Source organism: Peromyscus maniculatus, chromosome X, assembly GCF_049852395.1.
Source record: "Peromyscus maniculatus bairdii isolate BWxNUB_F1_BW_parent chromosome X, HU_Pman_BW_mat_3.1, whole genome shotgun sequence".
Lineage (NCBI taxonomy): Eukaryota > Metazoa > Chordata > Mammalia > Rodentia > Cricetidae > Peromyscus > Peromyscus maniculatus.
Window position 1 is genome coordinate 74,471,942 of NC_134875.1, and position 576,716 is coordinate 75,048,657.

The 576,716-nt window shown below is 35.6% G+C and overlaps 1 protein-coding gene and 3 pseudogenes across 5 annotated transcripts; 2 read left to right on the forward strand and 2 right to left on the reverse strand.

Moving 5' to 3' along the window:
- Positions 1 to 52,956: 52,956 nt before the first annotated feature.
- LOC102912650 (connector enhancer of kinase suppressor of ras 2-like) lies at positions 52,957 to 463,011 on the reverse strand. 5 transcript variants are annotated; one of them, XM_076562981.1, is made up of 23 exons: positions 462,935 to 463,011; positions 461,133 to 461,242; positions 401,009 to 401,172; positions 388,457 to 388,495; positions 376,142 to 376,341; positions 373,596 to 373,683; positions 344,700 to 344,741; positions 323,419 to 323,538; positions 291,788 to 291,871; positions 248,039 to 248,148; positions 246,228 to 247,606; positions 241,298 to 241,387; positions 214,886 to 217,323; positions 142,368 to 142,879; positions 138,456 to 138,504; positions 115,609 to 115,657; positions 112,523 to 112,746; positions 108,754 to 108,827; positions 100,996 to 101,067; positions 77,203 to 77,267; positions 75,586 to 75,686; positions 60,807 to 61,761; positions 52,957 to 59,044 (listed from the first exon to the last, which is right to left on the reverse strand). In XM_076562981.1, the coding sequence occupies exons 2-23, from the start codon at positions 461,209 to 461,211 to the stop codon at positions 58,680 to 58,682; spliced, it is 7,299 nt and encodes a 2,432-aa protein (XP_076419096.1). In that variant the 5' UTR covers positions 461,212 to 461,242; positions 462,935 to 463,011; the 3' UTR covers positions 52,957 to 58,679. The 5 variants fall into 5 exon arrangements, with proteins under 5 accessions (XP_076419096.1, XP_042125067.2, XP_042125066.2 ...); XM_042269133.2 differs by lacking the exons at positions 214,886 to 217,323; positions 241,298 to 241,387; positions 246,228 to 247,606; positions 248,039 to 248,148; positions 291,788 to 291,871 and having other exon boundaries at positions 60,807 to 61,268; positions 61,605 to 61,761; XM_042269132.2 differs by lacking the exons at positions 214,886 to 217,323; positions 241,298 to 241,387; positions 246,228 to 247,606; positions 248,039 to 248,148; positions 291,788 to 291,871.
- On the reverse strand, positions 84,300 to 84,933 carry LOC102911365 (ubiquitin-conjugating enzyme E2 D4 pseudogene; annotated as a pseudogene).
- On the forward strand, positions 347,968 to 348,722 carry LOC102913267 (choline-phosphate cytidylyltransferase A pseudogene; annotated as a pseudogene).
- LOC102918154 (PEST proteolytic signal-containing nuclear protein pseudogene) lies at positions 414,037 to 416,372 on the forward strand (annotated as a pseudogene).
- Positions 463,012 to 576,716: the final 113,705 nt, after the last annotated feature.

Consider the following 576,716-nt stretch of genomic DNA (forward strand, 5'->3'; position numbering starts at 1 on the left):
TCAATGCACTTAAATTATCTATAAAGTAAGTACATACATTTAGAAACATCAAATTTAGTGACTTTGCTTCAGCAAGCAGACTGGGTGATAGCGTTTCTTCCCAAGTATAGCTGCCCCCTTTTTATTTAAAGTCAAGATATCAATGAAGCTAGGCTAGCTTTTTAAATATATCACTTTCACTTGATAAATAAGCCTTTTTATAATCTCCCTATCAGGTCATTAGTTGTTGATCAATACAAAAATTAAAACTATTAGACCAAAAATTTAGAAATGGCTCCTGAAATTACATATAGCCTCTTGGTGGAGGCTGTATTCCTTCTCCAATAGTCACACAGATTAGTACTGATTCCAACCACCAAACAGTCTATCAAGTTTAAGAGCCTCCTTTGTTGAATAAAGAACCAAAAATATGCCAAGATGTTTCATGAATGCTTTCAGAGCTGGTCTAAAATCTCTAAACTTTATGTGATAGAGCAAATAATGCTGAATACTCATCCACTGGTGGCAACTAGGAGATCTTGCTGGACAAGCACAGGTCTCCCCTGATACAGATCATCCCTTTCCTGGATGAGGGGTATAGGCCAATTGTAGAGTGATGTGTACTTTGGTTAAAAAAAAAAAATCTAGATTAATCATTAACAAATCTCTCTCTCTCTCTCTCTCTCTCTCTCTCTCTCTCTCTCTCTCTCTCTCTCACACACACACACACACACACACACACACACACACACACACACATCCCCTTTGATATTTAGGGATAGGACAGTATAAAATATAACTCATCAATTTATATTATAGATTAGTGGTTAGAAAGATGGATCAGCCGGGCAGTGGTGGCGCACGCCTTTAATCCCAGCACTCGGGAGGCAGAGCCAGGCGGATCTCTGTGAGTTCGAGGCCAGCCTGGGCTACCAAGTGAGTTCCAGGAAAGGCACAAAGCTACACAGAGAAACCCTGTCTCGAAAAACCAAAAAAAAAAAAAAAAGAAAGATGGATCAGTTGGTTCAAGTGCTGCCTATACTATACATTCATATAAAACACAAAAATGTAACATTGAATCATCCCAGATGGGCCCCAAATATATTTACTTTGTTTCTGTCCCCTACTATGAACACTAACCAAACCTTAGCAACCCAATTTCAGTTGTACTTTTCTACCAATCCATCTGTTAGGAAGGTGGCTTTGTGTTTGTGATGAACAAAGCTATGAAAAAATGAGTCCTAACTCTCCTTGAAATGCTACAATATACCCAGTTTTTGCCTGGACATGATTGATATTGAAGGCACGCCAATGGATCAGAGAGAATAAAGACTGTGTTTTGGCAGAAGTAATCGAGACACACATGCTTTCTGTTTCAAGCAGTTGTCAAAATACAAAACTAGAACAAATTTAGTTAGAGATAGAATTGGTTCCAAGTCATAATTTGTTGATATAAGTCACCTCAGTTGTATAAAATAAGATGAGAATTTCCACTGAGCAATAGCAGAACAGTAGATTTTGTAAGGTGGGAACAAGGAAACAGAGCAGGACAAAGCAGATTGGTTAATGTCAGTGTACTTTAAACTTCTTCTGGAAGGGTTAATGAAGAGGATTCTTCTTTATTATACAGGCACACTAGAATTTCCTGTCTTGAGAAAACCTGGTTTGTTTGGGGATCTGTATGGTTCTTTAGCATGAGTTTTGTTGTTTTGGTTTGATCTGCTGGGTTTCAGATGGCCTCCCACGAAGTTTTTAACGTAGTTCATCAACTGCTCCCACTTTTCACTAATTAATTTCAAGTGTTTTGATCAACTTAACACTGTAGATCAATTCTAGGTGTTTGTTGACTTTTTGTGCCCCTACTGGAAGAGCTAAAAGAACATAAAAGCACCATTCGGGTTTCTTGTTTCCACCCTGACACTTTCTTCACAGCCTCATGAGCACAGGAGCAAGGGCAGCAGAGAGTTTTAATCCATAGCCACTGGCACAATTTAAGCAAAATCATTCTCTTCTAAATGCTGTTAGGTCTAATCTTCCATCTCAGTTCACAAATGACTGGAGAGCTCTTACACTTGTCTACTGCAGTATGACATTTCCTCGTCAGCAACACATCCTTGCTGCTAAAACTTTCAAGAGCTGTGAAGAGTCTGAAATTACACCATACTTATCACTTCATAAGTGAGCTTGCTGTAATTTCATAGATGTTGGGAGAAAATATGAAATTCCTGTTTCAGAGGAAAAAAGAATGTATTGCTTGTGGTATAGCAGGCAGTGTGAACTTCGTGTTCACATCAAGTTCCTATTGTCCCCTGGTCTCATGAAGATGATGCAGAGGTAAGCCTAGGTAGATACTGTGCACTTAGTGAATCTGTGTCCCAGTTGAAGAGACCTGTAATCTTAAAAAGATGTCCTAGCTAGACAAGGTGGCATACATTTAATTCCAGCAGGCAGATGGATCTCTAAGTTCAATGCCAGCCTGGGTTACACAGTGAGGCCTTGTCTTAAACAAAACAAAACAACAACAACAACACACACAAAAAAAAAAAAAGAAAGAAAGAAAAAAAAAACAAAAAAACAAAACCAAACAAAAAGATGTCACAAGAAAATTTGTTAAATCTTTCACGGAGGTAGCCATTATCTTTAGTATCCTGGTCAAGACAGAAAAAGGCTACCATTTTTCCACAGGTGATCTATACTTTCTAAGGATATTTGCTATATATATTTATCCTTGTAAATATAATATAGGAAAAGGTTTTCAAGGTTATGCATAGAAGTGCCATGGAGAATTATATCCCAGAAATGGATAAAATGGAAGATTGGTTATTTTACCTCCCTCTTGGAGCACATTTATTGAAACTTGACTTTATTTTTTCATTTTGCTTATTTATTGTTGCTTTATTTTGTGTGTGTGTTTTGGGAGGGGGTTGTTTCTGATTTTTATTTGTAGACAGAGTCTCACTGTGCAGCCCTGGCTGGTCTGGAACTCACTATGTAAACCAGGCTGGCCTTAAACTCACAGAGATCCTCTGCCTCTGTCTCTGGAGTGCTGGTATTAAATGCATGTGCCACTAAAGCCTGCCTCTTGCTTTTTAGCTAATGCAGAACAATTCCTTTCCCATGTCCTTTCTAGTCACAGCATTTATAGTCTTTTTTATTAAAAGACTCTCATTCCACTGTTAATTATAGGGTAGAAATATATAATTGCTTTATATCTAATGACATTAATTTATACTGAATCTTATTTTTGATTTGTCTGAAAGATTTTGAAATTTTTGTGAAATTGTTAGAGTTTTGGTAATAAGCCTGTTACCCATGCTACTACATTTTCCTAACATATCACATCACTAGTTTGAGGGTATCTACTTTTGTAGAAAAAGAATTTTGAGGCTAGCCAAACTTAGTTTTTTGTTGGTTTATTTTTCACAGATGCTCTTTGCAAGGTAGACAATCTACACAAAGATGCTTCCTATAGCATCTTTTGGTGACACCATAGAAAAGAAAAGTCAACATAAATGTTGATGAAATGCTGCTACCTTATTTTGGTTTAGCCTTATTGTGAGACATTATAAAACAGTTAATGAAAATGCCATTTCTCTGTATATACAAATTTAAAAATAATAACTGAGTGAAAATAGTATACTTTAGAACATATATTTGATATTATTTCATATATAAGAGAAAAAGCAAAGAAACACAAAATATCTCCATCACTATTTTTCTTTTGTATCTGAATGGGAAAGAAAAACAACTTAACTGCAATTAAAAAACTGAGCTTTTTTTTTTTTTTTTTTTTTTTAAAAAAAAAAAAACAACTTCACTGAAAATTTACTATTGGTGGAAGGATTTTCTTTTTTAATTTTAATTTTTATTCTTTATATACAATACATCCCAATCACAGTTTTCCCTACCTCTTCTCCTCTCAATACACTCCATCCCCTCTCCCCTAGATCCACTCCTTCTTCATTTTCTGAAAAAAAAAAAAAAAGGAGCAGGCCTCCCAGGGATATTAACAGAAGATGATATAGCAAATCACAACAAGACTAGGCACCAACCCTCGTATCAAGGCAACCTGTTAGGAGGAAAAAGGTCCCAAGCATAGGCAAAAGAGTCAGAGGTAGCTCCGACTCTCACTGTTAGCGGTACCACAGATCATCAACTACACAACCAGAACAAACATACAGAGGCCATATATCAGACCATTACAGGCTCGCTGGTTGTTACTTCAGTCTCTGTGAGCCCCTAATGAGCCCTACTTAGTTGATTCTGTGCATCATGTTCTTGTGGTGTCCTAGACCCCTCTGGCGCCTAGAATCCTTCTTCTCCCTTCTTCTTTGAGGTTCCCATGGCTTGGCCTAGTATTTGGCTGTAGGTCTCTGCATCTGCTCCTCTCACTTGCTGGATGATGCCTCTCGGATGGCAATTGCATAGGCATCAATTTACGAGTATTCTGGAATACTATTAGGAATCATTTCATTGGCTTTTTTTTTTCTTTTTTGCCTATCATATTCAGTTCTATCCTGGATCTCTGGGCTGACCAGCCTCTGGGTCCTGGCCATCAACACAGTGTTAGATATGGGCTCTCTCTTGTGGTGTGGGCCTCAAGTTGAACCAATCATTGGTTGGCCACTCCCCCAAGTTCTGCACTGGCATTACACCAGCACATATTGCAAGCAGGACATATTGTAGGTCAAAGGTTTTGTGGCTGGGTTGATATCCCAGTCCCACTGGTGGAAGCTTCACCTGATTATAGAAGATGGTTGGTTCAGGCTCCATATACCCCATCACTAGGAAACTTCCCTAGTGTCACTCTCATATATTCCAGGGCATTTCCACATCACCCCCCAAGGCCCCTCATTGCCAGTCATCTCTCCCAGGACTCTCTTCCCATACCCCCTGGCTGAACCCTCCTGTTCCCATCCCCACTCATTTCCAATCCACTTGAACAACCTATTCTATTTCTCCTTCGCAGAGAGATTCATGTGTGCCCTCTGGAGCCCTCCTTGTTATGTAGCCTCTCTGGGTTTATGGATTGTAGCATGCTTATCATTTACTTAACAGCTAATGTCCACTTATGAGTGAGTACATACCACGTTTGTCTTTCTGGGTCTGGGTTACCTCACTCAAGATGATCTTTTTTAATTCCATCCATTTTCCTGCAAATTTCATGATGTCATTGTTTTTAATAGTTGAGTAATACTCCATTGTGTGAATGTATAACATTTTCTTTATCCATTCTTCTGTTGAGGAACATCTAGGTTGTTTATAGTTTCTGGCTATTATGAATAAAGCCAGAATGAACATAGCTGAGCAAGTCTGTTTGCAGTAGAATGGAGTGTCCTTTGGGTATATGCCCAAGAGTGGTAGAGCCTGGTCTTGAGGTAGATCAATTCCCAACTTTCTGAGGCATATCCACATTGATTTCCACAGTGGCTGTCTAAGTTTGCACTTCCACCAGGAGGATTGTTTGTGAAAGAATTTTCTATCAAGAGATCTTACCAGACTGAAAATCTGAGAAATGTGAAACATATTAAAGAGAATTCTGTGGAGTTTTCACAATAACATTGAAATTTCTCAGGCCTACAGGGCAATTAAAAAGTGACAAAATATAATTTGATAGACAAGAGAAATAGAAGAGTTTGTCAACAGCAGACAATAAACACTGGGTCAATTAATAAGTGATGATTGGTGAGATTAGTTATCTAATTACATTGAAAGGACAAAAAAAGATGGCTTAAAGAGTGAGTAGGAGGCCAGAGAATGAAAATAGACTATGGATTGCCTCTTCAAGCTGTTGGGCTCTAAAGCAAAAAGAAAATGACATTAAAGTGAATATATAAATTCAAGTAAGTTTTAATTTTTTCCTAAGATCGGAAAGCTTTGGTTGCATTTATATGCCAAATAGAGTGAGTTAGGAGAGAGGAGAAGGTTGAAGAAAAAAAGGAAGTGCTTATAGAACACATAGGGAGAATTGAGTCTGTTTTATATATGTTAAAATAAATTGAATTTAAATGACTTTAAAACTACTAAAACAAGACAATAATGGTGTCCTTCTAGGGAAGCTCCACTACCACATTGTGTAATGTTTCCCATTCAGTTTTCTAGTTCAAGCATTACAAACGAATGCTAAGAACATACCCCAGGGGTGGCTCTGATTATATTTTCTATTTTGGATGTGATTTCATTTCTGAACAAGATTAATATGATGTCTTGAATTTAAAATGCAGCTATTAATCTAGATAATTCATTTTTTCCTGTCTTTACCCACTACATTACCATCGGAAGCAATTCATCTTCACTTAACAGTGCTTATAGTGCATCTTCTCTATTTTGCCCATGGAGTAGGGCAATTATCTTGCTATGAGACACAAATTATTTCTCCAAGACACTGGATTACTATGTTAAAACATTGACAATCTTATTATCCTCCAAGTTATCACCCAATGCACTACAATTTTTATGACATATAAAGGTGATACTGTGTTAATTGTCCTTACACACTGAGTATGGCAAATAGTAGTAGGAGTGGAAAATGAATATTAAAATGGGATTTTTACTTGCTTCATCAGTATATTATTTCACTAGCAGATACTATGATCAGAGGTATATGACATTTCCCTACAGTGTGAAAAATAAGCTTCCATGCTTTGAATTTCCTGTCATAAGATAAAATATGTCAAAAATATTTTGGGGGATCAATATGAAATTTACACACATCTTTTTCTGTTTAGTTATTGGACAATAGAAAAACAATTTTCTTCGTGTGAGAATAAAAGAGGAAGCTCTCAAGCTAATCAAGGATGAAGCACATGATTCACTACCCATTGATCCTTATAATTTTACAAGTCCAGTTGTGCTTGAATGCCTATTGAGGTCTGAGATAAGGCTATTCTGGTTTGAATGTTAGATAACCCTCATCAGCTCATCTCTTCAAACACTTGTTTCCTAGGTGAAGGCTCTGTATAAGAAGGCTGTGGAATATTTAGAGGGATGAGCTCCACTGGGTGAAGTGGATCACTGGAGGAGGGTCTTGATTCTGGAGCTGTAAGTCAAAAAAAGCCCTTTGTCCCAGGGTATTCTATCAATGCAACAGGAAAAGAAACTAAGACATAATTTCATACTGAGAAGTGTGTCTATTACTGGGATGAGCGTGACTTTGTGTCAGGTGGTGGTGGTGGTGGTGGTGGTGGTGGAGGTGCACACCTTTAATCCTGCCACTTTGGAGGCGGAGTCAGGCAGATCTTTGTGAGTTCCAGGCCATCCTGCTTTACAGAGCGAGTTCCAGAACAGCCAGGACTATTACACATAGAAACCCTGTCTTGAAACACCAAAACAACAACAACAAACTTGACTTTTCATTTTAGGCTTTGGGGGCTTGTTTGTGGGATGGATGTGGAAGAGCCTGTAAGTTGGGACCAGAAAAATCCTAGCATGCTAGGAGCAGAATGTAACAGGATGCTCTGGTGGGAGTTTGGAAGACTAAAAAGCAGAGAAAAATGTGTATGATGTCCATCTCATGGAGTTTTAGTAAGAAACTAATAGGAACTGCTTTAAAGACTATTCAGGTAATCTGGCAAAGAATCTGGCTGCATTCTGCCCATGTTCTGAAAACTTTCCTGAAGCTGAATTAAAAGTAAGGAAGTGTTATATTTGTTGAAGGAAATATCCATGTAGGACAATATTCAGTCTGGTAGAATAAACACACACACACACACACACACACACACACACACACACACACACACACACACACACAATTTATTAGCCTAACATACAGGATGCAGGCTGAGTAGTCCATCAATAGCTGTTGTATTAGTTTTTGCTTTGTTTGTCAGCTTAACACAAACCTAGACATATATGGGAAGAGGGAATCTTAATTGATAAACTGTCTCCACAAGACTGGCATGTAGGGAAGTCTGAATCATTTTCTTGATTAATGATTGATGTGGGAGGGCTCAACTCTTTCTAGGCAGTGGGCATGGATGGCATAAGAAAGTAGGATCAGCAAGCCATAGGGAACAAGCCAGTAAGCAGCATTCTTTCACGGTTTCTCGTCAGCCACTGCCTCCAGGTTCCTGACTTGAAATCCTGCCCTGGCTTCTCTCAGTGACAGACTATGACCTGAATTGTAAGCTGAAATAAACCTTTTTCTTTCCAAGTTGCTTTTGGTAATGGTGTTCTGTCACAGCAATACTAAAGTAACTAATATAGTTGCCTCAAACTGGAAAGGCTAAGAATTTGATAGTTGCTTGGTCCATCAGGCTGGATGTCTCTGCACTCCCAATCTGGCACTGAAGGTGTGGAGAATTTCTGGAGAGCTGCTAGTCTTCAGTCTTAGTTGGAACCCAGAAGTTGGTTCCATCAACAAAGGAATGCTGCAGCCACAGGATCATTGAACTTGGCAGAGAGAGTGAGGGCATGGGGCAAAAAACTTTCATTCTTCCATGTATTTTTATCTGGCCTGCCACCAAAGGTGTGGCCCAGATTTCAGATGTGTCTTCCTGCTTCAATAATCTCATCGATAAAATCCCTCACAGAAGTGCCAAGCAGCTTGTGCTTTAGTAGACTGATGCTCTGATGTTCTACAATGCTGCCTGATGGGAGCTCTGTAAGAGCAGCACTAGGGAGGACCTTCTAGAAAGAAAAGTATAAGCATTACAGCTCTGAGGAAAAAGGTTTACACAATAGAAGTGTTGGAGCTCTGAAGAGAAAGGTAACCTGGCAGTCAGGAGCCAAGGAATACCACAAAGTCACACCACATAACAAATATCACACGAAAATTATTGGGAAAGACACATGAGGGTGGTTGCCTATGTTTGGGAGAGAAGCAGCAGATAACTGAGTCGGAGGCAGGATACACAGGGTTTCTTGGAAGCAAAGTGTTCCAGGGTGGAGATTTCTATGGTGGGAATTGGTGGGGTTTCAAGTCCTGAGCTTGGAGCATTGGAGCAAGCACTGGAATTGGTGGGTTTTCAAGCTGAGACTGGTGATGTTACATTTCAAACTGTAACAAAAAGCTGAGGTGGCTAACACATCAAAATGGACACTGACCTCCACACTCTCCCTGCTCCCCTAAGTCCCTACCTGTCACAGGGCCCTCCTAGCTGGCACACTCTGCCCCCTACCCAGAATTCTCCAGCCCAGGGTCTGGGCTTCCCTTCCCACAGCTGCCCTTCCCTATATAATCAGCGATTTTGCTTACCTGGTCCTTTTCATTCTACTCTTTTGGGCCTCCTGGCGGCTACACCTGGTCTCCCTCTTTCTCCTTTCCCTTCTCCTTCCCTTCCACTCACATGTCTCAGTCAGGTCAGGTCCACTCTGGACTCTCCCAGATGTCTCTGCCTCTGGCTATCCTCTCCCTTTTATTTACAATAAGCTTCTTCTCCACCATACCTAGGAGCTGTCATGGTCCTTTCCTTTCCTTTCCTTTTTATTTCTTTTTTTCCCATTCATCTGATGCCAAAACATGGGACCAGTCATGTTTCTTTCCTTTTTATTTCTTATTTTCATACAGGTGGACTTTTCAAAACCTCGAAGTGAGCCTAGACTTTTTACCCTACAAAAAGTACATTATCTCATCCAGGGAATAAACTATTCCCTGTCTCTAGCATATGTTATATGAATAACTTTTCCTAGAGAAATGCAACACACTAGAGAAACACACCACATACAGCCACAGCCACACACACCAAAATGGGAGCCCACAACAGACCATGATTGCTATAAGCTGCAAAAATATACAAAGTAGGATTTCAGCTGATTATGACAAAGCTAATACCTGGAAGAAGCCAAGGGCCTTCCAGAGGTCAAGCTGAGGCTCAAGGAGCCTCGGTGATATTTGGCTTTTGATTATCAGCTGTTTCCTGCTATGAGTTTCTTGTATGCTATCATAGCTTTTCCATCATTGGGCACCATTTCCTCTCTACTAAAGGGCAGCTTGCTGCTCGAAAGCTATGCACAGCCAGAACCCCAGTTCAAGCCTCCCTGTAATTATTGTCATTGGCAGCATCTGGCCAGGACCATCCCCAGAGGAAGGAAAGTATCTTATCAGAGATACCTCTGTACTCTCCAAGAACAGGCTTAAGCATCCAGACTACCTGTTTGAGAAGGCCTGGCAGATGTGCCAATTAAGCTTAACTTCCTCCTTTTCCAAATCTTACCTCTAGTTCCAGATCTCCCTTTAACTATCACCAGAGGCATCTAGCTGTACACAGGTTGCCTAGCAACAGAGCACACTTTCCCCCACCCTGCAGAAAAGTGGCATATGGCTTGGACAGATAAGAGCCACAGGAAAAAAGAAGGCAGTTTTATTTTCTCCCATTGACCTAGCAACTTATAGATTCTTAACATTTTCTACCAATCACGTTTAAAATTACAGTAGCGCACATAAGTTCCCTCTTCTTAGATATTACCAGAATTTAGCCTTTAGTTAATTCATTTCCCCATTAGTCACTTCCCTTTTCGGTTACAAATGATAATTAATAATTACTAACCCTCTATGTGATTCTCATCACACCTCCGTTTGACCCTGGAAGCCTGGCTTTGCACTGCCAAGGGATTACTGCTTGTAAGTGTATATATACCGGGACTCCCAGGGCACAGAAGGAAGAAGAAGATTTGGAAGAATAAATGACTGGACTAAGAGCTCTGTGTGCTGAGATTCTATTTCTTGAAAATAGTCCTCACCGTTCATAGTTTCTCTCCTGGACCCCCGGGATGTATAATATTAAGGCTGGTCCCTCTAATATTATACAAGACATAATGATAGCACCAATGTACTAAAAGGACTAAGCAGATACCGTAACAGGATGCTCACTCTTCTCTCAGAGATCAGGCCTCAATTTCAGTTTCCTGAAACTTGAGCAAGCAGTTTCTGGGAGGACCATGAACAAAAGACATAGTCCTTGCAGTAGCTCCCTTTCTGTATGTACTCTGACTGCTCAAGGTGATCTTGCTTGGGTTGCTTGGGGGTCTTACGATGTAGGCACAACATGCACCATTTGGTGAACCAATGAGTTTTTATTGGGGTTACTAAGAGAAGCATGGGTGAGGAGTTACTTACAAAGAGCAGCTCCATCACTGGAATGCTCACCAAGTGATGATTTCCCCAACCCTGAAGTCTGCAGCTTGCAGTTAGAATACTTGTTTTCTGCAGTGTGGCTGGTTAGAGTCTCCATCCACAGTAAATGTCCACTCTATTTTATACTGTTGGGCAGAAGCCTTCAAGAATCTTCCAAGTTTTTTTCCCCTAGACCTGTGGCCTTTTGTTTACCTCCAGAGGCTCAAGAGCCACCACTTCCTTCCAGAAGCAAGTATTTCAATGTGGAGAGAAATGCCAAACAACAGGTGGCTTGGGGCAACTCAGGTTTCCTGGTGAGAGGTTGGGGTGGGGGCCGGAACTCTTGGCCTGGTAATCAATTTGTCTAGCTTGAGTAACTCTTAAAATGATGAGATATTGGTATGTATTGTTTTGGGTGTCTACCCAGAACCAGAACTGGAACTCAAATTGCATTATTTTAAACTGGAGAAAGTAATGTTGCCTTAATGGGTTCCAGACACCCTCAACTTCTCATATGATAATTTAAATTCTAAAGAGTGATACTGCTGATGTTTACCTTTAAAGGGTTGGTTACCAGGGAACCAGAAGGTGAAGTCCAAAGCCTCAATGGCTTACAAGGTGCAGTTTGCTGAGGTAAAGAGTGTTGCAGCTCTGAAGGGAAAGGCTTCCTCAACAGAAGTGTTACAGCTCTGCTTAAAAGACATTTACATAATGTATGTGTGTGGGAAGACCAAACAAAAAACAAACAGGACTTGGAGGGAGAAAAGAGAAAGCTTGAATGTAGGGAATGTTTTATAGTGTTTGTAAAGTTCCCAAATAATATTAGGATCCAGGGTGCTATTAGCCAACCATTTGGATGGATTATAAGGGCTATTGAGGCCAAATTTGATTGCAAAGTGAATACATTTAGGGCCCCTCAGGTTGGGCACCAGGTATAGAGGCTGGAGGTTTTCTAGGAGGTATCCCAAGGAGGAAAGAGAGGGTATAGAAGACACGGTTCTTGAGAGAAGAGAAGGAAAATGTCACTGCTGCCTGTAGTCATGGGTGTCTCCAGTACTCATGGAGGTCCAAACGAGGACCAAGCTGTTCAGTGGGGGTCAGGGGCTTAGTCTGGCTAAGCCAGAGGAGAGATTCACTGCCTGGTACCAGGACTTTCATAGAGGTGAGAAGGTGAGGGTGAAAACTCAGCTTGAAGTAGGGGTCTCATTCACAGGAAAGGGTCAGGGAGAATGGGACTACAAAAGTCACTAGGGTCTAGAAGAGCTGTGGGATTACAGACAGTTCTGAAGGGATGATGGGAGAAGACAGCAGGAAGGAGCAAAATAGCCCAGTTGGGCATGGGGAAACTGCTGGATCACAGCTCCAAGAATAGTGGCCTGAGATCAGATGAAGAGGGCCAGTCATAATCTTAAAGACCATGGCTGGGCTATCTCCACCTCAAGAGTACCAGAGGTGTATTGGACACTCAATGGTAACTTCATCTGAGTCAGGGAAATGTTTACACTGACCAAAGGGGAAACTTACCTAATTGCTGCTGGTGGTGAGGTGCTGAGTGATCAGTGAACAAGAAGGGGATTCTGTTGCACGTGGACTGGAGATGAGGGATAGGGTCTCAGTGAGGCTCAGACAATAAAGGAGAAGCACAAGCACCAGGAGAGCCTATCTGAGTCATGTCACCAAATGTAAGTGTTGTGCCGCTCCAACAAGTAAGGCTTACCCAACAGAAATACTATGGCTCTGCTCAGATGTAGGATGGATTACCCAGAGCAAGTGTAGCAGCTCAGCTCTGGCAGGGGAAGGTTTTCCCAATGCAAGTGTTAAAGCTTTGAAGGGAAAGGTATCCTGGCAATCAGGAGCCAAGGAATACTACAAAGTCACACTGCACAACAAACTTCACACAAGAGATTTATTGGGAGGGAAAAAAACCAGGAGGGTGGCTGCCTCTACTCAGGTGAAAAGCAGCCAAGAATTGAGCAAAAGACAGAATTAGATAGAGTTTCTTGGGGCCAGAGCTTTCTAGGGTGGCCTGGGATTGGTGGAATTTTTGTGGCGTGATCTTGAGGCAAGCTCAGGGATTGATGAGATGTAGAATTTCTAAATTGTCTTATTAAATAAGAAACACAGAACCAAATACAGGGGTGCAAGCCGTAGAGATCAGAGCAACAGCCCCCAACGAAACCTTAGCTAATCACATCGCCGTAGATTCCCAAGAGAGCCTCTTCCTGTCTAACCTATGCCTTTATTGCCTTCCTGTTCTGCCTTCTCATTGGCTCTAAGCCCAGGCACATCATTTCCTTGTCACTGCCTGTCTATACAGACCCCCAGGTCTCTATGGTTGGTACTGGGATTAAAGGTGTGTGTCACCACGCTTGGCTGTGTCCTTGACCACACAGAGACTCTGCCTGCCATGTGATTGGGATTAAGGGTGTGTGCTACCACTGCCTGACTTCTGTTTATGGCTGACTATGATCTCTCATCTCTAGGAAAACTTTATTTATTAACTTACAAATAAAATATCACATTTCAGCACAAATACAATAGCACTACAATAAGATTCTGTGGTCAGACTCTGGGGCAATCTCAGTGATTGGTGAGATGTGGTGCTCAGGGGTTAGTGGGATTCTGTGGCCTGATCTTGGCCCTGGCCTTGGGCTTGGGATCATGTCAAAGTTAGGGTGTTTGTTTCTTGGCCCTGGTCTTGGGATCAAATAAGGGTCAGGGCTTTTTTTCCTGTGGCCCTGATCTTGGGGTCAAGTTAGGGTGTTCTTTCCTTGGCCCTTTTACCCTACAAGATCCCCAACACATTCAAAGTTGCGCCCAGGTTTCAGCTGAAAAACAGCCTCTAATTGTTAAAGAGAAACTTTGTACTCTACATTGAAACAATAGCAAAGGTAACCCTATGGCAAGATGCCACCTACCAAATGCTGCAACCTGTGAAAGTGCAAATTCTAATAGAAGGAGAGAATCTTGAATCAGAATGCTGAGAAGTTTCCTACTTCTGGAAAATAACTGCCTGAAGAAATGTTTCCCACAGGTAAGTACACAGAAGCTAGTGCAACTGCAAGACAAAGAGAGCAGGCTCCACTCTAAGATGGCCACACCTCCTAATCTTCCCAAACAGTTCCACCAACTGGGGACCAAGAATTAAAACATGAGCCTATGGGAGACATTCTCATTCCAACCACTACCATAGCCTTTATCCACTTCCTGTTTACTCTCTGCTTCCTGTGTTTAGATACAGTGAGACCAGCTAAGCTTTCTGTTACCATGACTTCTCTATATTTTGCCATATCCAAGAAATCCCCATGCAGGAAAGCAGTTTTTGTAGTTGAGAATAGAAAGAGGGGGGTATGGCTATGGTAGCCCTCGAAACTGTTCTGCTGGATAAATTGCTTTTTAAAACGGTGGGGTGAAAGATAAGTTAAAGTGCCTGGTTTTGCCACTTCCTGGTTACCGGGCCTGTGGAGGGGGCTAACTGCTTTCAAGGAATGTCATGAATAGTGAACTTCATGGAATTTTGGGCATGTTCTAGGCCTGGTTCTAGTGGGGCACTTTTCTTTATTCCAGACACTTTACATATAAAGGATATGTGGCACTGTTTTTTGTTTGGCAACTTCCTGCTGTCAGAAGCATCATTTTGGGGTTTGGGGGGTTGGAATAACTTTATGAGAAACAATTGTCTTTACTTTGTCTTATGTAGTAGACTGGGTGATGGTGGCAATGTGGTCCAGGAGGAACCTCTGTAAAAAATTTTAAAAGACAAGGTTAAAATGTAAGTATAAAGATAATAAGGAAGAAAAGGTTGAGTAAGGGGAGGGAAAGGATATGGGAGGGAGTCAAAAGTCATCCATAGGAAGAGGCTTGTTGAATTTTCTGTGTCTAGTCTCTAAGTCTCTGGGCCCTGTCCCAAACCAGTTTTGATCTGTTGGTGTTTGTGGAGGAAAGGCGATTATCCTTCCATTGGCTGCAATCAGAAGGTCTAGCCCTCTTTGATTTTGGAGTACCATGGTGGCCAAAGAATTGAGCTGATCCTAAACAGTGTAGAGTTGACTGAAATTTATTTCAGGCTTTCTGGGAGCTGGCACGATCGAGTGGTTATTGGTAAAGAAAACCCTAGTCCTACTATTTCTCTTTAAAGTCCTGAAAGAATTCTCAGAGTGGCAAGAAAGGGATGAGTTTGGTGGCCCAGTTAGCAGTTCCCACGGTAAGCATAGAGATAGGAATTGGGGTTTAGAAATGGTAGGCGACAAAAAGGCAAGACTGTAGGTACCCCTGCTTAGTGGGTACGCATATATTGCTATTTGTTCTGCAATCCCCCAAGAAGTCTTGTTTCCTTGAAAAGAGAGAATGAGGTCAAAATGGCTTATTTGATGGACCTCTGCTTTTCCTAGACAAAACCTTTGTTCTACTTTGGGCAGCAATGAGACTGCTAGAAATCTGGTTTAGACAGGGTTTTTCTTCCTGTTGAATATGCCAGGGAAAAAAAAACTGTTCCCAGGAACATAGTGGTATGAGGTTTCTGGGTTGTGTACTGGCCTCTCTTTTGCCTCAGTAAACCCAGAGGGATCTTGGAAAGATAAAGGAAAGATAGGAAATTGGAGATAGAAAAAAAAAAGCCTGATAAATAAGGGAATTAGTGGAATTGTCTCATACACACCCTCTACCCTTATCTTTCCTTGGTTTCAGCACCAAAACATACAAAATTAAATGGGCAGAGAGAAAGTAAGGAATAAAAACACAGATTGATCTCAATGGTGAAAACAGACTTTGGTTGGTCTGAAAAGGGCACCTTAAGACTTAGTGGCACTGAACCTGAGAGTACAAGAGAACTCCCTGTCCAGAGCCTGAAAGCAGTTTCTGTAATCGAGATTATGAAGTGTAGGGTAAAAGGGCCAAAGGAAGAACACTCTGACCCTAAATTGATCCCAAGTCAGAGACCAGAGCCAAAGAAAGAACACCCTGATCCCGACTTGACCCCAAGCACCTGGGCCAAAGGGGAAACAAGCTGCCCCAGGCTTGACCCAGAGTTCCATGGCTTGGAAATCCCTGCCCCTGTAACCCAGCAGTTAACAGCCAAACAATGTTTCTATTGTATGATTATCTTCCACTAAAATCTCTTAGCATGCTCCCAAAACCCTATAAAAGCCTTCCTCTCCATCCAGCCTGCTGCTGTCTCTCTTCCTGTTTAGAGGCAGCCACCATTCTGTTCTTCCCAACTATCTATGTGAGGTTTTCTGTGTGGTGTGACTTTGTGGTATTGCTTGGCTTCTGGTTGCCAAGATACCCTTGTGCCAGAAAAAGACCTTTTAGGAAGGACATGGTTTCACTAGACCCAGAAACTGTTTTTCTGGATAAACTGCTTTTTAAAACTGCTGGTGTGAAATAAGTCAAATTGCCTGTTTTTGCAACCCCTGGGCCCCGAGGCTTATGTTGGGGGTTAGCTGCTTTCCAGAAATTCCATGTGTAGTGACTTGCTAAACTTGTTTAGGACCTTGTTTTTTGTTTGTTTGTTTTTGTTTTTGTTTTTTTATTTTTCCCTTCAAAATAAACTCTTACTCTGTTATGTTGCTTTTATCGGGATATTTTATCATAGCAACTAGAAAGTAAAGAAGAGACTATTCATTCTTCCTTCTTTCCTTTACTTTGTAGCAGAAATATGTTCCTCTCAGTGAGCAATCATTCCACATACTCAACAAAATAAAGAGAAAGCTCTTTACTGATAGTACCTGTCCAGCTCAGGCTAATGCTCTGAGAGAAGCCACCTCAAATAGAAGATTTTACTAACTTATGTACTTCTGTACATTGGGTTTATACATTCCACAAACACTATCATCATTAAATATATTTCAGGTCCCTACCCCAGGTTACACTTTGAACAATTTAAAGAGACAAGAGACTACAAGTCTGGCCACCCAGGCAGATGGGAGATTTACACAACACAGATATTGCATGTTATCAGAATTATTTTGAGTACACTAGTGTTGTTCTGTTTTAAATAATTGTTCTGTAGGGTTGTCTTGCCCACCTGGCAGACTTAAGCAAGTTATGGCTTGCTTAAGAAGAGACTTATGGGCTTTATAGCAGGCCAGGACTTAAGCATGGTGGTGACCCTACACAGCACACTTTGAGCACTAACAAGAGACATATTCTCTGATAGAGAAATGGGTCTAATGACTGGTTGTAAGTCGGGGATGTCTCCTTTGTTGTGAAAATGGGCCTAATGACTGGCCAATCCTGGTGAACCAACATTTACATCCTAGCATCCTAAATTTCACCTATCTGTAATAGGTCTGGTTAGCAACTACTTATATTTGGGTTATTTTTGAAGCAGTGCTCCCTTAGCTAAATTCTATCTTGGATGACTTAATGTCTTCAAATAAAATCTATTAGTTAATCCTTAGAGCATCAATTCTATCACTTTGAGTTTCTTCTGCATCAACTTGAGGTCTGATGTCTCAGTCATTCCTAATCCCCTTCTATTTTCCTCTCACAGTTACTCTTGATAAAAATCCTTGTAAATTTAACTACATTCTGGCCTATACTACTCAGAAGTCTCTAACTAATACACCTTATTGTAACAATTCAACTACTGGCAATGAGTGTGCAGAACAAGAAATATATACATACAGAGGGAATAAGATGGAAGATGACACATATTCACCATCTGCTACAACATCCAGGGAATAAATAGAAGAAATTTGGACAGCAGATATCAGGAGAGGTGAATGATGCCTGAATATCTCTAGCTTTAATAGAAAAAATAATGTATGGAATTTTACAAAGCAGGAGAGAAAGTACTTAATCAATCTCAGAGGGATTGGCTTGATTTGGAGAGCTCTCCATTCTTAGTCAGAGAGAAAGTGTATACCAAAACAAACCAGTGGAAGCCATGGATTGAGGCAGACAGGCACAGAAAAATCTCATTGTAGTTTCAGTTGTGGGGATTTTAAATAGCATAAAGAGAGGAAACCAGACAGAAGGCATGCAAGAGCAGTACTAAAGAAGGAAGGAATGGTGCCAGGAAAATTCTTTGTACTTGGTATTCACAAAAGCAGCTGCAGAATACCATTTTTAAAATATCTCTGCTGAGTCAGTTGCTAGATATTTACATCTCTCTGTTAAGAGAACACTTTCCTGAAACTCAGAGAAAATGTCCCAGAATTAGACACTGAAACATGACCATCAGACTACTGTTTGGCCACAAGAAAGAACCTTTGAATCAGAACCATGCATAATCAGCAAGGTTGAATACTGGTTGGAAACAGAATCTGCAGGAAAAATAAATAAATACATTCCAAGTGGGTGCTAGACATATAGGAAGAATTCCACAGGAGTGGGGACCACATTTTTAACCCAACCCATGAAGACGAGACATACCTTGCATAGTACTGCCTTGTGGTGGGCTCAGCACTCCCCATTGGTCTCCTAAAGCATTGCCAAGAATAAGACCAGCACTTGAACTCCAAATGACTTCAAGCTGAAGCTTGCAAACACTCAAGATGACATAAAATACTTTTATCTTTCTCATCCTTAATATTTATTCCTCTTTAATTTCCAAGGTTAATTTAGTAGACTAACTGTCCTACTATGTTCTTGCCTTCTATCTCTTTTTTTCCTTATTGATTCTTTTTTTCCACTTTATATTATGTAGGTCTTCTCAGAGAACATTGGCTAGTCTCATTTGCAGAATCTCTGTATCTCATTCCTGTGACTTGGAATAGTTATGGTTTCCTAATTGCATTCATTCATTTCTGCCTTTTCCTTCCATCTTTAGTCAAAACTACCTTATCTATCTACCCTAAGTTATTGTAGCTATTTTACCATTTATGTCTTTGTTCTCTTCTACTCATGTAGTAACAAATGTATTAATGCATAAACCATTATTTGTACTTCCTGATTTCTAAAATTATTGGTGCTTATGAGGCGATTAGCTTTTATATAACTATTATTGTACTTTCATAGTAGGCCAATGTTTTGATAGTGATTGTTTTTAAGACAGTATTCTAATTTCAGGGGAATAGTATTCATTCCAGAGTCCTGACCACCGGTCTAGCAGAGTAAAACAACATCTAAAGCAGGTCCTTCTTAAGCATTGCAAAATATTCTTCTGAAAATGGATAACTGATAGATAAAAGTAAAAAATTAATTCAGTGTTCTCACCTAATTTTTGCATGCTCCAATACAAAAGTAGAAGAGACGTGCTTTAAACAAATTCAAGTCAACAGGACTCCTCCTCCAAAAATTACTAATCTCACAGTAATGCTCTCCAATGAGACTGAGATTAAATACCAGACAAAGAATTCAAAAGAGTTATTGTAAGTTTAAAAAAAATCCAAAGAGGACACAAATAAATTATTGAATTCAAGAATGAGATAAGGATGTCAATATAGGACATGAAAAGGAAGTCAATAAGAGAAAACTGAAGGAAAAGTAGACTGAGATAGTATAAATGAAAAATACAACTTTACCAATTGAATGGGTCAAGGATTTGGGATGCAGGGCTCTCTGAGAACACCACACCAGCAGAGTAATAATTAATAGGAGGCAAGAAGGTAGTTCAGCTCAACATGATTTGATAGCCAGTGTAAGTACAAACTTCAGGAATCTGACTCCAAGTAGCTTATTTTGGGCATATTTAAGCACAGAGCAATTTGTTGAAAAATTTTCCTGGTGATAACTCAATCCCATGTGTACAATAAAGTTTAAGACATGACTCTAAGCACCTCGAAGCACATGAGTGGAATGGTCAGGACCTCCATCCACCAGGCTCTGTCCACACAACACTCTAATGACCATAACAGTCAGACCCAGTCCCTTAAGACACAGGTGGCTAAGCTCTGCCCTACAGAATAAAAATATCAAGCATAGTACTTGAAAACTAACCAGTCCCTGAGCTTGAAATCTCACCAATCTCTGGGCTTGCCCCAACAACAAATCCCCACTGTGAAAAACTCTACCTCCAGAAACCCTATCTAAGCCTGCTTCCCACTCAGTTCTCTGCTGCTTCTCTCTGGAGGGGCAGAGACAGCCACTCTGTAGTGTCTTTTCAAATAAAACTCATGTATGAGGTTTGTTGTGTGGTGTGACTTTGTTGTATTCCTTGGCCAACATACTTTTCCCTTCACAATTTTATTTTTTTTTTTTTTGGTTTTTCGAGACAGGGTTTCTCTGTGTAGCTTTGCGCCTTTCCTGGAGCTCACTTGGTAGCCCAGGCTGGCCTCGAACTCACAGAGATCCGCCTGGCTCTGCCTCCCGAGTGCTGGGATTAAAGGCGTGCGCCACCGACGCCCGGCTCCCTTCACAATTTTAACACTTACAATGACTACATCAAAACTCTGTGTAAGCCGGGCGGTGGTGGCGCACGCCTTTAATCCCAGCACTCGGGAGGCAGAGCCAGGCGGATCTCTGTGAGTTCGAGGCCAGCCTGGGCTACCAAGTGAGCTCCAGGAAAGGCGCAAAGCTACACAGAGAAACCCTGTCTCGAAAAACCAAAAAAAAAAAAAAAAAAAAAAAAAAAAAACTCTGTGTAAAGTTCATGTGACATCTCCCATAAAAATAGACTTTATAGATTCATAAGATATCAAGGGCCCGGGAGAGAAGAGGATGTGGTCTTGGCCACACAAAGAATGCGAATGTCCACAGGCCAATAACCACATCTGCTTCAAGCGTTCTAACAGGTTATGCATCCCTTCCTTTGCAGGAACAAACCTGCGTGTTTAGCATTCCAGGTTCCCCTAGTGCTTATCTGTGAGAACAAGGACCTCTGTGCCTCCTACATTTGGGATTTGGGTCAGAATAGTGGGGTTTGAATGAGTATGAGGTGTTGTTGGTTGTTTTCCCTCTTTGCTCTTTTAGGGGGCCTACCATCCAGCTCCCATATAAATCACACATGGAGCCTTATTCTTTCTTAAAAATGCCCAGCCTTGGCTTGTCTTGTTTCTTGCCAGCTTTTCTTAAGTTATTCCATCTACCTTTTGCCTCTGGGCTGTTACCCTTCTCTATTTCTGTATACCTTTTTTTTAAAAAAACTTCTTTCTCCATGGCTTGCTGTGTAGTTGGGTGGCTGGCCCCTGGTGTCCTCTCTCCTCCTTCTTGCTCCTTGATCTTTTCAGATTTCTCCTCCCATTTATTCTCTCTGCCTGTCAGCCCAGCTTATTCTTTCCCTTGCCTTGCTCTTGGCTGTTTAGCTCTTTATTAGACCAATCAGCTGTTTTAGACAGGAAAAGTTCAGACAGGTTCACAGAGTTAAATAAATGCAGCATAAAAGAATGCAGTACATCTTTGCATTATTAAACAAATGCTCTACAGCATAAACAAATGTAACACATCTTAAAATAATATTCCACAACAATGAGGTAGAGGTGGTAGAAAATTCTGACCCTGAAAAGGATAACTTATAAAATAAGGTATGGTGCTTTGATGAACAATGTACAGAACACCTTGAAAAGACTAAATCTAAGAATCATGCACACACAAGAAAAAGAATCTGTGGTAGTTTGCCTGAGAATGTCCCCCTAGGCTCAGATCTTTAAATACTTGGCCCCCAGCTAATAGAGCTATTTATAGAAAATTAGAAAATGTGGCTCTGCTGGAGGAAGTATGTCACTGGGGGCAGGCTTTGAGGTTTCTAAAGCCTTGCACTATTTCCAGTGAGCTCTCTGCTTTCTTTTTCTGGTTCTCAGTTGCTGTTCCAGCCACTGTGTCTACCTGTTACCACACTCTCACACCATGATGATAATGGAGTCTTATTCTCTTGGAATCATAAGTCTAAAATAAACCTTTTCTTCTATAAGTTGCCTGGGTCTAGGTATTTTATCACGCAATAGAAAAATAACCAATAAAGAATCTTATTCTAAAGGAATAAAAAAAATTTCCAGTAACAGTATAGCAGAATATTTTCCAAAAACTTTAAAGTAAAAGCATGGCAGAATATTTCTCAAAATTAGGCAAAGAAATTCATTTAGGATGCATGCCCCAGTTGGATTCTTTGATTAACTTGACACAAGCTACAGTTGTTTGCAAAGAGGAACCTTTATTGAGAAAATATCTACTTCAGACTGCCTAAAAGAAAGTCTGAGCACTTGGGAGGCAGAGGCAGGCGGATCTCTGTGAGTTCGAGGCCAGCCTGGGCTACCAAGTGAGCTCCAGGAAAGGCGCAAAGCTACACAGAGAAACCCTGTCTCGAAAAACCAAAAAAAAAAAAAAAAAAAAAAGAAAGTCTGTAGAACATTTTCTGGATGAGTGGTTGATGTGGGAGGGCTCACGGGAGAGGGAACGAGCAGTGAGATGCTCTTGGAAGGTGGTCATAACTTGTGTACGAAAGCAGGCTGCTTCAGCAAATGGGAACAAATGCAGAAATCCACAGCCAGACGTCATGCAGAAAGTGAGAGACCTTGGAACACTCAGCCATAAATGGGATGTCTCCATCAAATCCCTCCTTTCGGGGCTCAGGGAACCCTGTGCAAGTGGAGGCAGAAAGAGGGGAACAGCCAGGAGGGATGGAGGCCACCAAGAAAACAAGGTCCTACAAGTCAAGAGGATCAATGCACATATGAACTCACAGAGACCATGGCTGCATGCACAGGACCTGCACAGGTCTGCACTGGATGGAGCCTTAGAGCTGAAAGGAGAAATGAACACATATCCACCTCCAGAAGCTATCTCCAACTGATAACTATTTGCAAATGAAAATTTAGTTTTCTCCAACGGAATCTCACTGGAGAAACAAACTACTCTTAAGGGTAGGTTCCATGCCCATCAGTAGATGGCCAATAGAAAACAAACTTTGGAGGTTCCTTGTTTCAAAATATGTCAGGCTTCTTTTCTTTTCTTTTTAATTATCTTGACTAGCTGCTCAGCACTTTTCAGACCTGAGCATGTGGACAGAGACAGCCTCCACCCCAGGCCCCTCGGTCTGGAGGATAGGGCACAATCCACCACAGTCCTCTGGTTCTGGGTGGTTGGGTACCATTATGGTGAGTGAGAACAGGGTGTGGAAATGGGAAACAGAGTGAGGCAGAAAGATTCATGTACTGGGAAGAGAGATGGCTCTGGAGACCCAAGGATAGTGAGGAACAGTCTGATGTAGATGGCCTGCTTGCCATCTGGGTCTGTGGTGATGGCCTGGGCTGTATGCTAAAGGCCATGTCTTTGTATGTGGCCTTGATGCAGCTGTGGAGGTCTGTGGGGTCTGTGTTGATGTCCATGGCTCTTGTTACCACCAAGGGGCTCTTTGGACACCCAGAGTCTGGGCCACCATCTGTGACCAGGTCCATGTCTGACAGATGTGCCTCCATAAGGACCATTCTGATTGAAGAGGCCTGCACTGCCACCTGGAAGCAAGGGTCCATGTTGATCCAGTAGGTCTGAGCTGCCATCCAGAACTGCTGCTGGGGACCATACCTGGTTTCATGGCCCTGCTGTATCCAGGCTTTGAATTGGCATCCATAGCTTTTGTTGCCACCAAGGACTAAACAGAGGGCTGAGCTGCCATCCAAGACCATGGTGTCATCTAGATCCAAATTGTGGCCGAGAGTCATGTCTGGGTCCTTGGCCCTACTGCAGGCCAGGGTCTGTGTTGTTGTCCATGTTTCAGGTTATTATAAAATGCTGAGCACATGCCTGGGTTCTGGGCTGCCCCCTGGGTTCATGTTGGCATTTGAGGGCCACATCATCATGGGGCCATGCTGATCTGGGCAATCTGCAGTGACTACTAGGTCCACCATGACATCCTGGCCTGGGCTGCTGCCAAGGACCAGGTCAAGGTCTGTGGTCCTACTGCAGCCTGAGTCTATATGTTGATGTCTGTGGCTTGTTACCATAGGCCACATGGAGGACCAGGATCTGGGCTGCCACCAGTGGCCATGTTGGTGTCAGAGGGCCATACAGACCTGAGCGACATCCTCTGCCACCCAGGGCCAGGGCATCCTTTAGCCCCAGGCTTCAGTCAGAGGCGTGTCTGGGTCCCTGGCCCTACTGTAGCCAGGGTCTGGGTTGATGTCTGAGGTTCCTATTGCCATCCAAGGCCATGTGGATTCCCAGGGTCTGAACCTCCACCTTGGGCCAGGTGAGTGTTCAAGGGCTATGATACCACTGGGTCCATGCTGGTCTGAGTGACCTGCAATGCCAACCTGGGCCATGGTGGCATTCAGGCCCTGGCTGCTGTCATGGAAAATGTCTGAGTCTATGGCCTAACTGCAGCTGGAGGTCTGTGTGGATATTTCTGGCTTGTATTGCCACCAAGGGCCAAGTGGAAGTCAGGACTCTAGGCCACCACCTAGGGCCATCTTAGTGTCCAAGAGCTGAACCTCTACAGGGCCATACAGATCAGAATGGCCTGTGCTGCCATCCAGGGCCATGATATCGAATGGGCCTGGGTTGCTGTTGAAGGCCATGTCTGGGTCAATGGCCTTGCCAGAGCGGCCATCTTTGGCGAGGTCCATGGTTCCTCTTGCCACTGAAAGCAGTGAGAATAGAGCTGCAAAGAGCTGGCCCTGACCTTCACTGGCTCCAACACTAAGGAGAACCATCCCTGCTCCTCACTAACTACAGCATTCGGGAGGGTGGGTCCTGTACCTCACCTGGGCAGCACACTAGAGTTGACTTTGGTGGTGTGGGTGTACATCAGTGAGCCTTGGAGGCCTGAGAGTGTGAGAGCTAGCCCCACTGTCTGTCATGCGGTGGAGTGGTTGAGGGAAAAATACACCCTTTGCCCCTTGCCCCTTGTCCCTTGCCATCTATGGCAGGAGGGAAAAGCTGGTCCTGACGTCACAAGGGTGGGAGAGCTGGTCCTGCCCCTCATTGTTTGCAGAACTCGGGAAATCAGGCCCTGCACCTGACTGGGGCCACACATTAGAATTGACTCTGTTGACAGGGATACACAGGTGATCTGACCCCGCAAAAATGCGTGGGAGATCTGGCTCCACTCCTCATATACCGGTAGAGTGGGTAAGAGAGAGAAAACCTCCTCACTTCCCCACCCCTAGCCACCTGTGGCAGGTGGGAGAGCTGGCCCTGGGGCCATGAGAGATGGAGAATCGGTACTGTTCCTCACCTGGGCATCATAGTAGAACTGAACCTCTTGGGGCACAGGTGAGCTGACCTGGAGGGCATGAGAGCAGGAAAGCTGACCACCCCCCTTGTCAGCCATGTGGTAGCATGGGTGAGGTATAGATGCCGTCATCCCTGGCCCCTTGCCACCTATGGCAGGCAGGAGATCTAGCCTCAGGGGCAAGACAACAGAAGAACTGGTCCTGTCCCTCAACAACTGCAGCATTCAGGAGAGCAAGCCCTGCACCTTGCCTGGGAAAAAGAGCAGAGCTGGCCCTGGTAGTGTGAGTGCGGGAGAGGCAGACCTGAGGGCGTGAGAGCAGGAGAACTGCCCCCCTGTTCCGTGGTGTAGGCTGCACTGGTTGAACTAGCTGAGACAGTGCTAGAGAACTCATCCTGGTGGTGATGATGAGGGAAAGCTTGTGGGCTGGCCAACGAGGTACCACCCAGGCCTAGAACCAGGGCTGTGAGTTAGGGTACCACAACATCCACCTCATCTGTGAACTGCTGGAGTATGTGAAGGGGAGGAACCTATAGATTCCAAACTGCAGGATCCCCATGACACAGGACAACAATAGGATGTACAGGAAGAGTCCCAGCAGGGCTCAGTATTCATAGAGTAGCAGAAGCCAGAGGCCTCAAGCCAGACCAAGGAGGCATTGCAAAGAACACTACAAATAAAGATGTATGGACTAAGGGGTATATTCTGTGACTCACTGAGCCACACTGCAGCTTTTATGACAAGATTTTCCTCATTGCTCTTTTGTTTTTAGGCTATCCTTTTAAATTTTGGGTTTTTTGGGGGGACATCACAAGGGCAGGGGGTGGAAGTAAGGGGATGAGGACATGAGTAGAATTGGAATACATGGTGTAAAATCCACAAAGAATCAATAAAAAGTTTTTTTTTTAATTATCTAAAAGGTGCCATTGATCTACAAGTTTAGTCAAAGGATGTTTTACTGTGGTACCAGAAACAATTAATACATGTGTGGCTCTGTCTTTAGGTGGTTTGTCTTTGTAGAAGACATCTCTACTTCTTTTGGGGTTTCTATGAGAATTATATTACATGACAAAAAATCTTATTATTTTTATTTTATTTATGTATATTTTTTCTTCTCTCCTTTTACACTGCAGGTCCACTTTCATGTTTTTATGGGACTCCTGAGTGTGTAAATGAGTGGATCTCTGTTTCTTGTGCCTTCCCTTGGGCTCTTTTTTTTTCTGTTTGTTTTGCCCTATTTTGATATGTTGATTTCTCTTTACCTTCTTTTTATTTATTCGGTGTGTCTTTCACATCATGCATCATGACTCCATCTATTTCCCCATTCTTTGAATCCACCCTCTGCCCATGGACCCACCCCCCCAAAAAATATAAAACAAAATTTAAGAGAAAAAAATTAAAAATCTGGTTATGGAAGCTGCACTGTGACACATTGAGTCATGCAGTCCACATAGCTTTGTCCATATATCTTTACTTGAAAATAAGTGTTCCTTGCAAAGATCTGGCTGGTTCGAGGCCTCTGGTTTCTACTATACCATTGATGTTAGACCCTCATTGAGACTCTTCTTGGATATCCTGTTGTTGTTCTGTGTTGTGGAGATCCTGTAGCTTTGGGTTTGGGGGTCGGGCCCCTTCATGTGCTCCAGCAGATCATAGACAGGGTGGATGTTGGGGTGGGTCAAGGCATAACCCTGGTTCTGGGCCTGGGCAGCTGCAGGGTTGGTCAGCCTGCCAACTCTCCCTTGTCCTCATCACCAGGGTGACCTCTCCACCATTGCCCTGGCTAGTTCACCTCTTGCAGCAAGGAGTAAGGAGTGGGGCCAGTTCTCCTGCTTTCACACCCTTAGAGTTGATGCTCCCACACCTACACCATCAGGGCAGGGGGCATGATATGTTGATTTTTGTTTTATCTTATTATATTGTATTTTATCATTATCCCTTAGAAGTCTTTTCTTTCTAATGAAAGAGAGAAAAGGAGTGGGTCTGAATTGGAGGTCATGGGAAGGGGAACTGGTGTTAAGGACAGCCCACCACAGATGGCCACTCGGACACAGTTTATCTCCAATTGAAAGTCTTTAATTCTAGCCAGATCATACCCAAGCATTCAAAGACCTAGGTGTGGCACCAAGTATCCAGAGCATGGGGTTTTTAAAGACAGAAACCATGGCTTGGCATCTTGCTAGGTAGGCACAAGGGGTCTCCATCAAGGCGATCCAATTCTAGTTAAACCTGAAATGGCTTCAGGAAGAATATAAGATGGAGGAACATTTACATTTTCTTGCCCTGTCACACTGGGAGGACTAGAGGGAGGGGAACCATAATAAGGATATATTATGTGAGAAAAAAATATTTTTAATAAAAGTACAAAAGAGAGAAAGAAAGAGGAAGAAAGGAAAGAAGGGAGGGAGGGAGGGAGGGAGGGAGGGAGGGAGGGAGGGAGGGAGGGAGGGAGGGAGGAAGGAAGGAAGGAAGGAAGAAACAAGCAAGCAGACTGAACAAGCCAGTAAGCAACTTTCCTCCATGGACTCTGCTTCAGTTCCCACCATCTCTATATTCAGCCCTGACCTCCCTCAGCAATGGAATGGGACCTTAATGTTGTAACAAGAAATAAACACTTTACTCCCCAAGTTCATTTTGGTCATGGTGTTTTAAATCACAGCAATAGAAACCCTAAATAAGACAGAATTTGGTACCACATTTGTGGAGTATTTCTGTAAAAGACCTGATCACGTTTTGGGGAGAATTGTAGTAGGAGTTTGGGATTTTGAGGTAGAAAAGCCATTGAATGTTCGGAGCTTAATGAGATATTATTGTGGGCACTTAGAGGAAATTGCTAAGAGGAGTGTAGATAAATGGAGGCCTGGCTTGAGAAGTTTCAGAGGGAAGTTTTAAGAGTCCTTTAAAGATTCAATCAGGGCCATTTGATATTTTGAATTAAAAATATCAAATGGTGGTTCCCATCAGCCGGGGCTGAAGAATCAGCTGCTGATTAACAAGAGACAGAGACCACTAAAATGAAACCTTTGCTTTACTGGGATAATTGAGACCAGCATTACTGAGGTGAAATCTAGGTGTATTTCCTCAGGGTCAGCATACAAGAACTGTGCTCCAAGGATGTACCTCATGCTGGTGGCTGGACTTGGCAATGTCGAATCTTCACCCAAGTGTTCCTGGTTTTGAAGGCATGAAGGGGTCTTGCCTTGAGTTGAGGCTTGGCACTGTGAGAAGCCAGGAGAGGCCCTTGGTGAAGGTGCAACCTCAGTTTCAGTATAAGCCCCAGAGATTGAAGGGTTCATGGAGGGAAGTTGAGGCTCAACACCATGTAGCAAGATCAGAGTCCTTAAAGGGATCTCAGGAGAAGTTATTTGTGAAGCTGCAGCCCAGTGAAAGCAGGGACCCCAGGATTTTGGAGATGCCATTACTATGTAACAATCACCAAATGATAGAAGCTATAGAATGGAATTGGCCTGAGCCTGAGAGCCAATGTCAGAGCTGGAAAAATGGAGCCCTTTGGAGAAGCCATGAGGATCATGAGTGCATCTCAGATGTCTGACACTTAACTTTTTACACCACTGGAGTTGGGTTTTGCTTTGATCTGATTATAAAAGTGCTTGGCTCTTCCTTTTTGAAATAACATATATATAATTTATGTTGTATTTTTCAGGAGTGCACTGTTAAGAGACTTTGGAATTTTACAGAGACTCTGGATATTTTAGAGAGACTTTTTGAATTTTTTAGAGAGGCTTTTGAACTCTGAAGAGACTGGATGCTGTAAAGAGACTGAACTTTTAAAGTGTTCAGATTTTTAAGGACGGTTGCACTTTAAGATTATTTATGCTGTGAGATTGATATTAATATAAGTTCTTGATGATGCACAAGAAAGGAATGGCTATGGTTTAACAGTAGTTTATGTGTCAAGTAAACAAGAGGCATTGTCCTGGTTAGTTTTCTTTTGTCAACTTGACACAAGCTAGAGTCATTTAAGAAGAGGAAACCTCAATTGAGAACATGCACCCACCTGATTGATGAGAGGACTGGGGAGCCAGAACAGAGCCATGACAGGTTTCTAATAGTCTTGCCAGGGACCAGGCCTTAATTTCAGTTTACTGGACCTGGCTGGAGCTGACCACAACTCAGGGGCAACCAATCAGCAGGAGCCTCCCATTCTTCTGCTGGCTAAAAACTTTTCCTACCCTGTAGCTGGAAGGTCCCTCACCACTGGAGCCTCCTGCCAATCAGCCCCCAGACTAATCTTTCCTGCACCAATCAGACCCAGATTAATCCCTCCTCCCTGAAATTCTCTTAACTCCACTTAAAAGGAGCTTGCGACCTCCCTATTTGCCACCCCCAACCTGTTCTTGTTAAATTGCATACATGCGTGTTGGTCTTTCTTGGGGGTTCTCTCAGACCTGAACAATTAGCTTGTGGGTTTTCTTCATTAATGATATGGGGTTGGGCCCAGGACACTGTGGGTGGTATCATCCCTTGGCAGGTGGTCCTCAATTGTACTAGAAAGCAGGCTGAGCAAGACAGGAGCAAGCCAGGAAGCAGAATTCTTCCATTGTCTCTGCTTCAGTTCTTGCTTTTAGGTTTCTGCCTTGAGTTCCTACCTTCCCTCAATGATAGACTTTCATGTGGAAATGTAAGCTGTTTTGTTGCCTCCCCTAGTTGGTTTTGGTTTTGGCGTTTTATCACAGCAATAGAAAGCCTAACTTAGATAAAAGCCCAAATGGACCAATAGAATTATAACTGGGGTAGTAATTAATGAAATGGAAGCAAAGGTACAAAGAATCACCAAAAAATGTTCATTCTTTGAAAAGACAAGTGTTTAAAGAACAAAACCCTTAAACAAAATATCAAACCCAAACCCTTACCCAGACTAACCAAAAGAAAGAAAAGGATTCTTTGTGATTTGGGGACAAGCTTGATCTACATGGTGAGTTTCAGGTTACATAGTGATACTTTGTTTCAGGAAAAAAAAGGGAAAGGAAAAAAATAGTAGTTTTCTTATATACCAACAACAAATGTGTTATATGAGACAGTTGTGTAGGTTGGTCTACTTGTGGTACTCCTAACAATGGGAGCAGAGGCTGTTCCTAATGTTTTGGTTGGCTCTTGAGAACATGTTCCTCATACTGCAGCCCTGAACTCTTGCTAATTTTCTGTTAATATCAGTCTGTCCTTTTAGACATGTAGGTTTCTGTTTCAGAATTTTGCTTTTTTTTTCTACTGAGACTGTTGATTTTGAACCCTGATTCAAAAGGGATTATCTCACTTGAGGAAGTTTTCTCTCCACCTTTAGCAGATGATTCATCCACAACCCATCTCCTGCCATATTGCCCTCTCTGCCTTTGAATGAGGGAATTAATCCTTTATTGTCTGCCAAACCAGCAGTAATCTTCCTTTGAGAAGGTGCCAGGTAAGACAATACTGATTGAGGCTCAGTGGCTTTTAGATCTATAACCAGACTCAAGTAGGCTCCTAGAGGAGAGATACAAAGTGTAATTCATGAAGAGTTGTACTACAAACACTAAGGAGTTTAATGAGTTTGCGAATTTATTCAAGCAGAAGTATGGAGAATATGTGTAGGAATGAATTTTAAGGGTGTGAGATAATAGTAAAAGGCTATATCAGGTTGCGTTTACTGATATAGGCCCACTGAGTGGAGATTCTAGGTTTAATATTGAAGCTCACACAGTTAAAAAGGGCGACAAAATTTGAATGGTTGGTTGAAGCATTTGTCAAAAGATGGCCTACTGAAAAGGAGATGGGGATGCCTGATATCCCTTGGCTTATTGTTGATGAAGGTTTTGTTTGTTTGTTTGGTTGGTTTGTTTTTTTGTTTTTTGAGACAGGGTTTCTCTGTGTAGCCCTGGCTGTTCTGGAACTCACTCTGTAGACCAGGCTGGCCTCAAACTCACAGAGATCCACCTGACTTTGCCTCCCTAGTGCTGGGATTAAAGGCATGCGTCACCACAGTGTGGAGATGAAGGAATTTTAAGACTCAGAGAAATTGCAATGCTAGAGTAGGTAGACTCTATAAAACCTCATCTTCCACAATGGGAAGGTCTAGAAGATATGTCCTTCACTAATCTTATAAGACACAAAATGATGAGAAGGGTGTTATTTATTTGTCCATGTTATTTACCAGGTATGAGAAAACATGAGGTACAACGGAACCCAGTATAAGAGTTTTTATTAGGGAAGGGAAAAGGTGGATGTGGATAGGCCTATAGAAAAGAAAGGTGTGGAGAGAGAAAGCGGAGAGCAGCTTTATAGGTCATCTCACGAATGCATATATGGGATTACATAGCTACGACACACATGCACATAGATTTTGTGACCACATTGTGCACAGATTACATAGGACTTAAGGCTCTGGAGTGACAAAGCATTTTGCCTGACTGCTGACAACACATGCATGGTCATGTGGCTCCAGGAGTGGCTAGGAACAATAATAAAGGGTACCCACACATTTGAAGAGTTTGTTGTCACCCTTTTCATTGTATCACACTTTAGGATTAGAGATTCTGCTGCTCAGTTGGATGAACTAAATGCAATGTGGCTGATTGGGCTCTGAGGCAGCAGGGGCCACGTGGCAGCACTGAATTGTCAAAGACAAGGCAATCATATTTATCTTAATAGGCAGCATAGACAAAGCAATGTCCATAATGGCCTAACCCATAATGGGCAGCACAGGGAAAGTGATTTTTACAGTGACATGAATTGTATGGACCTTTGGTACTGGCTAATCAGCCATAGTGTTTCCTGGCATGAAATAGATAAGAAGACCCCTCTGTTTTTGTTTGATCTGTATAAACAGAAAAAAATCTCAAACAAATGAGAGAAAGGCTGTACTGAATAGTGACAAGATGAAATCTCAACCTGTGAACCAATATCCAGACTTGAGTTAGTGTGCAGATCCAGAACCCCTTGAATGAAGGGATGGCCAGGTTCACCCAAGGAAAGATCTTGAATAAGTACCTAGGAGTTTTGCCGCTAGCCTTTCTCCAGGCCTTCTCTAGAGATACCTATGTCCTTTTACAAAGGTAACTGTACAATGAGGGAAGGAAACAATCTGACTTTCTTGGGTCTATATGACACTGGTTCTGAATTATCACTGGTTCCCAGAGACCCCCAAGAAGTATTGTGACCCTCCAGTTAAAGTAGGGGCTTACAGAGGTCAGATAAGTAATGGAAGTTTTGCTGAAGTCCAACTTGCAGTAGGTTCAGTGGGTCCCTGAACTCTTGTGGTTATTTCCCCAGTTTCAGAATGTGTAATTGGGATAGATGTACTTAGAATTTGGCAGAATTCCCACATTGGTTCCTTGACCTGTGGAATGAAGTTTGAAAAGAACATATGGGAGTTTTTGGACTTTCCTCTTCCAAGGAAAATAGTAAACCAAAAAACAACATTGCATCCCTGGAGGAATTGCAGAAATTAGTGCCACTATCAAAGACTTGAGATATTCAGGGGTTCTGGTTCCCACTATATCTCCCTTTAACTCTCCTATCTGGCTAGTGCAGAAGATAGATGGATTTTGGAGAATGACAGTTGACTATCGGAAATTCAATCAGCTGGCAACTGTCATAGTCGCTGCTATATCAGGTGTGGTGTCCTTACTTGAGCAGATTAACACATTTCCTGGTACATGGCATCTAACTATTGATCTAGAAAATGCCCTTTTATTGCTACTTATCCATCAGAAGCAATTTGCTTTCCGTTGGCAAGACCAGCAGTATACCTTTACAGCTTTTACCTCAAGAATATATTAACTCTCCAGTCTGTTTGATAACCTTGATAGAAGGGATTTTTTTCCATTTTATTTATTCTTCTCTCATACAATACATCCCAGCCACAGCCTTCTCTTCTCCCACTACTCCCCTCTTCTTTGTCCTCCCGCATTATCTTCTCTTCCCCAGATCCACTGCTTCTCTGTTTCCCTTCAGTAAAGATCAGGTCTTCCAGGGATATCAACCACACACGGCATAACAAGATGCAATAAGACTAGGTACAAACCCTTATAACAAGGCTGGATGAGACAACCAAGTAGGAGGAAAAGGGTCCCAAGATGCTGAGGACAATTTCAAGAGCCATGCCATGTTGCCTGTCTGAGTTAAATTTCTGTTGTCCAGTATTGAGGCACTAACCAGAAATATTTGATATGCATGGAAAAGTCCTGAGTTATTAGAAAATAACTTAACATTTCCTTATCTTTCTGCTACAGTGACCATTAGTAACAATGTTTTGTGGTTAGGTTGCTTGGTTGGGTTGCTTGGCAACTCAACTGTCTCCTGATCTTTTCCCAAAGAAAGTTTCCTGCTTACTATAAAAACCACCTGAGAAAAATAAAATTTTGCAGCTTGATCAGAATACTGTCTTGCTGTCAATTCTTTGTGTCTCTTGTCCCTTCATTCGTCATTTCCCCTTCTAGGGTCTCTGCTGAAGATCCTGCTGGCTGGGACAACTGGCGCCCAGCGTAAGGCTCTGGGACATGGAGGAGTGGTGAATGTCATCACACATCAAGGCAGACCTGCCTAAGAGTTGGACCACCGTGGAAGACGGCTCCATGAGCGAAGGTCTGGTCAGTGATCGCCACAGAAACGCCCAGCTGTGAGTCAGATCTGGAGGAGTTTTAACGTGACGACGCAAGGTAAGTTTACCATGGGACAAGCATTGAATAAACAGGATTTGTTTATTTCGGGACTGAAACAGTCTCTCAAGACACAAGGAACTAGGGTTAAAAAGAAAGACTTAACAAAATTTCTTGACTATATTGGAGATGTCTGTCCTTGGTTTCCCCAAGAAGGAACCATAGATGAAAAACACTGGAGATGGGTTGGTGACTGTTTAAATGATTTTTACCAGACCTTTGGTCCTGAAAAGGTCCCCGTCCAAACCTTTTCCTACTGAAATTTAATTAATGATGTCTTAAAAACTTATAATTTGAACCCTGATGTTCAAAAATTAATTAAGGAGGGAGAAAAAGCCCTAAAAGAGTACTCCCATCCACTCTCTGTCTGTCATTCTGTCAGTATTAATATTCTTGAACCCCCCATGTCTAGTCTTCTGGCAACAAATAGCCATCAGAGAAGAAAAAAAGAGGGAATCCCCTACTCTGGGTCCACCTACCCACCCCTCCCTCAAAGGTGCTGGCCACTTATCCATCTTTAATGGCCAAGCTAATTATTAAGGGCAGAGAAACAATTCACCAATACTTTGGAAGAGATCCTGACTCCATAGTCATCCCCTATACGTGAGAACAATTAGATTGGCTGCTTCAAACAAATGATGAATGGCCCATTGCCTGCTCCTCCTTTCTTGGTACTATCAATAACCATTATCCTAGTGATCCCTTGTTACAGTTTGCCAGAATTCATCCCTTTGTTTTCCCCAAATTAACTGCCTCACAACCTATAAGGGAGGCTCCCCTGATGTTTACAGATGGCTCAGCCAATGGGATTGCTGCCTATGTTGTGGATGGAAAGGCTACCTCCTGCCTCTCCCCATATTCCTCAGCACAGCTTGTTGAACTTTATGCAGTCCTTCAATTTTTTCAATTATTTCGTTCTCAGCCCTTTAATTTGTATACTGATAGTGCTTATGTTGCCCATTCTGTTCCCTTATTGTAAACTGTTCCCTTTATTAAACCCTCTACCAATGCAGCTCCACTTTTTCTTCAGCTTCGCTCCTTGATTATGGCTAGACAGTGCCCCTTTTTTATTGGCCATCTACGGGCCCATTTAAAATTGCCTGGTCCTCTATCTGAAGGAAATGCACTGGCTGATGAGGCCACACAATTAGTTTTTCCTGTTGTTGCAGGATCCCTTTCTCAGGCTGCTCAAGCACACTCTCTTCACCATTTAAATGCTCATTCCCTTCGTTTGTTGTTTAAGCTTACCCAAGAACAGGCCCGAGAAATTGTTAAAAATTGCACTGACTGTGCTGTCTCCTTCCCGGTTCAACATCTGGGAGTTAACCCCCGGGGCTTGGTTCCCAATGAAATTTGGCAAATGGATGTTACTCATTTAATTGAATTTGGCAAACTTAAATACATACATGTTACAGTTGATACCTTTAGTGGTTTTATATTTGCCTCTCTCCAGGCTAGAGAGGCCTCCAAAAATGTTATTTCCCATATTTCACAATGCTTTTCTGTCCTAGGAAAGCCTTAAATTATAAAAACTGATAATGGCCCAGCATATACTGGAAAAAAATTTCAATCTTTTGCCAACAACTTCAGATTAAGCAAGCATGTCACTGGCATTCCTTACAACCCCCAGGGCCAGGGCATCGTTGAAAGTGCTCACCAGACTCTAAAATCCATGCTTCATAAATTAAAGAAGGGAAGCCTGTATGATACGTGAGGCAATCCCCAAAATCTTTTACATCATGCCCCTTTTGTCCTTAATGTCCTTACCTTGGACAAGAATGAAAGGTCTGCAGCGGATCGCTTTTGGCATCCACAAACTCAAAGCCACCAAGCATTGGTTATGTGGCGAGACCCCTTAACTGCCCAGTGGAAAGGGCCCGACCCAGTCCTGATTTGGGGTCGAGGGTCAGCATGCATCTATGACCAAAAAGAGGGAGGCCCTCGTTGGCTCCCCAAGAGATTAGTTAAACAAGTCAACTCTAACCAATAACCCAGGGAAAAGGATAGCCCCTGAGGTCGTTTCCCCTTTCCTTCTCCCTCTTTACAGAAGCTGATGAAGAAAAAACTGGGAGAATTTTCCTGGATATTCTGGATCTTGCTGTTGCCTGTACCTTCTTATCAGGACCAGAGACCGGTTGACACATCCCATTTGCATGGCGTTTTTATTTGACTGAAAATTATACTAATTATACTAAAACACAGACCTTTGGTCACCTATTGGCTACCACTGATTGCCCCTTGCAAGGATGTCAGAGTCCCATTTTACTCAACTTTACTGATTTCCATAATTCCCCTGGCAAGGTGGCTCCTGCTATCTTTTTTTTTTTTTTTGTATGATTAGACTGTTCGCAATTGTAAAACTTATTTGAAGGAGAAAAGTGTAGGATGCTCCCATTCTTGCTGCAAAATTCATGATGCCATTCCTCCTGCTAAGGTACAGGTAATTGGGAGAGAATGGAATGGCCCTAAATTTTATGACATCTACAGGATATTCCCTAGTGGTTTGGGACCCGTGGGACTCAGGATGGACTCGTCCAGTAGAAGGTGCCATGTATACAGCCCGAACTGCCACATGGCCTAGCTCCAGACTCTACATTTGGCGCTCTTATGTACAAGTACAATCTACGGTCCATCATAATATCCTTATATAAGAAAAAAATTTAATGACAAAACTATCATCCCCCTCCTCTCCATTTTTTTGGCTTTCCCTCCTCCAAGAAGGCCTTATGTTTGCCAGTGTTACTGACATTGGGAATCTGTCATCATGTTTCCTATGTGCAGCCTTGGAACGTCCTCCCCTGATAGCAGTACCCCTGCCTCAGATCCTTAATTGCACCACCACTGATAATTCCCATGGCTTCTGCTCTATCCCTGAAGTACCCTTGTTTCTTGACCCAGGCCACTCCAAGGTTGATTTTTGCTTTTCCAGTGTTTCCCTTCTCTTTTGCATCCAGACCGTATTACCCAATCATCCTTTTGCCCCCCCACCCCCGATTTTTCTTTTGGTGCAATGGCACTCTATCAAAAAATTTGACCATCCCTATCCCACAGGACATGCTCTGCCTACCTGTTACTCTGGTCCCACAACTTATGCTCAGGACCCCTGCAGAGGTCTTGGGATGGGATGCCTCCCCCACCTCCCACCCCTGCCCAAGCAAAAAAGAGCTGTCTTCTTGCCCCTTGTGGCCGGAATTTCCCTCACCACCTCTCTCGTCTCTGCAGGCTTGGCGGGAGGAGTTCTGGGTCATTCCCTCATAACAACAGCTCACCTATCCAAGCAACTTCAGGTAGCAATTGAGGCTTCTGCAGCATTCTTATCCTCCCCCCAGATGCAGCTAACCTCTCTTGCACAGGTTGCCCTACAAAACTGATGGGCCTTGGACCTGCTGACAACAGAAAAGGGTGGGACATGCCTTTTTCTGAGGGAAGAACGTTGTTATTACATTAATGAGTCTGGAATTGTAGAAACCCAGATAAATAAGTTACATAAACTTAGCCTAGAGCTACATAAGCAGCAATTCTCTGCTGCAGTCAGCATCTTGTTATTTGTAACTTTGGGTCCCTTTATAATTGGCAGCCTAATCTGACCATCAAAAAACAAATAGACTCCCTGGCATCAAAACCTATTCAGGTTCATTACCATCGGCTCAAAATGTTGGATCAAGGATGTGATCCCTATGATATTTCTCAGTCCTCGTCTCCTTTAGGAGCAGCATAAAGTCCGAACCTATGCTTATTGGCATCAGCTGGTATGGACACCACTGGGTGCAAGGCCAAGCACTGCAGGGGAAGGCTGATTTAATTGCCCTTGGTTCAGATTCCCTGAGAGACAAACCTGACTTGCACAGAGGTTGGTATCTAGAGACACCAAAAATGCCTAAGCCCTCTCCTCCCCAAAAGGTACCCTTTTTCTCAAGCCCACAGCGGCTCTAGGAAGAGTCAGGTCAATGTCTCCCCCAGCCGGTTAAGGTCCAGCACCGTTCAGGTGGGCACACTCCCTCATAAAATAAAATAAAGGGAGGAGATGCAGAGGACAATTTCAAGAGCCATGCCATATTGCCTGTCTGAGTTAAGTTTCTGTTGTCCAGTATTGAGCCACTAACCAGAAACTTTTGACATGCATGGACAAGTCCTGAGTTATTAGAAAATAAAGTAACATTTCCTTATCTTTTTGCTACAGTGACCATTAGTAACAATGTTTTGTGGTTAGGTTGCTTGGTTGGGTTGCTTGGCAACTCAACAGTCCCCTGTCTGCTTACTATAAAACCCACCTGAGAAAAATATAATTTTGCAGCTTGATCAGAATACTGTCTTGCTGTCAATTCTTTGTGTCTCATGTCCCTTCATTCGCCATTCCCCCTTCTAGGGTCTCTGCTGAAGATCCTGCTGGTACCTTGTGGTGGACCTCCATGGTGGTATGTCAAATGTCATGGATTTTTCCCATTACTTCTTCATTCTCAGACTCTGGGCAGCTACTGAAATTTACAGCTTTCCTGCCCTGTGGTTTTTCTTTAAAAGTAATAAAAATGCCAAGCTATAAAAGAAATAACTCCACTAAATGGAAAGTTACATAGGTCTTGATATGAAAATTGAACTTAGATGCATATTAAATTTGAGATTCATTGTCCTAGGAAAAAGTCTGACTTATCAAAAAGTTAAATAGAAACAAAAATGTGACGTTATTTCTTCTCTATAATTTTATACTAGGATTTCATACTGAGAAATTTGCTGTTTTTTTTTTTTTCTGAAAGAAAACATTCTTCTGGATCTCTCTTACTAACAGATCTTTCTGTGTCAATATTTTATTTATAGGTAATTTTGAGTCACATTTTCTAAAAATTAAGGGACCATGATTACCAGTTACTGACAGATTAGCTTTTCATGACTATTTTTCTTCTTTATTCCATTTTCCAACTATACTGCAAACTACGTAAGTTTATGGATAGATTTGTTTTTAGTAGCTCAAATTTTCTTCCGTCTCACCCAGGCCCACAACTGCTCAGAGCCAAATAAACATACAGAGGCTTATATTACTTACAAACTGCATGGTCTATTGCTAGCTAGCTCTATAAGAGCATATATCTTAAATTAATCCATTTCTATTAATCTATGTTTTGCCACATGTTCTGTGGCTTTACTGGTCCGTTGGCATGTTGCTTCTCCTTTGGTGGTGGCTGGCATCTCTTGCAGTGGGTAACCATTCCAGCTTGGATCTGGAAGTTCTAACCCCCATTGAGACTCTGGCAACTGTCACGCCTATGAGGCGGGGCCAGGGGAGGCGCCTGGAGACCCGAGATCTGTATGGGCGAGCTCTCTTTCTGTGCTAGGACCCTAAATGGTAGAGGTGGACCGAGCAGAGCTCCAGAGAATACCGCTGGACTGCGATACACCTTCCCAAGACCCTGCGACCTACCTTTCCCTTTTTGTAAGTTACCCACTAAATAAATCTTCCTTTTAACTAAGTGGAGTGGCCTTAATAATTTCACCAATATCTGGCGCTCATGTGGGGCAAATTCCAAAGACCTGGGTGGCTCCTGCCCTCTCCTCCCTGGTTGGCAGGTACCTAAACCCGCCTGCAAAGTTCCATATAACCAGGGAACGCCTACAGGGTTTCATTCCTGAAAAAGGGAGCAGCTAGTCCAGTCTCAGTTCCCTAGCTTAGCCCTGAGACCAGGGAAAGAAGCACTCCCCTGCTCCCTGGCCTGCTCCCTGCTTGCTGGCTCCGGTTTCTACCATCTGTGACTCCAGCCAAGATTGCCAGCAGGCCCTGTTTTGAAGCTGTACTAACGCCACCTGCTGGCTGAAAAGTGCTACTACATGCCCCCAAACCACGAAAGGTAAGCATATTGTTTCAAGTAAAGGCACTTGATAATTTTACACCTTAAAATTGACTAACAAATTTTGAGTAATTCTTGTAATATGGGTGACAACATTACCTCACAAGAATTTAAAAACCTTTTTGCCTGTATGATAAATGATATATTCCTGGAAATATACGACATTCCAAAGGCATATCTGGCCTGTACCATTTTGGCATTCATCATAATAGTTCACACAGTGTTCAAACACTGGTTTAAGAACAAAGATGAGTCATTATTGGGACTGATACAGGCTTTAAAAGATAGCAATGAAGGCTTACAGAAAAAGATTCTCTTTCTGGAATCTGCTTTAAAAGATAGCAATGAAGGCTTACAGAAAAAGATTCTCTCTCTGGAATCTGCTAACCAGGATTTACAGGCTTTCAAAGATAGCAATGAAGCCTTACAGAAAAAGATTCTTTCTCTAGAATCTGCTAATCAGGATTTACAAAACAGGCTGGTACCCAAAATTGATTTTATTGATAATAAATATGAATATTTAATGGCTAGAACACTAACTCTCCAGAGTGAAGTTGTGGCTACTCAGACAGTAGTATATAAGGAAGAAAGATTATTGTTAATTGATAGGATAAGGTCCATGGAATCATGTGTTTCTGAGGAACATAAAAACTTCTATGATTCCATGAGAAATCTGGAGTCCCTTGCAAGAGAGGAGGTTCACTCCCTAGAATAGACCCTAGGTGTTCATTTGCAAACCCTAGAAGAAACTCTCAGTAAACATAACAAGGGAACTAATAAGCAGAAGGTCAAGACCATAGAGGTTGTAACATCTCCAAATGGCTCTCATACAATGGCTTATCCTGTTATTGTCCATGAGAAGCCAGCAGATGACACACACCCCCAAGCCATATATGACATATACATTACAACCAATTTCAACAAGGGACTTTAAAAATATAAAGGAAGCAGTAGTTATGTATGGGATACACTCCACATATGTAAAACAGATGTTAAATTCGTGGTCTACCTCACATAGAATCATTCCAGATGACTGGCATCAGTTGATTTCAGCTGTTCTAGAATATAGCCAGCAGATACAGTGGAAAAGCTGGTTGAGAGAAGAGGCAAAAAAATTAGAACAACAAGGTAAAATCAGAGGTTTTGTGATCTCCCAAGATCAAATACTTGGTGAGAAATGTTTCACTGACAGGGATGTACAAGCCACTTATGATAAACATACAATATCCCTATGCTGTACAACAGCTCTAAATGCTTGGGAAAAAAATTCCAGAACCTGGGAAACCAACTGAGGTATACACAAAGATATTTCAGGGACCGCAGGAACCCTTCACTGATTTTTTTTACAAAGACTGAACACAGCTATAACAAGAGCTGTGTCAGATAAAGAATTAAGAAAAGTATTAACTGAGTCCTTGGCGTTCAACAATACTAATGCAGAATGTAAAAGAATACACCATTAAAGATCAGATCAGCTCCTTTGGAAGAATGGGTTCAATATACTAATGGTGTTCAGTCTCTTAACTACAGTAATGAGGCTTGGATAGGAAATACAAATCCCAGAGGTGAGAGAAGGCCCCATAGTACCAAATGTTTTAAATGTGGTACACCAGGTCATATAAGTAAAAACTGTACATGGGGTACTCCTAGAAGTAATACTCTTTCTAGGAATAGCCTAAACAGGAGACCCCAACCACCTCCTGGATTATGTAGAAGATGTGGCAAAGGCCGGCATTGGACCAGTGAGTGCAGATCAAAAATAGATATACAAGGCAACCCTTTACTGGCAGGAAACGCCTCAGGGGGCCTCATGCATGCCCCCAAATTAAATGTAGTATGAACATTCCCAGCCACTATGGAAGAAATTCCTCTCCAGGACAAATGAATACACCAATGCCTAATGTAAAAACCGATACTGCAATGGATGATAAAACAGCTTTGATAGGTGGATCACAGTTTACAAAGAACACTATAAAACAAATATTTTGGCAGACTTCCATAAATGAACAAAGACTAAAGCTTAGAATTCAAATTAATGGCCTGGTTCTGGAGGGCCTGGTAGACACAGGTGCAGATGTGACTTTAATTACACCAAACTCATGGCATCCAAATTGGCCTCTTCAAGAGGTAGATGTCCAACTTTAGGGATTGGCACCCTATCTCAGATAAAACAGAGTTCGAGATGGGTTGAATGCATAGGGCCAGAAGGACAGAGAGGAAGGTTGAAGCCATATGCAGCAAATGTAGCAGTAAATATTTGGGGCCGAGATCGGTTACAACAGTGGAATACCCAGATTAAAATTCCTACACTTTCAGAAAAGGAATACAGACCAATGCATGTTTCTAGGAATAATATCATGACATGCTATAAAAATCAGTCACCAACCATTCAGGCTGTTCACAAACAAAGCACGACTGTTGTTGAACTCTCAGAAGTACCAACTGCCTTACCTTTAAAATGGCTAACTAATAAACCTGTCTGGGTTGGACAATGGCCTTTGACAAAAGAGAAGCTACAAGCTTTAGAACAGCTGGTTCAAGAGCAGTTAAATGCTCAACACATTGAAGAATCTACCAGCCCTTGTAATGCTCCTGTATTTGTTATTAAAAAAAAAATCTGGTAATTGGAGAATGCTGACAGATCTGAGAGCTATTAATAAAGTAATTCAGCCAATGGGCTCTCTACAGACTGGGATGCCCTTGCCCTCTCTGCTACCCAAAGAATGGCCTATAATAGTTATTGACTTAAAAGACTGTTTCTTTACCATACCCTTACAAGAAAATGATAGAGAAAAATTTGCCTTCACAGTACCTAATTATAATAATTCTCAGCCAGTCAAGAGATATCAATGGAAGGTCCTCCCACAGGGAATGTTAAACAGCCCTACTTTGTGCCAATACTTTGTGCAGAAACCATTAGAGGTAACTCGTGTAAAGTTTCTACAATCCATAATTTATCACTATATGGATGATATCCTATTAGCTGATCCAAAGTTAGATACATTAGAAAGCATTTTTGAAGAAGTAAAAAAAGGTTTGCCTTGCTGGGGACTGCAAATTGCTCCTGAAAAATACAAAGAGGAGATTCTATTAATTACTTAGGATATAAGATAGAGCTACAAAAAATTAGACCCCAAAAAGTACAACTAAGGATAGATAGATTGAAGACTCTTAATGATTTTCAAAAGTTATTAGGAAGATTTCCAACTTACTGGGTATCATGGGAATACCCAAAGATGGACTATAAAATTTGGCTAATACTCTAGAAGGGGACAAAGAATTAAATAGTCTAAGAGAATTAACAGCCAAAGCTGAGAAGGAATTGGCTCTAGTAGAAAAGACAATTCGAGAAGCACATGCGGATCATGTGGATACAGAACTTAAATGCATTCTTGTCATATTCCCCTCCAGACATTCCCAAACAGGTATTTTGATGCAGAGGGAAGATATTATATTGGAATGGATATTCCTACCACGTAAACCAAATAAGAAATTAAAGACTTATATAGAAAAGATCTCTGATTTGATTCAAAAGGGTAAACTAAGACTTCGCCAGTTGACAGGAATGGGCCCAGCAGAAATTGTAGTACCTTTAACTAATGAGGAAATTTCATCACTATGGAAAGATAATGAATACTGGCAGAGAGCCTGTGGTAACTTTTTGGGAGAGATTAACAACCACTATCCCAAAAGCAAGATAATAGAATTCATAAAGAAGACTGAATGGGTCCTTCCTCACATTGTACGACAAAAGCCAATTTCTGGAGTCCTCACATTCTATACTGATGCAAATAAATCAGAGAAAGAGGGATATAAATCAGGAGACTTAAGTAAAGTGGTATAAAGTCCATACAGCTCTGTACAAAAGGCAGAACTGTATGCCATTCTTATGGTACTGATGGACTTCACAGAACCTCTCAATATAGTCACTGACTCTCAATATGCAGAGAGAGTTGTTTTACATATTGAAACTGCTGAATTTATTCCTGATAATACAGAATTAACTTCATTATTCATACAATTGCAGGAAATCATCAGAAAAAGGCAACATCCTATATATATAACCCATATCAGATCCCATACAGGTCTGCCAGGACCTCTAGCACAAGGTAATGATGAGATTGATCAGTTACTAATAGGTAATGTGCTAGAAGCCTCAGAGTTTCATAAGAAATACCATGTAAATAGCAAAGGTTTAAAGGATTTGTCCATCACTTGGCAACAGGCTAAGGATATTGTGAAAAAATGTCCTACTTGTTCCATCTATAACCAAATTTCATTACCTGCAGGGAGCAATCCAAAAGGTATGCAAAGAAATGAAATTTGGCAGATGGATGTGTTTCATTTTGCAGAATTTGGAAGATTAAAGTATGTACATCATACCATTGACACCTCTTCAGGATTTCAATGGGCAACTCCTATGAGTTCTGAAAAGGCTGATTATGTGATTACACACCTATTAGAAGTTATGGCCATCATGGGAATACCTGTACAAATTAAGACAGACAATGCCCCAGCATATGTCTCCAATAAAATGAGACAATTCTTCGCTTATTACAATATAAAACACGTTACAGGAATACCACACAATCCCACAGGCCAAGCAGCCATAGAAAGATCTAATCGAACTTTAAAAGATATGCTAAATAAACAGCAACAGGTAACAATGACTCCTATTAATAGACTGCATAGTGCTTTATTAACCTTGAATTTTCTCAATGCTGATGAGAAAGGAACAACAGCTGCGGAGAGACATTGGAAGACAGACAAAACTCCCGAGCTAAACCAACCGGTTTATTTCAAGGATGTGCTGACCTCAGAATGGAAACCTGGATATGTTCTGTGTTGGGGAAGGGGTTTTGCCTTTGTTTCTGCAGGAGAAGAAAAGCTATGGATACCAACAAAATTAATAAAAATCCGATTCAAACAGGAAAAACCCCTTGATGAAGAGAAGTAAAAGATCATCCACCTATGTGACATCTCTACAAGTTTTAAGAAAAATTTAACAATCAAAGGGGGTGGGGTGGGGTTCTGTTTTTGTCTTTCTAGGATAATGTAAATACCCATCTTCCAAAAATCATAAGGCCTTGGATATCCGGATGTTTACAGGAGAAAGAAAGAATCTATTGGTACCAATCTACACACAGTAAAATCTCACTGTCTAATATCTCTCTCTTTATCAATCTAGAAATGCTGTGGTTCCAATTCAATTATAAGCCAAGCTGGTTTGGAGATGGAATTGGCTCACTCCTTCTCTAAACCCAAGCATATTGCTAAAAGAAACGTTTGAGAGATTCTTCAGTCCCGTATCAGAAGAGCCCACTGGTGTGAGACAGAAGGAAACCAATAAAAAGGGACCATTGTCTTCTAAATTCTAATTCTCTCCATGCTTACTCTTGATTTCTCAGAATCCTTTCTTACATGCTATGTCCTCTTTAAATCCAAACCTCCCATTTTTGATAGCAAATAAGTTTTTCCAATAGCAATCTCAGAAGTCTCCAGAAGGAAGATGGGGCTCCAACAACAACAACTCTACCCAATCCAGAATGATGCCATGGTAATCATCATTATCATACTACACTTCTTGCCAGAATTTCAGGCAATCTTACCCATTACTCTAAAACTTGCTGCAGAACCTACAGTTAGTCTAACTGATATTTAACTATCTGAGCTTTCTCACAGTATGCAACAGAGATAACATCATCCCCTAAACAGCAGGAAGCAATTCTAAGAAAACAATGACCCTTCTCCCTTAGGTTTCATAATTCTCAAGGTTATGGATTATGGTTATAGGGTTGGGGGTGGAAGAAAATATTAGACTCAGTATTCTTAAAAAAAGGGGGGGGAAGAAGAAATGGAGTGGATAGGTATAAGATATGATGGTAGATCATTGTATGTACTAGTAAACAAATTTAGTAAAATAGCAACCTTAGATAATTTGCACTGTAATTTGTACTGTTATGGATTTTTCTTTTTACTTATAAACTGTATGGCCATGGCAGACTTCTTGCTAACTGTTCTTTTATTTTAAATTAACCCATTTTTATAAATCAATAACTTGCCACGTGGCTGGTGGCTTACCGGCGTCTTTACATGCTGCTTGTCCTGGCAGTGGCTGTGGTGTCTCTCCTCCTTCTTCCTGTTTCCCCAATTCTCCTCTCTCCTTGTCCTGCCTATACTTCCTGTCTGGTCACTGGCCATCAGTGTTTTATTTATATAGAGAGATATCCACAGCACGTCCCCTTTTCTTCTTTTTTTTTAAAAAAGGAAGGTTTTAACTTTAACATGGTAAAATTACATATAACAAAACAATTATTGAGCAAGAATTACAGTTACAATAATAAAGAAGATATCCTATCTATCTTATATTTGTGAGTTTAAAGTTTTATATCTAACTTATCTTTTATCATAACTGAGGAAATTACAACTATCTAGTCCTTAACCACATCAATGACCTGAGAAGGAACATAATGGTACCTGAGAAATGATAGATGGATGTAAGCAACATTTGGGAATCTTGCAAGAGTAGACCAAGACAGCTGACAGCCTGGATAGTCACCTAATGTTTCTCAGCATTGTTGGTGCATTCAAATTTGCTACAGGCCTAGAGTATCTGACAGACCATTTTTACAAGCATGAATTCTGAGAGACCATCTTACCCTATCTTGGCAGAGTACAGTGGTCGCTTTCCTTGTGTCCTGCTTGTCCAGTAAGGACAGCATTGCATTTGTACTGTCAGCCATCAAGGCAAGGGCAGTTCTTTGCCCAGTAGGCCATTTTGTGCCAAGAAGACAAACTTCCAAATGGAAATGTCTTAGAAGCCCAACATTCTCTCCGGATCAAATTGGTGCAGCCAGGAGCAATTGTGTCTCACGTCAACAGAATTTTAAGTTATTTAAATGCCATATTCTCTAGGTCTATGAAGTGTTTGAAGATAAACCTCTCTATCTGAAATATATCTACGTATACCTAGAAGACTTAACTAACATGGCTACAAATATGATTATCATAGATGACTAATTATTAATCTTGTTATGGATTCTTATATGTTGATACAAATGTAAACTATTTTTATATTCCTGTTTAAGATAATTTGTATATTGATACAAATACAGAACTATATTTTTTATAATGTACATATATTTCTACTCTTATTTGAAATATTTTTATATTGATACAAATGTAAATTTATATCTGTCATACTGTATGTATGTTCTACTTCTGTTTAGGATATTCGGTATATTGATATATATTTAAGATTATTGTCATATTACATATCACCCTATATATCCCTACCTCTGTTATAAATATCTTGTGTATTGTCACAATTTTGAAGTCATCGTTCTTCACCATACATTTGCTTATAGACTGTTTACCTTGTTTACGTGAAGCCTTAGTCCTTAGGTTATTTCGGTAGATAAAACTTATAGATTTATAGTCACCTATGCCTGTCATCTCTATAGTTATGTTAGTTAGGTTATCCAGATTTACAGATACATAGGTCAGATGGACAGGTAATCTTCAAACATTTCATAGACCTAGCGAATATGGCATTTAAATAACTTAAAATTCTGTTGACGTGAGACACAATTGCTCCTGGCTGCACCAATTTGATCCGGAGAGAATGTTGGGCTTCTAAGACATTTCCATTTGGAAGTTTGTCTTCTTGGCACAAAATGGCCTACTGGGCAAAAAATTGCCCTTGCCTTGATGGCTGACAGTACAAATGCAATGCTGTCCTTACTGGACAAGCAGGACACAAGGAAAGCGACCACTGTACTCTGCCAAGACAGGGTAAGATGGTCTTTCAGAATTCCTGCTTCTGAAAATGGTCTGTCAGATACTCTAGGCCTGTAGCCAATTTGAATGCACCAACAATGCTGAGAAACATTAGGTGACTGTCCAGGCTGCCAGCTGTCTTGGTCTACTCTTGCAAGATTCCCAAAAGTTGCTTGCATCCATCTACCATTTCTAAGGTACCATTATGTTCCTTCTCAGGTCTTTGATGGGATTGAAGACTAGCAGTTATAGTTACAACTTAGTATATATAATATCTTAGATAGAACATATTAAGTATTAGATTCAGGTTCTTTAGGATAGGACACCTTTTGGAATGATCTTTATAATGTGCCATTTACCTATGCTCTATACTTCTCTGGATATTAGTATGTGTTTCTTGCTTGATATTGTTTGCATTGGTTGTAGTTCCATCTTATCTAGGTCATTATCCCTCATTATTCCTGGACAATATTTGGTAGCCATTTCTTTGTATATAGTCTTATATTAGTTTAGAACCTTCTTATTTAGACAAAAAGGGGGAGATGTAGTGGGTAGCCATTCCAGCTTGGATCTGGAAGTTCCAACCCCCATTGAGACTCTGGCAACTGTCATGCCTATGAGGCAGGGCCAGGAGAGGTGCCTGGAGAACCGAGATCTGAATGGGTGAGCTCTCTCTCTGTGCCGGGACCCTGAACGGTGGAGGTGGACTGCAATACACCTTCCCCAGACCCTGTGACCTACCTTTCCCTTTTTGTAAGTTACCCACTAAATAAATCTTCCTTTTAACTAAGTGGAGTGGCCACAATAATTTCACCAATAGTCTCTCTGTGCCTTCTTCCTGTCTCTCTAGTTAGAATGTCCTGCCTAACCTTATTCTGCCTCACCATTGGCCAAACAGCTTTATTTATCAACCAATCAGAGCAACACATATTCATAGCATACAGAATGAAGATAAAAGCTTTAGAAAAACCTGTTAAAATGAATCATAGAGAAATTCAGACCCAGACAGGAGAATTTAAAGGTGAACTTAACTCGGGATTGACTTCAGAAAAACCCGTTAAAATGAATTATAGAGAAATTCAGACCCAGGCAGAAGAATTTAAAGGTGAAATTATTTCAGGATTGAATTATATGGTTACAAAGAGACAGCCTGTTTTCAAACAACCAAACTTTATCTGGTAACCTTACAGGAACTATCTGTTTTAGGGCATGTACAAGCTAATTGGTCTCCAGTGGAAATATTAGATTTAAGGAGTTTTAAAGAAGCTATAGTATCATATGGCATGCATTCTCCATTTGTAAAGCAGATGTGGTCAACTTGTAATAGAGTTATCCCTAAGGACTGGAAAGAATTAATTACAGTCCTCCTAGAAGCCAGAGTACAATTACATTGCAGAACTTTGTTTAAAGAAAGAAGCAACTGAGGGAATCTAGGCCTGTATGCTGAAGAATGGATGCCTCAATGTTGCAGAACAACTTTGGATAACTGTCCAGGTAGCCAGCTATCTCTGTCATTCTAGATTTTTGGAAGTTGCTTACAATGTTTTTCCTGTTTACTTAGGTAATATTATATCCTTCTGAGGTCTTTGATAGTTAAAGACTAGATAATTATAATTTTTCTTTGTTATGATAAAAGATAAATTAGATATAAAATTTTAGAATCACAAATATAGAATAAATTGAATATTTTCTTTAATTTTACCAAATACAAAGAGACTAGCTATTATAACTCTAATTCTTGGTAGATAACTGTTTTGTTTTATGTAATTTTACTATGCTAAAGTTAAAACCTTCCTTTTTGATGAGACAGAAAAGGGGAAAGGCTGTGGGATAATGCTGTTGTACACTGGTTTAATAAAATACTGATTGGCCAGTAGCCAGGCAGGAAGTATAGGCAGGGCAAGCAGATGAGAATTCTGGGAAGAGGAAGAGCAGAGTCAGGAGTCGCCAGTCAGACACAGAGGAAGCAAAATGTGAAGGCAGAACTGAAAAAATATACCAAGCCACATAGCTAAACATAGATAAGAATTATGGCCTAATTTAAGAGTAAGAGCTAGTCAGTAATAAGCCTGAGCAAGTGGCCAAGCAGTTATAATTAATATTAAGCCTCTGTATAATTATTTTTATAAAAGGCTGCACGACTGTAGGTGAGAAATTTGTACCAACTGCGGGTCAGGTGTGACACAGAAAAATTTCCAACTAGTTTTTATTTATTTTTTTTTGCAATAAAGGATATTTTTTTCTTGAAATGTTTGGTGCATACATTGTTACCATTTCAATATTCCAGAGCTATTAAATTAAGTCGCAGTTGTCAGTAGGTGACTTCACACTGTTCCCAGCTTGTCTTTTCCTCATTTTTCCAGACCACATTTTAGAATCATCTGTGAGCTGGGCAGTGGTGGCACACGCCTTTAATCCCAGCACTTGGGAGGCAGAGGCAGGCAGATCTCTGTGAGTTCGAGGCCAGCCTGGTCTACAGAGCAAGTTCCAGGACAGGCTCCAAAACAACACAAAGAAACCCTGTCTCAAAAACAAAACAAAACAAAACAAAACCCAAAACCAAACCAAAACAACAAAGAATCATCTGTGCAAAGCAATACTTACAGTTGTCTATACAGGATAGCTCTGTTTATTCATCTCTGTGTTTACGTGCATGCACAATTTTGTGAGAGGTCAAAGTCGGGTGTCTTCCTCAAGCATAGTTCTTGAGACAAGGTTTCTCATTAACCCTAGAGCTTCACCTGTTCCTGCCTCCCAGTGCTGGGCTCTAAGCATGCACTGTCAGCCTGTTTATGTGGTCCTGAGGATCTGAACTCAGTCTTACGCCTGTGAAGCAAACACTACCAACGGAGCCATCTCCCTATCAGGATGCTAGCCTCTTACGTAACTAAACCTCTTCTATTGGTGGTCAAGAATATGCACAACACTGAAGCAACACCCGCTCCAAGCTGCATGTGGACTGATACTCTGGTGGCTCCCCCTGTTCCCATACAAATCCACATACCAGGTAAATTAAGCAACTACAATTATAAATGCATTGAAAACTCAAACCATATAGCCAGATAGTGCCAGGCCCAGATGAAGCTGTTCACAGTGGTATTGCTTAGATAGCAGAAACTAACAAACAACTCAAAGGCCCATCAACAGAGCAACAGATCAACTGCATCATATTCATTAAAACTACATAATAGTACCAGACAGATCCTTATGAAAGGGAAAGGAGTAGAAGGAGAGACCGAAGCAGAAGTCCAAAGAAGTCCAAAGACAAAGAAAAATCTAAGTACAGATGAACAGGGCAGAGGAGGAAGCAGATGGCTAGCAGGTCTGCTCCTGCCTGACTTGGAGCACTCACAGACGCTCTCAGAGTTCCTGCTGGCACAGCTAACTCTGCATCTCCATGCTAGCATTTTAGCCTTCAGGTTAACACTGATGGTGTGGGGCACTGGGAGAGTGGGGTGTTTTCTGTGTGTACTTTTCATACAAATTTTATTGTTATGCATACATGGTAGTGTTCATATTTAACATCTTTCATATTTTCAGTCTTTTTAAAAGAAGCATTTCATAACACAGAAGTCCATAAACTTGTATATAAGACATAAAACATACTAAATTGTGCACCTGCCAGAGTATAAGAGATAAAGTGTCACTTGCTATGGAAGTTCCATGTGTCCTTTTTCCCTCCAGGAATTATCATTCTGAGTTGTGTTTGCCCTGCTGTTAATCTTATATGGTTTTGAATTTTATATAAATGACACAATGTATGTTTATTTCTGTGACTTTTTAAAGCGCCAACTAGTTTTTTTTTTTACCAGTATATCACCCAATACTTATTTTGTGTAGTACATGCTACATGATTATTGCTTAATTGTATATTCATTAAAATGAATGTATGTCACAGACCTCCCTACTCAATGCTGAAGTAATTTTTTCCTCAATGAAACATTATTATAGGACACTGATGTTCATTCGTTGGGTGCTTGGAATGATTTTATCCCACATAAATGACAAATTTTATAAATTGCAAAAATATAACTATTACACTGTTAGACTAAAATTAGAAAGTAGTTTGATTTTTGCCTTATTTGTCATCATTGTTTCAACATCATATTTTGTTTGAAATAAACTGAAGTGTTTGACACACACACACACACACACACACACACACACACACACACACATATATATATATATATATATAAATTCGCATATAAATATTTTCTAAACATCTATTAAGTAGAAGTCACCAGTGCAATTTTACAGTTATTGTTAATCACAGTGGCATCTCTGATGTGCTTGAAGTCTCCCAAAACAAGGACCTCAATAGGATTATTTTAAAGTTGGTGAACAGAGAAGAAAGAACTATAAAAAAGTTATAGCTGAAATCCTGGGTATGATAGAAGCTTGTGTTTCATATATATATATATATATATATATATATATATATATATATATATATATGTATATATGAATAGATTGAACAATATGTTACTCAAGGTTTAAAGTACTCCATCAAATTTACTTGTCAATGTTTTAATTTTCTCTGTTTTGTGGGGTATGTAGTAAGTTCTCAAGCTTTCAAATAACTGTATTCATATTTTCTTGTCTTTATTAATTTTTTCTGTTTGCTTCTAACTATTCTTTTAAGATAGGATCTTACTATGTAGTCCTGGCTGGCTTAGAACTCACTGTGTAGACCAGGCTGGCCTCAAATTCAGAGATCCTCCTGATTCTCCCTCCCAAATGCTGGAATTAAAGGAGTGTACCACAATGCCCAGGTTTTTTTTCCTGTTTTTTTTTTTTTTTAAATGAAGACCACATGAGAATAGGAAGAAGCAAAGAGCTAGAGAGGCCCACAGAAATCCACAAAGAAACCCCCACAATAGACTGCTGGCAATGGTCGAGAGACAGCCCGAACTGACATACTCTGGTGATAGGATGGCCAAACACCCTAATTGTCGTGCTAGAAACCCCATCCAATGACTGAGGGAACTGGATGCAGAGATCCATGGTCAGGCCCCAGGTGGAGCTCCGGGAGTCCAATTGGCGAGAAAGAGGAGGGTTTATATGAGTGAGAATTGTTGAGACCAAGGTTGGATAAAGCACAGGGACAAATAGCCAAACGAATGGAAACACATGAACTATGAACCAATGGCTGAGGGGCCCCCAACTGGATCAGGCCCTCTGAATATGTGAGACTGTTGATTGGCTTGATCTGTTTGGGAGGCAACTAGGCAGTGGTACTGGGTCCTGTGTTCAGTGCATGAGTTGGCTGTTTGAAACCTGGGACCTATGCAGGGATGCTTGGCTCAGCCTGGGAGGAGGGGACTGGACCTGCCTGGACTGAGTCTACCAGGTTGATCTCAGTCCTCGGGGGAGGCTTTGCTCTGGAGGAGATGGGAATGGGGGGTGGGCTGGGGGGAAGGGGAGGGGGGAGAACAAGGGAATCCGTGGCTGATATGTAGAATTAAATTATATTGTAAAATAAAATAAAATAATAATAGTAAAAAGGTCTGTTTTAGGCATGTTTCTATAGGAAATGTTTTTAAAAGAAATAAAAATAGACAATATAATATTTGAATGCAGATGACACCATTTATTGAAATATGAACTTACATATGAAGTATTTAAAGCAAAAGACAATTTCAATTCAGGAAGAAATATATTACTTTCACTATTGTGTCAAATATTTATTTTCCAGCAGATTCACGTACTAGAAAAAAGAGCAAATTTAAACATTTTTGCAATGCACCTTACACATCATTGTTATGTATTGGAAAATAGTGAGGACAACACAATGGCATTAACCATCAATAAATTTTGCCAGACACAAAATATTAACAAGGTAATTGGCAGAAATATAGTATAAGAATATGACATCAATCACAATTAGTATCACAATTTACTTGAGAAGAAAGAGAAACAGCTGACACTTATAGATTACATAATTTAGAGTACAAGTCTCAACAAGATACAAATACAAAATTGAAAATACTGAGGCAAAACACCATTATCCAAGAGTTGAAATTTAGTTTTCAAGATGTAAGAAGGGGTGAATTGATATTTTTATTTCTGTAACATCAAACACTTCTGGTGGTCTAGTTAATAAGGTTTGTGCAGCTCACATTACAAAAGAGTTTATATATGCATTAAGATGAAATGAATTTTGAGGAAATTTTGTACATAAATCACACAGGCAAAATATTTAGAACAAATCAAGTTTTTTTTAATGTTTAAAATGGATGAGATCTCTTTTTTCTGTTCACAACTGATTGAGACATTAAAGTCAATGTTTGAAATCTCCATATTCCTGTTTACCAACCTCTCAGGGATAAGGTTAGGTTTATTTGATAGGTACAGATTAGGTAATATTGGAGTTGAAATAAAATATAAAATCACCTTGTCAGTGTAGTTAAGAAAAAAATACATTGTGGTAGAAAAAAATTGTCGATGGTTAAATAAAAGTGCTGCTTCTGCTGCTGTATAGATTTCTTTACAGATATTCTCTGTGTCTCACACACAGAGGAAGATCTAAAAACGAAAGTGTCCAGATCATGTCGCTATATTTGGACAAAAGACTATGTAATAGAAGAAACAGCTACTTCAACAGGTGCAGAATTCATTTTGTTTTTAGTTTTGAACATAGTCCTTATAAGTGTTTGGTAAATTCTGCTACAGAAATAAGATTGATTTAGCAATTTAGTTTTTAAATGGATACAACCCCTTTGTAATATTTTTTTATTTGAATTTTAAATTAGTGAGATATTAAAATACCTGTTGTTAATTTTACAAGATAATATTATAGAATAAGCACCGGGAGTTCTATACTCTAGTGCTGCAGTAATTCAACCCCTGAATAAACAAAAACATCACATCAATCTACACCACAGTTTATTTAAAGATACAATACAGGCCAATTCACACACGTCACATATATATTACGATATCACCTTGAATGGTACTTTGTTTAAACATATCACAATAAATATTTAGTGAACAAGAAAGAAGTCAATAATGGCCAGCAAATAATGCCACTATACATTTCACAAAATCAAATACAGCATCAGTGTAAAATGGACAATGTTTCACCATACTAGTGTACTTAACTGTCCTGCTTTACTTTGAAAATAAAATCCAGTTGTTTCCTTTACTTTCAAAAGGTGGAAATTTATATTCCCAATAAATATTAAAGCTGTGAGCATCATACCAGCTTTTGCTGATTTTAGACAGATTTGTTCTCTAGTCACTGGTGATAGGTGTAGAAAATGAAAAATATGTAGTTACTAACTTGAAACATAATGAATGTACTAAGAACAAACTGAAACACTTGGAATGTCTGATGAGTGTAAAGGCTGGGGGGGTATAATGTGTAGAGGTGGTCTGATTTGTTTTTTACAGAATTTTAATAATAGTGGGTGTTTCCAAATTGATACTACTTCTTTATGAAAGTTTTCTTAGTTTTGAATCCCATACTAAAATGTTCGGGTTTAAGAAAGGAACTCTGGAAATTATTATTTTATAACTTTAAAACCTTCAAATGTATGTGTATTTATTTTGAATAACTAGGTATATTTATTGAGAAATTAGGAAAATTAGCTGATATCATCATGGTGATGTTCAAAAAACATTGAGTATCTGGGTAATATTAACTGTTGATATTTTATCATAATTTAGAATTAATAAATGTCACTGCATTTTATGGTGAATTTTATTTTGAAGATGATCTTTTTATCTTACTCTAATATATGTATAAGAATAAAGAAGTTGGTCTGTAGGTGAATATCAGTTGCTTAAGATAATGAAATCTACTAAAGGTGAGTCATTTTAAAAAATAAACTCTTAAAATATTATTTTAATAGCAAAAATATGCTCTAGGTAAATTCACAAAGTGCGTATCTTATCATTTTTCATCAACATACTTTACAATTTAGATCAAGAAATTGGTATTGTATGTCCATTTATTTTTCTCAAAGAGCCTAAAAAAGGATGATTTTTTAATAAATAATAAATATAATAAAAAGAAAAAATGGTGCTTTCAAAGTCATGCAAAACTTAAAATTTAAAACTAAAAAAATATTTAAATCCTATGCTGTATATGCTTTCATAATCTTTCAAAGGCTAGCATGAGCCAGCTTATTTTAAATATCAAGGAATTCTGGTCCGGGGAGTACATGGTGTTCTAGCCCCTACATTTTCACATCATCATTTCTATCTAGCTGTTTTACTATGGATGTTACAATTTTGGATACTTTAATGTAGTATGGAAAAAATGCAACTTTTGGATTTTATTTTTTTTACAAATCAACAAAGGTATCAATTAAACATCTTTATTCAATACATGGTATTTACCTTAATATTTATTATGTCCTGGTTCCTGAAGGTCAAAATGTGGGGAGAATTTATGATTAGTGCTGGGGGGGGAGTTTAAGGTCAAAGGTGGAGGAGACTTGAGACAGGAGAGAGTAAGGGTATGGTGGGAGTTGGAATGAATCGGGAATAGGCTGCGGGAAAGCATGATGATAAATAGGGTGTAGTGAACATGGGGACAATGTCATTGTGGAATTAGATGGGGAGAGGAGGAAGGCATCGAAGATACTCAAAATAGTATAGGGGTGAGGAAATAGCTCAAGTGTGGATGAGGTATGGAGGATATGGAGAAGTGGACTTGGGCTAAGAAAGGTAGAGGATGTGGTGGAGTTAGGATGCACTGAGGGACACTTACAGGGGATTAGGGTATCTGAGGGCAGTACTAGGGTTATTGGTTCATTTTATTAACTAATGAAATAATGAGTTTCTAAATAGAAAGAAATAAAAAATATTCTTTTCAAATAATAAAGCAGAATTTCATTTACTTTAAAGCTATAGTTTTATTCTCATTTTTGTTTTCTTAGAGTTCCTCTCATTTTCCATAAAATTGTCTTCCATATCAGTGAGGCTCTCTGCTCTTGAAATAATTACTGAAAAAGGCACATGTACTTTGTAACCTATGATATGTTAAAAGCACTTTGCTATATTTTGGATTTTTACTTCTAAAACATGTTGAAAACATAATGATTAGATGGAAATATAATATGTAATTAGTGAAGCTTTTCTGACAGCTACATGAATTTTGTTATGAAGTTTTCTCATGAAAAAACCCTATGTTCTTTACTCTCTCTTTTGTAGAATTATGATGCTATTGAGTGACTTAGAGAATTAATTTGGTATGGAGAACCCTAAGACAATAGGGCATAATCTTTGAAAATAAATAATGATGTGCTACTGAACATTTGCCTTGCTCAGTTCAATAAATACTAACAATACTTAGAAGAATAAATAAAACAAAGGCTATACAGAACTTCTATTACAGGATTGAGAATATCTTCTTAGACCATCTTCATGTTTGATTTTTACTTAGTTCCATTTAATTTCTTAAAAATTTACAGAGAAGCAACTGGCCACTATACATATATTTTTATATCTAAATTTTAAGCCACTAAACACAATATCCAGAATTATATGGATCATGAGGAATAACACTCACATAGCAGGGTTTTGTTGATGATGAAGTTGCTGTTTTCTGCCTTCAATTATATATTAGTGTTATATACAATTGAACCAAATTTTGTTTACTGTCATTCTTTCTACTTGTTTACATTAGTTCTTGGTAAGTTATTTCTCAGTTTCTATTGTACTTATTAGTTTTTTTCACTCACAAGGTGGTTTCCTTTGAAAATTAGAATGCAGTAGATCTGTTTCCTAAAGTCAATGTGATAAGAGAGCATACAGAGTAGGCTGTCCGTTATCAAGGTGATCTGTCAGTTTGGTTTTTTATTTTCAGTCAAGTAGTGGCAGTAACTCAAGTATGGTAGCCTGTATCTTTCTGTTCTTTCTGTGGTTTTGCCACACTATGTAAAAATCAGGTTACTCAAGTCTGAAATGGTATCCCATCTTCTGTGTCGGTAAGAAGTAGGAGAAAACAATCTCACTACCTTTCCTATTTTCTGAGGTCAAAACCCTGGTTCATATAGCACATGCTGAACCATGGGGACTGAAGAGAGGGAGGCTAGCCAGCCTCTTTACCTCCTTCCTCAGAGGCCAAAGAAATCTCAAAAAAAGGCAAGAGTTTGCCTTCATACCAAAGATTACCACCCCTTGCACTATGTGTTAAGGCACATAATAAGGGGTTAGGTGGTATTCTATTGTTTACATTGCCTTTGGCTTTGTAAAAACAACAGCAACCATTATTCAGGAAAGTTGAAAATTTAAATGTACAAATTGAATTGTGGCCCATGTGCCCTAAAACTCAGCACAAATTTTATATTATGTGTGAATACAAAGTAATGAGTTTACTTTCCCAAGTAATTTGTCAGTTAATCTCATAACCTTCTGGTAATATTTTATCTATCTTACAACATTTGTGAAATATATGCTCCAGAAAGCCATACTTTATATATAAGTAGGGTTCAGTAATTTTAATACTGGGCTGATCATCTGGGCCAACGAAATGCTATTTTTATTTTTCTGGGAAGAGCATCATATTCATTCATCTCATAAAGGATTTCAAGAATTTTTACCTTCTATCCTGAATCTTCTTATGCAAATCAATAGAGTGGCTGGGAAAGGTAAAAAATTAACTTCAAACCAAAAATATTGTTTTAACATGCAATATTTTAGGCATCCTGTGGTGCTGTTATTATTGTCTTATATTATTAACATCACAACCACATATGATATTTACAGTTCTACAGTTATTTGTCTCCTTGTATTGTTAAGGCTTCCATAAATATTTACAATTTTGCTGTGTATATGTCAAAAAACCCAAATGACATATTTAAATACTTTTAGTGAACTTTTCCCTAGATGTCTTTTTAAGATATTTCAAAAGAAGTACTATATTCAAGAATCCTCTGTTAAATCTCCTGGATTCTAGCTTTCATTCAATAAATGTCTTGGACATCAAGATAGACTCATCAAAATAAATGACAATACCTCTAAGATCATTTTCATTTGTCTATCAAAGTATCCAAGAGGACTTGAAATTACTAGGAAAAATTGTCATTTGAAAAGTACATGATATTTTGTTCAATGAAGAAGTCCACATCTACAACACACTAGATTATATCATATACAATTGATGACTGCATACAGGATAAACGAGATAGCTATAGTCTGGTTTTATCTAATCTAATAAATAATTATCACACATTTTTTAATTATGTGTATTGTGTATTCATAATTTAGATGTCCTATTTAGTATTTTGAGTTGTCAAGTTTGTACATGTCTGTTTTGATGTTAAGTGTCTTAGTTTGTTTCTTCAATGGACAGCATTGTATATTATCAGTTTTTATAACTGGTGTTCACCTATCTTTGAGAGCTCAGTGAGTGGAGAAGATACCATATGTCCGGGAGTTCTACCACTATTACCCATGTAAACTCTAAACTCACTGCCCCTGGGAACTCCAGCATTGCCTCTAAGAGCTTGAGGATTATCCATGGGCACTCCAACATTAACCATGGGGATAGTATTGACATTATTCATGGGAATTCTAACATTGCCTCTGGGACACGCATAATTATCCTCAGGAATTCCAATGTTTCTTCGAATTGCAGAATTCTCAAATCTTGGCCTGATGGAAGGATATTCTCCAAAATGTGATGGAATTGCTCTTTGCTGAGCTCCCTCCATGTTGTATCTTCTCTTGATGTTTTCTAAAACATAAAGCCAGAAGTGTATAAGTGATTAACAGATTGGCTTCAGTTTTGAGATGAAGCTATAAATAAGAATGAGAGATGTATTTCCAAATTTTACCTCACAATGTCATGGTGATCTTACCACAATATGTAACTTTTATGTAGTAATTACACTTTTGGGTGTAAAAGATGGACAAAGAAAAAAAGTGAGTAAATGATTCTAAACCAGAAGTTTAGGTTTATTGGAAGGTAAGGTGGAGAAAGAGAATGAACAGTGAGGGTATGATAGAGGAGGAGCTACAGGCTGAAGGCCTTTTAGGAACAAAGGTATTTAGAATGAAATTTTATTTCTTTGATAGTATAAGACACTAATGCAACTAAGAATTTAGTGGGAACAGGAATTAGATAAAAGATAACCATTAAAAACAGGAAGCACCCAGGAAGTTTTGTGTGTGTGTGTACGTGTGTAAGCATGCAGGTACTTGTGTGTGCAAGTGCACATGGTGCCCATACAACAACCTAGGATGCTGTTCACCAGGAGTTGCTCACTTTTTTATTTTTTTGAGGCAGAGTCTCTATCCAGCAAACTCTAGTTCTGGGATAACAAACACACACACTACTATGTCTCTGTTTTTCAACCAGAGTTTTCAAAATCAAACTCAGTTCTCTTGCTTGTAAGGCAAGCTTTTTACTGATTCAGCAGTGTGGTGTTGCTAATCCTGTAGCACTCTTCAGAAGGATTTTCAACTTGAGAATAAGGTTGAACCAACTCTACATTTCAAAGGATAATGTGATCTGAGCTGACCTTAGGTTAGACTTTAATTTCTTCCTTTGATAAATAACTTCTTAGAGTTCTAAACATTTTATAGAAAAAGAAATATTACATAATGAGTCAAGTTGTGGTTTCCAGGTAAACTCTGTGTTAGCCTTCGGACTTTTCATCGAAAACATCTTCAGGAGTTTGGTGATACTATTTTTTAAAAAATATTTTTAGTTGGCATACTTTTCATGAAGTTGTAGAATTGGGGTTCTAACAGAAATTAGACAGGAAGATTCCTAATACTATCCAGTATGCACAGGAGCATTTTTGTATATGCTTATATAGGTGTAATGCTGAAAGAAAAATGTTATTCTATAGTTAGTAGCAAATTTCAATCTAGGATTTAAAATGTTATAGATATGTTACGTTAATATTACTTTTAATCAATTATAGGTTAAAATATTAATGGTTTATTTGCAGATTCATGCTCTCTTGTCAGTAACTCCTCACATACAAGAGGCGAAAGAGGAATTCTTTGTTGGGTTAGTTAACAATGCCCATCGTCACATCATTCCTTTTTTCTTACCTACTACTTAGTTATTGGGTAATGAGTGTGTTAGCAGACTATTTTTCTATTTTGTGGGTTAAAACTGAATGAGTGAGGACTAGTAATTTTCCCATGCTTTTCTTCCTAAGTTGAAGTTCTTAAAAAAGAAAGGTGAATTTTTATTCCTAACTTGCAGTCTTAAAAAGTCTGTATATTCTAGAACCCACTCCCAATGATTATTAATTGGTATGTGACTGGATTAACTCAACTCAGCATCAAGCTGCAATCACTGAATATGAATATAAGGCTTGAAGTTGTGAAAGAGAAACTAATTCTACCATAAATGTTTTATGATATAGAAAGGGATAGATAATCTAGGAGGTGGACTCAAAGATAAACTGACTGGTGACAGTCTACCTATATGAAAAATTATATATAACTTACAAGAGTAGTGACAGCAAGAAAAACCTTACCTTCTGTCAGTAAACCACGGTCATGTGGGAAGAAGTGAGTTTCTTCTGCATTTAATTTGAATTCCGGTGCATTTAAGTATTGGCCTCTGGCTTCACTGTATCTTGGTAAGCTCCGACTGCGCTGCCGCTGGAGCTTAGGGCGCTCGGGCAACAGGGGGAAAGGGCCTTGCAAAGCTTGGAAACGTTGGTCTTCAGGATGGATGGTTACTTGATTCTCTTCTTCTGATGTTAGTTTGTTGTAACCCATATTTCTGTTTTCTTCCCTGGGACTAGTTTGGAGAATATGGAGCCCCTCACTGTTTAGTGGTGCCTCTAAGAGCTCTGCCCAGGAACGCCGAAAGATGGATCTTTCTCTAAAAGGATACATGCTTCTTGCTACTTCCATATCATCACTTCCTGGGGACTCTGCATTTTCTGGAGATTCCATCCATAAATTTCTTGGGGTTCCTGGGCGACTGTATTCTGAGGATGGTGAAGATTCATTTATTAAAGACTCCAGGTGTACAAACCCAGTGAATTGCAAAGTTGGAATTTCTGTATCATCTAGATCCTCCTTTCCAGGCACACCGGCAACAAGTATTGCGGTGCCTTTCCCCCTTTCCTCTGGACTGGCAATTCCTGTAACATCTAAGCGTTCAAATTCTGGGAACCCTGGAGACTTAATTGGTACTTTCTCTATGCGAAGAAGCCCTGAAGTTTTTGGTTTTACAAGAGCAATGCTTTCTAACTCCTTAGTTAGTTGGGGTGTGGTAACTGTCACCTCCTCATTCGTAAGCCCCAAGTCCCTCTGATGGATACCTTCACGGGTGGGTTGCTGGGCAGCCAAAGTTGTATTCTCTTCTTTTTGTTTTCTGGCCCTTTCCTGAATTTCCGCATTAATAGGACGGAAATAAATGAATTCATCAGAAATATTTTGAGCACGTCTGTATTGGAAGTTTGGATTCACAGAAACAATCTGAAAGAAAATTCAAGTTCAAAGATACAGTTCATTATGTCAACACTTTGAATAATATTCTTTTTTCTGACACATTGTATTTTTTATTGTAAGGACAGGATAATACTAACTTAGGCACTATAGACATAAGTTAATTACTTCAAATTGAGAAATATGAAGGATTCCCCCAAAGTGATCTATTTATTTCAGGAACAGATTAATTTATTCTAGTATTTCTCAAGTTTATTTCCTAATAACCTAATCAAAGACTCTTTGTTACCCTCTAAGAACATTCATTGTCTATGGCCAATAGTTTGGAAAACAATTTATAATTTTTATAACTTCATAATATGTAGGACTCACTTAAAGGTTCCTAGAAATATATTTAAAATATTTGTTTCTATTTTTTCTATGTACGTCCATGTGCTTGCATGTGTGCCTATGTGTGTGCAGGTACATTGTGTGTGTATGTATGAGTATAAGTACACCTGTGACATAGCAGTTGTATGGACAGAGGACAACTTTCTATAACTCATTTCTCTCCTTCCATCTTGTTTCTAAGGCACAGTCTCTCTTGTTGTTTTGGCTGCTTGGATGTGTGCCACAGGAGAGCTAGGGTTGCAGATAAAAGCTACCACATCTGCTATTTTTAAAATTTGAGTTCTGGGGTTCAAACTCAGATAATTAGGGTTGTGTGGCAAGAGATTGTACTTGACGAATCATTTTTGCTGGCTTAGAAATCTTATCTTGAAGGGACTGCCCCCTCAGGGTTGCTAGTTCTTAGAGACAATAAACAAGTTATCTTTGAGAACACTTTTAAAATGCAAACCAACCAAGCTACAGTACATACTTCCAACCGCCTCAGTCTCCAGGCCTCTATTGCCGGGTCAATCATTTTAAGGACAGGCACTGGATAACTAGGAATAGCTCCTATATTCCAGAATCCATAGGAATTATTCAAGCTAGTTTGTTTGTCTTGCTGCATTATCACTGATTTTGGTGTTTCCCATGTGTCTCCTACCTCATGTCAAAGTATGTCACTTCTCTTGGGATGTGTGAGTATAGCAGACTATATTTTCAATGGCTGTCATTTACTGATATGTTTGCTGACCGCACAATATATGAATATATATGAAAAATAAACATACTGAACATTCATATTTGCAAATGATAATCACTCTGAAACTGTGTACTTTGATCTTACACCCATCACCACTATGCGATTCTTGAAGATTTTCAAGAAAACCTCCAAAAGAAATCCCAGGATATCAGCAAAAGTGAGAATAAAGATTCATAAAATTTCTTCCAAAAAGTACAATGAAAAAGATCTGGTAGAAAATGTCAAAATCAACTTTCAAAACTCTAGAAATTAGCCAAAGGCTTGGAGTAATTTCTGCTCATTTGTTCAATGTGGATGGCTGAACTGCTTGTTGCATTTTCATTTTCCCTGTTCCAACATTACTGTCTCCTTCCAGTTTTATAGATGCTTTATAAGCCAACAATTTAGAATCGTGGTGGAAACCCAGGGCCTACCAACAACTGAATTGAATAGAATAGAATTAAATCACCTCCACATACTCATTCTCATGGAGTTATCATTAACTGACTTGCCTGGCAACTACTTCACATTATATTCTAAAAAACAAAACAAAACAAAACAAAACAAAACAAAACAAAAAAAACAAAAACAAAAACAAAAACAAAAAACAAGGAAAAGAAAAACAAACACACAGACATGTACTTGCACACATCCAAGCAAGCTATGGTAAAATTTATCACACTCACTGACTATTGTTAACATTTGATTTGGAAGACTACTGGTCTTTATATTTTTCTCTGACTTTCCCCATACAATATTTGTATAAATTAAATCAAAGAAAGAATGACATTAAAGTAACAATATTATGTTGAAAACTTTGAGCTAGCATTTATCAGTTACATGCTGTGTTATCAGCTTGAGTATGAGTTTCATTTTTTAAATCTTCTAACTCTGTGGCACTTACTATTCTATTTTTAGTAGAGAAAAGTCCACGTATTTGATAATTTTCTTATTTTATTATTTTGGGAGTGATAATTTGAAGAGATTGTTGTGATTTGATTAGAACAGGCTTTCTCCAAGAATACTTCCATATGATGGTTCCAAAACAATATAAGTGGTTCCATAAAATTGTTATATATTAAACTATATATTGGGAGAAAAACTAAGTTAAACACAATTTTAGAACACTTTCCTTGTTTACACTCTCATCAACAGTAAATAAGGATTTCTTTTTATGCACATATATCCTCACCAGAATTTGTGGTTATTTTTGTTTCTTGATGATAGCCACTCTAATTTGGGGAAGATACAATTTCAAAGTTCTTTTAATGTGGATTTTCATTATAGCCAAGGATGTTGAATATTTTAAAATATGTATTGGCCATTTGTGTTTCTTATTTTGAAAACTGTCTATTCAGCTCACTGGCTGAATTTTTGATTGGCAGTTCATATATTCTATATATTAACTCCTTGTCTGAAATATATCTGGTGAAGACCTTCTCCAATTTCTATACCATGTCTCTCTACTCTGTTGATAATTTGTTTTGCTGTGCAGAAGATTTTTAAATTTATGCAATCCTTTAAATTCTTGGGTTTACTTACTATGCTATTGGGATTCTGGTCATAAAGTTGTTGCCTGTAACTATGCCTCAAGTATTTTCCTTATGTTTTACATGAGCAGTTTCAGTGTTTCTGATTTTAAATTAGAATTTTGATGCACTTTGAATTTGTGTTTTTTTTTCAGTGTGCATCTAATTTAATTCTTCTGTAGCATGTGCCCAGTTTTGCTGGCACATTTATTGAATGAACTACCCTTTTTTTTTCAGTAATGTTTTTGATACCTCTGTCACTAATTAGATGTACATAGCTGTGTGGTTTACTTTGGTGTTCCCTATTCTGTTGCATTGGTCTACATAATCTGTCTTTGTGACATTACCATGCTGTCTTTGTTACTCTAGTTCTGTAGTATATTTTGAGGACAGGAAATGTTATAATTCTGGCTGTGCCTTTTCTCCTTATAATTCCTTTGTCTCTGTATGGTGCTTTGTGTTTCCATACGAATTTTAAGATTACTTATTTTTAGTTTTGTGAAAATATCACCAGAATTTTGATTGGGATTGCATTGAATCTATAGCTTACTTTTGATAGTGTACCCATTTTTATAATATTAATTCTTTCAGATAAGGAATATGGAAAGTGATTCTACCAAATAATGTCTTTCTCAAAAAAGTTTCAGCATCTTAAAATTTCCTTGTAGAGGTCTTTTATCTTATTCTTTAGTTCAATTTTTATTTGTTTTAGTTTTATTTGAAGGTATTGTGAATGGGATGTTTTCCTTAATTTCATTCTCAATGTTTGTTGTTGGCATGTATAAAAATCTACTTATTTTTGCATGTTGATTTTGTATCCTGTAACATTATTGATAGTGTTTATCAAATCTAAAACTTTTTTCTGTAGAGTCCTTGGGTCTTTCAACAGTATTATGTTTTCTGTAAATAGAGATAGTTTAACATCTTCTTTCTCACTATTATCCCCATTTATATCTTTGTCTTATTTTAATTTCTGTAGCTAAGACTTTAAGCTTTATATTGAATCGAAATGGAGAGAGTGAGCACTTTATCTCAATCTGGATTTTGGTTGAAATGCTCTAAAATTTTCATGTTATAGTATGAACATGTTATGTTAGCTATAGGTTTGTTATATGCAGCTTTTATGTTGAAATATGTTTCATAAATTTCTAGTTTATTCAGGATTTTTATCATGAAGACATATTGAACTTTGTCAAATGGCTCTTGTCTGTCAAGGTCATGTGATTTCTAACTTAAATTCAAATGTTGTATTATATTTATTGACTTGTGTATTTTGCATCCTTGGGTGAAATTAACTTGCTAAAGATATATAATATCCTTAATTTGATTCTGAAATAAATTTATCAGTAATTTTTTGAAAATTTCTACATTCATGTTAATCAGATTATGTTGTACCAACTCCCCTTTCATCTCTAATTTTATTAATTTGAGCTTTTCTCTGTATCTTTGTTTTGGTTTGCTAATCTCGTTAATCTTTCCAAAGAACCAACTCTGTTTTTTGCCTGTATTAATTTTTGCCATCATCTTCATTATTTCTTGCCATAGTTTGCATTTGTTTGACTTTTTAATTTTCTGTAGCCTTGAGTTGCATCACTATGTTATTTATTTAGGATCTCTCTTACTCTTTTTAAATGTGAGCACTCACAATTCTAAACTTTCTTCTTTGGACTATCTTGATGTTATGCCTGAGATTGTATTAGGGTGTGCTCTCAGTTTCATTTGATTCAATATTTTTGAACTCCCCCTTTGATTTCCTCTGTAGTACATCATTCAGTTTCCTAGTAGGCTGTATTTTCTGAGGTTAATCTTGCTATTTATTTGAAGTTTGATTCTGCTATATTTGGATGAGAAGCAAGGAATTATTTTATTCTTTTTGCATTTGCTATGGCTTTCTTTGTAGCATATAATATGCATATTATAATTGTATGTGTATATATAGTATGTATACACTCACACACACATATAGTTTTAAAAAGTTTCTATGCACTGCTGATAAGAATGCATAGTCCCATCTTCTGGTGTCTTCTCCAATGATTCAATGTTATACCCATAGATCAGTATATCAATCCTTATCAGAGAAGTTTCTCATGGCATGCAATGGAAATTTACACAGAAACTTCTAAACTGGTCAATGTCCAGAGAATGAGAGAGTGGCATGCTCAGCCATACATAAATGGGTTTTAGCCCTCCCTCTAAGGCTCAGGAATCTTTGAGAAAGAGAGGGCAGAAATATTGTAAAAGCCAGAAGTGGTGGATAACATCAAATTAACTGTGTTTTCCAGATAGTAAAGGACAGTTGCATATATGAATTCACTGAAACTGTGACAGCCTGCAAAGGTCTGCCCAAGCTCCAGTCAGGCATAGAGGGTGGAAGATGAGCATGAAATCCTATCACTTGCTGAGGAACTATTGACATTTTATAGCTGCTTGGAGAGGCAGGGAGGAAAGGAAAACATCAACAACTTAATTTTAATTTTCCTCTTTTGTTACCTTACTGGTTCCATGCATATATATTACGACTTTTGGTCTGTGTTTTTCATGGGATTCCTGAGTGTGTGAAGAAATGGATCTCTGCACCTATATCTGTTTGTTGTGCCTTTTTCTTCTTTTTGTTTGTTTTGTCCTATTCTGATGTATTTGTGTTTTATCTTATTTTAATATTATCCCTTAGATGCCTGTTTGTTTTGTAATGAGAGACAGAAAGGGGGTGGATCTGGGGAGGTGGGGATGAACTAAGAGTAGAGAGAAAGGAAAGCATAACCAAGATATACTGTATAAAAACTATTTTCAATAAAGGAAAAAAATACAGAAAAAATTCCAGAGATATCAGTGAGGATCCCTCCAAACCATTTTTACCATCCAAAATAAGCATATATGTGTGTGTATGTATGTATGTATGTATGTATGTATGTATGTATGTATGTATGTGTGTGTTTGCCAAAAAAAGGGATTGTGATTTTTGGTGAAGATTCAAAAAAAGAGAAATATCAAAGTTGTATAGTAGTAGACAGGAATGTGGAGAGTATAGTCATGGGAGAATTTGTTGGGCTCAAAATGATCAAAATACATTGTATAAAATTCTCTATGTATTTTCACAAAATATTGCTGTGGGATGGCCTATATGTCAATTTGCTCTGATTGGTCAATAAATAAAACACTGATTGGCCAGTGGCCAGGCAGGGAGTATAGGCGTGACAAGCAGAGAAGAGAATTCTGGGAAGTGGAAGGCTGAGGCAGAGAGACACTGCCAGCCGTCGCCATGACAAGCAGCATGTGAAGATGCTGGTAAGCCATGAGCCACGTGGCAAGGTATAGATTTATAGAAATGGATTAATTTAAGATGTAAGAACTAGATAGCTAGAAGCCTGAGCCATTAGGCCAAACAGTTTAAACAATATAAGTCTCTGTGTTTACTTGGTTGGGTCTGAGCGGAGGTGGGACTGGTGGGTTGTAGAGATTTGTCCTGACTGTGGGCCAGGCAGGAAAACTCTAGCTACAAAATATTGTTAAAATACTTAGATATGAGTCTAATACAGTGCTCCTAACAAAAGCTATAAAGTAATTAAAGACTAATTTTTAAAATATAAGAGTTTTAAAAATTAGTATGAATATTCATAAGGAAATATTTATAATTATAGTGAATACTTTATAGGAATTATTACAGAGAAGAGGCAATCCTAAGTTTGTATGTGAGCACAGACTCACCTACATAAAACTTTTAAAAGCACATTAAATCTAAAGAAATAATTGCTATACATATAGAATTACATACAAAACAATAAAATATTTTATGAAAAAAGAATGTATATTCTTTTTTTTTTTTTTTTGGTTTTTCGAGACAGGGTTTCTCTGCGTAGCTTTGCGCCTTTCCTGGAGCTCACTTGGTAGCCCAGGCTGGCCTCGAACTCACAGAGATCCGCCTGGCTCTGCCTCCCGAGTGCTGGGATTAAAGGCGTGCGCCACCACCGCCCGGCGAATGTATATTCTTTATCTATTAAGGGGACTATTCTGTAGATATCCACTAAACCTAGGCCATTTATGTGGTATAATTTATCTCAGATGTTCCTTTGCCAATTTTTGGTTTGGAAGATCAATCTAGATGTGATAGCTGGATTTGGAAGTCTCCCACCAGTATTATTTCAGAACCTATATGGTGTATTATGTCTATTGAAATTTTAATGAAACCAGGGGTTCTGAGACTCACTGCATAAACATTCATGGTAGTTATGTCCTTTGGGGTTGAAGTCTATATTATTAGATATAAGGATAGTTATTCCATTTGTTTGTTAGACTGATTTCCTGTTTCTGTGAGGTTTTTTTTTTTTTTGAGATGACATGTAGTCAAGACTTATTTTGTAATTCATTTAGTTCTTAGTTGTGTTTCTTAGTTGGTGAATTAAAGCCATTTGCATTCAAAATTATTGTTGAGAAGAGTTTGCTCTTATAAGTACTTTTATCAGCTGTTCTTTTGGGTTGGTTTATTGGTAGGTTTTCTCATCCTTTCCTGGTAGCATTGGATTTGCTAATTTGCTGTTCTGTACATGATTAATTTCATCCTGGTTCTCTTCTATTCATCCACTGCTCTCATGAAATGTATGCATTCCTGTATTTGTGGGTCATGAATTATCTTAACTTGTACCAGTTTGAAATGTTCTTATTTATCCATCAGTTTTAATAGATAACTTTGATGGGAAAAATAGTCTTGATTGACAATTATTTATGTTCAGGGTTTGAAATATATAATTCCATATGTTCCTTGCTTTTATGGTTGCTAATGTCTCTGCCTTTATGAATTGCAATTTTCACTTGTAGGCTTTTTTTTGAGACAGGTTTTCTCTGTGTAGTTTTGGTGCCTGTCCTGGATCTCACTATGTAGACCAGGCTGGCCTTGAACTCACAGAGATCTGTCTGGCTCTGCCTCCCAAGTGCTGGGATTAAAGGCATGTGCCACCACCACCCAGCTCACTTGTAGCTTTTAAGTTTTGTATCTTTTCATTGTATTTTTGACATCTTGATTATGATATTTTGTAGAGAGTTTCTTTTCTGATCACATCTATTGGACAATTTAAGATGTTTAACGTACTTAGATATTTGTTTAGCTCTCTAGGTTTGTGAAATTCTCAGATATAGTTCACTGTCTAGGTTGTCTAAAACTCTTGACTTCATATCAGATCCTTCTAGCCTATGGATTCTTTGGATCAGTCTCTGGAACATATGCTAGACTTTTTGGAAGTTTTGGTCATAGTCAATTGTTTATATATATATATATATATGTATATATATATATATATGTGTGTGTGTGTGTGTGTGTGTGTGTGTGTATTTATTATTGTCTTGATCTTGTCCTCTCTTATTAAAATTCATTATTCTCCCCTAATCTTATCTGTTGATCGTGGTTTTGCTGTTGTAATGGCTATTCTTGGTTGTCAATTGGACTACATCTGGAATTAACTAAAATCCAAGTGACTGGGTATACCTGTGAGGGAGTTTTCCTAACCAAATAATTTAAAGTGGATAGCCCATCTTTAATCCAGATTTTTTTAAAGTGGGAAGATCCACCTTTAATCTGAGCCTTATCTTCTGCTGGCAGCCTACATAAAAATCGTGGAAGGAAGCGCTTGCTCTTTGCTTAGTGGCCTTCCCTCTTGCTGGCAAATTCGTTCCTTCACTGACATTAGAGTCTACTTCTTCTGGATTCCCATATATCTTGAAGATCACCCACAACATCCAGCCATGTGGTCTGAACAACTACTTTCTTGGACTTTTCATTGGAAGATAGCCATTGTTGGAAGCCACTCTAATAAATCGCTTTTATACATAAATACACACACAAACACATACATAAATATGTACGTACATACATGCATACATATTCATTCTATGAGTTATGTTCCTCTAGAGAACCCTGGTTAATAGAGTTATTTTTTTAAAATTTTGATTGATTCATTCATTTTTGTGAATTTTTTATTTGGTTCTTTTTTAGCATTTCAGTCTCCTCACTGAATCCTCCCCTCCCATGTCTTATGTTTCTTTTTTCTCCAAGTAACTGATTCTTTTTAATCTATCTACTGTTAACTTTCTTAAATGTCGTGAATTGTTTTTGTAATTTTCATGTCTAGGCATTGAATTAAGTTCATTATATATTTATTTGGTTATTGTAAACTTGATAAGATCTAGAATCACCTGAAAGGTTAGTCTCTGGGCATGCCTATAGGTGACTATCTTCATTGGGTTAACTGAATTGGGAAGACCATCAACTGTCAATGGTCCCATTTCCTGCGACAGAATTTTGGGCTGTATAAAAAGGATAACATGAGCTGAGCATGAAGATTCATCATTTTTTGCTCTTTGATTGTAGAAGCAATGTGATCAGCTGTGTCAAGCTTTTGCTGCTATGACTTCCCCAGCACAGTAGACAGTAACCTTAAACTGTGAGCCCAAATAAACATTTCCTCCAATAAGATGCTTTTGTCAGGGTATTTTTATCACACTAACAGGAAGAGCAACTAAGACAGACGGAAGAGCAATGGCACCAGGAATGGGGCCATTGCTAACATAACTGTGGTCCTTATTCCTTTTTAACTAGTTTGTTGGAACATTGTGGAAGGGTTTGAAAAGCCCTTAGAATTATATTAGAAAAGCTTAATGGGCCAGTGTAATGGAATCTTGGAAGACAAAAATTCTGAGAAAAGTATGACCCTGCTTACAAGGTTTCAGAAGAGAATAAGGACTCCACCAAAAATTAGCATGTGATAATTTGGGCAAGTATCTGGTCATTCTCTGCTCTCATCCTAAGAAGTTCAGTGAAGTTCAATTTGAATATAATGAATGGATTTGTTTGGCAGAAGAAATTTTAAGCCTTGAGACCTTCATGCTGGTGCAAGAAAGCAACTTTTATTTTTAAAGAGATAGGCATCATCAAATAGAAACCTTCTATGATAGACTGAGATGACAGTAAAGGTCCTGAAGACCAAATCACAACCATCAGAGATTCCATATTATGAAGATCTAAATTCTTTTAAAGGAAGAACGCTTAAACTGAAGGGGTTCCTTGCTCCTCAAAGGCAACTGCACAAGGAATGGCTTCCTCAGGGTCAGCACACAGAAGCTGTGACCCAAGGGGGTTTAGCTTATATCTCAAATGGGCAGCAGAACTTGGCAGCAGCATCTACATGGTTTTGATTTTGCAGGAATTGGGGGACAAAAGATTAAAGGGATCATGGAGTCCTGCTCCAATGATTTAGAGTACAAGTGCAACTAAGCAATGTGTGGCAGTGTTGAAATATCTCCAAGCAATCTCTGAGAAACCATTTTGTGATGTTATGAAGGTGAATCCTAAGTTACAATGGAGATCCCAGAATATTGTAGCTCACAGGACTGTGAGATGGATGTCTGTTGAGGAAATCTGGGGGATGGAGTGGAGTTTTTTGCAGGTAGCAGATCTAGATGGGCAGGGTTGCTTAAGCTCTTTGTAGTCCAGCCAATTTCATCATAAACTCCAGATGCTTGGTGTGGTGCTATGGTATTTGATGTTTGTCATGCTAAATTTTCTTGTTTGTTTACTCTGTGCCATTGTATATTGGAGGAATGTGACATTTTTATTTCATAGAAGCTTATAGTTACAAGATTTCTTTGGGTCTCGGATGAGATGAGATGTCAGTTTTGGATTTTAAAATGAAATTGGATTGTTTTTCATATTATGAGATGAACATGGGGTGAACACAAGAAGAACGTGGGGATAAGAGTAGAAGATTATGATTTAAAGCTTGCTCTAGATTTATTTTATTTTATGTGTATGCATGGGTACATTTGCATGCCTGCGGAAGCCAGAAGGGAGTATCGAATCTCTTGGAAATGTATTTACAAATGGTTCTGAACCACTGTGTGCTGGGAACTGAACTGGCTCCTCTGCAAGAGTAACATGTGTTCTTAACCATTGAGCAATTTCTGTAGTACAATGAAGGAAGATTATAATCTGAAGTGGTATGGATAATACTGTAATTAACAAGGCAATTCCATGTAATTTATCTGATAATCAAGAGAGGCTTATTTCTGGGATAACTTGCAACCAATAGGGGTTGGTTGCAGGATCCAGGAGAGATGAGGTACCATCTAGTGGAGAACTCTGGCTTGGTGTCCCATCCAGCTTCCAGGACCACAAGGTATCCAGAAGGGCCAAATGCATATGCACCTTGAGTCTTAAGGGGCTCCCTCTCAGCCATACCCCAGGGGCAGGTCATAGGCAGGTGTGCCAGTTACCTGCTGTCACTCTAGGGGCAGTGTTTAAAGGTCAAACCTGGAATAGCTACCCACTACATTTGGGTGTCAGGTTGACTGGAGATAGAACTCAGATAGTTAATATCAATTGTCAGCTGGATGAAATCTATAATCAGCTGAGAGGCGGATCTCTAGACCCACCTGTGGGTGAGATAATCTTTATTAGGTTAATTGAAGTGGGAAGATCTACCCAATGTGAGTGGCACAATTTCCTGGGCAAGGAGCCTGGACAGTATAAAAGGGAGAGAGGGAGATAGGCATAAACACTTATTCTCTTCTGGATGTGGATGCAATGTGTTCAGATGCCTCCAGCCTCTACTACTTTGATTTTCCTACTATGGTGAGTTTTAACTTCAAACTATGAGCCAGAACAAACCTTTTCTCCCGTATATTGCTTTTGCCTGGCTATTTTTTTTATCACAGCAAGAGGAAAAGCAACCAAGAGAGTTATTGATCCCTTTTTAAAAGTATGACTCAAATATTGTTTGCAGCATTCAGTTATCTCATCATTGTTCACTGCTGCTGAGAAGCCATGGCTTGTGTGGAGTGTTGTCATAGGCTTTTCTTTTCTTTGTTGTATTTTGCATATCTGTTGGTCTGTATAGTCTCTCTGGTCTGTAGTTTTCCTCATTTGCTCACTGTTTTAGTCTTTTTCTTTTATGTGGGCTGTCTTCACTTGGGTTTTTATTCACTGAGAAAGCCAAACACAGTAACAAATACACTGAATATGACAGCAGCCCCAATATTAGCTGCAGGAGAAGAGACTGTTCTCTTAATCTATGTCCCCTTTGAATTTTAGAGATAAGGGAACATGGTAGTAGTTGGGAAAATTTAGTTTATAGTGCTTTTTTTGTTTGTTTTTAGAACTAAGAGTATCACTATTTAACTTGTGAAAAGAGGGAGTAATAAAGAAGGGAATAAGAAGGAGTAGAGTAAGAGTAAAGAAACTATGTGGGCTAGAGGTATGAAAGGCTACAACTTCGGTGGGGATGTTGAGAATGCTCAACTTCAGATTCCTTTCTTATACTTCTGCTGCTACCTCCATGGTCTGTGCAGCTTGGGGTGTGTTCTTTATATCTTTGTGCTGTGCAACATTCCACATTTTGTCATGACCTTCCCAAAATATCATGTATTTCTTGCTCTGCAAGGTTATATTATAGCTGGAAGGAAAGAACACTGCAGATGTCTCAATTTTAGGGTCCATTACTCCTCCTGTGGAGGAGTGTCCATGGTTGCAGAGACACTCTCCTTTCCCAATAGACTCAGCTGGGCTGGGTTTAGCCCCTTCAGAGCTCTTACTGCTTTCACACAGTATCATTGTCAGACTGATCCTAAGGGCAATGGCAGGGAAGTACAATTATGGATGTTAGAAATATTTCAAATTCAGATTCCTCTACCAGTTTTCTGGTAGGTGTCTTACATTTGCTGTTCTTGCGAAGTTGAGCCAATTTGGGATTCTAGCAGCACAATGCTGTTTTGGTTGTGCCATTTTTCATAATTCAATTATTGCTTTCTTTTTTCTTTCTGCTTTATTTCCTCCCCATTTCCTTCTTTCCTTTCTCTCTCCCTTCATTCCTCTATCTCCTTCTCTCTTTGTTAAGGTTTCTATTGCTGTGAAGAGACACCATGACCATGGCAACTCTTATAAGAAAAACATTTAATTGGAGCTGGCTTACAATTTCAGAGGTTTAGTCCATTATCATCATGGCAGGACATGGCAGTATATAAGCAGACATGGTGCTGGAGAAGGAGCTGAGTGTTTTACATCTTGATCTTCAGGCAGCAGAAGGAGACTGTCACACTGGGCGTGGCTTATGCATATATGAGACCTTAAAGCCTGCCTCTTCAGTGACACACTAGCTCCAACAAGGCCACACCTACTCCAACAAGTCTACACCTCCTAATAGTGCCACTCCCTATGGGCCAAGCATTCAAACACATGAATCTATGGGGGAGGGGCATTCCTATTCAAACTGCCATACCTTCCTTCCCTCTTTCATTCTCTTTTCCTTTTTTCTTTTTTCTCTTTTTCTTTTCTTCCTTGTTCCTTCCTTCCCCTCCATCTGTCTATCTCTCCCTTCCTTCTTCTCCCTTCTCCTCCCTCCATCTTGTTTCATGGTCTTACAATGTATCTTGGCTAACATGGAACTCACCATGTAGCCCAGGCTGGACTTGTGGCAATCATCCTGCCTCCACCTCCCAAGTGTTTATATTATAGGCATGAGCTACTATATCTAGTTTACTACAGTTTTTTTTCCCTAAAATCTGTATTATATAGCATCTAAAAATGTGAAGGAAGGGCTCCAGAGAAGGCTCAATGGGTAAAAGTGCATCCTGCCAAGTGTGCCATCTTCATTTCAATTCTGAGACTCACAGGGTAGAAATATTCTCTGATGTTCACACAAGCACTGTGGTGTACACACACACACACACACACACACACACACATACACACACACACACATAAACAAAAAATCCCTTACATGTAAAACAAAGTCATCAAGAAAATAATAAGAAACCTACCTGAAGCTATAGACTACTGAGATTCTTTTGTAAACTAATTAAAATAATATTCTAATAATTTTATTATCTGAAAGTATATTTATTATGCTCAACTTAGCTTGACACCATCCTTTCAATAGTTAAAGATAAAAACTAGTATGTTCAATGTCCACATATCAAACCAGTGTTAATTACAGTAAGTAGGACAGCAAAGTGAAAGGGGAAATTCTCCTCATATTTTTGTTACTTTTCCTCTATGTATTCTTCTACAATTAGACAGGAATTAATATTTCACACAAAGGATTTTTATATAGAATCTTCGAATTATGATGTGAATATACCTTTTTCCACTGCTGACTATACTTTTAAATAATAGAAAGTCTGAGTTTTCTGAATTTAACTGCTTTTAATCAATATTGAGATAGTGATATTACTTACGGTAGTTGCTTCTTGGCAGAAGTTACACCAAACCACAGGGAAGTTTCTCTTCAAGGCCGTAACACATTTTGTATAAAGCTTAGCACTCACATGTCTGTATTCTGTAAGAAAACATAGGGTTTTGAATCTGAAGACTCTATTATCACCAAACTTGGTGATTGGGAAATTTCATGATAACATTACCTATATGTTAGAGTTTGAATAGAGGTAATATAACACATTTTAAAATAAACATTATTATTTTCTTCCCTTCTATCACATAGCCTATTTAGTGTATACACAGACCACTGTCTTCAACTAGTCTTGACATTTTAATTATATAGCTGTTGATTTTGCTGCATTCAGGATTTTTACTATATACTGATATTGCTTGCTGGAGCTCATTTAAGACAATTGGATTGAGCTCAACTATGCAAACAGTAGTGAGTAGTGAGCAAAGAATGGAGAGCTTGTGCTTCCTACTCTTCATTATTGAGTATGTCTGTGCTTCTGTGCGTTGGCAGAATAGTCCCTAAAAAATTAGCTATCTGGAATAACTCTTTAAGTAATTTTATTTTTTATTTATTCATATTAATGAACTCCATTCTAAGCATGCAATGCTCAAATTCTTCAGTAAAATTTTAATGTAACTGATTATCAGCAAATATTACAATTTATTAAGTCAATTTTTATTGCTTGTTGAGGAATAAGCAAAGAAGTAAATATATGTGTTTTTGCTCATAAGCCTTTCCCAACTTTATTCTTTTTCCTTTACTTTTAGATCAGATTATATGAGATATTTTTAAAAATTATTGGAAAAATATACATGACAATATTTTCAAGATGATTCTTGCTTCCTTGGTCTCAAGAAAATTGTAAGTTATTCCTCTATAACCAGAAATGATTAAATCATATTTATTCATTTTGGAGGGAACTGAATATCTATCTCTAGGTAATGTTCTGTATTATCAACTTTTTCAACTAGAAAGAATACAATTATACAATTATATTTAGTATTACATGAGAGCATAGACATGATTATACACTATATTCATGATTCATTAGTGAACAGGTCATTTATTTATTCTTTCAATCATATGTCATTGAAGAAAAAAAGTAGTAAGCATATAAAAGGAAGTTGTACCTATAAAATCCCCATTTCCAGATATAACAAGCCAATTTTCTCTCTAAAGCATGATGTAATATTTCATTTGTTACTATATGTTAGTTTCAGCCAAGTTTCAGAAATAAAAACATTTTGATACTATTCAATGACTCTTTAATAAATATTTGAATAGTAATTGTCTTGTATTTGATAAATACATTATATAGTAAAAATTCTGCTAATCTTTAGGTGATATCATGTATGGAAAGCTGTGATAATGATAAATTTATCATTTAAATTTAAATAATATTTTTTGCTTTTATTTTGCTGTTGTGTATGGTGGTTCAAGACAGGGTTTCTCTGTGTAACATTGCCTGTCCTGGAACTTGCTCTGTAGACTATGCTGGTCTCAAACTCACAGAGATCCACCTGCCTCTGTTTCTCAAGTGCTAGGATTAAAGGTGTGTGCTACCATTACCTGGCCTATTTATGCATTTTAGTGGCATAAGTATTTGGAACTCTGAAATCATTACCTGCATTAGCAGCTGCATCTCCAAAGGAAGAACCAAGTGCTAGCTGTAACATCTGACAAATCCAACTGAAAAAATAAAGAGGGGGGTTGGGGGAGAGAAGGAATCAGTTAATAGGACATCCAATAATTATTGAGTAACTATGATATTTACAAGAGCTAAGAACTGCTGTTATTCTCATTGAAACATATTAAAATTCAAAAGATAAAACTTTCACATCAAATATCAATGGTGTCTATAAATAATAGTTCCCATTAGGAAGAAGTTTTTAATACAGCCACAACTAGAACTAAAACAAATGAAGATAATTATTTGAGACAAACACAATAATTATAGAAGCATTTCTCATTATGACATAAAATAAAGCTGCATCACTGAATATTTCAAATTATCTAAGCTACATCATCAATAAGGGAATAAATTGCTGATATGCCAATAATATTTATGGCCAAAATTTCAAGATGAATTAGAAGTGGCATGATGGTATATGAAAATGTAAAACTAAGTCATAATTTCTTATTCCTAATATACATGAATCATAGTATTAAAGTTATGCTAAGTACTAGTAACCTAAAAGTATGTAATGATTTCATTAGATAGTATCTGAGAAATTTTTACCAGGCAAAAGGCATGTCTCTAGATGCCTACACTAGCAACAAAATAAGACCATCACTCATCTACTAATTTAAATACAAGTTTAACTTTTCCTAATGGATTTCACTGAAATTCAGGAACTGGTATGTGAGTACAAACAGAGAAAGGTAGAAGTAACCAGTTTGAATTGTAAAGACTATTAAATGCTTTTACCAGAAACACTATTGCCTTCCTGGTATGTTAATTATGACTATCTCAAAATTTTCCATTGTTTAGCCCCAAGTATTTACTATCATGTGAATTGATATTAAAAACACAGAATTTTAAGCAAAATAATAAAGACAACATAATTATTAACTATGAATTGGACTATAACAGTGAAAATTGTGATACTGTGAGACTATTGTCTTTTAAAGGTTATTATTGATGAGTTACATATACAATACAGATTTCTGTTTCTTGGTGACAGACTATAATTTTAAAATTTCTGTCTAGAATAATTCCTTAACTAGTTGCATTCAACCCCTTACATATTCTTTACAGAGTTGTCTATTAAATCAATGATCTATAGTAAAGAGGATAGAAATTTTATTCATATTTTACAGTCACATATCCTAATATCAAGATTTTATTAAAAATTTCAAAATGCACAAAAAATGACATAGAACTTTAAATTATTTTCTTGAAACCATGTAAACAGAAAACTAGATAAAACTGAAATTCTTATTTTCCCTCTTATTTTCTAGTATTTGACATTTGTGACTAGTGGCCACTTACGGGTCAAGATTGGCTTGATGAAGTGAGTTTCTGGTGAAGGCCTTAGATTTGTGGTTCAGACATTCTTTGTTCTGACTCCTGACATGCAACATGTCAGATATCACATATTCCTACTGCCATGACTCTCAACCATGATGGACTTCTAAACTCTTCCCAAAATAAAGTGATCCTCCTTTCAGTTGATTCTTTTTTTTTTTTTTTTTGGTTTTTTGAGACAGGGTTTCTCTGTGTAGCTTTGCGCCTTTCCTGGAACTCACTCTGGAAACCAGGCTGGCCTCGAACTCACAGAGATCCGCCTTCTTCTGCCTCCGGAGTGCTAGGATTAAAGGCGTGCGCCACCACCGCCTGTAGCGGTGCGCCCTCAGTTGCTTCTTGTCATATATTTGGTCTTAGCAATGAGAAAACCAACTAATACAGAAATATGATTTTAAGGAATGGGGATGTTGCTGTGCTAAACTTGACCATGTAGTCTGTAGGCCTTTGGAAATGTTCTGTTTGAGGAATATGGAAGAGCTTGGTTGTGTGCTAAAGAAACCCTACAATGCTATAAACAGAACGTCATGGGGCAATCTGGTGGGAGTTCAGAATACAAAGAGAAACATGGATAGCAGAGGCTCACTCAGCTCATGAGGTTTCAGAAGAAAGGAGGACTCTCTCAGGAACTGTAAGTGGCCACTCAGTTAACATTTTAGCCAAGTATCTGGCTCCATTCTGCCTATGCTCTGAAAGGTAATGGATTAATTTGTTTGGCAGAGGAAATTTAAAGATAGGATAACATTCAGGCTATGGCATGACTGCTGTTTATCCAGGTCTAGTGTGAGAAAAGGCCATAAGTAAGGCACAAAAATGTAGCTAGAGTTTTCCAGCTTGCCCACAGTCAGGACAAATCTTTGTCACCCGCCAGTCCCACAGCCGCTCAGACCCAACCAAATAAACACAGACACTTATATTGCTTGCAAACTGTATGGCCGTGGCAGGCCTCTTGCCAACTGTCCTTATCTTGCTAACTGTGCTTTTATTTTAAATTGATCCATTTCCATACATCTATACCTTGCCATGTGGCTGGTGGCTTACTGGCGTCTTCACATGCTGCTGGTCATGGCAGCGGCTGCAGCCTCTCTGGTCATTGCGGCGGCTGCAGCGTCTCCTTCTGCCTTTCTGTCCTTTTATCCTGCCTAGCCACGGCCGATCAGGTTTTATTTATTAACCAATCAGAGCAACTTGACATACAGACCATCCCCCAGCACAGCCAAGTGCAGACCATCTCAAACACCTGCACTCAGGCCCATGGTCCTAATCATCCTCTATACGGACCTGCTGGGTAACGCCACAAAGAACCTGAGAATGGGCTCCCACAGGACCTACAGAACATCCCACAGCACAAAAATGAGAAACATATTTGTGCAGTTTAGTGAGTAAAGGTATATGGACACATTTAAAGTTTCTGACAAGGCAGAAGTGAAAGAAATTTTAATTGTTACACTGATTGGAACAATAAGGATAAACCTATCCAGAGTGTGCTGGTGTAAGCCTTTAATCCCAGCAGCACTCAAGAACCAAAGATAGGTAGATGGACCTCTGTGAGTTCTAGGCCAGGCTGACCTACATAGTGAGTTCCAGTTTAGCCAGAGCTACAAAGTGAAACCCCATTTCACATGCACACAGGAGGGGGCAGGGGGCAGAGACAAAGAGTGTGGTTAGAACTCTGTACTGAAATAGGAGAGAGTGTAAGACCTCACCTCTTGAAGCTTTCAACTTATAGAATTGCAAATTCATTTAAAGGAACAGGCTTGAATTAAGAATACTACTGAAGGAGTACCTTGCTCAAAAATAACTGCTTAGAGATGTATTTTTTTTCCAGGTTCAGACAAGATCACCTACAATAAGGGGCTAGACTATATCTTGAGCTGACAGTAGAGTTTGGCAGCATCATCTATAGGTACCTGTTTTACAGACATAAAAAGTATGAGTGAGTCAAAGCTTTACCAAGGATATGGAAAGTCCTGATGCCAGGAGGTGTGTGATATTGTTGGATTCCCTGCAAGGAGGACACTGGGTGAAGTGGTAAATGTGAAGCCTAAGTTCCAACAGAGACTGAAGATAACAGACTCATGGGATATATGCTGCAGGCATGCTGAAAGAAGCAAGGAGGAGTAGAGCTGGCTTTACCTAGGTGGCAGAGAAGGAAGGGCACAGTTACTGGAACACATTTGAGCCCAGACAAATAGATGATGAGCTCCAGGTGCTGAACATGGCACTCCATCATTGGATAATTTCCCTGCTAGTTTTTTTTTGTCTTTCTTTTCTCTAGTCTTTCTTTGCAATGTCTCCATTCTTCCCTTTTGGAATGGGGATATTTAATCTGTGCCTTTATAAAATGAAATATGTAACTTATTTTATAACTTTATAAGAGATCACAGTTAAGAGACTACCTTAAGTCTCAGAAGAATCTTTGAAATTTTAAACAGTGTTGTGACTGTTAAAGGGTATAGGGACTTCTAAAGTTGGAACAAATGTCAATATGATAGAAATTTGTTTATTACACTGAGGGTTCATCCATAGGTGTACAAATTCTAATGGAATTAGGAATTTTCCATAAACACTAACATTTTCATGAAAACTTTTCTTCTGTGCCCAGGTAGATGCAATCATATAACACTATCAGACTGCAATTCTCTCTGGGATTTATGTATACTTTCTAATAGTATTTTATTGGACTATTGATTTTTTTTCGAGACAGGGTTTCTCTGTGTAGCTTTGCCCCTTTCCTGGAACTCACTTGGTAGCCCAAGCTGGCCTCGAACTCACAGAGATCCGCCTGGTTCTGCCTCCCGAGTGCTGGGATTAAAGGCGTGTGCCACCACCACCCGGCTGGACTAATGATTTTTAAACTTTAAAATATAAATGTTCTTACAGGCATACTAAGTGTTCTTTAATAATGTAATTTTATTGAATAATATTATTAAATGTAAACAAAAACTCAAAATAAATGCAAAACTTGTGTTGGGGTTTATAAAGCGAAATTCTTAAAAGGTATGAGTCATATCGAATATATTCTTTGTTTTTAAAACAGCATTAAAATGTATTTTTGCCTGCTTTTGGGACCCTTTTCCTCCTACTGGGTTGCCCTGTCCTCCCTTGATACAAGGGTTTGTGCCTAGTCATAACTTGATATGCTATGTTTGGTTCATATCCCTAGGAGTCCTGACCTTCTCTGAAGGGAAAGGAGGAGGAGTGGATCTGGGGGAGAGGGGACAGCAGGGACTGGGAAGAGAGGAGGGAGGGGCAACTACAGTTGAGATGCAATATGTGAGAGAAGAATAAATATTAAATAAATTAAATATTTTGGAAGATAGCAGTTCCTCCTGTGTAGAGAAGTTTTTGCCTGAGTATGTTAATAAGAAAGTATACCACTGGATCAAAGTTTGGGCAGGCCTGGCAGCAGCCCCTAAAACCACTGGCTTCTCAACTGCAGCACAAAAACAGTGTGTGCAGTACTCATCTGGTCTTCTCTCCTGAATTTAGAGGTGGTGAGGGGAACTGACCTGAGTGAAACTCATTCTACCTGCAGGGTCATGACTAATAAAGATCTTTATCTCTAATCCAGGCACATCCCTCCCTCTGCCTGTCTCTACTAGAACTGTACAGACTAATTTTTAAGTATCTTCCCACTGGCCTACAGATATCAATCTCCAACTGGAAAGGTAACTCTGTATGTGCTAGCTAGATTCAATACTGCTGGAAGGTGTTAGGCAGTCAGCTACTGGGGGAGAAAAGACATTAATGATTTTACCTTCACTGGGCATGGAAGGCTACAATATTGACCTGTGAGGCAAAATGTGCTCCCTGGTGCAACAGTAGTATGGTGGCCATGGTAGTAACCAACCACTTTTTGATTAGCTTTGTGGCCTGCCTCATGAGAGATTCTCATAAACCTTGTCAAAAACCCATGTCTTGGGAGGTTATAGGTCCTAAGGAGGAATAAACTACTGTTGTTGTACTAAATGGTCAGGTTGTCAAACTGTCTTCTAAATATGTGGTTATACCCATATACTTGCATATACTTGTTCTGTGCTTAACTTTTTTTTTTTTTGGTTTTTCAAGACAGGGTTTCCCTGTGTAGCTTTGTAGTCTATCCTGGAACTCACTTTGTACATCAAGTTGGCCTCGAACTCACAGAGATTCTCCTGGAGTGCTGGGATTAAGGGCATGTGCCACCACCACTACCCTGCTGCTGCTTTCAACTTCTGTCAGAGAAATATCTTCTTCTTTTTTTGGAGTGGGTAGAGGTTTATGCAGAGATTCATAATAAAAATGCTGAGAATATATGACTGTGAGTTTTCAGCCAAAGCAGGGTCAATATCCTCCCAACCAAAGCTCAGAGAATCTCTCAGAATAGGGGGCAGAATATAAAAATTGGAGAATAGGGAGGACAGTTGTGAAATGTATTCTCAATATGACATGACCGTTGTATATATGACCTCACAGCGGCTGTTGTTGCCTGCCAGAGACCTGCACAAGATTAATCCAGTTAAAATTCCAGCATGAACTGAGGAAGAGTTTCCAAGGCCCCAGCCCTAGCTGAGGAGTTAGTGGCATAAATTGAATGTTAAGGTTGTAATTTTTCTTGGGGCTGTGACTGCTGAAAGGTTGCCCATGCCCTACTGGATAGTCCTACACCCATGTGCATATGAGCAGTACTAATTGGACTCAGTGGGCTATTAAAAAGATGAGAGCATGAAGTTGGGAGGAAGACATTTTGGAAGAATCATCACAGACCTGGAAAGAGCTACTGGTGGTGGATATAATCAAACCACATTGTATATATGTTTGAAATTTTCTTTCATAATTTTTTTGGTGACTCTGGTAGATAATATATACATTTTTAAAATAATAAATACTATTTTTAAAAAAAACATTTTTTGACCCTAACTGATCAATTATTTCATATAAATATATTACTTTTATAAAGTATTTATAGAACTAGATCAGAGATGTTTTAAGGATAATATATCTGCATTTTTTTGGTAATCTCTAATCGAGTTTTACTTCTATGATCTATTTGTCATTATTCTTTGTCAATGGAGAGGAACTAAATTATGCAAGGAATTTCAAAAAAGAAACAATGACAACAACAAAATGTGCTATTTAAGTGTTTTTATGAAAAAAATCAAAAAATATCTTCCCAGTGGGTCTCAGCACTGGGGTTCATGCCTGAAATCTCAGAAGTCGGAAGACTGAGGCATGAAGATAGGTTATTTGATGTGAGCATGCATAGCTATCTTATGAGAGCAAGGCCAGTATGAGATCTGTAGTGAGATTATGTCTCACAATGTTTCCCTCACTGGTTGGTTGAACTGATTTTGTCAACTAAATCCATCATTTGTTCTTCTGTGTTTGCCAATCCTGAATCAATAAGGAAATGTTTTAGTCAAATATAACTGAAACTGGTCTTACACATTTCCCCATATAACTCTTTCCCATATCACCTCCCTCCTGCTCCCTATCTTCCACCAACCCCCTTCCCCATCCTTTCCCTCCACCACCCACCACCTCCTCTATATGCCATTGTCTCTCCCCTTTCTACCTTTGCCTGTTTGAAAGATGTGCAATATGTGCTCAAAAGAATGAGGAAAGTTTCACCCCATAGAAAATAAGCAAAAGACAACCAATTAACTGAATCACCAGCATTGCTTTTATTACTGTGGCCACGGGATTACACGTTGAAATCACATAGCAAATTTTTCAGTCCACTCTCTAGCCAGTCTATCATATTTTTCCTTGTCCTTGTGGTATACTTTTGCAATCTCAGGAACCAATGGATCATCCAGGTTCAGATCACACAAGAGGCAGCAGATAGACAGGAGAATTTTAGAAATTGTCAGTACTAGTGACCACTCAGATCACAGGATGTCACGACATATGCTTCCCTTCTCGTTGATATTTGGATGGTAAATTTGTGTGGTGATCTTGGGTGGTTTGAATGGGTAATCTGATGGGAAATGGATGGCCAGGGAAAGGACTGGTATGGGCTGTCTTCAGGCCCCATTATGGTTGCTTGCCAATGAAACAGATTTTCCTCCACAGGGCCTGCCATCACTGAGCTGGAGGATCGCAAACCATGTCCAAGAGCTCCTTTTGGATACGCTTGAGAGCCATGGTCCCCAGTCCTTTGTACTGGGTCTGGCAAGTTGTAGATGGCTTTGGTGATACTAGGGCTTAAACAGCTAAGAGAACCCAGGGTGGCACATGGTTAGGGTGATGGCTGGGTTCCAGTGAGGGTTCGACTGGGTTCCCAAGGAAGGTGGATAGGGTAGAGAGAGGGCTAAGGGCTAGAGACATCAGCTTCTCGACTGTACCTGAAGATTCTTGCATCTTGGTGTCTTGGTTGATGTGCTGTCCAGAGCTAGAAAATCCACTGTTGTGCAGAGGCTGTGATGCCTGCAGGCCACCCAACTGCTGGAAAACACTGCTGCTCAGAGGGGTCAGAGCTCTTGCTAATGACCCTGACTCTAGTTGTCCACCTCCAGTGCCTGAGCAACTGGCAATGGTCCATTGTGAGGCCACAGAAGATGTGAGGACCTGGCACATTGCATGTACCAGAGGGGAATGTTGGGTCAGCATCAGGGTGAACATGGGTGCAGGTGTCCAATATTATTAGAACAGTGGAAAATTGCAGAAGGCACTCTTGCCTATAGGCCTCACTCAGTGCTTATTCTCTGGACACAATGCACCCCTTCACCCAGTTACCAGAATAAATAAGATCAATTCAATGAGTTCTCTCTCCATTATAATGAGTTTATCATAATCTCTCTCTACACTATATGTTTAAGTCACATAGACTCTTACCTCTATGTGTATTCCCAATGATATTCTCTAATTTAAATAATTTAGCAAGTTTAATATATGTATCTTGGTAATGTTCTGGTAGTTATTGTTCTGAAGATTTCAAAATCAATTTGAATTAACCATTTTAATTTTCTAAGAGTTCCCCATTGAACAGGATGGTGAAAGAACAAAGAAAGAAGGAAAATACTAAACCCTATTTCTATCCTGCATTTATGAGCTTTAGTTGTTCTTATAGAAACAGTTTTGTTTGTTTGGAATGATTGTTCCAATAACAAAAATAGTCATACAACACTGTATTTCCTTCAGGGTTTCCAATATAGCTATTGATTATATATGTAAAAATGTAAAGCCAAATAATTACCATAAAATATGTTGGTGTGCTGGGGATGTCTTTCTCTATGCTGTGAATGTGTTGCTCTGATTTATTGATAAATAAAACGCTGATTGGCCAGTAGCCAGGCAGGAAGTATAGAATAGGCAGGATAAGCAGAGAGGAGAATTCTGAGAAGTAGAATGCTGAGTCAGGAGACACTGCCAGCTGCTGCTGCCATGAGAAGATATAAAGTACTGGTAAGCCACAAGCCACGTGGCAACGTATAGATTAATAGAAATGGGTTAATTTAAGATATAAGAACTAGATAGCAAGAAGCTTGCCACGGCCAACAGTTTATAAGTAATATAAGTCTCAGTGTGTTTACTTGGGTCTGAGTGGCTGTGGGCCCCTATGGGACTGGAGAAATCTCCAGCTACATTGGTGTGTTAGGTGTATCAATTCATTTTGGTGAACTGAGTGCAGTAATTTAATAAAATAATTAGTAATTTTTGTTGTTATAGTACACATATCAGGTCAGAGTTCCACTTTTACTGGTTATTCTTTAGTTATGAAAATCTCATTTTTTTCTTGCAGAACTATTCATCTAATATCTATCCAAATGATTTAGGAGAGCACTACTTTGACAACACTTTATAAAGGAAAGGATATGGCTGTCAGAGTGGGTCTTCTATTTTTAAGATAAAAACATCTAACTCACTGAAAAGAACTTCTCCAAATTTCTTATTGTATGATCTGTGAGCATTGTTTCTGCACTTCTGAATGAACTATTCATATTATTGTCATAAATGTTAAATTTTAAAGGAACATATATAACACTGCAAGTTTTTGAAGTTAGCTTCCAGAATTTTCTTTTTCTGATAAGGATGAGATTGAAATTTTTATCAAAAAATTGGAAGACATAAATTCTAATCATTTTTATTGGGTGGGATACTAAGAGCACCAATTTTATTTGAGTTCTCTAAAGGAGAAAATGTGGTCATGTTCTCCAGATCCTTTTCGTGATCATGTCTGTGGAATATACATTTCTATATACAACAGTATTTCATCTTCAGTGTGACTCACTTCAGTTAAAATAGAATCATTTGCCACCTGGCTCCAATTATATATTTTTAAGTCAAAATATTGTTAAATTGTCTATGTCTATGTAGTCCAGGCTGGCCTTACCTCAAACTCATAATTCTTCAGTTTCCCTAGTGGCTAGAACCATAATTGTCAATCTTGTCACTGTTAAATCTATCTTCAATACTATTATGCAGAATGATCCCCTTTAAGCATAAATCAATCACAACCAAAGTTGATGCTTATAAGTTTTCAGTAACTTTCCATCTCCTGTAGGGTAAATTCTAAACTTCTGTGCTGCCTCATTTCAGTCCTCTCCAGGGAGAACTGATCTTCTTTCCACATCTCTATTGCAGCATATATTATACTGCCTCACTAATTAAAAAAAATATTCATCCTCTTAACCTATTTTATCAATTTTTGATGAGAGAGAGGGCCTTCATCATTTTTGTCCTCTTATTATTTACTATATACTAGGCATTCAATATTTCCTGGATGATGCTTGCATTTGTTACAAATCAAATAATATAATTTATACAAAGACTAATTCTAGTCTTTGAGGCTATATTAGGCAGGAATTAGAGAAAGATTTCAATTCTATTTTGTTTACCTCACTTGCAGCTCAGAAACATTTCAGGGGCACTAAAACAGCACACCACAATAAAAATAAAAAGTGGGGGTACACTGTATTATTCATTTGATAAACCTTCAATAATAGTTCAAAGCCTCTTTAACATTCATCTGACATAATTCCTCTCTTAGCATGTCGTTATAAGGGCATATTCTTCCTTTACATAGTCACTATAATACTTTCATTGTGGATAATGAACTGTCAAAATTTTAAGAACAAAAAAATCATACAAGTATTCTTTCAAAGTGGTATCTTATCGAAACACAAATTTAGTGCCACAAAGGGAGCCTTATTTCATTGCCTAAGGCATATTATGTCAAGGTGAAGCTGGTTTTCACAGATCATACTCATCAGACTTTTGTCTTACAAGGCTTTGTGCAGCCATATAATTTTATTTCTTTGGGACAATTGCACAAGCTGGAATGGCTGGATCATGTACAGAGTACATGTTTGACTTCTGCTTTCTAAAATAATTTGCAGCATTTCCATTTCTAGCAGCAATGTGTGGATATTCCAGTTACTCTGTGCTTTCAATAGCAGTCTGAATTTTCAGTGCTTTTTTTTTCTCTTAAATTTGACCATGTTTAGTAAGTGGTACAATGACTGAAAGATGTTGGAAATTATTTTTTGTGATTATTACCTGAATGTCTTTGATAACCACATATTAGGTCAAATCCTTTATTTCTAATTTTTCTATTCATTCATTGAATTTTGAGAATTCTTTGTGTATTTTGGATATAAGCATATTTAAATACATGATTTGCAAATACTTTTTCTTCTGTGGTTTGTGTTTTAATTTTCTTAATTATTATCACTCAAAAATAAGATTTTTTTTTATTTCAATGGTCCAATTGGTCAGTATGTTTGTGGGTTGTGATTATATTATTTTATAAAATATCTGTCTTTCCCACTATTACAAAAATTTATCCTATTTTTCTTCTTTTCTTTGGTGTGTGAGTATGTGTGTACATGCATGCATGCAAGCATAGGGCTGCATGTATTTTAAGCAGGCCTTAAACTTGCTCTGTAGAGGATGACCCCGATTTCTGTTCTTCCTTACTCTGCCTCCAAATTCTGAGATTATAGGCAATGACGACTATAAATGAACCATGCCTGGTTTACATAGTTCTGGGGATCAAATGGGGGTACGTCTTGTATACTAAGCAAGCACTTGACCAAATGACCTACATCCTCCGTTCTCTATCAATACCACATTGTCTTTATTTATTAGTTTTATATAAAGTTTTGAAATCAGGTTGTGGTAGATATCAAACTTTATTATATTGTAAAAATATGTTTGGCTATTATAAATATTTTGCAATTTCATATGATGTTTATATTCAGTTTGCCAATTTCTACTTTAAAGTAAATTTTTTTCTTGAATTACAATGACAACTATAAATGATTTTAAGAAGAATTAGTCTTAATACTAACATAATGGCATGTTTTTTTCCTCTAAATGTACTTTAAAATACTTCAGCAATATTTCTCATTTTCTGATATATACTTTTTATATATATTTTTCATTGTAATCTCCAAAGTGTTAAAATATTTAAAAATCATTACATTTTAATTATTTTTGAGTGTGTGTATGCATGTGATCATGAGTGTGTCAAAGCTTGTGACAACTTTCAGTTCATTCCGTCCCTCTGCCATGTGGAACTTGAGGATCAAATGTGGGTCACCAGGCTTGGCAGTAAACACCCTTATCTAGTAAGTGGTCTTGCTGGCCCATTCAAGCATTTAATATATTTGGATATTATTTTAAATGGCATTTTAGAATTTTAATTTCTGATTGTTTGATGCTGAAATAAGAAAATACAAATGACTTTTATACATTAATTTTATATCTTGCAACCTTGCTCACTTCTCTTATTACACATAACCTTCAAAATCATTTGGATCAATTTTATATAAAGAAAATCAGGACATATGTGAATAAAAATTCCTCTATTCACATTTTTTTTGACAGCATGGAATAAAATATAAAGTATAATACTGAATATATGATAAGAATAGATAACACAGCTTTCTTCTTGACCTTAGAGTGAAATAGTTATTCCAAGAATAATTAGGATGTTAAATGTATTTTATTTATGGCTATTTTTTAATCAAATCAAGAAAATTACCTTCCATTCCTTGTGTTGCGAGTTGTTATCAGTAATTGATATTGTCATATGCTATTTTGGTGTCTATTGAACTATTAATATAGCTTTGAAATTGTTTACATAGCAAATTATATGGGGTAATTTTCATTCAACTGTAGTAAAAAAATCACAATAAAATCTATCATTTAAACCATTTTCATATACAGTTAATTAGTGATAAATACTGTTATATTGCTATTAAATATCTATCAGAAGCTTTAAATAATGCAGAATTGAAATTTATCTCCACCAAACACCTTTATTTGCTGTGTTCCCATGGCTCAATTTATATTTGTGAATTTCATTACTCTAGGAATTTTATAGTATTAGTGTGGGGCATACATGCGCTGCAAAGAGGGTGCCGAGAGAAATTCAGATAAATAGAGCTTAGGCTTTAAGGTTTACACAGAGAGTAGGTACAAATGGTGAGAAAGAAAGTTAGCTCAAGTTATTTATGCTAAGATAAGATACTAAAAAACACGAGATAGTGTCAGGGCATAAACAACTTGTAAATAGGGTGACCTTTAAAATGATTGGTTTGTTCCTTCACCCCCTCCTAGGGTTCTGATGTTTTCTGGTATAAAAGAGGCTTACTGCTTATCAATAAAGGAATTCCTGCTTAACTTGACTCCCTGCTGCGTTTGATTGTCTCCAGGTAAGAGGGAGGCTGGGAAACAGGCGCACTTGCCTTTCCTCTTTCCAGGCCACCTCTTCACAGGTGACCTAAGTTCAGGGTGGGGCAGGTCCCCACATATTAGGACTTTTATGGCTGGGGTTTTGAGATGCCCTATGTGGGTGCTGGGAACAAAACTCATTAGCATCAGTTCTAACAATGATCACGCCCTTTATTCTAGATTTAGGTTTAGCTTGTTTAACTGTACTTAAAAGTGTAAATTTCAGTTGTTAATTTTTGATCTCACTTATTTTTTGTGTATATGATTATGCTGTTTAGTTTTCTTGTTATTAACTTGACACAAATGAGAGACACTGGGGAAGCTGGAATCTTATTTCAGAAAATATCTCTAAAGAATTGGCCTGTAGGCATGTCTATAAGGCATTTTCTTGATAAATGCTCAACTTTGTTCATAGCAACATTATTCGTAATAGCCAGAACCTGGAAACAACCAAGATGCCCCTCAACTGAAGACTGGATAAAGAAACTGTGGTACATATATACAATGGAATACTACTCAGCAGTAAAAAAACAGTGACATCATGAAATTTGCAGGCAAATAGATGGAACTAGAAAATATCATCCTGAGTGAGGTAACCAAGGCTCAGAATGATAAACATAGTATGTACTCACTCATAAGTGGATACTAAATGTAAAGCAAAGGATAACCAGACTACAACCCACAGCTCCAGAGAAGGTAGCTAACAAGGAAGATCCTAAGAGGGATGCATGAATTGCCCTAGGAAGGTGAAACAGAGGAGATTTCCATGAGTAAATTGGGGATAAGGTGAAACAATGGAGGGTGGGGATGGGGAATGAGAACATGAGGGAACAGGATGGTCAAGCTGGAGCAGGGACAGAGTGGGGGATCAGTGAGGGTGATACCATGATTGTGGGAGCCCACAAAAGCTTCCTATAGAAAACTGCTTTGTAGATTGGAACCAAGCTTTAGAAAATCTAGCTGTCTTCCAAACTAGAGTTGCTTCACTTTAAAGTTCCCTATAAGAAAACAATGCTAAATTAGAATGATTGCTTAGTGAATTCACTGATAACTGTAATAATAGGAAAAATAGGTGGAATACTGAATGTTGAAAACTTACAACTACAGTCTAAGCTTAATGACTCATAATCAGAGTATATCACAACTGCTAACAAAAATAACATGAGGGGTTGAGAAGCTAATGAATGAGGTAAGAATACTAGTTCATGAAAATGTTCTTCCTCAGATTAAGATAATGAAGGATGTGTTTCATGAAACAACATCTATGTTCTTGACACCTTTTAACAGTAGCAGTTTTGGTGAACAAATAATCTTTCCAGAAATATTGAGCTAATATAAATCAGAAATATCAGTATTGTTAGAAGAACTTATGGTAAATATAGCTTTAAAAAATTAAGAAGGGGATAGTTGTTTTGAGAGTTTGGTGATGAATATGGAACAGAGAAATATCAGCTCCAATGAAAAGCTGGTAAGAAATGGAACTCTGAGCCACACTACTTTTGTCTGACTAGTGGCAAATCAATGCAGGCTTGAGATAGTGTGTAATAGCTGCACAAGGAGTTTTTGCTAAGAACTTTATGGCAGTTAAATATAGCAATTTCACCCTCATCCTGAGGCAAGACTTTTTGGTAGAGCAAACTGAAAATTCTGCTGTAACAGAAATGTTTGTCTGAATTGTGGTACAGAGGAGCTGCAATGAGTTGGGTAAAGGGACAGCCCTTAGTTAGAAACCATCTGCCACAGAGTGCATCTCTGACAGTTCTGGGACAGCTGAGAGAGCTCAGCAGGACAGGTGACTTTGGGGGAGGGGCATTGTCCCAAGAGTGTTACAGCCCCCTAGAAACAAGTGTTACAACTCCATAGCCATAGCACTCACTAAATCCTAGGGTTGAGGGAGTTATTGATGAATTAGGCTCGTTTCCAACTGTTAGAACTTTCAGAATGATATTAAAAGTGACTATAAACTCTGAACTTTACTATGAACTCTGACTTTAGAAATGATTTGTGTATTTCTTGTCTTGCTAGTAGTTTAGCTAATAAATCTCTTCCAGGTATTAGGAAATCTCTTCAAAATACTAAGCAATCTCTTTTAGATGCTTGCTAGTGTAAGTTAGTTCTAGATGTCTGTATAGTTCTATAGAATTTCCTTTTACATATAAGCTTGATAAATAGTTCTTTTAAGAGATATGTGCTAATATAGGTTTATAAGATAGTTATATAGAGTTTTTTCTTGAATATAAGTTTGTAAGCTAGTTATATAGAGTTTTTTATTGAATATAAGTTTGTAAGAAGTATAAATAAGTAAGCTTGTAAAGAGTTGTAAATATGTAGTGATGGAAGTTTGTAAGACATGTAAATACATATAGTAAGTGGCTATGCTAGTTGTAAATATGTATAGTAAATAATCATGATAGTTGTAAATATGTAATGTTTTTACTAGAATTATATTGATGTTAATGAACCAGAGTTTGGTAGAAGCTAAGGGAATCTTTAAGTTTGATGTAATTTATCTGATGCAGTTTGCATCAAGAGTTTATTAATTTAAAAAGGGCTTGGCACAGGTAAGGCTGTTATAGACATCTTAACACCAATTCCAAAAAAGAAATGCCATTCTTATCATCCTCTACTTCTATGCTGTGAGGTGTGGCAGCTAATGGAGATTGCTGTGGAGGTTGTAAGCTCCATAGGAACCTGGGCCAGAGCTGAGTTAAACTCAGTACTCCCTCCTGCCAAAGGCTGAGTCAGGGATGAGCAAGGTTCTTCCTGCCAGCTTCCCAAACTAAGACAGAGGGCACTTGATGGAACATGTATCTCCAAGATGGGTAAGGTTTATCTGACTGAAAGGGACGACCTAAGACAGACCCAGCTTATCTGAGGGGCCTGAAGGGCTCTTTAAAAAATTAAGAGGAGGGACCTATAGGAGCCCACAAAAGCTTCATAGTGAGATCTGAGCTTGCTTTACACAGCAGGGCTGCATTAGGGGATGGCTTGTCCATGTGCATGGTCACCAGGTGCTTGCAGTGGTCTGCACATGGCTGTGCTGGGTAGGTCTTTTGCTCTACCCCTTGGCATTCCATTAAAAGCCCTTTAGTAGAGACAGAAGGGGCTGGTGGGTTTTGACCCAGGCCCTCCTGAGGCTCCCGTGTTTCTAACTGTCTCTCTCTTCTATATTTCTATCTAAATCAGATCAGTGAATACCCTAACTGTCATCAAAGAGCCTTCATCCAGTAACTGATGGAAGCAGATGCAGAGATCCACAGCCAAGTAACAAGCCAAGCTCTAGGAGTCCAGTCAAAGAGAGAAGAGGGATTCTATGAGCAAGGGCATCAAGATCATGATGGGCAAATGTACAGAGACAACCAAACCGAACTAGTGGAAACTCGTGAACTTTAGACCAACAGCTGTGGAGCCTTTATGGAACTGGACTAGGCCCTTTGCATAAGTGAGACAATTGTGTAGCTTGATCTGCTTAAGGGGCCCCCTGGCAGTAGGATCAGGATCCAACCCTGGTGTATGAGCTGGCTTTTTGGAGCCCACTACCTACGGTTGGACACCTTGCACAGCCTTGGTGCAGGAGGAGGGGCTTGGACATGCCTCTACTGAATGTATCAGGCTCTGCAGACTCCCCATAGGAGACCTTGTCTTATTGTAGGAGGGATTGGGCGTGGGTTGGGGGGGAAGATTGGAGGGGTGGGAGGAGGGTTGATAGGGAGATCTGTGGTTGGTATGTAAAATGAATACGAAATTCCTTAATAAAAAAGGAGGTGCCACCCAGAGAGATGGTTCTGGAGTATATATAAAAGCAGGTGGAGCAAGCTATGGGCAGTAAGTAAGTAATTAGAGTTCTTTATGTTCTCTGATTTTGTTCTTTTCTGTGTTCTGTTGAATGTCTGGCAGTTTCTTCTGCAAAGCAGGAACCTGAAGGAGCATCTCACCTTACATTGTTCAGTCGTCACCATCTTATGGGTCCTGCATGTCCAGATACAACATTTTGTCAAGCAGTTTAGGCAAGAACAGTTTCTTGCCCAAATGGCTATTTTTGTCAAGAAGAAGATAAATTCCATATGGAGTGTCTTCAATGTCCATCTTCCTCTTTGAAGTAAATTTTTGCTGCTAGGAGCAGGCATGTCTCATTGTCCAGAAAGTCTAAGTTATTAAAACATTTTAAATGCCATATTTTGTAGGTCTTTGAAGGGTTTGAAGATTACCTACCTAATTGAATTATATCTATGTATACCTAGAGAACTTAACATGACTATAAGTTAGACTATCATAGAACACTAATATTAATCTGCATTTCTTAATTATCCATTACAATTTAAATGAGTTACATAAACATAATATCTTAAATGAGAGTAGAAATATTTATATATAGTATAAGAAAACCAACTCTAAAATTGTATAAATAAACTAAAATCCATAGCAATGTAAAATAGTTTTAAACAAGTTGCTGCTTTTTAAAAGTAGATTCAATAATTTACCTTTCATCCTATCATATCTATATCCTACAGGCTCTTAGTATATGAAGCCTATAATCTGTGATCAAAAATATTTGTCAGTCTTTTATACATGTATACTCTAGAGAAACTTTCTACATAGAATTCTAGCCTTGTCTTTTTTCTTGTCTAATATGTACCTTAAGTTCCCTAGGTATTATCGTGATACCTATCATAGAAGGAATAAACACTTAACTCATAACAATATTACATACTACAGTTTATTTTTTGCTGCATTAGGGATTTATAAGTTCGATCAGATTTAAAAACAATGAAACCTCAGATTTACTTAGCTGTAATAAGGGTATGTTTATTAGAGTCATCTGTAAGTTTCTGCATGATAAAATGATATATTTCTAAGCCGGGCGGTGGTGGCGCACGCCTTTAATCCCAGCACTTGGGAGGCAGAGGCAGGCGGATCTTTGTGAGTTCGAGGCCAGCCTGGGCTACCAAGTGAGTTCCAGGAAAGGCGCAAAGCTACACAGAGAAACCCTGTCTCGAAAAAACCAAAAAAAAAAAAAAAAAAAAAAAAAAAAAAAAAAAAAAAAAAAAAAAAAAAAAATGATATATTTCTATATACTTCATCAGATAATAGCCATCATTTGGAGCTTCCAGTTTATAATTCCATTCCCATCTTTTGAAATATTGCTTTTTAATGCTGAATACATTTACTGTTTCTCAAAATTTTTGGTCTCTAATTTTATGCTCCTTCTCTATTGAGATGAAAACAGTACATTAATATTCAATTGGTTTATGGATGGCTAAATTTAAAACAAAATTGACTTTAAATTTTAACAAATTTAATAAAATTCTGTTGCTCTTTTGATTTAGAAGATACATTCACATAGATTTCTTTTAATAAAATGTGTTGAGTCTTTTTGATATCAAATGAATTAAGGGTTCTGAATTAATTATTTGTAAAAAAGTTTTTATTTTTCTTCCCTTTATAAGGAAAGATACTTTTAAAACTTTAATTCTTTTAAAATACACTGAATCTTATTTTGTGGCAAACTGAGTGGTCCATCCTAGATAATTTTCCATGATTACTTAATAATGTGTGTTTCTGTTATTTTTATGTATTTGCATTTGCTTGGCTGTGCATGCGTTCATGCTTGTGTGGGCATACACAAACAATGGCACATGTACTATAGTATGAGTGAGGTAGTCAGAGGAAAACCTTCACATTGCGAGTCAGTGTGCTCTTGTTACCAAATAGATCCTGGGGATGTAGTTCAGTCATCAGTCTTGGCAACAAGTGTTTTCACCTTGCCCTTATGCTTTTAAAGCAATTTTTAATTTAAATTCTATTTTTTTCTGATACAAATTTGGATGTCTGTGTTTTCAATTAGTTTCCATTTCCAAGGGAAACTATTTTTGTCCCTCCATTTTCTATCCATGGGTATCCTATGTGCATCGACATAGTATGGTTCAAATCTGTTATTTTTAAAAATGAATTCAGACAATTTGTCCTTTGACTATAGAATTTATTCCAATTAAATGTAACTACTGATGTTGAAGGACTTACTACTGACATTTGTTAGTTTTTTTTCTCCATGTGTTGTGGGTCTTGTTCTTCTCTTCCTGCTTTCCTTTGAATTTTATTCATTTTGCTATAGTGATATTCAATGACATTCCTTTCTTCCTTTTGTATATGTCCTACAGATGCTTTCCTTCTGGTTATCATTGCAATCGTAGAAAATATATTAAAGTTTTAACCTTATATTTTCAATTGATAATGATTTCCATCACATTGAAAAACACTAGCGATGGATCTTCATTTCTGTATTTTTGCTACTACAACAAATATATATTTATTTTATATACTGTCAATATAGATTATTAATTTTTACAATAATTATTTTAACACAAGATATCACTATGTAGTTGAGGCTGCCCTTGAAATCCTACTGCCTCAGCAGGAGTATTGGGATTATAGGTTTGTGCTAACACATCACTCAAAATACTTTTGTAAGTGGTGAGCATGGAAGAGATGTCCCCATTATTCATCTGTCATGTGGTGGCATGGGTGGAGAAGAGTAGCCCTTCCCCATCATGCAGGTGGGAGAGCTGGCCCTGAGGTCATAAGAGCTGGAGAATTGTCACTGCCCCTCATCAGCTGCAGCACTCAGGAGAATGGCCTCTATACCTCGCCCAGGCAACACAGTAGAACTAACCTGAAGGTGTAGGTATGCGAGAACAGACCCTGAAGACTAAAGCAGAACTGGCCCTACCCCTTACCGCTGCAAGGGGTGAACTAACCAGAGCAATGCAGGAGAGCTCACACTGGTAATGAGGACAAAAGAGAGCTGATATGCTGACCAACCCTGCAACTGCTCTGCAGCTGTCCAGGCCCAGAACCAGGGTTATGATTTAATCCACTCCAACATCCCCCTCATCTGTGCTTTGCTGGAGCACCTGAAGGGGCAGGTCCTGCAGATACAAAGCTGTAGGATCTCTATGACACAGGATAACCAAAAAGAGTTCCAGTGAGGGTCCAGCATTGATAGTGTAGCAGAAACCAGAGGCCTAAAAACAGACCAATGACTATTTACAATTAACTTGTACAAGTAAAGATATATAGATAAAGGGGTTAACTTCCATGATGAGATTGATTTTTTCCTTTTTTTTTCTCTTAAATTTTATTTTATTTTATTTTGGGGAGAAGGTTGCGAGGGCAGAGGATAGATATGAAGGGCAGGGAAATGAATGGGATAGAGATGCATGATGTGAAAAACACAAAGAATAAATAAAACAAAAGTTAATTTTTTTATTATTCAAATTATATGTAAAATTAGAAGTTATTTGGCAGACAAAAATTACTTTAATATAGGTTACTTTTTTTGTTTATGTGCCTATTATTACCCAAAATATGATTTCATATTAATGTAAAATCAAATTTACATTAGATTTTTCATATTAGATGTTATATCATAACAGATCAGAGAAACTATATTGATTTAGATAACATTGTAGTTGTGATCTCTTGAACTCAGTGTATTTTTGTTGAGTAGTTATTTTTGTTTTTCAAAGTATATCATCTCTTTCACTAAGAGAAAGGAAAACTTGTGACATATATCACTGTTTTTCAATATTTCCCATCTGAGTACTATCCAGGCCCCACCCTGCTTAGCTTCAAATATCAGATGAAAAAGAATAAGTTAAGGTTCGTACAGTCATACATGACTTTGAATGTTTCAATTTTTCATTTCCATGTGTATGCTCAAAATCAATTATATTTCAGTGTAGACAAATACTTATCTTAATTGAAACAATCTTATGCTCCTTTCTTTCACTTCTTAAATAGTATCACAAACTATGATTTTTTTCAGGGAAAATAATAATAAATAATGATAATTAAAATAATAATAGACTGACTATAACTACTTCTTTCTCACTAAATGACACTTCTTCAATTTTTATATTACACAAAATTCCTGAAAAAAAGGTTATGAAGATTTCTAGGTTCTTGTTGCACATTATGACATAGTAATTTGAATATTTTAAATTTAACCAACAAAGATTTGTCACAGAGTACTTTTAGCATTTCTTTGACTAGAAAAAAGTAATTGTTATGGAAAGAATGCCATGGAATACATTCACTTAAGCTACTCTTCAACATTAAAAGGTAAGGAGAATAAGTCACATGTTAATTGTCAGGGTTAAAACACTTTTGCTTTGAAACAGTTGAATTGTTTTGATGTTGTTTAGTGCAGCCAAATGTCTCAATCTTGTTTCTGTTAGTCATTTTGTATTCAATGACACATTTTAACTCTTTTTTGTGTCATTTAACAAACACCTAATGGATTTAACTCTTTTGGAGCATCACATTTTCTTCATGAAGACAAGAGGGCAACAGGCATGATTATACTTAAACACCACCTTTATTCCCTATTTTCTCTCAAACGCCAATCTTCTTTTTCTTTCTGTCTTGACAGCATAAAGTGCACTTATTGTTTCAGTATATTTTTTGGTGCCTTTTCCAGGAAGCTTCTAGCTATATTAATTAGAATGCCTTTTTCTGGGAAAAATCACATAGCCTCTCTGATAATTGTCAGAATTTTATTTTGTTCTTATAACAAGTTATTAGTTAAGTGCTGTCAAGAAGGAAGTTATTTTTCCCTCCAGACAATACAAATGTTGTGCTTGGGTCTTTTAGGCATAAATTATAGACAGTAGCAATGTACTAGTATTAAATTCAACATAATTAAAATTGAGAGTGGGCTATAATAAACTCACTAAGGGAAGAACAACCCTTCCTTCTGGCATGTTGAATACAAATGTAAGCAATATTCTCTTTGAAATTAAGGGTAATTTAATTTAATTTTAATTAAACATGAATATAAGATCCTACTATAGAGAAAAGTTCATTGTTAATGTTAGTCGTCTCACTTTAAAATTTGTAAGGTGTAGTTTGAAATATCAATAAAAGCTTTCTTAAGTTGGAGTTAATGCATGACAGAGCATATTTATTTACATGGAATATTTTTTGTTACAATGGAAAAACTGCATCTATATACATGGTGTTTTATATGTAAAGAGCTTAAAGGTGATATACTTGAAAGAATAATAAACTTTCAAATAATTTGTGGCACAGTACTATAGTCAGTTTGTGGACAGCAGTATAATGAAGATAAGAAATGATTTATCAATTGTATTGTGCATTCTTTCAAAATTCCAGCAAATTAATGTAAAACTAATTGCATAACACATATTTCTTCATTACACAAAACAATGTCAGCCTGCAAGATACAGCTGAACTTCCACTTCAGTAAAGGCAGTTAGTGTCAATCATTTTCCAAAGATTTTCAACAGTACATAATAATAGTACATAGAATATCTTATTTGCTCTATAGTAGTAAATGCCAGTTAGAACACTGTGATTATTATGAATAATGAACACATTGTATAAGGTATCTAAAACTATTTTGGCTTATTTTTACATTGAGAAAACACAATAAATTAGATATTAGACAGCTCTGATCACAATCATTTAGTCCTTAAATTTAGGCACACTTTTAGATAATTTTAAGATATAGAAAATGAGCATTTATATCTACAAATATTTACATGTAACTTCTGGGGCTAACAACATAAATTCAAATAAATTGTAGTCGGAAAAAGCCCTGAGTTAAAAAGGATAATATGTTTTCTTCCTTAAGGTCATATGTCTCTGCTACAGAATCTCAGGGGTATATAGAATAATTGTGTTTAGAATCATGGCAATTATGCCTGTATTTCTGAAATTTCTATTTTGCAGGTTATATTCAGCAATTAAATGTTTAGTTGTTTAAGGCTCCCTTCTCACTTTTATCCATCTTATGCCCCCTTTTAGATCAGTGTTTCTCAGAGCCCTGGAATCATGAATCCTTAGCGTCACCCAGAGCCTTCTTAAATGAGTGATTGTATGAGCAGATATGGGCCCCAGAAATCTGTATTTTAGTAAGATTCACAATTTATTTTGACCTTGAGAGCCACTGTCCAGATTGTTCTTACCTATGTCCATGACTTCAAATGTCATATCAATGTAGATGACTCACAAATTATATCTCCAGCTGAATCTTTTACTCTGAGCTCCACTCAAAGTAACTATCTACTTTAAACACCACAGGATATAAGAAGATACCCCGAATGCTATGTGCTCCCAGATAAAACACACACTCTTGTCTCATAAACATGATACTCTTCCATTATCCCCCATCTTACTAAAAATTATGATGAAATTCATCTTGGTTTATATGCCATAAACCTAGTAGTCATCCTTGACACTTTCTACACCTTCAGTTCCCATAGAAAACTGAGTTGATTTTTACCTCCTAAAGGTATCTTGAATATATCTACTAGTTTTCAATTTCACTGCCACCATTATAATCCAAGTAAGTCTTTTTACCTATCTCTCTGTAAGCCCTTTACTCCTTTTTTCTCATTTTCTTCTCCATAGGATCCTACCTATTTCTGAAAACCTTTTAATGGCTTTCTTTGCCTCTTTAAATAAAGTTATTTACTTGATGGTCCATAAACACTCAAAGTATAAATGTACCTTCTCTATAAGTCCTATTCTGTCACATATTTCCACATTGTGACACCCTGACCTTCTAATACACTAAATAACATTAGGATGAAAATGAAATAATTTTTATTTTTAAAATGTCATTATTTTCTATGATTGAAGGACATACCTGTAACAAAATTGTTACTCAATATACATTATATGAATAAATGAACATAAAGTACTTACTAATTCATCTCATCCAAGCATGTACCAGCAAAGTAGAAATCCTTGATTCTTGCATGGGTGGCTTGGAAAGCACTATGGGAAAAAGGCAAAAAGCATAGAATTTACTTTTCTTTCTAACAACTGTTAGAACATTTAATCCTATAACACTCTGAAAGGATTGAAGCAGCCATCTAGTAAAATCTCTAATCTGGGTAAAATGAAGCCTTAAATGATTAAATAACTTGCCAAAGGTAATGCGTTGGTAATGGAAAATTAAGAAGGACACTGATTTTTTAATCAGGCACTCAGAAAGTATTCTGATTCTTAAAAGAGGGAGGGGGACTGGGAGGAAGGGAAGGAATGGGGATTGTGGTTAGAATTTATTGTATGAGAAAAGAATAAAGAAAAAGAAAACAAGATTTGGAGCACTACTGTTTTTAAGCAAACCGGTGAACTAGGGTATTTTAAAATAATTGAGTTATTAATCAGATTCTACACTTCTTCAGAATAATGAAGTTTCTCTCAAATAGTTCTTCTAAATCCCATTAAGTATTTTTCTATTGATATGTAGAAAAATAAATATGGCTCTCTTCTTTCTCTTGATCTATGTCTTTTCAAAAGCAAAGGATGTGCCTATGCCTATGAAATAATTTATATCTATACATCCATCTATTGTCTATCTATCATATATCTACCTACCTACCTACCTACCTACAAATACTGTCTGGAATGAAAGACAGTACTTAAAGAGTAGTGTCAGTTTGGCAATAATATAAACTATGCCTTAATAGAAAAAATAGAATTTTTCTGAGGATCTTTCTTTGTTTAATTTACTCATTAATATCATTATCAATCATATATGGATATAATTCCAATTCCTATCCTTTTCCTTCATGCTGTTTTCATATATGTAAATGTTATTAGAATTAGCAGAAATTTTCTATGTGCCTCTTATTCATTAATTCATGTATTTTACAGTTTAAATTCTCATGCGTAAAAGATATACTTTCAAGTAGAAACAATGATGCAAATTAAGACAAAAAATGAAGAATTTTTAAATGTCCTGTTAAAACAAAACTCTGAGAGCATCAATTTGAATGTTATTAATGTAGTATAGGGCACTATGTAATATTATGGAATATTTATAACACTGAGTTTCTTTTGATCAAAACCAAACTCTTGCATATCTCCTATCACAGTATTTTCTAGTAATTTTTTTTTTTGGTTTTTTGAGACAGGGTTTCTCTGTGTAACTTTGCGCCTTTCCTGGAACTCACTTGGTAGTCCAGGCTGGCCTCAAACTCACAGAGATCCACCTGGCTCTGCCTCCCAAGTGCTGGGATTAAAGGCGTGCGCCACCACCGCCAAACTCTAGTAAATTTAATATAATCTGATCATATCCCTAGTAACAGAAGCTCTTGATTATTTTCTTTTAGAGTTTATAAGTCACCTTACAAAATTGAGAATTTTCTGATATCTACCTTCATACAAAAATGTTTTTTTTTCAATAATGACCCTGATTCTGCAAATTCATCTCACACTAGCAATAAAGGATCATCCTGATATTGCTTCATTAATTGGGATATTACTTTCAAATAGTTTGAATTTACAATCAGTTCAATTCTTTTCTATTTAATATATGTGTTAAATGGTTATTTAATTTATTTAAATATTCTCACAAACTGGTAGAAAACATCCAATATTACTCTTTTGTAAAATAGCGGTGTTGGCCTTCATCAAGAAAACCTCTTTTGGAAGTTTTAAAAACAATAAATCTACAAGTACACTTAAATCCTTAAATCCAAATTGCTTCTTTTAAGGGAAGCCTTAAGTTTTAGTAGTTTAAGCTTTCCAGCAGCATGCTAATGAATTAAGAGTTCAACTGGAACTGGGGTTGTAGCTCAGCAGTGGCACACTTGCATCGGATATCCAAAGCCACTGGTTCCAGGCCCTGCTTCACACAAAATGTTAAAGCTTCCTTAAATCCAACAGACTGCCAGTTGCTAGATGAAAAACTTGGCCAAGTACATTTAACCTCTCAGTCATCTCATCTGTAGAAGCAGGACAATGCCCCCCTGGAGATGTATTATATCACATAACATAGGCTAATTGCTTAGCACACAGCACCTGGTAGACAGTGTGTACTGAAAATATAGAAATCAGGAATTTCATAGGATCAGATTTTCCAACTAATTTTCAAGGCTAGCAACAGAAACATTGTACTTTTCAAACACCTTTTCATAGTACCTGAGAGTTGAGACTGGATTAAAATTTGGGCTTCTAAGTTTTATTGTATCAAAAACTCTAGATGAAACATGTTCTCTGATATTGCTTTAAATGCTTGAAAATATGCAATGGAGTTTTAATTTTCTCATACTCGTTCAGTCTGTAATTTACTACTTCAATCTTGTTGGGTCTGTATATACATTTCAGTTTATAATTATTTGAGATATTAATTCCAGTATTTGGCATATATTCAAATTCAGATATGAAATTCCAATTCAAGAGTGGGAATTGACCAAAGAAACACCGATTTTTTTATTGCTATTTACCCATGTATGTTTTTTCACCTTACGGTTTATATCTTTTTGTTTGTTTGTTTGTTTGTTTGTTTGTTTTTATTTTTTGAGACAGAGTTTCTCTCTGTAGTTTTGGTACCTGTCCTGGATCTCTGTAGAATAGGCTGGCCTTGAACTCGCAGAGATCTGCCTGGCTCTGCCTTCAAGTGCTGGGATTAAAGTTGTGTGCCACCACCTCCCAGCTCACCTTATGGTTTATATCTTAAATTTCTTGGTATCACTGCCTTCTTAATTTCTAAAGCTCTCTTAGTAACCTAGCAACAAGGGTATTACATACTTGCACACTTCCTGTTATTTACTCCGTGTGCTAAGTCATATATCTAGATGACTGCTGCTATTTTTCAATCATGTATTTAGTCATAGCTTATGTTCCTATAGTGAATCTGTTAGAATATCATAGCTTGTTTCTTTTATGAAAGGAGGAGAAGCCTTTGTAATAACCTCTCTCACAGCCTTTTAAAAAGAGTTTCATGTAGAGCTTTGTTTAATATAATTTTGTTTTTAACTTCCTAGATGACCAAAAATAGTGTTTTAAGATTCCATAGATCAGTTTATATAAAAATTACTTTAAATTTACTTACTTACAGCTCTCCAATGTTAATGATGATTTATAGAACATATTTTTACAAGTTCTTAGTTTGTCCAAGTCAAAGCAGAGGGGAGGTGGTTAATCATTTCCAGAAAGGGCACTTTTAATAATTTGGTGCCGGGCGGTGTTGGTGCATGCCTTTAATCCCAGCACTCGGGAGGCAGAGGCAGGCGGATCTCTGTGAGTTCGAGGCCAACCTGGTCTACAAAGCGAGTTCCAGGAAAGGCGCAAAGCTACACAAGAGAAACCCTGTCTCAAAAAAAAAAAAAAGATTTTGGCAAAGAATGCATCTGTCAGACTGCTGGTGTTAATATGCACAAGCCATTGATCTAGTCTCTTTCTAATACCTTTGAAGAATAGCACTTCTGTGGACTAATTCCAGAAAGGATAAAAAAAAATACAAAATTTGTACGTAGATAGATAGACAATTATAATTCTAAAAATACTTCTGTAGTTTGTTTGTATACAAACTTATCATGTGTGTAAATTGACTCTTCCCATGGACAAAACTGACATCAAGCATGTTCAGGGCAGGATGGCTGTAGATCATAGTCTGATCATGGTCTGCCGTAATTTACCTAGTTCTATAAATGTTAAAGAATAAAAGGAAAGTGCTTTTGCTGCATCAAGAACAGATGGCCTTTATTACAAAGCAATTTTCTCCCTGTGCATCCTGTGCAATGAGGTCAAATATTTGGTGCACAATTTTCTAGAGTCTTGGTATGAAGCTGTTCCAATTTGCTGCTATTAAAAGTAAAACATCCAGTGACTCATATAAGGATATATCCTTTTTGGTATTCAACCTTTTTTTTAATCAAATTTTGTGAATGTTCTTTGCATATTGATGTTAGAAGATTTATGTTTCAATGTTCTTTCCCCCTATTTTTAAGGTACTGTATTTTTGTGGTTTTGTTCTTCATAAGTATAAATATGATGCAGCTGACAAACATTCATGAAACTACTGAATGCCTCTTTAAATTGAAAAACTTCAACAATTGAGTCCACCAATGGACATTTAACATTTCTCTTATATCATAAGTCATTCAAGACATTTCTGAAAGTCAAAGAAAACTGTGATAGCACAAATTAGATATTTTAGCATATTTTATGTTGAGAGTATGGCTTATCTAAAAAAGAGAATTGGAGAAGAATAAAATAACAATCACAAGTGATAGGAGTCTGATCTAGGTTCCTTGCATATATGTTATGGCTGAGTAGCTTGGTTTACTTGTGGGATTCCTAATAGTGGGTGTGGGGGTGGTCACTGACTCTTTTGCCTAATTATAGGACTCTTTTCCTCTTGCTGGGTTGCCTCATCCAGCCTTGATGTGATGGTATGTGCCTGGTCTTATTTTAGCATATGCAGTGTCTGGTTGATGTCCCTTGGAGGTCTGCTCATTTCTGAGGGGAGACTGAGGGGGCATAGGTCTGGGGGAAAGGAGAGATGGGGGCCCTGGAGGGAAGGAAGGGAGGGAAAACTGCAGCTGAAATGTAATATACAAAATAATAATAAAAGAAAAACAATCATAGTGAAAAATGGGGTATCCCTTACTGTTTATGTAAGTCATCAATTTAAAGTATAACATTCTTCCCACAATAAACAGATTTTCAAAAGTTGAGTGTTACTCCTCTTTATTCTAAGTCATATATTGTCACCAAAAAACAGATTACTTTACAAATTCTTCATTTAAAAATAATTTTACTACTTTTTAAAATGCTCAGGCATTTTCATGAAGTAATGACTATTTCATAATGTGAATTGTGTATTCATAATTAATCTTTTAAAATAAAATTTTCAATTAAGTATCATACATATAAGACATTAAAACCCCGATAAAATGTTCTTTCTCCAGAGTATCATAATATTGATAGCATAGAATCAGTATTGGCATCTTTCTACTAGCAGAATTGTTCACTTTAAGGGAACTGACTTAATAATTACTTTATATATCAGATTAAATAAAAACTTAGATCATATAATTAGACTTATCAGTAGAGAAAACTCACTAGAAAATGTGAAAATTCACTGATTTTTTTTGCAATGCTATAGGTTTAAAATTTTTATTTAGGTTAGTATATGTGACCAAATTTATAGCCTTTAGGATTCCCCCACTTTCCTCAAACCATCAGGTTGGTTTACTCCTTCATAAACATACCCAAGAGTTCATAGGAACTAATCATGTCAGAAGAAAGCCTCTTCAAAAAGGCTCATAATAAAATGAAAGTCTAAGAAAACACCATAAAACAACAAAATGATGGCAATTAATTATCATAAATAATATACTTTGACTTTAGAAGCAAGAACTTCTCACTGTAGTAAAAAAATGCTCTCTTGAAGTTTGATTTATGAATCAGAAGTCTACATTTTCTTCTTCCTTAAGTGGTTCTCAATTTATAAGTTCTCTGATTTGATAGTACCTTAAACTCTAATCAAATCTGATTTTGAATTTTGAGTTTCCTTAAATAATTTTCCAAGGAATTTAGGTCTTTCTGGTTATGGAACATTTCTAAGTTCTGGTACTTGAAGTGTATATATATATATATATATATATATATATATATATATATATATATATCACTTAGTTTACTGTGTTTATAGCCCTATTACCACTTAAGTATGTAAATGACATAAAGAAGAAAAAGAATGAAACAAAGTTAGAGAAGGCAAATGGGTAAGAATTCACTTCCATTTTTTTGTGGGGGGTCACTTGATGGACATGGGGATATTTGAGAACTGAGGTGAAGATCTGGTCTATATTCATATATGAGGAGCATTTATGAAACTACTGAATGCCTTTTTAAATTGAAAAAAAAAACCTCAATAATTGATTCCCTCAATGGTCATTATCATTTCTCTTATATCATAAGGCATATATATATATATATATATATATATATATGGAGTTCATTTTCCTTATATATACTTAAATACAGTCAAGTAAGACAAGATATCCCTTAAGGTTTATACAGAGTCTGACTCTATTTTGATATTTGACTGCTGATAGTTTTCATTTTCTACTCTGCCATTTCTTCCTGTTTGGCTAGACCTTTAAACTCTAAAGCCACAGGTGACCACAAGAAAAAAAATCTAACTAATCTCCCTTTTCAAGCCAGTTTTATATAGCTTGGGATGCCTGCCTGTTATGGTCTCCTCAAAAAGGCTCATTCTGTAAATAAACATTTTATCCATTGTCTCTTGCTGTGTGGAATATTAACATCTGCACCAAATTCAGGAGTAGTATTTGTTCCCCTTCTGCAGTGAATCTTATCAAATGAAGAATCACTGATTAAAAAAATACCAGTACTGTGAATGATTTGTCATTATAATGATTGATTTATGTTTTCCAAATTGAAAAGAGCAGGTAAATACTATAAAGAACATAGTAAAAATGAGAATAAAAAAATAAAAGCCTTAAGGTCAGGGGATATGTGTTAAACATGTACAAGTTTGAAAGTATATTTTAAGAATTGGGTCCATATAGTTTTATATTTATATGTTTATTCTCTTTATAATTTAATCATTTACTTTAATGTTCAAGTGACTCAGGCCTTGAATAGCTTAACTCTCTTCCACTTTTAAATTAAGTCTGGTTCTCTGCCCTCAACTTTCTCATGGGTAGATAAATCACACCTGTACATCATAGGCCAGATTTGGAAAAACAATGTAAATTGCAATACTAACTGCATACATAAATACTGTCTAACAATATTTGCAAGTCTGGTAGCAGAAACATAGTATTTGCAGTTGGAAAGCTACACACTAGAATATTTTTTCTACTTACTTTAATAATGAATATTTAAAGACTCTAGCAGAGAGTTTAAGATATAAAAATATTCGTTAATAGCCTTTTATTTAATCTTATTGGTAAATCAAACACTTCTTCAACTTGATGTTTTCCAATTTCTTTCCAAGTTTTCGTGTTTTTTAATATAATTAAAAAACAGTAAATTAAATAATAACATCATTATCCCTACCACTAATGTATGACAGTTGCATTAACTTTGTACCATGCAACATATTTTTATATCTCTTTTAATATCTCTTTAATTGGATTTATTTCTCTTCCTTGGACTTTCTGAAGTCTGTTCATCTCTTTTGATGTCTGGAAAACCAGATACTCTATAATAAGAATATGACTTACATAATAAAAAGCATACCATTCAGGTATTTCTAGCTATCCAATCAGTGTTTCCTAATTATATACTGACCTCCCTCTAACATGTTAATTTTATAATACTTATATAATACCCAGAGTGAACAGCTTTGACTTGTACAATTATAATTATGGCAAATGTAGAAAGATTGTGAAAAATAAAGTAATATTATGATTATTCTATAATATATTCATATTTTAAAATATTTATAGTTAAATAAAGATAAATAATGAATTAGAGTGGTATCATAATTTAAAAATATATTAACTATTATGTTAATCCTATGGGATCTATTAACTATAAGTTCTACTCACAGTATAATCCTGAAACACTGCTTGTCTGAAAAATCATGAAAGGAACTACAAGAAAAACTTAAAATTATAAACTAGACCCTGTTATAGCTCTATTTTAGGGTATTAATTTGAATTCTGAATTTAAAAGTCACTTATTACTTACTGATCTCTTCTGCAGTGTGGAGCTAAGTCAATTCGGAATTCTGGTAGGTAAATGAAACCATCAGCCTTGGTGTCCTAGGAAAGAATGAAAAAATATAAGTGGAAGATTTAAGAGAGAGTTTACAAGTTGAAACGGAAAACAAGAGCTAGGTCACCAGTGTTGTAACAAACAACATTTTTCTAGACTGCTTATTAAGGAATGCAGTTTGCTTAGCATGCACTTGAAATAGCTTTTGCAAAGCAAATGGACCATGCATTTATTAAACCATCAATGGTAACAACAGATTTTACATTAATGATTATACAGAATTATTTCAAAATATGCAAATAGCTCTCACCAACATTAAGGCATTTGAAGCAGACAAAAATATATCAATGAAGCCCAGCAAAGAGAAGAGCTATAGCAGCATTTAGAACATTAATAAACCTTCAGTTGTCTCACATAGAATGATGATTACAGGTATCAATCATTTTCAACTTCAAAGCTTCTGAAATATCTAATAGTGAAATATCTAAGGATGAAATTGTTTAGCATAAGAACATCACAGAGCAGATTTTGAAATTTAATCTTTTATTTCTGTGTCCTTTATATCATATATATAAGCAACCCATCAAATTTGCATCATATTGTCATGAACTGACACAAGGCTGAATACCTTCCTACATGTTTATAGAACTTATTCAATTCTAGTCATCATAAATCTGCCCATGTTTACCAGGCCACTTTTTTTTCTGAGTCACAATTTCTTCAAGGATAAAAAGGGGATTATGTTATTGCTAAGTTGTAACATTTGTAACTCACAAGGGAAAAGATACTTTAGAATATTAAAGTTATGAGAAATAAAAGTCTAGTAATCTTGAAATTAAAAAACAAATCAGAACCTATATATTTTAGTAACAATCTGATAAAGGATCATGTAGAAAAATACTCAAAAATGTGGAACCATTAAAAAAGGTGCCAGAACATTGATTCATCTTATATTAAGTAAATTAATTGTAAGAAAATTCTTTAGGTGAAAACACTATAGTGAATAGAATTTACTATTGTGATGATATTTTCTTGGTGCACCCCAATAAAACTTATCTGAGGATCAGAGGAAAAAGTCAGCCACTATAACAAACATAGAAGTCTGAAATGGTAGCACATGCCTTTAATCCTAGCATTTGGGAGGCAGAGATCCATCAGGGAGAGTGAGTTCAAGATCAAACTGGGGAACAGAGCCAGGCATGGTAACACATGCCTTTAATTCCAGCACTAACCACAGAAGTCTCGAGGTCTGTACAGATAGAGAGGAAATGATGTAGCTGGGTGGAGAGAGGAAGTGAGTTGGCAGAACAGAAAGGCATATAGGTGTGGGTATACAGGAAACAGGTCTCTTTGGAGACTGAGGTGTTGGTAAGGTAAGGTTGCCTGTGACTTGTCATATTCCATTGATCTCTCAGTTTTAACCCCAATATCGGGCTCCAGACTTTTTATTAATAAGACTGTTTAGCAATTCTTCTTAATCTGGTGCCCAATGTGTTTTTCTGTTTAATTTCAACAGGTGTAACATTCATGATATTCATCATGTCTGGCTGGACTGTGAAACGATTTAGTATTTCACATTTGCTCCTGAAAACTTTCACATTTGAAAAAGAAAAATTCCACATTGTTTGAAAAAAAGGGAATAGGAGAATATGATGGGAAATAATATTCATTAAAATCTTATGTGACAGACATTGTACCATGGTTTTTTAAATATGTTAACTACATTATCACAAATATTCATTGATTAAACTATTATATTGGAATATATATATATATATATATATATATATATATATATGGTGGCACATATGAGAGATATATTACTGAATTAGTTAGGTGACACCAGGGGAGATAAATATAGTACATTTGAAAGCTTATTATCTAGGAGGAAACAGTTTTAATATAAGAATAATAAATTAGAATTACAAGGGGTCAAACACTGTGATTAAAGTTATATGACACTGAGAGATAATGAGCATTTAACTGATAGAGTAGGATCAAGAAAGGCTTCCCTAAAGAAGTGATGTATTGAAGTAATATCTGAAGGGAAATTGAGTTGTTAATGAAATTAACATTCAGAGATCATGGAATATTACAAGAAGAAGGAAGACACATGTAAAGATTCCATAAATGGATGGAGCACAGCACATTTGAGAAAACAGAAGTGGCCAGTGTAGCTGGAATATAAAAATCACAGGGTGGATAGTACAAGATATAACAGAAGAGGTACAGGATTTATATAAGGCTTGATAGTCCATCATAAGGACATTTTTGTGTAAGAGTAATGGAAAGTTAGTAATGGCTTTCAATAGGGAGACAAATAAGAAAATGGGGTGAAATGAGGTAGTAGGGATATGGCAAAATTTATATTTAAAAAGATCCCCTAATTACAGTGGTGAACTAGAGGGAGGCCAAAGTGAATATAACAAGACAGAGAGTGGTGCCTATTGAAATTGTTTGAAAGCTAACAATGGCTTGGACTAGACAGTGGAAATGGGGAGAAAATGATGAATTTGATAGATACTTAGGGGATAATTTTGGAAAGACTAGAGATGGATACACTGTATGAAGCAAAAAAAGTAGGATTTGAGGATAACTCCTTAGCAGAAAACCAGAGGGAAGAGATCATTTTAAGGACAGCAGTATAATGAATTTTGCTTTGCACATGTTGAATAGGGGAAATCTTGAGAGCCCTATGGAGAGATAACTGAACTCATGAGTCCTAAATATATGATGAGAAATTTAGGGTATAGCAATAAATATATGTGACTTCAATATGCATATAGTAATTGAGGTTGTATACATTGGAAAATAATTATTGAAAGATGTGTATAAAAATAACAAAACCTAAAGTTGGTTCCTAAAGAACTGAAACTTAAGCGTCTTAGAAAATATGACAATTTTGAAAAAAAATTGTTTAGGAGTGACATGATAAAAATGAGGAAAGGTCCAGTAAAATGAAGTCTGAAGGTGTCTTTTGGACTTAGCAACATCAAAGTTTCATGGTTATCTTCTGAAAACTGTCCCAACAAAGTAGGGGGAAAGAGAGATTAGAGAATACTTGAAGTGAGTTAATGAAAACAGAAAGCATAAAAATAGTATCAAGAAGTTTAGCTGTGCATGACAGGTGTTAAAGTAAATGCTGAAGCTTTAATCAAAGCTCTAGACTCCTCTCCCCAGTGGGATAACTTTCAGAGCATCTTATAGTTGGTATGTCCAAAATAAAACTCATGACCTTGCCAATTCCTTCCTGTAAAATGATATTTGTTTGGCTTTATAACCAGTAAAAGGCACCTCATTCATTTCACTTTTATCCAAATGAAAGGATTCTAGTACTTTTAAAAAAAGTTTGTGACATGGATCTAGTTGAGAGGGAGAGGATCAAAACAAAAGAGAAAGAGAGATGAAAATTTTGGCAAGTATTATGACTCATTTTGAAGAAAATGGGCTTCAAGGAAGATAAATAACTTTCTTGGTCTCTTGGAGTTAATAAGTGAAAGGGCTTGGAGTAAAACCAGGTATTTTTGGTTTCAAAACTGTTAAACCATTGATTAAAATACCTTTACTAGACATACTAGACAACTTGGACAGCCTTTTTAAAAGCAAGAAGTAGCATCAATAGCTTATTCGTGACATTTGGTATTATGAGCATCTTTTTTATTTGCCAGAAGTATATACACTTACTACTAACACAAAGGACTATTTTCAGCAATAGACTTTCTTTGCTTCCTGGTGTACTTACATTCAGATGTGAGAACCAGTAGAGAGTTGAGTGTTTCAAAATAAACCAGTATTTTTTCCAACTAAAAAAGGAGATTCCTCTAGATTCTCTCTTATGCCAAAGCCATCCCTCGCATTTCCCATGGCCCATTTCAGTACAGGCTATTGCACAAAATCGAGGTTTAGAAGAAGAACGACGGTTTTCCTCAGAGAAAAATGTGGGCAAGAGCCTTTTAAACCAAGACACTGCAAAAACAATCAGGAATAAAATGTTAGTTTGGATATCATAGCAATACAGACTTAATTGTTGTAACATTTTCACAAGTTTACAATAATCTAGCAAATCATCAATATTAGAGAGTTGTTCTCACTACAAATGGTAATATTTTTATTTTTCTTTACTTATAGTCATTTATATTTCTTATTTTGTCAGTAGTTATTTAAGCATTCTTTTTGCTTTTCTTCCTATGTTCCACTAATTTTTAAGTTGATTGATATATTAAGGCTATTAACCTTCTGTCTGTCATATATATTCAAAATCTTTCCCCCAGTTTATTTGCCTTTTACTTTTGTTTATGACACTGTGTATATATACAGTTTCCACTATTTAGCCATAGATATGAAAAGCATATTTTTTGCCTTTTATTGTTAGAAGTTTTACTCATTTTTACATTCAAATCACTAAGACATCCTGCTTTTTGTATATCATATAAAATAGGGATCTTGGGATGTTTCTATTTCCAAATGTTCTGACAGTTGCTCTGAACCATCTATTGAATACTCTTTTCTCTACTGATTTCAAGTATTATTATTATTATACTTTGAATTATTTTGTATATTTAGTCTATTTCGATATTTCTAATTTCTTTCATTAAAATATCAAAACATTTTATCTTTTCTAGATAGTATTATCATAAACTCAAAATAATTTTGGTAATTTATTAAGGAATATTTATTTCCTGTTAATTTTATAATTATTTTTGGATTTTTTCTCATACTATTTTTGCCTAGATGAGCTTTTAGAAATAGGGTTAGCTTCCAAACACACTGTGTTGAAATTCTGATTTAAAAATTTAAGGTGAATTTAAAACACATAATATTTACTACAGTGGATATTATTAGCTTTAAACATAGCCATGTAACACAATTTATCAAGACTTTTCTGAAAAGTTTCTGTTTTTCTCATATATGCTTTATATATTTCATTTTCTTTGGTCTTTTGTATTTTATTGTTTTGTTGCTATATTAGATCAAAATTCCATCTACTTGTTAGTATTTTATTGTTGTTATGCAATATATGATATAAATGGTTTTAACCTCAGAAGTTCAATGTCTCTTATTCTACTTGTTAGTAAATAGCCTAAATCTGTAAAGACAAATCTGAAATGTAAATAAATTAGTTGTAATTAAAGTAAGTTAATGGATAGAAATTCAACACTTATATCAGTGCAAATGAGATTATGAATGTCACTGAGAAAAGAATTTGGCTCATTTGAAAAATACTTTAAAGTATCTCAGCATAATAAACATGGAAGTTTGGCCTGGGAATACTTCAATGTATTGAGCTTATCAGTCTTTGCTTTGTAAAAGGTCAAGACAAACCTACTCCTACTATTAAACTTTAAAAGTGTTCATATTATATTAATTATAACTGTAATATATGTCACTATAAGTTTATAGTTGTACTTCTAAAAACATATCACTCCAGAGTCCAGCCTGTAAAAATTATTCTAATTACCAATTTACTGGTCTCTCGGGATCCTACTAATATAAGCAAATTTTCCAGCAGGTTTAAGTTGAATAGCTGCTCATATTAGGTTACTTTACTTGAAGAGATTATGTAAAAAAAAAAACAAAAAACTACAGATCTCTTCACAAAGCTTTTCAAAGTTGCACGTTTTCTTATGGTCAGCTATTTCTCAGGAGTACATTACCAAAGAGAACAGTTTAACACAGAATTATAAAGTAATGGTATATCTAGCACAGTAGTTCACTTTTGTTGTGTTAGTTCATACAGGTATAAATATGTAAGAAAAATGAAGACTAGGATTGTAATGATTTTTCAATATTGATACTTCAAATTTTGGTCTCTCCTTTCCACTTCTACTGTGGAAGCGTCAGTGATAAAGATAAATTCTTCTTCACGACCTTAGAACCAAATATTTTTAAAGCTACAAATATGTTAGAGATCATGTATTTTAATCTTTTGCTTCACTGAGGAGAATTAAGACCAACAAAATTCAAGTGATATTTGCAATGTTATTGCAAGTTGGTGACAGATCTTGATCAAGAATCTAAGTCTTCAATTATACCTGTTTCCTATATTTGCCCATAACTCTTGCTGAAATTTTAAAAAGATACACTTACTTTAAAGCCTTTTATTGGATCCATATTAAGGAAATGTACTTGATAGCTTGCTAAAATATTGTTAAAGTAAATGTGTGCACTGAAGAGAGGTTGAATAAAATTATGTCAGCAATAATTTTTTTTCCTAAATACTTGGAGTAATCATAGGGCAGGCATCTTCTAACAAGGAACCCACCACAAAATTCAACAAACACATGTCTGAAGAAGACATCCCTCTTTAACAAAGATAAAACAAATAAAACAAAGTAGTTTGTCTATTTTATGAATTTTCTGTGAGACAAAAAGAAACCCCTCAGTGTATAACATACAGGGTTTGCTGTATTTTACACACACACACACACACACACACACGTATAATCTTTTCCATCATTTTTTAATGTTTAACTTAATTTATTGCCAGGAAAATTACCCATTATGAAACTGGGGTAGTTTGAAGAATGAACGACAAAAGGAAAATGTATACAGTCAACAAAAGTTTGAGTCAAATATAATTCTTAAAACCCATGTGTGTCTATTTCTTTGGATTAATCATTGCTATCAGGATATTTTCATATGGCATGCATATGTTACTAAAACTATTTGCTCATGCTACTATTCTTTAAAAGGAACTATAACAGAAATGTTCTATAACATCTCTGAGATTTTAGGGCTATTATGCTTCAGCTCTTCAATACAAGCAGTAGGTGAGAGAAATGCATTTACAAGAACAGAAGGGAACAAAGCCAACAAATAAAAACTTACAATCGATCCAGTTTTGGGCCTTTGCCTTCATGAAGCAATTTATAAAATCCTATAAAGAAAATAATATGCAAATTAATTAGAATGTAGGAAAGTACAAAAATATTTTACTATAATTAGGAGTTGCTAGTCATTTTATTATAGAAAAGAGATAAATTAGAATCTAACAACCATAGGATAAGCAAGACTGCTGTGAAAGGCTGGCCTCTGGACATGACATGGCTATTGTACATGTGAACCCACAGCAACTGCTGTTATTACACAAGACCTACAGAGATCAAGTGAATTTAATATTCCAACATGGAGGAAGGAGGGGCTTTTGATGCCGTACCCTGAACTAAGGAGCTAATGGCAGTTAATGGCTGCTAAAGAAGGGTGTGACATTTTTCATTGTGTGTGAGAAGGTGGGATAGTCATTGGTACATAGCCCAAGAACCAGTGGATGAACCTACACATGTCCACATGTGGGAATCATGAAATGGACTTCGTGGGTTATAAAACAACAACATTACTAAATAAATAAATGAATAAAGTCATTAACTTGGGAGGGAGTTGGGAATATGTTGGGGTATTTGGGAAGGGGTAACTAGAAGGAGAGAATAGGGAGACATGGGGAGGTTACAGGGAGAGCTAGAGGGAGGTAGTAGGGGATGGATATGACCAAGAAACATTGCATACATGCATACAAATTTAAAAAGAATTTAAATGATTAGATTATTATCCTCCATTCTATTAATTTCTCCTTCAATTTCCAGAATATACCTTTGTTTCAACTGTTTGTTGTTTTTCAATGCATGGTTGGGTCAAATTATTATTAGGTATTCTGATAGTTTATTATTTTGTTTTGGCAATAAGGAATGATAGTTCAAAAAACTTACATGGAATTAAAATAATCAACTGAAGTATGAGAAAATAAGTTTTATAACACTTTTTGTGCCAGCCTCCCTTGTAGTAGGCAATTTTGTAATTTTCCAATTTATTCTATTGTTTGTTAATTCCTGAGTTTTCTTGTATCAAATCTTATTTTACATATTTATTGGAAAAAATAATTTCCAGACAGCCAGGCAGTGGTGGTGCATGCCTTTAATCCCAGCACTCAGGAGGCAGAGGCAGGAGGATCTCTGTGAGTTCAAGGCCAGCCTGGTCTATAGAGTGAGTTCCAGGACAGCCACAGCTACACAGAGAAACCCTGTCTCGAAATACCAAAAAAAAAAAAATCCAGATACATATCTGTAGTTTTCCTTTTTTAATTTTTAAAAATTCAATTAAAATATAATTACACTGTTTTCTCACTTCCCTGTCCTCCCAGCACTCCCCGTCTCTCTCTTCATCCCCTCCCTTGTCTGTCTCCTGAGGACCCCCTCTCTAGTTCTCCAATTGATGGCCCCTTTTTGATGATTATTTATGTATTTATGTATATTATATATAAATACATATAATAAATACATAAATACATAAACAAATACACCATTCTAAATATTTTTGACTTTTTGACTTTTGACTTTTAAAGACAACTTCTCACTCTGAAGCCCAGGCTGCTCTTAAACTTAAGATCCTATGCTTTTACTTCCTGAGTGCTGGGATCACATGCATGTATCATCATGCCTGACTGATAATTTTAATGATAATAAGAATGATAAAAATGCCAATTGGTAAAACCTAAAGCTCTGACATATACCTATGGCCAGTTGCCTTCCTACAAATCAGTAAATACTACCAGTTTCTAGTTTAGTTTCTGCAGTTATTTTCAAAGTCTAAAGCTTTGATTCCTGTGATCACTTTGCTTTGATTGAAAGCTGATGATTTTTTTAATTTTATGGGACAAAGAAAATAGTCAATTTATATTAACACATCTCCTTTGATTCCTCCTCCCACTTTTTGTTAGCTACATTAGTACTTTTAGTTCCTCAACAGGTAACTCTTCCCCCGAAATACATTGATTTTTGATAATCACTATTACTTCCTATTGTTTTGGTGCATACATGAACCAAACAATTTTTAGTAGATAAGACAGTATAAAAATAAAAATTAAACCTATGGCTTAAAATCCCTGCACTACTAATTATACTAACATATCAAGATTATCAAGACAGTAGATATAATTTTTGATATTTTACCAAAATATTTATATAAGCTTCAGTAATTCATAAGCTAAATTGAGTCACATTTCAAGCTATGCTTTAAGCTTACTGAATTAAGTTTAAATATTTGTGTATATGAAATTAGATTGGCTTGTATTAAAAAAACCAAGATACTTATCTGTACTGCCCTTTATATTACATAAATAGTTGCTGGCAAGTTTATAATTGAAACTCAGTTTTTATAATTTTTAATGAACTGCAAGAAAGTGTAATTTTAAGTAAATAACACAGCTTCCAAATTTTCTGAAAAATTCTGTATATCTATGCTTGCAGTATAAATTCCTTTTTATTTTTAAAAGGATATTGAATCACATACAATTCTGAAGTACACAACTATAAAGTGTGTATAAATAGTTTGTGTCATCTGGTTTAATCACCTAAAGTCCCATAAAGTGGATTTAACATATGTATTTTTTCCCTATGAAAACAATGAAAAATAATTTCAAAATGAAACAGTGTAAGAACACAGTTAGTGGCCTAAGATGAATAATTATGTTGATGTAGATCAATATTTCTTGATAACTAGACTTGTAATCATTTTGCATTAACATATAATGGAAACCAATATTCAAATACACATATGCCTAGCATAGAACAGATACATAAGACATGATAAAAATTGTAATTACTTGATATCATAGTTATCAAAAAGATAATCAGAAGCTAAAACAGACATATTTTAAGACAGCCTAAACATGTAATCAATTATTTAAAATTATCAATTTAAAAATTATTTTTTGAGATTATAATATAATTACATAATTCATTTCTTTCCTTTCCTTCCTCGAAATCTTCCCAAATAGCTCTTCTTTCTCTCTCTCTCTCAAACTCATTGCCTCTATTTATTAACTGTTACACATATTATATATTATACATTCTATAATACACACACACACACACACACACACACACACACACACACACACACATATGCTGAGCTAACCTGCTCAGTTTGTATAAGTTACTTGTATGTATGTTTTCATGGCTAACTGTTTGGTATTGGATAACCATTTGGTGTGCTGTTCTCTGAGGAAGACTATTTCTCTTTTTCTCAGCATAGTTACCAAAATTTTAAACAACAAACCTGAATGTATTTAATGACAGTTTAAAAAATATTTGGAGAGTTTCAAGAGTCAGTTTAAGCTCATTTAAGCCTCCACAAATGCCTCAAATCACAAGTTTTATGCCATAAAATCCCTAATATTTAGAATAATACTCTGAATGCCTAATATAAAGTATTTAGGATTATTATGAAAATCAGTTTCCTTTAAATGAAATTCTAAAAATACTGAAATGTATTTTGCAATTAAATAACAAAATCTAGCAGAATGCATAATAATTGCCATTATAAGCTATCAGTCCAAATTATATTTTTAAATATTTGGCTTGGCTAGAATTTGATATGAAGATATCAGTAAATTTAACTGGTGAAAAAGTCCCAAGTACTGTTATTACTATCATGATTTCTTACTTCATTAATTTTCACTCTAATGCATTGCTAAATTAAAGGTAGACATTAATGAATATGATGTATTTTTAAATGGCCAAGAATATTTGATAGAACATTTGAGGGTCTCTACCCTACTAGAAAAAGACAACTTTGAAAAAAAGAAATGTAGATGCAGAGAAAGACAAAGGCAAATAAGAAAACTGATTCTAGAGAAGAGAGATAATTTGGAAAAAGAGGAAAAGTTTAAAAGTAAACCTACGTAATTATTCTAGAAAGTACATCTACAACAGAAACAATATTAAAAATGGGACAAAAAGTCTGCCATATTGAAAAAAGAACAACAAGTACCAACAGGCAAATAGAAAATAATTTTGAGGAATATAAATTGATAGCTAAGCTATTGGAGGAGCTTTCTAAGTTAAAGACAGTCATGGGACTACATATTACTAATTAGGCAGATTTAAAGTGAATGCAGTGCTTGCTCATTACTAATATAGCAGTATTTTTTCCATCTTGAGTTTTAGTTTTCTGTTCATAAGATTTCTTTAGCTCAGTGGTTCTCAGTTGGAGGCTTGTTCCCCCACTGGAATAAATATCTGGCAACATCCTGAGACATATTTTGGGTCATAGCTTTCAGATGCAGTATTGTCATCTACAAAGAGTCCAGGATCCTGCTAATATACCATTCTGTAGGCAGGACATATCCTATGACAAATAATATTTTGGCCTGAGAAAGTGCTCAGGTTGAGATACTCTGCTTTAGTCAAGGATTGTTGTTGGAAGGATCAGAGATAGCATTGCAAACTATGCTGAAACACTGAATAATGGCATTTCCCACTTTATAATTAGGTTAAAATACAGACCACTAATTCTCTTAGTTTGTAAGGAGTCATTTATTTATTAATTTATTAAATTATATTTTAGTGTTGCAGATTGTACAAGAAAAAATTACCTGCATATTTCTCTCACAATAATTCAGACCCCGTGCAATAAATGCCACAGCTACAGATTGTTTTGACTATTTGTATGTACTGTCTTGTCTGAGAAAGAGATGAATTGAGACTATGGTGAAATACTTAAAAGCTTAGTTACTACTTTTAAGTGCAGGAATTCCTTTCAAAACATTAAAGGAATTAGAAAAAGGTTTCTCTTGGAGATTTAAATAGTCTATTATGGCAAAACATTACTTTAAAAATCATTTCCACAGAAGGCAGCCAGATACATCTAATTTGGAACTTAACAATTAAAATAGACACTATTGACATTATTTGCCATACTATTAAGATAGCTACAATTCTACTCTCAATTGGAGTGATGTTTGTCTTATATCTTAATCCCTTCTCACCTCTACAGAAAATTTGGCCATTTCCCCCCTCTACTGTCCAATTTCTCACTTGATATTATCCAAAAGACCAAGAAGCATTGCCTTCTTTCACTGTGGTATTGGATTTTTAAGCATAGAACTTTTGAAGAAGGTTCTTTACAATATGCCAATAAGTGGATGGCAGTAACTGGGCTATGGCTCTGTCCTAAATAGGTAGATACTAAGTAGTATTCCTTATACACATAGGTTAACATGCTTTCAAAGTACTTTTTTTTTGCTATTTTCATTTTTTGTCTTCCATTAATGGCTGTACCATGGATAATGTACTAACAAATTATTTTCTTCAACCCTTAGCATTTGTTTATTTTATTTTATTTAATTTTTTTTTTTGTTTTTCAAGACATGGTTTCTCTGTGTAACAGTCCTGGATGTACTGGAACTCACTCTGTAGATCAGGATGGCCTTGAATTTACAGAGATCTACCTGCCTCTGTCTCCTACATGCTAGGATTAAAGAAGTGCACCAACATGACCTGGATAATCATAGCTTTTAACAGATACTCAAAGTTTCTTTTTAATTTTTTTCTTAGCTTTATTTTATTTTGTGTGAATGTTTTGCCTGCATATATGTATGTGCACTATATGTTTGCCTGGTGCCCATGGAGGTCAGAAGAATGCATCAGATTCCCTGGAGAAGGAGTTACAGATGGTTTTGAGCTATTATGCAGGTGCTGTGAACTGAACCCAAGTCCTCTGCAAGAATAGCAAGTGTTGTTAACTGCTGAGCCATCTCTATAGACCAGGTGCTCAAAGTTTATTGCATTTAATTTAATTATTCAGAGATTCATAGAATCATAAAACAAACAATTCCATCCTTCTGAGTTTTAGAAAGTATACAGAGAGTTTGTCAGACTGGGAGAAGGGCTCACTTCAGGTGATGGCAACCAATGTTCATTCAATGCCTGTAGCCCAGTAAGGGAATGGTAATAAAGGTCAAATAAGTTACTGTCCCTATAAAGACCTCATCAATACCAATAGTCACCAATTTGAGATATATAGAAACTGAGAAACTTAAATTCTATCTATCTACCTTTTCTTGTATGTGGAACCTACATACAAGAGGTTGAATTCTTTCACCAATTCTTTCATATCCTTTTAGGAAAAAAACAATTCTAGAATAGGGGCTGGAGCGATGGATCAGTAGTTAATAAATTACAACGCACCTTTTGATGAGTGAGTTTTACTAAATAAGAAGTTTTAGATCATTTAAATGTCATTTGGGCTCAAAATGTTCATTTTAGTACTTTATTTTACATCTAATATCTTATATTCCTAGTTTTTATTACATATAAATAAATTTGTCTTTATTAAACATAATTTTTATTTTATACTCAGGAAAATAATTTGTTTGATTTTGTTTTATAAACACAGTATCTCAGTATTTCATAGTTTGACTTACAACTAATTTCTAGTAGTTGAATTATTATGAAGATCTAATAATTTCCTCTACCCAGTTAATCTACAATGAAAACTCTACCTGCAGGTGAAGATACTAAGAAAAAGACCATGATATTACTAAAATGAAGACCAAGACATAGAAATTTAGGTTTATAGAATATCCAAAAATTAAGCACATAATAAAAGTATTACAAATCATATGTCAGAAGTTACATTGCATACAAAGAATACTAGGTTCATAATTGAACTTATGTGAGACAGTTTTATGTCAACATGATACAAGCTAGAGTTACCTGAAAGAAGGGAACCACAATTGACAAAATGCCTCCATAACATCAGGTTATATGCTGGGAGGCCTTGCTGGTCAAGCTCATTATCATGGAGGACTCCCTCCACCCACCAACCGGAAAGGCACCCTGTTCTCCACCTGACCTTATTTGGAGACTGCCTTTAGGCGCATATGTCTGACTTATCTCCACTATAACCCTTGACACAGTTCACTGCAGGGGCTTTCTGCCTGCTGCCCATATGTTACTTAGATATTGTGCTAGGAGTTTTATAGTAGGACCATGTTTCCACATATGATAACTAGCAGCTTTATGATAGGAGTTTGCTGTATAACGCAAGTTAGGTGATTCCCCAGATACCATCTCCAAGAATATATATCCCCTATTCTCTGGAATAAAGTTGAGCTGTCTTACTGAAAGCAGTCTCCTGGAAGGCTATTTCTGTTGTGTTCACAGGCCACATAAAAAAAAAAACACACCTCTGTTGCTGCTTCTGCCCCTTTGTCCTCATGGACTGATGGCCAATGAACTGTGAGGAAAAGGGGACTCCACAGCATTAGGACATTTTCTTAATTAGTTATTTATGGGGAAAGGCCCAGCCCATTGTTGGTTGTGCTACCCCTTGGCTAGTGGTCCTGGGTTCTATAAGAAAGCAGGCTGAATCATGCCTGTTGTGGAATATTTGTTTCACTATATAAAGGTGTGTTACATTTGTTTATGCTGTGCTCATTTAATTATGTAAAGATGTGTTGCTGTTTCACCTTGCCTGCTTAAGGCATCTGATTGGTCTAATAAAAAGCTGAAAAGCCAATAGATAGGCAATATAAGGATAGGCAGCCTGGTGGGCAGAAAGAATAAGCAGGAGGAGGAATCTAGGCTCAAGAGGAAAGAAGAGAATGAGGGAGAAAGAAAGCGAGATGCCCAGGGCCAGCCAGGCAGCCACCAGACAACCAGACATGGGTAGGACATACAGAATGAAAGTTAAAAAGCCCCGAGGCAAATGTAGGTGAGGAGAAATAGGTTAATTTAAATTGAAAAAAAGCTACCAGAAATGGGCATAAGCTAAGGTTGAGCATTCATAACTAATACGAACTCTCTGTGTTATGATTTGGGAGCTGGTTGGTGGCCCAGAAGAAAGTCTGTTACACCAGCCATGGTTTCTGAATCAACTCCTGCCTTCAGATTCCTGCCCTTTTTTGAGTTCATGTCCTGACTTCCTGTGATTATGAACTGTGATGTGGAAGCTTAAGCAGAATAAACCTTTTTCTCCTCAACTTGTGTTTTGGTTATGGTATTTCATTGCAGCAACAGAAACCCTAATGAAAGCAGAACTTAATTCATTTACTCAATATTTTTTGCTTGTTTATGCCAAACATACTTCTAGGTATTTGAGAGACCATATCTAACAACATAAATCCCTCCATTTATGCTTTAACTTTAAATTTTTAAAGTGGAAGAAATAAAAAAAGGAATGGACAAATGATGTGATCCCAAGTAGTGATAAGTCATAACTTTTTGTGTGCATTGCCCTTTTTCTCTATTAGAAACAATGCTAATTGAAATGGATACTTAAGGGCTAGTTTTGCTAAACCACATGGATTCTTCACCTGTGTCCACAAAGTAACTGGGAACATTATGAAAGCTTGCTTTATACTGTGGTTGTCTCCTTTACTTTGGGTCACTTGCTTACTTAGGAAGGTATGCATATTAATCACTCAAGAAGTGTTTATTTAACCTGTCTCATCCCATTTCAATGTTGAAAACAAAGACAAGCCTTTGTTTAAATCTGCAGTCAACTTGGATTCCAGAATCAGTAGACCCTAACAAGACAGAGCCTGTCAACCGTCCATAACCTTGCCATGAGGACAATTATCAGTGAGTATAAGGGTACATCCTAGAAAGAATCATCACTTAGAACCACATTTATCCCTCAAGTGATGCCAAGGGCTTTTTAAGACCACCTTTCAATACCAGAACTTAGTCAATGATTAACTAGATCACACCTAGACTAGGACTGCTTAATTATGCATAACTCTGGTCCAGTTCAGATTCTTTCTCTACTTAAACCCAAAGCTAATGTCAAACCACATTTAGGATTATGGGAACTCTTATATATTCCCATTTCCAATGAGACCATACTGAATTAATCTCCTTTCTCTATTTTCATCATTTCCTTAAATTTTTATATTATACTTAACTAATTCTTGATTCAATTCTTCCCTGGACCTTTGGACCTAAAATTCTGGGCCTCTTACTTTTGAGATCTGAAAGTGAATTAAATTAACATTAAGTGGTTTATAGACAGTCAAATATACAGCATAATTTACATTAAAGGGACTATATTTGTTTTAATTAATTTTAAAAGTATATTTGTTACAAGGCACTTAGAATCACAAATCTGCCCATTTCCCCAGTAATTTAAAAGAAATTAGGAAACTAAAGTTTGTGAAGAAAAATTGAATTCTTTACAATTTGTCCAGACTAAAATGTGGGAAGAAATTTAGTTTCTCCATGTTTTTTTCTATAATAGTGCTATAGTTTTACAGAAAAGTGAAACAAATTCTAGGAAATAAGCACAGGTTAATTTCTCTGAAATAACTTGTCACAACTCTATGAAATTTCTTCCTAAAGGCAAGCACTTTCTCTTGCTGATACAGGGGCTCTAGCTTTGCCCTCCCATAACATGGGATTCCTTTTGAAGTTTTAATTCTTTTGTTTGTTTGCATGTTTTCTTTCAAGACAGGGTATCTCTGTGTAGTCCTGGCTGTCCTGGAACTCACTCTGTAACCAGACTGGCCTCAAACTCACAGAGATCTACCTGCCTCTGCCTCCTGAGTACTGGAAATAAAGGCATGCACTCCTGCCACCCAGCAAACTTTAATTCTTTGTGTTCTTTTTTTTCCAATAATTTATTACTCTAAGAAATCTGCTCAGGACTCTTACTTTATGGTGCTACCTGACTGGCCTGGCTAGTTTTATATCAACTTGACATAAGCTATAGTTATCAGAGGGGAAGGAGCCTCAAATGAGAAAATGCTGCCACAAGATCCATCTATAAACCTTTTCTTAATTAGTGATCAATGGGCAAAGGCCCAGCCCACTGTGGATGGTACCATCCCTGGACTCGTGGTCTTGGGTTCTATAAGAAAGCAGGTTAAGCAAGCCAGGAGAAGCAAGCCAGTAAGCAGCACTCCTCCATGGTTTCTGCATCAGCTCCTGTCTCCAACTTCCTGCCCACTTTGAGTTCCTGTCCTAACTTCCTTCAGTGATGAACAGCAATGTGGAAGTGTAAGCCAAATAAATCCTTTCCTCACCAACTTTCTTTTTGGTCATGGTATTTCATCACAGCAATAGAAACCCTAACTAAGACAAGTTGCTACGAGTAGTAGTGGGATATTGCTGTGACAGGTCTGACTATTCTGCTCATGGGTGGAATGTGGACTTTGGGACTTTGTATGTGGAAAGTTGTTGAATGATTTGAGTTTTAATGGGATATACTAATCAGAGCATGGAAGACAGTGGTGCTAAGAGCATTGCAGATTATGACAGCCTGGCTCAAAAGGTTTTAGAAAAGAAAACTATCAGTAAGTGGCTTAGAGATTATTCTTGTGATATTTTGCCAAAGAATGTTGCTGCTTTTTGCTCTTGTCCAAAATATCTTCTTAAGACTAAATTGAAGAGTTTTGGATTGGCAGAGGAGATTTCAAGACAGCCTAGAATTGACTCGGTCATGTGGCATTAGTGGTCACTCTTATGCAAATCTATAATGAAAAGAAGCAAGCTGAGGAAGGAAAAAAATACAAAATGTACAGTTTAAGGTGAAAAGGAACACCAGGAAGTGTAATGGAGCTAAAAGGTTAAAGAAAATTCTGATGCTATATGGAATAAAGGGATTGGTGACCTCAGGGCAAGACTCCACCCAGCTAAGCTTCCAACTTGTGAAAAGGAAATAAACAAAAGATCAAGTACCTTTTTGTGACAACATCAATTATTTCCTTATAAAACAATTACTGGACATCCAATAAATATATGAATGTATAAAATTCTCCAACAATTAAAATCTACTCAAGATACAAAAGAGCCAAAAATGAAATGCTATAATTAAAAGCAAAGAGACACATGCAAAGAAATTAACTGTATGAGTCACCTCCACTAAAAGGAAACATTAAATACTATTTAAGGTTCTGTAAAAACAATAATTAATAATTTAAACTACCCACAGATAGTTTGCTTATAGGAGAGAACTAAAACCAAATCATTTCACTAATCAAAAAATATACTACAGAAAGGATTCCCATCAGCCTGGGTGGAAAAACAAAACAAAACAAAACAACAACAAACCTCTCTCTGTATGTCTCATACCTCCTATGATATTCAAGAAATAAACAGCTGGATTCACATTTATCTCTTCACACTTATACAATTCTTTTAGGGAACATCGACATAGACTTTAGGAAAGGTAGTGATACTTCCTTCCAGCTCTGCTGATGACTGAGTATTCCCAATATTTAAACTCAAAACCTCCCTGAGAACATTTTACTAACTCTCATTCTTTTACAACATAATCTAAAAATCTGTTTTTATGTAGATATTGACTTTTCCTTGTTATATTTTCCTAAATGATAAAAAGAATATCGAGCTTGATTTTAGTAAAAGTACAAATGAGGATGATTATACTATGTCTTTGTAGTAACTATTTTTTGGTAATGATTATTTGCTTGCCCTGACCTACTTTCTTTGCACCATCTATGTGTTTAAAAAGACTTAAAAAATTTACTGCCTTCATAAAATAACTTTCTTGTTTTTCGGGAAAATTTGGATAAAATATCCAATTTTTAAATGAAGAAAGACTTATTTTAAATATTCCAAAAGGAATTTTATTTTGAGTGTACCTCTCCTTTAAATGCAAATACTGGAGGGCAAAACAAATAGCATTTTAGACTGAAAAATAGTAAAAAATATTCACTTGGTCTAACTAATTTTATTACTATGTGGATAATAATATTTAAGATTTTAAAATATAACAAACTAAAGGTTCTGAGAAACCCCATGACATATTCAATTTGTGCCTACCTTACAATAACACTGAATTTCTCAACTCTTGTTATGAATACACAAGTATTTTGGGTTGACTCTCTTGATATCTAGATTATACAAAAATAATCAGACTCTAATGCCAACAATGTCCATGGTGTTTTATCAAAAATGCCTAAATAACAGAGCAAAAAAAAAAAAACTTCCTGAAGGTATAGGTACTGGGTTATAAATTTTATGACAGACTTAAAAATATTATTTTTTAAACAAACATTATTTCAAAAATAGAGAAAACTTGTAACCTACATGTAGTTGTTTGAATGACAAATGTCCCACATAGGCTCATGTACTTGAATACTTGGTCTCCACTTGTTTCAACTATGTTTGCAGGTTATGGACTCTTAAGGAGTTGGGTTCTTGATGAAGAAATTACATCACTTGAGACATGCTTTGAGGTTGCATAGACTGTCCCCACCTTTGGTTTGCTCTCTCTCCTTCTTTTACATAAAATGTGATAAGTTGGCCTTAAACTCTTGCTGCCATGTCTTTCCTGCCATGATGTATTGTATTCCTTATGGGGCTGTAAAGCAAATACTAACTTATGGTGATATTTTATTTGTGCTGAAATGTGATTTTATTTGTATGTTAATAAATAAAGTTGCCTGGGGGTCAGAGCTAATAGCAAGCCTTTTAGCAGAAGTCTGGCAGTGGTGGCACATGCCCTAATCCATCACATGGCAGTCAAAGTTTCTGTGTGTTCAAGGACACAGCAGCATGGAGACATATGCCTTTAATCCCAGTACTAACCACAGAGACCTGGAGGTCTGTATAGACAGGCAGTGATGAGGAAGTCATGTGGTTGGTTTTAGAACCAATGAGAAGGCAGAACAGAAAGGCAATAAAAAGACGGGTCACACAGGAGAAGGTCTCTCTCTCAGGGTATGGACAGCAGGGACTGGTAAGCTAAAGGCTATTGGCTAGTGCTCTGACCTCTTGGGCTTTTAACTCTTTATTTGGCTCTGTATTTCTTACTTAATAAGACTGTTTAGAATTATATCTACACTAACTCGTCTTCTGTCAGGGCATTCTATCACAGACACAGAAATATAACTAGTTCAGAATTGGCATGAATAAGTGGCACCATTGCTGTGATAAAAATCACCATGTAGCATTTATGCCTTTAAAATACTTTGTGAAGAATTTGAAACTTTGACTTTGAAAAAATGTTTAGTGCTTTGGGAAGAGCTTAATGGTCCATTCTTTTGGGAGTCTGGAAGTCAGTAATGTGACTGTGAGAAACATAGATGGTGGAGGCCCACCAAGCTCATATGGTTTCAGAGGGAAACAAACATTTTATTCAGATCTGGGCTAGAGGCCATTTGTATAATATTTTATGAAATAATCTGGCTTCATTTTGCCAGTGTCCTGAAAAATTACACCAGGTTTAATTAAAAAGTAATGGACTGATATATTTGATGAAAGAATTTTTACAGAGTTTCTGTGTGTAGCTTTGGAGCCTGTCCTGGATCTTACTCTGTAGACCAGGCTGGCTTCAAATTCACATAGATCTGCCTGCCTCTGCCTGCCTCTGCCTCCCAAGAGTGCTGGGATTAATGGTGTGTGCCACTACCACCCAGCAAGAATTCAGTTCAGCAAAAAATTGAGTCTGTGGTATGGTTATTGCCAATAACTATTATGCATGTCTGTAATGAAAAAGAGCAACAGGTAGGGCAGAAAGACATAAAATGTGTGAAGTATGAACAGGAAAAGTTGCATCAGGAAGTTTCAGACTGCAGCCAAGTCTTGTGCTTAAAAATAAATAAATAAAAATAAAAAAGAGGCTGTAATTGCCTCAGGGCAAGACTCCAGCCAGCTAAGGCTCCAGCAATGGGAAAGGAGAGACAAAAGGGGGTTGCTGTTCATGGAAAGCAACTGCCTCAGGAAGCCTTTCCACCACCATCTGTGTACAGTGACTGTGGTCCAAGTGGAGCAAGTCTCATCCAGATTTAGTAGCAGAACTTTGCAGTATCATGGTACTATTTTTAGATGAATAACAGATAATATAGAGAGAGCATCGTGGGTTATTCCTCTGTAGTTTCAGAGAGCTGTTAAGGCCCAACACATGTGTGGCAGGCATACAGCCTGGGCAAGGAGGCCTTGAAAGTTGATCTTATGAAGATGTAAAATGTGAGGGCTGTGTTGTGGTGGTGAACCCAAGATATTTTCAAGGAAGGCTAAACACAGGGACTGGAAGCAGCCCAAGAATGAGATGTAAGTTGTGAGCAGCATATCCAAGCTCTTTGAAACTAAGGTCCCAGTTACTTGGCATGTATCTCCAGAGTTTGATCTTTCTACTACTGGGATTTTGTTTAGGTTTGGTCCAGTTTTCCTCACTGGGTCACTGCTCCTCTCTTTTGTAATGGGAACATAGACTCTGTGCAACTATATATTGGAAGTTTGTAGCTTTATCAAACAGGGGTCAGTTAAGAGATTTCCTTGATTTTTAGAGAGGACTTTGGTCTTTGGATTTCTGAATAGTGCTGGACTGTTAAAGACTATGGGATCTATGAAATTTAACAAAATGCTTTTTGCATCATGAGATGGCCTATAAGAGCCAGGGCAAAATGTGGTGATTTGAGTGAGAAATGTCCTCCATATGCTCATGTATTTGAGCACTTGGCCCCTGGTTGGTGGGGCTATTTAGGGAAACTTTTAAGAGGTAGATATTTACAGAAGGACATACATTGCTGGGAGTGGACTTTGTGTTTTTATAACTTGGCTCCAGTTCTTATTCTCCCCCTGTTGTTTGAATCTTTAATAAAAAAAAAAAATCCCGGGACTGAATATTGGGGTGAAAGCTGAAAGATCAGAGAATCAGAGCAAGCCACAGTCACCACCTATTACCTCACCAACTCCACAAATCCTCTGACTGAAATCCTCTGAGTCTCACCTGAATGGGTCTCAGCTGAACTGGTTTAGTTTCTGTTTCTTCACACCTTATATACCTTTCTCTGCCCGGTCGTCACTTCCTGGCATTAAAGGCGTGTGTGTTTCCCAGTACTGGGACTAAGTACAATGCCTGGCTCTGTTTTCAGTGTGGCCTTGAACTCATAGAGATCCAAACAGATCTCTGCCTCCCGAGTAATAGTTAATAGGATTAAGGGTGTGTGCCACCACTGTCTGGCCTATGTCTAATCTCATGGCTGGCTCTGTGCTTTGATCCTCATGCAAGTTTATTAGGGTATACAATATATCACCACATCCCCCCCACTCCCTTTCTCTCCCTTTTCTTCCTCTCCCTCTGTCTGTCTGCTTCCTATGTGTGGATAAAATGTGATCCTAGCCTTATGTTTTTGCTGTCATGCCTTTCCCACCATAATATCCTCCCTGAAAATGTAGCCAAAATAAACCCTTTCTTATCTAACTTGCTTTTTCATGGTATTTTATCAAAGCAAAAGAAAATTAAATGCTATACTAAGAGACAATACCATAATTCACTGTCTCCTAATTAAATAAGTCTTTAAGGTATCCCATTGTTAGCTGGGTTTGGAAAATTATTCAACAATATTCATATTTTGCCAATGAAAATTAAATGGGTAATATTACAAAATAACTTGCATTGGTGTCCCCTTTCCCTTTCTGATTATAAAATTGAGATTGCATAATTCCTATAAAAATGTAAAATGTTCCATTGATTTCTCACAAGTCTGGCCTGTTGTTTCTATCTCAGTAATTAATCACATTGATAAATGGCAATAGAGGTTAAGCATGTTATTTGATAGCATCTCAGATCTATAGCAGGATTTTCTAAATTTACTATAACATACATACTTTATTTTCCCAAGTATATTTGGAAATTTTCTTGATTTATGACTGCCTTTTTTTCTGTAACTGTGAAGCATTTATAATTTCATTTATATGATGGAACATATTATTTGAATATGAGCAAATTCTACAAAATTTTACAGCAAAAGGGGGAAATCAGGGCTACAAGTCTCAGATACTATCTTATTTGAGAGCAAACAATTTTTCTCTATTATTAAATATAGCCTAAAATTTAATCTGAAGCCAGTGAAATATATGATAAATATTTGGAATGCTCCACTGTTGAAACTAATCACAATTAAAATATACACTGTAAATGAAGTATAGTTTTTTGTAAAAATATTTTGAGTATAGTGCTTCCTATTTAAGACTTCATTTAAATTTATTTTATTTGCAGAAGCTATAAATGACTTACTATGCACATGAAATTTAAGCATAGGAAATAGGAAGTTAACTAATCTTTAAACGTCATTATGACATGGAATAACTGCCTGAATAGTCTGTTAGTCTGAACATCTGAAATTGTGTTAGACATAAAATAGTGATGGTTCTTGATCTAAGCTATCAGTACACTAACTTCATTATAAAAACTGAGGAATGGAATGTATATATATATATATATATATATATATATATATATATATATATATATAAAACCATAAAATATTCAAGGAAAACAAACACCAAAAATCAGAGGTGACACCCCCCCAAGTACACAGAATTCATCTGGGTAAAGAATTCAAAACCCAATTAATGAATGTTCTCTGAAAATTTTGAGAGCGCATTACATCCATTAAATTGAACCTTACTCTGATCTTAAAATTACATGCTGCTATAAAACACTACTTGAAAATAAAAAAATATATTATCACCAAAATACAAAATATAGTAGTGTGTTAATCAAAGAAATTGGTGAGAAAGAAATTGGATCACTTCATCTTCATTAAACATTTTCTCAAGAAATAAATAATAAGGATAAACTATAAGATGAAATTATGAAAATCTTTCAGAAAATTAGAATGGAAATGCTAAGGTTCTTCTAGAATAATATGAATAAGATTCTCATTATTTTACCTTTGAAGAAAAATACTCAATATCTTTATGCTTTTATGGAAACTAATCTTACACCTAGAATTTCATACCCAGCTAAACTGCCATTCATGTGATAGTAAAATAAAATATTTACATATATACAACAGTGAATGTTCATTATCCACAAGCATTCTTTGAATAAATAACTTTTGCACATTTCACTGAAAAAAAATGAAAAAAGAAGGAAAATAGGAAACGAGAAGTTACGCTGAGTACTCAAAAAATTAACAAAACAATAAAGCATACATGATAATATGGCCTTAAAAGTTTACTGATAAGTAATATTTTCCAAGCAATAGAGTAGCATAAACATTATAGGTATAATTAATTAATATAATTCCATTGGTTCTTCAAATGAGGTATTAGAAATTGAAGAAAAATGTAAAAACATGTTTGATGGTGAAGAATACTGATATAAATAATTATACAAATTAAAAGATTAGCTATGATTGTTTAAAATGTCAAATTAATTACTAGAAATACAATTTGTGAGCATACATCTGTGTAATGAAGCAGAGAAAAAAATAAAACCTGGTCAATTCAAGGAAAGGATAGAAATAAAAATGATGAAATTACTGTGGTAACATCAAAAAACAAACACAAAAAATAAAATAGTATGAACAAGCAAATGTGTTTATTCCTCTGTTAATAGAATGTCAATTCAGTGTAGTGTTTTCATAGTTCAAGTCATTTCTCTAATACAACTCTGTTAAGTTTGTTCACACTGAGTTTCAAAGAAAAGGATGAGAAAGTATGTGATTCTTGAGTATCTGTTTTCTCAAAGGTATAAAAGATACTTTTTAGTATAAAAGAATTATCTCTCAAGTAGTATACACATATGAATACAAATTTTCCCTAAGCTTACCAATTGTTCTTTTGTTTTGTTTTGTTTTGGTTTTTTGAGACAGGGTTTCTCTGTGTAGCTTTGTGCTTTTCCTGGAAATCACTCTGTAGCCCAGGCTGGCCTCAAACTCACAGAGATCCACCTGCCTCTGCCTCCTGAGTGCTGGGATTAAAAGTGTGTGCCACCACCTCCCTGCACCAATTGTTCTTATTAATTCTTATTTCATTTCATATTATTAATGATGGAGCTTCTCCTAAAATTCAATAGTTACAGATAGATTATGCATTTTAACTTTTCTTAAAGGGTAATTTACATTATACTCACATAATTAACAATTAGGAAATAAAAAAATATAGAAATTTTAACTAGTCATTCATTTGCTCTATGTTGACTGGTCATTATCTGAATGTGGATTATTCATTTACATAAATGAGGAATCCATCTTCGGTGCTTTAGGGAATTTTATCACTCATTTACTCTATTGCTTTCTTCTCCCCTTCCCCTCCTTCTACACTCTCTCCTCCCATCATTCTTCCTTTCCCCTTCTGTTCCTGTTCCTGCCTCCCTTTCTTCCACTCCTCCTCCTCTTCTTCTCTCTCTTCCTGCTTTTCCTTTTCATCATTATTCCTGTACCATCTTGATTTTGAATATATCTTCCTAGATGATTTAAAAAACACTATAATATTTCCTATTAAAAATATTTCTGGTTCCTTCCTTAATTCTAGTAACTGCATTGTTCTCTTATTGCATTTTCTGTACAAATGAGAAACCTCAATTAAGTCATTCTTGACAATCTTCCTTTCATTCCAAATCATCAAATCCTGATTTTTTTCACTTTACAATTCAGAGAGTCTATGAATTTCTCTCCATCTTTTGCAACTGTAGTATCAGATCAAAATCAGTGTGTCCATATCAACAATTCTCAACCTGTGGGTCATGAACCCGACAGAGGTCACATAGCAGATATCCTAAATATCATTATTTACTTTATGATTCAAAACAGTAGAAAAACTACATTTGTGAAGTAGTAACAAAAGTATTTTATGGATGTGGGTCATCACAACATGAGGGCCTATATTAAAGGGTCACAGCATTAGGAAGGTTGAAGACCACTGGACCAACATAATCAAGATACATAAGAGAGTTGTCAAAACAAGGTTCTGCTCTAATTGTTCTCCCATAGTCAAATACAGCCAATCTGATTTCTGTCCTGTTCTCTCCATACTCGAGACTAATGTATTTTCCATTTTTGTAATTTGATCTGGGTGAGAATTTTACGTAAGTGTACTGTTAGCTATTTAAACTTTGAACATTTAGCATAATTCTCTTAATATTTATCTGAAATGTTATGAGCATTAAAAGGTCTGGATTATTTCAGGCTTTGTTAATCCTGAATAAAGCACCTATTAATATTTGTAGTTTTAGTGTATATACAGGCCCAAAGGTATAACTGCTGGGTCTTATGGCGATTGGATATTTAACTTGTAAGTTTACCAAAGTCTTTTGCATAGTACTAAATTTCTCATGGGATAGTTTATACTCATCTAATTTTAGTAACGCTTTATATATTCTATATCATTGTCCAATGTCACAGCTGTGGATTGTGATTATTTTCTTCCAGATATGCCTTAATCTATCTTCCTCATCAAACAACAGTCTATAATTTTAACAGATCAAGTTTATCAAATGTGTGGATTGTCCTTTACATGTCAATTTAAGAAATGTTTTCCTAGTTCTACAAACCAATTATTTTTTTCTGAAGAACCATTTTCTAAAATTTTTAAGTTTCACATTTAGAACTTTGGTGCACTTTGAATTATTTCAAAGGGGTGAGGTTTAGATCAAGGTCTCTATTTTGGGCCTATAATTTTACTAAATATTTTCAATTACTCCAGAACCATTTGTTGAAAGACTGCATTTTTATTGAATTTCTTTTTGATGTATTTACATAGATCAGTTTCTGTATTTCTTTTCTATCTTATTACATTTTATTTATTTATTGTGCGTGTGTGTGTGTGTGTGTGTGTGTGTGTGTGTGTGCGCGCGCGCGTGCACGCGCATCTGTGCTGGCACATGCATGCATGCTACTACACATGATTGAAAGAGTTTGGGAGCTGACTATCTTCTACCACATAGGTCCCAGTGATTGAACTCATGTCATCAGATGTGGCAACAGGCACCATCACCTGATGAGCCACCTCACTGTCCCTGAATTTCCTTTTTTTTTTTTTTTTTTTTTACTATTTATGTGTACATCTCTACATTATGGCATGGAATTTTGTTTTGTATAGCTTGGTCATTTGTCTTGAAGAAAGGAAGGCTGATTTCTCCTAATTTCTTTTTTTTTTATTCAAAATTGCTGACAGCACTTAGAAGACCTGTACAAGCTTAAGCCAGAAAAATCCTAGCACTGAGAAGGGTGATGAATTATGGGTGATGTTGTTCTGTATGCTGTGAATATGTGTTGCTCTGATTGGTTGATAAATAAAGCCGTTTGGCCAATGGTGAGGTAGAATAAGGTTAGGTGGGACATTCTAACTAGAGAGAGAAGAAGGAGAAAGCCAGAGCACAGAGATATTGCCAACCACTGCCAGGAGAAACAAGATGTAAAGTACTGGTAAGCCACAAGCCATGTGGCAAAGTATAGATTTGTAGAAATAGGTTAATTTAAGATATAAGAGCTAGCTAGCAAGAAGCTGGCCATGGTCATAGTTTAAAAATAATATAAGCCTCTCTTTGTTTACTTGGGTCTTAACGGCTGCAGGACTGTGGGGCTGCAGGAGCCAGGCGGGACCAGAGAAAACTTTCAGCTAGAGATGAACACCAGTCCTACCACTATTTAAGGAGCTATTGTAAATTGGTAGCTATTGGGAGAGAGAGAGAGAGTCAGTTTTCTTTAAGGGTATGGCCCTTGGTAGGTTGATTAAGCTCTACTGGAAAGCCACATATCAAAGATGGGCATCACCAACTATAATTGATTTTTTTAAAAAAGGTCATAAAGTTAGGTATGAAGGGAAACAGCAGGGTGAGGGGTGAGAGGTGGGATGGTGCTGGATGGAAAAAGAGTTGTTAGGGGTGGTGAAGATGATCAAAACACATTCTATGAAATTCTCAAAAATGAATAAAAATTGTGATAAAAAATTGATTTGGCTATTGTGATTTCTCTGCTTTACTATATATTCTATAATATTCTCTATAGATACCAAAATTTATAGCTGGTATAAGTATTATATGGAATCTGAATATTAATTTTGGAACAATTTATACAATGTGGTGAACTTTATAAATACACTATATTTCTATATTAGCTAGACCTTTTATTTCTTTCACTATTTTCTAACTTTTACCATTCAAATAATATTTTATGATAGACTAACAAGAAGATACTTCTTTTTTATCTTAATGGGAAAACATTCAGTCCTTCACCATTTAATTAATTAATTTATTTATTTTATTTATTTATTTTATTTTTTATTTTTTGGTTTTTCGAGACAGGGTTTCTCTGTGTAGCTTTGCGCCTTTCCTGGAACTCACTTGGTAGCCCAGGCTGGCCTCGAACTCACGGAGATCCGCCTGCCTCTGCCTCCCGAGTGCTGGGATTAAAGGCGTGTGCCACCACCGCCCGGCCATTTAATATAATTTTATTGCTATATTTTTACACACTTGTTTAAATATATGCATGATTTTGGATTACGTGGTCAATTTTCAAATATTGAGTTAGAATTGTATCCCTAGAGTAAATTTCACTAGATCATGTAGCATTTTTATTATATTGCTATTGATTTGCTAATATTGTGTCAAGTATTTTTGCATTTATCTTCACTTACATTTTCTAGGAATATTGGTCTGTAGTTTAATTTTGCTTTTGTACATTCTTTGGCATGAGTTAGTATCAAGGTAAGTCTAGCTTCAAAGAATAAATGGAAGTATTTTTTCCAATTTTATTTTCTGAAAGAGTCTATTCTTAATTGGTGATAATTCTCCTTTAGACATTTGGTTTGAATATTCCAGTTAAACAATGTGACTAAATATTATTTTGTAAAGTTTTAAGTTATAAGTTGGACTTTTGTAATAACTATAAGATAATTAAAATTAATTCAGTGATATATTTTGAGGTTTTAGTCTACTTTATGTGAATTGTCAGATTTATGTGTATAAATTTGTTGAAACTTCCAGCTTTGATATTAATTCTGAGTTTTCAGATTGGTGCAATAAAAGTGTCAATTAACTAGTTAGTGCTACTCAATTCTTTTAAAAACTACCTATATTCTTACTAAAACTTGAGACTCATTTAAAACATACTTGGAAGGAAGAAATTAAATAATATGTGTTTTTTTAAAAGAAATTGTATCCCATACAACTCACCTAATAAAATTCAAATTCCTGCTTTCCCTATGATTAGCATTGTTTTCACTCAGTGAGAACAAGAAATGAGTAGGTAGATTTGTTTAGTTCAAGTGAGGCAAATTAAAAATTCTGTCCTGGCTGAGGGCGATGCTCAGTAGTAGAGGATTTATTAGCATGAACAAAGCACTATGTTTAATCTCCAGCACTGAAAAAAAAAACCCTCCACATCCAAACAAAAGTTAAAATAATCAATGAATGAATGAATAAGCAAATGAAATTATGTCTGTGACAGGTCATTGTAAGAGAAAACAGAAATTACCATCAGATGTAATAATAATTGTGGTTAAAATGAAGTATTTCTGCCAAATGTTGATGAAAAAACTAACAATTCTAGATATTTTTTCTTTCACTTAACAAATTTGCACTGGTCCATTATATGTGAGGTAATAGTTTCATATTTTTGTTTGTTTGAACACATTTCTATTATTTTTTTTTTATTTCAAGAAAGTAACAGGCATTCCGCAGTCAACTTTGTGTTAGTAATTACTCCAAGAGATGGCTCAGGCAAAAAAGTAAACCCCGATCTTTGTCTAGCCATGCTTTGTGACTCTAAGATTTGTCTTTAGTGTTAATTTTCTCCATAGGAAAGTAAGAGAAAATATAATTGGGTAATTGGGTCACTTCATTTCCAAAGCTTATAATATATGTTTTTGAATATTCATTTTCATAGTAAATATTTATTTTTAAATTATAAATGTATTAAAAGGACAAAGTTAAATATCACACAAACTAGTCAAACAAAATAGAAGTATGAACTGTAGATAGTGAAACTGTGTTTATTTTCCTCTTGCCCATTGACAATAATTTTGTGTGTATCCTTCCAAAATTGTTCAATATATGCATGCAATTCTATTTTATACATTTATATAAATAATATCCATCAAACAGAAATGATAAAAATTAATCTATATGACTTGACATAGAAGGATGATTTCAATGTTCGTAAAAATGTTACTTTCAAACAGCACAGATATTTGTGTAATTTTTACCATTATGATTGAGGATCCACTTTCATTTGGATCATCATCAGAAGCAGACCTAAAGACAAGAAAAAGACAAGTTTTAAAATCACACTAAAAGTAATCCAGAAATAAGCAGTAAAATATTAAATAGAAGTTTAAAATTGAATATTCTCATGGTTTCAAAGTTGGAAACAACTAACCGTTTGTTTCCTACAATATGTTCAAATGGCAATATAAAAATGTTATGAAGTATTTATAAGACCAACCCTTGGAAACAATCCTGGAAATACATTCATGGTCAATTTCTAATTACAAAATTAGAAAAAATATAGAAAATCCCAGTGTCTTGCTAAGTTAGTACATATTTTATACATGTATGTATATACATATATGTACACACATATACATATATAAGAACTAAAACATTTTATTGTTCATATAATATTTGAATATCTTATAGTTCTCTAGTCATAAAATTATTCATTAAAATTCATTTTCCACAAAACAAATAAATAACAAAGTAATATATGGTAATCTACAGTGAAATTACTAGGAACATATTCATTTGAACTTGTGTCTAAAATGACTTATAATGAGTAAAATTAATCAAGTAATGAACTTACTAAAAATGGAGCAATGTCAAAGAAATTAGAAATGGCCACTGAACTCCATATTAATTGTTGTAGATATTTGATATTATTTCACAAGAATATTTAATATTCAGCCTGCAATTAGACAACAGTATTTACCAAGAACTTCCTGATATTTGAAAAAGTAAAAATATTGTCATTTGCATCTAAAAGTATATTATGATGTGGATCTAAAGAGTACTTGTTGCAGTGATACTTATATTCAGGCATGATATATGTGGTATTTTGAAAGAAAATGATCCCCAAAGGGAATGGTACTATTAGGGGTGTGGCCTTGTTGGAGTAGGTGTAGTTTTATTGGAGGACATGTGTTAGATCACTTCCTGTTGCCTGCCTATCAAGATGTAGGACTCTCAGCTATAGCACCAGGTTTGCCTTCATGCTACCATGTCCTTCATGCTACCATGTCACACCATGATTATAATGTATTAAATCTCTGAAAATGTTAAGCCATCTCCAATTAACTGTTTTTTCCTTTATAAGATTTGCCATGGTCATGGTGTTTCTTCACATCAATAGAAACCCCAACTAAGACAACACAGAAAAATCTCATAAAGAAATGAGAAAATCAAGTCATATTTATAGCCAATATGTAGATACTATTGCAGTAGGGTTGAACACTGTGGCAGAATTTATGATTTAGCAAGTATTCCTTTCCTCCTCCCATGTAGGCCAAGTCTATCTTTTTCTGGTCTGTTAGGTTTAGTCATGTTATTTTCTTCAGTTAGTGAAAAGTGAGTAGAAGTTTGAGCAGAAGCTATGAACACATTGTATAAGCTGGCTTCTTATGCTCTTGGCATCTGCCATGAGAATGTTATATCCTAAAGAGAGGATAACTTCATCAGTCTAGGTCCTGCAATGTTACTAATAATGTGGGGCAGACCTGACTACATCTTACTTTAGCTGACTTGTTAATAAGAATAACAGTGTAATTAGATATACCTTTTGCTTTAAGACAGAGATTTAGATGTAAGGCCAACTCAACAAGAATGAAATTATGCCTGGTCAAGAAAGCTGGTCAACTGTCTGTGGCTGGTGAAGACATGTGTCTTAGAGGAGAACCTACAACCACCACTTTACTAAAAGAACACCATCTCTTACTACATTCTAAATGTTTGTCTTTATGCTCACAGGTAACTGTGGTCCTCACACCTCATCAAACAAATGTCTCTTTGTAAAAAACAGAAACCATTACAGAAAATCATAACCAATCAGAATGCAGAGTTGTCAAGTCCAGTCTGAACAGACAAATCTACAAAACAGTCTTGCACCTAAGGTACAAGGAACATTGTAGAAGAGGGAGTGGAAAGATTCTAAGATCTAGAGAGGGTCAGTGATTTTTCTGTGAGACTGTGTCTCCTAGAAATGTCAAAAGCTACACCCATACAGCCTCACCATCATCCTGCCTAAACATGAGTTGAATAAGGACAACAACAGACAAAGTTGATGGGGGCTCTAGGCAACTTAGGAATGCTGATTGCATTTCTCTAGGAGAGCATACCAATTGCTTAACCAATAACAAATGGTCAGCCCTAAAAGAGTACCTACTATTTAACCCAAAATGTCAAAGTTTGTGAGGTTTTAATTAATGTCCATTAAGTTCTGAAGGGTAAGTCAATATTTCTAGATTGACTCTATTGGAAAGCTGGTTTTGGCATGTCTTCCAGCTATCAGTTTTCCATTTGAAATTTCACTAACAGTTAAATATTCACATTAACAAGGAAGGGGTAAAATCTCGGAATCACTCCATTAGACAAGAAACTACAAGCAAGTGATGACTGCTGAGAGATGCAGAGGTAACCTCTCTCAGGGATGAGCTTTCTAATTGTCTGTCCAAACCAAAATAATCATCCCTCAAACCATGTACACACAAAGCACAGGTTTGTTTCTATATTTGGCATATATACACATATGTACAAATCACACACATATATTCACATACATGTACACATATACACATGTATACATATATAGCCTCCCCCTCCTGCATGTATGTATCTTTTAAACATATACATATATAATACACATGTGTATATGTATACATACATATGCATTATTCATATATATTTATGCATATACATATACACATATATAAGAGGCTATCAATATGGAACACAGAAAGATTACAAAGAAGGAGACTTGGGAGGAGCTGGATGAAGGAAAGAGAAAGGGAAATTTAATATAACTAGATTTTAATTAAAGATGTGAAAAAATATAAACACAAAGTTTCACTTTGCTAAGGATAATTTTAAAAACTTTTAATAATTTTTAAACTTTGATTCTTTATGGATTTCACATGATGTATTCTGATATCACTTATCTCCCCATCTCCCTCTGCCTTTGCAGCCTTAAATAATTAATAATTAATATTTTAAAGTCAATGTAACATGAACAAAAGTTACTCTTGAAAACTGAAAGGCTCTCCTATTACTATACTAATGAATAACAAATGGCTTTAATTCAGATATATTTTGCAGTTCTTCAGTAGGTAGAACTGATATTTCAAAGAGTATTTTTCTCTCTAAACTGGTAACTGTTCAATAAAGCATATACTAAAAATGACAGAAAGCCTGAGGGGGAAAAACTTGTTTCCAATAGAGTTTTAGAGCTAGATTCTGGTTTAGAAATCTGCCTTGGGGTGTGGTATTTGATGCCAAATATTTTTTCATATAACAAAACTATGAATAAAACATTGATTTTACAGTAATAAAACACACTGATTTATGTTACACAATTTAGTACCTTATATATAGGATATTACAATATGGAGGAAAAAAATAAAACCCTTAGAGACACTTGATGTTTTTGGTGAATTCTGAAGCTTTATAATATTGTTCAAGAGATGATAAACATCACTTTAAATAACTCTATAAGCTTTTTTCAACTATTATCTTACCATTTTATGTATGGCCACTTTTGCCTTTTGAATATAAGGAGATGATGAAATGATTTTATTGCTTATTGTTTATGGAGATATAAAACATAAAATGACTATATTTCTGGAAGATCAATTTATCTGTTTTTAAATGTTTTTCATTTTTCTGGAAATGTCGAATATATTGTTCCTTTTCACTTCATACACTATCCTCAAATGAAAGAAAGGTGGAAGTAAACAATACAGTTTGAAATATTTCCTTTACTGAATTCCTTTAAGTCCTTTAAATAATCCCTATATAATGTACCTTTATACTTACAGTCATAAATGTATTCATGTGAAAAATCCAACCTTACTTTAGAGATATAATATATATTGGGCATGTTATTGTAAAGCTACTTGAAAGAAACTTACTGGGTAGATTGTCTGGTAAGTTTAGAAGTTTCTTCATCATATCTTTCTGCTGGTTTCACAGTAAGTCCCACTGCAGCTCCCAGAAGAAATTCTTCTTCACGTCTCACGGGACATCTTTGTGCTGGTTGCAGAGTAGTTTCCTGTGCAGAACTCACAGCATGCATCCTGAAAGGACTCATGGTTCTTGACCTTGCTTGTCTCTTAGTGTATGCTCTTGTAAGACTCTGAGCACGTTCTCTACCACATCTCTCGGAGTAGCCTCTTGCAGGACTCATGGAACGGCCCCTTGCAGGAATCATTGCATGGCCTTGTGCAGGCATCATCGAAAGATCTCTAGCAGGATTTACAGCATAACCCCTTTCAAATCTGACAAGTCGTCCTCCTTCAGGTCCCCAAGAAGGTCGCTCTGCTGATCTCCAAACTGGTACCTCAGAAGATCTAGTAATTTTTCTCATAGGTACTGCCAAAGATCCCCCTTCACCTCTTGAAGCACTTCTGTAGTTGTCAAGCAACTGAATAAAACAAAGAGAAGAACAAAGGGTTAGCTGTTCAGCTATTAAAATGCAGAGTTAAGATTCCTAAGAGTGTCTAAGTAAAAATAAAGGTTGGATTTCAAAATACTTAGATTATTTGAGTTTATTTATACAACTTGTTTCAATTTCAACCAAGTTTAAAAAAAAAGATGAATATTGCTTTGTGTACTTTTTCTTCCTGTGAAGAAATCATACAAGTTTTTAGACAGAAAACATTTATTAAGAACTTGGTAACTGTTCTGGCATGAATTTAAAAAAAATTAAATATAAAAGCAGTTATTTCAAAACTTTTTGTTCAAGCATTTCAAACAACCACTTTCTTGTATACAACTTTATTTTGAAAAGAGAAACAGAGGAAAGCAAAAATCAGGATACACACTTGAAGCAGAAAAGTAATAATGAAGTACAGGTAATTAAGAGGAAATTGACGCTTTTTGAGTAAACCTTATATAGGTTTTGTTTTTTTAATTATGTATATAGCTTATACTTTAAAAGTAAAATTAAGTAAATGTATTTTAAAAACAAATGGTCTGAAACTGATTTCAAGTAGAAACAAGCAAGGTATTAGTTTATCTAATTCATAACATAACCATTCTGATATAATACATAATTTTGGTGACTATACTCTATGAAGAAAGAGAAGGATTATAATATATATTGACTTTTCTCATCTGGACTATATTGGTATTGGTATAACAACTCTGAGGTAATGTTTATTGATGGCTATAGTTTTGCATATGTTGTATGAGTAGATATGCTGACAGTTTTGTAAACTATAGTTACTATATGATAGCTGGTTAAAGAGAAACAAGTACAGAATAGACATCATAAAAAGGCTCTTTGGTACTTACTAACTTGAATATTGTTCTGCACCAATATCATTCTGTCTTTCTATTGGAACTCCAAGTGGAATGAAGGGAGAAAGGAAAATAATGTAACGAGAAGGGATATGGTGTGAGGGATAGGAACAGAGGGTAGATGAGGAGTGTGGAGAAGGATAACTAACACTAAAGATCTTTGAAAATGCCATATATAAACCTACTACTGTGGAAGTGTATATATATATATGGACTTACCCTATATTACCCTATAACAGGGAGGGGCATAGGTTATCAAAAAATAAAGTCCAGTGCCAGGTAATGGGTTATCTCTTTTCAAATTGTTTGTCAGTGTGGCCCATAGCCCTCCTCTACCAAGTGACATACTACTACATTTCTCTTGGTTACCCTCCAGAACTCATCAATAAGACCTTGTTGCTAAAGACACCACACACCTGAGTCATAGGACTTGGAAAAATCTGTCCCAGATTTTCATATCTACTAGCTATCTTTCATAGTCCTTGAAGTTTCTATGCATGCTACTGGGTGAGAAAAGTCACAATCAGTCTTATCAAGCTATGATCCCTGTTGAGATACACCCACTGGTGCAATAATAGTGCAAAAGTAATAGGAGTAACAGCCACTTTCTGATTGGATTTTAAAGCCCACTCCACATGATAGAGTACATCTCTGATACCATTAACTGGGTCAAAAGTCCATGGCTAGCTAGGTCATAGGCCCTAGGAAAGAACCTTGTCCTCCTATTATTCTGATAAATGGATATAACAATAAGCTCTCTTCTAAGTTCTTATCTTTATACTCATATTAGTACATCTCTCATCTTTCTTGAGAGAAGTTTCTTTAGCAGTAGATGATAATTAGCAGAGATCTACAGGTAGGTAACATACAAAGGATGAGAGACTATGGACTGCTCAGGCCTACATGGGATATCTATATCACACTCTCTCCCTCGAATGCTAAGGAATCATCATAGAAGAGGAGATGAAAAGACTAAAATTTGGAGGGACTGTGTGCCTGTAATCAAAACAGTATTTGAAGGACATGAGAGCACAACTGCACACAGGAACTCAAGAGTAATTGGGACTGTAAGCCCATGACTTGCACAAGATTAAGCCAACCAATATCCCAACATGGAGAAAGATGTAGAATAGAGACTGGTTAATATATAACCAGAATCAAATGGCTGCTATTCAAGTGCTTTTCACCTGGTGACTCATTTAACACTCACAGATTCTCTATGAAGTAGATACTGTTATCTTCATGCTATAGGTAAGTAAAATAAAGACAGAATGATGAACTAACTTGTTCATGGTAGCAAGTGTTAAGTGATCAAAATGGATAGACACTATTCTGATTCTGAAAGTCTGTATTCTCAGTACTATAAAGTGCCTTTAAAAAGGAAGTGAAAATTAGTTATTGTAAGTTGTGGTGCATATCCCATTCTGAGCTGAATTATAAAAGAATAGGCTATGTACAAGATTATTTTAGCACTAATTTCTTTAGAAGTGAGTATATATACATCTCTGCATTAAACACTGTTATGAATTCCAGTGAACTCAATTCCTATAAATCACTGTAAAATAAGTGCTATAAATGTATTTGTATAGCTTTATGAATATTTAACTATCTTACTTATTGTTGTCAGAAATAATTAAATATTTAATTCTTCTCTACCATCGCCAGACAGAAACACTTAAAATGCTCCTGGATGGCAATCATTCAGTGGAGATATCAAAGTTGTAGTCAGAATGTCCAGCGTATACGAGTTACAAACATAATACCATTTTTAAGATGCTTTGTCAAGAAGCATTCATCATTGTATCTCAATTAATACTAGCATTCTTGCAATGTATTACTAGAATTTAAATAATAAAATATAACGCATTTTTTAAACTGAATAAATAAAATATATTTTCAGAATATAAAATAAAAATACAGAAAGTGTAATCAATGATTGATTAAAGAATGAATAATAGGTATTATTAAGGAAGTCTGTACAAATCCTCCTAATGGCCAAACATCTGTTTAAATGGAAATTCTCAGGCATATAGACACATTTAATAATATAGTCTATTAATCCCAGTTGAGCTAGAATTACAGCGTTGAATCTGGGAAATAAATATTAAAATAAAAACAAGTGAAGGCAATGTTATTATAATGCTTCACTAAATTTTCTGTGAACTCACTGTTTCCTGTTATCTCCTATACCAGAGTTAGCTGACAAAGTGACTATAACCCTGTTCTCTATCATTATTCATTTACTGATATTCAGAGTGTTTTATTATGTTGATGCCCTCTATTTGGTTGTTTTGGTTTTCCTACAGCCTAACTGGAAGAGTCAGTCATATAAAACCATGGCAGTTGCATAAGACCCTATGGGTGATCGAATAGAATTATGTTGAAAATTTATAGTTTAATGTTAAGAATCAAGGCTGTCTAGAAAATGTGGAACACAAGGGAAGCATTCTTGATGTGTGATAGAAGTAGAGGCAAGGGCAATATTTGTGCAGAGTAGTTAAATGCTAGTATTGATATTATTGTATTTTGATTACTTCAGAATAATTATAGGAAAAAATTTAAATTAATAGTAAAAATTATTTATTTTGCCTAACAACTTTTTCTTAGATGTTGTAGGCCATAGAAATTGCTACAAAGGGTCTTGAAATTTTATAAATGCTTCATTTTATAGGAGGAGAAAATAAGAAACATTGTAGTAAATAACATGTTCAAGATATCAAAGCTACGTGTGGATAATACCAAAACGAAAAATAATAAAGTCAGCTAAATTCTCCTCCTATTCCTCTCTGCATCTAGCTTTCCCATATATAAACCAATGTCATGTAGAAGACACTTGTGAATTACTTTACTGACAGTAGAAGACAGAATTTAGAGATTTTGAGAAATGGCCTCATATAACTCAAGCTGACTCTGGAGTGGCTATATAGCTAAGGATGATCTCATTTTTTTCTGCTTCCTAAAAGTTAGGATTACCTACACATACTACTACATCAAATTTTATACTGCTGAGGATTGAACTCAAGGCATTGTGCATAGTAGGCAAATATTCTATCAACTGAACTAGATTTCTGAAAGATCTGTTCATCTTTATTTTATGTATATTAGTGTTTTGCCTGCCTATATGTATAAACACCAGTGCATTACTGGTGCCCATGGTGGTCAGAAGAGGTGTTTGGATCTTTGGAATTAGAATTACTGATGGTTGTGAGCCACCATGTGAGTTCTGGGGAGTGAATCTGGGTCCTTTGCAAAAGTAGTAAGTATTCTTAACCACCAAGCCATTTCTCTAGCCATCCTAAAATAGATTTTCAAAAATAATTTTTAAATGTATTTTTGTGGGGTTTGTAGTTGACAGTTTCAAAGTTGGAGAGCTGCTTTGAAACAGGTTTACTACTATGAATTTATCTATAAGAACTAACCTCTTTTAAATAATATCAAGATAAGATTTAGGACAATCAATTCTGAATTATCATAAATTACTAATTATTTGAGTTTGAAATAATGAAGACTAATCATACTGGGGTTTAATTAAATAATCACAGACAAAAATAAATTGGCATCTATTATATTTTGCATATTTTTCAATGATTAAGTATTGTTCTTTGTAATTGAGTTTCCTGCAAAGTAGTTAAATTATATTTGTTTTTAAAAATTTCTAGTCTGAGCTTTATTATTTAAAACAATATATTATTAAAAATTGTCATAAATATGTGACATTTCAAATCAAGTGATAAAAAATTTTCAGTGGTCCCAAATTTCATTTGTTTTAAATGAGAAACCATGTAATGTTTAGAGATGCATGTATCTATCATAATTCATTATAAAATAAAGATACAACATGTATATAAAATACCATACCTAGTAAAGTAGGTTACTTTTTCACTGGGAAACACACACACACACACACACACACACACACACACACACACACAACTTCTTAAAATCTGTCACCAACTTTACTGTCAGTCTATTTGGGTGTCATATGAGCATTTATCACTTAAAAATAGTGGTTTTTACTGGATAAAATAATAATCATTCTTAATTGTTTCTGCTTTTGTGGCAGCAACAGTTTCTAACATAGAAATAACTGGTTTTCTGTCTTCTAAAAAGAAAACATGAGCACAATGCTGTGATAATGTTTTTTAGCAGTGATAACCACAATATCAACACTGAAATAGCCAGCAATGCCAATTTAATTTTTGATCATGCTGACCTTTTCCTGTTTGCCACACCTGTTTTAAAGGAAATTTTTAGAAGTATTTAATTAGTATAAGATAATCTCTAAACCTAATAAAATTGTGGTATTAAAAATGGATTTTTCATAGATTATAAAGTAATTTAGTGTAGATACCAATTCTCTAGTATGTGCGTGTTAATTTAATTTTGTTTTAGCACTTTTGTTAACTTTTAACAAGGGTTTATTCACAGAAAGAGATGTTTAGTGATTTCAAACAGAACTTCCGTATAAACAGAAATAGAATTATAGTGCTGAAATTTATTATCCCCTTTGTTTACTATACACAGAAAAGCAGGCAACAATAAAAAATGAAAAATTGGGAAACATTAACTTGATGAATATGAGATTACTGTATGCATGGCATTCATTCACTCATAATAATAACACAAGCTTTGTCTCCTTTATCTTTTGGTTTAGGCTATTGATTAAATAATACTGATAATATGGTCAATATGTCTTTCATTTCAGATTTATTCACTTTTGAGACATCAAACTGATTCTTGTGGTTACTTATTTCCATGATATTCTCCATTTCTTCCCTCAGCCCTCTGTTCAATTGTCACAGTATCAAACAGAACTTCCCTGGCCATCCTATCTAATATCAGTTTATCCTCCATTATTTTACCTTTGAATGAATATTGGTGGAACCTATAAGAAACTTTAAAATTATCCCTGTTTGGAAGAAACTAAGCCCACAGAATTAAAGTGCCATTTTATCCAAAGTAACTCTCATTATTAGAAACAAGAACAATGACAAATGCAAAAACATAAACCCATGATGAGATTAAAATCAAGACTTCTCATCTCTTTATTTAATGACTTTTACTGCACAGACTACTATTTCTGATCGTAGAGATGACGTTTGTGCTTGTGCATCACCATAAAAACCTCATGAACACTGTCTTTAAACTGTTATCAGTGGACAGTTTCACACTTCTAACTCTAATGAGTAGGGATTTATGTGTTATGAACTGATACATCAGTGAGGACATGATAATTGCTGAAATATGTATATACCAGAAGTCTAAATAATCACTAAGTTAAAGTGACTTTCTTAACTCTATAAAAGTCCTGTTTCTAATGTGAAGTAAAACGAAATTAGAGAGAAGCAATAGAACATCTAGTTTAAACAGATTTTTCAAGGTTCAGTTAGTTCAAAAATATTGATGACAAACACTGAGAAATTTAGCAGCTTACCAAAAAGATAAACTGCCTTATACATGAGAATTTGGTATGTATAAAATATTTATGAGCCATTGTATTTTCCAGGTGTTTTGGAGAACATAACCAACAGAGAAGTTCTCATTTACTTTATTAAATTCTCAACAAATTTATTTTTAAATATAAATTTGAAAAACATATGCAGTGTGCAATGTCTGTGAAACATTTTTGGTTCACTCTGTAGTTGACCAAAAGCAGAATACTACAGATGCACACAATGGTTTTAGGTAGTGAAAATTTCACATATTTAAATTTAGCCTTTGTAATGAACATGAAAAAATGAAAACATTTTGAAAAAAAACATTAAATCAAAAGTTAACATATTTTATTCTAATTTTTCCAAAATTATGCTGTGTTTTCTAGTATGGGAGAATATGAAAAAACAGGAGAATACTTGAACTAGACCAGGGTTCATCGGAAATAGTCTCTGTGAGAGTATTTTTACAGTGGGGCACCTGCGTTAGAGTCACCTGGTTCTTGTTAACAAGCATATATTTTGACCCTAAAAGACTTACTGAATAAGTATATTTGAGGAGTAGAATGGAGCTCCAAATTAGATTCAAAGATCTCCTTAGGGAATGTTGACTACACTAAAGCTTAAAGAAAATATTAGGTACTGTCTGTTAGTTTGTGAGTTTCGTAACATGCAGAAGGCTAGTAATGGGACCAACAGTATGCTTGAATGAAAGTGCTCATACAGAGTAATGTGGTCTTTCTTGTGGTGATACACTGTGTACCCAAATAAAGCTTACCTGGGGACCAGAGGATAGAACCAGCCACTAAATTAGACACAGAGGTCAGACAGTGGTGGCACACACATTTAATCCTATCACACAGGAGGCAGTGATCCCTCTGGATCTCTGTGAATTCAAGGCTGTAATGGGCTATGTGATAAAATCAGAACCAGACAGTAGGGACACATGCCTTTAATCGCAGGAAGTAATGCAGCAGGACACAGAAATGTATATAAAGCATGAGGAAACAGGAACTTGCTCTCGAGGCTAAAGACTTCATTGAGGTAACCTAGTGACAGGCTGTTCTGCTTCTCTAATCTTTCAGCTTTCACTCCAATATGTGGCTCTGGGTTTTTTTTTATTATAAGACCTTTTGAGATTCATGTTACATCTGGCACCCAACGTTTGTGGCACAAATTCATGATAAAGCTGGTTGCCTGTTGCCTTGCAGGCCAAGCTCAGTCCTAAGCTGCATGTGGCTGTAGTCTCCATCCCAAGTGGGCTGGAATCCCTAACCAACCAGATCCAGATGGCTGGATCTTTCACTTCTTCTCTCCTGGTTGGTTGTAGGCTCTCCCTGGATCCCTATCACAAGCTGCTACCACACTAGGTAGATTCCTTGAAACCCAACTGAGCTTCTACTGTATTATGTAGTCAGCAGAGTTGGTGAGTCAATTAAGATTTCTTGAAGGGAGAAATAAGTTAAAAGAGAATTTTATTCCCACATTAAAAAATGGGAAACACTTTTACAACAGAGGGTGTTTTGTCTGTGTTTGATAACACATTAGGCAGTCTGAAAATGGAACAACTAAATAAGAGGATAATTAATGTTGTAAAGAAGTAAAGTTAATTATAAATATAATTTGTTTGATAATTTTTGTTTTAACATTAAAAAAGTTGGTTAATATGAGTGCTAAAAGTTTTAGAAAAACTTGTTAAAACAGATCAAGGAGAAATTCAGACCCAGACAGTGGAATTTAAAGCTGAACCAATCTCAGCATTGCATTTTACAGTTAAAGAGAAACAGTCTAAGGCTTTCAAACAGCCAACCTTAATCTATCCAGTAATCATCAGGAATTTCCAAATGCTCAAGGCTGTGTATGAGCTGATTGGACTCCTGTGCAAATGTTAGATTTGAGGAGATTCAAAGAAGCTATAGTGTCATATGGTATGCATTCTGTTTGTGAAGAAAATGTTAAACTCATGTTCAATTTGTAATAGAATTATCCATTAAGACTAGAAAGATTTGGTTATGTTCCTTGTATTTCTGATCTCTCTAGGACCTTTATCATGAAGGGGTGTTGGATTTTGTCAAGGGCTTTTTCAGCATCTAATGTGATGATCATGTGTTTTTTTTCAGTTTGTTTATATGGTGTATTATATTGACAGTTTTTTGTATGTTGAACCACACTTGCATCTCTGGGATAAAGCCTAATTGATCATGGTGGATAATTTTTTTGATGTGTTCTTGGATTCGGTTTGCCAATATTTTATTGAGTATTTTTGCATCAATGTTCATGAGGGAGATTGGTCTGTAATTCTATTTCTTTGTTGCATCCTTGTGTGGTTTGGGTATCAGGGTAACTGTAGCCTCATAAAAAGAGTTTGGTAATGTTCTTTCTGTTTCTAATGTGTGGAACAATTTGAAGAGTACTGGAATTAGCTCTTCTTTGAAATTCTGGTAGAATTCTGTGCTGAAACCATCTGGTCCTGGACTGTTTTTGCTTGGGAGAACTTTAATGAATGTTTCTATTTCCATAGGGGTTATTGGCCTATTTAAATAGTTCATCTGGTCTTGATTTAAATTTGGTATGTGGTACCTATCCAGAAAATCGCCCATTTCTTTCAGATTTTCCAATTTTGTGGAGTACAGGTTTTTGAAATATGACCTGATGATTCTCTGGATTTCCTCATTGTCTGTTGTTATGTCTCCATTTTCATTTCTGATTTTGTTGATTTGGATGCTCTTTCTGCCCTTTAGTTAATTTGGATAAGGGCTTGTCTATCTTGTTGATTTTTTCAAAGAATCAACTATTTTTTTTTACTGATTCTTTATATTGTTCTCTTTGTTTCTATTTCATTGATTTCAGCCCTCAATTTGATTATTTCCTGGCATTGATTCCTCCTGGTGAATTTGCTTCTTTATGTTCTAGAGTTTGTTCTAGAGCTTTCAGGTGTGCTGTTAAGTCACTACTGTGAGATTTCTCCATCTTCTTTATGTGGGTATTTAGTGCTATGAATTTTCTCTTAGCACTACTTTCATAGTGTTCCATAAGTTTGGGTATACTAGGCCCTCTGGATAAGCGAGACAGTTGTTTAGCTTGAACTTTACAGGAGCCCCCCAGGCAGTGGGATTGGGAACTGTCACTAGTGCATGAGCCGGCTTTTTGGAGCCTAGTGCCTATGGTGAGACACTTTGCACAGCCTTGGTGCAGGGAGGAGGGGCTTAGACCTGCCTTAACTGAATGTACCAGTGCTGTGGGATGTTCTGTATGTCCTGTGGGAGCCCTTCTTGGGTTCTTTGTGGCGTTACCCAGCAGGTCCGCATAGAGGATGATTAGGACCATGGGCCTGAGTGCAGGTGTCTGAGATGGTCTGCACTTGGCTGTGCTGGGGGATGGTCTGTATGTCAAGTTGTTCTGATTGATCAATAAATAAAACCTGATCGGCTGTGGCTAGGCAGGAAGGATAGGTGGGACTAACAGAGAGGAGAAATAAAAGGACAGGAAGGCAGAAGGACTGACTGCTGCAGCCACCGCCATGACCAGCAGCATGTGAAGATGCCAGTAAGCCACCGGCCATGTGGCAAAGTACAGATTTATGGAAATAGACTAATTTAAGCTATAAGCACAGTTAGCAAGAAGCCTGCCACGGCCATACAGTTTGTAAGTCTCTGTGTTTACTTGGTTGGGTCTGAGCGGCTGTGGGACTGGTGGGTGACAAAGATTTGTCCTGACTGTGGGCAAGGCGGAAAACTCTAGCAACATACCAGGCTCTGCTAACTCCCCATGGGAGACTTGCCTTGGAGGAGATGGGAATGGTGGGTGGGTTGGGGGGAGTCTGGGGGGCAGGATGAGGGAAGACAAGAATCTGTGGTTGGTATGTAAAATGAATAGAAAAATCTCTTAATTAAAGAAGAGAAAAAGAAAAAAGAGTTGGTTACAGTGATCTTAGAGGCTGGTCCCCAGTTACAATGAAGGACCAGGTAGAAAGATGAGGTTAAATTATTGAACAAGCCGGGCGGTGGTGGCGCACGCCTTTAATCCCAGCACTCGGGAGGCAGAGCCAGGTGGATCTCTGTGAGTTCGAGGCCAGCCTGGGCTACCAAGTGAGTTCCAGGAAAGGCGCAAAGCTACACAGAGAAACCCTGTCTCGAAAAACCAAAAAAAAAAAAAAATTATTGAACAACAATATAGGGATAAAGGTATGAAAATTTCCAAAGATCAACTTCTTTGAGAAGGCAATTATGCTGATATACAAAGACAATCATTATATGATGACCACACCCTTTCATCATATAAAAGCCTTGAAAGCTTAGGACAGAATTGAAGAAGTAGGAAAGCAAATTGAGTTATTTACAAAAGTTATACAGGGCCCAAAAAAACCCTCACTGATTCTTATGAAGGCTGTCTTCAGCAATACATAGAATGATACCAAATTCAGAAGCTAGACAGATAATAATTGAATGTCTGGCTTTGGAAAATACAAATGCATAATGCAAAAGGATAATTAGGCCATTAAAGGCAAGATCAGCATCCTGAGAGGAATGGATCCAAGATACAATTAATATTGAATCTCATGACCATGATGATGCTTGGACAGGAGAGGTGATTTCAAGATGTTTGAAGAAAAATAGTAATGTCAGATGTTTTAATTGCAGTAAACAAGGTCACCTAAAAAAGGACTGTAAACAGGGCATTCCTAGAAACAATGTTTTCTTTAAGGAATAAAGGCAACAGAATGCCCCTATTTCTGGATTATGCAGAAGGTGTGGTAAAGGCAAACATTGGACTAAAGAATGTAGATCAACAAAGGACAGGCAAGGTTATCCTTTGCCTTTTCTCTTGGGAAACTCCCTGAGGGGCTTCTCGCAGGCCTCCATGACAAATTCGTTTCAGTCTTTTCATGCCATCATAGAAGAAACCCCTTAGAAAGAGCAATTTAAGAACCTAATGCATATTATAAAAAACCATACTGCTTAGGGTGATGCAACAGCTATAATAGAACAAAATATTCAGGAGAAACCGTAAAGTGAATTTTTTGGCAAAATTATATAAATGAACAAAGCCCAAAATTAAAAATATGAATAAATGATGTTCTCATGGAGGGTATTGTAGACACAGGTGCAGACATAACAATAATTGCACCAGAATACTGGCATCTAAATTTGCCTCTTCAGGAGGTAAATGATCAACTTTTAGTTACTGGAACATTGTCTCAAGTGAAACAGATTGCAAGATGGCTCAATTGTATAGGACCAGAAAGACAGAGAGGAAAATTAAAACCATATGTGGCGAATATAGCCATGAATATATGGGGACATGATTTATTACAATAATGGAATACTCAGATTAACATTCCTCATATCTCAGAAACAAGCCATTAATTAACATGTTTCTAGGAAAAATATTAAAAGGTATTATAAAGAACAGTCACCAACTATTCAGGTTGTATAAGAACAGGGCACAACAGCTGCTGATCTTTCAAAGACACCAACAGCCCTAACTTTAAAATGGTTAACAGACAAGCCTGTATGGGTTTAGCAATGGCCTTTAACAACAGAGAAACTCCAGGCTTTAGAAGATCTGGTAGAAGAGCAGTTAAATGCTCAGCATACTGTAGAATCAACCAGCCCTTGGAAATCTCCTGTATTTATTATTAAAAAGAAATCTGGTAAGTGGAGAATGGTAATAGATTTAAGAGCTATTTACAAGGTAAGTAATTCAGCCAATGGGCTCTCTACAATCTAGAATTCCTTTGCCTACTTGGTTACCTAAAAGATGTCCTCTTATAGTTATTGATTTAAAGACTGTTTCTTTTCAATACCCTTACAAGAAAAAGACAGAGAAAAATTTGCCTTCCTGGTGCCAACTTATAATAATTCTCAGCCAGTTAAGAGATATCAATGGAGGCTTCTCCCACAGGGAATGTTGAAAAGCCCCACCATGTGCCAATATTTTTTATGACAGCTGTTGGAAGTAATATGTAAACTATTTCCTAAATCCATAATTTATCATGAAATGGATGACATTTTATTAGCTGATTCAAATGTGGATACTTTAGAAACAATGTTTAAAGAAATAAAGAAAAATTGGCCTTATTCGGGGATTATATATTGCTCTCAAAAAGATACAAACAGGAGATTCTATTAGTTATTTAGGATATAAAATAGGTCTACAAAAAATTAGACCCCAAAAGGTACAAATTAGGAGAGATCGATTACAGACTCTTAATGACTTCAAAGATTACTTGGAGACATTTCCAATCTACAGACCACTATTGGGGTAAAAAAATAATGAACTGAATGATTTGTTCAAAAACTTAGAGGGTGACAAGGACTTAAATAGTCCAAGAGAATTATCAACTGTAGCTGAGAAAGAATTGGCTTTGATGGGCAAGAAAATTCAGAATGAACATGTGGATCCAATGCTTGATCATTTTGGTTATTTTACCCTTGAATCATTCTCCTACAGGAATTGCAATACAGAGGGAGGATATTATAATGGAATGGATATTTCTACCAAATAAACAGAGAAAGAAATTAAAAAGTTATGTGTAAAAGATCTCTGACTTGATTTTAAAAGGAAAATTAGGACTTCATCAATTAGCAGGAATAGATTCAGCAGAAATTGTAGTACTTTTAACTAAAGATGAAATTTACAAATTATGGGCCAAAAGTGAACCCTGGCAAAGAGCTTGCAGTAATTTTTTTGGGAGAGATTAACAACAAATATCCCCAAAGTGATAGAATAAACTTATAAAGAGAGCTAATTGGAACCTGCATTACATTGCACAGGAAACACTAATATCTAGAGCCCCTACGTTTTATACAGATGCAAACAAACAAGGAAAGCATATTACAAATCAGAAAATTTTTAAAAAAGTGTTTTAAAGTCCTTATAATTCTTTACCAAAATCGGGATTATATGCCATTCTGGTGGTATTAATGGATTTTTCTGAACCTCTCAACATAGTTACTGACTCTCACTATACTGAGAGAATACGTATATATTAAAAGAGCAGAATTTATACCTCGTGAGTCAGAATTAACTTTGTTATTTATTCAGTTACAAGAAATAATCATAAATAGGAAGTATTCCTTATATATAACTCACATCCAATCTCATACGGGACTGCCAGTCCCTCTAGCACAAGGAAATGATGAGATGAATCAACTATTGGTAGGAAATGCACTGGAGGCCTCACAGTTTTGTAAAACAACAACAACAACAAAACCCAACCATCATGTCAATAGTAAGGGTTTAAAAAAGGATTTTTCTATAACCTGGCAACAAGCCAAGGAAATTATAAGGAAATGTCCTACTTGATCTTTATACAATCAAACTCTACTACAAGCAGGATATAACCCAAAGGGTACTCAGAGGAATGAAATCTGGCAGATGGATGCATTTCACTTTGCAGAATTTGGAAATGTATACCACACCATTGATACCTATTTAGTATTTCAGTGGGCAACTGCTCTGAGTTCCCAAAAGGCTGATTCTGTAATCACTCATTTGCTAGAAGTTATGGCCGTCATGGGTATCCCTGCACAAATTAAAACTGACAATGCTCCAACATATGTCTCTGGTAAAATGAAAGCTTTTTGCTTATTACAATATTAATATTAATATTACAGGCATACCACATAATCCTACAGGTCAAGCAGTTATAGAAAGATCAAATTAAACTCTAAAGGATATGCTAAATAAACTGAAAGAGGTAAAAAAAACCTCCAGAAACAGATTAAATAATTCTCTATTAACTTTGAATTTTGTCAATGCTAATGAGAAGGGAACAACAGCTGCAGAGAGACATTGGATAATAGAAAAAAAAACTACAGAATTAAATGAGCCTATATACTTTAAAGAAGCACTGAACTCAGAATGGAAACCAGGATATGTGTTAAATTGGGGATGAGGTTTTGCTTTTGCTTCTGCAGAAGAAAAGCTATGGATACCATCAAAATTGATAAAGGTTCGGTATGAACGAGAGACCTCTTAATTAGAAGAGGTGATAGTTCATCAACCAGCATGACCATCCAATTTAAACTAACTTATACAACTAACAAATGCTTTTCACTTAGTCAGGTATAACTTGCCAAAAGGTAACCTCCCCAAAGTTAGTCTTGGGGAAAGATTTTTGTTTTTGTCTTTCAGGAGAATGAAGGCTAAGTAATCTGAAGAACACTGGATAAATAAGACATCTGAAGAAAAAGGACACATCACCCAGAAAATATGCCCCAATAAAAAGAGTAAATTGGCCTATTGGTATATCAAATACCTAACAGGATAAAATTTCATAAGTCTTCCTAAATGTTTGTGTCTGCTCTTCTCTACAGACATATAATGCAAATGGTCTTTATGTAGTCCCAGTTCAATTAAAATTTAAGCTGGTTTTGGAGTTGGAGTGTGGCTCTCTCCTTGTCTAAACCCAGTATGCTTGTTAAGAGAAAATGCAAAATCTCTGTATCATGTCAGAAGAGTCACCTGGTATGGGACAGAAGAAAAACCAAAATTAAGCAACTATTCTATTTGCTATTAATCTTATAATTTTTAGATTTTATTTTGACTCTAAAACTTAAGGTATGAATTTTATATTGAAATTTATAAGATTTATATATATTTAAGCTTTTGTCATAATGTTAACAGTCATGTAGAGTACTAACTAATTCTAGAAAAAAAAGGCTTCATCTAGCTTCCTGTACATGATTTTGGGTTTGAGTCTCTATCAGTTTTCTGCAGGGAACCATGACCACGTCTAACAGTGACTTTGAAGTCTCCAAAACGATGATGGGGCCCCACAATGATGATTCTATCAGGACGATCATAGTACCAAGCTGACAAACACTATGCAAAGGTCAGTTTTGGACTCCAAACTGCTCAAGACAATCTTGAGATGGCTAGCTGAGATGATCCATCCTTGCAGACTACTCGAGCAAGGACTTCAGACAAGTCTTGCCTTTTCCCATTATGCAGAGACTGGACAACAAATGATACAGCTACCTCTTCCAGGACTTGACAATTAACCTCAAAATTTTTCTCCTGCTTTTTCCCATTATGCAGAGACTGGACAACAAATGATACAGCTACCTCTTCCAGGACTTGACAATTAACCTCAAAATTTTTCTTTTCAAGATCCCCTAAAGATGCTGTTGCCCCCAGACAGCAGGAAATGATTTTAAGAACACGAAGCCCACATTCCCAAGGGGTGGTTTTTGGTCATTCAGTGGGTTATAGATAATTGTAATTGTTTAGGATGATTTGTTACAAATTAATTGTTAATGGATAGGAAAAAAGCTAAACAAAGGAAATTAGAATCGGGGTTCTTGAATAAAAACAAAAGAAAAAAGGGGATATAGATAAAAAGCAGATTACTGAATCTACTCTGAAAAAAGATATAGAAATGATAGGATAAATGGTAGATTACTGAATCTATGCTAAAAGGAAAAAATGGAGGATATAGATACAAGTTAAAAAGGTAGATTATTGAATATACTTTTAGAAACCAACTACTAGTTTTAATTATTTTACATTGATTTTTTGTATATTATATCAAATTATGTATATTGATACAAATTTGAGATTGATTTTGTTAGAAAATACTGTATACATTTCTAATCTTGTTCAAGGTATTGTACCTATACAGTTCACTTAACAATGTAATGTACATTGCTAGTCCTTGAAAGTTATTATTACCAACTAATTAGGATATAAGAAATGCAGGTTAATAGTCATTACAATCAAACTTACAATCATATTAGATATGTTTTCAAGGTTAAACAGAAATATATTTTAGGAAGACAGATCATGTTCAAATACTTCAGAGTTGTATAGAATATGTCATTTAAGATGATTTAATAATGTATTTTTTCACTTTTTTTTTATAAATATGAGACATTTCTGCTCCTAGCAGCACCAATCTACTTCAGAGAAAATGCTGGGCATTGAAGAATCTTCATATGGAGTTTACTTTCTTTGTGGCAAATGTTAGCCACTGGGCAAGAAAGTAACCTTACATTGACTGCTGACACTATGCTGTCCAAAATGGACAAGCAGGACACAAAAGAAAGGACTGCTGCATTTTGCCAAGACAAAGTAGGATAGCCCTTCAAAAAAATCCTGCTTCACAGAAAAATCTGTCAATGCTAGGTCTGTAGGCTGAAGATGGATGGACCAACACTGCAGAGGAACCTTGGGTGACTATCCAGGCAGCCAGCAGTTTCTGTCATTATTTATCACATTTTTTGGAAGTTGCATGTTTGCACTTCCTGCTTATTCAGTTAATATTATTTCCTTCTCAGATCTCTGAGGGAGTTGAAGATTAGATAGTTATAGTTATGGTTTTCCTTGTTAACAATTTTTTAAAAGAAACTCATTAATGCAATGTAAAGTGTATAAGTTTGAAAGACACTAAAAGATAATTTTGGGTTGGTAATGCAAATTAGGATAGAAGGTGAATTAGATATAATCCTTCGGATTCGCAAATATAGAATAGATAATGGGGTATTTTTTTCTGAATTTGTAAATGCAAATGGACTAGACATTGTTGATGTATTTATTGCCTGTATATATTGTATATACTTATTGTATATAGTTTTTCTTATATTAGTTATAACCTTTTATTATTTTAGACAAAAAAGGGGAAATGTAGTGATATATTGCACACCCCAATAAAACTTACCTGGGGACCAGAGGACAGAGCCAGCCACTAAATTAGACACAGAGGTCAAACAGTGGTGGCACACACCTTTAATCCTATGACTTGGGAGGCAGAGATCCATCTGGATCTCTGTGAGTTAAAGGCTATACTGGGCCACATGAGAGAAATGGGACCAGACAGTGGTGACACAATCCTTTAGTCCCAGGAAGTAATATGGCAGGGCACAGAAAGGTACATAAGGTGTGAAGAAACAGGAACTTGCTCTCTTGAGGCTAAAGATTTCATAGAGGCAACCTAGTGGCTGGCTGTTCTACTTCTCTGATCTTTCAGCATTCACCCCAATATCCGGCTCTGTGTTTTTTGTTTTATTATTATTATAAGACCTTTTAAGATTTATGTTATACTTTCTCTAGAATCAACAGCTTGAAAATTGTGTAAGTAGTAAAATTTGTCTGAGTTTCTTTCAATTCCCTTAAATGTTAATGTAAAAATATTAGCTAATTTCCAGAATTGTAGAAACAAAATAATTTGTCAATGAAATTCATAATTTGTTCTGAATTGTAAACAATTCTAAAAAATCAATGCATGTTATTAGTGGTAATAACAAACCAATACATACCCACATAAATATAGTATTGGGCTTTCTGGAATCTCGTTATAATATCTTTATATTCTTTCTTTGTAGAAAAGAAAAAAATGTGATCCATTTCAACATACTAGGAACTAAAGTCTTGTAAGGATGCTTCAAAATGTTTAATGTGGGATTCCAGTAATCATGAGTGTAAAATATAAAATTGAATTAAGAATTTTTCCATTTACTTAACTTTAAATTCTCATATAATACAGTCAACACAAAACTATAGCTGGCTTCTATTCTCATCTTTATATTTATCTTGAAGTTATCAAAATCATTCATTAAAAATTGAAGTGTATTCATTCACTCAGGTTCACTCTTACTCTGTAACTGATGAAGCACTCTGATTTGAAGAACAAGTCCTGCCTGTGATAATCATAATTAGCTGAGATCAAGGCTTTAAAAGAATAAAAGTTGGTAGAAGACAAGATACTTGGGGAAAAATGGGACAAGATAGGTCACTCTTATCTAATGATCTCTGTTACACTTTGTGAAGAAACGAGTATTTCATTTGACATGTTAGAATTTATTTCTAAAACACAAAGGGGGCATCCACTAAAAAGGAACTACCCTTATAAACAAAGCTGATGCTAATACACAGAAGAAGTTTTTAGTGAGGATATAGTAGCAAAGTATAAGACAGAGTGATTGCCTGACAAAATACTTGTGTATAGAAAGTGCTTCCATACCTTAATAACTTGCAAAATGCACTTAACATCTCTTCCTATACCAAATAAATTCCCTTAAGCATTCAGGAGGGTGGAACCCAGGAAGGAATCAGCATAGGGAGGACATCAAGGTCAAGGTCAGCAAGCAAGGCAACAGCTACCCAAAACGGGGGCCAGGCATCTACAGGTCCTCTCTTTTACTAAAAAATGAGCTTCTGATTTAGGTTGCATGGGACATCAGCAGGTCACCTTACCTGTCATGGAGACACCTGCCCAGGCCACATAGGCGCTCTGTCTTATGTTGGTGAGCACCCCCTAGGAATTACCCATCTCTAAATACTCATTATCATACAGGCTCAATCATGTGTGAGCTGTAGAGTTAACTGCTGCCAAAGAGCTCAAAGTGGCGCTGGGCTTGCAATCTGTGTGTTTGACACAGAAAAGACCCTCCTGAATGCTTAAGGAAAGTTCCTTTTCTATGTATCCTGCATATTGGGTGTTAACAGCTTAGATGTACGATTGTAAAACATCGGTAGCGAACTTCTGCCCTCTGGGGTTCTCCCATTGTGCTGTAAGCCTGCATGTAAGACCTCCTCCATCCTTCAATAAACGGCATTTGGCATTCAAAAAAAAATTCCCCAATAAGGCAAATAAATGTTCCTATTATTTCATGGAGATGGTATTAAGTAATATCTTTGAGGATAACAGCAACAGAGATTTGTGAATGATGATTTCACAACTGTAGATATATTTTAAGAGATTTTTGGATTAGATGGTTGCTGTGGAATACTATTTTATCTAGGCAAAGATGGGTTACATTTGTTTATGCTGCAGAATATTACTTTAACTATGTAAAAGTGTGCTGCATTTGTTTATGCTGTGTGTTTAATGATGTAAGAATGTGTGTTTAATTATGTAAATATGTATTGCATCCTTTTCACCTCAACTGCCTAAGGCTCCTCATTGGACTAATAAAAATCTGAACGGCCAATAGCTAGTCAGAAGAGAGATAGGTGAGGTGGCAGGCAGAGAGAATAAATTGGAGATATCCAGATTTGAGAGAAGGAAGAAGGAGAAAAGAAGAGGAGAGAATGACGTAGATGCCTGGGCCCAGCCAGGCAGTCGCCAGCCAGCAGACTTGAGAAGTAGTGAAAGTAAGATATACAGAAAAAAGAAAAAAAAGCCCCAGGGCAAAAGTTAGATAAAGAGAAACAGGTTAATTTAAGTTAAAAGAGCTAGCCAGAAATGAGCCTAAGCTAGGCCGAGCATTCAAAATGAATAATGAGTCTCTGCGTCATGATTTTGAAGCTGATTGGTACACTAAAAGATAAAAAACCTGGTACAGATGGCAGCTACCATGGTTTCTATACTGATATTACCTTTATCTGAGATGTCTCTTGTTACATACCCCCCAAATAATGAACATGTATTGTATTGTTATGCTTAATTAGGAATTGATCCAATATTTTCACTTATTTGACTTTTTTTTTCCAAAGGATAGGAAATGTGTGTGCAAAATTGTTGTTAGGTTTCAGATCTTTCCTAAGAATTTCTGATGCTCTCTACACAAAAAGTCTTCTTTGGAATTAGTATATATGATTTCAGGGGTTCCTGTGTGCCCAGCTGTCATTTAAAACTACCCTCTTGAAAGATAATGGTGACACTATATCAATAAATAAAGAATACAAATGACAATAATTGACAATTATTTCGAGACAACACCCATTTTTTCCATGAGAGCCCCAGAATATTATTTCTGTATTTTTTTATTTTCCTGACAACTCTCTCGATAATAAGAAAGAAACACATTGAAAATTTTAATGAAGGAATGGGCAAAATGATTTTATTTTTGTGTGTATATATCCTTGAGTTAAGACATTAGAAATTGACCACACAAAGAATCTAGCTACTTTCTCCATAACTGCTAGAATCTGTATGTGTGTATGTGTGTATGTGTCACAGTTCATCTGGAATTAAATCTAAATGAAAAGGTAAGGTAACATTGGTTTGAGGAAGTTCATGGTTAAACAAAAGTTTTTTTAGAACTCTAATAAGATGTAACCTCTGGCCATTTGAATCAGTAAATTCTTTACAAGGAGTAAAAAAAAATCTTACCTATCTGTCTTTTAAATTATGTAGTGTTTGTTTTATGAAATGGTCAGCAATGAATACAAATAAATTATTGTTTAGCTGTGATAAAACCTTGTATTTAAGAGACCATGTCTCTAAATTAAAGTGGAGACTAATTGAAAAAGACAAATAATATCAACTTCTGGACCCAACATGCATGTTTATACACATTCACACATCCCTGCAAACACATTTACTCTCACACATGAACACACACACACACACACACACACACACACACACACACACACACACACACACACGGCTTTACTTTTAAGTCAGTACAGATTTTGGTACTAAGTCATGCTTAGTTTGAGTTCTTTGAGTGTGATCCATTTTTTTTAATTATGTATTCTTCATTAAAGGAATTTCTCTCAACTATCACTAATTTCATAGTCTCTTCAACAGTTTTCAGTTCTTAATTTGCCTATGAGAGTTTTTTATTTGAAAGATCAGTTATCCCCTTGATATATCTGCCTAAGTTCCCACTCAATTCTATAACATAATAAAATACTGCATAATTGACACTTAAACAAGAAGAAATACATCATATTACTTTTGCATACATTAGAATTCTATGATTGATTCTTATTTTGCTGAGTTATAGAATTTCTAAACCATGAACAATAAGAATTGGACAAGAATTTATAGAACCTTAGTTTTCTAAATATCAAAACTAAGGCTCATAAAAGTTCAATTACTCAAACTCAGAAATTATTTATTTACCTATTTACTAAACAGAGAGAATGGGTGCTTTTTAAATAAATTATTATTAATAAATTTTCTATTCATTTTACATACCAACCACAGATCCCCCTCTCTTCCCTCCTCCTGTCCCTCAGCCTTCCCCCTCAACTCACTCCCTATTCCACTTCCTCCAAGGCAAGGTCTCCCATGGGGAGTCAGCAGAACCTGGTACATTTAGTTGAGGTAGGTCCAAGCCCTCTCCCCACCAAATCAAGGCTTCACAAGGTGTCCCACCATAGGCACTGGGCTCCACAAAGACTGGTGATGCACCAGGGATGGATCCTGATCCCCCTGCCTGGGGGCCCCCCTAACCAGTACAAGCTAAACAACTGTGTCGCCTATATAGAGGGACTAGTCCAGTCCCATGGGGGTTCCACAGCTATTGGTCCACAGTTCATGAGTTTCCACTAGTTTGATTGGCCATCTCTGTATGTTTTCCCATCATGATCTCAATGTCCCTTGCTCATAGAATCTCTCCTCTCTTTCATCAACTGGACTCCTGGAGCTTGGCCTGGTGCCCGGCCATGGACCTCTGCATTTGTTTCTATCAGTTACTGGATGAAGGCTTTATGAAGACAGTTAGTGTATTCACTATTCTGATTACTGGAGTAGGCCAGTTCAGGCATGAGAATGGGTGCCTTTTGATACTATCCAGAAAATGAATTTCAGTTCAAGCACCTTTTGATAATGGCAATGAAATTCCTTGAGCCTGAGATTTCCAAACAAGTTCTCATAATAAATAATATCTTTTTCAATATATTGCTTTAAAGAACTTAATATTTTCCCATATTTGAATTTATATGACATAAAATGTTAGCTTTATACTAGCAAATTTTTAAAACAGATATTATGGTCTTTTTAAAAAAAGTAATAAATATTATTCTGCATTGTTGGTATTTATGGAGAGTTGTTATGAAGAAAATATTATTCACATCATAAAGTTGCCTAAAACTTTTAAAAGGATATACATGATGACTGCAAAGTCCTATGCATTCCTTAGCAATGTAAACAAAGCTCCTTAAAAATTGAACTAAACTTTTCACATGACAAAACATTATTGTACTCTCCAATTTCAATATGATAATATAAAAATAGTTGATTACTACTACATTATCCTTTTAAATGAAAAAAATGGTTTTGAAATTACAATAACCTCTCAACTATTTTTATGACTTTATATGTTCTCTGCACTTCAATTTATCCTTTGCTATTTATTAGACTAAATCCAAATTTCTGAACCTGGTGTTCAAGTACAATTTCAGTTTGTCTTAATGATATTACTTTCTTATGAGTTCCTTTTCTGTTGTTAGATTTTTCCACCTCACTATTCCATTCTCACAGTTGCTCATAATTATTTCTTTGTAACTTTGCTAAGTATGTTGGCCATACTGTGGAAAGGAAAACCTCCCTGCATAGTTACAATTAAACCAATTCCTGTATACATCAAAGCAAAATCTGCTGCAAATACCCTTTTAATTTAATTATTCCAGCCCCCTTATTATAGGAGAAGGCAATCCAGAGAAGTGAATTCACTTGGTCAAAAGTTTTGCATTTAATTCTTGTTATAGTCTGGAGTCTAAGTTGACAGATGCCCAAGCTCAAAATCTTTCACTGCATGCCATTTTATTTCATTAAAACTCATATTAAGCTCTTCCACCCACTCTTGCCAACATCTTAATACCCACAGACCTAACTCTAGAATCATGACTCATGAATTGGTTTTTTCATGAATCATCCTTGCTTGGTAACTTATCCCTCCAATCTTCAATATACCCCTATTACCATCTCCACACCACAGGCCTGAATTCAGACCAATGTTCCTGAACTGGCTTTGCGTAGCATATGTACAATGAAATAGCTCATATACCAAGCTTAGCTGGCCTATCTTTGATCACATATCCACTGCCCATCTACGGCAGGGCATAATCTCTCATTAGACATACAATCAAAGGAAGAAGTCCACATTCCTAGGTCACATGGCAAAACTAAAAAACAATTATAAAAGGACAAGACAGCATGTCTCCAATTAAACATACTAGTCCTGTAGACATGTTCTCTAAGAGTTACCTAAATGATCAGGCCCTCTGAATAGGTGAGACAGTTGATTGGCTTGATCTGTTTGGGAGGCATCTAGGCAGTGGTACCAGGTCCTGGGCTCATTGCATGAGTTAGCTGTTTGAAACCTGGGACTTATCAGGGACGCTTGGCTCAATCTGGGAGGAGGGGACTGGACCTGCCTGGACTGAGTCTATCAGGTCGATCTCAGTCCTCGGGGGAGGCCTTGCTCTGGAGGCAAGGGGAATGGGGGGTGGGCTGGGGGGAAGGGGAGGGGGCAGGAAGGGGGAGAGCAAGGGAATCTGTGGCTGTTATGTAGAACTGAATAGTATTGTAAAATAAAATAATAATAATAAAAGAGTTACCTAAATGAACCCCAGGACACAGAATTAAAAAAAAAAAACACGAAAATTTAAATTTTTTGTGGTGATATTTTAATTGTGCTGAAATTTGATTTTATTTGTTTGTTAATAAATAAAATTTGCCTGGAGATCAGAGGTCACATAGTAAGGCCACATATCCATAAACAGGAGTCAGGCAGTGGTAGCCCATGCCCTTAATCTGATCACATGGCAGGCAGAGTCTCTGTGTGGTCAAGCGTGATGACATGAGCCTTTAATCCTAGTACCAACCATAGAAACCTGGAGGTCTGTATAGACAGGCAGTAATAAGGAAGTCATGTGGCTGGGCTTAGAGCCAATGAGAAGGCAGAACAGGAAGGCAATGAAAACACAAGTTAGACAGAAAGAAACTCTGGGGAAGCGACGACATCAAGGTGGTAAGATAAGGTAGTCATGGCTCTTCACTAGTTCTCTGATCTCTTTTGGCTATTACCTCTGTATTTGGCTCTGTTTCTTATTTAATAAGACTTTATAAATTCGTCTACAGTTTTTTTAATCAAAAATTCAAGAAGTTTAAAGAAGATAAATACCTCATGAACTTTAAGAAGTTAACAATAAATGCATGATTGTGGTTAAAGAAGATAAAAAACTAAGGCTAAACGAAATGATGAAGACAATACATGTTTTTAAATCTAAATTCAGTAAAGAGAATTACTGAAGAAAATTCAAGCTGAAATGATGATATTTAAAATTCTCAATAATCCACTCATAAAACCAGAAAAAGCCTTATAAGTAGAATGGATCAAATAGAAGAAACAATGGTGACTTGAAGATAAAATAGGGGAATTAGGCTGGTGAAACTCCACTGCTCTGGTGTAGTCCCCAGGATCTGGCCAGCAGGTGACAGACTTGACTGCAGGCTGCACCACCACTGCTATCAACCACTGGATTCTGTTCCCTAAGACCCACTCTGTTATCCACCCCACCTAACTGATCATCGTCCCCATGGCCAGCCCTCCCCTACAACTCCAGCAGACTCCATAGACACAGGCACAACCCACACCAGGTGGAAGAACAGACTCAATAGGTACAGTTACAGCCCACACCAGTCAAAAGAACAAGAGGATACACTGAATCTAGGCACCCACATCCCCACAAACTTCAGGTGAGACAATCTTACTGGACCTGAAGATCTGCCAATCATCACAATGCTTGGCCATTCAGGCCAGAAGATACTAAAGGAAACAGACAAGAGAGGAATAAAACACCCATGCAACAAATGCAACACAAGAATCAATACCCAGACCTATAATTATCCCAAACCCAGGTTTGTAATTGCCAGTGTAAGAATACACTCAATGCCAGACAGTGGTGGCACATACCTTTAATCCCAGCACTTGGAGGCAGAGCCAGGAAGAACTCTGTGAGTTCAAGGCCAGCCTAGTCTACAGAGGAAGATCCAGGACAGGCACCAAAACTACACAGAGAAACCTTATCTACAAACAAACAAACAAACAAACAAACAAACACACTCAACAACATAATGGGCAATGTGGTACAACCAGAACTCAGTGATCCTACAACAGTAAGACCTGAACATTTGAATGCAACTGACTCACAAGAAGATGACCTTGAAAACAACTTTATGAAGATAATAGAGGCCCTTAAGAAGAAATGAAAAATTCCCTTAAAGAAACTAAGGAAAAGACAAAAAAAATGGAAGAAATGAATAAATCACTTAAGGAAATCGAAGAAAGCAAATAAAAAAACAATTAAAGAGGTGAAGGAAATGGTGAAACACTTGAAAATTGAAATAGAAGCAATAAATAAAACACAAACCAAGGGAATTCTGGAACTGGAAAATCTGGGTAAGTGAACAGGAACTACAGATGCAAGCATCACCAACAGAATACAAGAAATGGAAGAGAGAATCTCTGCCATTGAAGATACAATAGTGGAAATAGATTCATCAGTCAAAAAATGTTAAATCCAAAACATTACTAACACAAAACATCCAAGAAATCTGGGACACTATGAAAAGGCCAAAACTAAGAATAATAGGGATAGAAGAAGGAAAAGAATCCCAGTTCAAAGGCACAGAAAATATATTCAACAAAATCAAAGAAGAAAACTTTTCCAATCTAAAGAAGGAAATGCCTATAAAGGTACAAGAAGCTTACAGAACACCAAATAGCCTGGACCAACATAAAAGTTCCCTCGCCACATAATAATCAAAACATTTAACAAACAGAATAAAGAATATTAAGAGCTGCAAAGGAAAAAGGTCAAGGAACATATAAAGGCAGACCAATCAGATTACCCCTGACTTTTCAATGTAGACACTAAAAGGCAGAAAGTCCTGGACAGACTATATGCAGACACTAAGAAACCACGTATGCCAGCCCAGACTACTATACCCAGCAAAACTTTCAATCACCATAGATTAAGGTATTTCATGACAAAACCTGATTTAAACAAAGCCTATCCACAAACTCAGCCCTACAGAAAATACTAGAAGGAATACAACAATCCAAAGAAGTTAGCTGCTCCCAAAAAAGCACAAGTAATAGATACCACACCAGCAAAATCCAAAGAATGGAAACACACACACATACACACACACACACACACACACGCACACACACACACACTATCACTACTACCACCAAAAATAAAAAAATAACATGAATTAACAATTACTGGTCAGTAATTTATCTTAAAATCAATGAACCCATGTCACCAATAAAAAGACACAGTTTAACAGAATGGATATGAAAACAAGACCCTTCCTTCTGTTGCATACAAGAAACACACCTTAACTTCAAAGACAGACACTACCTCACAGTAAAAGGCTGGGAAAAGATTTTCCAATCAAGTTACAGAAAACCTATAAATGCATGAAAACTGAACAACTCTCAACTGAATTACTATTGGGTCAAGGAAGAAACAGAAAGAAATAAAAGACTTCCTAGAATTCATTGCAAATGAACACACAACATATCCAAACTTATTGGACACTGTGAAAGCAGTGCTAAGAGGAAAGTTCATGTCACCAAGTGCCTACATAAAGAATTTGAAGTCTCACACTAGAAACTTAATAGTACACATGAAAGCTTTAGGAGAAAAAGAAGCAAACTCACCCAAGAGGAGTAGATGGCATGAAATAATAAAACTCAGGGCTGAAATCAATAAAATAGAAACAAGGAGAACAATGAAAATAATCAATGAAAGAGAGTTAGTTCTTTGAGAAAATCAACAAGATAGACAAACCATTATATAAATTAACAAAAAGGCAGAGAGAAAATATCCAAATTAACAAAACCAGAAGTGAAAAGGGGGACATAACAAGAGCCACTAAGGAAATCCAGAGAAGCATTAGGTCATACTTCAAAAATCTGTATTTCACAAAATTGGAAAATCTAAAAGAAATGAATAATTTTCTTGAGAGTTACCACCTACCAAAAAGAAATCAAGACCCGATAAACAATTTAGATTGACCTATAACCTCTAAGGAAAGAGAACCAGCCATTAAAAGTCTCTCAACCAAAAAAAAAAAAAATCTCAGGACCAGATGGTTTCAGTGCAGAATCCTACCAGAATTTCAAAGAAGTGTTAATACCAATACTCTTCAAATTGTTCCACACAATAGAAACAGAAGGAACATTGCTAAATTCTGTGAGGCTACAGTTACCATGATATACAAACCACACAATTCTAAACAAAGAAAGAGAATTACAGAACAATTTCATGAACACTGATGCAAAAAATACTCTATAAAATACTGGCAAAACCAAATACAAGAACGTATAAAAAATCATCCACCATGATCAAGTAGGCTTCATCCCAGAGATGCAGGGATGTTTCAATATACAAAAATATGTCAAAGTAATCCATCATATAAACAAACTGAATGAAAAATAGCATGATCATCTCATCAGATGCTGAAAAAGCTTTTGACAAAATCCAGCAACCCTTCATGATAAAGGTCTTGGAGAGATCAGGGATACAGGGATCATATCCAAACATAATGAAAGCAATATATTGGAAGCTGAAAGCCAACATCAAATTAAATGGAGATACTCTCAAAGCGATTCCACTAAAATCAGGAACAAGACAAGGCTGTGCTGTGGGATATCTTTCTCTATGCTATGAATATGTGTTGCTCCCACTGGCTACTAAATAAAGTTGCATTGGCCTATGGCAGAGCAGAATGGAGCCAGGCAGGAAAATCCAAGAGAGATAGTGAAAAGAGAAAGGAGAGTTAAGGGGAGATGCAAAATCACTGTCCAAGGAGCAACATGTAATGGGACGCAGGTAAAGCTAAGGAACACATGATACATAGATTATTGGTTATGGGTTGAGTTAAGTTATAAGAGCTAGCTAGTAAGAATCCTGAGGCATAAGCCATATAATTTGCAATTATTATTAAGCCTCTGAGTGATTATTTTATAAACAGCTATGAAACAACGGGGCCAGTTGGGAGCAGATAAACACACGACCGTGGGGTGAGAAGGGACCAGAGAAACTTCTAGCTACACGGCTGTCCATTCTCTCCATATCTATTATATTTAGAACTGGAAGTTCTAGCTAAAGTAATAAGACAACAAAAGGATATACAAATTGGGTAGGAAAAAGTTAAACATTTACTATTTTCACAAATATGACAGTATACATAAGTGACCCCCAAAATCCTACCAGGGAAGTCCTACATCTGATAAACATCTTTAGTGATGTGGCTGTATACAAGATTAATTAAAAAAAAAAAACAGTACCCTTTCTATACAGAAACGATAAATGGACCAAAAAGAAATCAGGGAAATAACACCCTCTACAATTATCACAAATAACATAAAATATGCTCGGGTAACTCTAACGAAAGTGAACGACCTGTATAACAAGAACTTTATGTTTTTGAAGAAAGAAATTGGAGAAGCTACCAGAAAATGGAAAGATCTCCCATGCTCATGGATTGGTAGGATTAACACAGTAAAAATGGCAATCTTACCAAAAGCAATATACAGATTCAACGCAATTCTCATCTAAATTCCAACACAATTCTTCAGAGACCTTTAAAGAAAAATAATCTACTTCATATGGAAAAACAAAAATCGCTGGATAGCTAAAACAATCCTCTACAACAAAGGAACTTTTGGAGGTATCACGATATCTGACTTCAAGATCTACTACAGAGCCATAGTAATAAAAAACAGCATGGTATTGGCATAAAAACAGAGAGGTAGATAATGGAATTGAAACGAAGACCCTGACATAAATCTACAAACCTATGAATACCTGATTTTTGACAAAGAATCCATAATTATAAAATGGAAAAAAGAAAGCATCTTCAACAAATGTTGCTGGCATAACTGGATGTTGGCATATAGAAGAATACAATTAGTTTCATATCTATCAGCCTGCATAAAACTCAAGTCCTAGTCGATCAAGGACCTCCACATAAATCAAGTTACACTGAACTTGATAGAAGACAAAGTAGGAAGTAGCTTTGAACACATTGCACATAAGACAACTTCCTGACATTATAAATATGATTGAGGTCATGAAGGAATAAATCAATAAGTCCCTTAAGGAAATTCCAGAAAATACAAACAAACAATTGGAGGAAATGAACAAATTTCTTAAAGCCAAAAACAAAAACAAAAACAAAAACCAAAAAACAGTTGAAGAAAACAAAACTGTTCAAGACATGAAAATGGAAATACAAGCAAAAAACAAAAACAAAAACAAAAACAACAACAACACAAAATGAGGGAATTCTAGAACTTAAAAAGATAGATATCTGAACAGATCTAGATATCAGAACAGGAACCACATATGCAAGCATCACCAACAGAATGCAAGAAATAGAAGCAAGAATCTCAAGTGTAGAACATATAGTAGAAGAAAATTGATACAATGATCAAAGGAAATGTTAAAAACTTCCTGACACAAATCATCCAGGAAATCTGGGACACTATGAAAAGACCTAACCTAAGAATAATAGGAATAGAAGAAAACTCACAGTTTAAAGGCCCAGAAAATACCTTCAACAAAATCATAGAAGAAAAATTTACTAACCTAAAGGAGATGGCTACAAAGTTATAAGCAGTTTACAAAACACCAAATATATTGGACCAAAAAAGAAAGTCCCCACTCCACATAATAATCAAAACACTAAATATACAGAACAAAGAAATAATATCAAAATATGCAAGGAGAAAAAGGCAAGTAACATATAAATACAGTCCTTTTAAAATTACACCCAACTTCTCAAGGGAGACTCTAAAAGCCAGAGGGTCTGGAAAATGTTTTGCAGATTCTAAGAGAGCACATATGCCAGTCTAGTCTACTATACCCAGCAAAACTTTCAGTCACCTTAGATGGAGAAAATAAGATATTCCATGACAGAGTTGAGTTTAAACATCTATCCACAAACCCAGCCCTAAAGAAGGTACTAGAAGGAAAACTCTGACCTAAGAAGGCTAACTACATTCATGAAAAAAGAAAATAATCTCATATCAGTAAAATCAAGAAAAGGGAAACACACACACACACACACACACACACACACACACACACACACACACAACAACCACCAACGTAAAAACAAAGTAGCAAGAATCAAAAGCCATTAAGCTATTAGTCATTGATATCTCTCAGTATCAATGGACTCAATATTCCAATAAAAAGACACAAGCTAACAAAATGGACATGAAAACAGAATCCTTCCTTCTGCTGTATATAAGAAATGTACTACATGAAGGCAATGGCACAGGAGAACACTTCCTAAATATAACACCAGTAGCACAGACACTGAGAGCAATAATTAATAAATGGGACGTCCTGAAACTGAGAAGCTTCTGTAAGGCAAAGGACACAATCAATAAGACAAAACAACAGCCTATAGAATGGGAAAAGATCTTCACTGACTCCACATCTAACAGAGGGCTGATTGTGGTGGTAATCTAATTGTATTGAAATATTATTTTGATTTGTACTGAAATATTAATTTGATTGTATGTTAATAAATAAAGTTGTCTGGGGGTCAGAGCTATTAGAGCCATAGCAAGAGTGTGGCGGTGGTGGCACATGCCTTTAATCCCATAGATATCTGTGTGTTCAGGGTCAGAGCTATTAGAGCCATAGCAAGAGTGTGGCGGTGGTGGCACACGCCTTTAATCCCATAAGATCTCTGTGTGTTCAGGGATACAGCCAGCATTGGAGACATATGCCTTTAAGACCTAGGGGGCTGTACATTCAGACAGTGACGAGGCAGTCATGTGTTTGGGTTTACAACCAATGAGAAGGCAGAACAACATACTTTAAAAATACGAACCGACAGGAAGTAGGTCTCTTTTCGCGAAGCTGGGACAGCAGGAGGAAGGGTGAGATTTTAGCTCTGAGCTCTGACTTCTCGGCTTTCTCTTTTACATTGTTTCTGTGTTTCTTATTTAATAAGACGGTTGGTTACATCTACATCTGGCGCCCAACGTGACAAGAATCCATTAAAAACTGCTTGGCTTGGCAGCAGGTCCGCTTTCCCGCAAGGGCGGCAGGCGGCCCGAGGCGGCGGCGGCGGCGGCAGCAGCGGCACACGGCGGCCGGCGGCGGCCGGCGGCGATCGGCTTCTTAGTCCGAGCTGCTGGCGTCCTAGTCCGGGTAGCAACTTCTAGCCCGGGCCTAGGTCTGTGAGCAGCTTGCCTAAAGCCGGTGCTACAAACAACTCAGACCTGCCCTGCCGAACAGGGCCCTGCCTGTAAAGCCAACGCACGTGGTCGGAGCTTAAGGAAGCCAGACCCAAGCCTTGACTCGGCACAAGAGGGAACACGTGGCTGCATTTAAGCTTTAGCCGGCTACGCTTTCTTGTGCGTTCTCTCCTCTCTCTCTCTCTCTCTCTCTCTCTCTCTCTCTCTCTCTCTCTCTCTCTCTCTCTCTGGATTTACACCTGGGACACTAGGTGGCTGCTTTGAAAATCCCCTCGGATTTCTACTGTTCTACGCAGATTTGGTAAGTCATAATATATCAGATATTTTAAAGGAAACTATCTAAAAGAGAATTTTTTTCCACATTAAAAAACAAATGGGTTTTATGTGTACATTGGAAGAAAATTGGTTTTTGTTCGAAATTTTAGGCAGTCTGGCAATGGAACAACTATATAATATTAGTATTGGTGGAATTATGCACCTCATCACTATAATAATCCACATTTTAATATTTAAAAAGATAGTCAATTTAAGTGCCAGGATAACAGCGTTAGAAGAACTTGTTAAACCTGTAAAAATTCAGACAGAAGAAATTAACAGTGAAGTTGTTTCAAGTCGGGATCATAAGGTTGCAGAAAGAAAGCCTGTTTTCACACAGTCACCCTTAATTTATCCTGTAACAGTACAGCAGATGCCTGATCAAATGGCTACACAAAATACTTGGGCTCCAATTGAAATGTTGGATTTAAAAAGGTTTAAGGAGGCAATAGTATCTTATGGCATGCATTCCCCATATGTAAAGCAAATGTTAAACACTTGGTCAACATATAATAGGATAGTACCACAGGACTGGCGGGACCTCGCACAAGGTGTTCTGGAACCCAGCCAGAGACTTCAATTTCTGACTTGGTTTAAGGAGGAGGCTAAAAACATAGAAAAACAATGGAGGGATAAAGGAGTACAAGTTTGCCAGGATCAGCTTATGGGCGAAGGCCAATATGCTTCAGCACAAGCACAATGTTTATATGATGTCCAAACCCTAATTTTATGTCGAACGGCAGCCTTGAATGCATGGGACAAAGTTGAGGAACCAGGAAAAAAATCTGAGTCATTTACAAAGGTGAAGCAAGGCCCAAAAGAGTCTTTTACAGATTTTTTACAAAGACTGGCTTCAGCAGTAAAGAGAACGGTCTCGGATTCAGAAGCTGGTAAGGCAATAATTGAATCTTTGGCCTTTGAGAATGCGAATGCAGCATGCAAAAGAATAATCAGGCCATTAAGGGCAAGATCTGCACCTATGGAAGATTGGATTAGAGAAACAATTAATGTTGAAGCTGATGAGCATGATGATACATGGGTAGGAGAAGTAATTTCAAAAGGTTTGAGGAGTGTTAGATGTTTTGGATGTGGAAAGCAAGGACATTTGAAAAGGGACTGTAGACAGGTCATTTCCAGAAACAATGTTTCTTCAAGGAACAATGGCAACAGAATGCCCCTTCCTTCTGGAGTATGCAGAAGGTGTGGTAAGGGAAAACACTGGACCAACGAATGTAGATCAACAAAGGACAGACAGGGTAATCCTTTGCCTCAGTCTTCGGGAAACTCCCAGAGGGGCCTCAGGCAGGCCCCCAGTGCAAATCCAGTTCAAACCTTTCCGGCAGCCATAGAGGAAATGCCTGCTCTGGAGAGCGATTAAATAACCAAATGCCTATTGGAATAAATCATGCTGGTCAGAATGATGAAACAGAGAGAATAGAAAATTCAGGAGAAAACATAAAGAAAATTTTTTGGCAAACTTCTATTAATGAACAAAGACCAAAATTAACAATAAAAATAAATGGTGTTTTGTTGTCTGGTCTGGTAGACACAGGTGCGGACGTTACCATAATTGCACCAGAATTTTGGCATCCAACTTGGCCTCTTCAGGAGGTAAACGTTCAACTGTTAGGAATTGGGACATTATCTCAGGTGAAACAGAGTGCAAGATGGCTCGAATGTATAGGTCCAGAAGGACAGAGAGGAAAATTAAAACCATATGTGGCTAACATAACTATGAACCTGTGGGGTCGAGACTTGTTGCAACAATGGAATACTCAGATTAACATCCCTCCAATCTCAGAAACAAATCATAAACTAGCACATGTTACTGAGAGAAATATTAGAAGATATTGTTCTAATGAGTGGTCACCAGCCATCCATATTATACAAGAACAGGGCACAATAACTGATGATCTTCCAAAGACACCAACAGCTCTACCTTTAAAATGGTTAACAGACAAGCCTGTATGGGTCCAGCAATGGCCTTTAACAACAGAGAAACTCCAGGCTTTAGAAGAGCTGGTAGAAGAACAGTTAAATGCTCAGCATATTGAAGAATCAACCAGCCCTTGGAATTCTCCTGTATTTGTTATTAAAAAGAAATCTGGTAAATGGAGAATGGTAACAGACCTTAGGGCAATTAACAAAGTAATTCAGCCAATGGATTCTCTACAATCTGGGATGCCTTTGCCTACTCTGTTACCAAAAGGATGGCCTCTCATAGTTATTGATTTAAAAGACTGTTTCTTTTCAATACCCTTACAAGAAAAAGACAGAGAAAGATTTGCTTTTACAGTGCCTACTTATAATAATTCTCAACCGGTTAAAAGATTTCAATGGAGGGTCCTCCCACAGGGAATGTTGAATAGCCCAACTCTGTGCCAATATTTTGTACAACAGCCATTGGAAGTGATACGTAAAAAATTTCCTAAATCTATAATTTATCATTATATGGATGATATTTTACTAGCTGACTCAAATGCAGATACTTTAGAAAGAATGTTTGAAGAAGTAAAGAAAATTTTGCCTCACTGGGGATTACAAATTGCTCCTGAAAAGATACAAAGAGGAGATTCTATTAATTATTTAGGATATAAAATAGAGCTACAAAAAATTAGACCCCAAAAGGTGCAAATTCGGAGAGATAGACTACAGACTCTTAAAGACTTTCAAAGATTATTTGGAGATATTTCTCATCTACGAACTATTGTTGGGGTAAAAAATGATGAACTGACTAATTTGTTCAAAACCTTAGAAGGTGACAAGGACTTAAATAGTCCAAGAGAATTATTACCTGAAGCTGAGAAAGAATTAGCCTTGGTAGAAAAGAAAGTGCATGAAGGACACGTGAATCGTATTGATCCAAAGCTGGATTGCATTTTGGTTATCTTACCTTCTAGGCGTTCTCCTACTGGAATATTAATGCAGAGGGAAGATATTATATTGGAATGGATATTTTTACCAAATAAACCAAATAAAAAATTAAAAACTTATGTGGAAAAAATCTCTGACTTGATTTACAAAGGAAAACTGAGACTTCGTCAATTAGCAGGCATAGACCCAGCAGAAATTGTCGTACCATTAACCAAGGAGGACATTGAAAAATTATGGACAGAAAGTGAACCTTGGCAAAGAGCTTGCAGTAATTTTTTGGGAGAAATTAACAGCAAATATCCCAAAAGCAATAGAATTGATCTTATAAAGAGAGCTGATTGGATCTTGCCTCGAATTGTACGGCAAAAACCCATATCTGGAGTTCGTACATTTTATACAGATGCCAACAAAGAAGGAAAGGCAGGTTACAAATCAGAAAATTTAAGTAAAGTGGTTCAAAGTCCGTATAATTCAGTTCAAAAATCAGAATTGTATGCTATTCTGTTGGTATTAATGGATTTTTCAGAACCTCTCAACATAGTAACTGACTCTCAGTATGCTGAAAGAGTGGTGTTACATATTGAGACTGCAGAATTTATCCCTGATGCTTCAGAATTAACTTCACTATTTATTCAATTACAAGATACAATCAGGAAAAGGAATCATCCTTTATATATAACTCATATTCGATCCCATACTGGTCTGCCCGGCCCTCTAGCACAAGGCAATGATGAAATTGATAAATTATTGATAGGAAATGTGCTGGAGGCCTCAGAATTTCATAAAAAACATCACGTCAATAGTAAAGGTTTAAAAAAGGATTTTTCCATAACCTGGCAACAAGCCAAAGAAATAGTAAAGAAATGTCCTACTTGTTCCTTCTACAATCAGACGCCATTACCAGCAGGATGTAACCCAAAGGGTACTCAGAGAAATGAAATCTGGCAGATGGACGTGTTTCACTTTGCAGAATTTGGAAAATTGAAATATGTACACCACACTATCGATACTTATTCAGGATTTCAATGGGCAACTGCTTTGAGTTCTGAAAAAGCTGATTCTGTAATCACTCATTTGCTAGAAGTTATGGCCATCATGGGTATACCTGCACAAATCAAAACTGACAATGCTCCATCATATGTCTCTGTTAAAATGAAACAGTTTTTTGCTTATTACAATATAAAGCATATTACAGGCATACCACATAATCCTACAGGTCAAGCAGTTATAGAAAGATCAAACAGAACTCTAAAGGATATGCTAAATAAACAGAAATGGGTAACAAAAACCCCCAGAAATAGACTGCATAATGCTCTTCTAACTTTGAATTTTCTGAATGCCAATGAGAAAGGAACAACAGCTGCAGAGAGACATTGGATAATAGAAAAAACTACAGAATTAAATCAGCCTATATACTTTAAGGATGTGCTGACCTCAGAATGGAAACCAGGGTATGTATTACATTGGGGACGTGGTTTTGCTTTTGTTTCTACAGGAGAAGATAAGCTGTGGGTACCATCAAAATTGATAAAGGTTCGATTTGAACAAGAGAGACCTCTTAATTAGAGGAGGTGATAGTTCATCAACCAGCATGAACATCCAATTTAAACTAACTTGTATCAATAAAACATGCCTTTTCATTTCATCAGATAATAACTTGCCAAAAAGGAACATCCCCAAAATTAGTCTTGGGGAAAGGTTTTTGTTTTTGTTTTTGAGGAGAATGAAGGTTAAGGAATCTGAAGAACACTGGACAAATGAATGTACTGACAACTGAAGAAAAGGGACAAATCATCTATCCCAAGAAACAGAGTGAAATGGTGTATGGGTATATATTATCTAAAAAAAATTTTATGTCTTCCTAAATGTTTGTTTCTGCTTTTCTCTAAAGATTTAACATTCTTGGTTTTCTAATAGTCCCAGTTCAATTAAAATTTAAAGCTGACTTTGGAGTTGGAGAATGGCTCTCTCCTTCTTTAAAATCAAGCATGTTGTTAAAAGGAAAATGCAAACTCCCTGTATCATGCCAGAATAAGAGCCATCTTCTGCTATGGTACAGGACAAAAGCAAAATTAATTAAGGGACTATTCTATTACTAATCTCAACTCTTTGATTCTATTCTGATTCTTTAAACTTTTCTCAAAGTATAAATTTTATATCAAAATTTACAAGATTAATATATATATATATATATACATTTTAAACTTTGTTAAGATATGAATGGTCACATAGAGTACTAACTAATTCTAGAAAAAAGGCTAGCTGCATATATATGTTTTTGTGTTCGAGTCTCTTATCAGTTTTCTGCAGGAAATCATGGCCAGGCCTAACATCAACTGAAGTCTCCAGAAAGAAGATGGGGCCCCACAACAACAACAATTCCACGTGGACAATAATAATATCATTAAGATGACAAACATCATCCATAGATTAGCTTTGAACTATAAGATGCTCAGAGCAAATTTGAGATGACTAGCTGAGATGATCCAGTCTCAAAGACTACTTGAATAAGGACTTGAGATAAACCCTAAACTTTGGCATTATACACAGACTGGATAATGAAGGATATAGTTACCTCTCCTAGAATTTGACAATTAACCTAAAATTTTTCTTTCAGGATAAAGAAAACTTCGCCCATACCCAGCAGGAAGCAATTTTAAGAATACGACGCCCACATTCCCAAAGAGGTGGTGTGGGGCGGGTGGTTTTTTGGTCTTTTTAATGGGTTTTGGGTCTGGGATAATTTTCAGTATTTAGGGGGGTTGGTTACAAGTTATTGTCAAGGGTTAGGAAAAAGGCTAAGCAAAGGAGATTAGATTTAAGGTTCTTGTTTAAAAAAAAAGAGAAAGAAAGAAAAGAAAAAGACAATTACTAGTTTTAAATACTTTACATTGGATTGAATTGTTTTATATTGTACACAAATTTGAAACTGATATTGTTAGAAAATGCTATATGTATATTTCTAATTGTATTTATTCCATCCATTTAACAATGTAATGCAAATTTCTGATCCTTGAATGTTATTATTATCAACTATTAGGATATAAAGAAATGAAAGCTAGTAGTTAGACATTATCATAGAACTTGTAGTCATATTAGATATGTTTTAAAAATTGAGCAGAGATGTTTTAGACAGGTCATCTTCAAACCCTTCAGAGATCTACAGAATATGGCATTTAAAATATTTTAATAACTTAGAAAATTTTTCTTTTTTGAGACATGTCGGCTCCTGGCAGTACCAATCTACTTTAGAGAAAATATGGGCATTGAAGAAACTGCATATGGAGTCAACTTTCATTCTGGCAAAAGTTAGCCACTGGACAACAAAGTATCCTCGAATCAACAGGACAAAATGGACAGACAGATCACGAAACAAGGGACTACTGATTCTTGCCAAAACAAGTGTGGTTATGGCTTTATCAAAAGGCATCTTCTGAGGCCAGGACAATATGGCCCCATCCCTGAAGTGGCCTTCGCATCTGGAAAAGGTACGGTGCCCTTTTCTTCGAAGGCAGCTTAACAGGCAGAGGGCCGATGGATTCTGTTGTACAATGGAACAGCAGCTGAAAGCTCATGCCTCTCAAAAGTAGACTGGCATTTAATAGAGGGATGTGGAGAAGAAGGGGATGCTGAGATGAAGCCATATATACACAGCCAAGAAGAATGGACAGCTGAATTAAAAAACTGTCAACAATTTCCAGAATTTAAAATCCTGAATCATGACAGGACACTAGTGGAATTCAGGTGTTTCTGGTACGTGGACTGCTCTCACCCAATGTGAGGTTGAACTGTTGACCTTGTGTACATCCTACTTCACAAATGAGTCTGTCAGATACACTAAGCCTATAGGCTGAAGATGATGCCCCAACACTGCGGAGAAACCTCAGGTGACTGCCCAGGCAGCTGGCTGTTTCTGTCAACTCACAAAATTTTTTTGGAAGTTGCTTGCATGCACTTCCTGTTTTTATTTTTGTTAGCTAATATTATTCCCTTCTTGGGTCTCTGAGGGAGTTGAAGATTAGTTAGTTATGGTTGAAGATTAGTTAGTTATAGTTGAAAATTAATTAGGATAGAAAGTACATTAGATACATCTTGGAATTATCAAAATAGGATAGATAATGGAATTATTTTCTCTGATTCGTCAAATACCTGTTTAGGTATTTATTACTTGTATATATTGTATATAGTTATTGTACTTTTGTATATAGTTTTTCTTTTGTTAGTCATAACCTTTTGCTTTTTTTCTTTTTATTAAAATAGAAAAGGGGAAATGTGGTGGTAATCTAATTGTATTGAAATATTATTTTGATTTGTACTGAAATATTAATTTGATTGTATGTTAATAAATAAAGTTGTCTGGGGGTCAGAGCTATTAGAGCCATAGCAAGAGTGTGGCGGTGGTGGCACACGCCTTTAATCCCATAGATATCTGTGTGTTCAGGGTCAGAGCTATTAGAGCCATAGCAAGAGTGTGGCGGTGGTGGCACACGCCTTTAATCCCATAAGATCTCTGTGTGTTCAGGGATACAGCCAGCATTGGAGACATATGCCTTTAAGACCTAGGGGGCTGTACATTCAGACAGTGACGAGGCAGTCATGTGTTTGGGTTTACAACCAATGAGAAGGCAGAACAACATACTTTAAAAATACGAACCGACAGGAAGTAGGTCTCTTTTCGCGAAGCTGGGACAGCAGGAGGAAGGGTGAGATTTTAGCTCTGAGCTCTGACTTCTCGGCTTTCTCTTTTACATTGTTTCTGTGTTTCTTATTTAATAAGACGGTTGGTTACATCTACAGCTGATCTCCAAAATATGTAAAGAATTCAAGAAGCTAGACATCAAAACACTGAACAATTAAAAAATTAAAAAATTGGCTACAGAGAATTCTCAACATAATAATCTCAAATGGTCAAAAGACATCTAAAGAATTGCTCAACATCTTTAGTCATCAGGGAAATGCAAATCAAAATGACTCTGAGATATCATCTTACACCTGTCAGAATGGCTAAGATCAAAAATACTTATAACAGCTTATGTTGGAGAGAATGCAGAGCAAGGAGACCACTCCTCTACTCTTGGTGGGAGTACAAACTTGTACAGCCACTTTGGAAATCAGTATGGAAGTTTCTCAGAAAACTGGGAATCAATCTTCAAGACCCAGCTATAATACTCTTGGGAATATACTCAAGGAATGCTCAATGATACCACAAGGACACATGCTCAACTATGTTCATAGCAGCATTATTCATAATAGCTAGAACCTGTAAACAACCTAGATGCCCCTCAACTGAATAATGGATGAAGAAAATGTGTTACATATACACAGTGGAGTACTACTCAGCAGTAAAAAACAATGATATCATGAAATTTGCAGACAAATGGACGAAACTAGAAAAAAAATCATCCTGACCAAGGTAACTCAGAGTCAGAAGGACAAACATGGTATGTACTCACTCATAAGCTAATACTAGATGTAAAGCAAAGGAAAACCAGACTACAACCCACAGCTCCAGAGAAGCTAGCTAACAAGGAGGATACTAAGAGGGACCCATGGATCATCCTGTGAAGGGGAAATAGATGAGATCTCCATGAGCAAACTGGGGATGAGGGAGGGCATTGGAAGGTAGGTGATGGGGGATGAGAACACAGGGGAATGGAATGGTTGAACTAGAACAGGGATGGGGTGGGAGAGCAATGAAAGAGATACCATCATAGAGGGAGACGTCGTGAGGATAGGGAGAAACTGGGTACTAGGGAAGTTCCCAGGAATCCACAAGGATGACCCCAGCTTAGACTATCAGCCATAGTGAAGAGGGTTCCTGAACTGGCTTACCCCAGTAATCAGATAGGTGACTACTCTAACTGTTATCATAAAGCTATCATTCAGTAACTGATGGAAGCAGATGCAGAGATCCACAGACAAATACCAGGCTGAGCCCCAGGAGTACAGTCGAAGAGAAAGAAGAGGGATTCAATGAGCAAGGGGCATCAAGATCATGATGGGGAAACCTAAAAGCCAACTAAATCAGACTAGTGGGAACTCATGAACTTTAGACCAAAAGCTTTCTGGAGCATCCATGGGACTGGACTAGGCCCTCTGCATAAGTGAGACAGTTAGCTGTGTAGCTTGATCTGACTAAGGGGCCCCCAGGAAGTAAGATTCATCCCTGGTGCAGGTGGGACACATTACACAACCTTGATGCAGAAGGGGAGGTGCTTGGACCTGCCTCTACTGAATGTACCAGGTTCTGCTGACTCCCCATGGGAGGTTATATCTCGTTGGAGGAGGGAATGAGTGGTGGGTTGGGGAGAAGACTGGAGGGGTGGGAAGGGAGGGGGATCTGTGGTGGGTATGTAAAAATGAATAAATTCCATAATTAAAAAAAGAAATACACCTCAGCATCAAAAATAGATGTTACCTCAGGGAACAGGGTTAGAAAAAGATATTACAAGCAAATGGACCCAAGAAGCAAACTGGCAAAATGATTCCAATATTTAACAAAATAGACTTTCAATCAAAATTAAAAGAGATGGGGAAAAACACTTTGTACTCATCAAGGGAAAATTCCACCAAGACAACATTTAAATTCTCAACATCTATGCCCCAAAAGCAAGGGCAATCACATTTGTAAAAGAAACATTACTAAAGCTTAAAACACACACTGAATCACACACATTAATAGCAGAAGACTTCAACACCTGATTCTCATCAGTGGACAGAAACTAAACAGAGAAATAATGGAACTAACAGATATTATGTCTCAAATGGACCTATCAGATATCTACAGAACTTTTCACCCAAACATAAGAATACAGATCTTCTCACCACCCCACAACACCTTCTACAAAATTGACCATATACTTGGTCACAAAGCAAATCTCAACAGATGCAAAAAAGTTGAAATAAACATCTATCTCTTATAAGACCACCACTGATTAAAGTTGGATTTCAACAACAATAGAAACACTAGAAAGTCTATAAACTCTTGGAAACTAAACAACTCTCTAATGAATGACCACTGGGTCAAGGAATAAATAAAGAAATTAAAGTCTCCCTAGAAATCAATGAAAATGAATGCACAACATATCCAAACTTATGGGACACAATGAAAGCAGTGCTAAGAGGAAGGTTCATTGCACTAAGTGTCTTCATAAAGAATTTGAAGAAATCTCATACTAGCAACTTAACAGCACACCTGAATGCTCATGAACAAAAAGAAGCAAACACAACCAAGAGGAATTGACAGCAAAAAATAGTCAAATTCAGGACAGAAATCAATAAAACAGAAACAAATAGAACAATAAAAATAATCAATGAGACAAAGAGTTGGTTGAGAAAATCCACAAGATAGACAGATCCTTATCCAGACTAACTAAAGACCCAAAGAAAATATTCAAATTAACAGTATCAGAAACCAAAGGGGGATGCCTAACAACAAACACCAAGGAAATCAAAAGGATCACTAGGTCATACTTCAAAAACCTGCAGTCCACAAAATTGGAAAGTCTAAAAGAAATGAACAAATTTCTTGATACCACCTACCAAAGTTTAATCAGGTTTAGATAAAAATTTAAATAGACTTATAAGCCCTAAAGAAATAGAAGCAGTCATTAACTGTCCCAACCATAAAAAGCCCAGGGCCAGATGGTTTTAGTGAAAACATAGTGAAATTTAGTGAAACCAGACTTTCAAAGAAGAGCTAATAGCAACATTTCTCAAATTATGCTTCAAAATAGCAACAGAAGGAACATTGCTGAATTCATTTTACAAGACTACAGTCACAATGACACCCAAACCAAACAAAGATTCAACAAAAAATGAGAATTACAGGACAATATCCCTCATGAACTTCGATGCAAAATTATTAAATAACATACTAGCAAACCAAATCCAAGAATGCATCAAAAAGATCATCAATGATGATCTAGTAGGCTTCATTCCAGTAATGCAGGTACAACTACAAAAATCTGTCAATGCAATCCACCACATAAACAACCTGAAATATGAAACGAACCCATGTGATCATCCCATTAGATGCTGAAAAAGCCTTTGACAGAATTCAATACCCCTTTATGAGAAAAGATTTGGAAAGATAAGGGATACAAGGGACATAACTAAATATACTAAAGGTAATAGGCTGCTGTGGAATATTAATTTAAGATGTGTTACATTCATTGATATTGTGGAATATTTGTTTAATGATGCAAAGATATGTTACATTCTTTTATGTTGCATTTGTTTAACTCTGTGAAGATGTACTACTCTGCTTGCCCAACACACCTCCTGATTGGTCTAATAAGGAGCTGAACAGCCAATAGCTAGGCAGGAGAGGGATAGGCAGGGCGATCAGGTAGAAAGAATAAATAGGATAGAAAAGGAGGAGAAAAAAAAGGAGAAAAGGAGAGGTGGATGCTGGGGGCCAGCCACACAATCAGACACAGAATAAGAAAAAAAGAAAAGATATACAGAGAGAAAGGTGAAAACCCAGATGCAAAAGGTAGATGGGATAATTTAAGAAAAGCTGGCTAGAAATGAGTCAAGCTATGGCTGGGCACTTATAAGATGGAATAAGTTTCCATGTGATTATTTGGGAGCTGAATGGCAGACCCCAAAGAGTCAAAGAGTGAAAACAACCAACTGCAATATACAGCAAGACAACAGACAACATAAAATTAAATGGAGAGGAACTCAAAGCAATTACACTACAATCAGGAAGACAAGGCTCTCTCTCCATATTCATATCTTTTCAATATAGGACTTGAAGTTCTAGCTAGAGTTATAAGACAATTAAAAGAGATCAAGGGGATAAAAATTGGAGAGGAAGTAGTCAATGTAATGTTATTTGCAGATAATATGACAGTATACATAAATGACCCCAAAAATTCTACCAGGGAACTCCTATAGCTGATAAACATCTTTAGTAAAGAGGCTGGATACAAAATTAACTAAAAAATCAGTAGCCCTCCTATATACAAATGATAAATGGGCTGAGAAAGAAATCAGAGAAATAACACGCTTCACAATAGCCACAAATAATATAAAATATCTCTGTAACTCAAACCAAGCAAGTGAAAGACCTATACAACAGGAACATCAAGTCTACAAAAGAAATTGAAGAAGATAACAGAAGATGGAAAGATCTTCCATGCTCATGGATAGGCAGAATCAACACAGTGAAAAGGGCCATCTTGTCAAAAGCAATCTACAGATTCAACACAATCTCCATAAAAATTCCAACACATTTCTTTACATATTCTGAAAGAACAATACTCAACGTCATATGGAAAAACAAAAAACCCAGGATAGCTAAAACAATTCTGTACAATTAAAAACTTCTGGATGTAATTAAAGTAGAGTTCTACTACAGAGCTATAATAATACAAACTCCATGGTATTGACATTAAAGCAGACCAGTAGATCAATGGAATCAATCAGACAGAAATCCAGACAGCTGTGGACACCTGATTCTTGAAAATGAAGCCACAAACATACAATGGGAAAAAAAGCATCTTCAACAAATGGTGCTGGTCTAATTGGATGTTGGCATATACAAGAATGCAAATACATTCATATTTATCACCCTGCACAAAACTCAAGTCCTAGTGGATCAGAGACCTCAACATAAATCCAGATACAGTGAACCTGATAGAAGAGAAAGTGGGAAATAGCCTTGAATTCATTGGCATAGGAGCCAACTTCCTAAACAGAACACCAGTAACATAGAAACCAAGACTGACAATTAATAAATGGCACCTCCTGAAACAGAAAATCTTCTGTAAGAAAAGGACACTGTCAATAGGACAAAATGATAGCCTACAGAATGGGAAAATATCTTCAACATCTCCACATATGATAAAGAGCTGATCTCCAAAATATATAAAGAACTCAAGAAACTAGATATCAAAAAAGCAAATAATACAATTAAAAAGTGGGATACAGGTCTCAACAGAGGAATCACAAATGACTGAGAAACACATAAAGAAATGTCCAACATCATTAACCATCAGGAAATTGTAAATCAAAGTGACTCTCAGATTCTATCTTACATCTGTCAGGATGGCTAAGATAAAAACAAGCAATTGCTCATGCTGTTGAGGATGTGTGGAGCAAGGAGAACAATCTTCCATTGCTGGTGGAAGTGTAAACTTGTACAGCCACTTTAGAAATCAATATGGTATTGTAGTGATATATCGTATCCTCCAAAATATTGTGCACCCTTATGAAGTTTACCTGAGGATCAGAGGAAAAAGCCAGTCACTATTATATAACATAAAACTCAGGCAACAGTAGCATATGCCTTTAATTCTAGCATTCAGGAGGCAGAGATTCATCCAGATCTCTGTGAGTTCAAGGCCACACTGGGGAACAGAATCAGGCATGGTGGCACAGAGGTCTGGAGGTCTGTACAGACAGACAGGAAATGATGTAGGTGGGCAAAGTGAGGAAGTGAGTTGGCAAAACAGAAAGGCATATAGGCGTGGGTATACAGGAAGCAGGTCTCTTTTGGATACTGAGGTATTGGTGAGATAAGGATGGCTGTGATTTGTCCTATTCCTCTGATCTTTCAGCATTTACTGCAATATCTGGCTCTGGATATTTTTTATTAATAAGACCATTTAGTAATTTGTCTTGCATCTGGTGGCCCAAAGTTTTGGCAAGAATTCACCAAAAAGCCACTTGTGACATTACAGGACCCATTTCAGGCCCAAGATACACTTGGCCAGTCAGAGTCTCCACCCAATTTGGGCTAGAGTCTCTTTGACTTTTTCTCGCCTCCTGCATGGGGGGCTCTTTCTGGATTCCAATCTCAGATTGCTACCACACTAGGTAGCTCCCTTGAAATTCCCTCAGACTTCTACTGTTCTACACAATCAGCAGACTTGGTGAGTCAATTAAGATATCTTAAAGGGAGAAATTAGCTAAAAGAGAATTTTTTCCCACATTAAAAAATGGGAAACATTTTTATAATGGAGGGAATATGGTCTCTGTTTGATAACATATTAGGCAGTCTGAAAATGGAACAATTAAATGAGAGGATAACTAATGTTTATGGGATTTTCATAATGCTAATTATGAATATTATGTTTGATCATTTTTATCTTAGCATTAAAAAAGTTGGCCAATGTGAGTGCCAAGATAAAAGTATTAGAAAAACTTGTTAAAATGAATTATAGAGAAATTCAGACCTAGACAGAAGAATTTAAAGGTGAACCTATCTCAGCATTGAATTATATGGTTACAGAGAAACAGCCTAAGGTTACCAGACAGCAAATATTAATCTACCTGGTAACCATACAGGAACAGTCAAATGCTCAAGTCTGTGTGCAAGTTAATTGGACTCCAGTGGAAATGTTAGATTTGAGGAGATTTAAAGAAGCTATAGTATCATATGGTATGCATTCTCCTTTTGTAAAGCAGAAATTAAACTTGTATTCAACTTGTAATAGAATTATCCCTCAGGACTGGAAAGATTTGGTTACAGCAGTCCTAGAGGCTGGGCCACAGTTACAATGGATGAATTGGTGGAAAGAGGAAACAAAGACTATAGAACAATGACGTAGTGCTAGAAGTATTGAAATTACCCAAAATCAACTTCTTGGAGAAGCTAATTATGCTTATATACAAAGACAATCTTTATATGATGATCATACCTTAATTCTATGTCACATAGCAGTCATGAATGTGTGGGACAGAATAGAAGAAGCAGGGAAGAAAATTGAGTCATTTACTAAAGTTATATAGGGCCCAAAAGAACCATGGATTTCTCATAAAGGCTTTCTTCAACAGTAAATAGAATGATACAAAATTCAGAAGCAAAACAGATAATAATTGAATCTCTGGATTTTGAGAATGCTAATACAGCATTCAAAAGGGTAATTAGGCTGTTAAAAGCACAGTCAGCACCCTTGGAGGAATGGATCTGGGATATAATTAATATAGAATCTCATGACCATGATGATACATAGATAGGAGAAGTGATTTCAAAAGCTTTGAGAAAAATAATAATGTCAGATGTTTTAGTTGTGGTAAACAAGGCTACATAAAATGGGACTCTAAAGAGGGTGTCCCTAGAAACAATGTTTCTTCAAGGAACAATGGCAACAGAATACCCCTCCCTTCTGTATTATGCAAGAGGCATGGTAAAGGCAAACATTGGACTAACAAATTTAGATCAAGGAACAGATAAGGTAATCCTTTGCCTTTGCCATCGGGAAACTCCCTGAGGGGCCTCTTGCAGGGACCTATGGTAAATTCAGTTCAGACCTTTCCTGCCATTAAAGAAGAAACCTCTTCTCAGAGCAATTAAATAACCAAATGCCTATTGTAAAAAATCATACTACTTGGGGCGATAGAACAGCTATAGCAGAGAGAACAGGAAATTCAGGAGAAACCACAAAGTGAATTTTTTGGCAAACTTCTATAAATGAACAAAGACCAAAACCAAAAATTATGAATAAATGATGTTCTCATGGAGGGTCTTGTAGACACAGGTTTGGATATAACAATAATTGCACTAGAATCTTGACCAAATCTAGACCAAATTGGCCTCTTCAGGAGATAAATATTCTGCTCAAGTGAAACAGAGAAAAAGATGGCTCAAATGTATAGGGCCAGAAAGACAGAGAAGAAAATTAAAGCCATATGTAGCTAATATAGCTATGAATTTATGGGGCCATGATCTATTACAACAATGGAATACTCAGATTAACACACCTCCAATTTCAGAAAAAAACCATAAACTAACACCGAGAGAAATATTAGAAGATATTATAAAGAACAGTCACCAGTCATCCAGATTTTACAAGAACAAGGCACAACAACTGCTGATCTTTCAAAGACAACAACAGCTCTACCTTTAAAACAGTTAACAGACAAGCCTGTATGGGTTCAGCAATGGCTTTTAACAACAGAGAAACTGCAGGTCCTGGAAGAGCTGATATAAAAGCAGTTAAATGTTCAGCATATTGATGAATCAACCAGCCCTTGGAATTCTCCTGTATTTGTTATTAAAAAGAAATCTGGTAAGTGGAGAATGGCAACAGACCTAAGAGCAATTAACAAGGTAATTCAGCCAGTGGGCTCTCTAAAATCTGGAATTCCTTTGCATATTCTGTTACCTAAAGAATAGCCTCTTATAGTTATCAATTTAAAAGACTATTTCTTCTCAATACCCTTACAAGAAAAAGACAGAGAAAGATTTGCCTTCCCAGTGCCTACTTATAATAATTCTTAGCTGGTTAAGAGATATCAATGGAGGGTTCTCCCACAGGGAATGTTGAATAGCCCAATCCTGTGCCAATATATTGTATTACAGCCATTGGAAGTAATACATAAACAATTTCCTGAACCTGTAATTTATCATTACATGGAAAATATTTTACTAGCTGATTCAAATGCAGAAACCTTAGAAAGAATGCTTGAAGTAAATTTTGCCTTGTTTAGGATTACAAATTGCTCCTGAAAAGATACGAAGAGGAGATTCTATCAATTATTTAGGATACAAAATAGGTCTACAAAAAATTAGACTCCAAAAGGTACAAATTAGGAGAGATCGATTACGGACTCTTAATGACTTTCAAAGATTTTTTTGGAGACATTTCCCATCTACAAACTGTTGTTGGGGTAAAAAAAGGATGACAGGTTTGTTCAAAACCTTAGAGGGTGATAAGAACTTAAATAATCCAAGAGAATTATCAGTTGAAGCTGAGAGAGAACTGTCCTTGGTGGAAAAGTAAATACAGGCTGCATATGTGGATCATTTGGATCCAAAGCTTGATTGCATTTTGCCTGTTTTACTCTCTAAGCATTCTCCTACAGGAATTTTAATGCGGAAGGAAGATAGTATATTGGAATGGATATTTCTACCAAATAAACAGAGTAAAAAAAATAAAAACTTACATGGAAAATATCTCTGAGTTGATTTTAAAAGGAAAATTGAGACTTTGTCAATTGGCAGGGATAGACCCAGCAAAATTGTAGAACCTTTAAGTAAGGATGACATTGACAAATTATGGGTAGAAGGTGAACCTTGGCAAAGAGCTTGCAGTAGTTTTTTTGGGAGAGATTACCAACAACTATCCCCAAAGACACAGAATTCGCCTTATAAAGATAGCTGACTAGATCCTGTCTCAAATTGTATGGGAAACACCAGTATCTGGAGCCCCTAAATTTTATGCAGATGAAAACAAACAAGGAAAGACAGGTTACAAATCAGAAAATTTAAGTAAAGTAGTTTAAAGTCTTTACAATTTGGTTCAAAAATCAGAATTATATGCTATTCTGATGGTATTAATGGATTTTTTGGAACCTCTCAACATAGTTACTGACTTTCTTTATGCTGAAAGAGTGGTCTTACATATTGAGACTGCAGAATTTATATATATATATATATATATATATATATATATATATATATATATATATATATATATTAAACTTTTGTTATGACAATAATGGTCATATAGAGTACTAACTAATTCTAGAAAAAAAGTTTCATTTAGCAGCCTGTATATGTTTTCATGTTTGAGTCTCAGTTTTATGCAAAAAACATCATGACCACACCTAACAGCAAATTTGAAGTCTCCAAAATGATGATGGGGCCCCACAACAACAATTCTATAAGGATGATGTTAATACCATTAAGCTGACAAACAACACCCAAAGATTGGCTTTGGACTACAAACTGCTCAGAACAATTTCAAGATGGCTAGCTGAGATGATCCAGCCTCAAGGACTTGAGATAACCCCTGTACTTTTGCATTATGCAGAGATTGGAAACAAATGATACAGCCCCCTCTCCCAGAACTTGACAATTAACTCAATTTTTTTTCTTTTCAGGATCCCCTAAAGATGCCTTTGCCCCCAGACAGCAGGAATTAAATTTAAGAACATGGTGACCACATTCCCAAGAGGTGGGTGGGTGGCTTTTGGTTTTTCAATGGGTTTTGGATAATTGTCATTGTTTAGGATGGTTGGTTACAAGTTGTTATTGTTAATGGTCACAAAAAAGGCTAATAAGAAGGAGATTACATTTAAGTTACTGTTTGAAAGAATAAAAAGAAAAAAGACACATAGATAACAGGTAGATTATTGAATGTACTTTTAGAAGGCAACTACTACTTTTCTGTATTTTACCTTGGATTGGAATTTTGTATCTTGTATACAAATTATGCATATGGCCACAAATTTGAGATTGATTTATATAGATATGATAAAGTGGTACATTACTGAATCTACTTTTAAAAGGCAACTACTAACTTTAAATATTTTACATTGGATAGGATTTTTGTATATTGTATACAAATTATGCATACTGCTACAAAATTAGGACTGATTTTGTTAGAAAACATTGTACATATATTTCTAATCTTGTTCAAGATATTGTACCTATACAGTTCATTTAACAATGTATTGCATATTGATAATCCTTGAAAGTTAATACCAATTAATTAGGATATAAAGAAATGAAACTGGTTAGTTATTACAATTAAATTTGTAGTCATATTAGGTATGTTTTCAACATCAAGCAGAGATATATTTTAGATAAACAGGTTACCTTCAAACCCTTCAGAGATCTACAGATTATGGCATTTAAGATGTTTTAATAATATAGATTTATTTTTTTTATGACTATGAGACATGTCTGCTCCTGGCAGCACCAATCTACTTCAGAGAAAATGATAAGCATTGAAGAAACTCCATATGGAGTTAACTTTCACTTTGTCAAAAGTTAGCCACTGGTAAAGAAACTACCCTTGCATCGAGTACTGAGAGTATGCTGTCCAAAATAGACAAGCAGGACTGCTGATCCTTGTCAAGACAAGGTAGGATGGCTCTTTAGAAAATCCTGCTTCACAGATGAGTCTGTCAGATATGCTAAGCCTGTAGGCCAAAGATGATGCCCCAACATTGCAGAGAAATCTTGGGTGACTGTCCAGTCAGCTGGCCATTTCTGTCATAACTCACATTTTTGGAAGTCGCTTGTTTGCACTTTCTGTTTTACTAGGTAATATTATTTCCTTCTTGGGTCTCTGAGGGAGTTGAAGATTAGATAGTTGTAGATACAGTTTTCCTTATTAACAATTTCAGGAAATAAACTCACTAAAGAAGTGTAAAGTGTATAAATTTGAAAGACATCAAAAGATAAGTTTTGGGTATGAAAATTAGGATAGAAGTAAATTAGATACAATTCTTTGGATTCACAAAAATAGGATAGATAATGGAATATTTTCTCTGAATTTGTTAAATGCAAATGGACTAGACATTGTTGATGTATTTATTGCTTGTATATATTGTATATAGTTATTGTACTTATTGTATATAGTTTTTCTTGTATTTGTTATAATTTATTTTAGACAAAAAGGGGAAATGTGATGATACATTGTGTTCCACAAAATATTGTGCACCCTAAAAAAGTTTATCTGAGGATCAGAGGAAAACACCAGCTTCTATAGATAACACAGATGTCAGGCTATGGTAGCACACGCCTTTAATCTTAGCATTCAGGAGGCATAGATCTATCTGGATCTCTGTGAGTTCAAGGCTACAATGAGGAACACAGCCAGGGATGGTGACACACACCTTTAATCTCAGCACTAACCACAGAGGTCTCGAGATCTGTACAGACAAACAGGAAGTGATGTAGCTGGGCAGAGAGAGGAAGTGAGTTGGCACAACAGAAAGACATATAGGTGAGGGTATACATGAAGTAGGTCTCTTTTGGAGACTGAGGTGTTAGTGAGGTAAGGATGTCTGTGGCTTGTCCTATTCCTCTGATCTCTCAGTATTTACCCCAATATCAGGTTTCTGATTTTTTATTAATAAGACTGTTTAGCAATTCGAGTTACATGGCAGTTTCCAGAAAATTGGGTTTCAATTTACCTCAAGACCCAGCTATACTAATCTTTGGCGTATATAAGGATGCTCTCCCATACCACAAGGATACTTATTCAACGTTTTCACAGCTGCTTTATTCATAATAGCCACTAACTGGAAACAACCTAGATGTCCCTCAAATTGTGTTATATTTACACAATGGTGTGTTACTCAACTGTTAAAAAAATACACAGACACTGTCAGCCCCAATTGTACCAAGAAGTGAGTGACTGTTCTCCCAGCTGGACAACCCAGTCTCTAGGCCCTAGGCCCTGAGGCACAGCAGATGCCCCCCCACCTCCACCCATTGCAGCCCCAATAAACAGCCAGAGGCAAGCCTCCTATGGGCAGGCCTCCCTACCACCACCCCTATCAGACTTTGTATTCCACAAGTTCCACTCTGACCCCTATCCCACCTTTCCCCCATGACCTCAGAGGCTCTCTGAGATACAGACACTGCCTGAACCAATTGTATCAATACTGGCTCTCTGAGACATAGACATCGCCTGAACCAATTGGACAAAGAGTGACCCCCAGAGGCACAAGTACTGCTGATTGGAGGAAGAGATAGGAAGACATCAGTACAAGAATAAATTCAACAACACAAAGAACAATATGGCACCATGAAATCCTAGCAGTTCTACAATAGCAAAACCTGAACGTCCCAATGTAGAAGAGGCAGAAGAAAATGACCTTAAAAGAATTTTTATGAAGATGACAGAGGATTTTAAAGAGTAAATAAAAAATTCCCTTAAAGAAATCAAAGAAAGACAGACTCTGCCAGCTCTGATTGTCCAAGAGGTGAGTCAGTGTTCTCCCAGCCAGTCACCCCAGCAACTAGGCCCTACACCTAGGGGCACAACCCGTACACCCTACCCCCACCCATTGCAGCCACAGTTGCAGGCCAGGAGGCAAGACTCTTGTGAGCAGGCCTTCCCACCACCCCTATTGGACCCTGCAATCTATAAGTTCCACTCTGTCCCCCAAACTCACCCAACCCCCTGAGACTCCAGCAGCTCCCTGAGACACAAACACCACTGGTGCTGACTGGATGAAGAGCAGCTCCCTGAGACAGACACCACTTACACAGTGCAAGAATACACTCAACAGCATAGACAGCAATATGGCACCACCAGAACCTAGTAGTTCTACAACAGCAAGATCTGAACATCCCAACATAGAAACATAAGAAAATGACATTAAAAATGATTTCATGAGTATGATAAGAGGCCTTTAAAGAGGAAATGAAAAATTCCCTTAAAGAAATTGAGGGAAGGGGTTGGGGATTTAGCTTAATGGTAGAGTGCTTGCCTAGCAAACTCAAGGCCCTGGGTTCGGTCCTCAGCTCCAGAAAATAAAATTAAAAAAAAAAAAAAGAAATTGAGGGAAAAAGCAAAAAAATGGAAGAAATCAATAAATCCCTTAAAGAAAATCAAGAAAGGGCAACCAAACAGGTGAAGGAAGCAGTTTGAGACTTGAAAATTAAAATAGAGGCAATAAAGAAAGCACAAATTAGGCCGGGCGTTGGTGGTGCACGCCTTTAATCCCAGCACTCAGGAGGCAGAGCCAGGCGGATCTATGAGTTCGAGGCCAGCCTGGGCTACCAAGTGAGCTCCAGGAAAGGCGTAAAACTGCACAGAGGAAACCCTGTCTCGAGAAAAAAAAAAAAAAGAAAGAAAGAAAGCACAAATTGAGGGAATGATAGAAATGGAAAATCTGAGTAAATAAACAAAAAGTATAGATGCAAGCATAACCAACAGAATATAAGAAATGGAAGAGAGAATCTCAGGCATTCAAAATATGATAGAGGAAATAGATTCATTGGTCAAAGAAAACATTAAAGCCAACAAAGTCATAACACAAATTTTCCAGGAAATCTGGGATACCATGAAAAGACCAAACCTAAAAATAATAGGGACAGAAGGAGAATACTATCTTAAAGGTACAGAAAATATATTTAACAAAATAATAGAAGAAAACTTGACTAACCTAAAGAAGGAAATGCCTATAAAGATACAAGAATCTTACATAATGACAAACAGATTGAAACAAAAAATAAAAAAGGGTCCCCTCAACATATAATAATTAAACCATTAAACATACAGAGTAAAGAAAGAATATTAAGAGCTGCAAAGGAAAGAAGCCAAGTTACATGTAAATACAGACCCACCAGAATAACACCTGACTTCTCAGTGAAGGCCCTGAAAGCCAGAAGGTCCTGGACAGATGTTATGCAGATACTATAAGACCATGGATGCCAGCCCAGATGGCTATACCAAGCAAAAATTTCAATCACCATAGGCAGAGTAAACAAGATATTCCATGACAAAACCAGATTTAAACAATATCTATCTACAAAGTCAACCCTACAGAAAGCACTAGAAGGAAAAATCCAACATAAGGAAATTAGATGCTCCCATGAAAACACAGGCAATAGATAACCCCACACCAACAAATCCCAAAAAAGGGATATGCACACACCCTGTAACCAAAAAAAAATCACAGGAATTAACAATCACTGGACATTAATATCCCTTAATAGCAATGGACTCGATTCACCTATAAAAAAGACTAACAGCCATTGCCAGCAGTCTTTTGTGGGGGTATCTTTGTGGATTTCTGTGGGCCTCTTTAGCATTTTGTTTCTTCCTTTTCACATGTGGTCTTCATTTACCATGGTCTCCTATTCCTTGTTCTCCCTCTCTGTTCTTGATCCAGCTGGGATCTCCCACTCTCTTTCCCTCAACCCTCACCCTTCATTGCTCCCACTCATGTCCAGGTTGTTCATGTAGATCTCAGTCATTTCTCCATCATTGGGCGATCCTCGTGTCTTTCTCCAGGTCCTGTTTTCCAGGTAGCCTCACTGGTGATGTGACAGCCGGGACTGACCTACTCTAGTGATGGGATGGCCAAACACCCTAATAGTTGCCAGAAACCCCATCCAAGGACTGAGGAATCTGGATGCAGACATCCATGGCTAGGCCCCAGGTTGAGTGCCGGGAGTCTAATTAGTGAGAAAGAGGAAGGTTTATATGAGCAAGAATTGTTGAAACCAAGGTTGGATAAAGCACAGGGACAAATAGCCAAATGAATGGAAACACATGAACCAAAGGCTTAGGGGCCCCCAACTGGATCAGGCCCTCTGAATAGGTGAGACAGTTGATTGGCTTGATCTGTTTGGGAGGCATCTAGGCAGTGGTACCAGGTCCTGGGCTCATTGCATGAGTTAGCTGTTTGAAACCTGGGACTTATGCAGGGACGCTTGGCTCAATCTGGGAGGAGGGGACTGGACCTGCCTGGACTGAGTCAATCAGGTCGATCTCAGTCCTCGGGGGAGGCCTTGCTCTGGAGGAGGTGGGAATGGGGGGGGGGCTGGGGGGAAGGAGAGGGGGCAGGGAGGGGGAGAACAAGGGAATCTGTGGCTGTTATGTAGAACTGAATAGTATTGTAAAATAAATAAAATAAAAATGTAAAAAAAAGACTAACAGGCTAACAGAATGGATACAAAAACAGGATTCATCCTTTTGCTGCATACAAGAAACACATCTCAACTTCAAAGACAAACACTACTTCAGAGTAACGGGTTGGGAAAAGATTTTCCAAGCAAATGGACTTAAAAAGCAAGCTAGTCTAATATCTAACAAAATAAACTTCAAACTAAAAGTAATCAAGAGAGATCCAGAAGAATATTACATACTCATCACAGGAAAAATACATCAAGATGAGGTCTCAATTCTGAACAATTATGTCCCAAATACAAGATCACCTACATTTGTAAAAGTAACATTCCTAAAGCTTAAATCACACATCAAACCCCTCACACTAATAGTGGGAGACTTCAACACCCCACTCTCATCAATGGACAGGTCTGCCAGACAGAAACTTAACAGAGCAATAAGGGAACTAACAGATGTTTTGACTCAAATGAGCTTAACAGACATCTGTTGAACATTCCACCCAAACACAAAAGAATATACGTTCTTCTCAGCACCCCAGGGAACATTCTCTAAAACTGACCATATACTTGAACACAAAGCAAATCTCAACATATACAAAAAATTCAGGTTAACCTTCTGTATTTTATCAGACCACCATGAGTTAAAGTTAGAATTCTACAACAACAACACAAATTATAGAAAGCCTAAAAACTCATGGAAACTGAATAAAGCTCAACTGAATCACCACTGGGTCAAGGAAGAAATAAGGAAAGAAATTGAAGACTTCCTAGAATAAATGAAAATGAATGTACAACAGCCAAACTTATGGGACACTATGAAAGCAATACTAAGAGAAAAATCCATAGTGCTAAAGGGCTAACTAAATAAAGATGTTGGAGAAATCTCACACTATCGACTTAACAGCACACCTAAAAGTTCTAGATTAAAAAGAAGCAAACTCACCCAGTAGGAATAGACACTAGGAAATAATGAAATTGAGGGCAGAAATCAATAAAATAGAAATAAAGAGGGCAATACAAAGAATCAATGACACAGAGTTGGTTCTTTGAGAAAACCAACAAGATAAACAAATCCTTAAACAAACTAACCAAATGGCAGAGAGAGACTGTCAAAATTAACAAAATCAGAAATGAAAAGGGAGATGTAACAACAGACAAGGAGGAAATCTAGAGAATCATCAGGTCATACTTCAAAAGCCTGTACTCCACAAAACTAGAAAATCTAAAAGAAATGAAAAAAATTTTAGATATGTACCACACACCTAAATTAAATCAAGACCAGATAAACAATTTAAGTAGACCTATAACCCCTATAGAAATAGAAGAAGTCATTAAAAGCCTCCCAACCAAAAAAGCTCAGGCCAGGTGGTTTCAGTGAAGAATTCTACCAGAATTTCAAAGAAGAGTTAATACCATTACTCCTCAAATTGTTTCACACAATAGAAACAGAAGGAACATTGTCAAATTCTTTTTATGAAGCCACAGTCACCCTAATACCAAACCACACAAAGATGCAACAAAGAAAGAGAATTACAGACCAATTTCTCTCATGAACATTGATGCAAAAAATACTTTATAAAATACTGGTAAACCAAATCCATGAACACATCAAAAAAATCATCCACCAAGATCAAGTAGGCTTCATCCCAGAGATGCAGGGATGGTTCAACATACAAAAATCTGTCTATGTAATCCACCATATAAACTGAAAGAAAAAAAAACCCACATCATCATCTCATTAGATGCTGAAAAAGCTTTTGACAAAATCAAGCACCCCTTTAGAGCAAAGGTCTTGGAGAGATCAGGGATACAAGGAACATACCAAAACGTAATAAAAGCAATATACAGCAAATTGATAGCAAACATCAAATTAAATGAGGAGAATCTCAAAGTGATTCCACTAAAATCAGGAACAAGACAAGGCTGCCCACTCTCTCCATATCTATTCAATATAGTACTGAAAGTTATAGCTAGAGCAAGCAATACGATAACAAAAGGAGATCAAGGAGATATAAATTGGGTAGGAAGATGTCCAACTTTTGCCATTTTTATGTAGGATGATATTATATATAAGTGACCCCAAAAATACTACCAGGGAACTCCTACACCTGATAAACACCTTCAGTGATAAACACCTTCAGTGATGTGGCTCGATACAAAATTAACCAGAAAACAAAAAACCCCCGAAAACCCCAGCAGCTCTCCTATATACAAATAATAAATAGGATGAGAAAGAATTCAGAGAAACACCATCCTTCACAATAGCCAAAAATAATATAAAATACATTGGGGGTAACTCTAATCAAACAAGTAAAAGACCTGTATGCCAAGAAATTTGCATCTCTGAAGAAATAAATTGAAGAAGATATCTGAAAATGGAAAGATCTCCCATTCACATGGATAGGTAGGATCAACATAATAAAATGGTGACCTTACCAAAAGCAATCTACAGATTCAGTGCAATCCCCATCAAAATCCCAACACAATTCTTCACAGACCTCAAAAGAAAAACACTGAACTTCATATGGAAAAACAAAAAACCCAGGATAGCCAAAGCAATCCTGTCTAATAAAGCAACTTCTGGAGGCATCACAATCCCTGACTTCAAGTTCAACTATGGAGCTATAGTAATAAAAACTACTTTGTATAGGCATAAAAATAGACATGTGGAACAATGTAATTGAATTGAAAATCCTGACATTAATCCACACACTTATGAATACCTGATTTTTGACAAAGAAGACAAAATTGTACAATGGAAAAAAGAAAAGCATCTTCAACAAATGGTGCTGGCATAATTGGATGTCAACATGAGGAAGAATGCAAATAGATCCTTATCTATTGCCATGAACAAAATTTAAGTCCAAGTGGATCAAAGACCTCAATGCAAATCCTGTTACACTGACCTGATAGACGAGGAAGTAGGAAGTAGTCTTGAATGCATTGGCACACGAGACCACTTCCTAAATATAACTCCAGTAGCTCAGACACTGAGAGCAACAATCAATAAATGTGACCTCCTGAAACTGAAAAACTTCCATAAGGCAAAGGACACAGTCAGTAAGACAAAATGGCATCCTATAGAATGGGAAAAGATTTTCATCAACCCCACATCTGATAGAGGGCTGATCTGCAAAATACATAAAGAACTCAAGAAACTAGACATCAAAATATCAAATAATCCAATTAAAAATGGGCTACAGGTCTAATCAGAGAATTCTCAACAGAATAATCTCAAAGGGCCAAAAGACATTTGAGAAATTGCTCAACATCCTTAATCATCAGGTAAATGAAAATCAAAATGACTGTGAGATACCATTTTACACCTGTCAGAATGGCTATGATCAAAAACACTGATGACAGTTTATGTTGGAGAGAATGTGGAGCAAGGGGAACACTCCTCCACGAATAGTGGGAGTGAATACTTGTACTGCCACTCTGGAAACCAGTATGGCATTTTCTTAGAAATGTGGGTATCAATCTACCTCAAGACCCAATGATATTATTCTTAGGCATATACCCAAGGAATGCTCAATCATACTACAAGGACACATGCTCAACTACGTTCATAGCAGCATTATTCATGATAGTCAGAACCTAGAAACAACCAAGAAGACCCTCAACCAAAGAATGGATAAAGGAACTGTGGTACAGTTACATAATGGAGTTAAAAATCAATTACATCAAGAAATTTGCAGGCAAATGGATGGAACTAGAAAAAAATCATCCTGAGTGAGGTAACCCAGACTCAGAAAGACAAACATGGTATATATTCATTCATAAGTGGATACTACATGTAAAGCAAAAGATAATCAGACTACAACCTACAGCTTCAGAGAAGCAAGGAAACAAGGAGGGAAACAGATGAGATCTCCATGAGTAAACTGGTGACAAGGGGAGGCAGGGAGGCAATAGAGGGGAGGGAATAGGGGATGAGAACATGAGGGAATGGGATAGTTGTGCTGGGGGAGGGATGGAGCGGGATAGGAATGAAAGATATCTTTTAAAAAAATGAACAGTCTTTATTACAAATTATGCATATGCTACACATCTGTTGTGCAACATGGTAATTAGAATCTTATGCTTTTGAGTTAGACTAGAATTTAAATCCAATATCCTTAGCCTTGTGGTCCTTCTTAGCTATATGACCCTATAGCCTTTATAACCTGTAGAGCAGTCTCATGGAATGGAGCACTAGGTAATTTCCATAGGGTCAAATAGCTAAGAAAGAGGCATCTTGATAGAGAGTACCATTATGAGGTTAGGGTAAAATCTAGTGCTAGAGAAATTCCCAAGAATCCATAAGGATGACCCCAGATTCAACTATTAGCAATCATGGAGAGGTTGCCTAAACTGGCCTTCCTCTGTAATCAGAATGGTGACTACCCTAACTGTTGTCATAGAACCTTCATCCAATAACAGATGGAAACAAAATGCAGAGATCCACAGCTAAGTATCAGGCTGAGCTCTGAAAGTTCATTCAAAGAGGATTCATAATAGCAAGGGGGTTAAGATTATGATGGGGTAAATCTACAGAGACAACTGATTCAAGCTCCTGGGATCTCATGAACTCTAGACCAACAGTGGTGGAACCTGTATGGAACCAAACTAGGTCCTCTGTATATGGGAGACAGTTATATAGCTTGGTCTGCTTGAGAGGCCCCTGGCAATGGGATCAGTATCTATCCTTGGTGCATTAGTTGGCTTTTTGGAGCCTATTACCTATGGTTGTATGCCTTGCTCACCCTTGATCCAGGAGGGAGGGGCTTTGTAGTACCTCAACTGAATGTACCAGGCTTTGTTGACTCCCCATGGAAGGCTGTACCTTTTTGGAGGAATTATGAGGGGTAGGTTGGGGGGAGATGGGAGGAGGAGCAGGAGAGGGATGGAGTGGGAAATGTGGTTGGTATGTAAAATGAAAAAAAACTAAATAAATAAAAACATAACATCATGAAATTTACAGGCCAATGGATGGAATTAGAAAAAAATCATGTATGAGGTAAACCAGACCCAGAAAAGAAGCAGAGTATGCATTCACTTTTACATGGATATTAGTTGTGAATTAAATGATAACTATGCTACAATTAATAGATCCAGAGAGGCTAGGTAACAAGGAGAGCCCAAGGGGGGATGTGCAAATCTCATTGGAAAGGGCAAATAGAATAGATTTCATGGGTGGCCTGGGAAAGGGTAGGAATGGTAAGAGAACGAAACATATGGGTTCCTGTAGGAAGAGAATACTGGGACAGACAACTGGAACTGGGGGACATTTCAGGGGTGAGGTAGAAACTCAGAGCAATAGAAACTCCCAGAAATCTATGATATTGGCTCTCTAGTAAAGATTCCCACTAACAGAGTATATGGAAGGCCACCTACACGAACCAGGCAAGGCTTCCAGTGGAGGGATGAAACACCAACCCAATCACAAAATGACCTACAATTTGTCCTTCCTGCAACAGGTACTTGGGTAAAGATGACACAGAACTTGTGGGAGTGGCCAGTCAATGACTGGTTCAACTTGATACCCATGCCACAAGAGGGAGACCATGCCTGTCACTGCCTAGATTGCCAGGATCCAGAGGGTGGATAGACAAGACACCTAGGATAGTACGAAACACAACTTCAGAAAAAGAAAACTGTCAATGAAATGATTCCTAATGATGCTCTACTATACTTGTAGCCTGGAGCCTAGCATAATCACCACTAGAAAGGTTTTATCCAGCAGCTGATGGGAGCAGATACAGAGACCTACACCAAACATTAGGTGGAGGTGGGATAATCCAGGGGATGAATGGGAAAAAAAATTAAAGGAGTCAGAGGGTTCAAGAATACCACAAGAAAATGGCTCAGAATCAACTAACCAGGGCTAGTAGGGCTCACAGAGACTGAACCGACAATCAGGGATCCTGCATGGTTCTGACCTAGGTACTCTGCATATATGTTAAGGTTGTATAGCTTGGTGTTTCTGTGGGACTCCTAACAGTGGGAGCAGCGGGGGTGGGGGGGTGTCTCTGACTCCTTTGTACTGCTTTGGGATCCTTTCCTTACTACTGGGTAGTTCCCTCATCCAGCCTTACGATGAGGAGATGTGTCTAGTTTTACTGCAATTAATATGCCATGTTTGGTTGATATTCCTGGGAAGCCTGGCCTTTTCTTAAGGGAAAGAAAGGCATGGATCAGGGAGGGAGGAGAGAAGGTGAAGAGGGAGGGCCAGGAAGAGGAGGGAGGGAAAATGCAGTTGGGGTGTAATATATGAGAGAATAAAATAAATACAGAAACAGAAGCAGCATTTCCAAACTCCTATGAATCCGGTATTGCTCTAATACCATAACCCGACAAAAGCTTGATAAAAAACAAGAACTCTAGGCCCAATATTCCTGATGAACATAGATTTTTAAAAATCGTCAATAAAATACTTGTAAAAAATACAGGCACATATCAAAAAATATTCACCATGCCAGGATGATCCAGCAGATATAAATCATTAAATGTAATAATTACAACATGGTTTTAAAGATAGAAAGAATTATCTCATGGTCCTCTCAATAGTTGCAGAAAAAGCTTTTTGCCAAAATCCACTTTTCCATCATGACCAATGTCCTAGATATTGTAGGACTAAAGGTGACATACTTTAACATAATAAAGTTTATATATGAGAAACTCACATCCAACATCATCCCAAATGGAGAAAACTCAGAGCAATGCCATTGAAATCAGGGAGGAAACTAGGATGTCAACTATCTACATTATTTTTTAATAGAGTGGTCAAAGCACTAGCTGGAACAATCAGGAAAGAAAATAAAATTAAAGAAATATATAGAGGCAAGGAGATGTCAAATTATCCCCATTTTCAGGTGACATAATATACATTAAGAGATCCTAAAATGCTTATCAGGAAACACCTACAAATGAGCAACATTTTCAGCAAACTGTCAAAATGAGAGTCAAATTAAAATATCAGTATCTATTTTTGATGCACCAATGACAAATACACTGAGAAAAAGATCATGAACAAACACTCATCCACAATATTCTCAAGAAAATAAATGTTCTAGGAACAAACCTAACAAAGGAATTATAAACATCTATAACGAACACTTTACACCTCTGAAGAAAGGTTGAGAAAGACAATAACTGGAAAGACATCCCATGCTCATAAAATGGTAGAATTAACATTATGAAAATGACCATTATATTAAAAGTTATTCAGACTCAATGCAATCCAATAAATAAAACCCAAATCTAATGCTTCACAGAAATAGAAGAAAAAACTATTCTAATAACCAAAAGACTCCAGATAGCCAAAGCAATCATGAATAAAATGAACAATGCTGGAGGGATTACCATTCCAGATTTTAAGCTATATCAGTGTTATATCGTAATAAAAAACAATATAGTACTGACACAAAAACAGGCATGTAGACCAATGGAAGAAAACTGAGCAATCATCACTACAGCCATCTAATATCTGACAAAGCTAACAAAAAACATACACTGGAGAAAAGATAGCTTCGTCAAAAAGTGATTTTATGAAAACTGGATGTCTCCATGATCACCCTTAACAACAATTAATTCAAAATTGATCAAAGACCTCAATGTTCACTTGCAACTGCAAGAAATAAAGTCAGCAAGTACGATACAAGATACAGGTGAAGAAATAGCTTTCTGAAAAGCACTCCATTTACCCAGGAATTAAGGCCAACAATTGAAAAGTAGGACCTCATAAAACTAAAAGTTTCTGAATTGCTAAGGAAACAAAAGTGAAGATCAGAATCTTTGTCTGCTACACTTCTGATAGAAGATTAATGTCCAAGATTTATAAAGAACTCAAAAAGAGACTCATAAAAACAAATGACCTATTTAATAAACAGGCTATGGATCTAAAGAGAGAGTTCTCAAAGGAAACAAAATGGCTAAGAAACATCTCAATAATGTTCATCATCCTTAGCAATTAGAGAAACGAAAATCCAAACAGCTTTGAGATTGTATCTTATCTTAGTCAGAATAGCTAAAGGCAACAAAATAAATGCTGCATAAGGCATGAGGAAAGGAGAGCCATCATTTACTGTTGGTAGGATTGCAACCTGGTACAGTCACTCTGCAAATCTGTGTAGTAATTACCCCAAAGCTAAGAATGAGTCTACCATATGAACTAGCTATATTGCTTCTTGGAAAATGCACACAGGAATTGACAATCTATTCCAGATATTTATTTAGCAAATGTCCAGTTGCTCTATTCACAACAGTGAATCTAATCAACCTTGATGCTATTCATATGAAAAAATTGATAATGAAAATATGATACAGATACACTATGGAATGGTATTTAACAGCAGAAAACTGAGAAATGATGAAATTTTCAGATTAATGGGTGGATTAGAAAATATATTGAATGAGATAACCCAGATTCAGACAAACACCAAATGTTTTCTCTCTTCTGTGCATCTAGCTCCAAATCTTCAGATGTGAATACATAACTTGGGACAACTTCAGAATCCAGTAAACTATGTAAAAAAGGACTATAGGGGAGCTCTGGAGAGGATGTTAGAGCCTTATGCCATATCCTTCCTATATATCGACAACTTTGTTGGTTTATTTTACAGAATGAATAGCATCTTCAAGGAGGCCAAGTTGAGTAACTATGAAAACTTGTTTTGTACAATTTACTGAATTAAAAAAAAACCTGTATATTTAGAGTGTGCTTTACCAGTAAAATCTAGAGGAAACATTTTCATAGAAATTTGTTATTGAATGAAATGAATTAAAAAGAAAATTTATTCATATATGTTAGGATTATGCAGAAAAGACTCAGAAATCAATGAATGTTTATTTTATATTCAATGTAAACATGTAGTTTGTTACTTTCTTGTTTATTTTAGGTTTTTCTTCACCTAATTGATACAAATAAAGAAGATGTAAGGTTCTGGAAATAAAATACATTAAAAACAAGGCATTCTTGGATGGGCGGTGGTGGCACACACCTTTAATCCCAGCACTCGGGACGCAGAGCCAGGATCTCTGTGAGTTCGAGGCCAGCCTGGTCTCCAAAGCGAGTTCCAGGAAAGGTGCAAAGCTACACAGAGAAACCCTGTCTCCAAAAACCAAAAACCAAAACAAAACAAAACAAGGTATTCTTAACATTGTTATGCTTAGCTTTCTTTCTTCACTGAGGGCACTTAAGATTCTGGTCTCACACTAGATAAATCTGGAACATCATTTTCATTTACATTTTTTACTTTCATTTAAAAAATATATTTATAATTTGTGAGTGTGTATGTGTGTGCATGTGCACTGGTACATGTGTGGAGGTCAGAGAATAAATTATGGGAGTTGGTTTGTTCCTTCCACCATGTAGGTTTTAGGGATCAAATGTAGATCATCAGTAGTGACAGTAGGCACCTTTAACCACTGAGAAATCTTGCAGGGCCAAGGATATCATTTCTAGATGTTACTCAGATTCTAAATCTTAAGTCAAATGTAACTATCTCCTCGGGCATACATAATACTCTTTGTTTTCTATTTTTAGATTAATCATACCACCAATATCATTCACATCAGAAAACTGAGTTCTCTTAAGTATTTCCTTCTTTCCCCCCTCATCCGATTATTCAGCATTTTTGTTTGTTTTTTTGGTTTTTCGAGACAGTGTTTCTCTGTGTAGCTTTGCGCCTTTCCTGGATCTCGCTTTGTAGCCCAGGCTGGCCTTGAACTCACAAAGATCCGCTTGCCTCTGCCTCCCGAGTGCTGGGATTAAAGGCGTTCACCACCACCGCCCGGCACAGCAATTTTAAGTTGTTTTTATTTCAATATCTCAAGTATACTTTCTCATCTCCATTTTTACTACCTACTGCCTTATTTCAAGACCATTTGAGTTAAAAGTCTACAATAATACAGGGAGACAGGCTTTCTAGTGCCCTTAACTCTCAGCTTCCTCTAAAATCAATCCTCCATACAACCAATAAACTGGTTTGTTTGCAGCTCAATCATATCATATTATTACCCTGCTTTAAGTTCTTAAGAATTATCCATTTATTTTAGAGAAGCCTGACTCTTCTATTATGGTAAACAAGGGTCTTACATCTGTTCCCAATATGAGTTACTATCACCACCCCATCTACACAATGAACTCTATGCATGCTAAACTATTGGTAGTTCCCCACATGTGTTAAGATCTACATTAATGACCTATAACTAAAAAACTGGTGGACAGAGCCCATCCATATTGTTTATATGAGGCTTATGAAGGAGGTGATTTTTATGTTGAGGTAAGGTATGAAAGAGAACATGCTGTGTGTGTGTGTGTGTGTGTGTGTGTGTGTGTGTGTGTGTGTGTGTGTGTGTATGTGTGTGTATGTGTATAAACAAAGTAAGGCGTAGAATATTTAGGAGACTTGGCTAGCTGGAGAAGACACTAATGCGTAATAGAGCACACAGAGTTTCTAAACTGTCTGTATCTTACTTAAAGATTTCTCAAATTTGGATGGCTTGATTGTCCTAAGTGTGTAGTGTACCTGGAAATCAAGAGTCAAAAGAAGGTGTTTACTTAAGTATGTCTAGAAACCTAGCTCTGTCTTCTAACTGAAAAGGAAATAAATTTTCTTTTATTTCAATTATTTTTCAGCTATATTGTTAAGTCCTATATGATCTGTTGTTTCTTTCAGGAGGATCCATAGATAGATTCACTTGAATGAGATAAATAGAAAGTTAAACAAACACTACACAATACTGATGAGTCTTAACTATTTTAATTTTGAGCTCCATACTCACAAGACAGTGATAACAATAACAATTAAGATTAACAATAAAATATAGATTAAGAATGGGTTCTTTTAAATCTAAAATGGTCACCACAATACTAAATAAAATTTGTCTTTAATTTTTTAAGGGTAAAGCTATCTTCTTATGAATAAAAATAAAGGGAAGAATTTCTGGTTGGAAAACATGTCTGCATTTTGAATATTTAACAATAAAATTTACTTTTGTATGTCTAGAGAAGATTATAGTGTGTCCTTCTCCTAATTCCAGAGTCTGTCACATATAAGTAATATGGATGGGGCAAATATCACATGGTACTTTGAAATATTTGTGGCCACAACAGACAATAAATGCATGGACATATAATAGGGAGAATATCTAAGAATAAACATAAAATAAACATTGCTCAGGGATCTTTGTAGTTCTTTTTGAAGTTATTTGCTCATATCCTCAGATCCTTCTTGGTTGTGCTTTTGTCTTTTCTATCTCAAGGTGTTCTTTTCATTAATCAAAGGCCAAGGTTTTGTCTGCTACCTGTTTGGAGGCTGAGCTGCAACAACAGGATAAAAAAAAAAAACTAGGGAGTCATCAGTGATAATAAAAGAAAAATATATTTCTTCTTATAGAGTACTTTAAATAGTTTATTTAATAGAAAATGTTAGATATTGTGACCCTTGAAAAGTTCAAGTCCTTACTCAAGATACTGCTATGATTATCTTATAATAACAGGGATAATACTGTTTATTAAAATACTAAGATGGGACCAAAGTGAAGTTAGTTTGTAACCTATATGCATGATATATTAGGTTAATGCTATGCTTACTGTATTTGATTGCTACAATAGAAAGTTATATCTAATATAGAAATTAACTCTATATGTTTAATTATATGCTATTTCATCTTATAGCTATGTAATAATGGAAATGTTACTTAAATATTCTATGCTTCTAATTCCTCATGTGGGAAATAGAGATAATGTAACTACTTAAAAGTGTATTTTGTATTACTAAGCACTTGAATAACCGCAAATTTTATCTATCCTCCAATTTCATCAATTTCTCAATCTTTTATTATGTAACTTTACATACCATTTACAATTTGTATCGAAGAATATTTTGAATGAGTTACATATTTTCTGAACTGCTTAAAATTCTCATAATTAGCAATCTTAGTATTTTTTTTCTGGTTGAGAATCATATATTATTATCTATAAATTGTCATTTCAGGGCCTATCACAAACTTTTCTTTCTTCATTGTTTATCACTATGTATTTTATTTAGATGCTACCAGTTTCTATTGGTAGTATACAATTTACTAGATGAAAAGTGCAGCTTTGATACTATAATAGAAAACTAGATGAGAAACCCTGAAGAATCAGGGAAATTATGATTCTGAAATTGCTTTCAGAAAGGTCATAGGCATTTATTTTTCTATACACCAAAGCAGTAACAAAGGTGTTTTTTACTTGGAACTTGGGACAATTGGTTCACTTTAGATTCCTCACTCATGTCTTTGTAGGTTTGTATTTGGCTCAGAAAACAACACATCACATAAATGTAAAGAAAGGTTTAAAACAAAGTTTAAAGCTATTTTTCTTTTCTAAGACATAGTCTTATTATGTAGTCTTTGTTAGTCTATCTGGAACTTGCTATATAGATGAGGCTATGCCGAACTCACAGAGATCTGCTTGTTTCTGCCTCTGGAGTGCTAGAATTAAAGGCATGTGCCATCTTACCTGGCAACATCTTCATCTTTTATAAGATTAATGATGATTTTTCTCATAAATTATCCAGAGAACAACTGAAAGATTTACATTAGTAGTGGCTCTCTCTTTTTTTAATTGCATTTTTTCCCCCTCTCAGAATTCTTGGAGAGAATACTTTGGTTATATTAAATTTGAGACGTTTAACTATACCAAAAATAAAATACAATTCAATTTATTATATCTCAACTGAACATTTCAAGTCCCCATCTAAGTTATAGGTGTAGTTAAATGCCAGATCATTTGTCTAACACAACAGTGGCCCTGGTTCAATAACTCAACACTACAAAAATATGAAAGATAAAAATCATTATCTGACAAGTAATATAACACTAAGAGACCATCAAGTACTTTAGTAACATGGAAAAATATTAAATTGTTATATCAAATAGCTACTTTATGGTGATGTTTAGTACACTGATGGTGCTCTTAGTAAGGAAGTCGAACGATTAACAGACCTTGAGCAAGTTGCCTTTATCTTTGAACAGGAGATCTTTCGTGGTATTTCAGACTGAAAATTTCTAAGAAACACATCTTCCACTGTAAGAAAATATAGCATACTCATAAAAAGCCAGGAGTGAACAAATTGATTATCTCTATGTAAATATATTGAGGGCCATTTTTTTTAGAAGGACACTGCATTCTCTGGACTATGTGGGCATTTAACATTTGTTTTAAAGTCTGTTAACCTCACTAATTAAACTTATAAATGACCCTCTGTTGTTACATATTAGTTGAAGATGTGTTACATTTGTTTATGCTGTGAAACATTTGTTTTAATGAGGCAAAGATGTGTTGTATTCTTTTATGTTGCCTTTGTTTAACTCTGAAGCTGTGTTACTTTGCCTGTCTAAAACATCTTACTGGTCTAATAAAGAGCTGAATGGCCAATAGCTAGGTAGGAGAAAGGATAGTTGGGGCTGGCACTCAGAGAAAATAAATATAAGGAAAAATCTGGGAAGAGGACTGAGGAGTGAGAAAAGGGGAAGAAGAGGGGTACTCTATGGGCCAGACTCCCAGCTATACAGCAAGCCATAGAAGTAAAGAAAGGTATATAGAACAGAGAAGGATAAAAGCCCAGCGGCAAAAAGTAGATGGGATAATTTTAAAAATGGTGGCTAGAAACAAGCCAAGCTAAGGCCAAGCATTCCTAAGAATAAATCTCCATTTTTTTGGGAACTGGGTGGCGGGACCCAAAAGAGCAAAGAGTATAAAATCCACCATGGTAATAAGATCAGGAAGGACATGTTATACTAGGGATAGCACTTAAAGGTACAAGTCCAACAACTTCTGTCCTCTTAAGACTATTTTACTTTTGACAATGTTATATTGTAACTTTCAGTCTTTCCAAAACAGCGCCTTATCTGTTGCATCTCTCAAATATTCAACATACTTATAAATAAGAACATGTTTACTGATTTATATTTGCAGCACTTTTTAGATGTAAGAGGGAACTTCAGCACAAAAAGCATATTTGTTATGTGCAAACATTTATTAATGGAAATGCCTACTCCATACTAATAACTTTCTAGTTTTATTAGACTATATAAAAGTATTGTATTGTTCATAAAAGTATTTTATTTTTCAGTGTCATTATTTCATCATTTTGTACTTGAAACATTATGCTGTAAATACAAAATGGCTGACTGAATTGTTTTAATGCAGTTCTTGTAAGTTATTCACATCTGTCATCAAATATGGAATTGTATTACTTCTGCTTTTATAATCTTTTAGATAACTTATTCAATGACACTAGTCATTTAGTAATGTAGTTCTAATTCTACTATAGACAACATTAGCCATTACCATAAAAGAGATAACTTTGGGAATTAAGATATCATTAAGTATTTCTAAAACTTGTAGCACAAAATGATAACCTACACATATACTTTGAACTAACTTAATTACACTGGCAATGTGTTGTGATCAAAGTATCTTAAACATTTCAAACCACTCTGGAAACTCAGAGAAGCTATTAAGTTTGTTTTCTTTTACCTGATATCTCAAATGTGTACTTGTTTTATATGAAAGTTAGTAGACTGTGAGTTTTTAGATGCTAGCATCTATGTTTATCACTTAGACTTTATTTTATAGCATAAAGGATGGCTTAATTATTAAATGTCTATTAAACACTTCAATAAAAAAGGTACAAGTAGTTTAACTATGTATGCTGGACCATTGTTGGTTGTTTTAGTTGATTGTGATTGGTAGAAAAGTTCTATTTCTGAAACGTGAGATTCTATCATTTTGTTAATGGTATGAATGAAAAGCATACATGTTCTATTGACAATTTTTGTGTTCAATGAACATGGATATAATAAACCAGGGAAATCTGGAACACCAAATGTCTAAGGGAAGGCAACTACTCTTGCAGAAAATACTGTTTTGGAAGGCACAACAAATATATTATTTCCAAAGCTATTCACAATTTACTGTGAAGCCTGCTATCTCCAATAAAAACATTTTAGTTGGTTGCAAATATTTCAATTGTCTAGTCCTGATATAAACATTAGAAAATATATTGCCAGGTATAATATTTATTTTGATACATAGTACATAAAAAGCTCACTTTGTTATTATATTTTAGAGAAATCAATGCCTTGCACTTGGAAAATTTGTTTTTAATGTAAATGAAATCTATTTTGTAGGTATATTTCATCTTGTCACCCTTAGTTAGAAAACATAGTTCTTAAGTGCCATAATTTTAACCACAAAATGCTAACTATAGTCCTCAAAAATTGTAAACTTTAAAACCATGCTTTCATTTGGCTATAAATAACAAAAGAATAAATAAAACATATTTCAATTTTTGTCATACTAATGCAAACAAACGTTCACTTGAGAGAAATAATTGGAAAAACAAGAAAAACAAACTCTTTAAATTTTAAAGATTTTATCTGAGCAATACTTTTATTACTTATAATTAGCCAGTATTAACTTTAAGTTTATATAATAAAAACATAAAAGCCATACTTGCTGTTTCTAGGAAGAAGCTGTCTCTTGGGAAAAACCATAAAACTGTTCTCTACTAAATTAATAAAAGCATTAAGGAGATAATTTTGTACTTCTCTTTTGGCTATTTGAATCTGTGCTGCACTCTAAATGTATAGTTACACTCATTTACTTATTTTATGAAAAATTATATAAAGTTGAATATTTGCACAAGACACTAAAAATTTATTTACTTTGTCTAAAGTATAAAAGGGATAAAATTTTAATGTATAGCATCTTAATTATGCTTTGTTGATAATGTGTTCATAAAGTTACATAAAAAACAGTACTTATTGTCAAAAACAGTTCTCCATATACTTTAGCAATCTTAATTTGTGCATGTAATTCAGACTACTAAAGGAAATATTTGATAAAAATATAGGTTCCTGAAGTTTGGGAGCACCTGGAATGATCTATATGCACCTCGTTGGCCTGCTTCCCCAGTGCTGTGATTAAATGTATTCACCACTATGCCCAGCAAATATCACATTTTTTGTTATTAACATAAAAATATTTTGATTGTGATTATATTTAACCTGCAAAGTTGGAAAAACTGACACCTTAATGGTACTGACTTTTCTAACTCGAGGGAGTATATCTCTCAATTTATTTAGTTACTTTTGTTTCTCAAAAAAAAATGTTGTTTTCAATGCACAGATCTGGCACATGTTGGAACACTGTCTAAAAATGGAGTTGTGTGAGAATTCTGAGTATTTCTGAGAAAACTCCAAGAAAACAAGACAAGGGTCTTATGACCTCAGTTTCTTCAAAAACACACTGTTCTTGGAATGTGTTTTCATACTGCTCCCTGGTAGCGGATAGGAGTTGTTTCAGATTATTCATTAAACTGGCTATTGCTATTTGTTTACATGCCTCTATGGAACAACATGGTTTTTTTTTTTTGCCATGTGTGGCTTGTCCTTGTGATTGTACACTTTACTATGTGACTCTTCTTAACCCTAGAGTATAAATTTTCTGATTCTCTGAATAAAGTCAGCTAATGCATGAAAAAAAAGGTTTATTCATTATAAAGAAAAATAAGATAAACAGGTTTTAAACTAAAGTTAGAAAAGCAATTGGGGAGCTTTGCTTTCTGATATGTCACCAAAATAACTCAAGTGCTATTAATTTAGAAATAAATGAGAATTTTGAATGCCAAAGCTACATCAAATACCCTTCTTAAAAAGATCAGTATTTTGGTATGTAAAATAAAAAAAAATATTAAATAAAAAAGAGTGTTTTCAAAGTTGATTTTGGTTAAATGGTTTCATTCACAATACTTAAGATTAATTTTGATTTGATTGCTCTTCTCTTTCTTCCTTCTTCCTTCTGTCCCTTCCCCTCCATAGCTCCCTTAACCTTTCTTCTATTACTGAAGAGGAATATAGCCAAAACAAGGGTACACGTGGGCGTTACATGTGTAAAAATTTTACTAGCTCACTTGTGACTAGGTTTCTGTTTATGAACTATTCAAACATTGTTAATAAAGTAGAGAAGTAGAACAGTCTATTAAAGCCTATTCAGCCATCTTCCCATTCACCAAATGTATACAAGATGAATATTTCTTATTGAATATCATACTACAGACTTTAATGTGTCAAAGAAGTAATACCGGATAACTTGTCTCCTCTATTCCAGAGTTTATATATGCAACTAAGTAAAATAATTTTAAACTATGTTCAATAACCTAACACTAAAAATACAGGAAACAGAGATGAATTTGAGATGTGTATTTGTGTAAACTTACCTTAAATAATTGATTCACAGCACCTGATGATATAGCACACTTCACAACATCTTGTAGTTCAGCTTCCACTATAACATCAAAACTAGGGAGTGGAATATTTTGATTGGAAAGAATCTTGAAAGGAGAAGAATCCTTGATGCCAATTGGATTCTGGACCCTAGGAAAATCTTTTAAAAAGCCAGATTCTTTGGCATCAAGGGCATCTGCTGACCCAGTGGCATACTTAGAAGTATCAGAGTCCATGTATGCAGCAGAGTTTTGGAACTGAGCACCAATATTTTGGTTATCAAAAATTATATAAACTCTACCATGTTCAAGTGGATCATAAAATTCAGAGGTTATCAAAAAATCAGGATAAGAAATATGGTTGGTGCCAGCAATAAAATTAGAGATATTTCCATAAATAATTTTAAGAATAGATGATATGGAGCTGATTTTTAATTCAGTATCAGTGAAAATACTAGTATTGATGGTACTAGTAGAATTATGAGCATTCTGAATATTTTTGATGATAATGTTGAAACCATTAAAATGACTAAATCTAGGGAAATGTTTATTATCTGGGGCATAGTTTTTTCCAGCAGTAAACTGAGAGCTAATAGCATTAGTACAGCTGGTGATGTTGCTGGTAGCAATGGCATTGGTAGTGTTAAGTAAAGAGCTGGGTCTACTAATATATTTCTTTATGCAAAAATAGTTTGGGTTAACTAGAAAACTTGACCCTACTTTGTATGTAAACACTGTGATATCATTAAGGTCTGAATAATGTTTTATGGCATCTGTATATTTGTGAACAGCAGTGCTAGTAGACTCTGTGTTATAGTTAGGATCAGAAATATTGTTAGGATTAACAACATTGTGACTAGTAGCATTACAGGGTTTGGTATTATAGTTAGACTCAAGATCTTTTGGTAGTCTATGGCTATTTGGGGGACTGGGATTGTTGTTAGAATCAGTCTCATTTTTGATGAAGTCAAAACTGTTGGCAATTGGTCTAATATTCTCAGAGTAAGTATTATTTCCTTGTCCAATGTCATTTCTAGGAACAGCATCATTGTTGGAACCAGAAATGTAGTCCAGCACAGTTCTATTTTCGTTTCCAGAGGCAGTGGTTGGATTTGTGCTACCCTTGGTAGCATTACTGTGTTGATTGAAATCTTCTGCCAGATCAGAAGAACTGTCTAAATCAGTGATATATTTCAAGTTAATGTCACTGTTGGAGGCATTATCATTGGCAGGATCAGATTGATTGTTGCGATCAGTTACATTTTTAGAGTCACCATCATTGCTGTAATCAGGTCCACTTGTAGGCCCAGAAGCACCACTAGGATCAGACCTACTATTGCTATCAGTATTATTTTCAGAGTTGCCATCTTTAGGATCATTGCCATCAGGGTCAGATTTGTCATTGGGACCTTTCTTATCTTTGTCGTTGTCTTCATCTTCAGTGTCTGTTTCATCTTCAGCATCTGTTTCATCTTCAGTATTTGTCTCATCTTCATGGTCTGTCTCATCTTTGGAAAGAAGTTTATCTTCAACATCAGCCTCATCTTTGATATTTCTAGCACTGATAAATTTAATAATGCTGTCATCAGGATTATCCTTATTTTGAGGTTGGGCAGTAAGGTTGAACTTGCTTTCACTTTCAGATAATCTTACTGGTGTTGACAATATGTGGCCACAGGTATTATGTTTGCCCGTGGTTTTTTTAGATGTTATAGGAATGGTATGGGTAGCAGCAGAGCTCTTAAGATTTTGGAGAGCTGAACAACTTTCACAATGTAAATAAGAGGTAGAATCCACAGAATAGTTAAAATCATCCCCATGCAGAGAGCAGCGGATGCCCACATGATGCTTAGGATCCAGGGATCGAGATGAAGGGCTATTTCGAGAAGTCTTGAAGTGTCTAACAGTTTTAGAGCTCAGAGAATATTTAGAATCTGAGGAAATCTGGCCATATAAAGAAGAATCAGAGTCAGAATCATCAGAATTTATGGGGCATTTATGAAAAGAAGAGTTACTGATTTCCATAAAACATCTGGCACATTTTTGAGTTTCCACATCCAAAGAATATGTAAGACTTCTTCGAGTCTTTTGTCTTGTGACAGATTTAGGACTCTCGGAATTTGGGCTGCCAACAACCGATGACACATTAGAGGTGCAAGTCTCAGAACTTAGAGGAATTTGATACTGAAAACTCTCACAACCATGGGCATATCTATACTCCCTGCAATGGCGCTTATAGACAGATATTTTCCGGCTGGCTTTTCCGTGATACTTTTCATCTGTAAATGTCTGAGAGTCTGGAGAAAAGATATAGTTGTGCTTTTCCTTTATTTTTTCCTGTGAGAGATGCATGTCACTGAGACTTGAAGATGCCTCTTTGAATCTCACAGTTTTGTCTTCGGTCTTGTATCTTGCTAACTGAATTCTGCAAACTAAGAGAGAAGAATAAAATATGAGCAAGACTAGGCAAATATATAGTGAATATAACTTTTATGTTCATATTACAATAGAAATCTGTGCAAAAAATATAATTTCCTTCAAAGTATTATGGTTAGTTTCATTTGACTTTTTTTTCTGATTGTATTTTCTAAATTTATTTTCATATGGACAACTGATAATTTTCCATACACAAAACAAAGAAGTTGGACCAATACCACCTACCACATAAATTGTATTTTCTGCATATTGTATGTCAGAGCAAATATGTTTTTTTTTCATTTTTTAAATTTATTTATTAAATTTAATTTTACATATCAGCCACGAATTCCCTTGTTCTCCCCCCCCGCCTTCCCCCCAGCCCACCCCCCATTCCCATTTCCTCCAGGTTGAACTCATTTGACTTTTTAAGGGGAGGCCATGACCCTAAATTTTCTTCTCAATTAAATGCAATTTTCTGCTTTTTAAGATATAAATGAAACATGGTCATTTACTTCAGATAGTCATTTTCTTCAAGTTGATAGAGCTTACTCTTTAGAAAAGAAATCATTATATAAGAATGCATAAAATGCTGTGACCAATATAAAACTATGGCTTTACAAATTTGTTATGATAAATCTATCTACATTGTTTCATTATGTTTCTAGAAATATTAAGAATGTTATTTGTTTCTAGGCTACAGCATTTATAATGTATAAAATCTGTATATTTAGAGAGAAAAAGATACCCTTGTATTTGATATATATTCTGGTATGAAAGTTAATAGCAATGATATCTTGTATAGCTATCAAGAACTCAATGATATATCACCCTGGAAATGTAGATATTTACCATTATATTAGCTTTAAAATTAAACTAAAATTATTGAATTTCATTATGAATAATCTTGTCATCAAGGTACATAGGCAGGTGCATGATTGAAATTTAAAAACAAATATAAACATCTGTTTTGCCATTCCCTCCAAGTTTTAAGATTTTTTTTTATGCTTAAACACGAAATCATATTTTGGAAAGAGTTTAGGAATACTGAATGGTAATTTCCATTTAGAAATTGGTAATAAATTTTACAGACAAAGACATAGGCTTTCTCATCAAATTTTCCTTATCATCATAAGATCATATAAAAGATCATAAAATCATAAAAGATCATTATAATTTTTACTATTTTTTGGTGTTTATAAAAGTTGCACAATCAAGTAGGTATACTTTGAAAGATATTCACTAGGATAAGGCATATATGATTTACTTATAATGAAACATTTCTTCCTAGAAAGACTTCATGATTTTATTTCTAATAAAATGAGAGTATATTCCAATAAGTATATAAAGTTATTTTGGGGCCCCTGATAACATAATGGTATTAAATGATATTTGCATAATGGTGAGGAAAGGGATCAGTACCCTAAATTCATATGCTTTATAATAAATACAAAAGTAAAATTACTAATTTTCTATACCAAGCTATATGTTAAAAGTACTGAAAATGTAATTATTTTCCTCAATGGCTATGGTCTTTGAGCACAAGTATCAGTATACTTTAATTATAAAGTGCTATTATTATAAATTAGTGACAAAGGGTAACTGCCTGGCAGAAACTCTAAAAAAATACAGTATGACTGTTTGTAATAGCATTCCATATTTAAGGTAACAGTAGAACAGTCTAGAATAGTAATAGTCTGAAGAGCAGATAATAAGTATACAGTTGTTAAAGATGAACTACACTATTAAATGGCATGACAATTTTTATATTTTTGCAAAAGGGCATATTAAGTATATGATCTTATGAGGATAAATGGATTTAAATATTTGTCATGAGATAAAGAGACACCAAACTACAAAGGACATGAAAATGTTATACTGTACTCAGGCCTGTCAATTTTTTAATTTTATTTTTGTGATGTATGGTTTTATGCACATGTGTGCTCAGTTCTGCATACCAATGTGGAGACTAGAGTCATTATCAGACATTTGCCACTATTTTTCCCCTTAAAATTTTAAGACAGTCTCTCACTGAAACTAGTTGTTACTATTCTCTCTCATAACAGTTGTTTCTAATCATACTATCATAAAGATCTACATGTGATTCATGTTTTTACCTAAACATTATTCTAATAGTATATGGTGGTTTGAATAGGAATGGCCCTCATAGACTCATGTGTTTGAATGTTTGGCCCATAAAAAGTGGCAGTAATAGAAAGTGTGGTCTTGTTGGAATACGGGTGGTTTTGTTGCAGGAAGTGTGTCATCATGGAGGATGTCTTTGAGGTCTTATACGCTCAAGCTAGGCCTAGAGTGGCAGTCTTCTGCTGCTGCCTGTGGATCAAGATGCTGAACTCTCAGCTCCTTCTCAAGAACGATGTCTGCCTAAATACTGCCATGCTTCCTGCCATGTCAATAACAGACTAAACCTCTGAAACTGTAAGCCATCCTGAATTAAATGTTTTTTTTTTTTATAAGAGTTGCTGTGGTCATGGTGTCTCTTCACAGCATTAAAATCCTAAATAAAACATAGCATATAAGTGAAATTACCATGTATTATACTATTTTAGACAGGATTCTTAATTATAATATTTTTTACTGCTGTTTAGTTACTTCCCACTAATTGTTTGTATTGATACAATTGTTTGGTATTTTTTTATTATTTACTAATTATTACTAATCAACTACATTTACCACTATTTCAAAAACCATTTGCTAGTTAGCCATCAAGTAGAGTTTAGATACAGAGAAACTGAGGAATATACTGTGGATATAAGCAATGCTATGTTCACACACAAATCTATCACTAACCAAGGAATTTCAGGAAACATTCCATAAAGAATTTCAATATTTTTTAAAATCTTATTTTGTGTGTAAATGAAGTATGCATGTGTATACTTACCCATGTGTGATTATTTGTATGAATGGGGCATTTGTTACACATTATTTCAAACAATGTCTCTCTTATTATTCACTGCTGCACATGCCACTCAAGCTTGTCTTCAAGTCTCCAGTGACTTTACTGTTTCTGTTTCCCATATTCCTTTTGCAGTGATAGGATTAAACTAAACATTCCCCTTTCTAGCTTTTACTTAGGTTTTGGGAACTGAACTCAATTATCAGGCTTTTGTGGCAAGTGCTTTACACACTTCCCCAAGAAAATAAGTCTTAAAGAATGAGAAGTAGACTCTTAGAGAGACCTAGTATATTCCAGGTGTCTGTGGGATACTGAGATTTAGATAGCAGGGTACTTAGTGTAGGTTCTCTCTTGAATATCTGGGAGTAGTGACTGTTTTTATAATGTGCAGATATAAGTATAAAAAATCAAAGAGAAAAATGAAATACAGAAAATTTTCAAAACAAAGTAACCAGATACATTTCCTGAAATTGATATATGTTATATACCTAAATCATAAATCAAAATAATAATCATAAGTATGCTCAGCAGAATATGAGAAAAGCCATCAACAAAGTGAGAATTTCAAGATTACATGCAAATTACTATGTATCAAATAGAAAACAAAGAATTAAACAATACAATAATTAAATGAAAAAAATACTAAAGTAGATCAATAGTAATTAATCATGGAAAAGGAGAATAAAATAACAAGATAGATAATTGGAAATTAGTTAGGGGGAAAAAGAAAAGGAAAAGAGTGATGAAATTATAAGGAAGTTGTAGGATAGTGACAAATGTATCAGTACACACATTTTGGCAAACTCAAGGATAAAGAAAAAACAGGAGAAAATTTTATTTGAAGAAATATGGACAAAAGGCCCCAAATCTAAGAAAAAAAAATCTATGAGGTCATATAAACCCAATATAAGGTAAAGACAAAGAAATCCATACAAAGACACATATCACAAAAGCAAATTAAAAATTAAAAACAGTAAGGAAATTATTTATGATGCATAGGGGAATCATTGTTCGCAGAATTCTCAACAAAAAGATTCAAAGGACAAAAATCCATTGATATATTCAATGTATTGGAAATAATAAAAACCACTAAACAAGGGTATTATGCCATACAAATTTGTTTTAAAAAGTAAATAAAGAGAAATACTTTATCTGGCAAACAAAAGCTTACAGAATCCATCTAATTCTGAATTACTTTATAAGAAATGCTAACGAAAGTTCTTCAAATAGAAATACAAGGATATTAAGTATGAAAACATAAAATTATAAACATTCTAGTAAGAGTAAATGTATGAACTAATACAGCCTGTATTAATACTGTATCTGTGTTAAGTAGATGATCTTTAATCCTACTATAAAAGACAAAACTCAGAGAATTAATATAAGTATTATAAAAATGCTAATGGTTATATATTATTAAAATATGTAAATTATGATATCAATATCAGACTGTGCAACTACAAGGAAATGTATTTGTCATACGCAATTGAAGTTGAGTTCTTAATCACCTTAAGACAGTTATAAGAGCTGTTTTACTTAAGTCTCATGGTAGCCTCAAATAAAGTGTGCCATCTATGTGATACATAGAAGAAAGGTATTAAAGTACATTCACACATTCACACAAATGGGGCGGGGAGACACAAAGGAAGATAGTAACATAGAAAAAGAAGAAATGAATGAACCATAACACTCTCATCCCAAAATAAAATGGCAATATTGACTCCTTCCTTATTATTTATTGGTTTAAACTTAAACTCAATTAAAGACAGTATTACCATTTTTGCATTTACATTTTAGTGTTCACATACAGTGAAATTGAAGGGATGATAAAAGAAAATGCATTCAAATACTAACCAAAATAAATCAGGAGTATTCATAATAGAAAAAATAGATTTAACAAGTTCTTTCATTCCATGTGGTTTTAATATCCCAATAAATATTCTGTCATCTCCCAGCAAATAAGACAACCTAATGAGATTAACACAGAGATCCACCAGTGCTCAAAGTGAAAATAAAAGACTATGAAATGCACAACCCTAAATGTAACATCCGTATCATATCCCTTCAATGAAGGCTCAGAGATCACTGCAAAAGATGAGAAGTACTGGAAAAATCAGGTGCTGAATAAATACAAGGAAACAGTATCCTCTGAACACAACAAGGCAGCTGTATATACAAACCCCGAGAGGTAGTTACAGCATGCACAAGCCCCCTGCAAGCTCAAGCCAGATAAAATTCCAGGATAGAGAGGGGAGTTTGGCACAAATTATTACTCCTATCCAAGGAGAGATTGACAAGTGATAACTGCTGGAAGAGATGAGTTTTCTTAAGAGTGTATCCCACACTACAGTGGAAGGCCACACATCCAGGAATATATGAGCAGCACAAATTGAATTTGCTGCATGTAGAACATAAGCACATATATACGATACACTGAATCTGATAGAAGAGGAAGTGGGGTAGTCTTGAACTCATTGGTACAGGAAGAGACTTTCCAAACAGAACACAATTAGCACAGGTACTAAGAACAATGAGCAATAAATGGACCTCATTAAACTGCTTTTGTATGGTACATGGCACTATCTATCATTGATGGAACTAGAAAAAGTTATCCTGAGTGAGGTAACCCAGATCCAGAAAGACAAATATGGTATGTATTCACTTGGAGTGGGAGCTAGCTGTTACAGAGGTTAGGTATAGCATAAGCAACTGGGGGTAGGGATGCATCTCCCCAGGAAAGTGAAATAGAATAGATATTTATAGATAGACAAGGCAGGATGTGGTGAGGTGGCTGGAACAGGAGGATTAAGCAAGGAGGTGGAGGGGAAAGGGAGCAAGGGAGAGAATACAGGGAGAAACAGCTAAAACTAAGGGCCAATTGAGGGGTCATGTCGAAACCTAGTACAGTAACACTTCTAATATATATATATATATATATATATATATATATATATATATATATATATATATATATTCTAAATGAAATTGCCGAAAATGAGAGAGACAGAGATACAATTTGGTATCTCATCACCAAATTATGTTCCCAGCACCGGAAATGTGTTATATCTAATTGAGTTTTTAGCCAAAGGAGTCCAATGGGAACCCTCAAACAATCCAGACTATTGTAAAGGCTTTATAATTCCTCTCTACAAACTGATGGCAAAGCTCTATTGCTGAAGACAACACCTAAGTGAATCAATTGTGCAAGGAGAAGTTGAACTGGTGCCTACCTAGTGCCTTCACCCCTACAGACTTAATGCTCATGGTACTGGAAGGTACTCTGCTTGCTACCATAGGAGAAAGGTAAACACCAAACCAGCTAGAAATGCTTAGATCTACAATGGTGACCTTCCTGTAAGATACATTGGGTGCAATAATGTCACAAATCTTGTAGGAGCAACCTACCAATATCTGATTTAAGGCTCACTACAAGAGATGGAACCCATACCCAATACTACTTGGGTGGCCAATAACCTGAGACCAGTGATCTAGGGGAAAATCAAATGCTACTGTTCTGCTAAAGGAACACAGTAATAAAATTTCTCCTAATGAAATTCTGATATACTTATAGATCAGTGCTTTCCTCAGATATCATCAAAGAAGCTTCCTCCTGAAGTAGATGGAAATAAATAGAGACCCACAGCCAGAAAATATGCATGGTGGGAGACCTTGGAACACTCAACCCTAAATGGGATGTCTCCATCAAAACCCACAGGGCTCAGGGAACTCTGCAGAAGAGAAGGTGGGAAGAGTTTAAGAACCAGAGGGATGAAGGACATCATTTTTTAAGGGCTAGGGAACTGAGAAGAAACTTCTCAAAAGAATAAATATAAAATTTTAGTTAATAATTCATAATGTGTCCCACATCCTTAGCTGTTAAGGGAAATGCAGATTAAAATTACTTTAAGATTTCATCTCACACAAGAAAGGAAGGCCATGCCAGGCGGTGGTGGCACACGCCTTTAATCCTAGCACTTGGGAGGCAGAGGTAGGCAGATCTCTGTGAGTTCTCAGCCATCCTGGTCTCCAAAGCAAGTTCCAGGAAAGGCACAAAGCTACACCGAGAAGCCCTGTCTCAAAAAAAAATAAAGAAGAAAGGAAGGCCATGATCAGGAACTGTACATATGATAAGAAATGCTGGAAAGGACGTGGGGAAGGAGGACCTTTATACATGGTTGGTAGGAGTTAAAACCAGTGCATCCTCTTTGAAAATCAGTTTGGAGTGTACCACTCTTAGGCATATTTTCAAAAGACTATATACCTTACTACAGAGATACTTGCATATCCACATTCATTTTTGCCTCTATTCACAATTAATAGGAAGGTAAATAAACAAAAACACCCATCAACTGAAGAATGGACTGAAATGTTGGTACATATATACACAACAGAATATTACTCAGATGGAAAAGAAAGGAAAATAATGAAGAGTACAGGTTTAGAAGAAATTAAACTGAGTGGGATTCTCCAAGGCTCAAAAAGACAAATTCTATATTTCTCTTTCATATATATATATATATATATATATATATATATATATATATATTTTAGATTAATTTTTATTTTGTGTATTTAACCTGGAGTACAAGTGAAAGCCATAAAACTGGAAATGGGCCATAGTGTGACATATTTAGAAGAGAGAGGATAATAAAATATAGGTGAAAGGAGAAATGGGCTATTAGGGGCAGAAGGGCTCAAGCAAGAAGTAGACTAAAGGGGATGAGAAAATATGTTCAAAGGAAGAATTAACAAAAATAAAGTGTGTATGAAGAAGCTACATGGGAGCCTATGATCTAGCAACTCAAATAAAAATATAATTAGATGAAAAAATACATGTAATATGAATGAACAATGAGGAATATTGGAAACTAGAGGTTTAAGTGGGGATAGGGACAGGGAGTAGAAGAAAGGAGGGATTGGGTTGGGTTAAACAAAACTAAGGATGCATTAATAAGCCTCAAGAAACTCCACCATTGTAGAATATTATTTTAAGATGTTTTACATTTGTTTATGCTATGGAACATTTGTTTAATGATGCAAAGATGTGTTTCCTTCTTTTATGTTGCATTTGTTTAACTCTGTGAAGCTGTGTTACTTTGCCTGTCAAAACACCTGATTGGTCTAATAAAGAGCTGAATGGCCAATAGTGAGGCAGAAGAAGGGATAGGTGGGGCTGGCAGGCAGAGAGAATAAATAAAAGGAGAAATCTGGGGGAAATAAGAAAAAAAGCAAGAGAACAAGATGAAGACATTAGGGGCCAGCCACCCAGCTACACAGCCAGCCATGGAGTAAGAGTGAATGTAAGATATACAGAAGAAAGAAAAGCCCAGAGGCAAAAGGTAGACAGGTTAATTTAAGAAAAGCTTACTAGAAACACGCCAAACTAAGGCCAGGCATTTATAATTAAGAATAAGCCTCCGTGTGTGATATGGGTGCTGTTTGGTGGCCCCCAAAAGAGCCAAAAGACCAAAGACCAAAAGAATAGAAAAACAACCAACAACATTCCACTAGTTTGTAATTTACATACACACATATCACACACACAAAGACACACACACACACACACACAGACACACACATTAAAAGAATTTTTAATGGAAGTGCCACATGGGTGAACAATGCTGCTTCTCAACTATATGGGCTTAATGAAAATTTCAGTGTCAGGCACTGGTTACTTCTCTGTCAAAGATTCATTGAGAGGCACCCAAAACAATGAAGGATATGTCTATTGCTCTTGGATGCCTATCTTAACTAGATGCCAAGACCCTACTGCTGAAGACACCACACATTCAACTTGTAGGGCACAGAGAAATTATTCTTGAACTGAACATGAAACTACCTTTCTCCTGGCTAGGTTCATAGTGCTACAAAATGATATTCAGACTGTATGGGGAGAAATGAGCTTATACAATATTGTACTCTTTGTGTACTCACTTACGAGGCAAGATATGCCCACTTGTACATTAATGAAAAGGCTGTTTATGAAGTCACCAACCCCTCTCTTGATTGGATTTGAGGCTTGCTCTACAGGAGGGAATTTTTGCTTGGTTCTGTAATCATGGTCAAAATCCATGACTAGAGAAACCACAAGCCCAAGGATAGAACCTGGCAGAAGAAGAATCACTTTTCATTGTAAGTGGTGGCCAGTGGTAGGTTGTCCGTGTGTCAGTGGATGATCCTGTGCACATGTGCAACACTAATTGCACTTAGTGTGTTATAAAACATTTGTAAAGACATGAAGTAGGGAGTTGTGTTAGAGTTGTGTTAATGTAGAATGGGGAGATGGGTATGATAAGATATATTATGTACATGTATGACATTTTAAAAAATAAAGAAGTAGGAAATGTAATTGGAAAGCCTGGAAAAAATGAGGGCATTTTAAAGGAACATTTCTGTCTCTTACTTTGGCTATCTGGACTGGTGAAACAAGGAACCTCACAGAATCATAATTTCCCCAAGAAATCACACACTGAAAGAAGTAGCTTAGGCTTGATGATGGTCAGAGGGAGAACTTGTAAAGGAGAAGGGATTTCACATACCACTAACATGGTAACTTGTCAAACCACTATGCAGGACAGACCAGAGTCAAGGCAATACTAAGTCAATTATGGGCATGACCACACCTTGGCCAGGGCTTAGTTATGCATACCTCTTTCATTCTATTTAAAACTTAACCTAATGTCAGAGCACCAAATATGGTCTTGGTAGAAGTTTCACTGGATTTCTTTGTCTCTCTTCCCAATTTGGTCACATTTACTAAATCTCCTTTGTTCTCCACTACTACTTAGGTTCTTGTAATAAGCTTATCGAGGACAGGTGACTGAATCTGGTTTGTTAGGACTTCCAGGGGCACAGGCTCTCATCCTAACTATAGTAACAATATTAAGAAGATAGAATCTTTGAGAGGATTAGATTAGATAAACACATTCAAGTGAATACTAGTTTGAATGCTACTTGATTCATAAGATAAAAGAAATCAGAGAATACACAACTAATTATGTGTTCCATGTTCCTTGTTATTTGTTTCCCTGAATGACCTTAGGATTCTGCTAAACAAAATGCTATCAGGGGATGTATCCCCTCAAAGTTGCACCATAAGAACAATGTTACAAAACCCTTTTCTTTATACTGTAACTTGCTTCATATATTGCATTATAGTAACACAAATGAACTAATACACTAAGTCATATCTTCATTGCTATCATCAAAGCAGCTTCCTGTTCACTTGTTTTATTTCCCTAATCTCTATGAAGTTGTAATGTTAATTCTTCAAATTCTAAATTAACTGCTACTTCAACTGGAGAAAATAATTTGTATTAAAAATGTAGCTGATTCAGATAAAAATGATATGAATACATTAAATACTTACTACTTCATAAGTACTGAAAGGATAATTCAGATTTAAAAAACGGGTAAAATGTGTAATAGGATACAACTCCATTGGCTTTTGTCACTGAGGAATAATTTGAATGTTAATGCTTTGAATATAGAAACTCGAATGAGTAACTTGAAGCAATCTTATTTGTTTCTGTTAATCTATCAAAGTAGTTCAAAACAGAAATATAAAATGTACAAGAAATTTCTAGATGTAGATACATTGGAAGTGCTTTAATTTTTTTCAGATAAGCACTTGTTACATCAGATGTCTACTCATAATTTCTGATGATTTTACCACCCTTTGTAAATATTTTTGGGGCAGGTCAATTTAAATTCTAAAGAAAAGGAAGGAGAGGTAGAAGGGCCCACCAGCAGTGACAAGTAGAGGTAGGTAGGCCCGCCAGTGGCAGCCGGCAGAGACATACAGGCCCGGTGGTGGCCCGCAGAGGCAGTCAGGCCCGGTGGCGGCCCGCGATGGAAACAAGCAGACGCAGCTTGGAACAGGGACGCCTCTAACCCCAACACCCGGGGAAGAAGCTATCTCCATGGGACGGAACCAGAAAGAATTTGAACACTCCGTCTGAGGACAACCCAGGGCCCAGCTGCCGATCCTGCAAAACCCAACAACTTGGAGGTGTTGGTGAGACTAACCCGCTCAGCTGAAATCCATCTGGGAGAGGATTTAGATGCCTACAGTTTGAAATCTGAAGAAACAAGATCAACTGAGCAGTTGACAAATGAACAAAACGTGACCTGGGAACACAGAAGAAGGCGCTGCCCAGCCACCAAACCAGATTACCAGAATCATAAGTATATACTTCACCGACTGAGATCAGCTGCCCCTGAAGAAACAGCCCAATAGTACCAATTTAACCAAGAACTCCTACTAAACCAAGACTAAAAATTAGAACAAGAGAGACACTCTCAGACACAGACACCACCTGCACCGAGCAGAGGAAGAGATGAGTAGATGCCAGTGCAAAAATACAGGCAACAACATAAAGACCTATATGGCAACATCAAAATATAGTGATTCTACACCTGCAAGACCTGAACATACCAAGACAGAAGAAACAGAAGAATTCAACCCTAAAAATGACTTTAGGAAGATGATAGAGGCCCTTAAAGAAGAAATAAAACATTCCCTCAAAGAGGAAATAAAAACTTCCCTTAAAGAGGAACTGAAAAACTCCCTTAAAGAGGAAATAAAAACTTCCCTTACAGAGGAAATGAAAAACTCCATTAAAGAGGAAATGAAAAACTCCCTTAAAGAAATGGAAGAAAAAACGAACAAAAAATGGGAAGAAATAAAAGAAAGTCAAGAAAAAGCAATTAAACAGATGAAAGAAACATTCCAAGATCTGAAAAATGAATTTGAGACAATAAAGAAAACACATACTGAGGGAACGCAGGAAATAGAAATCCTGACTAAACGAACAGGAACTACAGAAACAAGCATAACCAACTGATTGCAAGAGATGGAACAGAGAATCTCTGACACTGAAGACACAATAGAGAAAATAGATTCGTCAGTCAAAGAAAACACTAAAGGCAAAAAAAGTCATAACACAAAACGTCCAGGAAATTTGGGACACCATGAAAAGACCAAACCTAAGAATAATAGGGATAGAAGAAGGAGAAGAATACCAACTCAAAGGCACAGAAAATATATTCAACAAAATCATAGAAGAAAACTTTCCTAACCTAAAGAAAGAAATACCTATGAAGATACAAGAAGCTTACAGAATACCGAATAGGCTGGATCAAAAAAAAAAAAGTCCCCTTACCACATAATAATCAAAACACTAAACACACAGAACAAAGAAAAAATATTAAGAGCCGCAAAGGAAAAAGACCAAGTAACATATAAAGGGAAACCCATCAGAATAACACCAGACTACTCAATAGAGACTATGAAATCTAGAAGATCATGGACAAATCTTATGCAGATACTAAGAGACCATGGATGCCAACCCAGACTATTATACCCAGCAAAACTCTCAATCACCATAGGCAGAGTAAACAAAATATTTCAGGATAAAACCAGATTTAATCAATAACTGTCCACAAAACCAGCCCTATAGAAAGCACTAAAAGGGAAAATCCAACCCAAAGAAGCTAAACACATCCATGAAAAATCAAGCAATAGATAATCCCACACCAACATACACCAAAGAAGGATAACACATCACAACCACAAAAAAATAACAGGAATTAACAATCACTGGTCATTAATATCCATCAATATCAATGGTCTCAACTCACCTATAAAAAGACACAGGCTAACAGAATGGATAAGAAAACAGGACCCATCCATCTGCTGCATACAAGAAACATACCTTAACTTCAAAGACAGGCAATACCTCTGAGTAAAGGGCTGGGAAAAGGCTTTCCAAGCAAATGGACCTAAGAAACAAGCTGGTGTAGCTATCCAAATATCTAATAAAATAGACTTCAAACTAAAATCAATCAAAACAGATCAGGATGGACATTACATATTTATCACGGGAAAAATCCACCAAGATGAAGTCTCGATACTAAACATTTATGCTCCAAATACAAAAGCACCCACATTCATAAAAGAGACACTACTAAAGTTTAAAACGCACATCAAACCCCACACATTAGTAGTGGGAGATTTTAACACACCATTCTCACCAAAAGACAGATCTACCAGACTGAAACTTAACAAAGAAATAAAGGACCTAACAGATGTTATGTCTCAAATGGACTTAATAGATATCTACAGAACTTTCCATCCTAACACAAAAGAATATACCTTCTTCTCAGCACCCCATGGAACCTTCTCAAAAACTGACCACATGCTTGGACACAAAACAAATCTCAACAGATACAAAAAATTGGAATAACCTCCTGTATTTTATCAGACCACCATGCCTTAAAGTTAGACTTCAACAACAACAAAAATTATAGAAAACCCACAAACTCGTGGAAACTAAATAATGCCCACCTGAAACATCAATGGGTCAAGGAAGAATAAAGAAAGAAATTAAAGATTTCATAGAATTCAATGAAAATGAAAGTACAACATACCCAAACTTATGGGACACTATGAAAGCAGTGCTAAGAGGAAAATTCATAGCTCTAAATGCACACATAAAGAAGATGGAGCATTCCCATACCATTGAATTAACAGCACAACTGAAAGCTTTAGAACAAAAAGAAACAAACTCAGCCGGGCGGTGGTGGCGCACGCCTTTAATCCCAGCACTCGGGAGGCAGAGCCAGGCGGATCTCTGTGAGTTCGAGGCCAGCCTGGGCTACCAAGTGAGTTCCAGGAAAGGCGCAAAGCTACACAGAGAAACCCTGTCTCGAAAAACAAAACAAAAACAAAAACAAAAAGAAACAAACTCACCCAGGAGAAATAGACACCGGGAAATAATCAAATTGAGGGCTGAAATCAAGGAAATAGAAAACAAGAGAACAATACAAAAAATCAATGAAACAAAGAGTTTGTTCTTTGAAAAAATCAATAAGATAGACAAAACCCTAGCCAAATTAACCAAAAGGCAAAGAGAGAGCACCCAAATTCACAAAATCAGAAATGAAAAGGGAGGCATAACAACAGACAACAAGGAAATCCAGAGAATCATCAGATCATACTTCAAAAACCTGTACTCCACAAAAATGGAAAACCAGGAAGAAATGGACAATTTTCTGGATAAATACCACATACCAAATTAAATCAAGACCAGATAAACCATTTAAATAGACCAATAACCCCTAAAGAAATAGAAACAGTCATCAAAAGTCTCCCAACCAAAAAAAGCCCAGGATCAGATGGTTTCAGTGCAGAATTCTACCAGACATTCAAAGAAGAACTAAGACCAATACTCTTCAAAGTGTTCCACATAATAGAAACAGAAGGAACACTACCAAACTCTTTTTATGAGGCTACAATTACCCTGATACCCAAACCACACAAAGATGCAACAAAGAGAACTACAGACCAATCTCCCTCATGAACATTGATGCAAAAATACTCAACAAAATATTGGCAAACCGAATCCAAGAATACATCAAAACAATCATCCATCATGATCAAGTAGGATTCATCCCAGGGATGCAAGGATGGTTCAACATACGAAAATCAGTCAATGTAATACACCATATAAACAAACTGAAAGAAAAAAACCACATGATCATCTCATTAGATGCTGAAAAAGCCTTTGACAAAATCCAACACCCCTTCATGATAAAGGTCTTAGAAAGATCAGGAATACAAGGAAAATTTCTAAACATAATAACTTAGAAAAGGTTTTAATTTGGCCCTTGGTTCCAGAGCAATACATGTACCCCATAAAAGTGGCATGGAAACAAGTGTCAGACATGGCACCTAAAGCAGGCAGCTAAGAATTCACATTCTTGTCCTGCAGCATAAAGCAAAAAGTGTAAATTATGATAGTATACATAAGTGATCCCAAAAACTCTACCAGGGAACTCCTACAGCTGATAAACTCCTTCAGTAAAGCGGCAGGATACAAGATCAACTTAAAAAAATCAGTATCCCTCCTAATCACAAATGATAAAAGGGCTGAGAAAGAAGTCAGAGAAACATCACCCTTTACAATAGCCACAAATAATATAAAATACCTTGGGATAACACTAACTAAACAAGTGAAGGACCTTTTTGATAAGAACTTTAAATCTCTAAAGAAAGAAATTGAAGAAGATATCAGAAAATGGAAGGATCTCCAATGCTCATGGATAGGTAGGATTAACATAGTAAAAATGGCAATCTTACCAAAAGCAATCTACAGATTCAATGCAATCCCCATCAAAATCCCAACACAATTCTTCACAGACTTGGAAAGAAAAATACTCAACTTCATATGGAAAAACAAAAGACCCAGGATAGCTAAAAGAATCCTATATGATAAAGCAACCTTTGGAGGCATCACCATCCCTGACCTCAAACTCTACTATAGAGCTATAGTAATAAAAACAGCTTGGTACTGGTATAAAAACCAACATACGGACCAATGGAATCAAATTGAAGATCCTGACATTAATCCATGCACATATGAACACCTGGTTTTTGACAAAGGAGCCAAAACTATACAATGGAACAAAGAAAGTATCTTCAACAAATGGTGCTGGCATGACTGGATGCCAATATGTAAAAGATTACAAATAGATCCATATCTGTCACCATGCACAAAACTCAAGTCCAAGTGGATCAAAGACCTGAACATAAATCCAGTTACCCTAAAATTAATAGAAAAGAAAGTAGGAAGCACTCTTGAACGCATTGGCACCGGAGACCATTTCCTAAATAAAACACCAACAACACAGACCCTGAGCACAACAATTAATAAATGGAACCTCTCGAAATTGAGAAGCTTTTGCAGGGCAAAAGACACAGTCAATAAGACAAAAAGACAGCCAACAGAATGGGAAAAGATCTCCACCAACCCCACATCTGACAGAGGATTGATCTCCACAGTATATAAAGAACTCAAGAAACTAGACATCAAAATACTGAACAGTCCAATTAAAAAATGGGCTAAAGAGCTAAACAGAGAATTCACAAAACAAGAATCACAAATGGCTAAAAGACATTTAAAGAAATGCTCAACTTCCTTAATCATCAGAGAAATGCAAATCAAAACGACTCTGAGATACCACCTTTCACCTGTCAGAATGGCTAGGATCAAAAACACCAATGACAGTCAATGTTGGAGAGGATGTGGAGCAAAGGGAACACTCCTCCACTGTTGGTGGGAATGTAAACTTGTACAACCACTGTGGAAATCAGTATGGTGGTTTCTCAGAAAATTAAGAATCGAACTACCTCAAGACCCAGCCATCCCACTCTTGGGCATGTACCCAAGGAATGCTGATTCATACCATAAAGATACATGGTCAGCTATGTTCATAGCAGCACTATTTGTAATAGCCAGAACCTGGAAACAACCTAGATGCCCGTCAACGGAAGAATGGATGAAAAAAATGTGGTACATATATACAATGGAGTACTACTCAGCAGAGAAAAACAATGAAAGCATGAAATTTGCAGGCAAATGGATGGAACTAGAAAAAATCATCCTGAGTGAGGTAACCCAAACCCAGAAAGACAGTCATGGTATGTACTCACTCATAAGTGGATTCTTGATATAAAATAAAGAACAATCAGACCACAACCCATAGAACCATGGAGGCTATATATATATATATATCAATCATGGAGGACCCTAGGATGACCGTGGCTTATAATAAATCTCGGTTTTACTCAATTATTGAAAAAAAATAGCCCAATGAATGGAAACACATGAACTATGAACCAAAGGCTGAGGGGCCCCAGCTGGATCAGGCCCTCTGAATAAGTAAGACAGTTGATTGGCATGATCAGTTTGGGAGGCAACTAGGCAGTGGGACCAAGTCTTGTGCTCATTGCATGAGTTGGCTGTTTGAAACCTGGAGCTTATGCAGGGACACTTGGCTCAGTCTGGGAGGAAGGGACTGGACCTGCCTGGACTGAGTCTACCAGGTTGATCGCAGTCCTCGGGGGAGGAATTGCCCTGGAGGAGGTGGGAATGGGGGGTAGGCTGGGTGTAAGGGGAGGGGGTGGGAGGGGAGAGAATAGGGGAACCCGTGGCTGATATGTAGAACTGAATGGTATTGTAAAATTAAAAAAAAAAAAAGAAAAGGAAGATAAAAAAGACTTAGGGCATTCTTGTTTGTCCCTGAGACTTGGAAATAATCTATGCTTTCTTGGCTTTGCTTTTCTAAAAGAGAGTTACTGGTTTATTTTGCTTTGGCTTTTTATTATTGATTTTATATGATCTTATAGCCTAGACCTGAATCTATACTCAAACTCTAATAGACCTGCTATTTCAGACCTAATATTAAGCAGTGTCAAACAGAAATCACTCTACTCAATGAAAAGAATTCAGATTGTGTGTCAGAATTTGGACACTCCTTACTCCCAACTCAGAAAACATGATGAGTGCTTCACTGTTTCTGGATCACGCATAAATGCTTACAGGTAAGGATTTGTCCTTTAATCAATCTGGAAACAAGATGCTAACAACCTTTATATTTGCAACACAGAGACTGATTGCATTCCTAACTTGCAATTCTTCTCTATACTGTAAATTAAGGGAGAGCATACCACAAGGAGTTTAATCACTCCTGATATATTGGACTTTGGATCATCTCTAGGACATAGCTCACTGCTGCTGCCTTGTATTCAATTTCAATATTAGTGTGGTTTTAATAATGTACTAAGAGCCTAATTTACTTTATCTACTGGTATGACATTTTAATATAGAAATTTGATTGCTAAATATAGCTATCCCTAGGACAGAATTGATCTTCTATAGGCTGACCATCATATTGTACTATGAATGGTGAAATATCATATAAAGCTATTTTAAAGGTTTTTTTAATTTGTAACTTGTATTTCTGATTAAGTTGTATATAAATATCCTACAAAAATGTTTTGTTACTTTTGCATACAACCTAATCAAGACAAAAGATCTTGGTAAAATATCAGATAAGTGAAAATAAAACGGATATTGCTGATGGCATACACTAATTTTATAAAAATAGATTCTAAGCCTTACAAATTTGGGCATGGGTTTCTAAACAAGAATGAATGATCATTGTTTTTTACAACTGTTTCTGTTAGTTTCTCCCCTTTCTTAAGGAAAACTTCCTTGACTGATGGTTCAAGGTATTGTAAGTTCTTTGAGCCTAAAATCACACCAGGCAGCACTGAATATGAAATGGTATGGGATAGCTTAAATTCCAACACATACATAGAAAATAAAGCATTTCAAGTTATCAACTGGTATGTTGGTCAAACAAAACTACCTTAAACTGTCAGCCTTTAGGCAATTTTTCTGAAAACAGACAGAATTGACTTAATTGGAGTACACTCAAAGCCCTAAGGAAGTATATCCCTTGGTGGGAAGCCACAGTGGAAATCTGGTTAACCTATATTGTCTGACTAATATATATTTTATTTAGGATGTGTTTCCAAGGCACCAGATGTGCCTTCTGGGACTGTACTCTTATCTATTATGATAAATCTGAGCCTGCAAGGCAGTAAGATCAGCTCAAACTTATTAGCAGCAGTTACACTGTGCCTGAATTGATGGCCTGAAATTTTTTTAAAGATAGACCTTTCTAGTAAGGGGCCTTTTGTTCTAACTAGATGAGGGAAGATTAAGAAGTATAAACTGAGATTATTTATACAGTTGATACCTTGCCACATGGGGATTCTATGAATAAAAATTTTCATGAAAAGCCATTTTGGAGAAGGTCTAATGGAGGAAACTGCCCACAGATTTAGTAAAACTGTTCTTTAAACTTTTATGTTAGAAAGGTTTCCTTTGCCCTTGACTGGTGTCTAGATTGGATTTAGAAAGGACTTAAGAATGTTACAAGAATGAATTACTGATATATTGTGCCTAAATTGTAAAAAGTGATATTTGTTAATATATCCTTCTTATTAAATGAGAATTATATTTAATATTCATACGTGCATATAATTTTGGACGCAATCTACTCCCTAACTCTCTTCGATTCCATTTTCTCCACCCTCCAGCTTTCCCTCCGAATTTCATGTGCTTTACCTCTCTTTTAAATTTAATACCCTCTGAGTCCACTTAGTACTGCCTATATGTGTGTGTCTGTGGGACCATCTACTGAAGCATGGCTAGCCTTTCATAATGGGTAGCCCTAGCTGCTCTGAGTTCATACACAACTGTGCTCTCATGACAGGCATATGCAGTTTTGTTACAGATATCCACTCTCTCTGGCTTTTATATTTTTTTCAATCCCTTTTTCTGTAATGATCCCTGAACCTTGGGAAAAGGCAGTGTGACACAAAGTGCCATTTAGAGCTGAGCACTCTACCACCTCTTATTCTCTGTACAGTAATTGATGGTGGGTCTCTGTACTAATTGCCACTTATTGAAAAAAGAAGTTCCTCTGAGGAGGGTTAAGAGATTCACTAATCAATGGGCATAAAGGTAAGATCATAGGGGACAGTTTAACATATATCAATTTAGCATAATAATAGTATTAGGGCCTATGACCTAGCCAGCCACTGAGTTTTGCCCTAGTTAGTGGGAGAGGCAAATCATAAAAGCAACTTACATAGAAAGTATACAAAAAGAAGATACAAATCCACCAAAAAATTCTAAGAGAACACATGCAAAACAGTTGAATGAAATACGCAGGATAGGAAAATGGCATTCAATAAAGAGTTACTGAAGAATACCAAAGTAAAATGCTGGAAATCAAAATTTTAATAAATCAAACAAAAAGTTTAGTGTAAACCTCACAAAAAGAATGGATCGGGGGGAGGACAAAATATCAGGGCATGAAGACAAGTTAGAGGACTTGGAATACTCAATAAAAGACAAATGTCTGTGAACAGAATTTATGCAATATTGAAAACACTATGAATAGACAAAAGTCTATGAATTTTCAGAAGGGCAATATAAATATAAGCGGGAATGAAATGGAAAAAATAAAGAAGAGACAGTTGGGACAGTTTGAAAAGAAACTGGTGAAGATAGATATATGACCTGACAACATAAAGTGTCTTGTTTCTCAGGAGGTTAAAACCCTACTAACCACTCAAGTCCATGTTTTTTTTTCCTTTGGAGGCAAAAATATAAAAGAGGAAAGAGGGAAACGATACAGTGCAAAGCTACAGGAGACCCAAGTAGGCCTGATAAAGTGGCACTGTGTATTAAGAATGGGAAAACAGCTGTGAAAGGGACAGAACTCAGGATGAGGATATAGGATATGAAAATTTGCTGGTTTCAGATTTAAGATTCTCAATGTTCCTTTTTTTTCTTCAAGAAGCTTATCTCTGTATCTGCTTTCATCAGTCACTGGATGTAGGTTCTATGATGACAATTAGGGTAGACACTAATCTCAGTGCAGGGGAAGGCTAATTCAAGCACCCTCTTAGCTGGGGACAATCTTGTGAGTTCCTGGGGTTTTCCCTAGCTGCAGATGCAGAGATCCACAGCCAAGCACTTGGCCAAGTTCAGTTGAAGAGAGGGAAGAAGGATTACTAGAGCAGGGGTTGGGAGGGGGCCTCAGAATCATGATGGGAAAAACCACAGAGACAGCTGACCCAAGCTAGTGGGAGATCATGGACACCGGACTGACAGTTGGGGAGGCTGCCTGGGACCAAACTAGGCCCGCTGAATATGGGTGAAAATTGAGTGGCTTGATGTGTTTGTGTGTCCCTTGGCAATGGGATCAGGACTTATCCTGAGTACAGGATGGGTTTTTTAGAGCTCATTCCTTATGGTGAGATGCCTGACTTAGCCTTGATGTGCCTAAGGGTCAGGGGGTGCTAGGTCCAGCCCCAATTTGATATGCCAGCCTGTGTTGACTACCCAAGGGAGGCCTTATCCTCTATGAGGAGGGGACAGGGGTGGATGGGGGGAAATGGGGGGAGGAGCGTGAGAAGGGGAGCGAGGGGAACAGGGGTTGGTATGCAAAAGGAATGAAAAAATTTAAATAAAAAAGAAAGAAGCTTATCTAACTCCTATGAATTCCATTGCCACAAGTAGTCCTGTTCTCTTTTTTTCTGTCTTCCTTTAAAAGATCAGTTTACAGCTGCTGGGCCAGTCTGTGGGCTCTGCTCCAATGGCAGAATCTCATAATGTGGTCATACCTTTGTATGTTTCATTAGGAGTTCAGTTGTGAATGCAGTCTCCATCCCTAGACCATTCTTTACAATATCTGACACACTGTTTAGATCCAATATGATAGTTCACGGCAAGTTTTCACCTCACTTAGTACTATGTAGTCCTAATTTACCCCCTACCAATTTATCAGTATTCTGCTGACAAAATTTCGTCATATAGTACCATGACAGTTACTCTCAGTGTGGTTCACAAAGGGTCTTTCTGGGGTGCTTAAGTGCCCACAAAGCATATTTTTTGAAATGATATATGGTACTGTTACAATGATAAGCAGGTAAATTAATGGCAAAATTACAATCTAGACATAAAATTATGGATCAATTTAAACTGATTTCTTTTACAAAGGTATCAAGAACATTCCATGTAGAAAAGAATAATCTTATTAACAAATGATAATGGAATAAGGTGCAGTCACTTGAAAAAGAATGAAAGGTTCTCTTACATCACACTATACAAAAAATTCCCAAAATAGACTAATCAGTGAAATGTAAGACCCAAACCTATGAAGCTCTTAGAAAAAAACAGGTAGAACACTTTACAACCTTGAAACTAAAAAAATGTTTTTATATTAGACCCAAAATATAAGGAAAAAAGATAACTGATATTAATTATAGATAATATGAAAATAGATATTTATAATAATATTTTATCAAATTAAATTTGATTTTGACTCCATGAAAATACAGTCCACACAAAAGAAAATATTATGAAGTCATATACCTAATGTATACGTGTACATTTTAAAAAGCAATTTTTGAGGGTGGGCCAACTCATAACTCTGGTTATGGGTCTGGGTAGGTGCAGGGTTGGCCAGTCCGCCAGCTCTCCCTTGTCCTCACCACCAGGGTGAGCTCTCCAGCATTGCCCTGGATAGTTCATATCTTGTAGCAATGGACAAGGGATGGGGTCAGTTCTCCTGATTTTATGTCCTCAGGGTTGGCTCTCCCACACCTACACCTTCAGGGCCAGCTCTACTGTGTTTCCCAGGTGAGGTACAGGTGCCACTCTCTCAAGTGCTGCAGCTGGTGATGGGCAGGGACAGCTCTCCCATTCTTAAGACCCCAGGGCCAGCTCTTCCACCTGCCACAGGTAGTGAGGTGGGGCATGGGGCATCTCCCCTGCCCACAACACCATATAGCAGATGAAGGGTGGGGCCAGATCTCCCACACACTCATGTTCTCATGGCTGGTTCATGCCCTTCCCCCCCCCCCCCCCCCGGTCAGTAGGGTCAGCTCTACTGTGCTGCTCAGGTAAGATGTAGGGCCCACTTTCCCATGTGATACAGCTGGTAAGGGAGAGGGTCAGCTCCCTTACCTACCACAGGTGGTAGGATCAAGGCAGGAAGGACATCTTTCCCTTGCTCTCACCACCACATTTTGGCAGATGAGTGGTATGTGGCCAACAATTCCACTCTCACATCCTCAGGGTCAGCTCACCTATGCCTCTGCCAACAGAGTCAGCTCTACTATACTGCCCAGACTAGGAGCAGGGCTAGCTTTCTTGAGTGCTGCAACTGGCAAGGGGAAAGGTCAGCTGCCTCATCTATAGCAGGTAGAGAGGGGTGAGGGGTAAGGGGGGGCAACTCTCCCCCACCCACCACCCCATCTATGATCTTCTGGAACATGTGAAGGGGCTGGTCCTGCAGATACAAAGCTACAGGATCTCCTTGGCACAGGGCAAGAGGAGTCCCAGTGAGGCCTAGAACCAGACCAATTACTCTTTGCAATGAACACTTGTAAGAAAAGATATATGGATAGAAGGGTTTACTGCGTGACTCACTGTGTCACAGTACAGTTTCTATGACTAGATTATTTTATTTTATTTTGTAGGGAAGGTTGCAAGAGCAGACGGCAGATATGAAGGGACAATGAATGAATGTGTGATGTGAAAGAGACAAAGAATAAATAAAAAAGAAAGTCAAAACAAAGATATTTTTTTAGATTGTATTCACATAATTTCCTCCAAATCCTCTCATGTATTCCTCCTTGCTCTCTTTCAAATTCGTAGCCTCTTTATTCTTTAACAGTTGTTACATACGTGTGTGTGCATGTGCATGTGCATGTGTATGATAAATACAACCTGCTCAGGCTATATAATATTATTTGTTTATATACATTAACTTCTAAAATGTATATTATATTTGGGACAGTTCATTAAGCAACAAATATAGGTTTTGATGCAATTTCACTTCTAGGTATACTACCGGCAAGAAATGAAACACATGCCCTCATAGAATCTTTTAAAAACATTTAGAGTGGCATTACTTATTGTATCTGAGCTTGAATGAAAGCAAATGCCCATTAATTTATAGATCTATACATAAAATTTGATAATGCCTAATATGGAATATTGTTCAGTCATAAAAGGTATGATACTACAATAGACTAAGCTTGAAGTAATTATACTAATCAAATGAATGTAGTCACAAAGTAGCATTCACCATATACTTCAATTCATAAAATAAGTAAAATAGAGAAATCGACAAAAAATTGATTAGTTGTTTCTGAGGGAAAGGTAGGGTAGGGGAAGGTACATAGGTAATAGTTGCAGAGTTGTCATTATACTGATAAAAATACTCTAGTGGAGTTGATAGTTGCATGTATCTGTGAATATATTAAAAATCACTGAGCTTCATACTTTATTGGTTGAATTATATTCTAAACCATTAAAAAGACATTATGGGCATTACGAATCTAACCAGCATTTCAGGAAAACACTACATATGTTGCAAAAAAATGTTCCTGGGGTGAACATTTATATATATATATATATATATATATATATATATATATATATATATATATATTAGCTGGACTTTACTTCATGTGCCTTTTTGTTTTGCTACTTTTTCTTTGTAGTAAATCACAGAATTAAGTATTATTATGTATTACATTACCTTGTAACCACTATTACACTTCATATTCTGAATTTATTTTCCCAAATATTACCACATAACATGATTAAATTCTTAGACAATTTCTACTACATACTCACCTCTGTTATCTTTTTGCTGTACAGACTTTTGCTCTTCAGTTTTCTTTTCCTGGCCAAGCTTAGGAGGCAGGGTAACAGGCCTCCAAAAACCTATAATCATATTAAACAGACTCAGTTATTCTACAATTACTAATTAAATGATGCTATGTAAAAGAATGTTTACTATGCAATTCCAGACTAAAAATCATTTTTGATGCTGTAACATAATTTTCAAATATACTTATTTGTAATGGTACTCCTCAAATTTCATGAAGCTTACTAAACCCATATTAAAATGAGGTTTAAACAAATGGCCTATACCATACAGTCATAAACTTCTAGCCTCTTCTACCACAGTCCTAAGCAACCACTAAGATACCTTCTGCCTCTATAGATTTATATATACTTCAGGACATTTTGTATAGTGGATTGTACAACATGTGGTTCTTTCTGATTAGTTGTTTTGTATTCAGAATAATGTCTTCCAGGTTTACCTATTACATGCCAAAAAGTCAGCACTCCTTTGTTTTATATTGCTAAATAGCATCCACTGTGTAGATATGCAATATTTAACTTATCCACTCATTATCTGTTGAGTATTTGAGCAGTCTCCACATTTCAGCTCTAATGAATAATGCTGCTATAAAGTTTCCTCTTGAGTAAAGAAGATGTTCTGTGATTGGATGGTACTGATGGTTAAACATGTTTGTAAATAACCTGCAGACCACTGTTTTACAAGTTTTATGGATTTGTCTTATTTCTCCAAAAAAAGTTACATTCTTATCTATGGCTTTTGAATTTGTTGTTTCTCTTTCAGGAATCCTCATCCTCAGATGTTACGAGTTTCCTTCAGGTCTATTTTCATTCACTTTCTCAATATGCTTTTCTCTTGCCACATATATAGTATGTATTTAAATCATATATACACGATATATATATGTATATATATATATTTCTTGTATTTATTGTCTGTTTTTATTAAAGCACATGCTACCTCAAAGAAAAAAATGAAGTTTAAAATGTTATGACATGTAAAACTCTATGTAACAACTAAAAAGAAAATCAGCTTTAAAAACTTTGCAGCAATTTCGTAATAATAGAGTAACTAGTTGGCTTAAAAAAAACATCTATTTAGGGTGTACAGTCACAGAATGAAAGTGACTTCATTTTGGGTGTTGGAGATATAGCTAACTCTTTTCCTTACATCTATTTACCATTATAAAGAGAATAGCCACTTGTGGTAAAGACTGACTTTAAGAATTATTGCTCATTTGTAAATGAAGAGGAGATGTATAGCACAAATAACAGTTTTTTTGTCTTTATTATAAACACATTTTATTTATTAATAAAAATGAAATATCAGATACAATATAACAAAACTGAATAAATTTATCAGCAGACATTTTGTTAAAGAAGACATATAAGTGAGTAAGAACACTTTCCTTACACTTAGAAATTTCAATTTTAATTGTAGGTTTAAAATTGCATTCATAGAATTAATTTATATTTTAATACATAGTATGTACATATGATTGAGGAATCCCAGATGCTCCCCCAAAATCTATCTTTTGGCCATTTTTTTATCTTTTAAGTGCATGGTATCTTAACCAAGTAAACTGAAAAGTCTGCTATTGTAAGAATAAGCTGAGAGATATGAAATTGTGATTAAGCATTAAACTGGCAACAAGAAGTACTAATAGTGCATGGTATTTGTAAAATCAAAGAACACTTTTCTCGAACTCCAAAATTTATATACTTTTCTAGACCATAAAGGTTGACAGTTTTACTTAAGACTTTGTAGATTAAGTTGTTTATGTATGAAGCAAAGCAGGAAACATATTGAGAAATGATGTTTAGAGAGGATTTTAATAATATACTACATTTCTTAAATGTAATCATTTTAAAGAATACTTAAGTAATATTTTAAAAACTGTTGATATATTATTAATATTAATGTGATTATTTACATAATAAGAACATTTAGTAAACTTTACTCCAATGTATGAAAGTGTTTCTATCTTCTGATTGGACATATATCAATGCATACTTTATGTTGATTATTAAGAAATTTGAGGACATGATGGGAAAAGGAAGAGGCAGGGTTCTGGGGAGGCTCTTAGGAACCCATAAGGATGACACCACCTTGGACTGCTGGCAGTGGTCCAGAGGGTGCCTGGACTGGTCTACTCTGGTGACCGGTCTAGCGAATACCCTAACTATCATCATAGAGACTGTCCAGTGACTGATGGAGGCAGATGCAGAGATCCATGGCCAGGCACCAGGCTGAGCTCTGGGTATCCAATTGATGAGAGAGAGGAGGGATTCTGCAGGTGGGGAGTGTCAAGATCATAATGGAAGAAGTGCAGAGATGATTGGCCACACTATTGCAGGCCCATGAACTGTAGACTAGTGGCTGTGAAGCCCCCACTGGAATGGACTAGGCCCTATGGATATGGAAGATGGTTGTTTGGCTTGAACTGTTTGGGGAACACCCAGGCAGGGGAATTGGGATCCATCCCTGGTGCATGGGCAGGCTTTTGGGAATCCGGGGCCTGTGGTGTGGAGCCTTGCCAGCCTTGGTACAGTGGGAAGGGGCTTGGATCTGCCTAGGCTCAGTGTGCCAGGCTCTGCTGACTCCCCATGGGAGACCCTGATTTGGGGGATGTGGGGATGTGGGGTAGCTTGGGAGGGAGGGCTGGGAGATGGGAGGAGGGAGGAGGTGGGATCTATGGGTGGTATGTAGAGTGAGTGGAAATTTTTGTAATAAAGAAAAAAAAGAAATTTGGTAATTCTATCAAAATTCAAATATTAAGAGAAAATTATACTTAATTGATTAGTTTCAGAGCAAATAATATTTTCTCAGTGAGGTAGTTTGAATGAGAATGGCTCCCATAGGCTCATGCGTTTGAAATGCTTGGTCTCCAGGTGGAGGAAATGTTTGAGAAGGATTATAAGGTGTGGCCTTGTTGGAGTAGGTTTGGCCTTTTTGGAAGATGCATGTTACTAGAGGTAGGATTTGAGGTTTCAAAAGCTCATTCTAGGCTAATCTCATGCTCTCTTTCTCTCTACCTGCAAACTTTGGATCAGATGTGAGTTATCAGCTACCGATCCAGCACCATGTCTGCCTGCCTGAAGCGATGCTCCCCTCTATGATAATGGATTACCCTCTGAAACTTTCAGTAAGCCCCCATTAAATGCTTACTTTTATAAGTTGCCTTGGTTATGGTGTTTTGTCATAGCAACAGTAGCCATAATTAAGGCAAATAATTATAAACTTCCTAAATTAACAGATATGTTTGAGAAAACACTAGACTAGGAGCTTTTGTACTCTAGCTTGGTCAATAATCACCTATGTGATCATTTAAGGAAGATGGTTACTTGAGCCTTAGTTCTCAATGTTTGCATCATGTACATATATACTATATTGCCATTACCGTTCATTTTGTGCACACTCATGTGTACTTGCACACAGCTATAGGTACACATATATGTGCAGGTAGACAACATGTGTGTATACATATGGGTGGAGGTCAGAGATCAACAATCAGTGTCTTGTCTCAGAAGTTTTTCATTTTTTTTAAACAGAGTCTCTCAATGGGAACTGGAGCTCTCTGATTAGCATAGGCTGGCTAGCTGGCCATTGAGCCCTAGTGATGTTACTGTCTCTGCTACCTCAGCACTAGGATTAAAAGTATGTGCTACCACATTCAGATTTTTTTTTGCAATTGTTTTTCTAAATTGGAAAATCTTTTGAGGATAAAAATGTTAAAATCCATGTACCACAATTATGCTTGTAAACTAAGGCACTATATTCAGATAACACTAAATTCAATGCACCAGACAAATAACCTGAACTTATTATTTTCATGGTTCTTAATGGGAAATATCTCTTAGAGTTGACTGACAGTGAATCTTCATGATGAGCAAAATAAACACTAGAGCATGAGTTCATACCTTATTATTTATTGTGCTACTTTGGTTACTTATTTGCACCTCAGTTTCTCCATTTGTAAAATAAAGATGATAACAGTAACCTACCTTCTAGTATTAGGTGGACTTAATACATTCATATATGTAAAATCTGTGAGCTTTAATAAACTAGTGCAACTGAATCAATACTAATTAGTACATGTAAAATGTTTAGAGTTATTCAGAGCAGTTGTATATGAAGCATATATATTTGTTCTAAAGAATCAATTAAATTGTCTAGGGCAGTGGTTCTCTACCTTCCTAATGATGACATCATTTAATACAGTTTCTCATGTTGTGGTGACCCCAACCATAAAATTATTTCTGTTACTACTTCTTCTTAACTATAGTTTTGTCATTGTTCTGAATCATAATGTAAATATCTGATATGCAGGATATCTGATATGTTATCCCAGTGAAAGGGTCATTTTCCCCCAAAGGGGTCATGGCCCGCAAGTTGAGAACTAGTGGTCTAGGGACTGGAGGATTATAATGATGCATTTTGATAAGATAAACATGAGTAACAAATAAATGCAAACTATTCATTGCAAATTATGGAACATGAGGAAAATCTTTATGAGCAAAAAAAAGTAACTTAAACACTGATATACTTAGGCTTCTATATTTAAAACCTTTTTATAATAACTAAACAGGAAAAAATCTTTTTCTTATTCTAGAATGATGAAAGCTAAACGTAGCATTGTGTTCTTAGGCCAGAATAGACATTGTTTTTAGAAACATTTTAACTTTCATCCTTTCAAAATAGAAGAGATAAAAAATACCTAAAGCAAGTTGATATTCCTAATTTTGAAAGTGAAATAAACATCTGGTATTAAGATGTTTAGTCTCTGAATTTCTTATAAGTTTTCTTAAGTGGGTTCAGCCCCAAATATATCAAAGTTACTGACACCTTGGGAAATGTTATGATGCTATTAATACAATTTATAAATTATTTGCAAAGGCCACATACATTTTAGCTTACCTGGAGGACGATTATCCTTTCTACGAGCACCAAGCCGGTGTGCTTCATTTTCTGAATCATGACGGGCAGACTCTATGAGATGTTCTTCTCTTTCCTTATCCATTTGAAACCCCTCATTTTCAACTCCCTTCTCTGTCTTTATAGGGTATCTTTTGCTTTCAGGTTCATCTTGATCTCGTTCATTTCCAGTTTTTTTCTGATGTTTTTCAGAACTGGAGTCTCCTTGATCTTTTTCAGTGATACTCTGAAATGTTTGAAGGTCACCCTGACATTTTCCGAAGCTATCTTGAGGTACTATAGACCTAAACTGATATTTTCCAGAGCTATCCCAGTGTCCGCTATGATCAGAATCTAACTGTTTTCTTTTAGCATCTAACCGGTGATGCAGAGACTCAGACTTGTGAGCCAGCTTGAGTCTTTCCAAATTGCAGGTACTTTTGCATGCTTCAGCCTTCTTCATATGCTTCCCAGAATCAGAGGACATCACAGGGCTTTCAGAGTCTGAGTCCACTGTTCTTTCAGACCAAGATTCCTTTGGGAACTTGCTAACAGCAGTGCTCATATGAAATGTTTCTATACCCATGAAACATTTCACAGCTGCTGAGGCTAGCTCATATCTTTCTGAATCTGAGTCCATCTCACTTGATTCAGAGTCAGAGTCCATCATATATCTCTTAGGTCTTTGCTTTTCTGTTTTTTCCACCTGTATCAGATGTACCGTAGATGCTGATGCTCTACTTTTTTCTGTGCCTGAGTGTACTGTATAACTCTCAGGAACAGGGATCATCCAGAAATTTTCATTCTCTATCATTTCTTTTTCAGATTCCATTAGACGTTTTATAGAATCTGAAGCCATTTGGCGTTTTTCTTCTATGTTCATTTCATTATCAGAGTCAGAGTCTCTTTCAGAGTCAGAATCTTCCAGGGACTTTTCTGAGCCTGAGGGTACCCAGTGTTTCAGAGATCCATATTCCACCTGGCACTGTTCAATTCTCACCAGCTGTTGCCCTGTCTTGGTCAAGTCTTCAACAGAGACTGAAGCAATTTGATAATTTTCTGCTTTTAACAGGTGTTTTCTAGAGTCTGAATCCCTAGGAGACTTTTCGGAGTCAGAATCTACTCCCCATATTACTGATCCAGAGTCTCGAGATTGTTCTTCTAACTCAAAATCTGAGTCAACACTTCGGTCAGAGTCAGAATCAATCACACATCTTTCAGAACCAGAGCCCATAAGAGGAGTATCACTTTCAATAATTGTAAGGTCTTGGAGAGTTTTATAGTAAAAAGAACTCCCCAACGTTGCAGATGCATCTATAACAGGAATTTCTGCTTCATATTTGTTTCCTTTATCATGTTCCAGTGTAACTTCTCCTTCATCACTTCAAGAAAAACAAGCATAGATACATGTTTAAATATTTACAAGTTGATACTAAGATATTATCTCTATTGAAATTCTTCTGTAAGAAAATACTATGGAGCACATAGTCCTATCTGTGAACTGCATAAAGCAAAAAGCAACATTAAGCTCTTTGCAAAAAACAAAATTAGTGCATTTATTTTATACTCTTCCATGGCATTAAGTATTTGCATCTTCCCTCACATTAACTATTTTCCAATGGACCTAAAAGTATTTCCTGTTAGGATACTTCCTTGTTAATATATGATTTTCTTGACACTCTCTACTTAATATATCAGCATTTGGGATCAAGTATCACATTTAATGTTTACTGTAAATTAAAAATAGAATATTTTTACATTCACATCTAGGTGAAAATTGTATATAGATGGATCTGATTATTAGTGAGAGTTACCTTGAAGTGTCAACTCTTTGTGAAGATGAATAACTCTCAGACATGCTTTGATTTAGAAGGGATGCATATTGTATGGGAGGTCCATGTGATAAGACTGTTGTAGTTATTGGCTGAAAAACAAATAATACATGAAGTTATAGCTTTTTTAGTTAAATACAATACACAAAAGCATTTACACTGGAGAGGATTTCAACTTGATTAGTTACAAACTTGTGCTTGATAGCTTTGCATGATCTTCCTGAGTAAAACCTCAGAATTAACATCTAAATATAGACATGGTAGACACATTATGGGATGTTTGTTCATTATCTATGTTCCTATAAACTAATAGGAACTACTCCTAAATACCAGAACGGTCTTTGGAACCTAGTATTTGAATTGCATGTAACTAGCATTTGATTAAAATTAGAGTAACACCGTTCTCTTTGTTAGAGATTGAGAGTTAGTATTCAGAAAGTTTTCTCCCTGCTTGTTGTGTGAAACTGAGGGTAGGCAATCTTAGTCTCCATGTAAAAGCTAGTTCTGTCATGTGCATAGAGGAGCATAACAAACAACTTTTAGAGAAGAAGAATAGAACAGCCATACATAGATGAAGTAGATACAAGTGACCATATGCTTCTGAAAAAGAGAGATGGAAATATTTTCTATCAAGTTGTTGATATTTTTCAGTTCCTAATTCAAATTTCTCCTTAGTAGTAACTCTATTTCTGGTCCTTGAATATTTTAAAGGTGAAAATAGATTACTGAATTAAGTCCCTCATCACTTATCCATTGCTTTCATTCCTCAATTATAAGTAAACTTTTGTTCCTTCCAATCACAATGACTTTTGCAAAGAGAGCAGAATTGCAGCCATTATTTTATTGAAAATATTAAAGTAGAAAAATGTGTAACAAATGTCCATTTTAGACACATGGAAAATACAAGCACAGAAAGAAAGTTGAAGGATGATCAAAATTAATTTGATTAATGTGAAGACACTTCTTTCTTTAATATAATTTAACAAGACATAATAATTTACATATACGGTAATCTGTCATTTAGGTATGATATAAAAGAATTTCCATATTATCTCTTATATTTCAGAATTGATAGTAATACATGAAAGGTTTGAAATCTACTTTCTTGGAACATAACTGGAAGGTTTCAACAAGATACTTAGAAGTGTTTTCTGAAACATCATAAAAATATAAAATATACATGATTAAAAAATTAAAAATAACATTTATTTACAAGGTAAATAAACAAGAAAAATACTAAAAATTTCCACATGACAGGAGAAGTGGATAGCAAATGGGATTTATATTACTCTAAACATTATCTACAAGTACAAAAACTCAAGCACATCTCTGACTCCTATTCTCAAGATATATATATATATATATATATATATATATATATATATATATATATATATATATATTGTCATTAAACCCTGATTTTACATGTGCTACTTTTTGTTTTGTTGGTTTTGCTTTATTGGTTCATTTTATGTTTTGAAATATTTTATTAATAGGTAGTAATTGAACAAAGTGTCAAATTTTTAGTGGTGTTTTCCTTTAAGTACTTTGACTATATTCACTGCATGCCTTCTCCTGTCCCATTTTCAATTAATTTTCTTACCAATTAGTCCCCTTTTACTTTCATGTTATATATGTGTGTATATTTTTTTTTCATGGAGAAAACATGACGTTTGTTTGAGTCTGCATTATTTCACTTAATATGATTATCTCCATTTCCATCAATTTTACTACAAATGACATAGTTTCATTCTACTTTGTGGATGATTGGAACTCCATTGTGCATCTATACATTCTCTTTATTCATTTGATGATGAACACCTAGGCTGATCCTAAAATTTGGGTATTAGGAATAGTGCCATAATGAGCATGGCTGTTTAGGTATTTTGTAATATGCTTACTTATTTTCCTCTAAATATACTTGCAGGAATGATGTGTCTTAAACATGTGCCACTTCCATGTTTAGGGTTTTGCTTGAAACTTTGAAACTGCTAGAAGAAAATATAGTAGAAGTACTTTGACTCATAGGTAGGCATAGGTAAGAAATTTCTGAAAATGTCACTAATATTTCAATAAATAGTAGCAACAAGTGACCAATACTAGTTTATGAACTTAAAACACATATTCACAGCAAAGGAAATTATAGAATAAAGAGAAAGCCTTTATATGAGAGAAGGCATGGTAAAAGAAAATCTTTGCCAGCTAACCAGTTTATAAGGGATTAATATCTAGAATATATATTAAGAACTGAAAAAGGTCTCACAAAACCCACACGAATACTCCAACCAACAAATGACCAAATGAAATGAATAGATGCTTTTCAAAAGAAGAAGTACAGTGGGTTGGTGAGATGGCTCTGGGGGTAACGTTCTCTGCCACTAAGACTGATAAGTTAAGTTTGATCATCACTACAAAGAAATAATAAATATTTAGAATGGTAGATAATCTAACTGCCTTTTTTTTTTTTTTTTTTTTTTTTTTTTTTTTTTTTTTTTTTTTTTTTTTTTTGGTTTTTTTCGAGACAGGGTTTCTCTGTGTAGCTTTGCGCCTTTCCTGGAGCTCACTTGGTAGCCCAGGCTGGCCTCGAACTCACAAAGATCCGCCTGGCTCTGCCTCCCGAGTGCTGGGATTAAAGGCGTGCGCCACCACGCCCGGCCTAACTGCCTTTTATCATTACTTAATGTACATATACATTGCATTAACACATTTCACCCTTAAATAAGTTAATTATTGGTCAGTTAAAATAAAATACTAGAGAAATGATAGTGACAATTACTAAATAAATAAAAGTGTAAAAATTTATAAACTCAAGAAAACACCAGCTGTAAATTCTAGCATTGAAAAAAAATGAAATGACAAAAATAAACTACTTGCTGGGCAGTAGTTTAAAGGGTACACGCCTTTAATCCAAGCACTCGGGAGGCAGAGCTAGGCAGATCTCTGTGAGTTTGAGGCCAGCCTGGTCTACAGAGCAAGTTCCAGGACAGGCACCAAAACTACACAGAGAAACCCTGTCTCCAAAAACCAAACCAAACAAACACATAAATAAATAAATAAATAAATAAATAAATAAATAAATAAATAAATAAATAAACAAATAAATAAAAAGTACTCCCTGGTTATATGGAAAATTTGATTTGACGTAGTGGTAATCAAAACTAGTTGAAATGGTAGGGACAAGATAAATGGACTTAGCCTAAATGAATTGAACTCCACAAGTCCAAATAAAAGAAAGAAAAATAAAAGTCATCAGAACATCTAAAGCTTATGAAATAATATCAAACACCAAACCAAGATAGTCTAAGAAGAAGAAGAAAAAAAAAACAACAACAACAAGAAAAAGCAGAGAAAATACTTGTGTCAAATAAGAAAAATACTGAAGATACTTGATGTAAAGGGGTGTGGACACAGGATCCTTCTAGTTCTTTCCTCCTGCACTCTTTTGCATTTCCTTCTATCCCATATCCATTTTTTTTTTTTTTTGTGATCGCCTCTCCCTGCCTCAACCCGTAAAACCATTCTCTACAAGGGAACCACAGTGGACACATTAGGCTAAGATACATGTAGGCTACTTTTATTGTCTTTCCTGTCCCCCTATTCTAGTCTCTCCATATTAATTCCTGGTCCTGCTACTGCCTGTCCACAGGAACTCCTCCTCCCAATTTGTCACAGTCCTCTATGGATTCTCCAACTTGGTGAAGAACCAGAGTCTCACTAGATCTTTCCCACAACCCCATTTACTCCTTTCTTCTAGCCCATCTCCATTTCTTTGTGACACTGTCAACACACAGAAACACTCACTACCAGGAATCTCACAGCCAATAAACAGGTCTAGGACCCAAAGTGAGCAACAGCAACCAAAGAATGGAAAACCCAATCAACAAACTTGAGATTAGATATCTACTCCAAGAAATACTTCAAACATCATAAATCTAGATATCCAGATTCCAGGTCCCAAACACAAACATACAAAAACTAAACAGTATTCCTCATCCAGAAGCCAGCAGTTCTACTTTGAAAGGCCCTGAGAAAAGCAATTTAGCTGAAGCATAAGAAATGTATTTCAAAATACCAATTATGATTATGTTAAATTAAAGAGGATATGAATGAATGTCTTAATGAAGACTGTGAAAATAGAAACTGTTGAATGAAATAATGAAAACAATTCAAGGCAGAAGAGTAGAATTTAAAAGGGAAATAGAATCTCAAACAAATTAAAATAAACTGGAAGTTAAAAACTCAAGGTATTAAGCAAAAACCTTAAAGGTAAGCATTACCAACAGAATACATGACAGAGATACAGAAGAGAGAATCACAAGGTAGAAGAAACAAATACCTCAATCAAAGAAAAATATTAAATCTAATAAAAGTCCTGAACAAAACATTCAGGAAATCTGGGACATTATGAAAAGACCAAACCTATGACTAATGGGTTTAAAAGAAGAAAAAGAAAGTCAAGTCAAAGGCCCAAATATATTTTCAGTAAAACCATAGATTTCCCCATCTTAGAGAAACAGATGCCTATCAAAGTACAATCACATAGAACACCAAATAAACAAGAACAGAAAAGAAACTCCCAATAACACGTAATAATCAAAACACTAAATGTACAGAACAAAGAAAGGATATTGAAAGCTGCAAGGGGCAAAGAACAAGTCATATATAGAGGCGGGCCCATTAGTATAACACTTGACTTTTCAATGGAGTTTCTGGAAGCCAGAAAGATGTGGACTGATCATCTACAATCTCTGAGGGACCACAGATAACAACCTAGATTATTATACTAAGCAAAACTATCAATCATAACTAGTGGAGGAATAATTCTATGATAAAAATAAACTTAAGCAATTTCTGTCCATTAATCCAACTCTACAGAAGGCACCAGAAGAAAACTATTTTGAAGAGAAATTCAGCTACACCCAAGAGGACACAAGAAATAAATAATTTGAGAAAAGTGAGTTAAATAAGGGGGGGAGCCCACATCAAAACAACAAAATAATAGGAACAAATAAACATTACTCAAAAATATCTTTCAACATAATAAACTCAATTCCCTATTAAAAATACACAGACTAACAGATGGTATTAGATAACAGGATCCATCTTTCTGTGACATCCAAGAAATATACCTCATCTTCAAGGATAAGCATCATTTTAGGATGAAAAGGATACAAGAAAGAAGCAGGTGTAACCGTTTTAGTAATTAAAAAAAAAAGACTTCAGACCTAAGCTAATCATATGGGATTATGAATAGTAATCATCTTATACACTACATACTTATCACTACATACTTATAACAGGAAAAATGTACCAAGAGAACATCACAATTATAAATATGTGAAATACAAGGGCATTGAAGTTCATAAAAGAAAACACTACTCCAGCTAAATCCACCTACCGTCCTTAACACAGGAAGAGTGGATGACTTCAATACCCCAGTCCTGCCAATGGAAAGGTCATCCAGACAAAATTAAACAGAGAAACACTGGAGTTCTATAATATTGTAAATCAAATGGACCTATTAGATATCTACAGAACATTTCATTCAAACACAAAAGAATAAACTTTCTTCTCAGCATTTCACGAAACATTCTCAAATTTAACCACATACTAGGACACAAATTAAGTATCAAAATATATTAAAAAATTGAAATGACATCCTTCATCCTATTTGACTATCATGGCTTAGATATGGATACTAACAACAACAGAAACAGCAGAAAATATACAAAATTATGGAACATCCCTTCATAATAAAATTCCTAGAGAGTTTATGAATTCAAGGAACATATCTTAATATAGTAGCATCAAGCCCATAGCCAACATCATCCTCAATGGAGAAAAGCTCAAAGCACTTTCAATAAAATAAAAAATAAGATAAGGATACATTCTCTCCATACAAACTCGATATAGTACTTAAGAAAACTGATGGAGATAAAGTGGATACAAATCAGAAAGGACAGAGAGTAACTGTCTTTATCTGAAGATAATATAATTTATATACATAAAAACCCTAAAAACACCTCCAGGACTCTTCTACAACTGATAAATATTTTCAATATGGTAGCAGGACACAAAATTAACACACAAAATTTAATGGCTTTCCTATATACAAATGACAAACATACCGAAAAAGAAACGGAAACAATAACTTTCACAATAGCCTTAAAAAATACCTTGGGATAAATCTGAGCATGCAAATGAAAGACTTGTATAATAAAAAAAATTATGACATGGAAGAAAGAAATTGAAGAAGATGTTAGAATACTGAAATATCTCCCTCGCTCACAGACAGTAGGATTAATTTTGTGAAAATGGACACCCACCAAAGCAATCTACAGATTCAGTACAATCTGAATCAAAATACCAACACAATTCTTTGCAGAAATTGAAAAAAATTCAACTTCTTACGGAAACAAAACAAAACAAAACAAAAACATCTAGGAGGGCTAAAATAATTCTGAATAATAAAAGAACTGATGGAGGCATCATCATTCCAGATTTCAATCTGTGTTACAGAATTATAATAATAAAAACAGCATGGCATTGGCATTTAAAAAAAACAGACAAATAAATCAATAGAACCGAATTGAAGACCTAAACATAATGTCACAAACCTAGACACACATTTTTTTGCATAGCTAAAATTATACTGGAGAAAAGACAGCACCTTCAAGAAATGGTGCTGTTCAAACTAGATAGCTGCATGTAGAAGAATGAAAGTAGATCTGTAACTACCATTCTGCACAAAACTCAACTCCAAATGGACCAACAACCTCAATGTAAAAACAAATCTCTCCATCTCATGGAGAAGAAAGTAGAGAACAGGCTTGAATTAGCACATGAAAAGACTTTCTGAACATGGCACTGATAGCATAGGCATTAGGGCCAACAATTAATCAATAGGACTTCATAAAGCTGAAAGATTCTGTATAGTAAAGGACCCCATTATTTGAAAAATATGACAGCCTACAGAATTGGAGATTTTTTTAACCAATTATATGTTTTAGAAGATTAACACAAAGGATTAGTATCTACCATATATAAAGAACTAAAATGTCTACCACTTCCTTCTGCACTGCAGCCAACATCTAAGCTACAGGACATACCCTATTACCTGCACTCACACACAGGACGAACATCTACCACCTCACTCCATAAGCATACTTCCCAGTTACTCCTCCAGGATCTACTCAGGTGAGTACCCCTGATCTCTTCTCTGTGTCATTTCCACAATCTACCAGATTTAGCCTGGATCCCACAACTTGTATACCAGTCTAGTCAGGACTTCCCCGCCTTCAATAAAGAAGAGCTGTAGGATTGGATCACCACCTTTTCTCTTTTCTCTACAACACAGGACTGTCCCACATCATATTCCACCTTTATACTCAGATCTATCTACTCCCACACTCCCATTGTAGAACAGGAAGTACATACTGTATACCATCCCAGTTCTATCTGCTCAAATGACTTCATTATACCCAAGTCATTTCCAACCTCAAGACCTAACCTTCCCCCACATCTCTTCTCCAATCTGGTTTATCCAATATAAAATCAAAACTAACAGAAGTCCACATGCCCAGATCTCATCATAAAAATAACAATATAAAAGAGTAAGCCAGTATATTCTCTTCTAAATCTACTTGTCCTATAGAAATGCTTGCCCCTGCAACTACCCAAATTAACTTCAGGACACAGAAATTAAAAGAATCATGAGTCTCCTCAAATAATTCAAGTTTAAAGAAGAAACAAAGAAATAGCAATGCCCAAGAAAATACAAACATAAAGCTGATAGAAATGATGGAGACAATCCAGTACTTGAGAATGGAATTAAATCAGGAGATAGAAACAGTGGAGACTCAAGTTGAAGTGCTGACCTAATTAAGAAACTTAACAGCCAAACCAGAAAGTTCAAAGGAAAGCCTTACAAGTATAATGACTTAATCAGAGGTCAGAATATCAGGTCTTGAAGATAAAACAGAGATCTAGATCAAATGAGCAAGGAGCGTGAAAATTAACAAGAACAAAACAGGAAAGGAACAAACAGGAAATGTGGGGCACCACAAAAAATGAAACCTATGAATTATAGAGACATATGAAAGAAAAGAATCCCTATTTTATTCGGTACACAGAACACCAAATAAACAAGACTAGTAAATGAAAGTCTCCATGGCATAGCATAGCTAAAACATTAAACATACATAAGAAAGTGTGCTGAAAGCTGGAAAAGAAAAAAATGCAAGTCTCATATAAAAGAAACCCCATAAAAATTCTAATTTCTCAGTGTAAACACTGAAACTCAAAAGAGCCTGGAGCAATGCATTCTAAGCCCTAAAAGAGTATATTAGCCAACCTAAAATATAATATATCCAGCAAAACTATCAGCCATGATTGAAGGAGAAAGAAAAATTTTCTATTACATACACAGCCCAAAAAAATTATCCAACAAACCAAACCTAAGGAAAATACAAGAAGCATTATTTCAGGCTGAAGAGAGGAATGAACATAGATAGCAGGGACTGTGAAAGGAAATATGAAGCCATAATTATTAAGACACAAAATACAACTGTGAACACAAATACCACCACCAAAAATCAACAACACAATTATGACAACTAACACACACATTTCAGCAACTTTAAATCTCAATGGCCTGAATTACCTGCTCAAAAGACACTGACTAAATTAATCACAACACAAAATTCATCTATCTGCTCCCTACAAGCAACACACCCTAGTTTCAAAGATAGTTGCCACCTTAAGAGTAAAAGGATGGATGGAAATACTACAATTAAATGGGACGAGGATATAAGCAGGTGCCATTATATTAATGTCTAACAAAACAGACTTCAATCTAAAACTTAGAAGATATAGAGACACTTCATTATAATAAAGAATTAAGAAGACTTTATTATCTTAAACATATATGCAACAAACTCATGGGTGCATAATTTCACAAAAAATTACACTGGCATTAGACAGAGATTAACATCAATCCCTTAAAAGTAGGTGACTTCAACACCACACTTTCTCAAATAGACAGGTCATCCAGAAAAAAATAAAGAGAATGAAGTTAATATTCATAGAATATTCTAAGTATACACATTCCACTGAGAAGCACATGGAAACTTGTTTTAAAATAGACCATATCCTGGGACACAATAAATTGTTTAAAAATCAAAAAGATTGAAATCACTCCTAGTATCCTATCTGACCAAAATGCAATAAAACCAAAAACTGATAGCACACAAATCTCTAGTAAATCCACAAACCCATGGATATTACACAACTCATTATTGATTGATTAATTAATCAAAGAAGAAACCAGGAAATAAAAGAAAATTTCCTGGAGCTAAATGAAAATGTTTTCACACAATGAAACAAAACCCCTGGGACACGATGAAAGCTATTCTACAAGTGAGATTTATAGCTCTAAGATCCTACATTAGAAAAGTCATAAAGCACAAAAATGACTTAATGATACAAGAAAAAATTTGGAAAAACAAAAACAAACCAAATCAAACCCAGTGTATGACAAAAATAATAAAAATCAGAGCAGAGGTCAACTAAACAGAAACAAAGAAACAAAAAATGCAAAAAAATCAACAAATCTAAGTATTAGTTCTTTGAGAAGATAATATTGACAGACTTTTGATCTAATGAATGAAATGAAAGAGTACCCAAATTAACAAAATTCAAAATGAAGAGGGAAACATTATAACAGACATCAAAGAAATTCACAGTATTATAAGGAAATATTTTTAAAATCTATTATCTATGACTCTAATAAATATAAATGTATGGTTTTCTAGATTCATCCAAACCACAAAATTTAAATCAAGAAATCAACAATCTAAACAGACTCATAATAAATAAGGAGATTGAAATACCAATAAAAAGTTGGGAGGAGGGGGATGAAGAAAAAGGGGGGTAGGAGGAGGAGAAGATGATGATACTACCTGGAACAATCAAGGCAAGATAGGGAAATTAAAGGAATATAAATAGTGAAAGAAAAAGTTAAACCATCAGGTGATGTGATATTATACATTAGAGATCCCAAAAAAACTTCAAGAAATGATAAATTCAGCAATGTAGCATGATAGAGTATGAGCTTGCACAAATCAGTTGGTTTCCTTACACCAATAACAATTACACATAGAAGGAGATCAAAGACACACTCCAATTTTAGCCTCAAAGAAAATACAATATGTAGGAATAAATCTAACCAAGGAAGTGAATGACCTCTAAGATGAAAACTTGAAACATCTAAAGAGATAGAAAAAGACACTAGAAAATGGAAAGACAATACCATTCTTATCAATTGATAAAATTAATATTATGAAAATGACCACTCTACCAAAATCTACAATCCCAGTCAAAATCCCCATCTCATTTTTCACAGAAATAGAAGGAAAAAACTATCCTAAAATCCATATGGAACCACAAAAGACCCAGATTAGCCAACACAGTCCTGAGCAAAGGAAAACAAAAGCAAAACAATGCTGGAGGATTTACAATTCCAGATCTTGAGATCTATTACAGAGCCATAGTAATAAAAAACAATATGGTGCTGCCACAAAAAATGGACATGTATACCAACAGAAAAAAAAAATTGAAGATCCAAATGTGAACACATGTAACTTTAACAACTTAATATTAGACAAAGATACCAAAAACATACACAGGAAAAAATAAAGCATCTTCAACAAATTGTCCTGGGAAAACTAGATGTCCATATGCAGATTAAAATTATACCTATACCTATCACTTTGCACAAAACTAACTCGGAATAGATCAAAGACCTAATTCTGAAATCTGAAACACTGAAATTTATAGAAGAAAATATAGGCAGAATACCACATGATACTGGTACAGTTGTCTGAACAGGACCCCATTTGCCCAAGCATTATGGCAAACAATTGGCAAATGGAGTTACATGAAACTAAAAATCTTTTGAACAACAACAAAAACACAAACAAAAACAATCAACATGGCAAAGAAGAAGCCCACAGAATCAGAAGGAATCTCTTCCAGCTATATATAAGTCAGAGGTTTAACATTCAGATTATACACAGAACTTAAACAAAGAAACAAAATCAAAGAGTCAACAAGCCGGGCGGTGGTGGCGCACGCCTTTAATCCCAGCACTCGGGAGGCAGAGCCAGGCGGATCTCTTGTGAGTTCGAGGCCAGCCTGGGCTACCAAGTGAGCTCTAGGAAAGGCGCAAAACTACGCAGAGAAACCCTGTCTCGAAAAACCAAAAAAAAAAAAAATCAAAGAGTCAACAAACCAAATGACCCAGTGGTCTGGGACCTGAATAGAGAGTTCTCAAAAGAAGAAAAAAATGGCTAAGAAACATCTCAAAACATGTTCATCATACAGAACAATTAGGGAAATGTAAATCAAAACAACTTTGAGATTTCATCTTACCCCAGTTAGAATGACAAAGATCAGGAGAACAACTGACTACAAATGCTGGAGGGAATGTGGGGAAAGGTAACACTCATTCACTTTAGGTGGGGTTGCAAACTATTGCAGCACTATGAAAATCAGTGCAGAGAATTCTCAAAAAGCCAAAAATCTACCTTATCTAGAGTATCCACTTTTTGGCATATGTCCAAAGGTCTAGACATCATGTGCCATAGATACTTGCTCATCTATATTCATTACTACTCTATACCCAAGAGTGAGGATAATTTAAGTGGAGTCCCTATATAATGGGGGAGACAATGCCCCAACTAGAGATTTCATTCCAATTAAAACCTCTAGTGCCAGGAATGAGTTTTAGCTTGTTGAGTTGATAGTAAAAGGGGTCCCACAGACTCTGCCCCACTCCTCAAACATCATAGACAATTGCTAAGGCTATTGGTTACTTTTCACAGCCCGATGGTAAGGCTCTATTGCTGATGACACCACTTACATATGTCATTAAATATAGAGAAATTGAGCTAGTACCCAACTAGAAGCTTCACCCCTACTGAGTAGCGTTTATGGTGCCTGAAGGCACAATGCCCATTGCCAGAGGAGAAAAGTAACCATCAATATCACCCAGCTACTATCCTTATGATGTACAACAGAGGCCTGCTTGCAGGATACACTGGTGCAATACTGGCACAAATGTTATGGGAGTAACTGACCACATTTTTTTATTGGACTTAAGGCTTATTGCATGAGATGGATTCCCTACTTGACATTGCTAATGTTCTCAAACACCTGAGCTTGGATATGTCATGTACCCAGGTTATTACCTACTACTATTATTCTGCTAAAGAAACATAGCAGTAAAATGACACCTAATGACATAATACTATTTCCATAGATAAGCCCTCATCAAAGAAGCTTATTCTTGCAGTAGATAGGAATTAACAACTGAACAATTTGAAGATAGTCTTTGAAACACTCAATCAGTTAGGGACATAAATGAAACCATTTTGTGGAACTTAAAAACCATTTTGTGTGACTTAGAATAATATAATACCTGTAAGATAGAAGTCTGCAACTAGACAACTCAGATAGGAAATAGGCAGCTCAGATACAAGCCAAGCCCAAGACAGGACTTCATATGCTATTAAAGCAACCCCAGGGTGGCACTGATACATTATTGAGTCATCCCTAAACTGTGAGGTTGATAATGCAAAGCTGTCACCCAATGAAATGATACAAAAAAATTAAACTTTGGAAGTGGCCTTTAGAATTGCACTTCCCAAGCTTCTGCACTGATACCCATTGGCAAGAGGAATTTAAAACCAGCTTCTGTCTGTAGTTTTAGCTTTGGGTACCACTGAACTTCTAGCACCATTGCTAAGCTCACATATGTCCACCTGTCACTGCTGTTGACTGAAGTTCTCAAGGACCTTCTGGACCTCCACAAGTGCCATATTGGCCTGCCCTGGCTGAAGGACTTTACAGTGGACATGGGTTAAGCCTGCAAGCTTCTGAAGCATCATCATTAGATAAGATTCCCCAATGGAATCCTGTAGTATTTTCTACCTGAACAACCGTTCCCTATTTGGTAAGATGTCTTTTAACTTTTATATTAGCACAGTATTATAAGAAATATTTGTGTGAATAAACATAGCTTATCTGAAAGACAAATTTCATGGACATCCTAATTGGCAAGTGACTCACAGCCCAACACTCAAAATTCTCCACATATTCTTATGGATTTCTTCATCAAACCCTTCCCATCAAGGCTCAAGAAGGATCAATGTATAAGAAGAGGCAGAAAGATTGTGGGCCAGAAGTGGTGGCACCTTACAGATACAAAAGGCTAGGTATATATACAGTCAGATACTGAGACAGCATACAAAGGCCTGCACAGGTTCAAACAAGACAAATTCCAAGCACTGAGAAGAATTAGACACAAAGTTCCTCCCCTAATCAAAAATTTTTTTGCTATTGATATCTGCTGGGAAAGAAAAAAAAAATCAGTTTTATCCAATGGAGTGTGCACTGGATATATCAACCACACTCCAGGGCAGGACCCTTGTCCACAAGTAGTTGGCCAACAGAAAACAGGCTCTATGGGCTTTTATTTGGTGAATATTTTGGTCTTATTTTGTTTCTTTTGATCTTTCTTTTTTTTGGGGGGAAGAAAGAACATGAAGTTGGGAAAGTAAGGAGGTGAGAAGGATCTGAGAGGAGTTGGGGGATTGGAAAAAATATGATAAAATATATTGTATGAAAAAAGTTGAAAAAGAAATAAATGAAACAATAAAATGTCTCAGAAAACATACATAGAAAATATTAGCGAATAATAAATAGAACATTGTATAAAGAACAAGATAGAAACTTTAGAACTCAAAGACCTAATAACCAAAATAAAAGCTCAATTGATAGTTTGAATAGCAATGGAAGAAACAGATGTATTAGTGAACATGGAACAGAAAAATAGATGTGAACTATTAAGAATATTAAGAGAAAACAATTAAAAATATTAGAGAAAAAGAGAAAAATCTATGGACACAAATAGTATATGAAAAAATTTATATACACTTGTCTTCAGAGTGCCAAATAGAGAGAGAGAGAGAGAGAGAGAGAGAGAGAGAGAGAGAGAGAGAAAATCTACAAATAAGACTCAAGGAAATAATGGAATAAAACTGAACTGCATATTTTACAAAATAAATATATATTAAAACTTACAGGCATTAAGTAAAAACAAATGAATGGCATCTAAACCAAGACAAACCAAAGTCAAACTGTGAAAACTAAAAACAAAAGTAAAAATGATCAATAAAACAGATTTTTAAAAAAGCCACTGGAGGAGAAATTACACCTTGCATATTAAGAAAAAAAACACAAAGGAAACATGGTATATTTCTTATCCAAATACATAAAGATCACATGCAAATGGCAGTTTTCAATGCCGCAGAAAAGTACTGTCATTTCAGAATTATATATATGGCAGAAATATCCTTCACATATAATAAGAAAATTGAATATTCTCTAATGAAGGGAAAGGAAAGGATTGTTGGGAAAACTACCCAAAGAAATGCCTAAAGGAAATTTTTTTTTAATTTCTTTTTTTTTATTCATTTTAATATCAACCACAGATCGCCCTCTCATCCCTCCTCCCACTCCCCCCACCTTCCCCCCTTTATCCCCTCCTCCAACAGGGTAAGTTCTCCCATGGGGGAAAAGCTAAGCCTGGTGCATTCAGCTGAGGCAGGACCAAGCCCCTCCCTGCTTTATCAGAGGTGACCAAGGTATCTGACCATAGGTAATGGGATCCAGAATGTTGGGAAATTCTTATACCAAGAAGTAAATGGCAAAAAATAATGATGAAAGAGTAAGGAAGTATAATTATAAATTGTAAAAACATAAATAAATATAATAGATATTCCTTCTTTTGAGTTTTCTAAATTATTTTGAAAACTGAAGCAAAATTTGTAATATTTCAGACTAGGGATGTAGCATAATTATAGAGTTCTTCATTAAGTGAAGCCTAGCCATTGCTGTGACATCCAAAACCAAAGAAAAGTCTATTCTACATGTAGTTCACAAAGGGGTAGCATATTTCATTTAAGCTGGTAAAATAAGATGAAACTAGAAATGAGTAGCAAAAAGATGGAAATCTTCACACTTCTAAAAATGAAATGACACATTTGTAAATTATCACCAAGCTAAGTAAACATCAAGGGAGATAAGTACAAATAACTGAATAAATGAGAATTTAAGACATTAAATGTATGAGACACAGTTAATTAGTTTTAAGAAATAATTTTATATAGTTAAATATATACACTGTAAGAGAAGACAGCCTCTTTGATAAACTCTATACTTACTCCCATAGTGGATGTGCCAGTCTATACTCACATCAGTCAATAGGGTTGCACTTTCCTATATCCTAACCATCATAGAACTATCATTTGATCTAGCTATACAAAGACTCTATATCCTACCACAGATAAATCCTTACATTCATGCTCATTCCTTGTGTATTCTTAATATCCAGGAAATGGAATCAGTCTAGATGCCTATTATCTGATGATAATGAAATTGTAGCACATATACAGAATACAATTATTTTCAGCTGTAAAGAAAATTGAAGTCATTAAATTTTGCAAAAAAAAAAAAAAACCCTGCAAAATACTGTAGTGTTGTTGGTTGTTTTTATTCTTTAGGGGGGCCTGCCACCTAGCTCCCAAACAAATCACACATGGAGGGTTATTCTTACTAATAAATACTTGGCCTCAGCTTGGCTTGTTTCTTGCCAGGTTTCCTTAACTTAAATTATCCCCTCTACTTTTTGTCTCTTGGCATTTCCCCGTCTCTTATTTCTGTAAATCTTATTCTTATTCTGTGGCTTGCTGTGTAGCTGGTTGGCTGGCACCTGGAATCCTTCTCCTTCTCTGATTCCTTCTTTTTTCTCCCAGATTTCTCCTTCCATATATTCTCTCTGCCTAGCAGCCCCACCTATCTATTCTCCTGCCTTGCTATTGGCCGTTCAGTTCTTTATTAGACCATCAGGTGTTTTAGACATGCACAGTACCACAGATTCACAGAGTTAAACAAATGCAACATAAACAAAAGTAATACACCATAAAATAATATTCCCCAACACTATAGTGTATGAGATAACTCAGGCCCAGAAAGATACACTGTATGTTCTCTCTCTTATGTAGATACTAGCTTTGTATTTTTAGATTTCTGTGTTTAACTCAGAGTGAAAATCTTTAGTGTTCAGGAAGTAATCAAGAAACCATGGGAAAAGGGCTTAAAGAAGGAGGGATAGCAAAAATCATGTGATATGAACATAGACTGGCATGGTATTAAAAGTCCTAAGGTTTAAACAGGGATGGAAGTAGAGACAGCAAAAATGCGATGGTGGGGAAAGGTTAATTAAAACTCAGGATATATGAAAATGACAGAGAAACCTACTACTTTATAAGCTAACTAAAAATATAATTAAAAAAAAGAGAGTTTGAATACAAGTAACCTGCATGGGTGGAAAATGCTATAGTCAGTCACTAGTTTTTCTATTTTATTACTTTTTGTTTTTGAGATTATAAAATAATTATATTTTCTACTTTCCTTTCTCTCTCAAACTCTCGCATTTATACCACTCCCTTTCTCTTTCAAATTCATGGCTTATTTTCCATCAGTTGTTACATTATATGTAAATAGTATACCTTACTATATACATTAATACAACATGCTTAGTCTGTATAATTTAAAAGCCCATGACACCTCAACTCTACACACACACACACACACACACACACACACACACAAATCTACAGGCAACCAAGGAATGCTGAGTGGGAGAAACAGTCTTCCACAGGGAAGAACACAATAATTGGTCACAGTTTTTCTCATGATACTTTTGTTAATTCTTAGAGAATTTTATATATCCATACAATGTATTTTGTTTATATTCACCACCTCACTTCCTAACTCCTTTTGGGTCTATCTAATAACCCAACTCCTCCTAAGTATGAATTTTCTTTTTTAAAATCTAGCCATCATGTGTAATGTGTACTGATGATATACTTGTGGGTGTGGGGCCATACCCTGACTAAAAGCTGACTCTCCCTTTCTTAGAAGTCATTAACTGTCAGTAGCTCTTAGGTTTGAGGTGGGGACTCACGAGCTTTTTCTCATTCCATGCTATAATGTTGACTGACTTGATCTTGTGTGGGCAACCTCAGCATTGGTGAGTTCACGAGTGCAGTCATATTGTCCTGTTCAGAAGACACTGCCCTACACTGGAGAAAATGTTCCTCCCAACCACAGGGTGCCATCAAAAGAGCCCAGTGCTAGTTAAGGAATATTTTCCTTTGAGTTGTTGGTCATGGATGCCCAGGAAACCCTCAAAAGAATAAAGGCTATTGCCAATACTCTTGACTGGCCACCAGAACTTGATGTTAAGGCTCTGTTGCTTAAGATATCACACACTAGCAGGGCAGTGGTGGCGCACGCCTTTAATCCCAGCACTCGGGAGGCAGAGCCAGGTGGATCTCTGTGAGTTCGAGGCCAGCCTGGTCTACAGAGCGAGATCCAGGAAAGGCACAAAGCTACACAGAGAAACCCTGTCTCAAAAAAACAAAACAAAAAAAAGATATCAAACACTTTGGTCAAAGGACTCAGAGCAATCAAGTTGGTACTGACTTGGAAGATTCCTCCCTGCTGTCTAGCTTTCATAGTACCAGAAGAACACACATTCTTTTTTATATTGTATGTAAATTCTTTAATTAAAACAATAAATAAATAAAAAGGAAAAGAACAAAGAAAAATGAGTAGAACAAACAACTCCAATTTGAGAATATTTTCATTTTCTCCTTGAAAAAATTTCATATTTATAGGAGGACAATTTTTGTTTAGAAAGTTTGATTTTATATTTCAAGGCAGTAGTGTCCTACATAGCAAATTGCACAGTATATACAATATTTACATCTCTATTATCTCATTTGATTCTCTAAGAACACACATTCTTATTGGCAGAACATGGAACTTTCTCCATAACAGATCACATGTTGAGATAAAAAGAAAGTCTCAACAAATACATAAAAATTGAAATAACATCAAGTATTCTGATCACAATAGAATAAAGCCAGATATCAATAGCAGTTGCTATAAAAATTTTAAAAATACATGGAAATAAAACATCACACTACTGAATGGTGTATGGAACATTGAATAAACTAAGTAGGAAATTAAAAATTTCCTTGAACTGAAAGAAAGTGAAAACACAACATATAAAAATCTATGTAATATTGTGAAGGCAGTAAGGAAATCCTAAAATGAAAGTTTATAGTGTTAAGCAGAGACATAAAAATGTGAATGGTTTCAAATAAATAAATGATATAAATTAAAGCCCTGGAAAACCTAGAACCAAGCAAGCCCTAAAAGAGCAGACAGGGTGACCTAATCAAAATTGATGAAATTAATGAAAGGGGAAAAAAAACAATACAAAGAATTAAAGAACGGCCAGTTCTTTGAAAAAAAAGAGGCAAACCCTTAGCCAAATTAAAATGATAGAGAAGACCAAACTAATAAAGTTAGAGATGAAAAGAGAGTCATTAAAACAGATACCAATGGAATTCGGAGAACCACAAGGACATGTCCTAACATCTAGGTTCAATTTCTACATGATGTGACATACTCTAATGGCTAATCTTTGTTGTCAATGTGACATACCTGGGAAGAGGGAACCTCAATTGAAGATTGCCTCTACCAGCCTGACTTGTGGTCATGTCTGTCAGGCATTGTCTTAATTTCTCAGTTAATACAGAACTCTGGGCAGTACCATTTTTAGATAGGTTGTTTTTGGTCATGGTGTTTCATCACAGCAATAGTGATTCTAACTAAGACAAGCTGGAACTAGAAGTAGGGTATTGATGCCACAGACCTAATCATGTTGCTTTGGGGAGAATTGTGGAAGCACTTTGTAATGTTAGGAAAAAAAAGCCAAGTGTGTTGGTAGGCTTGGTGGATTGTTGTGGGGGCTTGGAAGATAAGAATGTTGAGAGTAGTGCAGACAATAGAGGTCTGTCTTGTGAAGTTTCAAAGGGAACAAAGACTCTACTGCACCTTTGTGTGAAGAATCTGTGGTATCTGGTTACTTGGAACTGAAAAATCAGCAGCAATTAGACAAAAGACCAGAACCACTGAAGTAAAAACCCTTGTGTTACTGGGACAATGGATGCTGGATAAAGAAGAGAGGAGCATCAGCATCACTGAAGTGAAATCTTCTGGGAAGTGTTTCCTCAGGGTCAGCACACAGAAGATGTGTTTCACAGGCAACCAAGGTTGTACCTTGTGCTGGCAGTCAAAATTGATAGTGTAGAAGTCACCCAGGTAGTACTGGTTTTGAAGACATGAAAGAGTCATAGAGAACAGCTGAGCTTTGGCACTGTGTGGCAGGGCTGGAGTTTCTGAAGAGAGTCAGTAAGGCTATTGGTTAAAGTACATCCCAGTGGGAGCAGAAGATACCAGCATTTTTGAGGATGCCAATAGCATGGGATGATCACTAAGAACAACAGCAATGGAATGGAGCAAGCCAAAGCCAAGAAAACAAGCTGTGTGAGCTGCAGAGGGAAGACATAGAGAAGTGACCCCAGCCCTTTGGAGGAGCCTGGAAGATTGTGAGTGAAACCTAGATACTGGAAATTCAGTTATTTATACTGTTGGAGTTTTGTTTTGCTTTTGCTTTATTCAGGTTGTGACTGTGCACTGGATCCTCCCTCTCAAAGTGAGAAGGTATTTATTTTTTTATTTTATAGGAGCCCACAGTTGAGAGACTTTAAACTTTTAAAGGTATCTTGGAATTTTACAGACATTGGATTTTAAGAGACTCAGTATTTTAAAATGTCTGAATTTTCAGTGTTTGAATTTTTAAAGGCTGTAGGTTTTTAGAATTTGACATGTTTATATTATAATGCTGAGATTTGTGACTGGTCTTGGGGATGAACAAGAAAGGAAAGGCTATGGTTTACCAGTGATATGTTTTAGTGTCAAGCTGACAAGAAGTCATTTGTGCTCTCTGTTTTTATGCCAACTCGATACAATCTAGAATCATCTGAAAGGACGGAACCTCAATTGAGAAAATTTCTCCATAAGATCAACTACAGGCATTTTCTTCATTAGTGACTGATTCAGATGTTCCAGCCCACTGTGGATGGGGCCATCCATGGGCTGCTGGTCTTGGGTTTCATAAGAAATCAGGCTGAGAAAGCCATGAGGAGCAAGCTTCTAAGCAGTAACCCTCAATGCCTCTCCATCATCAGCTCCTGCCTCCACATTCCTTCCCTGCTTGAGTTCCTGCCCTCATTGCTTTTGATGATGAACTGTTAATGGAATTGTTAGTGAAATAAACTCTTCCCTTCCCAGGTTGCTTTGCATCATAGTGTTTCATCATATCAATTATTACCCTAAGTAAGACAGATGCAAAAATTATCAATAAAACTTTCCTAAACTAAATTTGGTATCACATCAAAAGGACTATTCATCATGACCACATTTGCTATATTCTAATGATGTAGAGATGGTTCAACTTTTGTAAGACTATGAATTTAATTCCTCCAACATGACTGCCTAAACAAATATGGAAAGAGCCTTACAAAATCCAACAGGCCCTCTTGATAAAAGTCATAGAGAGGGAGGAAATGGAAGGAGAATACAACAATATAATTAATGCTATATCCAACAAACCTACATCTTAAATAATACTAAATAAAGAAAAACCCAAAGCATTCCAAATAAGATCAGTAATAAGACAAGGGTATTCACTTTCTCCACTTCTATTCAATGTAGTACTAAAGTCTTAGAGAAAAAAGTCATAAATAAAGGGATACAAATAAGGAAAGAAATAAAAGTATGCCCTTTAGTACATGATTCGAACTGAAATACAACCCCTGAAAACTACTAGAGCTGACAAATATATTCATCAAAGTTGCAAGATAGAAAATTAACACACAGAAAATCCAGTAGCCTTCTATAAGAAGACAAACATATAGAACAGAAACCAGGGAACAGTTCCACTCATAATCAATGGGAATAAACATGCATAAAGAAGTGAAAGACTTCTACAAAATAAATGTTAAGAAACTGAATAAATTAAATAAAACACTAGAAGAAGAAAAGACGTACCATACAAACTGATTAAAAGGGTCATTCTACAAAAACTAAGACAGGAGCTGGTACTAGGGACTGGGGAATTGGTGTGTTGGGTTCTACCATGCTTTTGAGGAAAGAATTTAGTACTTTGGATAAGGAAAGCAGTGGAATGATTTAAGCATTGATTAATGGTCATACAAGTAGGAAGATGGAAGATAGTGGTGCTAAGAGTTATTTGAACTGTTAAGGGCTGGTTCAAGAGGTTTCAGAGGAGAGGAATTCTCTAGTATGTTGCCTAGATATCATTCTTGTGATATTTTGGTGAAGAATTTTGTGATATTTTGGCTGCTTTTTCCCTTGTCTGAATAGTCTGCCTCATGCTATAGTGAATAGTTTTGGATTAATTCCATTGGCGGAGGAAATCTCAAAAGAGCCTAGTATAGGCGCTGTTGTGTGGTTATTAGTGGTAACTCTAAAGAAGATGTATAATGAAAAGGATCAAGCTGAGCAAATAAAAGTACAAAACGTACAAACTAAGTAAAGGGGTACCACGAAGTAGAATAGAGCTAAATCCTGTGTTCAAGGAGAGAAATGGATTAAGACAGAAGTTGGTACCAGGAGTAGGAATCGACCGCATGAAGACTGTCTTAGTTAGAGTTTCTGTTGTGAAAAGATACTACGACCACAGCAACTTTTGGAAGGAAAACAATTAATTGGAGAGGCTTGCTTACAGCTTCAGAGTCCATTATCTTTATGGCAGAGAGAATGGCAACATGCAGGCAGACATGGTGTCGGCTACATATTGATCAGAAGACAATAGGAAATGGATGTGACACTGGGAGTAGCTTGAGCATAGGAGAACTCAATGCCCAGACCCACAGTGACACACATCTTCCAACAAAGCCATATATACTCCTACAAGGCCACACCTCCTGATAGTGCCATTTTCTTTGGGGCCATTTTCTTTCAAACCACCACAGGAGGGAATATGGTAGATTTGATCAAAGATAATGGTTGAATGTAAGAAAGTTTGCAAGAATAAAAAGTACATGAACGATGAAAAGAAAATTAACATACATTATAAAATATTCTGTGGTGTAATCACCTGTCAAAGAAATTATAAGCAAATTATGTTAACTAATTTCAGTGAATGAATAAAATTTATATGCACCATAAAAAGTTAAGGTTTGGGAGCTCAACGAGTTAGTTTTCATAGAATACTGAATTTCAATGTTATAATGAACTATGGAGATTGATTTATACTTGGTACAAATTTTGGAATTAAAATCTCCATGCAATAGGTCAAAGTGGAAAAGTTTGAAAAGTGCTGAAACATTGTACTAGGATATTTTAATAGTAAAACATTCTAGAAATCATCTATTAGTATAAGAGTGACAAATTAGCCACTAAAAGAATGTTTATTCTACAATATGGTCACACAAATGTGTCTTAATAGGAACATTTTTTTTCTAGTGGTGAGACATCAAAATCTTAGATGAAGGATGCTGAGTTAACTCTTCAATGTGCTTATCAATTAGGTTTTAGTCTCATTCAAATATTCAAATATTTGTGATTACTATTTGCCAGTCTGCTTATGGCACTCAAATATACAGCTCACAAAAATTATAACACTAAATTTATTGAGTAAACAACTATGGTGATATTTTATTTGTATTGAAATGTGATTTTAATTTTATGTTAATAAATAAAATTGCCCTGGGGTCAGAGCTATTAGAGCCATAGCAAGAGTGTGATGGTTAGAAGAGCTAGGTAGATTTCTGTGTGTTCAGGGATATAGCCAGTATTGGAGACATACGCCTTTAAGACCTGGAGGGCGGTACTTACAGGCAGTGATGAGGCAGTCATGTGGTTGTGTTTACAACCAATGAGAAGGCAGAAGAGAAAGACTATTTAAACACAGACAAACAGGAAGTAGCTCTCTCTCGGGGAAGTTAGGAACACTGCAGGAGGTAAGATTTTATATCTGAGCTCTGACCTCTCGGCTTTCTCTTTTACATTGGCTCTGTGTTTCTTATTTTAATAAGATGATTGGTTACATCTACAAACAACTGTTATAAAATTGTAGCAAGTTACAGTATATAGTACATTAGTGTTTTGTAATAATGTGACTAATATGTGGCATGGGTTGATATGCTTTATCTCATTTCTTAAATGTATTTTGTTTATGAAATACTGCAGAAGTAATTTTTGAAAAACAATTTAAGTACATGTAAAGAGTATTTTATAGCATATTACTAACATATAATTTGCATATAATTCATAGAATGAAAGAGAATTTCTAACTGTTTAGTTTTTAACAGAATAATATCATCCAGTCAAATCTTTACTATGTAGTTCATGATTATCAATCCATACATGTGTTGTAAAAATTCTTGGCTAAAATTTCTTAGAAGTTCTTTAAGGAAGATATTCCAAGGCCAAACAGCTAGATGTAACTTTATATTTCTTTTATCTTATTTCATAAACTTCTAACAATAAACCTGGTGTCTATCACATTTTAGATTTTGCATCATAAGCATATTTAGTGGCAATATTTTTAAAGTAATTTCCATGTGAAAAAAAATGTTATACTGAAAATTTCCAATTTTTGCAAATATCTTAAAGTTCATGTTCACATAATTTCAAGCAAACCAAGGAATTTTTAATTTTTTCTGAGAAAATTTTAGAATTTAAACACCTATTGGTTTTTATACATCATTTTGTTAGAAAATAATAAATTAAAAAACTGATAAACCATTTCATATTATATTAATGGAATTTTAAAACTGAAGACTATAATACTCATAAAATCATAGTGCTGAAAAATTATGCAAGGACAAATTTTTAAAATGTTCTGTGCAAGAATTCCCATATTTTATTATGAATTACTATACAAAATTACCATTTGGGAATAAATATAAATCCTCTGTTGACAGAGCTAATATATTAAACTATGCCAGTTATATGTAGCCTCTAGTTTCTGTAGTTCATACTTTTCAAGACTTCTAGCCTAATTGCTGTTTCTCCTAAGAACACATTTTGTAAGTTAGTCTGTATAATGTAAATGTTCTCCTTTGCTGAAATGATAAAAATATTAAGTTCACCTTAAAACAGTTATGATCTGTATACATAATTTACCATCTGCCTACGATAGTAAGCCTCTGGTAAAAAAAAAAAAGTGTTAATAAATTCATTATGATGTACAGAGATGGTATATCTCATTTATTCTCAATAGAAAATAATATAAAATAAGTGAAATAAATTAACCAGGAATGAATCTAAAGTTGTTTCAAAATTAAAGTGTAAAAACTTGAAAGCTATAAATATTAGTATAATTCAAAATGTTTTATTCCTCATGAATATCTATAGGATATCCCTGTCAAAAAATTTGTTGGTCGGTCTGCTATATGAATCTGGGGGAAAAGCATTTGCCACCAAGTGTGATGACCTGAGTTCAATCTCTGGAACCCTCATGGTGAATGAAAAATGCCACCATTACAATTCTTAGTTTTTATTACATCTACTCATGTTTATGTGATAGACAGCCCTTCCCCACTACTGAAAGACTCATAATGGGTTACACTTGGTGTATATTGGTTTAAATTAATTTATTGAAGACAAATAATAAAGAATAGTTTCAATAAAAATCTTTCTTTCTCTTTCAAGCTAAATTACTGAAAGCCACAATTTAAAAAAAAAATGATTAAATTGAGAATCAAACTAAACTTAAACATTCATAAGCATTCTAAAATATTATTCTTTGAAGAAATAAAACAACTTCATAAAAAATAACTTGTTCTATCTTAATTCAATTTTTTACTTGTGTGTGTGTGTGTGTGTGTGTGTGTGTGTGTGTGTGTGTGTGTGTGTGTGTGTTTCATCAGAGGACCACTTTCAAGAACAAGTTCTCTTCTTTCACCATGTGAGTCTTGGAGATCCAACTCAAGTTGTCAGACTTTGTGGTGATATTTTATCTGTGTCCCCCAATAAAGTTTATCAGAGTATCAGAGGAAAAAGCCAGCTACTATATTAAACACAGTACTCAGGCAATGTTAGCATACACCTTTAATCCCATCACTTATGAGGCAGGGATCACTCTGGATCTCTGTGAGTTCAAGGCTACACTGAGAACAGAGCCAGGTGTGGTGGCACATGCCTTAAATTCCAACACTAATTAACCATAAAGGTCTAGAGGTCTGTATGGACAGATAGGTAGTGACAGAGCTGGGCTGGAAGAGGAAGTGATGTAGCTGGGTGGAGAGGAAATGAATTGACAAAACAGAAAGATACATAGGCATGGGTATACAGGAAGTAGATCTCTTTAGAAGCTGTGGAGTTGGTGAGGTGAGGTTAACCGTGGCTTTTCTTATTCCTCTGATCTCTCAGGTTTTAACCCCAATATATGGCTCTGAGTTTTTTGTTTAATAAGACCTTTTAAGATTCATGTAACATTTGGTATCCAACTTGCGGGGTACGAATTCACAAAAAAAGCCACTTGTGGCCTTAAAGGCCCCCTGCTCAGGCCAGAGCTGCATGTGGCTGGATCTCCACCCATGTGAGCCAGAGGAATCTCTTTGGCTTTTTTATTCTCCTGGTGGGTGGTGGGCTCTCTCTGGATTCCCATCGTGGACTGCTACCACACTAGGTAGCTGCTCTGAAATTCCCTCGAACTTCTACTGTTCTACATAGTTGACAGATTTGGTGAATCAATTAAGATATCTTGAGCCACACTGTGTGGTGCATGCCTTTAATTCCAGCACTCAGGAGGCAGAGCCAGGTAGATCTCTGTGAGTTCGAGGCCAGCCTGGTCTATAGAGTGAGATCCAGGACAGGACAGGCACCAAAACTACACAGAGAAACCCTGTCCTTGAAAAACCAAAAAAACAAAAACAAAAACAAAAAAAACCATAAAAAACCTTAAAGGTTGGAATTAATTAAAAGAGTTCCCTACCCCCCAACATTAAAAATGGGAAACATTTTTACAATGGAAGAAATTTGGTCTCTGTTCTCAGTTTGAAAATGGAAAAATTAAATGAGAGAACAATTAATGTTGATGAGATGTACGTAACATCAATTAAGTGTATTATTTGTTTGATCATTTTTATTTTAGCATTAAAAAGGCTAGTCAACTTGAGTGCTAAGACAAAAGCTTTAGAAAAACCTGTTAAAATGAATTATAGAGAAATTCAGACCCCAACAGAAGAATTTAAAGGTAAATCTATCTCAGCATTGAATTATACAGTTATAGGAAAACAGCCTAAAGTTACCAGAGAGCAAACATTAATCTACCTGGTAACCTTACAGGAACCGCCAAATGCTCAAGGCTGTGTATGAGCTAACTGGACACCAGTGGAAATGTTAGATTTGAGGAGATTTAAAGAAGCTATACTATCATACGGTATACATCCTCCATTTGTAAAGCAGATGTTAAACTCACGGTCAACTTGTAATAGAATTATCCCTCGGGACTGGAAAGAACTGGTTATAGCTGTCCTAGAGGCTGGTCCACAGTTACAGTGGAGAATATGATAGAAAAAGAACACTAAAACTATGGAGCAACAATGTAGAACTAGAGGTATAAATATTTCCCAAGATCAAGTTCTTGGAGAAAGCGATTATGCTGATATACAAAGACAATGTTTATATGATAACCAAGCCCTAATTCTATGTTGCATGGCAGCCATAAATGTGTGGGGCAGAATTGAGGAAGCAGGGACAAAAATAGAATCTTTTACAAAAATTGAACAGGGCCCAAAAGAAACCTTTATGGATTTCTTACAAAGGCTGCTTTCAGCAGTAAATAGAATGATACCAAATTTAGAAGCTAGACAGATAATAATTGAATCCTTGGCTTTTGAGAATGCCAATGCAGCATGTAAAAGGGTAATCAGGACATTAAAAGAGAGATCAGCAGCCGTAGAGGATTGGATCAGGGAAACAACTAAGGTTGAATATTATGACCATGATGATACATGGATAGGCAAGATGATTTCAAGAAGTTTGAAGAAAAAATAATAATGTCAGATGCTTTAATCGTGGTAAACAAGGTCATCTTAAAAGGGACTATAAAAAGGGCATTCCTAGAAAAAATAAATGTTTCTTCAAGGAACAATGGCAACAGAACACCCCAACCTTCTGGATTATGCAGAAGCTATGGTAAAGGTAAACACTGGACTATCAAACATAGATCAACAAGGACAGACAAAGTAATCTTTTACCTTTGCTGTCAGGAAAGTCACTGGGGAGCCTCTCACAGGCCCCCATGGCAAATCCAGATCAATCCTTTCCTGCAATTAATGAAGAAACCCCTTCTCAGAGCAATTAAATAGAAAAAAAATGCCTACTGTCAAAAAGCCATACTGCTCTGGGGGACAGAAGAGGAAATTCAGGAGAAACCATAAAGTGAATTTTTTGGCAAACTTCTCTAAATGAACAAAGACCAAAATTAAAAATACGAATAAATGACGTTCTCTTGGAGTGTCTTGTAGACACAAGTATAGACATCACAATAATTGCACCAGAATCTAGGCATTCAAATTCATCTCTTCAGGAGGTAAATGTACAGCTGTTAGTGATTGGAACATTATACCAAGTGAAACAGAGCACAAGACTGGTCGAATCTATAGGGCTAGAAATATAGAGAGAAAAATTAAAACCATATGTAGCTAATATAGCTATGAATTTATGTGGTCATGATTTATTCCAACAATGGAATACCCAGATTAACATTCCTACAACCTCAGAAACAAGCCATAAACTAACACATGTTTCTGAGTGAAATTCGTATTAGAAGGTATTATTATAAAGAACAGTCACCAGCCATCCAGATTGTACAAGAGCAGGGCACAATAGCTGCTGATCTTTCAAAGACACCACCATCTCTACTTTTAAAATGGCTAACAGACAAGCCTGTATGGGTTCAGCAATGGCCTTTGGCAATAGATAAACTGCAGGCTTAAAAGAGCTGGTACAAGAGCAGTTAAATACTCAGCATATTGAAGAATCAATCAGCCCTTTGAAATCTCCTGTATTTGTATTAAAAATAAATCTGGGAGGCCGGGCGGTGGTGGTGCACGCCTTTAATCCCAGCACTCGGGAGGCAGAGCCAGGTGGATCTCTGTGAGTTCGAGGCCAGCCTGGACTACCAAGTGAGTCCCAGGAGAGGCGCGATGCTACACAGAGAAACCCTGTCTTGAAAAACCAAAAAAAAAAAAAAAAAATCTGGTAAACGGAGAATGGTAACAGACCTAAGAGCAATTAACAAGGTAATTCAGCCAGTGGGCTCTCTACAATCCGGAATTCCTTTGCCTACGCTGTTACCTAAAGGATGGCCTCATATAGTTATCAATTTAAAATGCTGTTTCTTCTCAATACTCATACAAGAAAAAGACAGACAAAGATTTGCCTTCACGGTGCCTACTTATAATAATTCTCAGATGGTTAAGAGATGTCAATGGAGGGTTCCCCCACAGGGAATGTTAAATAGCCCAACCCTGTGCCAACATTTTGTATGACAGCCATTAGAAGTAATACAAAAACAATTTCCTAAATCGATAATTTATCATTACGTGGACAATATTTTATTAGCTGATTAAAATGGAGATACCTTAGAAAGAATGTTTGAAGAAGTAAAGAAAATTTTGACTTTTTTTGGGGGGATTACAACTTGCTCCAAAGAAGATACAAAGAGGAGATTCTATCAATTATTTAGGATACAAAATAGGTCTACAAAAAATTGGACTCCAAAAGGTGCAAATTAGGAGAGATCGATGACTCTTAATGACTTTCAAATATTTTTTTTGGAGACATCTCCCATCTATGAACTATTGTTGTGGTAAAAAAAAAATGATGAACTGAGTAATTTTTTCAAAACCTTAGAAAGTGACAAGGATTTAAGTATTCCAAGAGAATTAGCAGCTGAAGCTGAGATAGAATTGGCCTTGGTAGAAAAGAAAGTACAGGAAGGATATGTGGATCATGTGGATCCCAAGCTTGATTGCATTTTGGTTATTTTACCCCCTAAGCATTCTCCTAGAGGAATTTTAAAACAGAGAGAAGATATTATATTGGAATGGATATTTCAACAAAAAACAATAAAAAATTAAAAACATATGTGGAAAATATCTCTGAGTTGATTTTAAAAGGAAAATTGAGACTTCGTCAATTAGCAGGAATAGACCAAACAGAAATTGTAGTATCTTTAAACGAGAATGACTTTGATGAATTATGGGCAGAAAGTGAATCTTCGCAAAGAGCTTGCAGTAGTTTTTTGGGAGAGATTAACAGCAAAAATCCCCAAAAGCAATAGAATTCAACTTATAAAGAGAGCTGATTGGATTCTGCCTTGCAGTGTATGTGAAACACCCATATCTGAATCCCTTACATTTTATATATATGAAAAAAAAAACAAGGCAGGTTATAAATCAGAAAATTTAAGTAAACTGGTTCAAAGTCCTTATCATTTGGTTCAAAAATCAGAATTATGTGCTATTCTGATGGTATTAATAGATTTTTCAGAACTTCTCAATATAGTTACTGACTCTCAATATGCTGAAAGAGTAGTCTTACATACTGAGACTGCAGAGTTTATTCCTGATGAGTCAGAATTAAATTGGTTATTTATTCAGTTACAAGATATAATCAGGAATAGGAAGCATCCCTCATATATAACTCATATCCAATCCCATACAGATCTGCCATGACCTCTAGCACAAGTTAAGAATGAGATGATAAACTACTGATAGGAAATGTGCTGGAGGGCTCAGAATTTCATAAAAAAAATCATGTCAATAGTAATGGTTTAAAAAAGGATTTTTCAATAATCTGGACACAAGCCAAGGTAATTATGAGGAAATGTCCTACTTGTTTTTTTTACAACCAGACTCTACTACCAGCAAGATGTAACCCAAAGAGTATTCAGAGGAATGAAATATTGCAGAGAGATGCAATTCACTTTGCAGAATTTGGAAAATTGAAATATGTACACCACACCATTGATACCTATTCAGGATTTTAATGGGCAACTGCTCTGCGTTCCAAAAAAAACTGATTCTGTAATTACACATTTGTAGAAGTTATAGTCATCATGAGGATACCTGCACAAATTAAAACTTACAATGCTCTAGCATATGTCTCTGGTAAAATGAAACATTTTTTGCTTATTACAATATAAAGCATATTTCAGGTATACCACACAATCCTACAGGCCAAGCAGTTATAGAAAGATCAAATAGAACTCTAAAAGATATGCTAAATAAACATAAAGGGGTAACAAAAACCCCCATAAATAGACTGCATAATGCTCTATTAATTTTGAATTTTCTCAACGCTAATGAGAAAGGAACAACAGCTGTGGAGAGACTTTGGATAGTAGAAAAACATAGAGTTAAATTGGCCTATATACTTTAAAGATGTGCTACCCTTAAATGGAAACCAGGATATGTGTTACATTGAGGACGAGGTTTTGCTTATGTTTCTACAAAAGAAGAAAAGCTATGGATACCATCAAAATTGATAAAGGTTCTATTTGAACAAGAGAGATCTCTTAATTAGAAAAGGTGATAGTTCATCAACCAGTATTACCATTCAATTTAAAGTAACTTATACCACTAACAGATGATTTTCATTTGGTCAGATATAACATATCAAAAGGGAACCTCTCCAAATTTTGGCTTGGGGAAGTTTTTGTTTTTTGTCTTTCAGGAGAATGAAGGCTAAGGAATCTGAAGAACACTGGACAAATTAGATATCTGACAAAAAAAGGACAAATCATCCAGAAAAAATGTGCCAAGAAAAAGAGTAAATTGGCCTACTGGTATATCACATATAAAATTTCATAAGTCTTCCTAAATGTTTGTTTCTGCTGTTCTCTACAGACACTTAACACAAATGATCTTTATGTAGTCCAAGTTCAATTAAAAATGAAAGCTAGCTTTGGAGTTGGAGAATGGCTCTCTCTTTCTCTAAACCCAAGTATGTTTGTTAAAAGAAAAATGCAAAAATCTCTGTATCATGTCAGAAGCACCTTGTGATATGGGGCAGAAGAAAAACTTAAGGGACTATGCTACTGCCACTAATCTCAATTCTTTGGGTCTACTTTTACTATTTAAAACTTTCCTATATCAATATTTATAATATATATATATATAATATAAACATAATTATAAATATATATTTATAAATATATATAACTTTTGTTATATATTAATGGTCATATAGAGTAATAATTAATTATAGAAAAAAAGGCTTTATCTATCTGCCTGTACATGTTTTTGTGTTTCAGTCTCTATCAGTATTATGTAGGGAATCATGACCACACCTAACAGCAAATTTGAAGTCTCCAAAAAGATGATGGGGCCTCACAGTGACGATTCCACATGGATTCTAATAATACCCTAAGCTGACAAACATCACCCAAAGATTGGCTTTGGACTACAAACTTCTCAGGACAATTTTGAGATGGCTAGCTGAGATGAGCAAGGACTTGAGATAAGCCCCACACTTTCGAACTATGCAGAGACCGGACAACAAACAATACAGCTACCTTTTCCAGCATTGACAATTAACCCAAATTTTTTCTTTTGAGGATCCCCTAAAGATGCCTTTGCTCCCAGAAAACAGGAAGTAATTTTAACAACATGATGCCCACATTCCCCAAGAGGTGGGATGGGTGATTTTTGGTCTTTCAATTGGTTTTGGATAATTGTCACTGTTTAGCATGGTTAGTTTCAAGTTGTTAATAGTCAGGGAAAAAGCTAAACAAAGGAGATTAGATTTAAGGTTCTTTTTTGAAAAAAAAAAAGGAAAAGAAAAAAGAGGATATAGATAAGAGGTAGATTATTGAATATACTCTGAAAAATATATAGAAATGATAGAATAAAAGGTAGATTATTGAATCTACACTTTTAAGAAAATAGAGAGGATACAGATATGATATAGATAAAAAGGCAGGTTATTGTATCTACTTTTAAAAGGCAACTACTCGTTTTAAATACTTTACATGTATTGGATTTTTTATATTATATACAAACTATACATACTGTTACAAATTTAAGATGGATTTTGATATTAAATACTTTACATATATTTCTAATCTTGTTCAAGATATTGTACCTATACAGTTCATTTGCAATGTATTGCAAATTGCTAATCCTTGAAAGTTAATACCAACTAATTAGGATATAAAGAAATGAAAGTGGTTAGTTATTACAATTAAATTTGTAGTCATATTAGGTATGTTTTCAATGCCAAGCAGGGATATATTTTAGATAGACAGGTTATCTTCAAACCCTTCAGAGATCTACAGATTATGGCATTTAAGATGTTTTAATAACATAGATTTCTTTTTTCCTTTTTTTTATGACTATGCGACATGTCTGCTCCTGGCAGCACCAATCTACTTCCGAGAAAATGATAAGCATATGGAGTTAACTTTCACTTTGTCAAAAGTTAGCCACTAGGAAAGAAACTATGCTCGCATTGAGTACTGACAGTATGCTGTCCAAAATGGACAAACAGGACTGCTGATCCTTGTCAAGACAAGGTAGGAAGGCTATTTAGAAAATCCTGCTTCACAGAAGTGTCTGTCAGATGTGCCAAGCCTGTAGGCCAAAGATGATGCCCCAACATTACAGAGAAACCTCGGGTGACTGTCCAGTCAGCTGGCTGTTTTTGTCATAACTCACAGTTTTTGGAAGTCGCTTGTTTGCACTTTCTGTTTTACTAGGTAATATTATTTCCTTCTCGGGTCTCTGAGTGAGTTGAAGATTAGCTAGTTGTAGCTACAGGTTTTCCTTGTTAACAATTTCAGGAAATAAACTCACTAAAGAAGTATAAAGTGTGTAAGTTTGAAAGACATCAAAAGATAGTTTTGGGTATGCAAATTGGGATAGAAGGTAAATTAGATATAATCCTTTGGATTCACAAAATAGGATAGATAATGGAATATTTTCTCTGAATTTGTGAAATGCAAATGGACTAGACATTGTTGATGTATTTGTTATTTTTATATATTGTATATAGTTATTGTATTTATTGTACATAGTTTTTTTGTGTTTGTTATAATTTATTTTAGACAAAAAAGGGGAAATGTGATGCTATATTGTGTTCCCCGAAATATTGTGCACCCTAATAAAGTTTATCTGAGGATCAGAGGAATAAGCCAGCTGAAAAAATTATATATTAATATTAAATATTAATTCAATATAAAATTTAATATTAATATCTCATATTATAAAAACACCAATGCCAAAAATATTTAAAAACTAAGTTAAGGGTCAGAAGCTATTAAAATATTTAGAAAATATACACAAAATATTTCAAGATATTGCTAAATGTGATTTGCAGATAAGACCAGATAACACAAATAGGGAAAAAATAAAAATAGATATAGGATTATCACAATAAAAGTTTCTGCATAGTAAAGGAAACAATCAATAGAGTGAAGAGAAAACCTATAAAAAACTTGAGGACTGTTCATGTAATAATGATTAATTTCAAGAATGCTATAACTCAAAAAAATTAAATAAATCAATATGATCTCATTTTAAAATGGTCAAATATTATAGATATGCACATTTCAAAAGAAGAAATTCAGCTGGTCAAAGATGTATGAAAAATATTTAACTATTAACAATGAGAAAATAAAAATCAAAACCAAAATCAAAATGTGTTATCACATTCCAATTAAAATGATCACTATAGAAATGATAACCTCCCCTCCAAAAACACACACATTCTAGGGACATGAGAAATCTTATACATTTTAAATATAAATATAAATTAGCATGACTTTATGAAGAATATTATGAAGACCCCTTAAAATGGTAACAATAGATCTATGACGTGATAGAGTTGTTTCATTTCTGGATATATAATCAGCATATCAAATGAATATCTACATGTCCATGTTCACTGGAGCATTTTCACAATATCCTAGAAATGTCAATCACCTAATAGTTTATTACATATGAAGTTATAAAAATTATAATGTAAGGTTCACATACAAATTTTAGTATAATCAACACATAAATGCAAAATGAAAATATAGTAATATGAATAATGGAATTATTATTCACTCATAAAAAGAATTTGATCATTCTGATTATATACATTTATGAAATTATCCCATTGTAACCACAAAGGTGTACTAATAAAATAATACCATAAAAATAATTTTAAAATACTTTCAATGGAAAATATGGACTGAGAGATATCAATGAGGAATGCTAAAAGGAAATTAATCAATGGTTACATAATACTTACTACATCCTTCAGCACCATGAAGTATAACAGGTAAAGATTCTCTGTGGTATTTTGTACCTTTTTTATATCCTTTCCAATCTTTCTATATTACCAATCTATTTTACTGGCATATCTGTATCTATTCAACCATTATTTTTATTCTCTGGCTTCTCCTTCTGTTATAGCTGATGAATTTTTTTTACAGTGAATGCTTAAAAGCATTTAGATTAAGGTTTTATAGAATGCTAAATTTCACACAGAAGTGGCAGATGTATGCTAATAACCCCAAATCATTATTAATTAGAAATAATAATTTTTTAAATATAAGAAAACAAAATCTCAGATTGAGTTGTGTTCTATTTTTGAGACAGCACCTGTCTACATAGTTCAGGCGAAAACAAACCTGGAAATATGAGCATGTATTTATTGGTCATATTTGTTAAGTGTGCATCAGATTCCTTATGTTCATATAACCTAAAATAAGAAAACAGATAAACCAATCGTGGTAATTCCAGGACTTGGAAGACTAAGGCAAGATGATCACAATTCTGAGGTCAGCATATGTTATAGAGAAAGCTCCTGCCTCAAAAAACTTTATATATGTATATGTAAAGATGTATATGTATACATACATACATACATACATACATACATACATACATACATACAATGTAAAAACCAAGCAAACCCACAACAATGTAGATGGCAGGACTGTCAGCAACAAACTATGAACTATATCATTTATCATAATTGAACTAATTTCAGTGTAATAAAGAATTATAAAAGGTTAGATTGTGACTTATGTTGAAATCTTCAAGCATAAAAGTATTAAATGCAACAAAGAAATAGGGAAATTAAAAAAGCAATCATAGGTCATTCGAACAACAGCATGTTTTTTATAAGGAGTGAAAATATGTTTCCAGGCTTTTCATAGAATATTGCCAAAATAGCAGATAGTCTAATTCATATGCAACCTGTCATGAGATTTACAACTCTATGTACTTTATAATATAGTTTAAAACAATCAAAATCAGGTCCAGTGATATGCCTTAGTGAGTAAATCACTTGCCTTCAATTCTGACCACTTGAGTTTGATCCTCAGGACCTACAGTTTGTAAAGGAAGACCCAATATCTGAAAGTTGTCCTTTGAGTCCATGTGTGCACTGTGGCACTTATGTATGCACACATACACATAAATTAATAAATAAGCAAATAAATTTTTAAGGAAGAATTAAACACTATCATAATATTACATAGCATACCGAATTTTGCCAGTAAAGAAACATTTTCTGCTGTGGATATCACTCTGTATAAATAAAATCCTGATTGGCTAGTAGCGAAGAAGGAAGTATAGGTAAGACAAAGAGAGAAGAGAATTCTGGGAACAGGAAGGCTTAGTCAGGAGAGTCAGCCGCTGCCATGAGTACCAAGATGTAAGATACTGGTAAGCCACGAGCCATGTGGCAAGGTATAGATTTATAGAAATGGGTTAATTTAAGATGTAAGAACTACATAGCTAGAAGCCTGAGCCATTAGGCCAAACAGTTTAAATAATATATGAGTCTGTGTGTTTATTTTATAAGTGGGCTGTGGGACTGCCAGGGCTTCCGGGAGCTGGAGAGAAACTCTCCAGCTACAATTTTCTCTATCACCTTTTCTATATGTGTATAATTATTTTAAAAGTTATAAAATAGGTAGGTTAGTTTACAGAGGGCAGGAAGCAGTGGAAAAAGAGAAGAGAGGGAAGTAGAAGAGAACATAAAGAGAAAGACAGACAGAATGTGAGAGACTATTATTTCGATCTAAGGCAGTCTTGGACTTTCAGATCATAAACTAATATATCTCTTGATTTCAGAGTTCAACCTTAATGTTAAATGTAGCTTTATGTGCCATCTTGGGATATATGTGCCTGATCAGTACAGCAAGCAATATAACAGCATATGTGGATGATAAAATGAAGAAAAATGAGCAACTACATTTGGTATAAATGACATGGAGCAACAATATTTTTCAAAGAGTATCTGGAGGTAAGGGTACTTTGTTTTATCTGACACAGAAAGTTATAATTTCCATCTCTATCATAAAGAAATTTAAGTCAGAACCTTACACTGAATTAGTAGGTAACCTCTAACTTCTACTTTGCTATCAGATTAGGCAGTGCAGTCAATATTTCAATGTACTTCAAGCAAATGATTCAACATATTTTGAAAACTAGAGGTGTTCCCTAAGTCAGCATCTTATCTCTTGGTTAAAAAGTATTTATTCCAACAGTTGCTCAATATGTTTAGATGTATACTCCTGAATCAATTGTGTAAATCTGATCTGATTTCTTGTATGTGCTCTTTTTCTCTGATTTAGAGAACTAAACTCTGGGTTATATGTACATTATTATAATGAATTTAACCATGTTAAGGCAGCAGGAAGACGTAGGCACTCCTTGAGAAAAAGTTACATTAGTGCCATAGATGTAGGAACCATGGAGCTTTCACTATTTCAATTTTAACACAGCATACATTTATGTAAACAAAAATTTAAAAATTCACACAAAGAAATACAAGTATCTTTTGTTTCTGGTGGATGGAAAATTTTCTTTTTGATGCTGATATACAAATTATAAGGATATAATTCCTATTTAAATTTAGTCTCTAAATGGAAAGTGTATTTTAGGTGATATTCTCTTTGTGTTTGGATCTAGATAAACAGTCTACCTGAACCTTCTAAAAAGAAAAAAAATGACACCCACAATGAAGAAATTCCATGCTAGGATTCCTTAACTGAAATAAATAAAATTAATTAAGCATAATTAATAAAAATAATATTTGTATATGAAGAAATTTTAGGTCAAATTATTTGGTTGCCATTAGTTCAAACTTTAGAATCTTTCCTGAAAACTGTTCCTGAAACATAAAATGCTCGTCTTGATATCATTAAATAACATTTAAGAAGTTTTTTCCGTCGGGCGGTGGTGGCGCATGCCTTTAATCCCAGCACTCAGGAGGCAGAGCCAGGCGGATCTCTGTGAGTTCGAGGCCAGCCTGGGCTACCAAGTGAGCTCCAGGAAAGACGCAAAGCTACGCAGAGAAACCCTGTCTCAAAAAACCAAAAAAAAAAAAAAAAAAAAAAAGCAATTTTTTCAATTTTTCTTAGGGACTTAAGAGTTGAGAGATATGAAAATAGGTAGTATTATGCTTTTCAATGTTTGTATTAAAATAAACCTTTAGTATTGTTTATCTTCAGTTTTAAAATAGAATGCATACTCAGGAAGCAGAGATAGAGCACAACAGGTTCAAGACTAGCTTGATGTACACAATTTCTAGGAAAGTCAGTAACACATAGCAAGACCCTGTCTCAAAAAATGTATTGACAAATATAGCTCTACATGATATCACTTATTATAACTGATGAATACTTTCATACATTTAGTTCTATTTATATGGTTTTATGTAATATACACGTATGTCATTAAAGGTATCCAATGATTCTGTTAAGGCAGCAAACTGAAATAATATCTGCCAACCTTCAAATATTCATGATTTTTTCCACAAGAAACCTCTATAAATAATTTAACAAATTCTTAAGGAGGAAATATGCTTCAATGTATTCAACCTTAATTTTTAAAACTGAATGACTAAAAATGGCTAAAGAAAATCTCAATTGAATCTAGATTTATTAATTTGCCATAAGAGAAGCTATATCTCAAAAGGATTAAGACCCTACAGGTCACATCTGCTTTATATGATTTAACTCTTGCCCTATTTTTTTATCTGTTCTGTGCAATCACAACCCAAATGACATTTCTTAAGTGCAACTCCGACATTTCCATGCTTTTTACACTGTAACATTTGAAATTATTTATAGAAAATTATATGGCTAGAGAGTGAACTGGAAAATAATTGTGCTTAGTATGGTCAAGGAACTCTCTTGGGTTGATAAAGGAAAAATAAAGTTCCTTCTTGGAAGGAAGTTGTTTCCTGATAGCAAAGTTATCTTAACCTAAAAGAAAAACAATACAATACCACATATGAAGACAAAATTTTATGGCACTATAAATATATCAAGTGGGTATGGATTGAAAAAACCACATGATGAAGATAGAAATCAGCTTTGAAGAGACAATAGAATTCAAATCACAACAAAAAATTGACATTCTCAGTGATATAAGCAAAGAGTAATGAGTAAAGTGGATTTAAAGAAAGTACCCCATTGTAATTTAGGAAATAAATACATAAATAAATAAATAAACATATAAAACAAAAATATATTAGAGATATTAGGAATATAAAACGTGTTGCAATTTTAGTGAATATTTTTACTTATGAGCATAAATATTTAGAATTAAATTTCAAATAAAGGAAAGACAAAGATTTTGAGTAAGGGAACGACACTGAATAATGAAGAAGTGTTTGTAGAATAAATGGGCTTCTTTTGCAATATATAGAACAGTTGATTAGTTTGGATGTTATTAGCTTTTGGGTTTTAGATGTGTGTGCTTCATTATAATAACAGCAGAGGTTAGGTAGTTAGTAAGAGATCAGGGGAGAAGAGGGGAGCTTCCAAGGAAGAGGAAACAGAATAAATTGTTATAAAGACTTTAAAAGGAAATGAGAATAGGAGGGGTAAATGAGGCAGGGGATGGGAGAGCAGGATAAAGGAGGGAATTTGAGGAGGAATAACTAATACCATGGAAACCTACTACAGTAGCAACTTTCATATATATATAATTCAATAGTCACCATATAATGGGGGAGACAATGCCCCAACTAGACATCTTATTCTACCAAGTAAAACACCCTGTACTAGGAGAAGGTTATATCTTGTTTGGTCATTGGAAAAAGAGATTCCAGAGACCCTCTCAAATATTACAGATTATTGTCAATGTTATTTATTATCCTCTACAACCTGACTGTGGGGTCCCGTTGCTAAGGACATCACTTATATACAGCACCAAGCATGGAGAAATCAAGCTGCTGCCCAATTACAAGCTTCATCCCTATTGACTAACATTCATGATGCTGAAATGTACCATGCATACTACTGGAGGAGAAAAGTCATTATCACTATCACACAACTATAAACTCTGAGACATACAAAAGTACCTGTGTGCAAGATAGTCACAAATATTGTAGGGAGATGGAACCCATCCCTAAAACTGTTAATGTGTCCAAGAACATGAGAGTCTATAGGTCATGGACCCTAAGGGAATATCTACTACTATTATTCTTCCAAATGAACATAGCTATAAATCTATAGCTAATGACATATCCCTCACCAGAAGAAGCTGCTTCTTGCAGTAGTTGGAAACTAACACAGAGACCCACAACTGGACCATGTGCAAACAGTGACAGACTTTGAAGTACTCAGGCCTAAATGTCTTTATCAACCCCTTCTTCTCAAGGTTTAGGTATCTATGCAGAAGTTGAAGTAAAAAGATTTTAAGAGCCAGAGGTGGTGGATGACTCCAAGGAGACAGTAAAACAGGGCTGACTCACACACAAACTCATAGAGACAGTTAGAGCCTACACAAGAAAAACAGATTTCCCCAAGTGACACTGAGTATGGCAGTCCTATGATCAGGAGTAGTTCAAACACAAAATGGACTCATTTTTTTTTTTTGTGTGTGTGTGTTTGTGCATATTTTTGTTTATATGATATTTTTACCTTTTTGTTGGTTTGCTGGTTTTAGTTTTTCTCTTTTGATAAAGACAAAGAAAATGTAGTTCGGTGAATAGGGAAGTGGGGAGAATCTAGGAAACTTGGGGGAGGAGAAAGAATATGATTAACATATATTTTATGGAAAAACTTTTAAGCCCATAAATTAGAATAGGCCTGTTAAACATGATGTTTGTATAAAACCAAATTTTATAACAAGAAAAAAACTTGGATGTTAGATGAAATTTTTGAACTTAATAGATAACAGTAAGAAGAAGAAATTTACACGCAAAATATTTGGCATTAATATTAATATTTATATGATAGTCACATCTGAATCCACCACCACTACAAACAACAAAAATGTTAGTTTTTAGTAAAGAGTAATCCATCTTCAACTAAGAATGTACTTTTTGAAATCCTCAAAATGAAGAGGGGAAGGGATATGATGAATAGGTAAATCTCTCCTGAGAGGAAAAGGATATGGTCATAGTATATAGGTATGCTATCAAAGCACAAATAGGAGAAACATGTGGTTAATTATATAAATTAGAAAACATGTGAGAATATATTGGTTGACTTTGAAAGACATTTTTCTGACAATTTACAAACTATTTCTCATAACTAGTATCATACAGTTAGTTGCCATTTTTCCATGTAATTAAATGGCCATATATCTTAAAAGGCAAAATCATATAGCAGCATTCTTTTCAATTAATACAACAGGAACAAATACCAGTATAATATAAACAAAGTAATGACGTTGTTAGGAGACACAAAATGTAAGAGTAGAATGTTAAAAGGTCAGTATTTTTCATGATGGAGACTATAAAAACTGTTTCTGAGAATTCAGCCTAGTGAGATGGTACAGCAGGTGAAGGAGCTTAATGCTAACCCTGATGACCTAAGTTTAACACCCAGGATCTACACAGTGGAAGGAGAGAAACAATGTCTGCAAGTGGTCCTTTGATTTCCAATCACGCTCTGTGGTATGCCTTTCCCAACAAACAAACAAACAAACAAACAAATAAAATAAAAAGGAGGGATTTAATATTTTTCCACTATACATCATCTTTTCAGAAATCTAGCTATCTAATACCAGAAAATGGTTTTTAATACTTTTTTGAAATAGATATTAATTTAACCCAAACCACTCAACTTTTAAAGATGAATAAACCAAATTAGAACAGTTTCATCTCTGTTTTTCCTTAAGGCTGGCTATTTGGCATGACAAATCCCTAATTATAAAGATAAGCTCAGCATTTACTTATGCCTCTTAAATGCTTTGTAATTTTGAAACTATGGAGTTTCTATGGAACTATAACCAACCATGTTTTGTTATCTTAAATAATGATAAAATCGATACTATGTGCTTTTATGAAATCTTCATTGAAATCTGAGGGGGCTAGGTAGAATGATTTGTTATTTCTTAATGTTACTGTTTAGTATTAGTTAATATGGGAATGCAACTAAGTAACTCTATATTATATCTGAAGTTATTTCTATTAAGATATCTAAACAAATCTAGTTTACTTATATATAGCTTGGTAAATGTTTCCAAACTTATTATACGAAAAGATTTATGTGATAGATAAGCACCTCAGTGTAGGAAATTTACTTTTTACATGTAAGCCTGGAGGTTTGAATAATCTAACTAATAGGTGTACATTCCTGTCAGAGTGGTCTGGAAGCATTTTAAAATGTGTTCTTTGTGTGTTTGAACAGTGAAAGACTAACTGATTCTATTTCTCTTGGGGAAGAATCTGAGGTCACCCTTTGTTGGGTAGAAAAAAATGAAGACGTCTGAATAAAATAATTCACTGTGTTTACCATGGGAAATTTTGTCTCTTGTATTCTGAATCTGGTGGGCTAAATAAACTATTTGATTTACTCAAACATGTTCCTAGGTTTCTGCCCTTCCTTCAGTCCAGTATACCATCCACCCACCTACCAATCTATCTAGACTTCTAAATACCCACCTATGCACTAGAAGTGATAATTTTTAATGAAAATTTCTGTTGGCCCCCCATGGACTGAACATTTGGCATATCATACAGCAAAGCTAATAATAAGCCTTGAGGTAATTTCTAAGACTGCATTAAACCTGCTGTCCTACTGTGTATTTCGCCTGCATACCATTAATCTGCCTTTAAGAACTCCCCATGGGAGGCCATACCTTTTTGGAGGAAGAGGGGGTTTGGGCTATGGTGGAATTCTGGGGGGAAGCAGGAAGAGGGATGTTGGGGAGATCTGTGGTTGGTATGTGGAATGAATAAAAATTTCTTAATAAAAAAAGAAATCAAGCCGGGCGGTGATGGCGCACCCCTTTAATCCCAGCACTCGGGAGGCAGAGCCAGGCGGATCTCTGTGAGTTCGAGGCCAGCCTGGGCTACCAAGTGAGTCCCAGGAAAGGCGCAAATCTACACAGAGAAACCCTGTCTCGAAAAAAAAATCAATGTAACCTTACTTGCCTTGGATTTTCTATACAATCAGCTTTTTTAACTATATTAGTGTACAGTTTTAATCTTCTGATATGTATTTGTCCATGCCCCTAATGTAGAGTAATATATGTGTATTTGCATATGTTGGGTTAATCAGTTGCTGAAGTCAGCAGGTTGGAAGCAACCTTGTATAACAAATATCTGCCACAAATATTGAAAGGAACCTGTGGATATAACTTGATAATGTGTGTTTACAGTTTAGTAATCTATGTCAGTTATGTTAGTAAAATTACTTCTTCCCATGTAAAACACTACTAAAGATCTCTATAAAGAATCCTTAATTCCTTTCCCATGTTATGCTTTCTATTTTTCCCAACAAATACAGATCAAAACTCTTTGTTAGGAACAGACAGAATTCACCAGGGGTGCGGGGGGGGGGGGAGTGTAGAGTTCAAGTTTGGGTTCACTCTTGGTCAAATTAATTCATGTGGAAGTATGTTTTTATTTCTTAGTGTACTATTTATTTTGGTGTCCCAGAGGAGGAACATTTGATGAGTTAATGAAGCATCCATCCATCCATCCATCCATCCATCCATCCATCCATCCATCCATCCATCCATCCATCTTTCCATCCATCCATCCATCCATCCATCCATCCATCCATCCATCCATCCATCCATCCATCCATCTTTTCATTCATTCAACAAGCACTGCTGCCCTACCTTATAATATCATTATTAAATGTTGGAATTAGAGAAACTAATAGGAAAAAATGTCACAGACTGAGTGGAATGCAGCATAATGACCTCATTATCAGTATTATGTACACAATATCATGTGACAATAAGGCAAAACTGATTAATTTTGGGGCAAAATTTCACAAAAGAACCAATACGTGAGCTTCATGAATGTTGCAGAACATTAAATAATTATCAAAGCAGAGAGAGAAGGAGAAGAAATGTAAACATAGTAGAAAGTTATTAAAAGGCCCAAAGAGTTAGAGCATATGGAGTATTGGTGAATATGGGAGTTTTTATAGTATGGCTAGTATGGAGTTGAGGTTGAAAGGTTGCTAAAATTTCCAGAGATGTGTATGGTTTGCTAAGGTGTTAAAGCTACTGAAATCAACTTAGGTACATAGAAGTAGGGCTCATTAAAGTGATTTCTTCCGATAGTTCATGGTAGCATGGTTTTATTTATATACAAATAATATTATGAGAGGACAGACTTTATCTAAGGTCTCTAAATTCTAGTAACAAGTGGAACATTTCTTAGGCCTTTAAGTTTATCTCTCACCAATAGTGAATTTCTCAATATTTTCAATGAATTTAAGTGACTTACCATTGATAGATGTTGAGTGAGTGGAATATAATCAAGTTTACGTTTCACTGACGAACTCACTGTTTCAGGTTCAATGGTAATTGGCTAAAAACAAAAGTGAAATAAGTTTAAATACTGAGACTATTTTGATTTAAAAAAAAGGAAACCATGGCTATTTATAGTAGGTGCAGACAGGTTAATTAGAATTTTTAATATTTCTATGAAAATTGCAACATCATAAACACATGTACACTGGTATACATAAACAGTGCATGAAAAAATAGCTTCCTATATGTTAGACATTATTCTGAGGTTTTGGGGCATGTTAACTCTTTAAATCCTCATAAAAACAACCTTATGAGGTAGACACAATTATTACAGATATGAAGAAACCAAGACATGGAGAAATAAATTAATCTGATTAGTAATTAAGTTATGGAACTGAGAATTGAACTCAAGAAGCCTAAGAATGGAGTCAACACTTTTAATCACTAAAACAGTTTAATAAATTTTAGAAGTTTAAATTTAGCAGCTTCATGTGAAATGGTTTGAGAATTTTTCTATGAAACAATACATGTCAGATTCAATTTTAGTGCCTTATAAATACTAACTTATTTAGTATGGCTTGGTGTTATATTGATACTAACTTTATTTGAACACCTGAATGAATATATTATATAAAATATATTGTCTTAATCTCTCTTCAACTAAAGAAATAGCCTTACTAGTATACCTAAAGAAGTAGATGAATACACTAAAATATTTTATAATCCAGAAAGTAGAAAATATATATTATCAGGATTTTATCATGCAGAAAACAGACAACTAACAAATAAGTAATAAGAGTAAATGATTAAAATATTTCATCAAAGAAAAGCTAGAGATCAGAGATGGCCGCCTGGCTGATGATTTCTACCAAACATATAGTAAAAAATCATACCATCAATTTTTCTTAAAATGTTTCATGAAATTGACCAAAAAGTAATTTTTTCAAACTCATTCTACAAGGCCAGCCTTTCTATGAGACAAAACCAAACGATTGCAGGAAAACAACATAAAACAAAGCCATGAATCAGTACTCTTAACTAATTTAAGAATCTTCAACAAAACATTAGCAAATGAAATCCAAAAGTGTATGAAAGGCTGTTCACTGTGATCATGTAGAATTCACCCTAAGTTTCCAAAGGGGCTCAACATGAATGAATCAATAAGAATGGTAAAAACATGGACAGAATAACTAATGAAACCATATAATTATTTCTGCAAGTACAAAATTCAACATAAGAATGCCAAAAAATTAGGTACAGAAGGAGCATGCTTAGATATAATAAAAACCAATGAAAATAAGGAAACAAATAATAGTATACTGTATGGAGAAAAGCTAAAAGCTTTCTGTACTAAATCTGATACAAGCCAAGTATGTGCATTACAAGTTCATCCATTTAATTCAACATACTACTGCAATCCTAATTTGAATAGTTAACATAAACAAATGAACAAATAAATAAGACATTAAAATAAGACTTTTCCTAAGTCAAATTGTCCCTATTTATAGATAGACATGAATTTATATATTCTTAAGAAAAATCTATTACAACTAATATATGTGTTCTTATTCTCAGTGCTGGAGATTGATACTGGGGCCTCATACATGTTGGACAATCATTCTACCACTGACCTACATTCCTAGTCACTAAGATTAATAAACTAATTCAGTCAAGTTGGGACCTATGTAAACAATATATAAAAATCAGTAGCATCAAAATATGCCATTTACAATAGCTACAAAAAATTAAAATATTTGGCAATAGATATAACCAAAGAATTGAAAGACCAGCAAAATTGAAATTATGGTATGTTGAAAAAAATTGTAAAAAATACAAAAAAGACAAGATGTATTATATTTATAGATTGGGAGTTAAAGTATTATTAAAATGTACATTTTACTCAAAGCAATTTATAGATTCTTTCCCTCTTTTGAAACACCAGTGATGTTTTTGTTTGTTTGAGACAGAGTTTCCCTGTGTAGCCTTGGCTGTCCTGGGACTCACTTTGTAGACCAGGCTGCCTCGAACTCACAGAGATCCATCTGCCTCTGTCTCCCAAGTATTTAGATTAAAGACATGCATCACCAACACTTGGCCAAAATACCAGTGATATTTGCAGCATGATAAAAAAAAATCCTAAAATTTTATTGGAACCACTATAACTCTAAACAGCTAAAGTGATTTTGAGCAAAAAATAGCAAACAGGAGACATAACTATCTGTTGCTTTGGTAACCAAAACAGAATGGCATTGCCATAAAAATAACCACATATATCAGTGGAACAAATAACCTAGAAGTGAGTCTATACATTTACAAACAGTTGAAATTTGACAATCCTAAAAACACACATTGTAGAATGGTTAGTATTTTCAATAAGTGATGGTGGGCAAATTGGATGCCCACATTTGGTTTATTTTAAAACAACTTCTACTGTCTACTAGTTACAAAAAATCAATCTAAAATAGCTCAATGTCTTAAATGTAAGGTCAGAAATACATGAAACTCTGAGAATAAAATGTGAAATATTTCTAGCAAATGACAAGGTATGGCATTTTTGAACATATCTCAAAACACAGGAAATAAAGGTTTAAAAAGACAAATGGTATTCTATAGTAATCACCAGAGTGAAAAAATAACTTACAGAACTGGAAAAATATTTAAAATTGGTCATCCAACAAATGGTGGTGATATGAGAAGACAAAGAAATCAAAGTCCCAGTAGCATGCAAATAAATAGACCAATTAAAAATTAGCATTTGCTTCCAAAAGTCATTTCCTAAAAGACATGAAAATGGTCAATATGTATGAAAAATATTCAATATTATTAATAACCAGAGAAATGAAAGCCAAAACAAAAATGAGGTTATTACTTTACTCCAAACAGGTAACTACTACCATAAGATAAATGATAACACATGAGGATATGGAAAAATGCAACCCTTGAACATAGTTAATGAGAATTTAAATTAGTGCAGCTATTACAGAAAAGAATATGGAGGTTCCTAAAAAATATACAAAACAAAATAGAAAATACAACTTTTGCAAGATCCATTAGTTCTATTCCTCAGTGTATATCCAAAGGAAAAGAAACCAGTAAAAGAAAGAAATACATTCATCCATTCATCCCCATTCATTGTAGCACTATTTTCAAAATCTAGTAAATGAAAATAACTTATATGACTATGAATGGGTGAAGTAAATGTAATATGCACACATACAAAACACACACACACAAATAATGCTATTCAGTAAGAGAAGATGTTATAATTTGTAACAACATGTCATGTGAGATAATTCAGGCAGAGAATGACAAGCATCATTTGATTTCACTCATTTGTGGAATCCAAGAAAATGTACCATAGATAAAGAAATAGAATAGTGGTCACCAGAGGCTGATAGAAATAAGGAGAAGAAGAGTTTGGGAAAGATTGACCATTGTATACTAAGCTAAAGTTAAATGGAATTAGTAAGTTCTGGTGTGCAACTGCATACTAGGGTAACTATAATGAGTACGTTATAGCGATTATATAGATACTTCATGTTGTTTGATATACAATTTGTGATGAAAATATTTAAAATCTAGTTTCTCAGAAAATTTCAAATATATTAAAATATTATTAACTGTAATCATCTAACCATATAATAGGTGACCAAAACATTTTATTAGAAGTATTTGATATAAGGAATAGAGAATTTATTATCCAAATAATTATATTCTTAATAGCAGAGGAGATACTTTGGAGAACTTATTGCACTTACAAATAAAGTGAATTCACTGTTGAATAATATGCATAATGTGACTCAAATTTTCTGAACACCATTTATACATGAAATTTAACACAACACAGAATTGAGGGACAACGATTTTGAATTTTAGTTTTGATAATTACAAAGAATGTATGTTTGTAAAAGTGAAACTCTAAGTCTTGGTTTCTTCATTTATAAGAGATGCTATTAAGACCTTCCTCACATGTTTGTTTTACAGATTGAATAAGATGCTATGAATAAAGTGTTTTTATCTAGGTACCACAAACTAGTGACTATTCTCTTTTTCTTTACAATATCAAACAAAGCACTACATTAATCAATGTATGCTTTAATGGATATCCACTTTGAAGAAATGACCTTCAAAAGTTTAACATAAAGTATTGGTAGGGTCCTTACTCTGAAAAATTCCAACCTGCTTTAGAAGTTTTAAACCCACTGTTTTTGTTGGGTCAGTATAATATTTAATGGTAGTCTTGCAGTTAAGAATCACAAAGCAATGCTGGGGCTGGGATTCCTTGGTAGAGTGCTCACTCAACATGCACAGGACCCTTAAGTTTGAGAGTCAGAATAACTGAAACAAAAAAGCCTTAATATAATGGTAAGGTATAATTCACAAGTTTATTGACTCATTCATACTATGGATTTTAGTTATCATCCTGTCTGTTGGCTCAATTCCTAAAACTGCCCTCAGCCACTTACTATGATATTTAAATTCAATAATGCTAATTGACTAATAGTTCCAATGGTTTCACAGCACCGTTTTATTATTAATAGGAATTCTCAAGATAAAAGAAAGTGTTGAGTGATTAGAGACTACTGAAAGGTAAAATATCCTCTAATCAGCTGAAAGTCCATTTTCAGATTATCATTTTAATCATATGTGATGAGGTAGAAGTCATGTACTAATACAGCTGAAAGATTAAAAACAATGGATGACTTTTATACTGAAAATAGTACTCGGGAAGTTAACCTTTACAATGTATGTGGATATAAGATGGGAATGATACCACCCTTTCAATATTAGAATGAGATATATTTTAGAATACATACTTTCTATAAAAAATAAGTTTCTCTATCTTTCATTACTTTTTACTTTATCCTCATTTTTAAGTTAATAATATGGTCTGAAGTTAAATATTAGGCCTGTGAATATCTTAGAAATGTCAGTTCCGTGGATAAATTAGAAAAGTCAGGAAAGACATGTACTCAATGTTTAAATGTGAATACATTTGAGCAAAAATGTTTATTTTTTCCTTGATATAATTTTAAAACTGAGAAAAAACTGAAGTCAATTCTGTCTTATGACAAAAAAATTCAGACTTAGGCTAGAAACATTTTAAATCCTATTTATTATACCATATATAAATAATATTTTTATAAATTATATTATGCATAATATTTTACATGACAAATTAAACATGTAGATTATGGTTATGGAATGTAGTATATCAGGTACAATATATTTATAATCTATACTATATCACTATAACTACAAATTAGGCAATTTTTTTTCCTCATGACTTTATTTCCTCAAATTTTCTTTACTTCAAGATTAGTATTTAAAATAGTCATAGTTTTCACTTGGCTAGCTAATGAATATTTTCTTTTTAAATATGCACATTTTCAATATTTTTTTGCTTTAAATTTACTATCCTTATAAATATACTATGCCATCAGACATTCAAGGGCAATCAGTAATTTTTTTCTACAAAGAGTTTAGTCTTAACAGACATGTATAACAAGCTACCAAAACAGACTTAAAAGAGACACTTTGTAAATTTATTTGTATTTGGTGGCATACATCATAAATAAATAGACACAGAAAACATTTTAAAAGAACAGGCAATTTTCAGACTAACTACAAATCAAGATTTTACAAATCAATAATTAATTAGATCACTAGCAGCTTCAAACTACATTAATTTCTTCTAGATTTTTTATTCCTAGCACATAGTAAGGACCCTTTAAAAATTTGCTGAACTAAGTTAATAATAAAATTAAAGAGCTGAATAAGTGTTGAAGTAAAAAATGCAACAGAAGTTTAAGAAACACTATAAGAAATATGTTGATAATGAAAATATTTAAAAAATCCTCCAGTGAAACTTGGAGCAAGATAATAATGATGCATACTGTGAGGTATGAATATGAGGATAAGTATGAGAGCCTACCAAAATTTAAGAACTGAAATGCACAGGGTATGGCAACTTTAATCCTTGTCTTTATAAAGAATGTTAAGATACAGAAATAGTAAGAAAAACATTCGAGTTCACACATAAAGGATGTTACAGTGATTAAAAACTTTGGTTACTACACTTCTGAACCAATTGTCAGATATTGCTTGATAAAGAATAAAGAGACACTAAACAAATGACATAATCATTTGGTGATATAAGGGTAAGATGACCATCAATTACAAGATGTACTATATAATTTCCCCAAGTACACAACTGCTTTCAAGTGTTCAGAAGCAAGCCTTTCTGTTTTTAATGAATGAGATTAAATTAATAAATGGAGGTTTCTTGAAAAAGTATGAAAATTCCAACAAAAGTATTCATGTTCAGTGCTAGCAGTTGAGCATTTTTTATAATGTTACTGGATACGGGAATTGGAAAAGATGCTTACTCAGGGCCAACAACAAAAATAATAAAGCAAAAGTTTTTTAAGACAGAAGAAAAGAGTAGTTGTCAAAAACAAGCATCTTAGGGACCAATATAATTAAGGAGGAATGAAGTATATATAGCCTTAAGAGTTAAAGTAGACTGGATGATCCTAGATAGAATACAGCAATACCTATTTCAGTGCCGTACTATTTTCTTTAGTAATTTTATTGTTATTGTTTGAATTATGATTACAAAGATTTGATGTTTTCAATGGTCTGCCCAAACCTCATTTTTGCCTATATTACTTTTGTGAACAATTTTGTAGAGTATGATGATCATGTTTCCTTTCTTTTTTTTTTTTTTTTTAAGAGATTGCGATGTTAGGATACTTTTTAAAAAAGTTTATTTATTTATTATATATACAATGTTCTGCCTTCATGTATGCCTGCATGCTAGAAGAGGGCACCATATCTCATTATAGATGGTTGTGAGCCACCATGCTGTTGCTGGGAATTGAACTCAAGACCTTTGGAAGAGCAGCCAGTCTCATAACCACTGAGCCATCTCTCCAGCCAGCATGATCTTTTTTTTTTTTTTTTTTTTTTTTTGGTTTTTCGAGACAAGAGTTTCTCTGTGTAGTTTTGGTGCCTATCCTGGATCTCACTCTGTAGACCTGGCTAGCCTCAAACTCAGAGATCCACTGGCTCTGCCTCCTGAGTACTGGGATTAATTAAAAGCGTGTACCACCGCTGCTTGGCAGCATGATCATTTTATAAATTAAAATATATAGCAAAATATAATAACTTGATAAATTTTAATTATAATTTTTAAGAAGGCTAATTAATAAAGGCTTTATGAAGCACATTGTCAACTAGCTTTAACCACTGGTAAGAGATTGGGAGAAGCAAAAATCCTAAAAACTGTTTGAGAAAAAGAGAACAGCATTAACAGCAACATAGGATACAAAAGGCAGTATTACACAACTACAAGAAATTGGATTTAATTTGCCTAGTGAGAAACAACATAATCTCTGGATAAGATTAAAACATTTGATTTTTCAAGGTATTTTTCTGCTTTAATATACATACAGGCAAAATGACTGAAGTCATTTTTAACAGTACAGTTTCAATCATATCCAGAACTGGACTTCAAGATTAAAAAAATAAAACTGAATTATTTGCTTTAAAACTTTCTGTAAATTTACAAATGTTATGATTTATAGAATATATACAACTGAAACAGATAACCTATGTATGATCCAGAGGGAAAAACTGTAGAGTATTTAAAAGCAGAAACAAATTAACTCTAATGAGCATAATGAAAAATCAACAAAATCCTATCCCATCAATTATAGATGCATTAAAATAAAACTGTCTTCTGGATTCACTTCTAGCTTTAAGCTCTGGTCTTTATTCTACATTAAATTGGTGATTTTTCTCTTAAAATCTCAATTGGACTTTTAGCACTATTAGTTAATATTTTGCTCCAAGTTATAACTCAATGAAAACCTATTCTAAACCCTTATTTCTTTTTTTAAGTTATGAAACTAAGAACAACCTTATTGTCATTACAAACCATCATACATTTTGACAATTCAAAAGGATATTTTGGTAAATGCTACACATGAACAAACATCTCTGTTCTTAACTATTGTAATTGGCAACAATACAAATGGGCACATCTCTTTTGGTTGGGATTACATTATGAAAGATTAATTCAAAGGATAAAAGAACTTTTGAAAAAATTAAAACCCTTAGGGAATATGTACTTGTTTTATTTTTCCCAGTTCTATAAATACATAAAAATCGGTCTATCTTTTATCAACAGTCTCATTTAATTCCCATGGTAGTGAAGAAAACCAGATTTCTAATATTTACTTACTTATTTATTTATTTATTTATTTATTTTTGTTTTTTGAGACAGGGTTTCTCTGTGTAGCTTTGCGCCTTTCCTGGATCTTGCTCTGTAGACCAGGCTGGCCTGGAACTCACAAAGATCCGCCTGGCTCTTACTCCTGAGTGCTGGAATTAAAGGCGTGTACCACCACCACCACCACCACCACCACCACCACCACCACCACCACCAGGCTCAGATTTCTAATTTTAAAATATAAAGCTTCCAACAAACTGAAAGCATCCCCTAAGATAAAAATACACAACTAGTTGGTAATATTTCTGCTAATGAATTAGAAGTTAGTTTTTAAAATCACTCACATATCAATATCCACTTTTGTTTATAAAGCTATGATTATAGTAATCTTTATTTATAGTAATCTTTATTTGAAACAGGTAGAAGAATGCATGAATTTAATATTATCTCAGCCTCAGAATAGGATAAGATTAAAATTATTACAAACTTCTGCATAGGACTTGCTTGTTTTTGAAGTTCTAATAAGTTAGTTGATAACTACAATTCTGTATGCTGCTATCAATATATATGGATAGGTTTAACAGTGAAATTGGCAGAAAAAGGTCCCACAACAAGTCTTGCCTACACATAATCAGTGAGAAAACCTGAAAAATGATTATAATAAACTTTCAGAATTTAGAAACAAAAGTCTTGCAGAAATTGGTAAGTATTCAAGAAAAATGGGAGACTCTCTGTGAAAACAATGATGTTTGTGACAATTCCATGTCTTACCATTATTTTTCCTGTGTGTGGTAAGTCAATTGAAAGCAAATAGCCTAGCATATGGTAGAAAATGAACACTTTCGATGATCCTTCAAAACTCTACTCTGCAAAAGTATCATTGTTTCATCTAACTGGACATGGAAGATTCTCACACATAGGGCTGTTTGACTTGATGACACATTTACCTAGTGTGAAACCTTTCTTTTGGGGCATTTGTAGAAAATAATTAGAGGAATCTGCTTAAGTAATCAGCAGCTGTCTGAAGTATGGATAGCAAACAATGGGCAAACATTAAGTATGGGCAAACAATAAGCTAAACAAAAAAGGAAAATTGATGAACGTTACGTTCTCTGTAGTTTTTCTAAACACTATCATATTCACACAGAATCTGCAAAGATATAGCTAGGCTGTATGTATCTACTCCCAGGGTTGAGAACATATTCAAGAAACACTCATAAAGCCCCTAAGCTCTTACATATCAATTACATTGATGTTCTTGGAAAGTATGAATGCTAAGAACAGAAATGTCATCTGATTACTGAAGCTGAATGTTTATCAATGCTAATAAATGCATCATTAAAGGAGTAAACACAATTATTTCACCTCTGTTCTCCTGAAAACACAACTTGAACAATTTTAAGTTATGCATCTTTAGCCTCTGTAAAACTGTATTTGTAAATTTCTGTGAAAATAATCATCATTCACTTTCTTTTATCCAAACATTCCTTAACCATTTGTAGAAAACACTATGTACTTTTTGAACATATCAAAATGTATGTCACAAGGAACAGACTAAAGCACAAAAAAAGAGTATGAAATTGTACCTTTGATCATCACATAACAGTCACATACTTTTTTTCCAATTTGACACTGACTGCATTATTTCCACTATTCTTATATCTCCCCATATTCCTACTCTTTGTAGTATCGTAGTAGGTACTGAAGAATATTAAAGGAGCTCTTATTATTGAAATACTTGAAAATTAAATACGTATTTGTGTGTAATTAGCATCAAATATGCATAAGAAATGCACACAACTCAATAGCAAACTGAAAAATAGTCAAGTTAATGGACAAACAACCCAAAATAGCCACTTTTTTCTAAAGGAGATATAGAAATGGCAAAAACTAAATGTAAATATACTCAGCATCACTAATCATCAGGGAACTTCATATACTTCATATAAAAAACTAGCCAATATCACCGCACATCTGTTAGGATGCTAATACTCAAAAGATTAAAGACACATGCATGTTAATGTAGATGTAGGGAAGGCAATCTTTGTGCAATGCTGGTGGAAAAGTAAGCTGTTACTATTATCACCAAAAAAAACCCCACTATTAAGTTTCCTTAAATAACTAAACATAGAAATACTTACTTGTGTGGATTAGTGTTTTGTCAACCTGACACAAGCTAGTTATCTAGAAAGAGGGGTCTTAGTTGAAAAGCTGCATCCATTAGACTACCCTGTAGGAAAGACTGTGGGACTTTGTCTAGATTAATGATTGACATAGGAGAATGTAACCCACAGTGGCAATTCCACCCCTGGCCAGGTGGTCGTGGGTTACATAAGAAGGCATGCAGTACTATGCATGGGAGCAATTCCTACAAAGTTTCTGCTCCAGTTCATGAATCCAGGTTCCTGGTTTGAGTTCCTGCCCTTACTTCCCTCAGTGATGTACTTTTGCCTGGAAGTGTAAGATGAAATAAGTCCTTTCCTTTCCAAGAGGCTTTCATTTGTGGTGTTTTATCACAGCAATAGAAACCTAACATACATGATCTAGCACTTTTAGTTCTGGAAATATAACAAAAGAAATAAAATCAATTCCACAAATGCATATCTGAATTTTTATATTTGTTGAAGTACCATTTACAGTAGCCCAGTAACAACCTATGTCTATCGATGAATGAATAAAATAATGCACACACCAAGGAATGTGATTAAGTCATGTAATGGTGCCTAACGATATTCTGCTATTCTCATAGATTGGTGCCTAGTCCAATTGTCATCAGAGAGGCTTCATCCAGTTACTGAAGAAAACAGATACAGACCCACAGCCAAACATTAGGTAGAACTTGAGGAATCCTGCAGAAGATGGGGAGAAAGGATTGCAGGAGCCAGAGGGGTTAAGGACACTATAAGAAAACTCACAGAGTCAACTAACCTGGGCTCATAGGGGCTCACAGAGACTGAACTCACAACCAGGAAGTCTGCATGGGACTGACCTAGGCACTTTGCATATATGTTACAGTTGTGTAGCTTGGTCCTCTTGTGGGACTCCTAAGAAATGGAGTAGGGGCTGTCTGTGACACTTTTAATGGCTTTTGGGACCCTACTCCTCATATACTAGGTCACCTTGTCCAGCCTTAATACATGGGGAGGTGCTTAGTCTTATGCAACTTGATATGCCATATTTTATTGATATTCTTGGGAGATCTGCCCTTTCCTGAAGAAAAACAGGGAAAGACTGGACTGGGGGTACAAACAGACTGGGTGGGTGGGAAGAAAGGACTGAAAGGAGAAGAGAAAGGGGAAACTGCAGCAGGGACATAAAAAACTTCCACTTGGGGGGTAACCAGTTATTTGCGATAATGTTGTAGATATTGAAAGATTAAATATATATGTACGATATATATAAAATATACATAATACATATATGTATATATAGGAGTGAAAAGCAATACATTAAAAGTACTCCATTATTTCACTCATATTTGAAAAAAAAGTGAATATATAGAAACAGAGAGCAATGTTATCATGTTGAAGGAATGAATTAGTGAAAAGGTACAAAATTACAATTATATAGGATGAGTGAATTCAATATGTATCATGCTATTAATACTGTATTTTATACCAGAAATTTCCATATGTACGCATGTTCAAATACACAAAGCAAGCTACATTAATTTAAAGGTATGTTCATTTGCTTAATTAAATTTGCATTATCACATATAAATGAACATACTTTAAATATTAATTATACAAATTTATATTAAAAATAAACTGTCCTATCATCATTTCCCAATCCCTAAAATACTTATCTTCTTTCCAAATTTTCTGAGATTTTATTCTTAGGCTCCAAAACCTAAAATATAAGATTTCTCAAAAATGTATCTTCTTTTCTTGGTGGATAAATGCATTGAGATTATTTACTGTGTTATGAGTATCTCTGATCATCATTCCATTGAGATTAGTTAATCTCATATGTTATTAGTATTTTTCATCATTATTGCCTCAATATTTTCTATGAAATATATAATATAGTCAGGAGGTCATTAAATTTAAGAGATCCACTTGTTGTAGATATGTTGACTCTATGACATCCACAGTGATAATTTCAAATTTTTCAATAGTTTGAAAAAGAAACTTATGCATCACCTTTTGGATAAAACATACAGTAATTTCAACTACAATCAAAATACAAATTATTTTAAAAAATTTAGTAGAAATTTGTTCTCAAGCCACGTAGGGATTCACTACCTTTAATTTCCTTAACAAAACTGGAGCTGAAATATCCTGATAGAAAGCATGTTTAGGATGTATGCAGCCCCTAGTTAATGATGACAAGCAAATGAACTTTGACTCCAAACTTACTCAAATAAATGTATTCTTGGACACATCCACAAATAAATGAAATGGATCAAGAATACAAACTGTTGTTTAAAATATATTTTAAAATGTAAAGCAACTAAGGAAATCATCTTATTTTCTGAACAAATGGATAGTATAAATAGAAAATCCACTTGAGAATATTTTTGTGAAGACTCAGAAGAACCGGATAAAACATGTAACTGGAAAAAAGCACTAAATGAACATAGGAAGAACCTAAAGTGGCTATAATCTGAAAGACAGATTTTTAATCAATAATGTTCTGACATAATCAGTATGGATTTTAATCAAAGTTGTAATCTGTGGATTTTGCTTTATTTAAAAAAGTCAATATATACATTTGACATACAAAACACATTTTGATATACATATAAGTGGTAAAAATATTACTTTAATAATTTATCCATCACATCTCCAGTTACAGTCTGTTTAAGGAGACTAAAACTTTCTTAAACTTTCAAGATGCAGTATTACTAACATCAGCCTTATTCTATGCATAGCATGCCAAATATATTCTCTATTCTGGCTAGTTATATGTCAACTTGACAAAAACTAGAGTAATATTGGAAAAGGGAACCTCAATTGAGAAAATGCCTTCATGAGATTGGGCTGTGGGCAAACCTGTGGTGCATTTTCTTGGTTGATGTGAGAGGTTCCAGTTCACTGTCGGTGGTGGCACCCCTGAGCTAGTGGTCATGGGTGTTATAAGTAGATAGGCTGAGTAAGCCACAGGGAGCAAGTCCATGAGTGGCACACCTTCACAGCTGTTGCTTCAATACCTGCCTCAGGTTTCTGGCTTGAGTTCCTGCCCTGACTTCCCTGGATGATGATTTATAAACTAAAATACAAACAAACCCTTTCCTCCTCAAGTCACTTTCAGTCATGGTGTTTTATCACAGACACCATAACTAAGACACACTCCATAATTCCATAATTGTATTTTTTAAGTGCTTCTCCCCATCACTGGCCTTTAGTGATCATCAATTTACTTTGCTTTTACTTACGTTTTAAAAAATCTGGTATATATTTTAAATAGTGTTTTCTTTGTAAGTCTTGCTTTCTCTCTCCCATTCCCTCCCTCTCTTCCTCTGGCTATCCCTCCCTTTTCCCCCTCCATACCGTGTGTGTGTGTGTGTGTGTGTGTGTGTGTGTGTGTGCGCGCGCGCGCGCGTGTATTTGATGATTTAACCCTGGTAATCATGTATATTAAGCACATGTTCTGCACCTGAGCCATTTCCTCAGATATTTTAGTTAACTGGATATAATATGCCTATGGTGGAAACTCTTCATTACATCTCACATTGTTAAAATATATGGACTGTATTAAATCAGAGCAGTTTAGAAATTCTAATGATGTTAATGTTTGGTCTCTTCTTCACTAAATTAAAAAAATCCAATAATAACACATTATAAGGGATCATCAGTTCATTCTCATTTTGTGCTGGAGCTAATATTTAATGTAAAGGTCATTTTCATATAGTCATGGCAACCATGAGTGTAATAATCCATGTAATATTGTGTGCAGTAGAACATTAAACTTTTCTGATATTATTTGATATTCAGGTATCTATCAAACTAAGATTCAAAATATAACTGTACATCAGCAGAATACTAGAGAAGCACTCAGGTAATTTTTTTATATTCTTTTTAAAATTACTTCTATTTTTGAGATTATATTCCATCACTTCCTCCTTCCCTTTCCACCCTCCAAACCCTCTCATATACTGCTTTTTACTCTTTCAAACTCATAGCCTCTTTTCATTAATCGTTGTTACATGCATATATGTATATGCATAAACATATATATCCCTAAATATACGCTATGTCTGTATAATGTTACCTGTATGTATGTTTTCATGGACTGATCATTCATTACTGGAATCTCAATTGGTGTGCTCTTCCCTGGGGAAGTCCATTTCTCCCACTCTCAGCATTCCTTAATTGGCTATAGTTTTTTTATGTAGGGTTGTGACGTCCTGGGCTCCCTCCCATCCTCTCCTATCCATGGTAGCTTTTCTGTTGTTGCTGTCCATGTTCATGTTTAGGCAGTCATGTTGCTGACACTTTATGGTTGTAGTATCTGACATCGCTAAAAGACACACCACAACCACAAGCTCCCTGATCCCCTGGCTCTTACCACCCTGGGCACACTGGCTTATTAAACTGACAGTAGACTCATCAGCTGTCTCTTCTAGGGATTTTGTTTCTACACTGGAATAGAAAGTCTAAGCCTCAGTCTGGAAATTCAAGTTTTAAATGGCGAGAAAAACTGAATGATTCAATAAAAGTGTTAACATTATTAGAATTCTTATCAAGTCATGTATTTGCTTTCATCCCTACTTTGTTTCATATAACATATGAAAGAAAATTTTATTCAGGTCAGAATGGAGGAAAACACCACTCACTCACATCTAACAGTTCCAAATTATATTTGCTTACTTCTGGGGTTTAAAATATAAACTCCCTACTTTTCTCTGTTTTTTTGAAGGTAAAAACATCCTAGACTTTTCTTTAACTTGTTGTACACAGTGGCATGCTTACTGTCACTTAAAGCCAGAGGACAAATAAATACCTTCTTCTTGGAAATTCAGTGTTATTCAATCTATATAAGGCTTAATCTATAATATGGTACTGTTTTTTAATATCTTTGAAAATGTCAGCGTCACTGTAAAAAAAAACCACATTCCTGGAAGGTTTTCATTACACTCCAAGCCTGAAATGAAAAGGATATGTTTATTCCCAACTGCCTAAGGTATTATATGGGGAAGCTGGAAGAATCATTAAGTCCTAAAAGAGTCCTCTAGTCTGATCAATTAAATAAAAATTTTGTATTAAAATTATTTTCCAATGTGAAAATACTTTAAAAGTCAAAGTGATATGGCTTTTATCTCAAGGAGAATTCAAAGTAACAATATAAAGCAACATAAAAATGCATTGTAGTATTGATTTGAAAATCTGAGTTATGAGTCAGGAAAATTTTAATATCATGCTTAGCCTTGTCATGTCTATAATTATAGGATTTAAGGAAGGATTTTTTAACCAGTCTAATCCTAGAGTCAGTTGAGTACAGATTTTTTTGAACAGGGGCTCTACAGTCATACTGAGTTTATTTTTTTTAACTATCTCTGTCACCTTTGGCAGGTTCCTTAAACTCAGTTGTGGGCTAAACTGTGCTCACTATCCTAATATCCTAAAGTGCTGATAGCTCTAAAAGTGACCTTATTCACATAGAGAGTATCTTCAGAAGTTAGCAAATTAAGATGATATCATTCTGGATTGGGTTGCTTCTAAATCCAATGACTTCTAGATAACAGAGTGAAACATTTGGAAGCAGAAACACAAAGAAAAAAGTTCAATGACTACGGCAATGATCAATCACCAATTGGTGACAACTGCCCGAATTTGAAAGGGGCAAGGAAAGGTATTTTTCTTATAACTTTTAGAAGAAAATGACCTTATTGACAACTTGATTTCAGACTACTAATCCCCAGAACTGCGAGAGAATAAAATTTTACCTGTTTAAGCCATTTTGTGATAATTTTCTACAGCAGTCTAGGAAACTAAATGCACTTTAATTTTCTATTACCTTGCCTGTATTCTTACATTTCGCTCAGTCATTGAGAGGGGCAAATGACACTTAACATGGAATATATATTATATAAACCATTATTGCTGGTTGGCACATTTGTAAGAGGAATAAAAATTTGGGCTGTAGTTACTTAATCCTCTTGTAGTGAGGGTCAAATAAGAGATTATATTAGAAGATAAGCCACTAGGAGTGGTAATGTACTCTAAGAGATTTGTAATTTTATACAATTATATCTTTATTGGATACTAAGTGTTTCAATGATAGAAAACCTTACAACTAAATTCTACCAAAGTTATAAAGAATTATTGTGTGTGCTTTGTTAGAAAATATTTGGGAAAATTCTCACTCTTTATCTAAAGCATATAGATATTGTTCCACTCTCAGGAAAGGAAGATGAAGCAAATTCAATTTCAGACACTCATAAAATAAATTACCCGCTGAACAAAAGGGATAGGACTTGAGGAAAAATGTTTATCCAAGACTCCTTTAACATAAAGATGAAAATGAGTAAACCTGGCTAAAATTCTAAGTGATAGACTAATTCTACCTAATACCTGCTAATTTCTAAACCTGAGGCAGTTTGTGGCACACACTTTTGGGTCTTCATTTTGTTATTTATTTTGTTAACTTTTAATAAGAATGAAATCGCCGGGCGGGAGGCGCACGCCTTTAATCCCAGCACTCAGGAGGCAGAGCCAGGCGGATCTCTGTGAGTTTGATGCCAGCCTGGGCTACCAAGTGAGTTCCAGGAAAGGCGCAAAGCTACACAGAGAAACCCTGTCTCAAAAAAAAGGAAATAAAAATGAAATCATACAAGTTTTCTTATCACTATGAAAAAGACCCTTTATCCAATGATGCCAAACCGACAAAGTTTGGAACATTAGTAATAAAACACATTTACCTCAACTTCTATTGCTAAATGAGGGCATAGTTCATATTCTTCTCCTTTATCTTCTGATTGCTACAAACAACAAATGAAACATCCAAAATGATACATTTAGGAAGATATAAAAAACAATGCCAGAGTAAAGTAAAGTATGTACAAATAGTCCAAACTCTAAAATGATCTGTTTTGCATTTTTCCAAGAAATTTCCTGATTCAACTAACATGTTTTAAAAGACCAGATTAAATATTTTATAAATAGATTATGCTAATGGCTTGTAACAATTTTTCATCTGATTACTTATTACCAAAGCCTGAAAAGGCTCTTATGTGGTACTTGCTTAAAAGTCCTTTTGACTTGGCTTCTAGAGATTCCTATGAAATAGTCTCAAAGATATGCTTTTTTTTCTTATTTTTCTGCATTGTCATGTTTTCAATTATCTGCTGTGTGAAATACAAAGAGAATGCATATTGGTCTCACATAAGAAAAAATCATTTTCTCTAGCTAAATAACTACTGCCATTAACACTTTAATATGCCATTTATACCCACATTTGGGCTTTCCAATTGAGCATCTTATCATCAAAGGTAATTTCCTGGATGAATTAATGATCCTTCTATTCTTTGACAATGACTATATTTATGTCAAAACTATATATCTAGGTATACAGTTGAAGAGTATTTTGTCTACCTGAAAATTATAAATAATGAACAAACACAAGCTTGTAAGTGATTAGGCATATTTCTAGACATAATAGGTTTTTGTGTTTCCAACCAAACACAATTTCAAGAAGACAGAATAAAATAATCAAAGTGCCACTGAACACTGCAAAGGACATAAGAAGATAGCATCATTATGCTCCCATTAAATTTATTTCCAGTAGCCTAAGGAGTTCTGGTTCAGCTCTTTTGACCATGTGTTTTGCCCAACAGCCTTGAAAACCATGTCCTCTCCAAATGAAATTATTTACTTCAGCTCTGTCAGGCAGTAAATGGTTGGGGAGTTACTTAGCTGCAAGATGGATAAAAAGTAAGAACCATTTTACATTTCCTACTCTAGAGTGGCACAGAAACAAGGCAAATTTTAAAGTAATAAAGTTACTATTCTACAACTTTATTTGAGACTGCCAAGTACAATTTTGACTTCATTTATTCCTAGAAGCAAACTCGAACAGCCTCCATTTTCCACCTTCCTAAACACTAAGCCTAGCCTTCAACTTTGTCACTAAGTCTTACTGAGTTAGCTTTTCTAATTTTAATAATAGTATGATAACAAAAACAAAAGCATATGATCTAGTGAGAATAAACAGAGGAATTTGGCAAGGCCTATTAGTTCAACTTTTTCTTGGCATATAAGCATATGGCAGGGCCCTCTGGGACAATGTAATTACATGCCTTTAGGGTGGATAGATTAAAGAATTATTTTATTCACATATTTTAGGGAAAAAATGTCAGAGAGAGACCACCTTCTAACGTTTTCTGTTTCGTTCAGTTAAAATACTCAGTGTGCCAAGATGGTGTATGTTGGGGTATCTTGTTATATACCTCCATCTGATGTCTATTACATTCATTCTATCTTCTCCTTTTTCCGCTGCTTATATCATATCAAGCACAGTGAATTTTGTTAAAGCACTTAACACTCCTACTTGCATTCTCAATTTTGAAATGGTGTATCTATAGAAATTTGAAGTGATTTGGTAAGATAAAATTTAAAACAGCACAGTGATAGTACAAACTGAACATCTTAAATGTTAGCTTTTCTCTCCCTTCCTCATACCTTGAAACAAGAAAAAAATCCCATTTAATAGATCTGTTTCCTAATTTATTATGGAATACAATGAAACTAATGGAGCAGGTTATAGACTAGACTGCTTGATACTAAGAACTACATTTTGTGAATAAGCTCTGTTTTGATTACATGCACAAGGAGAACAAAATTATCTAACATAAAAAATATTCTATCCAACACATTAGATTTTGTTTTTATAAGGCCCTGTTAGGTTTTCAGATAAGTGCTAATCAGGCCATGCCCACATGCAGAAACTTCTTTCTTACAGAAACAACTACTGTAAGGACAAAAAGCACCCTACCAAGAGCCTGTCTGTGAATTTCTAACCGCATATCAGTATTCCCAGATGCCCGGATTCCAACAGAATGGCATGTGCCATTCTCACTTCCCCAAGCAAGTTTACAGATCTTTGTTTGTCAGACTCAGGGGCATTAGCAGGCTTCCAATGGTAACAAACTGCCAAGGAGTATAATGTGTACACCTTAATTAAATGTGTCCCTCTTACTCCACATTCTTGGTCTAGTACATTTCCTTTTGGGCAATGTAAGACACCTCTCCCTCTTCCTTGTCTCCTGCAGGGGACTATGAGACGACCTCACTACATGAAGTCTCCGTCTTGTTCTGAGACCTTTAAGAAGGGAGCCCATTCAACTCTTCTGAGTCCCCACTATGCTGCTTTCTATAAATCCACAGCGTTAATAACTCTTACAATAAAACCCATTCCCTAAAAGAAAAATCCACTTTAGTGTTCACTTTGAGCACTATGAGTAAAACCTTACAGGTGGGAATAACATGTTTTGCAAAATAGAAACACTGAATTGAAATATTAAAGGTAGTGTCTTAGAAAATATTTCTATAAACATTTGTGATTCTAGAGTAATTTGCTATTTAAAGAGACCTATTTCTTCAGTTGAACTTTCTAACTCGCAGTGAATTTTATCCTTGGGTATTTGGCATGTTTTGAGATGTTTTGGTTGTCACACCTCAGGAGCTACTACTAGTATCTAGTGGTTAGGGTATATGGATCATTAAATATTCCATGTAATAGGTAGTAGTATCTGGCCTCAATGAAAGTGTTAATAACAATTACCAGTGTTACTAACCTGAAAAATTGTGTTCATAGCATTGCAAAATATGATTGTTTCTTTTATAAGAAGATACAAAATGGCAACATTTATAAATTGTATTTTTTACTAGCCTTTTCCCTTACATATGACTGAACCTCAGTTTTTTCATCTACAATATGGGAAACACAGATATTCTTTATATATTTGGCATAGTAACATGTTGCTAAATTTCAGAATGCCGTGTGAACATAAAAGGAATAGAATATATGAAGAATGATGATTGTGATTGTGGAAATTCTTGCTTGTTTTAAAAACCCTAAACACAACTCTAAATCTTTCTGAAGGGAATGATACAAGAAAAGATAGAGATACAATTTAACTTTTTGGCTAAACCAAAGTAGGATAAATTCATTTTAACATTTAAACTACAGGAATACATATAAGTAATTCAGATAAACAGAGATACATATCTAAATTGTATATGCACCCAGAACATAGTTTTGTAAAGCAAATGTTGATAAATATTTTTAAATGTTTATTTTATTCCTTTTAGATTCATTTTAAAATTAGCATATAAAACAATGGATTTCACTGTGACATTTTCCTGTGTACTTTTATTGTTGATCATTTCTGTTACTCCTGTCAGCCTGTTACCATTCTTCCCCTAGTAATTATCCACTCATCCTCATTTCATGTGTATTTATATTACTCTTTTTATGAGTCTCCATTTTCCTTAAGACCTTTTTTCCTTCTTATGATCTCCTCTATAGTTTCATGACTTATATCCACACCAATTTATACAGTCTAAAAATTAAAATCTAGGATCTATAGATGAGGTTGAACATGAAGCGTTTGTCTTTGTGAGTCTGAGTTACCTGTATTAATAATCTACAGTTTCATTTTCTTTCTGCAAATTTATTGATTCTATTCTTTTGGCTGCATATAATTCCATTGCATGTATGCTATATTTCCTCATCCATTCATATGCTAATGAAGATCTAGTCTTCTTTAATTTCCCAATAAAATAAAATAGTATATTTTCTGATATATATGTCTGAGAGACTAAGAGGATGAAATTACTAACTGGCTTTTATATTCTATTCCATTACACAGATTCCAAGACATTCTGATTCAATGAAACAAAGGAATGTATTAGTTATTGTTTGTATGTGATGTGTAAGTATGTTCATGTGTGTGCATGTGCATGGTGTATAAGTTGCCATGTTGTGGAGGACAGGACAACCTCAATTTATGTTCTTTAGGACCTAGCCTTTTTTTTTTTTTTTTTTTGAGATGGGATCGCTCACTGGCCCTCACTGGGTAGGCTAAGCTGGCTGGTCAATTAGGCCCAGGGATCCAGTCATTGCACTCACATTTGTTTTCATAGCAGCTTTAACTCTATGTGAGCTCTGGGGGTTGAACTTGGGTATTTCCATAAAATCACTTTCCCAAATAAGTTATTTTCCAAGTTCCTAGTTATTGGAATTTTTTTTAATAAAAATTTTTGTTATTGAATCTTTCACCAAGGAAAATGTATTCTTTATGAATACATACAAAATCAGAATTCTTGTTCAGAAGTTGAGTTGTGCTGAGAAATAACTGAAATAAATCAAATCAAATCAAACTGATGGTAGGCCAAAACAAGTTCTTAACAATGAAATAGCAATTGTTAGGTAATAGATATAATTTTATTATTATATGTAATAAGGAACATATCCAAAATTCAAAACAGATATCAGACCTTTTAATTATATTCCATTCCCTTTTTTTGAATGTTGAGTACCTAAATGTATTTTCAGTATTAGTAAATTAAGAACCTCACACAACCTCCAAATTCACTTTGTTTTCAGACTATTTCTTCTCAAACTAAATGAATAAATGCAGGTCAGTACTTTTTATGAAGGAGAATAGCCTTTGTGTGATGTAATTGCTGACCTACATAAATAAAAAGGGTATTTTATTTACTCTCATTATTTCATGGTATTGGGATTGTGACAAACGATTATTGCCAGAATTTACAAAGTAATCTTAAAATCATCTCCAATGGGCATTCATTTTTAAAGTACAAAATTCACCTCTAATAGACCTGCCTTTTTGTTGGAAGTCAAGGGAAAATGTCTACTTTAAAAAAAAAAACACTGTCAACACAAATGACAAACTAACTGAATGAGATCATACTTAGAATAATTATGATAAAAGTGGCAAAATATTGTAAAGTTGTTGAACAACATGTGCAAGTTGTTGAACTTGATACTTTAAAATTGAGGTTTTTCTTCCATTTAGGCCATAGTTAAACATAATAATGTCTTAAAAGAATCAGAAGGAAAATACAAATTGGTTGTTTAAAAGGTTAAATAGGTGATATTAGTCACTAAAGAGAGTAGTTAGATTTTTGAATTTTATCTAATTTGATGTTTGCTTTATAAACAGAACTGCAATTTTTATACTATTCTTTTTTGTAATTTGAATAAAATAGAGAAATTGATTTGTGTTTAGTGATTTAAAAGCCTTTTTAGATCCTCAGGTATCTTTCCATTTATCAAATAGAGAAAATAAAAATTCAACACATACACAGTTGCTTTGTTAGGAATACATGTCTCTAAAACTCCTAATAAAATATGACTAGAGACCCAAGCTTTTAGTACTCATTACTGTATTACTGATGATTAACACTCAGGTGAAGAAAAGTTGATATAAAGAGAGAATTTAGGAAAATTGAAAATGTAGCTTTATGCCCAGAAGATCAAAAATAATGAAGTTGTTCTTTTGCTAAATTTTTATTATTTTCCTCAGGAAAAAATTTCAATTCCATAAATTACTTATTGAAACATTCCTGTTGAGTAATTGGTCTTAAGTGATAGTCATACACCAACCAAGACACAAATATACCAAAATAGCTGTTTTGTAACGCATAAAGACATGTTGAATCTTTGTTGCCACTATCCACCTTCATACTTTAACAATTAGTAATGAGCAACATGTATGTGAGTCCTACTGACCCTGGAAACCCATTAAAAGAAAACTAATTCAGTTATTTCTAAGCTATTAAGCAAAACATTCTACAAAACTTTACTTATGAATAATAAATTTCCCATATGTTGTTTAAGTGCTAACTAATAGCTATCCTAGGAAAAATATTTCATTACATCAATAACTTATAGCAATTTGAGTAACAAATTGATAGTTACTACTTTTATTATAATTTTTTATCCTTTGGGAATTTCATATATGTATACAATGAAATATGGAAATGATTACTCCCAATTTGCCCCACTAAGCCACCCAAACATGTCCTTTTACCAACTTGATGTCTTCTCCTTCTTCTTCTTCTTTTTAAATAAACCACTAAGTTCTGAGGAACTACTGGAAGTTGATAACTGCTAGAGAAAGGAGGGTGTGGCAACTGACAGTTACTATTTAGAGCTACAGAGCCTTCAACATCTAACTCCCTTCACTAATAAACTTGAAGAAACTCTATCATGGTATGTGACCTTAGGATAATATTTCTAGGATAACACAACCTTTCTTACAATGTCTGTCTGAAAAATGTTCAAACTTCATGACTGCTTAGTATTTGTTTGAGCCAAAAACCTACTCATAAGTCAATAGGCATTTGAACTCTCTCCAAGAACAATTATTTTAAGAGTTTGATATAAATCTTTTCTTGCTGGCTGAGATATTTCTTACCACATACAACTTTGACTATGGTGTCAGCTCTTAAATAATCTCATTCAATGAAGTAACTCTTTTTTTTCTAGTACATGTAGGAGTATTTGCTTAACTATGATGGTCATTTTGTTCCTACTTGCATGTCTATCCTGGGACAAAGATAGCACTGTTTTCCCCCTGTATAAGCACCAATTATGAAAGTGAAACAATCTACTCACATACACCAACACTCCTTTTTAATGCTATGTTGTATATTCTCTTTAGCATATCCCAAGAATCTGTAAAGGTTTTCTGTCTTTTGTTTTTCTGGAGTTAAACTCATGACTCTTTTGAGGTTTCTTCACTATTCCACAATCACTACTGAATACAATCTGGTAGTTTGCTTGTTTATTTGTTTAGCATCTTTAACAAGTATCTGACTTGGACATTTTCTTGAAAAAAATACAGCTAAACATTTGATTTCAAATTTATTTTTAAGGAAAAATTTAAATTATAATATTTTAAATTCTTTATATTGGAAACACTGGTCAGAACTTGAGTTAAAATTCTTACATAGATTATTTTCTGACAGTCCAGATGTATGTAAAGCATAACTTGAGGTGTGGAATAATTTGAACATAAAAATCTATCAATGATAAATTTTATGACTCTCTGATACTTCCCCATGATATTTTATAAGACATTTCTACTTGTTTAAAGTCATTCACAGCATAAATTCATTAAATTCAAGAGAATATTTAAAATGTTCATAGTTCTTAATGAAAAAGTTTTCAAAAATGTCTTGACTGAGATATTGGGTTGCAGAGTCAGGAGGCTAGGAATATAAAAATTAGGGTTATCAGTGCTAAGGTAATTTTACAATTGACATGCAAAGTTCACTTACTTAAGTACTTAATGATTTAACAGGTCACCAATTTTACTTCATTTCCATGTAACTCATAGCCAAAAAAAATCAATTTGCTAGTAGATGATATTTTATTTTGTCTATTAGAATGATGATGATGGTGGTGATTTGCTAACTATTACTAATGGTGTTGAGCTAGGTACATGCTAAATCATTAAGCCACTGTCTCAGTTCCAACACTTATCAACTACCTTTAATTTTAATGTGTGTAGAAAAAACAATAACATGTCAAAAAGACTTAGCTTTTATATGTACAAGTAGAATACGTTTAAATCTAAGAAAAATCAATGAAATTAATCTGTCTAGATTCATGAAGAATGAAAATTGCATTTATTTATGTGCCCTTTTTTTAAAACTTTAGAGGTGTTAGGGAAGTCAACAACTTAAAATCAATTAAATACCTATTATTAGACAACAATGTGATTTCTATTACTTCTTTGTGCAAAATACATACTAATCTGAATTGCCAAGGGTTTGTTATTAATTGCTAATTTCTGTCCCCATCCTTGTACATTATGATTTAGAAATGGTGAAAAGTTCAGGAATATGCATTTTAACAAATGTTTCTACTGATTCTGGTGTACACAGTCCACAGTCTGTACCTTGAAATATAATAATGTAGCTGGAGCAGGGGTAAAACAAACATCTAAGTTCAAATTGCAAGAAAAATCTAAGATTTATATTTAAAAACAATGGAATCCAATAAATAGAACTAAGAGAAAATGGCCAGATAATTTTTAGAAAATCAGAGAATACAGCCTCACAAAAGTGACCTAACAGAGTTTTAAAGTGTATTGATCAACTGATCTGGAAAAAAAAAAAGAGGACTAAAGGTTTCATAGAGATTTGTTGCAGGCATTTGATTACTGTGAGATGAGCAGTATTTAGGAAGTTAGAGAGTCATAGCAGACTGTCAGTCTAGAAATCTTAACTAAGAAGAGAAGGAGATGGTCAATGAAATAGCTAAAAGAGGCAGAACCAAGGACTATTTTATTTTGGATCAAGGCAGAAAATAAGTATACCTATATATGAGAATGTAAGGAGCAGACAAGTGAAAAGAGAATCCAAGAGGTAGGCAAAAAACAGAAAGAAAACAGGGACTGGCAGACATGAGAGATTTAAACAATTATATTTAGAAATGAAGAAAAGTATCCTCCTCTGAACAGAGAGATGAAGTAATGTTTTTGCTCATGTATAGTTCAGTTTTGAAATATTGAAGCTGAAGAGATTTACATTTTTAAAATTGTGCCTATATTATAATTTATAAAAATTTAAAACTGTTTAACTTTCTCTCAAAAACATCTTCTATAATATTCCTCTTAATCACTATTTATTTTTATCTTAAGTCAATATATTTGGTATGCCAACCTACTGTGCATTAACACAGCTTTATCATTTTCTGTTTAAACACAGCATAATTTTTTGGTGTGTCTCTTTTAAGTAGTGTTTCTCCTACCAAGTAAAAGTTATTTTTTCTTAATCAAACCATTTCCTATTTTTATATTTAAGGTTCAATTTGCTACATTTTGGGCTTCAATTTAACACTTTAACAAGCATTTTCAAGTTTTCTTGTCTTACCCTACTACTAGTTGTAAATCAATTGTTTTTTCTTTTAGTGATTATCACAAGCGTTCCCTGGCTTCAAAAAAAAAGGCTTTTTCATATTTTAGAAAATTCAAAGATAATAGAACACTTAAACTCCATTCAACCTCCTCCCTTCCTTTTTAGCTGCTAATGTAATAAGTTTGATTTCTACATCTTTTAAGCCCCATATCATTATCATTTTACATAGAAAATAGTAATTTAGATTTACATAAATATTTACCATTTTTTGCTGCTCTTCGTTCCTTTCTGCATCCCCGAGATTTCCATCTGGGATCATTTTCTTCATCTGAAGAACAACCTTTAATTTGGGTGCGCTTGTTATAAATCCTCAGCATTATTTTTTGTCCAAAACATTTTTATTCACTTTCAGTCTGTAGGATACTTTTAAAGGACACAGAATTCTATGTTTGGAGTTATTTCCTTTCAGTACTTCCAGTCCATTTTTTGGTTTTATGACCAGCATTCCATCTCTTCTCATATCACTGTCTTCTGGCTTGTATTGCTTTACAGTCTAGGTTTTCTTTCTTTCAAGGTATTGGTCCCATATTTTTTTCAAAGAATGGTAGCTCTCCAATGCCTCTGAAGATTTTCAATTCATCAAGCTTTTCTGGTTGATCTCAGTCAAAAGTTTGACAATCAACACAAAGTCCATCATATTGGAAGCATTCTGAAAACTTCGTAAGTAGCCAAATATTTTGGCTGAAGAGGTAAGAAAGGCCATATGCTGATATTGAATGAATTTCTGGAGTTGGATAGGGGGTCATTTTTAGAGACTGGTTAAATTTTAGATTAGATTCTGAGACAAGACAACTGACCACAGGTGATTAAATGGATAAACAGATGATATGGATGATTCAATGGAACTTGATAGGTATTAGTCATAAGCAAGGGTACAGAAGGGCATAGAGCATATTTATGTTTCAGTTTAAAAAATATTTTAAGTAGGTAGAATAATCTTCCTACTTACCATAGAGTTATTTTGAGGACAAAATGGGATCATGACATGCATTTCAAAGGAAATGATGACTGGAATTTAAATTATGAAGTAATACAACTGTTTAGTTGTTAGACACATACAGCTTTAAAACTGACTAAGATATGAAATGAAAGATCCTCTCTTAGTGAAAAGAAAAAAAACCTCTGTGATTGTCTTTAAGATTATGGACATTCTTTAAAATTTTGCCCATATAATTGACATTCACTGGTAATTCTCATAGCACTAGAAGAAATATTCATGGTAGAGAAGTTGTGGGTAGACAAATCACAGGTTATAGATTACTGGAAGTAAAGACATGAGAGAATGAAGTAAAATGAGACTGAGTAGGAAGGGAAGCCAAAAGCTTAGAAAGCTCCTCTGTGGGTTCTACATGTATAATTTCAAAGGTAAATCTGACTCTTAATCTTTTTTTGCACCCCATTTTGCTATGATCCCTGAGTCATATATATGGGAGTTGTAACTGTTATCATCTGGGATTGGGTATCACATGGTCACTTGCTCTCTGGAGATTTAGGTGTAGCTGTAATTATTTACATTAGAATATTTATGGAAAGTTACATAAGAAAATGGTATAAATGCTTTACCTGATTGGTTAGAAAAATAAAGGACATTTTTTAATGTAAAAAAATAAATCTGGGGCTATCACACAACAATTTCTAATGGAAATAATTTAGGACAGTTAAGCCATCCAGACTAGTTACTGCTATGAATGTATCAGGTTTATTTATCCAAGAGTTACTTCTATCTAGAATTCAGAAAGCCTAATGTCATGGGCTCCTACTTCATCTCCTGACTCTTAATACTTTAATACAAACAAAATGTCAGCTAAGTAATTGTAGGCTTCTCCTTCTGAGCATCAATAGCATATTTAAATTTAAAAAGATTATAACTTATTTCATTATTTGACATTGTAATATGGAAGCAGAATCTGAAATCCAAAAAGAGTAAGCATCTTTTTGAAGCTGGATTCTAGATTTCCATAATGTAGTATAATTACACATGTTGGAGACACAAAACACTCTTATTTTTGATGACGCATTTTTTACATGAAAAATACCTTATAGTAATACAGTATTTTAAACACACATTTTGTCACTTGAAAAAAATCTCCCTGCTGGATTTCACAACAGAGAAGCTCAGGGAGTAGCCTTTTGAATTTTTGAATATTAAAAATTACTGAATATGCTTTACATTTAGTAATTTGGATGTGCCTTAATTTTGTTTTGTTTGTTGTGTAGTAAGCCTACACTTTCCTGATATCTAATCATTTCTTGGCAACTCCTTTTTATGGCAAACCAGATTCTTCAACAAAGCATGTTGGTTTATAGCCACATCTATGATTAGAAGGTTACAAAATAAATTTCAAAGGTATAATTAAATTTTTACCTCTAATATTTTTGGATTACTGATATTGAGAATCAGTACACTTTCTTGGAATATACTTCACAATTAACTACAGGATCACTGATGACTCAAAAAACTGTAATTGTCACCAAAGATCCAAGAAAATTATGAATAAAAATATCATAAAATACAAGCTGTGTAAAAATTTTGGAATATCATAAGAATTTTGCCCTTCATAATCCTTGATTAAATTGGCATAGTTATCTACACATCAAATGTGTAAAAAAGTATATGAAACAAGGCATATTAGGGGAAAGATGATTTTGATGAGATGTTTGAACACATAATGCCAAAGAACCAGTACACTTTCTCAGATGTAAAATAATGTTCCCAGACAAGGTAGAAAGCATATTATTCACTCTAATAGCAGTATAGAAATGCCCATATTTGTGGTTAGGTTTAATTCGCCATCAAACTATAAGAATTCAAACAAGACATGGTAACAAACACCTAAAATCCTAGCACTTAGGAAGTGGAAATAAGATGATGAAATGTTCAAATCCAGCCTATGCTACATGACATTTTCAAAGGACATCTTAGATTACATGAAACCACACCACACCACACAAACAAACAAACCTAAAACAAAAGACATAATACAATTTTCTACCTTTTAAAACCACAGTAAAGAAGTTATTATAACTTAATCGTCAATGCTTTATGAAATATAGCAAAAATAATTCAGGCAGCTGATATAGAGGGAACCATGCTAGCATGGTCCTTGCCAAGACAAACTCCTTATCTATTCAGTATTTACATTTGACTTCCAATGTTGCTTTCTTCTTTCAGGATACTTGTGTTCATGGAAAGAGAAGAACTGTTAAGGAGTGGAGCCAGAGAAAAGTAGGAAGAGTAAAAATCATGCCTAATTTCAGAAATGAAATTACCATGAAGCCAATGAAGGTTAAGTTTTAGAGGCCCTCTCTTGAACAGGACACTTTCAAGGCCCTGAGAGTATTTTGTGTATAATATTTGAGAAGTTTAAAAATTCATGATTTGTTGTGATTTTTCTTATTATGAATATTCAATTTGTATGTAATTTATATCTTTTGTAAAGAGGGACCACCAAACCGTGTAATGTTCAGGCTCTTGAAAACCTATATCCTCCCTTGTTACATATGCTTCATCAATAGTTATTATAATTTGATTTTAATATCCTCCAGAGTCCTATCATCCTCCTCTAAACGCTAATAAAAAACACCCTTATCTATAAAACAAACATTTTCATTAAATCATCAAAATCCATTTCCATGCTGGGAATTAATCACTAAACATAATATATATAATAATCTATTTGAGAGGGTCATTATGGAAAGAAACAAGTTTACAGAAGTGTAAGTGACCTCTGTTGTTATTAGCAACTCCTATATTTTTTATATGTGAATAGCAAGAGTTAGAGAAGTGTTACTTGCTCAGGTTTACATCTGGGTAAGTATTGGAAAAGTATGAATTAAAATGAGTGATTCATACATTGACTGTTATTTATATTGCTTTAAATTCTTTGTTTCTGAGTTTAAAAACTTTATTTACTAACATGTTTTAGATTCATATTTTACACAATAAAATTAAAATTTCATATAACTGATATATAAATTGTCAACCAATTTTGTATATCACCAACAACAGATACTGCCATGTTCCTTTTCATGCAGTTAGTATATTAGCATCACTGACTCAACTGAAAAATAAGACAACTTCTATTTAAGCAATCCATTCATTTTTTAAGTCACTGACTGACTCAGTTTAAATAATTCTAAATCAACAATCTTTACCTTCTTCCTTTCATTAATTCATCAAGATAAAATTAGATTTTTCCCAGAAATGTAACAGTAATTTCATTGTGAAAATTTAGATAGTAACTATTAGGAAAGGAAATATTTCTAAAAATATTTACAAATCATAACTGAAAAGTTTCTACAATAAATCACACATTCTGTGTGAAGAGATCTCAATGTACTGTGAAAATACATAAAATGAAGTTGGCACATATTAATATTGTAATGCCCATAAACTGTCATACAGACTGCAGTGTTTAAATGTATTAGCATCACTAGTTATGAGGAGTATAAAAAGACTAATTATGATTAGAACTATTTTTAACTTAGACAATTATAATTGTTTAGGTAGTTTAAGCATTATGAATTTATATACATAAAAGCTGCTTATAATGAAAGTATATACTGATAAGGGCCAAAAGTAATTTTTCAATACATATTGAGAAAATAAAAACTGTTCATAACCCTTGGGGGGATAGTTATATACTAAGAAAGTAATTCTGAGAAAAGATTTATGTATGAATTTGCAAAATTGCCTCAGAGCAGTATTGATAAGTACAATATAGAAAAAATTTAAAGTAATTTAAACATAAGTTACAAAATGTTCTCATGTATTCTTATATATAAGAAAATATAAACAAAAAACAAGACTAAAAGTAAAAGAAGATAGGCTAGAAATGCATAAATATTGCAAAAAAATTTTCAATGTTTCAGCATATTGTATGCATTTTTCTACAATAAACATTTAATACTTTGAACTTAGAGAAATTTTAATAACAAAATTAAGGAAACAGATAACAGAAGCAATATATCATTTATAAAAACATATAGCAATTAAAACAAATTATTAATGTAGCAGAAACAGGAAGAAGAGAGAAACTCAATTTACACACAAGACACACCCACACACCCACACATCCCAAATACTGGTATAAAAATTTAATTCATTATAAGTCATCTGTAATTTAAAACAGCATTAATTTTACAGAATTGCATGCTGTCACCACAGCCAGATTTTTAAGCTAATTATATTAGCTTTACTTTCAGTACCTGAATTCTTATGGGCATCCAAATCCAATAATAACTGAATGATTAATAAAGTTGGTATTTCTCCATCATATAAAGTATTTATTTAAAATTAATAATGACTATATATAAAAAGTTATTATATTTTGCATATTATATATACTGAAAACATCAGAAAAAAACAAAAAAATATCACAAGTGATTTTTGTTAGAAAGAATATTAGAGCATTTGTAAATCTTTTATTAATACTTTATATTAATGAAAAATCTTTGTTTAAAACTGCTTACCACTTGCACCCTAGATGGTCTCTCTTCACAGAGAACAGATCCTGGAACTTGTATTTCAGGTTTTGGAAGATCAGGTGGCAGAGAAATTATGTAGTGACACATTTTAGCCACACTCTTGCACTAGAAAAAGAAACAAAGAAAAAGATATACAATACATCATCTTTTACTTCAGTGCTAATATGGACTTTACATAATTTTCATTAAAACAAGTATCTATCAAGGAGAAACTTCAAGATTCATAGACTGGAAAAGATTTTCATTTATTCAACAAGTTTTGGTAGAGTGAGTCAAATGTATAGTTTCAAAATAAGAACTAGTTTAAATTTCTTTGCTAATCTCAGTCGTGGTATGGGCTATAAGCAGGTGAGTAGAAAGGCTAAAAATACATTATGACTGTTGAATTGCTTTCAAATAACATTTTCATAGAAGAATGGTCCTCATACGTGCATATATTTGAATGCTTGGTCCTCAGTTAATTGAACTGTTTTAGAAGGATTACGAGGTGTGGATTTGTTGGAAGAAGTGTGTCACTAGGAGTGAGCTTTGGGATTTCAACATCTCACACCATTACCAGTTAACTCTCCTGGGTCTCTGTCTCTGTCTCTGTCTCTGTCTCTGTCTCTGTCTCTCTCTCTGTGTATCATGCTTGTGGAACAGGATGTATGGTTTTAGCTACTGCTCTACCATCATGCTTGCCTACCTGCTGTCATTCTCTGCACCATCATGGCTATGGACTCACTCTTTCAAACTGAAAGGCCCCAATAAACTGTTTTTTCTATAGGTTTCCTTGGTCATAGTGTCTTATCAAATATGCATCTACTTATCCATTCACTACAGCTTGCTTTCAAACCATATTTCATATAAAGATTTTTAGTATACCATAAGAAATATGCATTTTCAGGTACAATAATATCATTGTCTAAATATTCATTAAAGGAAAGTTTAGTGCTATAAATCTTAGTTTCAAGATCATATAGTTCAAAGAAACAGATTATCAAATGTCAGTTATGAAAATGCCATTGTTGTGTTTTGAAAATGTAATGTTCCCCATAATTTCATGTGTTTGACCACTCACTCCTCTAGTTGACGCTGCTTTTTAGAAGGATCTTGAACACACACACACACACACACACACACACACACACACACACACACACACACAAAGACTCAGACAGAAAGATCTCAAGATCTCATATCACCTTCAACCCTATAAACAGATATAATTACTAATTCTTTAGGCAAGAGTCTTGCTATGTAGTGCAAGCTGGCCTTTAACTCACAGTCCTCCTGTTGCAGAATACAGAGTGCTTGGATTACAGATGCTTACAACCAGCCTGATTTGTAACTTTTTGTATATATTCCTTTATAACACTTGAGAATTGTTTTTTATGTAAGTGATACAGGAAAATAGAGTGATTTAATAGATAAAAAATAATTCCATATACTCACTATATTCATGTTCATATCAAATATACATTTTGTCCCTCATAATTACTTCAGTTTAGTACATACATTAATTAAAATGTAATTTATAAATATCACAAATGTTATACCATTACATGGTTGGATTTTTAGTAAAACAGGGAATATTTAATTTGATTATTACTGATGTAAAGATACTGTGTCATAAATTTCAAAGTAAAAGTAAGGACCATAATTTCAGGCTTTTTACATTTTTATTTCTAAACAGTGTTTGGAACATGGTGTATATTCATTAAAGTTTTTTTTATTAATGAAAGCAATTGATTTCTGTCTTTCTAAGAGGGACTCAGGGATCTATTCAGCTCCTAATTTTTACATTTATTGTTTATGTTTGTAAAGAAAATGTGTTAATTCAACTTGCAAATATTTGAAAAAAAATTGGAGAAATCTAAAGATAACTTGTTTTTTTATGTTTTCTTCAGTGGGGATCATTTGTTATGTGTAAATTGCTTTTTTTGCATGCATAACTAGACATCCTAAGCAACAAAATAAAACAAGTATGTTGGCATCCTGCTTTCTTTGGAATTTAAAAATACTAAAATATATTATACAAGTTAGTAATTTTAGAAACTAAATTAAAAAATGAAGTAAAATTTTAGATACTGTCAGAACTAAAGATAAATTCTAAGAAATATAATTATTCACAAACCTTATACAATCATCTATTCTTCTCTAACCTTGTGTCTTCCTTTTTAATATGAGATAAAATTTTTATTAAAGGATAAGATTGTTATGTCCTATTTTAGGATAAATTTAAGAGGGTTGAAAAATGACTTGATACTACATTGAAAGTTCCCATTTTTAAGACAATTTTCTGCAGCTTCTTTTCTGTGTTGAAGCTACAAATTCTGATTTGATGTGAGCTGATATCCCCAAAAAATTATAAGAACTCCCCAGACTGCTCAGAGTGATATCAAGGAGCTGTGCATTTGTCCCTTAAATACTGATATTTGTGAGCTCATTCCAGGAGTTATCTTAAATATTATTAGTTTCGTTGGCTGCTGCTTGGTTGATCTGTCCTGTTAACCACAATTTGCATGCTTTCATTCTTTTTGTTTTGTTTTAGACAGAGAAACATTTAATGTTTTAAGACCCATTTAATGTTAGTGATTCCCACTTGCACTGAAAATAGAATTCCTTGGACTCATCCATACCCAATCCTGTGTTATTAGGGACTTTATTGGCTCAGCCATGATGACACACAGGGAAAGCCCACAATCTAATGTCCTGAGCCACTTCACCTTTTTATAAACTACGGGCCCGGTTGGGACTGGAGATAACACCAGATACAAATGGCGCCAGAATGTGGGGCACAAATTTCCGCCTAAAACCTGACAAAGAAGATTCTAAAACCAAGCTAAAAACAGCATCCTAGTTGTCTCTCTCAAGTTTGTAGCAGCCTATGGGCTTGAGATACTCTGTGGCGGGTTTGTGGCGTGCAGGCTTGGCCCAAGCCACATTACACAGAGGTGTCTCCAAGCTGCGCACTATGCTACATGGTGGATATAGTTCTTGCTAGTTAAAGAAAAAAAAAAAAAGGTTTCTGGGCTACGTGCTGCTTTGATAGAGGCATAGACGCACTGCCTCCCAGAGTCCAGCAGTAAGCATGGTTCTCTCAAAGACAAAGCTGCTGGTAAATGTAGTTCCACCATGTTGAAAAGCTGAGGTGGGCGGAGCCAGCAGCCACAGCCACCTTTTCAGGCTTAGAATGCTGCAGTTTAAAGCAATAGATTCACAATAAGACAGATTCAGATAGGATAAACCTCTAAATGGTTTACAATGTGTGTAAACATGTATGTAGGCTTGGAAGAGAATAAAAAGTAATATATGCAGTTACCTAAAGAAATAGATAGTTTTAAAACAAAATTTTTAAAGGAAAGTAAAAGTAACATAAAAAATATGCCACACAAAAATGGATATCATACAGAGAATCTGGATTGTGTTGTCTTTGGGATTTTTAATTGCAGAAAGACATTTGATTGTAAACACTGCTCAGTTAAACCAGTATGTATAGTTTAAAGGTATCCTGATTTCAAAATTTGGATCTAAGAATATGTTGCTTTGGAAAGGAGGCTCTGCTTTTGTTTCCACAGAAAGAAAAAGGCTATGGATTTGTTCCAGATTAAAATACATCAGGTTTGACCAGCCAAGACCCCCTGAAAGGTCTCGGATGACACCATGGCCCAGATGCTCCAACATCCGGAATGGTTTCAAGGCTCAGACAATGTAGCCTTACAGACTACTCCAGTCAGGACTTAACTACAATCCTAAAATTTTCTTTATGTTCCCATAAGAATACAGTGCCCTCATCCAGCAGGAAGTATGAGAAGCTACATCCAAATTTCCAAATATACCAAGCTGGCTTTGGAGATGGAATTGGTTCACTCCTTCTCTAAACCCAAGCATATTGCTTAAAAAAAAAAAGTTGAGAGATTCTTTTGTCCCATATCTGGTGTGGGACAAAATAAATAAATAAATGTAAAAACAGATTAATAATTAGTGTTCTATGACAGTCAAACTTATAGTCATTTTAAGTTTTCTAGGTATACATAGATAAAATTCAATTAGTCAGATAGTCTTCAAACACTTCAAAGACCGATAGAATATGACATTTAAAATGTTTTAAAACAGACTTTCCTAGATAGTAAGACATGCCTGCTCCTTGCAGCACCAATTTACTCCAAAGAGAAACATGGGCACTGAAGACACTCTATATGGAGTTTATCTTCTTTGTGGCAAAAACAAGCCACTTGGGCAAGAAACTGTTCTTTTCTGGACTGCTTGACAAAATGTCATATAACCTGGATATGCAGGACCCATAGGAAGGTAACCACTGAACTTTGCTTGGCGAAATGGTCCTTCATGTTCCTGCTTCACAGAGGAAACTGCCAGACATTCTACAGGACACAGAGAAGTGACTGAGAGACTCTAGACCTGTGGGCTGAAGACGGATGCCCCAACTTTATAGAAGAACTCTGGATGATTGTCCAAGCTACCAACTTTCTCTGTCTACTCTCACAAGACTCCTGAAAGTTGCTTGCATCCTTCTCCCATTTCTCAGGCAATATTATATCCTTCTGAGGTCTTTGATGTAGTTGAAGACTAGACAGTTATAATTTCCTTAGTTATGATAAATGGTAAGTTAGATATGAAACTTTAGACTCACAAATATAGAATAAATAGGGTATCTTCTTTAATTTTGCCAAATACACATAGACTAGATATTATAAATAGACTAGATATTGTAACTGTAATTCTTGTTTGATAATTGTATTTTTATATGTAATTTTACTTTGTTAACGTTAAAACCCTCCTTTTTGAAAAAAAAAGAAAAGGGGAAGTGCTGTGGATATCTGTACACTGCTTGACAAAATGTCATATAAACTGGATATGCAGGACCCATAGGAAGGTAACCACTGAATTTTGCTTGGCAAAATGGTCCTTCATGTTCCTGCTTCACAGAGGAAAATGCCAGACATTCTACAGGACACAGAGAAGTGACTAAGAGACTCTAGGCCTGTGGGCTGAGGACAGATGCCCCAACTTTACAGAGGAACTTTGGATGACTGTTCAGGCTGCCAGAATGTGTTGCTCTGATTTGTTAATAAAGTGCTGATTGACCAGTAGCCAGGACATATAGGTAGGACAAAGAGAGAGGAGAATTCTGGGAAGAGGAGGGCTGAGTCAGGAGACACTGTCAGTCACCACCTTGAGAAGAAAGATGTGAAGGCAGAACTGGGAAAAGGTGCTAAGCCATATGGCTAAAGATAAATAAGAATTATGGGTTAGTTTAAGATATAAGAACTAGATAGCAAAAAGCCTAAGCCATTAGGCCAAATGGTTTAAATAATATAAGCATCTGTGCATTTACTTGGGTGTGAGTGGCTGCCGCCCAGGTGGGACTGGAACTGGAGATAACACCAGCTACACACAAGTCAGGCCTCAGATACAATCAGAAAAGTACTTCTTAAAATAGCACATTCTAGATCCAAAATAGCTGTTACTACAATTTCAACATAAAATTTTAAAGGCATTTTCTGTTCATATACTTTTTGTATGTTCAAGGGACTTGTAGCAACTTTCATGTTATCTCTGTGAAGCTGACTGCCTTAGGTCAAAAGAAACACTGCTTGCCCTTTTGTTTTAATGTTGTTTTCAGTTTGCCATAAAGCCTCTATTAGGGGAACACTAACAACCTGATCTTCACTCTTCTCAGTAGATGATGTTTTAACAAAGGTCTTTCCCGAACTTCTAAGGCTTAGTTGAATTTAGACTTCATGTATTCTCATCTACAGTTTACCTTCATCATGAATTTAAAAAGCTTTGGCCTAAAGATACATGGAGGAAAGCCCCTTGATGGACACCTCCCATTTGATTTAGTTTCATTTCTAAAACTAGAGAGAGGTATATGACTAGATTAAGTATATACGACTAGATCCATGGTTTGATTTTTTTTTTTTTGCATTTACTGGGCAACTAATTGATCCTTAACCCTACCAATGATAAGGTGAAGGTCTAAATTTATGTCTTTTAGATACAAGTTCATTACCTTATTTCAGAAAAAGCTGTATCTTTAAATGTATAGATTTGAGATGAATTCGCTGCTTAGTGATGTGAAAGATATAATGAGATAAGTAGTCTAACCTAAAACTTATAAGTGATTAAATTTAATTGAAAGCTATGAAATCTTGGGTTTTAAAAATCTATATGTGAGACTATATACAAATATATTCTCTTAAATTTGTTCACTCTTTTATATCATGTGTTTGTTACCAAATGAGTTTTATATTAAATATTCATTTAAGTTAAAAATGTTGAATTATCCCAAATTCCTTTCTGTTAACAGTAAAACTTTAATTTAAAAGAGAAAAAAATCCAACAGTCTCAACAAGATGGCTTAATGGAGACATAGTAACATCAAGAGTCAGAAAAATGATATTCAGTCATGCTGTGTGAGCAAACAGAGGATTCAGATGGCCCCATATCCTTTGGTATGTAAATATGAGCTTTAAATTTAAAACAAAAATAGAGGACCTGAGATATGAATAATTAAGAAGTTCTAACCAGGATGTTATCTCATTGATGGTTCTCGCAATTCTGATTCTAGATGAAGGTCTAAGGAGTCCCTATTGCTTAAGGAGATGTACTGGTTCTTTTTTGCCTGCTCATGGGACCTATTTCCTCCTACTAGGCTGCCTCATCCAACCTTGGTGAGAGTATATGCCTAGTCTTATTGCACCTTGTTATGCCGAGTTCAGTAGGTATCACTCACTGGGAGGCCTGCTCTTTTCTGAAGGGAAATGGAGGAGCAATGGATCTAGGGGAGAGGGGAGGTTGGGCAGGAGAGCCTCTGTTTGGGATGTATTGTATGAGAGAAGAATAAATAAATAAATAATAAAAAAGAGGTAATTGCTTCTATTCCAGGGTACATTCCTACCCTCATGATAACTGCTCTCATCTTGACTCTGCTGTTCTGCAACTCAAAATTGGGACAATGGCTTCTCCTGGTGATTTCAGTTTTCGAAGTTAACTCAACAGAAAAGGAAATACATAGAAAGAGCAGGGATTCCAAAATTTAACTTATATGCTTCATAAGGCCAAATGAAAAATACTTTGTAGCAAAACCAAATTCTATCTGTTGTAATAGGAGTTAAAAGTTTTAATAAAATGGTTATCTTAAATTTGTTGAGTAAAAAATGTCTCTAGGCGTGTTATTTATATTTTTTTGTTTTAGATATAATTTCTTGAGTTTTCATATAAAATAGTTGTTTTGTATGGAATGGTTTTCATAAAATTTTATAAGGAAGACAATGTTTTCTAAATTTTAGAAATAAGTTATGAAAAACATAAAATAAAAGAACAAATGTAAAAATCACATATTCAAAATTTATTCTGGATAAAGAAGTTAAAGAAAATGCTTTAAGTTTAAAAAAGATTTTTTATGGTAAAATAAGGTTTGTCCTAAAATGAGAGATTGTTCCAATTGAAAATAGACAATAGAAGATAAAGCTTAGAAGGTTAAAATTGCTTTGAAAAGACTGGAGTCTAAACTTAAAGAAAGACACATGGCTATAATTAAATTGGTTATAAATAGAGGTTACTAATATCCATAAGGTCAAAATCAGTACCTTGATATAAAACTAATGCCTGATTCTATTTATAGCAATAATATTTTCAAGTATTTAAAGGCTTAATAACACTTACAAAAATGGCTTAAAAAGTATTTTTATCTTATTCTTTTACTAAACAAGGAATTTAAAACTTGTGATTAAATTTCATGCAAAAGCTAGGTTTGTATGTTTCCTCAGTGGACAAAACTTTCATTTGCTGTTTAGCCACTTCCTTAGTGTTAGGAAACAATCTATTAAATATTACCATTTCAAATTTGGGCCTTCCTAAAGAGTTACATAATAATCATAAAACTTATTTGTTTTAGGAACAAACGTTTAAACAAAATTATAAAATTTGGCCTATAATACAAAATTTCATGAAGCCTATAATCCTCAATCTTATATATTTGTGATTAAGTAAACAAATGACACTAATTGTGAAAATTTACTAAAGCTTTTGGTTTTCTTAGCCTAAGACATCTCCATTATATTTTTCTAAATACAAGATCTATCCTTTTTGGAAAATATCTATTATAACTTTATAAAAATATAACCATATCAATGATGTTTAGTGTTAATTATCAACTCTACAAGCTATAGAATCACCTCAGAAATGAGCCTCCAAGCACACCTGTAAGGATTATCTAGATTAATGTTAGCCTCTAGAATGTCTATGAGGGATTATCAGGATTAACTGTAGTGGAAAGACCCATCTTAATTTTGTAAGACCGTTCCTTGTGGGAGAATCTTAGACTGCATAAAATGTTAAATGCAGGATGGACAGTAGCGTTCTTGATCATTATTTTTTCTTATAGGTACAATATGACAAGTTGCTTTCAGCTATCTAGACTTGATCCCTCTCCCATGATGAACTGTACCTTTGAACTGTGAGCCTCAATAAACCCTTTTTAAAACTGCATTTGTCAGGGTACTTTATCACAACAAGAAAAGAAACTAAAACACTTCTATTTAAAAAGATTAAATAAAAAGTATGTGAGCCATCCCTATCAAAGGGAAATATAATATTCTAAGGGACTTTTAAGTAGATTCAGAATTGGTTACAGAATCTATCCACAGTGAGCTCCTGAGAAATGAACTAAATCATCTAATTTCATCAACTGAAAGAAGACAAGACATCCAACACTTTCTTTAATTCCGAAGGGAATGGCTCTATCAAGTAATTGTAACCAGTTTCTATGCTGACATGCTTCAGGATGTTAACTATTAGATTCATAGCTCTCACATCAAACCTATCACAATTTCAGAGAGCATATCTACATAAACATTTAAAATAATTATCTTCAGCTATATAAAAAATTGAGTACCTAAAAATTGCATCATATTTAGTTTTTTATTTTAAAGCCCAAGATGCTTAATTTTTTCTCATATTATTCCTAGGTACTAAAATAGTATTGTTTTAATAAATCTATAAATTAGGATTTTATTATGACCTTTTGTTAATTATGTGTTTGTCATGACTGTTTAACAGTCTCTATCTAACTTGAATCAAGTTTTCATATTGAAAAGCATGTAAGCATGAGGGGACAGAGGATGTGAGTTTGGGAATTGAATAGCAGGATGCAGGTTATATGAAGAAGGACCATAAAAATGGGGGAAAAAGCCTGCTACCTAGGAGAGGGAAAAGGGATGCCAATACAGAAAGAGAAGGAGGGAAGAGAATCAAATAACATCAAAGATAGTTGATAAAACCTCAAGTAATCATATTATTTTATATTTACCTGAAACTATTTATAATACATAGACATGCATGCATGCAGACACACACACACACACACACACACACACACACACACACACACACACACACACACACACACATATTCCTTAAAAGAAGTTATGCCACTTGGGCTGATAATACCCCTCACAAGAACCACAGATTTATAAAAACTCCAATACCAGCCAGGAGAAACTTTTCAAATGGTTGGTCAGGGTAGTCCAAGTGACTTCCAAAACAATATAGACTATTGCTTTTCCCCTTGGTTGTTTCTCAGAAAATGAAGATAGGCCCTTATTGCTGAAGACACTACACAGGACTCAAATGATTCGAGCTGAATCTAACCGAAAGTTTCCTTCCTGTGGTCCAGCTTCCTTGGAACCAGAAAATACTACACAAACTGTCAAGGGTAGGAAGCAATTCTTAGTTCTATCTAGCAGCAACATCTATGAATCACAATGACCAATATGGAAAGTTATCAGTAAAGATGCATTAAGTAGCACTCACATATTAATGGTAACTAATAGCTGTCTAACTGGACTAAGTCCCACTCAGCAGGAGGGAAACCATGCCTGGTACTTGAAATCTAGCCATTTCCCAGGGAAGGTGAGGTAATGGATCTTAAAGAGAATCTAATGCTGCCTCTTTGCTAGACCAGCATGATTCATAAATACATTCTAAATCTTTTCCTTATACACACAGATATGTGTAGCTATCACTCTTTATCAAAAAACTTCTCTTTACAACAAATGCAGACTATCATAGAAAATGAAAACTGGACACAATAGAGAGATCAACAGACTGTGGGAAGCCCAGTTCCAATGGATTCATCTGCATGCATCTATGGCTCAGGGAACATCATGAAATAGGGGGCATAAAAATTATAAGAGCCAGAATACTAGAAGCTCTATTGTCAGCAGATTCTCCTAGAGATGGCTGTATAAATCTCAATGGATATAATAACTAATTTTGAGAGGGGTAAATTTAATGGGGTCCCAGTCCTATACAAAAAAACTATATTCAAATAAAGACTGCCTAGAGGGAGAATTAGCTTCTCCAAGGAATCAGCCCCATACTTTGATATCAAATACAAAGTGGCCAGCTGATACCATATACATAAATCAACAAAAACAGACTTAGCAGATTATATTTATATAATTGTGCATATTTACACATGCATATATCTGTAACAATATAATCAAATAAAAAGGCTATTGATTTGAAAATGAGGGCAAACATGGAAGGAATTGGAGGAAAGAGACTGGGGGGGGACAGGAGGAAGGAAAGGGAAAGAGAAAAATGATGTAATTACATTTTAATTAAAATATATATAAAATGAAAAATGTACATTTCCTTACCTAATTTAAAACAATTTACAATTAGTTATTATATTTAGGATTAAAATTTTGTTTTTAAATTGAGAGTCACTTACTTTACATCTTCCAAAAGTAACTCCATGTTGGGGGTACCTATATTTAATCCAAACTCTTAGAGGCTAAAACAAACTTTCTCTTACTAAGAAAATGGAGGAATATTAACTGTACTCAACTCATTATGCCTATTCTAATTATGCTCCTATTCATATTAAAATGTTGACATACAACAAAATAAAAGCTCCAAAACATCTTAAGATGCACAGACTTCTAGATATTTTAAATGAACTGTAACTCCATTTAATCCAGTGAGAAATACATGAAGGTTTGGGATATCTTTTCTTATCACTCCCAGAAAACATTAAAAAATTAGTTTCCAAAGAGAACAACATTCATGATATTTTTATGACATTTTTGGAATAAATATTCATAGTATCTTATAGTACAATTAGGTGGGATGTTTTTTTAAAAAAGTAATATTCATATTTTACAAATCAAAAGGAAATGGATACTAACTATCACAGTGACTCATACTAGGTCCCATTAGACATTTAGATTTTATTTTCAAGACAGGGTTTCACTGTGCAGCTTTGCGCCTTTCCTGGATCTCGCTCTGTAGACCAGTTTGGCCTTGAACTCACAGAGATCCACCTGTTTCTGCCTCCCGAGTGCTGGGATTAAAGGCGTGCACCATGCAACCCCCCCACTTCCCCACCCACGGTGTAGTGGGTAGGGATTCTAGCTTTGATCTGGAAGTTCCAATCCCCATTGAGGCTTTAGTAACTGTCACATCTACAAGGCAGGGCCAAGAGATGGCCCTGAAGACCCGAGATCCGGATGTGCTGCATTCTCTTGGTTCCTGGACCCTGGACACTAGAAGTAGACCAAGCAGAGTTTTCCAGAGAACACCGCTGGACTCTGCTATGTCTTCTCCAGACCCTGAAACCTACCTATCCCTTCAGTTGTAAGTTATGCCACTAAATAAACCTCCCTTTTAACTACGTGAAGTTGCTTTAATATTTTCACGAATATCTGGCGCCCAACTTGGGGCATGAACAAATGACCCTGAGATTAAGAGTTCCATGCTAATCTCATTTTTAAGGTTTTAGGTGGAAACTCTTGCCAACCCGTTGGGCACCATTTGTAGATAGAGAGTTCTCTCTGGGTCCTGCCAAGCCCCGGCAGTCCCATAGCCCATTTATAAAATAAACACACCGACTCTTATATTATTTAAACTGCTTGGCCATTAGCTCAGGCCTGCTGTGGGATGTTCTGTATGTCCTGTGGGAGCCTGTTCTCGGGTTCCTTGTGGCTTTACCCAGCAGGTCCGCATAGAGGATGATTAGGACCACGGGCCTGAGTGTAGGTGTCTGAGATGGTCTGCATGGTCTGCATTTGGCTGTGCTGTGGGATGGTCTGTATGTCAAGTGATCTGATTGGTCAATAAATAAAACACTGATTGGCCTGTGGCTAGGCAGGAAGTACAGGTGGGACTAAAATAGAGGAGAAATAAAAGAACAGGAAGACAGAAGGTCACACAGCCAGCCGCCGCCAGGACAAACAAAATGTAAAGATGCCGGTAAACCACGAGCTATGTGGCAAGGTATAGATTTGTAAAAAATGGGTTAATTTAAGATATAAGAACAGTTAACAAAAAGCCTGCCATGGCCATACAGTTTGTAAGCAATATAAGTCTCTATGTTTACTTGGTTGGGTCTGAGCAGCTGTGGGACTGGCGGGTGACAAAGATTTGTCCTGACTGTGGACAAGGCAGGAAAACTCTAGCTACACAGGCCTATCATTGTCTAGCTCTTACTCTTATATTCAACACATTTCTATTAATCCATACTTTGTCGCCTGGCTCGTGGCTTACTGGTACCTTACATCTTCCTTGTTCTGGCGGCAGCTGCAGACAGTCTCTCCCACTGCCTTCCTGTTCCCTCAATTCTCCTCTCTGTTAGTCCTGCCTATACTTCCTGTCTGGCTACTGGCCAATCAGTGTTTTATTTATACAGAGCAATATCCACACCAGCCTGGCAACATTTAGATTTTTTTATAAAAAATATATGGTTGTGTCCAAAAAACCTATACTTCATGATTTATCAAATTTACCCTCTCATTTTTAATTCCGACATTAAGACTATTTGAACATGTAACTGAAATTAAACCAAAAACAGAAATTGTGCTGTGATATGGTGTTTTTTTGCAATGTGACTTTTCATTTACTTTCCAAAAATGAAAATAAATTAGAATAATAATTTAGAAAGTAAACAGTGATTTTTCTTTAAAACTTGAGTTAGCCATTTTTCACAAAGTTGTTGCTATAAGATTAAATTTGCCATAAAAATTGGAAAGGAAGGAGTCAAACTTTCGATATTTGCAGATGACATGATAGTATATATAAATGACCCCAAAAATTCTGCCAGGGAACTCTTACAACTGATAAACACCACCAGTAATGTGCTTGGATTCAAGATTAACTCAAAAAAATCAGTAGCCCTCCTATATACAAATGATAAATGGGCTGAGGAAGAAATCAGAGAAGCAACACTCTTTACAAAGACACAAATAGTATAAAATATCTTGGGGTAATTTTAACCAAGCAAGGGAAAGACTTGTATGACAAAAACTTAAAGTCCTTGAAGAAAGAAATTGGAGAAGATACCAGAAAATGTAAAGATCTCCCATGCTCATAGATAGGTAGAACCAACATAATAAAAATGACAATCTTATCAAAAGCACTATACAGTTTCAATGCAATCCCCATCAAAATACCAACGCAATCCTTCAGAGACCTGGAAATATCAATACTCAACTTCATATGGAAAAAAAAGCCCAGGATAGCTAAAACAATCCTTTGCAATAAAACAACTTCTGGAGGCATCATCATACCTGACCTCAAGCTCTACTATAGAGCTATACTAATAAAAAACAGGTTGGTATTGGCATAAAACAGACACACTGATCAATGGAATCAAATCAAAAGCCAAGACAAAGAAGCGCAAAATGTACAATGGAAAAAAGAAAGCATCTTCAACAAATGGTGCTGGCATAATTGGATGTCAACATGTAGAATATTATAAATAGATCCATATCTATCACCATGCAAAAAACTCAAGTCCATGTAGATGAAAGACCTCAACATAATTCCAGTTACACTGACCCTGACAGAAGAGAAAGTAGGAAGTAGCCTACAACACACTGGCACAGGAGATCACTTCCTAAATATAACTCCAATAACACAGACACGGAGAGCAACAATTAATAAATGCGACCTCCTGAAACTGAGAAGCTTCAATAAGGCCAAAGACATGGTCAATAAGACAAAATGCCAGCCTACAGAATGGGAAAAGATCTTCACCAACCCCACATTTGACAGAGGGCTGATTTCCAAAATATATAAAGAACTCAAGAAACTAAACAGCAAAATACTAAACAGTCCAATTTAAAAATGGGCTACAGAGCTAAATAGAGAATTCTCAACAGATGAATCTCAGATGGCAGGAAGACATTCAAGGAATTGCTCAACATCATTAGTCATCAGGGAAAAGCAAATCAAATGATTCTGAGATACAATCTTACACCTGTCAAAATGACTAAGATAAAAAACACTCAGGACAGTTTATGTTGGAGAGGATTTGGAGCAATCCACTATTGGTGGGAGTGCAAACTTGTACAGCCACTCTGGAAATCAGGATGGCAACTTCTTAGAAAATTGAGAGTTGGGTGTCAAGACCCAATGACACCACTCTTGGGCATATACCCAACGGATGATCAATCATACCACAAGGACACTTGCTTATCTATGTTCATAGGATCATTATAAGTAATAACCAGTACCTGAAAACAACCTAGAAGCCCCTTAACTGAAGAATGGATAAAGAAAATGTGGTACATATACATAATAGAGTATTACTCAGCTGTAAAACCAAGGACATCATGAAATTTGCAGGAAAATGGATGGAACTAGAAACAAATCATCCTGAGTGAGGTAACCAAGACTCAGAAAGACAAACATGGTATGTACTCACTCATAAGTGGGTATTAGATGTAAAGCAAAGGATAATCATATTACAACCCACAGCTTCAGAGAAGCTAGAAAACAAGGAGGACCCTAAGAAGGATGCATGGATCACCTTTGGGAAAGGGAAACAGAGGCGATCTCCATGAGTAAACTGGTGACCAAGGGGGCCAACAGAGGGGAGAGGGTACAGGATGGGAACATGAGGGAGCATGATGGCTGAGCTGGGGGAGGGATGGAATGGGAGAGCAATCAAAGAGATATCCTGATAAAGGGAGACATTTTGGGGTTAAGGAGAAAACTGATGCTAGGGAAATTCCCAGGAATCCACAAGGACAACCACAGATTAGACTACTAGCAATAGCACAGAGGGTGCCTGAGTTGGCCTAACCCAGTAATCAGATTAGTGACTACCATAACTGTCATCATAAAACCTTCATCCAGTAGCTGATGGGAGCAGAGGCAGAGACCCACACCCAAACAAACACCAGGCTGAATTATGGAAGTCCAGTTGAAGAGAGGGTAGAAGGATTATATGAGTAAGGGGAGAGGGTCATGATCAAGATGGGGAAATCTAAAGAGACAACTAAACCAAGCTCGTAGGAACTCACAAGCTTTAGACTGACAGCTGTGGTACCTGCATGGGACTAACTAAGCTCTCTGCATAAGGGAGACAGTTGTGTAGCCTGGTCTGTTTGAGGGGCCCCTGGCAGTGGGATCAGGATCTATCCCTGGCGCATGAGCTGTCTTTCTGGAGCCCATTATCTATGATGGGATGTACTGCTCAGTCTTGTTGCATTGGGGAGAGTTTTGGTCCTGCTTCAACTGAATGTACAAGGCTTTTCTGACTCCCTATGGGAGGCCTTACCCTTTGGGAGGAAGGGATGATGATGGGTTGTGGAGGAAGGCTGCAGGAGGGAGAGAGAGGAGGAATGAGAGCGGGATCTGCGGTTGGTGGTATTTAAAATGAATAAAAAATTTCTTAAATTAAAAAAGATTAAATTTTCCAAAGAGAAAAAAAAACTATAACTAAAGGCTAATAATTTTCAAAATTATTTCCTATAGTACAAAGGAATATAGTTACAAGGGAAAACAAATAGTCAATAAAGTAAAAATATGTAATTTTTACTTCGGTAAAATACCTGTTTCCCTTATATGCTACTTTTTTTATTTTTTTATTTTATTTTTTTTTTGTTTTTTTTTGTTTTTTTTTTACTATACAGTGTTCTTGATTATTTTAAATTCAGGTATCATATTCCTATTATATATCATATATAAATGTTATATAAAATACAGAGAATAAAAGAAAAAAATCAAACCTGGATTATAATAATAGATTTTGTATGATAGAAGATTTCCTAACTTGATAGTGTTATCAGCTATCCATTTTTTTCTAAAGATTGATTTCATGGCTACTCAGTCTCATGTATTTTCTTTCCTAAGGATTTGTCTCCCTAGAATCAGATGACAAAAACATCTGAAAGAATATCTGCCTTTATATGTGTAACATGTATTCTCAAGTTCCTGGAATCAAGGTGTACCTACATTTCACATTCTACAAAGGCAGACTCATTGAAACCTTGATGGTTATAATTAGGTAAATTATTTGGAATCTGTGAACAGACATACATCTTCCACTTACCTAAAATCTAACAATGTTATGAAATGGCACTTAAGGTCTATAGGAGAGATTTACTTGAAGGTCTATAGGAGAGATTTACTTGCCTTGTTATGAACTGCCTACCTAATGATTCTACCAATGTATTCAAAAAGTGTCTTTTTTTTTTAATGTGACTGTCTGTGTTCTGCTGCTATTTTAAAAATCTAGAAATTGTTCTCATTTGAAAATGAAATTTGGGGTTCCATGGTCACATGGTAGGTGTTGGGACTTTTTAAAGGCCAACTGGAGAATGATTACTTCCTTCTGTAAAAGAGAAAGAGTTGGTTTGGATTTAACAGCAGAGACAGGACATTCTGATTATCTCCAAAGTGTTACTCCAAATAGGCTTGTTAAAAACCTGAGCAGAAAGTGTTTCCCAACCCTCAGGATAGCAGAATCACCTGAAGACATACTAGCTCTTAATGAAATAATATACTCATTCCCTTAATGAGATATTGTTCTCATTTATCTCCAAAGACTCGTCCAGGACTGTTGGTTGCTGATCCAGCTTTTCTGAGCTCCAAAAGCACAACTTTTCCTTTTCACCTTTGTATCTTCTCTTTCGACACCAACCAATATCCTAAACATGATTTTACCAAAACTCTAGGATTTCTCACTATTTTCACTGAAGATATTCATTCAACCTTTCTACAACTGCCTGCAGAATTCCACTGCAAACACAAAGGGAAAGACTTTTTTCCCTTCTCCTTATCCATCTTTCAACTTCAGGTAGGTGCCATGATTTACAGATTTCTTGTCCTTGTTTTTCCCTAAAACCCTAAATTATTTTCCTTGATCAACATTCCAGGTTCATTTTTTAAATTTATCAATGAGACTAGAAACCCACCAAAGGGAACCCCAATTGACCAATAAGAAGAGTAATGTTTAAAATCATCATGATAATTTTAGTAAAATGTGAAGAAATTCATATAATAAATATTTAAAATTTGTGCACTTTTTTTGTAAATTAAATAAAAAAACCAACCAAAATTAGTTCTGATGTTCCATTAAACATGCTCAAGTGTGGGAGTTAATTAAACTGATTTCTGCAACTTGCTATGATGCTTATCTTAAAAATAGAGTTGCAAATTGCATTGAATCTGTACATTTCTTTTGGCAAGATGGCCAGTTTTACTACATTAATCCTACCCATATATGGGCATGGGAGATTTACCAGTTTCTGATATCTTCTTCAATTGCTTTATTGAAAGACTTGCAGTTATTGGCAAACAGGTCTTTCTTGGTTAGAGCAAGATATTTCATATTATTTGTGACTAGTGTAAAGGGTGTTGTTTCCCAAATTTCTTTTTCAGCCTATTTATTGTCTGTATATAGGAGGGACACTGATTTTTTTTTAGTTTATTTTAGCCACTTCATTGAAGGTATTTATCAGCTGAAGGAGTTCCCTGGTAAAATTTTTGGGGTCGTTTATGCATACTATCATATCATCTGTGAATAGTGGTACTTTGACTTCTTCCTTTCCAATTTGTATCCCTTTGATACAATTCCAATTTGTATCTTTCTTAGGTGTCTTATTGCTCTAGCTAAAACTTCAGATACTATATTGAATAGATATAGAGAGTGGAAAGCATTGTCTTGTTCCTGATTTTAGTGGAATTGCTTTGAGTTTCTTTCCATTTAATTTGATATTGGCTACAGGCTTACTGTAAACTGCCTTTGTTATGTTTTGATATGTCCCTTGTATATCCCTCATATCTCCAAGACTTTTATCCTGAAGGGGTGTTGGTTTTTGTCAAAGGCTTTTTCAGAATCTAATGAGATGATCATGTGATTTTTTTCAGATTGTTTATATGGTGGATTACATTGACAGTTTCTCATATGTTAAACCGTCCCTGCATCTCTGGAATGAAGCCTACTTAATCATGGTGAATGATCTTTGTTATGTCTTCTTGGATGTGATTTGCAAGTATTTTGTTGAATATTTTTAGATCAATGTTCATGAGGGAAATTTGTCTGTAATTCCATTTATTTGTTTGGTCTTTTGTGTGGTTTGGGTATCAGGGTAACTGTAGTCTCATAAAATGAATTTGGCAGTGTTGAAACCACAACACTCAGCTTTATATGGAAAAACAAAAAACTCAGGATAGCAAAAACAATCCTGTACAATAAAAGAAATTCCAGAGGTATCACCATCCCTGATTTCAAGCTCTACTACAGAGAAACAGTAATAAAAACCATATGCTAATGGCATAAAAACAGATTGCTTAATGGAATTGAATCGAAGACTCAGATCTAAATCCACACACCTAGGGACACCTGATTTTTAAAAAGAAGACAGAAATATACAATGCAAAAATGAAAGCATATTCAATAAATGGTGCCAGTTTAATTGGATGTCAGCATGTAAAAGAATGCTAATAGCTCCATATTTTTTACATTGCACAAGACCTCAACATGAAACCAGATACACTGAACCTGATAGAAGAGAAAGTGGGGAATATCCTTGAAAGCATTAGCACAGAAGACAAATTCCTGAACAGAACACCAATAGCAAGGCACTAAGATTAACAATTAATAAATGGGACCTCCAGAAACTGAAAAGCTTCTATCAGGCAAAGGACATGGTCAAAAAGACAAAACAGTAGTCTACAGAATGAGAAAAGATCTTCACTATCTCCACATCTGACAGAGGGACAATTTCCAAAATATAGGAAGAATTCAGTATGCTAGACTAAAAAAATGAAATAATCCAATTAAAAATGGGGGTACAGATAAAGAGAGAGAATACTCAAGACAGGAATCTCAAATGGCCTAAAAGCGTTTAAAAAATGTTCAACATCCTTAGTTATCAGGGAAATGCAAATCAAAATTACTCTGAGATTCTAACTTATACCTATCAAAATGGCTAAGATAAAAAACACAAGTGAAAGCTCATGCTGGAGAGGATATGGTGCAAGACTCCTCTCTTGCTGGTGGGAGTGCACACTTGTTCAGTGACTTTGGAAATCAATTTGGTGGTTTCTCAGAAAAGTAGGAATTGGTCTACCTCAAGACCCAGATATACCACTGCTGGGCATATACCCAAAGAATGTTCGACCATATCATGGGGACACTTGCCCAAACATGTTCATAATAGCTTTATTTGTAATATCCAGAAACTGGAAACAACCTGGATGTCCCTCAAACAAAGAACAGATAAAGAAAATGTGGTACATTTTCACAATGGAGTATTACTCCACTGTTAAAAAATGACATCATGAAATTTTCTGCCCAATGTATGGTACTAGAAAAGATCATCCTCAGTGAGGTAACCCGGACCCAGAAAGACAAACATATGTACCCAGTTAGAGGTGGATGTTAGCTATAAAATAAAGGATAATCATACTACAATCCACAAACCCAGAGAGGTTAGGTAACAAGGAGGGCCCAAAGGGGTACATGTGAATCTCACTGTGAAGGAGAAATAGAATAGACATTACAGCTGAATGGGGGAGTGGTCGAGAAGGGCAAGGGAACAGGAGGGATCAGGTGCGGGGAAGACAGAAGGAGAGAGTACTGCAAAAGACAACTGGAATCAGGGGCCATCTCTGGGATGAGGTAGAAACCTAGTGCAATAGAAATTCCCAGGAATCTATGGGAGTTACACTATCCAAGACTCCTAAAAAGGGAAGACATGGAGCATGAACCAGCTGTCTCCTGTAACCAGGCAAGACTTCCAGAAGAGGGATTGGGACCCCAACTCAACCACATAAACTTTGACCTTCAATTTGCCTTGCCTACATGATAAGTTGGGATAAAGATGGTATGGAAATTATGGGAGTGACAAATCAATGACTGAAGGGTGAGCTATTTTCAGGTATCCTATTATAGGATCCTCATTTCTTACTGAAATTGAATGCATAGTTACCCCTAAGAAAAATGGCAAGTTGTCTCCTTTCTCCTTACCTTTTGTCTTCTACTTTATAATCTCCATTCCTTATGTCTCATTTAATCTTGCACTTTACAAAGTCTATCTTTAAGAAGGACCTAAAACTTTTTTACTCTTGACAGGAAAACATGATATTTAACATTTTAATATCTTACTGGGACATTTTGACTTACACAAGAAATAAGTCTTAAAGCCAAATTACTTTCCAATATCAGCAAATAGCAAAAAAAAAAATTAAAGACTATTTGGCCTATTTCTATACTGGATACTATATTAGGAATGAAACTGCTATTTGGTGATTTCTATTGGCCCAAAACAACTGCTAAGCAATGGGGGAAAATTATAAGTTTTTGAGCCTCTTACACTTCCTTGAAATTAATACTAGCTTGATTTAGAAAAGAGAAAAATCGAATTTTCTATTTGTTTCAAACACACATACATCTCAAGTAGTCTGTAAATTGTAAACTAAAAAAAGTATTTTTCTAAACAAAATGACTGTACTTATTTAAACGAATATGGGATAAAATTTTATTTATTTCCCTAACAGTGAAACTTTTATGAAGATGAATGCCACCATGAAAATATTTGCTATAAATAATTTTCACATAACATATTAATAGTTGCTTACCTAGGTGACAACAAAACTCTATAAAAATGGTTACAGTCTTTGACAAAGACAGCTTCACAAAAGAAAGTTATTAAGGAACAGACAGAAATATCAATAAAGAAATTAGTTTCAGTTTCAGAATGCATTGAGAAGACATTTTAGTATTCCACCTTCACTATAGTTTTAGTTTTGCTCTTAATCCTAGACTATTTTCTAATTAAAATTATTATTATCCAATTACATTTGTATGTCAAAAATTAAACTATAATATACTTTAAATATTCATCATATATAAATAATTATATAGAGCAGTAAATGAAGTAAAGTTATTTACTGCACTAGTATGATGAACAATAGAGTAATGAGAAATATTTTCTTTTAAAAAAGTTGAAAAGGGCACTTACCACGTCTATTATATCAGACTCATTTTCATGGCTAAGATCAGCCTACAAAAAAAGAAAAAGTAAATTATTGTTTATTGTTGATGTAAAACTTATTGATTTAATGGAACAGAATAAATATCAATAGAACCTTATTTCCACTAATTCTTTCATTTCTTAAAGAAATGTATTCTTCTGAATCTAAGGAACAATCTGTAAGTCTCCATCTTTTAACAGAATGCATATTTTCCATTCACATTTATAGTGATTCCCATAGTCTGACTGAATCTGACATCCTATGTGTCATGAAAAATAGATTTCTTAGACCCATTTCTTTGAATTATTTTGATTAACATTTTCCTTATGTCCCCTACACACCAGACATCATATATTCTCTTAATGCTATCTTTAGAATAAAAATTTTAACATTCATAGTAGAGTGAAACATATTTAATCAATACACATTTCATTTTCCAATATGACAATGACCTTAAAATCTTTATACTGAAATAACTTTCTTTTCCAAATTTTCTGTAATTGTGCTCTTCAACTGGCAATATTTACAAAGATAAACATTTTCATTTTTCTTCTAATCATAAATCTTTTAAAATTTTTTACTTAATTTTAAAATAAATAAGTGTACTCCTGATATATATATATATATATATATATATATATATATATATATATCTTAATGATATTTTACACATGTATATGCCTGCACAATTATAACAAAGAATATTTGTAGCATTGCAGAAAGTCCCTCATGCTCCTCCCCAGACTATAGTCTGAGTAATAACCAGTTCTCTGAATTATCTCATAATTGTTTTTCTGTTTGGTATTTCATGTAAATGAAATCATATTATACACACACACACATATATATATATATATATATTCCTTTTTTTCCTCTGGCTTACTCATCATATTTATAGGAAGCATTTAGGTTGCTGAACACATAAATTAAGTTTACACTATACAATCTTTCCCACTTTCTTGGATTTAATATTTCAGCATTCTTATATTTGAATTGTAACTATTGAAGTCATTTAGATTCATTTTCATCCAGCTGTAAAGTCTTTTCTTTTAAATTAAGTATTAAGATATTTAAATTAAATGTAATTTTCTCATTTATATCATTTAGAGAATTTTCTCTTTTTACATATATTATTTGTTTGTTCATTTTCCATGAATGTGCTTACTAAATCCTTAGATTATTCAATTTCTACTAGGTATTTCTCCTAGAACATCTTTATCATTATTTTCATGGTGACCATGGAACAGATATTTAAAGGGTGTGTTGGAAAATCCTAGCTGTCCTCAAGAACTTTTCAAGGATTTGTGAGGTCAAAATTATTTACATAATACTACTAATTATTATAATATCATACATTAGAGGTTATTTCACTTGCATTTTTCATGAGTAGGTTACAAATGTGATACACGAGCAAACATGCATGTTCAGCATCTCCCATTAAATGAGAATTAAAGGTATCTGAAATTTATAAAACTAATAAACTTATTCATTTTGTGTTTTTAGACATTATTTATGCTAGCATGTAATAAATTCATTTTTATAATATCTAAATGAATTAATTCAAATAAACATTTTTAATGAGACATTATGTAGTGACACTTTTGTATAAATATGTTTTGACTCCAGAAAGACTGAACGTTTGGCACACCACACATTAAAGTTAATAATATGTGTTGAAATAATTTAAGATTATACTTAACCTGCTGTCTTACTCCGTATTCAGGCTGTTTAAGATGTCTTGAATTTCCCATACAATCAATTTTTATAACCACGAATATTCTTAAGTTATATATTCTTCCATGCCCATGACTCAAGGAATGTTTGTGTATGTTGTGGTAATCATTTGCTAAAAGTAGTCATCAGGGTGAAAGTAACCTTATACAACACATACCTACCACAAATGGTGAAAATAACATGTGGATATTGCTTGACAACGTCTGTTTTCCGTAGAGTGCTTTTGCATCAGCTGGGGTCAATAAAATGACTTTTTCCTTGTAAAACTGTTAAAAGATTTCTCTAAAGTATAACTCACTACTTCCCGATGCCATGTTTTTTTGTGGTGTTCAATAATATAGAGCAAAGCCCTTTGTTAGGGGCAGGCAGAGATTCAAAGGCATAACAGACACATAGACACAACAAAGACATTGATGTTCATCATTGAAGGAAATCAGAACAGGAATTCAAACAGGGCAGAATGCTGGAGGCAGGAGCTGATGCAGAGCTCTCCATGGAGGGGAGCTGCTTACTGGCTTGCTTCCTCTGGCTTGCTCAGCCTGCTTTTTTATAGAACCCAGGAGCACCAGCACAAGAACCAGCACAACAATGGGCTGAGCCCTCCCCCATTGATCACTAATTCAGACAATGCCTTAACAACTGGAACTCATGGAGGAATTTCCTTAAGGCTCCCTTCTTTCTGATGACTCTAGGTTAAGTCAAGTTGACACAAAACCATCCAGTACATTTATCAATATCCTCCCCTCAAGGCTCAGGGATCTATGTGGAACATGAAGCAGAAAGAGTCAGAGATCATGGGTGACTCCAAGGAAACAGTCCCATCTAACATGACTGATGCACATATGAACTCAGTAACTGTGACAGCATATACAAAAATTTTGATCCTTTACATTTCCTCTCAGTATTCCTAATACTTATCTTCTTTCTTTTTAACTTTACTTTCTTTAACCTTGCTTCTTTCTTTTGAGACTTTATCTGCCAATTTCATTTTGTTCCATCATTTTTATTTTTACCTTAAAAAATTTTAACTCCTTAGTTTTCTGTACATGATTTCTGTAATATTCTGTTCTATGGTCATTGGTTGGATTTAAATGATTTATGTATAATTCTAGGATTGCTTTGTACTGATACTTCAGCTGTTAAGGCACATTTCCCCCTTCTTTCTGAGTAGTCATCATGATTAGTACTATAAGAGAAGGATGCTCATTAAGATACTAAGATAAAACAGAAATATCCCCATCCAAAATATGTACAGGTTATAACAAAGAACCATAAAATGCATGACAAAAATCAAAGCAATATAGCACTTCTTGGAATATAATAACTCCTTATTTGTTTAATATAAATGACTGAAATGTCAGGCAAAAATTCAAGTCTACTACTAAAAATTATCATTAAAATTAAGGAGTATGGGTTGAGCTTTTAGGCTTTTAGCAGCAGTTCAGCTCAGATCCATTTGGATGAGGACTCAGAGGCCTCCAGTCTGAGGAAACAGGATCAGCTGAGGAATTGGTGAGATTGATTTCGTAGCCCATGACGATATCCCCTATTCTTCTGCGGGGAGTGATGACGTGTATAAGCACATTAAGGAAGCAGGCATGTTTGCTCCGACACAGAGGACAGAAGGTATCGCCACATCAGATATCATCACCCGCATTGTCCGTGACTATGATGTATATGCAAGAAGGAACCTCCAGAGGGGCTACACTGCCAAGGAGCTCAATGTCAGCTTCATCAACGAGAAGAAATACCACTTGCAAGAATGGGTTGATAAAGTCAAGAAGAAAGTGAAAGATGTGGAAGAAAAATCCAAAGAATTTGTGCAGAAGGTGGAAGAAAAGAGCATTGACCTCATCCAGAAGTGGGAGGAGAAATCCCGAGAATTTATCGGCAGTTTCCTGGAAATGTTTGGTCCAGAAGGGGCGCTGAAACACATGCTGAAGGAGGGGAAAGGCCAGATGCTGCAGGCCATCAGTCCCAAGCAGAGTCCCAGCAGCAGCCCCACTCACGAACGCTTCCCATTCCCCTCCTTCCCATGGCCCTTCTCTGGCAAGACTTCCCCAACTTCCTCCCCAGCAAGTCTCTCTAGGCACAAGGCTGTGACCTGTGACATCAGCGAGGATGAAGAGGACTAACGTCCCATCCCTGTCCCCTCTCCCTCCCCCTGCCTGTCACCTCCAGAAGCTCTCGATGGAAGAATTCCACTCTGTGATCCCAACACTAAACCCAAGGACATCTACAAAGGAAAGGCGAAGGGGCAGGAGGACCCGGGCATGGGGAAGCAGACCACCCGTGCCCCGCGACCTCTGCCAGCCACACCCAGGGGGTTGAGCACATCTTAGAAGCAAGCTCGCATCCATCCTCCCTCCCAGAGCTTTGCTTTACTATATATGTCATGTAATCTTGACAGGGCAATTGTCATTTTTATTAATTTTTTAAAAATTAGTCTTTCAAATATAGTAAGTAGAACTAAAAAAAAAATTAAGGAGTATACAAACAATCAGATGAATGAAATAGGAAGCTAATTCATGAGAATAATATAGTCAGCAACATAGATGATTCAGCAAGGATTGTGTAAAAAATAATTAAGAAACACTAAGTTCAACAGAATTATAGTGCAAAGAACCATTAAAATATCAAGCAAAAGAAAAACTTATCAAATGGAAGACAAGATTCAGGAGATACAATTATACATCAACAAAGAAAAAAAATAGAAAAAATGATAAAAAAAAATCTCAAAACATTTATGTGTAATCAAGTTACCAACCTAAGAACCAATAGGTTAAAGTGACAGCATAAAAATTAAAGCATAAAAAGTCTACTTATAAAGATTCTAGCAGAAAATTTCATCTTTTATGGAAGAAATTGACATGTAATCACAGAAAACTATTGGAGTCTCTAGGAAAAGGACTATGGAATACCACCACAACGCATTATAAGTAAAATGCCAGGAGTATAGAACAAAGAAACAGTGTTAAGACTTCAAGAGAAAACTGTCAATAAATTTACATATAAAGGTAAATTCATCAGAATACTATCAGCAAAAATTCTAAAATTCAAAAAATTATGGAGTTACATATTCAAGTACTAAAACTAGAAAATCAGCAATCAAAATTTCTACATATATAGGTTTATCTGCTTTTCTTTTCTTTTTGAGATTATAATACAGTTACACCATTTCTCTCTTCTGTTTTGGCCATCCAAACCTTTTCATATATACCTCCTTGTACTCTCTCAAATTAATGGCCTCTTCCTTTATTAATTGATATTATATGCATGCACACATCTAAATATATCATGTTCAGTCTGTATAGTGTCACTTGTATGTATTTTTTCAGGACTGATCATTTGGTATTGGACAACCTGTTAGTAAGCTTTTCCCTGAGGAGGGCCACCTCTCCTGCTCCCCACTATACTCAATTGCCTGTAGTTCTTTGTGTATGGATGAGGTCTCATGGGTTTTTCTCCATCTACTTTGGCATATGTATTGTTGCTCTATATGTTCAGCTCATGTTTAGGCAGATTTTTTTTCTGTGAAACTGTATCTCCTAGTAATGTCAGAAGCTATATGCATAATTTCTCCCAAAATAATCTTTTAAGCTGGAGAAATGAAAGGCCTTCCAAGTCAAGCACAAATAAAGCAATTCATGACTACCAAGCCAGTATTGCAGAAGGTACCATAAGGAATTCCAAACAGGGAAAAGAAATGGGTAATGGTAAAGACAGTATCACATATCCCCATGTCATCTTATCAAATACATAATAATAGTAATAGTAATAACAACAATAATAATAAGGTATAATAATTATAATTATACATATTATAATAGTAATATTATTACAATAATAATAATCACATAATAACAGAGGGGACTATTTCTGAAGAGTAAATTCATTATGATGGGACAGAGATGAAATGAGAGAGTAACAGATAGGAATGTGAGCAAAAGTACTATTATTTACTTTTGTGAAATAACAGTAAAATTTGTCATTTTTTGCTAATTAAAAATCTAATAATAAAAAACAAAAGCAGCAGCAGTTCGTACATAATGTTATTGTCATTTGAAAGTCATCATAAACTCATAAATTTTGCTCATTATGAGAAATATACCCAGCCTTAAGTAGTCATGCCAAAATACTTAGTATAACACATGGCAGAATATCAGAAGCTATAATATGTCACAGTTTACAAAAAAAATAATATATAAGCAATTTTATAGCATTGTGGAATCAAAGATTATGATATAATCATAGGAGTATAGCTCAATAAGTTTATGATGATCAAATAAATAATAAAGCAAGAGAACATATTCTGAGGAATCCTGCAGAAGTTATTTACTTACATGAGTTACAATGGACCCAAAACAAATATTCAACAAAATCCATTGTTACAAAGATAGCCTTGGTTAAATAAAGATGGGTCACAAAACAAAACAAAAAGCTATGAATTGAGAAAGGGATTTGTAAGGATGAGGGGTTTTACAGGACTGGGAGATGATCGTAACTAGAATACAATTCACTTTTGCATGAAAATTTCAAAGAACAGATTTAAATAACAAAAAGTAAACCAAACTTTAAATATAAATGAACATACAGATTAAATGTCCATAAAAAATAAAAACAAGTCATACTAATATCTAGTAAATGAGATAAAAACTGGCTAACTTAATTTCAGATAGTTGACTTCAGAGCTAGAAAAATGAGGCATATTACATAAAAGGCATAGTTTTGTTGAGGATTGTACCAAAAAACAACATATAAAGTGATCTGAGCAAACATATAGAAATCTAGGGAGTTGAAGATACTATTATATTTGGACACTAATACCATGGCATCAGAAACTATGAGATCCATTAAACAGAATATCAGAAAAAAATTATTGAACTCAAGAATATCATCAATCACCTGATTGTAATACACATCTGTAGATTGTTTTATATTGTAGTCCCAAAATATGTATTGTTCACAAGCTTACATAAAATGTCTACCATGATATACCAAATTATGGATCACAGAGTTTACATTAGTACATTTAAAATACTTAAAATCTTTTAGTATTTGTTCTCAGATGATAATGAAATTAAACTAGTAGTTGATAACAGAAGGTGTAACATCCTAAAATAAAAAATAAGAAATATTTTAACTGAATATAAAATATAATATTAAACTTTGTGGGATAACATGATGATATTAGTGTTTTAAAGGAAAGTTATAGCATTACATGCACACATTAGTTAAGAGAAAAATCCAAAAAAGTCTCTGTATTTCTGCCTTAGAAAAAAAGACAAAGGACCAAGGTAAGTTGGTATGCATCTGTAATCTCAACATTTGGAAGACAAATGCAGCAGTGCTGCCACAAGTTTGAGGCCAGCTTGATTTATGTAGTTAAGTTCTCAGCTTGCCAGGGCTATAAAGTTAAGACCCTGCCAATAAATAAATAAATAAATAAATAAATAAATAAATAAATAAATAAATAAGTAAATAAAAAACGAAAAGAAGAAAGTAAATGACAAAATAGAAATGACCGAACTTCAAATAAGAATCCAAGAAAAACACAATGAAAACAGAAAACTCATTCTTCACAAAAATCATGAAAATTAACATACCTCTTGCTATGCTCATTAAGATTAAAAGTAGATAAAAATGGACTCATGAAAAAGAAATTAATGGACATCAGTATAGATGAAAGTAACTTTAAATGGATAATTTTAAAATCCTATATAAAATTATGTATATGAATATGGTAACTCTGATAAAAAAAATAGGCCAAACAATTGAAATAGTTTGCCACAGCACAAACAAGAGAAAAAAATAAAAATAACAAAAAAAATGCTTAACCAAAATGCAAAATACCAAAAGTTTCACACTCAAATAGATCCATTTATGTCTTCTACAAAAAATAAATAGATCAGCTAACAAACAAGCCTCCTTCAAAATTAACAAAGAGGGAATAGCTCTTAACTAATTTTACAGCTACTGCTTGAGGCTATCACTAATACCAAAAGCAGACATGATATTACAAAAGAAAAAAAAAGAATAAACTGAAAATTACAAGATGGATGAGGGGGTAAAAACACTTACACACAAGGCTGGTGACATGGGTTGGATCCCTGGAACATACATGGTGGAGGAGAGAACCAACTTTTGAAATAGAGTTGTTCTCTAACCTACACACACACACACACACACACACACACACACACATTTAAAAAAAAAAGAAAATAACAAGGTGTAAGGAAATCGCTTTAAAAAGTGTTAAAAGATCATTACATTTTGACCAAACAAGATTTTTCTCAAGTAACCAATGCTGATTCATCTGTCAGAAGTCAATTAATGGAATCTATCCTATTAACAACCATGAGTGAAAATTACATGTTTCTATCAAGAAATGCCTGAAAAACATTTGATAAACTCCTAACACCTACTTATAACTCAACTATTAACAACAAGGGTACAGAAGACAACTTCTTCCATTCAATAAATGAAGTCCAAAATACCCCACAGGTAACAGTATGTTTAATGTTAGCACATTTGAAGTTTCAATATGAAGTTCAGAAAAAAAAATCATGTATCATCCTGGGAGTGCTATGCATTATAGTAAGAAAGTAAAGGGGCAAGAGCAATATATGAGTTTGGAAGTGAGAAAATAATGCTTTTGACAAAATGTTTTATATAGCAAACAAAAAACCCTAACAAACCATTAACTAAAAAGCCTTTAAAGTAAGCTTACAAGTTACTAAAATAAGATCAACTATGTATATATCAATGAAAAAGTGGAATTTGAACTTAATCCAACATTATTTAATAGAAAACCCTAAATGGAAAATTTCAAAAATAGGTTTAAAATATCTATAAAAACTGATGAAAGAAATTACAAAACAAAAAGGGAAATGTTTAATAACCTTGAAGAGATTTTTATTTAATTTTAGTAACCTTGAAGAGATTTAGATTCAGTATCATCTAAACATCAGTTTATCCCAAATTAATGTGTACTTTAAACACAATCCAAATCAAACTCCCAGAAAATCATCTTGTAGATATCAAAAAGGTGATTGACTGAACAATATAAGACTAAAAAAAAATCATTCAATATTGAAGAAGAAAAATGAATGTAAGAGTACCGGCTACTTCCTTACTTCAAGACAAACTTAGGGGTCCACCAATGGATGAATGGAAGGGAAAATATGGTGTATATTTACACAATAAAATAGTATTCTCTTTGAAAAGGCAATTCTGTAAACTTCTGTGAATTATATGTCTTATTGCTGGCTTGATTCATACTGTAAAATTCATGTTTTTGAACAGTACTAATATATTCAAAATTCAACATGTTAAAATACTCAGTAAAATACAAGATGGAAAGAATCCCTCAAATGTTAACTTCCCTTAGCTATCAATTGGGAGAGAGGTGACTGGATTCTTCATGTTGATTTGTGGAAAGAACTGTTATCTTCTGACCCAAGAAAAGAATGAAATTTTAAATGTCACCCAAATATGTGTTCTCACTTTGAAATGACTGAGAGATTTCAAGTGATTGCAAGTATGGCAGTCTTTTCTTCCATGGAATTTTAAATGTATCTTCTCCCACCAAAGACAATCAAAAGAGACTCCTTTATAACAGGAGAGATTACTATTAGAATGAAGAGACCAGAATGGATTCTTATGTTCAGAAGGTCTTCTTTGCTGGTAGGTTTTTTTTGTTTTGTTTTGTTTTGTTTACTAAGCTTTCATTAAAAACAAACAACAAAACAAACTTCATAAAAACATTTTTGCAATCTTGGTCTCAACAATTCTCGCTCATACTCGCCTATTGGTTGAACTCAATCCCCAGGGGAGTCTTTGCCCTGGAGGAGATAGGAATGGGGGGTTGGCTAGGGGGAAGGTGGGAAGGCGGGAGGGAGAGAGCAAGGGAATCCATGGCTGATATGTAAAATTAAATTAAATTATAAAATTAAAAAAAAAAAACATTTTAAAACATAGCTTCTTCTTTGCACACATGGGTTACATTCTCTGTGGGCTAGCTGGAAAGAGGGTGACTGTGAGTGGCATTTTGCCTTAGGTCACTGAGTCCTTGTATTCCTAATGGAGGAGTCACTATGCTGTGTGTGCCTTTCAAAAACCTCATCCTATCCCTGAAAAACAGTCACCTGCCATATATCTTATTACAAACTGCAACTTTAGCCTTGTCTTTTTTTCAAAGTTTAAAGACTCTTAGGGGCCCCTGAAAAATCTTTTTTAAAAGACTTATATATTTTTGTCTATGTGTGTGAGTGTGAGTGTGTGTGTGTGTGTGTGTGTGTGTGTGTGTGTGTGTGTGTGTGTGTGTGTGCCTGTACATGCACCAGTTTCATGCAGTTCCTGCAGAGTCAGAAGAGTCACTGTGCATCAGGAACTGGAGTTATAGGTAGTTGTGAGCTGCCTGATATGGATGCTAGGATCGGAACCAGGGTTTTCTGCAAGACCAATGAGTACTCAGCCATTATTCCATCTCTTCACCTCCATTTCTATGTATCTTGATGTGTTCTGCTCCTTCTACAAATAATCAGATTTCCAAGGGGTCAAAACTGAAAGGATGATAGGACTGCAGTGCATTACAAAACAAATAAAACCATGGAAATCAGTATGATGTTTCCTCTGACAAATGGGAATCAATTTACCTCAAGATCCAGTTACACTACTCGTGCATATGTACCTAAAGGATGCATCATTCTAATGTAAGGACACATGTTCGAATATGTCCATTGTTTCTCTATCAATAATAGTCACAAATTGGAAACAACTTACAAGTCCATCAACTGAAGAATGGATAAGGGAAATGTGGAACATTTATACAACAGAGTATTATTTAGCTGTTAAAAACAATGACATCATGAAATTTTCAGGCAAATGGATGGAACTAGAATAAAATCATTTTTTCATGAGGAAACCCAAAAACAAAAAGAGAAATATGGTAAGTATTTTTTTGTATTTGAGTATTAGCAATCAAATAAGTGATATTCAAGCTATAATCCATAGACCTGGAGAGGTTAGGTATAGAGCAATGGACTTTGGGGGGGAGGGGACACATGGTTTTCTCTGGGAGAGGGAAATGTAACAGATTTTATGGGTAGACTGGAGTCAGGGGTGGACTGGCATGGGAAGATCAGGTAAAAAGAGAGGAGCGATGGGGAAATAAAAGTATAGAAAAACATTAAAAGTAAAATATAACAGGAAAATAAACACATAATTCTATAGTATAGATAGTAAATTATCAAAAATATGTATTTCACACCCACAACTATAAGTTAACACGCTAGCAAAACATGGTGGAGTACAAGCTGACCATTTCCTCATGAAACATTTATCAACCATGGCACTGGTCATCTACACTTAAAGTATGAGCATAAACATATGAATGCACTGCAGTAGAAAAAAATCATATTACCTTTAGTATCAATGAAAGAAAAGGAAGCATATTACATGAGTAGTATGAAATAGCCTGAATAGGAAAGTGAATATAAACAGACAATGTACTAGTATTTGTTAAAGGCCAAGAGGAAGAGAGATACTGTAAAATATATATGGAGTTTCCTACTGGGATGATAAAAATATTTTAGAACTTGATAAAATAATCACCTAAAACATTTTAAAATATATACTATCATATCTTATTACAAAATCCTACGTAGTTATTTTAATATTTATTTTATGTTATGAGATTATATTGCAATTATATGATTTCTCCCATTCCTTTCCTTCCTCCCAAACCTGCCATACACCTCTCCATGCTTTCTTTCAAATTTATGGCCTCTATTTTCATTAATGATTCTTAGATGCATATATGTATACATATATATTCCTAAATAAAACTTGCCCAGTATGTAAAATATTACTAGTATGTATGTTTTCAGGGATGACCACCAAATAGTTAATTTTTAAATGAATTTTATTTCAATTAAAAAGTATATGGTAAAAACTGTATCTGTTCTATATATTACTTCCATATATTTTTACTGAGAAGAACTAGTTTGCTAAATGTATTTGAACTGTTTTCCTTACTATTTTAACACTGAATAAAGAGTTTTACTGAAGTTTATCTACAACAAAATGTATAGCCCTTAAAGAATAATGATGAAAGCCGGGCAGTGGTGGCGCACGCCTTTAATCCCAGCACTCAGGAGGCAGAGCCAGGCAGATCTCTGTGAGTTCGAGGCCAGCCTGGGCTACCAAGTGAGTTCCAGGAAAGGCGCAAAGCTACACAGAGAAACCCTGTCTCGAAAAACAAAAACAAAAACAAAAACAAAACAAAACAAAAGAATAATGATGAATAACTTTCATGCTGTGAGTCACATAAAACATTATTTTTGCCTTTCATAGCTTTTTGGTAATGACTTAAAATAGAAAAACCTAGATTCATGATAGAAATTTTATCAGTATTTTTCTACATACAATATATCAGATATAATAAAACAATTTACATTCTTCTGAAAAAGCCATTATAATTATGTTTTGATTGACACTGATCAATGCTATTTTAATAATGTAAAAACTTAGCCTTCCATAATCAGGAAAAGGATACTTTTCCATTCTTAAATTGTGTTATAGCACATTCCCGAAACACCAGACTACACAGTTCTTTTAAGTATTATGAAATATATATACATATATGTGTGTGTGTGTGTGTGTATGTATGTATGTATGTATACATGTGGTGGTATTCTAATTGTACTTAAATGTGATTTTAATTGTATGTCAATAAATAAAGTTGCCCGGGGGTCAGAGCTATTAGAGCCACAGGCAGAGTGTGGTGGTGGTGGTGGTGCACGCCTTTAACCCCATAGACCTCTGTGTGTTCAGGGATACAGCCAGCATTGGAGACATATGCCTTTAAGACCTGGGGGGGCTGTACATACAGACAGTGACGAGGCAGTGACGTGTTTGGGTTTATAACCAATGAGAAGGCAGAATGACTATGAAACGATTTACACACAGGGAAATAGCTCTCTTTCGGGAAGTCAGGACCACCGCAGGAGGAAGGGTGAGATTTTAGCTCTGAGCTCTGACCTCTCGGCTTTCTCTTTTACATTGGTTCTGTGTTTCTTATTTAATAAGATGGTTGGTTACATCTACGTCTACATATATATGTAAAAAGTATGAATGATATATGATAACTGTAATGAAAGAAAAAGTAGTGATGCAGATATTATAACTCTCGCTTTACAAAAAGCTAGAACTGACTTTTAAACATCACTATCAAACACATTCAGATATATACCTTACTAATGTGAGAATAAATAAAAGGAATTTCTGATGCCAATAAATGCAAATATATATTGTTTCTCTAGGCATAAATTAGTTTGCATGAAGAAAAATATTAAGCCAGACAATCAAAATATAAATAGGACAAAATACTCCAACTACACATCTCACAATCAAAAATTCCGTTTGTGTAGACATAGAATAGTATTGGTATGAAAGTAAGTCTCTATTGCCCCAAATAAAAGGGCTATCCTAGTATCAGAGGACAACTTCTAAGAAGTTGTCACATTCTTTGTTCTACATGAATAGAAATTCCAGTATTTGATGAAGATTAAATAATTAAAGTATCTAACTCATTATATTTCTTTTCCATGAAAATGAAATGTAATTTTGAAGAACTTAAATTTTTTCCCTGAGAGGCAAAATCCCTTAAAATGTTATTTATTCAGAAAAGCAAGATGTAATCTGAGATGAAGTGAAATATTTTATTAAAAAGCTAATTATGAGATAAACTATCCTTTCTGGAATATTTGTTTCTATTTGAGTTTACAAAATTAGCTATGAGCAATTCAAAGAGAATTCTTCAAACAAATCTTGATATTTGCTGATTGTTTTCTTTGTTCATGAATGATGAACTATGTCCACCAGTAAAGTTAGCACTTTTCCACTGTCTAGTACCGACAGGGCACAAACAGCTATGCCATTATCTAATAGGAATTCTACCTCTGATATCAAAATACATCATATATATGTGTGTGTGTGTGTGTGTGTGTGTGTATTTAATGCATGTAATATAAATTATATCTGCATTATAACGAGATAGAAAGCATAATTATTAAAGTATTTCTGGATTGATGACTAATTTGATCATGAATATTGTTTCACATTATTTTGACAACTAAGAGTTATGATGAAGTGTATAGCCTTGTTTGGAAGCTATTAACCACAGGACATCTCATAAATGTGCTACTTGGGAGCTAGAGGGCCTGCTGCAAAGTCTGACAATCTGAGTTTGATCACTAGGGCCTGTATGTGGAAGTGGAGAATCAACTCTCAAAGTTGTCCTCTGACCTCCACAGGCAAACCTTGGCACTCTCATGTATACATACTCATGCACACATATATTAAATTAAATAAAACAAAAATTGTGCCGCTTGAACAGCTTATCTGGAATATGCTGGATAGACAATTGCTTAATTACACATCAAAGTATAGATGATGCATCAAATTCACTTGAAGGATGCTTGCTTATTTATTTATTTATTTATTTATTTATTTATTTATGCCCCCTTTTCCACAATGTTCCCTAAGTCTTAAGGACATACTATAATATTTATGAATTACATTAACAAACAGCATGGCACTATATCACTAAGGATACAGCAGTGGCACACATATCTTGGTAGCAACAAACAGCTTTCTGATTAAACTTAGGACACACTAGACAAGAGGGAAACCATGCCTGATAGTAGAAATCAAACTAATTATTCAGTGTTAGTGAAGTCATGGATATTGGAGGATAATCTATAACCACTAATTTACTAAACCAGCATAATCTCTGACAACAATCTAAACATTTTTCCTTATATTCCCAAATGAGTGTAGTCTTGACCCTCATCAAAGAAACTTACCTTTGCAATAGATGACAGCCATTACAGAGAACCACAATCAACCAAAATGTAGAACTGTGGAGCCCAGTACCAATTTACAGAAGGCCTTTTTTCTGTGCATTTGCGGTATATGTGTGTTTCCTTATCCATTATAAAAGCCTTTCCCTACTGGCTAAATAAATTAAAAGTAAATACATATATTTGATTTGAAGGTAGCATAACTGGATTATATTATTATTATTATTATTATTATTATTATTATTATTATTAGGGAAACTTTTGGGAGATGAAAATGACCAAGTTTTATTTCATATTAATTGAATCTAAAATATCTGGGGCTGGGGCTGATTATCGGTATTTTTTTAAATTTCTCAGGTAATTGCTACATACAGTTAGGAAAAGAAATCAGAATTTGGGAATAAGGCTTAGGAAGAAAGTTTTATTAAGTCCTTTATGTGATACTTTCAAACTTAATCATTTTGGGACCATTCCTGAAGAAACTTCTCATTTTTCAATGACAAAAGCTTTATGCTTCACAAATGATTAATTGAACTATTACCCTGTTTTTAAATCATTTTGCTGAGTACAGATGCAGAGGAAGGTTGGAGGCTTTTAGTTTCTGATCAGTAATTCTAGAAATACCATGAGAGTATTTTCAATCAAGCTTTCTTAGTTTTCACTTAAGGTCAAGATGATGACTGATTGTTCCAAAGCTATGATTTTTTGATAAGATTTATTCATTTCTTGCAAGCTTGTTCAAAAGACAGAATTTCTTCTCTACTTTCTCTGACAATTGTGCTTATTTCTATAACCAGACACTTAGTTCTATTGATACTTCTAAATGACGTTTCTCTCTACTCTCTTCAGCACCTAGCAGATTCCAGAATTGTTTAGCATGCACACCACTATGTACTACTTTGTTAAGATTGAGTTTTTACTTTAACTTCTTTATGGATCACAACAACAAACATATTAATAAGTAGGAAAAAGTAATCTCTAGCTATTTTTAAACCACATTCCATGTATTTATACTGGAGTGGCAATGAAAAAATGAATACAGAAAGAGGAATTTAATAATAAAATATGAGGTTATGGTATCAACATTTTCTAATATAGAGTGAAACATCCCTGTTAGGGACTGGTTCCATCATGTTATTTTATAAAATTTGAAGATGTAAAGAAGAGAAAATAATACTAGTAATTTAAAACTCTGTATTAGTTTGAATCCTAAATTAGAGCTCTTTGAAAATATCATACAGATGTAATCCCCTGTGACAAAAAGTTCTGTGATCTTGACATAAATTGTTAAATATAGTAGAGTTTCACTGAAATTATGTTTGTGATGATTCAATCTAAACATCTGGTTAACCTCCATAAATTCTTTCAGAATTATTATCCAAATATTGCTGAATGTTATGAGAAATGAGGGAGGGTGAAAGGAGAAATACGAAGTAAATGGTAGAGTAACACTGACTTTTTCTTCTTTCCTTTAAAAAATAACTTAGCTGTGAGAAAAATTAAGCCTTTGTAATTTAAACTTCCCTAAACTTTAAAAAAAAACTGATTCTGGGAACGTTAAAAAATGCAAATAATATCTGAATTTCAGTTGCTTACTCTGTGTGAGAGCTTTTGAATGAAAGATTTGAATTGGAATAGTCTTATCTAGAGGCAGTAATGACTGAATGTTCATACTCTTTAGTGCAATGATTGTCAATCAAAAGTGAATTTTCTTCACAGGAAAAATTTGAGAATATTTGCAGATATTTTCAGCATGTTACAATTGCCAAAACAATTTCCCAACAACAGAGTGCTTTCAGACCCACAATGCCAATAGTGCTGAAATTGAAAAGCCACGTCATAAGAGTAAAACAGTCTGGTTTCAAAATATTGATTGGTCTTGCTACCTAGTGCACCTGTCATGAGTAACTGTCTTCCGAGTCAAACAACTGCTATCTTGCGGAGTTCAGCTGTGTCCCCACCTCGAACAAAATGGGCTTGTGGATGGTTTATTTTGTCATACAGAGAAGATTAGAGTACTAATTCTTTCCTGAATATGCAGCTGCTCCATACCATCCAGTAACTCTTCTTGCCTACTAGGGGAGGAGCTAGATTATATAGAGGCACGGCAGACTAGAGACCAGGGAAGAGAGCACAAGTTCCATGTATACTGTTGTAGTGAAGCCCTCATCTTTGCTGGGTAAGGATTTTCAGGTATGGCTGGTTAGGGAGAAGTGGCCATACCCCTGTAAGTAACCTATCATTTAGGTTCTGTAAGACAGTATGACAAATTCATTGGGTTCTCCAGAGTAAACTTTGTTAGAATTGGAATTTTACCAATAGCACTTTATGATTAACTAGTCGTTTAGGATTGTTATAAAATAGTTAATTTTCTTCAATCACTCATTAAGACTAAAGTAGCAGGTATTAATGATGATGTTCATTTAATCTGAGACTTTAAGCCCAGGAAAATTAAGTCCTTTTATCTTAGTTTCTTCACTTGTACAATAAAAATAGTAAACATTTCTCATGGAGATATAAGAGAATGACAAAATTAATACTGTCTGGTATGTAGGAAGTGTAATACTGTATTCATGTAGCTATCAGTTAATTGGATAATTACACTATGATCATACTTGCAAAGAAGTTGGACAGAGTAAAGGGTAACTGCAGGAAAATTTCAGGATTTATGTATATCTTCACATTACTAATACCTTGGGAGTGGGATTTTAGGAAACCAGGATATGGGGTGTAAATTTTGGAGCTTATTTTGCAAGTATTAATATTAATAGCTGCAGAATAATAACAGAGTCATGATGAATGTAATGCCTTCAAAATAAATTCATGAGCTACCATTGTCTTATGAAGATTATGATTATGTATGAGCACTGGTATGAGAGTCAGGCACTTTATACATTTGAAAAGACTATCATGTTTTATCAATCTTCAGAATGTAACTTACTTTCTCTATGCTTCTATTCCTCTATATGTTAAGTAAGGCTGATAGACTACATATTCTTTAGGGAAATTTTCAGACATGACTCACTGGACTGAACATATAAAGTTTTACTTCAGTACATCTGAACCCATACACTTTAAAAGCCCATTTTCAAAAAACTGAAGTTCTCATTTTAGAGAAGTTTTCCAACCTTATTGTAGAGTAGAGATTTCCTATTCACTTCTCTAGTATATAACAGTACCTACCATTTAGTAGGGTTTTTTTTAAGTCTTTAAGGTTTATTGTATGAGCTCATGGAAATGATATGTCAGACTGTGGCTACTTGTAAGTAATTATGTACATACCAGTAGGTTTAACTGAGGTTGTGGAGTGGGATCCAATGTAGAGGAAAAAATATAGGGAAGAATAAATTACACTAAAGACAATTTTGAAAAGTTACTTGGAAACCAATGACTAGAAGCATCCATACATACACATACATCAAAAAAGTTAAAATGGCATCAGTCTACAATGGACAAACAACCCTCCCCACTTACAACAGAGACTAACAGATAAAAAGCTCAATGACAGGAATGGGTTACTACTTTGGAAGTTGTTGGCCACTGAGTTTCCATAGACTCCCAAACTTTAGAGGATATTGGTTACTAACCAGAACTGGACAGTAAGAACCTATTGCTGTCGCCATCAAATATTTGGGACATAGAACACATAGAAATTACAGTGATTCAAACTTGGGAGATTTATTCCTGCTGGCTACTTTTCAAAATGTGGGAAGTTGCTACTAAAGCTACTGGAGGATAAAAATAATCACCAGGCATACCTATCTATGAATGCTGTAAACTACAATAATGTGTAGCCTGGTGAGATATGCCCACTGGTGCAAGAGTGACATGAACATTATAGGAATAATTAACCACTTTCTGATTGGATTAAAGCCCCACTTTACAAGATGAAAGCTACTCCTGGCACCAACACTGAGAGAGGAAATCTGTAACTAGACAGGACATGAGCCCTAGGAAAGAACCTACTGCTATTATGCTGCTAAAAGGAAAAGGTATTAAAGTGACTTTTTTCAAATTCATTTTATAATTTAATTTAATTTTACATATCAGCCATGGATTCCCCTGTCCTCCTTCCTCCAGCCCCCACCCCACCGCCCACCCAGCCCACCCCCATTCCCATCTCCTCCAGGGCAAAGTGACTTTTAATAACATTGTTATACCATGCATCCATGCATCTTCCAACCTTCATATGAGAAGCTTCTATTTGCACTAGAGGGTGATAACACAGATACAGACAGTTATCCAAGGTATAGAAAATAAGAGACCTCAGAATGATCAACCCTATACAGAATATACATACGGCAATCCAACCCCTCATGGCCCAAGGATCATTACAAAAAAAGGGACAAAAAGACTATAAAAACCAGAGGCAGTTGATGCCTACAAGGGACACAGAAGGTCAGCTGCACTTATGAACTTACAGCAGTTATGGAAGAATGCAGACTTGTAAAAGCCCAAGCCAGACCAAATCACAGAATGGAAAGAAAAGTTGGGCACAAAATCCACATTTATTGGCAAATGTTAGATGCTGGGAGATGAAGAGAAAGTTTTCTCTAAGAATATAATACCTAGTACAGTGGCCATGCTTCAGTGGAAGACTAAACATTCAAGGATATTTAAGTAGCACCAATTAGTCTTGATTAGAAAAAAAAAGGCACAAATCTCAGTGAGTAGGGAAGGTGGTTGGTTGGATCTTGGAAGACTTGGGGGAGGTGAGGTGAATATGAACAAATTGCCTTGTACAAAACACTAATAAAATTTGTAAAATCCATAAAGCCCTTATTTTACATATACGGATTAATAATAAACAATGGTATACCCACAGCTCATCCAGGCAACTATTTGCATGACAAATGCCACTTATAGGCTATACAAAAAGAATGTTCAATTTTCTAGATAAAGTCTATGAATATAGCTTGGAAATTTTATAGATCCAAGTGCTATAAGACCATAAATGATATAATCAAAAATTTTTAAATTTTGTCATGTTTGACCATTTAAGTGCAATATTAAGAAACTGCTTATTGACAATGCATTATGAAACCTCCAGAATGAAATGAAAATATTTCAATGCTATTTGTGTATGTTTTTAAGTAATGATTTTTTTGTGATTCTGCTTTCTTTTTTTAATTTTATAATTTAATTTAATTTTACACATCAGCCATGGATTTCCCTGTCCTCCCCCCTTGCGCCCCCCTCTGCCTTCCCCCCAGCCCACCCCCCATTCCCATCTCCTCCAGGGCAAAGACTCCCCTGAGGATTCAGCTCAACCTGGTAGATTTAGTCCAGGCAGGTCCAGTCCCCTCCTCCCAGGCTGAGCAAAGTGTAATGAATTTTTAAAAATTAATACCTTAAAGACATTAGCCAAAAATGTCATGGGATTTTGGTGCCCATTAAAACAATGTAACAGACTTTCAAAAGCATAACAAAGGAAAATGAAGATGAAAGATTAATTAAAAATGGTATTTTTATAATAGCCTAAACATGAAAACAAAATAATACACACACACACAAACACACACACACACACACACACATGCACATGCACAAGCACACACACATGTACTAATTAAATAATAAAATTGAAAAAAAAAAGACATGACATTTTGTTCTACATCCACACAAAGAGGGCTGCATTTCCATACTTCCCTAGCCCACTTGAAGTGTAACGTGGCTAAGTGATATACTATGAATAATAAAATGTGAACACAAGTAATGAGTATCACTTCTCCTTGGAAGATTAAAAGCACAAATCTACATATTTCCTTGTTTTACTTCTGTAACTGTGGAAGTCTGTTAAAAAGGGTCTCCCATCAGTCTATATCGCTGAGCAAAATCCCTCTGCAAACATTTTTTTTTCCTACATGTGGTATGAGCAAGAATAAAATCTTTGTCACTTTTAAGCTTAGACTCAGAAAACTAAATCCTATCAGCCAAATCTGGCCCACCACCTGTTTTGTATAGCCCCATGAGCTAAGAACATTGTTTTACATTTGAGAGGCATTGAAGACAGGAAAATAGGAATTTTATGGCAAATAAAATTTGTAAGAGTCAATTTTCAATTTTCAAACAGATGTACAATAAATTTACATATTATTTACAATGGTTTTCATGCTATATTACAACTAAAAAGTTGAGAAAGTAAGAAAGTACAAAAGAGATATATAATAATCTTGTATTTCTACTTGTCACATTACAATTAGTGATGCAGTTACAAATTGAAAGAATTTCAGATATAACATTATTGTGTTATTCTAACATGATAATGTATTTCATTATTTTTACTAAGGCATACCATCACTTCAGAAAGTGGAAGTAAATTTATATTTTGAATGTCATACTTTTAACCAAAGAAATTATGGATTGTTACCAAATTACAGGGTTAAATAATTTTATGTAGCCATGCTCAAATAATAAAAGTTGATATTGCCAAACTTAAACTCTCATAAAAATATGAGGATAGGCAAGACAGTTGCTTATCAATCTTAGTGCCTGAATTTGTCTACTACATAGCATTTTGACAGATCAACAGCAGTAAAGTTTCATTGTGCATTTTTACTATATTATTATTATTATTATTATTATTATTATTATTATTATTATTAAGAGATTTTCTACTCATTTTACATACCAACCACAGATTCCCCTGTCCTTCCTCCTCCTGCCCCCCCAGGCTTCCCTCCCAACCCACCCCACATTCCCACCTCCTTCAAGGCAAAGTCTCCCATGGGGAGTCAGCAGAGCCTGGTACATTCAATTGAGGCAGGTCCAAGCCCCTCCTCCATGTACCAAGGCTGCACAAAGTGTCTCACCATAGGCACTAGGCTCCAAAAAGTCAGCTCAAGCACTAGGGAGAGGTTCTGATCCTACTGCCTGGGGGCCCCCTAATAAACACTTCAAACTAAACAATTGTCTCGCCTATCCAAAGGGCCTAGTCCACATACATGGGGGCTCCTCCGCTATTGGTCCACAGTACATGCATTTCCACTAGTTTGGCTAGTTGTCTTTATACTTTTTCCCATCATGGTCTCCATGTCCCTTGCTCATAGAATCCCTCCTCTCTCTCATCGATTGGACTCCTGATCTCGGCCTGGGACCCGGTTGTGGATTTCTGCATCTGCTTCCATCAGTCACTGGATCAAGGTTTTATGATGATAGTTAGGGTATTCAGCCATCTGATCACCAGAGTAGGCCAGTTCAGGCACCCTCTCAACTATTGCCAGTAGTCTATGGTGGGGTCATCCTTGTGGATTCCTGGGAACTTCCCTAGCACTCTGTTGCTGTGGGATGTTCTGTATGTTCTGTGGGAGCCCTTCTTGGGTTCTTTGTGGCGTTACCCAGCAGATCCGCATAGAGGATGATTAGGACAATGGGCCTGAGTGCAGGTGTCTGAGATGGTCTGCACTTGGCTGTGCTGGGGGATGGTCTGTATGTCAAGTTGCTCTGATTGGTTAATAAATAAAACCTGATCGGCCGTGGCTAGGCAGGAAAGATAGGTGGGACTAACAGAGAGGAGAAATAAAAGGACAGAAGGGCAGAAGGAGACGCTACAGCCGCCACCATGACCAGCAGCATGTGAAGACGCCAGTAAGCCACCAGCCACATGGCAAGGTATAGATGTATGGAAATGGATCAATTTAAGATAAAAGCACAGTTAGCAAGATAAGAACAGTTAGCAGGAAGCCTGCCACGGCCATGCAGTTTGTAAGCAAAATAAGTCTCTGTGTTTACTTGGTTGGGTCTGAGCGGCTGTGGGACTGGCGGGTGACAGAGATTTGTCCTGACTGTGGGCAAGGCGAAAAAATCAAGCTACACTCTGTTTTTCCCTATTCCCATGATGTCTTCATTTATCATGGTATCTCTTTCCTTGCTCTCCCACTCTGTCCCTGTTCCAGCTCGAACCTCCCATTCCCCTACGTTCTCATCCCCCATCCCTTGCACTCCATTACTTCTCCTCACCCACAGTTTGCTCATGTAGATTTCATCTATTTCTCCTTCACTGGGCAATCCATTTGTCCTTCCTAGGGTCCTTCTTAATAGGTAGTCTCCCTGGAGCTGTGGGCTGCAATTTGATCATCCTTTGCTTTACATCTAGTATCCACTTATGATTGAGTATATATCTACAGAATGGGAAAAGATCTTCACCAACCTCACATCTGACAGAGGGCTGATCTTCAGAATATATAAAGAACTCAAGAAACTAGACATCAAAATACCTAACAATCCAATTTAAAAATGGGCTACAGAGCTAAACAGAGAATTCTCAACAGAAGAATCTTAAATGGCTGAAGAAATTTAAGGAATTGCTCAACATACTTAGTCATCAGGGAAATACAAATCAAAACAACTCTGAAATACCATTTTACACCTGTCAGAATAGCTAAGTTCAAAAACACTGAAGAGAGCCTATGTTGGAGATGATGTGGAGCAAGGGAAACACTCCTACACTGTTGGTGGAAATGCAATCTTGTACAACCACTTTGGAAATCAGTATGGTGCTTTCTCAGAAATTTGAGAATCAATCTCACTCAACACCCAGCTATACCACTTTTGGGCATATACCCAAGGAATGCTCAATAATACCACAAGGACACATGCTTATCTATGTTCATAGTAGCATTATTTGTAATAGCCAGAACCTGGAAACAATCTAGATGCCCCTCAACTGAAGAATGGATAAAGAAAATGTGGTACATATATACAATGGAGTACTACTCAGCAGAGAAGACTGTTACTTTTCTGAAAGGAAAGAACTGCCTAGAAAACTGTTATCAAACACTGACTGATTTGGAATTAACTTTTACTGCAGATACTGAAATGTTTATTAATTAATTTAACCCAAATTGCAAAGGAATATTTTTAGAGAAACTTAGTGCTAAAGTAATCTCAATGATTAATACTGTTTGACTCAAGTAATGTGAAGATGGCTCATACACACACATTGTCCAAATTAAGAGGAAGCAGTGAGATATCTATTTCCACACAATCTTACAGGTACATTTTATGGGCCAAATCTACAATCCTAACAACATTATCTGGTTTGCACATATTTGCAAAGAAAATATAATTTTCCACAACCTATTTAACTATGAAAGTAATTTAACTATGCAAGTAAAAAGCTTTCATTTAAAGTGAAAGTGGTTACTGGAAGTGATTATTTTGCTATGCAATTTAATGCTAAATAGCTATCAATTGAAAAATCTAACCAAGTTCAGAAAATTCACTCCCAGTTATTAATATACTCAATTAAACTCTGGCTTTTAGAATAATATCAATACTTGATAGAATCTACCTGTGTGATAATAGTTTTTCAGTGAAGCTATGTGAATTCCCATTGTATGTTAGAAGCAAAGAATATTATCAATTTTGATAATAGATAAGCCTAACTTTGAAATACTTAGATTATTAATTTACTTATATCAAAATAATCAAATCAATCATATTTTTAATTTATCAATAAAATTATGAAAATATGATTTATATTTTTACTTAAATAATTATGTGATATCTTAAATTTTGACTCTTGTCTAATGGATTCTAAAATGTTTATGAACTGGACATTTTCAGAAAATATTCATGGCTGGTTGCTTTATGCCAATAAGATTTCAGTGCTGAGGTATATCTAATCACGCTAGTACTAGAAAGTTTCTTGAAAGATGAATTAAAATTTGATTTATAGTTACGTCTCCCATATTGACTGATCACAGAAGGCACCAAATATTTGTTAAATAGGTGAATTAAAGAACGAAACAATTTTAATTCTCCAAATTTAAACATAATAAACATTTTAAATTTTTGATTATTTTGCTATTTTTGTTATTCATTCTCTCTAGGAATATATTTCCATGGAGGTTATAAACAGGCCAATTGTACAAGAAAAAGAAATAAGTGTAAGATTGAAAAGGAAGAATTAAAACTTCTTTAAATTTTAAAGAATCTTTTAAACAAAGGGAGACCAAGGGGTTACAAACTGGAAAGGAAAAAGTCAAACTTTCACTATTAGCAGCTGACATGACATTAGCCCTCCTATACACAAATGACAAGTGGGCTGAGAAAGAAATCAGAGAATCATCACCTTTTACAACAGCCACAGATAATATAAAATACCTTAGGGTAGCTCTAACCAAACAACTGTACAATGGAAAAAAGAAAGCATCTTCAACAAATGGTGCTGGCATAACTGGATGTCAACATGTAGAAGATTACAAATAGACCCATTTTTATTGCCATGCACAGAACTCAAATCCAAGTAGATCAAAAACCTCAAAATAAACAGATACAAGGGGCAATGGGTGATAGTAGTCTATGCTGGCTAGGTCAGATTAAAACAAATTCAAGGTTTCAAATCTGAGGGAGCATATTCAGAGTGGCAGAACCCTTTCTCTTAGTAAAATCTTCAACTTCCAGATACTTTAATCCTTATACATATTCTTGCATCTTATAATCTACTTCTAACAGATCAATTAATGGGTAAAATGAGCTTCTGAGAAAAGCACACACCTTTCCTGTAAGTGCCTATTCTGGGTGAGGTACAAGGGAAGGGCTTACTGTAAGAAGGGAAATATAAACTCCAAAAAAGTGAAAGACCTGTCTGACAAGAACTTAAATCCTTGAAGAAAAAAACTGAAGAAGATATCAGAAAATGGAAAGACCTCCCATGCTCATGGATAGGTAGAACCAACATAATAAAAATGGTAATATTACCAAAAGCAATATACAGATACCATGCAATGCCCATCAAAATCCCAACATAATTCTTCACAGACCTGGAAAGAACAATGCTCAACTTCATATGGAAAAACATAAAACCTAGGATATCTAAAACAATTCTTTACAATAAAGCAGCTTCTGGAGGCATCACCATCCCTGACTTCAAGTTCTACTTTAGATCTATAGTAATAATAGTATAATAATAATAATAATAATAATAATAATAACAACAACAACAGTTTGGCACTGGCATAAAAACTGACATATGAACCAATGGAATCAAACTGAAGATCCTGATATTTATCCACACACTTTATGATACCTTATTTTTGACAAAGAAGCCAAAACTGTACATTTAAATTAGTGTTACAAGATAAAAATATCAGTATACAAAATTAATTCTGTTTCAACATAGCAATGAACATTTTGAGTGTTCATTTGAGTTACAAAAACTATTCCATTTAATCTATCTTTGAGCATAAAATATTTGGAAATAAATTTAATAAGGAAGTGTTAGGACCTATTTAGCAAACACTACAAAAATTATTGAAATAAATGACATAAGATATACATAAGTGGGAAGATCTGCCTTGTTCAAATGGATTTGAAAATTAATTGTGTTATAACAGAAAAAAAGTCAAAGCTTATCAACTGATTCAATGTATTGTAATTACTCTCTTTTTATTTGAATGGAAGGCCTTAAAATACACATGTAGATACAAGGGATACAGAGTAGTAAAGAAAATCCATAAAAAAGAAACAAAATGTTTGATTAATACTTAAATTTACCATGACAGGGTTGTAAACCACTATAATTCCAACTCTCAAGAGAATGAGGTGGGAGAATCACTTATCATTATGTTAGGTAAGGAGTTAGTTCTGGTAGATACTGACAATTAGGTGCCCAAAGGTAGTACATAAAGAACAATATGTGGGCAAGCTTAGGTGTTGAAATAAGATATAAATATTATGGCAAAGGTCACGGTCAATTGGAGTTCAAAATATAGACAGTGAGAGCTAACTCCAGATAGGCCAGCTGAGGGTCATAAAAACAGATATAAGGGGCAATGGGTGATAATAGTTTATGCTGGCTAGGTCGAATTAAAACAAGTTCAAAATTTCAAATCTGGGGGAGCATATTCAGAGTGCCAGTACCCTTTCACTTTGTAAAATCTTCAACTTTCAGGATACTTAAATCCCTATACATGTTCTTGCATCTTATAATCGACTTGTAATATATCAAATAATGGGTAAAATGAGATTCTGAGAAAAGCACACCCTTTCCTACAAGTGCTTGTCTTGGGTGAGGTACAAGGGAAGGGCTTACAGTTAAGAAGGGAAATACAAATTCCCTTCCTGCCTGACCAAGGCTTTTACTGTTTGGTCCACTCTTTTTCTGTGGAATAGATTCTTCCTTTCTTGCTTGCACTATCTAATCTCTCAGCTGATTATTTTATTATTGTGTCTTCTGTGAATTCTCTCTAGAGAGCATATGAATAAGTCTGCTGCTGGTGTTGAGACTAGAAGAAACTGGAGACATCCTTTATGTCTCTGTCATTCTAGATTTTTGGAAGTTGTTTACAATGCATTTCCTGTTTACTTAGGTAATATTATATTCTTCTGAGGTCTTTGATGTAGTTGAAAAATAGTTATAATTTTCCTTGGTTATGATAAAAGATAAATTAGATATGAAACTTTAGACTCACAAATATAGGATAGATAGAATATTTACTTCAGTTTTGCCAAATACAAATAGACTATATATTGTAATTGTGATTCTTGCTTGATAACTGTTCTATTATATGTAATTTTATTATGTTAAAATTAAAACTTTCCTTTTTGATTAGACAGAAAAGGGTAAGTGCCTTTCTGTATGCTGTGAATATGTGTTGCCCTCATTGATTGATAAATACAATGCTGATTGGCAAGTAGGTAAGCAGGAAGCAGGAAGTATGAGCAGGATAAACAGACAAAGAGAATTCTGGGAAGGGGAAGGCTGATACAGGAGTCGCCAGCCAGACACAGAGGAAGCAAGATGGCAAGGCAGAATTGAGAAAAGGTACTAAGTCACGTGGCTAAACATAAGAATTATGGATTGATTTAAGTGTAAGAGGTAGTCAGTAATAAGCCTGAGGTAATGGCCATACAGTTCATAATTAATGTAAGCCTCTGTAAGTTTACTTGGGTCTGAGGGACTGCAGACTGGGCAGGACACAAAAAAAACTTCAAAATACACCCTTATTCCCTTATCTTCCGGTTTCATGACTTGGGTCAATTTTCTTTAGTAATAAGGAAAATCAAATTGGGCTCCTCCTCTGGCTGAGACCACTATGTCTCCTCTCCTTTCCTCCATGCTCCATTCTTCTTTTTCCTTTTCCTCTTCTCTCTACCTCAGTATTCTGCTTGCTCTGCGTTTTCTCACTATTCTTACAAGTGTATTGCAGTTTGTTTTATCTGATATAATACACCTGTTTCCATATCTTTCTCTGGCATGAACACACTTCTTTGTGATTTCTTTTTTTTTCTGCTAATATTTATAACCCCTAACTTAATGTTTACTGCAAGTATATCTGCTGCATTTCTTACTTTGACCTGAGAAATTAAGGACTGCTTCTTTTGGTTGTTGCTTGAATGACATCCACTGAGAATCTAAAATTAAGCCAAACTTTGCCTTCTTTTACTCTAGATGAAACCCTTTAGTTTCTTCACTCATGTATTGAGGGGATGTTGTGCGTCCCCCAAACAAATCATTTTCCAAGTGGCCTTAATTACATATAGAAGTTCTAGGATTTCTTGGAGTGTGGTTATGATACATTTATTCTCAGGTCTGTAGGATGGCAAATACAAAAACCAAGAGTTCCTTCTTTAATAACTTTTAAATAATTGTCCTCTCTATTTTCACTGTCTATCTACAAAAAACTTTAATTTTAATTAATTGATTTATTTTTATTTTCTATTTTATCTTTATTTAATATTGACCCTTGTGTATGAGAAGTCATGGAGATAATTTGAGGCACATATTGATGTTATCTTCCTTTAGAGAGAATTTACTTTTGATTTTATTCAATACAGAGGCAGATCAGCTTAATACAATCAATGATAACACTGATTAAAAGCTGATCTTTGATATTGTTATCAGTAAGTTCTTTTATGATTTATCAAACATGTTGCCTATTACTGCTCCCATCTAGAAGCTTGGATAGACAACAATATCCATTTTTCACATAGTTATATAAGACTAATGAAATCTCTGGTCAAACCTTAGGTTCTCCTCAAACAGTTTCTTCTCTGACTCAGTTACTTGGCATCTCATTTGGAATGGATAAATACCTTATAAAATCAAAAGAACACCAATTCTGATAAAATGGGATAGGGATTTGAGGTGGAAACTCAACTGAGTCACTGAATATTCTATATAATTATAACAAAATATAGACCTGCATCTCGGTGTTGAAACATGAGGGTAAGAAAAAGAAAGATATTATGGGTGTTAGTGAAGATAAATGTACTGGACTTGATAAATAAATGCATAGGAATATGAATGGAGAACAGCACAACAAAAGTATGTCTTACCTGTTCAGAGAAATGTTTCAGTAATGTGATATGTTTAATGAGATGATTTTTCAGACTGGAAAATTCTGACATGCAATCAAATGGTGGCCTGCCAGGGAAGGGCGACAAAGAGAATCCATCAATCTGAGTGTCTTTGAATACAGTATCTTTATTCCTCAAGAAATTGAAACTTGTAATTTAAAATACAGAGCATTTTAGATAAAAAGTGAAAATAGCTAAATTCTAGAACATTACAGTATATCAAGCATTTTACAAATTTAAGTAGACACTAATAAATGTGATATTTCTATGGTCTAAAAGGGGGGGAATGGTAAAAACACAATTTGTTATAATTACTCCCATGTTCAAATTGTTGTAAAAAGAAAGTTAAATTTTGAGAAGGTTTATCTCCTAATATTTCCTTTCTCTTGACTTACTATACAAATGATTGATTATATAAAATAATGAAAGGAAGAAAGGGTCAAATAAAAATTAACTATCCACAAGTAGATAATCTGAAAATAAAAAAAAGATTTTATTTGGCATTCATTTTTTATGTAAATGAAAAAAGTATTTGAGATAAATAAATATATGCTCGCTAAACAAAAAGTTTGAGTCTTTCTACTTATATCCAACATAGCATTTAACCTTCTCCTATTGGGAGGCCTGTATGAGATAAAAAAAGAAAAACAGAGTTTTGTAGGGAAATTATTTTCTACTTCATTTGAATAATACCTATAAGGTGAGATATAACTCAGTGGTAGAGTGTTTCCTTTGCACATGTAAGGCCTTGTATTCAAAATTTTTGCAATAAATATCTTTTAAAAATGGACAATAATTTTTAGGTTGTCCCTGTAAAACAAATCAGAAAGCAATATAGTGCTGAATGTGTATATATTCCCACCATGGAACTTAAAATTTTCTTTTGACGTTTTTATCCATAGATATTTTGATATACAAATATTATAGTTGAAAATATTTAATCAGTCTTGAGTTTAACAAAATACATAGTTCAACATAAATCCCTCTTATTCAGTAATCATTAGTCATTAAGACTGAGTCTAAGAATCAGAAATACTATAAAAACTTTAATATTTTCAGTTAGAATAAAGACAAAACTAAGATGATTTACTATATTTGAAAAATGTATGTTAGACGAGGTCATTTTCTATATATCATTTGTGTGAAATAGAGGTGGAACCAGACAAGACCCTTCTAATGTTATCTGATTCCACTGATGAGAGTAAATAAGCCCTTAATATGGGAAATTCAGTGAAAAAAACAAGTGTAAGTTTTAATACCAATATTATGATGCGAACTTTGCAATCTGACTACTTCAACGAAATGAGCAAATCAAATAAAATGAATTATCAAATGTTAATTTAACATATTATAAACATTTGATAGGTCTTTTTTATATTACTCCATTTTATGGCTTTCTTTACTTCATGGTCCATATAATTCTCTCTAAATTCAACCTATTGCAGAATATTTACTTTTGAGTATGTCTCCTATGTTTGCTTTCTTTCAGTTGTTTTACAGATAGTTTATAATAAGATCAAATGTAAAGAGAGTAAAGGAACTGCTGAGTTTGTCAAATTTCCTATGATACTATTTAAAATTTCCTTGAAACACTGGGAAAATATTATCTTCATTACTTATGTATGTGAATAAGTTTGATTTTCAATCAAATATTAATTGCAAAAGAGAAATTATTCATCAAGGGGACATGTAATATAAAGGTGTAGTTTGTTAATCAAAACACAAAATCCTTTTTCTATGTCTCTCCCTTCTAATTTACCTGAAAAATATAATACTTAATGGAAGCAAATGGCATATGAATTTGCCAGATGACTCATTTGTACATAGAACAGATAATTGATTATAGTTGTTGGTCAAAACATAAAGCATAGAAATCTACACACTAATATTGTTAACTAAATGTTACTAACAAAACAGAATTATGAATCATTAGTTTATTTCACTAATCTTTTCTTATTAACACAGGCTTTTAGAAACAGGACTAACTCATAATTGAATACACAAAAAAAGAATTTTTTTGCTGTAAAAATGCCAGATATGATCCCATACTAGTTTGGTGTAACTTAATCTATAAAGAGAACAAGGGGGGAATCCTCATTTATTTATTCATTTATTTTGTTTTTTTGAGACAGGATTTCTTTGTGTAATTTTGATGCCTGTCCTGGATCTCGCTCTGTAGACCAGGCTGGCACTGAACTCACAGAGATACAATTGTCTCTGCCTCCCCAGTGCTGGGATTAGAGGCACGTGCCACCACCACCTGGCAGAATCCTCATTTAAAAATACATTTTTTTGTTGAATGAATTATAAAAGTCAGATGGTAAAAAAAAATCTTGATTTAAAGGGAACCATGTAACTATCTCATACATCCTAAGGAGATAATCATGGCATCAATAACATATCTGTAAACATATTTGAAAAAAAGCATGAAAATACAATTCATTCCACACTTAAGATTTCTGAGAGGAAATGAAGGGGAAAATACAACTGTGTCATGGGTTTAAATATCAGATATTAGGAATTACCTTTCCAGAATGTTTAATATCATGTTGACAGTGTTAACCAGTTCAAGGGTAGCTGTAAGAACGCTATGAGTTGGCTGTTCATTAGTGCCATGTAGACTACGTGCCAGTCTTCTTTCCGATATTGTGGCAAGAACACGATCAATAGCATGATCAAGTTGTTCCCTTTCTTTTCCAAATCTGGTAGGCATCTTTTTGATATTCTGAAATTAAAGTGGGAGTTTGGGTGCAAGAAATGAAGAAGTATTTTCTACAACACTATAAAAATGGATTAGGTCCAATATCAACATCATTTTGCCAAAATAATATATGAAAGATGCAAAATTATCATCATGCACTTTTCATTCTTTAGACATTTTTCTATTAATAGTCCCATCACCCATGGCAGTCATCAAAAAAAAAAAAGAGAATGAATGCAATAATGTTTTAGAATGTGACAAAAATTAAACTACAATTAATACTTACTATTTCTTATACTGTTTTAGTATACATAATTCACAACCTGATAATGCATAATCTGTTGAGGGAATAGGCTATACAACACTATTTTATACTTAGATTTGGTACAGATCTAAGATATAGGAAAGGGGATACTTAATTTCCATTTATTTTTAAAGCACTAGTAATTCTGTGTAGAATATTATAAGAATTGATAATTTAAATATCCACAGACTAAAAGATTCTTAATTGGGTTTTGGTACTTACATTTATCAAATAAATGATTTGCATTAACATGTATACATACACTGTAATTCATCATATTTTTATCCAGAGCCTCATCAAATAGCTATCAAAAATAAGCAGAGAGTTAAAATAATGGCTCCACATGGACTCTACTTTAGGAAACATAACTCTAATTTCCATACATAATGTCCAAGGAATAATAAGTGTTTTATTAAGTGCTGAGATGATCTGTTTAAAAAGAATTTCCCTTTCAGTCTTAGAAAGTCTGGGGATGAGGGATTTTTATTATTTAAGAAACAAGTTTATGAGGCATTTGGTTCTTGGTCCAATATCAATTATATGCAGTTCATAATTGCATGATCTCTATGAAGCCAAATAATCATGTACAAATATCTTCAATTATTGAACTGACTAAACATTTCATCTATTATGTGACACATTCAAATTTTCACTTTCAGCAGTCCAATTTAATATCATACTGTCACTTTTAAAATTCATCTTATACATTTCAAATATTTAAGCATTATCTCTCATACAAATAAGTTTCATCTATATAAGCACATTGATAAAATATGATATGATTGGAGCATATTTTTCTATCTCTCAAAGGTATTTGCAATATGAAAAAGAATGTATTAGAAACTTAGGAATCTATTCTTCTCCTCTACAGATGTCATAATGAAATTTTCCATCAATATGAATTTTCCAGATGTCAAGCATTAGCATGTATTTCCTTCCACCTGTACTTCCTTAATTAATTTCTGCTACTCTAAACTTGATCAAAAGCCTATGCCTGGCCAGGCAGTGGTGGCACACATCTTTAATCCCAACACTCGAGGGGCAGAGGCAGGTGGATCTTTCTGAGTTTGAGGTCAGCCTGTCTACAAAGTGAGTTCCAGGACAGCCAGGGCTGTTACACAGAGAAACCCTGTTTTGAAAAACAAAAACAAAAACAAATGGCTATGCCTGAGGAGGCCATAGGTCATAGGCAGAAATCTGATTTATCTAATCTACACATTAACTACATTCTAAATATTTATGTTTATGTCTATAGACTAGTGCTGCTCTCAGCCTTACTCAGAGAAGCCTCTTGTTGGAGTGGTTGGTTGGTTATTAATATAGAGAGCCAGAACTGGTCAATGCACTGAAAAAGTGAGAATAAATGACTGTTGGCTGCTCAGATGCAGACAAGACACTATTCTCCTTTTACATGAAACTATCTTTTTTCCTCCTTTCATATTTATTGTTTGTCTTCTGTTTACTTTTATCTTGTCTTGTTTTTTTTGCCATTGATCTAATACTAACTACTAATCCTATACTTCTTATTTCCTTTTAATTCATACCTTAATAACTATTATTTCAGGAGAGTATTTCTAAAACACAGTTTCTCTGTGTAGTCCTAGCTGTCCTGGAACTCACTTTGTAGACCAGGCTGTCGTGGAACTCACAGAGATCCTCCTGCCTCTGCCAGGATTAAAGGTGTGCACTACCACCACCTGGAATAAGTATTATCTTAATACACCTCATATCATCTGTGTTCTTCCATCCTCCTAAAGTCATTCAAGTTCAAATGGCATTGTTTAAAATCATAACAACCTAGAAGCCCTTCAACCAAAGAATGGATAAAGAAAATATGATACATATTCACAATGGAGTATTACTCAGCTGTATAAAACAATGACATCCTGAAATTTGTAGGCAAATGGATGGAACTAAAAAATGTCATACTGAGTGAGGTAACCCAGACTCAGAAGAACAAACATAGTATGTACTCACTCATAAGTGGATACTAGAAGTAAAGCAAAGGATAACAAGACTACAACCCAGAGCTCTAGAGAAGCTAGGAAACAAGGAGGACCCTAAGAAGGACACAGAAATCACCTTGGGAAGGGAAACAGAGGAGATCTCCATGAGTAAATGGGAGATGGGGGAGAAATAAAGTGGAGGTGATGGGGTTTGAGAACATGAGGGAATGGGATGGTCGTGCTGGGGGAGGTGTTGGACTCCAAAGGTTTAGGGTCTCAAGTGGGTGCCCCAAGAACCCAGACTCCAGTCCAGTTGATGCAACAGCACGAGGTTTTTATTGAAGCGACTGTACAGACGGGCAACTCTGCTCCTAAGAGCAAGAGCTGCATCTTATTGCAGCCCCATTGGGGCTTTTAAAGGAAAAAAAAACACAAAAACCATAAGATTACAATTCCCATACAATTTCGTTTCACAAGATCATGGTCTGATCACAGAGTGGGTACAGTCACATCCGCATGTACATTCTTCCTGAAACCTCAAGGGGGGTATCAGGGCAGGAGTGGAGTTTACACAAAGGTCACAGTGGTCCTTCCTGGAACACTTGCAACTATCCCAGTCACAATTGAGCACATCTCTTAACAGAAATCTTTTTACATTGTTACATTGTAACAGGTTGAATAATGGCTGAGTCAGGTGGCCCTTGGAACTAGTTTTCTCTTTAGTTCCTTATTTCCTGGGGCTTGGGGGTGTAAGCCTGAAGGGTTAGGGTCTTTCAGAGGGATGGAGTGGGAGGGAAATGAAAGAGATATCTTGATAGAGGGAGACATTATGGGGTAAGTGAGAAACCTGATGCTAGGGAAATTCCCAGGAATTCACAAGAAGGACTCCAGATTAGACTACTAGCAATAGTGGAGAGGGTGCCTGAACTGGCCTACCCTGGTAATCAGATTGGTGAATACCCTAACTGTCATTACAGAGCCTTCATCCAGTAACTGATGGAAGCAGATGCAGAGATCCACAGCCAAGCACCAGGCAGAGCTCAGGGAGTCCAGTCATAGGAACTCACAAACTTTAGACCAACAGCTGTGGAGCCTCCATGGGACTGGACTAGGCCCTCTGCATACAGGAGACCACTGTGTAGCTTGGTCTGTTTGAGGGGCCCATTTGCCATTGGATAAAAATCAATCCCTGGTGCATGAGCTGGCTTTCTAGAGCCCCTTACCTATGGTGGGACGCCTTGCTCAACCTTGATGCAGCACCTGCTTGAGGGGCTTGGTCCTGCCTCAACTGAATGTACCAGGCTTTGCTGGCTCCCCATGACTCTTTTGGAGATGGGAGTGTGTTGGGGGGGAGAGGCTGGGGAGGGAGCAGAAGGAGGGGTGAGAGGGGGATCTGTGGTTGGTATTAAAAATAAAAATTTTGAAATATAAAAGATCGGAAAAAATGATTTAGTTATACTAAAGCAATCAAACAACAGGAATTGATACAAAATTGTCAATAATACCTCTTCATGTAATGGTTTCAATTTTCCAATTTAAAAAGTCAGAATACGAGATAGGGTAGGTGGATTAACGGAAGAGATGAAACATGATCAAAATCAATTTTGAATTAATGAAAATATTATTTAAAAAGAAAACAACTGACAACAAATGCTGAGAAGAATTCGGAGAAAGGGGAATCCTCATTCACTGTTGGTGGGATTGCAAACTGGTACAGCCACTATGATATTGGAGTGGAGAACTTTCAAAGGGGCTAAAAGTAGATCTACCACGTAATCCAGCTAATACCCTTCACAAATACCCAAAGGACTTGGTATCCTAAGTAGATACTTGCCTAGTCATATTCATTGCCACTCTTTTCTTAATAACTCTGAAATGGAATCAACTTAAATGTTTTTCAGCTGATGAATAGATAATCAAAATGTGGTACATATACCTAAAAAAACACTATCTAGTTGTACAGAAAAATGAAATCAGGAAATTTTCAGGTGAATACATGGAACTAAGAAAATACTGTACTGAGTTAACCCAGATCTAGAAAACAAAACTCCACATTCTATTTTATTTGTAGAGACTCACTCTCAATCTTTAGATTTGAGTATATAACCTAGAGCAACAACAGAAGCCAGAAAGTAGAAAGGAACAATGGTGCAGTAGGAAAGAAGAAGCTCCATAGATTGGTATAGTTCTATGAAAGGGGAAATGAGATAATCTGGGCAGGGACTTTAACCTGTGGGAAAACTTGTACATTGGGAAAAAAGATAAGTAACAGTAAGGATGTTTTAAAGAGTCATAGGGAGACATTATTTTATATTTACTTAAAATACGTAATATATGTGTGTGCATATATACATGTGGTGATACTTTATTTGTGCTCTAACAAATGAAGCTTGCCTGGGGATAAAAGGAAAAAGTCAGCCACTATATTAAACATAGAGGTCAGGCATTGGTAGCACACATCTTTAATCCTTGTATTAGGAAGGCAGAGATTCATCAGTATCTCTGTGAGTTCAAGGCCACACTGGGAAAAGAGCCAGGTGTGGTGGCACACATCTTTAATCCCAGCACTAGTTAAACATAGAGGTCTGGAAGTGTGTACAGACAGACAGAAAGTGATAGAGCTGGGCAGAGAGAGGAAATAAGATGGCAGGGCACAGAAAGGTATATAAGGCGTGAGAATACAGGAAGTAGTTTTCTTGGGCTGAGGATTTCCTAGTGGTAAGAACTTGTGGCTGGCTTGTTCTGTTCCTCTGATCTTTCATCTTTCACCCCAATATCTGGCTCCAAGTTTTTTTTAATAAGACCGTTTAGCAATTCATGTTAATCTACATATATCTGAAATTATTTCTTTGATTTTTTGAAAAAAATAATACAATTACATCATTTTAAATGAAACTATGCCACATGGGGTGATAATACTCCCCTAAGAGCCATATACCATAGAACAAAAACTCCTTGTTACTGACATGAGAAACCTCCCTTTGAACTGTTGTCCAACACTCTCAAAACAATATAAGCTATTACCATTGCCCTTGGTTGTCTCCTAGAACTTGAATGTGAGACACTATTGCTGAAGGCACCAAAAACTTAGGACACAGCTCTTGAAAGAATCCAGTTGTTAAGCCGGGCGTTGGTGGCGCACGCCTTTAATCCCAGCACTCGGGAGGCAGAGCCAGGCGGATCTCTGTGAGTTCGAGGCCAGCCTGGGCTACCAAGTGAGCTCCAGGAAAGGCGCAAAGCTACACAGAGAAACCCTGTCTCGAAAAACCAAAAAAAAAAAAAAAGAATCCAGTTGTTAAAAGCCTAAAAGTCTCTCATAGGACCAGAAGGTGATATGCAAACTGCCAAAGGAGAAAAGTGTTTAGCAGTCCTATCTATATGTAAAGCCTATGAACCACATTAGCCCAGCAAGATATCCCCAATAGTACAAAGGTGACACTTTCACCAATGGCAGTCTAATTTGACTTATGTTCCACTCAATAAGGATTTGATGCCTGGTACTGTGAATCTAACCAACTATCTTTGGCTAGAGAGGTCATAGACCCTAGACGAGAACCTATTATTGCCATTTTCATAAACCAATAAAATTCCTAATTGTACTCTAAAGACCTATCTTTATACCCACAGATAAAGCCTTGTTCTGACCACTTATCAGTGAAGTGTCTTTTCCCAGTAAACTCAAGGCTTCTGCACAGGTCCACAACAGGTGAAAATGAAGAAAATAAGTGACCATGGAGTGCTGATAGAATTACGGGTATAGATCAGCTGTCCTTAAAATATCAAGATTACACTGTATTACATAGGTGAGCCCAGTACAATTAGCAAAAGCCTTTAAAGGCAGCACTGGAAAGCAGAAAATAGTTCACAAATCTGTCATACCAAAAAAAGACTTAGAGGAAGTTAAAAATTAAGAGAAACTTAAGCTATTGCTGCCTTTTTAAGATGAAGGAAGGAAGTTATGAGGCAAATAATGGGGCACTCTTTAGTATCTGAGAATGGTTTCCACTGACAACCAACAAGGAAAAGTACTCATCTCTGTAATTCCAAGGAACTTGATTAAACAAGTTCCAACAGTCTGAATAAATACAGCAATAATTCTCTCATAGAACTTTGATATTAGCCTACTAAGAGTAATACTGGACATATTCATTACAGAGGTCTAAGTAATAAATTAATATTGTTGCAAGTCATCTGGCTTCTGGTCATTTATTAAATAGAAACAGATAATATACTTGGAGATACTTGTTTCGGGGTTACTACTAGGATGCTTTACCATCATCTGAATATGTCCATCTCCTCTATACTAAACTCTACATTTCTTCTTTGTTTCTTAGCTACCTTGATATTTCTAACTTTCATATATTTGCAGGTTGATTCATTTTATAAGAATAAATTAAAAGTTTCCCAAGGAAACAATGCCACAAATAACCAATACTAAACACACCATCCAACACACAGATCTTTGCCTCCAGGCAGAGATATTGGCAGAATAATTTTAACAATCGCTTCTTTTCTATACTGATTTCTTCTGTATGACTAATGTTGTCTAACACCTTAATATACTTAGTGACACCCAGCACAGATTACAGATTCTTATTTAATCAATGAAACTAATAACTTCCTAGCAAACTACTGAATTTGACTTTTATTGGCTTGCTAGAGGCAAACTGTTAAAGAATGATGATTTCTACAAACAATTTCTTACATGATTAAAAATAAAACTCAGGATCTGGGGAGATGTGTCAGTCAACAAGGGTTTGAATTCTAGCCTCAAAATATTTATTAAAAATAAAAGCTGGGTGTGTGGCATGCTTTTAAAATCTCAGAGCTGGGGAGGCAGAGACAGGTGGACCTCTGGGGCACACAGACCAGGTACTTTAGCTTGCTTGATAAATTGCAGGCCTGTCAGAGACCTTGTTTCAAACAAAAGGGAGATCCCACATGAGGAATGACATGAAGTTGTTCTCTGGAATCCTTATGCATGCACACATATGTGCCATGCATCTGCATATATATGAACCTACATACATATAAATACACATACACACAAAAGAACAAACACAAAAAAATGTAATTCAAAAGATCATACAAAAATAAAGGTAATATAACATCATCAAAACCTACCACTTCTTTATTGTTTTAACACACTTAGCTGTTTGTAGTTTTTAAAGTATTTTCATCTACTGTACTAGAATGATGGTATATTCTTCTATTTCCCTTTCTAAGTCTATCAGTATGTAGCTTAAATTCAGCCATAGAAGTATTTATATGGAATTAATAAGCATGACAAATTAAATATTTATTGTTGTTTAGATTTATGAAAATGATCAATATTAATGATAAATTTAACTTCAAAATGTGACATTTTGGTCTATTATGAATAGCATTAAAAGATGAAGCATTATTCCGAAAAAAATTAATTTGATTAAAAATGTGATTCAAATTATTAGTGATTGAGTGAATTTTCATCACACATATTAATTACTTCATATTTTGCTCATTAATTGGAACAAAAGCTCACTAAAATTTATGATGAAGTTACAGTGATTAATTGTAAGCACAGTTGGCTAAATCAGGTCAAAAACATTCCCACAATATCAGTTGGGTATATATATTTACAGTAAATACTACTGTATATTTCATTATTATTTGTAAATTTTATAGTATACTCTCTTAATGCTAGTAGTACATATATTTGTCCACATACCACACACATTATGCATGCTTTTTCCAGGTGTGCAATTCTTAAACCACAAAAACTGCAACACTACTTTATACATTCACTCTTTTTCTTTTTGTTTTTCCAGACAGGGTTTCTCTATGTAGCTTTGGAGCCTGTCCTAGAATTCACTCTGTAGACCATGCTGGCCTTGAACTCACAGAGATCTGCTTACCTCTGCCTCCTGAGTGCTGGGATTAAAGGCATGTGCCACGATGCCCAGCATTCATTTATTTTCTTATAAATGTACAGGTGTGTGTGTGTGTGTGTGTGTGTGTAGGTCAGAGGCAGCGGTTTCTCTCTCTCTCTCTCTCTCTCTCTCTCTCTCTCTCTCTCTCTCTCTCTCTCTCTCTCTCTCTCTCTCTCTCTCTTAGACAGGGACTCTTAACTCAACTTGAAGCTCAAAGTTTTCACTACACTGGCTAGCTGGCAAGTGAGATCCTGAGCCATCTTCCCAGTCCTTCACTCATGTTTTATAACTCATCAATACAACAAAAATAAATGCAATATTCCTGTCAACTAAAAAAATACTTAATCTTTAACTTGTCACAAAATTTTTCAATTTGTTTTTAATAAAGTGTGGCAATAACTAAACCATGAAAGGAAAACAATCTACAAAATGATTTATACATAAGACCCAACAGTGTTTTTTTTTTTCCTTTTGTCTTAAGAGTTGAAGAGTTTGCCGGGCGGTGGTGGCACATGCCTTTAATCCCAGCACTTGGGAGGCAGAGGCAGGTGGATCTCTGTGAGTTCAAGGTCAGCTTGGTTTACAGAGTGAGTTCCAGGAAAGGCGCAAAGCTACATAGAGAAACCCTGTCTCGGAAAAAAAAAAAAAAAGAGTTGAAGGGTTAGAACACTATATTAAAAGTTAAAAGTAAACTTCCTCACAACTTCTATTCTTGGAGATACAAAGCATTACAGATATCTGTGGTTATATTTTGTTTGTGATCTAACAAATAAAGCTTGCTTGAATATCAGTGTGCAGAGCTAAGCCACTAGTTACCCATAGCAGCCAGGCTTTTGTGGCACACACCTTTAATCCCGGCACTTGGGAGGGGGAAGCAGGAAGATCAGTAGTCAAGGCCATCCTTGGCTACACAAGATTGATTCCAGCACTTGGCCTTTAATCTCAGCACTAGGGAGGTGGAGACAGGAAGTGACATGGCTAGGCAGAGAAAGGAATATAAGGAAGGAGGAGACAGGAACACAGAGCTCTTTCAGACTAAGGATTTCATAGAGGTAAGAACTAGTGGCTGGCTGCTCTGCTTCTTTGAGCTTTCATCTGGATATCTGACTCCTGGTTTTTATTATTACGATCAATTAGGATTCGTGCTACAGATATCCACAAAAATTCACCAACTAATCATCTGTTACATCCATACAGTTAAGTGTATAAGGTTTCACTATGTACCAAACATATATGTTTTTTAACTTCTGGTCCTTTGCCCAGGTTTTATTTCTTTTAACTTGGATGATCCTATCTCACAAACTCATTTTTGAAGGGTCTTATTCTCATATTATTCTACAAACTAGATTGGACTTAATAACATCTTCTCCAATAATGATTTGTAATTTTATTTACCTGTTTTTGACCTGATTTGCTCTCTTGAAAATATATAGATATAGATGATATGTAGGTGTGTGTGTGTGTGTGTGTGTGTGTGTGTGTGTGTGTGTGTGTGTTTTGTATACATATACTGATGAGAAAACATCAGGTCATATAGAATCCCCAAACAAGTTTTAAGCCTGAAATTATATAAATGTTTGCAGGAAAAATATATTAATACATGAATAGATTTATGTATTAGTGTTTCACAGTAATAAAGATAAAACAATTACAAACTGTTAATACTTTGCTTTTACTGTTGCCATTGTGAGTTTTTACTATGGCCTGCTTCCTTTTCTCTTCATTCATACCATCTGATGTTCTTAGCAAGCAACAGATAGAGGACTCAGTTGCATGAAGTGAAGTAAAAAGGATAATAATGCAGAAAAATAAATGGAGAGCTAGTATTAAGGAGAGGCACTAAATCCAGGAGGGGTCTTTAATGATAAATTAAGCAGTCTAAGATTCATCTGCTAGAATTCTGAGAAAGAAACTGTTATAAGGAGGTTAAAGCCAAGAAAAGATTATGCTACATCAGTACTTCTGGGGTTGAATGACCCTTTTACAGGGGTGGCATATCTAATACCCTGCATATCAGATATTTTAATTACAATTCATAACAGTAACAAAATAACAGTTATGAGGTAGCAACGAATATAATTTTATGGGTGGGGTCACCACAACATGAGGAATTGTATTAAAGGGTTGCAGTATTAGGGAGAGTTAGAACCATTGCTCTAGAGTAGTTATGTAGGGTAAATACCTTTATGTAACACTAACAACAATGACAGCAACAATAAGAAGGATAAGGAAGAAGAGGAAATGGAGGTAAAAAATTGTGAAAGGAAGAAAAAGAAGGTGGACAGAGAGAAATAGCAAATCAGCAAACATTTATTTAGTACCATGAAGAAACAATCCTAACATTAATGATTGCATATCAGGTATTACTGTATAAGACAGATTTTTTTAGCACTGTTATTTTCATGTGAGGATAAAGCTACATAAGATCTGAGACACATTTATGCAAAAAGTCACACAACCAGAAATTGTCATCTGGAATTTAAACACAAGCAGTCTGACTCCAGAACATACATTCTAAAACTCTATGCTAAATAATTTATAGTCATGATTTATTTGATGTTTCCATATACTAATCTAATTTCATGTGCCCAGTAGTATCCCTAAATTAAAATTAAATAATGGACAAAAATAGTAAGCTAATTCCAAATAAAATGAACATAAAATACATTTTGGCAAAATTTCACTTAATGGCCCTAATATGGCATTTATTTACATTTTTCCATTAGAAACTGCTGTACACATTTTAAAGTAAGCAATAATAGTAGGTTAAAAGTGACAAAGATTGGAAATGATGTGAATCTCCAAGAATATCTGACTTTGGGACAAAGTGGCTAAGTAGAGAAACTCTTCATAAGGTAGGCTACATTAAAGAAACTGACCTTATTCACTCTGAATTGTGAAACATCACATTTTCTAATTAAACACTAACATATCTAAATTTAATTACAACATGAATGACACTGAAAGGTTTTTTAAAATCCTTAAAATGTGAATTCCTACAGACAAATATTCTATACTAAGTTGATTGTTTTAAAATCTATGTAAAAATAATCTCTGAGACTCCTTTTATACTTGCTTTGTTTATTTATATTTAACAATTCTGTTCTGTTAAGAACAGTGAGAGAAAATGGATTAACAGTAACCTTTTGATGAAATAATCCATGTTTAACAGTCCCTCTGTATTTTCACTTGCTATATATGTATGTGTTTATATATGTATACTAAATATATATGTACATATATATATTTAATACAAGGTCACATTAATGATAAAAATTTACCAAGTAAACATATACAGTGCACACAAAAACAAAAAGTAAAACCAAAATTTCCATCGTTTAAAGTTTTTATGTATTGTATCAAAAAGGCAAAATATTGTGTTTTATCCAGGAATAATTTAAATCTTGCATGCTATAATACCATTACATATTCTCTTCTCTCAATCTCTCCCTCCCTCTCTCTCTCTCTCTCTCTCTCTCTCTCTCTCTCTCTCTCTCTCTCTCTCTCTCTCTCCCTCCCTCCCTCCCTCCCTACACACACACACACACACACACACACACACACACTCCAAAGAGAGAGAGAGAATGCTTAATAATTATAGATAGGAAAGAAGAGAGATAGCAATATACCAAACTGCCATGACATCCAAAATCCCAGAAGCAAAACACATGAGGTGCTAGAGCTTTTTACAGAAACAGTATTAACTAGTATTCATGCACCATGAACCAATTAGCCAGCCAGATGTTTCCCATCTGGATATCTGACATACTGAAAAGATCCTATTTGACTCACATTTTTTCCACATTAAAAAACAGCTGTTAATAGCAAAGACCCTGAAATATCTTATTAACTATATTTTTACCATGTAGCTGCAAAGCAGATTGTATTTATATCATTATAATTAAATCCTTAATATTGTAAAAAATATTTTCTTCACGTCAATAGATTTGCTTTTATTGTTGTTACCATTGCTTTCTTACCTGGTCTTCTCTTGACATAGCTTTCTCTTCAACTTTACCCTAAAGGTGTGAGGAGGGGGAAACAAGACAACTTATCAGAAAAACACACCCAAAAAACGAATAGAATTTTAAAAAGAGGTTACAATAAAGAGAAGATGAAATATGGCAGTCTAAGCATTTAAGTAATATTTCTATAATACAAATATATTAATATTATCAGTCTATGCAATCATCTACAACTCTGAGACTAAATTCATATTCCATCAATATTTTAAAATATTAAAATGTTTACAGTCTGAGAAAAATGTAAAATATACTTTACTGACAGAATTTCCAGCCCCAGCTTTTGACATCTCTTCTGTTTAAGATTACCTTACCGCTCCTGCTCCTGAAATGCTATGTATGTGTGTTTAGTTTCCACCCCCATACCCAGATAAAATTCACCTGAGTCTTGAGACGTGAACCCTTGGTAACCTTATCTCTCAGAAAAGAAAACCATTATGATTGTGTTCCTGATACAAATATAAAAAAAACTATTTAGAAGTAACAGAAAGCTTTGTGAGACTGATCATGTCATCTTATAGTTAGCAAGCAATAGTGAAAGAAGGGAATGGTAGGCATAGTCAGGCACATGTCTTGCTATTAATAGAATGACATTTCTAGCAGCTGTCCAAATAGTTCAAGTCCCCCATCACAACTGTAACTTACCTCAGAGTCTATAAAATTAACCAGCCATCAATTCTGGAATTTAAATAGCTATGAATATTTGAAAAAGTTTCTACTTTATATGCGATATGAGTGATAAATTACCTAGTAACATAATAATATATTTTCTTTGTTCTCAATACAGTCTTATACTTGGAACCAGATATTTATTCAAATACTTGATTAGGCATTAGTTTTTGCTATCACATATCTTTAGTCTTTACATTAGACTTTTATTTCTATTTATAGGTTTAGAAATATTAGATGTAGAAGAAAGGCCAAAATAAAGGTTAATTTAGATTGCAAGGTTGTATAATGATTTCAGAATTTTTCTTGCAGAATGTTAAAGAATAGAAGGATAAGAAAATCAAAATTAATCATTAGGGTAAAATGGCACTTAAGACATAATAATTACATATGGCAATAAATATGATCAAGGTATGTAATGTGCATATGTGAAAATGTTATATTGAAATTCATCATTTTGCATAACTATTATATACTAATTTTAAGAGGGAAAGAATGAACTGAATGAAACTAAGTTGCTTTAGAAGGTTTAAGTATTGAAAAGCAAAGATTTTAAATCTATTTCAATATAATAACATAAAGAATGAAAAGGGGATTAAAAAGCAAAATGAGTAATGTTTTATAACATGAAATTAGTCATGACCATGGTATCAATGAAGGCATAATAATACTATGTATGCTTTACATTCATAAGTAATTTTAACAAATTCATTTTCATATGTAGCTTCTTATTCCCACTACACTTAAAGAAGTGTTTTGTTCATTATACATTTGTTTCCCCAAAAAATTTCCATTCATTAACATATTGCTATGAGATACTCAGTAAATAAATAACATTGGAATTATTTTTTCTATTAAATTTCTTTGAAGCTGTTGAAATCTAACTCCATTGTACTGGGAAAGCAAAAAGATCAAATGACATTTCAATGAAATCTAAGCATATGCTAGGAAAGGTTTACAAGGCTGATATGGAAAATACCTTTAACTGTGTTCTTAGATAACTTTCAAAGCTAAGTTCAATGGTGGTAAATTAACTTGAATGAAGTTGAATCTTGAGACCACGTTAGTACTAATCTTCCTTCCACTTGCTGGGCAGTAAACCATCTGCTTTGTCATCATCTAAATCACATTCCATTCTTCTAACATAGTTAAAATTTATAACCATTTGTCGTTGCAACTTGGGACTTAGGCAATGGAATATGTTCTAAAGAACACTGCAGTAATCTCCACATTTCACAGTGTTGAGTGGGAGAAGAATAGACTCAATATCTTAAAATACTGCTTCTCTGATTTAACTGGAAACATTTAGTGTGCTTTATTAAATAGATTTACCATGAAAGTAAAGGAAGAAAGTTTTTCATCCTTTTATGTCCTAACTCCAGATGAGAAATACAAGAAAATAAATTTTAAAATGTCTAATGTTTTACTGAAAACTTCCAAATTTAAGAAACAGCATAAAAATTGGCTAATAGCAACACAGTAAAAGCAATAAATTATTTTATTTTTATATTTTCAAGAAATTCTCAACAACATAAAAACCGACACAAAAATAATAGCCCATACCTTATGACATTTTCTGTACTGAAAAACTGGATAGAACTATTAGTAAGTGATGTATTCTGCCTCATATCTGAGCATTAACTACATTTGGTAAGATATTTAAAAATAAATACAGAAACACATTAATTGCTGTGGGATGTCGTTCTGTATGCTATGAATATGTGTTTCCCTGATTGGTTGATAAATAAAGCTTCATTTTGGCCTATTGCAAGGCAGCTTACAAACAGGCAGGCAATCTAAGCAGATACACTGAGAGAAGAAAGGAGATTTGGTAGAGCCACCAGCCTGCCACCCAAGGAAGAGCATGCCAGCAGACCAGTAAGCCACAGAACATGTAGCAAAACACAGATTAATAGAAAAGGGTTAATTTAAGATTTAAGAGCTAGCTAGTGAGAAGCCAGAGCCATAGACCACACAGTTTGTAAGTAATATAAGTCTCCATGTGTTTACTTGTCTGAACGGCTGTAGGATGGGCTGGACACAGGAAAACTTTTGACTACATTTGGCTGTCCAATGTGTTGGCTTGAATTTCCACCTAAAACCTGACAAAACTTGAAAAAGATTCTAAAACAGAGCTAAAACCAGCTTCCTAGTTATGTCTTTCATGCAAGCCATGAGCTATATACAGTATGGTGGGTTTGTGGCATGTGGGCTTGACCTGCAGCATGGTGGATTCCTGCTGTGGTACACAGAGGTGATTGCAAGCCATGCAGTATGCTGCATAGTGGATTTAGCTTTTGCTAGTATAGACAAAAAATGTTTCTGGGCTACATGATGCTGGATGAAGGCATGGACCTACTGCCTCCCAGAGTCAGCAGAGAGCATGGCTCCCAGAGATGGTGGTGTATTACCTCTGCCATATTGGGAAACTGAGGTGGGCAGTCAGAAGCCAAAGCTGCCACTTCTGTACTAGCCACTACAGTTTAAAGCAATGGATTTACAATGAGGCAGTTTCAGAGGGAATAAACCCTAAACAGTTCACAATGTGTGTAAAAATGTATGTAGGCTTGAAAGAGAGAGGAAAATAAATATAGACAGTTTCATAAAAAAATTAAAAAAATAGTCTTTAAAGAGACAGTAAAAGTAATATAAAAAATAGGCCCTATAAAGATGGATATTACACAGAGAATCTGGATTATACTGTCTTTAGTATTTTTAATTGGAGAGAGACATTTGATTATAAAGGCTGCTAAATTAAACCAATATATGTATTGTAAAGTTATCTTGACTTCAAAATTTGGATCTAAGGATATGTTGCTTTGGAAAGGAAGCTCTGCTTTTGTTCCCACAAGAAGCAAGTGGCTATGGATTTGTTCCAGTTTAAGATGGATCAGATTTCATCTAGCCAGACCTCCTATCAACAAAGGTTATAGCCTGTCTTCCCAGGACTTGATCATTATCTCGAATTTTCTCAGGATCCCCATAAGACTACCAGCACCCACAATTAGCAGGAAGTAGCCTAGAAAACTATGCCCACATTCCCAAAAACTGGATTATGGATATTTGTCTTCGTTTAGAGATTGGTTACAAATTGTTATTGGTCATAGGCAATATCTTTCTAAAGAAAAAAAGAGGGAATAGGATACAGATATGATAGGATGAAAGGGTAGATTATTGAATCTACTTTTAAAGAGCAACAACTTGTGTAAAATGTTTTAACTTGGTATAGAGCTTAGTTTAATACAAATTTAAAGTTTATTTTGTTATACTGTATTTAAACTTATACACTTCTTTAAGGTATTATGTTTGTATAGCTCATTTAATATTGTGTATAATTAAGAAATACAGATTAATAATTAGTCTCCATGATGATCAAACTTACAGTCATGTTAGTTAAGTTTTCTAGGTATACATAGATATATTTCAGTTAGGTAGGTAATCTTCAAATACTTCAAAGACATACAGAACATGGCATTTAAAATATTTTAAAAACTTTGACTTTCTGGACATTGAGACACATCTGCTCCTGGCAGCACTGATTTACTTCAAAGAGGAAGATGGGTGTTGAATTCACTCCATATGGAGTTTATCTTCTTGGCAAAAATAGCCATTTAGTCAAGAGACTGTTCTTGCCTGGACTGCTTGACAAAATGTTGTATCAACTGGATATATAGGACCCATAGGAAGATGATCATCAAAATTTGCACAATGAGATGGTCTTTTAGATTCCTGCTTTGCAGAGAAGACTGACAGATATTCTACAGGATACATGGAAAAACAACTAAAAATATCTAGGCCTATAGGCCAAAGATGGATGCCCCAATATTACAGAGGAACTTTGGGTGATTTGTCCAGGAAGCCAGCTGTCTCTATCATTCGAGATTTTTGAAAGTTGCTTGTAATGCACTTCCTATTTACTTAGGTAATATTATATCCTTCTGAGGTCATTGATGTAGTTGAAATCTAAATAGTTATAATTTTTCTTAATTATGATAAAAGATAAATTAGATATAAAACATTAGACTCACAAATATAGGATAGATGCTAGAATATTCTTTAATTTTTGCCAAATAAAAATAGACTAGATATTATAACTGTAATTCTTGCTTGATAACTGTTTTATTATAAGTAGTTTTACTATATTAAAGTTAAAACCTTCCTTTTTTATTAGATAGAAAAGGGCAAGTGCTGTGGGATGCATTTCTGTATGCCGTGAATATGTGTTGCTCTGATTGGTTGATAAATAAAATGCTGATTGGCCTATGGCAAGGCAGCTTGCAAACAGGCAGGCAAACTAAGCAGATAGACTGAGAGGAGAGGCGGGAGAGACGACAGCCTGCTATCCAAGGAACAGCAGACCAGCGGACCAGTAAGCCACAGAACATGTGGCAAAACATAGATTAATGGAAATGGGTTAATTTAAGATGTAAGAGCTAGCTAGTGAGAAGCCAGAGCCATAGACCATACAATTTGTAAGTAATATAAGCCTCTGTGTGTTTACTTGTCTGAACAGCTACAAGATGGGCTGGACACAGGAAAACTTCTGACTACAATTAATATTCAATAGAAAACTCAACTACTTGCCATTATAATGTGGGTGTTTTGAAATATGATTCTCATCAAATTTTTTCTATTTTTTCTGGCTTTGAAGAACATTTATTATTGATTACATGCCAAGTATTACTTTTATTAGAATTGATGATCAATTATAATTTTGCAAAAGTTACACAAACTTTCTAAGTTTCAGTGGTAGATATTATGGTGATCTGTGATACAGAGATATTTTATCCTACTGTTCCATTACAGAAAATGAAACTTCACTTCTCCTTTGAGATTAGACCTTGTCATAGAGCCATATTACTTCTTACAATGATATTATTTCATCACTGTTGTCTGTAATTATTTTCACAGAAATTGAAATTTAATTACATAACGTGATTTTCATTAGGTGAATGGTATAAAACCAAAATGAAAACCCACTGATGTGTATCTAAATCAATTTACTATGTTCACACATGTATACCCATCAACATAGATTGATAGTAACAGTAATCTATTGCTTTTTTGTTTGTTTGTTTTGTTTTTCGAGACAGGATTTCTCTGTGTAGTTTTGGTGCCAAACCTGGATCTCACTCTGTAGACCAGGTTGGTCTCAAACTCACAGAGATCCACCTGGCTCTGCTTCCCTACTGCTGGGATTAAAGACATGTGCCACCACCACTTGGCCCTATTGCTTGTTTTGATACTGTTTTTGCTTAAGACTGTCCCTTGCAATTTATGTAAGCAGAAAATTCAGTAATTAAAATGGCAAATTCAATAAAAACAGATTTCCTATTTTATGCTTCAATGTCGAAACCATTGTGTATTTCCTGATGGCTTGGGGTTCAATAGTGAAAATATAATTCTACATCATTGTGTCAGAAATTGTTCCTTTATCTTTTTAGAAATAATTTCTCAATGGTATTTAAAAGCTCTACTAGTTTTTTTGTTTTTTTCAAGACAGGGTTTCTCTGTGTAGCTTTGTGGCTTTCCTAAAACTATCTCTATAGCCCAGGCTGGCCTCAAACTCTACTAATGTTTTTAATAATAAATGTTACTTTTTAAATTTTTTATTTTAAATTTTTTAATTATGTGTAGGTATGTATATGATATGAATATGTATATGTGAGTGAAGTACCCCTGAAGGCCAGAGACATCTGATCTCTCTGGAGCCAGAGTTATAGACAGTTGTGAGCTGCCTGATGTGGGAACTAGGAATCAAACTTAGGTCCTCTGCAAGAACAGTACCTGCTCCTAACTACTTAGAAATCTCTCCAGCCATGCTGTCACTTTTTTAACAAAGGAATGAAGAAAATGAGAATGATAAGTCAACAATCCCTACCTCTTCTTTAGCTAACTTAAAATACATATATGTGCTTGCTGTTGTTTTTTAAATTCAGACGTGATAATAGTGACAGTCTATCAATTAAGTTATCTATTTCATAGGATTCAGCAAAAGAAATACAAGTAAATCATGGCTTTTTATACTTCTTATCCCTGTCACAACACTACACTTTAATGTAGATAAATGAATTACCTCAGAATTCACTCATCATATATTTGTGATACAAAGCCAAAAATGCCCTTCTTCATAAATATGTCTATTTCAATTTCTAATTCCCCACTCCATGTCAGATAGCTTCTAGCCCCTTCTTATGCATTCTTCCTTCACCCTTATTTATCTTTTGTTTCTTAATTTAGTTCATTCAAAAGACTTCTCAACCAAAAAAAAAAATCTAAAACTGTAGTGGGTAGCCATTCCAGCTTTGATCTGGAAGTTCCAACCCCCATTGAGGCTTTGGTAACTGTCATGCCTACAAGGTGGGGCCAAGAAGGACCCTGAAGACCCGAGATCCGGATGCATGGGCTCTCTTGGTTCCTGGACCTTGGATGCAGGAGGTAGACCGAGCAGAGTTCTCCAGAGAACACCGCTGGACTGAGCTATGCCTTTCCCAGACTCTGTAAACTACCCATTCTCTTGTAAGTTATACCACAAAATAAAGCTCCCTTTTAACTACATGGAGTGGCCTTAATAATTTCACCAATATAAACCCCTATTTATTTATTCACCAAGCAAATATAAGAACTATTATCATTATAAAATGTATATGATATTCATTTCTGACATTCCTTTTTCATAACTCATAGTTGTAAAAACTCTGACTATACTATGAGACACAACTTTATATTTCATTCCCTGCTACAAAATCCAAGCAGTATTACTAATAATATTGCCTCAGAATTTGTAATTCATACTTTTTGATTTTCTCCATTAACTTACTTTGTTAGTGAGAAAGCTTATTTACCCTTTTAAGGTTTCATTTTCATCTACTATTATGATAGACAACAAAGTATTATCCCTAAACCTGATCTTCTACCCTTCAAAAACAGAGAAATCATATCTTAGTTCTGTAAAATGTTTATTTTGCATTATGTTTTCCTATCAGTACTATTTCATTTTGTCTTCTGAAAATACATATTAAATATGTGCATATATTTATTGCACCTACCTACCTTCCATTTGACACTGATGAAACTGATGGATTTTTATCTCTTAAACATGTCTAATAGTGCAGTTATATTTCATAATTGCTGTAAATTGTCTCTTTCATAATTTAGATTTCACCCTTCCTTTGTAGTACAAAAACAATTTAAGAGGCCTTGCCTTCTTGCAGGAGGGAATGGGGGGATGGGTTGGGCGAGGCTGGAGGGGTGGGAGGAAGGAAGCAGGGTATCTATGATTGGTATGTAAAATGAATAAAATATTTAATTAAAAAAGCAAATCTCTGAGGTCTAGAGAGATGGTGTTTAGTTTAACTTCTACTGTTATATCAAAATACCATGAGCAAAACCAACTTGAGGAGGAAAAGGGTTTATTTGGCTTCTGAGTCACAGTTCATCATCTGGAGAATCCAAGGCAGGAACCTGATGCTAGGAACTGAAACAGAGAGCGTGGTGAAATGCTGCTTACTGGTTTTTCCATGGCACATTCAGCTTGCTTTCTTAATACAACTCAGTTCCACCTGCACAGGGATGGAACTACCCACGGTGGGATGGGGCCTCACACATCAAACATTAATCAACAAAATGGCCCACAGACTTGTCTACAAGCCAATCTGATGGAGGCGTTTTCTCAATTGAGGTTCCTCTTCTTGGATAACACTATCTGTGTCATGTTGACAAAATCAAACAAAACAAAACAAAAAACCAAAGTAAGCATCATGGGACCTAGTGTTTAAGAACGTTCTGCTGTTCCAATGGACATGAATTTAGTTCCTAGCATCCATACCAGGCATCTCACAACCTCCTGTAACTCCAACTCCCAGGGCTCCAACACATTGTTCTGGCCACAATGGGCTTCTGCATATATGTAGTATATACTCACATAGATAGACGTGTGTACACATCATTTAAAATAATATAAAAAATGAATCCTAAGCACTTATTATTAAAACCTATACTATTATCTCTTTTTCTTTTTCTAGTATATATCCTGTTAGCTATTGCCTTCTAATAGGTTATCACTGTTCCATCCTGAGAACCCTAGATATCTAGTTAAAATATAATATGGTTCTTTGCTGTGGGATGTTCTGTATGTCCCGTGGGAGCACGTTCTTGGGTTCCTTGTGGCTTTACCCAGCAGGTCCGCATAGAGGATGATTATGATCACGGGCCTGAGTGCAGGTGTCTGAGATGTCTGCACTTGGCTGTGCCGGGGGATGGTCTGTGTGGCAATGTGTTGCTCAGATTGGTCAATAAATAAAACCTGATTGGCCGTCGCTAGGCAGGAAGTATAGGCGGGACTAACAGAGAGGAGAAATAAAAGAACAGGAAGGCAGAAGGAGTCACTGCCAGCCACCCGCCAGGATAAGCAGCATGTGAAAATGCCTGGTAAACCACGAGCCACATGGCAGCGTATAGATTTGTGGAAATGGATTAATTTAAGCTATAAGAACAGTTAGCAAGAAGCCTGCCATGGCCATACAGTTTGTAAGCAATATAAGTCTCTGTGTTTACTTGGTTGGGTCTGAGCGGCTGTGGGACTGGCGGGAGACAAAGATTTGTTCTGACTGTGGGCAAGGCAGGAAAACTCGAGCTACAGTTCTTGGTTCATTTTCAAAATTTGAGTCAAAAATAGTCTTACCATAAGTCAATGCTCAATCAGCTACATAAAAATTCATTTTTCTATGACCCCTAGGGAAATGTGTACCTTTATAGTTCAATTGTCCAAAATATTATTAAAGACAGTCCTTCAGGTTACATAAATAGAGACTTCAAGGATTCCATTTTCCACAAATTGGAAAGGCAGGGTGTTTTAGACTTTGTTTTTATTATTTATTAATTTTCTTGGTTTTTTGAGAATAGATATATGCCAGGTTGGCCTAAAACTTGTTATGTAGAAATGACTGGCCTTGAACTCTCCATCCTCTTACCCTATTCTCACAATTGTGAGATTATGAGTGTATGTGACCATACCAAACATATTTTAAAAATCTTTTAAAACAGTATATTATTTCTTCTTTGTGTAGTAATAAAGCACTGAAGCAATGTAAATAATATTTTTCTTTTTAGTGGTAAATTAATAACAATACTAAACAATGGTAAAATTTTATTTCAATGATAGTACTTTAAGTTCAATAAAATTTGGCCTACACTATTGGACAGCCATACAAAGTAAGTTTACTAAGACAAACCTCTGACAAGATAAATACACAAGCATGAAATATTTAGAAATCATGAAATTATTAATGTCCATGATACTGAATAGTTCAATAAAGTTGAAGGAAAAATGTCTTTTGCCCTTTATCAAACATAAACACAATGCTAGGGTGAGTAACTTAGTAACCTAGTCATTAAGTTCAGTTTGAGGCTAAGGAACCACAGAATTTCACTAGTAGGATATATTAGATAATTGTTAGTTACATTAGAAAAACTAATAATATTTGTCATGAGAAAATATTTTAAAATGGTATTTAAACAAGAACTTATACTGTTAATATAATGAATAGTCTCCACTATAAATTTTACATGAAAAAAGTAGTGTTAGTGGAACTCTGTATAAAGTATAATGAAGACCTCTATTATTGACTAAATCATTTCATTGAGGCCTCATGCAAGGATGCACATGATATTTTCTGGTGAGTAGTCACTGTTGAATATCTAATTAAATGAGATACAACATGTAAGTAATTTATACGTAATACTGAATTCATATATTCTAACTAGAATATGGAGAAAATTATTGAGAAAGTAAGTTTATATTTAAGAAGAATAAAATTCACCCAAAAGTGATGGCATATTCAAATCTATTTAGAATTTGACCTATTAAAATCGAAGTATTCTTAAACCTGTTCAATAAAAACTTGGGGAATCATTTAAATTACTCCAATAAAGGTCCTCAATAAATACTTGCTGATGGACAAATATATTTTGCTATGAATAAAGTTCTTTATTAGTAAAATATTCAGTTTTAATCTTTTTAAAAAAGTACTAAGTTTGCCCGTATACACCAGTTTTTGAAGATTCAGGTTGGTTATCATTATAAAATGGTAATTCTAATTCTAGGCAAGGAAACAGATATCTACAGCATCATGTGCAATTCTGCAATTTGAACAGAGGTGTCCCATATGGATGAAAAATGATGCTCCTAGAAGGCATGGTTTATTAAGTGAAAATCTCAGGGCCAAGCAAAATTTCCCTTCCTTTCAGTTATTGGTCTCTGAAACCTCAGAGGGTCTATTGATATTGCTCTTGGTTACCGTCACAACTAGTTGGTAAGACTCTATTACTAAAGACATACCACACTTTGGTTGCAGAACAGAGATAGCAATATTGAACTGAACAGAAATCTATCTCCTTGATGGCTAGTTTTCATAGTACTGGGAAGTGCTATTTGGAGCTTCTGGGGTAGAAAAACATCGATGGTCTTATCCAACACTGGACACTCTAGGCTACATCAACAACCTTCCAATTAAGACATCTCCACTGGTTCTATAGTGGAAACCGTTATTACAGAGGTAACCAGCTGCTCTCTTGATTTTATTTGATGTCTGGTCTGTGGAAAAAAAAATCATGTCTGGTACTATAAAAAAAAAATGTTCTAAAGGTGTGACTAAGCAAACCACAGTTTCTAAGGGAAGCCTATTGATGTTTTAGTAGAGCCATGATGTCAAACACCGTTCTAAATATTTATGTTCATATCCATACATTTATTCTGTTCTCAACCCTGCTCAGAAGTTTTTATTGTGGAGGGTTGTGGTTAATACACAGATTTATAACTATGCAAAATATTGAGAATAATTAACTATGAAATTCTCAGCTGTTGGTGAAACATCTATATTAACCTGCTCTAAAGGCTCTGGGAACACCATCAAAGAGAGGCAGAAAGAATGCAAGAGTCAGGGGAGGCAAGGAAATTTTGTGAAAGTCTAGCCTCTGGATATGACATGACTGACATACACGTGTATTCACAAGAGCAATGGTTACCTGCACAAGATATCCACAATATTAAGAGATCAGCATAGAGGGGCAAAGGGTTCATAATGTCACATTCCCAATTAAGGAGCTAATAGCACTTGATGGATGCTGAGGGATGGACAGACACTTTTCTTTGGGAGAGTGTGGTCATTGCTTGGTTGTTCATGCCACAATGGATAACTCAACATACATGTGCATATGGTCAGAAGTAACTACAATTAATGGGTTATAAATAAAAAGGCATGAAGATGGGAGGAGATGAAAGATTTGGGGGAGAAGGGTGGGAGGAACTAGAGCGAAGGAGCAAGAGATTAATATGATCAAGATGCACTGTGTGTATGTATGGAATTAAAAAAAAAAACTAAGAAAGCAACAATTACTTCAAACAGAGGTATAATTCAAATACAAGAAGGAAACTGTCACCAGAACACTTAAACACAAAAGTCAAAGTCCATGGAAATCATAACTGGAAAGATACAAAATGGAGATTTATTTTAGACCATGCAGCAGACAGCAATGTATATTCTTGCTTCTAACTCATCTCTCTCTCTCTCTCTCTCTCTCTCTCTCTCTCTCTCTCTCTCTCTCTCTCTCTCTCTCTCTCTCTCTCTCTCTCTCTTTGGTTTTTTGAGACAGGGTTTCCCTGTGTAGCTTTGCGCCTTTCCTGGAACTCACTTGGTAGCCCAAGCTGGCCTCAAACTCACAGAGATCCACCTTCTCTGCCTCCCGAGTGCTGGAATTAAAGGCATGCGCCACCACTGCCCGGCTCATCTCTCTTTTTTAAGTAGAACGACTAGCAATGCAGAGAGAAACCCCTCAACTCACCTTTTGATGAATACGAGCAACTGCTTTTAGCAGTATATCCTGATGGTCAGTGCGGACTATGCCAAGTTCATTAAGCTGCTTCCTGGTGATGTTTAGTAACCTCTCTCCATTGATTTCTGCACTTTCAAAAATTTCTCCGTATGAAAGAAAATTATAATCCAAATCTGTGGAAGAAAAGAGGTGTTGAGGAAACTTGCCCTTGTTAAAGCAAAATTGTTTGCATTTTTTCATTATAATTGAAACTTTTGCAATTTCCATTCCAAGAATCATAACTATAGCAATTTTAGTTTGACAAATTTAGGAGGGTCATATTTTAGTAGGTGCTTAGAAAAATACTTAAATACAAAATTTAATTTAAAAAAGAACTGCCAAGGCCGGACAATGATGGTGCACGCCTTTAATCCTAGCACTCAGGAGGCAGAGGCAGACCGATCACTGTGAGTTCGAGGCCAGCCTGGGCTACAGAGTGAGTTCCAGGAAAGGCTGCAAAGCTACACAGAGAAACCCAGTCTGGAAAAATGAAAAAAAAAGAATTGTCAAATATGCATGTAAAATCAAATTATGAATGAAGTCAGATTTATAATCTATTAAATGTGTAAGGCTTAATTGAATTGAGATAAAAATGTACTTTTCTGATTGGGACTCCACTGATACTTGGAATTATAAACTATGAGTTTTTGTAGTTAATTAACAATAATTACCTTAGTTACACACTGTGTTTATACCACAAGTATAAGGTAAATATAATTTTATCTGTTTAAATATAATAGAGAATATACAATCTTGAGTCTTTAAAAAAACAGAAAACTACAGTTAACTAACAAAAATGAACTATTTCAGAAAGTTATATCTTAAACTGCTTCATAATAATATTGAAAAAGTTCTAAAATTTCTTACATATGCTATTACTGAAGTGTTGCTGTCATATCTTTGATCTATATATAAACAAGAAGTAATTTTAAGAACATAACCCCCATATTCCCAAGAGGTGGAGTGGGTGGTTTTTGGTCTTTCAATGGGTTTTGGGTTTGGGATAGTTGTCATTGTTTAGGATGGTTGGTTACAAGTTGTTATTATTAATGGTCATGAAAGAGGCTGAACAAAGGAGATTAGATTTAAGGTTCTTGTTTGAAAAAAAAGAAAAGAAAAAAGAGGATATAGTTAAGATGTAGATTATTGAATCCACTCTGAAAAAAAAAGCTATAGAATAAAGGGTAGATTATTGAATCCATTCTGAAAAGAAAAAAGAGAGGATACATATATGAAATAGATAAAATGGTAGATTACTGAATCTACTTTTAAAAGATAACTACTAGTTTTAAATACTTTACATTGGATTGGATTTTTATATGTTGTATACAAATTATATATATTAAGATTGATATTGTTTAAAATGCTGTATGTATATTTCTAATCTTGTTCAGGATATTGTACTTAGACAGTTCATTTAACAATGTAATGTACTTTGCTAATCCTTGAATGTTATTATTACCAACTATAGGATATAAAAAAATGAAAGTTTGTAGTTAGACATTACAATTGAACTTGTAGTCATATTAGGTATGTTTTCAAGGTCAAGCAGAGATATATTTTAGATAGATCATCTTCAAACCATTCAGAGATCTACAGAATATGGCATTTAAAATATTTTAATAACATAATTTTTTTCCTTTTTATGATTATGAAGCATGTCTGCTCCTGGCAGCACCAATCTACTTCAGAGAAGATATGGACATTAAAGAAACTGCATATGGAGTTAACTTTCATTGTGGCAAAAGTTAGCCACTGGACAACAAAGTGTCCTCAAATTCACTGCTGACAAACAGGACAAAATGGACAGACAGGACACAAAACAAAGGACTACCAATCCTTGCTAAGACAAGTGTGGTTGCAGCTTTGGCAACAGGTGTCCTCTGAGGCCAGAACAATCCAGAAAAGGTTCAGTGCCCCTTTCTTCAAAGGCAGCTGAACAGGCAGTGGACTGATGGCTTCTGGTATGCAGTAGAACAGTAACTGAAACAGTTATTCTTGAAAGAGTAACTAGACTGATGGAGTCTAACCTCTCAATGGCAGACTGACATTTAATAAAGGAGATGAAGCCACCCAAAATCCTAGAAGAATGGGCAGCCGAATTCCAAAAACACCAGCAATTTCCAAATTTTAAATCCTAAATCATAACAGGACACTGGCAGAATTCAAGTTTATCTGGTACATGGAATACTTGCACTGAATGTGAGGTGGAGTTGTGGGCCTTGTGTGCATCCTACTTCAAAAATGAGTCTGTCAGATAAGCTAAGTCTGTAGGCCAAAGATGATATCCCAATGTGCAGAGAAACCTCGGGTGACTGTCCAGGCAGCTGGCTGTTTCTGTCAACTCACATTTTTTTGGAAGTCCGGAAGTTGCTTGTTTGCACTTCCTGTTTTACTAGGTAATATTATTTCCTTCTTGGTTCTCTGAGGGAGTTGAAGATTAGATAGTTGTAGTAACAATGTTAATAAATTCAGAAAAAAACTAAGAGTTATTAAGTGTATAAGTTTGAAAGACATCATAAGATAGTTTTCTAATGGTAATATAAGTTAATATAGATACATTTTGGACTCACCAAAATAGGATAGGTAATGGAATATTTTCTCTGAATTTTTCAAATGCAAATGGACTAGACATTTTTGATGTATTTATTGCTTGCATACATTGTACATAGTTATTGTAATTATTGTATATAGTTTTTCTTATATTAGTTATAACTTTTTTATTTTTTAATTTTTATTAGACAAAAAAGGAGAAATGTGGTGATATTTTATTAGTGCATTAATAAAATAAAGCTTACCTAGAGATCAGAGGAAAGCCAGCCACTATAGTAAACACAAAAGTCAGGCAGCACACGCCCTTAATCCCTTAGCAGGCAGATCTCTGCGTGTTCAAGGCCACACTAGAGAACAGAGCCAAGCATGGTGGCACACGTTTTTAATCCCAGTACCAACCATAGAGACCTGGAAGTCTATACAGACAGACAAAAAGTGACAGAGCTGTGTAGGAAGAGGAAGTGAGGTAGCTGGGTTAAGAGAGCCAATAAGAGGGCAGAAAAGCAAGGCATATAAAGCCTGGGTAGACAGGAAGTCGGAGCATTTGGAAGCTGCAGATTTGGTGAGGTAAGTTTGGCTCGTAGCTTTCCCTATTTCCCTGATCTAAGGCTTTCACCCCAATATTTGGCTCTGTGTTTTTTATTTAATAAGACGTTCTAAGACTCGTATTACATATAAAAAGAGAAGCAACATGATGACACAAAAATTATGTATTATGTAGAATATAATAGAGAAAATAAGCTAAGAAGACAAGACATAAAAAGTTGCTGAACTGAGTGTGAAAACATGGGAAGATACGTAAATTATATAATTATGAATTTTTAATTCATATAATAGAATCAATGTAAAATTTCAGAATTATTTTTTTGAGATTTAATCTTGAACTTTTCTTGAAATTAGTATGGCCAATATTCTGAGAACTAATGATACAACATGATTACTGCAGATTCAATTTATTTGCGTCTTATAAAATTATTAGACTTGGCTAATTTTTACATTCATATTTTTAAGTGATTTACTAACTGGATAATATAAATAAGACTTTATAAAAAATATTTAGACTGCTTTTCAAATCTTGTTAAGTAGCTTCCAAGTATGTATTTCTTTGTACAGATATGCTAATTAAAATCATATTTGCATTCTTAACTGTTGAAGGAAGAGATCACAATACCTCCTATTAGTTTATTCTATTTAATTTTTACTTCAATATGTATTTTAAATATATATATATAGCTATATTTCTTTTATTTTCCAGTTTTATAATCCTACTACTTTATAATCAGGACCTTCTTCCTCTAGACTACTCTCAAATTAGTAATGGTTGTATCTGCACTTCAAATCTAAATAGTGAAGCTACCTATCAAAAGTCAACATCCCTAAATGTGGACATTCAGATGTCTATTTTCTCACCTTTGTACTTGGTATAAAAACTTCTTTCTTCTGTATTAGAAAATAAGCAGCAATACTATTCAGATAGGAAAATGTAACCTATCTAATATAGAAGGTCACTGATCTCAGTATATTTATTAAGTTTATTTCCTTTAATTAATAGGTATGAAAGTTATCCATTGGATTTGGAAGACTACATAGCACATGTATTACTAAAAACAAATTAAAAACATCAGCAACAAGCTATTGTCAAAATTTAAAGCTAAACTCTCATAATCATTTGATAGGTTATAAATGATTTATAAATACTTATTTAATTGTGATCACTAAATATGATAGAGACAAAAATAATATAGGTTATTTTGATGTTGACAATTGAGTAGAAAAACCATTAAGGCAGCCCGGACCCCATTCCTGGGCACCAGCCACTCCGGGGAGGCCTGCACAGCTTGGCGCCGGGTTCTGGCCACCGGGCAGCTCCCCTTCTAGCCCCACCGGGAGGGATCCCCTTTTCCAAGCCCCCAGCAGCCCCTGCAGTCTCCGCGCCCTGCCCCCACGCCCATCTGCCCGAGACCCCAGCCACTTCCTGAGACTTAGAGACCGGCCCCCAACTCCCAGCCTGCCCCCGACTTCCCTTCTGGACCAGAGGTGAGTCCCCGGGTCCACCCGGACCCCATCCCTGGGCACCAGCCACTCCGGGGAGGCCTGCACAGCTTGGCGCCAGGTTCTGGCCACCGGGCAGCTCCCCTTCTAGCCCCACCGGGAGGGATCCCCTTTTCCAAGCCCCCAGCAGCCCCTGCAGTCTCCGCGCCCTGCCCCCACGCCCATCTGCCCGAGACCCCAGCCACTTCCTGAGACTTAGAGACCGGCCCCCAACTCCCAGCCTGCCCCCGACTTCCCTTCTGGACCAGAGGTGAGTCCCCCGGTCCACCCGGACCCCATCCCTGGGCACCAGCCACCCCGGGGAGGCCTGCACAGCTTGGTGCTGGGTTCTGGCCACCGGACAGCTCCCCTTCTAGCCCCACCGGGAGGGATCCCCTTTTCCAAGCCCCCAGCAGCCCCTGCAGTCTCCGCGCCCTGCCCCCACGTCCATCTGCCCGAGACTCCGGGCACTTCCTGAGACTTAGAGACCGGCCCCCAGCTCCCAGCCTGCCCCTGACGACTTCCCTTCTGGACCAGAGGTGAGTACCCGGGTCCAGCCCGGACCCCATCCCTGGGCACCAGCCACTGCGGGGAGGCCTGCACAGCTTGGCGCCGGGTTCTGGCCACTGGGCAGCTCCCCTTCTAGCCGCACCGGGAGGGATCCTCTTTTCCAGCCCCCCCGGAAGCCCCTGCAATCTCTGCGCCCTGCTCCCACGCCCATCTGCCCAAGACCCCAGCCACTTCCTGAGACTTAGAGACCGGCCCCCAGCTCCCAGCCTGTCCCTGACTGCCATTCTGGACCAGAACTTGCCCCTGACTTCCCTTCTGGACCAAAGAGTTGGACAAGAGAACTCCCTTTTGGACAAGAGAGTCTTCCTGAGTCTGTCAGCTCTTTGTGAAACAAGTACACTGATAAGACCAAGAAGGAACCACAAGGAGATGGGCAGACGTCAAGGCAGAAGTACATACAGCAAAATGAAGAGCAATACAGCATCACCAGAACCTAGCCTGCCTCCAACATCTAGACCTGAACACCAAAAATTGGAAGAAGCAGAAGAAAACAGCCTTATGAATAACATCATGAAGAAGGTAGAGGCTTGTGTAGAGGAAAAGACAAGAAAATTGGAAGAACGCTGTAAACAACTAGAGGAAAGGGCAAACAAATTAGAAGAAAACAATAAAGCCCTCCAAGAAAACAATAAAGTCCTGGAAGAAAACATTAAAGTCCTGGAAGAAAACAATAAAGCACTGAAAGAAAATCATGAAAAAGCAATGAAACAAACAAAGGAAACAGTCCAAGAACTGAAAAGGGAAATTGAAAAAATAAAAAAGACACAAACAGAGGGAATGCTGGAAATAGAAAACCTGAGTAAAAGATCAGGAACTTCGGATGCAAGTATAACCAACAGAATGCAAGAGATGGAAGAGAGGATTTCTGGCATTGAAGATACAGTAGAAGAAATAGTTCCATCAGTCGAAGGAAACACTAAAGCCAACAAAGTCATGAACCAAAATGTCCAAGAAATCTGGGACACCATAAAAAGACCAAACTTACGAATTATAGGGATAGAAGAAGGTGAAGAATACCAACTCAAAGGCACAGAAAATATATTCAACAAAATTATAGAAGAAAACTTTCCCAACTTAAAGAAGGAAATGCCTATGAAGATACAAGAAGCCTATAGAACACCAAACAGACTAGACCCCCAAAAAAAGTCACCTTGACACATAATAATTAAACAACTAAATGTACAGAATAAAGAAAGAATATTAAGAGCAGCCAAGGAAAAAGGCCAAGTGACCTATAAAGGTAAACCCATCAGAATAACACCCGATTTCTCAATGGAGACTTTGAAAGCCAGAAGGACCTGGACAGATGTAATGCAGACACTAAGAGACCATGGATGTCAGCCCAGACTAATATACCCAGCAAAACTTTCAATCATCATAGACGGAAGGAACAAGACATTCGAAGACAAAGCCAGATTTAAACAATACCTATCCACAAACCCAGCCCTACAGAAAGCACTAGAAGGAAAATTCCAACCGAGGGAAGTCAGATACACACTTGAAAACACAGGCAATAGATAAAGCCACAACAGTAAACCCCAAAGAAGAGAAGTACACACACTCTACCACCAAAAATAACAGGGATGAAGAATCACTGGTCATTAATATCCCTTAATATCAACGGACTTAATTCACCTATAAAAAGACATAGACTTACAGAATGGATACGAAAGCAGGACCCATCTTTCTGCTGCATACAAGAAACACATCTCAAATTCAAAGATAGACACTACCTAAGAATAAAAGGCTGGGAAAAGACTTTTCAATCAAATGGTCTTAAGAAACAAGCAGGGGTAGCCATCCTGATATCCAACAAAATAGACTTCAAACTAAAATCAATCAAAAGAGATCAAGAAGGACATTACATCCTCGTCACAGGAAAGATCGACCAAGATGAAGTTTCAATTCTGAACATATATGCCCCAAACACAAGGGCACCCACATATGTAAAAGAAACATTACTAAAGCTTAAACCCCATATAAAATCCCACACATTAATAGTGGGAGATCTCAACACCCCACTTTCACCACTGGACAGATCTCCCAAATCGAAACTTAACAGAGAAATAAAGGACTTAACCGATGTCATGACCCAATTGGACCTAATAGATATCTACAGAACATTCCATCCTAACAAGAAAGAATATACTTTCTTCTCAGCACCCCATGGAACTTTCTCTAAAATCGACCACATACTTGGCCACAAAGCAAATCTCAACAGATACAAAACAATCAGAATAACCTCCTGTGTTCTATCAGATCACCATGGTTTAAAGCTAGATTTCAACAACAACAAAAACTACAGAAAACCTACAACCTCATGGAAACTGAATAATGCTCAACTGAATCACCAATGGGTTAAGGAAGAAATAAAGAAAGAAATTAAAGACTTCCTAGAGATCAATGAAAATGAAGACACCACATACCCAAACTTATGGGACACTATGAAAGCAGTGTTAAGAGGGAAATTCATAGCACTAAATGCCCACATAAAGAAGTTGGAGAAATTGCACACTAGTGAATTAACAGCACATCTGAAAGCTCTAGAACAAGAAGAAGCAAAGTCTCCCAGGAAGAATAGACGCCAGGAAATTATCAAAGTGAGAGGTGAAATTAATAAATTAGAAACTAAGAGAATAATACAAAAAATTAATGAAACAAAGAGTTGGTTCTTTGAGAAAATCAACAAGATAGACAAGCCCTTATCCAAACTAACCAAAAGACAGAGAGAGAGAATCCAAATCAACAAAATCAGAAATGAAAAGGGGGATATAACAACAGACATTGAGGAAATCCAGAGAATGATCAGGTCATATTTCAAAAACCTCTACTCCACAAAACTGGAAAACCTAAAAGAAATGGACATTTTTCTGGATAGATACCACATACCTAAGTTCAATCAAGACCAGATAAACTATTTAAATAGTCCAATAACCCCTAAGGAAATAGAAACAGTCATTAAAGGTCTCCCAACCAAAAAAAGCCCAGGACCAGATGGTTTCAGCGCAGAATTCTACCAGATATTCAAAGAAGAGTTAATACCAATACTCTCTAAATTGTTCCACATAATAGAAACAGAAGGAACATTACCAAACTCCTTCTATGAGGCTACAATTACCCTGATTCCTAAACCAAACAAGGATGCAACAAAGAAAGAGAACTACAGACCGATCTCCCTCATGAACATTGATGCAAAAATACTCAATAAAATACTGGCAAACAGACTCCAAGAACACATCAGAACAATTATCCACCATGATCAAGTAGGCTTCATCCCAGGGATGCAAGGGTGGTTCAACATATGAAAGTCCATCAATGTAATACACCATATAAACAAACTCAAAGAAAAAAACCACATGATCATCTCACTAGATGCAGAAAAGGCATTTGACAAAATCCAACACCCCTTCATGATAAAAGTCTTGGAGCGATCAGGAATACAGGGAACATACCTAAACATAATAAAGGCAATATATAGCAAACCAACAGCCAACATCAAATTAAATGGAGAGAAACTCAAAGCAATTCCACTCAAATCAGGAACGAGACAAGGCTGTCCACTCTCCCCATACTTATTCAATATAGTACTTGAAGTTCTAGCCAGAGCAATAAGACAACATAAGGAGATTAAGGGGATACAAATTGGAAAGGAAGAAGTCAAGCTTTCCCTATTTGCAGACGACATGATAGTATACTTGAGTGACCCCAAAGATTCCACCCAGGAATTGATAAAGCTTATAAACACCTTCAGCAACATAGCAGGATACAAGATCAACTCAAAAAAATCAGTAGCCCTCCTATATACAATGGACAAAGAAGCTGAGAAGGCAATTAGAGATACATCACCCTTTACAATAGCCAAAAATGACATAAAATATCTTGGGGTAACACTAACCAAGCAAGTGAAGGACCTATATGACAAGAACTTTAAGTCCCTGAAAAAAGAAATTGAAGAAGATGTCAGAAAATGGAAAGATCTCCCATGCTCATGGATAGGCAGGGTTAACATAGTAAAAATGGCAATCTTACCAAAAGCAATTTACAGATTCAATGCAATCCCCATCAAAATACCAACACAATTCTTCACAGATCTGGAAAGAACAATACTCAACTTCATATGGAAAAACAAAAAACCCAGGATAGCTAAAAGAAACCTGTACAATAAAACAACTTCTGGAGGCATCACAATCCCCGACTTCAAGCTCTACTATAGAGCTACAGTAATAAAAACAGCCTGGTATTGGCATAAAAACCGACATGTGGGCCAATGGAATCGAATTGAAGACCCTGACATTAACCCACACACCTATGGACATATAATTTTTGACAAAGAAGCCAAAAGTATACAATGGAAAAAAGAAAGCATCTTCAACAAATGGTGCTGGCATAATTGGATATCAGCGTGTAGAAGGATGCAAATAGATCCATATCTGTCACCGTGCACAAAACTTAAGTCCAAGTGGATCAAAGACCTCAACATAAATCCAGCGACTCTGAACCTGCTAGAAGAGAAAGTAGGAAATAGTCTTGAACGCCTTGGCATAGGAGATCACTTCCTAAATATAACACCAGTAGCACAGACACTGAGACAAACAATCAATCAATGGGACCTCTTGAAACTGAGAAGCTTTTGTAGAGCAAAGGATACGGTCAACAAGGCAAAGCGACAGCCTACAGAATGGGAAAAGATCTTCACCAACCCCACATCTGACAGAGGACTGATATCCAGAATATATAAGGAACTCAAGAAATTAGACATCAAAAGGACCAATAGTCCAATTGAGAAATGGGCTTTAGAACTAAACAGAGAATTCTCAACAGAGGAATCCCAAATGGCTGAAAGACATTTAAGGAATTGCTCAACTTCCCTAATCATCAGGGAAATGCAAATCAAGACAACTCTGAGATACCACCTTACGCCTGTCAGAGTGGCTAAGATCAAAAACACTGAAGACACTTTATGCTGGAGAGGATGTAGAACTAGGGGAACTCTCCTCCACTGCTGGTGGGAATGCAAGCTTGTACAACCACTCTGGAAATCAATATGGCGCTTTCTTAGAAAATTGGGAATCAATCTCCCCCAAGATCCAGCTATACCACTCCTGGGCATATACCCAAGAAATGCTCAATCATACCACAAGAGCACTTGCTCAGCTATGTTCATATCAGCATTGTTTGTAATAGCCAAAACCTGGAAACAACCTAGATGCCCTTCAACTGAAGAATGGATAAATAAATTGTGGCACATATACACAATGGAATACTACTCAGCAGAGAAAAACAATGACATCACACGGTTTGCAGGCAAATGGATGGATCTAGAAAAAATCATCCTGAGTGAGGTAACCCAGACTCAGAAAGACAAATATGGTATGTACTCACTCATAGGAAGATGCTAGATGTGGAACAAGGATGACTAGACTGCTACTCACATCACCAGTGCGGCTACCTGGAAAACGGGACCCCAAAAAAAGACACGGAGAAATGGACGAGATCTACATGAATAGCCTGGTCATGAGTGGGAACAATGAAGGGCGACAGTCGAGGGAAAGAGTGGGAGATCCTAACTGGATCAAGAAAAGAGAGGGAGAACAAGGAATAGGAGACCATGGTAAATGAAGACCACATGAGAAGGTGAGAAGGGGAGGAAGCAGAGAGCTAGGGAGGCCCACGGAGATCCACAAAGATACCCCCTCAAAAGACTGCTGGCAATGGTCACGAGACGGCAGGAACTGATCTACTCTGGTGATGGGATGGCCAGACACCCAGATAGTGGTGCCATAAACCCCATCCAAGGACTGAGGAATCTGAAGGCAGACATCCACGGCTGGGCCCCTGGTGGAGCACTGGGAGTCTAATTAGTGAGTAAGAAGAGGGTTTATATGAGCGAGAATTGTTGAAACCAAGGTTGGATAAAGCACCGGGACAAATAACCAAATGAATGGAAGCACAGGATCTATGAACCAAAGGCTGAGGGGCCCCCAACTGGATCAGGCCCCCTGAACGGATGAGACAGTCATTTGGCTTGATCTGTTTGGGAGGCAGCTGTGCATTGGTGCCAGGTCCTGGGCTCGTTGCATAAGTTGGCTGTTTGAATCCTGGGACTTATGCAGGGACACTTGGCTCGGTCTGTGAGGGGGGAATGGACCTGCCTGGACTGAGTCTACCAGGTCAACCCCGGTCCTCGGGGGAGACCTTGATCTGGAGGAGGTGGGAATGGGGGGTGGGCTAGGGGGAGGGGTGGGCGAGAGGGGGAGAACAGGGGATTCTGTGGCTATTATGTTGAACTGAATGGTGTTGTAAAATAATAATAATAATAATAATAATAATAATAATAATAATAATAAAAGAAAAACCATTAAGGCATACATATTTTTGTCCAATATAATCATATAAATATTCTTATTACTTTGGTGCTCATATGAAATTGAAATTGAGCTCAGTATCTAGAATGTTACACTTATCTGGATGGATTTTTGTTTTTCTTTATTGTTAATGAAAATTTTTGGAAAAATTGTAAATGTGGAACCATAGCAGATATTTGCATTAGAATGTAATATACTTTCATCAGATTATCAGAATAAATAAAGGAACTATGCCATATATAAATTTAATAAAATATTCTATAGATGAGTAAATATTTGAGCTGCAAATATAGTAAAATTTAATTTTTCCCACATGATAAAATTGTTTACCTTTCCTTTTACATACTATTTCATTGAAATTTCCTAAGAAAGTATATAAATTAGATAAAACATTTGAACTTAGAACAGGATCAAAAGATTTATCAACTCATAACCTGTACATTTGGATCACTTAATTTTGAACAAAGCAAGTATGTTCTGTTTTGGTCTTCCTTTGTGTGTGCAATCCTTTAAGCCATTAACTAACGTATTTCTGATTAACTTATTTCTAGCTATGTCTATTTCTTTAAGGAAGAATAAAGACTGAATAAATGAAGCATAGTCTTGAATAAGAAAATCAATCTCAAATATCCAAGGAGACATTTCACATGAAGAAAAACATGTTTAAATTTCCACAGTCAATCAGTATACCACTTCAAAGCAACAACATCAATTAAAGGCAGAAATTTTGCTCACAGTATCTGGCATGCATGTTTCCAGATTGTAAAACCATCTGTATTTTGATATGCTTTCTCACAGCCATATTTTCAATGTTTAAATTACTACCAAGAGTGAAAATTAAAATCAAATATAATGTTATCATTGTAAACATGTATGTTTTTCCAATATGATCCTCATGGCACACACACTCACACCTACTTAGAATTTCCATTTATATCTTGTATCACTTTGTCCCAAGAGCTTTCCATCAATAAAATTTATTCACAAGTTATATGATCAATATTGCTTTTAAAAATTATTCTTTTATGCATATCTGTGTATATATACACATATGTATGCACACATGCCTATGGGTCCCTGTAGAACCCCAAAGAGGGTGTCAGATTCCCGGGAGCTGGAGTTATAGGAGGTTGTGTGTTACTCAATAGAAGTACTGGGAATAGAACTCCAGTTCTCTATGTCTTCTACAAGAGGAGCAAGAGTTCTTTACTGTCAAGCCTTCTTTCTGGTCTGGTATTATTTTTAAATGTTTTCTTATATATGACTGAGCACATGTGTTTGTGTAAATTTTAATTCTAGTTTCCTAATTCCCAAATAATATATGTACTACTACCTCTTTTCTAAACCAGTAAAATTCCCACCTGCATTCTAAATCGCTTGCCTTATAACCACAAATGATTGCAGTTCTCATCTATCATCAAAGAAGCTTCTCTTCTTGCAACAGGTGGAGCCTAACGCAGGCATCTACAACTGGCCAAAATGCAGAGAACAGGTTACTGTGGGGTATCCATCCCCAATTGAAACATCTACAGTACAATCCCTACATAAAAGGCTTGGGGATACTGCAGAAGAGGGTACAGAAAAACTGTAAGAGCCAAAGGATAAGAACATCTACTATTAAATACTGTCTTTTAGATTATAAGAGCCTGAGGACTGTGAAATTTCCTATGAAATGGCAGGATGTTAAACTCATGAAATCTTAACAATATGGTGGCACAATGACAGTTAATAGCCAACATGGATATGGAAAATCTCACAAGGCCCTATTCCTAGATGAAGAGCTACAGGCAATTAACACCTGCTAAAACTGGAAGCATCAGTTAAATGTCTCTAGAATTTAGATGCAGTAGAAATTCATCCAGTAAATCATAAAGTAGATATCACAAATAAATAAAATCTGTGACACTGTAACAGAACTAAGTCTTTAAATAGAGAAAAATTGTGTCCTCACAATAAAAAATAAATAACTCAGCAATGTAGGCCTTTAAATATACACACTGAACATATTTTCTATGTAATTTCTTTTCTTTAGAAGACAGAACATCATAATGTGACATTCTGTAAAGGTTACTGAAAATAGTTTTACCAATGTATTTGTGGCATCTCTATAATATTGTGTATGATACCAACAGTTGCCCAAAGCATGTTTGTTTCTAAAAGCTGTTTTCTAGACTCCATTTTTTCTAAATGTTTTGTCAGAAGTATGGAAGGCAAATACATGGCAACTGTCCTTTTCTTACTCCTGTTAGATATCATTAATTGATCACACACCCTTTCTTAAGATTCAACCATAGAGCATTTCTGATAGACTAAATTTAAAGAAAGTTCTGTTCTGCTCCTTATATTTTATGCATTTCTCTCACAAGAATTGTACTCCATATCAATGTTCATACACAGTATTCCTCTTAAGAAACTTCAGATTCTTAAACATTTATATAATGCCTTTGTGATAAAATTGTATATTTCATAGGAAACAACTATTAATACTGATAGAAAAGTTAAAGATATGTATCCATGGGCTAAGGAAATAGCTCAGTAAGTTGCTGCACTTGCTGTGAAACAAATGTTCTAGTTGCAAATCTCCAGCACCCACATAAATTTAGGGAATGGCTGTGCCCGTGTCTTTAACCCAAATATTGTGGAGTAGAGACAGATGAATCCTGAGAGCTTGTAGGCCAGCCAACTTAAGTGAAATGACAAGCCTCTGGTGGATAGATAAAAGGCACCTGCTATCCTCTTTAGGCCTGTGCATATGCAAGCAGAAGAACATGCACCTGTACATACAGTGCGCGCGCGCACGCACACACACACACACACACACACACACACACACACACACACACACATATACTCACATACCTTGTAGAATTATTATTTTAAGATGTGTTGCATTTGTTTGTGCTGTGGAACATTTGTTTTAATGATGCAAAGATGTGTTGCATTCTTTTATGTTGCATTTGTTTAACTCTGTGAAGCTGTGCTACTTTTCCTGTCTAAAATATCTAATAGTCTAATAAAGAGCTGAATACCAAGGAAGGAGAAAGGATAGGCAGGGCTGGCAGGCAAAGAGAATAAATAAAAGGAGAAATCTGGGAGAAAAAAAGAAGAAAGTTCGAGGAGTGAGAGAGAAGACAAGAACTTCAGGACCCAGCCACCCATTCACACAGACAGCCATAGAACATGAGTAAAAGTAAGATATACAGAAGTAAAAAAAGGAAAAATCCTGGAGGCAAAAGGTAGATGAGATAAATTAACATTAAGAAAACCTAGCGAGCGGGAGGCCGAGGCAGGGAAGATGGCAGACGGGAAGGCAGGAGAGGAGAAGCCGGAGGACCTGAAGAAGAAGCAGAAAAACCTGTGAAAACTAAGACTGTTTCTTCCAGTAATGGAGGGGAAAGTTCCAATTGCAGCACTGAAAAGCGATCAGCTGACGAAGAAGTTGAAGACCTCCCAACAAAGCCTACAAAGATCTCCAAGTTTGGATTTGCCATAGGTAGTTAGACGACAAAGAAAGCATCAGCCATATCCATCAAACTTGTATCAAATCCTAAGGAAACAGTTCCAACTCTTGCTCCAAAAACCCTTGCAGTAGCAGCAGCTTTCAATGAAGATGAAGATAGTGAACCAGAATAAATGCCTCCAGAAGCAAAGATAAGGATGAAGAATATTGGAAGGGACACACCAACATCGGCTGGACCAAACTCCTTTAATAAAGGAAAGCATGGCTTTTCCGATAATCAGAAGCTGTGGAAGCGAAATATAAAATCTCATCTTGGAAATGTACATGACCAAGACAATTAAATGAAGTGTTTTGAGATTGTGGTGTGGGTGGGTGAGGTTAGAAGGAACAGTCTCCTTTTGTAAAGAATGGTGTAAGACTAGCTTTGGAGCCGGTTTTTCTTTTCTTTTTCTTTTTTTTAAGATTGAGTGGTACAACTAATAAATGAGAGTTTGAAATTTAAAAAAGAAAGAAAGAAAAACTAGCAAGAAACAAGCCAAGCTAAGACCAGGCATTTATAAGTAAGAATAAGCTTCAGTGTGTGATTTGTTTGGGAACTGGGTGGCAGGCTCCCCAAAAGAGCCAAAGAGTTAAACAACCAACAACATTTTAGCTGTACCAACATAGGCTCTAATTTCAAGGCTCCTTTAAGAGTTTCTGCCTTACAGCAAGCCCTTGAGCAGAGAGAACTTAGAAACCTAAGGAAAAAAATTGCTTGCATCAGTTCAAGCATCAGCTTCCTACAGATAGGAAGGTTGAAAGCAGTTCCCAATATGCACCTCCTACCAGGCTTGGAGCTTAATGCTTGGCTTTCATGACCAGAGAACAAGGAGAGGAGGATGCTAGGGACCAGTCACCCAGCCACGCAGACACAAAGTAAGAAGGAAAGAAAATATCTCTTTCATTGCTCTCTCCATCCCTCCCCAACTCGGCCATCTTGATCCCTTATGTTCCCACCCCCCACATCCACTCTTCTATTCCCCCCTCTCAGTTTGTCTAAGAGATCTTAACTGTTTCCCCTTCCTGGGGTGATCCATGCATGTTACCTAGAGATATCATGACAGAGTGAGGCAGTATGGGATGAGGGAGAAACCTGGTGCTAGGGAAATCCCCAGGAACTCACAAGGATGCCCCCAGCTAAGACTCCTAGCAGTGGGGGAGATGGTGCCTGAACTAGCCTTCCCCTGTACTCAGATAGGTGACTACCCTAATTGTCATCATAGAACCTACATCCAGCAACTGATGGAAGCAGATGGAGAGATCCACAGCCAAGTACTTGGCCAGCTCCTGGAGTTCAGTTGAAGAATGAAAGAGGGACTTCAGTAGCAAAGGGAGTAAAGATCATGATGGGAAAAACCACAGAGACAGCTGACTCGAGCTAGTGGGAGCTTATGGACTCTGGACTGACAGCTAGGGAGCCTGCATGGGACCACACTAGGCCCCCTGAATGTGAGTGACAATTGTGTGGTTTGATCTGTTCATGGGGCCCCTGGCAATGGGACCAGGATCTATCCTGGGTACATGAACTGGCTTTTTAGGGCCCATTCCCTATGGTGGGATGCCTTACTCAGCCTTGATGCAGGGGGGAGGGACTTAGTACTGCCCCAACTTGGTATGCCAGCCTGTGTTGACTACCAAGGGAGGCCTTACCCCATGAGGAGTGAATGGGGGATGGGATGGGGAACAGTGGTTGGGATGTAAAATGAAAAAAAAGTAAATAGAAAAGAAGGAAAGAAAAGATATATAGAAATAGAAAAAGGTAAAAAAAAAAAAAGCCCAGAAGCAAAAGATAGATGGCATAATTAAAGTTAAGGGGTGGCTAGAAATAATTCAAGCTAAGGCCAAGCATTTATAATTAAAAATAAGCCTCCATGTATGATTTATTTGGCAGCTGGGTGGCAGGCTCCCAGAAGAGCAAAAGACTAAAAAACAACAACAGCAAACACACACACACACACACACACACACACACACACACACACACACACACGGTATATATGGCATTACTGGTAATATTACAATTAGCCAACTTGCTGGTATTGTTTTAACTATTTCTTTTTTTTCAGTTATAACTAATACAGTTGTTCTCAAACTTCAACATATCAGAAATCCTCAGAGAAACTGAGTGTTCTGGCATGATACTGTAATTCCAGCACTCAGAAACTGAGGCAATTGGACCATGAGTTCATGACAGGCCTGTGCTTCATATAATTTACAGACTATGCTAGGAAATAAAATGTAACACTATCTCAAAAATAACTGGCTAAAAGTCTTGAAGCTATCTGAAGTAGAAGGAATGCTCTACCACTGCCTTAAATGTGTATTCCTTTATTAATAAATCAATCTACAAAAAATTGACTTAGCAACTACTGTACTTTGTTAAGTACTATGAGGCATGCTAGAAAAGCAAAGGATAATCTTTAAGAAACAGAGATCTGTTTCAAGAAAGTAAGCATGCACACTAATAATCTGACAGTAAAAATAAGAAACCAAGAGATAATCACATCTCAGATCAAACTTAAATATTTGTAAACCATAGATCTCTCAAAGTTTGTGCATGATTGAGACATGTTTGCCTAATGAATATCAGGAGATATACTCTTTTATGTACATGTGTCATTTTTTTTGCAATGGGGGAAAATATCTCAATCCATTAAAAGAAACACTAGACACTAACTAGTTAGAATGTAAATACTAACTGCCCACCTTATGAAGGTGAATTACAATGGTTGTCTCTGAATGTCATTTCATGATATGGAAGCAGAACTTTATGTATTAATTCAGGTGAGTTTCATTGGTCTTAAGCTGGCAATATGAAATTACCACTACATATATTATCTCAGTGATGAGCCACTTCAAACAACTATTTCTGACAATTCCACTGTCAGTATAGAATCTAGAGATTCATTAAGAAAATTGCTCAGCATATTTTCCTGAAGTGCAATAGGAAGAATTGAGATGTCTATTAAGATGTTCTCAGTGAATTCTGGCAGGGTCGCAATACAATGGCCAGACTACAAAGTACTACATCTAAAAAGAGATCCATTATCTCATTTTCAATGTCACAAATAATCATTTATCCTCAATTTCTGTTCAGCAGTTTACATAAACTCATAAAAGAGACAAATTTGTATGGTTTTGCACAACTGAAATTAATTGAATTGTTAAAATTTTTCTATGTACTTTTAAATCATAAACCTCTGAACACTTTAAAGGGAAATAAAAAAAATCATTTCTTTTTTAAGTATTGTGAATGTGGTACAGCAAAATTCTTTAATTTCTGACTAATTTAAAGCAAGCTGAATTCATTCCTGATTCTAATAGATTGACATTGGTAATATTCTGATCACACTTTACCCTGAAGCTTCTATCATTAACCAAGTAATTTTTTCATTTTATTTTCTTTAAATTCTTTTTGCTTTTCTCTTAATTTCTTAGTAAAGATAAAAACGGAAAACAAAGTAATCTTGCCACTCTATTCTAAACATTTGGCACTCTAAAAGCTCACCAGACGTGAACATTTAATCATTTATGTTTAGAACTCATGGACTTAGGTGAGAGATGAAACAGGAGCGAAAATCTAGCTGTACTCTGTTTGTAAAGAGATAAGGTTTGATATGGAACTGTATTCTCTCTAAAGGAAGTGTGACCTTTTTCTTCATCTAAGGACATATTTAATTCTCCTGGAAATACTCCCAAAGGACCTAAATATGCTCCTAGGAAGAGCTATATATCTAATTTATTTTTGTTACCTCACATATTAATTTTACTATAAATAGCAGATATTTAAAATATCTGAGAAGATGGTGTGCTTGAATACCAGAGTAGAACAATGCATTATAACAGAGATGCACAATAGCCTGGTAGTAATCTGCAGAGAAGCCTTTTTTCAATACTAAGCTACAATACTACAATAGCCACTTATTATATTTACATCTTTAAGTCATTATAAAGTAGCTTCATTTTCTGCCCTGAATGTTTTATCTGCTGAGATCATATGAATTGTGAGAAATTATTTGTATTTCCATATTTAAAAAACCAGAATTATAGACAATTACTATTTAACAAATGTTTGTTGATTGTTGAGGATCATGAATTCAATGTAAGCAAAGGCTACTACACCTTGGGCTCAGAGGCTGACTAGGAGGGTAAAGTGATGACGTGATGCAAGAATGAATATCTATGTTCAGCTCTCCAGAAACCATGTAAAAACATAATGCCATAGCATGCATATGTGATTCCAGTGTTCCTACTGGGAGGTGGGAGAGGAAGACAGAAGAATCCCAAGAAGTTCCTGTGCCAACTATCCTGGTATACTCACAGAGGTAAACAAGAGACTTTGTCTCAAATGAAATGTAAGGCATGGATTGCAACATGAAATTTTACTCTGATACTTGTGCCATGGTATATGTATGCTCACATTCATACAAACACACATAAACTTTAAAATATTAAATAATAAAATATTAAAAAATAAAATAAACAAATAAGGTAAAATAAAGTTATTACAGTTTTAAAAATCGATCAATGACTTGAGTAGATATTTTTCACATAAGATACTGGTAGTCTTTAATGAAATACATTAAAAGATGCTAAAGTTTTAGTAGTCAGGAAGATGTAATACAAATTACTGAGGAGATGCCCCTCCACACCCAGTAATTTAGGTATGCTTTAAAAGATAATCATTAAATTATTTAAATCAACAACATTTTTATTCAACACTTACAATGAATACTTTCTCTTTAATAAGCAAGAAAGTGTAAATATTTATTATCAAATTCTAGTTATTCGAAATAAGATAAAAAGAACAGCATGTTTCACTCATTGCCAAATCTAGTGTTGGTCACATCATACCCATGACAGAACTGTATCTGAACAAGATCAAAATGTCCCCTTGAGGGAGGCTTTGCCCTGGAGAAGGTGGGAATGGGGGGGTGGGCTGGGGGGAAGGGGAGGGGGGCAGAAAGGGGGAGAACAAGGGAATCTGTGGCTGTTATGTAGAACTGAATGGTATTGTAAAATAAAATAAAATTAAAAAAAATGTCCCCTTGAAGCAAGACTGGTACAGAAGACCAACAAACCTGCAAAAACTAAGAAATCAGTATTTAATCCATGGGGGTGGGAGGAGTGGAAGGAGGGGAAACTGTGGTTGGCATGAAATGTATGAAAGAAGATTAAATATTTAAAAATAAGTCATAGAATAAAAAATATTTGTCAAGTCTTTAAGCAAGACTTTAATCTTAAAAGAAATTTGAATATTCTGAGAAAGGATGTACATTACAGAACACCTACTAAGTAGAATATTTTGATTTTAGAGTGGATCAAACTTTTTTCAAAAATTTCTGTAAAAACATTCTAGAGATCAGTATTTGAAGAAAGTAAATAAAAGCAAGAAGCTCTGTCCATATTTATATTTACTTTTTCTTCTTTTAATTGTTTCTCTTCACGCCCCAATTAGACATAACAAGTTTAGCTTTCACTGGTACATTTTCATTAAATTGATAATTGCCTCAAAAAAATTCTATTTCATCATGTCAAACCACTCAATTCTCTATTTGGATGTCAGATAAAATGTCTTTTTCTTTTTTCCTTCTTTTCTACCTTCCTTCTTTTCTTTCTCTTTTTCTTTTTCTTTTCTTTCTTTCTTTTTTTTTGTGGCAGTTGCCCAAATGTTAATCATCAGAGTGGCCATCAGAGACCTTAAAAAGAAAAAAGTGAAAGCTATATTTGTTTTTATTTTCTGTATTAGTGTGTAAGATTGTATATATCTAAAAATCAATTATATGAATTTTCTCCTTTTTATATGTCAAGTAATGACACATAAGTGCTGTGCTTCTGGGAATAATGATGCCACAAACACTGTAGTCTCTATAGAAAATGCTTATTCTCTACTAAAAAGAATGTTTAGTTGTAAAGGTTACAGAGGACAAAGTTTAAAAATTAAAATTCTAGTTGGTCAAGGTGACATATTAAATGTTCCTGAAATATATGTCTTCCATACCAATATAACTGGCAGACTAGATATGGTTTTATTCATTATAGATTTTCATCTCTCTGTACTTCCTCTTGATATAATTAAGCCAATTCTGTTAGGCTCAGAATAACTGAATATAATTTTAATCATCTGTCTAGAGCACTTGTACATCCCTCATTTTAAAATGGTGTTATGCAAGATAGACTGATGTTTTTAAATATAATATGCATGCACCATTTTCAAACTTGGACATCTATTACTACTATTATGAAAGGGGTTCAAAGATTCAGAATTAACTAATAGGTTGCATCTTTCAGTGTTCTAATGAAAAAAAAATGTATATCTTAATAAAAATATCTATTACTAGAATTTGAATTTTTCTTCCTAAGGTTTTACAAAACTATCTTTTCTCTGAAAAACTGTAACATGCCACATGTATTCTTTTGGATACAGAAAGTATTACTATTTCAATATTAATACTTCTTAAAAGGTATTCTAAAGTTAATATGCAACATTGGTTAAATTTGCCACTGAAGAAAATTACACAAATAATAGTAAGACAATAGAAAAATTATGAAATGTTAAACAATACAAAAGTGTGAAAATTGGAAAAGAATGAAAATGGATTACAGTAGTCAGAACATCTTTTACTCAGAGTAAAAAAAAATGTATAATGATGATAGTATTATTTTCATTAATAAAAGCAAAAGTCATTTTAAAATCAAATATTTAGAATTCTGTTTCTCCATTTTATAAGTATAACTAATTCAATTGCCTGCATTAAGATAACAGAAATTAAAATGTTTTAGCAACATTTTTATTTGAAATCTCAGTATTTTAAGAAATTCATTCTGAAAAAATACAATGAATATGGTATTAAAAAACACTATTCCAAGAGTCAGAAAAATCACACTGTTCACTTCCAGTTTGGGCCAATATATATGCCATCTTTCTTACTTTGACTAAATCACTAGTTCCTCGTCAGTGTTTTTTTTTTTTTTTTTTTTTTTTTTTTGTGTGTGTGTGTGTGTGTGTGTGTGTGTGCGTGCACATATCTTGCATGAACACAGATGTATCACTTTGCTCTCTGATTTCCCTTGATAAATGGATTAGGGAGAACAGCACAAGGAAAAAGGTATCAATTTGAATGCATATTTATATAAATACAAATATCACCAAAACAATCCTGAACAGCAACAACAAAACTACTGGTGACATCAACATTCCAGGTTTCAAGTTATACTCCACAGCTATAATAGTAAAAATATCATGAAACTGGCATAAAATCAGGTAACACCAAAGAGAATGGAATGGAGGATCTCAAAATAATTATGCACACTTATAACTCACCTAATTTTTTAATTAATTAAATTTATTCAATTATTTTGCATCCCAATTGCAGTTTCTCTTCCCTTCCCTCCTCTGATCTCTCCTCCACCCTCCCAATCCACTTCTCTTCTGTTTCTGTTCAGAAAAGGACAATGATATAGATATGATAGGATGAGAGGGTAGATTATTGAATCCACTTTTAAAGAACAATTTGTTTTACACTGCTATGGATTTTAGTTTATTGATACAAATTTAGAGTTAATTTTATTATATGGTATATATATTTCTACTCTTATTTAAGATATTATGTTTGAATTTTAATTTAAATACAGATTAATAATTAGTCTTCTATGATAGTCAAACTTATAGTCATGTTAAGTTTTCTAGGTATACATAGATATAATTCAGTTAGGCAGGTAATCTTCAAACACTTCAAAGGCATTTAAAATGTTTTAAAAACTTAGCCTTTCTGAACAATGAGACATGTCTGCTCCTGTCAGCACTGATTTACATCAAAGAGAAAAATGGGTATCAAAGACACTACATAAGGAGTTTATCTTCTTCTTGGCAAAAATAGCCATCTGGACAAGAGCCTGTTCTTGCCTGGACTACCTGACAAATATTTTATCAACTGAACATGCAAGAACCATAGGAATGTGACCACTGAAATTTGCAAGATGAGATGGTCCTTCAGCTTCACAGAAGAAACTGCCAGACATTCTACAGGACACAGGAAGAAGTGACCGAGAGACTCTAGGCCTGTGGGCTGAAGATGGATGCCCCAACATTGCAGAGGAACTTTGGATGACTTTACCGACAGGCAGATGTCTCTGCCATTCTAGATTTTTGGAAGTTGCTTACAATGCTCTTCTGGTTTACTTACATAATATTGTATCCTTCTGAGGTCTTTGATGTAGTTGAAGGCTAGATCGTTGTAATTATGGTTTTCCTTGGTTTTGATAGGAGATAAGGTAGATATGAAACCTTGGACTCAAAAATACAGGATAGATAGAAAATTTGTCTTTGATTTTACAAAATATAAATAGACGAGATATTGTAACTGTAATTGTTGCTTGATAACTGTTGTTATATGTAATTTTAATAGGTTTAGGTTAAAACCTTCCTTTTGTTTAGACCAGAAAAGGGTAAGTGATGGGGGAATGTCTTTCTATACGCTGTGTATATGTGTTGCTCTGATTGGTTGATAAATAAAGCTGTTTGACCTATGGCAAGGCAGCTTAGAGGCAGGTGGGGAATTAAAAGATAGAGGTAGGAAGAAAGCAGAAGGGGAGAAGGTGCCAGGAGCAGCCCAAGGAGCAACATGTAATGGAATGCAGGTAAAGCCACAGAACATGTGGTGATACATTGATTAATAGTCATGGGTTAATTTAAGATATAAGAACTAGATAACAAGAAGCCTGCCATGGTCAAAGTTTAAAAATAGTATTAGCCTGTGTGTGTTTATTTGGGTCCGAGTGACTGCAGAACTGGTGGGTAAGAGAGATTTGTCCTGACTATGAGCCAGGTGGAACACAGGAAAACTTTCAGCTACAGTCAGGCCTCCCATGGGTGTCAACAAAGCATGGCATTTTAAGTTGAGGTAAGACTAAGCTGTGTTAAGGCTGGGCAAGGCAACCCAGTATGAGGAATAGGTTATTGGATGCCAACTAAAATGTTAGGGACAGGGCCTGCTTCTACCGCTAGAAGTCCCACAAGTAGATTAAAAGACACATAAAATATTGGAGAAAAGACAGCTAACTTTAGCAAATGCTACTTATCAAACTGGATAGCTATGTGTAGAAGAATTAAAATTTATCCTTAGCTCTCATACTGTACAAAATTCAACATCAAATGGATCAAGATCCTCAATGTAACACTTGATACCCCATGATTTATAGAGGAAAAAGCGTGAAATATATTTTAACTCATTAACACAGAAAAAATCTAACCATGACCCTAATAGATTAGACATTAAAACTGTGTAGCTTTCATAGTACTGGAAGATGCTGTGTATGATACAAGAAGAAAAAAAGCAATCATTAATCTTACATAGTCATGAGCCCTATGAACTACGATAAATGACTGGCTTGAGTGTAATAGTGAAACTGACATCATGAGAGTAATTAAACTAAAACCGGAACCATTATGAGCCCAAAAACCTATGGCCAGACAGATCATACAACCTAGGAAAGAACTTAACTACATTATTCTACTAAATATACATAGTATTAAACTAACTCTTAATGACTTATATTATGCCCATAGAATAATACATCTCTCAATCTCATCAGAGAAGCTACTATTAGTTGTAGATGTTGAGTAACATAGAGACTCACAACTTGCTAATAAGAAGAGAATAGAAGACTATAGAATGCTCAACCCCAAATAAAATGTAGATGCCACACCTTCTCCTCCAAAGACTGAGGGATCATTGAGGAGGGGGGAAGAATGAGATCTAGAGATGATGTATGACTATAAGGAAACAGCGTTATCTGGACACAGCAGGGCCCTGTATACATTTGAACTCACAATGGTGGTGACTAACAGTATGTGCAAGTCCAAGCCTGTCCAAATTTCAGCAAGAAAAGGGGAGTTGGTCATATGGTTCCACCTCTAGTGGGAGATCTACTGCCAACTATCTAGTTCTGGGAGAGGCAGGGACAGTTTCCACTACGAGTGTAGTCCCTGAGAAGTGGACAACTCGGGTAAAATGGCATACATCTGAGGATATTTGCACTTCTTAAGTTAGCCTTCATGGCAATAAAAAGGATACATTAGGTGGGTAGGGAAGAGGAGTGGATCTGGAAAGAGTTGAGGAACTGATAATGAATATAACCAAAGCACATAAGAAATTCTCAAAGAATATATACATATACACATACACATATACATACATATACATATACATATATGCAGTGACTTGTGATAGCATTGTAAAACAGTTGGTTAAGCTGCTTTCCTTTTCCTGGATGTTTAACTGAATTACAAGTTAATAATTTTTTCACAGAATCACTCAGAAAGTAACATTTTTTACCACATATGCCAACAAACAGTTAAACTGGATGTGATTAAACTAATACTTTTCAAGAAATCTGTAAAAAAAAAAAACAAGGTTTTCTTGGCAACAAACAATCTCTCCTATTCACTTATTAATTCATTAATCTCAAGTTTCCTAAAAAGGAAGGAAATAGGAAGGAAGAAAGCCAAACAAGAATTATATAAAAGAAAAAGGAAGTATATTTGTGCTTGTCTCTTAAAATACTTCACAAACTACCTATGACTAAACATAATTTGTCAACAGATTATTTTATAAAAATTATGATAAAGGGATCCAATGAGATAGCTCAGTATATAAAGATGTTTGCTCTCAAGCCGAAAGACCTGACTTTTATGACCAATACCTACAGTGTGGAAGGAGAGAACCAGTTTCCACAAGTTGTCCTCTGATGTCCACATGTCCACTATGGTACAAATGTGCACATATGCAGGTACACACACAAAAATAAATTATAATCAATAATTGATTTTTAGATTATCTTAGCCATGTACATATAATAAATACACCCACTTGCAATACATTGCTTTTATCATTATGTAATATGAATTAAGGAAATTTAAACTATAAAAACATGACACGTATAATGCATAATTTAATTTACTAAGACCTTGCCTTTTAAAGTTCATGAATAAAGCAATTTCATAGACTGTCTATGTAATTATAACAGAATTTTACCAGGATCAAAGAAGATTTTCTTACAAGCAACACACAGCTACCACACTGTGTACAAACCAGAGAGGGCAACAGAAACCATGCAATGGAACACATACCCAACAAGGACAAGACCAGTTATTAGCACCTACAATTACTGTCTTCACAACCCCAGATGTCTAGATGGCACCATAAAATAAATACAATCAATAACAGCTACCACAACAGGTCTCCACAAGCACCCAGCTACTCCACTACAGCAGGACCTGCGTATTGCAACATGCCTGGAGCAAAAAACAAAGACCATAAAATAGCCTTTATGGATATGATAGATATCTGTAACAAGAAAATGAATAAGTCACTTAATGAAATTTAAACACACAGTGTCGGGAAAAATAAATAAAACTGATCAAGTCCTGAAAGTGGAAAAAGAACCAATAAAGGATGCAAACTGATGGAAATCTGGAAATGAAAATTTCAGGAACTTGAACTGGAACCTCAGAGGAAAGTCTTACCGACAAAACACAGGAGATGGAAGAGAGAATCATGAGCCTTGAAAACATGACAGAAAAAATTGGGCACTAATGTCAAAGAAAATGTGAAATCTTAAGTAACCCTGGAGAAAAAAAAGCCAGGAAATCTGAGACACCATGAAAAGACAAAAACTAAGAATAGGAATAGAAACACAACCTAACAACATTAGACATACAAAGAAAAGAAATATTAATAAAAACTGCAAGGTAAAAAAAAGACCAAGTAACATATAAAGGCAGAATAACACCTGACTCCTCAATGGAGACTCAAAAAACCAAACAAGCCTGGACAGATATTCTACAGACTCTAAGAGACCACAGATGCCAGCTCAGATTATACCTAGCAAAAAATCTAATCATGATAGAGAAAATAAGACATTACATGATAAAACTGAAATTAAGCAATACATTACAATTCTTAACATCTATGTATGGCTCAAATATAAGGGCACCCACATTTGTAAAAGAAACATTACTGAAGCCTAAATCACATATTGACTTTCACACACTGACAGTGAGAGACAATTCAATACCCCACTCTCACCAATGAACAAGTCAATAAGACAAAAACTAAACAGAGAAATGCTGGATTTAACCAGCATTATAAAACAAAGGGACCTAACAGGTATTTGCAGAACATTTCACCCAAACACAAAAGAATACACTTTTTTTCTGGAACTTTCTTGAAAACTGACCACATATTTAGACACAAAGCAAGTCTCCACAAACACAAGAAAATTGAAATAACACCCTACAACCTATTTGACCACAAGGGAATAAAAATGGATATGAACAAGAAAAACAACAGAAAGCTTACAAATTCATAGAAACCAAACAACTCATTTCTGAATGAAATATCGGTCAAAAGATAAATTAAGAAAGAAATTAAATATTTTCTAAAATTGAATTATAAATGAAAACAGCATACTCAAACATATGGGACACAATAAAGGTGGTTCTAAGAGGCAAGTTCACAGCATCAAGTGCCTACATTAAGAAAATTGAAGATTCCCCTGCTAGCAACTTAACAGCACAACCAAAAAGAGTATACAGCAAGAAATAATCAGAATCAGGCCTGAAATCAATAAAACAGAACCAAAAAAGCAAAATTATGCAATCAATGAGAGTTAGTTCTTTGAGAAAATCAGTATGATTGACAAAACCTGAGACAAATTAACTAAAAGACAGAGAAAGAATTTCCAAATTACCAAAATTAGAAAAGAAAGGGAGAACATAACAGGCACCATGAGAATTCACAGAATCATAAGGACATACTTTAAACTTGTACTATACTAAATTGGAAATCTAAAGGAAATGGATAATTTTTTAGATGCAAACCACTTATCAAAGTTAAATCAAGATCAGTTAAGAAATTTAAACAGACCTATAACCTCTAGTAAAACAGAATCTGTCATATCTTGGTGTAACTCTAACCAAGCAAGTTAAAGAACTATACAATAATACCTTCAAGTCTTTGAAAAAGAAACTGAAGAAGATATCATGATATGGAAAGATCTCCCATGTTTATGGATTGGTATGATTAACATAGCAAAAATGGCCATTTTAGCAAAAGCAATCTACAGAATCAATGCAGTCACCATCACAATCCCAACACAATTCTTTAAAGACCTTGAAAGAACAGTACTTCATATGGAAAAAAAAAACATGATAGCTAAAACCATTCTGTACAAAAAAGAATTACAGAGGCATCACCATCCCTGATTTCAAGTTCTACTACACAGCTATAGTTAAAAAAAGAAAAACAAACATATGGTACTGGCATAGAAGCAAAGAGGTTGAACAATGGAATCAAACTGAAGACCCAGACATAAATCCAAGCACCTATGGATACCTGATTTTTGGTAAATAACTCCACATTATAAAATTAAAAAAAAACAAAGAAAGCATCTTCAATAAATAGCTTTGGTCTAACTGGATGTAAGAATAAGCCTCCATGTGTGATTTATTTGGTAGCTGGGTGGTGGGCCCCCCAAAGATCAAAGAGCCAAAAGAGTAAAAGAGTAAAAACAAACAACAGAGAAATGAAATAAAAATGACTCTGAGATACCAAATGGTTGAGAAATACTTAAAGAAATGTTCAACCTTAGTCATCAGGGAAATGCAAATCAAAATGATTCTGAAATACCATCTTATACCTGTCATAACGGCTAAAGTCAAAAACACTGATGACAGATTATGTTGGAGAGGATGTGGAGTAAGAGGAACACTCCCCCACTCCTGGTGGGAGTGCAAACTTATAGCCACTTTGGAAATAAGTATGGTGGTTTCTCAGAAAATTGGCAATCAATCTACCTCCAGACCCAATGATACCACTCTTGGGCATATACCCAAATGATGCTCAATCATACCACAAGGATACTCACTCAACTATGTTCATAGCAGCATTATTCCTAGTAGCCAGAAACTGGAAAAAAATAAGATGCCCTTCAACCGAAGAATGGGTTTTTAAAAATGTGGTACCTTGCCGGGCGTTGGTGGCGCACACCTTTAATCCCAGCACTCGGGAGGCAGAGCCAGGCGGATCTCTGTGAGTTCGAGGCCAGCCTGGGCTACCAAGTGAGCTCCAGGAAAGGCGCAAAGCTACACAGAGAAACCCTGTCTTGAAAAAACCAAAAAAAAAAAAAAATGTGGTACCTTTACGCAATGGAGTATTGCTCAGTGGTTTAAAAAAATGGCATCATGAAATTTGCAGGCAATGGATGGAACTAGAAAGAAAATCATCCTGAATGAGGTAACCCAGACCCAGAAAGAAAAAAAACACATTAAGTACTCACTCATAAATATCTATTCTTATATCCATAGATAAAATTACATTACAGTGTTATCAGAGAAACTTCTCACAATAAACAGTTGTGAATGCAGGGACTTTTGGCTACCAAAGATGCAGAAAATAAGTCAAGATTTTGACCCACATCTAAATATGTCACTTATGTCACTCCCTCTAAGACTCCAGGAACATTGAGGGAAAAGGGACAGGAAAAGATAGGATGAAATGCCCAGACTCTAAACAATTACTGCAATAATTAAGTGGCATCAACAGTAGTTATCTGCACTGGGTCCACAAGATCAGCTCTATCAACAATTAGTCAAGGAAGAGATAAGACTCAGAGTATCTTCCCATTTATCTTTGAATTACTGGCTATTAGTAGAATCTAGGAGTGAAGAAATCACTCTCTTTTGTTGTATGATCTATGCTAAGCCTACCACTCTCCAATGGATAGCTTGAAATCTATGGTCACATAGATGTCCTTGGTTGATTTTGGTGAATTATACAAAACAATAAATAAGCATGAACAACAGAGAAAGAGAGTGGGAGGGAATGAGAGATTGGTGGGTAGGTGGGAGGGCAGATAAGGATGGTAGGGAAGAGGGAGTTTTAAGTAGTCAGTATGCATCTAATACATGTGTGAAAATGTAAAATAAATAGTAAAAATAAAAAAATAGGAAATAAAGTTACAATGAGATAGATTCTAAAGAAAACAAAGGGGTTCTGTTAAATAAAGTTTCTTTCTGAGAGTTAATAAAAAAAACTAGCAGCCAGGAATATGCCTTGCATAAGTAGCAGGAAAGTAAAAAATTCTGAGAATGGGAGAAATAGTCTTCCCCAAGTAAGAGCACACCAACTGATTATCCAGCACCAAATAGTTATCCCTGAAAACATACATGTCCATAATATTATACAGACTGAACAGGTTATATTTAGAAATATGTATGTATATTCACATAAATACATTCATGTTGTAACTATTATAAAACAGAAAGGCCACGAATTTCAAAGAAAACAAGAAGTATATGGGAGGGCTTAGAAGGAGGAAAGGGAAGGGAAAGTGCTCTAATTATAACCTCAAAATATCTCAAATAGAAATACTCTTTATTGTTTATTTAAATTTGATAAATTATTTAAAATTGTCTGTATTTATGTTTCCATAGACAAAAATATACCTGTGCTTATGTTTCCACAGACAATAATTGTATGGAATAGGTGATACACTCAGAAGAGTATTGAAATCAATGTGGCAGTTCCTCATAAAGAATGGGAATCAACCTTCCTCAAGATTTAGCTATACCACTCTTGGACATATGCCCAAAGGATGCTTTACTCTATCTATCACTGGAACACCTGCTTAGCCATATTCATTGCTGCTCGATTCACAATAGCCAGAAACTGGAAACAACCTAGATGTTCCTCAACCAAAGAATAGATGAAGAAAATGTGGTACATTTACACAATGACACATTACTCAGCTGTTAAAAAAATGACATCATGCCGGGCAGTGGTGGTGCACGCCTTTAATCCCAGCACTCGGGAGGCAGAGCCAGGTGGATCTCGGTGAGTTCGAGGCCAGCCTGGGCTACCAAGTGAGCTCCAGGAAAGGCACAAAGCTACACAGAGAAACCCTGTCTCGAAAAACCAAAAAAAAAAAAAAAAAAAAAAAAAAAAAAAAACCAAAAAAAAAAAATGACATCATGAAAATTGTAGGAAAATGGATGGAACTAGAAAAAAAATCATCCTGAGTGAGGTAACCCAGAACAAGAACAATAAATATGGTTTGTATTAGCTTATATGTGGATATTAGCTGTTGAGCAAATGATAGCAAAGCTATAATCTGTAGACCCAGAGAGGTCAGCTATAGAAGAAGGGACTAGGGGGGACACATGGATCTCCTGAGAGGGGAAGTAGAATATATTGAATGAGTGGACTGGAAGTAAAGGGGGACTAGAAAGGGAAGATCAGGTGGGGAAGGTGAAGGAGTGTGGGGAGATACAGCTAGAATTGAGGGGCATTTGAGGGATGGCATGAAAACCTAGTTCAGTGGAGACCTCCTAAAATATATGAAGACGATCCTAACGAAGTCTCCAAATAATAGAGGAGACAGAGTTGCAGTAGAATCTTCTGTATGCTGTGAATGTGTTAGCCAGGCAGGAAGTACAGCGGGACAAAGAGAGAGAAGAATTTTGGGAACAGGAAGGCTAAATGGGTAGATGCTTCCAGCCGCCACCAGGAGAAGCAACATGTAAATATACTGGTAAGCCATGAACCACGTGGCAAGGTATAGATTTATAGAAATCTATAGTAAGAGCTAGTAAACAGTTAGCCTGAGCTAATGGCCTAGCAGTTTAATTAATATAAACTTCTGTGTGTTTTCTTAGGTCTGAGCAGCTTTGGGCCCCAGTGGGACTGGGGAAAACTTCAGCTACACAGAGTTCCAACTGGTCATCAAGGCTTCCAGTACTGGGACTTGGTTACATCCAGTTGAGTTGTAGACCAAGAGGGTCCCATGGAAATCCCCAAACAACCCAGGTTGTTGCCAAGACTACAGGTTGCTCTCCACAGTCTGACAGCAAGGGCTAAATGCTGAAGATAATATACACACAACTCATTGAACATGGAGGAGTTCAGCTGGAGTCCAGATAAAACCTTCACCACTATGTTCTTGCATCTTTGGCACAAAAAGGTACTCTGCAGGCAACCAAAAGAGACATGTAAACACCAACACAATCACAAACCCTTTATTCACAATGGTATACTACCTACATGATATGCTAGGGTAATGGTGGCACAAAGCTTGTGTGTGTGTGCGGTGGAGGGGGGAGGGGGTTTACCAACCAATGTCTGATTTGACTTAATACACACTCCACAAGATGGAACCCATACTTGACACTACTTGGGTGACCCAAAACCAGAAACTACATGGCCCAGAGACCTAGGGGAAAACAAATACTACTGTCTTTTTTAAAAGTGATAAAATGACTCCTAATGACTTTTTGCTATACTCATAGATCAGTGCCTTACATAACCATCATCAGAGATGCTTCTTCCTACAGCAGAAGGAAACAAATACATAGACCTATGGCCAAACGAGAGAGAGAGAGAGAGAGAGAGAGAGAGAGAGAGAGAGAGAGAGAGAGAGAGAGAGAGAGAGAGAGAGAGAAGCCTTGGAACACTCAGCCCTACATTGTATATCCCTATCAAATCCCTCACCTCAGTACTCAGGGAATCCTCATGGAAGAGAATGTGGAAAGAGTGTAAGAGCCAGAAGGGACAGAGGACACCAGGAGAACAAGTCCCTCTAAATCAACTGAGCAAGGCTTATATGAACTCACAGAGACTGAAGCAGCAAGCACAGGGCCTGCACAGGTCTACTCTGGGTCCTCTGCATATATGTTATGGCTTTGAGCTTAGTATTTTTATGGGAATCCTGAGTATGTGAACAAGTAGGTCTCTGATTCTTGTGTCTTCTTTTGGGCTCTTCTCCTTCTATTGGTTTGCCATGTCAACTTCAGTGTGATAATTTTTTTTTTGTTTGTTTGTTTTCAAGACAGGGTTTCTCTGTGTAGCTTTGGTGCCTGTCCTGGATCTTCCTCTGTAGACCATGCTGGCCTTAAACTCACAGAGATCTGCCTGACACTGTCTCCAGAGTGCTGGGATTGAAGGTGTGTGCCACCACCACTCGGCAGTATTTTTTGTTTTATTACATTTTTTTACTTTGTTATGTTTTGTTGTTATCTCTTAAAAGCCTGCTCTTTTCTAAATGAAAGAAAAGATAGGGGAGGTGAGAAAGAACTTGGAGGTGTAGAGGAAGGGCAAACTAGTCAGGATGTACTGTATGAGAAAAAGGTTCTACTTTCAATACAAGTGGAAAAAATAAGATTATTCAGAATATAGTGAATATGTACTAAAATGGAATCCAATAGAATAACTATGGCTATGGCTCCACAACCTGAATCCATTCCTCCAAAACAAACAAACAAACAAACAAAAATACAAGACTACTATGTTTTCTATGTATGATGCCTCACACTTCTGAGATGCACGCTTTGATACAACAAACACCAAGAAGACAATCTCTCTTCTTAATACATAATTATATTCAACTATTAAACAGTCAAGTTCTAAATACAAAAGAAGTTAGATGAAATTAATATTTATTATTCATACTTCAAGGCACATAAAGCTTAACACTTTATGCTGATAAATAGACATTCAGTACTTTCTTATTGCCAACTGAAGTAGAAGTAGTTTTCTCACTATTTCATTTGTTTGATTCTTTTCTCAAAATTTTACAATTTTCCTTCATCAAGATATATCCTACCATCTTATGTGCATTTAAATCATTATATTGCAATGTCAAAGTTCCCAATTTTAATAGAACCAAACACTTATATACAATTTTATAATTTTGCTAGTCGTCTACATAGAAAATTCAGTGACTAAAAAAAGTATGCTTTCATCATTCCAAAATGCTTCAATTTTCATATTTAAAAAATTGTGACTTTGCATGTTCCTGACTTTATAAAAGTTGTACTTTTAAAGGCTTATGAATGTTGTGCTGGATGTCATTGCACATACTTTTAATTTCAGCACTCAGGGGGCAGAGGCAGTCAAATCTCTAAGAATTCAAGGAAATCCTGGTCTAACTAGTGAGTTTTAGATCAGCTGCAGTTATAAAGTGAGACCCTGTCTCAAAGTAAAGTTTATGAGTGTATAAGAAGCATGATCATATCACCACCTCTGAATGTTTTTTTCCAATCATCATTTACATTATTAAATACCAATCATAAATAGTTTTTAGTGTACATGACCAAAGGAGTAATCTCATAACTAGAAAAAGTATGCTTTCATCATTCCAAAATGCTTAAATTTTCATATTTAAAAAATTGTGACTTTGCATGTTCCTGACTTTATAAAAGTTGTACTTTTAAAGGCTTATGAATGTTGTGCTGGATGTCATTGCACATACTTTTAATTTCAGCACTCAGGGGGGAGAGGCAGTCTCTTTTATAGTCTTTTTACATGTATCTTATGGCTTCAAGTTTTGTGAAATTTTTTTTGAATTCAAGAGTGTGAATGAGTGGGTCTCTGTCTATATCTGCTTCTTGTGCCTTTTCTTGGTTCTTTCTGTTTGTTTTGTCCTATTCTGATGTTAGTTTTTGTTTTATCTATTATATAATATATTATATTATATAATACTATATCATTTATATTATTCCTTAGAATCCTGTTTGTTTTTAAGAGACAGAAAGAGGTGGATCTGGATAGGAGGGGAGCTCAGAAGGAACTGGTAGGAGGAGTAGAGGGAGGAGAAACCATAGTCAGGATAGAGTATATTAGAAAAAAAATCTATCTTCAATAAAAGGAAGAAAATCAAAATAGAGTCCATGAAGATGGCTCAGAAAAAGAGAACACTTGCTACCAAGACTGGACTCCACATGGTAGAAGGGAAGAACTGAGACCCACAAGTTGTCCCCTCAATTACAAACATATACTAGGCAAGCCCACATCCCTCATCTCACACACACACACACACACACACACACACACACACACACACACACACACAGTGCATATTTCAAAGTTAAAAATCAAAGCAAAACAAAAAAAGAATCGCCATGTTTTATTTATACATGTTAAATATTTTTAATGCATATATTTGGGACCAGAATTATTTCAATGTTCAGAGGTTTTGAAGAGTTTGAAATATATGAACAGATTTCACCCACCTGAACAGTCCTGATGTGAAAATCTGAAATCTAAAATCCACTAAAATATAAAACATATTTATTTGTTTATTTATTTTATGTGTATGGGTGTTTTGCCTGCTTGTATGTCTGTTCACCACCTGTGTGCCTATGCACAACTGTGTACTAGTGACTGCAGATGCCAGAAGAGGACACTGGATCCACATGGACTGGAGTTAGATTTATGAGCTAGCCACCATTTGGGTATTCAGAATTGAACCTGTGGCCTCTGGAAAAGCAGCCAGTGGTCTTAATCACTGAGCCATCTCTCCAGCCTCAAATATATAAAATCATAACTCAGATTTTAGAACTTAAATATTTTTTGTAAGTCTTTATCTTACCCATAAATTATTTACAGATTAAATAATGAAATAACTGAAATTTGCTTCAAAAGAAGCAACCAATGAGGTATAAATTGATATCAGTACTGGCAAAGCCATTTTTTGCTATACACTGGTAATTACTGAAGCTGAACGATGAATACATTGGGATTTATTTTATAGTTATCACTACTTTGCATGTTTTTGAGATTTTTACAAGTTATAACATAAAAACAACACATGAATTGTAAGAGAACTAACATTCAAAGATATAAGTATATGTTAATTACGAACAACCTTTATTTGCAAAGTACTGTGAAAATTAGTAAATGCCTTTCAATACTGTTTACTAAGTTTTTATGAAGTGACATGACTATTAAATGCTACAGCATTTGCCTTATTATGGTAAATTCACATGAGTTTAAAATGTCACCAAAAGTACTCAACTGTGTTGCTCTGATACTCATCACCATAAAAGTAATCTACTTCAGTTTCAATGATCATATTGTAATCGGATATATAAGCATCATTCATTTATGAAATGAGCTAAAGATTATATGTAAAACTTTACAAACACACACAGAGACAGACACGTTTTATCTCACACACTCATCTTTTACTCTTACATTTGCACATTAAAGTAAAAATCAAGATGAGTCAGTTCTCTTTGTAGTTCAAATATTATTCATAATTCATTATTTATCAAACTGAATATGAAAAGGCATGCCTAGAACCAAAGACCTTCAATATCACTTTCTTAAATGTTTTAAATAGCCCCTTGACCACATATAAATAAACATTTAAACTATTAATTATACTGTATTACTTTGTCATCTAAATTATCAATTCAAACAATTCTTCATACTTATTCAAAGTCTCCAGTCTTCCTTAGAGCACAATGATTTTTTTCTAAGAACAGAGATTTTTTCCTTCAAGACAGGGTTTCTCTGTGTAGATCTGGCTGCCCTGAAACTCTGTAGAGCAGACTGATCTCAAACTCACAGAGATCCATGGAGCAGAGATTTTTAACATGCCTAGCTTCAAAGAAAATATGTTTTTTCTCCTTGCTTGATGTTTTATTTTTCACGGTTCCTACTCTCCTCTCTCATCAAAATTTCCCCTTACCATGCACCTCCACTGAAATTTTATTTTTGAGGGGGAGTTCATATGCAAATGATCATCATCGATTTTAGTGAGGTGCTGATTGCTGTGTGTACCCAACATGACAAAGATCCTCTTAATTCAAATTCAATGATATATTAGCCAGGTAACAAAATGAACAAAATACTTACTATATGTACAGTGTCGGGACCAACTTCTTTCAACTTTCTCATTGTGTTTTTTGTTTGTTTGTTTGTTTGTTTGTTTTGTTTTTCAAGACAGGGTTTCTCTGTGTAGTTTTGGTGCCTGTTCTGGATCTCACTCTGTAGACCAGACTGGCCTTGAACTCACAGAGATCCACCTGGCTCTGTCTCCTGAGTGCTGGGATTAAAGGCATGCACCACCACCGCCCAGCATCCTTTCAACTTTCTGAACCCATGAAGATTTTATACCTAAACACTCTCCTAAATAATAAATTAATTTCATATCTGAGCATATTTCTAAGTATACTACAAAAGTACCAGCATATTTAATGATTCACATTTTGGTTACTGGCTACTTTCTCCAATTTATATTTAGTATTCAGATAACCTATAATGCTAAATTGCTATACCACTCCTAATTTCATTAATGAGAGCTACCATTTCTCCCTAATGATACTAACATCAGGGGTCATTTTAACTATGTAGTTATTTAAACTGATTATTAGCAAATCATAGAATTAGAAAAAAGTATTTAGAATTTAAAAAATCAAAATATTTTACCAAAAGCTTCTTCAATATGAGCTTTATTTAATATTATTTTCATAACAAGTTTATGTAAGATTATATAGCATTGTGGGATTAGAGTTTCTAGTCACTATGTTTAGAACTTGGCAGAGTTAATATCAGTATCTTTTTTTTTTAATGTGAAGTTGCTGATAATGGACCCCAAGGCCTTACAAATACTAGGCAAACACTCTGTCACTTAGCTATATTGTCTTCCTAGTAAACCCTTTTTGATTAAAATCCATTGGGTAATTTTTCTAAAAATATCTCATTCAACTGTATCACCCCAATGAACATAATCTCACTGAGCATCTAATAAATGAGAAAGTCTAGGGTTCCCATGACATCATTCCAAACATGAAAATATCATGTAAGATAAAAGCTACCCATGACATGAAATTGAGGTAGGTGTTTGCCAATCCACACACAATCTCAAATTTTCTTTTGTCAATATACCTCTTCATTTTCTTGTGATATTTTCTATTTCTGACCAAAAATTAGGTAGTGTAAAATAATGTCACTAGTGCTTGCTTCAGCAGCACATACACTAAAAATTATGTGTCTTTAAGGGGCACTGGTGAGGCTAAACCAGTTCTGTCATGAATTATGTGAGAAACACTTAATTTTAAATTTTCACATCAAAAGAAACAGGAAAATTAATATTAGTAACACATCATTCTAGACTATATGTAACATGCTTTTTATAACATGTTTCCAGTATGAAAATTTTTTGAACTAAAACTCAAAGGATGCAGAAATTAGCATGTTCCATGTGCAATGACAGGCAAGTTTGTGAAGTTAGTTTCAACTGATCACTTTTATTCCAAACTTTTTTATCATTTATCAAGAATTTAGTATTATACATTCCAAGTCCATCCATTTTCCTGAAAATTTTATGATTTTATTTTCTCCTTAGAGCTGAATAATATTCCTATATATTGAGTACCCATACATCTGTTGATAGACAACTAGGTTGATTTCCTTGCTAGAGTGAATAAAGCAGCAATGAATATGGAGATGTAAATATCTCTATGGTAGGCAATGGAGTTCTTTGGGTATACACTCAGGAATGAAATAGCTGGGTCATTTTGTTTTTAGTTTTTTGAGAAATCTCCAGACTGACATCAGTTACTGATGTAATTACTGACATAATTTCTCTATTAATTTGCAACTCCACCAAGAGTGAATAAGGGTTTCTCTCTCTCTCCACATCTTTCCCATATTTGTCAGATTTCTTGATGACAGTCATTATGACTAAGGTGAGGTGGTATTTCAATGTACCTGTTATAGAATTTTCCTAATGGCTAGTAATGTTAAACACCTTTCTTTTTCTTTTTTTTTTCTTTGGTTTTTCGAGACAGGGTTTCTCTGCGTAGCTTTGCGCCTTTCCTGGGACTCACTTGGTAGCCCAGGCTGGCCTCGAACTCACAGAGATCCTCCTGGCTCTGCCTCCCGAGTGTTGGGATTAAAGGCGTGCGCCACCACCACCCGGCTAACCTTTATTTTTCTTATCAGATTTATATTTCAAAAAAGATTCAAATTTTTAAATATATATCAATGTGTTTCTGTGTTCTTCCTTTTATTGAAAATAGATTATTTTCTCACATAATATATCCTTGTAATGGTTTCCCCTTCCTCCTTTGGTTCCTCCCCACCTCCCTTCCCCTCTGTATCCACTATTTTTTGTTTCTCACTAGTAAAGAATAGGCTTCTACAAGGTAACAATAAAGTATACAAAATACAATATAATAAGATAAACCACATACTATCACATTAAAGTTGGACAAGGAAAACCTACAGGAGGAAAAAAAAATCTGGCAGCACAAAATCTGTAGGAGTAATCAACCAAAACTTGATTTGGCTTAAGGCTCACTCCACAAGACAAAACCAGGGACATAGGGTAAAACCAAATACTACTGGTCTTAGAAAAAAAAAAAAAAAAGCAAATGCTGGCCGGTGGTGGCATGTGCCTTTAATCCCAGCACTCATAAGGCAGAGGCAGGTGGATATCTGTGAGTTCCAGGATAGGCTCCAAAGTTACACAGAGAAACCCTGTCTTGAAAAACCAAAACAAACAAATAAACAAACAACAAAGCATAGTTATAAAAGTACTCCTAATAACATTCTGCTATATTCATAGACCAGTGCCTTGCTCAGCCATCATCAGAGAAGCTTCTTCCTACAGCACACAGGAACAAATACAGAAACTCACAGGCAGACATTATGTAGAGAGTAAGAGACCTTGGAACAGTGTGTGCTAAATGGGATATCTTCATCAATCCCTTCCCTCAGAGCTCAGGGAAAACCATGTAAGAGGAAGTGGAAAGAGTGTAAGAACCAGAGATGATGGAAGACACAAAGAAAATAAGACCTTCTAAATATACATGAGCAAAGGTCACATAAACTCACAAAAATTGAAGCGGCATGCACAGGTCTGAATGAGGTCCTCTGTGTATATATTATAGCTTCCATTTTACTGTTTTTATGGGATCCCTGGTTGTGAAAAAGAATGGGTCTCTGCTTCTTATGCTTTCTTTTGGGATTTTTTTCCTTCAGTAATGTTAAACACCTTTAACAGACTACTTGTGTTTATTATTTTTGAACTATCTCTTCAATTCATTACCCTATTTGCTGAATGATAATTTCTTTGGTATCAAATTTCTGTCATTATTTATAAATTCTTGTATTACCCCCCGTCTATTTTGTAGCTGGTAGAAATTTTCTCCCATTTTCCGAGGTGTCTGTTTTGCTGACGCAGAAACATTTTATTTTCCTGTGGAGTCATCTGTTGAATTTGGGGCTAGTTGCTGTGCTATTGGTGTTCTATGCTGAAAGTTCTTGAAAATACTAACACTTTAAGGAGTATTCCCTATGTTTCTTCCTGAAGTTTCAGCATTTCAGAATTGAAATTAAGATCTTTGACCCATTTTGAATTGATTTGTGGATAAGGTGAAATATATGAATCTAACTTCATTCTTCTTCAGGCAGATAACCAATTTTACCAACACCATTAGTTGAAAAGGATATCTTTTGCCAAGTACATTTTCTCCTCCTTTATCAAAAATTAATCACACAATTTAAAAAAAAAAGACCAAGAATTTGAGAGAGAGTGCAGAGAGGGGTGGTTCATGGAAAGGGTTGGACAGAGAAAAAGGATTGGGGAAGCGAGGAAATGACATAATTATATGAAATTTCTATAAAAACTAAAAGATGCTGGGAGGTGATGGCGCACGCCTTTAATCCCAGCACTCAGGAGGCAGAGGCAGGAGGATCTCTCTGAGTTCAAGGCCAGCCTGGACTACAGAGTGAGTTCCAGGAAAGGCCCAAAGCTACACAGAAAAACCAACAAAAAGAGAAAGAAATCTAAAAGATAATATAAAGATATTAGTCACACAATCTCAGAAAGAAAAAACTTGCATATTCTTCCACATGCAAACCCTATCCTGTACTGTGTTTGTGTGTGTGTGTGTGTGTGTGTGTGTGTGTGTGTGTGTGTGTGTAAGGAAATGCATATGTAGGTACAGAATAACATATAGAAAGACAAGAAAGGGTAAATATGATGATAAGGAAAGACTAAATGCAAGTGATAGAAACTTTAACCATGAGAGAGGCGATAAAGCTAATTTTTTCTAGTTTTTACTCTGTCATGTATTTGAAAGTGAGGAGTTAAAATTCAATTTGAAACTTTAGCTTGAAAATGTAATTCTAACTGTATTGAACTTCATTGAAATGTAAAGTGTTTGGGTCTGTTTAACTTCATTATGTGACTTTTTTTAAATGTACAAGTTCTTTATAATAAAGTTTCACCAAATTAAAATATAAACCTAGGTTATTCATCTGCCCAAGAGAAAACAAAAGCTATCATGAAAAGTAATTTTAAAAAATATTTTAATTGTTATATTTCCAATTACAATGCACCTGCTGAGAGAGGCTAAATGACACCCAGAAGCTCTCAAGAAAAACTGATTAGTAAAGGTATACTCAAGAAATGACTAGTGAATAACAGTTGACTTTGCTATCTCTTGGTATCTACGACTGAAAATCTAGATCAGGTAAGAATGCAATGTGAGCACTCATGTTTGAATGGAAATAATTTATTGTAACGATGAAGAGAGTAACTACTAAATAACAATGAGGTTGTTACATGGAAAGCTGCATTGTTTCTTAGGAAACTGTCACGTTCACCCACCAGAAATAAGCCTGGTTATTTGAGACAAAAAAGAAAACACTTGAATCAAAAATAATTCTCAGCATGGAAGACCCACCCAGTACTTTAGTCAGATCCTCTCACAGGAAGAAGAATAAAAGAATAAAATAGATTTTAGCCTAGGAAATCCAATCATCTTACATATATAACAAAAAGTGACTATAAGAGTAATTATCATCTGAAGATTTAGTTCTTTATTTGCTAGTATCAAAAAAACTGAAAAACTATCGAAGTTGGTTTTTGCATATTTAATTAATTTTTAAAGGTAGTGCTGTCCATAGACTGAATAGCTTAAACAATAAAATTTATTTCTTACAATTTTGGAGACTGGGAGTCTAAAACAGAGTGCAAGCATGGTAAAGTTTAGAAATGACTTGGTTTGAAATGGCTGTTTCTTGTTATTTAACAGGTTGACAGTGAACAATATTCATAATTTCCCTCTCTTTGAAAAGAAAAGAGAATGGTGTGCTGCTACTTCTAGATCTAGAAGGTATATATTATCATAATAAAATATTCAGGTCATACAACTCAAATGCCAATATTAATGTAAATCTTCCTGTGTGATTCTCACTCAAGATTGTATATTTAGAAAGTATACCCTGCTAGAAATTTATAGTAGTAATGTAATTTTCATAAATTTATCCACCAAAAGAAATAATTATTTAATGAAAAATGAAATAATTTAATTTTGTTCATTTAATACCTGAAAGAATTTAATTGGGAAAAGTGCACACACATTATGGCCAATATAATAAATTGTCTACAAGCAAATGTTTCAGAAGGTGCTCTTTCACATAATAAAGAAACTGCTTTACCTGCTAAGAAAGCTTAGGCAGTATTTACTCCTATGAATAGAACTAAAATATGTTATCAGGAATATCTCTAATTGTGATATCCTTAAGGACCAATCTATTTCTTCATTCAGAAATGTCACTACCCTCACAAAAGAAATTCATGTTCTATGTTGGAAAAAAAGCCTATATTCCCTAAATGTCAAGGATTAATCAAACAAGATGGGAACTTAAATAGATTTGTATTTTGAATAAAGACCTTAAAACACCTTTATTTAGTTCCTAACAACAACAAAAAAAACTGTACAAAATACCCTTAACTTACCCAGGCATAGTAGAGCATGCCTGTAATCTCAGTTCTTTGGAGAGAGTAGCAAGAGGATCAGTAAAAGTTTGCATACTGCCTAGTCTACTTAGTGCATTTAAGGCCAGCCAAGGCTATACACAGTGAAACCCCATCTCAAAAAGCAAAACAAAATCTTGCCATTTTTCACTCTCTCAAACTCTTATTTCATTGACTGTAAGGTAGTATCTGATAATTATTTTTCTGTTTTCCTCAATATGCCTTTAAATGTTACAGCTGGATGACTCCAAAGGTCTTTATACATGGTGATTATCTCCTGTAGAATTCAATCTACAAGAGAAATTGAGTGAATCTAATTCCAAAATTGCTATTTCCTCTCTTCTTCCATCTGTTATTACAACAAACTTGTGAAAATCATAAACTTCTGCACTGTAACATAACTAAAAATAAGAATGCCATGAATGGTACAAAACAAGTCTGCTTACAATTTCTATTATAGTGAGACCATGAGAAATAAGGTGAATAGGGCCCCAACTTTGAATTAGAAGGACAGTAAAATGCTAGAAACTGCCTTCCAAAATCATTGTTAAAGAGTTGACGTATTACTTTAACTTCTCCTATGAAATTGTAGTTCATGATACGCTACAGTGGACTAGTATTAGACACCTTTATGTGTACATGTGCTTAGCTGTAACAAATATAAAAAAGAGAAAGTAGTGAGTGTGTAACAGAATAAATCTGTTCATTCTGTGGCCAGGAAGTGAAAGTGGAGGAAAAGATCAAGGGACCCACAAAGACATAGCTCTCATAGCCTGAAAGACTACCTTTTATGTACCCCTTCCCAGTATTTACTTCCAGATACCTCTAAAGGCCATAGTTTTAACATGGATCTTTGAAGGAAATTCCAAAGTCAAACAATAACAAATCTAGAACTAATGCATAGGTATATTTACATCACTTAGAGTATTTAGCTGTCTATATGATTTGCCCCATAATTATTTTAAATCTTTCAGTACTCCATGCCACTTACTTTTATCTGTGGCATCTATGAATGTAAAGATGACAGCATAGACTTTTCCAAAAACTTTATTGGGGTTTTAATATTCTCAATACTACTTCTCTAGGAACATTCCTTACCCTTATTATAACCAACTATGAAGCATAACTGATACAAAAATTCTATATGACTTCTTGAGTCCCTTTTAGTACTAAATACCATGTTCTAATATAGTTTTATGCTATGAAATTAATACTGAATGAGATAATGTGTAAAAAGTAGATAAAGGAAATAGATTTGATCATTATTTTGATATATTTTGCAAATAACACTTTCACGGTTAATTTGGTAAATAATTTGTTAGAAAAACTAGTGAAAATTCTATCTCCTCCCTACAGTAAAATCTTTTCACATTTTTTTCCTTTTATTTTATTTTACAATACCATTCAGTTCTACATTATCAGCCATGGATTCCCTTGTTCTTCCCCCTCCTGCCCCCTCCCCTTCCCCCCAGCCTACCCCCCATTCCTAATGTCTCCAGGGCAAAGCCTCCCCCAAGGACTGAGATCGACCTGGTAGATTCAGTCCAGGCAGGTTCAGTCCCCTCCTCCCAGACTGAGCCAAGCATCCCTGTATAAGCCTCAGGTTTCAAACAGCCAACTCATGCAATGAGCACTGGACCCGGTACCACTGCCTAGATGCCTCCCAAACAGATCAAGCCAATCAACTGTCTCACCCATTCAGAGGGCCTGATCCAGTTGGGGGCCCCTCAGCCCTTGGTTCATAGTTCATGTGTTTCCATTTGTTTGGCTATTTGTCCCTGTGCTTTATCCAACCTTGGTTTCAACAATTCTCACTCATATAAACCCTCCTCTTTCTCGCCAATTAGACTCCCAGAGCTCTACCCGGGGCCTAGCCATGGATCTCTGCATCCAGATTCTGAGGAATCTGGCCATCCCATCACCAGAGTAGGTCAATTCCGGCTGTCTCTCGACCACTGCCAGCAGTCTATTGTGGGGGTATCTTTGTGGATTTCTGTGGGCCTCTCTAGCACTTTGTTTCTTCCTTTTCTCATGTGGTCTTCATTTACCATGATCTCCTATTCCTTGTTCTCCCTCTCTTTTCTTGATCCGGCTGGGATCTCCCGCTCCCACAGGCTCTCTTTCCCTCGACCCTTGCCCTTCATTACTCCCACTCATGTTCAGGTTGTTCATGTAGATCTCAGCCATTTCACCGTCATTGGGCAATCCTCATGTCTTTCTTGGGGTCCTGTTTTCCAGGAAGCCTCCCTGGTGATATGAGTAGCAGTCCAGTCATCCTTGTTCCACATCTAGTATCCTCCAATGAGTGAGTACATACCATATTTGTCTTTCTGAGTCTGGGTTACCTCACTCAGGATGAGTTTTTCTAGATCCATCCATTTGCCTGCAAACCTTATGTCATTGTTTTTCTCTGCTGAGTAGTATTCCATTGTGTATATGTGCCACAATTTATTTATCCATTCTTCAGTAGAAGGGCATCTAGGTTGTTTCCAGGTTTTGTCTATTACAAACAATGCTGATATGAACATAGCTGAGCAAGTGCTCTTGTGGTATGATTGAGCATTTCTGGGATATATGCCCAAGAGTGGTATAGCTGGATCTTGGGGGAGATTGATTCCAAATTTTCTAAGAAAGCGCCATATTGATTTCCAAAGTGGTTGTACAAGCTTGCATTCCCATCAGCAGTGGAGGAGAGTTCCCCTAATTCCACATCCTCTTTTCACATTTTAACCACTGGTAGAGTCAAATTATCTTTTGCCAACAAACAAATATAATACGCCTTGAAAATGACACTTGGGTCTTCCAATATTATAAAAGTAAAAGGATATAATTCTGTATGTTCATGCATATAAATTTACATAGAAGCATATAAAAAAGTTGCTTCTGGTAAATGGACTACAAAGCTCATGAATTTTATGTTTATGCACATAAATTTACTTAGAAGCATATAAAAATGTTGTTTCTGGTAAATGAACTACAAAGCTTATGAATTACTCTTATTCGTTTATTCTTCTCGGCTGTTTTTTAATACATAACATATTAATTTAATAATTCTAAATACATCAACATGCTTATTAAATAAAAAAAAGGCATCATATCAGAACTTCATGTCAATGAGTAATACCAAAAGAAGTATTACCTTTATTATAAAACATTGCTTCCAGTTAACTACAGATTTTAGAAATAGTCTAAGTCATTTCAAAACTGAAGTATCAAATATTGAAAAGTCCATGCATATTAACAAGCATAACATTCATTAAATTAAAACTCTTGTGGTCGGGCCGGGCGGTGGTGGCACACGCCTTTAATCCCAGCACTCGGGAGGCAGAGCCAGGCGGATCTCTGTGAGTTCGAGGCCAGCCTGGGCTACCAAGTGAGTTCCAGGAAAGGCGCAAAACTACAGAGAAACCCTGACTCGAAAAACCAAAAAAAAAAAAAAAAAAAAAAAAAACTCTTGTGGTATATAACATCGACATTAGAGTTGGAAATTACAAGGAAGGTCCTTGCTTGGTAATATATGTATACAAATCCTCAAACATCACTGTAAGGTATTTTGTATTTAGGAGGAGGGAGGGAAAAGTGTGGTCAGTATGTAAAATGAATGAAAAAATGTTAATAAAATGAAATTAAATTTAAAAAGAAAGATATGATTTTTCAAATAAAATGTCACCCCAAAAAGTTGAGTTTTGTATTTCTGACTCCTCTAAAATATCTGTATAAAATTAAAATTTTCCGGCCGGGCAGTGGTGGTGCATGCCTTTAATCCCAGCACTCGGGAGGCAGAGGCAGGCGGATCTCTGTGAGTTCGAGGCCAGCCTGGGCTACCAAGTGAGTTCCAGGAAAGGCACAAAGCTACACAAGAGAAACCCTGTCTTGAAAAACCAAAAAAAATAAAAATAAAAATAAAATTTTCCTTATAGAAAATTAACATATAACATACTATATCCCACAGGCATGGAAAATGATCAAACAAGAATTGACAATGTTCTAGTTCCAGGAGCTTAAGAAATTAGGGGAATTCAGTCAATGTCAAATATTCCTAACAAATACATTAATTTAATGAAAAGCAAATTGTTCTAAGGATTTGTCAGAGATTATATGATGAGAATACTGAAAAGCTCAACTCATAGAAACAGCATTTATTCTCATTTTTGATCTTCCTTCCTCCCACCAGCTCTCTAGTCTACATGAAATGAAGGAATTATATATTATATATTATATATTATATAATATATATAATTATATATAATATATATATTACTTATATATAATGGGTGAGACAGTCATTTGGCTTGATCTGTTTGGGAGGCAGCTGTGCGGTGGTGCCGAGTCCTGGGCTCGTTGCATGAGTTGGCTGTTTGAATCCTGGGACTTATGCAGGGACGCCTGGCTCCGTCTGGGAGGGGGGGACTGGACCTGCCTGGACTGAGTCTATCAGGTCGATCCAGGTCCTCGGGGGAGACCTTGATCTGGAGGAGGTGGGAATGGGGGGTGGGCTTGGGGGGAGGGGGAGGGGGGCAAGAGGGGGAGAACAGGGGAATCTGTGGCTATTATGTGGAACTGAATGGTGTTGTAAAATAAAAAACAAAAAAACCTTTAAGTTATGTTTGTATTTCTTCTAATCTGAATCAACAAAAATATTCATTATTAATTTTGGAAATATTTTCACCTCTTACAATGATACACACCTTCTATTATGAAAGACTTTCCTTCATGTACTGAAATAATTCCTTCTCTTTTTCCTTCTTATATATGGTATTCATATTTGTAACACAAATAAATCTTTCTTGAAGTTTCACTAAAAATTATGATTAGTGCTCTTCAAAGTTGATGTTACATAGACACATGAATTTTTACCTAATTTCAATGTTCATGATCTTAATATAGTATATGGTCACTTTGATAAAACAGAGACATATCAGTATAAAACTGTCTCAATTTCATAAAATAATATGGGAATTTTTTCTTGAAATTTATTTCATTTAAAATTAATTGTACACAGGTGTGTCAGAATGCAGGTATGTATACATGAGTACAGGTGCCTACAGAAGTCATAGGCATCAAAATGCCATTTAGCAGCAGATACATGCCTTTATCAGTTCTTTAGTGTGGAGCTGGAAATGAACTCATGTATTATATAAGAGCTTGACTGCTATGGCATCTCTTCAGTCCTCACATGAGAAATTTTAAAATGATTTTGAAATCCTAGGATTTCTGTATTAGATATTATGAATCAGAGAATAGCAGCAAGTGTGATATACTTGAACAGTATCAGGCATCAAGAAACCTTTATCTATGTCCTGTATTTCAGACTTTGAAATAAGCCAAAATATTCTGTTCTTAACAGATTATCAAGATAATCTATTATCCTGGGGATATGATTTGTATATTGTACCTGGGGATTTTACGGCATGTTCTTAGTATACAAGTAGTGATAGGCTTTGTCATAAAAATAAACAAAAGGAAAGAAGTAAGCCTAAGAGAAAGAATGAAGTAGAAGGGGGGATAAAATGCCTAAACTCATATTAAAATATGATTAATGCTGTGTAGTGTGGTTTCACCATCATTACAGAACTGAAGTAGTTAATGTGGGGATGGTTTTCTCACACAAAAATGTTCGGCCATTTTTTTTTTCTTTCCTTTCACATTCTCACTTGCCCTTCTGCTTTCCATCATAGAAGGATAAGATACTGACACTTTGCACTTGAACTTCCCAATCAACAAAATCTTAAACCAAATTAAGTCAGTCCAATTTCTTACAGATTTTCTTAAAATTTTACTAACACAGCAGAAAATTGATGAAGACACACACAGAGAGACAAAAAAAAAATAACAGACATCATGAAAAGAAAGACTCAACTTGAACCTTTTCTAGATTTCAGTATGGTGGAAAAGAAATGTCAAACTCTATCTCCAACTGCCTACACAGTCCCAGCTAAGACGGAGAAAAGTATTCAAGGGAGGCAGATTCACTAAAACACTGTGACTTAATCAAGCCAGATATTGGACATCCTTCTCCAGGGTCTAGCCTACTGAGTCTTCCTAACCCTCCCCCCTCCATATACCATCCTCAAATCTCCAGATACATACAGGGTCCTATATCCAGTTCCCCTGATTAATCTGGCCACTCCTGCCAGCATAACAGTCATCCTCCAGGATTATGTTAAAACCCTGACTATTCCTCAACCCATGGATATTTCCCATACCATATCAAACCCAGCCAGTTCTATCCCTACATTCGGGTCTTGGACCAGGATACACATCAGCTACACCACTTCAGTCCCCTCTGTCCCCCTGACTTCATATCGCCTATGTCATTTTCTACCTCTAGCCTGAACATGCTAGCACATACTCTCTTCTGCCCTATATCAGACACAGAACCAACAAAACTTCTCTGCCTATATCAGACACAGAATTAACAAAAATATTCTACATGCACAGATCTCTCTGCAAAAATACAAAGAATATGGATGATCAAGCCAGTATCTCCCCTCCCAAACCTACCATCCTGTAGAATTGTTTGTCAATGAGAATTACATAGATAATCATTTGGATCTAGAATTTAAGAAAATAATAAATTTTATCAAAGAATTCAAGGAATTTAAAGAAACAGTTCAGTGAAATTAAGGAGAAAGAACTTAAGGGAAATAAATGTCTGTGTGATGCCCAAAATAAACATAAACATAAGGCTAATTGAAATGATGAAGACAATCCAGGACTTGAAAACATAATTCAACAGAGATCAAAACAATGAAGAAGAGTCAAGTTGAAATGAAGATGAGATTAAGAAACTCAGCAACAGCCAGGGGGCAGTGGCACACGCCTTTAATCCCAGCACTCGGGAGGCAGAGCCAGGCGGATCTCTATAAATTTGAGGCCAGCATGGTTTACACAGTGAGATCCAGGACAGGAACCAAAACTACACGGAGAAACCCTATCTGTAAAAACAAGAAACAAAAAAAGAAAGAAAAAAAAAAGAAACTCAGTAACTTAACTAGGAAATTCAAATGAAGTCTTTAAAAGTAGAATGAATCAAGTAGAAAATAGAGTATCAGGCAGGGCTTGATGATAAAACACAGGATCTAGATAAAATAAACAAAAAATAAGAAAAACTTCAAAACACAGAAAAGAAACATACAGTAAATATGAGAAACAATGAAAAGACCAAACTTTCACATCAGAGGCACAAATGAGGGAGAAGAATCTAAGGTCAATGACATAGACCAGATCTTCAACAAGATCTTAGAAGACATCTTCCCCAAACTGAAAAAAAGACATAGCCTAACAGATAGAAGTGCATATAATAACAAATGACTAATCATAAGTTAGGTTATTTCAGTACACCACTTTCTACAATATACAGGTATTCTGAACAACAAAAAAAAAATAATCACCAGAATCAATTGACGATATATATCAAATGGGTTTAACAGATATCTAAAGACTTTTCCAATCAAACACCAAAGAAAACACATTCAACTCAGCAGCACATGGACCTTCTCTAAAATAAATCACAACCTGGGACATAGACTAGAATTTTATGAATTCAAAAAGACTCAATTCCTTGTAGTCTATTCTCAATAAAATGCAATAAACCTAAAATTGATAGCAACAAACCACTATGAAATATACAAACTAGCCGGGCGTTGGTGGCACACGCCTTTAATCCCAGCACTCGGGAGGCAGAGCCAGGTGGATCTCTGTGAGTTCGAGGCCAGCCTGGGCTACCAAGTGAGCTCCAGGAAAGGCGCAAAGCTACACAGAGAAACCCTGTCTCGAAAAACCAAAAAAAAAAAAAAAAAAAAAAAAAAGAAATACACAAACTAATAGATATTAAAAGAATCATCACTGAATGATGTAGATGGGACAAAAGTAAACTAAGAAATCAAAGTTAGCCTGAAATGTTATGAAAATGAAAACACAACAAGGCAGAATCACTGAAATACACTGAAAGCAGTCTTATGAGGGAAATTTATAGCTCTGTGTGTTCATAATAGAAAATCAGAAAGAGCACAAGTAAATGATTTCATGGTGCAACTCCAAACATTGGAAATCTATGAACAAACCAAATTCATACCCAGTACATGTCAAAAAATATTTAAAATTGAAACAGAAATGAATGAAGTAAAAACAAAAAATACAAAGAATCAGAAAATCTAATAGATGATTCTTTGAGAAAATAAGCACTATTGACAGACCCTCTGGCCCAACTAACCAAAAGTAAAGAAAGGACGTCAGTTAGTAGAATCAGAAATGAACTGGTAAACATTACAATAGCTACCAAAGAAATTCAGAGTATTATAAGGAAATATTTTAAAAACCTATTCTCCATTAAGTTGGAAAACATAAAAAAAAGATGAATTTCTAGATTCAGCCAAACCACCAAAATTAAACTAAGAAATCAACAGCCTAAACAGACCCATAACAAATGTGGAGATTGACGGTAATCAAAAGTGCCTTCCAATTAAAAAGTGCCAAAACCTAGCCTCTTCCTGCTGCCTACAAATCTGGATGTAGAACTCTCAGCTACCCTAGCACCATGTAAGCCAGTGTGTCTCTATGTTTCCTGTCATGATGATAATGAACTAAACCTCTGAAAATGTAAGTAAGCCCTGATTAAATGCTTTCCATTATAAGAGTTGCATGGTCACAGTGTTTCTCACACCAATAGAACACTGACTAAGACAGAGAAACAAAATGAGCAACCCCAAACTCCTTCAATGAAGCCAGTGTCACTTCAATACCAAAACCAGGCAAAGGCACAACAACCAAAAAAGAAAAACTATAGACCAGTAACCATAATGAATATAGATTCAAAAATGATCAATAAAATACTTGCAGAGTACACACATACATAATAAATATTATAGGCCATAACCAAGATGGTTTTATTCCTGAAATGCAAGGATGGATCAACATAGGTAAATCAATAAATGTGAAAAACTACAATGACTTAAAGGCAAAAGTCACATGATCATCTCACAAGTTGCAGAAAGGGCCTTTGGCAAAAATCCACCATGCTTTCATGATAAAAGTCTTAGAGAATGTAGGGCTACAAGAAATCTATCTTAACATAATAAAACTGTATTTGAGAAACCCACAGCCAATATCATCCTAAACAGAGAAAAAAATAAAGCCATCCCACTGAAGTAACGAACAATACAGGGCTGTCTACTATCTCCACTCCTATTCAATATTGTTCTTGGAGCACTAGCTGGTACAATAAGGCAAAAAAGGACATTAATAGAAAAAGAAGTCATCAAGCTATTACTATTTGCAAATTACATGATATATATTAGAGATGCCAAAAATTCTACCAGAAAGTTTCTAGAAATGATAAACGAACCATCAATGTGGTGGTATACAGAATCCACTTGCACAAATCAATAATTTTTCTATATACCATTAACAAACATACAGAGAAAGAGATCATGGACACATTCTAAGTCATAATAGTCTCAAAGAAATAAAAATACATAGAAATAAATCTAACCAAGGAAGTGAAGAACATCTACAGTGAAACTTTTAAGCCTCTGAAGAAGAGATAAAGAGACTAAAAAATGGAAAGATAACCCATGTTCAAGAATTTGTGGAGTTAACACTGCAAAAATGACCATTTACCAAAAGCTATTTATAGATTCAATGGAACCCCAATCAAAGTTCCAATTTCATTCTTCTCAGAAACAGAAATTATCTTTATCCTAAAAGTTATATGGAACCATGAAATACCATAGATAGCCATCTGAATTAAAAAGGACAATTATGGAGTGATTATCATTCCAGATCTTGATATATTAATATTTGACAAAGACGCCAAAAACATATACTGGAGAAAAGAAAGCATCTTCAACAAATGATGCTAAGGAAACTGGATGTCCACATGATAAAGAGTGGAAATTAGACCTGTTTCTATCTCTTTGCACAAAACTAACACTAAATGGATCACAGATCTAAACCTGAAACACTGGAACTACCTGAAGAAATAATAGCCAGTATCCTACATGATACAGATATAGGAAAGGACATTCTGAATAAAATTCTATTTGCCCAGGAATTGAAACCAACAATTGACAAGCAGACTTCGTAAAGCTAGAAGGCTTCCACACAGCTAAAAAAAAATGTGAAGAGGAAGCACACAAAATAGAAGATATTCTTTGTTATCTATACATCTGACAGAGGATTAATATCCAGAATATATAAAGAAGTCTAAAAACTAAATGACCCATCCAAATAATGGCCATGAGACCTGAACAGTGGATTCTCAAATGATGGAAAACCAATGACTAAGACATAGCTCAAAAATGTTCATTTTCTCTAGAAATTAGGGAAATGTAAATCAAAACAACACTGGGATTTCATCTAACCCCAGTGAGAATGGCAAAGACAAGAAAACAACAACAAAGGCTGTAGGAGTATGGGTGAAAGGGTACCCTCATACACTGTTAGTGGATGGCGAACTGGTCCAGCCACTTTGCAAATCAGTGTGCAGAGTTCTCAAAGAGCTAAAAATAAATCTAGCTGCTGGGTGGTGATGGTGTATGCCTTTAATCCCAGCTCTTGGGAGGCAGAGCCAGGTGGATCTCTGTGACCTCGAGGCCAGCCTGGTCTATAGAGTGAGATCCAGGACAGCAGGTACCAAAATTACACAGAGAAGCCCTGTCTCAAAAAAAAAAAAAAGAAAAGAAAAGAAAAAAGAAAAGAAAAATCTAGCCTATGACCCAGATATACCACTCTTTGGCATGTGCCCAGAAGACTAGATATCCTATTCCATAGATATTGTTCAGCCATGTTCGTCGATGCTCTATTCACAATAGCTAGAAAATGGAAACAACCTAAATGTCCTTCAACTGGGAAATGGATAATGAAGATGTGGAATGTATACACTACAGAATACTTTTCAGCTGTAAAGAAAAATAAAATCATGAAATTTGCAGGTGAATGTGTGAAACTAGAAAAGATTATATTAACCGAAGTAATTCAGACCCAGAAAGACAAATTTCCCATGATTTCTCTCATCTGAGGCTTCTAGCTCCTCCAAATCTTCTATGTTATATATATACATATATATATATATATATACATATATATATATATATGTATGTATGTATATATATATATCCTGAGCTAACTCCAGAAAACAGGAAAGTAAAAAGGAATCACTGTTAAGTCTGGAGAGGGTAATAGCAGGATACAAGTGATCTGATGAGGGAAACTGGAAAAACAGGGAGGACTATTATTAGGGAGGGGTAGGAAAATATAGAAGAAGAAGGGAGGAGGTAAAATATCTATAATGCATATACATCAGTGTATAAATATCAAAGTAAATGAGATTTTCCTATTTGGGCTGACAATGCTTCCTCCAAGAACGAAAGACAATCTAACAAAAACCCAACAGCAGATATGAGAAGTCCTCTTTTGAGATGTTCAGAGTTGCCCAAGAGACTCCCAAAATGCCACAGGATATTGCTATTGTCATTGTTTGTCCCCAAAAGAATATTTCTTACTACAAAGACACATGCTCATCTATGTTCATGGTTATTCTTCACAGTGGCTAAGACATGGAAAAACCCTAGATGCCCATCAACTGATGAATGTTTAATGGAAAATATGTTACCTAAATACAATGGAATTTTACTCAATTGTAATGAAATTCACACGTGAATGGAGCTGGAAAAGACTGAGTGAATTCTCACTCACATTTTTGTGTTTAATTTGGAGTACCTGTAGAGTGATTAAAATAAAAAAGAAATGACTGGTAGGCAGGAGTAACAAAGACCTTAAGGAAGGAGGACAAAAGAATACAGGGAATAGGAAGGGGAAAGGGGAATAATGAGGAGGAAGGCTTAAGTGAATAAAATATTTGTTAGGATTGGGTAAAGGAGGGTGTTGGAGGGTGGATAAATAACACTAAGATGTTTGAAAAATCCATATGGACATATGGAAGCCTACTATTTTCTAAGCTTTCTAATAGAATAAGATTTTAATTGGGAGTTACCCTATTCAGGTATTATGGTCATCTCAAAAGCCATAAGCTACAAAAAAAGTCCAATGCCAGGTATGAGATACTTTACTTCAAGGATCAGAGAAGGCCCAGAGACTCCCCCAAACAATATAGCCTGTTGCCATTGCTCTTGGTTGTCCACCAGAACTTAATGGAAAGACACTGTATATATCCTCACATCAAGTACAAATTGAACTCGATGGGTTTTTTTTTATTTGTTTGTCTGTTTTTAAGAGCACACTAATTTGAAAGGTGAAGAGGTCAGAGTGGACCTTAGAGTAGTTAGAGGGAGGTATGAAGCTTGGGTATGAGAATACATTGCATGAAATTCTTAAATAATTAATAAAATACTTCAGAGAACATAAACTTGGGTGGCTAGGGAAGGATAAGACAGATCTTGGAGAACCTGGGGGAGTGTGTGTGACCTAAACATATCTTCAGATGCAAGTACACAGCCTGGAGTAACCATAGATGTCAGGAAAGTAAAAAGGAACCTTGGTGGGGTGGATCACTAAAGAGAGGAATACAAGGTTACAAGTAATTTGGAAGTCACAAGTGCATAAAATGGGGAAGCACTTTTACTGGGGTATGAGAAAGTAAATTCAATAGGAGAGGGAAGAAACATGGTAAAATCACACTAAGGAGGTCTGAAAAGGCTGTAAAAATCATATTATTATCTATTTAGCTAAATTAAATATAATACATGTAAGTCTGTGTGTGTGCATATACATATGCAATCCAAATGAAGTTATTAAACTTGAACTGACAATACTTTGCAGAGGACCACAGAGTGTCTAGCAAAAATTCCAATACCATCCATTAGAAACCCCCTTTTGAACTGTTGGTGAGCAAAGTCCAAGAGACCCCTCCTCCAAAAAATACAGACTATTATTTTGCCCTTGGATACCTCCTACAGGGGGAAGGTAACTTCCTACTGCTGAAGACACCATGCACTTTGGACATAAGACCCACAGGATCTGAGTTGGATATCTGACCTGAGAGCTTCCTCTCTGAGGACTAGCTTTCAACTACAATCTTCCAATGAAGAGAAGCAAGCCCCATTCATTTCTACCCAGCTGCAATGCCTATAAACAATAATGATAAATATAAAGGCACAAAAATGCTAAGGGTGCAATAGTGGCACTCATACCTTGGTGGTAGCCAACAGGTCTTTAATTGGACTTAAGGCCCACCCAACAGGACAATCATGTCTGTTACTAGCTATCAAAAGGGAGTAGATGGGATACATGAGAGTAGAGGTAGGAAACGGAAAAGGAAAATGATGCAATCATATTTTAATTTTTAAAAATAAAAAACAATAAAATTTAAAAATAGAGAATGCAAAACAATGGGCTATAGATCTGAACAGAGTTCTAAAACAAAGGAATTAAAATGGTTAATAAATAGCTAAAAATATGTTTAGCATCCCGAGCAATTAGGGAGATGTGAATTAAATCTATTATAAGATTTCATCTTACCTCAGTCAGAAATGCTAAGATCAACAAAACAACTAACCACAAATACTGGAGAGGATATTGGAGGAAGGGAATCCTCATTCACTGTTGCTTGGATCGTAAACTAGTACAGCCAATCTGGAAATCAGTGTGAGAAATTACCAAAAAACTAAAAATCAATCTGCCATATGACCCAGCTTGACATATGGCACAAAAGAATTGACACCCTACTGCACAGATGTTTGCGCAGCCATATTCATTGTGCTCTATTCACTAACGTTAGGAGATGGAAACAGCCTAAATGTCCTTCACCTGGTGAACAGATAATGAAAATGTGGTTCATATACATTATTGGACACATTATTATTTCCTTTATAAAGAAAAATGTAATCATGAAATTTTCAGGTAAAACTGAAACTAGAAAATATTATAGTGGGTGTTGTATTTCAGACCTAGAAAGTCTGTGTCATATGTTTGCCCTCATTTATGGATCCTAGATACAAATCTTCAGATGTGACTATATAACCTGGAGTAACCACAAAAACAAGGAAAGTAGAAAGCAACCATGTGGAGCAGGGGGTTCTAGAGACTGGAATAACAGGATATACGTGCTAAGAAGGAAGAAATGGGGAAAACCATTTCTTGGGGTATAGGGGAGGGAGGAGAGAAAAACAACACTAAATATTTGAAAAATGTATGGAGAATCATATTTTATATTTATCTAAAATTACACATAACGCATACAAGCATATGTGTATACACATACATAGTTTAAATGGAGTTGTGCAACTTGGGATGATAATGTTTCTCCCAGAAACATTATTTGTCTGAGCCACAGACAAAAGTCTCAGTATCAAGTACCAGAGGCTTCTTTTCATCTTGTTTGTCACGAGAGTCCAACATGCTACCAACACAATATAGCCTATTCCTATTGCCCTTGGTTGTCTCCCAGAAACTGAAGATAAGCCCTTGTTCCTGAAGACAACATTGTTCAGACAATGGACAAACTTTGAAGAATTGAGATGACTCTAATTTGAAAGTCTCTTTCCTGAAGACTAGCTCTCATATTACCAGAAGGAATTGTGCAAGATACCGAGAAAAGGAAGTAACCAATAGTCTTATCCATCTGTGATGGCTATGAAACACAAAAGTGACCAACAGAGTAAAATAACCTTAAAGGTCTAATAGTGGCATCCATATCTTCATGGTAAACAACAGCTGTCTCATTGGATATAAGAACTGCACAACAAGAGGGAAATCATGCCTAGTATTGTGAACCTAGCTAACTACCCATGGTTAATGAGTTCATGGACCCTAGAGAATAAAACTAGTCCAGCTACTTTCTTAAATCAGAATAATTCTTAAACATATTCTAAATTCTTATCCTTATATCCACACAGAATGTAGCTCTCAGGTGTCATTAAAGAAGCTTCTTTTTCCAGCAGATGAAGAACATTTTAGAAATCCACAACTAGTCAAAATACAGAGAACGACTGTGATACAGTCATATACATGTATTCCTTACACATACTTCCTTTAAAGGAACATTGTAGAAAAAGGATGGGGAAGATTGTAAGAGCCAGAGGGCCAGGACATCTGTTGCATGTTTGTGTCTTCTAGATATGGCAGGCAAGTCACAATCATGAACTCAACAACATGGATGTCTAAACTAGACCAGAACAGTGACAATACCAGTTGGCATGCCAACATGGATGGGGGAACTCTCACCGGGCCCCTCCCCTAGAAGAAGATCTATAGGTAATTAATGACTGATAAAAGAGGGAGAATTCGTCTTCCCAAGGGATCAAAGCCTTAAATGGTTTTCTAATACCAAGTGCAAGTAGTGTTTATGTATTTATTTGCCCAAATGTATATATAAACATATATGTTACAATAATTAAAGAAAAAGATGCCATAAATTTGAGAGGGTATATGGAAAGGAAAATCTAGAAGGAGAAAAGAGGGGTAAATTATGCAATTATATTTTAATTTTAAAATGCAAGTACCTGAACTTAAATATGCAACACTATATATGAGTAAGAATCTCATATTAACCTGTTTTTTTTTAAAGTTACTGGAACATTCTAAAATAAAGGTTACCTGTAAACTCCCAAGTCTTCTCAGAGCTGAGGGAAAGGTCTCCTGTAAGTCAAATTTATTTTTTCTCTTCATATAATAGAAACCATTTACGTTTACAATAATTTTGTAACATGATGAATCAGACAAACTCAAAGCTAAGATTAAAGTAAGGAAAAGGTCTTTATGTATTTGGTGAGAGAATGAAGACCATTAAAGTCAGTTGCCTATAATTCATTGTCTACTAATTTTAATTACTTTCTTTTACAAGTACTGTTAAAAATATGCCCATATCATCAAACAAAAGTTAACTAAGAGTGCTACCTTGAACATGTCTTGATGTAAGGGTAATATTATAGAAAAATTGAGATGGGAAATAAAGTCATTATATCATCAGTAATATTTAATGAGCATATACTATTTAATAAGGAATTGTCATATATTATTATATACAAAGATAGAAAACATTATTTCAGTATCTTCAAATAATTCAAAATTTTATAAGGAATAGATGAAATATGACTTCATAAATACATAAATATTTAGCCACAATTAGAATGACTGACAGAAAGTGTACTGAGAAAGAAAGGAAAAGTTATGGGAACACAGGGAGCATGGAATTTCTTCTTACATTATTACTGTCTTCATTAGTTTATAAATTCAAAGTATGAAAACTAAACAAAACAAAGATAGAAACAGCAATGAAGAAATTAAAATTTCATCCCAAAAGTAGGAACCAAGTTGCTACTTCTTAAAACACAAAGTCATAATGGCTTTAGAAAATTTCACTTTCAGAGATTAAAAATTATAAACATTAGTATTAAATGTGAAAAAAAATAAATAGAATGCTGTGTTCACTTGAAATGCTTCTGCATTAAAATAATTTGATACAATTGAAATTATTTATTACATACTTTCATTGATAGATATTTGCACCATCTCGACTAAATATGAGGAAATAGTAACATATCAAAGCTATTTTATAGATGAATAATATATTTTTATACATATTTTATTTTCATCTATGTATTCCCTGATCCAACTTACTTTACTTTAGGATATTTAGCAGAATATCCTAAACCATCATTACCAATCACTATGTAAAGAAAACTTTCCAATATCTCAATGATTCATATTATCTTTAGAAGAGTTTCCATAGTTAAAAAAATACTAAGGACTGACTGCAATTTTGCCAGAGTATTCTTTGATTTGATTGTTATACAGAAAATTGAAGAAAGACGTCTTTGGTTCTCTCCTTCTCAGTAAATGTATTATTCACTTAATATCTGTTAACGTGAACATGATGTGATGGGCTTAAACTTATCTCTCAATGGCTAAAAATATAAAGTGTAATAAATTTTAATTACTAATAAAATTAATTACATTTAACTCTTTCATTGTACTTATTCCCCTATATTGCCTATCCTCTTCCTTTCTATAGAATAATGCATATCACATCAACTAGTGTTCTATATTTATATGCTGTCATTATTTCAGAATGCTTTCATTGTTTCTAATAATTACGTTAATTATATTAACACATTAGTTTAATGCTAATTAATACATTAATTCCAGTATCTACACAAGAATGGCATTAATTAAAACAAGGAAAAATTTTTATGCATGTGAATGTGTGATCACATTGTATTATTTGAAATTGAACCCTGGCACTTGCACATGCTAGGCAAGCTTACTGACACTATATCCTCACCCCAAACATGAAACTATTTTCATAATGTATTTACAGAAAATACAATGGTGTGTCCTTAAAGTTACGGAGTTCAGGTGGAAACTTTAAATACCGAAACATCATCACTGAAAGGCTGAAAAGTGCCATTTTTCTGTACAAAAAGTCTGTAAAATATGGTCAACTAAAGGATGAAGTGTGACATGGAGAGACAAGAATAAAATAGGTTTCAAGAGATCATACCTTCTACCCACATACGAACTTCAGTGGGAGAGGATGTCACAACTGGATCTCCCTGGAAATAGCGAAACAAGCGTGCCATCTCTCAGAATGGACAGAGAAAATTTCAATACCTAAGAATGCAATAGTAGAACTTAATCAGGTTAATTATTTATTCATACACTCTAAATTTCGTTATCATCTATTATAAGGTGTGGAAGTTTGGGGAAAATATTTGATCATTAGTTAATAATTTAACCATTATTTACTGAGCAGCTGTTTAGAAAAATACAAAAAATTCAAATAAATATCTCAAACGATTTGTTTTGTACTGAGAAGGAATTAAAAGATTCCACTAAAAAAAGATTAAAAAAATACATGAACTTTAATTAACTTTAAAAGTATAATAAAAAATGTTAAGAACTGTATGCTTATATGCACAGAAAACAGCTTCATGCAGCAGGTGGCATCTGAGTCAAACCAAAGAAAACTAGACAAAAAGGTGCCATGGAGGAGATGATAGAATTTGCCCCACCTACAAAATTAGATGTAAAATGCTTTCTGGAACCAAAATATTCATCCTGAAAATGTGAATCCTTATTAGTCTTGGTAATTTTGAAGCCCCCTGTCCCACTCCCCATTTTTTGCAGCTTTCATGCTGTATCATTCAACTCCTAATCCGTATGTTAAGCAAAATCCAAGGCAGGCATGATGGCAAATCTCAGTACATGGGAGACAGAGGCAGAAGGATCAGGAACTCAAGCTCCCTCTTTTGGCTAAGTAGAGAATTCGAGGTCAACTGGGCTATGTGAGACCATGTCTTAGACAAAAAAAAAAAAAAAATTAAACCAAAGAAAACACAAAATGGCATATTAATAAAAATTTAAGAGATAAGATTTTGATATTGTGATAGTAAAGACACTCTCCAAACCTGTTTTTCCTTTTCCTTTCTATATTTTAACTAAATTTTATTCTTATATAGAAGTACTTTACAAAATGTAAACAATATTCATATTTTAATAGGTGTTCTAAAATAAACAAAGAAATTCTCTAACAAATATTCAATATAGGTCTCACATTGTCATCCTAAATAAGGAAGTTCAAATCAGATTAATTGTACCAACATTCTCTCCCTCCTCACTTAGCCCATTTTACTCAAACCCTTCTTTACATAATTATTTCTTGGATTACTAAGAAATATTTTGTTTACTTGTACCGTGCTCTTCAATAAAACTGAGTTTGAATTTGACTCTCAAATTGAAGAAATGGCATGGGCTAACATGATTTCTAGAACAATGCTGTCCAATAGAAGAACATTCAGAAATGTCAGAATCTTCTACATTAGCACTGTTCAAGATGGTAGTTATTAGTCATAGATGATTATTGAGCAGGGAAAATTGTAGCTAATGAGACTTGTGGGCACAATATATTTTTTGTTTAGTTAGTTCACTGACAATTTCATACATATTTGTAATGCATTCTGATTATTTTCACCAACATTTCTTATCTCTCTCTCTCCCTTCCCCATCAGTCCCTGCCCCTCCCTACCTGTCTCTTTCCCAGAAACCTGACTTCGTTTTTCTTTGTGACCCATTTACATTAACAAGAGCCATCTATCCATTGGGCCTGTTCACTGGAGTATGATGGGAGTCACTGGAATTAGCTTTAATTGTACTTTAATTTATTTAAAAAAAAATTAATGATTACTACATTGTCAACACAATGTTAGAATTTTCAGTCAAGTATTAGGGTCACACACTTATTAAACCATCTCAAATTACTAAGGCTACTAATGAAATAGATCTGAAAAAAATCTTGATGCTTACTGTCAGACCGCCAGCTGTCTTAATACAGATGAGAGCAGCAAGGAGTCCACCAGCACGAAGTGAGGATAGCAGAGACTATACAGAACAGAGAGAGTGGGAGATAACATAAAGGCTTAGGTAAGCACCACTGGTGAACTATAAAATCTTTCCTTAGTTACTATGAAAAGAATAAAATTTATATTAGTATGACACTTATGAAGTGCTAACCTTCTGCAGAAAGTTTGTTCCAATAAAAATGAAAATATGTCATTCCATTCAAGCACATTTGAACATTCAATAAGTAAGTGATGTGTGCTTACTATATGGCAAGCAAGCATGGGAAATTTCACTAGTTTAAAACACGTAGTTCTGCTGTGATTTTGTAGCATCTTCTACAGTCCTCTATTTTTTTTTTAAATGGGTCTTCAGCATGCAATGGGGATAATTTCCTCCATTCTTTTTTCTCTAATCTACCCAGATGATTTGATTCCTGCCTTTCTGGCACCCACTGCTTTTTCTTTTAACTGTTGATAAGAGGACTGTGGCCTGTTTTCCCAGACTGCTGCAAATCCATATGTCTGTTTATACAAACCATTCACCCAGAGTTCTTATCTCAGCTCTTAAGAATGAAAATAAAAGAAAGGAAACAAACACTGGCAAAATAAATTTTACAACTAAACTATCTGCGGTCTAAAATAGTGGAAAATTTTCTTTTAAGACCTCAGAATCTATTCCTATGAATGTTGTCCAGCTTTGAAAAGAGCTAATTAACCTTGCTTTATGCTGAAGGGCTTGGGTCTACAGCCTGTGTAGGGTGCTGAGCTGGAAACTGGAGGGCCCCTAATTATTAGCATTTTAATTAAGCTGTATGTATTTTAAATACACAATAGATGTCCTATTACCACATCCAAAGCATTAAGGCGTTAAAATCTAAAGCAAACCAAATTCTACAAGAGCAGCTGAACTGACCACGGTTATTTCTGTAAGAGAATAATATAAATAATGGTGACAAGGATCATAAAAGGTGAATCATGGGCTCTGGGGATTTAAACATTTAAAGGGCAGTTGGACTGCTATCTAATCAAAAACCATCCCCCGTCAAGGTGTGGGGGGTGAGGTGGGGGGGCAGAAAACGGGAAAAAGCCAACATTCTAAGGTTGGCATGACCAGCACAATATCCCAAAGGCTTGGCAAAGGCAAAATTTTGTGGGAAATTTCCCTCATGCTGAGCTCAAGTGTACCTTCCTAGAACTCACACCCCCTTTTCCCATCTCCTTCCCCGCGGTGCCCAAAGCTGACGCACTACCAGAAAGCTCGGGGTTCCCACCTCAGGAGAGGGCCATTCAAACTCAGGGCCACGGGGGGGCCAAAGTGTGAGCGGCTCGGGCCGGCCCAGCACCGCTGCGCTCCCTTTTCCCGCCCTCGCCTGCCTATCCCCTCAGACTCTTGCCCAGCTCCGTCCTCACCCCGAAGTTCCGCTTCAGGTCCCTCCGGGAAGCTCTTCACACCGGGGGTGGGATGGAAGCGCGAAGCCCCGGGACCGGGACGTCGAGACTGGGGTCCGGAGCAGCGGCCTGTGGCCGTTCGCTGCCCGCTCCCCTCCTCCGCCCCCGGCCTCGCGCCGCACCTCCCGCGCCTCTCTTCCCCTCCCGCAACACGCGTGCTGCTCCGGGCTGGCCCGCGAAGGCGCCCTGCCCTCCCGAGCGCCCCCGAGGCGGCCCCGGGCGCCTCACTTGGTCACTTGCCTCTTTTCCCCCGCCGTCGTCGCCCCGCGGTGGCCGAGGGGCCGGCCTTGTCCCCCCCTGTCAGCGGCCCAGGCCGGCCATGGAGTCGCCGGCCGCCGCCGTCTCTCCGCCTCGCGCCCCCGGCCGGCCGCGCTAGCAGTCAACCGCCGGCAGGCAGGCGCGTGCTGAGGGAGCTCCGCTTGCCGTCGACGTGACGTAGGGACTGCTCAGCGGAGGGGTGCGGGGGCGTGCGCGCCGGCCTCGGCCCCCCCTCCCCCCAACCTCCACCCCCGGCCTTGACCCTTGCCCTCTGTGGACACCCAAAAGGCTCCCTTCAAAGTTTGCCTGCCCTCTCCGAACTGTCGGAAAAGCTGCCCGAGCGCTCTAGGGAGTCTCTGGCGACATCCACCGCACACCCTGGGCACTTGCCGAAGGAGCGTGAATTCAGTCAGCGGAGGAAGAAAAGTCAGGGCAGAGCAACAGGTGGTCCTAGATGCACAAATGAAAGGATCCCCCCTGGAGACCTAAGTCGGAGGGGAGACGTGCCCCTCCGAAAGTCTGTGGGAAACCTACTTTTCCTTTCCTAATCTGCACAGAGCATAAAATTGAGGTCCTGACTTCAGGGTAAGGGCGGAGGAGTCGGGAAAGGCTAGAACCAGGGTCTTTTGTAGTTACCCAATGTTCCGCGGATGCTTCGGATTAGTTCAAGTAGTTCCCCCGTATTAATGTGCCGTGGACGGAGATGCTGTGTGTTTAAAGTAGACCCACGGAAGTACCTTGTTTTCTCACTGCAAGATAGATTATTCTGTTTCATCGGAGCACAGGTGGTGATAAAAAAAAAATACATCCCTTGACCCCCGCTGACGCTGTGAATCTGATTCTGTAGCCTCCATTTCAGACAATGCTGAAATTATACTCTGAGGCTCTCGCAGCCCTCGATGGCGTATCTGAAAATCCCTTTTCCCTGCGCCAACCATTATTGAAGCTGTGGGCGACAGACATTGTACCACGGTGGCTAAATGCATATATTTCAAAATCCTTTATGAAAGAAAACATCTGAAAGTGACAATAAAGTAAATCAAGCTTTCTATTAATACCCATAGTCACTGAAAAACATTTCTCCAAGGATTTCATCACCCCCCACCCCCACCCCAAAGGCTGTCTGGTCCACCAAAGGGAATTACTGAATTCTGAATATACCTGAAATTAATATGGAAAATAATGGTATTTAGTTCTTTCATTTTATAGATGGGAAACTGAGGCTGACATAGAAAAATACTTGTTTCAAGTTACACGTTGGAAAGAGAGCCTAAACTTCTATACCCCATTGACGCACTTTCGCAAATACCTCACACATGTCATATTTAAACATCTCAAAAGAATGGAGAATTTTGTGAGGTCAATATAGGTTTGCCTCCCAGGATCTAGGCACGAGGAAGAGGCAAAGGCAGTAGGTGGAGGGTGGGGGGTGGGGATCCAAACACCACTGATGAGTGAGGGAAAGCAGATGATGATGAGCGGGGGCGGGGGGGGGGAGTAGATGCAACACAGAAAAAAAAAGCATTTTACAGACATGAATATACATGAATCACTTCAGCTCAAATGAAATTATTAGAGCCAGTTAGCAAGCAGGGGAAAATATGCTGGCTCATGTCCATTTTTACAAAGGTAGATGTTTACCACCTTTATCAGATGTCTTAAAGTACATTCTCTCCTCCTTGTTCATTTTATGTATATATGCTGTACATACGTAACTGTTATTATTATTATTATTATTATTATTATTATTATTGACATAACTTTGGGATACCCACAATAAAATTGTCTTAGGTTTCAGTATTTGAGTGCACCATTCAAAAGCCTGTGTGTGTGTGTGTGTGTGTGTGTGTGTGTGTGTGTGTGTGTGTGTGTGTATACAGAAGCTAGATTGCGGTTGGCACATTCAAATTGTTAAACTTACTTTCTGTTATTTAATTAAAAGGGGCATTTTTATTGGAGATTTGTTTAAAGTTAGGGCATAATACTTCATTTGTTGTTATTGCCAAGATTTCAGCATCCTGCAAGTTAATCTGACAAACTAATCTGTGCTAATTTGTTAATAATTATTGCCAACCTCCCTCTTAAAATATGTGTAATTTAACAGTAGCTTTGTGTAATGTCAATCACCAAGACCTGGCAAGGTTTAATTAATTATACCTCCTGCCCCTTTATGTTTAGCCCTTCAGACGTTATATGTACACACACACACACACACACACACACACACACACACACACACACGGATATGTGTATTTATGTGAAAAAGGAAGCCAACTGAGAATGAAACATTTCAGGTATATAACATAACCTAAAATCCTTTTATTTTAAGTAAAGGGATCTGAATGCACAGTGTGGGGATAATAGTATTACTGCTTATGAATATTGCGTCACAGATTTCAAAAGAGTTTCATTTGCACCTTATTTCCTCTAGTAAATGATATACCATTAGCAGAAAAAAATGAATTCTTAGGAGTACATAGCCACCATTATATTTGTTACCTTGACAGTAATTATAAACCAAAGCTTAATGAAAAATCAGTAGCTCATTGGCATAAAAATCAAACTACAGAGTACTGCCAGGGTAATATTTGCACAAAATCTCTGACACAATTTCTGTAATAACATCCATATCATATATTAGTATAAATATTTACATATTCTCAAGCTATTCTGAATATATTGTACTCATATAAACATACGTGCATCAACTCTTTCTCTCTCTGTCACACACACACACACACACACACACACACACACACACACACACACAGAGTTCCCTTGCCTTTTCTATCACGTGGCAGCACAAGATAAAAGTGCTATGGCATATTCGTCTATTTTATATTGTGATATAAATGAAATCATGAATTCAATTTAACGTGTAATCACAATTAATTCATATTTCCTCTTCCCTTCTTGTAAGGTTCAAGTACCTCAGACAAGATAGACATCTCATTTGCATAAACAGAAACAATTCCATAAAAATACTCAGTTAACCTAACATTCATCACAGTGAATATAGTTAATAATGTATTGCTCACTTCATATTTATTAACAATAAAGCATCAGAAGCAGATCTTAAGTATCCTCATCATAAGAGAAAAGACAACTATGTCAGATGTTAATTATCTTCATCATGATAATCATGTCACAATGCACATGTAAACCAAAACACCACATGCTGCATACCTTAGATGCATCTATTTCTTATATTTGTCAATTACTCCACAATAAAGCTATACAAATATCAATTAAAATCCTTTTTCTCAAACAGCCTGGAAATTTAGTCTTCCCAAGCAAAATATAATTTTGCACATTAGAAAATCAGAAATATGCTTCTGAAGATATATACAATGCAGTTTTTAACTAATTCTTTAATTCCTAAAACATATATTCTTTATCTTTACATTATTGGCTAATAAATGCAATAATAACAAAAAATAACCCACTTTTTCTCTCTCCTGTTATCTTCATCGATCATCTATACAGAGCAGGCACAGTTGCTTAACATGATTCAACTATAAATTTATAAGAAAAAGTGACTCACCTATAAATAAACAGCAGGTTGTCACGTTCAGGATGGAATTCAAACAACACTGACTCTTACAAGTCAGAGAGCTTGCCACCAGGTCTGTACTCTGAGAAATGCTTCCCAAAGTATTCTACTCCTTTAAGCAACAGTTTTCATCCATCTACTGGACATTGCTCTCTCTGACGTTATTTGCTGCACTGTAGTAGCATCCAGTCACACGGCAGCTGCATGGGAGGGGATATGTAACAAGTACCTCACAAACCATTCCCTGCATCTGTATGAGAGCTGCCGAGTATCTCTACATATATTATCTTATTTGAGCCTGACAGCAAAGTTTTGAAAATGATTGGGAGGAGAGACTGTTAATATCTATCAGAAGATGAGGAAGCTGATGCTCAGGAAGATTAAGTTATTTGCCCAATGCAGCACTGTGGGCTAAGGGGGAAAAAGACTGGGACTTGAACCCTTTTTTTAAAAAACTCTCACTTAGTGTTTTATCTATCACCTCTCAAATAGGAATATCAGAGAGTTAACGTTTTCATAATTTATTGCAATTATTTCATCTCCTTCAGAGAATCATCTCCTTCAGAAAATCTTCTCTTTCAGAGATTAATGGAAATTATATGCATATTATAAGCATAAGATTTAGCTTTCTGGACAGCAAACTATTCTGGCAAAAATCCTACCTCTCTACAAATTTCTCTTATCCCTTATTCCTATTATTGCTCTTTCTCTGACAAATATAAATGTCTCTATGCACTGACCTGACACCATTTACTTATTGGAATTTAACTATTGCTCAGTGCTGGTGGTACCCAAATCCTTATTTGGTATGCATATCCATTTCATTATCTATTCCTTTCCATTCAAATAACTTTTCAAAACTACCTCCTATAAGCAAATTGTGGTGATTTATACCTGTAATCCCAATACTTAGGAGGTAGAGACAGGAGTTCTAAACCAGTCTGAATTACAAAGTGACATTTTATCTCAAAAACAAAAGGTAAAAAAAAAAAAGCTAGTTCCTTAGGCTAATTTCTTGATAAGTTTTGTACTTACAAACACAGAAAAGAGTGAAGAACACATCCTCATAAATATATATGTAGACACACAAACAACTATGCACAAAAACTTACAAAATAAAAAATCTACTAAATTAAAAAATCCTGGCTACATCAGTTAGTATTTGAGAGGGATGGTCCAGGAACATTGAAAAACTTGGTGGAGGAAAAAGTTTCAAAATGATGCTGGCCATTCTTCAAACAAGAGAAGATATAGGATACACTGATCAGAGATCACTGGTAAATTTGGAGTGATAGAATTAGAGTCCAGTTTGCAAGTACTATTAATGAAAAACCCACAATTATTGAATATGCTGGTATCGTTCAATACCAGAAACTGTGTTAACATTTATTTAGTGTTTCTTTTAAAAAGCATTGTGTGCATTACTGCACTAGAACCAGTAAAAGGCACATTTCATAACTGTAAATCTCAATGAATTTGCTCAAACTGATAATTCCTACATAAAAGGTCAAGAAACGGAGCATTACCTGTGCAATGCACTTTCAAAATCCACTTTGCTGTTCTTACAGCACTTGCATTAGGTAGTTATTTTTATTCCCATTTCCTCAATGAGAAAACTATTTGAGATATGTTGACACATTTATTGTTGCACAGCTTGTAAATATCAGAAATAGGCTTGGAATATTTCTAAATGTAAGATTAATGTCATACAACTACATTTACAGGGTTGAAAAATGAGGATTGGGGAGATGGCCTAGTCATAAAATGCTTGCCAGATAAGCATGAGAACCTGAGTTCAATCCTCAGCACTAATGTATACAAGCAGGTCATAGGATATATTACAAAATCCCAGCACTGGGTAGGGGGAGATACAAGGATCCCTGGGGCTTGCTGGCCAGCCATTCTAGCCAAATTGGTGAGCTCCAGGTTCAGTGAAAGATGCTGTCTAAAATAAAATACACTGGAGATTGATTGAGGAAAACACCCAACATCAGACGCTGGCTTCAAGACATATGCACAAATATATTTGTTAACACACACACACACACACACACACACACACACACACACACACACACACACACACACACTCAGAGGAGAGAGAATATTGAAAAGTGCTATAAAATCCAAAGGTAAGCTAAAAATTTTAATAACTAATAGAGCTGAAAGACATTTAAATGAAATAAATGATCTTTTAAAGTAATTGTAGACTGTAATTAGTGGACAAAGAGATATCAGATACAGTCAAGGAAAGACTTAGACTACCAAATATATAAAAGATAAAGAGTTAATTGTAAAGAAGAGAAGCACAATCATATATAACAGCGAAAGGAGGTTGAAAATACCAGGCATGTTGATGAGCAGTGAAGACTGGTAGAGACAAATATGGAATCTACATTGAGACTGAGAAGTATAAGAGTAGGACCAAACTTAAGTATCAATTCAGGTAATAGCAATACTTTAAATGGCCATTTTAGAAAAATATAATAAGGTAAAATTCACTGAATATTTAAACGATGCAGTGTTCTAAGTAATTTTCATACTTTAGATAATACAAATAGAACAAAACCCTGCAAAATAGGATTAGTTGTTTTCCAAATTTTTTTTTAGATCAAGAAACTGAGGTTAACCTTGGGAGAGGCAAGAAGTGACACCTGACAGAACCAGGAAATGGTAAAAGGAACAACATGTATGCATAATTGACCAGGGCCACATAGTATGAAGACTAGCAACCCTGCAGTATTAGTGACCCTTAAAGGCATCACCTAATTTTATAGATAAGTAAAATAATTAATGTTAATGATGATGAGGATGATGATGATGTTGAACTAGCCAGAAAAGCAAATTCAAATTCATCAAATTCTGATTAAGAAAGGAAAGGTGCATGTGACACATTCCCCTACACACACACTTTTTCGTGAAAAGGTTGCACTACTGTAATCCAGGTTATCCTGGAAGTAAAGCACTTCCAGCCCTGGCTCCATAGGTGCTGGCATTATAGTAATATGCCATCACATTCCATTCAGAAGCTCTTTAAATGATTTTAATCCAACATATTCATTCTAAAAACCATGTTACTAGCTTAAGAAAGTTAATAACATATACACACAATTAAAATTCTTTTAGCTTCCATTATCTAAATTGATTCATTTAACATGTGCTCTACCTAGCTGGAAATTTGAAGTATACACATACACACACAGGGGTGGGGATAGGTTATCAGAACAGAAACTGAGAATAAATATTTAGAACCTCCATAGTAATCCCCAAATTAAATGCGTCAGTTTCCATTTTGAAAAACAGAAAAAGAGCTGGGCAGTGGTGTTGCACGCCTTTAATCCCAGCATTTGGGAGGCAGAGGCAGGCAAATCTTGGCTACAGAGTGAGATCCAGGAAAGGTGCAAAGCTACACAGAGAAACCCTGTCTTGAAAAACTGGAAAAAAAAAAGGAAAAGAAAAGAAAACAGAAAAAGAAGGATCCAAAGTTTAGATAGATGAGTGGTAGATTTATAATCTGAACCAAAGCCAACTAGTTCCAGATTTCTTGCATACAGAAGCAAATGAAAGTATTTACTCATAAGAGAAGAGAAGTTTCAGTGGTGGAAAATGAATAGATGGGATGACCAAAAATGCAGATAGATATGGGAGGTGTGAGAAGAGGCATGGGGATTAAGAAAATTGAGTTCCATAGGCTTAAAAGAATGGAAAAAGTAGGGAGAATTGATTAAATTTTTCATGGAAATTCTCACGTATTACATTTGAGTTGTTTTTCTCTTCCCAGAGAACTATTTTGGAATCTCAGTGTATCACTTACTATATATTTACTAATAAACAATGAGGAAATGTAAATTATCTCTGTGAGAAGCATTATGCTGAGGTCTACATGCCACTAATTCTAGAACTCATTACTACACAGCGAAGTGTAGAATGTCTCATATTTTGAAATCAATAACATTGATTTGAACTACATCTCCCACTTGCTCTCTGTCACATTAAACCTTTTAGTTTTTAAAGTTTCTACTAGAATTTTCAGTATATATGCAGGCAACAGCCGTGTCTACACATAATGTTTTAATACACAGTATTTGTAATACACAATATTTTTTGAGGGTGATGAAACACACGCTAGCCCTCAAATTACATAGTAGCTGAAAGTATGCCATAATAGGTGACATTTTTGACTCCCTCCTTTGGAGTAATGCCTAAATCTGAAAATTCTAGAGGATTAAAGATTGTACCTCTTTTGTGCTTATCAACAATCTACTGGTGGTTTATCAGTTCTCTAGGAAAGAGACTGAGGCAGAGAACATTAAAGTTTCGGGTGATAAGTGGTTAAAGAGAAAAGATATCAAGAAGATATAGTACCTCAGTGCTATATAAGAAACAAGGTGGGAAGTTGAGCTTAAGACAGGCATGTCCTACTTCACAGTTTGGCCAGAGGGCCAACACACTGCCAACAATGTTTTTGCTCTTTTAAATCTCAGCACACTTCCTTCAAAAGAAAGCTTAATGTTTATGCTGGCTTCTTTCCTGAGCAAATCTTTCTACTATCAAACAAGCTAAATAGTCTTTTCATCAAAGGGCATGCTGCAAAAAATTAAACAGATGCTAATGCCAAAATATGAAGTGCTAAAATTATCAACAAGGATATACATACAGCTTTGTGAAATACTGACTCTTATTTCTCCATTTTAAATCCCGTAAAATTCTCTGCCATCTATTTGTAAAGAAAGTCCCGAAGGCTTTTAATGATTGAATGTCATGGGAAGATAGTGTTCTCACCACAGAAAAGTAGTTACACATAAGAGAAAACTGAGTGCATTATCAATATTTCTTGTTCTTGAAAAAATAACTTAATATCTATAATAACGTAAAAAACCCCTGAGTGCGTATCCTGGAGGACAGTGGATTGTTCTTAGAATCTTAATAATAGCATGTTGCCTCTCTTAAAAGCCAATTTCTTCCTGACCAAGAATTTGACTTCAGATCAAAGCTGGAACATCAAGCTACATGATTTAAAATTATACTACAGCCAAGCATAAGAGTTAATGTCTGCAGGAAGCTGAAGCAGGATTATTGCTGTGAGTTCGACGTCAGTGCCAGCTACTTAAGAGTAACTTGCAGACAAGTCTGGACTAGATTCTAAGATTCTATCGTAAAACAAAATAAATAAAATTATATTACAAGATTCTAGTAATTAAAGCAACATGAGACTTGAATAAGACTTTGATAGAAAAAAACAACAGAACACAAAATCTAGAGAAAAAAACAACATAAAATTTTGAGCAGTTGTCACCAGGTGGGAGGCAGAGGCAATCGATTTCCAAGTTCGAGGCCAGCCTGTTCTATAGAGTTTCAGGACAGCCAGAGCTACTCTGAGAACACTGAAAAGCCTGTCTCAAAAAAAAAAAAAAAAAAAAAAAAAAAAAAAAAAAAAAAAAAAAAAAAAAACCAAAAGCGAAAAAAAAAGAAAAAAGAAACAAGCAAACAAACAAAAGACAACAACAAAAATTGAGTAGTTGATCTTCAACAATTTTTCCAAAAATGTACAAAGGGAAAAAGGCAATTTCTTCAATAAATGGTGTTGAGAATGCTAACTGCATAAAAAATTATCTCACACCACATCCAAAATCAACCCAAAGTATATATAATATTTAAACATAAAATGTGAACTATAAATTACTACAAAAATACATAGGGAATATTCTTAAAATTGGTGAGTGACATTTTTAGAATATGAATTCAAAAGGACAAAAAAGTACAAATAATAAAGGAAAAAGTAGACGAATGTGATCATGTACAACTAAAATGCTTCTGTACAGCAACAGCAATATCCAGAAACAAACCAAAAAAAATATAGCATCAGGAATAGAAAAATGTATTTGCAAACCAAATATCTTATGTGGAGTTAATATCCAAAATATATAAAGAAATCAAGCAACCAATTCCAAAACAGAAATAATAATCTGGAAAATGGACCTGAATAGAGAGTTATCAAAGGATAGCATCAAATGGCTAATGGATATAGGAAAAAATGGCTCAGCATCACTAATAATTAGGGAAATATACAATAGAACCACAATTAGGTATCACCTCACAGCTGTTAAAATCATAAAAAGCCAAATGTGTTGGAGGAAGTGTCTAAAAAGGGTCCTCTTTTGTACTATTGGGGGGAATGTGTATTAGTACGGCAGTTACAGGAAACAATACGGAAATTTCTCAAAAAATGAACACCTATAACAGTCAGAAATCTGTCTTAGGGGTATATATTCAAAGGCTAACTACACTCTCGTATGAATAATAGCAGTAATTGTAATTGTAAAGACATGAAATAAACTGAGGTTTCCATCAGCAGATGAATGGATAAAGAAATATAAACAAATATATATATATATAATAAAATATTATACATATATTATTCTACCTTTAAAAAGAAGGTATTTCTCTCAACTGTGATAATGTAGATAAGCCTTGAACCTATAGGACAAAAAGTTAAGTGAATTTAGCCAAATATATAAAAACAAATAGTACTTGAGCTGAATAACACAAAATCTTAAAATATTTAATTCATAAAACCACAGGGCATAATTTTTCTTTAAAGTGGTTGATGAGGTAAATATCAGGGAATATATATTGGTAAAGATACAAACTTTCAGTTAGAAAGGACTAAGTTCAGAGGATTTAGAATACAATTTTGCATTGTAGTTAATAATAGTGTATGAAAGTACAACTTAAAATATTTTATTCATAATCATTTCTAAATATAAACACATGTAAAAAATCATGTACACTATATATACATATATGTATATCCATTTACTTTTTGACTACATCTTAATATAACTTGGAAAAACAAAAATAAAATTTATATTTTAAAAAGTAAATGTTATTTCATCTTTTTCTTGGTTATTATACAAAGCAGTGATTTGTCTTCCTCAAATAAAAACTTTCAAAATGTATTAACATTCATTGATTCTGAATGGATGGATTTAATATACTTAATTTCACCATCATTTTCCCTAGGTGTATTGTAAATGAATATTTAACTGCACTGAATTAGACTACATTCAAAATTCCTACATTAGATTGGGAAAAATAGTAGGAGTCTCATATCCATTTACCTCTGGCATGGGTAAATTAAAACTTCTCAAGCTCAGATGATCTAAATTATTTCTCCCATCTGAGTTTCTTGGGTTTTCTCTTTATTCAAAAATCAGGCTTATTCCTGTGAGTTGCTTAATTACCTTGAACACATTATCTAATATTTCTGAATCTCAATTGTTTCATTTGCAAAACAATGTCAATAACACCTCAAAGTGCTGTTTGTAGATCAATTGAGAGAATTCATGTGCTCTGTAGTGTAAATGTAAGGTAATACATTATTTTTCTTAAAATTAATACTCATGTTTTTATGACATTTAGAGTTATATGCTTATTCTTCCTTAACAACATCAGAAAGTTGTAAAGGAAAATCTGACTTTCATTTCAAAAGGTACACAAAGCATAATACTGCTAATGTTTTCCTCGTTTTGTGCAAAGAAGCAATTGAACAGGGATATTTAGAAAGAAGGCTCAAAACTGAAGCTTCTCTCTCATTCACAAGACCTTAAGGAGCCTCATTAGAGAAAAGAGGTATAAGACAAAATTGCTTATCATGGTCTGCTTTTTATACTGAAGGCCTTTCTGTTTTTCACAATCATTTGCCTTTTTAAAATGGTAGTACTATTTTTTAGAAAATAGAAGATAGAAAATTATTTATTATTATCTACTATTATTTAGAAAATAGGTTTTTTTTTAGAAAATAGAAAAATGCCAGTCTACATAGAGAGCTTGACAATGTCACTGGCTACATTGCTGAAATAGGATTATCTAAAATTATAGAATCATTTCAGTTTTCTATAGCAGATCAGGTGTGAAAAGGAAGAAATGAGTGTAGGAACTAAGAAGTCATACCACTTGTTTAACCATAACTGATTTTGGACCATGTAAAATTCTCTTAAGTATCATACCTAAGTCCATGACAGGAACACAGCTGATATGAAGAGACTCTGGCATTCCAAGACTTTAAAGGTCTTTTGTTGATATTTTATTTGTTTCTATTCTGTGTATATGGGTGTTTTACCTGGATATACGTCTATGCACCACATGCATGCAGTGCCCATAAAGATCAGAGAAGAGTGTCACATTCCCCTGAGACTGGAGTTGTATATAATTTCTAGCCACCATGTGGGTGCTTGGATTCAAACCTGGATTCTCTGGACAGTGCTCTTTAACCACTGACTCATCTTTTTAGCTTCTCAAAACTCTTTGTAAGTGTAATGGTAAATACCTCATTTTGTTTCTCTATTTGACAGTAAGGAATGTGTGATGAAAATGTAAAGTACCTATGCAATGAGAATACATTGTTAATTCTCTCTCCCTCTCTTCATCCCATCAAACACATCAAGTTACTCGTGAGTTTCGTTTTACTACTGTGTCAAATCTATTTTTTTTTGTTTCTGTTATGACAGTCAGATATATTGTCCTATGCAAATTTTAGAATTCTAAAATATTTCCTACAGAGAAAGTTAAAATAGAATTTTGAGAGAAAGCTTAGCCCCAAAGAAGTCTAATTCAACATACATTGAAAAGGTTATTACAATCTTATATTTTTCATTATGTCCACAGTATAAATCACTGTTTAAAAATATAACATGAACTGGCTAGTTCACCATCCTGTAAGAACACAAAGCAAGTAGCTGATTTAATGAAAAGGAAAAAAATTGAAAGGGAGTCACAGGAGGCCTATGTGATCAGAATGCTAATAGGAACCACTAACGTCACTGATATCTCTGCTCGCTCTCGAGCCATTCCTCATTTATGAGTCACTTCGAAATCAAGGCTCTACATGCTAAGGGAAGCCATTTACTTAAACTTAATTTATCTGAACAGGATCAATCCAGCACAGTTTGTCAGTTTATCAGCTGGTTTTATTTTATCTGAATGTCTGTTTTCTGGATCACCTGTTACGAATATAGAGCTAAAGAAAATAACTAGTAAAATATAAGCTACATTTGTGAAAGGAATATTTATATATGGGTAACCATTTTGGAATATGTTTTTCTTCCAGTTGCTCTACAGATAATGTTTGGGGGCCACATCACCACTAACTTGGAATAACTGGCTTTATATGATGGTATTTCTAAATGAGGAACAATTTAAATGCAACCCATTTTATTTTTTAAATTTAATATTGTGAAAAATGTTTGACCTAGTAAATATGTTAGTGATGTGACTTTCAGGTTAAATTGTCCTATTTGCAAACAAAATGACCTAACATCTTTCACCGTTTTGCAAATCTACAAATCTGATCAAACTGCAATGTATGCAACTCTCAAATAATTAGTAAAAATATTTTTAAAAGAGTGTCTCTGCTTCTAGGTTCACTTCTAAGTTATCGAGATGATATTGAATTCCCCTGTCTTCAAGACGCTGTTGTCAGTAGTAGCCCTCACAATTACTACAACAATTTAGAGTCTTTAGAGGCTGTTCATAATTCATCTCATTTAATTCTCACAAAATTAAAGCAAGATAGGTATCGCAGTGTTCCACAGATGGGGAAACTGATACTTCAAGACCTTGTTTTTATTTCCTTTATTTCTTTCTGCTAATGTGAATTGAAGCTTGGACTTCACACATGAAGATACGTTCTTTACCTCTGAGCTATGTTTATAGCCCTTAGAAAAGTTAGTATCAGAAAACAAAATATGGTGGATCCAGCATTATAACTTAGGGATCCAGGTTCAGAGCTGTCAATTTTAGATACTATGTCATATTTAATACTGTCTGTTTTACTTAGCAGTGCTTAACAGGCTCTATGAATATGGTGACAGTCATATATAAAAAATAAACCATCTTGCAGCAGGTGTCCCTGAGCCCTTACAATCTTTAGCTACCCTCTTCCACGATTTTCCATGAGCCTTAGGTGTAGGGATTTTGTTGTAGATGTATCAATTGAGGCTGGAAGCCTCATGAGCAGTGGTTCTCTGCATGTTGACCAGTTGTGGCTGTATATAATGGTCTCAGTCTACTGTAAAAAGTAGTTTCTTTGATGAGGAATGAGAGTTACACTTGTTTGTGGGTACAATGATAAGTACTATGAAGACAGTCAGACATTGTACTGTTACAGGAAACTGATTTTAGTAATTTATTCTCTAAGTTCTATGCCTTAATTTGCCACAGGCATTTGGCTAAGTTTAAAGTACCAGACACTCTCAACAATTTCATAAACAAGACCTGAATACTAAAAACACCAGTTGACATGCCATCATGGGTGGGGAAAAAATCTCACAAGGCTTCACTCCTACACGATGAGCTAAAATGACTGCTGAGAGAGGGAGAAGTAGTCTTTACCAGGAATGAGCTACCTAATTGATTATCCAATAACAAATTGTTATTTTTAAAACCATAAACATATAGGCAACATTAAATGAACTCAATAGGCTGTTTATATATATATATATATATATATATATATATATATATATGTATATATATATATATATATTCAACAATAATAATTTTAAAAGGCCATTAATTTGAGAAGGAGATAGAAGAGGAATACAGAAGGGGCTGGAGAAGGGGAAATGATGCATATATAGTATACATACACAAAATTTAAAAAATAAATTAATGGGGAGTTAAAAGTTTTTGAAAGAAACTATGGGTCCTATGACTAAAAAAGAATATTTTCTAATCAATATTTTCTAAGTACAAGAATTTTGAGAGGATACTGCATTTGAATAACTTTCTAAAGGAGAACACTTAAAACATCTCAACTGTATCAGAATCTGCTGTGGGACGGTCTGTATGTCAAATTGCTCTGATTGGTCAATAAATAAAACACTGATTGGCCAGTGGCCAGGCAGGAAGTAGGTGGGAGAAGGAGAGAGGAGAATTGTGGGAAGCGGAAGGCTGAGGAGGAGAGACACTGCAGCTGCCGCCATGACCAGCAGCATGTGAAGACGCTGGTAAGCCACCAGCCTCGGGGCAAGGTATAGATTTATGGAAATGGATTAATTTAAGATATAAGAACAGTTAGCAAGAAGCCTGCCACGGCCATACAGTTTGTAAGCAATATAAGTCTCTGTGTTTACTTGGTTGGGTCTGAGCAGCTGTGGGACTGGCGGGTGACAAAGATTTGTCCTGACTGTGGGCAAGGCAGGAAAACTCTAGCTACAAGAATCATAGAATGACAAAACAGTATCAAAAGGAAATGTCATTCAGTACATTGCTGCAAAACAATTATCCAATTAAAGATTAACAGTGTTGTATCATCACCCATACTTACTACCAAAATCATTCCAAATATATTAAATAGTTAAATTAAATTTTAAGAAAGAAGTGAAGGTAAATATTTGTTGATTATCAAAATGAGTTCATGATTTCTAAAGAAAGGTCTTTCTGGGTCTAGTTAGACATATCAGCAGTCAAGAGCATTTGTTTCTCTTGCAGAGGACCTAGCTTTGATTTCTAGTGACCACATGGGGCTCACAACTGTCTCTAAGTCCAGTACCAGGGGATATGATGCCCTCTTCTTGGTTCTGTAGTCACTCAGGTTGAACACAGACATACATACATGCAGGCAACACACACATATGCATAAAAATAAAATTTCAAAGATTTTTTTTGGTTTTTCGAGACAGGGTTTCTCTGTGTAGCTTTGCATCTTTCCTGGAACTCACTTGGTAGCCCAGGCAGGCCTCGAACTCACAGAGATCTACCTGGCTCTGCCTCCCGAATGCTGGGATTAAAGGCATGTGCCACCACTGCCCGGCATAGAAAAATATTTTTAAAGAAGTCTATGTGATGAGAACACTTAAAAATACTACATATCTCGGGTTACTCCCTCTTGCTTTACTTGCACTTCTGTCATTTGCTACATCCATTTTAACCAAACCCATATATACTTTTCAAAAATAAAGTGACTATTGTATTGTTTTCCATGCGATAAGGTCCCCTACTGCCATGAAATAAGGTCAATGTATTCCCTATGTTGGTTTAAATGGTAATATCAGATCCCAACTGATGAGTGCTTCTGTTTTTGAGGCATTAATTTTGCATAATATACTAATTGGGTCTTGAATAGAATTTAGAGATTCCCCATGACCATTAGCCTGTGATATGTTGTGGTCAAGATAAGCAGCTCCTTCCTTTTTAGTTTCTTCCTAATCCTTACAGATAGGAAACTTATTTTACTTTACTTCTGAGAGAGGTCATCATACTTTTATTACATATAAAAAAGAGATGTAAAGCTTGATCCCTGATGACCAAGGTGAATGAGAAATTGAGCAAAGCATGCTATACCCAATTGCCATGAAGTTTATGCCACTGACCTAGAAAATTTTAGAACCTGGGTTAGAGACATGGCTCAGCCAGTGATTAAGAGCACTGACTGTTCTTCCAGAGTTCCAGAGTTCAGTTCTCAGCAACCACATGGTGGCTCACAACCACCTGTAATGAGGTCTGGTGCCCTCTTTTGGCCTGCAGGGACACTGTATACATAATAAATAAATAAATCTTTTTAAAAAAAAGAAAGAAAGAAAGAAAGAAAAAAACTTCAGAGTCAGGTAGGGAATCCTACCCCAATTGAAATGGGGACACTCCAATCATTAACTGATGTTTCATTTTCTTCTAGAAGGATAACTTCCCACGTAATTCCTAAAGATTTGCCTCTCAGATGTATCCTTCGTAATTGAGAAAAATTTACTACCATTTTAAAAATAAAGTAGTTAACGTGGACTTAGAGAACAATGTAACCACACAATTTAAATTAGATCTTTAAAAAATAACCACTAACTGGCAGCTATTGCCCAGGGATGTCCTGCAAGATAGTCATTCAAAGTGGATTTCTCTCCACTTTGAAGCCAAAATCCTTCCCTGGAGACAGATTCCTTACTCAATGTGTTCCTTGCATCATAGGAAATGATAAAAATTGTCATTAGGATCCAAGATTACCATTAATGTCCTACTAAGTATAGTTAATTCTGTTTTCTATAACCAGGAACTAAAGGAGAAATAGAGGGGTCAAAAGTAGTCGAAAACTAACTATGAACAGAGAATGAACAAAAGGCATGCAGAACTTCTTCAAGTCTTTTTCCTGGAACTCACTCTCTAGCCCAGGCTGGCCTCGAACTCACAGAGATTTGCCTTCTTCTGCCTCCCGAGTGCTGGGATTAAAGGCATGTGCCACCACTGCCTGGCTCTTCTTCAAGTCTTGCATGTAAATTATGTTAACTTAAGATGTTTCTCTGGCTCCTGTTCTATAGAAAATAGTCTGTTAAATAAATGTTATCTCTGTTCCCAGATAAATCACTATAGGAAAAATAGTCTAAATACCAAGCAAACAGTTCAATGTGGCAAGATTGGACACTGAAGGGCTTACTGCTCCAAGGATTAAAGGGTTTCTGAACCACAGCCCCAAATATTGCTCCTAAAATGAAGAAGTCTTCAGCTCTAGGCGGCCTCTCATAAGACCATCATCAAATGATAAGACAAACAACCTGACAAAAAAGAAAGTTGGGAAGGAAAAGGTTTATTTGGCTTACACTTCAACACTGCTGTTCATTGTAAAGTCAGGGCAGGAACTCAAACAGGGCAGGATCCCAGAAGCAGGAGTTGATGCAGAGGCCATGGATGGGTGCTGCTCTGGCATGCTCAGCCTGCTTTCTTATAGAACCCAGAGACAATGTCTGGGCCATCTCCCATTGATCACTAATTGAGAAAATGCCTTACAAACTTGCCTTACAACCTGATCTTATGGAGGCATTTTCTTAATTGAGGTTTCCTTCTCAAGATGACTTTAGCTTGTGTTACATTGACATATAACTATCCAGCACAGAACCTCTGGTTAAAAAAAAAAATAAGTTGTGCCTAGAAGTGTATGTTTTCTCCTTGATTAGCAATGACTCCTACTATGCTCTTGTCTCCAATTTGGAACACTTGGCTTTCTGCTCTCTTTGGGTTATCTGAATCAAATCTTTGGACTTAGAGGGAGACATGAAATTCTCAATAGCCCAAAAGTTCATAGGGTTACTATCTATCCAAAGTTTTCTGATAAAGAACGAGGAAATACCATTTCTCCTCTCTTAAGAATTAATTTAAGGAAGCCGGGCGGTGGTGGCGCACGCCTTTAATCCCAGCACTCGGGAGGCAGAGGCAGGCGGATCTCTGTGAGTTCGAGGCCAGCCTGGGCTACCAAGTGAGTTCCAGGAAAGGCGCAAAGCTACACAGAGAAACCCTGTCTCGAAAAACCAAAAAAAAAAAAAAAAAAAAAAAAAAGAATTAATTTAAGGATAACTACATGAATAAGAACATAATAAAGAGCCATATCTGTCATCTTGCACTGAAATCAACATCAAATGGGTCAAAGATTTCAAAGTAAAAACCAGTATTACTGAAATTGCTAGAAGAAAAACTGCTAGTCAGTACTCTACAAGATATGGGTGTAGGAGAGGATGTTCTGAATAAGACTCTGCCCAGGTTTTGAGCCTGACAACTGATAAGTTGGATCTCATGAAATTAAAAATCTTCTGTACAGCCAAGGAAACAATCAGGGAGTGAAGAAGACCACACAGCTATGATCTGACAGAGGATTAGCATCCAGAATATATAAAGAAGTCAAAAAACAAAAAATCAAGAATACAAATGATCAAATTAAAATAAAATGTTCTATGGATATGAACAAAAAGTTACCAAAAGAAGGAATAAAATGGCTAAAATATGTTTTAAAATGTTCAACAACCTTAGCAATTAAGGAAATACAATAAGTAAACAAATAAATAGGTCATTTTAAAAAAAATTCAATTGAAACCAGGCATTGTGGCACACACCTTTAATCCCAACATTTGGGAGGCAGAGGCAGGTGGATTTCTGTGAGTTTGAGGCCAACCTGATCTGAAAAGTGAGTTCCAGAATATATACGGCTGTTACACAAAGAAATAATGTTTCAAAAAAACAAACATCAAAAAAACAGAAAAATAAAAGCAAAAACAAAAAATTAATTGAAATATAAATACATCATATACCCTCTTTCTCTCATCCCTCCTTCCCATTCCATCATCTGCCCCTCCCTCATTCCCCCTAAGTCCACCATCTCCTCTTTTTTTTACCATTGTTACTACATATACATCTAAATGAATAAGCATATAAATATAAGCCAGGAAATTAAGAGTATACTCTTGTTTTAAAATTCCGACTTCACAGAAAGATAGAATAAGTATTTAGTTACAAATAACAATGTAAAGACAAGATTTTGCTGGCAAATTTCTGTCCTGAACTTGGTTATCTCTCCTTTCACTGATTCAGATATCCATTCTATCATCAAACACAGATACTGCTTAATCAGGAAAGTGGATTTTCAATACAGTTTTAATTAATAATAATTTGCTTTAAGGTATTTCTCAGTCTATGGGATATCTGAAATACAATAAGAGAGTCTAAGAAACTCAGTTTGCTGCAGGTTCAAAGGAAATATCTTAAATAATCTTATGGATGAATATTAGAAATCGAATTACTCCATATTACCACTTTCTAAAGCTAATTTATTCACAAAGTTAGGAAACAATCTGAAAAATATTTTATTCAAAAGAAAAAGGGATGTATTTCGGTGTTGCTACATATATTATCAAATTAACCAAAGACAATTTTAGCAAAAGTGACAAACTAAAACAACATTCTACTCTATTTCATAAATTATGAATTATATTTTCCTGCTGAATTTTGTCAAATTACAACAGAAGATTATGCAAAACTACCTAATTAGTCCTGATCTCAGAATTTAAAAAAAACAGTAAAATGTTTATTTGACAGAGTTAAAAGGAAAATACTGTTTGTTCAAATAAGAATTACAGACATATTAAAGATTTACACACCTCCCCACAAAATTATGAAGACTCGGGATAATTTTTTGCAATTATGAACCATCTAAGAGCAGGCAGGTCTTTATAATCTAAGAAGAAATGTATTAATATGCAAGATATAAAATCATTTAACTAGAAAGATTTAAAAATCATGTTGACAACATATGGCAATGAAATAATAGCACTATTTAATTTGGGTGTCAATTTAAAAGTAGAATTATTCTGTTACTTCTTCATTTGTGTTTTTAAATACTGAGCAAACTGCCACATCACATCAAAAATAAACATACCTTTGAATTTGTCAATAAAAATGAAACATTCATTTTAAACTGCTAAATTATTAAAATATTTAATAAACATTTCCAGAAGATTCTTTATCTTTCCAACCTCCTGAAATTATGATTTCTCTATTTTTTAAAATCTGTCACAAAAGGGACTTCCTCCAATACATTGAGTAACTGGGCTTTTATGTTACTATGCATGTATTAATTAGACCAACAAAACTTTCCGTTAATTATTGAAATAGGTATGCCTGTCAGGTTTGCAGTGACTATTAGAAGAAGCTAAAGAGCTGGAGGTACAGCTCAGTGGTATAGACTTGCCTAGAACATAAAAAGCTCTGGATTCAATAGCCAGCATCACAGACAAAAAGATAAAAGAAAGAAATAGAATACTTAGAAATGGCCTCATCCAGAATTGACACGTAAGTTCTCATGTAGGGATTTACCAAACAGTCTGTGACTTTTAAAAACCAGACCCTACTCATGGAGTCATGAAAAAAGAGTTCATTTATGGATTCCAAAATGTATTTGGAGTACAAATCACACTGATAAATATCGTCATAAGAGAAGATAAATTATGTTGGTGTGCAACGCTCCTCTTCTTTCTCCATCCCTGTTAAACGCCATTACTGTCTCATTAAAAATTCTAGAATTTCCATGACTGACATAAGATCAGACAAATTAAACTTGATTTTTGTGACTGCAGTTCATAATTGACATATTTATAAACTGTGGAGACTTAAAATATAGTTATTTTATGTTCTTTAATTGTATTAAAATGATAAGATCTATGGAAATCTGTGGAAACTACAAATATCAAACCAAAACATCTTCAGTGGTTATTCAACAGATCACCATTCAGAACACAAAAGTAAAGAAGCCAAATCTTATTTAATTATATATGGATCACCATCACATTTTAAAAACTGAACTGGTTTCCTCTGAACTCTGTTCTTTCTCAGGTCTCCCTATAAATATAATGCAATACACAATTAGGTGATTAAACTTACCATCTCCACTCCAAAAAGAGTTTTATAATATATTATATAAAATTTTAGTCAGATATAGAGGGTCAAATATCCGTATGATTTTGAATTGTCGATTTATATAGACAGTAAAGAACTGCCTATATGTTTAGAGTTAGTCCTAGGCAGTCAGCAGAGTTTGGCTCTCTTAAAAAGACTAACTTCCTATTGTCTGCTGATAACTCATCAACATCAATGATGAGCTAGAATCTTGCTATTTTCTTTGCTTATATGCTATATATTTTTTAAAAATTTATTTTCTCCAAAGTCAAATCCTCAGTAAGAGCACCAGATTTATGTAGGCCGGACTTGGAACTTCTATTATTAAACTTTTGGTGTTTACTGGTAGGTCTAAAAAGAAAAGAAAGATTTCAAACTTACTGCTAGTTGTAGCCCCACATAACCTTACACATATCCAAAAGTAACTTACAGATCAACATGATAAATACCATTGCTGTTATCTAGAAGCATACTTATAATCTCCTCACGATGTATACCAGAATTAATCTCAAATGGTAGTGTATATTTTATTTGTGTTCTACTAACTTTAACTGTCTCCTGCTTAATCTTCAACCACTCTATATGTTTAAAGTCTTTTATTAATTGTAAAACAAAAACTGGGTCCTTATAGGGAACCAAATTATGTTCTCTGCTTTTCTTTTTACTTACATGTTTACAAAAGTTCTAGTTACTTTAAGATTATAGCAAAATTATTTGCTGTCACTAGTATACTGAGGTTATGTTTTGTTTTTTAACCTTCTAATTATCCTTGATAACAGTGTGTAAAGATGGCATAGATAATTGAAATTGGCTTCCAAATCATCTCAGAACTCTATTCAAATAATCCCCATATCCTTTATGATGGAGACTAAGAAGTAGAAACATGAAATGAAGAAGTGTTACTGTTTTCTGTCCAAGTTTTACAGAAGAAACACACACACACACACACACACACACACACACACACACACACACACACACGAGGAAAAGGGAGAAAAACCATAATTTGGATAATCTAGAAACTCTATAATTAATCTTTAGCTGAAGTTGAATGTTGTTAGCAACATTTAAAATTCTGTAAGTACTTATTAAATGTATTTCCTTTTATGATAGATATTTTACGATCAGCAGGTAAAAATTACCTTGACCACATATAGCCAAGGTTTCTCAGAGTAAATGCACCTTTGAAATAGGCTTAACATTTAGCTACAGCCTTTATTTAAACAATTAACTAGCAATTGAAAAGAATATAACACATGCAGTTTTATTCAACCTTTCTTATGTGTACCTGGCACACAGTAAACACTTAATAAATGCCTGTTGATTTGTTCAGTTGTCACTGTGATTAAAAATGGAACATTATGTAGTCTGTTAAAACCTTTTGGATTGGCCATTCTTAATGAAGTGTCCTTTTATAATTTTAATGCCAATATACCAAAGAAAATATGAACATAATTATGTAAGGATATATTTATCTGACATGCTGATAAAATACTACATAATCCTTTAAAGAATGTCTACATAAAATATATAATCCCATGACAGAAAACAAACAATAAAAACCCTGCTATCATTAGTTCCAAAACAAACTGATTAAAAAATCAAATATCTGTCTGATTTTCAGGGTGTGCACCAGCCTTAAATGCAGAATTATATTTCTTGTTATATATCTATGACATTCTGGAAATTTGTAGTTACATTGTAGATCTTAAATAAATACATTAAACTCAAAGGTTCAGCCAGAATATGTCAGAGCATAACAAATGAGAGTTTCTAATTAGTCTTTGGCGTTGCAATATTTTTAAAAGGTAAATCCAAGCTAGTGGTCAGTCCCAGGCAATTCCTTTGAAAATAGTAGATACCATTTGAATGCCAGAACTACTCTAGAGTTTCATCTTGATTAGTAATGAAATAGCCATCTGCCAAATGCAGGCAGTAAAGTGGCACTAATCAAGAAAATGACAGGAAAGTTACTTCTGAACTAATTGCCCTTCTGTTAAATGAAAGAAAAAAAACTAAAGCACTATGATACTGCTTAAGCTTTTACAGGCATTGCTTGGAATGGCAATGCGGTATAAATTTAAAACATAACATATATATTTAAATATATACTTTAAATTAAGAATTTTGACATACATTTGGAGTGAGAAATATGTCCAGGATTACATACAGAGTGTTCCAGTTACAGGTCTCAAAAAGGGAATATAGATTCAGTAACAAAGTATTAACAGTGCATTCATTTTTTCACTGATATTTAAAAAGCTACTGGGTACTACAGTAGGAAGATATCAAGTCATTTTATTTAATAAGTGACTTGCAATGAACATGTTAGAACATTGGAAATCCCAGGAGTCTTAGATTCTCAAAACCTTTTCCATTATTTATATTAAGAAAATGTACAATTGAAGAATAATAAGATGAAAAATTTAATTGGATGTTAATAAAAATATTTATTATGTATAACTATCAAACTAGACACTCACAGAGAAATATATAAATAGCCCAAATGACAGGCAAATGCATTAGCCAAAATTTAATTAAATTTGCCTCAAAGGTGTCAATGCATTTTCTGAAAGTAGCAACAAGTGTTGTTTAATTTGTCAGCTGGATTTTATCACTGTAGGTTTTAACATACTCTTTACTGTCATTATATATTCTGTTTGCTCAGTCCCCTATACAAATTTTAAAAGATAAATATTGAAAACTTCTTGCATTTGACACATCTCATCTTTTGACAGAAGCATGTTTCTGTCTGAATACACACACACACACACACACACACACACACACACACACACACACACACACATATATATATATATATATATAAAATCTAGTTAGTTACATAAAAATCATCTTGGATGAGATTCTTGTGGCAATTAGACTTTTTAGTATTGTGTTGACAGTCACAGTGCTCTGGAAACAAACTACACTATTTTCATTTTTCTAGAAGATGTAACCACTGATGACAGTGTTGCCAAGCATCATGAGTACTGAGAAGCCACAATCCACCTGAGTTAGCTGTACTTCTTTTACTCACAGTGTCTTTTAATGATTATTTTTTGTTCATTATTCCAAAATGCAAACAATTTGAAGTTTTAGCATCAAAATTTAATAGAATCTTAATTATGCCTGGATAGTACAAAGTGATGCAGAATAAAAAATCTTTTCCAATGTCACTTATTACTCTCATTTTCAAATACTGACTTCATTCATATCTAGTAAAATACCAAATATTTTACTATATTAAAAATCTTGCACCTAGAATATGACTGAAGTGCATTGTATAGATGCATGGCAATGCTACAGTGAAACTCATTAAGATTTAATTTACACAAATTTAAAATTGAATTTTATTAAATATAGAGTCGCTAAATATTCAAAAATCAAAAACAATTGAACATCTACATTTGCATACATTATATTTTTAAAGGCTTCCTGTCTTCCTACTTACATTGTGTGAGTTACAGATGCATAGAAATACACTTTCTAAGTTTTCTTAAAGAATTCCCCTAGTGACAGTGTTCTTACAGAAAACGCAGGCTCTGTCATTTTCTACCATAATTTTTACACTGAGAAAATACTGTACTTTCCACTATAATAGAGATTGTGCTAAACACAGGCACTTTCAAAACAAACATACATTAAACAAGCAAGCTGGACAATTAACTAGGGTCACTGACATGAGCAAGAGGTTTTATTTCAGACCTCATCAGCATTCTAGGGATCTTGACTAAAACTCTCTACAAGTGCTGCATACATGCATAATTTCAAACCACAAGATATCATCTAATCTTAAAAAGAGAAAATACATCTAATCTGAAAGATTGACAGCCATGCAAACATAAATCCAATACACCATTCTAAGCATAAAGAAGTATATGGACTTGCCTGTGTTTGTCTACTGAAGCATTCAATTCTAACCGCACTTCTTGCTAAGCAGATTCTGGCAGCATGCTTGCTGTGAGACTCAATCAGCCCCGTTTAATCAGGCTTAAGGGAAACTACTGTATTACATAGCATGTGAATACATTCAAAGTGGACTCACAAGTGGCTGCAACCAACAGGATTCACCATTCCCAATAAGATGCCAAATCAGAAAATTAGATTAGAAACAGGGAGTGCAAGCAAAATATACAGAAAACATCACCTTTTGTCCAAAGTATGCTGAGGTGTCTTGCTTGTTTCACAGTTTCAGTGATAACACTTTCTCCTTTCTACAAAAGAAGAGGCCAGACAAGAAGATCCCAGGGAAGAGAAAAGGAGAAAAGAGAAAAGCAAAGGGGAGGGGAGGAAATGAGAGGAATGTTTTTCTCTCGCAGAGCATGTCAGGAAAGGGAGTGCAGTGCCAGTTTACAAGGTAGCCTCACAATGAAACATGATCTGGTGTGTGTGTGTGTGTGTGTGTGTGTGTGTGTGTGTGTGTGTGTGTGTGTGTGTGTAATTATTTCTGTACCAAACCAATAATGAACACATTTATCCCACTGGCTTCCTATCACACTCCACTACTATATAACACCTTCAGCCAAATTAGAGCTTCAAGATTATAATCAAAAGTGAATTTAATCTTCAGTGTCTTTACAATTAGTTTATATTTTCCACTTATTAAATACCCAGAAATGTAACAATAGGTCCCTTGGAACAATTCAGGCTTTTGCCCTGTAGATTCAAAGTTGTCTGATGTTTTCTCATTTCAGTAAGCCCAGAAATTTTCTTCAATGTAAAATAAAAATAGTAGAACTGTAACTCATTAGCTAACTGTTTTTACTTTACTGAAAACAAGCTGTTTTTCAAATTAAAGGTGTACACAGTACAATTATTTAGGTGGTATCAATCATAATGTTATAAAACAGTCCAGCTATCTTTTAACCATGTTAATAATTCAGAAAATGTATACATTTAGGATATAGGACCCTCAGGTGAATTCCAGAATATTAGGTTCAGAATTTGCAAATAAAAAGAACTAAAACAGATCATATAAAAAATAATATTGTCTTGCCATTGTTGAAAAATACCTTGCTCCCTCTCAAATGCTTTGTGCTTTGGCCCCCCTACACAGAAGTTTTCATTTCTCTCTGAAAGGTAATCACGATATACATTAATATATATATATATATATATATATATATATATATATATATACCACTCAAATTAAGGGCAACAGGTAGATATGACTACCTACCCTGAATAGTAAGAACTTAGTTAATTCATTTTAAGCCATCTTTTTAATGAGATGTAAAAATAAAGGGTTTTGTAATATATTGTGAGCGATTTTTATGGAGAACATATGATATTTTAAATTTCCCTTTTATAATTATAAAATATGTGTATAATTTAGTAAGGAAACGCTGATCTTAGTGATATGCTAGTGTTTCTTTTGCACCTTTGCAGTTGCGATTCTAAATATTCTCTTTTGCTTGAAGGGATTTACAGCCAGCTCAGCGTTTGTTATCTCATTGCCTAAAGTGCTCTGCGAAGTTCCCATGCCCAGAAAGACATTAATCGAGAGCCATTTTAGGAGATATATCAGTGTAGGCAATTTTCTGTCTGTGATGGCCAAGTTAGAGAAAAATCACTCATGCTGACTAATTTGCTGTATAGTGACTTAGGCTATGAAGAACCTTCAGGAATGAGTCATTCCAACCACCATGGTTTTCCAGATAATTGGAGTTTATTTCCTAATCATCATTTCTTCTGGAAAATAACAGTCCTGATTTATTCATTTTGAATAAGCTAATTTCTATAGATGTAAAATAACCTCACAAACAATTGTCTATTTTCATGTTATGTCAAGTTAAAATTTAATACTCCAGAATATTGTTACTTAATAGATAAATACACCATCTTTATAAGCAGGGACCATAATCTACAGAATTACAGTTCCTTTTATTTTCATTTGCATTTATTTTATGTTGAATTTATTACTGTGCCACACACTTTTGTTTTGTCATTTCCTTTTATGGTGGCTTTTTTCTTTCCTGCAGCCTTGTTTTCTGGTTTAAGAACACTGTGTTCTTTTTCAGTGAGGGACATCTCAGTGTGGCTGTGGGAGCTCATACATGTATTAATCTGGCCATGAGCTATTAGAGCAGTGGTGCATATTGGATGCTTTGCTCACTTTTGCTATATTCAATGAACAGAGATTCTGTCTATACTCTTAATTTCAGCATGACTCTGCATTTTAAAAACATGTGCAGCAAAAATTCAACTCTGTTTTTAGATCCACTGACCCTATGCCTTGCAGCCTTATTTACCCGAGGCGTATCTGTCGCTTATCCCTATTGTACCACAGGAATAGCAAATTTTGCTTCTTTGAAGCGACAGCTTTCAAATACCTGGTGGCTTTTCAAATGTGCAAAGCCTTGATGACCTTGACAGTCTCACAGGTGCTCTTAAAGTGAATATGAAGATTTGAACCTCCTAATTTGCATGATTTTGGGGGAGGTTCAGGATCAAAAACAACTATCAACCCCCTTTTTTTCCAGATGACCTCAGGCTGCTTAGAGGAATGGCAGAATCTATACTTTTAAAAAACTATTTTGTGATTAATGTTTTAATAAGTTAAGGATATCTTTCAGAATCTGAATAATGGAAGGTGTTATTATAGAATGATGCTTCTGTGCTAAACTGACTAGATTGCTGTTCTTGGTGAGTTTTGTTTCTGAGCTTTATTGCTTTTCTGTCATTTCTGTCTCTATCAGACTGTCAGCTGTCAGTTCGGTTGTCAGGGTGCTTGCCTTGTGCAGCCTTCTTTTCACTTGTAATTTGCTAAGGATTTGAACACCATATATTCATCCTTCTTGGAAGTGTGAAGAAAGAATCAAAGCACTGGCTTTTAATGATAATTCTTCTTACTTATATCATTTTTAAAACTAATTCCAAATGTTATTCTAAAAGGTATGGCTACCAAATTGCCAAATCCAGTTGAGTAAAGGTAAAAGAAGACAACTCTGAACATGCTTGTCTCAGAGGTACATCGGCTTCTTAGACACCTTGTCTAAAGTAGGTAAGGAAAAGTATCTTCACAGCATAGGTATTATTTAGTAACTTCACTGAAATAGTCACCTGGCTCTTGGGAGTACATTATCCATTATAATGCAGACCAAATGATGCTTACTAGTCTCTGTGGCACATAGCAAGTACTGTACTTGGGGGAAAATCCTTGAGGAAAGTGACAGCTCTATCCTCTTAAAACTAATGAAGATAAGTCACCTTAAAAAGTAATGAAGTTTCAGGTGATAAGATTTTTAAGTGGAGTTTCTTCGAGCACACAGCCATATTACAGTAATTCATCTTTCTGTGTGGTTACACTGGAACAGAAGTCAGGAGGCCTGGGTTCTCATGTTGCTTCTATCATTAATATGTTGTATGGCCATAAAAAAGTTATTTAACCTCTATATGCTGTGTTGAATTTTCTTGACTCTATGTATCTTAGGGAATACTTACAAGGAAAATGCTAGATTATATACATGGAAGCCCTTTTGCTTAAAAAGGTGTGAAATACATTTACAAATGTGAAATGTTATTTTCACTATAGATAACAGAGCAAAGAAACTATAACCTACGTTAATAAATGTTAACATTTTAAATGGCTCAAAGGACTCTCAATTCAAGTCTGAGGAAATTGAGACCCAGAAATTAGAATTGACTTGTCTATATTAATCTATTTCATAGCAAAAATGAATGAAGCTACCAATTCTATGAAAGCATTTATGTCTCCTTCCTATGCAGTCAGTGGATGCCAGAATGTGATCATGGGCAGCTAAATAGTAAGTATGTTGTGAATGCCTAATTGAAGAGCCCCGTGAAAGACTGTTCTGTAGGTTAATTTATATATCAAGTCATAAGGAATAAGTAACTGTTGCTTATAAAGAAACCACACAGAAGCCTGGTTACCTCAGAGGATTTATCTTTCATCACTATGTCAATGCCTATGATTGAGATTAATCTGCAATGAGTAAACATTTTAATTAGCCTCTGGATCAACATGGGTTCTGTACAAAGTCCACTGGATATCTTAAATACTTGGGGAAGATTGTGGACATTGTAGAATAAGCACAAATCTGGAAGTCAACAGGACAGAAGGAGCTATTGGGGTGAGCTACTGCTAAACATCCTTTATTCATCCATGCCAGGTTTGCACTGGAGTGCTTGGGCTGTGAAGGGCATTGGAGAAGAGGGAAAGGAAATCAGGTGCAGCAAAGGAAAGAATGAGGACAAGAGTAGGGAGCAGAATTGTGACACATGACAGACAATATGTATCATTGAGTTTACCCTTTATAACAATTCATGATATACTTTACCTACTTAAAAGATAAAGTAATAGAAACATTTACTATCCTCCACACAATAACTTCATATGTATTTGATTTTTCTAACAGCTCTAGAATTGCATTGTTAATCTTATCATACTTTGATATTATATAATTTTATAATGTTATTTCACATTATATAATTATATCCTTTTTATGGATGAGGAACAAGCTTAGAGAGGTTAAGCCAACTTAAGCAACATATCTAAGGCTACACTTAGAAAATAATGACCTAGATTCAAACCTCAGTCCTCTTCTAAGCTGAACATCAAATCATTTAATTATGCTGTGTCTTTTGATAATATTGTGAACAATTGTATCATTACTTTAGCATGGTATTTCACAGGGTTTCTCTCTAATATCTATATGGAAAATATGAATAAATATAGGTTTGATAGCAGCATAATAAAATACATTAAATATGATTAGACAGTCAATAATGTAGTTCTCTGAAAGCAAGCAATTTCTTAGACATTTTGTAATAGATTTCTTGAAATATGCTTGACACACAACAAACAAAATATTGCTTTTCAAGACAGAGTTGCTCTGTGTAGCTTTGGAGCCTTTCCAGAACTCGCACTATAGACCAGACAGCCTTGAACACAAAGATCCACCTGCCTCTGCCTCCTGAGTGCTGGGATTAAATGTGTGTCCCACCAGCACACCCCCAAAAATATTTAATGTATGTAATTTGATAATTTTTAAATATATATTTACCCATGATAACTATTATCATTGATAGTGTAAAAAACAAATATAAAGTCTCCAAAACTTTTGTTTCCTTTGCTTTTTTCTGATAGGAACAATAAATAGAGACCTGCTATTTTAATAATTTTTAAGTACACAAAACTATATTGTTACCAATGAGTCATATGTGTACAGTATTTCTCTGTAATTTACTCATCTTGTAGACATTTAATTTTATATAATTCGAATGACTTTATACAAAATATAATGCCCTGAACAAGTGAGCTACATACAAATTTGATATACAGATTACATTTAAAAATGAACAAAAAGATAAAATTAAGAGTCTTTTGCTGCTCATTTTCAATCTATTAAATAAAAAGCTTAGTGTGAAAAAAGGATCTCGTTTTGAATTCCAACTTCACTATTTGTTTTTTGAATGAATTTGACTAATTACTCATTATGTCTCTATGAAAATCCTATTTCAAAAATGTCATGGCTGATGTCTTAGGCTCTTACCTTGGCAGCAGAGGCAATAATAATTAAAATAGTAGAAGATAGAATAGAATTATACAGGGGGTCGAATTCTAAAACTTAAATATTGAAATAGTCCTAGACAACTGTAAAAATGACAGTTGGTGATTTGTAAGCATTTACTAGGTACTAAGCCCTGTTTCAACTGCTATATTACCTTACTTAATTCTTACAGTGCTGAAATGTAGGCAATGGTATTATCTTCAGTATGGAAAATGAGGTTCACACAGTAAAAACTGAGTAAATATTAGTTCTTATACTTAGCAGATAAAGACATTGGATAAAAGCAAAATTCAGGATATCTAGATCAAATCACTAACTTCATCATTAACTTCAAAGAGTTCAGCTGGTACTTTAACACTGATCAAATTAAGAAAGTGACATTCTACAATAATCACTAAAAATAATACATTATTTTTATTATTACCATGGTAAGAGCCTCTAGTCTTCAGTTCTGATTTCAAAAGCTCTTGACTAAGAGTCATTTCACTCAAACTTGTGTTCCTACCTGCATGTGGGGTTTTAATCCCCTTTAAGGACAAGTATATTGTGTACTTTGTATAAAGTTATTATTGGATTATTTCCAAGGAAACCACTAGGCAGAGTAATAGATTTTATTCCCATTCCTATTCTGAAGCTGAATTTGGTCTTTCCTTTTCCCTATACCATCCTACCACAAGGCCCTCCCTGGAACATAAATGGCTTCTGCCTAACAGATATCTTCGCTGAAGATCCACTTTGAGCTTCTTGGTGAAATTGCTAATGTGGTCTTGCTGTTCTCAGGAATGAATTTAGGAATAAAAGAACAGATAGTCATAGATTTCATGGCTGTTAATAACATTCTAGTTAAGAATTATGCCAGAACATGTTAATTAAGATCATGCTGACAACGTTTTCCTGTACCACTTTGTTACCTCATAGGCCTTCCTTTCTAAAAGCTCAGCAATGATTTACAAAACTTATCTTATTTTTTTCCCAGGAAAGAGTGTATACCATGATTTTAAAAAATACTTGAATAATAACTAACACCATTTAGTAGCAATGAGGTACTATTATCACTTTTTTTTGTAAAATGGAAAAAAGTGAAGTAGAGGAAGGAAGGAAGGAAGGAAGGAAGGAAGGAAGGAAGGAAGGAAGGAAGGAAGGAAGGAAGGAAGGGAGGAAGGAAGGAAGGAAGGAAGGAAGGAAGGGAGAAAAGAAGGAAGGAAGGGAGAAAAGAAGGAGGGAGGAAAGGAGAGAGAGGAAGAGAGAGGAAGGGAGAGGAAGGGGAAGGGAGGAAAAGAGGGGAGGAAGAAGGAAGAAAGGGGGAGGAAAGGAGGGAAGGAAGAAAGGAAAAAAGGAAAAGAGGAAGGAGGCAGGAAGGAAGGGCAGCAAAATAAGTCCTCTAAGGCTCATTTATAACTTAGGTAAGACTGCATAGCTAACAAAAGGAATATGTTTAGGAATTATAACTTTAACCCACAGTCAGCCTCTGTTCAATACTGTTTCTCAATATTATAAGTTTTTAAGTTTTGAAGGAAACAAAATTGTAATCATGGTTTTCATACTCCATGGCTATATGACTTTAGTCAAGTCATTAAAAATGTTTGTGCTTCAATTTCTTCATCTGTATAATAAGGTTGGATTAAATGTTCTCAACTGTCCTTCTGGGTTTTAATATTCCATGATTATGTGCACACACGTGCACACACAAAGGTTTTCCTGCAGAGTAGTCCTTCATTTGCATAGTAATTATCACAAGCACCAAGATAAGTACTGGCATTGCTTTCTCATAATTAAATCCTATAAGAGTACCTATATATCATCCGACCCCTTTCTGTCTGCATAGCTCATTATAAAGGGACAAGTAAACAAGAGGGGGTTGTAATTCACTGTGTTCAATTTCTATTTGTATTATTCTGAGAACCCTTCTGATAGAAATCATCATAGTTCAATCATAGCTATTATTTTGGTCCATTCACAATTCCACCTCTCTCCTGGCCTATTACATTCAAAGGCACAAATATTTGTTCTATCTTAAGTAGAGAGAGAAAATAATTGTATGAGCTTCTTTCATAGTTATCTTTCTTGATTCTGTTTCAATATTTAGTCTCAGATGATTGAGCAGGAAAAATGAAAATTATAAGTAATATGTCTAAATAAAATACAATATCCATGCCATTTACATTTTTATTTGTATAGTTTCCATTTGAGACTATAATTTTATGTTTCTGGACCTTAATTTCCATATAAGAATGATAGAAGTTGGTTTTACATGAGAGTAAGGATTCATTATAGGATGGTAAAATATATTATGCATGACTAATGCTCAATCTAATAAGTTAAATGGGAAGATATATTGCACGAAAATACACTAAAATATAAGCGGTTAATTTATTATATTTGCATTAATATGAATATATAATGGCTGAATAAACTATTCTTGAATACCAAAGGCAAAATTGGTGAGAAAAGTAAGTAAACTATTGTTTAAATCTAAACAGTACCAAAGTTGATTCGAACTGCTCAAAAAATCAAATATATAACCATTATTGGATTTTTAGGAATGCCTAAAATTGTACATTATTCTTTTAGATTGACTAAGGTCTGAGACTACCTAAACTAGTATTTATATTTCATTTTTCAATTTGTGTGTGTGTGTGTGTGTGTGTATGTGTGTAGTGTCAATGTCCTAAGTCACACAAAGTTCAGAGAACGATTTTCAGGAATTGATTCTCTTCCATACTTTATGTGGGATCTAGAGATTGAACTCAGTTCAGGAAGCTTATATAGCCTGCTGTTTTACACCCTGAGCCATATCACCATCTCCCAGCTAATGAAGCTAATAAAACTAATCTGAATTTTATATTCTTATTAGGCATTTCCTCTTTACTATACTGCTAGTGTTTCTAATTCAACCTGTTAAAATAATATCCCCATTTTCTTCCCTCATCCCAAACCTACTACCCTCCCATTTTTCTTATTTGTTATTTCCTCTGTATGTTACTCACCTAAGCACTAACTGTTAAAAATATGTTGACTTGCCCTCTTTCATCCATTTCCCCCTTTATTCTAAAGTCAATTAGATGTGAATGCATATTGATCATGTTTCTGCAGTTCTCTATTGATAACATTTTCCTCACCATATTTACATTCTTAATTCTTACCAATTCTTTAAGACCAAAAGCAAGTTTTCCTTTATCAGGAAGTCTACCATGATTACCCTGACCTCAAGGTCACAATCAACTAGAGACAGAGTAAGACTGTATCTTCATTAGGCATCATTCCAAAGCTGGCTACAAATACTACCTCCTATAGTAGAATAATCTTAACAGAGAGGTAGAGTAGGTAAAAGAAAAGAGATACCAGAATAGGGAATTATCAAATGAATGATGCAAAAATGAACACCAGAGGGTGTAGAATCGATGGACCAAGGCTAATGACCTATATTTATGCACTGAAGTTTGTACTTTGAATTTTGTTAGCCAGGTGACTTTGGGTAACTTAACATCTAAAAGACAGTTTCCTCAACTGTAAAGGTGTACATAACAACAGTGATGTGTAGCAGGAATCCTAAAAGTTCTTATTAATAAAATCAAACCTGATGTCAGTTATTCGGGTGAACACTGGAAAATCAGAGAGCCAAAACAAGCCACAGCTACCTCACCTCGTCAGATCCTCAGCTGGTCTTGTTTCCTCAGACTGGAGGCTTCTGAGTCCTCATCCAGAATGGGTCTCAGCTGAATTGCTGCTCAAAAGCCTGAATGCTTAACCAGCCAAATGCTTAACCAGCCAAATGCTTCTAGTTTCTGGTCCTCACACCTTATATACCTGTCTGCTTCCTATCACCACTCCCTAGGATTAAAGGCTTGCTTTCTGGGATTAAAGGCGTGATTGAGTCACCATACCTGTCTGTATCCTTGAACACATGGATTTCTGCCTCTGGAATGCTAAGATTAAAGGTGTGTACTACCACTGTCTATCCTTTATGTTTAATATTGTGGCTGCTCTGTCTCTGACCCCAGATAAGTTTATTAGCATGCACAATATTTGGGGGAATACAATACCACATTTCCTCTCTTTTTGTCTAAAATTTAAAAAACCTTATAACTAATACAAGAAAAATTATATCCATTAAATATATATATATATATATATATATATATATATATATAATATACAGGTCAAGATTACATTAACGATGTCTAGTCCATTAACATTTGACAGATTCAGATAAAAAATCCATTATATATATTAACAATGTACAGTCCAGTAACATCTGATAAACTCAGACCAAAAAAATTTCATTACTTATCTTATTTAAAACAAGTAGTTCATTTTTAAAAGTAGATTCCATAATCTCCCTTTTTATCTTATCATATCCATATTCTCTCCTTTTTCTTTTCATAATACATTCAGTAGTCTACCTTTTGTCATTTTTATATCTTCCCCTTTTTCATCAGTGTAGATTCAGTGATCTACCTATTTATCCTATTATTTCTTTATCTTTTGTCTCAGAGTAGATTCAATGATCTATCTCAGTGATGCCATCAATTTGCAAGATGAAGATCAAATCAAATAGTGTTCACGAAAGTGGCTGACACATAAAAGATGATCAAATCTGAGAAAGCAAATGCTTTCTTCCCCAGCTTTTTCAAGACCTAGCTTCCACAAACCTTTAACTAAAAGTTCTAAAAAGTTGAATGTAAGCTGGGAGATGGTGGCACACACCTTTGATCCCAGCACTCAGGAGGCAGAGGGAGGTGCATCTCTGTGAGTTTGAGGCCAGCCTGATCTAGAACAGGGCAATCCAGGACAGGCACCAAACTACACAGAAAAACCCTGTCTCAAAAAACAAACAAACAAACAAAAAAATTTAAAAAATTCAATGTGTTGTTTTCTAACATTCTTCCTTCATACAATTAGTTTTAAAGTTAGGATACTAAGTAATGTGTTTCATTATGTTATGACATTTTCATACATAGTGTGTTCTTATTCCTTACCTTCCCTGTTCCTTCTTTCTGATGTCTGAGCACTTCCTCTCTATCCCCTCAAATAGCTCTGATTTGATTGTCATGACACATGAATTCCACTGACCTCTCTCTTTTTCTTCTCTTAAGATCTCTTCTGTCACTCTTATTGTCTCCTTTCTATATTTTATAATTCACACACACACACACACACACACACACACACACACACACACTTATTTATATATATAAACCCAGGATACACACATGAGAGAAAAGATGCTGTATTTGCCTGACTCCGGTTTAATTTGAATGACATAATTGTTTCTAGTCCTGTCCTTTTTGCCTAAAAGGCAATGATTTAATTTTTTTCTTTACAGGGCTGAATAAAATTCCATCTTGTATATGCACCAAAATTTCTTTATCAATTGATCTTTTGATGAGCATGTTGAGAAGTTCTATTTCTTGACTATTGTGAAAAATTAGGCAATAAACATGGATTTGCATGTGGCTCTATATTATACTGACTTAAAGTCATCTGGATGTAGCTGTGTCATATGGAAGTTCTGTTTTTAGTTTTTTGGGAAACCTCCATTCTGATTTCCATAGCGATTGAAACACTTTACTCCATGACCAGCAGTAAATAATGACTCTTCTTTACCCATATTCTTCCAGCATTTATTGTCATTTATTTTCTTCATGTTAGTTTTTCTGACAGTGTTGAGATGGGTTTCAAAGTATTTTAAATTTGTGTTTTTCTATTGACTAAGAATGTTGAACACTTGTAAAATATATTTCCTGGCCATTTGTGGTTTTTTTCTTTTGAGATGGTTGCATTTGTTAGCACTGTTATTGATTGAAAGTTTGGAGTTGATATTTAATTTTTTATATTCATATATTTATATTAATTTATATTTATATATAAAGCATTTCTTTATATATTCAGCATATTAATTCCTTGTCTGATGATATAGGTAGCAAAGTTATTCTCTCATTCTACTGTAGGGTTGTGTCTTTGCTCTGCTAACTCCTTTTATGTGCAGAATTTAAATTTCATAATTTGGCAATTCAGGGTTATTTCCTGTGCTATTAGAGTTTTTTCCAGAAAATTCTTGCAGGGACCTTTCACTTATGTTTTTCTCTAGCATTTTCCAATTTAGAGGTCTTATATTAAGGTCTCTATTCATTTTAAATTGATTATGGTACATGGTGAGAAATTTACATATAATTTCATTCCTATGTATGTGGATATTCAATTTTCCTAATTTTATTTGATGAAGAGGCTGCCTTACTACACTTTTATTAAAAATTAAGTGGCTGCAATTGTATTTCTGGAAGTTATAGTTTACTACACTAGTTTTATGTCAATATTAGACTATCTTTGTGACCATAGCTGTTGTATAACTTGAGATCATATATTGTTATAATCTAGCATTGCACTTTAATTTAGTATTGCTCTGGTTATTTGTTTTTGTGGGTTTTTTGTTGTTGTTGATGATGTCATTTTCTTTTCTTTTTTTTTTTGTGGAGGGGGGTTTGTTTCCATACATGTATTTTAGGGATTTTTTCCCCTTGTTCTGTGAACAATGTTATTGGACCTTTTATTGGGATTGTGTTGAATCTGTAAAACAGTTTCAGTAATAGAGAAACTTTTAAAATAGTAATTTTTCAGTCGAGGCAGGTCCAGTCAGCCTCCTCCCTCCACCCAGGCTGAGCAAAGTGTCCCTGAATAGGCCCCAGGATCCAAACAGCCAGCTCATGCACTAAGGACAGGTCCCAGTCCCACTGCCTGGATGCCTCCCAAGCAGTTCAAAAATCAACTGTCTCACTTATCCAGAGGGCCTGATCCAGTTGGGGGCTCCTCAGCTATTAGTTCATAGTTCATGTGTTTCCACTAGTTTGGCTATTTGTCCCTGTGCTTTTTCCAATCATGGTTTCAACAATTCTTGTTCATACAATCCCTCCTCTTTCTTGCTGATTGGACTCTCGGAGCTCCACCTGGAGCCTGGCCGTGGATCTCTGCATCTGCTTCCGTCAGTCATTGGATGAGAATTCTACCATGGCAGTTGGGGTGTTTGGCCATCCTATCACCAGAGTAGATCAGTTCGGGCTTTCTCTCGACCATTGCAAGTAGTCTATTGTGGAGGTCTTTGTGGATCTACCAGGCTGAGCTGAATCCCCAGGAGAGTCCTTGCCCTGGAGGAGATGGAAATGGGGGGTGGGCTGGGAGGAGGGAAGGGGGGTGGGAGGAGAGAGGACAGAGGAATCCGTGGCTGATATGTAAAATTAAATTAAATTATAAAATAAAAAAATAGTAATTCTTCCAATCCATAAGCAAGTAAAATTCTCTCATTTTAGTTTATCATTCAGTTTAGTTCTTCAAATATTAAATATTCCATTATTAAATAGTCCATTATTTAAATATATGAAAGATACTTAATTTCTTATGTTGACTGACTCTTTTATCCTTCTACTTTGCTGAATGTGTTTGTCACATTGAAGATATTTCTGGGGGAGTAGTTAGGGTCCTTTAAGTATAATATCATATCTTTTGTAAATAAAGGTAATTTAACTTCCTATTTTCTTTTTCGTTTTGTTTTGTTTGTTTGTTTGTTTGGCTGTTTTTTTTTAGACAGGTTTTCTCTGTGTAAGCTTTGGAGCCTGTCCTGGAACTTGCTCTGTAGACCAGACTGGCCTCGAACTCACAGAGATCTACCTGCCTCTGCCTCCTGAGTGCTGGGATTAAAGGCGTGTACCACCACCCCTGGTTTAACTTCCTATTTTCTTATTTTTATCCTTGTTTTGTTTCCTTCTATTGATTAACTTTTCTATATAAAAATTTGAGCAATATATTAATCAATAATGGTAAGACTAGGTACCTTGTCCCCTTCTAAATTTTAGAGGAAAATTCATCTCCCAACTTAGTGTGTTGACTATAGCTTTTTCATAAATAAATTTAATTATGTTTAGATAAGTTCCTTCTATTCAAGTTTCTTGGAGATTTTTATCATGAAGGTATGTTGAAATTTGTCATATACCATTTCTGCATTAATTGATAGATGATCATGTGACTTTGTTTTTAAGACTATTCACACATTGTGTTACAATTGTTGATTTGTATGTGTTGAACCAATCAGATTCTTGGGATGAAAGCAATTAGGATGTGATATGAGATCACCTTAATGCATTTTTATATTTATTTATTAATTCTTTCACAAATCATATACACATATATATATATGATCAAAGCCCCCCCCATTATCCCTTCTTCCTTTTTCTCTCCCACCAAATAGCTTCTTCTCAAATCCCTTTCCTAGTTTTATGTCTTGTTTGTGACCTACCACATTTAATTGGGATGTCCTTCATGAACATGAGCAGGGGTTTATTTAGTGAGAGAACAATTAACAAGTGACTATCACCAGAGATTAGGATTTCCCATCTCTGCATAGCCTTTAAGTGCCTATAGCCTTCTGGCCTAGGTGTCTCCTATTTAGTCCTCTCCTATTCACGATGAAACATTAATGAGCCCAGTTTTGAATAGGTATCCATTGATGCTGTGTGTTCATAGGCACAACAGCCATGTCATGCCCAGAAGACAATATTTACAGTATTCTACATGTTTTCCAGCTTTTACATTTTTCTGTACAACCTTCTGTGATGTTTTCTGATCCTTGGAGAGAGAAGGGATATAGATGTCTCATTTAATTCTGAGCACTAAAAGGCACTTGTTCTGAGCATATTGAGCAGTTATACATCTCTGTAAGTAGAAGAAATTAGAAGCTTCTTGAAGGCTGAGAGTACTAATGTATGGGAATCTATAGGTATAAACATAAATATTGACTTTATAAAACTTTTCAAAACTTAGAGGGCAGTTTAATATGTTCATTTAGCAAACAATACTAATAGGTTCCCCTCAGTCCTATGAATTCCTCAGGAATAGGTTTCTCTCAGGTTTTTTTTTTTACTAAGTATTATTTCTTACTGTGGAGTTGCTCTAAATACAGTAAACAGTTGCTTATCCCCAACAAAAGTCATGCAACTATTGTTCTTGAATTCAATTTGCATATATTTTGTTGGGAATTTTTATATCTATGTGAACCAGAGAAATGATGTATAGTTTTCTTTTTATGTTGTGTCCCGGTTTTGGTATGAGGATAATACTAACTTTGTAAAATGCATGTGGTAGTGTTCTTATTCTCCTGGTGTAATTGACTGCTTTTAGAAAGGTTGATGTGAACTAATTCTTTTTTTTAAATTTATTTATTTTATTTTACAATACTATTCAGTTCTACATAACAGCCACAGATTTCCTTGTTCTCTCCCTTCCTGCCCCCCTCCCCTTCCCCCCAGCCCACCCCCCATTCCTACCACCTCCAGATCAAGGCCACCCCCGTGGACTGAGATCAACCTGATAGACTCAGTCCAGGCAGGTCCAGTCCCCTCCACCCAGATTGAGCCAAGCGTCCCTGTATAAGTCCCAGGTTTCAAACAGCTATCTCATGCAGCGAGCCCAAAACCTTAAAATATCTGTGGAATTTAGCAGCACATTCCTCCTGTCCTGGGTTTTTCTTTGTGAGAAAACTTTTAATTACTGCTTCCTTCTTAGTGGCTATGTTAAATTTAAGTTGTGTGCATCTTCTTGATTTAATTTTAGCATATTATATGTGTTTAGAAATTTACTAATTTCTTCTAGATTTTCTAGTATTTTGAAATATACATTTTCAGTATATTACCTAATGAATCTATGCAGTTCATTAGAGTCTGTGGTGACATCTAGTTTTCCAACTCTAAATTTATTAATTTAGATCTTATTTTCTATTTCCTTTGATTAGTTTGTGTAGTGGTTTGAGAATCTTGTATATCTCTTCAAAAAGCCAACTCTGATTGATTCTCTGTAATATTATTTTAGTCTCCATTTCATCATTTTTGCCCTATTAAAATATTTTTAAATTTGTTCTTTGAAAATTTCTTTGAAAGACAAATTTTTAATATTTATCTATAAAGTAATTTGATTATATCCACCTCACTGCCTCTCCTCCAGCTCCTCCCAAACATGACCTATATCTCCTTCCCAATGCCTTATATTCTTTTGTTAATATATCGACTGAATCTATTTAGTGTTGCCTGTATGTGAATGGGAAATCTACTGGAGCATAGGTAACCTTTTAGCTCCAGAAGCCATCAATAATCAGTAACTCCTGGACAGGGGTGGGACAACATGAACTCCTCCCCCATCCAAAGTAGAATAATGGCTGACATGAACTTGTGCAGATCTTTTGCATACAATTACACGTGCTGGGAGTTCATGTGTGTAATGGTGCTGTAATATCCAGAAAACACATTATTTCACAGCAGTCCTTCACTGCCTCTGCCTGCCACTTCAATACCTCATATTTATCAATGGACAGGTCATCTACTCTAAAGTTTTATGTTTCTGGTTGTCAACTGAATTTGAGTTTGACATTGTTCTTGTTTTCTAAGACTTGAGGTATACCATTATTTATTTTTCTATCTGTGACATTATATATAAGCATATAGAGCCAAAAACTTTCCTCATGACATGTCATTAGCTGCATCCAGAGGTTCAATGTCTCTGAATATTTGTAGAAAACTGCCTCTATTTTTGAGTAAGTTTCTAATGGCTTATCATTTTAAAATGCAAAAATCTATACAAAGTTTCTATGGTTTAGAAACTCAAAACTAAAAATTTACATATTACCCCCAATCTTATAACTTCAGTTATTCCTAAATCTTTTTAGTTACTTTGTAGAACATTATAATGTTCAGAAAATTTTCCAGAGACACATAGTAAATGGCTCTTAAACAACTCTAGCTTACCCTATCAATATTTTCCTCTGACAAGGTCAATGTAGAACCTATAAGCCTTGGCATATAAGAAAACTAGAAATTAATTCAATTTATTTTAATTTTTCCCCTTGAAGAATAGAAGTAAATTATGTCCTCTACTCCATATAAATCATGAATGAAAACAAGATTCAAGTAAAAGCCTTTGTTTGTGATGTATCTGTCTCTAAACTATTAATGTCTGACTTTTCATCTATTCCCAATTTTTATTGTTTTAATTGGGGAAAGTAGCTCTTATAGTTTTAATGATAAGGGAGAGATCAATCTCTTAAGTTCTTAGAATGCAAAAATCAGTTTTATATTATAAATTAGCATAAAACATGTAGTTTTTTACTTCTTCTATGACTTGTTAACTGGGCTATAATGTCTCCCAATAATAAATTAGCTTAGCTCAAAAATAAATTTTATTGTGCATAATTGAGATTTACTACAAGCTATTATTGGACATATATATATATATATATATATATACATATATGTGGAGAGAGTAAAATGATTATGATAGTAAGGGAGATTAACATATCTATCATTTCACAACTGTATTTTGAAACAATAGCAGCTACAATGAACTTAGGTAACAAAAATTCCTCATACAATAAAATTTTATTAAAATTTTGTTTGTGTTAATGCTGGTTCTACTTTTATTATATTTTATGCATATGTACAGATGCTAATAATGCAGTAATTTCTTGGTACAGGGCCAAGTTCTCTGTAGAATGTTGTATATTATATGACTTTCTAATTAAAAATGCCATTACATTTTAATAAGGACCACAATTTTAATGATTCATGTAACTATCTGCTTGAAAAAGTCATTAATATATGGGTCCCAGTTGTGTCATCTTTATAAGGAATATAGGTGGTATTTTATGTTTTTAAAGGACCAGAAAAAATTTAAAAACTATTTGCTTTTTTTATCAATTTGCATAAAATGGACTACTAAAGACAAATTTACTCAATCTCTTCCTCCAAATTCTACCAATATCAATGGAAGAAATTTTTAATGTGGAAAATAACTTATCATGTCAACAAATCTCAAACCAAGAAATGTACCTGCTAGATAGCACAAAATCGTAATCAGGTGAGGCAAGGTGTCATGTATTTCAGGCTGGCCTCAAACTTGGTACTTAGTGAGGATTCCTGTAAACTTCTTGTCCTTCTGCTTCTACCACCTAAGTGCAGGGATTAAAAGCTAACCTGGCTCAGAGAAGCGGGGTTAGTTACTAGTTGGCAGGAAGTAGCCTGCAGGAGCATAGGTGGGATTATTAGTTGGGGCAGTGTGGAAGGAGAGTGGTTTCAGGACTCCAGCTAAGAGAAAAAGTTAGCCAATTGCTAGTCTTAACTCTCAGAACTCGCAGGTTTTCACCCTAGCCTTTGAATCTAGAGTTTTATTAGATCAACAGAGATTTAGTTAAAGCTACCTTTAGAGACAGCAACAGAGTTATTGTCTGGGGGAACAGAATCCCTCCAGGGTAAGGCCTGAGCAGCCAGGCCACTAGTAGTTTAAAGTGCAGCCACTGTGAGGAAGGTAAAATAGCATGGCTGTAATCAAAACAAATTGTATACTATACCTTTGAAACTCTCAGATGATAAAAATGATGATACTGTTATGCTTAGCGTGGTGGTACACATCTTTAATGCCAGTTCTTGAGCGGCAGACAGAACTCTAGTTTGACATCATCTTGGTCTACATAGGGAGTTCCAAGACAGCCTGGGCTGCATAGTGAATCCCTGTTTCTGAAAACAAAAATGAAGAGCTACTCTTAGATGAATAACAAAACAATTTAAAAAAATGTTTTCTTCTGGCTTAGGGATTGAATGAGCTTGCTGCTCTTGCAGAGGACTTGAATTCAGATCCCAGCTCCCATTTGGGACAGAGTGCTCACAACCTCTTGTAACTCCAGCTTCAGAGCATCAAACATCCTCCTACTCTTCCAGCATCTGACACACACACACACACACACACACACACACACACACACACACACACACACACACCTTAAAGTGTTATCTTCCTAGTGGTTATTTTATTAAAACAAAATTTAAATCCCGTTTCTGATAGCAAATGATCCATTCCTTTTTCACATAATTTAAAATATTTGTCCATATAAATTTTAATATTTGAACTTGACTGAACTCATCCTCAGGTGCCTTTGCTATATTCATTTACCCCTCTTATTTCCTGTTTAGAGATAATTAAATCAATATATTTGATTAATTTTGAATTTCTATTTTGATTTTTTTCCTCTGTGGTTCTGAACTGCCATGGTGGATCATTACAAGGGATTTAAAGTATTTAAAGTATTTGATCCATACCTTACACCTATTTCATACCAGTAATAAAATAGCAAAGTGTAATGGAAGGACTTAAGGGATAATGCTGAGACTATAGTAATGTAGAAAGTATAGAAAGAAAAACATGAAAAGGTAAAAAATAATGAAGAAAAGATAATATAATTTGGTAATTAGTACAGGATGCCCAATATCCAGCTAATAAGGATTTCAAAGACAGAAAATTTGGAAAATAAAAGGGAACTTATCTAGGAATTCTTTCATCACATTGAATAAAAATTAACACACATAGTCATTGATTATGAAATCAGAGTCAAAAAAGACCTCCAAGAAACAAATTTCAGTTAAGTTTATTACTCAATGAAGCACAGAAAACATAGGGAACAGAAAATATAGAGAACAGTGTAGTGGATAGCTGTTCTGATTAAAAGTTGTTATCCCAAAAGCAAGAGAATGGAATTCATAAAAAGAACTGAATGGGTCCTTCCTCACATTGTACAGAAAAAAGCAATCTCTAGAGTCCCCACAATCTATACTAATGCAAATAAATCAAGAAAGGCAGGATATAAATCAGGAGATTTCAGTAAAATGGTTCAAAGCCCCTACAAATCTGTACAAAAGGCAGAACTGTATTCCATTCTTATGGTACTAATGGACTTCACAGAACCTCTTAATATAGTTACTGACTCTCCATATACAGAGAGAGTTGTTTTACATATAGAAACTGCTGAATTTATTCCTGAAATACAGAATTAACTTCACTATTTATACAACTACAGGAAATCATCAAAAATTGAAAACATTATATATATTACACATCAGATCTCATATGGGTCTGCCAGGTCCTCTAGCATAAGGTAATGATGAGATTGAGACTGATCAGTTCTTAAGAGGTAACGTGTAGAAGCCTCAGGATTTCATAAGAAACATCATGCAAATAACAAAGGTTTGTAAAAGGATCTTTCCATCACTTGGCAACAAGTCAAGAAAATTGTAAAAAAAAATGTCCTACTTGTTTCTTCTATAACCAAACTCCATTACCTGTAGGAAGCAATCTGAAATATATACAAAGAAATGAAATGGCAGATGGATATGTTTTATTTTGCAGAATTTTGAAGATTAAAGTATGTACACCATACCATTGTCACCTATGCAGAATTTCAATGGGCAATTCCTACGAATTCTGAAAAGGCTGATCCTATGATTACACATCTATTAGAAGTTATGACCATCATGAGAATACCTATACAAATTAAGACTGACAATGCTACAGCATATTTCTCAAATAAAATGAGACAGCTTTTTTTTGTTTATTACAATATAAAGCATATTACAGGTATAGCACACAATCCACAGGCCAAGTAGTCATAGAAAGATCTAACCAGACTTTAAAGGACATGCTAAATAAACAGAAAAAGATAACAATGACCCCTAAGAACAGATAATATAATGCTTTATTAACCTTAAATTTTCTCAATGCTGATAAGAATGGGGCAACAGCTGCAGAGAAACATTGGACAACAGAAAAAACTCCTCAGCTAAACCAACCAGTTTACTTCAAAGGTATGCTGACCTCAGGATGGAAACCAGGATCCTACATTGGGGAAGGGATTTTGCTTTTGTTTCTGCAGGAGAAAAAAGGTATGGATACCAACAAAATTTATAAAAATTCTATTCAAACAGGAGAAACTCCTTGATGGGGATAGGTAATAGCTCATTCACCAATGTGACAACTCAACAAGTTATAAGAAAAACTCAACAGACTAGGGTCGGGCAGGATTCTGATTTTTGTCTTTACAGGATAATAGAAATACTCATCTTCAAGAAATCATAAGGCCTTGAACACCTAAATGTCTACAGCAGAAAGGAAGGACCTATTGGTGCCAATATACTCTACAGGGTAATATCTCACTGCCTAATATCAATATCTCTTTAACTCTAGAGTAGTTATGGTTCCGATTCAATTATAAATCAAGCTGGCTTTGGAATTAGAATACGGCTCTCTCCTTCTCTAAACCCAAGTATGTTTCTTAAAAAAATTAGGAGATTCTGTCTCATACCAGAAGAGCCAACTGATATGGGACAATAATATAACCAATAATCTAGGGACCATTGCGGTCAAGATTATATTTCCTTGATTTCTGGGATTCCTTCCTTCAATCTATCCTAAATTCAAACTTTCTATTTTGATATTAATAATGTTCAAGTTTTCCACAATGAAAAATGTCTTTAGAATAGCAATCTCTGACATTTAAAGAAGTAAGATGGTGCCCCACAACAACAACTCTATCTGTTTCAGAATGATGCCATTGTAACTAAGAATACTACTCAGTGATCAGCTTTGAACTACAAACTCTTTAGGACAGTTCCAAGATGAGATGATCCATGATATTACACTTCTAGCCAGAGCCTCAGATAACTTTACCCATTACTCTGAGACTGGCTACAAACATTATAGCTAGTCCTATTGAGACTTAACCATTTAGCTTTCTTACAGAATCCCACAGAGATACCATCACCCCCTGAATAGCAGGAAGCAATTTTAAGAAAACAACGCCCCTCTCACAAAAGTTTTTATTTCTCTCAGGGTTATGGATAAATTGTTATTGGGTTGGGGGTACAACAATAAAAATCAGACTCAAGATTCTTTTTTGGAAAAGAAAAAATGGGAATGGATAGGTATAGTATATTAAGGTAGATTACTGTATCTACCATTAAACTAATTTAGCAAACTATCAGTCTTAGATAATTTGCATTGATATGGATTCTTATATATTGATACAAATGTAACCAATTTTTATATTCATATTTAAGATATTTTGTATATTGATACAAATTCAAAACTATAATTGTCATATTGTTCACATGTTATTACTCCTATTTGAAACATTTTGTATAATGATACAAATGTAAAATTATATTTGTCATACTGTATATATATTTTACCTCTGTTTAGGATATTAAGGATATTGTTATCATATTGCACTATACATTTCTACCTCTGTTTAAGATATTTTGTGTATTGTCACAATTTTGAGATCATTGTCCTTATACTGTATATAAGTTTACAGACTGTTTACCTTGTTAATGTGAAGGTTAGTCCTTAGGTTATTTAGGTAGATAAGACTTACAGATTTGTAGTCACCCATGCTTGTCATTTCTATTGTTAGTTAGGCTGTTCAGGTTTACAGATATATAGGTCAGACGGACAGGTAGTTTTCAAACACTTCATAGACCTAGAAAATGCTATCATTTATTTATTTTTTTTTGTTTTTTTTTAATGATGGGAACAAAAATATATCTAAAAGTGAAGCTTCTGGAAAAACCGTTTGTTCTTCCCCTTCTTGTATCTTTCCTCAAACTTGACCTTGGCCTCCCGCCTGGCCTTGCATTTCAGGGCTGGGTCTCTAAAGACATCCTTGTTGACAACTGTTTTGTCCAAGGGGATGTCCACAGAGTACCTTGTGGGCATGAGGTGATTGTAGTTATAAACTTTCACAAAGGACTTGATCTTTGACCTTTTGGCGATTTTCTTCTTGCAAAGAAAGAGAACTACAGACCGATCTCCCTCATGAACATCGATGCAAAAATACCCAATAAAATACTGGCAAACAGACTCCAAGAACACATCAGAACAATTATCCACCATGATCAAGTAGGCTTCGTCCCGGGGATGCAAGGGTGGTTCAACATACAAAAGTCCATCAATGTAATACACCATATAAACCAACTCAAAGAAAAAAAACACATGATCATCTCACTCAATGCAGAAAAGGCATTTGACAAAATCCAACACCCCTTCATGATAAAAGTCTTGGAGAGATCAGGAATACAGGGAACATACCTAAACATAATAAAGGCAATTTACGGCAATCCAACAGCCAACATCAAATTAAATGGAGAGAAACTCAAAGCAATTCCACTAAAATCAGGAACGAGGCAAGGCTGTCCACTCTCCCCATACTTATTCAATATAGTACTTGAAGTTCTAGCCAGAGCAATAAGACAACATAAGGCGATTAAGGGAATAAAATTGGAAAGGAAGAAGTCAAGCTTTCCCTATTTGCAGATGACATGATAGTATACTTGAGTGACCCCAAAGATTCCACCCAGGAACTGATAAAGCTTATAAACACCTTCAGCAACATAGCAGGATACAAGATCAACTCAAAAAAATCAGTAGCCCTCCTATATACAATGGACAAAGAAGCTGAGAAGGAAATCAGAGATACATCACCCTTTACAATAGCCACAAATGACATAAAATACCTTGGGGTAACACTAACCAAGCAAGTGAAGGACCTATATGACAAGAACTTTAAGTCCCTGAAAAAAGAAATTGAAGAAGATGTCAGAAAATGGAAAGATCTCCCATGCTCATGGATAGGCAGGACCAACATAGTAAAAATGGCAATCTTACCAAAAGCAATCTACAGATTCAATGCAATCCCCATCAAAATACCAACACAATTCTTCACAGACATGGAAAGAATAATACTCAACTTATATGGAAAAACAAAAAACCCAGGATAGCCAAAAGAATCCTGTACAATAAAACAACCTCTGGAGGCATCACAATCCCTGACTTCAAGCTCTACTATAGAGCTACAGTAATAAAAACAGCTTGTTATTGGCATAAAAACCGACATGTGGACCAAAGGAATCGAATTGAAGACCCTGACATTAACCCACACACCTATGAACATATAATTTTTGACAAAGAAGTCAAAAGTGTACAATGGAAAAAAGAAAGCATCTTCAACAAATGGTGCTGGCATAACTGAATATCAACATGTAGAAGGCTGCAAATAGATCCATATCTGTCACTGTGCACAAAACTTAAGTCCAAGTGGATCAAGGAGCTGTCCTTTCTTGATGAGCAGGACACAAGGAAATAGGACTACTGAACTCTGCCAAGACAGAGTAGGATGGTCTTTCAAAATACCTGCTTTTAAAAATGATTTGTCAGATACTCTAGGCCTGTAGCCAATTTGAATGCACCAATGATGCAGAGAAACTTTAGGTGACTGTCTAGGCTACCAGCTATCTCTTTTTACTCTCACAATACTTCTGAAAGTTGTTTGCACCCATCTCCCATTACTCAGGTATTATTATATTCCTTCCCATATCTTTGATGGGATTGAAGACCACCAGTTATAATTACAAACTTCTTGTAATTTAGCTAGAACATATTAAATATTAGATTCAGGTGCTTCAGGATACGGTAACTTTTGAAATGTTCTCTGTATTGTGCCATTTACCTATGCTCCAGATTTCTCTGGATTTTAGTATGTTTCTCTTGTTTGATGTTGCTCTTATTGGTTGTAGTTCCATTTGTATATGTAATTACCCTTTATTTCTCCTTGATAATTATTCCTATTGTATATAGTTTCCTGTTAGGATAGAACTTTCTTCCTTAAACAAAAGCGGGAGATATAGAGGTGGCTGTCTGTACTTTACCCCTCAAGCACCACCGCTAGAAGGCAGCAGATAACTGCTAGGTACCACACCCCTGGGAGGTGGCCAAAAGGGGACCCCTTAAGACCAGGAATGTATATGTGCTCGTTCTCTTGGCTATCTCATAGTCTTGGATGCTGGGTGCTGGTACTTCAGAGTGAGGCACAGTTCTCCAGAGAACCATGTTGGACCATGCCTCACCCCTGATGGACCCTACAACCAACTCCCATTTTCTTGTTGTAAGTTAACCCAAAATAAACACCTTTGGTTATGTTAAACATAGTTAGGTTTTCCAGATTTACAGACACATATGTCAGATGGATAGGTAATCTTCAAATAATTCATAGAACTAGAGAATGAGGCACTTAAATGTTTTGGTAACTTAGAATTCTGTTGACATGAGACATGATTGATCCTGGCAGCACCGATCTACTCCCAAGATAATGTTTGGCTTCAAAGACACTCTGGAAGTTTGTCTTCTTGGCACAAAATGGCCTGCTAGGCAAAGAACTGTCCTGCCTCTACTGTTGACAGTATGAACACTGTCCTGTCCTTTCTGGAATAGCAAGAGCAAGACACAAGGAAAAGCAACTACTGAATCTTGCCAAGACAGGTAAGATGGTCTTTCAAAATTCCTGCTTCTGAAAATGGTCTATCAGATATTCTAGGCCTATAGCCAAATTGTATGTCCCAATGGTGCCGAGAAACTTTAGGTGACTTTCCAGGTTGCCAGCTGTCACAAAATTTTGGAAATTACTTGCTTGCATTTTCCGTTTTCTCGAGTATTATTATGTTCCTTCTCAGGTCTTTGATGGAGTTGAAGACTAGACAGTTACAGTTATGATCATCTCATATCTTACCTAAGAACATTTTATATACTAAAGTTAGATATTTTAGGATAGGATAGCTACTGGAGTAATTTCTGTGATATGTCATTTACCTACGTTCTGGATATCTCTGGATTTTAGTATGTGTCTCTTGTTTGGTGCTGTTCTTGCTGGTTGTATTTCTACTCTTGTACAATACTTGATAATTGTTCCTGTTGTATACAGTTTTATATTAGGTTAGAACTTTCTTATTTAGACAAAAGGGGGAGATGTAGTAGATAGCTGCTCTGTCTATGACCTTGAAGCATTGCCCCTAGAGATGCTGCCTATGACCTTGAAGTACATGCCCCTGGGGCATGTCCTCTCGCTACCCTTAAGACCTAGGATGCATGTAGGCAGTCTCTCTTCACTCCCTCCTGGGACTTGGATGCAGGACTGACTCAAACTGGCATAACAGCTTGAGACTTTGCCCCATCATTCTAGAACCTGTGATAATTCTGTTCTGTACAATGAGTTTTTCTCCCCTAAAAATTCCTTTGCTCTTTAAGCAGACCGCATGGATTTCTCACTTTAGAATAGTATCTTTTTTTTTCCTTTTTAAAAAAATTCTCATATATGTTACATCCCAACATCATTTCCCCTACCTCCACTCCTCCCAGTCCCTACCCCCAAAATTCCCATCTCCTCACATCCATTCCTCTGTTTCCATTTAAAAAAGCATTGTTGTTAACAACTGAACATGCATAACAAATAACAATAAGCCTAGGCATAATTCCTCAAAGCAAGGCTGACTGAGGCAAGCCAGTAGGAGGATAGGGTACCAATCAGAGGCAAAAGTATCAGAGATACTCCATTTCAACTGTTAGGAGTCCCAAAAGAACAACAAGCTACATCACCATAATGTATATGCAGAGGACCTAGCTCAGACACACAAAGGGTCCACAATTGTCACTTCACTCTCTGTGAGACCCTATGAACCCTGCTTAGTTTATTCTTGGGGTCATGTTCTTGTGGTGCCCTCAACCCCTCTGGCTCCTACAAGCCTTCCTCCCCCTCTTCTGTGGGGTTCTCCTGGCTTCGCCAGTGATGGTGATAGCTCTGGGCGTTCTTTCATTGTAGAGCAAAGCTTTAGCTATCCTGTTTTTTTATTGTTGTTTTTGATTTTCCATATGAAATTGAGTATTGTCCTCTCAAAGTCTGTAAAAATTGTGCTGGAATTTTAATGGGGATTGTATTGAATTTGAAGATTGCTTTTGGTAGTATGGCCATTTTTACTATGTTAATCCTACTGATCATAAGCATGAGAGATCTTTCCATCTTTTAACATTTTCTTCAATTTCTTTCTTCAAAGACTTGGAGTTATTGTCAAAAAAATTCACATTTCATACAATGTGGTGGTATTGTGTTCCCCGAAATATTGTGTACCCTAATAAACTTATCTGGGGTCAGAGAACAGAAAAGCCACTAGATACTTAGTTAGGCAGTGGTAGCACACGCCTTTAATCCTAGCATTCCAGAGGCAGAAATCCATCTGTTCAAGGATACAGCCAAGCATGGTGACTCACACCTTTAATCCCAGGGAGTGAGGCAGAAAGCAGAAAGATATATAAGGCGTGAAGTCCAGACACTAGAAGCATTTGGCTGGTTAAGTTTTCAGGTTTTGGAGCAGCACAGTTCAGCTGAGACCCATTTGGATGAGGACACAGAAGCTTCCAGTTTCTGTTGTTTCTGTTGTTAAAATCCAGCTTTAATCCATGGTGGTCTAATAAGATTTAGGGGGTTATTTCATTTTTTTTATATCTGTTGAGTTTTGCTTTGTGACCTAGTATGTGGTCAATTTTGTAGAAGTTTCCATGAGGTGCTGGGAAGATGGTATATTCTTCTGCATTTGGATAGATATCTGTTAGGTCCATTTGGTTCATAATTTCTATTAGCTTCAGCATTTCTCTCTTTAACTTTTGTCTGAATGACTTGTCCATTGGTGAGAGTGGTATATTGAAGTCTCCCACTATCAATGTGTGAGGGTCAATGTGTGATTCAAGCTTTAGTAGTGTTTCCTTTAGAAACTTGGGTGCCCTTGTGTTTGGGTCATACATGTTAAGAATTGAAAAATCATCTTGGTTAATTTTTTTCTTTTGATGAGTATGAAGTGGCCTTCCCCATCTCTTTTAATTAACTTTGGTTTGAAGTCTATTTTGTTAGATACTGGAATGTCTACATTGTTTCTTAGATTCATTTGCTTGGAAAATCTTTTTCAAACTCTTTTCTGTGAGATAACGTCTATCTTTGATTTTGAGTGTATTTTGTGTATGCAGCAGAAGATTTGATCCTGTTTTAACACCCATTCTATTAGTCTGTGTCCCTTCTGTAGGGCTGGATTTTATGGATAGATATTGTTTTAATTTGGCTTTACTTGCAGTATATTATTTTCTCCATTTGTGGTGAGTATAGTAGTCTTGGTTGGCATCTTAGATACTACTGGACATCTGTGTAGGTCCTTCTGGGATTTAGAGTCTCCATTGAGAAGTCAGATGTGATTCTTATAGGTCTGCCTTTATGTTCCTTTTATTTTTTTTTACCTTGGAGTGTTTAATATTCTTTCTTTGTTCTGTGTGTTAAGTGTTTTGATTATTATGTGCTGAATATGTTAAATTTTATGAGAGCCTGCCAGTGCTGATTGGACTAAGTGGTGAGTCTTTGTTATCATAGCTGAACACCCCAGCTTCTAGAGTTTGGGTCCAGGGCCTCAACCCTGCACCTCCACACCACCAACTATTGCAGTCCCAGTTTCAGGCCAGTAAGCAAGTCTCCTGCAGACAGGTTGGACCACCATCATTCTCTATCAGATCCTGTAATCCTCAAGCCCCACCTCCCCTGAACCCCATCCTACCTCAGAGACTGCAACTGCTCTCTGAGACAGAGCCTGCCAGCACTGATTGGACTAAGAGCTGCTTTTTGAGATACACAGTCCATCAGCACCAATTGGACCAAGAACCATAATTAGACCAAGAGTTTCAATCAGACCAAGAGAGGCTCCCTCAGACACAGACACTGCTTGCACTGAGTGGAAGAAGAGATGGGTAGAAGCCAGTGCAAAAATACAGTCAACAACATAAAGATGAATATGGCTCTATCAGAACGTAGTGGTTCTACATCAGCAAGACCTGAACATCCCAACACAGAAGAAATAGAAGAAATAGACCTTTAAAAATGACTTTAAGAAGCCTTTAAAGAGGAAAAAACTCCCTTAAAGAAATCAAAGAAAAGACAAACAAAAAAATGGAAGAAATCAATAAAGAAAACGAAGAAAAGACAAACAAAAATTGTAAGAAATCAATAAATCCCTTAAATAAAGCCAAGAAAAATCAATGAAACAGGTGAAGAAAACAGTCTAAGATTTGAAAACAGAAATAGAGGCAGTAAAGAAGACACAAGCTGAGGGAATGCTGGAAATGAAAAATCTGAGTAAACAAAAAGGAACTACAGATAAAAGCATAACCAAATTGAAACATCACATTAATTTTCATTAAATTCTCCTTAAGAAGACTACTTCTTGATAAGTAGATACTAAATATGAGCATGCATTATGCTAAAAATCACTCACTTCCATGCTATCGCCCCAGGTACTTGAGACAGCTCACAGGCTGCATTACAATTTGTTATGCTTTCAATATGAAGTGTGTGCCAGACTCGTGTTGGAAATGATTGGTCTTCAGCTGGTGGTACTGCTTTGTGAGGCTGTGGAAACGTTGTAGGTGAATATAGATGGAAGGAGCAGGTCTTTTTCCTCTCTCTGCTGCCTGTCTGATATGAGATAAGTAACTCTCCTCTGCCACATATACCGTACACGCCACAATGGCCAAACAACCATGGATGAAGCCTACAAAATCATAAGCCAAAATAAATCTTTCTTTATTGAAAAAAAGCATAGCCAAAAGAATATAAGAGATGGAAGAAAGAATCTCTGGTGTTGAAGATGCAATAGAGGAAATAGATTTGTCAGTCAAAGAAAACACTAAAGCCAAAAAAGTCATAACACAAAACGTCTAGGAAATTTGGGGCACCATGAAAATACCAAACTTAAACATAATAGGGACAGAAGAAAGAGAAGAATACCAACTCAAAGGCACAGAAAATATATTCAACAAAATCATAGAAGAAAACTTTCCCAACCTAAAGAAGAAAATATCTATGAAGAAAAAAGAACACCAAATAGACTGGATCCCAAAAAGTCCCCTAGCCACATAATAATCAAACCACTACACATACAGAATAAAGAAAAAATATTAAGAGCTACAAAGGAAAAAGGCCAAGTAACATATAAAGGCAGACTCATCAGAATAACACCTGACTTCTCAATGGAGACTCTCAGAGCCAGAAGGTCCTGGACAGATGATATGCAGACACTAAGAGATCATGGATGCCAACCCAGACTATTATATCCAGCAAAACTCTCAATCGCCATAGACAGAGTAAACAAAATATTCTGTGATAAAACCAGGTTTAAACAATTCCTATCCACAAATCCAGGCCTACATAAAGCACTAGAAGGAAAAATCCAACCTAAGGAAGTTAGATACACCATGAAAACACAGGCAATAGATAAATCCACAAGAAAAAATACCAAAGAAGAGAAACACACAATATTATCACCAAAAAATAACAGAATTTAACAATCACTGGTCATTAATATCCATTAATAACAATGGTCTCAATTTGCCTATAAAAAGTCACAGGCTAATAGAATGGATACGAAAACAGGATCCATCCTTCTGCTGTATGAGAAACATATCTCAACTTCAAAGACAACACTAAGCTGGGCGGTGGTGGCGCACGCCTTTAATCCCAGCACTCGGGAGGCAGAGCCAGGTGGATCTCTGTGAGTTCAAGGCCAGCCTGGTCTACAGAGTGAGTTCCAGGAAAGGCGCAAAGCTATACAGAGAAACCCTGTCTCAAACACACACACACACACACACACACACACACACACACACACACACACACACAAAAGACAACACTACCTGAGAGTAAAAGGCTGGGAAAAGACTTTCCAATCAAATGTACTTAAGAAGCAAGCTGGTGTAGCTATCCCAATATCTAATAAAATAGACTTCAAACTAAATCAATCAAAAGAGATTGGGAAGGACATTACATATTTATCACAGGGAAAATCCACCAAGATGAAGTCTCAATTCTGAACATTTATGCTCCAAATACAAGGGCACCCACATTTGTAAAAGAAACATTACTAAAGCTTAAATCACACATCAAACCCCACACACTAGTAGTGGGAGATTTCAACACCCCATTCTCACCACTGGATAGATCTGCCAGAATAAAACTTAACAGAGAAATAAGGGACCTAACAGAAGTAATGACTCAAATGGACTTAATAGATATCTACAGAACATTCCACCCAAACACAAAAGAATATACCTTCTTCTCAGCACCCCATGGAACCGTCTCTAAAATTGACCACATGCTCAGTCACAAAGCAAATCTCAACAGATACAAACAATTGGAATAACTTCCTGCATTCTATCGGAGCACCATGGTTTAAGTTAGATTTCAACAACAACAAAAATTACAGAAAGCCTGCATCTCATGGAAATTGAACAATACCCAAATGAATCACCAATGGGTCAAGGATGAAATAAAGAAATTAATGATTTCCTAGAATTCAATGAAAATGAAAGTACAACATACCCAAACTTATGGGACATTGTGTAAGCAGTGCCAAAAAGGAAAATTCATAGCACTAAATGCCCACATAAAGAAGATGAAGAAATCTTATAATAGTGATTTTACAGCACACCTGAAAGCTCTAGAACATAAAGAAGCAAACTCACCCATGAGGAATAGACAACAGGAAATACTCAAATTGAGGACTGAAGTCAATGAAATAGAAAACAAGAGAACAATACAAAGAATCAATGAAACAAAGAGTTGGTTCTTTGAGAAAATCAAGATAGATAAGCCCTTATCCAAATTAACCAAAAGGCAGAGAAAGAACATCCAAATTAACAAAATCAGAAATGAAAAGGGAGATGTAACAACAGACAGGAAGAAGTCCAGAGAATCATCAGGTCATACTTCAAAAACCTGTACTCCAAAAATTGGAAAATCTGAAGGAAATAGACAATTTTCTGGATAGGAACCACATACCTAAGTTAATTCAAGACCAGATAAACTGTTTAAATAGTCCAATAACCCCTAAGGACATAGAATCAGTCATTAAAAGTCTCCCAACCAAACAAAGCCCAGGACCAGATGGTTTCAGCGCAGAATTCTACCAGATTTTCAAAGATGAGCTAATTTCAATACTCTTCAAATTCTTCTGAATAATAGAAACAGAAGGAACATTACCAAACACTTTTTATGAGGCTACAGTTACCCTGATACCCAAACCACACAAAGATGCAACAAAGAAAGAGAATTATAGACCAATCTCTGTCATGAACATTGTTATACTCAATAAAATATTGGCAAACCAAATCCAAGAACACATCAAAAAATGATCCACCATGACCAAGTAGGATTCATCCCAGGGATGCAAGGATGGTTCAACATACGAAAATCTCTCAATGTAATATAACATATAAACAAACTGAAAGAAAAAAAAACCACATGATCATCTCATTAGATGCTGAAAAAGCCTTTGACAAGGTCCAACACCACTTCATGATAAAGGACTTGGAGAGATCAGGAATACAAGGAACTTACCTAAATATAATAAAGGCAATTTACAGCAAGCCAACAGCCAACATCAAATTAAATGAAGAGGAATTCAGTGATTCCACTAAAATCAGGAACAAGACAAGGCTGTCCACTTTCCCCATATTTATTCAACATAGTACCTGAAGATCTAGGTAGAGCAATAAGACAACAAATGGAGATCAAAAGATGGAAACTGGAAAGGAAGAAGTCAAACTTTCACTATTTTCAGACAATATGATAATATACATAAGTGACCCCCAAAATTCTACCAGAGAACTCCTACAGCTGATAAATACCTTCAGTAATGTGGCAGGATACAAGATTAACTAAAAAAAAATCAGTAACCCTCCTATATACAAATGATAAAAGGGCTGAGAAATAAATCAGAGAAACATCACCTTTTATAATAGCCACAAATAGCATAAAATACCTTGGGGTAACTCTAACTAAGCAAGTGAAGGACCTGTATGATAAGAACTTTGAGTCTCTGAAGAAAGAAATTGAAGTATATCAGAAAATGGAAAGATCTTCCATGCTCATGGATAGGTGGGATTAACATAGTAAAAATGGCAATCTTACCAAAAGCAATCTACAGGTTCAATGCAATCCCCATCAAAATCCCAACACATTTCTTCACAGACTTAGAAAGAACAATATTAAATTTCATATGGAAAAACAAAAATAAATAAATAAACAGGATAGCTAAAAGAATCCTGTACAGTAAAGCAACATCTGGAGGCAACATGATCCCTGACTTCAAGCTCTACTATAGAGCTATAGCAGTAAAAACAGCTTGTATCGCTACTGTCATAAAAACTGACATGTGGAACAATGGAATTGATTTGAAGACCATGGCATTAATCTGCACTTGTATGAACACCTGATTTTTGACAAAGAAGCCAAAAGTGTACAATGGAAAAAAGAAAGTATCTTCAACAAATGGTGCTGGCATAACTGGATGTCAACATGTAGAAGGTTCAAATAGATCCCTATCCCTCGCCATGCACAAAACTCAAGTCCAAGTGGATCAAAGACCTCAACATAAATTCAGTTACACTGAACTTAATAGAAGAGAAAGTAGGAAGTAGTCTTGAACGCATTAGCACAGGAAACCACTTCATAAATATAATACCAGTAGCACAGACACTAAGAGCAACAATTAATAAATGGTAACTCTTGAAACTGAGAGGCTTTTGTAGGGCAAAGGACACCATCAATAATACAAAACGATAGCCTACAGAATGGGAAAAGATCTTCGCTAACCCCACATCTGATTGTGGTCTGATCTCCAAAATATATAAAGAACTCAAGAAAGTAGACATAAAGATACCTAACAATCCAATTAGAAAATGGGCTACAGAGATAGAGAATTCTCAATGGAAGAATCTCAAATGGCCAAGAGACATTTAAGAAACTGCCAAATCCTTAGTCCTCAGGGAAATAAAAATCAAAATAACTCTGAGATACCATCTTACATCTGTCAGAATGGCTAAGATCAAAAACACTGATAACAACTTATGTTGGAAAGGATGTGGAGCAGGGGGAACACTCCTCTACTGTTGGTGGGAGTGCAAACTTGTACAGCCACTTTGGAAATCAGGACAGCAATTTCTTAGAAATTTAGGAATCTATCTTCCACAAGACCTAGCTATACCACTCTTGGGCATATACCCAAGTGTAGACAAATTTTTAAGCAGTCTTATTAAATAAATAACATAGAGCCAAATATAGGGGTGAAAGCCTTAAAGATCAGGGACATAGTGAGAGCCACCAACCACCTTACCTCACCAGCTTTGTAGCTTCCAAAATACACTGACATCCTGTCTACCTAGCCTTTTATTGCCTTGATGTTCTTTCCTCTCAATGGCTCTTAGCCCAGCTACCTCATGTCATTGTTATTGCCTGTCTATACAGACCTCTAGGTTTCTGTGGTTGGTACTAGGTTTAAAGGTGTGTGTCACCATGCTTTGCTCTGTTCCCTAGTGTGACCTTGAACACACAGAGACCCTGCCTGCCAAGTGATCAGATTAAGGGTGTGTGCTACCACTGCCTGACTTTTGTGTTAATGGCTTGTTGTTTCTTCTGATCACCAGGCAAACTTCATTAACATACAAAATAAAATAACACCACATTTCACCTTTTTTGTCTAATAAAAATAAAAAATAAAAAGTTACATCTATTATAAGAAACTATATACAATAAGCACAGTAACTATATACAATATATACAAGCAATAAATTCACCAACAATGTCTAGTCCATTTATATTTGACAATTTCAGAGAAAATATTCCATTATCTATCCTATTTTGGTAAGTCCAAAATGTACCTGATTCACTTTCTATCCTAACTTATATTACTAACAGAGAACTATCTTATATTGTCTTTCAAATTTATACACTTAACACTCTTAGTGAGTTTCTTTTCTGAAATTTCTTAACAAGAAAAATTGTTACTACAACTATCTAATCTTCAACTCCCTCAGAGACCCAAGAAGGAAATAATATTATCTAGTAAAACAGGAAGTACAAACAAGCGACTTCCAAAAAAATGTGAGTTGACAGAAACAGCCAGCTGCCTGGACAGTCACCCGAGGTTTCTCTGCACATTAGGGCATCATCTTTGGCCTACAGGCTTAGCATATCTAACAGACTCATTTGTGAAATAGGATGTACACAAGGCCTATAGCTCGGCCTCACATTCAGTGTGAATATTTCATGTACCAGATAAACCTGAATTCTACCAGTGTCCTGTCATGAGTCAGGATTTTAAATTCTGGAAATTGCTGGTGTTTTTGGAATTCAGCTGTCCATTCTTCTCTGCTTGTGGGTAGCTTCATCTCAGCATCCCATTCTTCACCACATCCCATTCTTCTAGGGTTGTGGGTGGCTTCATCTCTTTTATTAAATACCAGTCTACCATTGAGAGGTTAGACTCTGTCAGCTTAGTTACTCTTTCAAGAATAACTGTTTCAGCTGCTGTTTCATTGCACACCAGAAGCCACTGGTCCACTGCCTGTTCAGCTGCCTTTGAAGAAAGGGGCCCTGTACCTTTTCCAGATTGCAAAGGCCACTTCAGTGATGGTGCCATATTTTCCTGGCCTCAGAGGATGCCTATTGCTAAAGCCACAACCACACTTGTCTTGGCAAGGATTGGTAGTCCTTTGTTTTGTGTCCTGTCTGTCCATTTTGTCCTGTTTGTCAGTAGTCAATTTGAGGACACTTTGTTGTCCATTGGCTAACTTTTGCCACAATGAAAGTTAACATTATATGTAGTTTCTTTAATGCCCATATCTTCTCTGAAGTAGATTGGTGCTGCCAGGAGCCAACATGTCTCATAGTCATAAAAAAAAGAAAAAAATTCTAAGTTATTAAAACATTTTAAATGCCATAATATGTGAGTCTCTGAATGGTTTGAAGATGACCTGTCAATTTAAAATATATCTCTGCTTGACCTTGAAAACATACCTAATATGACTACAAGTTCAATTGTAATGTCTAACTACTAACTTTCATTTCTTTATATCCTAATAGTTGGTAATAATAACATTCAAGGATTAGTAAAGTGTATTATATTATTAAATGAACTAAGTACAATATCCTGAACAAGACTGAAAAAATACATACAGCATTTTCTAACAATATCAATCTCAATATATATAATTTGTATATAATATAAAAAATCCAATCCAATGTAAAATATTTAAAACTAGTAATTGTCTTTAGGAAGTAGATTTAATAATCTACCTTTTTATCTATATCATATCTATATCCTCTCTTTACTTTTCAGAGTAGATTCAATAATCTACTCTCTATTCTATCATTTCTATATATCTTCTTTTTTTTCAAACAAGAATCTTAAATCTAATCTCCTTTGTTTAGCTCTTCTCCTAATCATTAACAACAACTTGTAACCAACCCTCCTAAATAATGGAAATTATACCAAACCCCAAATCCATTGAAATACCCAAAACTTCCCACCCTACACCACCTCTTTGGGAATGTGGTCGTAGTGTTCTTAAAATTGCTTCCTGCTGGTTGTAGGCAAAGACATCTTTAGGGGATTCTGAAAAGAAAAATTTTGGGTTAATTGTCAAGTTCTAGGAAAGGTAGCTATATCATTTGTTGTCCAGTCTCTGTATAATGTCAATGTTCAGGGCTTAGCTCAAGTCCTTGTTCAAGTAGTCTATGAAACTGGATCATCTCAGCTAGCCATCTCGAAATTGTTCTGAGCAGTTTGTAGTCCAAAGCTGATTTGTGGGTGATGTTTGTCAGCTTAGTGGTATTATTATTGTCCACATGGAATTGTTGTTGTTGTGGGGCCCCATCATCTTACTGGAGACTTCAAATTCACTGTTAAGCCTGGTCATGATTTCCTGCAGAAAACTGATAGAGACTCCAACACAAAAACAATGTATAGGCAGCTAATTGAGTCCTTTTTTATATATATATAATTAGTGAGTACTCTACATAAACAAATTGGAGGTAAGGGGTGGTAATGGAGGGCCAAGGATGGAGGGTGAGGACATAGGAGAAAGGGAGGTTTGAGATACAACAGGGACAGAGTGGGAAAGCAAGGAAAGAGATACCATTGTAAATGAAAACGTCATGGGAATAGGGAAAAACTGGGTGCTAGAGAATTTCCCAGGAATCCACAAGGATGACCCCACCTTAGACTACTGACAATAGTCAAGGGTGCTTGAACTAGCCTACTCTGGTGATCAGATGGGTGATTACCCTATCATCATAGAGCCCTCATCCAATGACTGATGGAAGCAGATGCAGAGATCCATGGCTGGGCACCAGGCCAATCTCTAGGAGTCCAATTGATGAGAAAGAGGAGGGATTCTACGATCAAGGGACATCATGATCATGATGGGAAAATGTACAGAGACGGCCAGAGAAACTAGTGGAAATATGTGGACTGTGGACCAATAGCTGAGGAGCCCCCATGGTCCTGGACTAGGCCCTCTGGATAGGCGAGACAGTTGTTTAGCTTGAACTGTTTAGACGTCCCCCAGGCAGTGGGATTTGACCCATCCCTGGTTCATGAGCCTGCTTTTTGGAGCCTAGTTCCTATGGTGAGACTCTTTGAGCAGCCTTGGTGCAGGGAGGAGGGACTTGGACCTGCCTCAACTGAATGTACCAGGCTCTGTTGATTCCCCATGGAAAGCCTTGATTTGGAGGAGGTGGGAATGAGGGGGGTTGAGGGGGAAGGCTGGGGGTGGGAGGAGGGAGGAGAGAAGAATCTGTGGTTTGTTTGTAAAATGAATAGAAAATCTCTTAATAATAATAAAAAAAAGACTAGCCAGTAAGTCAGTCACTATTACAATGTCACAATACTATAGCTCTTGTATTATAGTGGGGGAATGTCATTACAGGCAGAATGCAAAATAAATAAATGAAGGAAGAAAGAAAAGAAGGAAGGAAGGTAAAAAGGAAGGAAGGAAGGAAGGAAGGAAGGAAGGAAGGAAGGAAGGAAGGAAGGAAGGAAGGAAGGAGAAAAAATTTTACTACATTTTTTTCCTGATATGTATTGGTTCTAATAAAATTTCTCTAAATCTTATTATTATTTGCTGAATTGCTCATGTCATAAATTGTAGTAAATTATAAATATATAATCTATATATAACATATATAATTATCCATATGCATAAGTATAAATGCAGTGGATGATTGATAAATAAAGTGCTGATTGGACAGTGGCCAGGCAGGAAGTATAGGCAGGACAAGGAAAGAGGAGAATTCTGGGAAGTGGAAGGCTGAGGCAGAAAGAAGCTGCCAGCTGCCAAGATGAGAAGCAGATGTTCAGATACCAGTAAGCCAGGAGCCACGTGGCAACTTATAAATTAATAGAAATGTGTTAACTTAAAATATAAGAACAGTTAGTAAGAAGCCTGCCACAGCCATACAGTTTGTAAGTAATATAAGTTTCTGTGTGTTTACTTGGTTGGTTCTGAGGGGCTGTGGGACTGGTGGATGAGAGAGATTTGTCTGATCATGGGCCAAGCAGGACCAGGAAAACTCTAGCTACATATAAATATATGAAATATAATGATAATAAATTTGTGTATTAGTATAGCTCAAAAATGTACTTAATTTAGTAGGAAGTTAAAATAATGTCATAGTAAATTGACTAGCTTCTTTCTGATCTAGATACAATTAAGGTGTGTATGTTATAATTGAATGATTTTTAATCAGCCTTTGAAAATAAAGGAAAAGAGGAAGTGAAATGGAAAAGAATGTGACAAGTTGCCAGCTTCAGGCAAATAACTTACTATTTCTTCTCTGTAAAAGAGTGGGGGAAAGCTTAAGTATAGAAATGGGGGATGGCATATAAAAATAAAACAAAAATGTCATATACCTAATCCGATATAATATGGGCAATTGAAAGGTTCCTCAAACCAAAAAATAAGAGGAACCTAGTAATCCATAAAGTATTAACTATATCTCTCTTCTAGATGAACAAGGTATTTTTCTCATGAGACATTTGTTTGGGGTATCTTCTAACATTTTATATTAATTATTAATGTATATTTTTTACACAAATAATGGGCTTCACTATGATATTTCCATACCTTGTTTTTGATACCTAAAGTACTCAAAATACTCAGCTAAGTGTTACAGTTCATGTAATACAATGATATACAAGAAATTTATGTTCTTGGTTTTTTTTATATTCTACATATATGACTTACAACCTTAACCATCAAAAAGAATAAGAGAAAAAGCACTGGAAATAATAACCTAAGAATGTAAACATGATTACTCTATCAAGTTTTAATAAGGAGCCATATTTTTAAGATTTTGCTTTGATAAGGAATCTTTTAGGTAAGTAATTTTTAATATAAATTAAATTTATATATTTCCTGATAACAATTACAGACCATTCATCAATTAGGATTTTATTTCCTTTACTTCTAATGCACCTTTCAAGTTAGCAATTTTTGTTCCTCAAGGTAAGTACGGTAGCACTCACCAGTAATCCCAGCACTTGGGAGGCCGAGACAGGAGAGCAACCCAAATACCCAAAAAGGGGTGGAGAAGAAAGGAAACATTCTCAAAATAGACCCTGTAATTCCCCATTTTGAAATTAAGCAAATTAGAAAGATATGAATAAGGTTAGTAAAGACGATGACAACAACAACAAAAACCACAAAGGAGGCAGGCTTTTTAACTGGCAAGGACAGAACTGTAAATGAAAACACGTTCTTCAAAGAGCAGAGTGTGATAAGAGCCAGGTGTGCTAGTGTGCACCTATAACTTGAGCACTTGGAAGTCTGAAGCAAAAGAATCATCAGTTCAAAGCCAGCCTGTGTTATATAAAGTTCAGGTCTGTCTAGTATGGGCAGAATCTGTCTTAAAAATAATTATAAGGTTGGTGCTTATGTAGTTTTGTATCTCTTGAAACTTGGCCAAGGACTACTCATCACCACTAAGCAACTAGATAAATCTCGAAATGCTACAATTGAAACTGTACTAAAAACTGTTTTCTATGACTCAAAATCAAGACCAAAGGAAGTTTTTCATTCATGATCAGAGAAAGGGTTGACCTTGTTTGAGGATGTTAACCAACTGAGTAGAACAAAGACAATTTTAGAGTTGATTGATTTTGTGGAATAAGACTTGGTAGAGTGAGGGAGAGGTAAAGGACTATATTTTCAACATGTTTTTTCTCTTTTGGAACTGATTTCCAAAAGAATTTCAAAAGTTTTCAGATATAAGAAGAAATCTCTGAATTGGAAAAAAAAAAAAGACTTGAATCTACAAATAGAAGGTCAAAAACTCCCTATTAAAATTAAGACCTGTCAATGTCAAGAAATATCATAGTAAAGTTGTGATATATTCTGGCAAGTGTAATATTAGATGGCCCTAGATTTATCTGAAACACAGCCTAATGTAAAAAGTCATTGGAGCAAAATCGGTAAAACACCCAGGGTAAGAAAATATGACCCCATAACAATGGCAAAGCAAGTTATTTTCAAGTTGAAAAACAATAATGAGTCATTTGCAGAATGTAACAACCCCCAAAATATAATAATAATGATTCTTTTCTGAAAAATAAAATCTCCCAAAAAGAGCAATTTTAAAAATTCTTCTAATATAAAAAGAAGTTTATTTTTAAAATGAGTTTGAAGACTTGAAGATCCATTTCTCAAATGGTATATAAATGACAGAGTTAAAACCAGGCAGAATCACAGCCCTGATGAAGGAAAGAGGATAAAAAGCCCCACCCCTGCCGGGCGGTGGTGGCGCACGCCTTTAATCCCAGCACTCGGGAGGCAGAGCCAGGCGGATCTCTGTGAGTTCGAGGCCAGCCTGGGCTACCAAGTGAGCTCCAGGAAAGGCACAAAGCTACGCAGAGAAACCCTGTCTCGAAAAACCAAAAAAAAAAAAAAAAAAAAAAAAAAAAAAAAAAAAGCCCCACCCCTAACCAGGAATCTATTTACAAATGATATCTGATGGGGAGAGAAACCCAGCTTTCTCCAATGGAGTGTCAATGGGCATATCAACCACACTCCAGGGCAGAACAGAATTAGTTGGCCAACAGAGCACATACTCTGTTTGTTTGTTGTTTTGTTTTGTGTGTGTGTGTGTGTGTGTGTGTGTGTGTGTGTGTGTGTGTGTGTGTATGCACTTGCTTGCTTTTTGTCTTAATAATTTTTGTTTCATTGATTTTCTTAAAATGTTTTGATTTTCACTTTTGTTTTTTATTAGTTTTGCTGGCATTTTTTTGTGTTGTTGTTTTGAGAGAGAAAGAACACCAAGTTGAATGAGAATGGAGGTGGGTGGAATGGATCTAGGAGGATTTGGGGGAGGAAAAAGAATATGACCAAAATAGATTGTATGAAAAAATTTTGAATACAAATTTTTAAAACGCTGTTCAACATCACTAACCATCAGGAATATGCAGCTCAAAACCACAATGACTCACCTCAGAATTAGCATAAACACAAAAACAAATTAAATTGTGACAAGAATGAAGAGAAAGAAATGCTATATTTTTGCATTTTGTATTACATTTCTTTGTTTATCTGTGGAGAGGGTCACATGTGTGCCACATAGTAATGTGGCAGTCAGAAGACAACTAATACTCATTGTTTCTCTCCTTTAAACATGTGGGTCTTGGTGAGTAAATTGAGGTTGTAAGTACTGATACTGTTCCCCATTGAGCCATCACACTAGCTTCAAGGAACTCTTACATACTGCTAGTAGGAAAGTAAAATAGCATAGCTACCATAGAAAATAAGGCACCTCAGAAATGATTAAAGAACTAGCATGCAATCCGGTAACCCTACTAATGGGTATATAGTCAAAGGAAATAAAACCAGCATGTGTTTGTTTCAGCACACTTCACAATGGTCAGGAGCAGGAATTAACCCATGAAGAAACAAATTTTGGAAAACATGATGGTAGAAAAACATTTACTTGAAGTTAAACAAAACCTTAAGTTTCTTTCACTTTGTTAAACTCATAAAACATTTAATTTAATACTTTCATTTTAAAATAGAATTAAATAACCAGGCAGAATCAGGAAGATAGAGTTGAAGGCCAGTCTGGACTATATAACAAGTTCTGTGTCATCCTGAGCCTCAAAGGAAAGCCATGCCTTAAAAATAATTTGAATAATTATATTTTACTCATGCAATTCTGCTACTTGATCAGGCTTTCATCTTCTCATCCAACTATACATAATAGGCTAATTGGCTCCACTTATTCACTCCTTTAGCAATTGAATTATGCACCCATATCTTTGCCTGAGCTTCAATGTGAACATTTTTCTCTAATCTTAAAATTGGATATAGCCATATGACTTGATTTGGCCAATCAGATGTTAGCAGATAAAATGTAAATAGAGATAAGAAATGTGTCTGCACAGTTTGGCTTGGCTCTTTTGTATTTGGCTTCTACCATGAAAGAAACATATTCTTTTAGTTGTCCTTTCAATCAGGTCACTAAAATTAAAAATACAGAACAAAAGATGCCTTATTTTTTAATACTACTGTTATCAACTAGATGTTTTACAGCAATATGTTACTGATTCAGTCTCTATCTGTCCATGTATTAATGCATTCTTTTTTTATAAGTATATCCTCCTACTGGGATGTATAAAATAATATCTATAAATTGCTTCTGAGTGTGTGATTTAATTTTTATAATGTATTCTTTGTATTTTGTATATATTTGATGTTTATAATGAGAAAGCAATTATCACAAAAATATATTCATTTTCTCTTCACTGAATACCTTTAGGAAAGTCATGTGGAAATTTATTTGCAACTATAGATGCATATATATATATATATATATATATATATATATATATATATATACAAAAAAACAATTAAAATGGAGTTACCATATAATGGGGTGACAATGCCTCTACTAAACACCACAAGCCAACAAATAAAAAGTCTAGTGCCAGCAACAGGTTATCTCTTTTGGAGTCATTGGACAATGAATTCCCATAGATTTCCAAACATTACAGCATTTTGAAAATTCTCTTGGTTGCTCTCTAGAACTTGACAGTAAAACCTTATTACTAAATATATCACATAGTTGAGCCATAGAACATGAAGAAATAAAGTTAATACAGACTTATTAGCTTGTTTAGTGTTTAAAAGTGCTGTCCATGCTACTAGAGGAGAAAAGTAATCAAGAATCTTATTCACCTTTAAATACCAGCTACAATCATGTCTGCTCTGTTAAGACATGTACATTGGTGTAATAGTGGTAAAAACCTGCATGGGAGTAACAAAATACTTTCTGATTGAAATTTAAGTTCCACTTTAAAAGATATATATAATCCAGACCTTGTACCATTCTCAGGCCAACAGTCTGTGTTTAGACTAGTTATAGACCCAAGGGGAAAACCTATTTCTGTGGAATATTCCTATAAACTGTGTGAATATATGTTGCTGTGATTGGTTTAATAAAGAAGCTGACTGACCAATAGCTGAACAGAATAAGGTTAGGTAGGGAAGCCAAACTAAGAATATTGGGAGGAAGAAGGGCAGAGTCTAGACTCCCAAGCAGATACAGAGAGAAGCAAAATGAGCATGCCATGCTGAGGAAAGGTACCAAGCTATGTGAGAAAACATAGATAAGAAATATGAATTAACTTAAATGTAAGAGTTAGCTAATAACAAGCCTTAGCTATTGGTTGAGCATGTATAATGAATATTAAGCCTCTGTGTTGTTCATTTGGGAACTGGCAGGTGGCACAGAAAGTTCTGCCTACATATTTCTATCCTCTGCTAAAGTGACATAATATTAAACTGACTTCTAAATACAGCCACAAGAGGTTGAACACACTCACACCTAAGGCTCAAGAAACATTCTGGAATAGCGAGGAGGCAGAAAGAGTATAAGAGCCAGAGGCAGTGGATAACTACAAGGAAACTGTCTTCTGGCCACAATAAGAAAGCTGCACAAATGAATTCACAATGGTTATGACTGCTTGTGCAAGACCTGTGCAAACTCAAGCCAGACCAAATTCCAATATGGGGGGGGGGGGACAATGTTCCACCTCTAGCCTAGGAGCTATTGACAATTGATAGTTACTGGGAAAGGAAAAGTTAGTTTTCTTTAATAGTGTAGCTCCTGGTAAGTCAAGTACACTTAAGTGGAAGGTCATGCACCAGAGAACATATGGCAGCACAAATTGGATTTGAAAACTGTAAAAATAAATTAAATAAAATAAGAAAATAGGATATAGGGTTGGATGGGTCAGGTAGAAGGGGGTGTATTGGGAAGAGTTGAGTGAGAGGGTGAATACGATCAAAGTACTTTGTATGAAATGGTCAAAGAATGGATGAATGTTTAAAAAGGAAAAATAAAAGGATGTTAAGAATTACCTCATTTCTAAGCAAATCTAAGAGTTACTTCATATTATCTCTGGTTCATCAGAATATAAGAATTTTGTATATATACACGTGGACACTTTTAGGTCAAATTATATCAAGTAACTTTAATTTTGCTATTAAACTGTATGTACTTGAATATAAAACACCTCAAAAATTAGAAAGTTGGGGCAATTAGCTGCTCAACTTGCGGGCATACTAAGCTCTTAATGAATTGTTTAACATTTACAGTATGATGTACTTGGTTTTCTCCCAAGAGTTTTGCTTTTTTTCAGTATAGAATTCATTTGGAGCCATTTGAGGACAAACATATTTGAAATAGAAGCCTTTTGAAATAAATGCTATATCGCAGTTTTGTCTATTTATGAAGATGCTTCTATATTTTACCTGCTTTACAATAAGTACTCTTCCTTTATTAGGCTGAAACATAATTGATTCCCTAAGTCTGGTGTTGGATTGTAAATGTGTGCCCACAAAATCCAAACCCATGGATATATATATATATTCATATATATATTCATTCTACTGGGGCCATGCAGGAGAAATTCAGACCTGCCTCTCTGTTTGTAAATCTTTGGTTACAAATAGGTCACTGCTGTTAATAAATTTCTGTTCAACTGCTTTCAAGATCTTTAAAACTGAACCGATAGCTTTATCAGCTTCCTTAGTTTTTATAGCTGTGCTATCAAGGGCAATGTACCAGCTCTGGACTGTCATCCTGTGTGTAGAGATCATGCAAATGACAGTATATGGCTTTTGATTGGATTTGTTTTGTAGAATAATAATCTGACGGGAGTTAACATCATTGGTGGTCTTGTTAGGGTGGCTGAGACTGCAGATAACTGCTCACTTGGTCCACTTTTTATCCCGATTTCTAGGTAGCTAGAAACACACATTAGCATTTAACAGGGAGCAATCTCTCCTTCAAATTTTATACCAACCACTTTTCCATTCTGTACAATAATTTTTCCAACTTATCTATTCAGCACGTAGGTATTTCTACTAAATAGCATTTCATTTTGTAAGGGGAATTATTTTATCAGTTCTCCAGGGACATAGACTGAACAGAGATATGAGGTTTTGATATATCTTATCAAAGATTCATTGTAACCTTAAATTCTCCTAATGGTTACACAACATAGTTGATCTGAGTGTACTTACTTGCTCTTAAAACTTCCCCCTAAAGACCATATATTTCATATCACAGATATAACACAGTAACTACTCATAAAAATGTGATGTGATTTATAAAATAATGGGTTCAATTTTCTCCCTATTAAAAAATTCTTGGTAAATTAAATGAAACATTCAGTAATCATCCCTTAATTGATTTTTATTGTAATAAAAAGCATATTGTTGGAAGTTTTCTGAACTTCTTTTGATTCTGAAAGCTACCTGATCCACAGACTATTTTCTGTTTGTTTGTTTGTTTGTATTTGGTTTTGTTTTTAGCAAACTGTGTTAAGTTACAGAAAGAAAAGAAAAGAAGTTCATCTCCTTTAAATCATACCCTTAACACTGTCACAAAATTTTGGGAGACAAAAAGATAATGAGATGAATGAGATCTGCTTTAAAATTATTCGAAAGGCTGTCATGTAGAAAAGAAAGAATTTCTTTGTTTGCCCTTTTAAAAGAACAAAACAACAGAGGAGAATTGCAAAGCAATAGATTTTAGTTCAATATAGAACCTTATAACTAAAACTGTCAAAAAGTGATACATTCAATCTCATGGAGTAAAGGACCTTCATAACTGGAAGTATTCAAGCAGAGCATGGATTATCATTCATCAAGAATGTTGCTAAAGGAAATTCTGGAGTTTTATTTGTGTTTGGGAAAGAGATGAGTAGGTGGTAGGGCTATGAGAACTAAAATTAGAGGATCCTTTTCATCTTAGAGAAAATTCTCTAAGATGAATACATACTCTAAAGTTACTTCTACAACATAACTTGGGTTCAAATGAAGCAAAAAGGCAAAAGGTAAGTGTCTTAGTTAGGGTTGCTATGAAGAGACATCTTGACCTTCAAAAGGAAAACACTCAATTGGGGTGGCTCTCTTACAGTTTCAGAGGCCTAGGCCATTATCATCATGGCAGAGAGCATGGGGGTATGCAGGCAGACATGGTGCTGGGGAAGTCGACAAGAGTCCTACATCTTGCAGGCAACAGGAAATGATCTGTCTGTCAGACTGAGTGAAACTTGAGCAAAAGAGACTTCAAAGCCTCCCCCAACAGTGTCACACTTTCTCCAACAAAGCCACACCTACTCCAACAAGGCAAACATGAAAGCAAACTCCCTATATAGGTTCCTTGATGCCCATCATCCTTTTTTGAAGCAAATTGGTGCTGCCAGGAGCAGATGTGTTTCACAGTCATGAAAAGCCTTGTTATTAAAACATTTTAAATGCCACATTCTGTAGGGTTTTTGAGTTGTTGAAGAATATCTCTCTATCTAAAATATATCTGTTTGACCTTGAAAACATACATAACATGGCCACAAATTTGGTTGCTAGATGACTAACTACTAACCCGTATTTAATTGTCCTACAGAGTTTGTAATAATAGTTTTCAAAGACTAGAAATTTACATTACATTGTTAAATGAACTACATATGTACAATACCTTAAGAGTAGGAACATATATATATTGTATAACAAAAAATAACCTTAAATTTGAATTGATATACAAAAATACCTTAAAAAAAGAGTAGAAACATATATAGAGTATGTTCTAACAAAAACTTTAAATGTGTATCAATATACAAAAATACATAAACAAGAATAGAAACATATAACAAAAATAACCTTAAATTTGTATCAATATACAAAAATACATACCAATATAAAATATTTGTGTTTAATAGTTGCTTTTTAGATTAACATAGATCCAATAATCTACCCTTTTATCCCATCATTCCTGTATCCTACTTTTTTTAGAGTTCCTTGAATCCAACCCCTTGATGAGTTTCCTCCCTTACATTGACCAGTAACAACTTGTAACCAACCCCCCTAAATGATGGCAAATATCCATAACACACTGAATGACCAGAAAATGCTGTGGATATCGCTCTATATAAATAAAACACTGATGGCCAGTGACAGGAAGTATAGGCGGGACAAGGAGAGAGGAGAATTGGGGAAACAGGAAGAAGGAGGGAGAGACACTGCAGCTACCTGCCAGGACAAGCAACATGTAAAGACACCAGTAAGCCAACAGCTACATGGCAAGATTTATAGAATTGGGTTAATTTAGGATATAAGAACTTTTAACAAGAAGCCTGCCATGGCCATACAGTTTATAAGTAATATAAGCATCTGAGTGATTATTTTATACTTGGATTGTTGGACTGCGGGGCTTGGTGGAACCTGGAGAGAAGCTCTCCAGCAACAAATGGTGCCCAACGGCTCGAGTTTCTACCTTAAACCTGAGAATATTTAATAACCAATTCTAAACAGAGCCAAAACCAGGTTCCTGCTTCATGTCTCATACAGGCAGCTAGACACCGCAAAATGCAGGTTTGAACACTGGCAGGTTCCTGGCGTGTGCGTTTGACCATCAGTATGGTGGGAATGAGGCGTCTGCCAGCAGCACATTATGTTGTGTGGTAGATTTAGTCTTTACTAGTATTTAAAAAAAAAAAAGGTTTCTGGGCTACATGCTGCTTTGATAAAAGCATAGACCTACTATTTCTGAGACTTGATGGCTCACAGAACTGGCAGAAAATGTACCACGGCCATGTTGGGAAGCTGAAGTGGGCAGAGCCAGCAGCCACAACACCGTTTCAGTCTTAGAATGCTGCAGTTTAAAGCAATAGGCTCACAATAAGACTGATTTAGATAAAATAGTTTACAATGTGTGTAAAATATACGTAGGCTTGAAAGAGACAAAAAAAGATAAATTGATATAAAAAAAGCCACGTAAAGATGAATATTACACAGACAATCTGGATTGTGTTGTCTTTGGGATTTTTAACTGCAAAAAAACATTTGATCGAAAAAGATGTTGAATTAAGCCGGGCGGTGGTGGCGCACGCCTTTAATCCCAGCACTCGGGAGGCAGAAGCAGGCGGATCTCTGTGAGTTCAAGGCCAGCCTGGGCTACCAAGTGAGTTCCAGGAAAGGCGCAAAGCTACACAGAGAAACCCTGTCTCGAAAAAACCAAAAAAAAAAAAAAAAAAAGATGTTGAATTAAACCAATATGTATATTTTAAAGGTACCTTGCCTTCAAAATTTGGATGTAAGGATATGTTGCTTTGGAAAAGAAGTTCTGCTTTTGTTTCCACAGAAAACAAGAGGCTATGGATTTGTTCCATATTAAGATACATCAGGTTTCACCAGCCAAGACCCCCTGAAAGGTCTCCGATGACACCATGGCCCAGATAATCTAACATCCAGAATGGTTTCAAGGCAACTGGCTCACACAATACGGCCTCACGGACTACCCCATAAGCCTAAAATTTTCTTTGCATCCCCATAAGATACAGCGCTCCCCCTCTAGCAGGAAATAGTAAGAGATGCTACGCCCAAATTCCCAAATATACCAAGCTGGCTTTAGAGGTGGAATTGGCTCACTCCCCATCTAAACCCAGACATATTGCTTAAAAAAATGGTTAAGAGATTCTTGTGTCCCAAATCAGAAGAGCCCTCTGGTGTGGGACAGAGAAAAAACAATATTTTTATTTAAAACAGGTTGATTATAAATGCGATCTCTTTCTAAAAAAGAAAAGGGGATATGATATAGATATATAGGATATAGAGATGATAAGATAAAAGAGTAGATTAATGAACCTACTTTTAAAGAACAACTTGTTTAAAATGTTTTACATTGGTATAGATTTTAGTTTATGTTTAAAATACTTTACATTGGTATAAATTTTAGTTTATTGATACAAACTTGAAGTTAATTTTGTTATACTATATATATGTAATGGATAATTAAGAAATAGATTAATAATTAGTCATCTATGATAATCATATTTATAGCCATGTTAGTTAAGTCTTCTAGATATACATAGATATATTTCAGATAGATAGGTAGTCTTTAAACACTTCAAAGACCTACAGAATATGGCATTTAAAATGTTTTAAAAATTTAGACATTTTGGACAGTGAGACATGTCTGCTCCTGACAGCACTGGATTTACTTTGGAGAGGAGGATGGGCATCGAAGACACTCCATATGGAGTTTATCTTCACCTTGGCAAAGATAGCCATTCGGGCAAGAAACTGTTCTTGCCTGGACTGCTTGATCGACTGGACATGCAAGACCCATGGAAGGATGACCACTAAACTTTGCTTGACAAGATGGTCCCTCAGGTTCCTGCTTCGCAGAGAAAACTGCCAGACATTCTACAGGACACTGAAAAAAATGATGGAGAGACTCTAGCCCTGTGAGCTAAAGACAGATGCCCAAACTTTACAAAGGAACATTAGGTGACTGTCCAGGCTGTCAGCTGTCTCTGTTTACCCTGTAAGACTCCCGAAAGTTACATACATCCTTCTCCCATTTCTCAGGTAATATTATATCCTTCTGAGGTCTTTGATGTGGTTAAAGACTAGATAGTTATAATTTCCTCAGTTATGATAAAAGATAAGTTAGATATAAAACCTTAAACTCACAAATATAAGATAGATAGGACATCTTTAATATTGTAACTATAATTCTTGCTCAATAATTGTTTTGTTATATGTAATTTTACCATGTTAAAGTTAAAACCTTCCTTTTTAAAAAAAAAGAAGAAAAGGGGAAGTGCTGTGGATATCGCTCTATATAAATAAAACACTGATGGCCAGTGACCAGACAGGAAGTATAGGTGGGACAAGGAGAGAGAAAAATTGGGGAAACAGGAAGAAGGAGGGAGAGACACTGCAGCCACCTCCAGGACAAGCAACATGTAAAGACACCAGTAAGCCAACAGCTACGTGGCAAGGTATAGATTTATAGAAATGGGTTAATTTAAGATATAAGAACAGTTAGCAAGAAGCCTGCCATGGCCATACAGTTTATAAGTAATATAAGCATCTGAGTGGTTATTTTGTACTTGGATTGTTGGACTGTGGGGCTTGGTGGAACCTGGAGAGAAGCTCTTCAGCAACAAGAAACCACCTACCCCACCTCTTGGAAATGTGGGCATTGTGTTCTCTAGACTGCTTCCTGTTGTCTGATGGTGAGATCATCTTTGGGGGACCCTGAGAAAATGGTGATAAAAGTCAAGTCCTGGAAGAGCTAGCAGTATTATTTTTTTGTTTAGTCTCTGTGTGATGTGAAAGTGTACAGCTTATCTGAAGTCTTGGCTGGAGTAGTCTATGAGGCTGGACCATCTCAGCTAGGTAGCAGATTTGAAGTTGTTCTGGATGTAGAATTTTAAGAAAACTGCAACACAGGCATTCTGAGAGGCTGGATCACCTGGGCTACTTGTCTTTATTGGTATCTGGTGCTTTTTTCAGAAAACACATAAATTTTTAAAGATAACATACATATCTGTATTTATACAAGTATGGAAGATGTGGTATGTACGTACAAGTCATCTAAAAATGATAGTTTTGTTGTTGTTTTTCTGTTTGAACAGGTAAAAGTCATCTATCAACTTTATAAGTCTGTTTGGACTGTATAACCAAACTTCTATTCATGCCATATGAAAGGATAACATTTAATAATAAGTCATGAGGACTCTGTAACCAACAAGATTTACCATGTCTTGTTCAGTCTAAAAGCTGTTGCCATGTTGAGGGATCAGCATATATGCCACCTGTCCTGTAGTCTTTCTTGGCTTTTCCCCTCATATCAGTAGCCAAGATCCTCAAGAGGTCTCCCCTGGTCAAATCTGATCTCCATTAACTTTGAAGGAACCTGTCCCTCAATGCAACATGTATTCTGACTTCCATTCTGAAGTTAAAGCATTCTTAAAATATGTGTTGGTTTAATTTAGCAGTTTTCATAATCCAATGTCTCCCAGAAGATATTGTTTTTTGTTCATTAGCATTTAAAAATTCAAAGTCAACAAAACACCATATAGGATCCAGATGCCCTTTGTATTTCTCATTTTTACATAACCTTTTCCTTTCATATTACTTTTCTCTCTTTAAAGACTTTATTATTTTTAAACTATTTATTTTTCAGTGACTGTCTGTACCAATTTTCTTTTCTTTCTTTAGCACCTAAGCACATTTTAAAGCATACTATATCTGTTCAGAGGTTTTCTCAGTCTGAACTTGACTTTCTGCACATCTGCAGCTTTCTCTGAGCCAATCCTTAAACTGGTAAGTGACCACTGCAGGGCGCTGGTAGCTGACTCCACCCCTTTCAGTTCCCTGAGAGCCTAACCTCATGCCAGTGTTACTGGCATGTGCCAAGAGTATTGCCCCAGCTCTGAGAATTTGCTGAGTTCAATCAGCAGGTGTTTTTTGCCTAGCAGGCCAGCTGCTCAAGTGCTCTGCTGTACAGCAAGGCCTCTGAAAAGATCCTCTGTATGCCGAGTCTACCAGAAAGACCACAGTCACCAAGAAGCCATGCCAGGAAGCCATGTTTGACTCTGTGTTCCAAACTTTTTCTTTCTCTCTTTCCTTTTTTTTTTTTTCATTCTCGGGGCTTATGTCGATTTACATGGCTGGATAATGGGTGCCACTATATAGTACAAAAGATGACTATCATATTTGAATAAGTCATAGAAGACAATCAGAAAAAAATACTGCTTAGTAGAAAGATCAATTTATTCACAAAAGAAGAAATACAGAATACCAGTAAGCTCAATAAAATACATTTTGTCATAGAAATAATCAAAGAAATACAAATCATAATAACATGATACATTTCCATTCACAAACTGAAGATGAATAATTCAAGTGTTGAGAAGTAAATGATAATTGCGGTAAAAGTGATTAACAACTGCAGTGCATTTGACAACTTTTTAAGATTTCCCTGGTGTCAAATAATCTTTAAACGTTTTATGAACTGTATTATTAAATCTTCCTTGCTAGAGAGGCAACCCATGCATTCACTTTACAGGTGAAAAACTGAAATTCAGAAAGTATGACCCTATTCCAAAAGTCTTGTATGTGGTGATTGATAGAGTTAGCACTCAACAGGAAATAAGTGTGACTCCAAAGGTCAAGCTCCTAAGCACTATCACATGCTAACTTCATTATCTTTCCTATCCTGCCATCCGAACTTTCCTTCTGTGTCTCACTCTAGCACATCCAGGCTATCAGTGACTTCAAACACCTGTCTCCCTGAATATTTCTTGCATTTAGAAAATGTCACAACATAGTTCATTAAATATTCCTGTTGTAGAATATTATTTTGAGATATGTTACATTTGTTTATGCTGTGGAATATTTGTTTAATGGTACAAAGATTTGTTGCATTCTTTTATGTTGCATTTGTTTAATTCTGTGAAGCTGTGTTACTTTGCCTGTCTAAAATACCTGATTGGTCTAATAAACAGATAGCTAAACAGCAAATAGCAAGGCAGGAGAGAAAAATAGGGCTGTCAGGCAGAGAGAATAAATAGAAGGAGAAAAAGAGAAGAGGGAGGAGCAAGAGAAGGAGAAGGAGAGGACACAAGGGCCCAGCCACCCAGTCACACAGCCAGACACAGAATAAAAGGAAAGAAAACATATAGAGAAAGGTAAAAGCCCAGAGGCAAAAGATAGATGGGATTATTTAAGTTAAAGGAAGCTGGCTAGAAATAAGCCAAGCTAAGGCTGGCATTCATAAGAAAGAATAAGACTCTGTGCGATTTATTTGGGAGCTTGGTGGTGGGCCTCCAAAAAGCCAAAGAGTCAAAGAGTAAAATGAAACACCAACAACATATTTCAACTTTCATAGAGGTTTAATGGAGGGGCACCATAAACTGATGGATTCTGTCTTTCCACTAGAGTAATTTCTGAATTTTACTTTATCTCTGACTATTTCTGGGCTAGAACTTAGCATTTAATTACTAAACTATAATTAGTGGAATGCTTCCACTCTAGCCTAGTAGATTTTTATTTTAAAAATAGGTAATATACTTTTAAGTATTTTAGCACAGCTTTAAAATTGATGAAAAATTTAAAGACTATCACAGACAGCTTTATAAAACAAGAATTCAGTTTCTCCTATTGTTAACGCATTATACCATATTTGCTACAACTAAGAAACCCATATTGATACATAATTATCTAAAGTCTAAATGCATTTATGTGATCTTAGTCCTTAATATGTTTCTTTCTGTTCCAATATTCCATCTAAGGCACAAAATTACATTCAGTTGTCATGTTTCATGAGACTCCTCTGGGATATGATGATTTCTAAGACATAATTTAAGTAAATACATAAAATGAATTGCGCTTGTTGTGACATGTGACAATTTGTTTTGAGGAAGTTTTCATCTATTAACTTGATTTTCTACATTCCCAACAGGTATAGAACTCCTACTCTGGTTATGATAGCTGAAATCATTTACATAAAACCTCCAAAGACAATGGAAAGAACTCATCAACTTTAATTTTGTAGCTATTAATAAAAAATGGATCTCTATTATATGCAACTACTCTTTAGTTCCATACTTTCAGAAATTCCATTGTTTGTACGTCATAAAAACACATGTATGATGTTAATCTTATTGCTAGCAGTCTCATAATGCTAATAATTTTCTCTTGCTTACCTGTTCCTTCCTGCTCCTTAATTCCAAACTGTTATGAATTTTTTATAAAAAACATATTAAATGGTACCTTACACAGGCTAGATAAGTGTAATAAATGGTGATTTAATTTGAAACAGTATCTTAGCATTTTATTCCAGGGATGCACAATAAAAAAAATCTCCATAATTAAGATCTCTATTGAGTTATCTGTTAAGTAAAAAATAATTACCATTAATTCATCTTTATAATACTTTGTTTCTATTCCCTCAAATTCATATTCTGATTCTGGAACCCTAATCCAAATGGGATACCAGAGATGAAAACTTTTGGAAGGTAATTAAGTTTATGAGATCATAAGATGGAGTTTCCCTGATAGGACTGTTGTCCTTAAAAAATAAAGGAGAAGAGACCTTTTCTCTTTAAAATGTGGTGATACTGGAAGAAAGTGGCCATCTGTAAGCATGAAAGAACACAGGATCAGCTAGCATCCAGGATATGAGACTTCCCAGCCTTCAGCTTATGAGAAATAAGTATCTGTTGTTTAAACTAATCAATAACATTTTTTGTTTTCATTTTTATGATTAACATATATTAAATGTACAAAATAATGGTTCTATTATAACTTTCATTTTGATTTTCTGAGATATGGTTTTATACTGTAGCACAACCTAGCCTCAGATTCTTTTGCTCCTTAACTGCTTAGATTACAAGTTTATAAAATATACACTGTACTTTTATCATAGTCACCTTCTGTGAGTTCTGTTGCCATCACTTTTCTTCCTGTGAGTCTACTTCCTCCCCCCAAAAAATCCCTTCTCTCTTCTCATGTCTTTTTACTTAATCTAGACACTGTTTTGTTTGTTTGTTTGTTTGCTTCAAGACAGAGTTTCTCCATGTAATTTTGGTGCCTGTCCTGGATCTTGCTGTGTAGACCAGGCTGGCCTCAAACTCACAAGAGAGCCACCTGGCTCTGCTTCCTGAGTGCTGGGATTAAAGGCATGTGCCACCACTGCCCAGCTTAATCTAGATTCTGAATATGAGAAAAAATACATGACATTTTTCTTTCTGGGTCTGTTTTTGCATAATTTTCACTTTTATTCATTGTACTACAAACAGTATCATTTTGTTCTTTATGGCTAAGCAAAGCAACATCTATTGTGTATAGGTACCGTAGTGTGGTGGTTTGAACAAGAATGCCCTCCCAGTCCTCTTACATTTAATTATTTGATTCCTAATAAGTGGAAAATATCAGGGAGGATTAGAAGTTGTGGCCCTATTAGAATAGGTGTGTCAATGAGGACCAACTTTAAGGTTTTGAAAGACTTGTACTATTCATAGATTCCAACACTTTGAAGTTTACAAGCCCCAGTAAACTCTTTCTTCTGTAAGTTGCCTTGATCATGATGTCTTAACACAGCAATAGACAAGTAATTAACACAAATTTTCTTTATCTATTCATGTAATGATGGGCACCTAGGCTGATTCAATAACTCTGCTATTCTGAACAATAAACACTGGTAGGCAATTATCTCTACTATATGCTATTGTGAATATATATAATTATAGTATGTATTATATATTATATAGTATTATAATATATAGTACTATGATATCATGCAGTATAATAGAATATTATATACATATATACATATATAATATTATAATACATATTATAGTATATATTGTGAGTATATTGTATATAGTAAGTATTGGCAATTGTGAGTACTGCTGCATGGATGTGTATGTATTTCTTTGTTATGCTGAGTTGGAATCATGTCAGTTCATATCCAGGAGTGCTACAGCTGTATCATATGATAATGTTACCTGTGTTTATATACATACCTATTTCTTGAGGACACTCTATACTAACTTACATAATGGAAGCGCTAATTTACATTCACACAAACATTGTCTTAGGGTTCCTTACCACCAGCCATGCATTCTCAACAGAATTTGTTGTTTTCTTGAGACCAGCCATTTGTTCTGGGATGAGATGGGCTCTCAGTGTAGTTTTGTTTTGCATTTCCATATGGCTAAGATGGATGAACATTGTTCATATACTTATTAGCCTTTTCAGCTTTTCCTTGAGAAGTGCATCTCTAATTTGTTCACCCATGTATTGATTGTATTGTCATTTTGCTAATATTTTAAGTTCTTTTTATATTATGGATATTAATACTTTTTCAGATGAATTGCTATCAACCATTTTCCACACTGTATTTTCTATTCACTCTGCTAGTTATTTCCACTGATGTGTATGATCTAATTTCATAAAATCCAATGCAAATAATTAATGATAATTCTGTTATTTCCTGAGACATTAGCTCACTATTCAGATAAGTATGTTCTATGCCTGTATCTTAAATTGTTTTCCTCTCAATTTCTTCTAGTTGTATAGTAGGCTTTCTTAGTCCACCAGCCCCCAAATCATGACACAAAAACTTATAATCAATTATGAATGCTCAGCCTTATCTTATGCTTATCCTACTAGCTCTTAGAACTTAATTTAAGCTTCTCTCCATTTATGTTTTGTCTTGGGAGTTTTTACCTTTCTTTTATTCTCTATGTCCTACTCTGTGGCTGGCTGGCTGGCTGCTGCTTTGCTGGCTAGCCCCTGGCATCTCATTTTCTTTCTCACTCATTCTCTCCTTTTTTGTGCCTAGATTCCTACTACTATTTATTATCTCTGCCTGCCAGTCCTGCTTATCCCTTTACTGTCTAGCCATTGGTCATTCAGCTTTTTATTATACCAATCAGGTGCCTTAGGCAGGCAAAGCAACACATCTTTCCATAGTTATACAAATGCAGCATAAATAAATGTAACACATCTTTGCCTAACTAGAGTAGTATTACACAACATAGTGGTTTTAATTTCAGTTCCTACATTGAAGTGCTTGATCCATTTTTAGTTGAAGTTTGTATGGCATGAGAATTAGCAGTCTTGTTTTTCTACATGTGAGTGTCCAGTTTTCCATCACCATTTGTTCATGACACTGTCTTTTCTCTAATATATATTTTCATAACAGTTGTTGAGACTCATATTGTTGGAACTGCATGGACTTATTTTGTTTGCATTTGTATCTATTTTTGTAATACATGCTGAGTTTGTTACTATGGTTCTGTAATATATTCTGGACCCAGATATTACCATACATTCAGTGTTATTCTTTTTTTTTCTGAGAATTGTTTTGGTTTTTTGGTCTTTTTTACTTCTACACGAAATTTAGGATTTTTTTCTAATTCTGTGAAGAAAGTGTAGTATCATTATACAAATACACATTGAAAATGATAGTCTGTTCTAGGGATTACCAAAAATATTTAGAAAGACATTAAAATTTCACAAATAGGTGTGTCCAGCAGAAAATTAAGCCTATTCATCCTTTGTTACCTGTTTCTTTAATAGCGGTTTTTGATTTGAGTTGTTGTAGGGCAGGTATGTGGGAAATTTTCTGGACATCTTCTTACTGATTAGCTGTTAACAACTCAGGTTTTCTTACTTTTTGAGTCAACTTACTGCTAATGTACAAACAAGTTCTACAAGTTCATTAAGTAAAGTTGCCCTGTTGAAATCTCTGAAATTATTTGTAAATATAAAGATCGATTATAAATATCCATTGTAACTAATTACATATATTTAAATCTGAGAGTTTAAACCATTATAATGTTTTAGAAAGTAGGGCATATAGTGGTAGTATACTACAGAGACTAAAAAAGAGCTTTGAAATCACACTCATGCCCCTAGGCTTGATCCATAATTTATCAGCTATGTAACCTTGAGCAAATCACTAAATTTCTCAGAATCTTTGTTTCTTAATCTATTAAAGATAATTATTGGACTTAAATGAAATAGTTATGAGAATCAAAATGATAGTAATTGGTAATGAATTCAGATATCACTATAGCAATACTTAATAAAATATTAAAAATTGTGAAAACCTAGTTCCATTATTCTTTGGTAACTTACATAAATTCCCAGTGTTCATAGTCTCAAAAATAAAGGTTGTGCTAATTGTAATGAGTACTCATGGGTCACATGATTAATATTCTCTCAAAATCTTGTATTTTTTAAAAGTATGAATACATATTAAGAGTACTCTTTCCAATCTTTATCAACTTAGACATGATTATACAAGTAGTTATGTCCAATGACATGGGGACATAGCTCAGTTGTTTAATTTCCAACCCAAGGCATGTAGTTGCTATAACTTAACCCTCGATCTCCTGTTTCATTTGTGGACAACATGCTTTAAATAGTTCCTTTTTTCTGGTTTATCCATCTTTTCAGAATATAAATTTTCATAGTAAATTTTAACAATGTTCTGAATTCCACTGAAGTTAATCATAATGACATACTTTTGACCTCTAATTTTATTAATTTGCACCTTCTCCCTCTTATCTTTTGTCAAATCAGTTTAGGGTTTGTCTATCCTAACTTTTTCAAAGGATGAACTGATTCAGATGATTCATCACTAACCTTTGTAATTTCTTGCTGCCTACTGTGTCTGTGGTTAGCTTCTTGTTGATATTTAAGAGTCTGGAGGTGCATTATTCTGCAGGACCAGAGAGAAACTTGTGACTAGGTTTCTAGCCCAGTTGTCTCAGATACATTGAAGGGACCGAGCTTCAGATCAAGTGGTCCCAGGGTCCCCTGAGAAATTGGAGTCTTGCTTCCAAGTGTATCTGAGGATTATATGGTTGTAGGGTTCTGATGTCTGACTTTCTATCGGTCACTGCAGGACCCAGAGTCTATGTACATGTTCCAAAGTTTATTGGGGGCTACTGGAGCTAACCACAGCTCCCTGATAGTAGATATGTTTCATTTGGGTCTGAAGTTGGTATCCTGCCTTCAACTACTTCATAGAATCCATGTGTGAGCAAAGCTTTGATTCCATCTATTCACCTTTGAGCTTAGTGTGTGTGTTCCACCAATCATTCTGTTGGCATATAGCTGAGACAGGATCACTTCAGCAACCCATGTGCTATTCAAATCAAGTTTCACAAGTCCTGGTAGCTGAACTACATGTAAATATTTGTCTAAGAGAAGTCACAGAAATAAGAATATCCCTATAGGCATATAAGAATAGGAAATCAAAAAACCCACTTCAATACATGAAGCAAAGTCATCAAAGCAATACAAAAACTATGACACAGCCACTGCCCACAGCCCTTCACCAACTGACACTACTCCCTTACAAAGGAATCCCAAATTATAGAAATAACCAAAATGTCTGAGTATGAATTTGGAGTATGACTGTTCAAAACAATTAATAATTACATAGACAAGTCAAATAAATAGATGCAAGAATTAAAAAAAACAACTTTCTAAGGTCTTGATAAGATAGTTCCTAAGTAAACATAACAGTTAATAAATTGGAAGTGGAAATTCAAAATATGTAGGAAAATGTTATCAAGAATATTGAAACATTGTAAAATAACCAAATAGTAATATTTGAAACAAAATAGGTGGTCAATCAAAGAAAAACCACCAAAGTCATTATTAACACAAAAGACCACACAGAAGAATAAATTTGGTGGATGGATGTTGTGAAATACTCTTTTTGTACATGTGGAGGTATGTTGCTTTCATTGATTTAATAAAGAGCTAAATGGCCAATAGCTAGAAAAGAAGAGGTTAGGCAGGACTTGTGGCTAGGGAGAGAGCTTGCTGAGATGAAGAATGGTGGAGTCACTAGCCAGAGGCAGAGGAAGCAGGACATGTACAAGATAACAAGCCATGAGCCATGCAGCAAGTAAATTAATAGAAATGGGTTAATTTAAGTTCTAAGAGCTAGTTAGAAACAAGCCTAAATTCTTAGCTGAGCATTTATAATTAATAATAAGCCTCTGTGTGGTTATTTGGGAGCTGGCTGATGGGACAGAAAATTATGATCACATATGGTGCCTAATGCGGTACACAATATCTAAACACGGCCTGAGAAAGCTAAGAAAGTTCTAGATAGGAAGCCAGATGTAGATTCATAGTCCTGCAGTTTCTCAGGCAGGCTAATGCTCAGTGGCATATGGACACATGGCTTCTGGCCATTGCTTGAGGGCCAGAGCTTGCCACCAGCACCATGTGCCAACACATGTGCTAAGTTGAGCCATGCCGGTGGCTGACATAGCAATTTAAGTAAGATTTATCTCATATGATCAGAGAATACTATAGATGTTCAGTAAAGACTGATCCAGATGGAAGGAAAAAAAACTTTAAACAGGTTACAGTGTGTTAAAAAATATACATGGGCTTAAGAAGAAAAAAATAAAGGGTATAGACAGTCATAGAAAAAAACAGTTTAAAATAATAAAGTCTTTAAAGAGAGGAGTAAATGAAAAACAATAAGCCATGTAAAGATGGGAAATACACAGGGAGTCTTGATCCTATATATTATTATATTGTCTTTGACATTTTTGATTGCTGATGACCAAAGGATAGCTGCTGAAAGATATTGGATTATAGAAACTGCTAAATTAAAGTAATATATATATATATATATATATATATATATATATATATATATATAATATCTTAACTTCAAAATGGAAGCCAAAAAAATATGTTGCTTTGGGGCAAAGGCTATTCATTTATTTCCACAGAAAACAAAAAGCTGAAGATTCATTCAAGGCTAAAGAAGATCAGGTTTGATTGGGGAACACAACCCGAAAATGGTGGCTATGGACATAAAAAAAAAAAAAACTAGAAAAACTACAATACACATGATGTATATTTTACCTGCTCAAACATAAAATAAAAAAAATCATCTTTGACTAAGTTGTGTGCAACACACAAGTCTATATTTGTATTAATACAGATACGTATGTTACCTTTGAAGGTTTTTGTATTTTCAGAGCAAGGGGACCAGACACTAATGAAAATGAATGGCTCAGGTGATCCAACATCTCAGAGTGTCTCTGCTGCAGTTTTCTCAGAGTTCTACATTCAAAACAGCTTCAAGGATGCTGGCTGAGGTGGTCCAGCCTCACAGATTAATCTAGCTGGGATTTGAAAATTATCCTGATTTTTCTCAGGGTCCCCCAAAGATACAAGCACCCCCAGACAACAGGAAGCAGTCTAGAGAACAATACCCACATTCCCAAGAGTTGCAGTCTGGGTGGGTTTTGGTCATTTGGTGGGTTATAGATGTTTGTCATCATTTCGAGGCAGGGGTGGTTGGTTATAAGTTGTTATTGGTTATGGTCAGGAAAAAAGCTAACCAAAGGAGTTAGATTCAAGGATCTCTTTCTAAAGAAAAAAAGGGGGGAATATAGTATGCAAATGACTAAATAAAATGGTGGATTGTTGAGTCTAATTTGAACAACTATTAACCTCAAATATTTGACATTGGTATGGATTTTGGTTTATTGATTCAAATATAAAGTTATTTTTGTTATACTATATGTATGTTTCTACTCTTGTTTGGGGGATTGTGCTTATGCAGCTCATTTGAAAATGTAATGTATAATTAAGAAATATAGGTTAGTAGTTAGTCATTTATAATAATAAAACTTGTAGTCATATTAAGTTTGTTTTCAAGGTTAGACAGATATATTTAGACAGATAGATATAATCTTCAAACACTTTAAAGCCTTATAGTATGTGATATTTAAGATGTTTAATAACCTGAGGCTTTTCATGAAACTGAAACACGTCTGCTTCTGACAGCACCAATCTACTTCAGAGAAGATGATGGGCACTGAAGTACCTCCATATGGAGTTTACTTTCTTTGTGGAAAAAGCCAGCCATTTGGGCAAGAAACTGCCCTTGCCTCAACTGCTGACAATATGTTGTCCAAATTGGATAAACAGAACACAAAAAAAAGGTGATTGCCAAACTTTGCCAAGATAAGGTAGGAAAGTACTTCAAAATTCCTAGCTTCTCAAAAATGTCTATCAAGATATACTAGGCCTGTAGGCCAAAGATGGATGCCCCAATGTTACAGAGGAAATTTGGTTGACTTCCAGACAGCCAGGGTTCCCTGTGATTAGGTAATATTACATTCTTCTGGAGTCTTTAGTGGAATTAAAGACTAAATAGTTAGACTTATAGTTTTCCTTGGTTATGGTAAAAAATAAATTATGGATAAAAATTTGGACTCACAAAGATAAGATATGTAGAGTATTTTCCTGTAAAGTTACCAAATACAAATAGACTGGATATTGTAAGTGTAATTCTTACTTGGTAACTGTTTTAGTTGTTTATAGTTTTACTATGTTAGAGTCAAAACCTTCCTTTTAATTAGACAAAAAGGGGGAAATATTGTGGAACAATCTTTTTGTACACTGTGAAGATGCATTACTCTCAATGGTTTAATAAAGAGCTAAATGGTCAATAGCTAGGCAGGAAGAGGTTAGGCAGGACTTGTGGGCAGGAAGAGTTCACTGGGATGAAGAAGGGTAGAGTCACCACCCAGACATAGAGGAAGCAGAATGTGTACAACATGAGATAACAAGGTATGAACCACATTGCAGCAAGCAAATTAATAGAAATGGGTTAAGTTATAAAAGCTAGTTAGAAACCTAATCTATTGGCTGAACAGTTATAATTAATAAGAAGTCTTTGTGTGGTTATTTGGGAGCATGAAAGATATTTCCACGAAGTCTGGGACATATTTAAGATTCCAAACCTGCCACTTCATAGTATATAAGGAGCAGAAGAAAAACCCAGTGGAATAGACAGAGTATTTTGGAAATCACAGCCCAACATTTTCCAAATTTAGAGAAAATTGGAAAAAGTAGTGTGCTTCTAAACACAAGAGGCATGTAAATATCCAAATAGAAATGAACAGAGAAGAAACTCTTGACATATTATAATTAGGATGTCAAAAATACAACGTAAAGAAATAAACCTAAAAGCAGTATGAGAAAGAGGACAACTTACATACTAGGTCAGAATTACCCCAGGCTTTTCATCAGCAACCATAAAAGCCAAAAGAGCAAAAATGAACTATTTCAATTTCTGAAAGTAAACAACAGTGAAACAAGAATGCTATGCCCTAAAAAGCTTTCTTTCAAAACTGATGGAGAAATAAAGATATTTCAAGACAAGAGCAAATTAAGGCAATTTGTGAAAAGCAAGCCAGCACTGCAGTAAGTTCTTAGTAGAATACTTTATGGGGACGAAGATGAAAGATAGTCTAGCTACAGATAAACCAGATGTGAAAAAAAATGCCCAACACAGCAACTCAGAGAACCTTCAAAACTAACATGAGATCAGGAAGAGAAATACCAATAATCCAGCAAAATAGAACACCACCTAACATATTTATAGGAAATAACAAACCCCTTTCTTTAATAACCTTAAATGCAATTGGGCTCAATTCATCATCTAAAAGATATAGACTAGCACAGTGAATTAAAAAAAACTATTATAAATTTCTTTCTGAGAAGAACAATTAACCAATAAAGATACCCAAAAAGTTAGTATCAAAGTATGGAAAACAAACTGCCAAGTAAATGAAAAATGTAGTCAAACTGACATAGCTATTCCTTATACCAGTTAAAGTAAATATCAAACCAAAATTAATTAGAAAAGATTAAAATGGACAGTGAATATTAATAAAAAGTTCATCAAGAAAAATAATAATTGTAAGCCTTTATCCACCAAATATTGGAGGGTCTAATTTCATAAAACAAACACTACGAGACATAAAGACCACATAGATTCTGACATCATAATAATGGAGACCTCAACACCCCACTCTCAAATTTATGTAGATCTTAGCTAGAACTAAGAATCAACTGGGCTTAGCAGATATATACAGAATATTCCACCAACAGATAGGGAATACACATTTTTCTCAACAGCTCATGGAACCCTCTCCAAAAATGATCATGTCACAGGACATAAGTCAAATTTCAAGAAATATGAGAGAGAGACAGAGAGGGAGAAAGAGAATTCCTTGTTCTCTATCAGATCATAATGCAACAAAACTTGAAATCAACAAGAGGAACTACAGGAACCACAAAAATACTTGGAGTCTAAACAACACACTCTGGAATGAACAATAGATCATCCAAGGAACCAGAGGGGAAATTTTAAAAGTTTTAGAGAGAATGGAAATGAATTTGGGTTTAAATGTCAGCAAAAGAATGGAAACAATAACAGCACAAGCAGCAAAGGAGTTGAATACAGAAGGAGGTCTAAGCAGGCAAGAATATGTTCTTCCTCACAGCTCATAATATCTGGAAAACTGGCAGAAAGAAGTTGCCCATTTTGGAGGAGAGTTTTCTGTTTTCTCTTAATTCTTACTGGAAATGGCCTCATAGACCTGTTAATAGGTTCGTCTCTTACTAGATTCCAGATCCAATGATGCAAACAGTCGAGATTAACCATCAAACCTGATACATATATATTAATATAAACCACCAATTTTATAATGTACCGTTTGATACAATACAATGCTGCGACTCTCCATTATGTAGGATTAAATATTTTTTTTGTCTTTCCACAGTACTTAGCAAGGTGGTACTCACAAAAACTGTATTAAAAGAATGAATACAATGTTTAAAAATATCTCAGCACAAACAATTCCCAGAAATTTAATAGATCAATGATCATCCATACCTCAATTCTAAAATGGTCTGATGTTTATCTATTCTCCCTTCTATAAAGATTTTTATTATAGAAAATAAACATCAAGATTGATTTGGAAATACACTATTTTTCTATATTCTGTATATGAATATTTCCTGTCAGAGCCTGGGACTTTTAGGGAGGTCTTCTTTGTACTGGGTAATTGGTACTGAGATTAAATTACAGAATTATTGGAATAAACTTTGATTGTGATTATAAAAAACCTACTTCTAATTTTAACCAATTATTTTAGATCTGTTTTTGTTTTATAACTTGGCTTTACCACATCCCTCATGTAGGATTTTTATTGAATACTTCACTCACCAACAGCCAAAACCTAACAGTTCTTAAAAAGTGTTTTTGTTTCTCCATATGACTACACCAATCCCCAACAATGAATGCACATCAAATCAAATGTAGGATGAACACATAATACTTTGTACAAAGTAGACAGTAGTAATAGGCTTGTTTAGTGGCCCTCATCATGTTTGTCTCCACTATACTTTCATTTATCCTGAACATCCAGGGTACACCCACTCTGAAAGAGCTTAACGCTGGCTGATGGAAAATCACTTGGTGCTTTGCTTTTTTCATTCTCATTTTATGATAGCTGTGCTCAAGTAAAGCTTCTGGGAAATGTCCTGCATTTAACAAAAAATAAATATATTTTTTCAGCACTGATTTGCCATACAAAGCGTGGCTAGATAGAAACCAACAGAGTGACTACAGATGTTCCTGCATGGAGATATTTGATAGCCAGAGTATAAATGTTTGCATAATGTGTATAATTATTTCTGCAGGTAAAAATTCTAAGATTCTTTTTCTACATGAAATCTAAACATATTATAAGGTCAGCCTTAATTTGGCAATGAAATTTGAAAATACTTAAAGTGTACATAATCCATCATCTAGCAATTCCTATCTCAGAAATTTATATCAAAAATAACCAAAGCTGTATGCAAAATTAATACATAAGGATTTGCATTATTAGATTATTTATAATGGAGAACAATTATAAACAAAATGTCAGGCATTGAAAATTGCTTAAGTAAATTACAGGAAGTCCATATGGAGGTAAGATGTTCTATGATTAAAAGCATGTTGTAGAAGAATATTAATTTGCATGAGAAAATAGCCACAACTAAGTACTACGTTAAAATAAAGGCTCCAAAACACATGTAAAATATGATTCTATCTTGAAATAGGTACATAAGTACAATTGTAAATCTAACTGTAGATTCATAAATGTAGTAAAAATCTTAAGGTGGTATCTGGGTGATAGAATTATAGGTGATTTTTAGTCACTATATCATTTTATGCTTTAATATGTTTTCTGCATTTGGCTTATAGTTACTTCTGTAATTAGAAAAAATGTTTAAAAACTCAGATATTACAAATACACAAATGAGTACTTTTTGTTATAAAAATAGATATTGGTTGACATTATTAAAAAATAAGGGAATCTTCATAATAGTGGATGTTATAGTGTAACTCATTTACAGATATATGGAGTTAGCTTGTAATGTATTTACAAATGAAAGGAAACATGTTGTGTTATTTCAACTGAGGTTAAAACAAATTTCTGGTGATAGAATAAACAGTTTAGAAGCAACATTGTTGATATTCAATCTTCATTATTTCTGCTCCTTCCAATTCTTTAAATCCAAAGCTTGTGGGCTGTTGCAAATGTACTGAAAATTTCTGTGGTAAACGGGAGTGGTTGTACTCTTATAAATTCTCTGAAAATCAGAACAGAAATAATAACCAGCTACATGTCTACTTTTGTACCTCTTAGAGACTTACTAATAAGTGCCAGAGTCAACGACTATGTGTAGCCATGGATGCAAAAAGAATCAGCTCACGAGCTGATTAAAATCAGAGCTAGAGATAGGCTCCGGGACAAAATTACGAAGAAGCCTGTTTTCCCCAGTGTAATCAGATCGAATGCACATGTTGCCTAGGCACTTGAAAGGATGAGGTTTGTGATGTTACAGTATTCGCAGTTTAAAATATACAGATGATGAGGTCTGTGCTCTCAGGAATTTATAGTCTTAATTAAATCCACAGAAAATGATGGTTTATCTCTCAACTCCTCAACTGTGAGCATCAGATTGTCCAGAAAAATTCCATGAACTAGATGTGTGTTTATCTACTGTAAATGTACATATTTTATAGCTCAAAAATATTCAGATGATTTGTGTTATTGAAAAATCACAATGCACTGTAGAGAAGACAGCAGCAGTGATGTACAAATCAATTACAGAAAAAAAGAACATATGCGTATAATAACCAAATATCAAGACTGCCTGGAGCTTTGTACAAGCTTAGAATTTTAAATTCAGTATTATTCAAAACACCTTATTCTCATTTTCACATTTTTCCTGTTTGATGGCGAACAAAATTTACAACGCTGACTTTCAAGACGTTTTTAGTTTTTCTTTTATATCCCAAGTATTTCTGTCTAATTCTCAGCATAGCTCCCATTTGCTCAGAAAAGACTAAAAGACTAAAAGACTAAAATGCATTAAAGTTAAGAAACTAAGTATATCTTCCTTCTAATTAAGAGATCCATAAGCAAATATAATCAAATAATTGATCCAGGTACCCCAAAAAGCTTTCATTGTAATATTTTAATGAGATGTTGGCAGCCATGGAAGCTTCCCTGGTTAAGGAAAAAATCTCTGCTTTACTTGAATTACAACCCCACTTGCAAAAAGCCAAATGTAATGAAAATAGATAATCACCAAGTTTCTTAAGAATGTGGGGTGCAGAAAAAAACAGATTTGTAAGAGTTATATGAATACAAATCATTGCTGGGTATTCTGTCTACAGTAGCATAACTCTATGGATTTTTAGTATTTAATGGGGATAATATGTGGGTTTTGTTCATTCTGCTTATTAGATATTAATGAAAAAGCTCCTTTCTCTGATAAAGATCAAACAGCCAATACTTGGCAAGTATACATAAGACTTATAGGAATCTTGTTGTTAGGACCGTATTAGGAAAATATCCACAGGATAATTTATTTCTTTATATTTTTATTAATGACAGTTTCATGTTTAACACTGAACATTTGGTGCTGTTTTGAATGTGAATAGTTTTTTTCAAATGCAGATTTCATGGAACTTTCCAGTAGCTTCTAGTTGTATAGAAATATACAGAATATATCTTCTTGCAGAATTTTCAGAAGCAGAATTTTCTTGTGAAAAGCAATCAAAATCACTGATGATTTCCTTGCAACAACCAAAAAATCTGGCCAAATAGCCATGGTAAACTAAATTATAAAACATTTTGAAAAGGAAACTTAGTCATTATGATATTATTGGCAAGTATTCTATAATGAGTGGTAGTTCTCTCCAAATAAACTATCTGTCAGTATACTTTAAGGCATTTTTAGAAATTGAGACACATTTGTTTGCAAGAGAAAAATATGACCTAAATTGTCAAAAGCAATAATGGGATTCAAGACTAGTATAAATTCAAGCATGTTTTTCTTATTGGGATACAGCAAAAATCTGAATTTGATGACTGGCCCTCCCATATTATTCTTGTACTACTAAGGAAATTGTGTTGGAAATGGAAGCATGAAATCTCAACTTATACCAGGTTTATATCTGAATGACATGCATTTTGCCACTGGGATTCTATGCACATTGCATATTATTATTATAACTTCTTATACAGGATTGCAATTAAACCATGTGCTCTTATCTCATAAGGTAATTATGAAAATTAAGTGAAATAAAATTTATATGGTACATTGCACAATAGTACACACTTAAAATTGTCATCCTTATTGTACTGATAAAGTAGGTGAGTGTTTGCATGACTAATTTATAGATTCACAAAAGAAATCCCCTCTTTCAATATAGATGGCTGGAGTCAATGATTTATCTTTTCTTTTTATTGGTCCTTACTTCCATTTTTCCTTATTTTCTTTACATATTTTATCAAAATGTCTATTCTCATATACATTACAATTTAATCTCCACCCTTTTGTTCACTGACAGAAAATTATTTTATTCATAGTGATAATGTGAGAGATAAAACCATAATACCAACTCTATACTCTGTTCTGCCAGACCCAATCCTCATGGTCATTCCTAGCACTGCAAAAGAGCACCAGCAGTAGCCTCCCTGCCACCCCTGTCCATGCCTCCTGTGGATCCCACAGACAATACTTGCTGCTTGCTTAGCCTTCCTTGTTTCTGTATCCCAGCCCCCAACTAAGTGGATATCCCCTGCTCAACCACAGGCCTCTCATTCCAGAAGACCCGGTAGGCTGCCTGTGAACCTTCTCCACTCTCTTCCCCCAGACTCAGTTTTTATGGTTCTCCCCAGAACTGCAACAGAACACCAATTGCAGCCTTCTCTACCCCTGTACACACCTTCTGTGGATTCCACAGATCATCCCCCCCTCCCCCAGTCTCCAACGCTAGCAAGTACTCTGCTTGAACAAGGCAGTCAAGCAGGTCAGTAAAACAGGAGACAAATAGCAAATACATTCTCTGAAAATCTAGAGAGGAAACAGAAACCAAGGAACAAAATATACACCCAATAAAGACAAACCCTATAATCACTACAAACCCAGACGCCTAGACACCAGCTTAAGAACAAAATGATTATGAGTCAGGGCAATACGTCTCCACCAGAGCTCAGTTATCCTACCAGAGCAGGCCCTAAATATTTCAACATAGCATAAGTAAAACAAAAAGACCTTTAAACCAACTATATGAAGATGATGGAGGTCCTTAAAGAGAAAATTAATAAATCCCTTAAGGAAATCCAGGAAAACACAAACAAATAATTGGAGGAAATGAAAAAGTTCCTCAAAGAAAGCCAGGAAAACACAGACAAACAATTAGAAGAAATGAATAAATCCCTTAAAGCAAGCCAATAAAAAAAATAAACAGTTGAAGGAAATGAATAAAATTCTTCAAGACCCAAATGGAAATAGAAGAAATAAAGAAAACACAAACTGAGGGAATTCTGGAAATGAAAAAAATTAGCAATGTGAACAGAAACTATAGGGACAAACTTTGCTAACAGAATACAAGAAATGGAAAATATAATCTCAGGCACTGAAGATATGATAGAAAAAATGGATATGTTAGTCAAAGGAAATTTTGATCTAAAAAATTCCTGACACAAACTATCCAGAAAATCTGGGACACTATCACAAAACAAGCCTAAGAATAATAGGAACAGAGGAAGGAGAAAAATCTCAGCTCAAAGGCCCAGAAAATATCTTCAACAAAATCACAGAAGAAAAATTTTCCAACCTAAAGAAGGACATGTCTATAAAAGTACAAGCAGCTTACTGAACACCAATTAGACTGGACCAGAAAAAGTCCCCTTGCCATATAATAATCAAAACTAACTAAACATACAGAAAAAAATAAAGAACATTGAAAGGTGCAAAGCAAAAAGGCCAAATAACATATAAAGGCAGACCTATCAGAAATATACCTGATTTTCTCAACAGAGACTCTAAAAGTCAGAAGGGCCTGAACTTTTCAGATCTCAAAGATGCTAAGAGACCACAGATGCCAGGCCAGACTATTATACCCAGTAAAACTTTCAATCACCATAGATGAAAAAAATAAGATATTCCATGATAATGTCGAAACTAAACAATATCTATTCTAAAAATTCAGCACTACATAAGGTACTACAAGGAAGACGTCAACCCAAGGAGGTTAAATACACCTATGAAACCACATGGTATTGGCATTAAAAACAGACAGGTGGATCAATAGAATCAAATTGAAGACTCAGAAGTAAATCCACTCCTACGGACACTTGATTTTTGACAAAGAAGCAAAAATTATACAATGGATAAAGAAAGCATCTTTAACAAGTGGTACTGATCTAACTGGATGTTAGCATGTAGAAGAAAGCAAATAAATCCATATTTATCACCTTGCGCAAACCTCAAGTTCAGGTGGATCAAAAACCTCAACATAAAACCAAACACATTGAATCTGACAGAAGAGAAAGTATGCATTGGCACAGGAGACAAGTTTCTAAATATAACACTAATAGTGCAGGCACTAAAATCAGTGATTAATAAATGGGACCTCATGAAACTGAAAAGCTTCTGTAAGGCAAAGGACACCATTAATCCATTCATTGGACAAAGTGGCAGCATAAAGAATAGGAAAAATTTTTTACCAACTCCACATCTGACAGAAGGCTAATTGCTGTGGGATGATCTGTATGTCCTGTGGGAGCCCTTCTTGAGTTCTTTGTGGTGTTACCCAGCAGGTCCGCATAGAGGATGATTAGGACCATGGGCCTGAGTGCAGGTGTCTGAGATGGTCTGCACTTGGCTGTGCTGGGGGATGGTCTGTATGTCAAGTTGTTCTGATTGATCAATAAATAAAACCTGATCGGCTGTGGCTAGGCAGGAAGGATAGGCGGGACTAACAGAGAGGAGAAATAAAAGGACAGGAAGGCAGAAGGACTGACAGCCAGATGCCGCCATGACCAGCAGCATGTGAAGATGCCGGTGGGCCACCAGCCACGAGGCAAGGTATAGATTTATGGAAATGGACTTATTTAAGTTATAAGCACAGTTAGCAAGAAGCCTGCCACGGCCATACAGTTTGTAAGCAATATAAGTCTCTGTGTTTACTTGGTTGGGTCTGAGCGGCTGTGGGACTGGCGGGTGACAAAGATTTGTCCTGACTGTGGGCAAGGCGGAAAACTCTAGCGACAGCTAATATCAAAAATATATAAAGAATTCAAGAAATTAGAGATTAAAAAAACACTTCTGAAGAGGGTGAGTAGATTTGAGGGAGAGGGGAAGTGGAGGGGAGCTAGAAGAAGTAGAGAGGGGGGAAACTGTGTCAGGGATGTATATTATGAGAGAAGAATATATTTTCAATGAAAAATGGGGTACAGCTCTAAACAGAGACTCCTCAATAGAAGAATCTCAAATGGCTGAGCAACACAGAAATATTCAACATCCTTAGCTAACAAGGGAATGTAAATCAAAACGACTCTGAGATTCCATCTTCTGCACCTATCAGAATGGCTAAGATCAATAACACTATTGATAGCTTATACTAGAGAGGATATGGATCAAGAGGAACACTCCTCCATTGTAGGAGTGCAAACTTGTACAGCCACTATCGAAATCAATATAGTGGTTCCTCAGAAATCTTGGAATCAATCTACCTCAAAACACAACTATACCACTCTTGGGCATATACCCAAAGAAACTCCATCCTACCATGAAGACACTTGCTCAACTATGTTCATTGTGACTTTATTCATAATAGCCAGAACCTGCAAACAATCTAGATTTCCCACAATGTAAGAATGGATTACTCAGCTGTTTAAAAAATGACATCATGAAATTTGTAGGGAAATGGATGCAACTAGAAAAAGTTGAGTGGGGTATCCCAAACCCAGAAAGACAAATATGGCATTTGTTCAGTTTTAAGTGGATATTAGCTGTGAAGTAAAGAATAACCATGCTATAATCCACAGACCCAGAGGAGGGTTCTGGGGGGGGGCGGGTATTCATGGATCTCCCTGGGAAAGGAAAATAGAACAGATTTTTCAGGTGGACTAGGGGTCAGTAAGGATAAGAGTAAGAGAGGTCAGATGGGTGGGGAAGGGATGTAGGGAGAGAGTGTGAGGAAAGACAGCTAGAATTGGGGTCATTTGGGAAGCAGTGTGTAAACCTCATGCAGTGGAAACTTCCTGGAATCTGTGAGGGTGACCCTAGTGAGGACTCCTAGTAATGGAGGATATAGAGTCTGTACTGTCCATCTTTTGCAGCCAGACAAGGCTTCCAGTGTTGGGCTGGGGTTGCATTTGGTGGATTTGTTGGCTGAGGGTGTCCTGTGGAGATCCCCAAACAACCCAGGCTGATGCAAGTACAGAGAGTCACTCCTCAAAACCTGACAGTGGGGCCCCTTTGCTGAGGACAACATCCACATAGCTTGTTGAATGCAGAGAGGTCAAGGTAATGCCTACACGAAGCCTTCACCCCTACATTCTAGTTTCTTTGATGTAGGAAGGTATTCTGCAGGCTACTAAAAGAGAAACATGGACATCAACCCAGCCAAAAAACCTTTGATATACAATCTTTTCTATTTGGAAGTTGTTCTGGGGCATCTTTTCTATTTGAAAGTTGTTCTGGGCACAGAACTTGTGAGAGTGGCCAACCAATGTCTGGTTTAACTTGAGGCCCAGGCTATGGAAAGATCCCATGCCTGACGCTGCCTCAATGGCCAGGATCAGAGACTGGATAGCCCAAAGACCTAGTGTGGCACAAACCATGGCAGGAAAAACAATCAAAATCAATGAAATGATTAAAATTGTTATTCTGCGATACACATAGATTGGTGCCTTATCCACTCATCATCAGAGAGGCTTCCTCTGGCAGTAGATGTGAGCCGGTGCAGAGACCCATGGCCAGGCATTGTATGAAGAGAGTCTAAATTGGAGGTATCCATTGAGTCCCTCCCCTCAGAGCTTGGGGAAGCCCGTGGAATGGGGAAAGGAAAGATTGTAGGAGTCAGAGGGGATGGAGGATACCAGCAGAAAATAGCCCACTAAATCAACTCAGCAGGGTTCATGTATGCTCTCAGAGACTGAAGTGGCAAGCACGGGGCCTGCATGGATCTGCATCAATCAGGTCCTCTGTGTATATGTTATGACTGTTAGCTTGGTGTTCCGTGGGACTCCGAAAGGTGGGAGTGGGTGTATCTCTGATTCTTTTGTCTACTCTTGGGACTCTTCCTCCTGTTGGATTGGCTTGTTCAGCCTAGATATGAGGGCTTTTGACTTGTCATATTGTATCTTGTTTTGTTCTATTTGGTTGTTGTCTCTTGGAGGCCTGCTGTTTTCTGAAGGGAAACAGGGCAATGGATCTTGGGGAGAGGGCAGGTCCGAGAGAGTTTAGAGGAGTGAAAGAAGCAGAAACTGTGGTTGGGTTGTACTGTGAGAGAGAAGAACCTAATATATATATTTGTAGCTTTGTGAAAAAAAGTTGCCACTGTAATAAAAACTGTACACACTGAATGAAACATGGCTTTATATATATATATATATATATATATATATATTTTCTTTTTTTTCACGGCATAACACATTTAAAAGTTGCTAAGCACAGTGGTGTTTGATTTGAGTCCATCATTTAGGAAGCAGAGGCATATGGATCTCTGTAAATTCAATGCCATTCTGGTCTGCATAGTGAGTTTTAGGCCAACCAGAGCCACATAGTGAGACTCTGTCTCAACATAAATTAAAGAGTTATCAATACTTTATATTTCTTAATAATCAAGTATCTTGGAGACAGACATACATTTTTGTTTGTTGTTAGCTAAATGGCTTAGAACAAGTTAGACAAACTTATTGAGTCCCTAGTCTCTGCTATGAGGCATGACAATAATATTTTATGTGGGGATTGATTGAGTGTTGTAAATAATCTTTAAGCACATGGCCTGGCATTTAATAGTACCAATGGAATATTTCAGATGTGGATAGTTTGGGATGAATTGTCATGTCCCCTAAAAATAGATATGTTGATGTCCTAATCCATTTTATCCCTGAATGTATTCTTGGGAAATAAGGTAATTGCAGATGTAATTAGTCAAGATAACACCATGTTGAATTAGAATTGACTCCTACTCCCAAATAAATCATGTATCCACAAGATGGACATACAGAGTCATGGGAATAACTCCATGTGATGATAATGAAAGTGATGGAAGTTATTTAAATATAAACCAAACAGTACCAACAATATTTGGCAAATTACTAAAAGAAAAATCAGGACAAAGAAAGATTCAGGCAACAAATGTCTGCCAACTACATTCTGTCAGAATCCTATAAACCAAAACTATGAAACAATAAATTCTTGTTATGTATATTATGCAGACAAGTCTGCTACATCTTGGCATGATAACCTCAAGAAATTGATACAGTTTTGTTGTTGTTTTGAGGCATTGGTGCTGTGGGATGTTCTGTATGTCCTGTGGGAGCCCTTCTTGGGTTCTTTGTGGCATTACCCAGCAGGTCCGCATAGAGGATGATTAGGACCATGGGCCTGAGTGCAGGTGTCTGAGATGGTCTGCACTTGGCTGTGCTGGGGGATGGTCTGTATGTCAAGTTGTTCTGATTGATCAATAAATAAAACCTGATCGGCTGTGGCTAGGCAGGAAGGATAGGCGGGACTAACAGAGAGGAGAAATAAAAGGACAGGAAAGCAGAAGGACTGACTGCCAGATGCTGCCATGACCAGCAGCATGTGAAGATGCCGGTGGGCCACCAGCCATGTGGCAAGGTATAGATTTATGGAAATGGACTAATTTAAGCTATAAGCACAGTTAGCAAGAAGCCTGCCACGGCCATACAGTTTGTAAGCAATATAAGTCTCTGTGTTTACTTGGTTGGGTCTGAGCGGCTGTGGGACTGGCGGGTGACAAAGATTTGTCCTGACTGTGGACAAAGCAGGAAAACTCTAGCAACACATTGGTGATATATATTGGTAAATAAGAATAAGTACAGTCATTATTCACATGGAATTGATTACATTACATTAGTAATAGAAGTTCAATAACCACACAAAATAATAATGTGTGTTCAGTGTGTTGAAGGTAGTTTTCAATACAAAATACAAATATATAAAAAATAGTATAATCCCTATTCTACAAGTTGTGGTGCTTTTGACATCCCCAGGTAAATTGTGGAGTCTGTACTTATCACCACTGAGATAAGCTTGATGAACAAATGAGTTTACTGGGAATACTTGTAGGAGCATGAATGAGCGTTACTTCAAGGACCATGGATGACTCCAAAGTAGCTGTGTCTCTGAAAAATCCCACCCCAGAGTAGGTGATAAGTCATAAAAACTCTATCACTGGAGTCCTATTGTGTTTCCCAAAATATTGTGCACCCTAATAAACTTATCTGAGGTCAGAGAAAAGAACAGCCACTAGATATAGAGGCCAGAAAATGGTGGCACACAGAGGCTTCCAGTCTGAGTAAAGATGATCAGCTGTGGAATTGGCGAGGTGAGTAAGCTGTGGCTTGTTCTGTTTCTCTGATCTTCCAGCATTCATCCCAATACCTGGCTCTGGGTTTGTTTTTATTAATAAGACCTTTTAAGATTCATGTAACATCTGTGTGACCAGTATATTCTATAGAACATCATAGAAATCTCAGTTCCTTGGTGGTCTATGATCATGTAAGGCTTAGGATAAAAAGATTCACTATAATAGTGAAGGGAGGAGAGAATTAGTTTGGCTTATAGTTTCACAAAGTTCAATCCTTGATCAGTTGGATTTTTAATTCTAAGTATGTAGTAAAGCAAAGCATCATGGCAACAGAAATGTGTGGCAGAAATCATTTTACTTAAACAGGAGAGACAGAGAGACAGAGACAGAGAGAGATAATGAGACAGAGATACAGAAAGAAACAGACACAGAGACAGAGATTGAGGGACACAGAAGAGACAGAGAGATTCACGAAAAAGGTATAAATCAGGTATAATCTTCAAAGGCACACCCCAATGAAATACTTCATCTAAGCTCTATTTCCTAAAAGTTTAACAAACTTACAAAATAGCATGAGCAGTTGGGAAATAGTTTAAAATATGAGTATGTGAGTGGCATTTGAGACTTAAGCCTTAACAGTGGCAATGTAGTACTTGGGAGTAGTGATAACTAAGTGCTTATTTGTTGGAGGGCTGGTATCTGCCCAGACATAGTTAATTTCTATTTCTTCTTCACAACCTCAGCTTTTCACAGAATCCAGCTCTGTATTCGCTACCCATACCTTTTTCAGATACCCAAAAGGCCTCAATGAGGCCATCTCAGACCTAAAGCTGTATTTTAAAACATCAAACAGCTGCTGCTATCTCAGGACTTTGTTTCCTGTGTCAATTGGTTTCCATAAGAGATGAGATACATATGTTTCTTCTTCATTCACATATTCTTTCTTTCTTTGACATCTATAATGAATTACTTTATGGCAGATAACTTGTAACATATATTTGTCTTATAATTATGATGACAGGTAATACAATAAGACATATTCAGAGGATTCAGTATATAGTAAGGGAGCATTCTTCATAGATGGTGCCCTCCATGTGTTCTAACGTGATAGAGGTGTGACTAAGCATCTTAGAGCCTCTTTCAAAGAGTGCTAAACTCATTTGAGGCCTCCACAATCTTCTCCTAGGCACTTTCAAAGATACTATCACATTAGAAATTTTGTCTCAAATGTAAATTTTGCAGAACATACATTCAGACAATAATATACTCCCAATAAATTTGAAGTTGTTTTGCTTCATTTACCTTCCCCACTCATACACTTTGCTTAGAAGTTACACAGGTCACAATTCTATTATCTTCAGGGACAATTACTATATAGCTTCCCTTTACTTTTCAGAGAATATTTTTTTTTGTTTTGAGGCAGAAGTTTTACTTTATGTCACCTGTGTTCTTGCAAATTTGTATTATCTACATCCATAAATATCTTGTAAACCACTCAACTTTTAAAGCCAAAACCTCAGCAAAGACTTTTTAAAACTTTCCCCCTGATATTCAACTCATTTGAGTTTGATAGGAGATTCAGGCTGAAGAGTGCAACTACTTGTATACATTTGACAAAAGGATAGTCTTCTATCATAGAAAGTAATACTGAGGGTGTATCTTCAGGAGGGACACACAGAGTGGTGAAGGAGGAGGCACTCTTGCCTAGCCATCTAAATAAACCGAATCAGTCATGGTCATTTAATCATATCACAGCTTAATCACACTCACATCCAATTTCACTCTTGCATTGAGCCAACAAAAACAGAATTCTTTTAGGGGGAAAAACAATTGTCATGGAATTGTCTTATATGTTTCTTCACTTTGTAAGGTAATCCTAGCTCATATGCAACTACTGTGAGAGCTCACAGTCCTTAAGGCCTGATTGATTTATACCTTGTTCCTTGTGAGGGCATTTGCTGTGCACACCAGTAGTTTCAGTGCCCATAGAGGGACAAAAATAATCTCACTACTGTATAAGGCCTCCTCTTCTAAAAGTCCATGTTAAAACCAGAATGCAGGTTTCCCATGGTCTAAGTCTTAAGTAGCAGTAGTGGCAAATGAAATGAGAGCAATGACTGCAGCAAGATTTTCTCTCCACCACTCTCCTTATGATCCTATAACTAACCTTAACAGCATTCATCCTATGACCTATCAGTCTATCATCAGTGTGAAGATTACCCATGTTCCATACATCTTCCCTTTTTCCTGGCATTAGAGGAAGCAGATAACACATTGTCTTACTAGAAATAAAAAATGCCCTCAGGACTATTAAAGAACATTTTTGGTTCTATAAAACATTTACAAGATAGTTGAGGGTACAGCAACAATTTTGTAACGTTGTGATACTGTTCAACTAGAAATGCATTTTTTTTGGTTCAAATACAAAGGAAAGAAATGAAACCAATGACCATAACAATCTGGATCTGCTTACATTTGGTTCTCTATTTCACCACAGAAAAATAATAGTTTTTTTTAACCACTCTTAGTAAACTTGCCAGACAAAGTATAGTTAAGATAGTTATGATAAGACAGGCCTACAAGATCTATGAGAAAAATACTGTGAGTACATATTTCAGCAAAGGAAAGATTCTGCATGAAAGAAAATGAACTGTGGAAGGCTTCTGATAGACTATCATACTTGAATGTTACAAGAACAAAAGCTATTCACAAAATATGGAAAATGGGCAATTCAGGATAAACAGTATGACACTGAAATTCAAGATCATTTCTGCTGGTGATGAGGCTGCTAAATCTGGAAAGAAAGGTGATGAACCTAAAAGACCATTTGGTTCATAAAAGGATGGTGGTATTAGGCACAGGAATCAGAAAAATCCTTAGAATAAACATAAAGAAGAATGTGACAATGAGACGATAATCATGGGTTACATTTGTCATCATGTGACTTTTTTCTTATTTTGCAGGGCAGGAAAAAAATTTCATATGTATGATTTTGTCCATTTTAATGTTATGTCTTAAAAATTAATGAATAGGGAAACCCACTGATCAACTACTCTTAATAACCTTTCATTTAGCCACTACTACTAGTAAGTTGTAAACTTAAAAAAGAATCGGGCATAATGATATTCACCTGTAATTTCTGTAGTCCTGAGATTAAGGTAGAAGGATCCCAATTTTGAAACCAGACTGGAATACACAGAAGTTTTAGACTAGCTTTTGAAACCATCTCAGAAAAGCAATAACAAAAGAATGAAAAATCATAACTCCTCTTTACCATGTAAAATAAGGAGATATTGTATCCCATAATAAAAACCACAGGCTATATTGAAAAGTAATATATAAAATCTGTAAGTATTGTTACTTGATTAACAAATACAGGGTTTTTCAATGCTCTTAGTTTTTCTAAAATCTATAAAAAATAATCATAGTTTGTTTTTATGGAACAAAAATATTAGTGACTAAGTTTAAAGCAATCATTTAAAATTAGTTCAATGCTCCATACTTTTAAAAGTAATGATTACTATTTTATTAAATAATAGATGTGAAGTCTAACAAACTAACACAGGAAGCCATACCAAAAGCAATATACCCAAATTAACTCAGTAGAATATTTTCTGATCAGATTATATCCTTATTTAAGAAAAACCTACTTGAGAAGATACTTTCACGAATGTCACAATATTATCTTCTTCACTATAAGCCACAGAATGGAATCAGTTAGCATTTTACTGCTTTTGTAGAAGACCTGGGTTTTGCTGCCAGCATCCCTAACAGGTGGCTCACTACTGCTGTCACTCCAGTTCCAGGAGATCCAACACTCTTTTCTGGTCTTCATGGGCACCAGTATGTATATGGTACATATAATTTCACACATAACTAACCAAAGTAGGTAATAAATTAATATATATATATATATATGTGTGTGTGTGTACATATATACATATATACATATATACATATATGTAATATAGGGATATACATTCATATTCTTATTAATATATTAAGAGAGACTAGGAGAGAATCAATAAGCTATATGTTACAGAATCTGCATATCTGTTAAATACATAATAAATTCTATTTTCTCTGAAATTCTTGCCAATTGAACATCATGTTGTGATTCAAATAATGATTTGACTCAAAAGATTCTGCACTTATAAAAATGTGATTGAAATTTACAATGAAAATCTTTTTTTCTATAAATATTGCAGACATTTATTCTTATTTTAAAATACCAGTAAGTTTTAAGGTCTGGTTGTGTTATTGGGATTTTTAAAAAATACATTTATTTTACATCTCAACTATAGTATCCCCTCCCTCCTCTCCTCCCAGCCCCTTCCCTACTTCCCTTTGCTCTCCCAATCCACTCCGCCTGCATTTCTATTCAGAAAAGGAAAGATCTCCCATAGATACCAACAAAATATGGCATATCAAGTTGCAATAAGACTAAGCACTTCTCCTTGTATTAAGGCTGGACAAGGCAACAGAGTATGAGGAAAGGGTCCCAAAAGCTAGCAAAAGACTATTAGGAGTTCCAAAAGAAGACCAAGTTACATACTGACACATATAAGCAGAGGGCCTAGGTCAGTCCCATGCAGCCTCTGTGATTGGTGATCCAGTGTCTGTGAGCTCCTTTGAGCCCAGGTTAGTTGATTTAGTGGGATTTCTTGTGATGTCCTTGACCTCTCTGGCTCCTCCAGTCCCTCCTCCCTCTCTTCGACAGGATTCCCAGAGCTCAGTCTAATGTTTGACTGTGGCTCTCTTCATCTGTTTCCATCAGTTGCTGGATGAAGCCAATTGGGGTATGCATCAAACATGTTTGTAGTTTTGGGTCTGGGTTACCTCACTTAAGATGATTTTTTTTTCAAGTTCCATCCATTTGCCTGCAAATTTCATGATGTCATTGTTTTTAACAGCTGAGTAATACTCCATTGTATAAATGTATCACATTTTCTTTATCCATTGTTTAGTTGAGAGATATCTATTTTTTCCAGGTTCTGGCTATTATGAATAAAACTTCTATGAAAATATTTGAGCAAGTGTCCTTGTGGTACGATTGAACATCCTTTGGGTACATGCCCAGGAGTGGTATTACTAGGTCTTAAGGTCCATCAAATCCCAATACTCTGAGAAGCCATCATATTGATTCCAAAGTAGCTATCCAAGTTTCTACTTCCACTAGCAGTGGAAGCGTGTTCCCCTTGCTCCACATCCTCTTCAGCATGAGCTGTCACTTCTTATCTTAATCACTATAGCAGGTATGAGAGAGCATCTCAGAGTTGTTTTGATTTGCATTTTCCTGATGGCTAAGCATATTAAACATTTCTTTGTTTCTCAGTCATTTGAGATTCTTCTGTTGAAAATTATTTGTTTAGAGCTCTACCCAATTTTTGAACTGGATTATTTGGGGTTTTATGTCTAGTTTCTTGAGTTCTTTATGTATTTTGGAAAACAACCCTCTGTCAGATATAGGGTTGGTGGAGATCTTTTCCCAATCTGTAGTCTGCCATTTTGTCCTGTTGACAATGTCCTTTGCCTTATAGAAGCTTTTAGGTTTCATGAGATCCCATTTAGTAATTGTTGGTCTTAGTGCCTGTGTTAGTGGTGTTCTGTTCAGAAAGTTGTCTCCAGTGCCAGTACATTCAAGGCTCTTCTCTACTGTTTCTTCTATCAGATTTAGTGTATCTGGTTTTCTGTTGAGGTCTTTAATCCACTTGAACTTGAGTTTTGTGAAGGGTTTGGATCTATTATCATTCTTCTAAATGCCAACATCCAGTTATTCTAGCACCATTTGTTGAAGATGCTTTTTCCCCCCATTGTATGAGTTTGGCTACTTTGCCAAAAAATCTGGTGTCCATAGGTGTGTAGATTTACATCTATGTCATGGATTTGATTTCCTTCATTCATCTATCTGTGTTTATGCCAATATCATGCAATTTTTATTACTATATCTCTGCAGTAGAGCTTGAAATCAGAGGCAGTGATACCACCAGAAGTTCTTTTATTGGTCAGGATAATTTTAATTAACTTGGGTTCTTTCTTTTTCATATGAAGTTGAGTATTGTTCTTTCCAGGTCTGCAAAGAATTGTGTTGGGATTTTAATGGTGATTGCATTGAATCTGTAGATTGCTTTTGGTAGAATGAACATTTTTACTATGTTAATCATACAGATCCATGGGCATGAGAAATCTTTCCATCTGTAGCATGAAGCTTAAAAGGTCTTTAGTTCCTGGTCTTCATGCCTTAATATACCTTTCTGCTGCCTACCATAACTTCCTGAGATTAAAGGCTGTGGGGCGTTTACCCACCACCCCCACAGCTTCCCAGAGTTTTCTTGAGTGCCAGCAGCAGGAAATATTACATAGAAGGATTTATAGCGAAGAATGTTGCGGAGATAAACAGATAGAAAATAAAGGATAGCCTCGAGAGGGCCTGGAACCTATTCCAACGGGCCCCGACTGTCTCTGGCCCAGGGTTTTTATAGAGACGCCAAGGGGTGGAGCAAAAGACCTCCTCCCCCAGCACAGCCAAGTGCAGACCATCTCAGACGCCTGCACTCAGGCCCGTGGTCCTGATCATCCTCTATTCGGACCTGCTGGGTAAAGCCATGAGGAACCCGAGAAGGGGCTCCCACAAAAGGCATGTATCTTTCCCAAGCAAGACTATGAGATCTCAAGTGCTAGGATTAAAGGTGTGTGTCACCATGCCTGGTTGTTTCCAGTGTGGCTTTGAACTCATAGAGATCCAGATGGATCTCTACCTCTCAAGTGATAGGATTAAAGGCTTGTGTGCTACCATTTTCTGGCCTCTATGTGTATCTAGTAGCTGTTCTGTCCCCTGACCCCAGTTAAGTTTATAAGGGTTCACAATATATTGGGGGACACAATATCACCACATCCATCTTTTGATATCTTCTTCAATTTCTTTCTTCAAAGACTTGAAGTTCTTATCATACAGGTTTTTTACTTGCTTGGTTAGAGCTACACTAAAATATTTTATATTATTTATGGATATTGAAAAGGGTATTGTTTCCCTGATTTCTTTCTCAGCCCATTTAACATTTGTATATATGAGAGCTACTGATTATTTTGTTTTAATCTTGTTTGTATCCAGCCACTTCACTAAGATATTTATCAGCTGTAGGAGTTGCCTGGTAAAATTTTGGGGGTCACTTATGTATACTATCAAGTCATCTGGGAATAATGATATTTTAACTTCTTCCTCTATAATTTGTATCCCCTTGATCTCCTTTAGTTGTTGTATTGTTATAGCTAGAAATTCAAGTACTATATTGAATATATATGGAAAGAGTGTACAGCCTTGTCTTCTTTCTGATTTTAGTGGAATTGTTTTGAGTTTCTCTCCACTTAATTGGCTTGCTGTATAATGTTTTTTATTATGTTTATGTATATCCCTTGTTTCCCAGATATTCCCAAGACTTTTATCATGAAGGGGTGTTGGATTTTGTCAAAGGCTTTTCAGCATCTAATGAGATGATCCTGTGGTCTTTTTCTTTCAGTTTGTTTATTTGGTAGATTACATTGACAGATTTTTGTGTGTTGTAACATCCCTGAATCTCTGGGGTGAAGCCTACTTGATTGTGGTGGATTATCATTTGATGTATTCTTGGATGTGATTTATGAGTATTTTACTGATTTTTTTGCATCAAAGTTCATGAGGGAAATTTGTATGTAATTCTCTTTCTTTGTTGAGTCTTTGTGTGGTTTGGACATAAGGGTGACTGTAGACTCCTGAAAAGAATTCGGCAGCATTCCTTTTGTTTTTAATTTGAGCAATAATTTGAGCAGTATTGCTATTACCTCTTCTTTGAGAGTCTGGTAGAATTCTGCCTAAAACTATCTGGCTCTGGCCCTTTATTTCTTGTTGGGAGACTTCCAATGACTGTTTCTATTTCCTTAAGGATATAGGTCTACTTATATTTTTATATATTTTGATTTATCCATTTATTTTAGATTTTAAATTTTGTTGAGTAAAGGTTTTTACCTAACATGACCTAATGATTCTCTGGATTTACTCAGTATCTGTTGTTATGTCCCCATTTTCATTCCTGATTTTGTTAGTTTGGATTTTGTTTCTTTGTCTTTTAGTTAGTTTGGATAGGGTTTGTGTATCGTGTTGATTTTCTCAAATAATCAACTCTTTGTTTCATTGATTCTTTGTATAGTTCTCTTTCTTTATATTTTATTGATTTCAGCTCCCAGTTTGTTTATTTTCTGCCATCTTCTCCTCTTGGGTGTTTCTTTTTGTTCTATAGTTTTCAGGTGTGTTGTTAAGTCACTAGTATGAAAACTCTCCAAATTCTTTATGTAGGCACTCAGTGCTAAGAACTTTCTTCTTAGCAGCACTTTCATAGTATCCCATATGTTTGGGTATATTGTGTATTCATTGAATTCTATGAAGTTGTTAATTTTTTTCTGTATTTAATGCTTGACCCAGTGGTAATTTATTAGAGAATTACTCAGTTTCCATGAATGTGTAGGCTTTCTATTGTTTTTGTTGTTGTTAAATCCAGCTTTAATCCATGGTGGTCTGTTAGGATGCAGGAATTATTTCAATTTTCTTGCATCTTTTGAGACTTGCTATGTGACTGAGTATGTTATCAGTTTTGGAGAATGTTCCACGAGGGGCTGGGAAGAAAGTATATTCTTTTGTGTTTGGGTAAAATGTTCTATAGATGTCTGTTAGGTCCATTTGGTTCATAGCATCTGTTAGCTGCAGTATTTCTGTTTAGTTTTTTGTCTGAATGACCTGTCTGTTGAATTGACAGTCTCCCACTGTCAATCTGTGAGCGTCAGTGTGTGATTTAAGCTTTAGTAGTATTTCCTTTTCAATCATGGGTACCATTGTGTTTGGATCATAGATCTTAAGAATTGAAAAATCATCCTGCTTTGTTTTTCCTTTGATGAGTATGAAGTGCCCTTCATCATTTCTTTTGATTAATTTTGTTTTGAAGTCTATTTTGTTAGATATTGGAATGGTTACACCAGCTTTCTTCTTGGAGCTATTTGCTTGGAAAATCTTCTTCTAACCCTTTACTCTGAGGTAGTGTCTATCTTTGATGTTGAGGCATGTTTCTTCTTTTTGTTTATTAAGATTTTTTAAATTCATTTTACATACTGAAGATCCCCCCTCTCCATTCTTCCTGCCCCTACAGCCTCCCTGTCCTAACCCATTCCCTCCTACAAGAAGGTAAGGCCTCCCATGGGGAGGTACATATAGTAGAGGCAAGTCCAAGCCCCTCATCCAGCCTCAAGGATGTGCTGTGTCCCATCATAGGTAGTGGGCTCCAAAAGGCCTGTTAATGCATCAGGGATGGATTCTGATCCTACTGCCAGGGGGGCCCTTAAGCAGATCATGCTACACAACTGCCTTGATATGCAGAGGGCCTAGTCCAGTCCCAGAGGCATGTTTCTTGTATGCAGCAAAGGATGGATTTTTCCTCCATCTATTCTGTTATTCTGTGCCTTTTTATTGGGGAATTGAGTTCATTGATCTTGAAAGATATCAATGACCAATGAATGTTAATTCCTGTGATTTTCTTTTAGTTGTTAATGGTGGTAGTGTGCATGTGCACATGAACTTGTGTGTGTGTGTGTGTGTGTGTGTGTGTGTGTGTGTGTGTGTGTGTGTGTGTTTTCTTTTAGCTATGCTGGTTTGAAATTATTTGTTGTCTGTGTTTTTGTGGGTGTAGTTAACCTCTTTTTGTTAGAGATTTTCCTCTAGTGCCTTCTATATGGCTGTATTTGTGGACAGATATTGTTTAAATTTGAATTTATCATGGAATATCTTGTTTTCTCCATGTATGGTGATTGAAAGTTTTGTTGGATATAGTAGTCTGAGCTGGCATTGTGGTCTCTTGGAGTCTGGAGAACATCTCTCTGGGCCTTTCTGGCTTTTAGAGTCTACATTGAGAAGTCAGGTATAATTCTAATAAATCTGCTTTTGTATGTTATTTAGCCTTTTTCTCTTGTAGACCTTAATATTTTTCTTTGTTCTGTACGTTTAGTGTTTTGATTATTATGTAGTGAGAGGTCTTTCTTTTCTGGCCCAGTCTATTTGGAATTCTGTAAGCTTCTTGTACCTTTAGAGGCATGTCCTTCCTTAGATTGGAAAAAAATTTTCTTCTGTGATTTTGTTAAAAATATATTCTGAGACTTTGATTTGGGAATCTTCTCTTCCTATTATTCTTAGATTTGGTCTTTTCATAATGTCCCAGATTTCCTGAATGTTTTTGTGTGATGATATTTTACTTGTGCTGAAATGTTATTATTTTGTTCATATGTTAATAAATAAAGTTTTCCTAGAGATCAGAGGTCATAGTGAGCCATAAATAGAAGTCAGATGGTGGTGGCACATGCCTGTAATCTGATCACATGATAGGCAGAGTCTGTGTGTGTTCAAGAACACAGCCAAGCATAGTGACACATGCCTTTAATCCTAGTACCAACCACAGAGACTTGGAAGTCTGTACAGACAGGCAGTGACAAGAAAGTGATGTGGCTGGGCTTAGAGCCAATGAGAAGGCAGAACAGAAAGGCAATAAAAGCACAAGTTAGACAGGAAGAAGCTCTCTCTTGGGAAGCTACAGCATGGTAGTAATCTAAGGTTAGTCAGTAGCTCTTCTCTGATCTCTTTGGCTATTACCCCTGTATTTGGCTCTGTTTCTTCTTTAATAAATTGTTTATAAATTCATCTATAGTTTTGTGTCCAGAATTTTTTATATTTAACATTTTTTTGACAAATGCATCTATTCTTTATATTCTGTCTTCAGTGCCTGGGAATATCTCTTCTATCTTTTGTATTTTTTGATTATGCTTCTGTCTGTAGTTTGTTCCTGTTCACTTATCTAGATTTTTCAGATTTCCCTGAGTTTGTGTTTTTTTTTTAATTATTTTATTTTACAATACTATCCAGTTCTACATAACAGCAACAGATTCCCTTGTTCTCCCCTTCCTGTCCCCCTCCCCTTCCCCCCAGCCAGCCCCCATTCCCACCTCCTCAGGAGCAAGGCCTGCCCCGACCTGATAGACTCAGTCCAGGCAGGTCCAGTCCCCTCCTCCCAGACTGAGCCAAGCGTCCCTGCATAAGTCCCAGGTTTCAAACAGCCAACTCATGCAACAAGCCCAGGACCTGGTACCAATGCCTAGATGCCTCCCAAAAAGATCAAGCCAATCAGCTGTCTCACCTATTCAGAGGGCCTGATCCAGTTGGGGGCCCCTCAGCCTTTGGTTCATAGTTCATGTGTTTCCATTTGTTTGGCTATTTGTCCCTGTGCTTTATCCAACCTTAGTTTCAACAATTCTTGCTCATATAAACCCTCCTCTTTCTCGCTAATTAGACTCCCGGTGCTCCACCCGGGGCCTAGCCGTGGATCTCTGCATCCAGATTCCTCAGTCCTTGGATGGGGTTTATGGCACAACTATTAGGGTGTTTGGCCATCCCATCACCAGGGTAGGTCAGTCCCAGCTGTCTCTTGGCCACTGCCAGCAGTCTTTTGTGAGGGTATCTTTGTGGATTTCTGTGGGCCTCTTTAGCACTTTGTTTCTTCCTTTTCTCATGTGGTCTTCATTTACCATGGTCTCCAATTCCTTGTTCTCCCTCTCTGTTCTTGATCCAGCTGGGATCTCACTCTCTCTTTTCCTTAACCCTCGCCCTTCATTGCTCCCACTCATGTCCAGGCTGTTCATGTAGATCCCATCCATTTCTCCATCATTGGGTGATCCCCGTGTCTTTCTTGGGGTCCTGTTTTCCAGGTAGCCTCACTGGTGATGTGAGTAGCAGTCCAATCATCCTTGATCCACATCTAGTACCCTCCTATGAGTGAGTACATACCATATTTGTCTTTCTGAGTCTGGGTTACCTCACTCAGGATGATTTTTTCTAGATCCATCCATTTGCCCTCAAACAGCCTACAGAATGGGAAAAGAGCTTCACCAACCCTACATCTGACAGAGGATTGATATCCAGAATATATAAGGAACTCAAGAAATTAGACATCAAAACGATCAACAGTCCAATTAAGAAATGGGCTATAGAACTAAACAGAGAATTCTCAACAGAGGAAACTCAAAAAGCTGAAAGACATTTAAGGAATTGCTCAACATCCCTAATCATCAAGGAAATGCAAATCAAAACAACTCTGAGATACCACCTTATGCCTGTCAGAATGGCTAAGATCAAAAACACTGAAGACACTTTATGCTGGAGAGGATGTGGAACTAGGGGAACTCTCCTCCACTGCTGGTGGGAATGCAAGCTTGTACAACCACTTTGGAAATCAATATGGCGCTTTCTTAGAAAATTAGGAATCAGAATCAATCTCCCCCAAGATCCAGCTATACCACTCTTGGGCATATACCCAAAAAATGCTCAATCATACCACAAGAGCACTTGCTCAGCTATGTTTATATCAGCATTGTTTGTGTTTTCTTTATTGCTTCTATTTCCATTTTCTGGTCTTGAACTGTTTTATTTGTTTCCATCAACTGTTCGTTTTTTCTTGGCTTTCTTGATGTTCTTTGAGAGATTTATTTATTTCTTCCATTTTTTTATTGTCTT

Bases quoted from the DNA above. Each gene is read 5' to 3' on its own strand.
- LOC102912650 (XM_076562981.1), bottom strand. From the start codon at position 461,211: ATGGCACGCTTGTTTCGCTATTTCCAGGGAGATCCAGTTGTGACATCC. The intron at 61,762-75,585 runs GTAAGTAATATC...ATTTTCTTTCAG, and splicing joins TCTGCCAAGAAGCAACTACC to ATTGTTTCTGTGAATCCAAA. The intron at 59,045-60,806 runs GTAAGGTTTTTC...TTTATGTTTTAG, and splicing joins CCGTGGTTTACTGACAGAAG to AAAACATCAAGAGAAGATAC.